This window comes from Bos indicus, chromosome 22 (genome assembly GCF_029378745.1).
Source record: "Bos indicus isolate NIAB-ARS_2022 breed Sahiwal x Tharparkar chromosome 22, NIAB-ARS_B.indTharparkar_mat_pri_1.0, whole genome shotgun sequence".
In the NCBI taxonomy this organism is placed as follows: domain Eukaryota; kingdom Metazoa; phylum Chordata; class Mammalia; order Artiodactyla; family Bovidae; genus Bos; species Bos indicus.
The window spans coordinates 49,755,022-50,297,362 of record NC_091781.1 but is presented as its reverse complement, the minus strand read 5'-3'; the positions used below and the strand labels follow the sequence as shown (position 1 = coordinate 50,297,362).

Sequence of the window (542,341 nt, the reverse complement as noted above, 5' to 3'; positions counted from 1 at the left end):
AAATGCTGTAAACGAAAAGGAGAGACCTCTGCTCCAGCCCAGGGCCCAGCCTGACACAGAGGGGAGCGGAGACACCAATTTCTCAGTTGAGGAAAATCGGGCCCAGCAGGTGCCTAAAGCTGACAGGAATTGACTGGAGATGGGGGACAGGGAGGACACCAGGTCCCTGCAGGTGGTCCTTGGGGGGCTCAAAGCCACCCTTGGAGGAGGGTGGTTGGCCAGTAGCTGGACTGCTGCAGACTGAGCTTTTGGTGATGGACAGAGAGCCCTGCTTCCTCGGAGGGAACCTGGTGAAGCAGGCTCTGCCTAGGGGGTGCAGACAAAAGCAGTTTGACACAGCTATGGGGGGCTGGGAGAGCCTAGGGTCTCTGCCAGATGCTACAGGCAGGGGAAGGCAGTCTCACTCTCTCATTGTTCACCCTGCCAGCCGGGGGCCCTGCTCCCCAACCGTGCTGCCACCCTGACCCCCTTCCCCAGTGCTGCTGACTCGCCCCCGCTGGCACAGCAACACACATGCGGGAGGCACACGTGTGAGCACCAAGCCCCGCACCTCCCGGCAGAAACATGTGCGTCCCCCACCCCCACCGCGCAGCGCTGGGTCCGTACCCTGGACCCCAGGGGAGGCCCCCGAGTTAAGGCTTGGAAGCTGGATCTCGCCTAGGGGGCTGCTGGTCCCCAGGGTCTTGAGCCTCCTCCCCCACCCCGCGGCAGCCCCGCCCAGCCCCCTTCAGGTTGTCGCCCATAAAGAACTCTCGTTGTCATGGAAATTAGTGACTGCTTAGCTGGTGGGGGGGGAGGGTCCGGGGGCAGTTGGGAGGGGCTGGAGGCGGCTCTGGGAGTCCAGAGGGACAGCTGAGCCCTCGCCCCTAACCCCCTGGGGCAGCTCAATGTTGGAAGGTTACTGTTTTCACAATTAGGAGCCCAGCGAGACGAGGGGTGGGATGGGGGACAAGGAGGGGAGATTGGCCTGGACTTGAGTCTCAGAGGCTTCCTTTGGGACCCCCGAGCCGTCTGAGGTGATGGGGAACTTCAGCCCAACCCCGCACGCCCAGCCCTGGATCTGCAGAGCCCGCGTACTCTGCCCGCGCCAGGACCCCAAGCCCTTGCAGCGCCCCCGCGCACTCGGCTACCCAAACCTCGAGCCAGAGACCCAATCCCTTAAGACCTCGCAACGTGCGTTCCGGGGGCCCACCCCCTCCCGGCTCACCCCGCACCTGCAGCGCTGGTCGGTCACAGGGAGGATGCGATCGCGGGTTCAGTGGGGGCGCCGAGGGCTACGGGGGCGGCGGGCAGAATCCGCTCCGGGCAAGCGGGGCAGACACGGCGCCAGCTGCAGCCACTTCGGCTCGCGAACCTCCAGCATCTCCCGCCGCTCGCCGGCACCGGATTCGCACCCCGGGCCGGGGGCGGGCTGGGGGCGGGGCCTCCCTCCGCCGGCTCCGCCCCGACCCTGGAGGAGCCTGAGCCCGGAATCCCACTCGAAGAAGGGCTGATGAGGGGTGGCAGCAGAGACGGTGAGCACTGGCCTGCGCGGCCCGGGCCAGGCTCTCGAAGGTTCCCTTAGGCACTCGGACTGACCGGGCGACAGGGACTGGAGGTACCTTATGATGTTCATTGTAGAGGGTGCGGCAGAGTAGAAGGTGTGAGGAGAAAGCCTGAGTCCTGGAACTGTACAGGAGTGTCTTGGCAGGTAGTGGTCTCTAGGGTACTGGCACTCTTTCCAGCCCCCAAACTGAGTGAAAGTCGCTCAGTCGTGTCCGCCTCTTTGCGACTCCATGGACTATAGAATCCATGGAATTCTCCAGGCCAAAATACTGGCGTGGGTAGCCATTCCCTTCTCCAAGGGATCTTCCCAACTCAAGGATGGAACCCAAGTCTCCTGAATTGCAGGCAGATTACCACCTGAACCCACCAGCTCCCAAAACCTGACCCAAAGAGCAGAACCCACTAAAAAGAACCAACTGGGGAGTCGCTAGGGCAAGCTTCACTATAGACTGGCCTCCTCTAGCTAGTAAACACATGGGGGGGCGGTGCATGCAAGCTAGGGCCCCAGACCTTGGTGCCAGTCTGTCTGCCCACCCTCCCGTCCCCTCCTGCCAAGTCAGAGCCTTTCCCATCTCCAAGTCCCAGCCAGGGTGGATGGCCCAGTCTACCCCCTCCAGTGTGCCTCTGAATTTCTCAAGCTCTGAAAGTTACCTATGATAAGGGTAGATTCTGCATTCTTTCCAGTTTAATCACCCTTGAGCACTTCCTGAGCAGCATCACCCCTGGTGGCCTGGGCTAGGATACGGGGATACAAGAGAACTTACAGCCCCCAGGAGTCCCAGCAGACCTGTCCCCTGACCTGAGAACCTGACCTGACCTGAGAACATGCCCCCTGGTTGAGAACTGCCAGGAGGAGGCTCTGCAGGAAGTCCTTGGCCATTTCTCTGTCCCTTGTCATGGATGCAAGTGGACCAAATGCTTGCCATGCCACCCCCAACCCACGCCCAAGCCTTAAGGCCAGTGTCTGAAGGCCAGACTTAGGCTTGCCTGGAGCTGGGCCCAACCTCAGCCGAACCCTTCTGACCCCATCCTGGGTGGGGTCATCTCCAAACCTTTGGCCATGAGTGAGTCTCTCCTGGATGGTTCCCCGTGGCTGCAGGAGTCCAAGTCAGGAAATTGAAGCTGGGGCTGGGGCTGGAAGTCTAGCCTGGGACATGACTACTTAAGCAGGACCCATCAGTATCTTTCTCCTCAGGGGGTGTTGAGGAGCCTTTCACATCCTTCCTTGGCTTGGTCACAGCCTCTCGGCTCCCTGGGCTCTGGGTGGTCTCAGTTACCACACCGACTCCACCACTGGTGAGGACTCTCCTGGCGAGCTGGGCACAGGCCAGAGCCTGTGTCCTGTCTCTGGGTGCTCATTTCATGTCTGCAGAATGAATGAATGGCCTAGCACTCAGTCCTTCCTACTGTCTGCCCACTGTCATTGAAACAGGAGTTCTCTGAGTTGTATGGTACATCGGATCCATGGCTTGCCAACCCCACACATCACACACATTTTCTGCCTTTCCTGAAGATCATGGTGGAGACGCGGGGCCAAGGAGAAGCTCCAACATGGGGGATTTCGAGGCAGGGGAAGAGGTGGCTTGCTAGAGCCTTGCCTGCTGCTGGCAGTGCTCCACCTCTTCTGGGTCCCGTGCACACTCCATGTGCCTGTGGGTGAGCACGTGGCAGGGTGTATGTGCACACGTGTGATGATGTCTGTGAGTGTGCGCTCTTAGCCAAAGGAGATGGCAACAGCACAGTGTGTGCAGTGGTGCCCAGGGGCACGTGTTTGCATTCTGTGTGCACCCAGGCATGCTTGCGTGCATGTGCACAAGGACACTGTAGCTAGCCAGTCCTGGTCCCCTTCCTGCCTGACACAGGCCTCAGGACTGGGGAGTCCGACTCAGGGTGTGAAAACTGGACTCAGGAAGAGGGCAAACCGTGCCTAGGAGTGGGGTGGGCTGTGATGACCCTATATCATTGGCCATTTGTAGTCTGTCCACATAGGGCCGTCCCTCACTCTCAGGTATGTGCGGAGATAGCCAGATCTCTGTCCTTTGTGGAGAGGGCACCCTAAAGATGAGAACCCAGGGTTGGGACCGGGGTGTGGCTTGTTCCTCAGCACTCAGCCAGAGGGGCACAGGCAGGGCACGGCCTCAATATTTTGGCTTCGGCCACCAGCTGCCCTCCAGACAGGAAGTAGCGACACAGCCGAGTGCCTCCTCTCACCTCTTCCTGGCCATGGAAGACACAGACCTTTGTTCCTAGCCCCACTCTTCAGAGCTAGACAAGTCAGGGGCCATGGATTCTAGCCACCCCCTGACCAATGGGAAGCCCTGTAACACACGGTGGAGTTTGGGACTAAAACAGGGCAGTTGGCGTTGGCAATACCCCATAGCCTCTATTAGGATCTCCTAACGAGATCTGTATCCTATTCACCCTGTGGGCAGGGGTTGGCCCGGGTTGGGAGACAGAGGAGGCAAAGGGACCCCCCAGTTGACAGTTCTGGCTCCCACCAGAGAGGCAGGATAAGGTGGGAGTCTCCATATCCACAGAGGCCACAAAGGAGCCTCACCCTCCAGCTCAGTTTGTATCTCCCATCCAGGACCCAGGACTTATGAGCCCCCTACCCTGGTTCCTGCCCCACGGCATCAAAGGCCAGCACTCCTACTCCTTCATATTCTGACTGGCTGACAGAAGCCCCTGCTTACCTAGCACAGAGCTCCAGCTGTGGTTCGGACTTCAGAGGGAATCTGCACTTTCAGGTCAGCTCCCCCAAGAAGCCCAGATTTTGACACAGACCCTCCCTTGGAGGCAACAAAGCTCCAGGCCTCCCAGCCATCAATGGAACTGTTTGGCTATTGTCGATGTTGCTGACCTCGGCCCCCATGGAGGACCCAACATGAGGGAAGGCAAGCAGTCTTTTCCTCTGGAGCTTGGGGAGGGGGCTCCCCCACCCCTTCGTGACTCACTCCAGGCTGTGTGGGTTATTTCATTATGTTTGAAATTGCCATGGCAACTAGCTGGCAATCAAGGGTAATTGAGCTTGTCACCAGGGCAACAGGGCAAAACCCACAGCAGCCACTCTCTCTGGTTGCCCTTGGGGTGCAGTAAAGGTCAGGCTAGCCCAGGGCCAATGTCAGCCAAAGGGCTCTGGGCCTCCCTGGAAAGGACAGAATTGCCAAGGCCCACGGAATTCCAGTGTGTAGAGGAGGGTGTACCTTGGGAGTGCCAAGGCCCCCATCCCTGACCCCATGCCTGCAACCCCTGCCCTTCTCTCCGCCACCCTGTGCCTAAAATACACCATGGTAGTCAAAGCAAGCAGAAACAGAACTTTTATGTGCTCATAGATGGTACTTGTAAATGGCCCATGGGCCCTCCTCGTCATACTCACGGCGGCTGAACCACAGGCTCTGGAAGGAGTTCCGAGACGCCATGATGGAGCCTCCGAGCCAAGCAGCAACGGCCCGGTGCGGAGAGCCCAGCACGGTGGTACCAGGGCCCAGCTCCTGTCTCAGGCGCTCAGGAAAGCCAGTCAACAGGGTGCTGCCACCGTCCAGCACCACATTAGCCAGCAGCTGCTCCTGCTGCTTGGCCTCCAGCCGGCTGATACTGAGGAGGGCTAGCTGTGGAAGGCCCGGCTGATTGACGCCCAGCAGATTGGGTTGGAAGAGAGCCTCTGGGCAGCAGAAGCGCTCAGAGCCCAGTGTGATGACCTGCTTGTCCGGAAGCACAAAATCCACCTGGGTCTGGGACTGCATGCGGGCTAGCTCAGCCTTCATGTCCATGGCCACGTAACACCAGGTCTCTTTAATCTGGTTGACCAGCTCTGCCTTGAGCGGTGATTGGCCACCCGCCAGCAACAGCTGAGCCAGGTGTTCCGTAAGGTCGCAACCTGCCACGTCCAGCCGGTAGGTGTCAAGGGGGGCCAGATCCCCAGTGACAATGGGAGCCACGTAGGACGTGCCGTGGCCACTGCCCAGCACCAGCCCAGTGGTGCGCCCGTAAGCATAGAGCGCCAGCAGGGCCTGGTGCACTGTCTGCATGGCTGGCACATGGAAACGCTCGAAGAGTATTTCAGCCACCTTTTCTCGGTTGGTGCGCGGGGAGATGGGTGAGTCGGCCACAAGCACAGCCAGCTCCTCGGGCTGCACGCCCAGCCTGCAGTAGAACAGGTGCTGCCATAGCACCTCCAGGGCATCCCAGTCAGAGATCACGCCTCGATTTAGCATTGAATAGGAGGGCTCTTGCTTCTCGGGCACCGTGTACCTGGGCTGGCCCTGGACTGGGTGTTGCAGCAGTTGCACGCGTGAAGGCAGCACGCTGAGGACGTGGTCTTCTCCAGCCAGCCCGCATTTGGTGAAGCCTGTGCCTGTGTCAATCACCACGGCAGCCATGTCCTGGTAGGGGCCCAGCGAGTGGCGGCAGAGCACTGGGGACCGTACAGCCAGAGCATTCATGGTGGGCACCAGCTCATAGCAGGCCCCACGGAGCAGGCTGAGGTGTGCAACCACTGGCGAGTGGGTCATGTCCTCGGTTGTCAGCTTAAATTGGGGACCCTGGAGCTGAGTGTCCACTGTGACCATGGGCAAGACCTTGCAACTGGGGCTGGGTGCGGTGATCGCGATCAGGGAAAGTTGCTTCTCCTGCACCTTGGGGGAGCTGCCATGCTGCCAGGACAAGAGCCGATGTATGCTGGAGCTTTGGGCAGCACTGGCACCAACCTTTTCTCTGTTTACATAGACGCAGGTCTCCTCGGGGGGCATCCGGTGTACCTCCACATGGGTAGGCGGGCCCAGTGGCTCACCTTCTTGGCCCAGGGTGGAAGCCTGACCAGGATCCCTAGTGGTCAGGGCACCCCTTGAGAGAGTGGGCTCACTGGAGATGAGGGGTTCTTGGGAAAAGGGAGGCTGCCTGGAAATAGGGGTTCCAGTGAGAGGAGGTTGAACAGGAAGTGGGGGCTGCTTGGTGGAGGGGGCCTGCTCAGCTAGTGGGGGCTGACCACCAAGGGGGGCCTGCCCAGCACGTTTGACCTGAGGGCTGTCAGGGTGACAGCTCTCTTTCTGATTGTGGCTGCCTATATCCTCCTGGAGTGGGGGTCTGAGCACCTCCTGGTTTTTGGCTGCTGGCACCGGCTCTGTGGTGTGCTCTGAGCTCATCCACTGTTGTTTCTTGGTCTGGTCCAGAGAGGTGTCCTGCATCCCAGGGGCATCCAGCATCCAGATAGTGCGACTCCCTTGGTTTTTTTCAGCATCAGGTTTGGACCAGCCAGGATCATGGGCATGGCTCAGGATCCTCTCTCCAAATTGGAGTGGTGTCCCCAGTAGAACAGGCCCTCCGAGCATCCCCATCCTCATGGGTGTCTCAGCACCAGTGGAGCCTCGTGATTCCAGGTGGACCCTGGCCTCTTTGGGAACCAGGGCCACCTCTCGGTAGCTTCCCGATGAAAGGCTGGAGGGCACGGGGCTGGACACCACGGCCGTGGTGGACCAGAAGCTGGAACGATCGCTGTCAGGGGTGAGGATGGGCATGGGCAGTGGGCGGGTGGGTTGCGTGCTTTCGGAAGCATAGATGGGTGGGTGGGTGGGCATGAGGCCCACCAACACTGCCCGGGAGCCCATGGGATCATGACACAGCAGCCCCATCCTGGTGTTGCCTGTGGCCATGTCAAACACCAGCACACGGTCTTCCACAGCATCCCGTAACTGGCAGGTAGGGGCACTGGAGGCAGGTATCTGCATGGCTTCCCTGGGAGGTACTGGGGCTGGGTTGTGGCCACTTAATTGGCAGGCAGATGGCGGCCTGCTGGAGCAGGGGTTGTTGCAAACATTGAGGGGCTGCTGACTTTGCTGAGTGCTGCGGATCTCCTGGCTGTCCCTCTGGCTCTTGGGGGTTCCTGGAGGCCCTGAGCCTGGTTTGGGGCTGCCTGGCCTAGAGATACCGACCAGGGGCTTCTCCACTTGGTTCTTGGGATGCCTGGGTAACACTGGCCTTTGGGTAACCTCGTGTACCTGGCTCTGGTCCTGGGATTTGTTCAGGGTGGGTGCTGGGGTGGGAGGCTCCTCCTGAGGATGGAAATTCAGTTTGTTCTGGCAGGATGTGACCCCTTTGGAAGAATCCAACTGGACTGGCCACTGGTTGCCATATTTCCCAGGCAAGAGGTCTTGGGACAGGCCCTTGGTGGTGGCTTTGGTATCAGTCAGGTGGTCAGGGTTGCAGGGATAAGATTCTGCTCCTGCCATTGAGATTGGATCCACACCTGGAGTACTGGCCCGGGTTGGAGTTGGCGTTGGAAGAGCCTGAACCGGACCTGGGCCCTTGCCCTGGCTCTGATCATGACCTGGAGCCAGAAAAGGACCTTGGGCTGCAGGTGAGCCATCTTCCCCTAAAGGGATATACGGTAGCCATCGGCTCTTCCTAATGCCCGCTGGGGCAGTCTGCTCCGGGCTGCAGGGGCCTTTGCCCCAGCCTACGAGGACTTTAGCTGGAACCTTGCCCTCCCCCACCACCTGCACCTGAAGCCGGGAACAGTAGAGTCCATGCTGGGCCGTGTCACTGGAGGCATCACCGCGCGTGTACACCGGTAGGGCCGGGGTCCTGGTCTCCATGACGAGATGTGTTTGGGCTCCCACGAAAGAGCCTGGGAATAAGCTAGTGGAGGGGAGTCTCAGGGTGTCCTGGGAGGCCCTCTCATAGCCACATTGGGAGGTAGCCTCCGTAGGCTCCCGGAGGTGCTGATGACAGGGCTCATGGGTGTGGGCCTGGGAGGCTGAGCCATAGGCCCCATCTGAGTTGGCCTCGGTGGACAATGGCACCTCATGCCTCGAGGATGCAGATCCTGAGTTTATCCGTGGTCCCTGGGACCCTCTAACGCCACCCCCCAGCTGCTGGCTGCCAATTGAGGGGTGGCCCTGGGGGCCCGATGGATCAGGGCCCCCCACTTTCTTGGTGACTTCCATAGTCCTGCTCCATGCCCTAGGTGCCCTGCCCCCGCTTCATTGCCGTGGCAACCCCACACATCATAGCACCCCCATGACCTGGGGGAGGGTGAGAGAGTGTGGGAAACCAGGGGCCCCACCCCCCTGAGGAATGGGGGCCTGCCCAGGGAATCTTGGGTAATGGGAAGAGCAAGGGATCCCCGTGAAGTCTGGCAACCCTACCCTGTCCTCCTCTCTGACAGTCAGGTAGTCACTCTGCCCAGGCCAGCCCAAGAGCGAGGGTAGAGCTCCTAGAGGTGAAGGACCGTATAAGACCAAGGGGAAGAAAGTATAGGCAGGGAAGACGCCGAGCGAAGCCCCTGGGTTCCCAGTCTACCTCAGATGCCAGACTTGGCTCTTTTTCCCCATTTCCCACGTGGCAACTTGACGCTTAAACCCTGACCCACGGATGCCGTTCGAAGTGTGTGAGGCCCATGGGGAGAGAGGGGAGGCCAAGCCCCTTCACCACTCAGTCCTGAGAGCCGGAAGTGGGTGAGGGGCCCAGACTCAGGCTCTAACTCCCCTCCCCCATGTTCCCCGGCTCCTGCTCCAGGGACAGACGCTCCTTGGCAGTCTTTCTGCTCCAGATGGTTTTCCTCTGCCTGTGCCTCCCAAAGCCCCCTCCCCAGAGCCACATGTCCTTCAGGCCCAGCCCACTGTCCCACAGAGGTGGGGATGGGGGTGACATGGGTGGGGGTGGGGCCTCTGCTCAGAACCTTCCAGTCACAGTGTTCTAGCTCTTGTCACATTGTGTGAGCCTCACGCTGGCAGAATACTGGGCGTAGGACACTGGACCAACCAAAGAGCAATTATGTAATGGGGCACAACAGGGACACAGAGGTTAGGGGACTGCCCACGCCGAGGGCTCAGGGCTGGTTCCACACTGGGAGTATGGTGGGTGAAGGACTGGGTCCCGGGACCACACACAGTGAGGACATGTGGGACAAAGGACTGGGCTTGGGCAGCACACGCGAAAGGAGGGTATTAGACAGGTGGGCGGTTCCACTCTCCATTTCGTAGATGGCAAACAGAGGGTCCAGGAGGCATGGGACCCTTCTGGCCCACCAGCCCAGGCCCAGTTGAGCCTGGCAGCCATAGAAAACAGGCTCGGTTTGGGGACCGCCCCCATAGCCGAAGCCCTGGGTCTGGAAGTTCTGACTGGGGTGGGGTCAGACCTTCCTCCCACCCCCAGCTATGAGCCCTGGGCCTCTTCCCTCTTGTCCCCCAGGGCTATTTTCTCAGGCCTCAGTCTTTCTACCCAGGAAACAGGTCTGTGGAGAAAGCGGCTATAGTCTTGTCCTCTGAAACGGTGTGTTTTCACCAAAGTTAAAAATAGTGCTTACGGATGGCCATGGGGTGTGAAGCGATGTGACCAGGGACCAAGGCTAGCTTGGTGCTTCATCTGTACCTTCCTGGGCAAAGCCTGACTCAGCCACGGCTCAGGCCCCCAGGGCCCCTCCCCGTTCCCCAGATGCCGCTTTTGATGAAGAAGGGGGACAGAGGTCTCTGGACAGACTATGGTCCAGGAAGGTGGCATGGCCCAAGGCTCTGTGGCCTGTGCATGCGTGCATTCACACACACACACAGGCTTGCTGAACACTATTCACCTCAGTAATCTGTCCCCGAGCATACTGCTTTTTTTTGTTTGTTTAATCTGGTTTTGTTTTTCCCCGTGACAGAGATGCTATTAGCAGCCTGTTGTGCTTGTGGGAGGGCTGGAGCGGGGGGCGGGGAGAGAGGCCCTGAAAATCACTGCCTGGCCATCCCTGAGCCATCCCCCCACCTCCTGGGGAAGTGAGGCATAACCCTTTCTGCCAGGGCTGAGGTCCTCTGCGACAAACTGACCTGAGAAGGGTGTGGCCCACGAAGGAAGGACCAGAGAAGGCAGTCTGGAGCAGAGACAGCTTTTCCCACCTGGGACGCAAACACCCCTGATGGCAAAAGAGAACACCGACTGCTGTGGACTGGGCGCTTCCTCTGCACCTGGCAGTGCTGAGCACCGCAAGCCAGCCTCACAGCAATTCAGTGAGAGCCGGGTGCTGTCATTCTTATTTTACAGACGAGGCAACCAAGGCACAGGGAGGAGAGAGAAACTGCGGAGGTTGCAGCTAGTGAGTTGTAGAGCGGAATCCGAGGCCAGGCCACCAAGCTCGGGACCCACACTTCTGTAACTTCCGGTGCCACCACTGGGTGTCATGCCCAGGGCCAGGCGGGCATGGACTCTGCTGGAAGGGAACCAACATGCCTCCCTTCCGAGCTCTGCAGCCTCAATCCCTCGATACTCAAGCTATATCCCACTTGGCCCTACTGCTTCTCCCGGTAGCTTAGCAGGCGGCTCAGGCCTGGGAGGGGGCATTTTCCTGGCGGGCAGTAAGCCAGTGCCTCCCAGGAACCTGGCGGTGCTGAGTAGGGGCTAGTTACTTACCCTGTGGGACCAGGCTGAGTCTTTTGTACTCACAATTCTTGGCTGATCAAAGCCCACTCGGCTTCATCCAGCTAAGGGGAGGGGCAGTGGGGCAGTCAGAGAAGCTCCCAGGCTGGGCCCCTTCTACCCAGCCCCTCTTGGGGATCAGGCAGGGACATTGCCCCTGTACCCCTCCCCCCAACATGTTTTTAAATAGTCTCTCACCAGGAAGAAGGGCATCCAATTCTATTTCTGATTCTGGAAAGTGAGGAGGGCCAACATGTTGCCATGGCAACCTGGAGAGCCCCTCCCCCCCAGCTGAGCCCATTCCCCAGGCTGAGGGCTGCCTGGGATGAAGGGGCCAAGAAGCAACAGGGAGGAGCTCAGTCTGAGGGGAAGGCCATACCGAGACTCTTCTGTGAGGGCAGGTTTCAGTGCTGCCTCTCTTCACACTTCACCTGACCCGAGGGCTGGCTCGGAGAGTTGGGGGAGCCCCAAACCCTGGGGAGAGGGTCAGACTCCAGGAGATGGGGACAGTCCGCTCACTCTGAGAAACCCTCCTTCCTCACGGATCAGGCTGGAATCCTCCTACCCAGGAGGTTCTGGGGACGGTAGGCAGGAAAGGCCCCGTGAGCAGCCAAGTTCCCCAGACCTGGTTTTTCAACACAGACATGTCTTGGGTTTGGTGGTGTTCCCAGGGGTCAGCTCATCAAGTCCCTGGCCCTGCACTCTTCTAGGTGACCTGCCTTCCCCGCCCTGCACTCTGGGAAGACTCTAGACATCTTAAAAAAAATCTAGGATCAAAAGGAGCCTTAGGGGGACTTTCCTGGTGGTCCAGGGACTAAGACTCTGCACTCCCTGTTGCAAAGGCCCTGAGTTCAATCCCTGGTCAGGGTTCTAGATCCCACATGCTACAATTAAAGAGCCCATGTACCTCAACTAAGACCTGGTGCAGCCAAATAAATAAATAAAATAAAATATGTAAAAAAGAAGTCTTAAGGGGCTCCCAGTGCAGCCAACCACTTGCTAATGGAGTGAAAAGCAATGCAGCAGCTCATCCCTGCCTACTGTCCAGGGGCTCAGACACCAGCCCTGTGTCCCAGAGGCTGCACATGGGTAGCACTTAGATCTGTGGAGGGAGGGCACTCCAGGCAGGAACACAGCCCAGGCAAAGGCAGGCTTCTGAAAAGCCCCCCGAAAGGACCTTGTTATCAACCCTCTCTGGGTGGGTCCTGATGGGAAACCAAAGCCCCCCCAGGAGGAAGGCTGTATCTGCCGCCTCTCAGCTCTATACCCAGCACTCTGCATTTTCCTCTCCTCCCTGTGAACTCTAACTTCCTGCTTCCCTGGAAGTCTCTTCTGGCCCAGGTGCACCCATTCCATGGAGCTGGCACCTTCTCCCTGCCCCATTCCCTGCCTGATCCCAAATAATGGCAGTTATGGTGCAGAAAAGCCCAGCCCTAGAGGAAGCTGTGGTGGGATGAGGGGTGATAATACACCTCACCTGGGATGTGAAAGGCAGAATCCAAGAGTGAGGGAAGACGTGTCTTTTGAGCTCTAAGGCGCAGGAAAATTTAAATAACAGATGTTTAAACAACCTTCCCTGCAAGCCATGGTGCAGTGACCCCTCTGCTGTGATGTGTTACAGCTTAAAAATAGCCCACAATGAACCGCTCTGAGCTCCAATTGACTCAAGCTTACGTAACTCTGCGTGAAAGATGGCCAGCCGCACCAGCCACAAGGGAGGGCAACAGCGCAGCCACCCTGACTGCCGTCCACAGCTGGCTGAGGGGCTGCGCCAGCTCCCCCCACCACTTCCCTGGGAGCAGCCCCCCATCCAGCCAGGAGTCGGGAGGGAGGAGGAGGGAGTCCTTGCTGCCAGAAGCAGGGCCTTAAGACTAGCGAGAAGAGACCTCCCACCACACCTGCGATGGGGACGTGAGGAGGGCTGCCTTCCTGCCTGGTCCCTGTGGAGGGTGGGGGAGACTTTGAGAACAGATGGCTGGGTCAAAGAAAGCAGGGCAGGAGCCCATGGGGGCAGAGGGATGGGGCAGCCCAAAGAATTCCTTTCCCCCTTTGAAGAGGGGGCTCCCCAGCTCGGAGAGACATGTCAGCAGGACCGATGGCTGGCTGAAGCTGTCACTACCGTGTAGCCCAGAGGAACTACAGAGGAGCCTTGGGGGGACTATCCTGGTGGTCCACGGACTAAGACTCCACACTCCCTGATGCAAAGGCCCTGAGTTCGATCCCTGGTCAGGGAATTAGATCCCACATGCTGCAACTAAAGAGCCCCTGTATCAACACTAAGACCTGGTGCAGCCAAATAAATAAATAAAATAAAATATGTAAAAAAGAAAGTCTTAAAGGGTTCCCAGTGCAGACAACCACTTGCTAATGGAGTGAAAAGTAATGCCTGGTTCCCCAGAAGCTCATCCCTGCCTACTGTCCAGGGGCTCAGACACCAGCCCTGTGTCCCAGAGGCTGCACATGGTAGCACTTAGATCTGTGGAGGGAGGGCACTCCAGGCAGGTGCACAGCCCAGACACGTGGGCTGTGTGCCTCTGGGGGCCTCTAAGTCTCCATGGTCCTGGCTGCACTGGAATCGGCGGCGGCGGCGGGGGTGGGGGGGGCGGGGTCGGGGCGGCAGGAGTGGGGGGACTTGTGGCACGAGAAAGGGAGATCTGGCTTCAGAGCTAATTGAATCCTGCGATCTTGGCCACCAGCTGCTTTTGAGTCCCCTGTCTTCCCTGATGCATTCCCAGATCCCAGCTGCCCAGTCTAAGATCACAAGTTTGCGAGTGGCTAAACCAATATGAAGGGGAATGAGAGAGAAGGCAAGGATGCCCCTGGATCTCATGCTCCATCTGCCTCTGCCTGTACAGAGCCCCAGGGATTCAGCAATGTCCCTCCGCTCCCACCATCTGAGCTCAGAATAGCAACCATCACAGGACAGGCCCCACGAGCTCAAGCTCCCACAGAGCAACAATGAGACTGATGAGGGCCAAACCCAAGGACCCTCCCGCCACCTGCACGGCACAGGATGGCTGTCAGGACCATTAATACCTCTGCTTCTCTTCCACGATCCCAGCTCCTGGATGGGTGGAGCTGAAGTTGTGGGCAAATGGGTAGCCACGGAGGGACAGGAGCTGGTGCTAGGTTCTCTTGGCATCTAGGCTCATCGGGCTAAAAACTCTGACTGGAATGAACCCCCAAAAGAATGGAGGGAGAGACTAAGGCTCAGCTGGCCCCCAGTGCCGGATGGGGAATGCTGGGGGTGGTTCAAGTCATCCCACCTCCTCCAGGCTGGAGTAGCTCCACCTTTGAGCTGACTGGACTCTCACACAGACAGAGCAGAAGCTGTGGGTGAAGAGATGCTCGGTTCCTGGGTCTTCACGGAGGAGAGTTCTCCAGCCCAGTGTGGAGTAATAGGTGTTTTTCACCAGGGCCTGGCAGATGCCAGATCAACGCTCAGTTATCGATTCTCAGGGCTGCTTCTCTCCAGGCAGAGGCACTAAGTGTGAAAGATGCATGCTGGGTCTTCCTGAGCCTCAGACCCTCCCAGCAGCACCCACGGACCCCCAACCCCACCCAGCCCTGGAGGAGGGGCAGGTCTCCTACAGCTGCAGGGAGTTAGTTCATGCAGTGGCATCAGAGGTGCACCCAGGGCCTCATGGGCTGCACCAAGGGAATGACCGATGAAGTCATTGTCCCAGAAAGGTCTCAGGGTTTGAAATGGGGTTGTGTCTGGAGCCCTCAGGGGCAACCCCTAGAGAGCCTTTGGATCCCTGTGGAAATTCTCTGAAAGGCTGGGGCTTTGGCATAAGGGGAATCCCAGACCAGACTCCTGGTCCCCCATCAAAGCAGGTCGGTCAACCCCATGTCTGCCCTCCAGGTGCCAGACGACACTGACACCAGTGGGCAATCAGGAGGCTGTGAGTCATCTCCTGCTTCCTCAGCCCCAGCTCCCAGCCTGGCCTCCCTCCAGCCTCTCTTGGCACCTGCCGGCCCCCAGTCCCACTGAGCTGCAATGGAGGGAGATGAGGCAGATGAGCTGACACCCACTCCCCCCAGCTCATGATGGGAAGACTGGACTTCCAAAGCCGTGGGAGAAACCTGCGCTCATCCCATCCAGCCCCAGTTACAGGCCCGGGGCCCACCAGGGCCACCAGCAATTTCCCTCTTGCTCCGGCCCCTACTCAGGCCTCCCCCAAGGGAGAAGCAAAAAACAAACAAATAAATAAGGGAAAGGCAACCCAGGCTTCATGAGCCCTGGAAGCCACTCAAAGCTCCTGTTCTGCTGAGCCCATGGCGGGCAGCTAGGACTAACCCCTCCTTTCTTCCCTGGTGGCCCAGGCAGGAACTGGAAACCCTGAAGCAGTTCCATCTTCAGTCACTCCAGATGAACGTAGGACTATCAAATGGCTCTGAGAACAGAGTTCAGAGCTTGGGGGCTTCAGTGTTAGGGAGAGGCAGTGCAGTTGTGTCAAGCATCTGCTTAAGTGTGTCCCCTCCCTGGAGAATCCTGGCCCTGGAGGCCCTTGGCCCAGAAACAGGCCCGAAGCCCCACATTCTGGCTACATGGGAAACTGACACCCGCTGAGCGTCTTCCGTCTCCCTTCTCTCCTCCATAAGCTTCCCTCCCATCCAGAGAATCCCCTTCCTCTCTGAGTCTCTCTCTTACATATAAATACATATATATTTGGCTGCACCAGGTCTTAGTTGCAACACGTGGACTCTTTAGTTGCAGCATGCAGGATCTTTAGTTGAGACATGCAAACTCTTAGTTGTGGCATGTGGGATCTAATCCCTGACCAGGGATTGAACCTGGGCCCCCTGCATTGGGAGCATGGAGTCTTAGCCACTGAAGCACGGGGGAAGTTCCCTGAGACCCTTTCTTATCCTTTTCTTTTCTGGGCTTATGATAAGACCATGGTCCCTAAGCTGCAGAGACCCAGTGGGGATGGAGCCTCAGTCTAACTTCAGTGAAGCCTCTGAGCCTTGTCCTCACTTCCCACCCAGCTCCAAGCCTGGGGTCACCCTTAGATCCCCAGGATGAGATTAGGGCACAAGGACTACCAGGCGGAGGGATGGAGACAGTCTTTTCCAACTGGTACAGGGACCACAGCTGTGGGAGGGTTCCAGGACCATTCCACTCACTTCTCTCCCAGCCTCAGGGGTGACACAGGCAAGGAGGGAGCCCAGAGGTCCCTGGCAGAGTGTGCAAAGCTACAACCTCCTCCTCTGTGCCTGCACTCTTGGGCATCAGGGGTGAGGTGGTAAATGGGCAGACGGAGCCCATCTCTACCCGTCTGTAGCTTCTAGAGCCCTGATCTTCAGACCCTTGCGCTAGAGCTTGAGTCTCAATTTAAGCTTTACCTACCTGTCCTCAGAGTCCTTCAGGTTCCCATATCTGGGCCTCCTCTGACCTGAGGTGACAGAGTGGGCAATAGATGGGTAGAAAACAGCTAGGCAGCTCCAGTCCCAAGGAGACCCCTACTCTGCTTACCAGGGGGCTCTTGCCCTAAACCCAGGGTTCCATGCATGACAGGCCAGAGACTCAAAGGGGCAGGAGCCTACTTCCCTTAGGGTGAGTCAGGGTCCCCCAGCTGATGAGAGAGAGGCCATGGGAAGCCTGAGCAAGAGAGAGGACCCACCACGGCACAGGTCCGGGGCCCCATCACCCTGGTTGCCCAGGTGTCCACACCAAACAGGGCCCAGTGGCCCCCTCAGCCTTAAGGGCATGGGGGAGCAGCAGTCCAAGGAGGAAGATGCTCTCCTCCGGTGGAGCTGCCCTTCTAGTGGCTATTGTACTGTGGCCTTGACGAGTATAAATAGCCTGAGCCGTCTGCACCTCGAAGCTGGTGCCTTGAAAGTGTGGAGCCGAGGCCTTGCTGCAGGCTCATCTCTCTCAAGGCTGCAAGAGCAATGCTGGCATGACTGGGGGAGAGGGGGACAAGTCTCCATGCCTTAACAGTGGGTGGGGGCGGGCAGTTAGGGGAAAGGTGCAGGCGGAGCAGGGAGCCCTGGAGTGGGGCTAGGGCCTGGGCAATGGGATGGGAGGACTGGGCAACAGCAGAAGGCATCGTGGCTGCTGCATGTCTGGGTTTTCAACCCACCCCTCTTGGGTTCCATCTGAAAGTCCCCAGGGCCCTGTATTCTAGATGTGGGCCTGGCCTGCCCTTCCTGTTCTCTGGAGCCTTCTTGCTGACCCAACCCCCTTCCAGCCTCAGGGCCTTTGCATGGGCTGTTCACTCTGCCAAAACTCTCTTTCCTCAACCATTTCTGGCGCAGTTACCATCTGACAACATCCCAGCAAAAATGTCACCTCCTGGGGTGGCCTCCCTTACCTCCCTCTTCATCTATCTAGGGCTGTCCTCCATTCCCTCAGAGCAGCCTGTCTTTTCCTTTCATAGCATTTACCACAAAGTGTACTTAAATATTCATTTATTCATTTACTGATTTAAGGGCCAGTGGTCACCCCTGAGTCCCCTGTGCCCAGCAGCCAGGCACACAGCAGACACCTCATAAATACTGCATCAAGGATCCCCGCACTGGGTCCTCCTGAGGAGCGAGAGACCAATATGCCTTGCAGTCCTCCTATGCCCCTGAAGGTGAAGGGACCGGGACACGGCAGAGGCCAGCCCAGAGGCAGCTTGGGGTAACTGCCACCGCTATGCAGGTCCAAGCCCCGAGGCCCGCCTGGGGCTGAGGTCACGTGGGTCTCAGTGGCTCTGAGAGGGGCCGGGGCCGCCCTGGGCTCCTGTGCACTGTTGGGGACGGTGACTGTTCCAAGGGCATGATTGCCTTGTCAGGGGCACCAGGGCCCACGTTCACGTAGGCCACGGGCAGCTGCACGTAGTGGTCCCCTCGCAGCGCAGCCACCACGAGTGCCACTTCCCCTGCTAGCTCTCCGAAGGTGGGTCGTGCCATGGGGTCCGCCGCCCAGCAGTGCTGCATCACAGTGTACCTACCGGGGAGAGGAAAACATTAGGGGCACGGTGCACCCCCACCCAGAGCTTCTGGGCTATCCACTTGCGCTTAGCCCCTTGGCAGGCCACAGTGGACGAGAGCGGATGACATGGCTAATGCCTTGCCTCACCCAATTACAGGGAAGCTCTTATTATAACTGCCTGCCTTCCCACCCTGGCAGAGGTCGAATTGCCTCAGGGGTTGAGAGGCTGGACTCCTGTGTCCTGTGACCTGGGCTTTGTGATCTCAACAAGTTTCTTAACCTCTCTGTGCCTCTGGATCCTTCTCTGATCACAGGGCTTTTGGGGTATAAAATGAGAAGACTCCTGTGAAGTTCGGAGCTTAGGGCCCAGCTCACAAGCTATTGCAGTTATCATCACAGGTCTTCTAGGAAGGAAGCCCAGGTCTGAGGAAATGGGGATTCAAAGCACTAAGATTGTGGGGCAACTCATTGGCATCATATGGGCTTTCCTGGTGGCTCAGGTGGTAAAGATTCTGTCTGCAATGTGGGAGACCTGGGTTCGATCCCTGGGTCAGGAAGATACCCTGGAGAAGAAAATGGCCACCTACTTCAGTATTCTTGCATGGAGAATTTTATGGACAGAGGAGCCTGGCAGGCTACAGTCCCCAGGGTTGCAAAGAGTCGGACAAGACTGAGCAACTAGCACTTTCACTTTTCTTTCACTTTCCTTTCACTTTCCTTTCACTTTCTTTGGCACTATGGATCCCAAGCAGTTTCTTTGTGTTTGTCTGATGGGTCCTAACACATGCCCCTTTATCTTGGAAATGTCATCCCTGCCCTAAATGATACTAAAAGTGCCCTACACATGATAATCTCGTATAATTCTGAGAACTCTGAGGGTGGTACTGTGATCACTCTAATTCTGCAGATGAGGAAACTGAAGCCCAGAGACAAGGGACTTCCCTGGTCTAGAGGATCCTGGCATGGCCCCCTTCATTCTCCCTGTGGTTGCTTATGGCTCTTGACTGAGGTGCCCTCTAGGAATTGCCCTAGGTAGAAAAGAAATGCCTCCTCCAGGCTCACACGCCTTCCTCCTGGACAGCTGTAAGCAGTGACTGATGTATGTCTGGTGCAAAGACCCGGGCCCCTGGGTCTCAATTTCAGAAAACTCTGAAGGGCCACCCCAATTCCAGAGATCCCAGGAGATGGACAGCAGCCTCTTTTACATCTGCATCACAGCTCTACTTCTCTGCCTCCCTAGTCCTGCTTCCCTTGCCTCCAACCTAGGAATCGACCACCTGCATATGTGTAAATCTCCATCTCAGAGTCTGTTTCAGGGAGCCTGACCCAGAGGCAGAAATTAATTTCCCTGACTTTGAAGCAGATGCATCAGTGAAATAAATAATGAAAAGCAAAAGCAAGGCAGGCAGGGCTGTGAGGAAGGGTTACTCATACCCTTCTGGAACACAAGCTGAGCGAGACAGGAATCATTAGCCACCTTTACCTGTGACCTGGTTCTTCCCATTCTAACCTCAAAGACCTGAGCATGGCTAAGGCATGCGAGCTGCTCATGAAGCTGAACCACCCGACAGGCACTGATGAAACACAGCTGTCGCCATGCCTCTGGGAACAGGGAATCTGAAACTATATCCAATGAAAAACAATTTCTGATCTGGAGATGTGGAGGGGGCTTAGTGTGGGAGCTAATGGAACCTTTCCTTGAGGTTAAGTAAGTGGAAGCGATGGAAAACAGCCCCCCTTGCTGGGGATTGTGGGGAGAGGAGTGCTGGGAAATGAAATCACTGGCCTCAACCAATGATTAGGAATGCTGTTACCATGGCAACCATGATCTCCTTCTAGCACCAAGCCTTGATGCTGGCGGAACCAGTCCACAGATGAGGAAACTGAGGCCCAGAGAGGGTCCCTTTCTAGGTCAACCTGAGAATGAGTCAAAAAGCCAGGCAAGAACTCTGTCTCCAGCCCCCTCCTCACCTTCTTGTCTCTAGTCCCAGCTCCCTCCCCATCACCATGTCCATATACTCACAGAGAATCTGGGCAATACTCAGGCTGGGGTAGGCGCCGACCCTGGGCCAGGAAGTGAGTAAGATCAAAAGGGTCGATGTGGGGGTATGGAGGGGCACCCCGTGTCAGCAGCTCCCATAACAGCACACCATACGACCACTGTGGGAGGGGACAGGTGAAGGGATTCAACTCTTAGCTCAAATCTGGGGACAGGTGGACCCCTCCAGGTCTGCTCCCTCCTAGAGCCTGCTAGCTGGAAATGAGGGGCTCCACCCCCAAATCGGAATTGTTCTTCTATACCTCACAAGCATCTTCGCTCTGTCCCCCCTCCGAGCCTGCCCAGAGTTGGGGCTTGGCAAGGCCTGGATTGCCTGTGAAGAGCCACCTCTTGCCCTGATACCTGCCCAGAGATGGGCAAATGGTCTATGGGCACCGCCCAACACAGGGTTCCCTGGGTTCATCAACATCCAGAGTTGAATGGGCAAGGCCGAGTGTTGTCTGAGGCTGGGTGGACTCTGGGGCAGGTGGGGCCTCACCACGTCAGACTTGGTGGTGAATCTGTAGGTCTGCAGGCTCTCCAGCGCCATCCACTTGACAGGCAAGCGAGCGTGGCGGTGCTGCTGGACACTGTAGTACTCCTTGTCCAGGACATCACGGGCCAGACCAAAGTCAGCCACCTTGACCGTGAATGACTCATCCAGCCTGGGAGGGGAGGATCACACTCAGGACTGGTCCCCACCAGACCCAAACCCATCTATCTCAGGCCCTCACAGGGTTTCTGAGCTACAGCATCCAACCCAAGCCTGCACTGGGCAGACAGAAAAATGGAGGACCAGAAAGAGAAGGACATGTCCAGGGCTATATAGCAAGAAATGGAGCGTGGGCCTTCCCTGTGGGCGCCTTCAGCTGCACACCCCAGCGCTCCGCCCCCTGGCTTCTCTCTGGCCACTCACATGCAGTTCCGAGCAGCCAGATCCCGGTGCACAAACTTCTGCTCGGCCAGGTACTCCATGCCGTGGGCCACCTGCAGGCCGAAGCTGATGAGGTCCTTTACTGTGGGATTCTGGGGGTGGGTGGGGAGCACAGGTGGGCCAGTAGGTGAGGGCGAGCAGCTCCATGCCCAGCTGCTGCCCAAGCCCCCCCCACCTATGCACCCCCCAGAGCCCAGAGTCAGCTAAGCACCGACTGACCCGCTGGGGTGAGCGGATGAACTGCAGCAGGTCTCCGTGGCGCATGTAGGGCAGCAGCACGCGGGGCAGCCCTTCCGGGGGCAGCACAATGCCAATGAGAGCCAGCACGTTTGGGTGGTGCAGACGGCGCATGAGCAGCCCCTCGCGCAGGAAGGCCTCCACCTCCTGCACCTCTGTGATGCCTGCAGGGAGGCTGGAGTCAGGCCCAGGGCGGGGAACCCCTTGATAAGGGTCAGATGGGGAAACGGAGGAAACAAAAGTCTCCCGCTCAGGGTCACGGAGCTGATGGTAGCACGGCAGGGACAAGGATCCTCCCAGCCTCTGTTCCACTTACGACTCAGCGACTTGATGGCACAGTGGATTCGATTCTGGGCCTCATCTTTGTATTCTCCATGGTAGACAACTCCAAAATGGCCTGATGAGGGAGAGATGGTGAGAGGGGCCCCAGGGCCCAGAGCACACACCACTCCCACCCACCGGCAACCAGACCTCAGAACTCCAACTCGTGATGGCAGAGCCTGCAGCCCTCCCATACCCTCTTAATCTGCACCAGAACCCACTGAAGACAGAGTTCCTATTTCACAGATGAGCAAATGGAGGCTCAGGGTCCTGCCTGATTGTTCCTCAAGCCCATGTCATCTCAGGACTCCATCTCTCCCCTGCTCCACCTGGTCTGGCACTCATACCTTTGCCAATGACTCGGTCAGCGTGGGTGACCACCCTTTCATGGGGAATCAGTACATCCTTGACCTCAGACAGGAGCACAGAGTCCAGGTCCCCAAGCTGGATGGATCCTTTCCGCAGCAATGGGACACGGGACCCATCCCCGCTGTCTGAGGAGGATATTCTGTGGACCTGAGTGGAGGAATCCTGGCCAGTGATAGGAGGGGCTGTGGAGGAAGAGAGGGAATGAGGGGCTGGTGGAGCAGACAGTATGGTCCCATCTTCTAGCACCTCCAGCATCTCACCAAGGCCATTTCTGTAGTCAGAGCCTGAGCGGAGCAGAGGCAGAGGCATGGCTCCAGGGGTCCGGTCCAGGGAGGCCAAGTCTTCCAGGTTCGAAGAAAGAACTGTGGACAAATGCCTGCTAGTAGCCAGCCACTCCAAGGTCCTAGAGGCTGACCCAGACCCAGGAGGTGTGGGCAGACCCCCAAGGCCTGGACAGAGAGGCTATAGGGGCTTGGAGATGTCATAGTTTGGGGGTGAGGGCTGGGTCAGGATGGCAGTGGAGGGCTCACCTAGCTGCTTCCTCCAGCGGTAACTGAAGACCAGTATGGCAGCCAGCACAGCCACAAGCAGGAGCAGAGCCAGGAGGACACCGAGGAGCGTGCTCTGGGGGACCCCTTCCAGACCTGGCCGCACTACCTTGCCCAGGGTGTAGCACCTACCATCCACACAGACCTGGGAAGCATTAGGTGGCAGCTCAGGCCCAGCCTGTAGACGCCCCCGCCCCCGACCCGTGTCTCCTGAGGAGGGCCAACAGAGCTGCCTACCTGCAGTGGAGCACCGTCCTTGCCAAGTTGCAGGGAGGGGGGCAGGGGGCAGACTACCACATCCCCCCGCAGCTCGTGCTGGCAGCTCTTGCCACTCACAGTCACATTCACAGCCACGCAGTCAGCCACAGTGCCCAGCCCGATGTACTGCAGAGACAGTCACGGGGGCTGGCCAGTGCCCCCCACAATGCTCCTTCGGCGAGGCTGCAGCCCTACCCCCTCCACTGTCCTCACCCCTCATCCCCCACACTTACCTCAAACTTAATGGCGTGCTCCTCAGGCTTCAGGGGGGCCAGGTCCTTGCTGGGTGGGTGGGGTGGAGGCAGGAAGCGAAAGCCAGGCAGTGTGTAGCCAGGAGCTCCATCCCCACGGACACTCAGGTTCCCTGTCACCCACCCTCGGCGGCCTCGGACCACATATTCGGGCAGGCGGCACCTGTGTTGCTCCGGGAGCTGCCCCTCACACTGCGGGGCCCAGGTGAGAGCGGTAAACCCCGGTATCCTACCTTCAGCCACCCTGGCCCCCTGAACCCAGCGTGGGCTGGAGCTGGAACTCAGGGGACTGGTGTGGCCTTCCTCCCTCCTGGCAAGTGCCCACTCAGCAACTGCCAGCGCCCGCTCACCCTGTTCTCCACTGCCCTGACCCCATCATGGAATGACAGCGTGAGGTGCCATGCTGAAGTCAGATGCTGGCCGCGGATGGTGACGTGGGAGCCACTGTGGAGGAGAGCGGGGTGGTGGGCCTCGGGGTGCTCTCTGAGGCTGGATCCCTCATCCTTCAGAGACCAGAATGGGCGAGGAGGTGACACTTACGTATAGCCACATTTGGGGCTGATGCCCAGGACGATGGGGTCTTCCCGGTAGTGGAAGTTCCAAGAGCCAGGCACCTCGGCGCCCCCTACCTGCAGGCGAATGGGAACGCTGGCAGTAGCGGCCCCAGGGGGCGTGGTGCATAAAAGCTGCCCCTCGCTGACCCTGCAGAACAGGGGGGATTGGGCTCAGGGGCACCTTCCAAGTGATGGCCAGGCCCAGCTCCTCCAGGGGCCAACAGACCCCTCCCAGTTCCTCTGTCGGTCATCTCCCCGATCTGCCCAAACTCCATGGTCTGTTTGAAGACAGGGTGGTCCCAGTAAGGCCTCCAAGAAGTCAGGGAGGAACAGGGACCCCATAGCGCTGGCTGCAGTCAATGGACACTATAATGGGCTCTCTCACCATCCCCAAACCACCTCGGGGCTGGAGGGAGAAACAGACACTTCTTCCTGGACCGTTCCCTCCACTGAGTGACTGAGCCCTCCTCCCCTACCCTGTCGGGGATCCAAGCCCTACCTGGTGAGGGTTCCCCTATGTGGGACCCTGTTGCCTCCCTTCCCCCTTCCCACTGGCTCTTACTGTTTCAGTGGGCACTCAGTCCCATTGACCAGCACAGTCTGGCTGGTGCCAATAGACAGGCCTCGGCCTTCAAGGGTGAGGCAGGTACCTCCTGCCCGAGGGCCAAAGAAGGGTCGGACTGCTGTCAGCACTGGCTCCTAAGAGGGCATGGAGATGGCTTAGCTTGGAATAGGAGGCCCTCCCCTCCAAACCCTTCCCTGCCCGAACTGCCCACCTGCCCAAGGACACATACGAGGCAAGGTGACCTCACCATGAAAGAGAAGCCTCCTAGCATGGAGGTACCTTCTACCCGGAAGTGCCTGCCCAGTGGCATATTGGTCACAGTGAGGCTGACGTTGGCAGGCCCGGCTACCTGCGTGCTCAAGGGCTCCAGCTCACACTCAAAATCCTCTATGAAGTCCTTCCGGGGCAGTCGGCTGGGACGTCAAGGGAACTCAAGGTCGGCTGGGGCGGTGGGTCACACAGGCCTACTGGCCTGCCCACCACAAATCACAGGTCTCCCCTGAGCTTAAAGATAGCATCTATCTACCCATGCCTCAATCCTGGGTCAACAGGAACTGTCGGTGCAGGGACTAGTTTGGCCATAACTCAACAGACAGATAAGGCACATGCAGGCTCAGAAAGGAATAGAGGTGTCACCCCAGACACAAAACAAGCAGAGCCACCGCAGCTTGCCCCATGCAAGCTGAGGACAGGATCTCACAGCAAAGGGGCTGCTTTGTTTATGCATCAGGGACAGAAACAGCAGGGACCAGGTCGTACCTGAGGTCTGAGTTGCCTTTAGGTAACAGTCGGCAGGGACTTCGACCCACAGTGACCTGATGGGTGCCTTCAGGCACCAGACCAGAAGGGTACAGGTAGAAGTTGGAGCCACATAGGGTCAGCCTTGTGCTGCCCCTTAGGGGTCCACTGCGGGGATAGAACTGAAAGGGGGAGGAGAACATAGCCTGAGTCCCTCTATGGGTCAGGACTCTCAGCCCTGTCTGCTTCCCCCTAAGTTTTCTGCCATACTCCTTGCCTGCCACACACTCCAGTCACCCTAGGTCATGCTTTCGTGCTGGATGTTAAGTTGCTTCGGTCACGTCTGACTCTGTGTGACCCTATGGACTATAGCCTACCAGGCTCTTCTGTACATGGGATTCTCCAGGCAAGAATATTGGAGTGGGTTGCCACGCTCTTCTACAGGGGCTCTTCCCGACCCAGGGACTGAACCCCCATCTCTTGCATTGGCAGGTGGGTTCCTTACCGCTAGCGCCACCTGGGAATCCCTTCACTTTAGGTCAGCAGTCCCCAGCCTTTATGGCACCAGGGACTGGTTTCATGGGAGACAGTTTTTCCATGGACCAGGAAGAGGAGAGATGGTTTCGGGATAATTCAAGCACATTGTATTTATTATGTACTTTGTTTATAATCTAATGCTGCAGCTGATCTAACAGGAGGTACTGATCTGCAGCCCGGAGGTTGGGGACCCCTGCTCTAGGTCACATGCTAGTCCCCACTCAATACTATTCTGTCTCAAAGTCTTTGAATGTGTGTGCCCTCTTTGTAGCTACTTAGGACATACCAGATCTGAGGAAGATCATGGTTAAGACCTGCTGACTCCCACCCCAGGCCCAGCAGGTCCCATCCCTTAACTGTGCCCTGACAGGCAAGCCATACCTCAGTAAGCACTGGTGGGCAGTAGTCCTGTTGCCAGGAGCCAGGACACTCCTTCTGCCGGCCACACATGCCCCCACACCATCCACAGCCCATGAAACGCTGTGCCCGCAGGCAGCGCCCACAGGTGAGGAAGTGGCGGCAGCCAGGGCCCCGAATCGGTACCTGGAAGACCTGGAACAGACAGGTATCTCAGGGGTGGCTGAAGGGGGAGGCTAAGCCCCCTAGAACCCCTGGTTCCACTGTAAATCAGGGTGGTGAGGCCTGTGTGTCAGTGCCTCCCTGGATTCGAGCGGGAGCCTGTGCTCCCAACAGCCCAGCCCCAGGCCCTACCCTGCCCACCTTACCTGGTCCCCAGAGGCAAAAAGCAGGTGGTCCCCAAGGCGTCTGACATCCCGATGCACGGGCTGCCCATTGCTGCCCAGTGAGAAGTTGGACACGTACAGCAAGTAGTTGAGAGACCTGGCCAGCTCCACCTGGGACAGGTTGGCCATGAGCAAAATGGAGACAGGGATCTGGGGATGAGGGGCCGCAGAGACAAAGGACCCACCTGCAGGATGCGCCCATCGGCTGTGCCCATGTGGGCCACTGTGACGTTGTCAAGGCGCGTCACGTACAGTGCCGTGACCTCCACTGGTCCCAACAGCCCGTTGAATAGGTCCACCCGTAAGAGGTTGCCGCTGACGAGCAGAGGGAAGTGGCGGCAGCTGATATTGGGGCTGGAGGCCCCCAGACCAGGCTGGGGAAGGTCAAAGAAGGAGTCAGGGCTCATCTCCATGCGCTGAACCCTTCAGGCCTCTATCAGGGACCACAGTGGCCTAAATTCCCACTCCTCACCTGGCCTGGATGGAGAAGGTCCCAGACCTGCCAGGCACCCCACCTTCCACCATGGGGCTCTCAGATGTAGCCAGGCCAGGGAAGAAGGCCGAGGCCAGAAGGCTGGCTCCCCCGCCCAGAGCCTAGCCCTTCCTTGCCACAGCCATTCTGATAACGTGTTATGGAGCCTTCCAGAGACAACCCCATTCTGTTCTCACTACCACGCTGTGGAGTTGGCTTCTCTCATCACTCCCATTTTACAGATAAGGAAACGGGCTCAGAGAGGTCTGCCCACCTGTCAAAGGCCTTGTCGCCTCCCAGGAGAGGAGCTGGGTTGATAGTCTTGAGTTCCTGACCAGAGTCTTCTCCTGCCCCCTGCTGGTCATGCCCTATATTTCAACAAACCCTGTCACCTCTTTAGGCTTCAATGTCTCCACCTGCTTAAGGAGCTGAACTCTTGAGATTAATTGGGCGGCACCGGCTTGGTAACACGGTCCTTCTCCCTGAGACGCCAAAGATCTTCCAGCACCTCCAGCCGCTACCTGTATCTCCTTCGAGGTACAGGAGAGATAAACCAGGGCCTGAAGGCCTGGGTGCCAGGAGACACTAATTTCTCTCCTGTTTTTAGCAGGAAGGTGTTTGGGGGACACCCAGTGCCCCAGGTCAGAGTTGTAGAAGCTTCTGGGAAACCAGAAGTGAAGGTATGGATGCAAGGGTATTGGAGCTGGATGCAAGGTACAGGCAAGGCTCTGTAGCCCTCGTAGCTTGGGACCGTCCCTTGCCAGCCCTAAGGGTCCTCCTCCTGATAGGAGGCCCCTGTCTGACAATGTGTGCTTAACCCAGTCCTGAGACCTCAGCACTGATTGTAAGTCTTAGAGCAAGACCTCAGCATAGAGCTGGGTCCTGAAACTCCTCACACTGGATCTATAGCATGGGTGGGTGGGGACTAGGAGTCTGTCCTAACTGGAGGTGAGTAAAAGTCCTGATCCTAGCAGGAAGCCAGCCAGGTGTTTTCTGTATGACTCAGGGACAGGTGGGGCTGTGCGCTGGAAAAGAAGCCCTACCCTAGTCAGAGGCCCTACCCTGTCTGTGTGCCCCTGGGCTCCAGGGCCTTAGCTCTGGATTCCTAGGCTTGTCTGGGGGTCCCAGCCTCCTGAAAACACTGAAGTGTCCAATACCCCATAGAGGAGGGTGACTCCACCAGACTCAAATCCCACCTGAACCCATGGAGGGCAGGGACCAGCTCGGAGGCCCTCAGGCTTCGTGAGGGCAGCCACAAGGAACACAGAGCGGCTTTCCTCCTAGAGGCTGTGTCAAACATGGGACAGGCTGGTTCACACACTGCCTGGGGGCCTGGCCAGACTGTGGGCAGGGCTGGAGATTAGCCCTTTTGAGCCTTGTACTGCCAAGTGGGGCCGGGTGTCTTCTGATCTCCTGACCCCTAGCCAAGTCAGAGAGAGGTCCTGATTCCTCACAGAGAAGGAGGGGGGGCAATGAGGGTTCCCTAAGCCCAGACTAGGGATTCCCACCCCTAGGGCCTCTTCAACCCAGATGGAGTCAGCTGAAGGAGGAGGCTGAAGATCTCCCCACCTTCGCTGTGTGTAAACTCTCCTCCTGCCACTGGGGCATCAATCAGAGCAAAAGGAGACAGTGAAGAATGTCACAGCAAGGCCAGAGCCACAGGGCAGATAACGACTCTGAGACCAGTGACTATGGGTTAGTTCCCTGAAAGGCCACTTGTCCAAGGCCATTCCTTCATTCATTCACCCATTTTCCTTGTTTTAATCTCTTATAAGTAGGGTGGGACTGTTTCAGTGGCCTCAAGAAGTCAGTTTTAGGTTTGTCCTCAGGGAAAAAGCATTTTAAGGACCATCCTCTTAGTCTCTGTTCTAGCTCCTTAACACCATGGCTGAAGGGAACCTGAGCAGGGTCTGCCGGGAGGAGCACCTTAGTTCAGCTTAGGCTGGGAGACCTCCTTCCCGGGATGAGAAGGGCCCCAAGTATGGTGAAAGAAAGCCTGGGACTCATGCATGGTGAACCAATCCAGCCAGCCCCTCCTAGGCCTTTACTCATAAGCAGATGTTTATAGTTGCTTGCATAAGACCGGGGTGAGTCTCCTGGAATCCACTAGAGCTAGGCCGCCTTCCCACTATGTCCTGATTCCTCTTCCCATCACCCCACGGAGAGCAATCAGTGATGAGTGGGTCCATAAAGCCTAGGGCAGGCAGGCTGCCTGACAAGCAACCAACTTTCAAGGCCCAGAAGGATCTATGGAACAGGGGTGGAGGGGGGCATTCTCTGACAACTCCTGCCCCACCCTCTTGGGAAAGCAGAGCAAAACAAGCACTCCCACAGGGAAAGCGAAACTGTTGGTAAGTAGATGTGAGTCTGGGTGAATTTGTGAGTATCTGCCTGTGGATTGGGGGTGAGGGGCTACTTTTTGTGTGTGTCCGTAAGTGTATAAACTGGGGGAAGGTAGAAAGGGACAACCACCATTATACCCAGAGTTTGGAAGTATCCCTGGCAGAGAGACAGTTATGATGCAATCCAATTTTCCCATAACCAGGGAAATTACCCAAAAAAGCAAGAGGCCATGGTAAATGAGAGGGTGAAACAGGAAAAGGGTTTAGCAACAGGATCTAGCCTGGCCAGGAGATGAGATTTCAGTATGGGGTTTGACTGACCCCCTAAGAAACTGGGTGGAAGAGAAAGCTTCTCCCCACCTGCCTTCCCCCTCCTAGACCCTCTCAGCCGTGGATGGGAAGTGAACACACACTGCTCACAAGTGAGAGCCGCCTCCTTCTGCTTACCGCATCTGGGCAAAAACTGGGCAACTGGAAGAAGTCCAGCCCTCGCCGGAGGCCAGGGGGGACCGGAGGCTCACAACAGTGCTCTACGCCCTTTTCGATGAGAGTGTCCAGCAGGTGGACGGGGAACGCACAGACCACAGAGTTGGGATCTGCACCTGGGCTGCTGTCTCTGCTAGCCGAGAAAACACCGAAGAGCACTTCCTGCCCCTCAGGGATGCTCAGCTCAGCGGCTAGGTGGCCGCCCACTGGAGCAGCGTGGGCCGCCCGCAGCACCGGGTAGGGTTGCCCGCCCTCATGGGCTGCACGTCGCCGACGTTTAGGGGCGAAATGGCAGTGGAGGACCAGCTCTCGGTAGTCTCCCAGGTCGGTCTCGACAGCGCTGAGCCGTGCCAGGCGCGTGTGCAAGGCGCCAGGAGCAGCTGCCACGTCGGCGGGCTGTACCGTCAGGAAATAGACGAAGGCTCCGGCGTGGAAACTGTACACATATTCGATGCGGTAGGAATCGAGGTGCTGGGGCAGCACCGAGAGCGCTGCGAAGCCTGCTGCAAATCCTGAACCGTCGGCCTTGAGCCGCCGGATGGACACCGAGAGTGGGCTGAAGCTGGCGGCCACCGCCGAGTCCAGTGACGATGCCACGTACAAATAGGATGCCTGGCCCTGCTCAACCACAGTCACGAGGGTGCCCAGAGGGCTGGCTACACAGTCAGGACAGTCCTCTGGCCGATTGTGCTCTGAGAAAAGGCAGACCGGTGGCGCCAGGTGCAGGGCTGTCCCGCCCGGCTCTAGCTCATGCAGGAAGCAGCGGCCACGAAGGCTGGAGCCACAGCTGATCAGTGCGGGAAGCGCGGGTTCCAACACCAGAACCTGCGTATCTGTGTCTCCGGGCGGGCCGTGGGGGCCTGGGCCACAGGCCGCACACGTCTGGCAGCCAGGGGCCCCAGCAGGGCCGGTGGCCAGGCTCTCAACTGGCTGCAGATCAGGTCCAAGCACATGCAGGCGATTGCGTGTGGCCACGAACACCGCACTCCCTTCCCTGCCGCCCTCGTAGGTTGCAACGGCTTGTACCGGACCGCCGGCAGAGAAGCTGGGCACCGAGTACTCCACTGCAAAGTCGCGGGAAGCAGCATACGGGATGCGCGGGCACTGCCAGGACCCGCCAGTCTCGGGCACCGCCGGCAGCGTCGGCAGCAGCAGCAGCAGTAAGAGGAAAGGCTGGAACAGCGGCGGGTGGAGCTCCATCGAGGCCCAGGTAGGGCCCCGTGGAGGTTCCCGCAGACCCGGGCCTGGCTGGGAGCAGACTCGAAGTCTGGGTTGGGACCCGCGTCGAGGGTCGATCCGGGGAGCCCCGGGGCAGCTGACCCCACCAGGACTCCTGAGAGGCCCACCGCCCTCTCCTGCCCTCAGCGTCCGAGCGCCTGGCGCGGGCTGGCACACATAGACAGAGAGGCCGCCTCACCTGTTGCTCTTGTTGCCGCTCCCAGCCGGAGATTAGAGCAAAGTCTGTCGGAGCGACCCCGGCAGGCTGACAGGACCAGGGCGTGGGGGCGGAGCTGTGGGCGGGGCCTGCTGGTTGGCTGGCTGGCCTAGCCCAGCCCCTCTGCTTGCCGACTTTCCCCGCCCTCGGAAGCCTGAGTCCTACACCTACGCTTGGACCCTTTTCTCTCAGTGGCCTGTGGGTGAGTGGGTGTAGGGTGGCCCGAAGAGACGTTTAGTAGATCTGAGCTGTTCTGTCCCGCCCCCTGACGATCGACTGGGCGGAAGTGGGAGGGGTTGCCCCAGTACGTTTGAGGACCATTTGGTATCCTTCTCTCGGCTCCAGGATACAGCAACATCCTCAGACACTCGTTCCTGGTCAGGGCCCAGGGAACCCTCCTTGTGGGGACCAGAAGCCAGGAATGTGTGGAGAACCACAGGGGAGGTGTGAGGAGACCCCAGGAGTGGCACTACCCTCTGTGAAAGTGTTATTCAGTCGTGTCCAACTCTATGACTGTAGCCCACCAGGCTTCTCTGTCTGTGGGATTCTCCAGGCAAGTATACTGGAGTGGGTTGCCATTCCCTTCTGGGACTATCCCTCTGTGGACCTGCTCGGGGCTGACTGCGACAGGATGGCGGTCAGAGGCTACTGCCTTGCATCCAGCCTGCCCAGGGCAGTGGGAGTTATAAGATGGGGCCCACCCTGTTGGCTGGATCTTAGAGTCAGAGGAGAAGCGACTTACATGGAGGCCCAACCCTAGCTCTGCCCTGTCTACCACTGCCTCAGTAGGTGGCAGCTGCAGGGATGGGGTCGACAGAACACAAGTGCTGGCCTTCCTTCCTGGTTCTGCTCCAGCACCTCCCGATATGCGGGAGACATGGGCTTTGGCTTTCAGGGCACCTCTAACCTGTTCTGTTAACCTTGCTGGGCCTCAGGCTTTCAGTCTCCAAAATGAGGTGATTGCCCAGAGTTCTCTCTCCAGGCTGTGATTTTGTGCAGGGTGGGAGTAGGGGAGTCAACCCAGGTCTGCTCTTGCCATCTCTCAGCATCTTCCCTTTGGGAACTACACCCCCCAACACTGGAGTGTCCTGGGGGACATCTTTAGCCTGATAGCCCCCTCAGCCAGGTGTACCTGGGCCCTGGAGAGAGGGAAAGCTTCACAGAGTGACCCTAGGTTGAGTTCTGAGTGACCTGTGAACTGTGAGTCCCAGAGATTTGGAGGGTAAGAAGTGCGGGTGAGGAGAGGAGACAGCCCAACAAGATTCAGCCTGGCCCTACGAGAACCTCCTCCACTCATCTCCAGCCTATACTCCTAGTTCCTCCTTCCAGGAACACCTTTTCCCCTTCCTTCTCTTGCAACGTACGTGGCATCTCCTCCAGGAAGCCTACCTGATCTGGGTGGTGCCAAGTCCATTTTGTGGGTGCCATACTCCCTCTGCTACACCCACCCCAAAACAGTTCACTCTGAATAACTTACACCCCCCTTCACCGATTCCTAATTCGGGACTCCCCTACCCCTCCAGACTGGAGCTCCTGGAGCAACTGGGGGGAGGTGGGGAAGAGCACAGGGTGGCCACACCCAGTGCTGGAAGCATACTGCACCTGAGGCAACATAAAAAGGCACTCCCTTCTCTAACCTGAATTGCCCGGAAATGAATAGACACCTTCAGAAATTATGGCACCATTCCTATATTCCACAGTCAACGTGTCTAAAAGGTAGTCAAGCGAGACAAAACTGAAATAAAACGTTCCCTGCCTGGCACCGAGGCATGGGTTCTTGGGACCTCCATCCTGGCTCAGGATATTGGGAGAGACTTCTAGGAATTGGGAATAAATTTCAAGGGCCTTCCCTGGTCACCTGTTTGGGAGTGGGGAGTGGATGTGCAGGAGTCAAGTTGATTCTCTGCTGCCATCATGCGGCCAAGCTGTTGACTGCCTCCAGGCTGGCATCTCCTCTCAGGTAGCCTAGACTTTGGACAGCAACCCTGGTTTTGGATAGAGTGCCCTTTCCTCCCTCCTCATCTGCTTGGTCTGTGGGAGGGGAGCAGGCAAGCCATGTGGGGGAAGTCAGCTAATGGGGCCTTGCAGTGCTGAGAACAAGTGCTTTTCTCAAGGTGAATTCACAAGGCCCGGCCAAGGTTCAGCTTAAGTACCTACCCCACTGCCCTTGAAAAGAGTGCTAGCCACTTTGCCCTCTTGGCTCTCACTTCCCTATGAATGCTACCACAGAGAACTGGTGCCAGACTCCTTCTCCAACCCAAAGATCATCCTGGTGGTGGCAGGGGGATCTCTCTAACCACAAAATATCCAGATCACTCTGCAGCTTAAAAATTTTCAATGACTCCCCATTGCCTGAATTTTCCCTGGAGTTTGAGAACCCTGGGCCTTAAAGACTCCTCCAGCTTCACTGTAACCCAATGAACCTGTCATACCAGTTTCTTTACCATATCTAATTGTGACTCTCTCTTCCCACCCCCACCCAGAATAGGTGCTGAACTGCAAGAAGCTGGGAGCCCTACAGAGATCAGGGCAGCCAGCAGGGACACTGGGGGGCTGACCACTGACCCAAAAGAACACCAGTAGCTGTCAGAGACAGGTAGCCTGGCATCACCTTGGCCCCAGAGACAGGTTTGGTGCCCTGGCCAAAATTCAGGGAAGTAATAAAAACAGGAAACGGGTAAAAAAGAGATGCAGGGCATGTGCAGTGTGAGTGGCAGCCACTAAGCCTCTGGCTGCTCCATAGGTGCTTCGGGGTCTGGGCAGGTAGCCTGCTGCCTAATCCATTCTAGTATGATCTGGGGTGAGGCCAAGGGGTGGGGCCAAGGGGAAGGGCTATGCTGCCTTTTCCTGGGACAGTAAGTGAATCATTCCAGTGCATCCTTGGCCCATGCCACCCACACAGACACATTCTCTAGCATGGGTTGGTTTTAGTGACAGAGTGTCTTGGTCCGGCACTCAGACTGCATGAGGGTGATTCATTCTATAGTCTGAAGACCATATTCCGTGGACACTATTCTCCCATAAGTATTTCTGAGGTCTTCTGCTTCCTTGGCCAATGAGATGGTTAAGCTATGGCATAACTTGGAGAGCCTCCAGCAGGAAGGTAGAGGCTTTCTGCACTGTGCCTTGGGCTCTGTCCAGAAAAGTTCTCATGGTTGAGTGAATGGGGCTGGGCCTTCACTTCTGAGCCTCCTGGGATGTTCATGGTGACCCATGTAGGCTGGGCCATGCCAGGCATCAGGGTGACTGAAGAGGGCATTGGCTGTTCTTCTTAGGGCAGGATCCACTCCTATCCCAGAGGTCAGCTGGGTCTTCTTTTAGGTTCTCCAGCTTACTCTTGAGGCAATCCTGAGGAATGTGCTGGCTGGAAGTAGGGGAGCTGAGGTGGACAGCCTTCATGAGGGAGCCTAAGCTGGGACGTTTTCCCAGAGGCCTACAGCCGCAGCAAGGCTGGACTCTGACTCTGCCTGTGCTTAACACTAGGTCACCTCACCAAGGGCTCCCAGCCATGCCAGGGCTCAGACCCTCCCCACTTGGCTGTACCTGTCTCACTCAGAGCAGCCCCTGCTGAACAACAGCAGCCCCTTAAGCAGAGCGTCAGCCAGGGCTCCCAGGTGGTTGGGTAGTCTTTGGGGGCACACAACTGGGGATCCCACCAAGGAGTGATAGGGGACACACCAGGGGCTCAGACTGGGGTGGGGGTGGGGCTTCGCAGGGAGTTTGGGGGAAGGCCCTTGGGGTCCCAGAGAACTCTTTACATGTGGCAGGACTCCAGCTGAATGAAAACAGCCCAGCCCAGGGGCAGACTCTGAGCGCATGTGATGCTGTGCAAAGGAGGGGAAAGAGAGGCTCAAATGTGCATGTGCTAAAGCAACTGTATGCCAATAAAATTTAAAAAAAATAATAAAATCAAATAAAATCATAAGAGAATTCTATTTAAAAATGTGCATGTGCCCCTGTACATGGGGAAGCACGGGCAGGGCTTAGGGAGGAGGAGCCAGGGTTTGTATGTGAGTGAGAGAGGCTGAATGAAGGAACCAGTGACAAGGCCCCTCAGTGTCTTCCCCAAAGCACTTTAATGCACACACCACCCCACAGTTGCTGCCTGCTGCAGCAGGGGGAGGGGGAGCAGAGAGGCCAGGGCCACCTGGAGGCTCCCACGGCTTCCACAGCCCGATATGCCTAAGAGGGCTGCGCCCACACACATTCTCATCAGTATGTGAGGGGCGTGAGGATGAAGAGGCGGTCTTCCTCTTTGCGGATCCAGCGCATCAGTTTATGGATGGCACTGACGGCCGACGCCTTGGTCCCCAGTGGGCTGTAGCACATGTAGAGCTCAAAGGCGCCCGTCACCTGGAGGAGGGGGCACAGGGTGGTCATCCAGGTTGTCTAAGGACCTTGCCCAGGACCCCGAGGCAGCCCAGCCCACCGCACGGCCACCTTACCCAGGCCAGGAGGTTCTCGTTGGGGCCGGTGTAGTAGATCGTCTTCAGGGGGCGGGAGGCATTGTGGGCGCGGCTATGCAGGTACTGGTAGAGGCCCAGCAGCCGCTCCTGCTCCTCTTCACTGTCGTAAGGGGCCTCAATCTCAGGGCTGGAGATGGGGGAGTGGGTTCACAAAGGAATGACTCCCACTGGCTTCTCTGGAAATCCAGAAATGCCTATTCCTAGCCAGGGAGACTCCACCATGTGGCCTACCTTCCAGATGCATCCCACCCACCGCCAAGCCACTGTCTCCTCCCTGCTGAAGACTGCCCAGAACAGGGGTGGGCGTGGGGTGGGGTGGGGTAGAGCCCTGGGACTGCAGCCCTCTTCTCCCCTCGCCCCCAAGTTCATGGCAGCTTTGGGGAACCTCCCTCTGGAGAAGCCAATCTGAGTTTAGGTGTCCTAGAGAGAGTGAGGAGAAGGCAATGGCACCCCACTCCAGTACTCTTGCCTGGAAAATCCCATGGACAGAGGAACCTGGTGGGCTGCAGTCCATGGGGTCGCTAGGAGTCAAGACACGACTGAGCGACTTCACTTTCACTTTTCCCTTTCATGCATTGGAGAAGGAAATGGCAACCCACTCCAGTGTTCTTGCGTGGAGAGTCCCAGTGACGGCGGACCCTGGTGGGCTGCCGTCTATGGGGTCGCACAGAGTCGGACATGACTGAAGCGACTTAGCAACTTAGCAGAGAGAGTGATAGGACGGGAGGAGAACTGAGTTGGGAACCCCCCGGACCAAAAAGGGGGTAACAGGAGGATAGAATAGGCCTCATCAGCCCCAGGCTTTCTGTTGGAGGAAGTGGAGGAGTCCTGCCTGCCGGCTGGACCAAATTGACCCCTAAGGCAGAGTAGCTCCAGGGCCAGCAACCCATGAGACCTCGGTGAAAGCTTCCTTCCCTGGGTGAATTGGATATTTCAAGGCCTTTTGGGAAATGAATGAAGTAGAGAGGTCTAGGTTGATGGGGAGTAGGGTGATAGGGGGTGGGGTTCCCTAGGGTCAGAGTCAGACAGACACATTAAGTCGGCTCATTCCCAGAGGGGTGGTCAGCTTCAGGACTGCATCAGGGCTCAGGCCCAACCGGCGCCCCCTCCCCACGCCCCTGTCTCCCTCCAACAGAGTCCCCAAGGCCCACCCTCACCTGGTGAAGAGTCCTGAGCTCTTTGACTTATACAGGAAGTGGCGCAGGTCGGGGACGCCCACCTGGGCAACACTGTAGTAGGGCGTGCGCAGTGCCTCCCGGAGCGCCAGGTGCGCTCCGCGCTTCCGCAGGCGCTCCTGAAAGCGGCGGCGGCAGTCAGAGACGGCAAAGAAGTCCTCGCGGTCGGTGGAGACGAGCAGCAGGCAGAGATCCGTGTCAGGCTCCAGGTAAGAGATGTGTGCGTGGAAGAAGCCGGCTGCGTTGAATTTGGGCAGGCACACTGGCGTCCAGGCCTCGCCCTCGCGGAAGGACGAGGAGGAACTTATGAGGTTGAAGAGCAGGTGCAGGTCGATGGGATGCAGGAATTGGTCCTTGCGGCGCACGAGGGCCACGAGCTGGTTGCGCGCCAACAGGATGGAGAAGACCAGGCTGCGGGCGCGCGCCTGCTGCAGGCTGGCACTCACCACGTCGCGCACCGCCGCCGCCAGGGGCAGGCAGCGCGCCGCCCCCATCAGGAAACTGGGGTCTCGCGCCATGAGCTGCAGTAGGTTGTCCGTGATGCGCTCCGAGCCCGAGAGCAGGCGCCGCAGGTCATAGTTCTGCTTCTGCTGGAAGATGTGGCTCAGCTGCGCGCCCGTAAGCAGGCTTAGGATCTGGTAGTAGATGTAGAGCAACTCCTGAGCCAGTTCCTGCGCCGACTGCCGCGTGCGGGCCACCGCCACCAGCACCAGTGGGCTCCGGCGCACGAACACTACCTTGTAGCCATCTGATGGGGGTGGATGGATGGAGGTGGCATCAGCTTCAGCCCCTCTCCCGGGAAAGCCCTCCCGGATTGGCCTGGCCCAGCACCCTCAGAGCCCCGCTTTCTCGGCTGGAGCCTGTCACTTTCGGGCACGTGTGTGTGTGTGTGTGTGTGTGTGTGTGTGTGTGTGTGTGTGTGTGTGTGTGTGCCCCGCTTTCTCGGCTGGAGCCTGTCACTTTCGGGCACGTGTGTGTGTGTGTGTGTGTGTGTGTGTGTGTGTGTGTGTGCTGAGTCGCTTCAGTCGTGTCCAACTCTTGCGACCCCACGGACTGTAGCCCGCCAGGCTCCTCTGTCCATAGGATTTTTCAGGCAAGAATACTGGAATGGGTTGCCATTTCCTTCTCCAGGGGATCTTCCTGACTCAGGGATCCAACCCAGGTCTCCTGCACTGCAAGCAGATTAGTTACTGACTGAGCTACCAGGGAGTTGACTTCATAGACTGGGACCAGCTAAAACATAGGAAGCACTTCAGGATAGTGTGTTTACATATTCTTGGGACTTCCCTGGTGGTCCAGTGGTTAAGACTCTGCCCTTCCACTGCAGCAGACTTGGGTTCCATTCCTGGTTGGGGAACTAAGATCCCATATGCCCTACAGTGTGCCAAAAAAATACATTATTTTTTAATAAATTAAAACAAAAATAGAAAAAAAAGCATAAAAAATGGAAAGAAATTTTTTTCTTTAAATTAAAAGAAAATCCTCAAATAAACAAACAAAACCCACACACTCTTTGGTTACGTTAAGTGGCAAGAGCTGGGTGGACTCAAGACCTGTGATTTTTTGGTCAGCTCCCCAGGCTTCTTACTCTAAGGGCAAAGTCCATGTGCAAGCCACCTTTGAACCTCACAACAGCTCTATGAGGCAGTCAGTGTTGTTTCCCTGTGTTCCCAGATGAGGACCTGGGGCTCACTGAGGTGGAGGGACTTGGTCACACAGTATATCCCAGCCCTCTAGTCCCTGGGGGTCCAAAACCTGGTGTGAACGAACTGTGTGGCCAGGGAGACCTCTCAGCACCCGCTCCAGGGGGCTCACCTGCATGGATGGAACGGATGGCATTCTTGTCAGCCTCTAGGAAGGACACCAGGGCCACCATGACACCCATGGTGCTGGAAAGTGCCTCCTCGGACCCGTAGCGTGAGTACACAGGCTTCCCCGCCTCGCTCAGCACAAAGACATGCTTCTGGTGCCGTCGCCAGGCCTCAGCAGCCTCTTCCTCATCCCCTTCGCCAGCGCCATCCCTTGGGGGCTCTGTGGCTGGTCGCCTGGCTGCCCCTGGGGACTCTGGCCAGTCCTCAGAGCTTCCTGGAAGCATCTCCTCCTGCAGGTCTCGGGCAACACCTGTCAGCTGAGTGCTCAACTCACTGAAGTCCTGGCTGATCTGACGCATGTCTGTAGCCAGAGGTGGGGGACCCCCAGCACCCTCCTTGGGGCTCTCCCCAGAAGCCGCCCCATCCTCTGATTCAGTCAGGTCCTCGTAGGAACGGGCGTGGACGAACATGGCGCCCTCCTGTCCGGCACCTGGCAGCCAAAAGCACTGGAGCTTAGAGTGGTACCTGCTGGCAGACTGATTCACCAGCACAGCGCCCCATACAGTACTCTAGCTTGACTGCCTGAGGCAGTTGTGATGAGGCAAGCCACTGTTCCCTCCAGCTATAGTCTGCTACAAGTCATGTGACTTACAGCTCATTGGTCTCCTCACACTGGGAATAAGACCCAAACCCCTCCAGGCTGAGGTGGTGGCTGGTTTCTGCCTGTCCCTGTCACTCTCATCTCACAGTCCCTCGCCCTCTTTGAATACCCTCACCTACCTCCGGGCCTTTGCATCTCCTGTTCCCTCTGCCAGGAAGCCTCCCCACCTCTTCCCAGACCAGCTCTCCCGTCACACTTCAGCTCTCAACAAAGATGTTAGTTGTCCCTGTCACCTGACCCCTAGCCCCAAGCACTCTATCATATACCCCCTCCTTGACTTCTCATGGGGCACCTATCAGCTATTGCCCTTCCCCACAACTGCAGTGGAGTTCCCCCTCAAGGGCAGGAACCTGGTTGTTCATCGCTGTGTGCCCAGTACCTCACCTTGTGCATGTAATACCCGCTGTGCTCAATGAATCTCTCTCCTTGGGAGATGCCTCCCCAGGCCCATGCAGGGACCCATAGCTCTGAACCCCCTCCAGTGGAATGCTCTCACTAGCCTGCAGCTCCTCCAAGGCAGAGACCAGGTTGATCTTCCTTTACTGAGGTTTTTTTTTTTTTTGGTACAAAATAGTTTAAGAGTTAAGTTTTGAGTCTCTATTATGAGTTCAGCACTGTACCAGGCATCAGGGTACAACACAGGTACCCACAGCTCTGTGTTCAAAGAGCTCCCGATCTTGTGGATGAGAGAGATGGGCAATACCTACACACACAAATACAACCCTATAAAACTAGCGTTCTATACAGAGTGTGGTCAGGGCAGGCCTCTCTGGTGAGGAGATGACATTTAAGGTGAAAGCTGAGGGAGGGAGAGGGAGCCAGGCAGGGACCTATAGACCCAGGAAAGAGGAGGAAAACCCACATGGGCAGTCAGATAGCACAGGGCGAATGGCACAACATTAAGTGGAGAGGAAGGCCGGAGGCAGACTGAGCCTGGATCCCTCCAGTATCCCCAGCTCATGACAAATAGTCAGTGAGGGAGTGAACACGTGCATGAATGAATAGGAGCAAAAGAGTGGCTGGAAATCGAGACTGCCCAGGAGGCTGCTCTGGCTGTGAGCTGGCTGGGGGTGCCCGAGGACCCTGCCCGTACCTGGCTCCATCCCCTGGGCCAGTCCTGGTGTGGGGCTCTCTGCTCTCTCCACACTCTGCCCATCGGAAGGCGCCAACGTGCCATCGGGGCCTTCGCTGCTTCTCTTCCTCTGCATGTCAGCGGCCATCCCTTGGGCTCTCCTGTGGAGCAAACAAAGGCATCATTGAGGGCAAGGTGCTAGTGGCAGGGCTCACTGGCACAATTAACTGTGCTTAAGTACAGAAAAATACCCCTCACCAGGACCCAAGTAACTCAGACCTCTAGGGAATAGGTTCTGTATTCAGAAGGGCATATTTGCCCTTCGAAAAAAGCATGCGCTTCTTTGGATGATTATGAAAGGAAGAACACATGGTATCTATTCACTGTATAAAACTTGGAAAATAGAAAAAAAAAAAAAAGAAAGAAATGTCACCACTGCCCCACCATTCAGGATCTCTCACTGTTCACATCTTAGTATATTTCTTTCTAGTGTTTTAAAATTTTTTTTAATTTAAAAAAATATGTATTTATTTGTCCACGCCCTGTGGCATGTGAGATCTAGTTCCCTGGCCAGGGATCGAACCCATGCCCCCTGCATTGGAAGCACGGAGTCCTAACCATTGGACAGCTAGGGAATTCCCTCTACTCTTTTTTAAAACAATGTATATAAAATGTTATGTATTTATCTATAAACTGATAATAGCAGCTAACCCCCCTAAATGCCACAGTAGCATGCTAAGGTTATGTAGATTTTTATCCAATTCTATCACTCCCTTCTGAGGAGGCGCTCTTGTCAGGCTAGCTTTACAGGTGAAGGAACTGCAGCTGAGAGAGTATAAGCACCTCCTCACTCAAGGTTGAGACAGGAAAGAAGAGCTGGAGCTGGGAACTGAAACCATTCTATATCCTGATATTTTCCCTTGTACATCCTACCATAAATATTTCTCTATTCAAAACTCGAGTTGACCGATCAGTTCCTTTTGATATTTAAGCGCTAAGAAAGAAGTGAGTCAGAGCAAGCTGGCTTATCTTCAGGCCTGAGCCTTGTTTTTCCACTTGCATTTTGCATCTATTGAATCTGGCACCAGGGCTCCCCTTTCCAGTCAAAACCAACTATGGCCAAGTGGGTTCTCAGTGCCCATTTGATGGACACTGAGGAGAGATGCAGCCTGGTCTCTGCAGGAGACACTGAGGAGAGATGCAGCCTCAGGGTCAGGGGGATGTGGCCGAGAGTGGATGTCAGGGATAACGAAGTTGGGTGGACTGAGGCTCAGCCGCTATGGCCCCAAATGACAGGCTGAAGGGTCTTCATTTGGCAGGCAACATACCATCTACAGGAGACAGGTTCCATCTGAGGCATTGACCCTTTAGGGGAGACAGATTTGTTTGGGCTAGAACGGCAGCAGAGATTAGCCAGGGACTCATGAGGCAGGCACTGCAGGCAGGCCCAGGGCCTGGGTAGGGCTGCTGTCAGTGTGAGCACAGGAGACCCTGCCCCTCCTGGGGCAGAGTCCACAAGAAATAACTGAGGCTTGTCCCTTTACTAGCTCTGTCATCTTGGGTAAATGACCCCACCCTGAGCCTGGCATGAGGCAGGTGCTCAAAAACGTTCATGAAAAGAGTGATTTTAGGGAAGCAGCATCACCATCACTAGCATTGGTGTAGCCCCAGCTTATCTGTATCTCAGACCTCTCTTTCTGACCACCCTCTTGACTAAAAGAACTGATTTTCAAGCTCTTCTTCTTGTCATCTTTGTGGTAAGCCATGGGATCCTTTCTTCAAATTAATCTTTTACAGAAGCTCAATGTGCAGAACAGACGGACAGGGAGGCAGGGGCCAGAGACTGGCCTGATGGCCATTCCCACACTGCTCCTGGAGCACCACGGCCTAAGAGGGGGGACCACTGGCCAACAGCATCACCCCACACAGAGTGTGCTTTGAGTAACCTTGAAAGGAAGTTTATTTGGGAGAACATCTACCTTTGGGGATTTTCTAGGCCCACCCAAGCCTGTCCACCAGGGCACTCAAGAGTGAGGTTCCCAGCGAGGGTCAGAGCCCAGAAGACCAAGGTGTGGGCCACCTTGTTTGACAAAAGGCCAGAGTAATTAAGACACTGCGTGGCCTCAACAGAAACCTGGGGAGGCATCCAGAAAGGTCTCCTTTGAAACTGAGACCAAGAGAAGCAAGCCAAAACAGGCCAAAACAGTCACCGCAACACCACAGAGCCCGGGGCAGTGGATGGGAAGGCAACTAGAGCATGTCCAGGTCTAGAGCAAGAAGACACAGCCAATACCAGGAACCCTGTAGACCATTATTCCACAAGCTAACGTAAAAGTCAAGGTGGGGTCTGCGTTGCTGTGTAAAGAGAATGACTGTAGACAGATGAGTCTGTCCAGATGCAGGCAGAGGGGGAGCCAGGGATTTTGGACCTGGCTCCGTAGATGGAGATCTAGACTGGGATGTGCTTTTTTCTAAGGAGAGGGTCCAGAAGCATTGCTTTAAGTGCACATGCCCCACATTTCTATGTGTACTCACTTGCCCACTCCCCTAGTCGATACCTTCACATCATCTCTCTTCTTAAGCTTCCATCATCTTCTCCCATGCTCACTCTCAGCTCTATCAGTGAGAACCTTCCTTCTAGTTCACTGAGGAAACTGAAGTCACAAAGAGAACTTCCAAGCTGCCCACCACCACCTCACCTTACCTGCCAGACTCTGCCTTCCTTCTTGCTGAAGATGCACTATCCTGGCTCCACTGAGGGCTAACGCCTCCACTCCAGCCCATCTCACCTACCCAAGCATATGGCTTCAGCAGCTGTCGCCTCCCCCTCAGATCATCACTGTTCCCTTCTTCCCTATCCATCACCAATAGACTGTATTTCAATTAAAAAAAAAAAAAAAAAGTTAAATGACCAAAAAAAAAAAAAGGTGGGCAACAGATATAAAGTTATTGATTCTGGACAGAATGTCCAACTTTCATGAAACATATTACTGATGTTCAGGGGGAACCACCTGCAATCAGAATCTAACCAATCTCATCACCTCCACCACTACCACACTGGTCCAGGCCAACATGATCTCTCTGGCAGATGGTTGCCACGGGCTTCTAACTAGTCTCCCCACTTCTGTCCTTGTCCTTGGAGAGTCTGTCCTTCTCACAGCACATAAAGTGATTGGTTTGAAACAGAAGTCAGGCCATGTAATTTCTTTGCCCACAACTCTTTAACAGTCATACCTGACCCAGTGAGAAAGCCAGCTTCTTCACAGTGGTGTACAAGAACCACTGTGCACACGTGCTTCCCCGCACCACCACCCCTAATTACTTCTTCGGCCTCATCTCCTATTCTTGCCCCTACTCGCTCTGCTTCAACCCAGCTTCACTGACTTCATGGCTTTCCTTAAGTATAATGTGGCTTCCCTGGTGGCTCAGCGGTAAAGAATCTGCCTGCCAACGCAGAAGACGCGGGTTCTATCCCTGGGTTGGGAAGATCGCCTGGAGAAGGAAATGGAAACCCACTTTAGTGTTCTTGCCTAGGAAATCCCATGGACAGAGGGGCCTGGTGGGCTATAGTCCATGGGGGTCACAAAGAGTCTGACACAATTTTGTGACTAAACAGCAACAAGTATAGTGTAAACGTAATTCCTGAGTATTCTTTCACTTTAGAACTTCACTCTTGCTGAACTTTCTGCATGGACCATACCACTCTACTTCTCTCCTGCCCCCCCACCTCACTACTTGGGCAAATATCTACATGAGTCACTCTGTCACTTCCTTCAGGTTGATGCTCAAGAGGTACCTTATCAGAGAGGCTTTCAAGAGGTACCTTATCAGAGAGGCTTTCCTGGAATATCCTGGATTCTTATCTCCCTAGCCCTATTTTATTTTTCTACATCGAAGGTCACCCTGTGAGCTGTCGCAAAATGTCAGCTCCGTAGGCAGGAGGATTTTAATTAACACTTGTCAGATAAATAACTTTGGAAGGGAGAAGGTGAAAGTTCCTCAAAAAACACCCAGCTCCCATGTAGCCTGAGGAGACTCCAGCCTGTGGGGAAGACTTGTCCTCAGTGTTTGGGGGAAAAAAACGGCTCTGGAGTCAGAGGGACCGGGATTAACCTGACTTGATTTTATGGCTCAGCTTTCTTACCTATGAAATGAGGATGATGATAGCATTGATTCACTGGGTTGTGTGAGGATTAAATGAGATAAAGTATGTAGCTTGGTTACTCTGAGACAGAGTAGGCATGTACTCACTCAGCTGTCTTTAGTATATCATGATTATGTTTAGTTAACATTCAGACCGTGTGCACCTGCACTTATACACAGGTCCAGTGGTCTCTGGAATATAAATTAGGCCTTAGAGATTGCTCATCCTGAGCCAGGCCTTCAGTGAACAGGCCTGGGAAAATGTGCTTCTGACCTCGTGAAGCTAGGTGGGCTCTGACCTGAAATGACCCATCTGTGATGCTGGGACAAAGAGATGCCTTTGGGCCTAGGGCTGGGAGTTCCTCCAGGCTCCCTGGTTCTCCATCCTGAAGTGGCGGGACAGACCATTGGTTCTCTGCTGCTCCCAGAAATCCCTCCCAAGTTGAACTCCTTTTTGCCACATGCTCCTGCTCTGTAGTCTTGTGCCTCTGACTCAAAGACTCAAACAAGGGCCACAGCACTTATCCAGTGTACTGAGGCCCCACTTCCCACTGACCCCACTAGACTTCAGGTAACTGAGCTGAATACCAGCATAACCGAGTAGTACTCAACATGGTACCTGCATGGAGTGAGGGCAGGGTCAGCTGCTTGGGGCTAGTGTGCACCTCATTCCGAACAGTTCCCCGACCACTTAAGACCATGCAGTACCTCAAGATCTCCAAGGCCAATCTGGGGATCCAGTCAAAAGCCCTGAAGAAACAAACAGTTCCCTGGACACTTAACACGGGAAAAAATTAGGCAGAGAGGGTGAATGGCTCACAGCAAACCCCACCCCAAACCCTATTGGAGCCATAACCTGTGTGGCAGAAGCTCCTGGGTGGCTGAAGCAGTTAAACAAGAGAGGTCTCTTGGAACCGGTCCCAGAGTCTCCCATGGGGCCCCTTCTTTGGCGGTCTCTCCAGAAGCCCCCAGGGCTTGCTATTTTCCCCAGAAGTGCTCTGCTGTGCCTTTGAGCAATGTCACCAAACAAGTTAGCTCAATGAGCCCTTCCGGTATGCCTCCCTCCTCTAGGTGCCTGGTCTGGAGAGTGGGAAGGCCTGGCAAGAACCCCTCCCTATTGGCTCCCTAGCACTCTTGCTCCCTCTTCCTGCTTAGATAGTGCCCTAATCTGCCTTGATGCTTGGGAAGTGGGCGGTCTGGGACAATGGTGCCAGGGTGCTTGGTTGTGTGGCAGACAGGGTCCAGGTCAGGCTCTGCTGTAGCTGCTTCAGGAGGATGTCTACTCCGTGGTGAGAGTATAGCCTGGTACTTGCCACTGGTGGTGACCACTCTCCTCTCTGACAAAGGCTGCTCACCCTCCCGCAGCAAACTCAGTTCAGAAAGGGGTGGCTCACCAGGTACAAGAGGCAGCTTGGTTATCCGAGCCAGGGCACCCTTGAGAGCAAAGTCCCAAGCCGCAAGACACCTTCAGAAGCTGCCTGCTCACCCACCAGTCAACCTCTGCCAATCTTTGAGAGTACTCTGCCCGGCCGAATCTGTGTGCGTTAAGTGTGGGCGGGTACTCTTTGGCCACTGCCCGCTATAGGACTTTGTCCTTCCAGCCAAAGGAAGAGCTCCAGGCCTCGCTTTTGTATTCCCCAGCTGGGAACCAGCTAAGGGACCCTAGAGAGACCCAGTCCTCCTACCGCAAATAGCAACGTAGACGGTAGGGGCCTCGTCTTCAAGCCCCTCCCTCCAAAGATGACAGCTCTCCAGTCTCTCGGCGCCCCCAGGCCACGTGGGTTGGCAGTCGGACTCACCTGTTTCTCGGGGAAGGGGGTAGGGGGAGAACACGGAGATTGCCGGTCACTGCCCTCTGCCGGACCCCCGGGAGGGCACGGGTATCCGGCCCGGCCCAGACTGATGGCTCAGGTTCGCAGGACCACGGCCCCCTGTGGACGCAGACATAGCCACGGCGCAGGCCACCACTCCCTCCCACCGCCCCTTGCCGATTGCCGGTTCAGGAAGACAGCATTCGCCGGCCTCTCGCGGCGGAGGCCCGGCTCCAGTAGCTGGGCCGGGCCCTGCCCGCCCCTGGTGTGCATTATGGGAAATGTAGTCCGCAGTGCACGGCCGCCGCGGGGTGGGGAGGGTCGCGGGTCTGGGCAGAGCCCCGGGCTGGGCTTGACCCAAGCCAGGGGTGCCCGCATCCCGCTCCGCCTTCTGCAGGGTCCCAGCCAAGCTCAGACACCTCCCCAAACCCATAGCCCCGGGTGGACCGCAGGCCCAAACTCTCCAGACCTTCTGCCCTAGCGAACAAGAGGTTTACTTCGAGGAAAAGAGACTTTCTTTCCTCCCTAGCGTAGTTTCCTCCACTAATTGTGGAAGGACAGTGCAAGTTTGGGGGCTGGATAAATGTCATAAGTGAGCCCGGCCACACTGGCTGTAAAGGATGTAGGCACACGGTTTGATGCTAAAAGGACATCTTTTCAATCACATTTTAATATATGAGTCTCTAGAATGGTAGTTCTCAATTCTGCACATAGAATGACCTGGAGAACTTAAAACACACAAATGCCTGGAACTTTTGATTTAATTGGACTGGGATGGACTCACACATCCATATCTTTTTTAAAACTTCCCAGGTGATTTGCCAGGGCAAGGAAACTCTCCTACGAACATTTGTGATTTCCTAGAGACAAAGTGATTTAAAAAACAAACAGGACAACATAAAGTTTTCCCAACAATTTTATTTTTGGAGAGTACTTTAAAGAAATCAAGTTAGGGATTAACAACGATACTGCTCATGTGTCTCTGAAGCAATTAAATTACTTAATAGCCTCATGTTAATTCACCCAACAGTTTAGGGATGAAGGAAAGTCTGAAGTCACTCCTCTGATTATCCCTGTTGCTCCAAGCACCCCAGTGCAATGTCCTGTCTCCATCTCAGTCCTATACCGGAACTGGGGGAGCCCTGCCCCGGGGGCTTTTCTTACAGTCTCAGACAGCTGCCAGTTGGAGCCCATGTCCACAAACTGGACTGTGACTGACACTGAAAAAGCTGTGGCCTTTTATGAGAGATGGCTTTGCTCAGGGCTATTAAACTCATGCACATAGTTTACGGGAAGCTTTCTCCTCCCTTTTAGTTAAGAATATGTGAGAAAATGCCCAATTCCTTAGCTATCCTTGTCTTCACAGGTCATTCAGTAATTTTTCTCTTCATTGGCTCAGGAGGACAGGCTTCCTCCCTTAGAGTAAATATCATTGATACAGTTTTACTCTCACTAGTCCTGCCATATTACAAGAGTATAAGCCAAGAAGATCTCATATTCTCTGATTTGAACAGAAATATGCTGACTACATTCCATTAACCAGAAGCTTCAGCCCATAGAATTGATCCCCAAAGAAGACAAATTTAAAGATTTCTAACATACCCAACCAACCACAACAGTCTCCATGTGACCTCAGGGTTTCTTTGAGTCTCTTGCTTTCAAGCACATCAGCTCTATCAGATAGCACCTCTGTCACTTGGAAGTATTGCATTTCCTTAGCCAAGCAAGTGACCATATATCCCATGAGCTTCTAACTAACGCTTGAGTGTACGTCACTCTATGGACTTGCCTAGCGGTCCAGTGGCTAAGATTCTGTGCTCCCAATGTAGGGGGCCCAGGTTCAATCCCTGGTTAGGGAACTAGATCCCACATGCTGAAACTAAAGATCCTGCATGCTGCAACAAAGATCAAAGATCCATGGGCCGCAACTAAGACCTGGCACAGTCAAATAAAACAAATAAATATTAAAAGCATAATTCTCTTAAAAAAAAAACCCTCTGTTTTAATCTACCTATTGATCTACATTTGAGTATTGGGACAACCCATCCTAAATGTCACTTTTGCTGATAGAATTACAAAGAAATAAATCTAGGTCTTTTGGGATAATAGCACTTGTCAATTCTGTTATGGCTCTGTGGCACTGTATGACATTATTTTAAGCCTTGGCCTTTGCCACAAATACCAAGCTACCCTGCATCTCCAGGTCAGGGGCTCCTCAAAATCTCAGCTTTCTGTTTTGTCTAGGCCCATGATTTGCATCGACCCAGTGTGTCATCTCTACAGCAGCAGTAATGAGGACTAGTTGTAAGTGTTACTCGCTCAGTTATGTCTGACTCTTTGTGACCCTATGGACTGCAGCCCACCAGTCTCCGTTGTCCATGGAATTCACAAGGCAAGAATACTGGAGTGGGTTGCCATTCCTCTCTCCAGGGGATCTTCCAGACCCAGGGATCAAACCTGGCTTTCCCTCATTGCAGGCAGATTCTTAACCATCGGAGCCACCAGGAGGAAGCGCAAAGGTAAAAGACCTCTGTTCTTCCACAGATTTCTTTTTTTTTTCATAACTGGAGTGGCCATTTCAGAACCTGAGGTGCTGTGAAGAAGTTGCAGCTGAAGTGAAAAGGCCCGATTGTATCCAGAAGCTGGGATCTGTTCCAGCCCTGTTGCTGTCTTGCTGGTGTGACTCAGGGCAAATTCTTTAATGACTCTTTCAGCATCTTCAGCAGTTTCCCCCTCCTACAAATATAACATTATATAATATGAAGTATTCTGAACTAATAATAAGAATAGTCAGTCCTTTCCTGGGAATTTCAAAGAGGTTTTCCTTCCTGCCTTTATTTCTTTTGCAGTTCCTGGTAAAGCAACTGCCTTTCCTAATCTGCTGGAAAATTTCATCTGTGGTCCTTGTATCATCTGTATCTTTCCTGGTTCCTGTCTCTCATTTTAACATTTGATCAAGTCTCTACTTTCAGTGCTGAAGAGTCATGGCCCCAAGTGTGATCAAGGCAGCAATGAACCACAGGCAGCAGAGCAGCCTTCCTCTTTGCTGGGCTCATCTGTGTGAGAATTTTAGGGGCTGAAAGTGAGCCAACCCACCTCTGCAACTGGATGTTGTACTCCCCATTCTGGGTGAGGGCGCTGTTCTGGATCAGCTCTTCTAAACAGTTCACACTTTTTGGTCTTAGGTAGTATACCCACTCCAGTACTCTTGCTTGGAAAATCCCACGGACGGAGGAGCCTGAGCCTGTTAGGCTGCAATCCATGGGGTTGCTAAGAGTCGGACACGACTGAGTGACTTCACTTTCACTTTTCACTTTCATGCATTGGAGAAGGAAATGGCAGCCCACTCCAGTGTTCTTGCCTGGAGAATCCCAGGGACGGGGGAGCCTGGTGGGCTGCCATCTATGGGGTCGCACAGAGTCGGACACGACTGAAGTGACTTAGCATAGCATAGCATAGTATAAACAGCCTTACAAGTACTATGGGCCAGTGTAAGTTTAAAAAAAAAAATCCAGATGCTTCCTCTGAAAGCCCTCCATCATCACCCTAAGGAGAAGGGGAAAGTTGTCAACAGCATGAGCCCTGGAGTAGGACTGACTTGAGTTGGAATCCCCCCATCTTCTACTTTCCAGCTGCAGCAAATTAATCTTTCTGGGCTTTGGTTTCCATAATTACAAAAGGGGATATCATGTGGTTACTGTGAAGATTAAATGAGATAATGAAGGGTCAGCACAAGGCCAGGAGCAGAGTTGTGATAAAGGGTTGCAATTATTATTGCCCAAGGAGAGTGGGCATAAGGTAAAAATAATTAGTTCCTTCATATGTTTACCTCTTGGAAGGACAAAGTACTATGTGATAAGGGAGAGATCCACCAATAATGGCCCAGTTTGGGAAGCAAAGTACCCACAGTTCTGTGTAGGTGTTCTTCCTCTTCCCTGAAACCTCTTAGTGCTCCAGTCTAGTCTATAACTCACTCCTTCATTTGCAAAGCCATCTCATCCAGGCCCAAGGCTTTATGTATCAGCACCAGTGATATGTTGATACCTCTCAGATTTGCAGCTCTAACCCTGACCTTTAATTTGAACTCTAGGCAAATGTAGCCAATTGCCAACTCCAAATCTTGTCTACTAGGCATCAAAAACAACCTACCGAAAACTGAGCTCCTCTTCTTCCTGCCAAAATTGCTCTTCCCACATTCTTCCATCTTTCCAGGCAGTCTCCTAGCCAGCTGGCCTGCTTCTGCCCTTTTCACCTTCAGCCTATTCTCCACACAGAAGCCAGAGGGATCCTATTTACCTGGAAATCACGATGTTATTCTGTTTAGAGCCTCCCAACAGCTTTCCATCTCCCTCCTTACAGAAACCAAACTCCTTTGAGCAGAGACTGTGTATCTTGTTTAGTTTGTCACCTCTCTTCCATAGCCACCCCCACTCCCATCGCCACCAGAGCAGCAAAGTTTATCAGCTTTGTTCAAGCTCCTGTAACTCCAGTACTTGATCCAGTGCCTGGCACACAGCAGGTGCTTCATGAAGTTCTTGAATGAATGACTTCCAGACAAGATGCCTGAGAAGTGGAAAAGTAACTTTAAGGACTACTTAACCCAACAATCTCTTTTCTCTACAGATGAGGATTACTTTATTTTAGAATAATTTATAGGCTTTTCTTGCAGCAGACTTCTTTGATTCCATGATGTTGAATTCAGGCTCTATAATCAGGTTACCTTCCCTGAGGGGACACAGTTTGAGGATACTGGGTAGCTGGAATCAGCAAGCATTTCAACAATGTACAATCCACTTGGAAGCTTGGAGCTGGCCATTTGAAGAACATTAGCTGTGAGGAGATTCTGGACGTGAGCTGCACACTGAAAGTTGTGCTGCCCCGTTTTCCACTAGATTGTTGATCTGCAGATACCTTCCTGTTCCTCTGTGACCTCGCATAAGTCACTCTCGGCCAGATTTATGGCTCGTGAGCTAGCAAGGCCTCGTGGAAACTGAGTGGAATTTCCTTTATAGGTAGGGCTACTAAACCTTTAAGACAGATGATACCCACCAGTGTATCTGTGAATAGCACTGAAGATTAAATGAGATAATGAAGGGTCAGCACAAGGCCAGGAGCAGAGTTGTGATGAAGGGTTGCAATTATTACTGCCCAAAGAGAGTGGGCATAAGGCAAAAATAATTAGTTCCTTCATATGTTTACCTCTTTGAAGGACAAAGTACTACTACCCACCAGTGATATTCTTGAGCTGGGAATGGCTAATTTGAAAACTCATCAGAAGGAAAAGAGGACGACCGTGTGATTACTGCTCCTCTATCCTTTGGGAGGGTCGGGAGCCAGGCTCTTATGTGGGCCACAAACTCCTGCCCCGGAAGGCTTAGGTGGAGATTTCCTTCACATTAACGGAGAGTAAGTCCTTTTTAAGCTAGGCAGGCCAGGGTCCAGTCCGCACTCTGGCAGGGAGCAAATCTCGAGAAAGCCAAGCCACCCACAGACTGCACGCTTTGCTCATACTCGGAAGAGCGAAAGAAGACGAGCGGCCGTGGGCTAAGGGCCAAACCACAACCCCCAGCAGGCCCAGCGGACCGGGGCAAGGAAGCGCACCCTCCCATTGGACGTGGGCAATAGCGTGCCCCTCACGCCCCGCCCCCGCAGGCAAGCACACACCCCCGCCCCGCCCCCGGCCCCCGCGCAGGGTACGCCGGGAGTGGAGTCGGCGCGACCCGCAGCTGTGTACTCCATCTCCCGGCGGGCCGAGCGCTAAAGGCGGCGGCACCTTTGTGGAGGCAGCGGCCCGGCGCGGAGGAAGTTCCGGTCTCCGCGGCGCTGGGTCGGTGGCGGCGGCTAAGGATTAGGAGGAGCGGGCCGCGGAGGCCGCGCTGCCTCGGTAAGGGCTTGGGGTGGTAGAGAGGGCGTGCGGGAGCCAGCGGGGAAGGAGCCGGCCTGGCAGGCCGCTCTGGACGTCGCGGGCCCGCGCGGCCTGGAAGCTGCGGCTTCGGTGTCGCGGGGCGGCCGCGGCCTCCCTCAGGAAGAAGAGAGTCAAGTGGCGGTGAGGGAGGCGCCGCCCACGGGAGGAACGCCCCAGAACGGTCGCGGGCCCGGGGCGGGGCCCGGCCTGGCGGTGGAATTACCGGTCCCGTCTCGGGGCGGCCGGGGGTCCGTGGCTGGCGCGTGGTTGCGGTTCGGTGCTCTTGGTCCGAGGGGCTGCAGGCAGGCGACCCTTTCTTCCTCCTTTTTTCCCCCTGCATTTGCAGGAATCTGATCCAGTTGTGAGGCATCGCTCGAAAGGGAGTTTTTCTTGTGCTTAGCACGTAGCTTCGCCCTCAGACCTGGACAGACCGGAGTGGGCTCGGCCGGACAACAGGGCGCGAGAGCGCGGAGTCCAGCGCGCCGGGCTGTAGAACCTGGATCCCGGGGAGTGGTCTGGTGGGTCCTGTGCCAGTTGGGCGAATGTGGGAGGACAGGGTTATTTCCTCGTATTATGCACTCTTTAGATTCCTTTTAGTGGTGTATCAGTAAGTCTGTTTTTCTCTTAACTTTAGAATTGATCTTGTGCTACCAGGCTTAACTCTGGGCGTGCATTTTTTTTTTTTTAAATAAAGGAAAGGGTCTTGTTTTGTAGGGTAAACTGTAAGGGTAATTGTATTTTTTGCACATTCCAGGTATGCTTGTGAACATCAGAGTTGCGGGATCTAGGTGGAGTTTAGTAGACTCTGATGCTCCCGGTCACCCTGGTTCATTTTTCTGAACTCTGGATCCTGCCCTCGGTTTGTTAGCTTTCAACTTCCTGTTGAGTAGTGCCGCCACTGTGAATGGTTTAATAATGTCAACATCAGCAGACTTGTGAGGACTATAGGGAGAGGTTTAAAGAACTGATAAGTGAGGGTAGGACAAGCAGTGTCTAATGGTATGTTACCATTTTAGTGAAACACACAAAAATTGCACCTGAACCTTGCCTGGTTAATTAGTATCTAACCAGGTACCTAGCCCATAGAATAGGCTGTTTAGGATAGGCTGTTTTTGGACATCTGTAGCATTCCTCTTCATTTAATTGTTACCAGAATTGGGTTTACTTTTGTTGCCTTTGGGAGCCTAGTTTTTTGTAGCCTTTCATAGGAGAATTGTCAATGGAGAGGTTACAAAGTGAATGCTCCTGTCTTATTGAAGATACATGGGCAAGGTTATACTCTTCTGCCAGTGTTTAAATACATAAAATAATGTGTTAATAATCTAACTCAAAATTGTAAAAGATTAAAAAACTGTTGGAAAATTCTGAAATTTTTAAAGATCATAAATCATGGAGTCATCTTAGAATAGACTTTCTGCTAGACTTCCACAGTAGTTGTTCATTTCACTCACTTAGGGGGCATTTGTTGGGTACCTTTTATAACCTTCCTATCACACTGTGATAGGAACTGTAGGAGCTCTAGAAATTGATAGGATTTGAACTGTTGACTCCTCCATTAACTGAGCAACATTGGATAAATTACCTAACTTCAGTTTTCTCATGTGTGAAATGAGGTTAAGAAATGCAGCCACTTTGAAGGTTGTTGTGAGGTTTACGTAATCCTTTTAGGATGGTGCCTGGTGTGAGGAAAGTGTTTACTGAGTGTTAGCCGCCACTGTTACTTTAAAAAAAATTTTTGTCACTTCCCTGGCAGTTCAGTGGTTAGGACTCTATGCTTCCAGTGCAGGGGGTGCAGGTTCCATCCCTGGTCTGGGAACTGAGAGTCCACATGCCATGTGGTGCAGCCAAAAAATTAAAAAATGTTTTGTTGAGATAAAATTCACACACCATACATTTCACCCATTTAAGGTGTCTAATTCGATGTTTTTTCATGTATTACAGTACTTTTTTTTTTTTTTTTTACAAAGTTGTGATAAATATATTTTGTTGCATATATTGTAATGAAATTTTCCATTTAAGCCATTTCTGTATGTAAAATTCACATATAATTCAGTGCATGAATTACATTCACAATGTAATGAAACCATCACCACATCTATTTCTAAAACTTTTTCATCACCTTAAACAGAAACTCTAACCATTAAGCAGGTAACTCCCTTACTCCTTCCCTCTAGTTCCTGGTAACCTCTAATCTGTATTCTGTCTCTCTGAATTTGCCTGTTCTGGGTACCCTATGTAAGTGGAATCATACAATAATTATCCTTTCATGTCTGACTTTTTTCAGGTAAAATAATGTTTTTAAGGTTCATTCATGTTGTAGTGTGTATCCAAACTTCATTCCTTTTTTTTGTAATTAAAAAAAATTGAGATGTAATTGACATCTACATTCCCTTTTAAGGCTGAACAATACTCAGTTGCTATGTATAAGCTACATTTTACTTACCTGTTCACTTGCTGGACAGTTGGGTTTCCACCGTTGGCGATTGTAAATAATGCTGCTGTGAACATGGGTATACAAATATCTCTTCATGCCCCTGCTTTCAGTATCTTTGTGTATATGCCCAGAATTGGGTCATAAGATAATTCTGTGTATAGCTTTTTGAGTACCCACCATACTGTATTCCACAGCAGTTGCATCATTTTATGTTCCCACCAGTAATACGCAAGGGGTCCGATTTCTCCACATCCCAACACTTGTTACTTTCTGAGTTTTTTTGTACAGTAACCACCTGAATGGGTGTGAAGTAGTCCCTCCATCTCTTCCTTCTGCCTCCCTTTTTCTTAGCCATTTTGACCATTTTAAAATGTTCATGTCAGTGGTATTAAGTACCTTCACATTGTTGTGCAACCATCATTACCATCCAGCTTCAGAATGTTTTCGTCTTCTCAGACTGAACCTCTGTGCCCATTAAAAAATAGCTTCTCATTCTCCCCACCCCTTCCCCTGGCAACCACCATCCTACTTTCCGTCTCTCTGAATTTGCCTGTCCTAAGAAGCGAAAAGCAAAGGAGAAAAGGAAAGATATAAGCATCTGAACGCAGAGTACCAAAGAATAGCAAGGAGAGATAAGGAAGCCTTCCTCAGCGATCAATGCAAAGAATTAGAGGAAAACAACAGAATGGGAAAGACTAGAAATCTCTTCAAGAAAATCAGAGATACCAAGGGAACATTTCATGCGAAGATGGACTCGATAAAGGACCAGAAATGGTATGGACCTAACAGAAGCAGAAGACATTAAGAAGAGATGGCAAGAATACACAGAAGAACTGTACAAAAAAGATCTTCACGACCCAGATAATCATGATGGTGTGATCACTGACCTAGAGCCAGACATCCTGGAATGTGAAGTCAACTGGGCCTTAGAAAGCATCACTACGAACAAAGCTAGTGGAGGTGATGGAATTCCAGTTGAGCTATTTCAAATCCTGAAAGATGATGCTGTGAAAGTGCTGCACTCAATATGCCAGCAAATTTGGAAAACTCAGCAGTGCCCACAGGACTGGAAAAGGTCAGTTTCATTCCAATCCCAAAGAAAGGCAATGCCAAAGAACGCTCAAACTACCGCACAATTGCACTCATCTCACACGCTAGTAAAGTAATGCTCCAAATTCTCCAAGCCAGGCTTCAGCAGTACGTGAACCGTGACCTTCCAGATGTTCAAGCTGGTTTTAGGAAAGGCAGAGGAACCAGAGATCAAATTGCCAACATCCGGTGGATCATGGAAAAAGCAAGAGAGTTCCAGAAAAACATCTGTTTCTGCTTTATTGACTATGCCAAAGCCTTTTACTGTGTGGATCACAATAAACTGTGGAAAATTCTGAAAGAGATGGGAATACCAGGCCACCTGACCTGCCTCTTGAGAAACCTATATACAGGTCAGGAAGCAACAGCTAGAACTGGACATGGAACAACAGACTGGTTCCAAATAGGAAAAGGCGTACATCAAGGCTGTTTATTGTCACCCTCTTTATTGAACCTATATGCAGAGTACATCATGAGAAACGCTGGGCTGGAAGAAGCACAAGCTGGAATCAAGATTGCCGGGAGAAATATCAATAACCTCAGATATGCAGAAGATACCACTCTTATGGCAGAAAGTGAAGAGGAGCTAAAAAGCCTCTTGATGGAAGTGAAAGTGGAGAGTGAAAAAGTTGGCTTAAAACTCAACATTCAGAAAACTAAGATCATGGCATCTGATCCCATCACTTCATGGGAAATAGATGGGGAAACAGTGGAAACAGTGTCAGACTTTATTTTTTGGGGCTCCAAAATCACTGCAGATGGTGATTGCAGCCAGGAAATTAAAAGACGCTTACTCCTTAGAAGGAAAGTTATGACCAACCTAGATAGCACATTCAAAAGCAGAGACATTACTTTGCCGACAAAGGTCTGTCTAGTCAAGGCTATGGTTTTTCCAGTAGTCATGTATGGATGTGAGAGTTGGACTGTGAAGAAAGCTGAGTGCCGAAGAATCGATGCTTTTGAACTGTGGTGTTGGAGAAGACTGTTGAGAGTCCCTTGGACTGCAAGGAGATCCAACCAGTCCATTCTAAAGGAGATCAGTCCTGGATGTTCTTTGGAAGGAATGATGCTAAAGCTGAAACTCCAATACTTTGGCCACCTCATGCGAAGAGTTGACTCATTGGAAAAGACTCTGATGCTGGGAGAGATTGGGGGCAGGAGGAAAAGGGGACGACAGAGGATGAGATGGCTGGATGGCATCACTGACTCGATGGACATGAGTTTGAGTGAACTTCGGGAGATGGTGATGAACAGGGAGGCTTAGCGTGCTGCGATTCATGGGGTCACGAAGAGTCGGACACGACTGAGCGACTGGACTGAACTGAAGTACCCCATATACATAGAACCATAAATTATACAATATTTGTCCTTTCATGACTGGCTTATTTTACTTAGCAGAATATCTCCAAGGCTCATCCATGTTATATCTATCAGAATTGCATTCCTTTCTGAGACTGAATAGTATTTCATTGTGTGTATATATTACATGGTTTTCTCATCTGTTGATAGGTACTGGGTTGTTTCCACCTTCCACCTTTTAGCTGTTGTAAATAATGCAGCAATGAACATGGAGGGGTGCACATATCTACTTAAGTCTCTGCTCTCATTTCTTTTGGGTTTATACCCAAAAGAATTGGAATTGTTGGATCGTGTGGTAATTCTGTCCTAAATTTTTGAGGAACTGCTGTATGCTTTACACAGTGGCTGCATACACTGTACATGCCTGACAGCAATGCACAGGGTTCACATCTCTTCACATCCTCACTAGCTTCTGTTAGGTTCATTTGGTTTTGTTTTAATAGCCATCTTAATGGGTATAAAGTGGTTATCTTGTAATTTTGATTTACATTTCTCTAATTGTTAATGATGTTGAGAGTCTTTTTATGTGTTTATTGGCCATTTGTGTGTCTTTGAAGAAATGTGTATTCAAGTCCTTTCCTCATTTTTGAATCAGGTTGTCTTTTGTTGAGTTTTAGTTTTCTGTATATTCTGGATATTAATCCCTTATCAGATATGTGGTTTGCAAATATTTTCTCCCATTCATGAGTTGCCTTTTTATTCTCTTAATGGTGTTCTTTGAAACAGACATTTCTAATTTTGATGAATTCCAGTTTGTGTATTTTTTTTGTTGACTCTGCTTTTGATGTCGTATCCAAGGGATCACTGCCAAATCCAATGCCTGAAGCTTCTGGTTTGTTTTCTTCTGAGTTTTAGAGTTTTAAATTTTAGGTTTAGGTCTTTAAACCCAATTTGGGATAGCTTTTGTGTATGGTGGTGGGCAGGGGTCGCGCTTCATTCTTTTGCGTGTGGATTTCCAGTTTCCCTATGAGCAGTTGTTGAAAAGGCTGTCTTTTCTCCTTTGAATGGTCTTGGGACCCTTGTTGAAAATAACTTGACCATGTATGTGGGAGTTTATTTCTGGGATCTCTAGTTCATTGTTCTTTATGTCCTTACACCAATACCACACTGTTTTGATTACTGTAAATTTATAGTAAGTTTGAAATTGGGAAGTGAGTGTCCTCCACTCACTTTATGTTCTTTTTCAAGGCTATTCAGAGACCTATGAAATTTCATATGAATTTTAGGATGGACTTTGAAATCAGATGGTCTTGAGTTTGCTTTTCCTCATATTAGTTATATTGTTTTGGGACAAGCCTCTCAAACTATTTAAGTCTCATTTTCGGAGTCTGTGAAGTGGGGATTATAACAAAATTTACCCCATGGAGGACCTGTGATTATTAAATGAGAGAACCCATGTAAAATGCATAACTGTGGCAGAGTCAGTACTTAACTATTCTTGCCTTTATTACTGTTTCAGAGAATAGAGGTAGACATACTCAGAAAGGTCCTTTCCAGCTTAATGTGACTGTGATTTTAAACACCTGAGCATAGTAGCAGTAATAATAATATTTAGTACATTGTTGCTTTAAAATTTTTCAAAAAAATTTTTGGAGGCATGACTTATATATCATAAAATTCACTGACTGTAGCTGTTCAGTTTGATGCAGTCATCACCATAATTCAGATTTAGAATGTTTCCAACACCTCAAAACATTCCCTAGTTTCTGTTTGTTGTTAATCTCCACTCCCCACTCTAACTGCAAGTCCTGGCATCCACTAATCTGCTTTCTGCCTCTGTAGTTTTATGTTTTTATGTAACTTCATACAATTGGGATATCTGGCTTCTTTTACTTATAATTTTTTTGAGGTTCTTCCATGTTGCATTTCCTTTTAGGAGTATATCACATTTGTTTACCCATCTGCCTGTTGATGGACATTTGGATTCTTTTCAGTGTTTGGCTATTATTCATAATAATAATGTTGCTATCAATATACTTCTTCTTATGCACGATCTCATTTACTCCCTATAGTAATCATATGAAGTAGGTACCACTATTATTCCCGTTGTGTAGGAGGAGAGCATTGAGGCATATAGAATTTAAATATAACTTACCAAAGATACATAGCTGGAATTTTTTCTTCCTTTTTTTCCCCCCTCGACTGTGCTGAGAGGCATGCGGAATCTTAGTTACCTGACCAGGGATTGAAGCTATAGTCTCAGTATTGGAAGCATAGAGTCCTAACCATTGGGCCATCTGGGAATTCCCAAAAGCCGGAGTTTGAATTCAAACCCAGGCAGTCTGACTTTAAAACACATTCACTTAGGCCAGTGGTCTTGAAATTCTCTTGAACCATCTAAAAGGATTAAAAATTTTTCACTCCTAAAATTTTGAAAAAATTGTTCGCCACTTTGTCCATTTATAAGTTGACATCTTAACACTTCTGTCTAGATGGCTGCAAAGGATGTATTTTCTGGCATAATATATTGCATGTGTGCTTTAAATATATAGTTGACAAAATCTTGGAACTGATGATTTTATTTATGGAAAATGTCTGCATTTAAATCTATGGCAAATCAAACCTTAATATCAGTCATTTAGCCAAATGAGTCTGCATCAGTGGGAACATTCTAAGCCCCAATGATTTTTGAAATAAACTCTTAAAATAGTACTAACATTTACTGAGCAATTTATTTATCAGGCACTGCTCTAGTGAATTTGCATTGTCATTTTATCCTGATAACTATGAAGTAGACATTATCTTTATTCCGGATTTGGCATTAAGTTAAATCACTTGCTCAAGGACATACCTTGTGGCCGAGCCATGATTTCCCTTCCAGCAGTCGAGCTGTGAACCCCACCAGCACAGTAGGTCCAGAGACTGCACTCCTGTCCCTTCACCGCCACACTGTGCTATCTTATAAAACTTACTTTGCTATCTTATAAAATTCACTTTTAAACTAGGAACCTGACTGTAATTTGCTGATGTAAGGGGTGAGGATATAAGAATATTTAAAATCTGGAAAATTTCTCTTCATAAGAAAAAGTGGCTCTAATGAAGTGTTTAAATGTCCTAACAGTAGTGAAGTCTAATTTATGCATGAGCTTGAGATCCCTGTAGGATGGCCAAGTGGCCATTTCTGGCAGACATTTGGATTTCATGGGAAAGTCTAAGCTAGTGATGGAGATGTGGAAATTATAATCGTAGAGATGGTAGTGATAGTGATTAAATTGGGAATGGACAAGATTGGCCAGTGTCTTAGCTTGGACTGCTAAAACAAAACACCGTAGATTGTGTGACTTAATAACAACTTTATTTCTCACAGTTCCAGAGACAGGGCAGTTTCAGATTAAGGTGCCAGATAGTTTGGTTCCTGGTGAGATCCTTTTGGTTTGCAGACAGCTGCTTTCTTGCTGTATCCTCACATGGTACAGAGAGAGAGCACTCTCTTTTATTCCTTCTTAGAAGAGCATTAACCCCTTTCCTAAGGGCTCTACCCTCATGACCTAATTACCTCCTAAAGGCCCTATCTTCAGTTACCATCAAGTCAGAGATTAGGACTTAAACATGAATTTTGAAGAGACACACACATTCAGTATAGTCCATAGCACCCAGGGACAGCATCATGAACAGTGCTAGGGAATGTAATAGAGCCTAGTTAGCATATTTGGTGGACATTCATTTATTTAGTCAACTGATGTTTAAAGGTTTTGTATTGGGGGGGGTGTTTTTATATGAGAGAGACTGGAGTATGCTTATGAACAAAAGCAGATAGCATATTATAAAGTAGAGACATTACTTTGCCAACAAAGGTCCGTCTAGTCAAAACTATGGTTTTTCCAGTAGTCATGTATGGATGTGAGAGTTGGACTGTGAAGAAAGCTGAGCGCGGAAGAATTGATGCTTTTGAACTGTGGTGTTGGAGAAGACTCTTGAGAGTCCCTTGGACTGCAAGGAGATCCAACCAGTCCATTCTGAAGGAGATCAGCCCTGGGATTTCTTTGGAAGGAATGATGCTAAAGCTGAAACTCCAGTCCTTTGGCCACTTCATGCGAAGAGTTGACTCATTGGAAAAGACTCCGATGCTGGGAGGGGTTGGGGGCAGGAGGAGAAGGGGACGACAGAGGATGAGATGGCTGGATGGCATCACCGACTCAATGGGCGTGAGTTTGAGTGAACTCCGGGAGTTGGTGATGGACAGGGAGGCCTGGCGTGCTGCGATTCATGGGGTTGCAAAGAGTCGGACACGACTGAGCGACTGAACTGACTGAGAGTGATAATATAGGTCAAAAAAGGAGTTAAGGGACTTTGCTACTGTGTCAGTAGCAGTGGTTTTGAATCTGCCTTGCACTGCCGGGGACGTGGATTCAGTTCCTGGTCAGGGAACTAAGACCCCACATTCCACAGAGCAACTGAGCCTGTGCTGCAACTAAGACCTGATGCAGCCAAATATTCAAAAAAAATAATAGTTAAATGATAGTGATAGAACAAGGTAAGGGTAGAGTCTTCAGACTAGTCTTTAATCTTCGTACACAAAAACATTCCAGGAAGATTGTGGGCTTGTGTATTTTTAAACAAATCAATATGCAGAACTTTGCCTTCAACAAATGCTGTTCTTAAGAATGGATGTTGCTGTTGAATGTAAGAGCTGTAACTCTAAAACTCTTAGAAGAAAACTGAAGGGGAAAGCTTTATATGTTGGATTTGATAATGATCTTTTAAAGGATATGACACCAAGGGCACAGTTAGCAAAAGGAAAAATAGGCAAATTGGACTTCATTAAAATTAAAAACTTCTGTGTTCAAAGAATACTGTCAACAAGGTAAAAGGCAACTCACAAAATGGGAGAAGATACTTGCAAATCACATGCCTGGTAAGGGATTAATAATTAGAATATGTAGAAAACTCCTAAACTCAACAACAGCAATGAATAACCTGTATCAAAAAATAGGCAAAGGACTTGAATAGACATTTCTCCCAAAGAGGATGTAAAATGGCTAATAAGTACGTGAAAAGATGCTCAGCATCATTAATGATAAGGGAAATGCAAATCAAAACCACAGTGAGATACCACTTCACACCCATTAGAATGGCTGTTCAGTTCAGTTCAGTTGAGTCGCGTCCGACTTTTGTGACCCCATGGACTGTAACCCGCCAGGCTCCTCCGTCCATGGGATTCTCCAGGCAAGAATACTGGAGTGGGTTGCCATTTCCTTCTCCAGAATGGCTGTTACTAAAATACAAAAAAACAGAGTAGTAAGTGTTGGTGAGGATGTGGATGAACTGGAACTTGTATCATTCTGCTAGGGTTGCCATAACAAAATACCAGACTAGGTGGCTTAAACAACGGAAAATTATTTTCCTGCTGTTTGGAGACTGACGTCTAAGATCAGGGCATGAGTAGGGTTAGGTTTTGGTGGGGCCTCTCTCCTTGACTTGCAGACGGCCCTCTCCTGGCCATGTCCTCACATTAGCTTTTCCCTGTCCTGTGCATGCATTTTTTGGTGTCTCTTCCACTGACACCAGTCCTGTTGAATTGGGGCCCCACCCTTGTGGCCTCTGTCAACCTTAATTACCTCCTCAAAGGCCACGTCTCCAAATACAGTCACATTGGGAGTTAGGGCTTGAAGCTGTGGGGGGCACAATTCAGTCCATAACAGAACCATTTGCGCACTGTTGGTGGGAAGGTAAAATGATGTAGCTGCTGTGGAAAACAGTATGGTGGTTCCTTGAAAATTAAAACTAGAATTGCCATATGATCCACCAGTTCTACTTGTGAGTGTATATATCTCCAGAAGAACTGATCTCAGATATTTGTATGTGCATGCTTATTGTTAGGAGAAGGCAATGGCACCCCACTCCAGTACTCTTGCCTGGAAAATCCCATGGATGGAGGAGCCTGGTAGGCTGCAGTCCATGGGGTCGCTAAGAGTCAGACACAACTGAGCGACTTCACTTTCACGCATTGGAGGAGGAAATGGCAACCCACTCCAGTGTTCTTGCCTGGAGAATCCCAGGGACGGCGGGGCCTGGTGGGTTGCCGTCTGTGGGGTCGCACAGAGTCGAACACGACTGAAGCGACTTAGCAGCAGCAGCAGCAGCAGCTCATTGTTAACATTATCCAAAAGATGGGAGAGTCCAAATATCAGTGGAAAAGTAGGTAAAATATAATATGTGTACACTGGAATTATTATTCAGCCTTAAAAAGAAATGAAATTCCGATAGATGCTATAATATGTATGAACCTTGAAGACATTATGCCAGGTGAGAAAAGCCAGTCATGAAAGAAGAAATACTGTTTAATTCCACTAGAATTAAGAGGTACTTAGAGTAGTCAAAACTATATAGACAAAGTGGAATGGTGGTTGCCAAGGACTGGGTTAAGAGAGAAGTGGGGAGTTACTGTTTAATGGGTACAGAGTTTTGGTTTTACAAGATGAAAAAAGCTTGGATGGATGGGGATTAAAGTTGCAAAACACCATAAATGTACTTAATCCCTCTTAACTGTAAAATGGTAAACTTAAATGTATTTCACAATTTTAAGAATAATTTTTTTTAAATAGGTTTTTATTGATTCTTCATTTCCACCTCCCCTTAATGGGGGATTCTCTGGTAGCTCAGTTGGTAAAGAATCCACCTGCAATGCAGGAGACCCTGGTTTGATTCCTGGGTTGGGAATATTCCCTGGAGGAGGGAAAGGCTACCCACTCCAATATTCTGGCCTGGAGAATTCCACGGACTATATAGTCCATGGGGTCGAAAAGAGTCAGACACAACTGAGTGACTTTCACTTTGCTTTCTTACTAATGCTTCTCTCATTTTACCAAAAAGTCACCTTTTCATTTGATATCTAAGTGAAATACACTACCCTAGGGAGGATCCCCTTTCGGACACCAAACAGCATTTATGTCATCGCCCAATGAAGAATATTTGGGTTGTTCTCTCTCTTTTTTTTAAAGCTATTGTGAGTAAAGTTGTTGTGAACATTTTTCTACCGGTCTTTTGTTTTCGTGTATCTTAAGCAGATACTTAGAAGTTCAATTGCTGGGTCATAAGTAGTATTTCTCAGACCAGTTTCTAAATTGGTTGTACCATTTTGCCGTCTTTTGAGTAGTGTATGAGTTCTGATTGCTGGAAATCCTTGTATATTTGATTTTGGAAGTCTTTTTAATTTTAGCTGTTCTACTGGGTGTGTATCGGTGGTTTTAATCTGTTTTCTTAATGACTAATAATACAGAGCATTTGTCAGACATGTGTTACAAATATTTACTCCCTGTTCTGTAGTTTACCTATTCATTTTTCAGTGTCTTTTGAAGAACAGATTTTAACTTTTATATTTTCTTTATGGTTAATGCTTTCTGGTTCCTTTATAGAAGTCTTTGCTGATACCATCTCAGTGGTGGTTGTTGTTTTTTTTTTGCTTGGCCATTTGGCTTTTAACATCTTTGTTCCTCAATCAGGGATTGACCTTGGGCTAGCTACCTCAGTGAAAGTGCCAAGTCTTAACCATTGGACTGCCAGGGAATTCCCTATGTTTTCTTTTAGAAGCATTATAGTTTAGCTTCTACATTTATGTAGATCCACTTTCAATTTTAACTTTTGAATGTGGTATGATGGTAGGCAAAGCATGGTTCTGGAGAGGAAGCCTGAAAAACCACTATCACAGTTGAGGAGCAGTCTTTTCAAGGCCCTATAACTGAAACGAATACATTTAATTTTTTTTTTTTTAATGAGAATTTGGAGGGGATAGGGGGCAAGGGTGCTTCCAGTAGCCACTAATTCTAGCTCCAAAAGAGCACATTAAAGTTGCTGCTGTTTAAAAACTCATAGTTGGATCTTAGTTGGGTAGATGCTCCCACCAATTCCTGCCTGTCGTGACCCCTTGATGCTATAGCTGAGTGTCCTGTTTGCCCCAAAGCATTTACTTTGGAAAAATTAGAGTGCTTAAAGCAGAAACAGGCCTGCTGTAGACCACAGCTAAAACTAATGGAATGGGACCCCCAGTTCTGCTTTGTTGGCGTTTGGAACTTAGGTCATGATTTAAGAGGGATGGCCCCAGGTTTTGATATTATGCTGCTAGAGGTCGATTTCTTGGACCTGTGCAGGATGGACTCGAATCAAAGTGTTTGCCAAGAATTTTTTATTGATCATGAATCAAAGGCAGAGGAAGCTCGAAAAGAGTCATCTGACATCATGGTTCTAACCTTAAAGGCTGCTGACCTACAATGGGGAGGCTTTCCCAAACCCACTGGTTGGTTTCCAAGAAACCAGAGTCCTTCTTTATGTTCTGGGGGAGTGTGCTTATAAAGCTGAAAGTTAAAGGAATCCATGAGAAGGGCGTCACTGGATTGTAGTCCATAGCTTAACGTGATGCTTGTTGTCTATCAGAGAATGACCTCTGTTCAACCACTCTTCATGTGGAGTTACTTTTCACTTCAACCGTCAAAACTCTCATTTGCCTATTTACTACCACCACCAAGATCAGAACCTGCAGACAAGGCCTGCTACCTCCACTGCCTAGATCCTACCCCCAGTAGATGCAGCACAGCAATAAGCAGAAGGGGCCCTGTGGTGAGTAAAACTAGGCTGTAAGTCCAGGTGAACTCATGTGTCTTGCCTGAGTATGCTTGTGACATTCTAAATTTTTTCACATATGTATTGCCTTGGAAACGTCTAACTTCTCACAGTATTTTCCCTGCAACTTCTCCCTTATCTGTGAGTCTATAGTCTGCTTTTTTAGTTTTATTAGCAGTACCTGCCACTTTTTCCCCCAGAGTTCTGTTAGGTAAAACAGAGGAAAGTACCTTGCATCAGTCCTTTAGCCTCTCCCCCATACAGGACAGAACATTACTAGAACAGAAGTACATAGTTATTTACAAATCACTTTTCCCTTTGGTTTAGGGGAGGGAGCTGGGAAAGTGGGCTGCCACTGCTTCAAGACAAAAACCACTGCCATGCTGGGGAGAGGGGTGGGTCAGGGATCACCCAAAACTTTCTGATTATTTTGAGGATGACTTTTTCTTCATTGAGCATTCATTTGGTCATCGTAAAGCTTTGACTTTTCTAAATGCTGGACAAAGTTGGTTCAGACTGCTTATTTTTTAATGTTTCTGTGGAGGAAGAAGGCTTTGGAATTTCATAGTGTGCTATTTTTGCTGACGTGGGTTGTGTTTTCACTCTCTCGATAGGGTACTCTGATGCAGAAAAGTTTTCAGTTTTGATCAAGTCTACTTTATCTGTTTTTTCTTTTGTTGTCATGGTAAGAGACCTTTGCCAAATCCAAGGTTATAAAAGTTTGCCTCCTTTTGGGAATTCCCTGGTGGTCCAGTGATCAGGACTTGGCTCTTCACTGCCTGGGCCAGGGTTCAGATGAGGAACTGGTATGCCACAGGCTGTGCCGTGTGACCAAAAAAAAGTTTGCCTCTTTCGGTAGCTGGAGTGCAGGTCTTATGAGGCCTTCTTAGTCATAGGTTACGTGCTCATCTTCAGAGCAATCACTGTGGTAATAGACTACTGATTGGCCAGGCTGAATAGTGTAGGATCAGCCACGTGGACTGAGGGTAGTAAATAAACATGGTAAGGTGCTGTTTCCAAAAAGCATATAGAATGGGTGCTGGAAAATTTAATAAATGTTTTATGAAGCATTCTTAGTACTTTGAGAGATTGATGGTGCCCTTTTAAAAATTTAAAATGTGTTTTTGTTGCTGTAAATTAATATATAAACGTATAAAAGTGACTTCTAAAAATATTCTTGCTGATGTCCCTGGTAAGTCAAACAGGAGGAAATTGGTTTAGTCTTTACTTCATGTACCCACATACTCATTTATTGTGGTTTGTTTTGTACAGGTACTGCTATAACCAGAGTTTGGTAGCAAAAGGATCTACTTATTGGGCCCTCTTGACATAGAAAGAGATGTGGGGGGATTCTCGATCTGCTAACAGAACAGGACCTTTTCGGTAAGTCTTAAAATTTGAATATCGAAATGTCTGTTATAACAGTGTAGATGCTGTATAACATTTATGGCCTACTATAAAGAGGGATATTTTCTTTGTGTAGAAATAGCTTTGATTTTTTTCTCTGATTTTTAAAAATAGAAACTACTTAAATTTTTTCTAGTCATTTCTAGAGTGATCGTCAGAGTGAATACCTAGCATGCCAAGTATTTTGTGTATTAGCATTTTTAAAATATTAACAAAAAATCCCCCAGTTTTAAAAAATATTTTTTATCTTTTTTAGCAAAGTAATACGCAACTAATAAGGAAAGCTAGTAAAAATGTATGTAAGTGTTTATAAATGAATGTGAATGTTTCATTAAGTGCAGTAATTTATGTCTAGAATCCAGAGCTCTGTCTTTCCTATGACACATTGTATTTCAGCCACCAGAAATAGTTGTGAGGAAGAAAAATTATTTACTTAATGCAGTTTCCTAAGCTGCATTACAATTTTAGGGGTTACTGGATACAAAGATAAGTAGAGAATGTGGTACCATTCATAGTTGTAAATGAATTATAGATTTGTAGGGAGAATGAATTACATTCTTTATATACAATAAAATTATATAAAATATTGAATTTATAATTCAATAAAGTGAATTATATAATCGATTTGATAAGTGGAGAAGGTGGTACCATTCATAGTTGTAAATGAATTATATCATAGATTTATAGGGAGTGAATTTTTTATAGCCAGTGTAATAAACACTGATGATGATATTTTAAAAACTTTTGCATTGTGTTTGCAGTTAATGAAATGCTATAGGAATGTGACTTACGGCTGTAGTTTGTGTATGGCAAAGAAATCTTACTTTTAAAGTTATACATTAAAAAATATTTATGCTCCAGGGAATTCCCTGGCAGTCCAATGGTTAGAACTCCATGCTCTCACTGCCAAGGGGCCTGAGTTCAGTCTTTGGTTGGGAAACTAAAATCCCACAAGCCTCTGCAGCATGGCCAAAAAAAAAAATTTATGCTCCAATTGAAACTTTTGTTACAAGTAAGTTTTCTTTTGGACTGGCAGTCTGCAGATCTTCCAGTGCAAATTCAACAGTTATTTTATTATTCTGAAGTTTGGGGTTCCCATGGAAAATTTAGTTAGAAAAGTAAGTTTAAAAGTAAATCCATGTAACACTTAGTAAAGCTAATTTCATGAATAAAGGGATCTTTACTTTCTGCTTAGCAATCTTTAAAGCAGTGGTAGTGATGCTGGTTCAGAGAAGGCAGTGGCAATCCACTCCAGTACTCTTGCCTGGAAAATCCCATGGATGGAGGAGCGTGGTAGGCTGAAGTCCATGGGATTACTAAGAGTCGGACACGACTGAGCGACTTCACTTTCACTTTTCACTTTCATGCATTGGAGGAGGAAATGGCACCCCACTCCAGTGTTCTTGCCTGGAGAATCCCAGGGACGGGGGAGCCTGGTGGGCTGCCGTCTGTGGGGTTGCACAGAGTTGGACACGACTGAAGCGACTTAGCAGCAGCAGTGATGCTGGTTATGTTTTTCCTTTAAAAAAATTAAGGTCTGGATCAATGGTCAACAGGCTGCAGCTTGTTTTTGTTTGACTGGAACATAGCCCTGATCATTCGTTTACAAATTGTTTATAGTTGCTTTCATGTTGCAGGGGCAGAGTTGAATAGTTGTGACAGAAACTGTAAAGCCTAATGTAATTACTGTCTGACTCTTCATGGAAGAAATTTGCAGATCCCTAGTCTAGATTAGTGCGTTTGTACTTTAATGTTTAAAAATCTATTTTTTTACTTATATTTATGGATAATTGTTTTCTGCATAAGGCCTTATGCTCTGTTTACACTGAGCCTTCAGAGCTAAAGAAATAACTTCAGCTCTATTGCATCACTGAAAAATTTTTTTCAGAACATTTTTTTCTTTGAATTTATTATATAAAATTGTATTTCCCCACCTTAATTTTAGTTTAAATATAGTCATTACATGCCATTTTTTAAGGTCTTTGACCAGAGAGAGGCATAGTTTATATAGCATAACTTTTGGGAGGGGACTGATTTGGTGAAAAAAGGTATTTTGCAGGAAAATGATTTTGTATTTATTTTAACAACTTGTCTTAAAAATTTGGTTGAAAATAATTTTCATAGTCACTGCTGTTTCATAACTGGTAGAACTGTTTCTTGAATAGTCTACATAAAATACAGTTCTGAGAACCCTAGTATAGTGATTACTGTAGATGTATTTGATTTCAGTTTTATCTGGTAAGGTAATCCTTAGGGTAATATTCAAAGACAGTGTTGTATGTGTTTTGGTCAGAGAACATGTAGGTTTAGATAGCTCAGCACTCAGCCCATGAATGTCTGCTTAAGCTTAAGTCTTCTACAAGCTAGCTATTGGGATCTGGTGACACTAGAACTAGTGGTAGTGTCTTAATTTTAGCATTAAGTTGTATTATTTATGAAGCACATTTAAACTTGCTTCTCTTATGATGAACCCCATACACATAAATAATGTTAATATTTTTGTGTTAATGAAGCTAATGGAAGTTATGTTCTGAAAATCTATTAAATATGTATCATTCTACTGTTTGGGTTACTATTGTTAAATTTCTGTTACTCCAGGAAAGGGTTTGGCATTGCTCTTGAACTGAGTGACCCAGGAGCAGTTGTCTGTTGAGTCTTTCTATAGCAGTGTAGTCTGAGTTCAGAAGGGTCATGTAATAGAACCTATATTTTCTGAGAGGAGAGAACTGAGTGGAACTTGATCTCTTAATACTTTTGTTTTGCTGCTGAATAGCAGGTAACCACTCAGATCGTTTTATGTTTCCCTTTTTTATGCCCTCCTCTCCCTTTCCAGCTCAAGATCCTAGGTACCTAATTGCCTATTTAAATTCCCTGTCTTTTACCAAAGTCAAAACATATAAAATGGTCTGGTGCTAGGTAGTGTGAAAGATAGGGCCAGTTCTCATTTAGAACTCAGTTCTCTTGAGTTCTGTAAACTGAGAATGTGAATTTAATACTATGTTTTAAAATATATTATATTACCATGAAAAATTAGATGAGGCATTAGAATCTAAAAAATCAGCTTCTTCATTTGGGACCTGGGGATAAAGCATGAAAGCCTAATGCTCTCTCTAGGTCCCTTTCAGCATTAAGCCTCTGGATGCTGTTGCTTGGTTTGGTCAACTTACGCATGCTGTGTGGCATGATTCATGCTGCCTTCTGAGATACCCTTGAGTAGTTAATAATAGGACCCAGGTGAGAACACTTCTAGGTGGAGCCACTGTGGGACTGGGGTTTAGATGCAGCCAGGGGTGATGCTCAGCTGGTGAACACTAGTGTACTCCAACTAGTGGCTTACAGCCAGTGTTTTCTTCATTTTGGGCCTGCATCTGTTCTGATTGGGTGGTGTCCACTCTGTAGCTGTCAATCAGATATTTTGGAATGTTACTCTTGTTTGCACCACCAATGAGAAAGACACATCCTGAAACCTACTGTATAAAATTTACAGCGCATTGATTTTTCTGATGTATAGGAATCATCGTGTTGATCTTGGAATTCTAAGTTCCCTGGCTGTAGGAAATGGAAATTTTTGTAGAGTGTCACCATTGCTAGCTTATCTGGTGTTGCGGATTTTCCCTGTTGCAGGACTGGGTGAAAGCTTTTTCTGCAGCAGTCATGTTGAAAACCTTGTGTTGACTTTCCTCGTGTTCTGAAACGGGAACTTAAAAGTTTACTCCGCCACTTCGTCTTAAAATAGCAAAACATTGCTGTTTTCTGCAGATCTAGGACCTTGTTACAGAACTCTGCCAAAAAAAAAAAAAAATGTTTACAGAAGAATGTGCTGTGATTAGAGAAGAATATGCTGGTGTGTAGATTTCAAACTCTCTGGACAATATGAATAACACTGTCTTTGTTTCTACAGTGGGAGCCAAGAAGAAAGGTTTGCTCCCGGGTGGAACAGGGATTATCCTCCTCCTCCCCTTAAGAGTCATGCTCAAGAGAGACACTCTGGCAACTTTCCTGGCAGAGATTCACTTCCCTTTGATTTCCAGGGGCATTCGGGGCCTCCCTTTGCAAATGTAGAGGAGCATTCTTTCAGCTATGGAGCTAGAGACGGACAGCATGGTGACTATCGAGGAGGGGAGGGCCATGGACATGATTTCAGGGGGGGAGATTTTTCATCTTCTGATTTCCAGAGCAGAGATTCATCACAGTTGGACTTCAGAGGAAGGGACATCCATTCTGGGGACCTTCGGGATAGAGAAGGGCCACCTATGGACTATCGGGGTGGAGACGGTACTTCTTTGGACTACAGAGGCAGGGAGACATCTCACATGAACTACAGAGAGAGGGAGGCTCATACTGGTGACTTTAGAGGTAGGGATGTTCCTCCTCCTGACTTCAGGGGCCGGGGCACTTATGACTTAGATTTTAGAGGGCGGGATGGAGCCCGTGCAGATTTTAGGGGAAGGGATTTATCAGATTTGGATTTCAGGGCCAGAGATCAGTCCCGTTCTGATTTTAGGAATAGAGATGTGTCTGATTTGGACTTCAGGGACAAAGACGGAACCCAGGTGGACTTTAGAGGCCGAGGTTCAGGTACTAGTGATCTAGACTTTAGGGACAGGAATACACCACATGCAGATTTCAGAGGTAGACACCGATCCAGGACTGATCAGGATTTTAGGGGCAGAGAGGGAGGACCTTGTATGGAATTTAAAGATAGGGAGATGCCCTCTGCGGATCCAGATATTTTGGATTACGTTCAGCCCTCCACACAAAACAGAGAACATTCTGGTATGAATGTGAACAAGAGAGAAGAATCTGCACATGACCATACGACGGAAAGACCTGCTTTTGGCATTCAGAAGGGAGAATTTGAGCATTCAGAAACAGGAGAAGGAGAAAAACAAGGTGTAGCCTTTGACCATGCATCTTCACCAGACTTTCAGAACAGCCAAAGTCCTCTTCAAGACCAGGACAAGTCACAGCATTCTGGAGGTGAACAACAGAGCTCAGATGCTGGTATGTTTAAAGAAGAAGGTGGTCTGGACTTTCTTGGCCGTCAGGACACTGATTACAGAAGCATGGAGTACTGTGATGTGGATCACAGACTTCCTGGAAGCCAAATATTTGGCTATGGCCAGAGCAAGTCTTTTCCTGAGGGCAAAACTTCCCAAGATGCCCAACGGGACCTTCAGGTACGTTAATAGAGTGGACTACTGTTTTGTCTTTTAAGATTTTATTTATTTACTTATTTATTGGTTGTGCTGGGTCTTTGTTGCTGTGCGGACTTTTCTCTAATTGAGGAGAGCGGGGGGCTACTCTTTAGTTAGGGCTGCCTGGCTCTAGAGCACAGACTCAGCAGTTGTATGAATGGGCTTAGTTGCTCTGTGGCATGTGGGATCTTCCCAGATCATGGATTGAACCCATATCTCCTGCATTGGCAGGTGGATTCTTTACTACTGAGCCACTAGGGAAGCCCTGGATTGCTTTGTTGAGTTTTGCTTCTTCTTAAGACTTTTCTGAAGGATGAAGTATAGAGTCCATTAGTCCTGGGGCTTACTTTATACAGCCATTAAAAAGCAAGATTTGTAGTCACGAGTGGAGTGTACATCTCTAGAGAAAGGGCCCTCAGTTCAGATCATATTTTTGATGTGTGTCTCCTCATTATCTCGCTTGATGGTACTGTTTTAAATGCCTTGGGATAATTTAGTTTGAAAGTATTTGTCTTTGGGAGTTGGTTCTCTTGTCTCTTACGTAGTCAGGCCTTGTGGCTGTTTGGGGTTCATTTTCTTACTTAAAATCATTTAGAGAATATCTAGGATAAGAGAAAATACTAAGTTAGGAGGAGGCAATGTTAATGTTGCAAATATTGAAGCTAACTTAATTGACTTAAATGTTGATTTTCTGTATGTCTAATATATAATCTAATGTACATATAATCTTAGAATTATGTTTTCAGTTGGACATTGAAAACATTACTTTTAAAAACAGGTGTTACCCATCTCTATTGCAGTTTCTGTTATTTTGGACAGTAATTCTAAGACAAGCTGGTTAGATATTTGGTTAAAAAATGGATTTTGAGATTGTTAGAACTGGATGGCCATATAATTCATTATTCAAGTCAGGACACTTTCAAGAGTAAAAGAGGACACTATTTGTAATTATGCTCGGACAGTAGGTGTGGTCAAGTAGTTGTAGGAGACTTTTTTCCCAAAAGTTAAACCCTTTTTATAACTTGAAATGGAGGAGAATCAGAGCTGAGACTTTTGTACATATGGAAAATGCAGATTTCTCTGATTTTGTACTGTTAAGTTATATCATCGGATGACACCCTTTGATTTTGTTCTGGAGATTGTTTATCGGTAACATCTTTGATAAATGACATCGGGTTTTACTTATGTGCTGTTTTCTCATTCAGGAAAAGAAAATTCTAGTTTTGAAAATCTGGTTGATTTTTTTTTTTTTTCTGTTTGTAAAAGTCCCTTTCAATGTTGTTTCTCTTTGTTTTCTGCTTTACTATTTCAAAATTCCTGCAATGAGCATGGATCTTAGAACACTTACATTGTAATGATTTGAAATAAAATTTGGGGGGAATTCCCTGGTGGTTTAGTGCTTAAGACTCTGCTTTTTCACTGCCAGGGACCGGGTTCAGTCCTTGGTTGGGGAAGTAAGATCCCATTTTTTTTAAAAAATCAAATTTTGGAATTCAGAAAAAGAGACAATTACAACTTTTTATATCTTAATATGATGCAAGTCATTTTGATTTTTTTTATCCTGAGTACCTGTATTTCATGTTGTTTCATTTTGCACATTAACATGTATTTTATTCTGAAATAAGTTTTTTTGCTTTGGATTAAAGGATCAAGATTATAGAACTGGCCCAAGTGAGGAGAAACCAAGCAAGCTTATTCGATTAAATGGGGTGCCTGAAAATGCCACAAAGGAAGAGGTAAGGCTCTTGTTCTTTTTTCTCTTTCCTTTTCCTTTCTTTTTTTTTTTCAGTCAATTAAAAAATTTTAAAGACTTCTTATTTTGAGAAATTGTAGATTCACAGGAAGGTGCAAAGAAATCCTCAGGGAAATCTTGGTTATCATTCACCCAGCCTTCCCCCGCCTATAGAGCAGTAGCTAAACCAGGAATGTAGCTTTAGTGTAATCTATAGAGACCCTGGGATTTCTTTAGAAGGAATGATGCTAAAGCTGAAACTCTAATACTTTGGCCACCTCATGCGAAGAGTTGGCTCCTTGGAAAAGACTCTGATGCTGGGAGGGATTGGGGGCAAGAGGAGAAGGGGACGACAGAGGATGAGATGGCTGGATGGCATCACTGACTCTATGGACATGAGTCTGAGTGAACTCTGGGAGTTGGTGATGGACAGGGAGGCCTGGCGCGCTGCAATTCATGGGGTTGCAAAGAGTCGGACACGACTGAGCGACTGATCTGATCTGATCTGATAGAGATCATTCATATTTCACCAGTTACTAAGTACTCACTGAGGTGAGGTTTGTTTTATATATATATATATATATGACAAGTGATTGCTGTCCTCAGACCTGATAATCATCCTTGAGGGGATAATCCAAGTGGGAGGGAGGAGGGTTGGAGTGCTTACATAAAGATGCTGTTTATAGTAGTAAAAACTGGGAACTTTCTAACTCCTCATTGTTAAAGAACTTGGTAGCTAAATTATGGATGACCTTAAGGAAGAATTTGGTCAGAATATACAATTACTAGAGCAAACAGAACTTTACTCTGTGTTAGGCATTGTATGATACTTAAAAGCATTAGTTCATTTATTTATCACAACATCCTATGAAACAGGTACTCTTTATTCATTCATTCAAAAATGACGCACCTTTGTATGCCAGGCAGTGTTCTAGGTACTGAGTGATACAGTAGTGAACATTATAAAGTCACTGCTTCCATGGATAGTAAAAAGAATAAGCAGGAAAAAAAATTCAAGCAGTGATGAATGCTCTGAAGAAAACTAAAGTAAAGGTTTAGAGCATCACTCGGGTGCAGGCGGTGTTAGATTGGGTAGGTAGGGAAGGCATCACTGAGGAAGTGACATTTGAGCCCAGGCCTGAATGCAAGTAAGAGAACAGTCCATTTGAAAATGGGGAAAAGAGCTGACCAGGCTGAGGGAGTTCAGGGACCATGGCCCTGGATAGGAATGAGCTTATTGCATGATCTTAGGTTTAGAAAATGAGACTCTGGGTGCTGAAAGGTTGCACAGCACATGAGGAGGAGAGACTTGGAATATTGGCAGTCTCATTTCAGAGCTTGAGCTCTTGAGGTTATGCTCCTCTGCCTTTTTTTTGTACTTGAGAATTTTTGAGTAATTACGTTCTACTCATTGAATAGTTTCGGAATGCCTGGAGTGTACTTGGCTTAATTTGTCCTTTGTAAAGTAATCATTGCTTTAAAGTTGGTAGAATAAAAACCACTAGGGGAAATATAATGTTTAGTATTTGATTATGATGTGTGTCATTAGTGTGCATACCATATTCTTACAGATTCTTAACGCCTTTTGGACTCCTGATGGCATGCCTGTGAAGGACTTGCAGTTAAAGGAGTATAACACAGGTGAGTTTCATGACTTGCATGCAGCCTTGGGTTAGGAGAGTCTGTCAGATCTCTGCATCTTGGGTTCCTCAAAATTTTTTATAAGAAACCACAATTAAGATTTCCAGAAGCCTCCTTTTGATGCCTTCAAACAACAGTCAGCTATACCCTTAGCTGTAGTTCTTTGTGGATATTTGTCCACTCATGGGTGATGAGGATGTATGTTCCAGTACTTCTGAGTGCCTATGAGATACAAAGTGAGTGTTGTAGAATTTGTCCCCAAATATATTTTATGCAATTAAATCATTAAACTTGCTGCTGATGTTCTTCATGGTGGTGGAATGTTTCTGTTTGAGCCGGGTAAGATTTTAATTACCTTACTATACGTAAAACTTTACATTTCATTGCTTCAGCATGGAAGTTTCAACTTGCCAGAGAAATTGTACAAGTGAGTAGTTTCTTGAGATTTTAGTCTTTTTCTGAGGACAGAGTCCTGCACCAGCTACTTTGTTGAAATCCATGAATAGATCCAGAAGACCTTTCTTTTTGACCTCTGCTCTACAGATTAGATTTTCAGAATATCCTCCTAGTATCTTAGAGTACCTAATTTGGTCAGTTTCTTCATTATATATTATATATATATATAATATATACTTTATTATATATATATAATATATGTTATATATATATAAGGTATATCTATTATATATACCTTATTATAGAAAAAGTAGTCAAAAGTGAAATGCCAAGCACTCAAGGTATTGGACCAGTATTTTTAGGACTACCCAATAGGAAACAAATAAAGGTAATTTTAAAGTGGTCTATTTTAAATTAAAGAAAGTAGAGCATTAGTCTTTTCACAAGTCTTAGAATCACAAGTCTCAGTAATTCATGTTAAAGAACTCTTCAAGTAAGAGCAAGCCATCTTTTTGAATATGTAGTTTACCTTTAAACAGTTCGCCATGGAATAACATTTTTGCATTAACTAGATTACTTCTTCTGATTGGTTTCACAGAATAAAACTGTCCACAAAAATTTTGGTGCTTGAAATAATCTGGTGTTTGTGTTAAGTACAGAAATTGTTTTCCTGTAATTTGACAGTGAACTCAGGAGCATTATTTCTCAGAAAGCTAATTATTTCTTTGTTTGAAATATGCCAACTCTAAATTTGTGGAAGTATGACTAAGAGTAGGTATGTTCTCAAACACAACTCTTTTTGGGATGAGGGGTATGTGTCTCATAGAGACTTTCCTGATTAACTATTAACTATGGAAATTAAAAATAGAATTTATAGGCTGCAGTTGCTTTTTGACTCACAGGGCAATAACTTCAGCTTTGATCTTATTTCATGAACTGTACTTTCGTTAAATATTGGTGTTTAGGAAAAAGATGTGTTTGGTATTTAAATAATGGCAATTTTAATTCTTCATTTCTTTAGTACTCATTGACTTTCTACATGTATTGTCAGATTTATTAGCAGAGTAAAACCTACATTGATCTGTAGGGTTCACAGAGGAAGTCCTTAAATTTTCTGGCTCTGGCAGCTATTAAAATCATAATTGGCAGACCAGAGACTGATACAAATGTGAAATCATTCAGGACAGTAGTTTAAAAAAAATCAGTTTTCAGGAAATTCTGCCTTTTCTGGCCATTTTAATACATGAAGTGATCAGTTCAGTTCAGTCGCTCAGTTGCGTCCAACTCTTTGTGACCCCATGAATTGCAGCATGCCAGGCCTCTCTGTCCATCACCAGCTCCCAGAGTTCACTCAAACTCATGTCCATCGAGTCGGTGATGACATCCAGCCATCTCATCCTCTATCGTCCCCTTCTCCTCCTGCCCCCAATCCCTCCCAGCATCAGAGTCTTTTCCAACGAGTCAACTTTTCACATGAGGTGGCCAAAGTACTGGAGTTTCAGCTTTAGCATCAGTCCTTCCAAAGAACACCCAAGATTGATCTCCTTTAGAATATATGCATATATGAAAATGTTGAACGTGTTAGTTGCTCAGTCATGTCATTCTGTGGGGTTGACTCTGCGACCCCATAGACTGTAGCCTGCCAGGCTCCTCTGTTCATGGAATTCTCCAGGCAAGAGTACTGGAGTGGGTAGCCATTCCCTTCTCCAGAGGATCTTCCCGACTCAGGGATCAAACACATGTCTCCTGTATTATAGGCGGATTCTTTACCTGGTCTGAACTACCACAGAAGCCATCATATTTGTATAAGTGCATGCATGCACATGTGCGCGTGCACACACACACACACACCATATTTATAGAAGCTCACAAACACACACACACACACACACACGTATATATACTTTTTAAAATGAAAGAACTGAAAGGATTGGATTACCAGTCCCATGTTATCCGTATTGTATCACTGTATGGCAAGTAGAATGAGCTTTTGAAATTATCAGTCATGTTGTGTTATTCCTCTCCCTAAAACCCTTTAACACCTTTCCATCTCAATTGGAAGAAACTCCCAACTTCTTGTTCTGACTTAATACAGTCCTGCATGAGCCTGCCCTTGGCTTTTTGTCTGACCTCATTATATACACTCTTTACCTTTCTTAACCATGCTCTAGCCATCCTGAGCCTTCTCTCATCCTTGACCATATGGACTTATTGCTTTGTAACAGCCTTTGCACTGCTCTTCTCTCTGATTCTCATTTTCTTTGGGGGTTTAGTTCTTGGCTTCAGTTTCAACTCTCAGAGGCCTTGAGTCACCATCCAATCTAAAATCATTCCTCAGTCATTTTATATCGTATTTTTGTCATCGTAGGAGTTATCAGTTAGATATTTTTCTCAGTGGTTTTGTGTGTTTTATTCCTCTCATTGGAGAGTTAGCTTCGTGACAGTAGGAGCCTTGTTTGACTTGTTCCCTCCTGTTTCCCCAGTTCTTGACTCTCTGCCTAGCCCAGATGAGTTCCCAGTATGCATGGAATGAATAATGCGGTGTATATGGAATAATGTATTTGGAGAGCCCCTGTGGTCTCCTTTCAAGTGAGGAGACCCCATGGCACTACAGGTTACTTTAGGTTTTACAGCAGTGCACTCTTCCTGAGTGCTGAAGAACATATCTTGAGACAGTCAGATGTTCTGAGAACTTTAACATTTACCTGTTCAAAAAGTATGTCTGAATTTCGGTAGAAATGGTGTCTTTTATAAACAGCCATCAAGTTTTTATGTTAGGATAACCTGCAAAGACCATGTAGGTTGGATGTTGTTCATAAGAGGGGGGTTGTGGGGTAATGTTCATCCTTGTAGTTGATGTATTAGGGAGCTAGTCTGTAACAGAGAAAAGCTTAATGCCTCTTCACTGACTCGAGTAGTTATCAGCTTAATTTTTGTCTCATTTAGAACTGTGTAAGTACAGGGCCACAACTTTTATCCAAATCTGTGGGGTCAGATGAATTTATGAATTTTTCTGATTATAGAAAGGTAATGTGGTCCAATAGCTTATATGTGAATTATATCCCCCAGTGGAATGTGTATAAGATAAACTATTTCTGTAGAAAATGAATATTCTCACTAAGAAGACTTAAGAAAGACTATAAAGAGACTATAGTATAGGTCAAGATGTATCTCCAAGTGACTTCACAGAAAATTTACTGAAAAACTTGACACTTAGGAGATATTTAGATTTTGGAATTTCAGATAATGGATAATGAACCTATACCTGTTGCATACATTTGAATTTTTCTGTTGCCAAGTGCAGATACAATAGTAGCCCTATTAATTGTAAAATACCTTGACTTATATGATTACATTTCTCGGGAAGTATCAACAATGAAATGTCTTTTGGTGACTGGGCAAACAAACTCTGGTATATACATACTATGGAATACTACTCAGCAGTAAAAATGATGATACTATGCATGCAGGTATTGCATGCACAAAGCAAGATGGGTGGATCTCAGAGACATTGTGTTAAGTGAAACTGGGCTCAAAAGGCTATATACTGCAGTAAAAAAGAAACAAAGTACTGATACATGCTACAACCTGGATGACCCTTGAAAACTTTATGCTCAGTGAAAGAAGTGAGGCGCAAAAGACCACAGTATTGTCTGCTTCCATTCATGTGAAATATCCAGAATAGCCCTATCTATAGAGACAGAAGGTGGATTGGGTAGTTTGGTGGTTGTCAGGGGCTGGAGAAGAGGGAAATGGGGAGTGACTGCTTAATGGATATGGGATTTCCTTTTGGGGGTGATGAAAATGTTCTTCTGGAACTAGATAGTGGTGGTGGTTGCATAACATGGTGAATGTACTTAATGTCACTGAATTGTACACTTTATGTTTTGTGTATTTGATCATAATTTTAAAAAAGACTCCAAAAAAAAAAAAAAAAGACTCCATACTGTATGATCCTATTTATATGACGTTCTAGAAAAGAAAAATGACAAGAATAGAAAATAGTGGTGCCAAGGTATTGGGGGAGGAGTTGACTGTAAGATGGAAGCTTGAGTGAATTGACGGGCATGATGGAACTGTTTTGTATATTGATTGTATTAGTGGTGAATCAGTGTTAAATTCACTGAAGTTGGTACTACTGTGGCTATGGTTATGTAAGAGAACATCCTTATTCAGCTCGGTGAATGCTTGACGGTAATGACTGGTCAGAGAGATCAAATAAAGTGACATCCTCTGAGTGTCAGAGAAATGAAATTAATCAACTTTTCATGAGTATTATAGGAAATGATCAGACAAGAAATAGAGAAAAATGTGTACAAATAGACCTGACTTTTTTGTGTGTTCTCTGGAAGTCTCGTTATACCTCCATTCCAATGCATATTTTTTAAAAAAGAATATTTTCAACCTCTAAAAATGTAGTTGAGTTGTAAGAATTTGTAAATTCCCAGAGAGGAGCTGTTTTCTGTACAGGAGACCTTTGGAGGCCTTTAAGTTTGGAGACCTTGGAGGCCTTGGTTGTTCCAATTTTGGTATGGGAAAAATGTCTCTATTTCTTACTAAGAAAGGGCTGCTGTGCCTTCAGGGAGTTTTAAAATGATCTGGAGTACTTTGTTGTTGTTCAGTCGCTAGGTTGTGTCTGACTCTTTGCCTCCCCATGGACTGCAGCACAGCAGGCTTCCCTGTCTTTCACTACCTCCCAGAGTTTGCTCAATCGAATGTCCGTTGAGTCATTGGTGCCATCCAGCCATCTCATCCTCTGTTGCCCCCTTCTCCTCCTGCCCTCATTTTTTAAAAATTTATTTTAATTGAAGTAATAATGGATTTACAATGTTGTGCCAACCTGCTTTCCAGCAAAGTGACAAATGTGTAAAGTTATATACATAGCCATTCTTTTTTTTTTTTTTTTTTTTTGTGTAATAAAGTTTTATTAAAGTATAAAGGAGATAGAGAAAGCTTCTGACATAGGCATCAGAAGGGGGCAGAAAGAATACCCCCATTCTTTTTTTAATATTCTTTTCCATTATGGTTTATCATATATTGAATATAGTCCCCTGTGCTATTCAGTAGGACCTTTAGGACCTTGTTTAGATAACATTTTAAAAAATGAATGAAATGTACCTGAGTGATGGTGACAGGGTAGGAAAATCATTGCTTAATGAGTGAAGCTTAAGCTTCATTAGGTTTTTCCTGATAACCTTGCAATTGAATTTATGTCACATTATTTCCTGCGATTGCTTTTCTCCAAATCAAAGAAAAAAACATTAGTCCTGTTATCTTTTTTAAAAAAATATAAATTTATTTATTGTAATTGGAGGCTAATTACTTTACAATAGTCTTAATGTTATCTTATCTCACACTTCAAGCTACAAAAATTCCTGGCAGCAATGTGTGAGGTTATGTGTGAATTGGAGGTTAAATAATATTTGTGATGTGTTTCTTCAGCCTGAAAGTGTTAGTTCAGTTTGTGATGTGTTTCTTCAACCTGAAAGTATTAGTGCTAACTCTGGAAGTAATATTCTGAATGAGTAGATCCTCTCAAGAAATTTTTATCAGAAATTCTGACGGACTTGACTTTAATTTCTAAAACTATGCAGTGGTGTTATGTTGAGGGAGTCAAGTTTTCTGTTCCGTTTGTATAAGTACTTCTATATTTGTTAGAAAATTAAAAATTTTCATTTTAGCTTTCAGATCAATATCAAGTCCTAGAACATGCTCACCTGGTTTATCAGACAATAAATATGTTTGACAGTGTACAAGCAAACCTGATGAAAAGCTTTGGTAAACCTTAACTAAGAGTAGTCTCATATTTTGTAACGGGTGCATGGAGGACAAGTGCTGCCAGTAAGTTAGCTGATTACAGTGGTATTTGCAGTTGAACTTGACATAGGGGACAAACCTCATGTGAATTGAGAAATGGAGGTCTTAACGTGTTCTGGAATGATGTCAGCAGAAATCAGTGTATGCCTCTGTGTCATACAGGCAGAGAGATGATGAGAGATTTTATTTCCTCCTCCTATGTGAAAGGCGTTCAGTTGTGTCCGACTCTTTGCGACCCCATGGACTATACAGCCTGTGGAATTCTCCAGGCCAGAATACTGGAGTGGGTAACCTTTCCCTTCTCCAAGAGATCTTCCCAACCTAGAGATCAAACCCACGTCTGCTGCATTGCAGGCAGATTCTTTACCAGCTGATCCACAAGGGAAGCCCAGGAAGACTGGCGTGGGTAGACTATTGCTTCTGCAGCGTATCTTCCTGACCCAGGAATCGAACCAGGGTCTTCTGCATTGCAGGTGGATTCTTTACCAACTGAGCTACCAGGGAAGCCCTAACATCAATCAGTTCTGGCACTAAGTGGATAACTATAACTCAATCCAGTTCCAACACTAACTACCCAGAGTTGACATCAGACTCCAGGTTTAAGGCCTCAGTCCCACAGCTGTGCCTTCAGATACCAATCACAGGTTACCCATACTTCTGTTGGAGGTTCCCATAATCCAACACCCTCTTCAGGTTTGATAATTGACTAGAATGGCTCACAGGACTCAGATTAATAATCAGTTTATTATAAAGGAGCAGGTGAAGAGATAGATAGATACTTTGGTCTGGAAGGGTTCCAAGAGTAAGAGCCTCTGTCCCATGAAGTTGGGGTGTACCACCCTCCTATAATTTAGATACATTCACCAACCTGGAAGCTTTCCAAATCTTATGATTTAGAGGTTTTTAGGCAGTTCCATTATGTAGACATTATTGATTAACTCATTTGCCATTGGTGATTGACCCAATTACCACTCCCTTTTCCATTCCCTGGAAGTTAGGGAATGAGGCTGAAAGTTCCATGCTTCTAATGAAGTCTTGGTTTTCTATTGACCGGTTGCCATCCTGAAGCTATCTAGGAGCCCACCAAGAGTCATCTCATTAAGACAAAAGACTCATCACTCTTACACTCAGGAAATTCCCAGAGTTTTAGGAGCTCTGTGTTAGGAAACTGGAACAAAGACCAGTATCTTTCTATGATACCACAGATGGAAATTCTACAGCTACCTCTGGCTGGTACCTGCTGCCTTTAGTTGGGCATTAGTTCTCTATTATAGGTCAGAGATGACCTAGGCTCGTGTTCTGGTCAGCATAAGTGTCATAGCATGCCAGTTGTCTAATAACTTCTGTAGATAACTAGTTCACTTTGGAATAGGTGAGTGGCTGGGCTAGTGTGATCTGCTGTCATCCTGAACAGCTTCCAGCTAGGAAGACATTATCTTTGTGGAATGTTCCCAGAGCCCCTTGGGACATTGGTGAATTGTCCTTTTTGTACTAGTACCAAGGCAGTGGGGGCCATATTTTTCCTTCCCAGTCAAAATAAAAATACCTTTGTACCTGTGGGAAAATCAGATATGTTTTTAGTATACACTGGATGTCAGTGAGGAAATTCACCCCTTTAAAATTTTAGCAGCAACACAGAGGCAGCTGAAATCAACCCTGAATGTTCATTGGAAGGACTGTTGCTGAAGCGTCAGTATTTTGGCCACCTGATGGGAAGAGCCAACTCATTGGAAAAGACCCTGATGCTGGGAAAGATTGAAGGCAAAAGGAGAAGAGGGTGGCAAGAGGATGGGATGGTTAGGTAATATCACCGACTCAGTGGACATGAATTTGAGCAAACTTTGGGAGATAGTGAAGGACAGGGAAGCCTGACGTGCTGCAGTCCATGGAGTTGCAAAGAGTTGGACACAGCTTAGTGACTGAGCACCAACAGGGACAACTGTCTCATCTTTAGTCCCTAATAGTGAGTAGTGAAAGTTGCTCAGTCGTGCCCTACTGTTTGCGACCCCATGGACTGCCAGGCTCCTCTGTCCATGGAATTCTCCAGGGCAGAATACTGGAGTGGGTAGCTGTTCCTTCCACAGGGCATCTTCCCAACCAGGGATCGAACCCAGGTCTCATGCATTGCAGACGGATTTGTTACTGTCTGAGCCACCAGGGAAGCCCAAGAAAACTGGAGTGGGTAGCTTATCCCTTCTTCAGGGGATCTTCCCAACCCAGGGATTGAACCGGGGTCTCCTGCATTGCAGGCGGATTCTTTACCAGCTGAGCTACCAGGTAAGTCCCTAATAATGCTTTGTAATAGAAGCACAGGAGTACTAACATGCATTATCTCATGCACCCCTGAAACCACCCTAGAAAAGAGTTAACCATCGTTGGTACCTGGCATATGAGATAACCCAGGCCCAGAAAAATGTCTTGCCTGAGAGCGAATGGTGAATTAGCTATAGTTTCCTGCTTATGTACAGAACTGTAGAAATTACTTTCTTGTGTGTGCTTCGGGGATGATACTCATTACAAGTAATGGGGTTGATGAGTGCCATTGCCTGCCAGGTGAAAAGACCCTCCGCACTTAGTCTGGAATCATCTCTGCATGGGCAGTTTGCTTCAGCATTGATGCTGCTTCACTCGGGTGATCCTTTTGCCATTCCTGCCAGGTTAGAGTGTCCTTAGCTTGGAGCGGGGGTAGGTTAGAGTGTCCTAAGCTTGGGGAGGGGGGTGGTGGCAGTGGTAGTGGCATGAGCAGATCTTATTCCTATTCGTGATGGTTACTCTGTAGGTTTGTTTGTTTGTTTTGAAGTGAACAAAATTTGAACTAGATCATTGGCTCTATAAAGAGTAGTTATTGCCAGATAAAAAGAAATTCCTGGGGATCTAACATACAGGGTTGTGACTATAGTTAACTGTACCTTATTGTGTATTTGAATGTTGCTTAAGAGTTGATCTTTTTTTTAATTTATTTATTTTAATTGGAGGCTAATTACTTTACAATATAAGAGTTGATTTTTAAAGTTCCCATTACAAGAAAAAAAAAAATTGTAACTATGTGTGTTGATGAATGTTGACTAAACTTACTGAAATCTTTTTGCAGTATATGCATACATCAGATCATCATGTTGTATCCCAAAAGTAACATAATGTTGTTTGTCAATTATAGTTTAAAAAAAAAAGAATAGATGTTCCCTTTTTTGACTTAGGTAGCATTTTGAGATGATCTATGCTTATCTACTTGTCATAACTCCTCCATTAGACTCAGCTCTCTGAGGGCCAGGGCACGCCCCTCCTTTGTACTCACATAGTATTGTTAATGTCAGTGGAATTGAAGTGAGTTGAATAAAGGTGATAATTTTCTAAGAACTGTCAAGCTGGGCCCGCAGAACCATCATCAGGATGAAGTGACCCTAAGATTGATTTTGGATTTTGAAAACTACTTGAAGATACAAACCAAAAAAAAAAATCTATATATCAAAAATAACCAGTTGGTGTATATGGAAAGCTAGATAAAATACTGAACCATATGCAGTTTTCAAAAATTTAGCAAGTGATCATCAGTGCATATCTCCCTTGTTTTATGTGTTTTATTATAAACCAACACTCCTTATATGCATGGTTGAAGGGGAGAGAATTGAAAGTGCTTTAAGATGTCAAAGTGATGGATTTCATGTGGGCCAGTTTCATTCTTCCCAGATTGTAGTTTGACATATACATTAGATATTTTCCTAATGAAAGCTGCAGGTACATACTCAAATAAATCTGAGATTTTAACGGAGAGCAAAGTACCTGTTGGAAACGTTCATGTAAGCCTTCTCTGTCACATTACTTGCTTTGATGGGAGTTCAGACATCTGGATCAGTTTTGTTTGGCTTAGTAACATCTCTAACCTGATAATATTTTACTTTTCTTCTAAATACCTGTATTCCCAGTAGAGTGGAATTAGGAAAGACAGACCGATAAAACTAAGTCCTCTTCAATTTCTATTAAGATTTTTCATGTTGCTTTTTATATTCATAATGCTTCATTTCCACAGAAAGAATACTCCTTGTTTACAGGGGGAAATCCCTGTGTTTTCTTTTCCTCAAAGATACCAGATAACATTTTAAAAATTTCTTTCCCCCTCTGCCTATGTTCTTTAAAATCTTGATTCTCTTTTACATTTCATAGTTGTTATGTACATTCTGGGCTGCTTCCTTGTCAACCAGTACTCTCCTAATGGGCAATTCAACTGGACTTGTTAATGTTTAGTTGGGTTTTTCTAGATCAGTTTGAATATAGGGCTGCTTATCTCATTTGCATAATTCAAAATCTTGGTGTATAAGTATTAGGAAAGTTGGGCTTGGTTTAGACTAAGAGTTGTCTTGAATGGTCAAGAGCTATGTTTGCTAGCATCACTGAGTCAACTTTTCTAGGGGCAGAGACTAAAGAATTAATTCTGGGTTTGGATATTACTTATCAGGGCTTTGTTTTCTGTATCTCGCTTTCCCCTAAGCACCTGTTAGCTTTTATCACAGATACTTTTTGGGGTAACAGGCAATCACATGGTTAATGAAGATGGAAAGAACTGAAAATTTAATGTTACCTTTATAGATTTCTTTCCTTTGCTTTGTTCTCATCCGTCTCAGCATTGAAAAAAAATCTAAGAAGCATTTACATTTCTATGAGAAATATATACATTTAGGTTAGAAAATGGAGTAAGATATGCTTTTTAATAGTCATCTAAATAAGCCACAAAAACCCACCAGCCCACCAAATTTCTTCCCAGCATGTGACTGAGGAGGAAAAGATGATAGAGACTTTATTACTCTTTCTAAGTCAGAATCTGTCTGTGGGGTTGTTAACACTGAGTTTACCATCTTGATGATTCCAGATGGTTCCTAGCAATTCTGAATGTAAGATTGGTTGGTGGTCTTCAGAACAGTTAGGTCTCCAAGTAGAGCGTCATCTTTGTCTACTAGAACTTTTCTGTGAATTGTAAAATTACATTTGTAAACTAAAGAAAAAAAAAATCCCAATTATCTCAATATAACAATACAACCACTGCAAACATTTTCATGTACAGTTGTGTCACATTACATTATTTTCAAATTTGTGTATATTCACCTGTGCTTGCTCAACCCCTCTCCCTTGCCCCACACGGACCCCATCTTCCCTCTCATGGAGTGAGCATGAGAGGTGGGGGTGTGACCTGGCTGTGGCTTCAAGTGGTCTCTCCAGTTTCCTCTGAGTGTGAGCATTCACTGTTCTGGCTGTGATTCTGTCATTTAAAGTGATATGCTTTTCATACATTATGGCCCTTACACGCAAGCCAACCTCTTCATCTGGTGGCAGCCAAAAGAAAAGTGATCTCTTACTACGCTGGAGGAAAAACTGTCAGTGCTGGACTTAACCTATATTGAGAGATGGTATGTTCTTCACCTTCAGGTGTTCGAGTATATCAGCAGAGCTTGGTTTTCATCTCCTATGCAGACTTTGGTCTCTAACCTCTGAGTTAGATGCAACTTCATTGTATTTAATTCCAGTCCTTTTTTCTGTACACAGTTTATAATATACAATTGGTTTCATTTTTAAAGTTCTTAAAATACTATATTTCAACATACTAGATCAAGTATCTTACATTGTAATTTTTATAATCATCATTCACAACAGGACTTTTGGGTTTTTTGTCTTTTCAAAAGAATTTTGATAGCCATTATATTCAATTCAAGAGAGTGAATGCCTTGTAACTTGCACACTCGGGCCCACTTACAATAATGGTTCTGCCATAGACATTTCAGAATATCTGTTGTGCTCAAATTTTAGTATTTCTTAACCATAGGCATAGTCTTATCTGTGCTCAGACTTGTGGGATCCTTTCTGTAATTGGGCTCCGTAGAGTTTAGAAGTCAGGTTAACTTAATACAGTGCAGTGATTAATAGCACTCGTTTCAGTCTGGACTGCCAGGGTTTGAAACTTTGTATTGCTGCTTACCATTGAGATGATTTTGAGCAAATTACTTATTCTTTCTTTGACTGCTTCCCCTTGATGGGTAAAATGAAGTTAATAATCTTTATGTTATATGATAGTCTTGTGAGGATTAACTATATATGTAAAATGTTTAGAATACAGCTTTGTACCAAGAAGGGCTGAGTGTGTATTACTTGGTATCATCACAGGTTTTGGCAGTTTATGAAAATCCTCTAGTACAACTATGAGTCTTGGACACACAAAGTGACTTGGATCAAGATTGGGTACTTTTAAGTTTTTATTTGTTTATTTTTAAAATTTTAAGTATTAAATATTTTTTCTTCTTTCTCTTTTGACTGTACTACACTGCTTACAGAATCTTGGTTCTCTGACCTGGGATTGAACCCAGATCCTAGCAGTAAGAGTGCTGAATCTTAACCACTGGACTACCAGGAAATTCCCTAAACTAAATTTCTGTTTTTGTCTAACAGCCGAAGTTTCAGGCAGAGGAATTTGAGTGTTGGACTTGTGAATTTAATACTATATGTAAAGTACATTGTCAACATGGAGTATCTCAGGATTGTATAGAGGTGCTATTAGATATCCCTTATGTCTCCTCTAGACTATCTTTTCCTTCCAGTGACATTATTATCAAAGTCTGTCCTTGAGCAAACTGTGAATGTTGTCATGAACTCTTTCTTTTTCTATACACAGATTCTGTGTGCTCCTCTGGGCCACTGTAGTTACTTTTTTAAGAACAGAAAGGAGACTCAGGACTAGACCAATTTGGTGTCCGTTCTCTGTGTTTTTCATTTTCGTAGCTATGAAGAGGGTTTGCTTTCCACACACGTGGATACTCTTTTGATAATGTTCTGTTGAGGTAATCAACACACTTGAGAGAATGCTTGTTCCACGGCTGCCCCTTTCTGATTGTGGACATGCATTTGAATGTTTACAGTAGATAACTTCATGAGAAAACGCACCTTAGTTGCTTCTATTCTGCAGTGTTTCCCAAGAACATTCAGAGCCCTTTATAAAAAGCAGAGTGTTTTATGTGTGAGATGGTCACTGAATTTAAGAAAGTCCACTTGAGAGGAATTACATAACAAAACAATTTCTGCTGTTAGAATAGGATATAGACAAATGCATATACTGTTTCTTTTTAACTTAGTTTCATTTATTCAAATAGTTACTAATCAGAGGAAACTGATTTTGTTGTGGTAAGTTTAAATAGAGATTTTAGGAGTTCTAGTTTGTGTTGGTCAAAGCTGTAAAATACAGGTAGAAAGTCTCTGTCCATGGATGGTGGTGCTGAGATTTCTAGTAGCTTTCTTTTCTTCCTGGTTATTTCCCAAAATGCAAAGCAAGAATCAAATTGCACCATTGTAACATTTTGTAATGAACTTGAAATATTTAACAAACCTAAAGTCACAGCTTTGCTGTCATAATAAAACATTTCAGGCTATTCATTTCTTGTGACAAGGAATCCAACCCATTTCACCAAATTTGGCCTGTTTTTAAGTTCTATTTTCTATTGCCCTAGTTTTATTGGCTTTGTGTGTGTGTGTGTGTGTGTGTGTGGCCTTTATTACCTTGATCCAATGATACCAGTTTCCTATTATTATATATACTTTGTGCTCAGAATTGACCTAGGTTTCACGTGGTTTCTCTTTCCCTGAGTTTTATTTCTCCTCTGAACATATCACGTCTTTTTCTTGCTGTTCCATCTGCACAGTGTCACTCCTAAAGATGAGCTTCTTTATCCTGTGAGGCAGTGGAGGAAGTATGGAAACAATTTGAGGAGCATTGCATTAACAGGCGTATTGTAGTCATATGGTGGCAGTATCAAGGAAATTATAGGATGGGTTAGTATTAGAGTGTATCGATTTGTAAATCCCATGACTTCCTGTTTCATGGGTCATGAGTGTCCACGATGACTGTTTTCAGGAAAAAGGTGAAGAGTCTTGTAGTCTGATGGTATGTTTGATTCTTTAACATGTATTGATTACTAACAACTCCTGTCTCTCCCCAGCCTACCTGAGCTTTGTGCATAAGCACAATTTTGGACCCAGCTGTTTGTACTTATTTATGCTTTTACACCTTCTTCCTTTCATAAAGATTTTAGCTGGTTTATGACTTGAGTTGAAACAAGGAAAAAAAAAAAAAGACGACCTGATATGGTCTGTCCCCTGCCAACCAGAAGCTTCCTGTGGTGTCCAAACAGAATAGTTGCCTCAGTCTGTCAGCACTTCAGTCTTTGAAGGTGGTTTCTGCTTGAAAAGTGGTGACTATTAGCATAGCTTTTGGATAATTGCTTCTCCTTCCTGTTTTGGGATACATTGTTTTTTTTTCCAGATACTTTCCTATTCTTATTGACTTTGTTTTTCCAGAAGACTCAGCCTGTGGTTACAATGTTTCGGGTCCCCCTTTGAACTTTCTGTGGGATTACCCAATTCTGGGATACCCTCACCAGATCATCAGTGCTAAAGAGGGCAGAGGATCTTCTTGGTTAATAGAAAAGGCCATTTTGGAATGACTCTCTAAATCCAGAAACATCCAGACTTTTCCTTCAGTACTTTTTTTCTGTTTGGGGTAGCAGTACTTTTTTCTGCTTGGGAGGGAGGGGCCATTGGGAGGGCTTGTGTTTAAGGGGTTCGGAAACAGGGGATTTAAGTGTGTCTTTTGTGTTTTCAAGGCACTAACACCACTCCCGTCTGTATTTAAATGCTGTCCCCAGGTTACGACTATGGCTATGTCTGCGTGGAGTTTTCACTCTTGGAAGATGCCATCGGATGCATGGAGGCCAACCAGGTTGCTTTATACTTCGGTCAAATGATGCTGAAAGGATATATTTTTCATGAGTTGGGAGGGAGGGCTTCAAATGATCAAACTTTGGAAAGGTACCAGAAATCTATACTTAGAGCATTCCACATTCCAACCAAGAGAAACTTTAAAAGAGGCTGAGGAAGTTTCTCTAGTAAATTTAATGGGCACAGAGTGTATTTTAGAAACGCATTCAGTTGTCATTGGATCATTTTCCAAAGACAGTAGGTGGAAAAAAATGACAGGTCTGGAGTTCTTCCCTTCAGAGTGTGACTGAGCTTGGGATCCAGATGCAAAAAAACGATCCTTGCCTGTCTGTGATCTCAAGGAACTTCCTGGCACAGGAATTTTAGGTCAGTACTTGTACCCAGACCTCGGGTGAAAACTACCAATGGCAAGTCCTGTGGCAGTCAGGTCCTGCCTGCATGTGCTACTTTTGCAAGAGGGCCGCTGGGGAGAAGAGACCGGTTGATTGTAGGGGTCTTCTGCATTCATCATTGTTCTTTACAAATTGGAGTTCCGTACTCGAGTTCCTAGCTGCATTATAGTTTGAGCTGGTGAATTGAAATCTGTACTTACCTTATGTTTGAAACACCTAGATGTATTTAGCTTGCCACATAGGACTATCATCTGGGTCTTTAACTGAACCCTGCTTGATAGTTTTGGGGGGGGAATATGAAATGGGTAGAATTCTTCTTGTCGTCATATTTCCTTGGGAAAGTTGTTTTCATTGTGATGTCTTAGTTCCTCCATCTGTGAAGTGGGAGAAAGAAGCTTAGTGATATAATTTGATTTTTACATACCCACTGCCTGTGCTTAACACTGTGATTGCGATGTACCCAGAATCTTAAAAGAAGGCTCTGCCAGGGCATACTAGTATTGCATGAGAACTCTTCCTCTTTCATAGCCTAATGCCCTCTCATCAGCTTTGTTCCATTCAGCATGGCTCATTACACTTCACTTTTTCCCTTCTTTGACCATATTCTCCCCTTATGTCAATGAGGATGACATAACTAAATCTTTTGGGATCAAGAAGTAATTAGAAGAAACCTGATGTATCTGTTCCTGTTGTTAGTGATGTAAATACTTCTAGATCCTTAGACAATAAGTGGATTAAGGCTGTATCCCCTTGACAGAGTTCTTGTTTGATTTGTTCAGTGTCCATCATTGAGCTAGTCATTTAACAGATGCTAATTATGTGCCAGAAAATGCTACCTGCCAATATTTGGAGAGAAGAATAAAAGTTCTAGTCTGTATACTTACGGTTGATTCCATTCTAACAATCTGTGCTAATTTGAGAACCCATAAGTATTTTGTTTCTATCAGTGAGTAACTTTTAAATCCTTTACCACTGTGCTAAATACTGTGAGTGGTAGAAACAGAACTGGCAAGCCATAGCAGTTGCCATTTCTTTTGTGCCATTCTCCCAACTGTGTGTTTCTCTTAGAGGGGTGTTGCTTTTTATCATAGCTGATTAATCTGAAAAAATAACAATATTGTGTCTTAACTGCCTCTTCCCTCTATCCCTACCCAAAATCCTATCTATCTAAAGTATCCAGCCTCCTAAAGAGTGATGTCATGTAAAACTAGGGTAGGCTTCTTTAAAAATAAGGATTATCCTTATGCTGGATTTCTGTTAGAGCCACATCTGGAAAAATGTTCATTTACATAAGCTGTGTCAAGTGGGTGAGGCCTATAGACATCTCTCCCCCCACCCTTCTTACACATTCTTTGAACACTGTTAGGACTCCTAGATCCTGCATTAATGACCCTTGCCCAGTGAATGGTACACCAGAATAAAACAAGAGCAAGGCCAGAATTTTTTAAATGAAATAGATTGTTTTGATGGGTAGCCATCCTCACGCTTAGGGTACCATACATTACTCTGTGCAGGAGAATAAGTAAGAGATAGGCTCTGTCTTCTAAGAGCTTATAATCTCAGACTAAGAAAGATGACCGAGATTATATAGTATTTATGAATTGCATAGAGGCAATGGCACCCCACTGCAGTACTTTTGCCTGGAGAATCCCATGGACGGAGGAGCCTGGTGGGCTGCAGTTCATAGGGTTGCTAGAGTCGGACACGACTGAGCGACTTCACTTTCACTTTTCACTTTCATGCATTGGAGAAGGAAATGGCAACCCACTCCAGTGTTCTTGCCTGGAGAATCCCAGGGACGGGAAGCCTGGTTGGCTGCTGTCTATGGGGTCACACAGAGTCGGACACGACTGAAGCGACGCAGCAGCAGCAGCAGCAGCAGAGTGTCCTCTCAGACAAACTCCAAATTTCTGCCTGGTAACATTTTCAGTGTTCACTAGAGTTATTTCTTAATAAGACATTGCTATGTTCTTATCCTGTGATTATGGTTTGTGCGTCTGCCCTCTGATGCCTCTCACAACACCTACCGTCTTACTAGGGTTTCTCTTACCTTGGACATGGGGTATCTCTTCATGGCTGCTCCAGCAAAGCACAGCTGCTGCTCCTTACCTTGGACGAGCATCGAAAAAGCAAGAGAGTTCCAGAAAAACATCTATTTCTGCTTTATTCATTATGCCAAAGCCTTTGACTGTGTGGATCACTATAAACTGTGGAAAAATTCTGAAAGAGATGGGAATACTAGACCATCTGACCTGCCTCTTGAGAAACCTACATGCAGGTCAGGAAGCAGCAGTTAAAACTGACCATGGAACAACAGACTGGTTCCAAATAGGAAAAGGAGTACGTCAAGGCTGTATATTGTCACCCTGCTTATTTAACTTATATGCAGAGTACATCATGAGAAACGCTGGGCTGGAAGAAGCACAAGCTGGAATCAAGATTGCCAGGAGAAATATCAATAACCTCAGATACGCCGATGACACCACGCTTATGGCAGAAAGTGAAGAGGAACTCAAAAGCCTCTTGATGAAAGTGAAAGTGGAGAGTGAAAAAGTTGGCTTAAAGCTCAACATTCAGAAAACTAAGATTATGGCATCTGGTCCCATCACTTCATGGGAAATAGATAGGGAAACAGTGGAAACAGTGTCAGACTTTGTTTTTGGGGGCTCCAAAATCACTGCAGATGGTGATTGCAGCCAGGAAATTAAAAGACGCTTACTCCTTAGCAGGAAAGTTATGACCAACCTAGATAACATATTGAAAAGCAGAGATATTACTTTGCCGACAAAGGTCCGTCTAGTCAAGGCTATGGTTTTTCCAGTAGTCATGTATGGATGTAAGAGTTGGACTGTGAAGAAAGCTGAGCACCAAAGAACTGATGCTTTTGAACTGTGGTGTTGGAGAAGACTGTTGAGAGTCCCTTGGACTGCAAGGAGATCAGTCCTGGGTGATCATTGGAAGGAGTGATGTTGAAGCTGAAACTCCAATACTTTGGCCATCTGATGCGAAGAGTTGACTCACTGGAAAAGAGCCTGATGCTGGGAGGGAGTGGGGGCAGGAGGAGAAGGGGACGACAGAGGATGAGATGGCTGGATGGCATCACCGACTCAATGGACATGAGTTTGAGTGAACTCCGGGAGTTGGTGATGGACAAGGAGGCCTGGTGTGCTGTGATTCATGGGGTTGCAAAGAGTCGGACACGACTGAGCGACCGAACTGAAATGAACTGAACTGATGTTCTTATCCAGATGATCCCATTTCCTAGATTTTTATTCTCCCCTAGTCATGGGCAGAGGTCACCCTGCTAATACTGCCATGTAGTAGAGTCTTCTCACTGAACTGCTTAGACTTCATGATACAATCAGTATCTTTTTTTAAATAACCTTTACCACAACTCAGGGCTTCCCTGATAGCTCAGTTGGTAAAGAATCCGCTTGCAATGTGGGAGACCTGGGCTTGATCCCTGGGTTGGGAATATCCCCTGGAGATGGGAAAGGCTACCTACTCCAGTATTCTGGCCTAGAGAATCCCATGGACTGTATAGTCCATGGGGTTGCAAAGAGTCAGACATGACTGAGTGACTTTCATTTTCATTTCACCATGATTCAGATGTGTACAAATCATTTCGATAAGAAAAAGAAGAGTGTAGCTTCTGTGGTCAGATAATGTTACTTCCTAGCTGGGTTGTCTCTGGCAAATTGCTTAATCTCCCTTGGCTTCAGTTCCCTCTGTTACTTGTACCTCAGGGGACTCTGGAGCAGATTCAGTGAAATCTTGAGTTCATGAGTGCCTGCTGTGTAGCAAGTACCTTTCTGGATGCTGGAAACGCTGCAGTAAACAAGACACATGTAACTTCTGTTTTAGTTATAGAAGTCAGAGCATGCACAAGTAGACAAATTTAAAATAATATATGATAGTGCTAAATGCTATAAAGATACTGAAGCAGGGTATTAAGAGAATGCATATGAGGGCAGTTTTAGATGAAGTGGTTAGGGAAACTTGAAGAATAACTTGGCATTTGAGTAGTGACTCTTGGTGAATAATGTATACAGAATACTTAACCATAGTGTCTGGTATCTAGTAAGCATTTGCAACTAGACTGTCGTCTCATCCTCCTCTTCCTCTTCTTCATGTCAAATAATTTCCAACCATATTTTGGGAAAAAAATTTCATATATGGATATTCTTTAAGGTAATAGATGTGGATTAAGCTCCCAGTGACATAGCAGTTCAAAATCTTATGAGAGCCATAAGAATGTGGGGGAAGAAGTCCTTAGGGTTAGGAGGAAGTGTTTGTGAAAGATGTCTATTCATCTCTTCTCCTTCCTTCCAAGTTTTGTTTATAGACCAAATCAGTATGGATTCTGAGTCACTATCTTCAGGGCACCTCTGAGTAGTCTGTATGTGTGTTTCTGAGGAGGTTTCTATGAGATGATTTGGATTGAATTTTTTATAACTCTTTGCTATCTGACTCAGTGTGAAGTGTCTTATTTTTCATAGACTGATACTTACAGGTCTGGGGGAAGGGGATAAAGAAGCCTTCTGCTAGCTTGCTTTCTCAGGTGTTGTTGGGTATGTGTACGTAAAGAGGTTCAGGATGATGACTGAGGCCGCTCCAGCTCTTTCCCAGTGCCTTAATGGAAACGTCAAACTAACAGGATGCTCTGCAGCAATACTGAGCATGGTGGCCAAGGGGACTTATCAGGGCAGCTCTTAGCCAACAGCCATCTGTCTAGAAAATAACTTCCCGCAGAGTTCTGTCAACTCCTACCATCTCTGTGTAGGAGAACTGGAAAGCCAGCAAACACTGAGGAGCAGAGCATTTTATACCATCCCCCCCGGGAAAGGTATTTCTAGCAGTATCATATGCCCTTGGCTTTCTTTATTGTCCAGGTCCCTGGGGATTGAGGGTTACTGTTACCTCCTGTGTGTGCCATTGCACTGGGACCTGGGGAGGTGAGTAAGAAGCGTTGTGGTAGAATATCTGTGTCAGTGGTTGCCCAGTTATACTTGCGCTCTCAAACCGTTGTCATTTGGTCTGCAGCATTTTATTCTCTCAAATTTGCAGGTTGATGTTTGTTGACTATTTCTGTTCAACCAACCAGTCACTAAAATGCCCTTACAGGGCTCTGGGAGAAGTTATTTCTGGAGTTTTTACTCAACTTTCCTAGCATCAGTGGCCTTCTTTAGCCAGAGATGACTTGGCTACATGACAGTATCAGCCTGATTTTATAAAGTGCAAGGAAAAGAATGCTGTTATCATCTAACATGAAAATTCCTTAAGACGCTGGCTTATGCTCATACGTGGGATGAAGGCTGTAGAATACATGAAGTTTTATGAGTGTTTTTTTGTGTCAACAAACTTAAGAGAGTTTGAGCTTTTGTAGATACCAGAATAGCCAGGGTATTTCTGAAGGTATGTGAAGGAAGCCAAATCTTAAGTGGAATCTGTTCCCTGAAATGAGATGAATGGGAAAAGCTTAGTTTTGGGGGATGGGAAGACTGTTCTGAGACCATGATGGAAAAAATGAGCAAAAACCCAGTTTTTTTTAAAATCTTCTTTAGGTTGGTAGCAATATTGTATGAAACATTTTAATACTTAAATTGTGTGCTTTCCAGGTAACAAAAAAATAAGAGTCTTTATAAATTCCTGCAAGGCTGTGATGTTGCCTAAACCCTCATGCTAAAACTATTTCACTGAAAAGAATGTGGCATTCTGGCCAGAACTCAGCTGTATAACTTGTGGCTTGAGTCATGTCATTCTTTTGTAAATTGACAATTATTGCAGATTCTCCCTCTTTGAAGAGTTGGGGTATTCAGGAAAATCAAAAATGATTTTAAGGATTGGTGATCTGATTATGCAGTTTGGTTATCTGTCCAGTAATTTGAGTCTTGGCTGGGCACCAAGCAATATATCGTAGTAGTTAAATACATGGACTCTTCTCCATCTGACCTGCTCAGTGGGTAAATACACGGAGGCAGACTGCTTGGGGTTGTTTCCCAGCTCTTGTCACCTTCTACTGTGTAACTTGGGCAAGTGGCCTAACACAACATCTCTGTGTCTTAGTGTCCTCTCATCCTTCTAGGGATTGAATGAGTTAATGCCTGTAAGGTGGTTAGAACTGAGCCTGGCATGCGTGAACATTGAGTGTTTATTTGTTATTAACACGACAGCTTCTCATCTGACTGGAACAAGAAAGTCCTGAAGTTGCAGCAACTCCAGTCTTGGCTTCATGGCATATATGGTTAAAAAAGGATTTGGGGGCAGTGCCCAGGGGATTGTTTTTACATCAGCAATGCTTCTTATTTAGCCTGTTGACTGGGACTGATTTTCAGCATATTGCTTCCAGGTCTCTCTAAGAGTTTCTACTGCCTCAATGTTCAGATCACCAGTTCTCTCGAGAGAAAGGGCAAGAAACGTACCTTCCGTGGAGCATGAAGTAAAGTTAGACCACAATGGAAATCTAGCCTGTGACTTTAAAACCCTAAACTCTTATAACTAGCCCCTGGCGTTGCCATATCTCAGACTTTCTTCAATTATTGTAAAAGGTGCTCTAAATTGGATTCAATTTAGTGTTCTTGAATTTGAGAAGTAAACACTTATCATTTGGCAGTTTTAAGGGGAATTTCTAATGTATCTCCTATGAGGAAGTTTATAATTATTTTTGTTATACATATTTCATGGTTCATTTCTGTGAATTGAAGTAATTTAGTTCCTGATTTGTTCTAAATTGGAAATGTGCATGTATGTTTTAACCTTGTACTTTGACGTTGTCCTATTTCATTCAGCTTGTAATTTTAGTTGATGTTTGACTTTTTTATAAAAATGAGATTGTGCAAAGTGCTAATTTTGGAACTTGATTGAAGACAGTTACTGAAAAAAAAAAGCAGAATATGTATAATTCTAATTACGTAGTTCAGGGATTGCACAGAGGCACAGACTGTCTGTGGTCTTGGTTACAGCTTTGGTTTATGACTTTGTAAACCTCCAGACAGCATAGTGTTAGGAGCACAGATAGGTTTAAGATTCCAGCTTCATCACTTCCTAGCTGTTTTGTTTTCCTTGTCCATAAAATGGAGGAATAATCACAGTACCTACCTCAGAGCTGTTGTGAGATTTCAACATGTAATGTATGTGAAGCACCTGGTACATATTCAGTAGTACAGAGTGATTCTATAACACTGAACTGTACTTGGTTGCCTGGCTTTCTCTTGGCTGCTAATCCACCTCCTGGGACTCAGAGATGCCTAAAAAGTAGCATTGCTTTGAGTGGCAGCCAGTTCATTGACAGCCAGTTCGTGCGGTGCTGTTGTCCAGTGTCTCTTCCGTGAAACTTGGGTGTCTGGACTGAAAGTAAAAGAAGCTGGGTAGCACCTGTCATGACAGCATCTGAGGGACAAGTGCACAGGCATGTGAGGGCAGAGGACCATGGCCATCCCAGCATCCCACAGTGGAAAGCCTTATTTCTGAATCTAGCAATGCTGGTAGTTTTGCATAGGACTGACTCACTTAGGCTGCAGCTGGCATCAAATGTTTATTAGGTGTCTTCTTCACTCAAGTTGACCTTGGAGGTTATTATGCATCTTTGTGTCTCATTCTCCACAGGGCTAAGGGTTCAGATGTTGTCATTCTACCATCTCGCTCATTTGTATGTGAGCTAGATACATAAATATGTACCTATTTAATATGTATTATATATAATATATACACGTTTCTTGTTAAGAGTATTGATGTGACTTTGGTAGTCATGGATAAACATCCAAGTTAATAATTATCTTTAATCTCATATGGTGACATTAGTGGTGCTAATTTTGTATACTAATTTTATTTTACTAGAATCTATGACCAAATGAAATTTGTATTTTGTCTGTATAAATGCTGTTTCCAAAGGAAAATATAAAGAAGAAAAAGAAGTGTTATCATGGAAAGTAGATAATTGGTTTAGTTCGATCACTCAGTCGTGTCCGAGTCTTTGCAACACCATGAATCATCGCAGCATGCCAGGCCTCCCTGTCCGTCACCAACTCCCGGAGCCTACACAAACTCATGTCCATCGAGTCAGTGATGCCATTCAGCCATCTCATCCTCTGTCGTCCCCTTCTCCTCCTGCCCCCAATCCTTCCCAGCATCAGGGTCTTTTCCAATAAGTCAACTCTTCGCATGAGGTGGCCAAAGTATTGGAGTTTCAGCTTCAGCATCAGTCCTTCCAGTGAACACGCAGGACTGATCTCCTTTAGGATTGACTGGTTGGATCTCCTTGCAGTCCAAGGGACTCTCAACAGTCTTCTCCAACACCACAGTTCAAAAGCATCAGTTCTTCCGCGCTCAGCTTTCTTCACAGTCCAACTCTCACATCCATACATGACTACTGGAAAAACCATAGCCTTGACTAGATGGACCTTTGTTGGCAAAGTGATGTCTCTGCTTTTGAATATGCTGTCTAGGTTGGTCATAACTTTCCTTCCAAGGAGTAAGCGTCTTTTAATTTCGTGGCTGCGATCACCATTTGCAGTGATTTTGGAGCACAGAAAAATAAAGTCTGACACTGTTTCCACTGTTTCCCCATCTATTTGCCATGAAGTGATGGGACCGGATGCCATGATGTTAGTTTTCTGAATGTTGAGGTTTAAGCCAACTTTTTCACTCTTCTCTTTCACTTTCATCAAGAAGCTTTTTAGTTTCTCTTCACTTTCTGCCATAAGGGTTGTGTTGTCTGCATATCTGAGGTTATTGATATTTCTCCTGGCAATCTTGATTCCAGCTTGTGCTTCTTCCAGCCCAGCGTTTCTCATGATGTACTCTGCATATAAGTTAAATAAGCAGGGTGACAATATACAGCCTTGACGTACTCCTTTTCCTATTTGGAACCAGTCTGTTGTTCCATGGCCAGTTTTAACTGTTGCTCTCTGACCTGCATATAGGTTTCTCAAGAGGCAGGTCAGATGGTCTAGTATTCCCATCTCTTTCAGAATTTTCCACAGTTTATAGTGATCCACACAGTCAAAGGCTTTGGCATAGTGATAATTGGTTACCAGGCACTTAAAGAGGGGGAAAGCAAGAGGGAAGAGTGAGTGACTGCTAATGGGTAATGGGGTCTCTTTTTGAGGTGGTAAAAGGGTTCTAGTATTAGATGGTGGTGATGGTTGACCAACCTTGTGAATATACTAAAACTCGTTGAATTGTACAAGGTCCTATGAAAGAGTGAATTTTATGGCGTATGAAGTTTTTAAAAAAGTCTTTAAAATTTGCTTGGAAATTAGTTCAGGCTCCCAGCCCGATAGAAATGAATCCAGGTCTAAAATAAAATACAGATTCACTTACCCACCCCCCCAAAAAAAGTAGTGTGTCAGTTTGTCTGAAAGCTAGAGATTTAAAACTTTGATCTTAAAATGTATGAAGAATTTCTTTGTTAATGGTATCTACATACCATAGAAGAACATTTAAACTTAAAGTCTGAAAGGTGATGGATTCAGTTGGTAACAAGCCACATTTGAAGTGGCTGTTAGGCTTGTGCACAGTAGTTGCTCAATACAGTCAAGTGGGCTTTCTTTTTTAGTATCCACACAGAAATAAAGGGAAAGGGAATTCCTTGGTGGTCCAGTGGTTAGGACTTGGCATTTTTCACTGCCGAGGATGCGAGTTCGTTCCCTGGTCCAGGAACTAAGATCCCGCAAGCCATGTAAAAAAAAAAAAACCCCAAAAGGCCATTTGGAAATTTTTTTTTTAAGGTGATATTCCTTTAACTAGATGCTTTGTAGGTACCAATGTGGATCTTTCTTCGTTTCCTGGAATTGTTAACCAAAGCTCAAAATTGAGGTGTGGGGGTAGAGAAGGCCAAATCACTGGTGAGGCTATGCCCTCCCTGTATATATATATATCTTTCTCAGAGGCTTCCTTTTGGCAATATTGACACTGTGGCTGTCGTCTTTGACCTCTAGTACCAGAGGAATACAGAGGTCCTTTTTTTTCTTTGAAGGAAAAAAATTATTATTTTCGTAATTTAAGTATCATAAAATTCATCCATTTTAAATGTATAATTCAGTAATTTTTAATAAATTTACCAAGTCATGCAACCATAATCATTAAGATTCCTATTCAGGGATACATTTAAATTAGAAATAAAATTATTTCAGACTTAAAGATAAGTTGCAAAAATAATATGAAGAATTCCTGTGTGCTTTGTACCCAGATTCCTCAAATGTTAACATTTTACCAAATTTGAATGCAGAGATTTTTGAATGTTTCCCTGGTGGCTCAGATGGTAAAGAATCCGTCCACAATGCCAGAGACCCAGGTTCAATCCCCTGGGTCGGGAAGATCCCCTGGAGAAGGGCATGGCAACCCACTCCACTGTTCTTAACTGGAGAATTCCATGAACAGAAGAGCCTGGCGGGCTGCAGTCTATAGGGTTGCAAAGAGTCACAACTGAGTGATTTACACTTTTCTCTTGAAGAGGCATCACTGAATTTAACCTCCCTATCACACTCCCTAACTTGGTGGTTGGAGGTACTCTTTGGTTGGAGAGAGTAATATGTAGTTTTGGTGGGTTGAGTGGTTGCTTTGTAAGGTGATAAGGGCTTAAGATATATTGTCTGTGCTTCCAAGAGGGTTCGCTGCTGGGCAGGACTGAGCTTGGGGTTTAGATTTGGAGGATGGGAAATAGGGCCAGATTCAAATCTTGCACTCCTGCACACTGTAAGGTTTTTGAAGGTCTTTAAAAACAATACAAAAAGAACAAATGTTTTCCCCCATGAGAGAGCTGGCATTTTTTTTTTTTTTCCAAACTCCAAGCTTTTTATTTTGTTTTGAGGTGCAGCTGATTAACAATGTTGTGGTAGTTTCAGGTGAACAGCGAAGGGACTCAGCCATACACATACATGTATTCATTCTCCCCCAGACTCCCCTCCCATCCACATTGGCACATAACATTGAACCAAGTTCCATGTGCTATACAGTAGGTCTTTATTGGTTATCCATTTTGAATATAGCAGTATGTACATGACCTTCCCAAACTCCCTAACTATCCCTTCCCTTCTGGGAGCCATAAGCTAATTTTTCTAAGTCTGTGAGTCAGTTTTGTAAGCAAGTTCATTTGTATCATTTCTTTTTAGATTCCACATATAAGGGATATCATATGATACTTTCCTTCTCTAACTTACTTCACTTGGTAGGAGACTCTTGTGGTCCATCCATGTTGCTGCAAATGGCATTATTTCATTCTTTTTAATGGCTGAGAAATATCCCATTACACACACTATTCCAGATGTGTGTATGTACCACATCTTCTTTATTCATTCCTCTGTCAATGGACATGTAGGTTGCTTCTGTGTATTGCCTATTGTAAACAGGGCTATGATGAACATTGGGGTGCATATATCCTTTCAGATTATGTTTTTCTCCAGATATATGCCCAGGAGTAGGATTGCAGGGTTATATGGTAGGAGAGCTGGCATTTGGATGCCTGATACACAAAGAGGGACTGTATGCTAGTTGGCATTAGACCAAAAAGCAGCAATTACTACTCAAATAACCAGAAAGTTGAGAATTCCTTAAACAGATTGTATTTCACTGTCATTTTTCCAGGGAAAATTTAAAATGTGAGTGCTGATTTTCATAGCTCTTGGTTATAGTGTATTAAATATTAGAAGTCTTTGGATCAACTTTTCCCTTGACTGTATTTTGAAAGGTTTCCCGGAGCCTTCTACCTGGAGCCAGCATGTCGAAGTAGTTATAGAGACTCAAAAGATTCATGTACTGTATGTATTTTATTTTAATACCATTTTATTGTAAATGGGACATACCATGCTATGAAAACTGTTGGTCTATCTGGAGTCACATTGGATATATCAGAAGCAACTCATTTTAGCTTTGGTTAGGGTGGCAAATACTGAGCACTTCTATGTGTACGACCCTGGACTAGATGGTATATGCCTTTTAATGAATGAAATGGACATGTCTCCATATAGTCTAGTAGTAGGAGGCTGTTTAAGCATGTTTTATTTTCAAGACTTTTCATTTTGGAATAATCGCAGACTTTAAAGGGGGTACAAAAATAGTAGAAAGAAGACCAATACTCTTCACTCCAACATTTCATAGTGTAGTCATCAAAATCATTGTTAGCATAATGATGCTAAAGCTGAAACTCCAGTACTTTGGCCTCCTCGTGCGAAGAGTTGATTCATTGGAAAAGACTCTGATGCTGGGAGGGATTGGGGCCAGGAGGAGAAGGGATGAGATGGCTGGATGGCATCACTGACTCGATGGACGTGAGTCTGAGTGAACTCCGGGAGTTAGTGATGGACAGGGAGGCCTGGTGTGCTGCAATTCATGGGGTCGCAAAGAGTTGGACACGACTGAGTGACTGAACTGAACTGAATATAACGAACTTTTCAGATCTTGCCAGTCATCCCCTAATGTCATTTTTCTAGCTTAGGATGCAATCCAGGATCACATGTTGTATTGAGTTGTGGTATGTCCTTTTATGGGGCTTCCCTGATGGCTCAGCGGTAAAGAATCCTCCTGCAATGCAGGAGACACAGGAGACATGGGTTCAAACCTTGAGTCAGGAAGATCCCCTGGAGGAGGAATTGGCTACCTACTCCAGTATTCTTGCCTGAAAAATCCCATGGACCAAGGACCCTGGCAGGCTACAGTCTAAAGGGTTGCAAAGACTCCGACACAACTGAGCAACTTCACACGTCTCCTTTTATTCTCTGTGACAGCTCCTTAGTCTTCCTTTGCTCTAATGGCCTTGACACTTCAGAAAAGTACTGGCAGTTATTTTGTAGGACTTTTCTCAGTTTGCATTTGTCTGTTTTCTTGTGATTAAGTTCAGGTTATGCATTTTCAGCAAAAATGCCCCAGGAGTGATGTGTGTCTTTCCCTATATGTCATCAGATAGCACGTGATTTTGTTCTATTACTAGAGATACTAAACAGACCACTTGGCTAAGGTGGTGTTTGTAGCTTTCACCACTGTAAAGTTACTATTTGAGGTATAATTAACTTAGTAATTAATTGTAATTAGTAAGTATTTTGTGAGGATATACTTTGTGAGGAGACTATATAAATATCCTGTTTCTTAGCATGCCTTTTTCACTTAGTTTTAGCATCCATTAATAGTGCATGCATGTAAAGTTGCTACTGTAGATTTTGTCTAAGGGTAATTTTCTGCTTCCATCATTTCTTATACATTTTTTAGAATTCTGCTCTTAAGGATGAACCATTCTATATCCTTTATTTTACTTATTGAACAGAACTAAAAAATATGGTGTATACACATATATGCATTTTTATATCTATCTGTGTATATATTTAAAAAAAAAACAAAAAACATGATTTCATCATGTTATCTTCCCCAATTCCAATCCGGTATTACAGCATTCATTCTAGCTTTACCTCCTGGTGGCTCAGAGGTTAAAGCAATGTGGGAGACCTGGGTTTGATCTCTGGGTCGGGAAGATCCCCTGGAGAAGGAAATGGCAACCCACTCCAGTATTCTTGCCTGGAGAATCCCATGGACAGAGGAGCCTGGCGGGCTACAGTCCATGGGATCACAGAGTCGGACACGACTGAGCGACTTCACTTTCACGTTCACGTTTGCCAAAGTAAAAATCCTGGATCTCATCCACAATATATTGACTTATTTGCTCAGTCCTAGAGTATACATAAATTAGTTTCAGAATTGTTCATTCATACCCCTGTAAAAGTGGAATACCATATTTGAGTAGAGGTTTTTTTTTTTGTCTTTAGCCTGAGAGTATATATCAAAATACTGTTTTCTCAAGTTAGGTTAGTTCTCCACCATATCACCTGCTCTTCTGTGTGGTGGTTATTCATTTCACTGTACAAGAAGTAGAAAACGCAAGTTAAATGAAGAGCATTAACTTCTCCAGTAATCTGGTTTTTTTTTAAAAGATAAATGAGTGGATTTTTCCTTTTGAATAGACTTTGTTTTTAAAGCAGTTTTAGATTCACACAAAAAATTGAGCACCCCACCTCCACCACTTGCACCCACAGCCTTTCTCACCATCCATTGCGGTACATTTACCACAATCACTGATACATCATTATCAACTCAGAGTCCATAGTTTACATGAGGGTTCACTCTTGCTGCTGTACATTTGTGAGTTTGGATCAATTTATAATGACATGTATCACTAATTATAGTATCATGCAGAGTTGTTTCATTGGCTTAAAAACCTGCTGTACTCTACCTGTTCATCCTTTCCTTAATGGTTGCTAGATTACAAATCCCTTTTTTGGTCTCCAAAGTTTTTCCCAGAATGTCATGTTGTTGGGATCATATAGTATTTAACTTTTTGCATATTGGCTTCTTTTACATAGTAATATGGATTGAAGATCCCTCCGTGTCTTTTTGTGGGTTGATAGCTCTTTTTTTTTAAAGCTCTGAATAATACTTTATTGGCTGAATGTACCACAGCTTGTTTATTCATTCACCCATTGAAGGACAACTTAATTGCTTCTAAGTTTTGGCAGTTATGAATAAAGCTGCTATAAAAATACATCCATGTGTAGGTTTTTATATGGCGTAAGTTTTCAACTCATTTGGGTAATACTAAGGAGCATAATTCCTGGATCTCATGGTAAGAGTATTTTTAGTTTTGTAAGAAACTGCCAAACTGTGTTCTACAATGGCTATAGCGTTTTGCATTCCCATTAGCAATGAATGAGAATTCTATCCTCGCCAGCATTTGGTGGCGTCAGTATTCAGGATTTTGACCATTCTAATAGCTATGTGGCTCTTTGTGTGTGTGTGCATGCGCGCGCTCAGTCATGTCCAACTCTTTGCAACACCACAGATTATAGCCCGCCAGGATCCTCTGTCCATGGGATTTTCCAGGAAAGAATACTGGAATGGGTTGCCATTTCCTCTTCCAGGGGATCAAACCTGCATCTCTGGCATCTCCTGCATCGGCAGGCGGCTTCTTTACCACTGAGCCATCTGGAAAGCCCTGGGTAGTGGTAACTCATTTTAATTTGTATTTCTCCAATAACATAGGATGTGAACATCTTTTCATAAGTTTACTTGCCAGCTCTAAGGTTCTCCCCGACCCTCACTCCACCCCTGTTGTTCTTTAGCAAGTAGAGAAGGTTCCCATCTAATTCTGCTGAGAGTTTTTATCATGAATGACTGTTAAATTTTGTAAATGCTTTTTCTGCATCTGTTGATATGACTGTATTTTTTTAAGCCTGTTATGATGGATTATGTTAATTGATTTTTCAGTTGAACCAATCTTGCATTGCATACTTGTTGTAACCAGTTGGTTACAACATATAATTCTTTTGATACATTATTAAATTTTATTTGCTTGTATTTTGTTGACAGTTTTTACTTCTACATTCATGGGTGATACTGGTTCTTTCCATGTAATATCTTTGTCTAGTTTTAATAGTAGGGTGATGTCTGCTGCACAGAAGGCTTCCATGGTGGCTCAGCGGTTAAGAATCTGCCTGCAGTGTAGGAGCTGCAGGAGATGCGGGTTTGATCCCTGGGTTGGGAAGATCCCCTGGAGGAGAGCATGGCAACCTACTTCAGTATTCTTGCCTGGAGAATCCCATGATCAGAGGAGCTTGGCAGGATCAGTCCATAGGACCACAAAGAGTTGGACATGACTGAGGGGACTTAGCACAGCACACTGCTGCATAGAATGAATTAGGAAGTATTTGCTCTATTTCTGTGTTCTGGAAGAGAGTATAGAAAATTAGTATAATTACCTTAGGTGTTTGATAGGCTTCATTAGTGAACTCATCAGGGCCTGGTGCATTCAGTTTGGGAAGATTATTAAAGATTATAATTTCTTCAATAGATATAGGCCTATCCAGATTGTCTTTTTCACCTTGTGTGAGTTTTGGCAAATTGTGTTTTTCTAGGAATTGGTCCTTTTTCATCAAGGTTATCAAATTATGGTCATGGAATTGTTCATAATATTTCTTTGTTATCCTTTTAATGTCCATGAAATCAATACTGATGGCCTCCATTTCATTTTTGATGTTAATAGTTTAGTCTGGTTAGGTATTTTTAGTCTGATTAGGTATTTTTCCATTTTAGTGAGATTTTAAAAATCCCAGGTGTTGGTTTCATTGATATTTCTCTATGAATTTTCTGTTTTTAGTATTGTTGATTTCTGCGCTGATTTTTATTTCCTTGGCTTCATTTGGATTTAACTTGTTCTTTTGATAGTTTTCGAAGGTGGAAGTTGAGATTATTAAGTTATAGATTTTCATTTTTTCCTATTATGTGCATTCAGTGCTATAAGTTTCCTTCTGAGCACTGCTTTCTTTTCTCTGCATCCCACAAATTTCAAAAAGTTATGTTTTCAGCTTCATTTAGTTTCGAATTTAAAAAAGTTCTCTTGAGAGATTTTTCTTCTTTGACCCATTTGTTATTTAGGAATGTGTTATTTAATCTCCAAATATTTGGAGACTTTACAGCTGTCTTTCTGTTATTGATTTCTAGTTTTATTCTGTTGTGATCTTAGAACATACATTGTATGATTTCTGTTTTAAAAGTGTTAAGGTATTTTTTTGTTTTTTTTTTTTGTTGGTTTATTTTTTTTTGTTTTTTTTTTTTGCTCAGAATGCTGTCTATATTAGTGAATAATAGTCTATAATCATTGAATAGATTATTACTGTTATTTTGATGTGTGCCCTTCCGAATTTTCCTGTGCACATGTCGTCTATAACCTTTGTATTTGCAAAGTAGGATTATCTTGTTGTTTAGTTGCTAAGTTGTGACCCCATAGACTGTAGTCTGCCAGGCTCCTCTGTTCATGCAACTTCCCAGGCAAGAATACTGGAGTGGGTTGCCATTCCTTCTGTAGGATAATCTTGAGCACTTGATTTTATAACATTTTCACTTCAAGTATTGTGGACCTCCTTCCTTGCCATTAAATACATTTTTCGCACATCAATTTAATGACTTTATAATGCTCCATAGTATAGGTTACCATGATTTAACTAGTTCTTCATTTGATATTTTGAGATTGCTTCTTTATTTTATTAAGGAATGCTATGATGAATGTTCTTGTGGCTAAATAGTCACACATCCTTAATTACTTCTTTAAGTTAATTCCCCCAAGTAGACTTGCCAGATTAAGAGGTTAGCATATTTTATGACTTAATAAATGTAGTCAAATTGCCACCCAGAAATTTCCCAATTTATTTATTTATTTTTTTTACCAACAGTATTTGAGAGTACCTGTCTTTCCCATGTCCCAGTGGGTGCAAAGTGTTAATAACAAAATATTTGTATTGAGTAGTGGTACATGAATATTTGTTATTGTATTATCTACTTTTCTATGTGTTTGGAATATTTCATAATTTTTTAGATACATTACCAGTGTAGCAAATAAGGGAATGATTTAATTTTGTCTTAGGTTATTAGTGAAATAGAATGTTTTTATATTTGATTACTACTTTTTTCTTTTGTAAATTGTTGGTTCCTGATACATACATAGTTGGGTAGAAGTAGAAAAGCAACAGGACACCTTATTCACCCTGTCTAGTCTTAAGGTGAATAAGGAGAAGAAAATGGCAACCCACTCCAGTATGCTTGCCTGGAAAATCCTATGGACCGAGGGCTTGGTAGGCTATACAGTCCATGGGGTCGCAAAGAGTCAGACATGACTAAGTGACTAACACACAGTCTTAAGGTAGATATATATGGGATATCTATTAGAATTTTTGAAATGCTGAAAACAAGTATACTACCTGAATATGACCTGGTGTTTCCCAAGAATTATCTCTCAGGAAAGAGAATCGCCGCCCCCCCCCCCCTTTTTTTTTAAAGAAAGCAAAGAAATTTAACAGTTTCAGTGATTATTCCAGGATTATAATCTCAAAAATAAAATATCAAATAGCATTTTTATTAAAACAAGTATTCAAATTCATGTACAGGACCAATGAAAGAATTGATTATTGTAGTTTCATTACAAAAAGTACTCCTGGCTTAGGATAAACTTCCCCACAATAACATTATTCACAGATTCAGAATGTGGTATAGCTTCTTAAAATTTGTTTAATTGACATATAGTTGATTTGCAGTGTTGTGTCAGTTTCTGCTGTACAGCAAAGTGATTCTATTATATATACATTTTCATATTATTTGCCATTATGGTGTATTGAATAGAGTTCCCTGTGCTGTTCAGTAGGACCTTGTTGTTTATCCGTTCAATATATAAGAATTTGCATCTGCTAACCTCACACTCTCAGTCCATCCTCCCCCCACTCCTGCAGCCACAAGTCTGCTCTCTGTGTGTGTGAGTCTGTTTTTGTTGCATAGATAAGTTCATTTGTGTTATAAATGAACATTTATGTACAGATTTTTGTGTAAACAAATTTCAGTTCTCTTGGGTATATGTCTAGGAGTGGAAATGCTAGAGCATTTTGTTGTTGTTGTTGTTTTTCAAGAGCTTTCTCCTAATGGATTAGGCTCCATATTGGAGTGGTGTGGTATTGAAAACACAGAATACTCACAGTTTCAATGATCAGGTTTCAGTTCTTAGATACCTTGGGCATTCACACTGCCATTTTGAATTTTCCCTTGGACTGTGGATTGTTTTTTGTGTTTTAAGCACTTGCTGCCTTGGACATGGATCAGCCTTTGTTACTTGGTTTTGAGCATATCCAGAAATTGCAGTTGAGCAGTCAGGTTTCTTCTTTTCATTCCTTACAGGTTCTCCTGCTCAGAGTCAACTTTTTTTTTTTCTTTAATAATTCCTGAGGTATCTTAGTTTAAAGATATAGAGTAAAGGTGTTTTTCTTTCTTCTTCTTTAACTTGATTCTTGTGCACTGTGAATCCAGAGCAATGCATGAATTCACTATGAACTGGAAGACAGCTCATAGAAACATTTGAGCTTATTCCTATCATATTTCTAAGCTTAGCTGGACCTCTTTAAGGTCAGAGAACATGAGTCTGGGTGCCTTGCCTAGGAAAGTGCCTCTTGTGTCTCTTGAGTACTTGGTATGAATGGGACTCTGTTGTCAGGCATGTGCTTAGGTAATTTCAAGATAGTACTGAGCCTCAAAATCAAGATTGTTGGGAGAAATATCAGTAACCTCAGATTTGCAGATGATACCACGCTTATGGCAGAAAACAAAGAGGAACTAAAGAGCCTCTTCATGAAGGTGAGAGAGGAGAGTGAAAAAGCTGGCTTAAAACCCAGCATTCAAAAAACTAAGATTGTGGCATCCAGTCCCATCACTTTGTGGCAAATAAATGGGGAAACAATGGAAACAGTGACAGACTTTATTTTCTTGGGCTCCAAAATCACTGCAGAGGGTGACTGCAGCCATGAAATTAAAAGACACTTGCTCCTTGGACGAAAAGCCATGATCAACCTAGACAGCATATTAAAAAGCAGAGACATGACTTTGCCAACAAAGGTCCGTCTAGTCAAAGCTTTGGTTTTTCCAATATATGGATGTGAGAGTTGGACCATAAAGAAGGCTGAGCACTGAAAAATTGATGCTTTTGAACTGTGTTGGAGAAGACTCTTGAAAGTCCCTTGGACTGCAAGGAGATCACACCAGTCAATCCTAAAGGAAATCAGTCCTGAATGTTCATTGGAAGGACTGATGCTGAAGCTGAAGCTCCAGTACTTTGGCTACCTCATGCAAAGAACTGACTCATTGGAAAAGACCCTGATGCTGGGAAAGATTGAAGGCAGGAGGAGAAGGGGACGACAGAGGATGAGATGATTGGATGACATCACCGACTTGATGGACATGAATTTGAGCAGGCTCCGGAAGTTGGTGACGGGCAGGGAAGCCTGGTGTGCTGCAGTCCATGGGGTCACAGTTGGACACAACTTAATGACTGAACTGAACTGGCAGCGTATAATGTGCTAAATATTTGTTTCTGTATGGTAATGCACACTGAAAGTGGGGTTTCTGACTGTTCCTTCTTCATAAGCCTTTAGTGATCTTTCTGCACAGTTAGAGGGCTCTTATCCTTCCAACTTGAGTAGCCTCTTGACCTGCCAGATTCTGGTACTTCTGTTAGGTTTCTACCCTATTATGTTTGGTAGCAGACAGTAATATAGTATTGTTGTTCTAATAGAGGTCACCACATCTTGTTTGTCGTACTCCAGGAAATAGTGAAAGGAAGAGCTTGGAAAGTGCAAAGTAGGTTGTCAAGGGCCTTACATTTAGTCTTTAAAAACACAAGGGAACCACAGGAATGACACTATAGGGAAACTCTTGTAATAGAATATAGACTTGACTAGAGGGGAGAAACTGCAGAGTAAAAAGTCTGTTAGAATCTGAAGCAGAAATTGAGATGTGAGGAGATGATGGCTTCCACTAGGGGGTGGGAGCAGGTATGTAATGAAAATGTCAGGCTTGAAAGAAGACTCTTTAAGGTTTGGTAACACTGGATATTGGACAGAGGGACAAGAGAGAGCAGATTTAGAGGCCTCTCAGAGGTTAGAAGAACAGTAATACCTTGAACAGAAAGTAAACATCTGTAAAAGGAAGGCATTGGGAAGGGAGAGGTGCAGATGCTTGTTGAGTGTGAAGTTGACAGCAGGATCTCTAGGTTACTGATGGAGATTCAGTACTGGTGCCTGGCAGAATATAAACATGTGGTTTTTTTCATTGTTAGTTTTTATATCTTTTGTTCCACTATTTAACTAGTTTTCACCTTTTTTTAAAGTCTTAGTCTTTGGGGCAGAATAATACCTCCCTCTGCCTATCACCAATAATCTCCAAAAGCATCTAGATAAGTTAGGATTAGATTTGGTGAGTGACAAAACTCACCAAAAAACTCGCTCACAAAACTAGAATTAACTATGGCTTAAATTGAGATGATTTATTTCTCTTTAACATAAACGAAATCTAAGCCATCCAGGTGTTCTTAGGGTGGTATGATCGTCAAGGATTCGGGCTCTTTTCATCGTGTAACCCTATCATCCTCAATGTGTGGCTGCGACCTGATTGTCCAAGGTGGCACCTTGGATGTTGGCCATCACTTTGACTTGCCGACCAGTGGTAAAGACGAAAGGATGAAAATGGACATTCCTTTAAGAATGAATGCTTCCTGAACTCTGCGAGTACTATTTCTGCTTATGTCCAGTTTATTCGAATTTAGTTACAGCTTTACTTAACTGCAGGGAGGTTGAGAAAATTCTTATTCCAGGCAGCCGTGTACCCAGTTAAAAATCAAGGATTTGCTTCCAAGAAAAAAGGAAGCAAATAGTCATTGGGAGACTACTCTGATTCTAGTAATTTTCCAGGCTAAGAACCAGATTCCAAATTCTTTTAGGTCATGTATGAAACCTATTTTTTCAAAGTTTATCCTAATAATTAAAAAATTATGGATAATAAAATACTACTAATAAAATAATTATCACAATAATAAAATTATCCTAATAAAAATATTAAACAATAATAAAATGTATAAATAAAATATTAAAATGTACACTTCTGTTTTTGTATTTTTTAAAATGTCACATAGACTGAGGACTAGTAGCTAAATAGACACTGTGGAATAGACAGTGCTGATATTAGTGTCTAAATAGTAGCTAAATAGACACTAAATACTAGCTAAATAGACACTAAATAGACACATAGTAGCTAAATAGACACTGTGGCATAGACTGTTGATATTAGTGTCTAATATTTGAATTCAGAAGCTAGAGAAGTTAGAGGATGATAAAGACCATATTTTAACTAGGCAGCTTTGGGTATAGCCTTTCTGTATGACTTGTTCTATGACTTATTGTTTGTAAACTGTACGATTTATAGAGGGCAGAAATAGAATGCTCCTTCCCTGAAGGCAATAGCATTTCTGCCAGGCTCCTGTTATCTATATCTATCTATATATAGATACATATGCCTTGATCCTACTTATTGCTGGCTCTCTCACGTAAGTGTGGTTTATCAATTTCTCCTCTATGGGTAACATCCAGCTTTGTCCATTGTATGTGCTGCTCACAGTGCATTTTATATGTGGTGAACTGTGTCACACAGTTGACCTCTTAGCATAAACTTTCTTACTCCATTTGTCTCTCTTCACTTCTGGCAATAATAAAAAACACTTTCCAGTGTGTGTTTCTTCTGATAAGAATTTCAGGTCAAGATATATGCTCCTTATTTGTTTAAAACGATACTTGTTTGTTGTTCTCATGTTTTGAAAAATTATCATAAAAAAAATCTTTATGAGAGCATTGCTAGATTTTGTTCACTACTGAACCCCCCATATTTCATCTGCTGTGAGGAAATAGCTGCTCTTGAATAATGAAAATATAGCCTGTTCTGGCTACAGATTCTGGGGGATGAGGAGGCAGTAGGATTCTGGGGGATGAGGAGGCAGTAGGGAAAAGGTTAAAGGCATTTTTAATCTGTAAAACCCTAGAACTCTTCCCACAAGAAGAAATAATCTCAGTATACTGAACTGCAATATTTTGGAGAGGAGCCAGCTGTGTTGTAATGTTGACTACCTTCCTAAACTTCAAACTGGTGTGCACTGCCTTTTGACAGGACAAAACACAAAGTCGGAACTATCCTAAAAAATCTAGACATGCCTGCTCTTCTGTGTGCTGGAAACTTCAGGATGCTTCCTGACACTGCTCAAACCTCTCCCCTATTTAATATGTTTTTCCCCCAGTTTTTCTTAAAAAGAAATTTTTATTTATATGATCACTTATCTTGGTTATTCTGGTGATCGTCCAACAAATAAAAGGGATGCCTTTTAATATACTAGATGGTGTATCCTTCAGATCAGATCAGATCAGTCTCTCAGTCATGTCTGACTCTTTGCGACCCCGTGAATCGTAGCACGCCAGGCCTCCCTGTCCATCACCAACTCCCAGAATTCACTGAGACTCACGTCCGTCAATGAGTCAACTCTTTGCATGAGGTGGCCAAAGTACTGGAGTTTCAGCTTTAGCATCATTCCTTCCAAAGAAATCATAGGGCTGATCTCCTTCAGAATGGACTGGTTGGATCTTCTTGCGTCCAAGGGACTCCAAAGAGTCTTCTCCAACACCACAGTTCAAAAGCATCAATTCTTCGGCGCTCAGCCTTCTTCATAGTCCGACTCTCACATCCATACATGACCACAGAAAAAACCATAGCCTTGACTAGACAAATCTTTGTTGGCAGAGTAATGTCTCTGCTTTTGAATATGCTATCTAGGTTGGTCATAACTTTCCTTCCAAGGAGTAAGCGTCTTTTAATTTCATGGCTGCAGTCACCATCTGTAGTGATTTTGGAGCCCCCAAAAATAAAGTCTGACAGTGTTTCCACTGTTTCCCCATCTATTTCCCATGAAGTGATGGGACCGGATGCCATGATCTTCGTTTTCTGAATGTTGAGCTTTAAGCCAACTTTTTCACTCTCCACTTTCACTTCCATCAAGAGGCTTTTTAGTTCTTCACTTTCTCCCATAAGGGTAGTGTCATCTGCATATCTGAGGTTATTGATATTTCTCCCAGCAATCTTGATTCCAGGTTGTGTTTCTTCCAGCCCAGCGTTTCTCTTGATGTACTCTGCATATAAGTTAAATAAGCAGGGTGACAATATACAGCCTTGATGTACTCCTTTTCCTATTTGGAACCAGTCTGTTGTTCCATGTCCAGTTCTAACTGTTGCTTCCTGACCTGCATACAGGTTTCTCAAGAGGCAGGTCAGGTGGTCTGATATTCCCATCTCTTTCAGAATTTTCCACAGTTTATTGTGATCCACACAGTCAAAGGCTTTGGCATAGTCAATAAAGCAAAAATAGATGCTTTTCTGGAACTCTCTTGCTTTTTCCATGATCCACCGAATGTTGGCAGTTTGATCTCTGGTTCCTCTGCCTTTTCTAAAACCAGCTTGAACATCAGGAAGTTCACGGTTCACATATTGCTGAAGCCTGGCTTGGAGAATTTGGAGCATTACTTTACTAGCGTGTGAGATGAGTGCAATGGTGCGGTAGTTTGAGCATTCTTTGGCATTGCCTTTCTTTGGGATTGGAATGAAAACGGACCTTTTCCAGTCCTGTGGGCACTGCTGAGTTTTCCAAATTTGCTGGCATATTGAGTGCAGCACTTTCACAGCATCATCTTTCAGGATTTGAAATAGCTCAACTGGAATTCCATCACCTCCACTAGCTTTGTTCGTAGTGATGCTTTCTAAGGCCCAGTTGACTTCACATTCCAGGATATCTGGCTCTAGATCAGTGATCACACCATCATGATTATCTGGGTCATGAAGATCTTTTTTGTACAGTTCTTCTGTGTATTCTTGCCATCTCTTCTTAATGTCTTCTGCTTCTGTTAGGTCCATACCATTTCTGTCCTTTATCGAGCCCATCTTTGCATGCAAATGTTCCTTTGGTATCTCTGATTTTCTTGAAGAGATCCCTAGTCTTTCCCATTCTGTTGTTTTCCTCTATTTCTTTGCATTGATCGCTGAAGAAGGCTTTCTTATCTCTCCTTGCTATTCTTTGGAACTCTGCATTCAGATGTTTATATCTTTCCTTTTCACAGCTATTTGTAAGGCCTCCCCAGACAGCCATTTTGCTTTTTTGCTTTTCTTTTCCATGGGGATGGTCTTGATCCCTGTCTCCTGTACAGTGTCACGAACCTCATTCCATAGTTCATCAGGCACTCTATCTATCAGATCTAGGCCCTTAAATCTATTTCTAAGGTATATCCTTAGGTCTTGAGAATATTTCAAGCCATCTAAAGGTTAAGTGTGTGTTAGATTTCTAAAGCATACAGGTTTGAGCAGGAGGGTTTCTTGATGGCCAGAGGCTGTTCCTTTGTAGCACTTGATAGTACCTCTAGCTGGGATAGTGTTAGAGACTTCCTGGCTTTGTCTCCTCCCAGGATCCTGGATTTCTGCCCCGTGCAGAGATCATTCATTCCCTTATCCTCTAGACGTATCTGCTGCGGTAGCAGCCATGATATTACAGCTCAGCAGATGTTGCTTCCTCAGTATGGACCAATTTAACATGGGCACATCTTCCATGTGAAAAGCCATCCCTTATTATTAGGGGCTGAAGTTTGATAATTGTGTGTTATTTGTGTGTGAGAAGGAATAGATCTAAAAGAGTGAAGGATCCTGTCCCAGTGAACCTTCTCTGACTTGAAGCTTGCATTGTTGGTCTTGTTGCTTCTGTCATTGTGGCACTGGGTCTGTGGCTTATTGACTAAGAAATAAAGAATGGTGGGTGGTTGCTTCCCTGCAGTTGAACAGTGTTCAGAAATCTGGCAGGTTTGTATTTTATTCATCTTTTCAAGATCCTGTTTCTGCAGAAAGTATGTCAATTGGGTTCTCTGAAATGTCTGAGCCCAGGACATTGAAGCCAGAGAGGCTAATAGAGACTGCTTTTGAGAGAGCTAAGGTTCTTTGGGTGGGAGGTAGGAGATAAAGAGCCAGGAGAAATAATCTCTTTTCATTGGTGAGGCCGGAAGAATAGCTGCTGCTGATTCTTTGGGGGACGCCTGGGGAACATTGTACGGCTTTTGTGGTGGGCTCAGCTGTGTGGCCTGTGCGGTGTCTTAGGGCTTTTATCTATTCTCTTGGCTGTTCCTGCTACCTCCAGTTGTCAGCTCTGAAAGAAAAAGAAATGAGAGAAATGGTTTGAATATTATTCAGCAAACAAAATAAGCTTGATGTTTTCCAGTGATTTTAGAAACTTCCTTTTTCTTCCCCTACAGTGACTCTGTTTAGAGACCTAGACAACGAAGCTTGAGTATGTGTCGAATTTAAGGTCCTCTTTTCCCAGAAGAAAAGAGCCAGGGGAACTAGAACAGTAGTTATCTCGGAATATGAAAGAATAAAATGGAGGTTAAGGAAGCCTGAATTCTGAAAGGAATTCTGAGCATCAGTAAGCTATGTTCGAACCTGATATCCTCTTCCACAAAGATCTAAGTCATGTCTTTATTTGGAAATTAATAATTGATTAACCAGGGAAATCTTAACTGAGGTCTTTATAAATATTGGCTGAAATGTTGTTGTAAACCATGCAAAATTATAACAAACTGAAAGTTTCAAAAATGATTTGCATCTTAGTGGTTCGTAGTTGTTGATTATTCTCAGTACTGTTAGCTGGAGCTTGTAAATCGTTTCTTTGTGGTGAAGGAATTTGCTGAGTGCCCCATCTGCCTGGCAGTAACAAGCCTCATCTTCTAACAAGGAAAGAAAAGACTTTGGCTGTTTTGATCATTTAATTTATTTGATTTTTCATTTATTTGTTTGTTTATACTTTGCCTCTTTGTTTTTGCCTCAGATGACTTAGAATGGGAGAGTCTCATATATTCCCTGGTAGACGAGTTGATTTCTTCCTAAGTCTTCCTGGAGCCAAGTATGACATCATCTCCAAAACTGCAGATCACTGATTTTCTTTGACAATGACAGAGGCATTCTCTGGAGGAACTGGGATCTCACTTTAAAATCCACAGAAGAATGTCAGGGAGTGGTGGTGGAGTGGGCGGTTTATATTCACAGCACCAAATGCCTGTGCTGGGACCTGTGTTGTGTTCCTGGAGCAGAGTTCATCTTGAGACCTTACTTCCACTGAGGCTGAGCCTGGTCGAAGGGCTCAGTGAAATACAGTCCAGCCATATGGCTTCAGAGAACACAAATAAGGTTTTAGTTTTAGCGTGATACAAATTGTTTCCTTTTAGGAAATGACAGATAAATTAGTCAGGTAGTAAAATAGTGTTATTAAGGAGCATTTTAGAAAACGTTTGTTGTGCTTTTGTCTGGACAAGAAAAGGTATCAAGATAAGTCGCTGCTCAGAGGGCACTGTCTCCTTGCTCCTCAGTCTTATTTAGACCCTCAAGTTCGATTCTGTTTCTAGCAGAGTTCTCTTCAGGACCTCACCTCGTGCTCGCTCAGAGGGCAAGTCGGCTCCTGTCAGGTGAAAGGCCATTCTAAGCAGAAGGTACCCGGGAGTCAGTGGACCAAGCTAAGGTTGTCACAAAGCATTCTGTGTAGTTTCATCAGGATTCTTGGCTTCTCCTTCCTTCCTGTCCTTTCCTCTTTCTGCCTCGTTTTGGTTTTGGCCTTTGAGAATACTTAGTTTTACGAGATGTTTGAGCTGTTACATATCCTTGTACCGGAAAGAATGAGTCTAGGTGGTTTGCAAAAGATTTCTACAAAAAGCTTCTCTTTTATGCTGGGGGGAATGACATATGAGCAGCCCTCCACATGCACAGGTCTGCATCCGTAGACAGAGGGCCAGCTCTACTACACCATTTGTGCCAGGCTGCAGCATCCTTGGATTGTAGTATCTGTGGGGTTCCAGAACCAGTCTCCGATGGTTATCAAGAGATGACTGTACATCTGTGTTAAGCCTGTTATTTTGTTCCTCCTGATTTATTATTTCTGCAGATCCATTTGATTGTTGTTATTGAAATTCTTTGTAGAGTACCAGTTAGCAGCCATCTTTGTCTTAGACACAGCGCCTAAAGTAATCATAGGTGCTTTAAGCACAATAAGAATACCTTGAGCAGGCCAGTTTGGAGGACCGGCAACACTATCAGGATGTTTGTGACAGTTTCTCTAAAAATTCCTGGGTTGCCATTGCCTGTGAATTTCTTTAGACGCTAGCTTATGCACTTTTTCATTAGAAGCCACCTCGGTGGTGTGGCAAGTGTTAAGAGTTAGCTGACAGTCTGGAAGTTTAAAAACAAAGAAAAACAAGATGGTGAAAAGAAAACCTGCTGTTTGGTCCCATGTATATTGCTAACTAGCTCTATAATTCTGAATAGGCTGCTCTGTATCTCAGTCATACTTTCCCATGTGGAAATAGATTTTATATATCCCCTATTTGCAAGGATCGATCAAGATGACATTTGTGAAGAATGCCTTTGTAAACTATAATTGCTTTGTGAATAAAGATTACTATCTCTGATAGTACCAGTTTTCAACCCCCAGTAACCTGATTCTCCCATCCTGTGCTTGGAAGAAGCACAAACCTACAAAGAGGGCTTGCTGATTTTTCAGTGTAAGTTGTATTCACAAGGCTCACATACTTTCCCCCTGCCTTTGATCCTGCCTGTCTCTCTCCGTTCTTGAATGGGATGACTTGTTATGTCACACAGCAGCCGTATTCTCAGTACAAAGTAGAACTGTGACTGCGCTTGGGGGAGATCTTCAACAAAGACGCAGAGCTGCTGCCAGAAATGTTCTTTCATTTCCATTTTCTCCTATACCTCCTAGTACCTTAAGAATCCTTGGGTTTGGTTATAAATCAGCTAAAACTTAAGGTAGAGTCTCAATTCTCCGACCTAGGTTCTTTTCACAGGTCACAAAATGGAGTTATCAAGTTTGCAAAAGCAGCAGATGAAAAGGGAAATGGAAATGTGCATGTTGAATTTAGCAGCCCTCAGGCACAGATTATGGTACTCTCCAGTGTCCCTGAGCTGGAGAGCAAGGACTCGGTTTGCTGTTCAAAAGTTTGATTGTCTCTCAATCCTTGCAGCTTCACATTAAGATATACTTAGGAATGCATCTGTGTGATTTTGTCAAGTGAGGGCTTTCAGCTTAGGAGAATTCAAGCAGGTTTTAATCTAATTTAAGCCTAATCTCCAATGACTGAGAAAGGGCATGGGTATCTTTGGTTTTACTTTCAAATATATGGTGGTACATCTTTAGGAGCCAGATGTGGTTAATCAGACTTGCAGTCTTCATGGGGTTGCTTCAGGAGCCTTAATAAACAACCCACTAATTCAAATGATAAATAAAATTTCTAGTGTGTGAATGAAGATGGTAGGTATTAGACAATGAAATGTGGACAACCAAACAATGATGAAATCATCCTACCCAGCTCCCCACAGGTTGTTTCCCTAGGAGACACTGGCAGATCTTGACTATGAAACCTGAAGAAAAGACTTGACAGGCATGGGGGGAGTACAGCATATGTCACGCCTGTGTTTGGTATATCTGAGCAGCTGATGTATGATAGCAACTGGGGAATCACATCATAAGTCAACCATTCGAGTTAGTTCTGTGTCTGTTTATTTTTACTCAAACAGTTGGCTGTTTTTCAACAGTGATGGCTTTCACAACCATTTTGTATTCCTTAGCAGTGGTCTCTGGTAGCCTTATATCCAGCCATGTGCAGGTGGAAAAGAAAGGGCCATCTTAGTTGTAGATAGAGGACCCTGAGAAATAAGAGATGGTGCATGGGGAATTCCCTGGTGGTCCAGTGGTTAGAACTCTGTGCTTCCATTCCAGTGGGCACAGGTTTAATCCCTGGCTGGGGAACTAGGATCCTATAAGCTCTGCAGTGCAGGAAAAAAAAAAAAAATTATACATGGCCTTTTTAACATGAGTTGAAGATGATCTCCAATTGATACTCTGTGAGTACTCTTAGCAGGGGAAGTTCCCTACCCTTGGCAGAAAGTCCTCAGAGGCTCCTGGAACATCCATCCGTATTTGTTATCTGAGAAGTAGAATGTGCTCCTTGCCTTAGGAATTCCTGAATCTACTGATGCCTCCAAGTGGTGAAATCAGAGTTTGCAACTGACTGTGATTCACAGTAGTGCCTTGTTCTGATGGCACTGTTCACTGTTCAAATAGCATCCCACATATTTTATGGACGGGTATACAGATGTGCACTATGACAGCAGAATCTTCCTCCAGAGCTACTGTGTGCTGAGCACTCCAGTCTTCCAGGCATAGTTGGATGCATTCAAGTCTTTTTTTTTTTCATTCTATAAATGCTTATAAAGTTCCTTTTCTGTACTAAGCAGTGGGCTGACTACTGATAACAAAAGACCATCAAGATTTAGCCTGGTTGATCAGATATGGTCCAGCAATTGAAAACTAACACTAAAGGCTGTCATAAAAATATAGGTTCTGACAGGCAGTGACCCTGCCCTTATGAAAGCTTAAGTCTTTTCAATAGATTGAAATGGGGTATGAAATATTAACCCCTGACAAGCAAGTGAGAAATACACTTATTAAGCCTAACTATATCCCATGCTAAGCACTTGCAGTGAATTAATCCATCTTCATAACCACCTTATAAGGTATACATACTGTTAGTCCTACTTTACAAATAGAGGAAACTGAAGCTCAGAGAAGTTAAGGACCTTGCTGAAGGTCATGGAGTGGAGGCAGGATACAAATTTAGGGAACTTGACTGAGAGTCCATACTCTTAAATGACTTAAATGACATACTGCCTCTGGATGGAAGGATACCATCTTGACCAACCTCCCATATGATAGGGCTTGGCAGAGTGATAATCCCCTGACCCTCCCTGTCTGCACAGCTGTCTCTCTTTCCTATATTGGCTCCTTGGGCAGCTTACCTAACCCTCAGAGTGAGCAGGAGTTGCCAAATGTAGCCTATAGCCACTTACCTACAGCCCTAGAAGTTAATCTGACTCTGCCTTTGACGAGCTAGGTAACCTTGCCTCTCTGAGCATGTTTCCTCACCTGTGAAGTGGAGAGAATGATCATGGGATCATTTAGGGGTTAAAGAAGATAACAACACACTTAATCTTTGGCTCTTAGTAAGCACTTCAAGTTGGTTAGCAAATTTTTGTTATCATCATCCTCTGGTCTTAAGAGCAAACCACAAAACAGTTTCTCAGAGACCAGGTTCTAAGACCTAGGTAGGCGGGCAGGTTTTTTTTTTTTTTTTTGGTTTTGACAAGACAATAATTTTATTCTGTGTATTTCTCTTGACTCTTTTGGTGTGAAAAGCAGAGAGGTAAAGCATTATTTGACAGATGTATGGATTCAAGCAAGAAACTGAGGTCCAATTGCAAAGAAATGCCTTGTATAACTCAGAGCCCTGTCTGAGGAGACACAGAGGACCCTAGAGGGCGGAGAATGAACACAGCGCAGGGGCTAGTTCCAGAGTCGCATCCTCGGTTAGTTCACTTGCAAGTGTGGGTGAGGGTCCTTTGTCATTAGGCAGAGATTTTTTTCCCCCTCTGCTCTAACACCTATCTGCTGTCTAGTGTTTATTATTAAACAAAATTTATTTCCTTTTTCTTGGTGTGAAAGAATTCGTGTCTTGTCCAAAATGCAGAGGCAAAGGAGCTCTGTAACTGCAGGCTTGTTGAACCCCTTTTCCCTACCTGTTCCTGTGCCAGACTTTCCCAAAGTGTTCACTTGCCAGCAGTTGCTCTCACTTCTCACGGCCAGCTCACTCCGAAGGCTCCAAGCCCAGTGACGCTGCCGCCGCCGCCACCACCACCACCACCAGCAGCCACTCAGTTTCCTGCTCTAAGGATGTGACCTGCCGTGAAGCTTTCACAGTCCTCTTTCCTTCCTGTCTTCAGTGTTGTATCTCTTTCTTTTGGTGCTTTTGCCACGCAGCAGTATTGCCAAAAAAAAAAAGTTTTCAGGCACCAAAGTGAAGAGCCCTTACTACCTTACCACAGGGATTTGAGTTAGCTATGGCAAAGAAGGAAATTGAGAGGGCTCCTGTGCCTCTGTGCTGAGAAGGAAGGAGTTTGCTTCTTGATAGTGTGTTAGCTCCCTAGCCAGGTGGGGGACTTGCTGGGATTATATGACCTCTGGAGGATAGACCGGGCCTAACCTGCCCAAAGACAGCGCCCCCCACCCACAGGAGCCAAGGCTGAAGACCGATCTCACCTTCTCCCACTCCCTTTCCCTAAGCTTAAGCTTGCTCTGCCAGCAGACACTGCCCCAAGACTGTGGCTTATAACAGCCATTTCCTTTTGTCCATGAATAAGCTCACTTTTTGTAAAATGTTTCAGCTTGGGGGACTGGAAAGGCTCTCTTGTGCCTTCCTGTCTCTTCATTTCTCCAAGGGTTAATGTTGATGGCTCTGTCTTTGTCTTCACAGGGAACTCTAATGATCCATGACAAAGAGGTCACGCTCGAGTATGTACCAAGCCTGGATTTTTGGTACTGCAAATGGGTGAGTGCCCAGAATTCCTCTCTTTAGAAGTAAGGATCCAGCGTCATAGTTCCTCCATGTTTCCAGGAATGCTGCCTGGTGTATTATACATTGCCAAGGGCAAAAAGTTCTTTCTTGGTTCACTTCAAATGAACTTGAGGTCAGGGCAAAGTCATCCCAGCTACTGCCTGTGGCCATAGAGGATTCAAGGCCTGTAATGGAGACCTTTTCCCAGGGACATATGCCATGTTTTTGTTGATTTTGAACTGAAGGAAACACAGTCCCTTGATTTAAAGCCTACCCCCAGTTTCCTTTCCTGGGAGTGGTTAAAGAGGATTTACTAATATTTCGAAAACTCTATATATAGAGGCTGGATCTGTGAGAGGTATACATTTTTTTTGGATATTCAGGGGTTTCCAAGGATATAGAACTTCAGGTAACATAGTATTTGCCCTCTGTTTAACTTCATATTCTTCTTGAATGGTATATTTAAAGATTTTAGGCTATACTCTTTTTAGATGTCCAGTTTGATTGCAAATGAGTGTGAACATACATTTTATCATTTTTCATCACGCTATTAGTTTCAAAAGTAAGTTTGAAAAGTCTATACAGTTTCTGAACCAAGGTTCACTAAAAGTATTGTACAACTTGATAAAATTAAGTAATGGCTTTAGCTTGACGTTTTGAAATACAATTTGAATAGATACAGTTGTCATTAACCAAAGCATTCATAGTTCATGGATATCCACCACAAGCTGTCAATTTAGAAAGACATTTAATTATTTTTTAAATGGTGATGAACTAAACATAACATTAGTTTCCTGTTTTAACCATTTTAAAGCATGTAATTCAGTAGCCTTCAGTACTTTCACAGTGAAGTGCAATCACCAACACTAACTCGAGAACTTTTTCTTCACCCTGAAGGAAACCCCGTATGTATTAAACAGTCATTCCCCATTCCCCTTTCATTGAGTTTCTGGAAACCACTATTCTGTTTGTATCTTTGTGAGTGTGCCTGTTCTGAACATTTCACGTAAGTAGAACCATGTAGTATGTGACTTTTGTCTGCCTTCTTTCACATACCATGTTTTCAGGGTTCATCTATGTTAGAGTGTGTATCAGTATTTCATTTATTTTTATGGCTGAATAATAAATGGATATGCCACGTTTTGTTTATTCATCAGGCAATGGACACGTTAGCATTGTTTCCATTTCTTGGCTATTGACAATAAGAATACCATGAATATTCAGGTACAAGTTTTTGTTTGAAAACCTGTTTTCAGTTCTTTTGGTTTTATGCCCAAGAGTAGAATTGTTGGGTCATATAGTACTTTCATGTTTTAACTCTTTCAGGAGCTACTAAACTTTTTCCCACAGAAAGCAACTGCACAGTTTACATTCGCATCAACAGTGTCCTAAGGGTTCCAGTTTTTCCACATCCTTGCCAACATTTGTTATTTTCTTGCCCCCCAAAGCCCGCCACCCCCGCTTTTTTTTTGGTAGTAGCCGTCAAACTATTTAACAACCACTAGTGGATGTGATCCATACAGTCAAAGGCTTTGGCATAGTCAATAAAGCAGAAATAGATGCTTTTCTGGAACTCTCTTGCTTTTTCCATGATCTACCAGATGTTGGCAATTTGATCTCTGGTTCCTCTGCCTTTCCTAAAACCAGCTTGAACATCTGGAAGTTCACGGTTCACGTATTGCTGAAGCCTGGCTTGGAGAATTTTGAGCGTTACTTTACTAGCATGTGAGATGAGTGCAATTGTGCGGTAGTTTGAGCATTCTTTGGCATTGCTTTTCTTTGGGATTGGAATGAAAACGGACCTTTTCCAGTCCTGTGGGCACTGCTGAGTTTTCCAAATTTGCTGGCATATTGAGTGCAGCACTTTCACAGCATCATCTTTCAGGATTTGAAATAGCTCAACTGGAATTCCATCACCTCCACTAGCTTTGTTCGTAGTGATGCTTTCTAAGGCCCACTTGACTTCACATTCCAGGATGTCTGGCTCTAGGTCAGTGATCACACCATCGTGATTATCTGGGTCATGAAGATCTTTTTTGTACAGTTCTTCTGTGTATTCTTGCCATCTCTTCTTAATGTCTTCTGCTTCTGTTAGGTCCATACCATTTCTGTCTTTTATCGAGCCCATCTTTGCATGAAATATTCCCTTGGTATTTCTAATTTTCTTGAAGAGATCTTCCTCTATTTCTTTGCATTGATCGCTGAAGAAGGCTTTCTTATCTCTCCTTGCTATTCTTTGGAACTCTGCATTCAGATGCTTATATCTTTCCTTTTCTCCTTCGCTTTTCGCTTCTCTTCTTTTCACAGCTATTTGTAAGGCCTCCTCAGACAGCCATTTTGCTTTTTTGCATTTCTTTTCTATGGGGATGGTCTTGAACCCTGTCTCCTGTACAATGTCACGAACCTCCGTCCATAGTTCATCAGGCTAGTTCAGACTAGATCTGTCAGATCTAGTCCCTTAAATCTATTTCTCACTTCCACTGTATATTCATAAGGGATTTTATTTAGGTCATACCTGAATGGTCTAGTGCTCTTGATGAAAGTGAAAGAGGAGAGTGAAAAAGTTGGCTTAAAGCTCAACATTCAGAAAACGAAGATCATGGCATCTGGTCCCCTCACTTCATGGCAAATAGATGGGGAAACAGTGGAAACAGTGTCAGACTTTATTTTTGGGGGCTCCAAAATCACTGTAGATGGTGATTGCAGCCATGAAATTAAAAGACGCTTACTCCTTGGAAGGAAAGTTATGACCAACCTAGATAGCATATTCAAAAGCAGAGACATTACTTTGCCAACAAAGGTCTGTCTAGTCAAGGCTATGGTTTTTCCAGTGATCATGTATGGATGTGAGAGTTGGACTGTGAAGAAAGCTGAGCGCCCAAGAATTGATGCTTTTGAACTGTCGTGTTGGAGAATACTCTTGAGAGTCCCTTGGACTGCAAGGAGATCCAACCAGTCCATCCTAAAGGAGATCAGTCCTGGGTGTTCATTGCAAGGACTGATGCTGAAACTGAAACTCCAATACTTTGGCCACCTGATGCAAAGAGTTGACTCATTGGAAAAGATTCTGATGCTGGGAGGGATTGGGGGCAGGAGGAGAAGGGGATGATAGAGGATGAGATGGCTGGATGGCATCACCGACTTGATGGACATGAGTTTGGGTGAACTCCGGGAGTTGGTGATGGACAGGGAGGCCTGGCATGCTATAATGCATGGGGTCGCAAAGAGTCGGACACGACTGAGCGACTGAACTGAACAGAGTGGGTGTGAAATAGTACTTCATCTTCATGATTGTGATGCTGATCTGCAGTTCCCTAATGATTAGTGATGTTGAGCATCTTTTCTTGTGTTTGTTGCCACTTGTGTATCTTTTTTGGAAAAATGCGTATTCAGGTCTTCTGCTCATTTTTAAGTAGGTTGTTTGTCTTTAAGTTGTAAGAGTTCTTCTTGGCAATTCCCTGGTGGTCCAGTGGTTAGGACTCAGCACTTTCACTGTGGTGACCCAAATTCAGCCCCTGGTCAGGGAACTTATGAGCCATAAACTGTGCAGTGTGGGCCCTGCCCCCGCCAAAAAAAGGTTGTAAGAATCCTTTATATATTCTGGATGTTAATCCTTTATCAGATATGGTGGTTTAGGTCACTGAGTTGTGCCTGACTCTTGTGACCCCATTGACTATAGCCCACCAGGCTCCTCTGTCCTTGGGATTCTCCAGGCAAGAATACTGGAGTGGGTTGCCATTTCCTTCTCCAGGGGATCTTCCCCACCCAGGAATCGAACCCGGGTCAGATAGGGGATTTGCAAATATTTTCTACCATTCTTTGTGTTGTTACTGTGTGTTACTTTCTTGATAGTATCCTTTGATATACAGAGTTTTAATTTTGATAAAATCCATTTCATCTATTTTTTTTTCTTCTGTTGCTTGCCCTTTGGTATCATGAAAGTATTGCTTAAAGCCAGGGTCTTGAAGATGTATCCTTAGGTTTTCTTCTAAGAATTTGATAGTTTTGGCTTTTAAATATATTTGGACCTTTGATCTATTTTGAGTTAATTTTTGTTCAGGATATGAGGTAAGGGTCCATCTTCTTTGGAATATGGATATTCGGTTTTCCGTGAACCATTTATTGAATTAACTATTATTTCCCCATTGAATAGTTCTGGTGCTCTTGTTGGAAATAATTTGCCCATAGATGTCTAGATTTAGTTATATAGACTCTCAGTTTTATTCTGTTGTCTGTCCTCATGCCAGTACCACTTGTTTTGATTATTGCGGCTCTGTAGTAAATTTTGGCAGTTGCAAAGTGTGAGTCCTTCAGTTTTGTTCTTTTTCATTGTCTTGGCTCAGTGTCTCTTTACACTTTCCTATAAATTTGAAGATCATCTTTTCCATTTCTGCAAAAAAGGCCATTAGAATTTTGAGAATATTTTGCGTTTATGTAGTGATTGTCTCTACATCTTGGAATTATGAGTGATTTTCCCCCATCTCTTTCCACTATTAGCTATAATGCACATGTATTGTTTATTTTATAATCAGAGCTGGAGGGAGCTAGCATTAAATTAAAGAGAAATTTTAGAACTCTGTTTTCTGTTAACCAGCAAAAAAAAAATATGTTGGTATCTGATGTCAGAATTATACAACTGTTACCAAGGATGTTGCTTGAAAGAGCAGAATGGCTTGGTTAGATTGTTCCCTAAAATATCAGGCCACTCCTTTAGCTATTTCAGGGGTATTTTGTAATTTCTGTGATTCTCTGGAAGGGTTGAACTGCCAGTCCTGCATATGGGATCTTTGGCCTGATGTGAAATGCACTGACTTCTAAAAAAAAATTCATAGCAGTAGTAGTCATAATAGCCAAGAAGTGGAAACAGCCTTAATGCCCATCAGCTGACAAATGGATAAACTAAATGTAGTATAACCATACAATGGAATACTATTTGGCAATTAAAAGGAATGAAGTACTGATCAGTGCTGTAGCATGAATGAACTTAAAAATACTATGCCAGACACAAAAGATCAATTCTGTGGGGCTGAAGGTAAGAATGGAAGATGACTGCACTAGGTTTTTCTTTGGGGGATGAAGAAAATGTTCTGAAGTTAAATTTTGGTGATGATCTTACTATAGATGTACTAGAAATCCTTGAATTGAACACTTAAAACTGATCAATTTTATGGTGTCTTAACTATAGCTACCTAGGTTAGGATCATAACTCCCCCACTTAAAGCTCTGCTGTGCAGTCTTCCCATGGTATCTATAGGGGGTAGATTCCCCTATATTTTGGTATCAAAATCCACAGATGCTCGAGTCCCTTTTATAAAATGATTTTGTATTTGCATATAACCTAGGCACATTCCCTCATATACTTGAAATCATCTCTAGGTTACGTATAGTAGATAATTCAGTGTAAATGCTCTGTAACACTTTTAACGTCCTCAGAACAGCTAGCAGAGGTGCTACCTATGGATCTTCCTCTTCCTTCCATGCCCTTTTTAAAATCAATGTTTGAGAAAGGAATTGATCACTGAATTCTTCTCAGTTCCAGCCAAGCCTGAATCGGGCCATCATAACCAGTTCAGGATCAGATTTTTGGGTGCAGGCTGAGTAGTCACAGCTTTAGGACAGAATCTCCTATAAACCACTTAATAGTCCAGTTTCCTTAGTTAAGTTTACTTCCGGGAGAAATCTTCGTCCAGAGCAAAGGCATTTGGGCTGCTCAAAGATCCAGCTAGATACTCTGTTAGAGGCAGCTCTCAGATAACAGCTCACCGGATTCTGTGCCAGCTCTGATGAGTAGAGGATATCAGAATGGTTAGGTTTTACAGGAATCTGGGATATGGCTTATTTCTTTCATTTTTGGCAGTTGTCACTGTGTTAGATATATATATAAGGTTAAAATATATATATATATATTTTTTTGGTCAAATTGAATTATTTACTTTCCCCATGCAGTGTAAAGCCAGCACTGGTGGACACCGATCTTCATGTTCATTCTGCAAGTGCCCAAGGGAAGGTGAGTGGTGATAGAGGCGAAGGTGGTAGTTATTATTTTGTACACTGAACATGACAAATTTCCTGCTTTCCTTGGCTTTAAAGACTGATCATCCCTAAATACAAGTTCATCTGTAAAACTCTTAAAAGTGCAATGTGATAACTAACTTTGTGTGACCTGTTAGTAAATAGTTTTGGGTCTCAGAGTTCTGCCAAGGGCAGGAGATGGATTATGGGCTACTTAGCTTGGGCAGCTGACCAGAGGTCAGCAGTGTTGTTACTTAGACTATTGTTATAGTTTAAGGATACTAGGTTGAGGAAGAGTCTACATGGCATTCATCCATGTGACCCCTCCACTCCCACTTCTTTGAAGTTATTGGGGACAATTTGCTATGGTTACTGCTTTCTCACTTACATTATAAACATTTGAGGATCGTAACACAAACACATCCTTAAAGTAACAGTAAAAGTATAAACAAGACAAAATCAGGATTGAGGGTATGTGTTATTTTTATAGTGATAAACCTACCAGCTTCTCAGTGACTTGATTTTAAAGTTAATTTCTCCTGAGAACCTCTAGGTAAACAGCCTTAAGAGTCTGTCAAAGGCATCTATACAGTAGTCCTATAACGATGACTGTTATGTGCCTCTTTCTGATATTATCCTGTAAGGAAAGCTAGTACCTGACAGTAAAATACAGTTCAGTGCTGGGATCCTGGTAGTCTTCTAAAAGATCTGTTTGTTCCAAGGTTAGACTTTAGTGTGCCTCCAAGGAATTTTTTAGCTCGCTTTTGACCTGTAGTGGAGATTCTGCTCTCAAGTGAGGGCTATGAAGCAGGTGTTCTGAAAATCTTTGCGGGGAGGCTGTATATGCTCTAGAGACCAAACCGGCACATGGGAAGGTGAGTAAATAACTTTCCCATAGACAGTTGGGAAATTTTTAGCTTGCTGTATCACTCCAGTTATGCAAAATTGTGTTTTCCCTCCAGAAAGTCATTTTTTCAGTCTGTTCTAACAAATGAATAAATGGGTTATAGAAACCCTTGAGCACCATACCACTAAGATGGTTGAAACAGCTTTAAGCTAGAAACGTACATGGCAGGCATTCACTAGTCGCCTGTCACCACTGTTAAGTAATCTCTACACTGCTCCCACAGAATGTCTCTTTGAGCCACATGACTTCCCTTAAGAATGAATTAACTGTTTAAAAAAAAAATGCCCCCAATTAACTGGATACATTATCCTGATATAGAAAGAGATTGGAAATGAATCATTTATATTTTGAAGGACATTTACCTGTTATAGTTATTGGCATGTAAATGAGCCTTGTACAGGTAGGTCTCTTCTTTCTTTTGCAGGAGACTAGGGTATCTAGTCTTACAGAATTTGAGCAGCTATTTTAGTACCATAACACTGGAAAAAGAAAGACTCCTAGGCATAACACATTTGACGTAAATGTTTCTAGCAAACTCCTAGAAAGACCATATGTTTAATAATTTTGTCCTCAAATCTGTTCTTATCAGTGGTTATAATAGTAAAGTCCAGGGTCTCATGAAAGATGTAAATGTTGGGGAAGTGATAAAAAACTCACTCATAAGATTAAATTTTTTTAATACTTAGTTTCTTCTGTAAACTGTCTATTTACTGTCTTGTTAGCCTTTCTGCTTAAAGTTTGTCAGAGGACTTTTTGGTAGGTTTGTTTTTTTCTTTTTACTTTTAAAAATATTCCAGGGAATTCTCTGGTGGACCAGTGGCTAAGACTCGGCACTTTTACTGTCATGGTCCAGGTTCAGTCCCTGGGTAGGGAACTAAGATCCTGCAAGCCATACAGCTTGCAGGATATAAGCCAGTTCCCTGGCAGTATAGTGGTTAAGACTCTGAGCTTCCACTGCCAGGGGCACAGGTTCAATCCCTGGTCAGGGAAATAAGATCCCACATGTTGCTCACTGTGGCCAAAAAAAAAACAAAAATAAAAACATTCTAGTGTTAGTATTTGTTGGCAAGTAAGGAGGAACCATAAGAGTATTGTTTGGGGGATTAAAACCTGTTGGAGATTCTCTTTCTGTTTCTGTTCATCTAATGACAGAAGCCAAGCAAGAATTAGTAACCTACCCTCAGCCTCAGAAAACATCCATACCAGCACTATCAGAAAAACAAGCCAGCCAACCCTCAAGGTCAGCTGATAAGGAATCTGAACCCAAGAAGAGGGAAGAAGGACAAGAACCACGCTTGGGACATCAAAAGAGAGAATCAGAAAGGTATCTGCCTCCTCGAAGGGAAGGGCTCACCTTCCGAAGAGACCGAGAGAAGGAACCATGGTCTGGGGAGACACGCCAGGATGGGGAAAGCAAAAGTAAGTGGTTTGTCAGGACATACACCAGTCTGTGACCACCATGCTTGGGGCATAGATGACCTATACTGTGACTTCCTACACCCTAGTAAAACAGCTCAACCTGATTATAGACGCTATTGTTTTTTGCAGGCCTCGCTGACAAAATCTATATCCTCCAACTAGCAAGTTGCTATTCAAATGCAGCAAGGCATAACTTTAGATTTCTAAGTATTGTGAAGAAAAGTGTGAAGTATTTGACAAGCATTCTGTTATAGAATCACCCTTGGTAAAGCAGGGTAACATCTGCAGTATAAAAAAAAAAATACACTCTGAAGACTTCAAAATTGTAAACCTTTCTCTCTTTCCTTTCTCCTCTCCCATTTGTGCTTGGTTTGTTCAGCAATCATGCTAAAACGCATCTATCGTTCCACTCCACCTGAGGTGATAGTGGAAGTGCTGGAGCCCTATGTCCGCCTTACTACTGCCAACATCCGTATCATCAAGAACAGAACAGGGCACATGGGCCACACCTATGGCTTTATTGACCTGGACTCCCACGCAGTGAGTTGCAGTTGTCCATCACCCCCATCCCCCAGGCCCCTCACCCTACCCTTTCACCCCAGGATGGCCTAGGAACAACTGACTATGGAAACCTCAAGAAGGTTTGAAGGACTTGATCCTTAAAATTGTCATGTGCCACTTAGTACCATAACCCCTATTATTGTTTCCTTTGGCTCATTCAGGTGAAGTGACTGCCCTAGAAAGTTGGAACTTTCCAGGTCCATTTCTTGTCTGGTGGCATTTCAGTTTCCAGTTAAAATAAAGTGACAACTTAGTCACTTGGAAAATCTGAGTACTGAACCTTTTCAAGATTTTGTTGAATTTTCTAATTTCTTAAATCATTTTGACCAATCACAGTTTTATGTTTGATGGTAACAGAACATTTGCCCTTTTTCCTCAAAGTGTTGCTTTAATAGATTCTTGTGCCTTGAATTTCTAGTTGTGGGGTCCTCTTCCATGTAAGTAATGTGAGGGTAGCAATGAAAATTATGTTTTGCACTCAAAAATCACAAGAGACTTCGTAAACTGGATCTGATGCAGTGACAGTTGCAGACTAAAAGAAGAGGATTTGAACTTTTGAAATTGATACTAAGAACTGATGGCTACACTGACCATTATTCTGATCAACGCTTCATTAAGGGTTGCTTATTTTTGCCAGTGTGCTCTTAGTATTATAATTATGACCAGAACATAATGTTTAATAAAGTTGTTTTGTTTTGTTTTGTTTTGTTTTGAGAAGGAAAATCCATGTTCAGTTTTCTTTCATAGGACATGTCCTTTTCTCTCTTTGGGTTCAGATGAGTCTTTGTTTCCCCAGGAAGCTCTTCGAGTAGTGAAGATCTTGCAGAACCTTGATCCACCATTTAGCATTGCTGGGAAAATGGTAGCTGTAAACCTGGCCACTGGAAAACGAAGGTAAAGCAGAGGGATGGGACTCCTTTGTGTTACCCCACTCAGATGTTTGGGAGGCAGCTCTTACCTCTGACTGGAGATACAGATGGTAAAGCATGCTTTCCCAGTGTGAGTTGCTTCAGATTCACATGTATATTTTATTTTTCTATAGCTTGCCTTGTTCTTTCTCTAGATTTTTTTTTTTTTTCTTTTTAAATAGTAGTACTGAGTACTTATTTTTTTCCCCTTGGGCCCCAGGTGATGGTACAGCCTTGGATGTGCAAAAAAAATTGCAATATATCCTTGCTCCCTGGAATCCTAAGAAAATGCTGTCTTGACTTTGTTCATACCCCCAGAGTGCTGGGAAATCTTATTCTTCTTTACTCCTTCATTCATCTTGACCCAGAAGTGGTAACTGGAAAGTGGCAGCATCAGAGAGGCAGGCTTACAGGGAGGGGGCAGCTCTGTTCTGGTACCCTCAACTCAATTGCTGTTTTCCTCCAGCAGATAGTTATTCAGGAGTCCCACTGCTTCTCCCTTCAGGAGTCTCTGCATCACCAGACCTGCTGCTATCTGGGTTGATTCCTTTCCGTGCCACGGGGGGAATAGAGTTTCTCAGCAGATCTGTTAGGGTTGGGCGCCCCTCAAGTGGCTTTCGGTAGCAGGCTCAAGGCATGTTGTGTTGTTTGTTGCAGAAATGATTCTGGGGACCATTCTGACCACATGCACTACTATCAGGTAGGCTTCAGCAGTTGGGGAGTGCTTTGTTAAGATTCTCAAGTGACTGAAAAAGTGATCTTCACTTCTCTCTAATGGGTGATTGTTAAGGTAAATGGCTATCCGAAGTTCCATAATTTTCACTTGTTTTTCTGTGATAGGGTAAAAAATATTTCCGAGATAGGCGGGGAGGTGGCAGAAATTCAGACTGGTCTTCCGATGTAAATCGACAAGGACAACAGTGTGAGTAACCTTTGTCTTATCTCTGTTGTTCTTTCTGGTTTGATTGCCCATTAATTGAAATCTTGATGATCACAAAGTTGGAAAGAGACAAGGGGTGCTCACTCAGAGAGCTCCATCTACAGGCTTTGGGTTGGCCAGCCTCCTTTTAGATTTCTTGACGAGTCCCCAGCAAGGGCTTCTTTGGACAGGGGCTAACACTGGCTCTGCTTTTATTCCCTCTAGCTTCATCTGACTGCTACATATATGATTCTGCTACTGGCTACTATTATGATCCCTTGGCAGGAACTTATTATGACCCCAATACACAGGTGAGTTTGGGGCTTTGTTATTTTGTAAATCATTCTTTTATATTTATTTATTTGTTTAAAGATTTATTTATTTATTTTTGGATGTGCTGGGTCCTCATTGCTGCCTGGGCTTTTCTCTAGTTGTGGTGAATGGGGACTACACTTCGTTGCAGCGAGTGGGCTTCTCATTGCAGTGGCTTCTCTTGTTGCCAAGCACAGGCTCTAGGCATGGGGCTTCAGCAGTCGCAGCTCACAGGCTGTAGATCATGGGCTTAGTAGTTGTGGCGCATGAATTTAGTTGCTCCACAGCATGTGGGATCTTCCAAAGCCAAGAATTGAACCTTTGTCCCCTGCATTGGCAGGCAGATTCTTAACTACTGGACCATAAGGGAAGTCCTTATTTTGGTGTGTATATTTTGTTTTTTTGAAATGTCCAGGTTTTATATTGAGTTATAATTATGTAGGTGGATTTTAAAGATGGTAATCTTCATGTTAACTGTTGTGTATATAGAAAAATCAAAAAAAATAAAAAGAAAAAAGAAAAATCAATGCCTTGTGACAGTACAGGTGAGAACAGTGCTGCTCTTGGGAAAAATGGACAGTGAATGGTCTGGCTACGTCTTGACCCCTGGAGTGGGTTTTTAGGTTGTTTGATATGTTCTCCTCTTAGGCAAGAGGGAAAAAGCTGTTTCTTTCCCTCAGAAGAGAACTGTGCTCCTTAGACCTGGGATTTCTGGGAAAGTGAAATGTTCTATAGACTTAACTGTTTTGCAGCAAGAAGTCTATGTACCCCAGGATCCTGGGTCCCCTGAGGAAGAAGATATCAAGGAGAAGAAACCCAGCAGTCAAGGAAAGTCAAGTAGCAAAAAGGAAACGTCTAAAAGAGACAGCAAGGAGAAAAAAGACCGAGGAGTCACGAGGGTAAGAGGAGTTGTGAATCCTGCTTCCTTTTCGCCACAGTACACACTGCTGCTAAGTTGCTTCAGTCGTGTCCGACTCTGTGCAACCCCATAGACGGCAGCCCACCAGGCTCCGCCATCCCTGGGATTCTCCAGGCAAAAACACTGGAGTGGGTTGCCATTTCCTTCTCCAATGCGTGAAAGTGAAGTCGCTCAGTCGTGCCCGACTCCCAGCGACCCTATGGACTGCAGCCCACCAGGCTCCTCTGCCCATGAGATTTTCCAGGCAAGAGTACTGGAGTGGGTTGCCATTGCCTTCTCCACAGTACACACTAACTGTTGTACTCCACAGTACTCCACTAGTGTGTACTCCACAGTACACACTATACGTTATCTCCTTCAGCCTTTACTACAATTCTATCTTGAAAAATATATACAGTACACACTAAATGTATATATTTTTCAAGATAGAATTGTAGTAAAGGCTGAAGGAGATAATGTATATAAATGCACCATCTGGTACCTGACATAGAGTAATCACTCAATATATACTAAATGGGATGTGTTTAAACCTTTTTTTATTTTGGAATCACTATAGTAATATCACAGATATTTTACAAATTAAGAGGTTTGGAAAATCAGACTCATTTCAACAGGTGAACTCTAAACCCAGCTTTTATGGGTATCATATAAAAAAATTACCTGGGATTTTGATCAGTTTCAGGAAAATGCCAGTGAGGGGACAGCTCCCGCAGAAGATGTGTTTAAGAAGCCTCTGCCTCCCACTGTGAAGAAGGAAGAGAGTCCTCCACCAGTAAGGCTAAGCTGATGTGCTGGGCTAGGGCTGGGGCTGATTGCGAATGGGAAAGAAAGTTCAAAGGTTGATGACTCACTTCGGTATTGGTCCTGTAGTTCTCTGTGTCTCACAGACAAGGACTCCTCTTGAGTGTAAACATGAGGTACATTTTCCTGTCTGTTAGTAGGAGTGTTCCTTGAGACTCAGAGGCTGTTATCTGTCCTTTTTCTCTCTAACTTGTGCTGTTCCTACCAGACCAGAGAATGCCAGTCATTTTTAAGTTAGAATCTTGATTTTGTTAATTCTTCTCTTCTAAATGACCAAGGAAACATGTTTTCCTGGCCCTAATGTTTATTTTTTGATGCTTGTTTAATGTTTGATGCTGCATGAAAACATCTTAAATGTCAGGTGCATGCATATGTCATTTTTATTGTTTGCCTGCCAGAGTGAACAAAGCTAACACTGGTACCCATTTTTTAGATGCCTTAAAAGTAATAGTCTTAAGGTAATCAAAAGTTATTTTGATGCTAGGCCAATGATCATGTGTCATTATTTAACATTTTCTATAAACTCATGATAAATACTTTTTGCTGCTCTACACTGTTGATTCAGTTCACTGTAGTATCTGTCCTAACCGTGCCTTTGTCTTTACCTTATTCAGGAGCTGGATCTATTTACCTGGGTGTTTATCCTTTAGTTAGTTTTAGTCCATCTCCTAAATCTCTCTTGCTATAGGGGTTTCTGTGGCCTGGATGAAAGTTGTCTTTTCTCCATGGGTTACAATGACTCTGCCTCTTTAGAAGTAACTTGTAACTTTTAAACTCTTTCTTTGAGGGCTATGTGAGTTTCCATTTCTCTTCCTTCTCATCACTCTTCTGTTGCTAGTGTCACTTCTAAGGGAACCTTTCTGGCTTATGTCAGTGGACAAGGAGGAAAATCAAGCTCAAGCCATGTTGCTTCCATCTGGAAGATGAACAGTGTGGTCAGTGGGCCTGTTTTGAACCCAGTTCATTATCCAAACCAAAAGAGAAGAAATGAGATGCCCATAGCAGAATATCTAGAAAACAGGCCCCAAATACAGGTTGCTGCTACTGCTAAGTCACTTCAGTCGTGTCCGACTCTGTGCGACCCCATAGACGGCAGCCCACCAGGCTCCCTTGTCCCTAGGATTCTCCAGGCAAAAACACTGGAGTGGGTTGCCATTTCCTTCTCCAATGCATGAAAGTGAAAAGTGAAAGTGAAGTCGCTCAGTCATGTCAGACTCTTAGCAACCCCATGGACTGCAGCCTACGAGGCTCCTCCGTCCATGGGGTTTTCCAGGCAAGAGTACTGGAGTGGGGTGCCATTGCCTTCTCCAAAATACAGGTTGAGGTTGTGTTAATCCCTGGCCTTCTCCTTCCAGCCTAAGGTGGTAAACCCTCTGATTGGCCTCCTGGGTGAATATGGAGGAGACAGTGACTATGAGGAGGAAGAGGAGGAGGAGCAGACCCCTCCTCCACAGCCCCGCACAGCACAGCCCCCACAGCGGGAGGAGCTGACCAAGAAGGAGAACGAAGAAGACAAACTCACTGACTGGAATAAACTGGCTTGCCTGCTCTGCAGAAGGCAGTTTCCCAATAAAGAAGTTTTAATCAAACACCAGCAGCTTTCAGATCTGCACAAGGTATTAGGGACTGGGCCCTGGCCTTCTGAACTTTGACTGTCATCGTTGAGCATTACAGTAAATAAAGAAGCTTATACTGTCCTTCTCACCCTGTCTCTTCCCCAGCTCCTCTAATTAAATCAGTCTAATTCAAAAATGAGTTGTTTTTCCACGTTTTTGCTCATGAGTCGCACTGCATTAAGATTGTGCCCAGCTTCAGAAAACTTCAGTGTATAGACACAAGGCAAGCAATATGTCTGGGGTTGAGGCACCAAGAATGGAGGCTGTGCTGAAGTCAGGAGGAGCAGGGGTCATGGAAAAGGACACTCACTTGCTGGGTTTCTCATCTTAGCTCTACTATTACCCTCACAGTTGGTCTTCAGATAAGGCCCTTTACTTCTCTGATACTTGGTGGCTTTACCTGGTTCCATCTAGCTCTGACAGGGTGCAGTTTTCTCGAAAGGTGAGTCACATTCTGCCATATCTTCATGTAGACACCTTAAGTTCTTTATATATTCCAGAGGGCATTGTGTAGTGAAGCCACACGTGAGGAATATGGGACTCTCAGAGCAATCTGTTGTTTTGTGTCCTTGGAGTTCCTTTGCATGTCTCTCTCTGGGTGTGGAAGGAGTGACTAGAGTCAGGATGGCTGGTGATGGTGGCGGTAGGCAGAGCGTGTGGGTATTTGGTTTTCGTCAGTGGTGTCTTCAGAGTCCCCTCTCCCATATTTACCTTGGATAAAGAGATAGAAACCAGGTGTGTGTCTTCTACATTTCAGGGAGAAGTAGGATAAAATTCTGCCTTGTGCCACAACATGGAACTAATCTGTGTGTCAGAACATGGGTTCCCATTGGTGAAGTTAACGCAAGATTTAGGGGTGGCTGATTCTGTAGTACAGTGATCACTTAGGAGAGTTGGCCAGTGAAAGAAGCCACAGTCCTAACAAAGCTATCAGAAAAGGCCTAGACTCATTGCTCGGACCACTCTTTTTATAGACCTACACTCAAAGAACTCCTTCTCTTCTCAGCAAAACCTGGAAATCCACCGGAAGATAAAACAGTCTGAGCAGGAGTTAGCCTATCTGGAGAGGAGAGAACGGGAGGTAAGATTTGGTGGCATGTTAGTCCCTTGACCCCAGCTCTTTTAGTTTTCTGATGTAACATATGCAGGCTGTGCTGAAGATAAAGAATGAAGAAGCCCCAAAAGATGGTGTGTACATTTCTCAAAACTCATCAAACTACATTAAAGTGGTTGCATTTTTTAATTTATAAATTGTACTTTAATAAAATTGGTTCCTTCAAAAGTAATGTTAGGGTCTCTGGGTAGGTCAAATAACACTCCTCTTTCTTGCCTAGCTTTTAAAATCAAAGAAAAAATGTTGGCTCGGGCTGCTGAAATAGCATCTTTTACGGTTAAAAGCCAAGTTGGAGGAAGTACCTTAGTCTGAGAGCTGACTTGCTATTTAGACCACACAATTAGGCGGATTCACTTAGGCAGCTACAGGCTTTACCGGCCTATGACGAGGCTTATGTGATTGTTAGGAATCCATCTGTGGAGGCTATCTTTTCCTCAGAAGAGGGGAAGATAACCTGTTCTTCCCAAATTTACCAGTTAAGAGAAGCCACTACTTTCTCACGAATGTTTAAAGTGAGAGATTCCAGGAGTTACCAGTTGAATTCCCTTCTCGTTATAGGAAATACCCAGAATAAAGTGAAACTTTCCCATTCCCCCATCCCCTCGTATGGAAATCTCAGATCTGTTCTCCTTACCAACAGGGAAGGTTTAAAGAAAGAGGAAATGATCGCAGGGAAAAGCTCCAGTCTTTGGATTCTCCAGAAAGGAAACGCATTAAATACTCCAGGGAAACTGACAGGTAAATTAGAAACTCTTCGCTCAGCCTACACCTTTCTCCGACTTGCTGCCTTTTTCTGATCTCAGAGAGTGAGGTTATTGGGAGCAGGTTCTGTCTGAACTCTTTGAGCATGAGGTTCACCCCAGCCTTTTGACCACCTGTCTTAACACAGGCAGTATATATGTTTGCGTGAAAGAATCATTGGCTGCTTAGCTGCTCAAAACCAGGGCTGGAGTGGCTGTGGTTGGGAACCCTTTCTCTTCTCATCAGTAATGCTGTATCTCTTTATTAACCTGATTAGAATGTCACACTCTTGGACTTTTTCTCCAGGGAACCTTCATTCTCATGTGTATGTGTGTTAGTCGCTCAGTCATGTCTGACTCTTTGCAACCCCATGGACTGTAGCCGGCCAGGTTCCTCTGTCTATGGAATTATCCGGACAAGAATACTGGAATGGGTTGCCACATAAGTGTTGAATAAGTGGTTGGTTGGTGATATATAATCTGTAGCTTCCTGTGCTTGTTTATGGTCACAGAGCTCCCAAGTTTTGAGTCCAGAGTTATAAAATTTTCTGATAGCCCACTGTGTACAGATACTGCACCAAGTGCAAGGAATATTCAGGGGTAAAGATAAATATTATTTTTGGCTGTCTGAACACAGACTAAGGAAGGCTTCGGTAATATTTTGTCTCGTAGGGCAGACACAGAAATCCGGTGAGGAAGAGGAGGGCATTTTAGTTGCAGGGAACTGCATGTTTCATGGATGAAAAAGAGAGAGAGGTTGTGATGCATTTGAGAAGTTGTACATAGCCTGATGGGCTGGATACTGGGAAAATGTGGTTGAGTGACAAGGAGATGAGGCTGGCTCAGTCCCATTCATGAAGTTCATGCTCTTTGAACACCTTACTAAGATTTTGTCTTAGGGCAATAGGAGGTTATGAAACGATTTTAAGTAAGGTGTTGATCTAGTAAAATTTGGGCAAGTCTCTTCATTGGTAAATGAAAGAACTAGTAGCCAGGACAGAATGTGCCTCTGGGGGAAATGTCATGATTTAGCATGATGTTCATGGCTGTTGATAGTCTGGCTCAAGCAGGCTTTGGTCAGCTCCTCCCGCTTCTCTTGTGGACAAGCTGCGTTCTTTCACTTCTCTGTGCTTGTGTCTCCTTTCCTCCCATGCTTTTTCTAGCTCACAAGCTCATCATTCATTGAGAACCAGTTCAGGTATACCCTTTTGTTAGAATTCCTCATTTGTGATGATACCCCTTCAGGTTTGTGATTTTTTATTTCCATAATAGATATGTACTGCTGCCACATCCGTGGCTGAGTGGCTTTTCAATGTGCTATAAGCATCTGTTGACATATTATCCTTCTCACATCCTTCCCCATGAACAGGGTCAGGTCTTAGTCTCTGTATCCCCAGGACAAAGCTGGTTTCGTAGAGAGCAGGCACTGAAAGATACTGTTTAATACTCTTTTTTTTTTTTTTAACTGTTTAATAATCTTAAGAGGAGGCATGTCTGAATCAAGAGGACAGAGGTTTTTATTGGGCTCATAAGCATATCACTGGTGTCTTAGTATATATGCTTCTTTTGCAGCGATCGTAAGCCTGTTGGTAAAGAAGGCATCAACAGTAGCAGCACAGGAGGCTATGTCCAACAGGCCACTGGCTGGAGGAAGGGGGCAGGCCTCGGATATGGCCATCCAGGATTGGGTTCGGCGGAGGAGGTGAAATGGTTTCCATCTTGTTAGGGGTGTCATGAACCTGGCGTATACTTAGCTTCCTCTCATTCTGTGGCCCACAGCTATGTCCCAGCCTATTAGATGGGCTTTCTCAAAGAACTTGAGAGCTGAGAAGCCTCTCAGTCTTTATTCCTAGGTTATAGCTAGGCATGCTAGGCTCTTTGCAGTTTGATTGGCAATGGGAAGCAGAGAGAAAAGTTGGAATGGGGCTCATTTTACTGTTACAAAGAGTAAGACATGGGGCAGCGTGGGAATCAGGCCGTTTTGAGAGTGAAGAATAATTTGGTGAAAAGAACCAGGGAACCAGCAATAAAAGGTATAAAGGCATCTCAGAGAGGAATTGTCATCAGAGGTTTTTGATGGCTAAAATTTGAGGAGCATGATGTTAGTCCTGGTTCTCATGAAGGGCCTCACCCCTCATGTTTCAGGAAAAGAAGATAGAAAAGGTGATACAAAGGAACAGTGCCCATTTTGTGTTGTCTTAGTCCCCATCTGAAAATGCCAAGTATAAGAGGTTGGCTTCTCATATTTCTGGTGTTGAATCCTGAAGTCATGGTGTCACCATCCTTCTTATTCATCTTGAGTGTTTATTAATTAAGCATTCTGTAAAAATTCTCCTGTATCTTCTTCTCCTTACTAGTCCAGAAATGTTAAAACCAGCTCTGAAGCTAATTAATTTACAGAGCCCACTTCAATGTTTGTCTTTGTTCTACAGACTGAAAGTCGGATGAGGGGTCCCAATGTGGGAGCTCCAGGAAGAACCAGCAAGAGACAGTCCAATGAGACTTACCGAGATGCTGTGCGAAGAGTCATGTTTGCTCGGTATAAAGAACTCGATTAAAGAGTGGAGACAAGTCCTGTAGGACACAGCCTCCTTCTTATTTTGTTTGTCCGTCTCTCTTTTTGTTTTGTTACTGTTCTTGCTGCTAGAACTTTTTTAAATAAACTTTTTTTCAATGTGATTTTTTTTGTGTGTGGGGGGGGGTGGTTAAATTTTTCTCCCAGAGATGGGTGGGGGTTGGGGCTAATGGTAGGAGGGGGAGAATCCCTTGATGTGGGCCCATTTGAGGTGATGCTGAAATGGCAGCATGGGCTTTAGTGAGCCCTGGAACACTGCCTACTGTCAGTGTGAGAGGACTGGTTGCAGGGACCTTTGAACACTGGCTTGTATGAATACTGTCAGATCTAATCTAATTAGTGAAAACAGCATCTCATTATGGTAACTGCTAAGGCTGAACCTATTTCTATATGTGGGTTTATTACTCATTAGACCTTTAGAAGTGCTCTTCTGACTTTGTTGGTGGTCGGGGGAGGCAGTGTTGTGACACCTCTTTTTCTGAGTGTCTGCTGGGTGTTCAGTGCTTCACACATTGTGATCACCACAGCAAGCTGGCATAATAGGAATTATTATGCCAACATAATAGGAATTATGCCACTTCTCTGCAGCCACTGCCCCAGCTTCTCCTTCCCTCCATGGCTAGGATTCTCCAAAGAAGTGTCTGCCCTCTTTCAAATCTTTCTTTATTGCCCACCATATCACTCATACCATTTCACAGAATTTGCTTCCAAAGGAAAGGGTTTTTTAAAAAATTCTTTGTAGTTAAAAGGACTACTATATCTTGCAAACCTATTAAAACTTAAAAATAATTTCTCAAGGGAGCATAGGGTACTAAGAATTGTACTTTTCAGGTATCTCAGGGGAAGAATGTTTCTTAGGAAGAGAATTGCATGTTTGAAGGAACATCTTGATTGTATATGGTAGGGGTTTGTAAACTCTGTAAAGAGCCAGAGAGTCAGTATTTTAGTCTTTATATTATAAGTCATAGGATTTCTGTTGCACCTAACTCAGCTCTACTATAGTAAGAAAGCAGCCACAGGCAATACATATACAAGTGATTTTGGCTGTGGTCCAATAAAACTTTATTTACAAAAACAGGTCACAAGCCAGAATTGGCCCAGGGCTTGTGGTTTTTGCCAATCTTTGGTCAAATGACAGTCTCCATGCCTAAGGGAGGACCAAGGAGGGTTCTATAAAAACAAAAAACTGAGTAGGGGTATTGGCATTTTTGGACAGGATGAGCAGTGAGGGGTGGGAGAGGTGAGATGGAGGAATATACCAAGGAATAAACATTTCTAGCAACAGTAAATGTGAATTTAAATAGTTTGCTGTGCTGTGTCCAAGAATAACCCCTCTTAATCTTTTGACCCCTTCGAAAAGGAAGACAAACAGGAGTACATTGGCTTCAGGATCAAGAGCCTTGATCAAAAGTCTTCTGGGCCTTGCTACCACTAGGGCAGTATTTTAGAAGAAGGGCCATTTGAATCTTTCAGCCCTAGACAGATGTACTCCAAGAGCCCTTCTGGTCTAACTGATAGTCACAAGTGCATCTGTGGTATATCTCATTACTCTCTGCCCAACCTTCGTTGAGTAGGTCAAAACACTTTTTTGGAAGCCGGTCCAAGCTTTTCCTGAACTAGTGACTAAGTTTTCCTTTTAACTTGGTGTCATCCTGTTGGATGCTATATATAGATACATAAATACATATGAAAATGTAGAAAAATCTATGTGTGTGGGCAGTACTATGGTCTGAATGCTTGTGTTCCCCACCACCACCACTATCACCTAAACAGCAAAGGTGATAGTATTGCTAGGTGGCAAGTAATAATGTCATGAGGGTGGAGGTATCAGCTGTCGTAATGGGATTAGTGCTCTTATAAAAGAAATTCCACAGAAGTCACCATGTGAAGATACAAGAATTTTTCAGCCTGGAAGAGGGCTCTCACCCAAACATGCTGGAACCTTGATCCTGGACTTCCCAGCCTCCACAACTGTAAGAAAAAATTTTCTGTTGTTTACAACTTAACCATTCTGCAGCATTTTGTTATAGCAGCTGGAGCAAAAGGTAGATAATAGATAGGGAAGCAGGTAGGGAGGTAGATAGATAGATAGGAAGATAGAGCCAGGAGAAGAGAGAAGTTATCCATTCTGAAATCCAGTGATTTCTACCTTTCCATCTATTCTCATGGGGTGTTTGGGGGTTTTTTCTTCTTTTAAATATGGAACGCTTCACAGATTTGTGTGTCATCCTTGCACAAGGGCCATGCTAATCTTCTTTATCATCCCAATTTTAGTATATGTGCTGCCAAACTGAGGCATCTTTTTAATTATCCAAAGAGTTCCCAGTGTCAGTCACTTAATGTCCTTGAAGGATAAGCCTTAGTTAAAACATGTTTTTCTGGGAAAAAGATTTCCTGGTGTATCTGAAGCTTCTGGTTTGAAATCTCTCTTGCCATCCTTCTACTTATTCTTGAAAGATTTCTTCTTACCCCAAAAGAGAAGAGTATAAGTTTGGTTTTCCATAATTAATACCTTCCTCTGCATTGTTATGGTCTAGTTTTTCAATCTGTATATGTGACCTTAAAAATCAGTTCCCTTAAACTGTATCTATAAAGAATGCCAGTGGGCAAGTTATGTCAATTGGATACAAAGGTATACCACCATTTGACTGATGAGTCAGGATCCAAATATCTCTCGAATTGCTGAAGCCTCTCTGCTGCTTCTGCTGCAAATGTTGCACTTTTAATTTTGGTAGTGGATTCATTTGTTCACTCAACGAGTATTTATTAGTGGTATACAATGTGCCTGGCAGCAGCAGAGGCACTGGGGGATATAGTAGTGAACTAAACAGAGAAAAGTCCCCGCCCTTCTGGAGTTTACATTCTAGTGGATGAAGGCATGGACTCAAACCAAATTTACTAATTCAAATCCCAGTTCCACCACTATAGTGTGGAACCCATAGTGTGACCTTTTAGTGTGACCTACTGTTTCTAAAACAAGGACAGTGATAATGGTTTTGACTAGGAGAACAGCATTTGGGGCAGCTGTTTAAATAGAGTCAACAGAATTTGCTGCCAGATTGAGTGCAAGGAAAAAAAAGTCATGGATGGCTCCCAGGCTGTGTTAATTTTGAGATGTCTTCCCAGTGGCTCAGCGGTAAAGAATCCACCTGCAATGCAGGAGACACAGGTAGGCATGGGTTCGATCCCTGGGTCAGGAAGATCCCCTGGAAGAAGAGATGGCAACCCACTCCAGTATTGTCTGGAAAATCCCATGGACAGAGGAGCCTAGCAGGCTACAGTTCTTGGGGTTGCAAAGAGTCACACATGACTGAACACAGCATACACATTAGACAGCCAATTAGTAACTATTAAATTGTTGTTCAATTGCTCAGTTGTCTGGACTGCAGCATGCCAGGCCTCCCGGGCCTTCACTATGTCCCCGAGTTTGCTCAAAAGTCGTGTCTATTGAATCGATGGTGCCGTTCAACTGTTCTATTAACACTGGAAAGTAACTTTCCCGTGTCCTTGCCTTAGACTAAAGATTATCAATAAGATAATATTCTGAAGACTGCCTTCAAGAATCCTCTTAATTACCACAAACGTCGATTTTTCTTACTTGCAAAATGGGTTTAATAGTCATCCCAAAGAGGTTATGAAGATGGAAATAGATATTTGTGAAGCATGCAGCCCAGTAATAAAATCTAGCATTCAATAATGCAAAAGGTGATCAACCTACGTTCCTTCTCCTAAAGTAAGATTAAATGTGATGGTTTACATCGCGTCAGTGAAAACAAACTGTACTAAGGCCCATGTAGCAAAGGCAAATAATTACTATGCTTAATAAAGATAAGAGGTCTAATCCGGATCTGGAAAAGGCATACAAGGCCGAGATTTTGAAGAAAGGGAAATACGTAGGAAATTGACACAGGCTGTAGTTAAGTGACATGCTGCCCTAGCGACCACAGTTCCCAGCAGCCCTCGCGCAGCCAGACACCTTCGCGGATTGGCCGCCTCTTTAGGAAACGTGTAGTGGGGGAAGGGGATAGGCGCGAAGTACTGTGGGTAGGAGACGGCCGTCGGCGGAGGCGCCATTTTGTGAAGCGGCCGTACCCTGTTGGAATTCCTTGGCATAAACTGCTACTGCTGCTACTTCCGTCCTTCTTGGGGGTAAGTGCGGTGGCCGCCCATAATGACTGGCGGTTCTTTCTGCTGTGGCAGGCCCTATAGAGCCTCCCTGTCAGCCGCAAGCTGCGGCCGTTCAGCCCCAGCGGGATCTCGAAGGGCTACCCGAGGCATTGGAGGGCCGCGCCCCTCTTCGCCACCAGCGCTGTCAGCTTTCAGAGAGCGTTCTCCCGGCCAGCCCGAGGCCCTCTTCTCTTGGAGCTGTGAGTGTGCCCCGCCCGGGACGTGTTTCCAACTCCCAGGCCAAGTTGAGCAAGGAGTCGTCGTCTGTCCCTCAGATACTTCTTAGGGGCCCCCTGACAGTCTCTAGCCGCCATAGCTCCGCAGGTTCGCCGGAATCAACTCTCTCCGAAAAGCTGTTCGGTGAAGGGTGATCTGGGGCTGGGAACCTCTTAGGGGTCGGGAGGTGCAAGTGCAAACAGGAAAAGAAAGCTGGACGCCTGAGTCGGTCGTGCAGTCCGTGGCGCCGCCATCTCACCCGCGACTCCCCACGGAGGTGGGTCTGGGCAGTGCCCAGGCGTTGAGGGGCTGCAGCAGGGATTCTGCCCAGGCCCTTGTTCCTCCCTGATGGTTCTGTTCCCTGTATTAATTCCCATGTTCGTTAAGCGCCTGCCTAGAACAGGCGCCAGGGACGGCTGTAACTGGTTTCTCAGACCTCGCAAGCATCGAAGGTCTTCTAGCTGTGTGATGTTTTACCACCGTCAGTGCGCAGCGGGGCCAGGTTGGCTGCCTCAGGGACCTGTGGTGATTATTGTTACCTGGGAATTAAGTCGTACGGATGTTTACTCTTGTTTGATATAGCTTTGGATCTGCCGTTGCGTTTTAAACGGACTCGATTTTCAGTTAGCCCAGCATCGGCTTTCTGAAAGGTTTTAAATTTTTCATGAGTAATTTTTGAATTTTGTTTAGCTCCTTGTATTAATAAAGACACTTTGGTTAATGTTTTAAGGCTCAACTACCCCAATTGGAGTTGCTTTGATTCAGAACACAGGGAGCTGATTGCAGCTGTGCCCTTTTTGCTTTGTAATCCTACAGTGGGAGCAGGGAAGGCATCTTCTGCTTGCATCCTTTTATGGGTTTGTGTTTGAATATGGAATCTAATATTTTTAACTCTGCTCGCCTTCCTGCTATGCTCATTGTTAATAAAACCATCGTTTGATTTTAATGTTGACAGTTGGCCCCCACCCCTCAACCTTAGATCATCACTGTTAATGGTTTGAAGAAATTCCAGTCTCAGTGGTGTCCCAGCTATGAAACAGTTGACTTAGGTGATCTCCCAGATTTGCAGCAACGGATCTCTCTTGTCTCCTAGAAAAAAGCAAATTTGAACCTTTTGGAGCAGTGTCCTAGATCTTCAGTAGAACAATGGGTTCAGACAAACGGTAAGTTATTACTGTAAATGCCTTTGATCTCAACATTTTAATGGCGACTGAGCTATTTGTTGAAAATTGTTTACCATACTAATATTTGAGTCTGTGTTTTGTGTCATGCATTCTGTGAGCACTTTCATGATACTTGCTTGCATAAGCACATGGTTTAATGAGATAATAAAAATACCGTGTGAACTGTCCTGTGGTAAAAGAAGTTGAGGGGGCTGTTAGAACACTTAGGAACCTGTGTTTTCTTGGAAATAGCCAGGAAAGCTTCCTGGAGAAAGTATTCTCTTAAGGTGAAGCCTGAAGGGTAAGAAAGAATTAAGCAAAGAAGGCTTGGTGGAGTAGGAGATCATGAAGGTTCCTGGTGTGGATAACAGCCTCTGGCAGAAAGTAGGAAATTGTCCTGTCGCTTTGCACAGTACCTGGCTGTAGAAAGCAGTCAGTGAAGGCCAGTTCTCATTATTGTCTCCTCCATGACAAGATGATCCAGATTATAGAGCTGAGAAGCTTTGGACCATGGGTTACATTAAAAAAGAAGAAAGAAAAACTGCTGAAGAATTAACAGAATTAAGATGAGAGCATTTGGCTCCTGTGTCATCTGTGGAGTCTCCCACTCAAACCATTTGATTTAAACACACAACTTCTGCTTATTGAGCCAGCTTCCTTCTTAATATTGAATCCAGTCCCAGTGATAGATCAAACTGATGGCCCACTGGGACTCAGGAAATGTTCATGTTACATGATGTCATTGTTTGGTTTCAAATAAACATTTACCGTTTTAGGGTCTCTCATTCACATACTTTACATTGTGAAATTGCCCTGGACTATTTGTTATCATTCACTTCTTTTTATTAAATTTGTATACTCTAAATGATGCCCTATAGCCCTTCCCTTTATTTTGTCCTTACACAGAGTTTTATGAATCTGGTAAACAATTTATCAAAGAACTGTTTGTAAAGAGACACAGATATATAGAACAGTCCTTTGGACTCTGTGGGAGAAGGTGAGGGTGGGATGATTTGAGAGAATAGGATTGAAATATGTATATTATCATACGTGAAACAGAGCGCCAGTCCAGGTTCGATGCATGAGACAGGGTGCTCAGGGCTGGTGCACTGGGATGACCCTGAGGGATGGAATGGGGAGTGAGGTGGGAAGGGGGTTCAGGATGGGGAACACATGTACACCCATGGCTGATTCATGTCAATGTATGGCAAAAACCACTACAATATTGTAAAGTAATTACCCTCCAATTAAATAAATTAATTTTTTAAAAAAGAACTGTTTGTGGTCCAGTGGGTTTAAGCCTTTTGTTATTAGATTTTCCTGTAAAGCCCAGTGCTGCCCAGTAATCAAAAATAAATCAGATGTTATAGGAAATAATGTTCTCTGATGATGCTACTTATTATAACAATTAAACTTGGTTAACTGCCTAACAGGGAAAAAAAGAAAAACTAACTCATCCAGTTCAGTGGTCCATTGCTCAGTAGTGAGAATACCCTTCAGAGTGGATGAGTCAGGATATGTTTTCTTTTGAAACTGAATGAAATGAGAATACATTTGACCCTTAAACAGCACAGATTTGAATTGTGCAGGTCCACTTACAGGCAGATTTTCTTCAATAAATATGGTACTACATGATCCGTGGTTGGTTGAATCTGTAGATGCAGAATTGGGTATACCAGAGGGCTTACTGTGCAACTTGAGCATCCATGGATTTTGGTATCTGCAGCGGGTCCTGGAAACAGTCCCTGGCAGGAACAACTGTAATTGCATTCTTCCTATTTAAATTGATCAGTAAGATCTGAAATCAGGGATGAAAGGAGTGATACGTAGATCACAGGCTTGGGGAAATGCAGGATAAACATGGACAGACAACCTGTCTCAATTGTAATTGTCTCAATTGTAAGTTGTTATTTGGTGATAAATTTTAAGGGATCCATTGAACTATTTGGATACCTTATAAACCAAAATCTGGATTGAAATTTTTTTCAACCATGTTTTCTAAAGGGACAGAATGTGATTTACTTAAGAATAAAGGAAAATTTTCTTCCCTGGCAGAGTGAGTAGAACGGAGCGCAGTGGAAGATATGGTTCCATCATAGACAGGGATGACCGTGATGAGCGTGAATCCAGAAGCAGGCGGAGGGACTCAGATTACAAAAGATCTAGTGATGATCGGAGGGGTGATAGATATGACGACTACCGAGACTATGACAGTCCAGAGGTGAGTGACCAGCAACTGTTTATGGAGTTGTTAGAATTATGAAATAAGTATACCAAGTGTGAGAATCTCTCAGGAGGAGTGTTCTATTCAAACACTTCAGTATTCTGAAATCTGTTTAGTCAGCTATAACTCTCAAAGACAGACGGAGACTTATAGTCAGAATTCTTGGCCAGGGTTTACATAGGGCTCACCAGGCACTTTTTTGAGCACATGACTTAGATGAACTCATTCAAATCTCACTACAACCATATAATGTAGTTACTGTACCCATTTTAAAGATGAGGCAATTGGGGCATAATTATATACCATCCCTTGGCCTCAGATAGTTTCTGAAAGTTGTAGTTTAATATTGTAGCATAGCTTTTTTTCACATTTCTTTTCATATGCATCAACTTTGTTGAGAAGTAATATTGTGCTACCCATATAATTTGGCACTTTTTTTTTCTTTTTTTGTTCATATAATCATCTTTCTTTAACAAGTAATACTGTTTGTGTGTTGATATACTGTTCGGTGAGTTGTTAAACATTCTTCCTGAAATTAAATGATTGTTGCCAGGTTTGGGGGTTTTTGTTTTTTGCTATTTTAGACGACACTATGGTGAACATCATCATGGAGTTCTTGTATTATCTGTTCCTTAAGATGAATTATTAGGAGTGGATGGAGTGGATCAAAGGGTATAAAAAGCACAGTGTGATTTGAATTACAATTTTGTTCACTGTAAATCAGAGAGAACGTGAAAGAAGGAACAGTGACCGATCGGAAGATGGCTACCATTCTGATGGTGACTATGGTGAACATGACTATAGGCACGACATCAGTGACGAGAGGGAGAGCAAGACCATCATGCTTCGTGGCCTTCCCATCACCATCACGGAGAGCGATGTAAGGGGGACCAACTGTCTAATGAGCCGTCAGTAGGCCCAACAGACTCTGAGCTTCTACCATTATTTTCTTGTGTTCTTTTTAGCTCAAGCTAATATCTAGTGAAGTACCTTTCTATAAGTAGGGTGAAGTTCTCTCAACTTAGCTCATAGATAATCTTTGTATTTAGACTTTGAAGCTCAATATACAGCTTTCAGAACTATAGGGGACAGTTTTTATTCTTTCAATAATAGCTCCTAGAAGGTATTTAGTACATTTTTGTTGAATTGGTCACTTATTCACTGAGATTATATCCATAAGAACATTTTAATGATTCAGCATCCTTTGATTTGATGGACATTGTATTATCCATTTGAAACCTCTGGAAAGCCTTTTGACAAGCCTGGCTTCCCCCTTCTCAGACTGGTCAACTGTGGCTTTGGTGTACTAGGCACTGCCTGGTTTCCAGTGGTGTCTCTGGTCTTCACCCATTGCTTCCAGCCCCATCCACCACTTGGCTTCTGCTGCAGGCAACTTTGTACGTGTCCATTGTTCTACCAATATGCCCCCATGCCCCCCCCTTTTTTTTGCCGTGCTGTGTGGGCATTTGGGATCTTAGTTCCCCAACCACTGATGGAACCTGTGCCCCCTGGGTTGGAAGCACAGAGTCTTAACCTGTCTAGTTGTGGACGTGGGCTTAGCTGCTTTGCAGCATATGGGATGTTAGTTCCCAGACCAGGGATCGAACCCTGAATTGGAAGGTGGATTATTAACCACTGGACCACCGGGTACGTCCCCAGGCAGAATTTCTTATGTGTATCCCCAACCCTTGAACTCAGGAGGCTGCCCAGCCAATGTCTGTAAAATGAATGTGATGTTTTGAAATATATTTTATAAACCATATAAATGCACAGCATTATGGCAGTATCTGTTGTCTTAGGGTATTCAAGGTAATAGTCTGACTATGAATTTTAGAGCTGTATTGAGTTCACACAGCCTAAGTGACAAAATGTGAAATGGGATGTTTGAGTTAATAGTGGGTATTTATTTGTGTTCCAAAACACACTTGCTCCACTGTGTACTGTTACACCATAGAATCATGGATCCTGCCTCATAAACGCTTAAGGATGATAGCTAAAGTCAACAGATAATGAAGGCAATGCAGAATAGAAAGGGATAAGTGTCGGAAGAGGTCTTGTTGAAAGTAGTTCTGTGGAGTAGTAACTCGAGGCTTCTTTAAGGGAGCTGTGTTACTGGTGGAGGGTAAGGAAGAGCTCCAGGGAGCTATTAGTTGAGCTCATTCTTGAAAGATAGAAAATGTTTTGACCTGGTTGAGAACAGAGGATAAGATGTGTACTGGCCCTAACTAGCTTGATTTGACTGAAATCAAAGACGTTTGGCAGGAGAAAATCATATTTGGGGGCCACTGCTGGAATCTTTACAAGCCCAGCTAAGTATTAAAAAAAGCTGCTGAAGTTTTTGCCTGGTAACAAAAGCTGTGCAGGTTTGAATGGTAGAGTCAGGGAGTGGTAGGGGCTAGAAGGAAGGCAGAGCTGAGCTCAGGTAGCAGTAGCCATGGGCTTGTAGAGTAGGGGATAGAAGAAATCCTGCAGGAGTCAGTTGAGGAAACTTTACTTGTTGATCATGTTGTTCCCTTGAGTCGGTTAAGCCTGTGGCCCTTGAAGCCTGCAGAAGTGGGTGGCAATGGGGAGAGCAATGCCCTAGCTGGCCCTGGGGGACCTACCTTCTGGTAATGAAACAAGATTGTAATTCTTGCTTATTTCAGGCTTCTCAGGGAGCTAGAAGTGCTTACCATAAGAAGGCAGGTTTTTCCAAGTAGACTTTCTGAGATTCCCCAGATTTGTGCAATATTTGTGAGAAATTTGCATATTGGGCTCTTTGGTGGTGGTTTAGTTGCTAAGCTGTGTCTGACTCTTATGATCCCGTGGACTGTAGCCTGCCAGGCTCCTCTGTCCATGGGATTCTCCAGGCGAGAATACTGGAGTGGGTTGCCATTTCCTTCTCCAAAGGATCTTCCCGACCCAGGAATCAAACCTGGGTCTCCTGCATTGCAGGCAGATTCTTTACCAACTGAGCTATGAGAGAAGCCTCCTCATATTGAGATCTTTAAAAGCATTTAAAAATTATAGTGTTCTCTTGAATGAACTTCAGTTTGTCACTTTCATCATTATTTGTCCTTTGTAATCCCCTCACTGACATGTGAACTCCTAGAGTAACTATGTTTAGTTAATTTTGTTACTATGTGTGTTACTGTATCAGTATATTCATCCAGTTTGTATTTAGTTACTCTGGTAGCTAAGTTATCGGTAACTATGTTACCAAGCATGAACTTGAGTCAGGTGATTGGGTCTGGCTTGATGTAACACTTCTACATACTCTCTATTTGTGGTAGTCTCCAAAGCCACTAGGAGTATTGACTCATGCTCTTAGGGGAAATACAAACTTAGATTGCTGTAAGCCTCTGGTCACAACATTTTCATTAACAGATCAATATATAGCCTTATTTCGTGTATATTTCTGTTTAAAGGTGCCTTATTTAACATATACTTTGATTCATTAGCACTGAACTCACAGCCAACAGCACTGTAACTCATGTCTGAAGGAAGCTTTTCTAACATATCTTCTCTGTGAAGCACATCACAGCCTGCCCTCTTGCATTAGGAACACTAGACAGCACTTCAGCACTGCACCTGGAGAGCCATTTTAAACCGTGAAATCGCCACCAAAAAGTACAAAAATGTGAAATACCTGCCACTAAATAGACTAGGAGAAGGACGTCTGTTTACAATATGAAAGCTGATACAAAGCATAGCATAACCTCTGCCAGGAACATGTGCATCAGGCAACTCAAATTTTTTACTACTCCGCACGTGTTTGCAAATGACCTTGAAAGTGCAAGTAGTATTCATTTGGAGTATAATGAATTTTAATTAGTAGGCAAATCTACCCCAAATACTGAGGACTGATTTTATATAATCCTGCAACCTTTACACGTAATAATGAAATGGGGAAGCCACTAAGAGTCTCTCACAAATTTGTCCCTGGTGTTTTTCCTGAGAGTGTTGCTGCCTGGTATGATTGCTGGAGAGATTGATGTCTTTTTTAATGTATTTTGCCTTTTGCAGTGAAGGTTTGATTTGAAATTGGTAATAAGCTTAGCAGCCAGAAGTCTTTCTTCAGGCCCAATTCATGTTCACTTTGATTCACTAGGAGCCTAAGAATATTAAAAGTTTTTTTTTTTTATGTAAATATAAGGAAACTGTTTCTTTAAGACATTGTGCAAAAAACATCTTAAGGGAGTTCCTTGTTTTGGGGCTATTGATTTCTTAGTCTCCTTCAGAGACTCTACTTCAGAGTATGATGACATATTATCTGCCTCTTTTAAATCTTTTTCTTTTCTCTCTGGTCCTTTAGAACAAAGGACAAGATTAGCCTGAGGGGGTGGGTGGAGGCTTGAGGGTCAGCACACCACGAGCAAGGCTGTGTCTCACAACATAAAGTAGCTGTACTTGAGGAAATCCCCCATCAGCAGGTAAAGAAGGCTTTCAGAGCTGTTATAGTGCATCAGTTTCTATGAGAAGCCTCCCTTCTTTTATTCTATTTTTAGACTAATTGCATTTTGATGATAGAAGTATAAAAGCTTGGCCAATTAAGCTTAAGTAATATAAGCTTAAGTTGATGTAATCCCTAGTCTTTGAACGCTCTAGTGTGGAATGGTTTGTGGCTAAAGCTTTAACAGTAAATGTGTAAAACCCTGTGCAGATTCGAGAAATGATGGAATCCTTTGAAGGCCCTCAGCCTGCGGACGTGAGGCTGATGAAAAGGAAAACAGGTGAGAGCTTGCTTAGTTCCTGCTGTTCTGGTTCTCTTCCCCATTCCCACCTCAGTCCCTAAAGAACATCCTGATATTCCCCAGTCTTCAAGCACATGAATTCAGAATGAAAGGTTTGCCATGGCTAAGGAATGTGACTCTTTGAAAACGATGTTAGACAGCACCTGAGGACCTTTTTAAAAACTTTGTTTTTAGGGGCTTTTTTTTCCCTTCGGTAAGTAGTGATGTATAAACTCCTTGTTTGTTTGTAATCGGTTGCATGGTTTTTAAGCGTGGAATCAAATCGAATGGCATTTAGTTCAGGCGGCTTGGTTCCTTGCCATGGCAAAGTATCAAGAAGATCCCCAAGTCAAGTCACATTTGTAAAGCTGCTTCCCAATTGGCTTTGTCACGCAGTGTTGAAGCAGTGGGAGAGAGATTCACCTGTTATAAAGGAACTGACTAACACGAGTATCCCGTCTATATCTGAATGCTGTCTCTAGGTGTAAGCCGTGGTTTCGCCTTCGTGGAGTTTTATCACTTGCAAGATGCTACCAGCTGGATGGAAGCCAATCAGGTTGCTTCACTCACCAAGTCTAGATATTCATGAAAATGGAACAAGTCTGTACAATTAAAAAAAAAAAGGTTGAAGGAGTGGTTTGTTCCAAAGGAGTGACTTTTAAAAAAAAGGCTTTGTATATATTAAAATTGATGTTACTGGAATAAATACAGTACCACACATTACACTGCAGAATTTGCTCTGCCTTTAAACATGGCTACCTGACATGGCTTTGTTAACCACTGAATGTTTGTCTGGTAGTTATCAGAACATCTTGAATATTCCCCCTTTCCTCCCCTGATTATATTCTTGTTTATTTTGTCCTTTGAGAGTCATCTTAGATTATCCAACTCTCAATTTGACAATGAAGAGAATATAATTGAAGTCTTCTGTAGGAATTTTGTAAGTAATTATTTCAACTTGGAGACCTCAAGCCTCCTAGAGGCATAACTGCTCATATGGGTCTTCAAGAACTATTTAAGGATCTAATAGAATTTATGAACAGTAAGTCTGATGAGATTAGCCTAAGAGCTGGTGTCCTGCTGCTGTCTAATCTAGTTAGAGTGGCATTAACATCCTAATCTCCCTGAGAATGCCTCTTACAGTCTGTTCAAAGCAAATCTTTGATGATTTCTTTGATGTGGCATTAACTGAATCGTTCTACAGTTCATCAAGATAATGTTCAGTGCTTGGCACATAAATAACATTTTTTGCCACAACTCCAAAGCACAGTATTGAATGCCTTAACCAAGTGCATTCTGGGAAGTTTGCTTAACTCATAATGTTGCTTCTCTGTAGCATTTTATGATTTGTTACTCATAAATAAGAGTTATATTCTTTGGACACTTAATATCATTAATAATGAGACTCACTAATGAGGATATCATCTTGATTGACTTGTTAGATTTTTAAGCCTCTCACATCCTTAACCCAGAGGTGACAACCTGATCTTATAATGGTAGATCTTAATTGATTTCGTACCATGGACACCATCCTAGTAAAATTCAGGACATACACAAGCTTCGTGTGAACCTGCTTTCTTTACACGACAGCATCTTTTTAAAGCCTCTTATTAATATAATGGATGTATCAGAATGACTTGGGAGTTTAAAACTCCTGGGAAATTAAAACCTGAAAGACACTTAAAAGCGGCACAATTTTAATGTATACAAAGCTGTGTTAATATGTACTATTTCATTACAGTTCAAATTCACTCCAGAAATGAAAGGCCAGTAGGATTAGGGACTCAGTGATAGTTTGGAGTCTCCCCAAACCAGCACATCCCTCCTAGTGGGATGATCTGTTGACTTATTTCCCAGCTTCTCTATTTTTGCTTCTATACAACACAGTGAGTGGATGACCTTCAGCTCTTTCCCTCTTGGCCAGACATGCAGTCTTGCCTTTAGATATTGCAGAGACAACATTCACAGCATGTCTTAACTCTTCCAGGATTTGCAAGAACCAAATTACTCAACAGTATGTATGTTTGGAGGGGTTAGACTCCTTTAAAAAGTTTGGATATCTAACCTCCTACTTAAATCCCTTCTGACGGTGTCAGAACACCCCGCTCCCTTTCCCTCCCCCCAGAAAAAAAACAGAAAAGGTGTTCCTGTTAAAATGAAGGCTCTTTGGGGGCAGATGCTGGGTGTGCTCTTGGTAAACTGTTTCAGCTCGGAATTTTCACCTTTGAAAATAAAATCCCTTGTAGTCACACAGTTGACTAGAAGGATGAGGTGGCATATGAACACTTACACACTTTTCCTAACCCCCTGAAGAAACTTCATTGGCCTCCTGGTTACTCATCTTGAAGAGAGTACCATCTTATTTCAGTGAAAAACACATCTGTCACTCAGGACATCACGTGGTTGCACTTGGCAGGAAGAAACCTCATTTAGCTGTTTTTAGAATCGATGGCATTCAGACTAGTGTCTCCTGAGAAAATTGTCACCAGCTTCCCTTTAAAAATGGGTTTCCCTCTCATTGTCCCCAAAGGACACATCCTGAAGCAGGAATTTGGGTGAAGGGGAAATGTAAAGGCTTTCACTTTGCATAAGGATGTGGGACTGGGGGAACAGTGAAGCGAAGCCCAAGGACACCATGCTAAGGGCTAAAGTAGGAGACAACCTCAGAACTGGGAGAGTTGTGTCTTCTGCTCTTTGAACTAGATTGTCAACTCTCAGGCAGCCTGTCAATGCTGAATGTTAGGACTTCTGTCTCTGCTGGAGACACGGCCTGGTGCATGTCAGCGTTTATAGCGTGTGTCAGCTTTCTCAGCACTCCCTGACTCCGTTTACCTTTACTCCGCATCCCATTCTCTTACTGCCTATCTGAAGGATTGGATGGGCAGAGTATAGGTGGCGGTGGTTGGTCCTCCCCGTATGTTGTCCATTTAATTCCAGAGCACTGATTTTTCCGAAGTGTGCTCTGCCCTGGGAAAATGGACACATGTTCCTCACAATGGGAATAACTAATTACTTCTTTTTTTTTTACAGAAAAAGTTGGTGATTCAAGGAAAGCATATTGCAATGCATTATAGCAATCCCAGACCTAAGTTTGAAGATTGGCTTTGTAACAAGGTAAGCATGTGTTCTTTCCAGACAAACCAAACTCTTGGGGTTTTTTGTTTTCTATTTGTTTGACTATCCAAACAAGAAAATGAGTAAAATATATGATTACCAGCTTTTATCAGGAGGTGATTTTCATACTTTGTGACTTTCTTGGGTCCTCCTGAGTAGGTATTAGAGGACAGACTCCCTCAAACATGAGAGATTTTAAGAACCAGATTTTAAGCCCAGTGTTTCAATTAAGATTTTAAGTTTGTTTTACTTTATGGTTTCTTAATTCTAGCGCTCTCATCTTTTGGCAATCTCTTTGTTAACAAAACCCTTTGTGGCCCTGCTCGAGTTATATAAGGGAGTTATATAAGATCTGTTATGAGTGAGGAACGATATCCATGGGCAGAACCCTAAGGGGGCAAGTGTCAACAAAGTCACAAAGTAGGTGTTGCTGTTGGCATTTTGAGAGTATTTGGTGTCACATGTCCAGCAGGGCTCTAGACAGAATTCCATTCGCATCGTATCTGTGTATATAGAGTGGTCTATATAGTGCTTTTCTGACGTAAGGGAGAACTTTGCCAGTGGCTTGCTGCAGGGTTTTGGGGTGAACTGAAACTTCTCCGCAACTTGAGAAAAATGGAAATCTACTTCAAAATACATCAGAATGTATTTTTCTGGGGGTCATTCACATAGCGAAATTTTTAGGTTAATGCTCCTTGTCTTCAATGCATAGGATCACCTTCTGCTTTTATTGCTCCTCACTGGGACTTGCCTGTGACCCTCTTGCTCTAATCCACATTGTTACTAGTAAACCTGGCCTACCATGAGATAGAATTACAGATAAAACTTTTTTTTTTCCAGTGCTGCCTTAACAATTTCAGGAAAAGACTAAAATGCTTCCGATGTGGAGCAGACAAGTTTGGTAAGCCCAGATTTGGCTGTTGGGGAATATGTATTGAAACTTGACTAATTGGATTATCTGTGAACCTAAGGAAAAGTACAGACTGTGGGGTGTTTAAGCAATAACGTGTATATTTTCCTTAAATCTTCTACCTTAGGTTATGTAGTTATTTTCTTTAAACCTCCTTCCTTAGATTTAGTAGATCCTGGTGTTGAGTGCAAGAATACAAAGAGTTCTTTTATTTTTCAAAATTAAGTCAGCTTTCCTGCTTTGCTTTCTGTATCTGCTTTTTTTTTTTTACTACAGAGATGAAGTCCTCTGAAGTCCTCCAGTGGCCTGGTTTTTGCATTCCACATTTAAAATTCATGTCAAAATTAATGAGGTTTTACTGTAGCCACAAATGGTTAAAAAAGAAAAAATAACAGCTCCGTTTACTTAAAACTTTGGTATTTGAATGTATTTCTTATGTTGATTTGTTGTTTGTCTTCAATTACTGATTCTTCCTCTTTTCTTTCCTTTCTTGTAGACTCTGAACAGGAAGTGCCCCCTGGAACCACAGAATCAGTTCAGTCTGTTGATTACTATTGTGATAGTAAGTGCAAATGTAATCTTTCGGCCGTTAAGTTGGAAACTGATCTCCGTTGGATGTTTTTTGTTCTCCTGCTCTTTTTTAATGAGCAGTCAGTGGCTTCAGATTGTCTCATTAAAGACTGATTTTTGGATTTCTTTTCAGTGTCAAAGTGAAAGATAAATGCAGTTGACCCTTAAACAACAATGGGTTTGAACCATGTGCATCTATGCTGATTTTCTTTCTTTTTTTAATGAATGCTACAATACTACCCTGGGCTTCCCTGGTGGCTCAGACAGTAAAGAATCCACCTGCAGTGTGGGAGTCCTGGGTTCAGTCCTTGGGTTGGGAAGATCCCCTGGAGGAGGGCATGGCAACCGACTCCAGTATTCTTGCCTGGAAAATCCCCATGGACTGAGGAGCCTGGTGGGCTACAGTCCATGGGGTTGCAGAGAGTTAGATACTACTGAAGCAACTAAGCACACACAGTACTACACTGTTTACTGGCTGAATCTGGGGATGTGGAACTACCAGTACAGAGGGCTGGCTGTAAAGTTATACACAGATGTTCTATTGCATGGTGGGAGTGGGGTCAGCACCCCCTCATCCCCCTGCATTCAAGGGTCAAATATACTGGAAACCTCCCAAAATGGGTTTGTTTGTACTTGAAACTGCTTTGAAAGGCACTGGTGGTAGAAATGCATGTCTCTGTCATTTGTCTCGTTCACCTGCAGCAATCATACTTCGAAACATAGCTCCACACACTGTGGTGGATTCCATCATGACAGCACTGTCTCCCTATGCGTCCTTAGCTGTCAATAACATTCGCCTCATAAAAGACAAACAGACCCAGCAGAACAGAGGCTTTGCATTTGTGCAGCTGTCTTCTGCAATGGTGAGATGTTCCTTGAATCTTTCCTTTTAAAAGAAACTGAGATAAGACGCAAATGTGGTTCATCCAGTTGTGATACTACGTCTAATGTTCTTGGAGCCCAAAGTTCAAGACTTAAGTAATGACAGTTATTGCAGTGCTAAATTATAGGCTGATGGCTTTAGTAAGTGGTAAAAATACCATTGGTATACCTGTAGATAACTAGCTGAACTGAAGTCTGAGCCACAGTTTAGTCTTTTTTCATGCTTTTAGATTGACCTAGCACTGGCTCCTTTAATAATACTAGATACCTTGAGAGAGGGCTTTTTTTAATTTCTCATGATTTCATATCCACAGACAATAATGAATTGCTTTTTTTTTTTTTTAATTTCTTTGACTAGGATAGATGGTAGAGATTTTCAGTTACATGACAAAGATGACAAAATTGTTTTTCTTCACATTCTCCTGCAGGATGCTTCTCAGCTGCTACAGATACTACAGAGTCTCCATCCTCCTTTGAAAATTGATGGCAAAACCATTGGGGTTGATTTTGCAAAAAGTGCCAGAAAGTGAGTGGCTTCATTGCCCTTACTTCAAACCGCTGCATCTGCATGCTTGTTCGAGAATGAGCTGCTAACTGCACTCGAAGCCCATGTTCTTGTACTGAGATGGAATCTTCCTGATGGGCTGAGAAGGATGCACTTGTCTTCATAGCACTTATTCCCTCCTGTCCTCAATAACCAGTTGCCAGAAGGCTTGAGAGCAGGACAAGACAGACTTGGTAGATGGGTTGAGAATATATGCTATGCAGACTGCTTCAGAATGGTGCAGACCCATCTGGAAATAATTCTTTCCTTCCACAACAGCATGCTAATACAGCTTCATGTATATAGAGCTTCATTCTAGTGATGTAAATTTCCCATTTCTAGTATCATTGCTCATCAAGTAGACACCTTCTTAAATAGAAAAGTACAAAAGAAAGCAGCTATACTGCAGGGACACATGCCCACTTAGGGCTTTGCCCGTGGAAACCCTTCCTCACTCTGAAATGTGGTGTTGCTGGCATTGCAGACCTTCCAGTAAAGTCTGGAGTGAATTACTGTTTTCTGGGTAGTGTGGGATTAAGTGATGGGAAGCATACTGATATAAAATCACATGGTTGGATTTTTGTGGTTTCAGAGACTTGGTCCTACCAGATGGTAACAGGGTCAGCGCCTTCTCCGTGGCTAGTACAGCCATTGCTGCTGCTCAGTGGTCATCCACCCAGGTAAAGGGAAGGATCTTTTTGCTCCAAGTAGTGTGGTGGTGGTGGTGGTGCCCAGATTCACAGAAGTCAGCTCTGTGATTGTGCTTGCCTTAGAAGCTCTCCAAGGACATTTGAAGACCTCAGTGTCTGCTAAGTTTGTCTGTGTTTCCTCTTCTTTTGACATTGTAGTCTCAGAGTGGCGAAGGAGGCAGTGTGGACTACAGTTACCTGCAGCCAGGCCAAGATGGCTATGCCCAGTATGCTCAGGTGGGTAGACTGGACCATTATCTGACTTCTGGTCTCCAGAGTGTGTCCAAGAATGGCAGCTTTAATGGTGGACTCTTCTTCAGTACTCACAGGATTACCAACAGTTTTATCAGCAACAAGCTGGAGGGTTAGAATCCGATGCATCATCTGCATCAGGTAATAGATTTCATATTTGTTTTATCTCCTGTTTAAGCAAATACAGTTGAGGACATACAGCTAGATGTTCTCATTAGATTCAAATAAATCTAGGAGAGCCATTTCCCTGTAAGATGAGGGATTGGGCACATTCAGGGTTGTCACCATGTACCTAAGCTTCTGGGGGGATATCGGCAGTGCTTGTGCAATGGGCTTCCCTGGTGGCTCAGATGGTAAGAAGCCACCTGCAATGCAGAAGACATAGGTTTGATCCCTGCGTCAGGAAGATTCCCTGGAGAAAGGAATGGCTTCTCAACTCCAGCATTCTTGCCTGGAGAATTCCACGGACAGAGGAGCCTGGTGGTCTCGAGTCCATGGGGTCACAAAATTCGGACAGGACTGAGTGATTAACACTTGTGGATATCAGGAGCTGATACGAAGCTCTTAGAGACTATGCCATAATGAGCATTCATTCTTGAGTTGAATTCAGTATTTTCCCTCTCTGTGCTGTTTGGAATTGTGGGTGCCCATGTAAGTTCAGGTGAGCAGTCTCTTGTCCAGACATCAATCAGAAGGGTCACTCTTAAAAGCTATTGCTCTGGTTTTTATTCCAGTATTACAAAGTTGTGGCAGTTAAATCTATTTTCAACCCCAGAGCAGATGTGGAAACCTTCTTCTTAGCCATCATACAGAATGTCTGACTTTGTGTATCACATTCTAGTAGGATTATAAAAGTGAGAATATCATAGGTTAAAGAGTACTTACTGGGATTTAGGTGGTTAAGAACTGACATATACAAAGACAGATTCTAGATTGGGCATTCCAGGTAAGGATGTTTGGTTTAGAGTTCAGTGCCTTGGCTGTTGTAACTCCGGTGTTTATCATCAGGCACAGCGGTGACCACCACCTCAGCGGCTGTCGTATCCCAGAGTCCCCAGCTGTATAATCAGACCTCCAACCCACCCAGCTCTCCGGTAATCCTGTCATCTTAGATATAGAACTGGTGATTGTTGGGGAAACTGTTGCTATACAAATACTACCTTTTCTCACTGTGTGAGCCAGGATTGACTGATACACACATTCCAACCTTACTTCTTTCTGTCTAATCGTATTATGTACTGAAGTAATTTTGTGTCTGTATTTTAAGTGCAAGATTCCACACAGGGTCTGTTTATACTATGCATGCTTCGACTTGACCTTTAGGAAGACAGTTGTCAGCATGTGTTTTGCTCAAGGATTGCCCTAGACCATTGCTACAGTGGGTCTGTCAGGGGGCCCTTCCTGCTGGATGATTGCAGTGATTTAGTTCTCTTGAGAGGCTTTACAGTTGAAACTATATTGAAGCTGCTGTTCTTTCCAGACTGAGGAAGCACAGCCTAGCACTAGCACAAGTACACAGGCCCCAGCCGCTTCCCCTACTGGTGTAGTTCCTGGTACCAAATATGGTAAGCCAAACCTCATGGGGCTGTTGACAGTTGGAAGGTCCTAGTTGTTGATTTTGTTTAATAAGCGCTCCTCTCCCTTTGTGGGTGTCAGCGGGACACGTGGGGATGTGAGAGAAGACGACCTGCTGCATCTCAGTGGCTTAGAATTGGAAGTAAAGCCAGTCTCTTCCCTGGAATGACTGTGTGCTGGGTTTTGTTTTTGCAGCAGTGCCTGACACATCCACATATCAGTATGATGAATCTTCAGGATATTACTATGATCCAACAACAGGGCTGTACTATGACCCCAACTCACAGGTAATTTAAGGGGTAAAACAGACGTTTTGAGGTGTAATGTACTTACTGAAAAATTCATGAAACTGACACATGCAGTTCTTGCAGTTCTTTGAATGTTTGTTTACATATATATACATTGGTTCATTTACCAGCACCACAATAAGAGCAAGAACATTCCTAGCACACTAAACATTCTCTGGTGCCTCTTGTTGGTCAGTCCCACCTCCCCTGCCCCAAGCACTGTTCTTTCTCCTATTACCATGGATTATTTTGTCACGTTAAAGTTTTCAGGTGACTGTTAATTTTCATGTAGACACCTATATACAAATTTTAAATTGTGATTTTTTTTAACTGAGGGAAAATTCACATTTCAGCCATTTAGAGTGTTCAGTTCAATAGTTTTTTTAGTGTAGTCACAGTGTTGGACACCCATCATCTAATGTTGATGAACGTTTTCATCAACCTGAAAAAAAACCCCTATACCCTACATATTAAGCAGTTACTTCCTAATTCCTTCCCACCCCAGCAACCACTGCTTTCTGTCTCTCTAGGTTTGCCTGTTCTAGACATTTTGTATAAATGGAATCAAATAATATGTGACTTTTTGTGTACAGCTCTTTTTTTACTTAGTATTTTTGAGAGTAGAAATCAGCAGATCTGTGGAGTGATATTTTATTTTTGGCAGTGTATAGAACTTTTTAAAGAGGAGAGGCAACATTAACACTCCATAAATAAGCAACTGTTTATGACCAGAAGCTGTGTGTATATATAGAATAGTAAAAATAAGTGCTTTTAACAGGAATTTGGCATTGAAAGCTTGTGGTTTCTGAGAGTCAGGTGTGACGCTATGTGGGACCTGCCAAGCAGGCTGGGGCCTGTACATGTTGCTTCCACTGCTCTTCTTGTGGAGTCTGGCCATTTCCCAGGCCGTTCTTGGTGGCCATAAAAGTTGGGGCTCCTGTGTCTGACGTGCACTGCCTCCCCTGGAAAAGATACAAAAGGCAGTCTCTCCTGAGCCCCTGTTGAGCAGGTAGAGTAAGCGATTGGACAATAGAGAAGAGGAGAGGTAGCTGCCACCCATTCTCTTTTGTGGTTCTCCCCACACACTTCATATCAGGTTCCTTCACCTGTCACCTCCTTCCAGGTTCCCGAGCTGGTGTTTTACAACCCTGTTTGGTTGCCTGGGCGTCCAAACAGAACAGGCAGGGTTCTGTATGGTTGAACCTAGCAATGAGATGTTAACTTATTGTCATGGAGGACGTGTGAGAAAAAGCTCCTCCTGAACCACTTGCTCTGGCCACCTGGTTTGTGTAAATGGTCTTATCTGTGGAAAGGAGTCAGGCTTATTGCTCTTTGGGTACCCTCCAGGCCCAGGTATTAATTAATGGGACCTCGAGACTCTCAAAACCACATTCTACTCACCCAAGAAGTTTCACACCTCTTGGCCAGCTGGTTCACCATCCTCACCTACACCAAGGTGGATTGCACCTCCTCTCTGCCCAGGAAATATTACTGGTCTGCAGCATGCTTTATGTTTTTATGTTTAATTTTTTTGACAAAATAATGGAGATGTAAAAAGTAAAAATACTCCTTTAGGTTGGTTAGTGGTTTGACCCAGGAGAAAGTCTACATTAATTGTGTTTTTTATTCTAGTATTACTACAATTCCTTAACGCAGCAGTACCTATACTGGGATGGAGAGAAGGAGACTTACATGCTGGCTGCGGAGTCTAACTCCCACCAGCAGACAGGCCTACCTCCTGCAAAAGAAGGAAAGGAAAAGAAGGAGAAACCCAAGAGCAAAACAGCCCAGCAAGTAAGATCATGACCCAACCAGCAGACCCATTTTTATCTGTTTTTTGTTTGTTTGTTTGTTTGTTTTTAAATCAAGTGGTGGGGTGGAGCTGTGGCATTTAGCTTTATTTGGATTCTTAAAGACTGGGTCATACATCTTACTTACATTAAGCTCATAGTCTAGTTAGTCGCTCAGTCATGTCCAACTCCTTTGCAACCACATGGACCACAGCCTGCTAGGCTTCTCTGTGGAATTCTCTAGGCAAGAATACTGGAGTGGGTAGTCATTCCCTTCTCCAGGGGATCTTCCCCACCCAGGGATCAAACCAGGGTCTCCTGCATTGCAGGCAGATTTCTTTACCATCTGAGCCACCAGGGAAGCCCTAAGTTCCTAGAGCATTGTGCAGTTTTTTAGTGTTATTCTTTGTTATCTGTCAGTTGCCTGAAAGACTCACAGACTTTGGAACAATATTCATTAATGACTTTGGTAATATGCAGTATCTCAAAAAAGATAAGGGCAAAAGGGGTTTTGTTACAGTTTGTTACAATAATGGCTTGTTCTCTTGGCATAGGAGACTGTTTGCTAAGTTCCTCTACCTAAATCTCTGTCATTGTTGTTTGACTGTAGATCGCCAAAGACATGGAACGCTGGGCTAAGAGTTTAAACAAGCAGAAAGAAAATTTTAAAAACAGCTTTCAACCTGTTAATTCTTTGAGGGAAGAAGAAAGGAGAGAATCTGCTGCCGCAGATGCCGGTTTTGCTCTCTTTGAGAAGAAGGTAACAGTAACAAGGATGGCCTTACTTCATAAGGGCAGCTTCGGTAAAACTTGAGGCTTATGACTTGTTCTGTGTTTCCCAGGGAGCCTTAGCAGAAAGGCAACAGCTCATCCCCGAATTGGTGCGAAATGGAGATGAGGACAACCCCCTCAAAGTAAGGAAGTACCAGCTTTAAACCAGTGTTTGAAGGCTGTGTCTGTGCTTTGTGTCTCACTTTGATCTGCATCTTGGCTACTGTGAAAGTGTTAGTCACTCAGTCGTGTCCAACTATTTGCAACCCCATGGTCTGTCCGTGGAATTCTCCAGGCAAGAATACTGGAGTAAGTTGCCAGTCCCTTGTCCAGGGGACCTTCCTGACCCAGGGATCAAACCTGGGTCTCCTGCATTGCAGGCAGATGCTTTACCATCTGAGCTAAGCATCTGGCTAATCTCATTCCTGCTTAAAACGGATGTGTCCCTGTCAGTGGGTATTTGAAGCAGCTTATGCACACAGAATCTATGTTCAGGGCTTTGTTTTCTCTGTGTGAGAGCAAGTGAGATGGAACAGAGAATAAAGCCCAGATTCCTGAGCTCAGTTGAGTTTTATTACATTTGTAAATAGTGAGTTTTAACAGTCTGGAAAGAGAAAATCAAGACCAAAAAAACGTGTTTTACTTGGTAGATACTTACCTGAGTGGGTCATTACTCTGATCTGTTGTATTTGAAGTTTTCAGACATGGTCAGTAGTTTGAGAAAAGTCATCCAGGAAGTCTTCTTGGTTCCCAAGAGGGTTGGTGGTGGGAGGCTGTCGGGCCCAGCACTGGAAGACCTAGCTGCTCTGCTCACTTATGTGTGACGTATGGATAATGGGCATTCTCTCACAGCTTGGATTAGGCGTTACTTTAGCCATTGCTGTTTCTCTGTTGCACATTTCCAATGACCCACCTTCCTCTTGTTTCTAGAGGGGTCTGGTTGCTGCTTACAGTGGTGACAGTGACAACGAAGAGGAGCTGGTAGAGAGACTTGAGAGTGAAGAAGAAAAGCTGGCCGACTGGAAAAAGATGGCCTGCCTGCTCTGCCGGCGCCAGTTCCCAAACAAAGACGCCCTGGTCAGGCACCAGCAACTCTCAGACCTCCACAAGGTGGCCATGCTTCTCTGAGCTGATCTGAGGCAGGGAGGGGAGGCAACGAGACGCTATGGGTGCCCTGATGGTAGTGAAGGTTCAGTAAATACCTGCGTTAAGTGATTGCCTCTTACAAGGCAGCTCCTCAGTATAGTCTGTTCCAGATTGTGAGTAGAAAGGAGCGTGGCAGCTCCAGGTACACCCAGTTCTGGCTTTCCTGTTGTAATGAATTGGACTTTGACTTGGATGGAGCACAATAGATACTAATAATGTTTTGACATCTCAAATTAGGAAGATACGAATTACTGTGTTTGTTAAATCTCTGATACAGCAAAACATGGACATCTACCGACGATCCAGACTGAGCGAGCAGGAGCTGGAAGCCTTGGAGCTGAGAGAGAGAGAGGTGAATGGGGGTCAAGGTGCTGCTCGCGTGTCTTGGGGTAACTGCCCTTGCCTTTTACTCGTAGCACTTGTTCCAGGTCCCAGGGACAGGGTAGGGTATGTCACATATCTGTCACCTGGCCGTCATGGCTCGTGTAGACTGGACCCAAGCTGTGTGCACTGGGAGCCCTACAGTATCCTTTCATGAGGGTGCTTGAGACCACTCACAAGCCCTGGGTGCCAGAGACCCACTGGTGAAGTACACTGGGTTGTAGTAAGGACAGAGTGAGCTTGTTTGGCCTGACCAGGGAAGCCTTTGTGGACAGTGAGGGGAGCTCAGACGAGACCTAGGGAACAGCAGGACAGAATGATTGCAGGTGACCTGGAAGGAAGCAGTGGGGCCCCTAATGAGCAGTCACTTGGTGGTTGATGAAGCAGGTTGAGATCCAGCCACCCAGTTTAAGTACAAAGGGAGGCCTATGGCTTAGAGATGAACCTCTGAGCAAGTGACTTGAAGTTGCTCACCCCAAGATAGTTCTGAGGTATCTATAGCTAAAGCTTTTTACCTTCCTGTTTTTTCCCACTCTTTAATGGTGCCAGCTCCCCAGGGACTGTAGAGCAGGTCTCAGGAAGCCACCTCTTGGCTCTGTCTTCCTGGAGATGGGCCTGTCCAAATGCTGAGGAAGAACAGCAGCCCTGCCCTCCTCTCCCTCGAGGACCTCGGCAGGCTGTGCCCACACCCAGCAATGCCCACACCCAGCAGGCTGGTTGAAGAGCTTGACAAGAGGTGACTCGTTAAATAAAACTGGTTGTTAGAAATGTAGTTTTGCCCCAGGTTCCACACACACATCATCTCTACAAACCTGCCATTTGGGATATGACGAAGTGCAGCCAGGGAAACAGGGCATGTGGTATTTGCAGGCACTCTAAAAGGCCAAGCGCCAGATGAAGGAAGCACCTGAGGTGACAGTCTGAAGTGTGGGTGCTTGAGACTGCGACAGATTGATTGAATATCTCTAACCGGGCTGTTCTCCCACGTAGATGAAATACCGGGATCGCGCTGCAGAAAGACGGGAGAAATATGGCATCCCAGAGCCTCCAGAACCCAAGCGCAAGAAGCAGTTTGATGCTGGCACCGTGTATGTGTTGTGCACATTTTCCGCTTTCTGAGCCGGGGCTCTGGCTGTTTTGAGTAACTGTGTGTTTGCCACTGGCAGGAATTACGAGCAGCCCACCAAAGATGGCATTGACCACAGTAACATTGGCAACAAGATGCTGCAGGCCATGGGTTGGCGGGAAGGCTCAGGTTTGGGGAGAAAGTGTCAAGGCATCACAGCCCCCATTGAGGTAAGCAGTGGGATTGGGCTTCAGCGGCCTGCAGGCTTGTCCCAGAGATGGAATGAGGTTGAAGCACTCGGAGGGCCTGGGCCCCAGTGGGAGTTGTATTCCCTGCAGCCATCCCATATTGCACCCTCTTTTTAAGATGTCAGTTGGGAGGAACAGGTGTGGCACCCAGCTGGATTTTTCTGGTTTTTGGGTCTCTTTGGGTAAAGCCTACCTTCTCCTAAGAAGCTGTGTCTTTCTACATCCTTCGATATAAACAAACCTTAACGCTGACTCAGTAGCTTAGATCGGATTTTCAGAAAGGTACTGTGCTTTCATTTCTAAGTGACTTTTGCTTATGTATAAAACAAATTACCCTTTAGTAGGACTTTGATCCATGATAAGAAATGCTTTATTCAGTCAGAGCTCAGGACCAGAGGCCCTCGACCACTGGCCTTCTAGACAAGAGGACTGCCAGTGGTTGCTCTCTCCCTGACCTGGCAGCATAGCCTAGAACAAACACTTGCTGTTGATCTGTGCAGGCGAGTTCTGCTGACTTTGAGCTGTCCTGCCATGATCTGTACCTAAAATTACCAGACCTTCACTGGGCTTTGGTGTAAGGCTTTGGGGCCCTTTAGTAGGCACGGTGCTTGCTGAACAGGCATAGAATTGGGGGAGGGTGTGTTTCTGTCTGCCTTTCTCCCTCACCCATTTGATCCCCTCAGTCCTTCCAGGTCTCCAAAGTAGAAATCCCTGTCTTCATTTAAAATTTCTGTCTCCTGAGGGGTGGTCCAGCTCAGAAGGGAGTGGGCTAGACGTGGGGGAGAGGGAGCAGTCCACACCCTACCTGCCAGCTGCTGACTGCAGTTTCATTACCCACCAGGCTCAAGTCCGGCTAAAAGGAGCTGGCCTAGGCGCCAAAGGCAGCGCATACGGACTGTCTGGTGCAGATTCCTACAAAGATGCTGTCCGGAAGGCCATGTTTGCCCGATTCACTGAGATGGAGTGAGACACGGGGATGAGAGAGATGACGAAGAGCTCCAAAGAGCACAAGGAACGCTCCATCTCCTGAATTCACTCTGACCACCTTTCTCTTTAAGGGCATGCCCTGTGCTGTTAATGGTTTTTAGGGTGAACCAGTTCATTCTGCAAGGTTCTCCCACTTGAGTTCCCCTTGTATGGGTTATCTGGTGAATGGCTTGCCTTCCTGCCAGAGGGCCTGTGAGCTGACCAAGGGGACAGTGCGTCTTTTATACTTCGTGTACATATTGTAATGTAGTGTGTGTTTTACATGTGTAGCCTATGTTGTGGTCCATCAGCCCCTTGCATTCCTAGGGGGTGTTGAGATGCTCTAGGGTGGTATGTGACACCAAAGCCGCCTCGTCATTTGTTGTGCTGTCTTTTCTCGGCAAAAGCCTTATGTATATTTGTATATTACACATTTGTACAGAATTTTGGAAGATTTTCAGTCTAGTTGCCAAATCTGGCTCCTTTACAAAAGAAATACTTTGAAAAATGAGTGTGTGTGTCTCTTTATTCTTGGGTAGCCAGGTAAGCAGAGCATGTTGGAGCCAGTCAAGCCTGGTGATAAAATAAGTACGTGAAAATTCTTCGTGAAAATTCCATCATAACTGAGTCAGCCTTTTCCACTTCATTCTACTCCCTTTGGGCCTAAGTGAGTGTGAGCACTTGTGCATCTTCACTTTTTACAGACTGTAAGTCCAGACATGGGGGCAGGCATGTTACTGCTCTGTGAGGAACAACCTCCCTGCTTTTGGCCATAATACAGGAGCCCTCTGCTGAGGTGGAGGAGCTGAGAGGCCCTTTCTCTCCTGAAGCACTCCAGTTCTCCAAATCATCTTAGCTGCCTGGGAGGTGGTCAGGGACATTGCAAGGTTTTCCATTCTCAAGGTGTCGTCCCATCCCTGTCATCATTTTGGCCAGCAAGATCATGCTTGAGAAGGGCAGGAAGTGTGCCTGAGTCTGAGGCTGTTCCCAAGACCAGCTGCAATGGGGTTACCCATGCTGCCCATCTGGCTGAACTGAGTGATTGGGCTTCATTTTTGGAATTTAGTCAGGGAGGGGGAAACTTGTTAAAGCTCGAACTCCATGGCTTTTGTGAATGGTCATACTTTTCTGTTTTCAGGCAGGCCTGGCCTATATAAAATCAGGATAAAGGGTTGCACAGGAGGAGCTTTAAGGGCAGGGGCCCTCATCCCAGTTTCCTTGGGGATACCTTGGAGAAGTTGAGCCTAGCTTTGCTAGGGAGATGTGGAGGCAAATCGGAAAGCTCAAGCTTGGGCTTTTGTGGGCTAGGGCTTGGGAACCTCACAGATGAGGGCCCAACTGACATCCCCATCTAGGGTCAGCTAGGGGCCAGGGCGGGGAGACCAGCCCCACCTCCAGAACCCTTGCAGAAGCTGGTGCTTTTAGCATCAGAGCAGCAGTCACAAGCAGCTTAATTAGACACCTTGGACAGCTTTTGCAGGTGAGGACACCCATCAGGAGATCTGGGAAGCAGGGCACCAAAGGCCGAGCCCGTGCAAGCTGCTCCCCTGGGGAAGCCACAGCCGAGCACCAGCAGGAGTGCCAGGCCTTCGTCAGCTCTCTTGAGCCTCAAACTGTGCCCACATCAGGAAGGGCGCTTGATCCCAACCTACTTGGTCCTCTCAGCTGTTTAAGACTCTCATGAAGACAGCTCTTGACCACTGCATCTGCTGTCTCCACTGCCATGGGTTTTCCTATAAACATGAATTTAGCATCCATCCTCTCATCAGCCCCTCAGAGAAGCTGGCACCCCGCTTTCCCACTTTCAGTCTGTTCCACAGCTATACCTGTCACCAGCATAGCAGGTGACTGCTGCCCTCATCCTGTATCGGAACCCATGGTGCAGTTTCTTCCAGTTTGATAGGCTGTATGCTTGCTTGGATCTCATGTAAAACCGTATTTGGGAGATCCTGCTAGTGATAAGTGACTCACCCCCTGAGAACCTGAGGCTTAAGCCCAAGGACCCAGGCATTCCCCACTGCCCGTCATGGGCTGCTCCAACCCCAAGCCCAGGAATGAGTGTGCCAGGTCCTGCCCTGCCCTACCCTGCCCACAGGGTTGCTGTTCCTCCCAGCCATGGCTGATGGTGGTGCTATGAGAGCAGTGCAAAGTTCTCAATCAGTAAAACCCAAATTCTGAATTTGGAAGGGTCTCCTCTGACCTAGAGGGATCCTCCAGGGTTCCCGAGTCCAGCCCGCCCTTTGCTGGGACAGCTGCTACACTGTGCAGGGCTTTGAGAGCCGTCCAGGAGCAGCTGTCATGGCCATGCATCAAAAGAGTTTCAAAGCCCAGATGAGCAGCCAGGCCTGAGCTAAGCTCCCCAGGCATGCACAGTCTGCTGGAGGTCTCAAGTGCGCCTGGAGTCCAGCCATTGGCCACCCTGATTGCCAAAGGATGAAGCCCTCAGGGACAGGTGGGGATGGAGGGGGGTGCAAAAATTGCCCTGGAGACTGGACCCTGGAGAAGGGCTGTGCTGCTGGTGGCCACCAGGTGGCAGCACCCCACCATTTATGGGTTGGCCCATTAGGTGCTCTTGGTGGAGTAGGTCTCATGAAGTCTTGGGGTGCTGGGCTGCTTGCAGGTCTCTCAGATTCAAGGAGACCTGGCTAGAACTCGGCCTCGAAGATCTGTGTAGAGTAGAAAAGGCAACAACTTTGGGGACCTGCAGCTTCTTGACAGGTCCCTTACCCCCACAGATCACCTCGGGCTAGAGAAGGAAATTGTCGCCCAGTTGTGGGGCAAAGGGTCAGGCTGGCCCTGTGCACAATAAGTGCTTCAACCTCTTAGCAATTCTTCTCAACCCAGGTAAATAATTTCTATGGTCGATAAAATGCATTTCTGCCTCTCACACTCCCTTTACCCATCTGCATGATTACTGACCCAGAAATACTCCCTTGGCAGGCTAGAGGAAGTTAGGGTTGAACTTGCCCAGGGCTCTCAGGTGGAGGCAAGGGACGTCCACATGCCCTCACCCAGCCTCCCAAATGGTAGGAGGCCTGGGAAGCTTTCCAGCAGGAGGCACAGCCAGGGGCAGCGCCCTCACAGCATCTGATTAGTCTCTGAACCACTTTTAGTCCCTGAACCATTTTCATCCCATTTAAAGAGGAAACAGGCTCAAAGCAGAGAAGTTGCTGGAAGTTATTATCAGGCTGGCAAGTGCTGAGCCTAGATTCTGACCTAGGTACCCCTGCCCAACTAATATCTGGGCCAGCTGAAGGGACTCAGTAGAAATGGGTCCTTAGCTGCAAGCGCAGAGTCAGTCTGTAGTTGGGACAGGATGACATGCTCCAGCTGATGTGTTGGGCCTGGGGGATGCCCCCCTCAATGCCCTAGAGAGAGAAGACAGACAGGGAGAGGCAGGAAAAAAAGACAACTGCAGACAAAGCAAGGCCTAGAGGATGCTGGGAAAAGGAGCAGGGAAAGGTCTGCAGTGGCTGCAAGGGGCGGGAGGAGGCTGCCCGGCAAGATAACAAGGAATGGGGTTGGCCAGGTCTGGGGGAGTTGCTTCCGCTCCACCCCCTGGCCGCCAAGGAGATAAGACAGCCAAGTAGCAGTGGGTGAATTCTGAGCGATGAGGGGGGAGGTAAGGGGCAGCAGGCTGTGGAAAGAGGAGGGGCCAGTGGTCTGGCCAGGACCCCTGCCAGCTTTCCTGCCAGAGTGAGCAGCGCCCTTCATCCTCCCAGAGCCTGGCCCACCCAGGCCTGGCTCCGGCTCAAGGCAGGCACCAGCACCCTGAGTCCAGCTGTTGGACAGGAGCTATTTGAGAATGATTCATGGATGCAATTAAGTGTCCCCACACTATCCCCTTGCTCAGGCGGGACTAGGGGGAAGGGGGTTAGAAGGCGATGTGGATATGGGAACCCTGGCCTGCTATACTAGGGTGAGGTAAAGCGCAGCAGAGTGCCCCAGGTCATCCACTGTAGATCTCCAGCCTGGAGCAAGGGAGACTGGGCCCAAATACGTGTTTGTGGGGGGAGGGGAGGAGGAGCGCTTCTCCTTTCTCCCCAAATCCTAGCCTGGCTTTAAGGGTGGTCCTCTGCATGCACAAGCATGCAAGTGTACACATGCACACACACGCACAGGTTTGGACAGTCATCCTGCGGCAGCAGGCATGGTTCTCCAGCACGCTCCTGTTTTGGGGTAGCACACGAAGATACTAAACTCTACCCCACCCCAGGCCTTGCCCATGCCTAAGGCATGCAAGCTCACACACACCTCTTCCCAACCACCTGTACATGGGCAGGCCAGGTCCAGTCATGAGTTCTAACCCCCGCACATGCTTACAGTCTGCTCTGGCCCAAGGGGGCAGCAATCAGGCTTGCGCTACCCTTAAAGGAAGGAAACTTGGTCTGACAATCTGTTGGGAGCTGGGAGAGAAGTGGGAGGTCCCTATCTGCCATATGCGGGAAGGGCTCGGACTGGCAAAACAGAGGCACACTGTGCGCGTGCACATGTTCGGCGCACACGCACGGCAAGCCGGACGCACGCACGCACCGCTCTCGCGCAGTCTTTCAGGCGTCCCCTTCTGGGGTAGGTGGATCTTGGGGTTTCCTCTCGAAACAGGCTTCTGAGCTTAATGAATCCAGAGTCCTGGGTCTACCCAAGGGTTGAAATGCAGAGCTGCAGCGGGAGAGGAGGCTGTGGAAGGGGACACGGTGCTCCTGAAATACTGGCTCAAAGCTCAAAACCTTCCTGTTAGCCACAGCCGCGCTTAGCGGGGAGAGGGCAGACGGAGCCGCCTTCTCAGACAGACTGCGGACTGAGGCTGAGAAATGGGCTGCCGGCAAACCCTGGTTGATACGGTTCATCTACAGCTCTTGGAAGCACAGGGCTCCTATCCCTGCCCTTGGCCATCTCCGCGGGTTGGTGTCCTATCCCACCCAATACTGGGTTCTTCAGTCCCCGCAGACACAGACATGGAGACCCTGGGCTAGTAGTGCTCAGAATCAGCTGGGCTCTGCCTCCTTTCTCAGACTGGGATCTCCTAGGACTGGATGGCTTCTCCTCTAGGAGTGCGCACCCCGGCACTGGCTTGGCTGGGCCTCTCCTCTAAGTCTAGGAGCCCCAGCCTGAGCCCCGCAGGCTGTACCAGACTCAGATACACACGTGAGCAGCAACCACACACCGCTGTCCTCCCCTCTCACAGATTTTTCTGGTTCTTATTAATGTAAATGAAATCTGCTCAGCGTCCTTAATGGAAAGCGTTCCTGGAATTTGTGCACACGTGGTGGGGGGGAGGCTGTGGGGGAGGCGGCACCCTGAGATTAACCCTTGTGTAGCCAGATAGAGATTCATGACTGTATAGTGACCCCCCCGGGCCTCAGGCTGGGGTGGGGCTTGGCGGAACCAGGACACTCAACCCTTTCCAGAACTGTGTGCCTGCACCATCAAAAGTGGCAGAGCACCATACATGCTCTACCTTCTGCCCCGAGACCAGAAGTTCCGGTCCAAAAGTTTCTCAGAGTCTGAGAAAGGTGGCCTTGACAGGAAATGGGGAGCCCTAGAAAGTCCTTGATCAGGGAGGGGCCCAGCCAAAGACTGGAGGGGGAGGGGGTGAGGAGGGGTGGCAGCTGCCAGCCGGGCTGCCCTTCCTGTGTTCCCCTGGCTCTGTCCTGAGTTGGGAGGGAGGATCCAGGCAACAGACCCTGTCTCTTTGAACCTCCCCACCCAGCCAGGAGAAGACCCTGCCTCTGTGGTGCTCCACTCCCCCCCCATCCTTCTTCCACCCACCTTAGTTCTGTGATAGGACAATTATCTTCATAATTTGGGGGTGGGGGGCAAAGAGGGAAGCTGGAGATCCCAGGGTAGGCACCTAGAGAGGATCAACTGTAGGGGTAGGAGGGCAGCAAAGCCCTGGCCTGGAGCCCACAGCGAGCCCCGCCTGGCTCCCTCCCCAAAAATCTGGATACTTGTTCTGGCATAGTCCTCAGCCCGCCGCTGGGCCCCAGTAGAGCCGTGTTTTACTGCCTTTCGTGGCCCGGACAGGGATGTCTGCTTCATTGGCGGGGGTAGAGGAAGAGTCTAAGATTTCAATTTCTCCCAGGTGTGGCTCAGTCTGGAGGATGCCTTGGGGAGGCTGACTGAGGGGCCAGCACCTGGGGGGGAGGGCAGCGCAGAGAGTGGGAGGGGCTCTGGAACGGGAGAAGGCCACAGAGGGGGTCTTGGAGAGGGAAAGGGGGCTCTGGAGGGTGGGTTGGAGGGGCAGGGGACTCGGGGAGGGGGTTGACGGGAAAGGGGTCTCCTCTAGGAGTGGGACTGGCTTCAGTGGGGGACAATAGACTGACAGTCTTCCCTCCCACCCACACCTGTCAGGCAGGCTGGGGGAGGGGGACTGACCCACTTAGCTGTCTCCCCTCCCAGGCTTCCCACTAATGAGCGCTCTGGGCTTTGGGAGGCAGCCTTCCCCCCCAGGGCTGTGCCTGAGGCTGTCCCTTCCCCCCAGTCTCTCATTATCTACTGGGGGTGCTCACTGGCTCAGGCTGCCCCCCTTATCTGCAGCTGTGCCTGCCTGTGGCAGTAAGGAGGTGGCTGTGGGCCCCAAAATGTACCCTCTCTGCCCCATCTCCCCTACTCCCCCAGGGCTGGGGAGACAAAGGCTCCCGCTCCCTGCTGTGCAGCTCAGCGCTGAGCAAAGGGCTTTGATTCCACCTGTGGGCCCCACCAGCATGCCAATGAGGGAGGCAGGGGGCCTCTGTGGCTCACGGGAGAGCTGGAATTGAGGCGCTGGCAGGACCCCTGGGATGGGGAGTCTGCTCTGCTCATCGGAGGGGTTTCTAGCAGCTGTGGTCAGGAGTCCTGCTTGGTGGGGAAAGCAGGCCCATGATGGGTGATGGTGCGAGGGGGCTCCTGAATGTGTGGAGAGCACAGCTCTGGAGGGTGGAGAATATGGAGTACCATTCAGGGTGGGGGCATATCTGGGGGCCTGATGTGTGTGGGGAGTGCTTCTCTCAATGATATTCTGTCTGTCAGAGGACAGTCCAGGGAGGAGGCTGCCATGTCTCTGGTACCCTTGGCTTCTTTTGAATCCTCCTCCCCCACATTCCTGGGGTGCATGGGGAGGTCTGGTTGCTGGAGCATACCTAAGTACCCCCAGGCTCTCTCTGACTCTGTCCCGCTGTCCATCTGTCCACCCCCCTCCCCGAGGATCCCAAGGCCCAGGTGGCACTCTCCTCTCGCAGCACCCTCATTAGGAAAGGGCTTTGAGATCGTTCTAAAGCATCTGCCCCCACCCCCACACCCCCAGCTCAGAGTCAGCTGCAGGCTCTAGCCCCTAGAGCCTGATAAATATTTATGACAAGATAAGTAGGATCTGTCAGGTCCTAGCCCAAACCTTTGTCCTGGGAGCTAGAGGGAGAGACAGGGTCAAAACCTCAGGACTTGAGTGTCTGGGGGCCAAGCTAGGTCTCTGGTTCTGGGTGGGGACAGGCCTCTTGGGCTCCATACACTAATGAGGTGGCAGGTGCCCCTGAAGCCCTGGGTGCCTAAGGGAGCTTCCTCCAAGGTGCCACGCTGGCCAAGGTCATTCTCCCCAACCCTGGCAGGTCTTGTATGGGGATGGGAGAAGGATAAACGCCGGTACTTGGGTCCCATTTACTTCCTGCAGCAGCATGGATATCTGCTATAGCCAGGGTGGGGTTAAAGCCATACTTAGGGGCAGTTCTGAGCTCAGTAATTCAAAGAAGCCCTGAAATTGAAGAGGGAATGAATGAGTGCCATTAATGGCTAAGTCCAATGAGACTCTGGGCATTCCTGGCTAAAGAGATGGGGCCCAGGTGATCCAAGGGGTCACCATGGATTCCAGACCTGGCTACAGGGTGTAAACCCAGCAAGGCAGCCAAGCTGGGCTCCTGGCTGGTGATGAGGGGGTGGGGGCCGCCTCAGGAAGCCTGGGGAAGGAGCCCCTACCCTACCACCTGCATTCTATGGCTCCTGCCTAGTGGGGCCCCAGATCTTCTTCCTGGGAGCAGGGTGCCCTGCTGAGTTCTCTGAGACAAAAGCCAGAAACCCAGATGAACCAGCAGGGACTGGCCTTTCGCATGTGACTCCAGGGCATCAAATACTGGCCTGGGGCCACAGGGACTGCACCAGAATTGGGGACCAGGAGGGGGATGGAGACTGAAGCAGGCTGGGGCCCGCCAGTCTCGGGGAAGCTGGAGGGTCCCTGCTCTGAAGAGAAGATGGCCACCTTGAGAAAAATGTGTGGTGGCAAGAGGTCCCAGTGTCCCCACCGGCCAGCTCCATTGCCCCTGTAGTTTCCATGTGTGTGCCCAATGTAAGTGAGAGGTGCAGCCTGAGTGCACCCCAGCTGCCGCCCCTCTCATGGCTCAGGGTATGCACCCTCTCCCCACCAGTCATGACTCCTGCTGTAGTGGTTTGAGCCGCTTTCTCAGTCAGTTCAGTTCAGTCGCTCAGTCGTGTCCGACTCTTTGCAACCCCATGAATCGCAGCACGCCAGGCCTCCCTGTCAACACCAATTCCCGGAGTTCACCCAGACTCACGTCCATCGAGTCAGTGATGCCATCCAGCCATCTCATCCTCTGTCGTCCCCTTCTCCTCCTGCCTTCAATCCTTCCCAGCATCAGGGTCTTTTCCAATGAGTCAACTCTTTGTATGAGGTGGCCAAAGTATTGGAATTTCGGCTTCAGCATCAGTCCTTCCAATGAACACCCAGGACTGACCTCCTTTAGGATGGACTGGTTGGATCTCCTTGCAGTCCAAGGGACTCTCAAGAGTCTTCTCCCACACCACAGTTCAAAAGCATCGATTCTTCGGCGCTCAGCTTTCTTCACAGTCCAACTCTCACATCCATACATGACCACTGGGAAAACCATAGCCTAGACTAGACAGACCTTTGTTGGCAAAGTAATGTCTCTGCTTTTGAATATGCTATCTAGGTTGGTCATAACTTTCCTTCCAAGGAGTAAGCGTCTTTTAATTTCCTGGCTGCAATCACCATCTGCAATGATTTTGGAGCCCAAAAAAATAAAGTCTGACACTGTTTCCACTGTTTCCCCATCTATTTGCCATGAAGTGATGGGACCGGATGCCATGATCTTAGTTTTCTGAATATTGAGCTTTAAGCCAACTTTTTCACTCTCTTCTTTCACTTTCATCAAGAGGCTTTTTAGTTTCTCTTCACTTTCTGCCATAAGGGTGGTGTCATCTGCATATCTGAGGTTATTGATATTTCTCCCGGCAATCTTGATTCCAGCTTGTGCTTCTTCCAGCCCAGCGTTTCTCATGATGTACTCTGCATATAAGTTAAATAAGCAGGGTGACAATATACAGCCTTGACGTACTCCTTTTCCTATTTGGAACCAGTCTGTTGTTGCATGTCCAGTTCTAACTGTTGCTTCCTGACCTACATATAGGTTTCTCAAGACTAAATGGTAATCTCCCCATCTGACCCCAGCCAGGCACTTCCTACCCGCAGTCTGACTGAGCAGGGCGGATATGGGCTGCTAAGGGCTCCTGAAACCTTCTGGAGGGTTTTGTGTTTAACATCCGGTGTCCAGACCTCAGAATTCCTTAACCTGGGCCAACTGGGCTGGTGGGAAGGCAGGACCCTGGGCTGGATCTCCCCTCTGAGGGCTGGGTGGAGCAGCTTCAGCAGAGGTAGGACCCTTCTGGGTTCAGCTTTCCCACCTGTGAGATGGGCAGTTGTGCTGGGGGAGTGAGGAAAGGAATGCCTCTCTTTCACCCAGAAGTACCCAGACTCCTGGAAGACCAGGCCAAGGCAGCAGTGAGGAAGGGCAGGAGTCATCACAGTGCCTTGGGTTCTGGCTTCTCCAGAGTCAGGAGGCATCTCTTACCTGCCTGAGAGGTGCTTTTCCCCTAGACGGATTCACTCTTCTTTCCACCCACCCCTGGTAGTCGCCTGGGGCTACACAGCCTCATTGATGCTCCAGTGTTTCCTCAGAACTCTTGTGCCATGCTTTTGGCAGAAGGGAATTCTGGAAGTGGGTCTGGAAATCCAGAGTGTGACAAGCCTGCTTGAGGCTGAGACTGGGAGGGTAGACACCCCCACCTTCTTTGCTGACTGTCCTGCACACACAGACACACACACAGAGCCAGGTCTCCAAGGCCACAGGCAGCTCATATAATCTCTGAACTTGGCTACACTAATGCATTAATGGAAAAGCCTGAGACTCCGGGAGCCAAGATGCTCCCAGGTGTGTCTAACAAGCATCTTCTGGCGTCACTGGGAACCCCAGAGACCAACTCTGATGGTAGGATGTCAGGCCATAGGGCCAATGAACCTGAATGTCCAGTCTCTTGCGTGGAGCCTGTAGTGTGACAGTCATTTGGGACCCAGTGGCTGCACAGGTCAGTCCTGAGCCCACACCAAGACCTATCAAATGGGACTTGTGCTTCTGGTTGCCAGGCTGTCCTGGGGTTCCTGAGAGTGTCCTCAGAGGAGACTTTCTGTCCCTCCCTGAACCCTGACACTAACGCAAGTTTCTGTTGATAGGTCTGGAGTCCTGGAGGCTGGAGGCTCTTGGAGGAAAGGACTGTCGCCTTGAGAAACCAACCTCCAGGTAAGTGTTGTCATCTTCCAGGTGTATGTAGCAGCCCTCCAGGTATGTTCATCTGTCCTCAGGGTATGTTACATAATTGTCCTCCAGACCTCATGGAACTAATTCTTGGCCATACACTTTTCTTTCTTGGGGACCAGTGACTGACAGTAACCCCCAGACTTCCTCTCCTTAACGGGCCAACTTGGATGGTCTCTAAGTCCAGGTTGTGCCCAATTAAGAGCTCAGTTAAGCAGGCTCAGAATCCCAGTCGGGTCTCCTACGGGTCAGAGATATTTGAGAAGGGAGTGGGTTGTAGAGGTTAGGGGATTATTCCTGGCGGTATTTTCTCCTCTGATCCCACTACCAGGAGAAGCACCCAGCCTGGCCTCCTGGAAGTGTGGGGGTAGGTGATCCCAGGCTGTATAGCAACCCCCCACCCCAACACAAAAAGTGCTCCTGCCTAGGCTCAGCCTCCTCCACCCACCCCCTCCGGCCACCTCCCAAATCCCCAATCCCAGCAGCAAACCTCGGTGTTTGCCTGTTGCCATGGCAATGGGATGCACCTTTCTGTTACCATGGCAACAAGCCAGGGGTTTTTAAAATTCAGTTGAGGTAATTTCCACCCCTCAATCCTCATCCTCAGACACCTCATTCTTCTCTTTTCTTTTCTGAATCTTAGAAGGGAGGGGCTAGAAGACCAGAGGGGCCGGTGGGAAGACTTGGGCCCCATCCATCCCCGACTCCTTCATGCACCCTAGACCCCAGAGAAGAGGGCAGCCTCTTCCCCGTTCCCTGTCCAGATCCAGGTCCACAGGGGAAAGGTGATGGCTTTGCATGGCTGGGCAGGCAGAGGCCAGCACACTTGGGAGGCCTGGTTGAGAGTACAGCCTGTGTGGCTTTGCAGGAGCAGAGAGAGTCAGTAGGGACCCTCCCAGACCTCCCCTCCATGTCTCCAGGGCTCATGTGAGGATATCAAGGCACTGGACACAGACCCCAGGACAGTAGGGCACAGATGTTGTTTATACTGTGTCCTGGTATTAAGGAGCTTAGCTTAGGGAACCCTGTGCTGGCTGGATTTGGGCAGAGGGCATCTGAGAAGGATCGAGGGAGAGGGATGCAGACACTGTCCAGTCCCTGCCCTTCCGCTCCCACTAGTGTCCTCTCTGCTCAGGACCCCACTTCATTAGTCTGGTCATTGTAAATTCTTGAGGCCCAGCATCCCCTCCTCGCCCCACCTGCCTCCTGACTGGGAGAAGAGGAGCCAACCATCCAGGACAGACAGGTGGTTGCCCCTCTGAGCAGAGTAGCCTGGGTCTAGAGAATGATGGGGCCCCAAGCCCCATGCAGTACCCCATCATGCCTCATGTTCATGTAATTCCTTTACACTTTGACTTGTCTCTATAGCAGATCCATACCCCACAGGTGATGCCTCCCCCAGAGAAAAGCTTTCAAGGCAGAAGATGGGGAGAGTCCTGCAACAAGGCCGCCCTCCCCGCCTCCCCTGTGCTCTCCCTATGGCTGTGCTCCCACCCCATCAGTCATTTGGGTAGAGGGGCCCTCCTTCCCCAGGATGGATGTGGAGTGCCAAAGCCAAGCACTGCAGGGCCAGCAGATGGGGGCCAAGGCCAAAGAGAAGTCACTTCCATCTTACCTCTTCCTTGAGCCCAAGAGTTGAGACTATATAGTAACAGCCCTTCAGAGGTCATAGATGGGCAGGCCAACCTTGGGGAGGCCACAGAGAACCCCAGGAACAAGATAGAGTGGTGTTATGGCCAGCCCATCACCACCTGCCCACTTTTCTGTCAGTCCCTATCCTTCCCAGGCACCCAGATCAGGGAAGCCCCAGGCTAGGCTGGGGAGGAGAGAACCCCAGCCCAAGCCCTAGGTGAGAATGAGAATGTCCCAGGTGGAGCATCTCCTCTCTACAGCCTGTGACCCCTCACCCCTAAGGTTATGACACCCAGACAGGGCCAGACCCCTCTCTCCCCCAGCCATCTGTGGCTCCTAGGCTTCTGAAGAGCTTCCTGGTATCAGGGAACTGATACTGAACCACACTACACTTCTACCAAGGCCTCCACACTTGAGAGCCTGCAGCTAAAGTACTAAGGAGCAGGGCTGCCTGAGATTTCTCTTGTGAGCAGCAGGCGTCTGGCAAGCCTCACTCAGTGCAAACTGGGGGCTTGGCATCAGCTAGAGGACTGTTCAGACCCTCCAAGAAAGTCTGCTGGCCCTGGCAGGCTGGTGCAGCACTGGAGCCCCCATCTTGACTCAGAGGAGGAGTGTGGGTGAGAGGGGGACCAGCAGGGCAAGATGGGTGTCAGTGGCATGGGAATAGAAACCACCCCACCCAGGATACCTGATGGCCTAGTTTCTAGGCACCATCTCTAGGGTCAGAGGCAGCGCCCTGTCCCCCATATCCTGTGTACTCACATCAGGCAGGAACCAGGCCTCTCGCTCCAGAGATCGTATGCCTGGACCAGCGTGATGCCTGAACATCAAAAGGCCCCAAATTGCCCTGCCTCAGTGGAAAGGGGTCCCTGGGGCTTTAGAACCAGGAATCTGGGCCTAGAAGCCTGACTCCCCAGGGGGTATTTGAAAGAGAAGCTGAGGAAATGCCAGCAACTATTTATAGCCTGTGGGATATACCAGCCCCATCTTCGTTTCCTGCCAGCCACCTGCAAGCTGTCGGGGTGAGCATCCCTGCTCTAGAGCAGGAGACCCCAAAGGTTCAGAGACAGCAGACCTGTCTGAAATTCCACAGCTCACCATCTGCACAGCCTTGGGAGCTGGGAGCAGGGCCAGTGCTAACCCAGGGTACAGTGTTGTAGGGGAAGGGTACTGGGATGGGGACATTTACTCAGAAGGCCAGGGCAGGGCTTTCAGCCCAGGCCAGGCTTGGCAGGCCTGGTCAACAGGAAAGGGTAGTTGAATAGGCCTTCTGGTAGGGGAGTGGAGTTCAGTTCCCTTTGCATGGAGCTAAGGCTGTCTGAGTATAGGGGTATAGGGGTGGTTGCTAAGGGGTGATTGCTGAGGATATGAATTGTCCTGTCAGCTGTTTAGGCGATCCAGCCATGGGGGCAGGGAGCAGGTCAGAGCTGGCAGTGTGAGGGGCACCGAGTGTCATTGAGGCAGGTCCCTACTGCTGGCTGAGCAGGCTAGAGATTAGAAGCTGAGAAGCCCTCCCAACCCACCCACCTGATGACAGTGCTTTCCACGGAGCCCCTACAGGAGGCACCCCTGAGCCCCAACCTCATAGCCCTCCTGGTCTCCTAATGCTCTGACAGCCCATTCACCTCGGGCTTCTCTGGGTTTCTTTGGGGACCCAGGGTCGTGGCACCTATTTCCTCAGTCCCAGGCCTGTCTTCCAGGAAGATTCCAAGCTCTGAACAGGCAGAAACCATACCTGCCTAATGTCTATACCCCACCCTACCACCACCACATTGGGGCCCATAAAAGAGAGGGGCCCACCACGGGGCTGGTCTGTGTGTGAGGCAATTGAATGAGTTTGCCTTAAAGCGTTGGAAATGCAGCTGTACCTTGTAGCTAACTGGTTGAGCTGTTACCCAGGGCTCCCAGGACCTGGGGACCAAGTGTGACTGAGATGGATGTGGTCTCCATCCTCCCAGAGCTCACAGTCCTGCGGGCAGGGGGGACAGTGCTGACCCCCCAGAGTGGCTGGACCTGTGATGAGGGACACAGGAGACTGGGGATCCCCAGGAGGTGGGACTAGGCCATCTTCTTTGAGGAGAGGTCCCCGGGCTGCTGAGCTGGCCAGGTCCCGTGGTCCTGAAACTGCAGCCCTGACTGGGAGGGGAGGCATGTCAGGACCTAGGAATAACCCCCTCAGAGCTGGAGCGGTCTTGATTGGCTTTCCCTGAGACAGGTCTCTGGGGAGGTTGCTGGGGGACTGCAAGGGGCACCTCTTGTTCACAACAACGGATAGCCTGGGGACACGAAGTCAGCCTCAGGCAGTGGCAGGGCCTCGGGTCACTGGCTCTCACTGACCTGAAGGACAGGCCAATTCAGATCTCCCAGGAAACTGGCTCCACGCATCTGACCGGAGACAGAGAACCCAACCAGGAAGTGACCAGGGACGTTCTGGCCAGGAACACTGGGGAGCAGACTGTGGGGTTACTTATACCTTCAGCCTTATTTGGTTCTTTCCCAGCAGGCACTCCCTTCCCAGAGACTGGTTTGTCTTTCCCAGGGCCTGCCAGGGTGACCCCCCACCCCGATGCACTAGCCAGGCAGACACCTGCCCCACCTCCCAGGGACATGGGGTCAGTTGCCCCACATCTGGACAGGTGAAGCCCATTTTTCACCAGCCGCCAGACTGGAGCCAGGAGCCAGAGTCCTTCCTAGGAAACCATCTGCCCAGCTCAGGTTGCCTGAAATGGGCACCAGCATCTGAATAAACAGCCCTGAGTAGGGCAGGGCTAGAGGTGGTGGTGGTGGGGAGGCAGGGCCCCCAGCCCCACCCTGGAGCTCACGAGAGTCCTGCAGCTGCCTTTGTCCCATCAGTCCTGCTTGATGACCACATGGACCTCCCACCCCTCAGCCCCATGGCTAACTGCTGCCTGCCCACGATCAGCCGGGCTGAAGCCCTCCCAGGCCCTCCTCAGACAACCTGTCTTCTCTTCCTGGCACATGAATGGCCTCTGCTGCGCTCCAGGAAGACCCTGCCCGTGGCCATCCTTTGCCCACCACTACACCAGTCAAGCTGGGCTGTCCTTCTTAGTGTCCACCACTGCCCCAGTGCCAAGCACAGGCTGGCACACAGTGGGTGCTCAGTAAACATTGCTGCCCATGGTCATGACTGTGGGATGGGTGGTCCCAGGAATAATGCCTGAGCCAGCTTAGACCAGCAGTTCTTCCTGCTCCTCCAGCCCGCATGGCCCGATCCAGCTCTGAAGGCCTGACCCAGACTCAGAGCTGGACTGGGCCCCTAGTGGGAGCTGCCCATGGGAGGCCCACCCGTAGTCCAACTGTCCCTGCTCCTGCCTACCTGGGGAAAGAGGGGACCGGCATGGCCCCTCCCACAAGCCCCATCTACAGGCTGTGGGGCTGCTGGGGACACAGTATCTGGATGCTCCTGCCTGGCACCCCTCACAAGGCTTCAGCCCCCACTTCGCCTGCTGCCTAGGACTGGGGGTAGGGGGCATATGGACCTTCTAGCATCTTTCCTGGGAAGGTCTGTCAGTGCTCTCTGTCTCCAGATGGGAGACTTCCAGATAGTGCAGGGCCAGGGGCTCTGGGGTCCTGGGTGCCTGTAGGACTGCACACCGGGCTCCCCAGGGACCTGAGGGCACACAGGGGTCCCTAACCGACCTGCCTATCCTTGCTATGAGATCTTGGGCCGGGGGTGGAGGGTGGGGGGTGTGTGTGGGGGGAGATGTGCCAGCCCCTCCTTCTGGGTACTTCAAAAAGCAGTGCGTGCATCCCCCAAGGTTCATTTTCCATTTCCTGTAGGTCGGATCTCAACCTGACAGGCATCCCCTCTCACCTCCCACTCACCATTCCTCCCGCCCCCTCCCCCTGCCCCCTTCTCTATTACCCACCCCTTCCCCTACCTAATGGGAACGCACCCCCACCCCCACAGAGTGGCTTCCTCTCTCTGCGGCGTCTGGTTCCCACTGCAGCCAGAAGAAGAGGCCAGCACCCTGACCCCCTGCCTTCCTGCAGTCCCTGTCGTCTCCCCTCTGCCCTTCAGGCAGCCCCCATCCCGTCCTGAAAGAGCCCCCCCAACTTTGGGATCCCCCTCCCCAACCTAGGGCCCCCACCCCCAGCAAACTTGGCTCCTTTCAGCTCCCCTCCCTCTCGGGCAGAGGCAGGGCGTTCAAGTCCATTTAATCTTGGCAGAATGCAATTTCCTGCTTCAGGGAGCTGCCGGGTTTAGGAGGCTTAATGAGGGGGGAGGGGGGAGACAGGGAAGAAGAGAAGCTGAGCGGGGCTGGGAGATGGAGACTGAGTCACTGAGAGGGGTGGTCCAAGAAGCTCAGGGATGTGCCTGTGTCTTGGGGTTGCCTGGGGGTGTCTTTGGGGGATCACACAAGGGTCAGCTCTTCAGTTTCAGGTCTGGGGCTCCTTCGCACACCTCCCCACTCCAGCTATGCGGGGTGGAAATGGGAGAAGGGGAGGGGCCTCAAAGTGGCCCACAGAGTGAGTGTGTGTGTGTGAGTCATGACTCTGCTTGGCTGAATGGTGCGGGGTGCAAGTCCCAGTGTGCAGATGGGGGAGGGGGTCCTGGGGAAGGTGTGCAGCTGGCAGGTCTCAGACCCCCAGGTGGGGAAGTGGGCAGCCGGGCTGGAATTTCAGCCCCAAATGGGATGTTTATCTGGATACTGCCACCTAGGAGGCAGAGAAGATAAGGGACAAAGGGGCCTCTGAGCTGCCGGCAGCCCCACAGCTGGTGGGGGCAGGGCAGCCAAAAGCCTGGCCTGCCACCCAGCACCCCAGGCAACCCCTGGGGAGACTGAGGCTGGGTGTCTTTCTGTGGTCCCTGCCCTGCAGCCCCACCTGGGCCTCTCTCCCCACCCCTCCCCATCCCTCCTTGCCCTGGTTCAGGCATTTACTTTCTCAAGAAGTCCTTGGAGGAGCCACGACCCATCAGAGTCCCCAGGCAGGGCTGGCAGAGTGGTGGTCAGGCAGGGGCGCCCACAAGATGCAGGCCGGGGGAGGGTGGCAGGTATTTTCAGGGAAAAGCAGACAGCCTGGAGCCCTCCAGGAGCAGTGCCCTGGATAGGGAGGTTCTGCTAAGCTTGCGGCCCCGGTGAGGGGAGAGAGCAAGGAGGATAGAGAGGCTCTGAGAGCTCTGGAAGCCAGTCTGAGCCCACTCTCTGCTAGGAATTCTCATTTATGGGGGCCTGGGAGGAAGGCCGATGAACACCACAGAGCCGCTTGTGTGAGGCACTCTTCCTCTGGGCTGCAGTCTCACCGCGTGTGAAGAAACGTAAGTGGGGCGAGGTTTCTGAGGAGTAGCCCAGACCTCCTTGGAAACAGGTGGGTCCTGCCCAAGCCCAGGGGTCATCTTGGGGTGTCCTTGAATGGCAGCCAGGTGTGTAGAAGATACAATAGAGACCCACCTGTGACCTTTGCCCTCCCACACGTCTCCAAGCCTCCCAGCTGCCCATGAGTAATGAAAACAGCATCTTCTCCAGAGAAGGCAGCCTGTCTCTCCAGCAAAGCTAACACAAATCTACCAATAGACTATGCTCAGGGGCAGAAAGGCCTGCAGGCTGGAGGTCAACAGGAGCCCCCCACCCCAGCTCCTTGTGAAGGGCTGACCTGGTTCCCTGCACCTCTGCTTCCCCTCTGACTAGCTCACCAGCTGTCTGGGCTGCCTGGTGTCCTGTCACTGGGCCTCTTCCTCTGATTGACAGCTCCCCAGGGATTGTTCCCGGTCCACATCTGCCCTTACTCTGCCTCTGCTGAGCTCAGCGAGGGCCTTCCTGGCTCTTGCAAGGGTCAAAATGAAGCTCCTCTGCCACTTCTCCTATCCCCTGCGCCAACACGCATCTCTAGTAGACTCCGACACTGATTCTGCTCGAGACAGCCCGGTGATCTGGCCTCCAGGACACCTTGACAGGTCATGCCTCCAGCCTCTTGCCCAAGTTGTTCCTTCATCCTTCAAGCTGGGAGATCTCTGGTTCTTTAAGGCCCAGTGACACTGTCACTTCCTCTGTGTGGCCATTCCTGAGTCACTCTCTCAGCCCTCCGCGTATACACACCCGCTTGGATATCCCCTGGCCAAGCTCCAAGCTGATCTGGGGCCTCGTCACCTTGCTGACCCCGAGAGCTCCTGAGTCATAGAGGTTTGCAGAAACTGTGGGCTGGACATTGCAGTCAGGGCCAGAGTGGGGCTGGCCTAGAGGGAAGCAGGTGTGTGACCTGGGAGTCCCTCCTGTGCTATCACCGCATTCCCTTGACAGCCGGCATGCAGGCCTCTACCTGGGAGGACGGTGTGTTTGCCTTTGCTGGTAGAGGCTCCAGTGGGGCAATCCTGTGTGCCGCCCTGTAGGTCCTGGCTGTCTGAGGAGCTGAGGCAGTGGCTGGATATGGAGTCCCTTCTGCTGGCTGAAAAGGGTCCCCACTCTCTCCTGGGGCTCCAGCCCATGGCAGAGGAGTTCAGGTAAGCCCTCATGCCCCTGGGTCTCTCTGGCATCCACTGGAGAGAAGCAGTGAGTCATAGCAAAGGTGACATAGGCAGAGAATGCCCTACATACCAGATGCTGCTCCCAGCAACCCGCTCGTAGTGGCTCCTTTCATCCTCCCAGCACCCTGAGATGAGAGACTAGCTCTCATTTTCCAGATGAGGAAACTGGTCTCCAGAGAATAAGCAAAAGAATGTACGTGGGCCACGGGTGGGTAAGACCCTCAGGCAGCTAGGCTTGGAGTCAGAGGGTCCTTGATGGGGTCCCAAGGAGACCTTCCCACACTTGCGTGCACTCGTACTGCAGCCCCAGCCTTGCTGGCCCTGATGGTTGGGTAGGCAGAGTGAGGCCCGGTGAGATCAAAGAGCTCAGTGTCCCTGGCTGCGCCTGCCCGTGTTCCCACGTCCACGGGAGCCCCGGTGGCTGCTCGGAGAGCAAGACCAGAGCTGCACAGCCTCTGCCACCACCCAGGCTGCACACCAGTCTCCACACTTCTGTGAGACTCGTGTTTCTCATTTCCTATTTTGAGACCCATCTCCCAGCCCTCAGGGGGCCTCTCCAAGGTGTAGGGTCCAGGGCAGGCCTGGGCCCTGCAGGAACTTGATCCTCCAAACTCTGTGCCTTTAGGGTCTCCTGAGGTGGCCCCTTTTTCTCAACCCCAAGCCTATAACCCTAGCCTACCACTCCTTGGGGACAATTTTGTTGCTCAGTAGGTAAAGATTCTGCTTGCAATGCAGGAGATCCAGGTTCAATCCCTGGGTCGGGAAGATCTCCTGGAATAGGAAATGACAACCCACTCCAGTATTCTTGCCTGGAAAATCCCATGGACAGAGGAGCCTGGCAGGCTATAGTTCATGGGGTCGCAAGAGTAGTTTAGTGACTAAACTACCACCACCACTCCTTGGGGACAATTTTGTTAAAACTTCAGCCCACACTCGGGTGGAGAATCAGCATGGGAAGCTGGGATTTGGGAGCTTACTTACCCAATGGGCAGGGGCTCAGTGGCAGTCTGACCCACTTTTTGGCTGTGCTGGGTCTTCGTTGCTGCATGGGCTTTTCTCTAGTTGTGGCAAGCTGGGGCTACTCTAGTTGCCATGTGTGGACTTCTCATTACGGTGGCTTCTCTTGTTACAGAGCACAGTTTCAGTCATCACGGCTCACAGGCTTAGCTGCTCCTTGGCATGTGAGATCTTCCAGGATCAGGAATCGAACTTGAGTCTCCTGCATTGGCGGGCAGATTCTTATCCACTGTACCACCAGGGAAGCCCAGTCTGACCCATTTTGTCCATCCTCCCAGAACTGCACCCTCAGCTCAGAGGAGACTCCACCAGACCGTCTGAAGTTCGTGGTCCAGAGTGAGTATGAGATGTGTGGAGACATTAGCCTCCATGGCCTGGCAGTTGGTTAGTCATTCAGTTGTGTCCGACTCTTTGTGACCCCATGGACTGGAGACCGCCAGGCTCCTCTGTCCGTGGGATTCTCCAGGCAAGAATACTGGAGTGGATGGCCATTCCCTTCTCCAGGGAATCTTCCCAACCCAGGGACTGAACCTCTGTCTCCTGCATTGTAGACAGATTCTGTACTGTCTGAGCCACCAGGGAAGCCCAAATATAATGTAAGTGCTATGTGAATAGTTGAAGATGAGTGGAAAATTCAAGTTTTGGTTTTTGGAATTTCATGGAATTTGAGGCAGGACACTCGTGATACCTGCAGAATGCATATGTGACATTTGACCAAGACACAAGGTAGAGAGGTTGTCTTCTAAGAATTCAGGGGACAGCGACTAGCTGGGCAGTTGGGGGGCCTTTTTGGGGAGACAGTATTTGAATCTGGGAACTACAGATCAGCCCTACCCACGTGGCTGGCTCTGCCTGCAGAATGTGTGCTGGAATTTCTTCCTTGTTCCAGCCACCCAGCTCTCTGCGTGCCTCCTCTCCCGCAGGCAGGGGCTGGGTGCACAGAGAGGAGTGGGGAGAAGGCTGCCTTATGGTTGGGGGAGCGGAAGGGCTGCAATGAGGAATGGGGCGAAGAGAAGTCGGGGCAGCTTGGGCTCAAGGACAGGAATTGTGGGTACTTCAAGAGAGGACAAGGGGTCGGGCAAGCTGGGGGCCCCAGTTTTCCCCCAGGGACTGTGAGGAGACCAGCAACTGGGAAGGGGAAAGGGAGGGCAGCGACTTCCTTTTGAGGAGGAAATGCTCCTCTGTGCTCCTGACCAGCATCCTGGGGAATCAGGACCTGACCAGGACTGCTGCCTGAAGAGTACAGCTTGGGCCCAGAGACCCTTCCCTGTGAGCTGAGTGGGTGTGACTGATGTAGATGCAGCACACAGTAGGTGTTCAGACAGGCTGTGGACACCTGAATGCATCGCTCTAAGTGGCAGGAATAGTCCGGAGGTGCGGGAGGCAGGCCGGCCAGAGGGTGGAGTGTGGATTTCTGATCTCTCCCTAGGCAGGCCCTGCCCCTTCCCTCCCTCCAAATCCCCCTCCCACCTTATCCCTCCATCTAGGTTGGTCCCTGCTCCTTCCGCGGCAAACATGAGCTTTGCTGAAACTTGTCCTCGGATTAAAGCTTAAACCACTGTCTCAGGGGAGCGGGGCAGGGAGCCCGGCCAGCCAGGCCACATGTGGAGGTGTATAAGGCTAGGAAGGAAGCTACTTTCCCCATTCCAAAAGTCTGGGTCAGATCTCATACACAAAAGGGAAAAGTGAGGGGACCCTGGCTGAGCTGAGCATCCCCAGCAGCTCTCCTAGTGATCTACCCAGGTGCCTGTCCTCTCGCTTGATGCTCACCACTCCCTTTCTGGCCCCCAGAAGCCAGAGGAATCCTGTAAAATCTTAAATCAGACTCTACTGCCCTCATTACCCTCAGGCCAGTCCTAGTCATTCCTCAATCAGAGGCTACACCCCAACATTCAAGGGGACCCTAGTTTGGAATCCCCAGACAAGGTTGCCCAGGCTCCTGCTCCTCAAGGACTCGGTATTCCTTTCTGTGAAATGGGTGCACAGTGATGTTCTGACCAATGTAAGCCAGAGGCCCTCATCCTTTCTAAGACTCCACAGATAGCACAAGTGGAGCCCCTGATTCCTGGATGCAGGTTCAGAGGCCAGGTAAGGCCAAGGGGTCCACTCCACCCAGTTATGTTCGGAAATTAAACCCTCACAGGGCAGGATGGCACCCTGTCCCAGGGCAGGGGGCGTAGGCTTGGCTTCACTGCCCTGCCAACCACACGCGGAGCAGGGAGGTTCATCATTCTGGATGGAGTGCTTAGCAGGCACTAGGTTGGCCAGGGCAGTCCCAGCTCCCCACTGCCTGGCATCCGCCCTGCTACCTGACACTCCTCTAAGGCAAGAGGCCATGAGCTGTAATGGGGAGATTCTCTGCATGGAGCCTTCCTCCTTGGCCAGTCCCAATGCTGCTGTGCCCCAGATGCCTTACAGCCTAGAATAGGCGATGGCACTGGCCAAGATCCTCCATTTCCTGGCTCCTGAGGGATGGAGACCCAGATGGGATACTCTGGCCTTAGATCTCTGGTCTGAGGCTAAGGACAGTGGCCTCGTATTGAATCCAGGCTAAGGGAGGAGGACCAGGATGGCAGGGTGCCCAGGGTCTGCCCACCAGCCCCTCCCACTTCGGGGGGTTGCCTTATCTGGGCCCCATTTCCCTGCTGGCAACGAGGGACCAGGGGAGGCCATGCCGCGGCTGTCACGGAAGGGACATTCCCCAGTCATTTGGAACTAAGTAAGTCCAGATCTCGGCTTGCAGGCCTGGCTGCAGGACCCTCCCTGGGCCCCCCTCCCCCAGGACTGTGGCCACACAGACACAGGGAAGGGGGTGTGTGCCGCAGATGTGGGCCTGGGAGGCAGCCAGAAACCCACAGGATCAGAGCCCAGCGGACTTCGCTTGGTTGGGGGCCTGCCCTGGTCTCCCCTAGCTCTGAGACACACCTCTGCCTGAAGGACTATGCCTGCCCCTGGCCGGGGGAGGTGGGGGGGCACTCACAACTAGATTTTCCCTGTCTTTAAAGCCAAGGCAAAGTTGACCTTGAGTCTCTGGGGCCGTAGCTGGAGACATTCTCTCCTCAGGCTCTCTCTTCCGTGGAGGAAGAAGCAGCACATGGGCATCCATCCCTGCCCTGTCCACAGCTCCAGGGAGTGGGAGCAGAGGCCCAAAGATCAGGGTAGGAAGCAGCACCCAGCCCCTGGCCAGAGTGCAGAGGGGCCCTGGGCAGAGCCCTTCTCTCATTCCGTGAGGATGCTATATCCCAGTCTGTGTTCTGGGTGCTGGGGAAAAAGCAAATAGAACAGTTCCTGCCCTCTTGATGCTGATAGTCTACCAGGGGTAGAGAAATGGACAATAAACAATAAGCAAAAAAAAAAAAGAAGCAAAGGAGGAGAAAAAGAGAGGAAGGGAAGGCAAAGTCAAGCGCATTGGGGTGGTGGTGACAGATACTACTTGTGACAGGGACTATCTGAACAAAAATCTGAAGGAGGTAAGGGGCTGGCAGGGGGATGCCTGCAGGAAGATCATTCAGGTTAAGTCAGTTCAGTCGCTTAGTCGTGTCCAACTCTTTGCAACCCCATGAATCGCAGCACACTAGTCTTCCCCCGTCCATCACCAACTCCCGGAGTTTACTCAAACTCATGTCCATCGCATCGGTGATGCCATCCAACCATCTCATCTTCTGTCATCCCCTTCTCCTCTCGTCTTCAATCTCCCAGCATCAGGGTCTTTTCCATTAAGTCAGTTTTTTGCATCAGGTGGACAAAGTATTGGAGTTTCAGCTTCAGCATCTGTCCTTCCAGTGAATATTCAGGACTGATTTCCTTTAGGATGGACTGGTTGGATCACCTTGCAGTCCAAGGGACTCTCAAGAGTCTTCTTCAACACCACAGTTCAAGAGCATCTATTCTTCAGCACTCAGCTTTCTTTATAGTCCAACTCTCATATCCATACATGACTACTGGAAAAGCCATAGCTCTGACTAGACGGACCTTTGTTGGTTAAGGGAACAGTCATTGAAGTGTGCCTGGTGTGAGAGGAAGAGAGAGAGGAGGCTGTAGCCAAGAGCAGGAGGACGTGAGTCAGATGAGGAGGGGGGCTGGGGAGACAGCCACTGCAAGGACTTGGCTTTGACTCTCAAGGAAGTAGGAGCCATTGAGAACTTTGGTCAAAAGAGAGACAGGCCCTGACTTCCATTTTAACAGGGCTTCTCCGAATCCTGGCTGGTTAGCAGGAGGCAAGAGCAGAAGCAGGGAGCCCAGAAAGCAGGCTCCTGTCCCTGTCAGGCGAGAAACGAGATTGGCCGCGGAGGTGGTGGCTGCAGAGGCGATGACTGCGGAGCTGGCGGCCAGGGAGAAGGTAGGAAGTGGTCACCTGACATTTTGTATATTTTAAAGGTGAAGTTGAAAGGTCTAGATGGAGATGTGAGAGTCCAGGCTGATTCGAAGACTTTTTGGCCTGAGCAGCTGGGAGGATAGGACTGTCTCAACTGAGCTGAGCAAAACCAAGGAGTGGCTCCAGATACAAGGTCTTTTGAGCCACACTCCGCAGCCCCCACCTCTACCCAGTGGTGGGGGCTGCCCAACCATAAATGATCCTGGGCCCAGCCACCCAGAAAAAAGGCCTGCACCATGGGGGCAGGGGAAATGCAGAATTTCCATGTCAGTTCTTAGTAAAGATTCTTTTCTGGAGCAGATAAGGATTGAGCTCTAGGCCCAAGACCTGGGCTCCCCAGCAAGGGCTGGGCAGGCCCGAGTGGGTAAGGGATGGCTGTCTGGCCTCTATCTAAACAGGATATGCTCAGGCTGGCTGATGGTCATGGGTCACTTGGCAGCCAGTCAAGCTTAGGCTCACCCGACCCCCACCTCCCTCAATATACAAACACACACACACAGAGTAATACAAACATGGGATGAGATGAGTATGGGCAACTCAGATCCCATGACTCCCTCTTTTGTTCACTCTGAATGCACACGAGAAGCAGCGGCTGATGAGTCTGTGTGGGGCCCAGCCAGAACACAGAGAGACCTGGGTGTCTCGGTCTCTGGATGGACTTGCAGGACCCCTAGGGTCTAAAAAACCTTCTGACCCAAACATTAGGACTGGCTTCCTGGGAGGTCGTGTCTTCCCAGAGGCCTACAGGATCTAGGAGGAAATAGGAAAGGCTTCCAGCACAGGGGATCAGCATGTGCGAAGACCCAGAGATGAGAGCGAGGGCAGAACTCTTCAAAGAGGCCTGGGAGGCCTGCAGGGCTCCAGAATGGAAGGGGAGGATGAAGCTGCCTCAAGAAGGGAGCCTGGCCCCTTGTGCAGAAAGGGACAGTGTGTGGAGGGTGATGGAGGTGGCCACAGGCTCTGGGCTAGAGGAAACACAGGGCTTACACTGGTACTGAAGAGCATTCCTAGCAGAGGGGACAACAGCAGAAAAGGCCTAGAGGCAGCTTTGGGGAGCAGCCAGGGAGGTGGGTCGTTCCAGCTTTTGATCGGCTCGGAGCCAGCCCCTGGGGCAGGCTGGGCAGAAGGCTGAGCCAGGCGTGGGTGACTCCTCACCGCCCGCCCCCTTCCCGGTGCAGCAAGCACGGCCTTGCACCCCCTCCTGGGGGCCCCCTTTCCATCACTCCCCCTCTCTGGGATCCAGTTCCGGGCGGGTGGGGGCTGGGCCAGAAAGCAGGCAGCGCCTGGGGCAGAGGAGATGAGAAAACCAGAAAGTGGGGAAACCTGAGCCAGCAACGCTAGGGCTGGGCGGGCCAAGGCTTGCTCAGCCGGCTAGGCCCGGGAAACAGGTTCCCCGGAGACACAGGCAGAGGAGAGAGTGATGGTTTAGTGGGCCACCTTCGTGGAGGGGGCACGGCCGGTCCCTGAGGCCCAGGCCTGCCTTGTCCAGCCTTCCAGATGCAGAGACCAAGAGGGCAAGTTTTCTCAAGTTTACCCACAGTGGAGGCCAGATAGAGGCAAATAGTGTAGACAGAGGTTAGACAGGCAGCAGGAGGCCTAGGGCTGCACTTCAGCCCCCAACAGCACAGCCTGGAAGAGCAAGAAGGAAACTAAACAGGCATGAGCACTGCCAGAAACAAAGTCTGGGCCAGGCTGAAGGCTGGGGGTGTCTGGGGGAGACCTTCAAAGCTCTCCTGCCTGTTACCAGCACTATCCCCATGGGTGGCGACTGGGATAAAGGGGGCCAATTCTTTCTCATTTGTAGCCCTCACTATCAGGCTCTGTGAGACCTCAGGAGCTCTGGGAAGCTGAGCCCAAGGCTGAACAGCCAGGATGTCACCCCAAGGGCCTGTCCTCATGTAGGAAGGGAGAGGGCACTGCTCCAGGATGGGAACCCCAGAGAATCGGTCAAGGTGGGGAACCAGACCTGGCTTAACCATCTCTGAACTTCCTACCACCTTGCATGTCCAGAGCGGCACTAGTATGGGCCATAGGGACTGGGCATGCCTGGGGTCTGGGTGTCCACAGAGGAAGGAGGGACAGAGCCCAGGCAAGGGTCAGCCTGACCTGGCCTCTGTTCAGGTGGCCCCACGGGGCATCCTGGGTGGCTCTCAGGTAGAGCTGGCACAGCTGAGTAGCACTGAGACAGAAAGACAGAAGGACTCAGGGTGGCTGTGAGAGTGTCGGGTTGGGGCAGCCAGTCCAGAGGAGCTGGGTAGCAGGCAGGGAGTTGGCTCCTGGCCTCTTGGCTCATGTTCCCTCTTGGATCTGGTGTTACAGGGATTTGCCCTCTTATTCATTCAATAAAGATTTATTGAACTCTCTAAGTGCCACGTATGGCTCTAGCACTCATTGCCAGCCCCCGCAGCACTGGTCTGCAGGCCCTTGGCTCCATGTGGGCCCCGTGGCCTGGCCCTTTCCTCCTGGAGCCTTCCTGTAGCTCCGGAAAATGCTGCTTTTCTCACACCACAGCTGGTGGTTACAGGCCTCACTCCGCTTCTCCCAGTCTCCTCTTCCTCAGCTGTACAATGGGGCAGCAGGACTTGCTTCTCAGTGGGATTGTGAATGGCATGCAGGGCTTCCTGGTCGGGCATCAGGCTGGTTTCAAGGAGTCCCCTGAAATTGGAGATAAAATCACCGTAGGCTACAATGTTCCTCCCAATAATACATATTATATATATAATAACATATATAGTGATACAAAGTGCTCATCCCAGCATGATACACAACAGGGCAAGGGTGCAGTATAGATTCACTGCTGCAACTATAATTGTTTTGATTTCTATTATTCAACCTTCTCACAGTGATTACAAGAGAACTGGCATCATTCCACTATGTGTAGCCAAGCCTAGCTCCAACTCTTTTCTCTTCTGCTGTCCCCTTCCTCCGACACCACTGCCACCAAAGGCCTCCGTGTGCTGAGAGGCCTGTGTGTGTGTCTGAGAGGTGTTCCATGGATAAATCAGCTGAGTCTCTTTCCTTCCCAACCCAGCACCCTGGAGTCGTTTTTGCCAAGTCCCCACAGGTCTGCTTTAATGACCAGGATGATGATCATGCTGGTAGTGGTGACAGAGGTGGCCAGGGAGCTCCGGGGTGGTGGTGGAAGTGATGGCTTTGGAAACCCTCAGCAATGATGGTGGCATAGGCTGCACTGGTAATGGTGGTGCAGTGGCAGTGACCTCAAGGGTGACCCTCATACAGAGAAGGGGGAAATGAGGAGGAATGATTGACACGGTGTTTTTAAATGAGGCATGACGGTGAGAGATGCACAGGCGCTGTCACTCCAGCCACTGTATCTGCAGGCTGGTGTTTGCTCACATCCAGTGGCCAGCCTCCGCTTGGAGCATGCGAACCAGCAGTCCAAGTGTAAGTCTGAGTCAGGAGACCCTCAGCAGGATCCCTAACATACCTAACAACCTACATTTGCAGTCAACCAGCCAATAGGTCAGAGTGAGAGATGTCTTGAGTGGGGGGTTAGCCAGGAAGAGAAAGGAGAGGAGGAAGAGAGAAAGGCGAAGAGAGTGAGGAGGAAGCAGACAAGGAAAAATAGGGGGAGAGGAAGGAGGGGAAAACGGCTTCCCTGGTGGCTCAGATGGTGAAGAATCTATCTGCCTGCAATGCGGGTAGACCTGGGTTCTATCCCTGGGTCAAGAAGATCCCCTGGAGAAGGGAAAGGCAACCTACTCCAGTATTCTTGCCTGGACAATCTCATGGACAGAGGAACCTGGCGGGCTATGGGCTACAGTCCACGGGGTCACAAAGAGTGGGACAGGACTAAACACACACAAGGAGCGGGGAAAGGAGGGGAAAAGAAAGAATAGAAAAGAGAGGAGAAAGGGGAGGGAATAGGAGAAGAAGGACAAGGGAGAGGACAAAGAGGCCCATGCCCATTGGGACCTTGGCAAAGTGCATGGGGCAGGGCTGAGTCTGTGGTCCTGGCTGGTGAGGCCATGGCCTTGGCCATCGCGTTAGGTTGGGTGGAAGGTCCCTTCCTGGCATCAAGGTGGGCCCAAAGCTCAGTTGCAGAGCCCTAAAGTCTGCAGCCCTCAGGAATCCACTTGAAAGCAAATGTCGCTTTCAGGAACCCCTAGCTGGCTTCTCTGGGATGTGGAAATATAAGGGGTGGGTCCGTGGAGCTACTGGCTTGAAATAGGGCTGGCTGCTGGGGAGATCACAGGGAGCCCTAGAGCTGTTGGATGGAGCTGTAGGGCTGACCTGGCCTGGGCTGGAGGCGGAGGACAGGTCCTGCAGTGTCAGCCGTCCCAGGGGCTGCACTGCCACCTGCTGAGCGGCCCGGGCAGTCCTGGGTCCTAAGCTGCGGGGCTCACGCGAGGCCAGGCGTGGCGGGCAGCGAGTGGGAAGGACGGACACGGCAGGGGGTGCGCAGGTGAGCGCAGCCTCTTGCTCTCTGGCGCGCCTGCCCTTCCCGCCAGGGAGTTGAGTGCCCGGGTAAACACCAGGAGCGGTGTGCGCGGTGTATCCACGGAGAGACAAAGCCGGGGCGGGGCGGGGGCGCCGCCCGCGAAGCCAGGGCGGGGGCGCGGGGTGCAGGTTAGCCTTACCGGGCGCGGGCTGCCCCACCGCCTGGGATCACCGAGCCCACCCTGCGGACAGGTGGAGCGGGGGCGGGACGGCGGCCGGGCGGGTCCCGCCCTGGGGGTGGGGCCGGGCGGGGCGGGCGGGGCGGGGCCGCACTATGCAAATGTCGCCCACGGGCGGCCAATTGCCGGCGCTCCCCGCTCGGCTCCGAGCGCCCCGTCCCGCCGGCGGCCGCGAGACCAGAGAGAGCGAGCCAGCGAGCGAACGGCCGCGGCCCGGTGAGCCCCGGGCGCAACCCAGCGCGGCCGCCCGGCCCCACTCCAGAGACCAGGCGAGCACAGTGCCTGTGGGCCAAACCGAGCGCAGCGCCCCGAAGCCGAGCGCGCGCTGTCGCCCGCGCCCCGCGCCGGGGAATGCGCCCTCGGCGCGCCGGCCAGGGGGCGCCCGCAGCCCACCCGGGGGGAGGCGGCCCCGAGCGCCCCTGAGCCTTCCCATGGCCCGGGATGGGGTCCGGGGCCTCGACTGCTGACGCGCCCAAAGCCAGCAGACCCCGTTAAGCCGGGGCCGCGGCGCCGACCCCGGATCAGGCACAGCAGCGAGAGGGCGCGGGCAGGGCCATGGCCCCGGGGGGCCGCTAGCGCGGACCGGCCCAACCGGGAGCCGCTCTGCTGCCGCCGCCGCCGCCACTCGGGAGCCCAGGCCCCGCCGCCGTGGAAGAGGTGAGTGCGGCGGGAACCGGGAGGGAGCGGGCAGGCGGCCGGGCCACCCCGCGATCCCTTTGGGACCCGCGGCACTGCAACTCTGCGGAAGTGTCAGGGGCGCGGGGCTCGGAGAGGCAGGGCTCTTCCCGCGGACGCGAGGACGACAGGACTAGAGTGGGCGCTGTACCTGTCAGGGCTGCCGGGACCCTCAACATCGAAGCGACGTGGAGATGTGTGAAGGATGTGGCCTGCGGGGTCACCAGTGTGCAAAGCAACTTTTTCTCCGAGAGGTTCTGGGTGGGGGGGTGCTCCCATACGCCTCCTTGTTGCTGTAGCTGGAGACCTGATGCCCCTTCCCCTGGCTGAGCTCTCCCACTAATGCCTCAGGCAGCTCTCTTCCCTAGTAGGTACCCCTGCCCTGTCTCAGTGTCGGAATCTGGGGATCGTCTGCTGGAAGGGAAGCGCTACCCTGGCAGCCCCCTCGTGGAGGGTCTCCAAGATCAGCCGGGGCAGGACAGCCAGCCCCAAGGCTTTTCTCCCAGCCCTGTGCCAGCCCCCCGACCCCTAGCTGCTAGTCCGTGTCTGCCTTCCAGCAGGGCATTTTGCTTGGATTAGGGGCCCTGCTGTATGTGGGTAGTAAGTGAGCTGGGAGAGCCTGCAGTCAAGCCCCCCCTCCACCCCAATCTGGTCAGGCTGGGGCCCAAGTGGTGGAGTGGGCAGGGGACAGTAGGAGCTTGGTGGACTTGCCTAGAGCAGGTGGGACCAGAGAGTGTCAAGGTGGCCCAGGAGGGCTCGGCTGGAGCTAGGGCTGCAGGCCTGCCTGGATAAATAACTTCTGATTCTTGAGATAACTGTGTTATGAACACCAGCCCATGAACACCCGGGGGAGGTGGGGTGTGAACCTAAAGCGCTAATGTGTCAGCTCTGGAGATTGGGGGTTCTTGTCCTCATCAGTTCATCCAGACTGTCTCCCAGAAGCCCCTGTTCTAATTGCAGAGACAGAGAAACTGCACCCAGAGGTTGGTAGGTTCATGCCAGTCCCGGGGGTTGAATGGAGATGGAGCCTTTTCCCAGGCTGCACAGGGAGTGTGCCCGGACCCTTGGGGTAAGGTGTCCTGGAGAGTGAGGACACTGGGCATGCTTCCCCCTGCTGCTGCCCCTCAGTTCTGAAGGAGCCAGGCCCGGAAGTGCGGGGGTTGGGGAGAGGAGGGAACCTAGCCTCAGCCCCCTGCTGCTCTAGGCACACCTTGAGGGGGAAGATGGAGCCAAGCCCAGGTGACCTTGACTGGGAAACTCTGACCATGAAAGAGGGGTTTTCAACACCAGCTGTGCTGGGGTGTCTCTGGTTCCTGGTCCATAGGGTGTTGGGGGAGGGGGAAGCCAAGGAGTCGGAAAGAAGCTCTGGCCTGCTGGAGGGGGTGTCGGAGGAGCTAGATGAGGGGTAGGGTGCTGTTAATAATTTTTCCATCATGTCCCCCCCCGCAGCATTTCCATCCAGTTCTCAGCTCGCAGGAGCCAACCTTCCTTCCCTGAAGCAGGCTCTCCACCCCCCTACCCGCGCCCCCCACCCCTCCAATCCCAAGAAGTCTGGATCAGGCTGGACAATGTGACCTCCCAGCCCCCTGCCCCGCCCCCAGGTGCCTCCGGACCCCCTCGTCTGGCCGCCCCTCCCTGCGCCCCTTGCCAGCCCCAGCTCCTCGGTTCTTTGTTCCAGCGTCTCTCCTCCGTCCCTCCCTCTCTCCTCCCTTTCTCCTCCTCCCTCCCGCCTGCCTCCCTCCCTTGCTCCCTCCCGCCAGCCTTCTTTCCTTCCTTCTCTGCTCTCCTCCTGGTGGGCTCCCAGGTGGCGGCGGCTGTTCCTTCTCTGTCCACCCATCTGGGCTGGACCCGACTGCTCCAGGGGCTGCTCTGGGACTGGGGCTGAGTGGAATGCATCCAGGGGCTGGCAGGGGAGAAGCAACTGTGGAAATGCCTGCCCCATCCCTATCTCTGTCCTCCTCCTCCTTCCTTCTCCTCCTCTCCTCCATCCCCCAAGCTGCCAAAGAGGGGGGCCTAGACTTGAGCCTGAGGCCCCAACAGATTTGAACATCCCCGGTTCACCCCTTTAAAAGGCCAAAGCATTGTGGGAGGTCCCTGTAGGGGCCCAGTGGAGCAGAGCCCTCCAGGTTCCTGGACTCCGTGGGGGGACTCCAACACTGTCCTTGGTGACCCTGACCTTGTCACCATGAAAATGGATGTAGGAGAAATGAGGTCACAGGGAGGAGGGGAGGCGAGTCACCCCAGCCCCCTGATACCTCGGATCAAAGCTCTCCAAGGGACTCAGCCTGCATCTAGCCCTCCCCGAGAGAGAGCTAGAGCAGCGTCTCCCCACTTCCTGAGCCCCACCCCACTAGCAGGTCGAGTTCTTGAACAAACATATATATATATATGTATATATATGCTTGTAAGGACTAGTGCAGGCATGCAAGCTTGGATGTGTGTATCCACAGCTGTTAGAGGGGCCTCCCAGGTGCACCCGAGGGTGCCAGTAACTGCACAGCCCTTTCTCCCACCCCCCCACCCCCCGCAATCAGGGCCTGTTCTTCAGTCAGCTCCAGCTTTGTGCCCCAGCGGACAGGGGGCACGGCTGGTTCTGATTCTCCCCTCCCTCAGCTAGCCTCCCTAGCACCTGTAATGGGAGGTTTTGATGGAACCTGAGAGGTACTGCAGGCACCCCGGAGGGGGTGTGTCCACAGAGAGCACCACATGGGGAATGGGCAGGCCACTTGAAGCTGCACTTCCTGTCCGAGGAATCACCAGTGGTTTGCTTGGCAGGAGAGGCAAGGGCTCAGGGGAGGTGGGTCCCGGGAGGACATCAGGGTCTGTCGAGTGGGACTGGACAGTCCTGATGTGGAGCCTTGCCTCAGTGGATGCCAGCCAGGGCAGGGGATTAACAGATCACAATACCCCTCACCCTCCCCTCCCCACCCCAGAGTCCTAGAAATGGGCCTAGGGTCCCTGTCTCCCATGGGAGAAGGAAGTAGACCTGGCAGTTCTGGGGGGTGGGGCTCACATTGTCATTGTTGCCCCCACCCACAGTGCATCTGGGTGGGGGGGTGTTGGGAAGTTGGCGCTGATTTTCGCCGGGAGGGAGCAATATGTTCTGACAACTGGTGCTGGGCTGCGTTTACCCAACAGCCAGCCTGCCTGGGGAGACAATATTTGAAAAACATTGTGTGGAAACTTGGGCCTGCTGGAGGTTTGTATCAGAGCTCTGCCGGGGACACTGAGGCTGGCTCAGACCCTGCCCCTGGCCTGCTGGCCACCCTAGCTCCCCTTCTTTGGTCTCTGTAGGCAGAGCTGGAAGTTTCGTGGGCAGGAAGTCCTTCTGTATGTCTGACCTGGATCCCTCCTGCTGTGATTTCAATAGAAGTAGACCCTGCTGTTCTTTGCCTTTCCTGTTCTGGCTGCTGTCTCTCTCTCTAGGCCATCTATGTGTTTCTCACTTATCCTCCGCTCTCTCCTGCTCCCAACTCAAATCATCAGGCTCAGGTTTCCCTTTACTGAGAGGAGAGATTTGGCTGGAGCCTGCAGGACTGGACCCATCTCTTCCCCCATTCCCTGAAGTGGGAGAGGAAGGAACAGCCCATTTGGTTGGGGGGTGGATGCATGGAAACTGGAGAAGGATGTAAGATCACCTCCTTGAGCTGAGTCCTGTGAACGGAAGTCTGGGAGCTGTGGTTCGGGAAGGGTTTGGAAAGGTCCGCTGGCCCCTGTTAGCCCTGTTGACCCTAGGCTGCACCCGGTTGCTTGGTCTTCAGACCCATTGTTAGGGACAGGAAAGTATATGAGATTTTCACATTATGGTATTCATGGCCCCAGGCTGAGGGTGTGAGCACAGAGGTACCTATCACCGTAGTTGTTCAGGTAGGGAAACTGAGGTCCCTTTGACAGAATTACACAAGAAAATGTTGGTCGGACAGGATACCTTGCTCTGCCTCACATATTTCAATCTTGTTCCTCCTCGCAGGTGTATAGACAGCTGCCTGACTCCTGGGCCCTAGGCCCCTTCCACAATGCCTGTCGCTGGTCTCCTCCTCTGGGCTTCCCTGCTCACTGGGGCCTGGCCAGCCGCCCCCAGCCAGGACTACCTCCCAGCCATGCCCCGGATCCGGCTCTCATATAAAGGTAAGAGGCTTCCTTGCAGTTCCCTGGCATCCCCCTGTCCAGAGCATGTTGTCCTGTTGCAAAGGAGAGAGAGGGAGAGGTCAAAGCAAGAAAGAACAAATTGTACAGCCACATGGGTCACACGGGGTGGTTTGTAGGGGTTGGGGGAGGTGGTGACTTGCTGGGAAAAGCTAGAGACTGGACTACTTAGACATTTAGAGAAGGGTCCTGAGTCTGGGCTGCTTCTAGAGCCAGAATGTATGGTCTCTGGGCTCAAGTCTGCAGGGTGTCTGTCCATGCGATGACTGGGGGAGACAGAGGTGTCACATCTTTCAGACTTGTGCTTGCAGAAGCCCTTCCCTGCCACTGGTCCTGCCCTGCCTGATCGATCAGACAGTCGGACAGACATTGAGGCCTCCAAAAGCTAGAGGAACAGGACCTGCTCCTCTGGGGTGTGATGTGCTTGAGTAACCATCCTAGGGGTCTCTAGGTGGGAGGGGCTTCTAGGAATTGGGGAGGGGGCTCTTGTGCTGTGACTGGAGGAGTCTAGGGCCCCTGGTGAGTTCAGGGGGAACATGTGCTGTTATGACAGGCCCGAGATCCCCAGTGAGCACTTTGCCTGAAATCACCGGAAGATTTTTGGGCTTCCCTGGTTGGTTCAGCCATAAAGAATCCACCTGCAATGCAGGAACCGCAGGAGATGTGAGTTTGATCCCTGGGTTGGGAAGATCCCCTGGAGGAGGGCATGGCAACCCACTCCAGTATTCTTGTCTGGAGAATCCCATGGACCAAGGAGCATGGCGGGCTACAGTCCATAGGGTCTCAAAGAGTTGGACACGACTGAAGCAACTTAGCACGCACACACAGTGGAGGCTTTTAATGATGAGTTGGGGTGTGCAGAGTGAGACACTGGTCCAGCTCCATCGCCTTTACAGCTAACCAGCTAGGCCGGTGAATACACGTGGCCCACATCCTCAGACATACCAGTGGCTCGCTCACTAGCCACTAACTCAAAGACGTGATCTAAAGAGTCTGCCCTTGGCCTGAGAAAAGACATAGCGACTGTGCCTGGGGGACCCGGGGTCACTGCTGAGTTTTTAGCCTTGGCCCTCCTCTGACCAGAGTGACTTTATTCAGCTGCCTGTCCTGGGGGGGCCAACTCAGCCCTGGCTGACTAGATTTCCAGATATACTTGCTAGGGTGAGTGGCTGGGCCAGCCTTTCCTTCCTCAGGCTTGATGAGGCCCAGCCCCTCCTCACCATGTTCCCATGTCCCCTAGAAGAACCCCTCTCTTGGCCCCCATATCATTCCTGCAACTTGATGGGGGGAGTGGGGAGTGAATTTCTGAGAGTGTGCCTAGGGAGGGAGGAGTCGTACGCAGGGCCCGAGAAATGGGCAAAAGAGTCGATCGTTCTGGGTCGTAAAAAACAACCCCTCTCCTAGGCCTGGGAAGGTGAGATATTCATTCCACTGATACTGCTACCATTCCCTGGTGGAAGTTCTCAGAGCATATTAATAAATATTGAAGGGGTCCCATCCTCCTCTTATTCCCTTCCCAACCCAGGGTGCTGGCAGGGAGAATAGAGCACCCCCCTACCCCCACCCAACAGGAGCTGGGAGGATGACTTGGTTTCCAGACCTTTGGAATCCTGGAGCCCAGACATCCACTCTGGGTATTTGTCATCATCTCGGAGACCTATGAGAGGAAGTAAAGGAACGAGACAGAGGGAGGGTCTCTGGACGCTCCTTTTAAACCTTCTTGGACCTGCAGGGGCAAAGGGACAAAAGATTTTGTTCCTGTTTTCCAGAGAGAGAAACTGAGGCTCAGATGAGGGCAGGGCCAAGGTCAGGCAGGAGGCAGAGGCAAGGCCAGAAATAGAACCCTGGTGTCCTGGTCTTGCCGACGCCTGACGCTCACATCGGTCAGGTCGATTCCCTCTCAATTAGCTCTGAAGCCGACACCCGCACTGACTAAAAGCCCAGCTCGCTGGCAGCCAGCCTGTGGCGCTGACTTGTGGAGCCTGGGGCGGGGCTGGAGGCTGCCTGGGGCCACCCCATCCCTGGGCCTCTGTGCCTTTGCACACGCAGGTTTCTCTGTCCTGAATGACCTTTCCGTCTCCCACGTGATCTCCTGTCCTACTTTTATGCGTGGATGCCACTTAGTTTAGTAGATACTTGAGTCCCTGCCATGCGCCAGGCCCTGTGCTGAGTACTTGGGACTGTGCAGTGAACAGGGTGGGGCGCTCCCAGACAAAGTGGCTTAAAAGGCAGTGGACACCCAGTTGGCCCATGCCTCCTGGGAGCCCAGCACTTACTGTGCACCAGGCCCCAGGCACCCTTCTCCCCTGTCATGTTGGATGGTCTCAGCCAGGACATACCTATGGCGCGGCCCTCAGTGGTGGGTAGGCCCTCAGTGAGCATTTGTGGAGTAAGAATGGAGACTGACAACTACGGAACCTGGGGGTCCTGGCCTGGCTGTGTCTAAGGGTGGGGGGACAGCCTCCTGCTGCATATACCCAAGGGGCGCAGAGAGGGCTGCTGTTAGGAGCCCTGATGGTCACGGCGGCTCCGTGCCTCAGCTTCTCCATCTGTGGATAGGTGAAAGCAGCTGGCCTACCAGGCCTCGGGAATTTGGCCTAGGCACATCCCCTCCCCTCCTTGGGCAGTTGGGAGATGCTAGTTCCAGCCCAATCAGCCCAGACCCTCTAATAAGCCAGAGGTGCTGCTGGTGTGAGGGGGGCCACGCTGCCCAGGACAGATAAAGGAACAAAGGCAGGAACTGGGCCAGGCTTGGGCTTGCTGCCTGCCCATCAGCCTGGGCACCCCAGCCAGGCCAAAAGCCTGGAGAGGGTGTAAGAAGGGGCCCAGTTGAAGCAGGAGGACTCCAATGGCCCATCTCCTGTCCTGTCCCACCAGAAGCACAGCCAGGGTCATGCAGAAATGAGGGTCAAGTGGGGAAGGCTTTCCGGAGCAGGAGAGGCATTCTTTGAGTGCTCATGGATGCTTAGAACTAGTGACCTGGCCAGCAGGACCTTCTTTCTTCCATCCATCCTTGCCTGGGCCTGGAGTCCTCTTAACCCCAGAGTCACTGGCCAAGTCTGGCAGGAAAAAATACCCTCCTTCCCCCACCCTGAGATTGTCCAAGCCCTGAGGTATCACCTCCCACTGCAGAGGGAGGTGTGAAGGTCCTGCCAGCTCCTTTGTTCAGCCTAGGGAATGTTTACTTTTTCCCAGGAAGCCACCCCCACAAGACACAGCTCCTGCCTGGGCTGGCTTTGGCCAGGACTTGAGGTCAAGAGGTGTTTAGAGAGGGAAAGGGGTCTTGTGATGACCTGAGGTGGCCAGGCTACTGAGAAACTGAGGCAGGAGTCGGGAGATGGAGTGGAAGGTCACCTTGCCAGGGGAGGTCAGGAAAGATGAAAATAATAGAAATAACAGTAGGTACCCGTGATGATAACCAAGTGGTAGTCCCACCAAGACCTGGGGAGGAGGGCTGCCTGGGTTTCCTGTGAGGAATCAGACCCAGAGGCTTTCCCCGGTCACTCAGGAGCCAGACTCAGATGGAACGTGGCTCCGCCTGATGCCCGAGCCTGTCCCAAGACTGAGGCTGGAGGGCAGGCTGGGGAGGCAGGCCCAGCCATCTCCCACGAGCTCAGGCTAAGCCTCGAGGACCCTGCAGTGCCGCCCGTAGCCTGTCCAGGCTTACTTCCCAAGGAAAGCACTGGGTTCGCACTGGGCAGGCTTCTTGTGCTCTTTCCCACTGGAGAAACAGCATCTGGGTTTGCTCCTTTCCTATGAATCCAGCTGTCCGCCACCCCAGCCCCTCCACTGATCAGAGTCCCCTGGGAAGCTGTCTCCCTTCAGAGAAGGAAAAACAGAGTCCAGGAGAGGAAAGAGCTCTGACATCCAGAGCAGCCCTGGGGTTCAGCCTTCTCAGACTGGGCGTATCTGGCTTGCCTGGTGGGAAGGACATTCTGTAGGTGGCAGGTGAACAGGTGGGTGCTGGTCACCACCCCCAGCCCACATCAGCCCAGCCTCTGAGTCTTTGGGGTAAATGGCCCAGAACAGGGCCACCACTTACATCATTTGTGTGTGGCTGAACGAGAGTCACCAGGCCTCCTTATTAGGAAATGAGGAGATTGGAGGTTAGGAAGGGTCACAGTCCGTTTACTTCACCCAAGGGAGAGTGAGTATGGGGTGAATACGGACTGAAGTGGAAGTGTCTCTAGCAAGCCTCATCTTAGCTGCCCTGACTGAGCAGGGGTGGGGGCAGGCCTGGGGAGCTTAAGGACCCTCCCTTGCCCCATAGGGGCTCCCTGGCCAGCCAAGCAGGCTTAGAGCTTGAGATTGAAAGGGAAGGGTGAGAAGGAGCTTGGAGGCCAGGGGTGGCACCAGAAAGCTGGGTAGATGGCTTTGACAATTACAGTGAAACTTGGCGATCACAAATTGGGGAGGGCTAAGTATTCCAGGATGAGCCAGACAAGGGAGGAAGGAAGACCCAAAGCACGAACTTGAGCCCAGATCCCTGCATCTGGGACCTCAGTTTTCCTGGAAATGGGAGCTACCCCCTCTCCTGAGATGGACCTTCAAAGTGGCCACTTGGGGAGTTGGGAGGTCCTGGGGGGCTGGTTGGCTGCCCCTCAGCTGGCCATGGATCTCCGTCAGAGAGAGCGGGGCAGGTCCTTGTGCTTGCTGAGAACCTGCCCGAGGCCCCGCCGGGGTCAGCCAGGCCAGGGCCGAGGGCCTCAGCTGTGGTCCTTCCAGGTCCCGCCAAGCTTCAGATGGGACCGCCGCTGGCTGGGCCTCCGCAGCACAGGCCTTGTCTCTGGGTGCCTGGCACGACGCCTGCCCCTCCCTCCCTGGCTCCAGCTTCTCTTGGCACGGAGTGAGGAGCTGGTGCATGCTCAAGGAGTAAATCATGTTCCTTGGCAGCCCCCGCTGCTTCGTAATCGTAAAGAATTTAAAGAGAAACCACCAAGATAAAAATCTCATCCTGGCTCATAAAGGCATCTTTTACCCTGTGGCTTGGGAGGCAGCGGCCTCAGAGTGGGCTCCTGGCTGTCTGCTGTGTATGCGCACCTCCAACCCCGTGACCCCTCCAGAGGTGGTGGGGGATCCAGAGGGATGTCTCCAAAGCTGCGGGTCTCCCTGACAACTGGGAGACCTCCATCTCCTCCCCCAGGTCAGGCAGAGCAGGGCACTTACATTTGGTAGAATGCAGAGGTGATGCTGTGCTGGTTGAGAGGGCTGGCCTGGAAGGCAGACAGACCCCTTCCTACCTTCTCAGCTGTGTGATCTCAGACGGGTAGCCTAAGCTTTCCCACCCCTGGTTTCTCCATGTAAGGTGAGGATGGCAGTGGTCCCGTGGAAGCAGCATCCAGAAGTCTCAAACTGCCCAGCTTGCATCCTGGCCGTGGGTAGACCTTACATAGTGAAGTCCCTCTGTGTCCTGTTGCCTCATCTGTAAAATGGGGATAAAAAATGATGCTGACCTCATTGTGTTTTGAGTATTAACTTTGTGTACACCGTTGTGGCTCTGGTGAAAGGAAGTCTCAGAAACTAGGAGCTACTCTGAGGTTAGCAGACGGGTGAGGGCTAGTCCTGGGGATGCCCAAGGAGTCTGCACCGCCTCACCTCTCCCTGTAGATTTCTACCCTGTGGTGAAGCAGACGGTGTCTGGAAAAGGCTGCAAAAGATGCCCTGAGCCCTGTGGGTGGAGTGGGGTCAGGAGGAGGAGGACTTCTGCCGTGAGCATCTGGACAGGCATTTTGGAGGAAGCTGTATCTCCACCCGGGGAAGGGAGATTTCTGGAAGAACAGAAGCAGAGGCGGTGTGTGTGGTGCAGCACTTGGGGAAAGGGCAAGATGCTGGATAGGGCTTGCTCTCGGTGGTAGGATATAAAGTTTGTGTTTTCTCCTTTTTGGGTTTGGTTTTTAAGCTCTTTCTTTCATGGCAGAGGTACCACATACATACTTGGGGAAAGACAGTGCATTTGGGGAGGGGATGCCCTGGGGGGGTCTCTCCAGAGACGGGTGCCACAGTCTGGTTTGTGCCCATGATCATGGTGCCCATGATCAGCTGCAGTGACCTCCCCATCCCCACCCCCAATCTGAGCACTGTTCTGGCTCCTACAGCTTGTGCTCGGGGTGACCAGACTTGGACTGCTCACTTGGGCATCTATACAACTGGGCCGAGAGTGTGTGTGCTTGGCCTGACCTGGCGCTGTCCTGGGAATCTGAGCCCCGCCTCAAGAGAGCCCTTGGAGCTTTGGAGAAGCAGAGAAGATTCCTGCTGCATTTTTCTTAGAAATAGCAAGAGGGCCTTTGCCAGAGGCCTGGATGCCAGAAGGCTCCGATCTGAATCCAAAGCCCAGCTCACGTGGGTGCCTGAGCTTGGCAGGCCTGCAGGCCCCCGCCCCCCCAGCTTGCCGAGCAGCCCCAGGGAGAGGGTGGAGGCCTCCTGGGCTCCAGACCCTGATCACTGATCCTGACCCAGCAAAGAATGGGGTCTGGGCGGTGGCTGCTGGCCTAGGTTCCAGGAGGCCGGCCGGTGGCCGCGGGAGGCCCAGCTAGGCTGACTTGTGCTGTTCCTACTGGGACTGCCGGCAAGTATTGCCCATCTGCTGCATCTCTGCAGGGCAGGGACAGTCCCAAAGTAACAGCCCCTCCAGGGACCAGGAGGCCTTTGGGGCAAAAGGCCTTGGCTCCACTCCCCTCCCCCCAGTCTTCCTTCCTTCCTGCCCCCTGGTCCCCTCTTGCCTCCATCTCCTCCGTCACCACCATGAACCCTGCTTGGCTTCCTACCCGGACATGCTCTTTCCTCTCAGGTCTCTGCACCCGGCCAAGAACCTTGTTTCTTCCCATTTAGGGCTCCATGCTGATGCCCTCATTTCCTTCCAGGAGCAGAGTCCACCGTGTGGACCTGCTGGTCAGCCCGCGTGGGTGGCTCCTGTCAGTCTTACACTATAACTGCAGAGCAGCTGCTAGAATGCGGGGGCCTCATGGGCTCCTGCGGCATCCGGGATAGAATGGGTGGCACTCCGGGCTCCTCTACCCAAGGCTGCCCATGCTGTCATTTTGCTCAGCACTCTCCAAGTCCCAGCACCAGGCCTGTGTAGAGTACTCGCTGCCTTTCTGGACTGGTGACCAGCTGAGTCCTGCTGGACTCCTGACACAGCCCCACCATATGCCCCAGGGCTGACCCTGAGCACACAGCTGCCTGTGTGATTATGCCTCAGTTTCCCCACCTGAATACTGGGGAGGGAGCTAAGACGGTCTGGGATACCCTGGGAACCTCTGGGTGGGTGAATGGGCCTGCAGGGACGGACTCCAGGAGTCTGAAGAGGGTAGAGATGGGGGCGGGGCCCAGGGCAGGGGGAGGGTCCTGACACCCACCAGCCTGTTGGTCCTATCCTGGCCTGTCCGTCTGGTTGATTTATCAGAGTAAATGAGCCATGGAGAGTTTGTTGTCTTTTGCAGTCACAGAGGGGAGGAGGAGGTGGAGTAAGGAGTGAGGGGCTTCCGGGCCAGGTCTGGAATGTGGGAGGAGGGGTGGGCCCCCAGGCCTGCGGAACTGGAGGCTCTGATCCACTCTCCCCACCTGAGAAAGGGATGGGTAACACCCTCCCCTCAGGACCCGCCCCTCTTCCCACTCACTTCCCACTTCTTGGGGGCACATTCCAGTGTGAGCTGCTTGCCTGGCTCAGGCCCTCTCCTCCCACCCCAGGCTTGGGGGCTACCCTGCTCCTTCAAGCCTGCCTCCTTGACCACACTGTGTCTTTTCCAGGCTGGGCTAGAGCTCTGAACTTTGCCTGGCCCACAGATTGCCAAAGGTGTCCTCCTAGGCACACCATTCGGGTCCAGGTAGGATGTCCTGGCCGCTGGAGCCACCAGCCCAGACCTAGAACAATCAGGCATCATGTGGGCCTGGGGCTGGGCAGGGTTCAATGGAGGCACCTGGATGGAGGGCCCCCTACCAGCTAGGACACAATGATTGAAAGTCATTGGACATCCTTCTTGGGGAGAGGTGTAGGGCCAACCTCTGCTCTCCTCCTGTGTGTGCCAGAGGGTGACCTTGCTGCCGCTTCCCACCTGCTGGTTTTTCCTGGGTCGGGATGAGCTGTGCCCCCAGCCTGTCTTCTCCTGGGCGGGGCAGGTGGGCGCTGGGGCGGAACGGGCGTGGGAACAGCATGCCTGGGCCTGCCGGGCCCCAGCCTCCAGCCCTTTGCCCCTAAAATGGGAGGGGAGCCCGCAGCAGAGTTTAGCCCAGCTGGGCTGCTCCAGCTTGGTGTTTACTGAACAGCTGCAGTGTTTACAGTAGCTCTTGAGAAGGGGCCCCTTGTTCCAGAGGATTTCCTATCCTGAGGGTCCCATCAAGGTCTGATCTTACCACCTCCCCATATCCCTGGGATAGGCATGTCAGGGAGCCAGAGACTACAACCATCTCCACCCTCTCGGCCACTGTCTTGGTGCCTGTCCCTCCGCTGTCCACTCTGGCCTTGGGTCCCTCTCCCCTGGAGAAGCTGACATTCCCAGGAAGTGGCAGCTCTAAGTGGTAAAATACGGTAACAGGGTCCCCAGTTCAGACTTTTAAATTAAATTCAATCAGAGCTGTTATTGAATATAAACACGCGGAGTCATTTACATGTTAATTATGTTGAATGGACTACGAGGCCATAATTAGTTGCTAATTGGGTGAGAGCTGCTGTAATTGGTTTTGCTGGCACCGACCTGGCTCACCTGCCTAGGGGGAAGAGGGGCGAGTATGGATGGCTCCTAGGGAGGCCTGTGGGTCTCCGCTCTGGACAGCCTGATGCAGAGATGGGACTGGAGAGGGAAGAGTTTGATGGGCTTGGGGCCAGAGGAACCTAGAGTCTGCCCCCCATCCCAGGAAGCAGACAGATTAAGCCCTAGGCAAACCCCTAGGTCTGGCTTCTAGGGGTTCCCATCTAGAACATCCCGAGGGGTGGCGGAGGGAAGGGACTGGGGGAATCAGCCCCTGAATCAAAGGTGATGGCCTCCCCTGCTCAGCCCCATGTGGGACCTGGACCTGAATAAATGGTACGTGCCTAGGAGAGGATTAGCACAAGGCACATGTCACCCCGGTGTATCCCTGCAGATGCCGGGACCCTGGCACTGAGGTGTGTGGGAGGTGGGGTGCTGAGCAGGGAGAAAGATGCCTGCAAAGGCTTTAGGGCTGCCCTGCCCCCTGCTCAGCCTGGCTGGAGCTCCGGGGTTGCAAGGCTGCGGCCAGGGGCTGAGGCCTTCCGGCTGGCCGCTCATTAAAAGAGGATTAGGCTGAGAGCCAGGGGGCCAGCCCAGCCCCTAGGCCTTCCTCTGGGGCCCCTCACAGCTTGGGGGAGTGATGAAGGGGCTGGGGGCCACCCCTGCCCAGCGCCCACGAGGGTGTCCAGGAGGGACCCTTCCCCTTCTGCTCCTGCCCCCATCTCCTTTTCCATCTTGGTTTCCCTCCTCAGAAGGACTGGAGGATAGAGACCTAACAGAGACCCTGGCACACCCCTGCCCCTCACCCTCTGCCTCATTTCTCTTCATCTTAGGAATTAGGGCTGCCCCAGCCCACATGAAGTCAGAGGTCAGGGCTGGGCTGCCAGGACCTGTCCATCAGCTCGCAGTACCCATGCACAGCCCCGGAGGTGACACTGTCAGTCAAGGCCTGCTGCTTTGTAGGGCTGTAACCAAGGGGGCGGGGTACCCATCTCTGCTCCAAGACCCCCCTCTTGCAGCAGCCCCTGCCTCACTGGCGACAGACCTGGTGTCCTAGAGACGGGCAGCAGGGGTCGGGGGCCGCCCACTCGGGGTCTGCGGGTGAGGGCTGCAGACACGCCCCCTCAGCACTATCCTCGCCCACCTCCTCCTTTCAAGTGAGGCATCAAGTGCTTCCCAGAGAGGAGGAAACAGAGACCCCCCAGGATTAGGCTCCTCTATGCTGAGAAAGTTCCTGCCCATGGACCTTTGCCAGGCCGTTCTGGGCCAGGACCCCAAGTGTCTAATGGCCATGGGAGACTGTCAAGGCTGGGAACGGCTGCGGAAATGAGGTGGCCGATGCCAGAAAAGGCTCTTCCTTCCCGATGACGGGAAAAGCCTTCCCGGATGTTACCCCACCCAGCCTGTGCCCAGCCTGCAAGAGGGCCTGGGGGTGGGGAGCTCGTCCCTGGAGCATCACCCAGGCACACCACCCTCTCTCCCCAAAATGAGAGCTCATCCAGACTTGAATCCCTGGCACCCGCAGAGCCTTGGATTGGGCTGGTTGTGCCCTGGCCCCTCCGTCTGTATTTTCCTGGGGTTGCGGCAGGGGGGTGACACTCCTGCTATCAGAGCTGGGCCTGGAACAAGTGGAGCAGAGGTGGGGACTGGCCTGAGGACGTGAGCAGCCTGGGTCCATGTCAGCTCCTCCTCGCACACCCATGCCTGCTTAGGCCCCCAAGTGCCCTGGGCCCAAGTCCCTGCCCCTCACTGGAGCTGGCAGCCCTAGGCTGTAGGCCTGCTGACGCTGCAGGTGTCAGAGCAGGATGCCCAGGACTACTCAGCCACCACCTGCCTTCAGCCGCACTTCTTGGAGGAGTGAAGACCCCCTGTTCTTTCACCCTGTGGCAGAGGGGAGGTGGGGACAGGATACTAGTTTCAGTCCTTGCCTGGTGACCTAAGGTGAGCACCACTCTCCCCTGGGCCTCAGTCTTCCTGTCTGGAGCTGGGGCTGCAGGGCTGTCACAGGGACCCTTGTTGTAATTCTTTACTACAATCTGGTTTGCAGGAAATGAGCACTCAGTGACCCCAACTGGGCTCCTGAAGCCCATGCCAGGAGCCCATGGCAGGGCCAAAGATTCCTGACCCCTGTCCCACCCCTTCCCTACTCTATACAGCCTTATGGGGGTTCCCCACACCTGCCTGTTTCCACAGTGACCAAAACATCACATCCTGTGACAACAGAGCCATTGACGCCATATCCCGTGGCCACTGGGAGGGGTCCCGAGGGTCCTGAGTCATGTGCCCTGTAAGTGGAGGACGAGTCACCTTCCGGCCCTGGCCCTCCTGGCAGGCAGTCCCCACCACCACCACCAGGATGGGCTCTGCCAGAGCTGCCCCCTCCTTCGGTCCAAAAGGCCATGGACCTGGGCGGGAATCCTGCGCTCTGCGCACTCCGATGTGTCACTTTCCTGCTCTGCCTGTCATCTGTAAACTGGATGCTGTGAGCACAGGGCTTTGCTCATGATAGACACGGGATGACTAAGACAAGGGATGATTCCCTCCATTCCCATCTCTACCCACAGGGTGGGGACCCGGAGGGAGTGAGGGAGGGTCAGGTCACCGAGCCTCCTGCTCCTCCTGTAGGTCTGTTTCCTCACTGCTGAATGGCCCTCTCCTCTGTCCTCGCAGCACTTTGAACTTGAGAGGGGGATTTGGAAAACTTGAGGGGTCCTGGCACTGTAGAGTGGGAGGGCTCAGATTATAGGGGCCCATGGGGCTGGGCAGGGATGTAGGGATTATAGCCGGTTGTATCCCTGGGGCTAGATATTTGAAATTCCCCCCAACCCTAGATCTCTGTGTCTGAAGGTGCCCACTTGAGCCTCGCCTCCCTTCCCTCTGTTGCCCCCCAAATGCCCCCTAGCCCAGCAGGACGGGTAAGGGCACTGTCAAGGCCATGCCCCCAGCCAGGGTATAAATAACCCCTGGCGGGCTGTCCCAGCCTGGGGGGGCTCCGCTGGCAGCCCCACTTCCTCTCTGGCCACTTCCTGGCCCTGGGGGTGAGGGAGTGTTTACTTTCCTGTTGTCACGATGGCTGGGTGGCCAGGCGGGGGACTCCGAGTGGCCCAACAACAGGTGCAGGACAGGTGCCCAGGCTGCCCTGCCCAGGACTTCAGAGGCACCGCCAACGAGGCCGAAGCCAGGCAGGGATCGGCCCTTTGATCCCTTGGCGTCCCTGCGTCCCAGCGGTGGGCCAAGGTCATCACCTGTATTCTTTTGTTGCCATAGTCAGGGCTGGGCAGGGCACGGCCTCGGACGTGGCCTCCGGGTCTGCTGTGGGAGTCCCCTGGCTCCTGGCCCGCCTCACACGCCCATCTCAGCACATCCTGAAGCTCCCATTCAGAGCTGCTCTCAGGCTCAGCCTCTCCAGCCCCCTTCCCAGCTCTCCAGAGCACAGCGGGGGGTCAGGGTCAGCCAGGCCAGTCAGAGACAACTGCCCCTAGTAGAAGGCAGCCTGGGCTAATGGGAGAGAGCCCCCTGCTGGTTCCACCTTGAGGAGGACCTCAGATCCCAGCTGTTCCCCCTCTCCAGGTCTCTCCCTCGAGTGCCCCACCTGTGAAATGGGTCACCAGCTGTGGGGCAGGGAGATTGCACATGTTTGATCTCCCTTGGGTGCCTCATGTGGCGTAGGACCGATATGTACAGGTGTGTATACCTGGGCTGGGTGCATACATGCATACTGTTGGTTCTGTGTGCCGCCAGCTCAAGTCTCCTGTGCTGGTGAATATCCATCACCCTGGTTACAATCAACTCCTCTCTGGTGGAGCTGAAAATAGCTGGGGGTGGGTGGAGGAGGGGCCTGCCACAGGGACCCCTCGGAACTCCCTCTCCCAGAGGAGGAAGGTTCCCAAGTTTCCTGGAATCCTCTGTCATTGGCGTGTCACTAGCTAAGTTCCCTCCTGTCTTTCATCCTCAGAAAGGACGGCTTTCCCCCAGCAGCCTGTGGGTCAGTGGGCCACATGGAAGGGAAACTGATGAGTCAGATGGACACTGCTCCCAGCCCCTGGGGGTGCTGTAGCTCTAGAGGGCAGGCCTCTTTCCTGGGAAGGACTTCCTGGCTAGTTCCAGGAAGTGGCCTGAGGGTTCCACCATCAGCAACCCCATGGGGTCTGGGGGAAGCCCAAGATATCTTGGGCAGTTTGCTTCCAGCAAGGCTTTCCGGTGTCCTGGCTAACCTGCTTCTGACACGGTGGGGACCTTGTGTGTGCCCGCTTTGCCCCCTGCCTTGTTGGCAGCTGGGGTGAGGACTGGGTGCCCCGGCTCTGTGCCAGCGTCTTCGGGCTTCCCTTGATGCACCTGCCCCCACCCCCACCCCCCTGCTCATTAACCCTTTTAGGCCCCTGTGGGAAGCTGGCCCCACCCTGAGCGTGGGAGCATTAACCCCCACCTGAGCAGAGTCTTTGATGCCATCACGCACCCTGGCCTGCGCCCACTGTGCTTTCATTGGGACCTGGAGACTGGCTGGGCTGCTGATGAATCAGGGCCCCAGCTTTGGGTGTGGCCCCTTCCCTGGCTTGCCCACCCGTCGTCCCATTTTCTCCTCCGAGAATGTCAGGAACTCAAGAGGTTACCAAGAAGGCTCTGCAGGGGAAGCAGAGGGCTAAGAGGACTGTGGGGCGGGGTTACTGCCTCTGTCGAGGGGATGCTGGCTGGCCTCCAGGTGCCCACTGCTGCCCTACCCTCCGCCCACAGAGCTTAAGGCCACAGGCACCGCCCACTTCTTCAACTTCCTTCTCAACACAAGCGACTACCGAATCCTGTTCAAGGACGAGGACCACGACCGCATGTATGTGGGCAGCAAGGACTACGTGCTGTCCCTGGACCTGCATGACATCAACCGCGAGCCCCTCATTGTAAGGGCCAGGCCAGATGTGGGGCGGGGGATGCTGGGGGACGTGAGCCCCAGGGTGCGGGGCCCCTGCCGGCAGGCCCTCTGATCCCCCTCTCTGGCAGATCCACTGGGCAGCCACCCCACAGCGCATTGAAGAGTGCGTGCTCTCAGGCAAGGATGGCAACGTGAGTGCAGTGGGGTCCACGGGTAGGCTGGGGTGGGGAGGGCAGGGGGCACGGGGACCCCAGGAAGGCATGGGGCCTGGCAGGCATCTGGGGCATCTCCTTGGCTTTCCCTCCGGCCCCAGGGTGAGTGCGGGAACTTCGTCAGGCTCATCCAGCCCTGGAACCGAACACACCTGTACGTGTGTGGCACCGGAGCCTACAACCCCGTGTGCGCCTATGTAAACCGTGGCCGCCGCGCGGAGGTAAGCCCCGCCCCGCCCCGGCCCGATGCCGCCCCCACTAGGAGCTGCCTTCCAGGGTTCTGACGGGAGCACGGGCCTGAGCCCCAGCCCTGCCACCTCCTGGCCCTGTGGCCGTGGGTGAGTGACTTCTTCCACCTCTCAGAGCCTCCGTTTCCGCACCTGAAAACGGGACTTATAGCTGCCTTTCTCACAGGTCGGTGTGAGGAGGCGGCAGTGAGCTGATGCTCTCAGAGCACTTAGCACTGTACCTGGCGTGTAGTAAGCACTCACTCCATACCCGGCAGCAGTTCTCTTGGCTTTGCCTGTGGACGGTGCCCCCTGCAGCCAACCCAGAGGGCCTGGCGGGGGCCTCAGCATTAGGAGGCTGGATGCCTGGGTCAGCTTCTGCCGCACGGCCTGGGGGAGAGCTGCCCCTTCCTCAGCTCTGCCCGCCCACCTGCCCGCTTCTACCCCACTCCATTTCCATGTGGGCATGCGTGTGAGCTGGTGTGACCTTGTAGAGTGTGTGTGAGAGCGACTGGACTGAAGGGGCATGGGTGTGTGCAGGCGTGCCCCAGCTGTGTGGACATGTCCTCACGGCGATGAGCCATGTGTGAGCTCAGGGGGCCCAGGTGCGCCTGTGTGTGTCCCTGGCATGTGTGGTGTGAGAGGCTGGCAGCCCAAGCCCGCTCCCCCAGCCCCTGCCACCCCTGGCTCTAACCCATGTTCCTCGTCTTCTCAGGCCACTCCCTGGACCCAGATGCAGGTGGTCAGAGGCCGAGGCAGCAGAGCCACCGATGGCGCCCTCTACCCGACGCCCACAGCCCCACGCCAGGTGGGCCTCATCCCTCCAGGCCCTTGCCAGCCAGTACTGCCTCAGCACCGAACTCACCCCGGGCCTGACCTTCCAGCCAGGAACCCGCACCCCAGGCCAGCCTCCCCAGGGTTTTCTGTCTACCTGTGTGCCCCCTCCCACCCCTTTCCCTGCAGTGCCCTCAGGCTCTGAAGGCATTCCCAGTTGGACTCGTGTCAGCCTCAGTGTGACGAGAAATCATGAAGTCACCAGTTGGGGAAAACAGGAGCCCTGGGGACAGCCATCCCTCCACCCTCAGAACACGTGTGTAGACATGTGTGAGCACATACCAACATACGCGTGGGCACGCGTAGGGCACTCTCCAGCCCACACCTTACTCAGCACCCAGTGCGGGAATATGGCGCGTATGTTCAGCCTGACGTAGCTCTCAGGGGTTCGTGCCCCAGGCCTCCCTGGTCGTGCATTAATGCAGGTGTCCTGCATACCCCCATGTCCGGGGTGGAAGGGGCAGAACTGTGTTTCTACTAGGCTTGACCTGGGACAAGGCTGGGCTGGGGGGCACTGGAGGGAGGGGGCACTGGGGGCCGGGGCTGGGGGGGGCCGGGGCTGGGCAGGGGCGGGCAGGGGGGCAGAGGCTGCCGGTGAGTGACAGAGCAAGTGGTCACTTGAGCTGGTGTGTCTGTGGCAGGGAGTGCTGAAAGGTGGGACCGCTCAGACTGTGTGTGTGCGCTCCCAGGGTGTGAACAATGGGTTCCGTGTGTTGGCTGTGGCGCGTGCCGAGCTTTGTGTGCAGCCCCGTGTGTGTGCAGAGTGGAACTGGAAGCAGGCCTGTGTGCACCTTCCCATCACCATCCCTGCCCCCTGCTGCGCCTTCTTCCTGCCTCTTGCCTGTCTCTTCTCCCTCCCTTAACCTCGTGAGCTTGTCCTGGTCCCAGTGCCTCTACCAGCCTGCCTCCTAGCATCTGCAGGGATGGGCTGGGAGGTCTGGGGGGCTTTGTGAATTCCACGTGGTCCAGGCTAGACCCCTCAACTCCCAGCTCCCCACAGAGATGTGTGGGGCTGGGGGCTCTGCTGAGGGGCAGGGAAAAGGCCCTGCTCTATTAGTTTGTCCCAAGGACCACAGGTAGGGCGCAAAACCCAGCAGCACAATAACCTCAGAGCCCTCGGGCCTGGCAGGACCTGACGGCAAAGGGCAGGACCCCAGGCCCTTGGCCAGTCCCCCTGCCCTGGTCAGGTCGGCAGCCCTTCTGTGGCCTGAGACTGGCAGCCACAGCTCAGAGAGGTGTGCCTCTGTGGCCCACTGGGGGGCCCTGGGCAGAGTCTTCCTGAACCAGTTGGCATGGAGGGGCTGAAGCCCCCATAAGCCCACCTCATGCCCCTCTCATGGTCCTCAAACCAGAGTCCTCTGAGACCTGTGATGTCCAGGTCTTATCTGAGACCTGGACCAGGAAGCAACTTCTTGGGAACCCACAGCATGGCCGTGCCCTGGGACACCTGGCCAGATGGAGTTAAAACCCAGTGAGATCTGGGAAGGGAAGCAGGGTGGCTTCAGGGTTCCCCTGGGGGCTCACTGTCACCCTGGGAGCCTGGTGGACCTCACCTTCCCTGGCTGTGGGACAGCCTGGACGACGCTGCGCCCCTCTCTGCCCTGCAGGATTACGTCTTCTACCTGGAGCCTGAGAAGCTCGAGTCAGGGAAGGGCAAGTGTCCCTACGACCCCAAGCTGGACACAGCCTCAGCCCTCATCAGTGAGTGCCCTCACCCCACCCCAGTTCTGTGGCCAAAAGGTGTGACCTCTGCCTCTGGAGCAGGGAGCATGGCTCCAGCACTTATCCCAGGGAAGAGACTGTGAGATTGCCATGTCTGAAACCCGTCCCCCGCAGTGTGGCCTCTCTTGGAAAGGGGAAGGGTACAGACCAGACCCCAGTAGCTGAGGGGCAGAGACGAGGTGGCATGAGTCTCCATCCAGCCCCTTGGATGGGGGGTGGGGTGGGGATAGGCTCAGGGGGCCAGATTCTACCCTGAAATCCACATTGGGGTCCATGTGAAGATCAGAGCCCTCCAGACTGCAGCCTCCCTGGGAAAAGACAAGTGGGGTCTGCACTGAGGCCTGTATGAGGGCTGGTCCCAGAGTGTGCCTTAGATTGTCTGGGAGACCAGGAGAGGCCCACAAGGCAGCACCAATGGAGGGTGTTGGCCCAGAGACTGACTGGGAGAGTTGGTTTCTGGTCTGGCCAGGTGTCTGGGGGAGTTGGGAGAAGGTTCTCTGAGAAGGAGTCCTGCCTGGGGCCTCAGGAGCAGCTGCAGGCCCCTACCCCCAGGTCGGGCAAGCCCCATGCTGACCCAGGTCCCTGCACTCAGCCTGTTTTCCGGCTGCCCAGCAAGTCTGCCTCTCAGCAGCTGCTGGGCAGTGTGCCACCTCCAAGCCTGGGAAAGGCAGTGGGTGGGCTTTATCTTCCCCCATCTTGGGAAGAAGGTCTCCTAGCTGGATGGCAGGATCCAGACCAGGGAGTCCGATGGGGGAAGACCAGACCTGCTGGGAGGACCTTAGAGGAGCACCCTTGGAATGGTGTGCTGGAGCCAGCGCACTTCAGATTTTCTGTTAAATGTTCAGGTATTTTGTGGGCCAGCTATTAAACACAGATATTATTAAAAAGTCAATTATATAAGCTTACAGTTAAATTACTGTAAAGACAAAGTTTGTAAAGATACTCCAAACTCATTACTTCCTAATTATTTTACTACGTTTTATTATTATCTATACTCTTGAGATTATTTACATCTTCTGTGAATATCCGTGAGAAATACTATCCACTGGTTTGAGCAGCTCTTCCCCACTCTGCTCGGTGATTCAGGGTAATGGCTTGAAATCAGCCATAGTGGGAGCATTTACACCATAGATATTGGCTCTGGCTGCTTATCAGAGTCAACTGCGACCAATCCCAGTCTTCCGAGAACCAGTCGTCAAAACAGTCCCCAGCGCCCCACTGGTGGTACAACTGCCTGGGAGAACCTGAGCGGGGGAGATGGGCCCCTGCCCCGGAGGTCACCTGAGCTGTGCACTGTCCCCCTGACTCACTGGCCCACCTGCAGATGAGGAGCTCTATGCAGGCGTGTACATCGACTTCATGGGCACGGACGCAGCCATCTTCCGCACCCTTGGCAAGCAGACGGCCATGCGCACGGATCAGTACAACTCTCGGTGGCTCAATGGTGAGAACAGCCTGCAACAGCTCTAGCGGGCAGCATGTCTGGGGTGCTGCACGGAGACCCTAAGGCAACACTCATGGAAAATCTGGGGGCCCTTGACTGGCTAGGGCAAGGGTGGTTTCTTATCCCGGGTTAAGGGAAGAGTTGGGGGTGTTCCTGCACCTGACCTGGGCAAGAAACCTTGTCTGAGGAGGGCCCTGCCTGCTGACTCCTGCCCGCCCGCAGACCCTTCTTTCATCCACGCCGAGCTCATCCCTGACAGTGCCGAGCGCAACGATGACAAGCTCTACTTCTTCTTCCGTGAGCGGTCCATAGAGGCGCCGCAGAGCCCTGCCGTGTACGCCCGCATTGGGCGGATCTGCCTGGTACGAAGCCCCTTTGCTGCCCCCTGCCCAGGCCCAGTCCTGGCTCTTGTCAGCCGGGCTTTGGCGGGGTCTTGGGGGTGAGCGAGCTGATCTGACTCAGCTCCTGCCCACCCCCACCAGAATGATGACGGCGGCCACTGCTGCCTGGTCAACAAGTGGAGCACATTCCTGAAGGCAAGGCTGGTCTGCTCTGTGCCAGGCGAGGATGGCATCGAGACCCACTTCGACGAGCTCCGTGAGCACCTGGGCGGGGCCAGTGGCCACTGCAGGGGAGGGCGGCCAGATGGGTAGTCAGGAAAGCTTGGTGTGCCCCCTCCCTGGAGTGGGCAGGGCTCTGGGGCTCCTGGCCAGGGTACACTCCCAGCCCCCTCTCTTTCTATCCCCAGAGGATGTGTTTGTCCAGCAGACCCAGGATGTGAGGAACCCAGTCATCTACGCTGTCTTCACCTCCTCGGGGTGAGGCTAAGGCCAGGGCCAGCAGTAGCAGCGGGTGGCAGTTTGAGGGGCTATGACTTGTGGAGGACCCCATCCTGGTGGGGAGCTGTGGGCGAAAGCAGGCTGGGGAGGGGCCCTGGGCCAAGGGTCTGCCCCACCCACAGCAGCAGCCTGCCCTGCCCGCAGCTCTGTGTTCCGAGGCTCTGCCGTGTGTGTCTACTCCATGGCTGACATCCGCATGGTCTTCAATGGGCCCTTTGCCCACAAGGAGGGCCCCAACTACCAGTGGATGCCCTTCTCAGGAAAGATGCCCTACCCACGGCCCGGCACGGTGAGGACCACGCTCAGCCTGCCTTTCCCCTTCCTCTCTTTCTACGAGACCTCTGCTGGGTCAGGCCCTTTGCAGACGTGGGCCCCACCATTGTGACACTCATAGCCAAGTGGCGGGCGGGGGGAAGGGTGGACCACACACACGTATAAACTCCCTATTCACCCGCTATAAAGTTGAAGTTAAAAAGAAAACTCCACCGTTTACAAACAGTGTCAGGCTGTGAAAGAAGCCAGCTAGGATCCTGAAACAGAGACGGTGGCTGGGTGTGGCAGGGTGCACCCTCTGGGGGCAGGGGCAGGGGTTGTTGGGGAGCTAAAAATTGTGGGGGAAGTCTTCAAGACAGGCTGGAGGTGGGGGGGTGGGCAGGAGCCCCTGCAGGGAGGCGACCCACCGGATCTTGGTGTGATGGGGCCACTGCAGGAGTGGAAGCAGGAACACATCATGATCCGATCACATGGCTAGGCTGGGGCAGGAGCTCCCGCTGAGCAGGGGGTGGAGTCGGGGGCAGGGGTCTGGAAGAGCAGTCTGAGGAAGCAGACAAGTGGGTGGGGATGAGGACCTGGAAAGGCCATGGTCAGCTCTGCCAGATGGCTGCCACAAGGTCATGGCACGTGAGCTGGGGAGATGGCCATGGGACCTGGCCAGGTGAGACCTTGGGACCTCAGCTGGAGCAGGACCTGCAGAGACGTTGGGTGGAGGGCAGAAGCCCAGATGGGGGGCGGCTCTGAGAAGCGGAGCAGGGGAAGACAGCAGGTAGGCACAGACAGGGGAGACCTCTTCTGGAGCGAATGGGCCCGGCAGGCCCTGGGCGGGCTGGGCCTGACGCTCATCACCTGCCTGCAGTGCCCTGGCGGAACCTTCACGCCGTCCATGAAGTCCACCAAAGACTACCCTGATGAAGTCATCAACTTCATGCGCAGCCACCCGCTCATGTACCAGGCCATCTACCCTCTGCAGCGGCGGCCCCTGGTGGTCCGCACAGGCGCGCCCTACCGTCTCACCACTGTGGCCGTGGACCAGGTGGACGCAGCCGACGGGCGCTATGAGGTGCTTTTCCTGGGCACAGGTACCCACTGCTGCTCCCAGCCCCTCCCACGCTGGGCCCGCTGGGTGGAGGGTGCTGACCCACAGGGCTGGGCCCTGACCTCCTAGGGGGTTGCTACAAGGTTGTCCCTGTCACCCCTGCCACCTCCTTCATCCTATGGAGCCCTCTATTACCAGGATAACTGAGAATGGGGGTGGGGAAACCCCATTCCCATCCTCATCCCTGGTGGCCGGGAGAATGGGGACCCAGGGTGCCTGGGGACCCATGTTTGGGCAGGAAGAGGGAAGACAGAGGCAGGCACTTCCAGGACACCCGGGTCCAAGCACACACATGCTCTCGTGTGCACATGCAGACCACATTCACCGCTGTCCCAGTAGTTGTCAACCCAGGGGAACGCATCCTGCATCCTGTTCTCAGCTTCCCAAACGAGGGTCTGGGGGCAGAGGGGCAGACTCTAGCTGTGGCACCCTCCTTATGCAGGGCCAGCCCCCTTAGACCTCTTCCCCTCATCTGGGGGCTGCTCTTCCACCTTGGCATAGAGCACGCCCACTCCACTGCCCCTGGGGGGTCTGGGCCCTGGTGGGGGAAGGGGCTGAGGCTGGTGCCCCTTTCCCAGCACCCTCAGCCCCGCTGAGGCCCTGCCCGGCCCGTTCCAGACCGCGGGACAGTGCAGAAGGTCATCGTGCTGCCTAAGGACGACCAGGAGATGGAGGAGCTCATGCTAGAGGAGGTCGAGGTCTTCAAGGTGGGTGTGACACCACCCGGGCCTGTCCCACTCACCACAGCTGCCCTCGGTGCCACCTCCTAACCTCAGACCTCCAGGTCAGGACAGGAAGGGGGGTCCCTAGGGTTGCACGCTAACGCCTGTTTTCTTCTAGGACCCAGCACCTGTTAAGACCATGACCATCTCTTCCAAGAGGGTGAGTTTAGGCCAGGTGGGCTGGGAGTGGGCATGGAGCCCACCTCCCCTTGGGGTCAAGCCCGTGGTAAAGAGAGATGGGGGATATTGAGGCACCGAACAGGAAGGGGAGGAGCCCAGCTCAGCTGGCTCCTAAGGAAAGCTGGCTGCCAAGAGGGAACTGACAAGCCCCTACCCCTGCCCACAGCAACAACTGTACGTGGCCTCAGCCGTGGGCGTCACACAGCTGAGCCTGCACCGCTGTCAGGCATATGGGGCCGCCTGTGCCGACTGCTGCCTCGCCCGGGACCCCTACTGCGCCTGGGATGGCCAAGCCTGTTCCCGCTACACAGCGTCCTCTAAGAGGTGCAGACCCTGAGACCTTGGGAATTCTGACTAAAAGGCTCTGTCCTGGGGGTCTAGAGATGGATGTGATATATCCCTGGGGGGTCTCTGTGGGTGAGGCATTCTAGTAGCCTGGAGTTTTGGGGTTCTAGAGACCTGGTGGTGGGGAGTCGGGGGGACAAGCTTTCTTGAGAATACTTCTTTAGGAGTTGTCTTCATCCAGGCGGAGCCGCCGGCAGGATGTCCGGCACGGGAACCCCATCCGGCAGTGCCGTGGGTTCAATTCCAACGGTGAGTGTGCTGTGTCTCATTACCACCACGCGGCCGCAGAGCCGGTCACGGGGCCCGCACTGCACAGACCCTCCCATGGTCCGTGGAGGTGAGGGGTTTTGGAGAAGGGATGTCCCTGGCCACCCCCTCCAGGAGTGGATGCCTGAGGGCACAGCCCTGCCTGTGTGTGTGTGGGGGTGTGTGTGGCTGTGTGTGCCCCCCGCCAGCCCACGGTCTGCCCAGAGGCGGTGCTGCTCTCACGTGGCACCCTCTTGCTCTGCAGCCAATAAGAACGCCGTGGAGTCTGTGCAGTACGGTGTGGCAGGGAGCACAGCCTTCCTTGAGTGCCAGCCCCGCTCGCCCCAGGCTACCGTGAAGTGGCTGTTCCAGCGAGATCCCAGTGACCGGCGCCGCGAGGTGACTTCCTGTGCCCCATGGTCCTTGCCGTGGATGGGGCATCCCTCATACAGTAGAAATTCCACGTGGGTGAAGCGTGGTATAGGAACCAAGAGTGGGGCAGCCCTCATTCTAAGAAAGTCCTTCCAAGCACCCTTCCCTGTGTGGAAATCATTTGGGTGAATCCAGTTATATGGAAACTCTGTGGGGTTTCCATAGTACATGGAAACTATTTGTAGGCATGCCTTTTCATGTGAGAGTTCCATATGTGTACTTGATTGGCGGTGTACCTCACTGTATGGAACTGTCACGTGGATGAGTTCCAGCATCTGGAAATTCTATCGGGTAGCCCTCGTATTATGGAAATAGCTTCTAGGCAGTCCCTTCTTAAACAAATTCTAGGAGGGTGCCCCAACATCCGTTTATTCTCATTAAATAGAAATTGTATGTATGCTCCAGAATTCCCTCATTGTACAGACTCCCTTTATGGTCATTCCTCCGGAAATGGCAGTGTCATATGCCATTCAGATGTCATATGAACACTTCCTGTGGGTTTTTCTTGCTCCATGGAAATTCCAGATGGGTGTCCCTCCATGGGGTGGCCACAAAGGTGGTCTGATCTGGTGGGGACAGCAGGGTGGTCCTGCAGTCCCTGAGTTCCACCCCCTGCCCCTGCAGGTCCACGCGGACGACCGCTTCCTGCGCACTGAACAGGGCTTGCTGCTCCGCGCCCTGCAGTCTGGTGATAGCGGCCTCTACTCCTGTACAGCCACCGAGAACAACTTCAAGCACATCATCACACGGGTGCAGCTGCATGTCCTGGGCCAGGAAGACATCCGTACGGCCCTCTTCCCACCGCCAGCTGCAAGCATTCCACCGCCAGCTGCGAGCATTCCACCGCCCCCGGGCACCGGCCCCCCAAAGCCCCGTTACCAAGAGCTGGCCCAGCTGCTGGCCCAGCCAGAAGTGGGCCTCATCCACCAGTACTGCCAGGGCTACTGGCGCCACGTGCCCCCCAGTCCCAGGGAGGCCCCAGGGGCACCCAGGCCTCCTAAACCCCAGGACCAGAAAAAACCCCGGAACCGCCGCCACCACCCACCGGACACATGAGGCCTGCTGTCTGAGCCCTGCAATGGGCCAGCCTCTAGCCCTTGTTCCTTTTAATATAAAAGATATATATATATATATATAAAATATCTATATTCTATATACACCCTGCCCCTGCAAAGACAGTATTTATTGGTGGGTTGTAAATAACCTGCCTCAACGGCAGCATCGTCCAGAACTTAGACCCAAGCTGGTCAGAGACAGCAGAAAACGGAGCCCACCTAACCAGGCGCAGCCAGTTGGCCGGGTCAGGCCAGGACCACAGTCCCCAGGCTCACCTGGGGGTCTACCTGCTCGACAGCCACCGGCGGGATCGACAGGACACGGGGAGCGAGCAGGCTCTACCTGGATAGAGCACGGACTGTACACACACCTTTGCCAGTGTGTTCCATCAGCCTGTGCTGCTGGCATGCACGTGGAGGCGAGGACTGCTTTGGAGACTGGGGGTGGGGGGCGGGGGCTCAGATGCACTCCGAGAAGGGAAGAAGGGGGTGGCACAGGATGCCAGCGCCTGCCTGGGAGAGGGGCACTCAGTCAAGGCCAGCCCTTTCCTGGGTATTTATTCTCTATTTATTGGGGATAGAAGAAGAGGAGCCCTGCCTGGGTGGGGCAGCCCCTCCGGCCCCTCCTTCCCACCCTGCCTGGCCTCTCTACCTCCTCTTCGCTTTTTCTGTGCCACTGTGACTCGGGGGCTGGGAGAACAGCAGAGGGGCCAGGCTCAGGTAGCACTGAGGGGAGAAAGGGCCATGGCAGAGGCCTGGGGCCTGCAGGGGCTCCCCAGGGCTCCCTTCTGCCCACCACTTCAGATGATGGGTGTAAATAGCTCTGGGGGGCAGTTGGGTAGTGGGGTGGGAGCTCCTGGCAGCCTTCTGCTGCCCGGCTGCACCTGCCCTTGGGTTCCATCTTGCTAATAAACACTGGCTCTGGGACTGGACTTTGGTGTTCTCCTTGGCGCAGGAGGGAGGGTGGGAGTTCAGCCCACACCCAGATTCTGTCCTCCACTAATGTAGCTTGACCACCGGTTCCCCCACGGTCTCCTTTGGAAGTTCAGCTTTCAGTCATTCATTCAGCCGTTTGATCGTTTGCTCACACTGCTTTCTCACCTGGCTTTGTGTTTTGCCAGGAACTCAGGACTCAGAATTGGCAAGACAGAGCCACAGCCTTCACAGCACAGCTGCCCCTGGCCCGAGAATCAACAAAATTCCCATTCTTCCTGTCTCCTTCCAGCCAGCTCTTAGCAGAGGGCCCAGCACAAGCAAATGTCCAGAGGCAGGGAAGACCAGGATAAGTGGGGATCTGCTGGAGAGGAGGAAGTGGGGCTGGGGGCCCTGGGCCAAAGTTAATGAGTCAAGCCTTGATGCGCATGCATGTTCAGTCATGTCCGACTCTCTTTGCGACCCTATGGGCTATAGCCCGCCAGGCTCCTCTGTCTATGGGATTTTTCAGGCAAGAATACTGGAGTGGGTTGCCATTTCCTTCTCCAGGGGATCTTCCTGAGCCAGGGATTGAACCCGTATCTCCTGCATTGGCAAATGGATTCTTTACCACTGAGCCACCTGGGAAGCCAGTAGCTAGGGAGGCTCAGGGATCCAGCAGGGCTCAGGGCCATACCTGGCAGGCAAGGGGAGCTGGGGGGGACAAGGAGGCAGTGGAATAGTCCCACTTTAAGCAAAGCCAATATGTAGAAAGCAGGTTTTTGTTGGTTTCACACACCTGGGCCCCTGTACCACCCCAACCCCCTGGGCAGTGTACAGGCTGCAGAGACTCCCAGGGCCCACTTGCAGCATGGTGGTGGGGTAGAAGACAAATGGAACCTAAAAGTCGAAGGTGGCGCAGATAATCTATTGCTCCTGAATGGATCTCCCCTCACCCAGCAGGGCAGATGTTGAAGCCACCAGCTCCCAGCTCCCAGAACCAGTGTCTACTTCCTACATGTTTAGGGTCAGTGTGTGTTGTGTGTGTGTGTGAATTTTTTAATTCAAGTATAGTTGATTTATAATGTGTTAATTTCTGCTGAACAGCAAAGTGCTTCAGTTATACATATATTTATACATTCTTTTAAAATATTCTTTGCTGTTATGGTTTATCAAAAAGTATTGAGTTTAGTTCCCCGTGGTATACAGTAGGACCTTACTGTTTATGCATCCTATATGTAATAGTTTGCATCTGCTAATCCCAAACTGCCACTCCATCCCCCCCCCACACCACTCCCCTTAGCAACCACAGTCTGTTCTCTGTCTGTGAGTCTGTTTCTGTTTTGTAAAAGTTCACTTGCGTCATATTTTAGATTCCACATATAAGTGGTGTCATACGGTATTTGCCTTTCTCTTTCTGACTTGCTTCATTTCGTGTTATAAGCTCTAGTCCCATCTGTGCTGCTGCAAATGGCATGATTTCATTTATTTTGGTGGCTGAGTAGTATTCCAGTGTGTTTTTGTGCCACGTCTTCTGTATCCGTTCATCCGTTGATGGATGTCTAGGTTGCGTCTTGGCCATTGTGAACAGTGCTGCTATGAATATATGGGTGCATGTATCTTTTTCAATTACAGTTTTCTACAGATGTATGCCTGGGAGTGGGATTGCTGGATCATATGGCAACTCTGTTTTTAGTTTTTTGAGGAACCTCCATACTGTTCTCCCTAGTGGCTCTACCAACTTGCCTGCCCCCCAACAGTGTAGGAGGGTTACCTTTTCTTCACACTCTGTCCAGCATTCATTATTTGTAGACTTCTTAATGATGGCCATTCTGACGAGTGTGAAGTGGTACCTCATTGTAGTTTTAATTCGCATTCCTGTAGTAATTAACAATGTTGAGCATTATTTTATATGTATGTCAGCCATCTGTATGTCTTCTTTGGAGAAATGTCTAGTTCTTCTGCCCATGTTTTGATTGGATTATTTGTTTTTTTGTTGTTGAGTTGCATCAGCTTTTTGCATATTTTGGAAATTAAGACCTTGTCAGTCATCATTTGCAAATATTTTCTCCCATTCCTTAGGTTGTCTTTTCATTTTGTTTATGGTTTCCTTTGAGGTGCAAAAGCTTTTAAGTTTGATTAGGTCCCATTTGTTCATTTTTGCTTTTATTTCTATTGCCTTGGGAGACTGACCTGAGAAAATACTGGTACGATTTATGTCAGACTGTTTTGCATACGTTCCCTTCTAGGTGTTTGATGATGTCCTGTCTTACATTTAAGTGTTTAAGCGACTTTGAGTTTATTTTTGTGTGTGGTGTGAGAGTGTTCTAACTTCATTGATTTACATGTGCCTGTTCAGCTTGCCCAACACTAGGGACAGTCTCAATGCCCAGAATATGGGGCCCTGGCAGCCTTGCGTCTGCAAGAGTTGAGTGCTAAGGCAGCAAGTTTTCTGGGGAGTCCAGCCAGGAGGGGGCTGAGAGCCCAGGATCTGAGTCTTCTCATGGGAGGTGGCAAAACTCCAGAGGCTGCAACTCAACACTACATGCTCAGCTGAACCACTTCCACTTAGGAGCACACCCTGTCCCATCTGAACCCCACACAGACATCTAACCCCTAAGCTGAGGCAGGCATGCCCTGGAGATATCCCTGACAGGTCCCAGAGCACCCACAAGGGACAGAAGAGGAGTGGGGCTCATCCGCTCCTCCCCTGGGAATGCCAGACCTGCTCTGGGACTCTGTTCCCATCTGATAACAGGCCTGCAAGATATTCCCTGGAAGAGCCTGGCCACCTCTGCAGGTCACACTGCTGACCTCAAGTTTATGGGTACACGCATGTGCAAGTGTGCACACATACAGGCAGACACGTGCATAAATGTACGTGCACACAGGCAAATCCACACACATGCATTTCACCTGTGCATGCATTATACATTCACACACATGCAACATTAACCCACATAAGCACAGCAAAGTGCACATATAAACATACACATGAGAAGTGCACAAAAGCATCCATGCACACACACGTGGTACACAAACAAGCAAGCATAGACATACACTGGCACTCACGAAAGCACAGGCACATGTTTACATGCAAGTATACACAGACAAACGTATGTCATTGTCTTGCTTGATACCAGTACAGGATACATGCACACCCACCCAAGTCTGTTGGAATCATGGAGGCAGGTAGAGGCCTCACCCAGGTTGGATCCAGCCCTTGGTACAGGGCAAATGCAATGTCCACCTTTCCTTCTTGACTCCCTATTAAGCATGGAACCCTGGCCTAGAGTCACCGGCCCTTCTCAACCACCTCCTGCCATGTGATCCTCTGAGCCTCCACTTCCTCATCTGTGCAGTGATGTGGTGCATCCGCCAGGCTGGTGTGAGCTCAGCAAGGAGCAGTGCTGAGCCCAGTACTAGACAGTGGGCAGGTGCTCCTTGCAGGCTTATCCTTCTCCTCCCTGCTCCCAGGCCCTCCCCTCATTACCCCCACCCCCAGAACTGAGGCCCTCTCTTCCCCTTTTTGAGCCTGAACCCCCCAGAACTTGTACCCCTGCTTTAGAGCAGGAGCTGGACTAGGACTCCAGGGTCTCTCCCAGAGGGTTTGGGGAGCGGCAAAGAGTGGGGTGCAGAGTCAGCAGGTGAGGGATTGGGGCCATGCCAGCCTGATTAGGAGGGCTGGGGGCTGAGCTGGATTCACCTGTCCTTGTCTCTGATTGGCTCTTAGATACCAACAACCCCCAAATCCTACTAAGTAGCCCCACCAGGCCCTGCCCAGATCTGTAGACAGCCATTGGATTCCCAGTTCTGGGGTCAGAAGGGTGTCCAGGGAGGCCAGAGGCTAGCCTGAGCCTGGCTCTGGGGAACCCCTCCATCCGGAAGAACCAACTCACGGCCCTCCTCCTTCACCTCCTGCCAGGACCATGGGGGCTGGGGCCAGCGCTGAGGAGAAGCACTCAAGGGAGCTGGAAAAGAAGCTGAAAGAAGATGCTGAGAAAGATGCTCGAACCGTGAAACTGCTGCTTCTGGGTAAGGGGGTGGGCTGAGGAGGGGCCACGTCTGCCAGTCAGAGGCCTGGGGGCAGGCAGGTGGCCCTTCTGTGAAGCAGGTGTGATTTGGGAAACAGAATGAGCCTACAGCCTAGCAACAGAGTGGAGCCCAGGCCAAGCAAGACCAGGCCTGATGGGTGACACTTTTGGCTCCCTAAGGCTAGGTATCCCGCAGAAACCCTCTCTGGAGGGCTCAAACCTCAGGCAACCTCCCCTCCCAAGATGTGTGTGCCAATCACACTTTTTTTAGAGACGTGTTCAAGGCCCACATTTGCCCTGGCTATGTTCCCTCAAACCCCAGCCTTTAGCTTGATGGGCCTGCTGAGGAGGGCTCAGAAACCAGGGGCCTCGGGAGCACCACAACAAGGCTGCTCCCTTGGGAAGGAGGTCACAGTCCTCCTGAGAGTAGGTAGCTTCCAGGACCTCCCAGGTCCACACACAGTGGCCCTCAGTTTCCAGAGCTTTATTGCTGGCAGACCTGCAGGACAGGTGAAAGATGTAGAGAGCTACTAAGGCCCAGTGGAGAATAGAGAAAGCCATGTCCTTGGTCCCATGGGTAGTGAGGGGAGCTAGAACTGATCTAGTACTTCCTCCTGCCGCCACCACCGAGGGAAGGAACTGCTTTGAGAAGGCACCTCAGGCTTCTCCCAGGCTGTCCAGGGTTCAGACAGACAGGTGAATGTGTGTAGAGAGACCAAACCAGAGTACCCCAGGGAAGACAGGCTAAGCCAAAATCCCATTAGCTGTGCCCGACACCCACACGAGAGCAGGCTCAAAAGGACTGTCAGCTCTGTCTTCTCCCCCAGCAAAACGTGCTAATTCCCTCTGAGCCTCTTGGGGACACTCCCTTCCATCCCAGGTGGAAAAGCAGGGGTTGACCTGGCTCAAATAATCCCATGCATGTAGTACCAGAATCGTCCACAAGGTGGAGCTCAAGGTTTCTTTATTTTTGGCCTCCGAAAAATAAGACAGCCTACAAGGTGTTGGAGGCTCCAGGACAGAGTTGAGGTTGTCCATTCGCCTCATCAGCCCGCTTTGGTCACTCCTGACATTTAGGTTTTGCTGCCGGGGTATTAGGACCTTATTTGGGGAGTGTGGTAGGGAAACAGGTGGGATAGAGGGGACAGTGCGGTCTGCGCATCTCTGAGGCAGGGTTTCCATTCCAATCCAGGTGCCGGTGAATCCGGGAAGAGTACCATTGTCAAGCAGATGAAGTGAGTGCCCCTACCCTATCGGAGGCCCTGGGGGTGGGTGGTGCCCCTGCCCTACCTGAGGCCCTGGGGTTGGGCGCGCCCTGGAGGTCTGATCCCTGACCCGCCCAAGAGGTGCTGACCCGGCTCCCGTGGCTGTAGGATTATCCACCAGGACGGGTACTCACTGGAAGAGTGTCTTGAGTTCATTGCCATCATCTATGGCAACACGCTACAGTCCATCCTGGCCATTGTGCGCGCCATGACCACACTCAACATCCAGTACGGAGACTCTGCGCGCCAGGTGTGTCAAGAGACTAGCTGAACAGGGCCTCTGGGGATTCGAGGCTGAGCCCCAGCCCCTGGTTACCACCAACCACTCCCCTGCCCTCAGGACGACGCCCGAAAGCTGATGCACATGGCAGACACCATCGAGGAGGGCACGATGCCCAAGGAGATGTCAGACATCATCCAGCGGCTGTGGAAGGACTCCGGTATCCAGGCCTGTTTCGACCGAGCCTCAGAGTACCAGCTCAACGACTCTGCTGGCTAGTGAGAGCACAGGCCAGGCACAGGGGTGGGGGGCAGGCGGGGCCCTGGCACACCCCTCCACCCAACCCTACCCACATCCCATATCTCCCACAGCTATCTCTCAGACCTGGAGCGCCTGGTAACCCCGGGCTACGTGCCCACTGAACAGGATGTGCTGCGCTCCCGTGTCAAGACCACGGGTATCATTGAGACGCAGTTCTCCTTCAAGGACCTCAACTTTCGGTAGGACACTGAGCCCTGACTCCTGCTCTGGAGTGGGGAGGCCTTCCCCCAAGTTCACTGCCCGAGGCCTGTTGGTCGCAGAGGTCCCAGCCCTTCTAGAGACCTGCCACTTCTCCAACACCCCACCAGCAGAGAAGTCTGGCCCCTCCGGATGCCAGGCCCATCTGGGTGCTTCCCAGCCAGCATTAGGAAGCCAGGGGATGCCTGTGGGCGTCTCCGGCAGACTTGATACACAGGTTTCCGGTCCTCATGGCCCCGCAGGATGTTCGATGTGGGCGGGCAGCGCTCAGAGCGCAAGAAGTGGATCCACTGCTTCGAGGGGGTGACCTGCATCATCTTCATCGCGGCGCTGAGCGCCTACGACATGGTGCTGGTGGAAGACGACGAAGTGGTGAGTGTCCAGCCGGGCCTGAGCGATTGAGCGGGGAGGAGGAGAGGAGAAAGAGGAGACGGCGCTGTGGGCGGGCGCGGGGAGCATCTGAGAGAGGATGTTTGTCCCAGAGCCCTCTGAAGGAGGAGACGAGGCAGCCTCCTCATCAGGAAATGAAGGGAGGGTGGGCGAGTGGCAGGAGAAGGAGGAGACAGTCTTGGAGCTGTCTGAGTGGGGGCCCGGAGCCCAGAGAGCAGGCTGGGGTCGGCCAGTCAGTCGCAGCCAGGTGGAGGGGGGTGGCGACCCCTGTCCCCCGGTGCCCGACAGCCTCTGTCCTCCTCAGAACCGCATGCACGAGAGCCTGCACCTGTTCAACAGTATCTGCAACCACCGCTACTTCGCCACCACGTCCATCGTGCTCTTTCTCAACAAGAAGGACGTCTTCTCGGAGAAGATCAAAAAGGCGCACCTTAGCATCTGCTTTCCGGACTACAACGGTGAGACCCTTGGCCTGCCACCGGGCGGCGCTCCAAAGCCACTCTCTAGGCCTGAGCTCCTCCTGCCGCCGCGGGGAGGCTTCGTAGCAGGGACTGAGAGCCCCCCACCCCTCCCCTGCCAGGGCCCAACACGTATGAGGACGCCGGCAATTACATCAAGGTGCAATTCCTTGAACTCAACATGCGACGCGACGTGAAGGAGATCTATTCCCACATGACATGCGCCACCGACACGCAGAACGTCAAGTTTGTCTTCGACGCTGTCACCGACATCATCATCAAGGAGAACCTCAAAGACTGCGGGCTCTTCTGAGGTGGCTCCCCTGCGGGCCGGGATGCTCCTCTGTCTTGCCTCTTGATCTCAGTACCCCCCGGGGGGGTCCCATCCCCAGCTCCCTATCCCATCTGCAGGCCCCTCCCCAGCTTTCCGGATCCACTCCACTGCCTGGCGTCTGGTCGCCGGACTTTCTGACCCTTCCGCTTCCGGGTCCCACTCTAGCTCCTCAGGCTCCACCCCTACGGCCATAGGCCCCGCCCCCGGCTCACAAGCCCCACCCACTAGCTCTCTTTTGACTCCGCCCCAGTCACTCAGCTAGGGCACTGCTTCCACGCCCATCTCCATATGACTCCATGTTACGGATGCTGACTCTGTTCCTTCTTCTCTTCACAGGTGCCTGAGCTCATGCGTCCCTGAGACCCTGCAGCCCTTGACACCTTGTAGCCCCAATGTGCATGACCCTATCAGTCCCCCAGGACTCCTGGGCTCCAGCCTGTGGCCCCACCAGCCACACACTCAAAGCCCTAAACCCTGCTAGCCTTGAGGCCCTATAACCCTCCCTCGTGGCTCCCAGGATTCCCAGGTCTCCGAGAGTCCAATGCCCCCAGCCACCCCAGCACTGCCCTTCACGGCCTGGCTGCACTGGCCTCCCAGACCTACCACAGCCAGCCCCAGCTAGAAGCAAGCAGGACTTGGGGCAGCTACAGCTCACGGTGACTCAGCAATACCTCTACTGACCAATCTCCTGCCTCTCTTCTGCCCCAGGAGGCCCATTACTCACCTGGTGAGTCTGGGTTCAGCAAACAGCCCTCCCTCCCAGAGCTTTATGAAGGGCAGGGGGCAGGCATGGAGCCCTTCTCTGAGCAAGCCTTCTGCTTACCATCAGCCCATTCTAGCCTTACCACCTCCATGTGACAGGGTCTGATGCCCATCTGCCCAGTGGCCAGTGACTGCCCTGCCCAGCAGATTCAGGAGTCCAAAGTTCAAGCCAGCTCTGGCCTGTGCAGCTTGTATGGAGACGACTTAGTGAGTCAGGGCAAGCCTGGGGGCTCCTGGTAGCAGGAAGAGACTCAAGCTGGAAACTTCCCGTACCCTAACCCCTCCCCCCAGAGGCTCTGCCCACGCCGTCCTTGGACACCAGAGTCATGTCCTACTCCCCTCCAGCCCGCGGCACTCTAGATCAGCCACTCTGTTGAGGGAGGGTACTGTTGACACCAGTTGTGGCCAATGGTCACACTGTCCTGAGGGGTGGCTGGGAGCAGAGTCCGGGTCCCATCGATCAGCCCCAGGCAGAGGATGTGAGACCGGAAGGAAGCCCAGATTGTGCCCAGAGTGGTCTGCCTCAGGTAGGGTCAAAAGCAAATCCATGTGACCCCCTTGTCCCTGCCAGCAGCTTTTCTCACCCTCCCATCAGGGCCCTGGTAGGAAAAAAAAAAGTCATGCCTGAACCATCAGGGACAAAAGCCCATGTCCCCTTACCTCTGCTCCCCACTCCCCATCAAGTACCTAGTCCTTGCTGACGCCCATGGGCTGTAGCCCGTGCTGTAGTCAAGGGCAAGGAACATCCGTCTAACAAGTCCAGGGCATAATCTGCACTCCCTTCAGCTAGATACACAAACTTAGCAATAAACCTTTGCGTCAGGCCCTGGTTGTCCTTTCTTGGGGGGAAGGGGAGAGTTAATGATCATGAATCATGCGCATTTATTCAATGCCCAGTGCTGGACTGGACGTGAGTAGGGAGATGGTTCTTTCCAGAAAGAAGCGGCTGACCTGGCGTGGCAGGGGGCACTCTTGGGGGCGTGGGATCAATTTGGGTGTCCTGAGAGGGATTGAGGGGGTAAAGGGGCCATGGGAAATGTTCACAAGGACAATCTTGGATCAAGAAGGGGTTGTGAGGTGGAAGCTCATTCTGGCATGGACAGTAGGGTGTAAATGGCCCAGGAATGTGGGCTTTTGGGTCACAGGAGTTGCGTGGAGCAGGAGCAGGGAAGGAAAGGGAAGATGGGAGAAGCAGCAGCAGGAAGGCTGGACGGGTGCCACCCACCAGCCCAAGGGCCTGTGCTTCCTCCAGAAGATGATGGGTCCAGGAAGCCCTTGAAGCTAGGATATAATCACAGGGCTGAGATTAGGGTGACGCAAATGAGGCACTCACCTCAGATGTAAAGCTTAAGGTGGTGCCAAAAAAACTCAGTAATCAAGATAAATACTAATGCAGTACTTTCAAAAATCAAAATTACCTGCAAAAATCCATAATGAACAGAATATCAAAATTTTTTATCAAGACAAGATCCAAGAGAGCCTGGCGGAACCATATTAGACCCCAAAGCAAAAGGAAAAATGTCCACTCCTATCATATATGTTTTCATGTAGTTTTAAAGGTTAATTTTTTTTTTTACGGAACGTTAAAGTAGTTGAAGAAACATCAAATAAGTCGAAAGTAGGCATATTAAAATTCACAGCGTTACTTTAAGCTTGTGCACGCGTGCTAAGTTGCTTCAGTCGTGTCTGACTCTTTACGACTCTATGGGCTGTAACCCACCAGGCTCCTCTGTCCATGGGATTCTCCCGGCAAGAATGCTGGAGTGGGTTGCCATGTCCTCCTCCAGGGGATCTTCCCGACCCAGAGATCGAACCCGCGTCTCTTATGTCGCAATCCAGGGATTGAACCTGCATCTATGTCTCCTACATTGGCAGGTGGGTTCTTTACCACTAGCACCACCTGGGAAGTCCTATTTTAAGCTTAAGTGTTTTATTTATACCTAAAACAGTATTTACAGTGTTATATAGAGGAGACCCGGGTTCGATCCCTGGGTTGCTATGATCCCCTGGAGAAGCACCTGGCAACCCACCAGTATTCTTGCTTGCAGAATCGCATGGACAGAGAAGCCTAGCGGGCTACAGTCCATGGGATTGCAAAGAGTTGGACACGACTGAGCAACTATCACTTTCACATTCTTGGCTTTAATGGGAGTAAAATCATCAATACTATTTTCCAAATCTGTTTCTGGAAAAAATAATCATAAAAATTTTCATAAAAGCATGTGTATAGGGACACACATTTTTCCTGGAGGCTAGGCATGGGGGGATGAGAGGAGTGGGGCTGGGAGGCTCCATGAGGAAGAGATTTATGTCATTACTCCATAGGACCAACATCTTCAAGGAGTGGGACTCAGTGACAAGGGTCTGAATTTGTACAGTGATCAAGTGCATGTGATGCCCCCACTAAGCTGAGGCTGCAAAGGAGTGTTGAGAGGACTGAGTTTTCTGGACCTGTGGCCACTTGAGGGAGAGATCCAGGAGTCAGACAGATCCTTGGGACTGGGCAGAAGGCAGCATGCGGGCAGCGTCCTCAGTGTCCAGGTGGAAGCGGCACAGTGAGCCTGCGTGGGGCTAGAAGGGGAGAGTGAGTGTGCGCAGGCCTGAGCGTGGGGTGGAGGTGCGGGGACACCGGATAAGTTAGGGAGACCAGGACACGTGTGGGCAGCCATTCTGGTGCTGCTCAGAGGCCTGAGGGGGAGGATGGGGCTCGGGCCAGTGTTTCAGGATCCCACTGGGTGGTTTGGGGCCTGGCTGAGCTGGGCTGCTCATCCCTGCTAAGGACTCTCTGCCCAAACAATTTACTGGAGTGAGGTGAGGCAGGGGAGGGTGATGGCGGGATTTCATGGGGAGGGGCAAGGCGGAAGACAGAAAGCTTTGAAAGGCTGGAGGAGGCAGGCTTGAGACAGAGGAAGCTGTCCGGAGAGCTGGGCTCATGGGGAAGTCTGCCTAGCCACCTTGTCTCAGAAGAAAGGTGATGAGCTACCCAGGCTTCCTTGGCAAGAGACAGAGAAGAGGCCAATACCATGGAAATGCTGGACCCCACACTCCAGGTTCTGACCCTAGGGGCTGGGATTCTGAGCTGATATTCTTGGATCCCACAGACTGGCGACTCTGCCTGGCCTCCAGCTGCCCTGTTCATGGCCATCAAGTGGAGGGAGAGGGGCAAGTCTCCCGGACGGAAGCCTCCTCAGCCCCACTTACCACACCAGTGTAAATTATACCCTAGCGAGCAGGATCAATGGATGCCCAGTGCCTGATTCACAGTCCAGGGCAGAGGATCAGAGAGCTGGTCCAGAGTCAACATGTGGCCCCACCCTCGTCTTATAGGCAAGGGGCGTTTATTATGGGCACCTCCAGCCACCACCATCCCTGCTGACCTCAACGCCAAGGTGCCCCTGGGGGCCTTCACGACCTTCGACTCTGACTCTGGCGGGGCGAACCTGGCCCAGCCATGGAACAGAGATTAAACAGGCCTGGTGAACGGTTAATGCTGCTGACGTCAGGGCCTGGTCGGGTGGCCACTGGGGGCTTGGGCCCTCCCCACAGGCATGGGGGGCGCACGTGATCTGGGCTCATTAAGCCGCTTCAGTGGCCAAAGAAGCTGGGGGCCAGGTCTCGGGGGAGAGAGGGGGGCCCTCCAGGGCTGTGGGGACAGGCTCTAGCCAGAAGGTCACGAGCTCTGTGGATGAAGGCCAGGGGAGAACCAGACAGGAGGGTTTGCCTATGGGTCCGCTCTAGACTTCTACAGCCCTAACCCCCTGCTTGGGACCAAAGGGGAGCCTCCCAGACACCAAGCTGGGCAGAGTGTTGTCAGGAGCTGTAAGTGTGGGTCCTCAACCCTGGGATGTGGAGGTGAAAACCACCCTCTCCTCTAAGGCCTTGAAAGCCCCCAACGTGACTCCAGGCCAAGGGTCTCGCCCTGGCCACAGCCCTCCGCCTATCAGTGCTAATCTCATACTCATTCACAGTTCCCTGTGGCTAAGCTGTTCCTTCTGTCCACCGTGCCCTCTCTTCCCCACACTGGCAGGTGTCTTTCTTCCCCTTGGCAGAGCCAAGCCCACAGATTGCTTCTCCATCAGGCTTTTCCTGATCTGCATGCTCTAACCTGGCAGGAGCTTTCCTGCCTCAAGGACCCACACAGAGTGCTTGGAGACACTGGGGCTGCAGCTGTGTGGCGGGGTGGCAAGAGCTGCTGCAGTCGGTGTAGGAAGAAGGAGCTGGGTCTTTCTGGGGGCTCAGAGGTGATCCTTCATTTGGCTACTGAGGGACAAGCGAGAGTTTGCCAAGGATGTGGGACAGGATGGCGAACCAGGACTGCAGAGGTACAGGGAAGTGAAGGCTGGCATGTTCTTGGAACAGCAGGAAAGAGCTTGCCCAGCTGGGCAGTGGGGGAAGTGAAGAGGCCAGCTGGGAAGAGGAGCAGATCGGGAGGGTGTCAGGGAGGCTGTCTGGGTGTGAGGCAGGTGCCTGCAGTGTGTTGGAGGAATCAGTGGATACAGATGCTAGGCTCTGAAGAGGACTGGGTTGAAGATGAAGATGGAGCCTCATGGTAAAAGAGTCTTGGGATGCTGTGTAGCCAACATGCCATGGGACGTGCTGGCAAGCTGAGAGGAGGCTGCCTAGCTGGAGGCTGAGAACACATGACTAAAGAGGGAAGAGCAGAGCAAAGGGCTGCCAGGACCCTGGAAGAAGGGTCTGAGTGATCCTGGGACCCTACGTTCTGCCTCATGTATCTGGCAGTTTCTTGGGGCTGTGTGTCAGTTTCTGGAGATGGGGGCTCGGAGGTAGGAGGCTGGGCCACAGGTTGACGTAAAGCTCCCCCCCCATCTTCCACTCCAGGTGGCTGCCCCCAGCACTGCAGCTGCGTGAACGGACATTCCCTCCAGCCTCTGGGAGAAGGTGCCTGGTACCTCTCGGAGCCCCATGAAGACTGCCAGCTGTCCGGACACCTCAAGCTGGGCTGGGATATTCGGCAGGTGGCAGGAAAGGCCTCTGAGCTGTGTTTGCCCTGGCTGGGGCCCAGGCCTAGCATCAACAAACAGGCAGCTCCTCCCCCAGCCGGGCCACAACTGGCCTGGCCCAGGGACCCCACACCATGCTGCCCTGGGGCCTCTCACAGCAGCCCAGCCCAGCTGGCCCCTGCTCCCTCCAGACTGGATTGAGGACCCCAACACCCACATGCCGGTGACCTTGAAGCCAGACCTGGCTCCTCAGGAACTGCCAATAGGAGCACCCAGTCCTTGGCAGATGGCTTCTGTGAGCACCCAGGATGTGTGGAGGTTGGGGGGGTGGGGCAGAACTGAGACCCTGGTCAGCACCTCTCCTATTTGACTCTGTCCCACGGGCAGCCCTAAAGCCCCTCAGAGGGTGAGTTTTAGGGTCTCTCAGGACCAAAGTAAGCTGTGATCTGGGGATTACATCAGCCCCAGATTAAGAGGGACAGCCAGTCCCTTCCTGTTTTGCAGCCCTCAGCAGGGAGGCAGTTTAGATGGTTTGAGGTTTTCAAGGATTGCCACCATCCCAATGCCTTTCTCTTTATTCCACCCAGCCCCCTGGCCTTCCCAGCCAAAGCTGAGTCCTCTGTCCTTGATTCACAGCTTCCTTCAGGCCAGGGGAATAGACAGCTATTTTCTTGTGACACAGAGGGAAACTGAGGTACGCTAGGGCTTGGCTGTGGTGGTGCTGTGAGTCAGTTGGAAGAGAATCCTGGAGTCCTGACTCCCAACCCAGGGCAGGGAAGAGGTGAGGCCTGTCTTCTGAGGGCATTCTCCCCAATACCAGGGAGGGGGACGGACTTGACACAGAGACATCCAGCTTGGCTAGGAACAGCAGAGGCCATGGATTAATCGGATCAGAGCCAGTGGCTGAGAAGCGAGAGACAGCTGTTCGGTGAACAGTACCCCCTCCAGCTCACTCCCCAGGTTAGGGCCTTCCCCAGTTTACTGCTGGTTACGCCTGGGGTGGGGGGGCGTGAGCCTTAACACCCACCATGCACCTCTGAGCACTAAGGCTTTGGCTAAGAAGCAGGCAAGGATGCGATTAGGAGCCCTCAGCCAGGAACACCAGGACCACCCTGAAACCCTTTCCGCCAAGGCACCAAGTCCCAGACCACAGTTCCCATGGGCAGACACAGCTGTCTCCTACTCTTCAGAAATAAGGAAGTGGGTGGGGGCATGGCCAGGGAGACACAGGCAAGGATCAACAGGAGCCAAGCCTGGTTCCACCCCCGTCCTCACTCTACCCTCAGTCTCTTTCGCTTATCTGCAGTGAGGACAGAACTGATGCAGAGTCCCTGTCCTCACCCTATCCCGCCTCTGCTTGAGAAGGGTGAGGCCGGCAGAAAAGACATCTTTTGCCTAAGTGATGTCTGAAAGTCCCCCATTCAAAGCACCTTTCGCTGAGGTTAAGCATGGCTCTGTTGCCATTACTCTTGGCTGAAAAGCCCCTTCTGGCTCAAGGGAAGTGAGGGCAGAGCACTTCAGGGGTTAAGGGGGCACTCGGAGACCTTAGAGAGAATCTGTCCTGGACGAAAGCATTCTCCCAACAAGACTCCCCTGAGCCCCTTCCGGAGCAGCTGCTGTCCTACCTAAGGGCTTCCCCTTTGCTCCAGGCCTGCCGAGGGCCCCCGCCTCTCTCCCGACCGGCCCCTCCTCCCGCGGGCCGCCCAGGATTGGAGGGCCGGGGGCGGGCCGGGGGCGGGGCTGGGCGCCCTTCATCCCGCGCCGCCGAGCTCCGCCGTGGGCAGAGCGGACAGCACCGACTCGAGCGGAGCACCGCGCGTCCCCTCCCGCGAGGCCAGGTACCGCTGGGGGCGCCGACCCCCTCCTAGGGGCACCGGGCGGGCGGAACCCTACTGTCCACTTTCGCGTCCGGATCTGGACTCCGGGCAGGTCCCCTCACCCGCCCTGGCTCCGGGCAGGCGCCCCAGCCTCCGGGAAACCAAAGCCCGGAGAGCTGCAGGCTCTGGGGACCCGCCAGCTCCCATCTTGAGCTGGTGTCCCGCGAGGAGCACCTCGTCGTCCCAGGGCCTCTCGCAGGGCCGGCGGGGTCGGCGGTACCCTGAGCCAGGGTCACGGGACGCCTTGTCAGGGGCTGGGGTGGCGCGCCGTGGGCTTGCTGAGGCACGGCCCACGGGGACGGGCTCGAGAGGGTCCCAGAGGGGGGCCTAAGAGGGCCCGGGAGCAGGCCCTGGAGCGCTGCCCCGTCGGGCGCCCTGACAAGCAAATCGGCCTGGCTGGCAAGGCGGGCGTCAGGGTATATTTATCCTGCTGCCTTAGGCAGGGGCTTGAGGGCAGATCCGGCCAGGCTTCCTGAGGGGCTACGGGACACACGTTGGTCCCAGAGCCCATGCCATTTGCAGCCACGCCAGCGGGCACGGCGGGCACTGGGCGAGTGTGGCTCCCCGGACTGAAGGCGGGGCTTGGTCTGCGCTCCTCCCCGCCACGCGCACTGGGACCGAGGTGTGAGAGCTGGCAGCGGCGCAGGGGCGGAGGGGAAGGACTGGGACTAGGTTCGCAGGAGCCCGCCCTAGCCCAACTGGCCCCTTCGATTGGCCACAGCAAGTGCGTGCGTTTGTTTACACCCGGTGGAGAGTCCAGGGGAGGGGCTTATGGGAAGTCACCCTCTCCACCCGCCTCCCCACCCCCACCACAGTCACCTGAGCCTTGAGTCCAGGTATATGCTCCGGGACAGGTCTGAGGGGGACTACGTGAAAGCTCTTCGCACCGTGGGGGACACCTCGACCCAGGCCCATCCTTCCTTCAGCCTGCCAGTCCTGTCCTTCCTTCCACGACTGCCTTGGGCCTCTGGCTGGCCCTGAAAGAAGCCCTTCGTCTTTAATGCACAGTCTGGCATGGGGGCTCACTTCCTTCTGGAAGGGAAGCAAATCCCTCAGAGGTTCTCAGTCTGGAGCATAGAAAGCTGGTGGGATCCAAAGACAGGTCCACTTTGAGAAGGGGAGGCTCTGCACAATCATGGAAGGCTTCCTGTAGGAAGAGCCAAAGGTGGGGAAAATCAGGGGTAGATGAGGCCAGACCTGGCACATCTCCAAGAGGCCTGGAATACTTGTAATCAGGAAGGAGAATCTCTGGCTCCTTGAGGTTGAGCTGTATGTCTCGGAACTTTATTCTGCCTGGGCTCATAGAGCCCTATCCTCACTGGCTTTTCAATCCACCTTTGGTTCAGTACTGGTTCTGTGGGACCATGTCACAAACACCCCCCATGAGGCTCCAAGTGGCAAGATCTTGAGAGCTGGTTGCTCCTGTCCCAGTGCAGGCTCCCTAGCAAGTAGCCTTGGTGGTTGTTGTTTAGTTGCTAAGTCATGTCTGACTCTTTTGCAACCCCATGGACTATAGCCTGCTTGGCTCCTCCGTCCATGGGATTTCCCAGGCAAGAATACTGGAGTGGGTTGCCATACCCTTCTCCAGGGGATCTTCCTGACCCTGGGATTGAACCCGCATCTCCTGTGTTGACAGGCAGATTCTTTACCACTGAGCCACCAGGGAAACCCAAGTAGCCTTGGAGCCCTGGAGAGATGGAGAAATTGAAGTGCAATAGGACAGACCAGGTGGTTTATAGTGCTTGGGTTGGGGCAGGGAAAGTTTTTTGAGCTGAACTGAGCGCACCCTGAAAGTCTGGGCTGGGTAGGGGGCAGGCACTCAGTTTGAGGCGGGAACCGTTTTAGGGGAATGGTTGGCTGCAAGAAATGTACAGTTGTGGCATCTGTGCACACAGAAAGCTGGGGTGGGTTTGCAGCCTGTACCCTACTAGGTGAGGGGCGCTGCAGGGGGATGTTCTCAGGCAGACATGGCTGGGGAACCAGATGCCACCTGGAGCAGGTGAGATGGCCTGGAGGCTTGCCAAAGACTTTGAACCCATTTCATTCATTTCATATTTACTGAGTGCCTACTGTGTGCCCCCTGCACACTGTCAGGTGGGTGGAGGGCTGGACTTTGACTCTGGATAAGAAGACTGATGCAGGGTGGGGGCTCTTTAGAGGACCAGGCAGGGTTACTGGGGGCCAAAGGGAAGGACCAGCTGCAGGGCAGGAGGGGCTTTCCGGCCTGTGGCCTGGGGTGGCTTGGATTTGAATTTCCGCTCTGCGGGCCACGTCCTGTACACAGCCTCTCAGCCGGCACGTCTACACACGTGCGTGGCTGCTGAGGATGGGGTCATTCCAACTGACGGTTCTCTCTTGTAGCTTTCCTATTGTGCGGGTACACAAGCCGTGGGTGCTGGACTTGGGGGCTCTGAGTTTTCTAGCTCGTCCTGGCCTGTGGCCCCATCCTCTGAATGTCTCCACCTGGCTAATGAGGGCATAACCTGCCCTCATAAGAATCCAGAGATGCTGTGGCGTCCCACTGGACCTGCTGCCCCTCATCTGGGCCTCTGGCACCACCCACTTCTTGCTCCTTCTGGGGCACTCTGTCTGGTAATTCCGGCTCTCTGTCTGTTTCTACATCTAGCTATCTCTAACTGATTGGCCACCTCTGTCAATCCGTCTCTCACTTGTCTGGTTGTCTGTCTTCCTGTCTGAATGCCTACACATCTGTCTCTCTGTGTATTTTTTTCTTTTTGTATCCCTCTGTGTGTATGTATGTGTGTGTGTTAGTCGCTCAGTCATGTCTGACTCTTTTGTGACCCCATGGACAGTAGCCCACCAGGCTCTTCGGTCTATGGAATTCTCCAGGTAAGAATACTGGGTGGGTAGCCATTCCCTTCTCCAGGGCATCTTTCTGACCCGGGAGTCGAACTCAGGTCTCCTGCATTGCAGGCAGATTCTCTGCCGTCTGAGCCACCAGGGACGCCCTTGTGTCCCTCTGGGTCCATCTGTGTTTCTTATCTCCCCCGCCTCTGTCTGTCTCTTGGTCTGGATCTGTTTGCATGAGCACAGATATCATGTGTGCGTGTGTTTTCTCCCTCTCTCTTCCCTTCCTCCAACTCTCTCTGCTTCTTCCTGACATTGGATGGTGCCTCTCCTCCAGGCTGATCTTGTCTTGTCTTTTGCCGCCCACCCCTCCCCATCAGGGTCTCCAATGAGTCCTGAGCTGCCCCAGGCCCCGGCTCCAGCTTTCTTTGGGGCCAGAAATCCGGCTGTCCAAATATTTGGCCGCCTCCAGGGGATTCCGGGTCAGCAGGGAGGAGGATGGGCTGGCTGGCTCGGGGTCTCCCCTGCCTCTGGGGGGGCCGCAGGCACGTGATGTCCTGTCCTTTGCTTCAGCTGAGCCTCGGGCTGCACGTCCTTCTCAGCAGGCTGGCAGTGGGGGGGAGGGGGCTGCTGCTGGCCCTGGCTGAGTCTTGAGCCAAGAGATTCTGACCACAGCTTCCACTGGGTTGGGGGGCAACCTGAGCAAGGAGGGTTCAGGGTTAGGCAAGAGGGGAGGCCTAGGTGACTGGGGATAGGCCCAAGGGTAAGCATCTGTTAAGTGTTTAGAAAGTGTACCCTGTCACAGGGAAGTCCACCTTCCGGCCCCAGCGGGGGCCCTCAGATCCTCCTAGGTGGTTCCGGATACCCAGACACGGAAGCACGGGGCCAAGGAGCTAGCGGGTGAGGGTTGGTGTGGCCAGCACATGGCTGTTCTGCACCACTTGCCTTCCCCTGGATGCGGCCCCTCCTGTCTGCCACCCCCCAGTTCCAGCCGGGGGTTAGCCACACATTGGTCACTTACTCAGTGTTGTTGACAGTGAGGGAGTAGTAGATGGACGACTGGATCCGCTGAGGTCAAAACCTGGAGTTGTGCGTCTTGAGGAGGGGCAAAGTACTTTTTTTTTTTTTTAAGCATCCTCTCCTGTTCTAAACATCCTCCCACATGGCCTGTCCCTAGACCCCTGACCTCAGCAGTCGGCTTCGCACCAATCGCCATGGCTGTGCCTTGAGAGCGTACAGTCCACACGTGTCCAGCAAACCCAATTTCTCTGTTGACTAATGTCTGGTCTGAGGAGGTTGTTTTCCTTCTGAAGCCTGGAGAAGCAGGTGGACACTAGGCTGGGAGGGGCATCTCTGAGCCAATGAGGGAAGTTGTAAGGACCCATGAGCTAGAACTGGGGGCAGCCGTCACCCCTGAGCCCCCAGGGATGAGCACAGTGGAGCCTTAAGCCAGGCCCACTGCCTCTGCCCTGAGATCTGAGCTGAGGTGGGGGCTGTCCAGGCTCAAGGAACCGGGGGGCCATGGCAGCCAGCCCCGTGGGTTCAGTGCCTCCACCAGCGTGTGCAGCCACAGGACTGAGGGAAGAAGGACAGTGTGGATTCTCCCTGTAGCTGAGCTGCAGACCCACTTGTGTCCCTGCGCATGGGGGAGGAAAACCGGGCTCAGAGCCCTGGTGACTCCCAGGACCTGGATGAGGGCAGAGAGACATGCTTCCCATAGCGGCTGACGCAAGCAGTGGCCCCACGGTGGCCTGGATTCCTGGATCTTGAAATCTTTAATTAGCCAAACTCAACGCCTGCCGAGGAGGTGTGCCTGACGAATTCTCACCCTGTGATGTCTGCGTGGGCGGACGTTACCTGCTGTGCGATCCCCTTGGCTTCTGGCCCCTGGCTCCCCCCTCCACCTCAGCCCTTATCTCCCAACAGAGCAAACAGGCCCCAGGGCAGTGGCCTGTACCATCGATTTACTGCTTGAACTCATGCTACACCCATGACGGCTGCTGTTCTGATGATCTGCTCAAGGCTGCCGTGGTCTCCCCACCCAAGAGCCTGACCCCTCTCTGGGGGCCTGTGGTCTGCTCTAGGGGCAAAGTCCTCTGGGAGGCGCCTCACTCTGTCCCCACTTTTGGTCAAGCCTCACAGAACCCCCGGAGGGCAGGAGGACACTGAGGTCCCGAGTGAGGAATAGTTTGTCCATGATCCTACCGTGAGGCAGGGCCAGGTCAGGCCGCAGACCCAGAGTGTCCGCCCTGAGCTTTCCCTGCAGTGGCTCAGAATCTCCTGGCTGCTTTCCTCAGGCAGGGCTAACTCCTGAGTCTACCCAGATGTCTGAAGCAAAGAGGCCTGGGGACGTGGCAGGCCTGAGAGATGGGAACAGTCAAAAATGGGCTGCCAGCCTCAGGGAATGGTTCAGGGTCCACATGTCAGGCCAGTGCTATCTCTACCCTGCCTCCACCTCCAGCCCTTAGTCCTGCCTTAACTGAAATCCAGCCTCCTTGACCTCAACTTCAAGGCCCTGTCAGGCTTGTCTATGGCCACAGAACCTTCATACTATGCTCACAGCCTGCCTCGAGGCCTTTGCCCATCCGTGCTGTGCACGTTGCTTGAGCTGCTCTTTCCTGTTTCCACACCTTGAGGGCTCTTGCTGGAATTTCAGAACTGGCTCCCTCACCTCTTCCTCCAGGAAGCCTTCCTTGATGCCTCTCTCTCTCTCCTTTTTTGAATCCCAGCACTATGTGGCTCCGTTACAGCAGGAGCCATCGGGTAGGGGATGGGGGGTGGGGAGTTTGTCCCTTCCAGACTGGAAGCCAATTGAGGAAGGGTATTCTGTGTCCTCTCTGGGATCTCAGGCCAGCCTGTGACCTCAGGTCCTGCCGAGGGGTTGGGGAACCTGAATCGAGGGCCTCGGGCACCTTGGCCATGACCGTGCCAGGCGCTATGGTCTCCCTGGAGGCAGTGCTTGGCTGCTAGGGAAGAATATTAAGGCAGAGAAGAGTGTTTTGTCCAATCTGCTGACTCAGCACACCCTGAGGGCCTGTCCCAGCCTGCCCAAGGCAGGAGGCCCGGCAAGGGTAACCCCAGCTGAGAGCCGGGGGGCACTCTGGAGTGACTCTGGAGATCAGGTGTGGGTGTCCTTGGAGGGGTGCTCTCAGTGAGGCTCAGGGCAGGGGCATGAAGAGGACAGGCCGACCTGGGGGACTCTGGTCCAGGGGAAGAGGGCATGAGAAGAGATCTCAAATTGTCATGGTCCTATGTGGACAGGCTGGAGGAGAGAAAGATACAGCTGCCAGCATCAGAGGAAGGAGAGCCAGGGTAAGTGGTCCAAGGGTGCCAGGTATGGGGTCTTCAGGACTGAGGTACCTAGGATGGGAACTCTGCTTTGGGGCTGCATGGGCAGTCACAAAGAGGTCCTTTGGGCAACTCCATGTGGTTGCTGCCCCCAGGACACCAGGGCCTGTGGCCTGAGGCTTGAGTCCTGAGCTTAGCCTCCCCTCCCCACCCCAGCCCTGAATGCTGAGTCTGAGACCCCTGGTACTCTAGCTTTAAGAACGCACTTGACACCGTCAGGATCTGGGGGATTTGGAGCGGGATGCCGGGTTCCCAGGCAGAGGGACTAGTCAAGACTAGGCTCTGGCTGACCTGCCTGGCAGTGCTGCAGCCTCCCTGGTCTCTGCCCTGGCCTTCTGTCTGGCCTTCAGGATGTCCTTAGAGATGCTTGGGGGCACTATGCCCAGGTACCTTCTAGACATGGGGTAGGTGGCTCCCAGCCCCAGTGATGGGAGAGGAGCCAGTGAGTTGTCTGGGCAACGGGCAGAGTTGGGCAGGGGGAGGAGGGGATCCCTTTGAGGTCCAGCAGAGCACAGGGAAGAGAAGACTGATCCAGTGGTCCAGGCCCATCTACAGCTGGCCAAGGCCCTGAGTTCCTGACCTGGGGCTCCAGGAGGTGGGGAGTCTGCTCAAAGGGTGGGCACCTGAGGGTGGGGGCTTCCCCAGCAGGGGAGGAGAGGCTTGAAAGAACATGGCCCTGAGGCCAGGGCTGTGTGGAGGGTGAGGTCTGTGTGGCCCAGAAAACTGGGCTCTGGGGGCTCCCATTTCCTGGAAGGCCACGAGGGCACTTTGCAGCTGAGCGGGCAGGGCCCAGGTGTCCAGCCACCCAGCACCGCCTCAGGCCTCCTGACTCCGGGGGGGTAGTCTCTGCGCCTGCCGTTCCCAGCGCCAGCTCTCAGCCCACAGAGGACCTTTTGTTCTGGCTGCCAGCAAAGCCCGCCGGGCGGCTGGGAACAGAGCCCACAGCCCTCGCCCTGTCCCGAGGCCTCCAGCCGTCGGGCAGTGCCATTCTAGGTTGGCTAGGAGGCCCCTGGCACATAGGGCACAGGAAACCGTCTCCGGGTATTAGTGTCATGGCGGGGGAGTCAGTCCAGGGCCCACCCCTAGAGAGGGGCCTGGAGGCCTGGGACTCAGCACCCTCGGGCTGTGGCAAGTCAGGTCCTGCAGCTGACCCTTACTTCACAGATGGTGAAAGCAAGACCCCCAAAAGACGTGCCTGGGCCGCTACGTCTATGCGGCAGTGGGGGGAGGGTGAAGTGCTGGGTACTGGCTGAGGTGTCCCCTCAGGGTGGCCTGGAGGGCTCAGGGGTGCGAGCTCTGCCCCGCAATGGCAGCTTCCAGGGACACAGCAGGCAGACGCGAGCGAGTCTGTCCTCTGTGAACTGGGAGGTGTGCTAGAGAGCAGCCTTCCCGTGGGAGTCTGGGCCGCGAGCCCAAGGAGCGGGGATAACCAGGACTCTCTGCTGTGTAGACGTCCGACAGCGTCAGCGTGCGGGCTGGTGTTCCTGTGGCGGTGGTCCCAGAGCCATGGAGGCACCTCTGCAGACGGAGATGGTGGAGTTGGTGCCCAATGGCAAGCACTTGGAGGGTCTCCTCCCAGTCGCCACCCCCACAGCTGGCAGCCAGAGGTGAGCGCCGGACCCCATCGTGGCACATGGCAGGGCAGGGTTGGTGGGGTGCGGGCAAGAGTCTAGAGCTGAGCTGCGTGCCCTGACCTGTGCCTGCAGGGTCGAGGGGCCTGGACGGAGCTGTGTTGAGGGCGAAGGCTTCCTACCAAAAAGCCCCAGCAAGGAGCCACACTTCACCGACGTGAGCAGGGGTTGCAGTTAGGGGCTCAGGGGCATGGGAGCAGTGATGAGGTGCGCCGGGAGGCCGAGGGACAGTGAGGGAGGGAACGTTGGCTTGCCCTCTGCACCTCACTGACTCACCCCACCCTCCCGTCTCACTCTGGCGCCTGCAGTTCGAGGGGAAGACGTCATTCGGGATGTCTGTGTTCAACCTCAGCAACGCCATCATGGGCAGCGGCATCCTGGGGCTCGCCTATGCCATGGCCAACACGGGCATCATCCTTTTCCTGTGAGTGTCCTCAGCAAACCTTCTAAAGACAGGAGCCCCAAACAGGCCACCAACCCTGACCTCCCAGGACCTGTCAGTTTCCTATCCCAAGACCCAGGCTGCAGTGGGTGGGCACTTATACTCACCCCAAACCATAGCTGGAAAAAAAAAAAACAGCCCCGGCCAGACAAATATACCTCATTTCCTAGTAAACCTGCTGAGATCATGACACGGGGCCAGCCAAACAGGCCTGAGTCTGTCCTACCACATTTAACACGTGATGGATGAATCCAGTGGCCAGGCCATATGTGGGTACACGTGTCCTTACCTGGGAGTTCTGCCCTGCAGCCTAAATGGAAAATATGTTTGTTCCGAGATATCAGTGAGAGGTGGTGCTCAGAGGGTCTCTTTTGAGTCCTGACCACCCTGGGTCAACCTGGGTGGTGTTCGCCACCCCTGGGGACTGTCAAGTTTGCATCCACATATGTTGGGGGTCCAGACACCTGGGTTGCGGACCCCGAACATTCAGCCCCTCCCCAGAGCTCATCATCCCCTGCTTGCCAGGGGAGCCCTAGTAGTCTCTTTTTATCCACCTTCCCCAGGTTCCTGTTGACAGCCGTCGCCTTGCTGTCCAGCTACTCCATTCATCTGCTACTCAAGTCCTCAGGGATCGTGGGTGAGCCCCAAATTTGCCTGTAGCAGGGAGGAGTGGGCTGGGGAGAGCTCTTCTGACTGTCCTGGTTCCCTGCCCCCACAGGCATCCGTGCCTATGAGCAGCTGGGCTACCGCGCCTTTGGGACCCCAGGAAAGCTGGCGGCTGCCCTGGCCATCACACTGCAGAACATCGGAGGTGAAGCTGATGGATGGGGCGACAGTGGGCAGTGCGCAGGCTGAAAGCTAGCAGATTTGGCTGACCTGCCCTTCTCCCCACAGCCATGTCCAGCTACCTGTACATCATCAAGTCCGAGCTGCCCCTTGTCATACAGACCTTCCTGCACCTGGAGGATTGGACCTCGTGAGCCCCAGGGTGGGGCGGGGCTGGGTGAGGGTGGGAGGCTCTGGGCTACCCCTCCTTGCCCACCACCACTAGCAGAGCTCAGGCTGGACTAGTGGGAGAGACAAGCCAGGGTGGAGTGGGGGACAGAGAGCTGCTAGAAAAGCTAACATTCACCTCGGGGAACCTTCCCAGGAGAGCCATGTGGGGCTGGGAGGTGGGGTGAGGCTGAGCAAGCTGGCCCCGCCTAGCCCTGGACCCAGCCATGAGCACGGAGGACCTGAGAACCTCGGGCTTAGCTCTAAGCTCCTGCTATTCCTGACCATGGCTTGGCTGTTAGCTTCCCCCCACCTCGCCCCAACCAAGAAATTAAGCCCACAGTGTCCCAGTTGCCTATCATCAGTTTAGCCAGTACTGATGGCATAGCCATGTTTTGTGGGTAAGAACAGAGAAGAAAGCCAGGCCCTGCCCTTGGAAACACAGCCCCAGCAGGCAGAGGGGCCGTGTGGCTGTGAGCGGCTCCAGGTGGAAACAAACAGCCAGGATTCGGTGCCCAGGCCCTGGGGGCCTCTCCTGCGGAGTTGGCCTTTGGACTTGCCCTGGAAGGAGGGTCTCTTTCCTCATCCCTATGCCCACTGTCTATTGAGGGTGTGGGCCAGATGACGTAGGATGAAGGTCCTGGTCCTGGGGCCACCACAAGGAGCTCAGGTGGTTGGCAAGTCCCTGAGACCCCCATGGAAAATGCCTCACCACCTCCCCAGACCCAGGTTTTTTTATCCCACCCACTTAGGGCTACTTCCTGGGCAGGCTGGACCCAGATCTGTGCGCCCTGGGAAAAACAGCCACAGTGACTGTAATCGTGATGGTTACCAAGCGGGAGCTGCGTGTGCTAGTCCTCACCCTGCCCCGGAGAATGCTGGGAGTGGGCCCATTTTGCAGATGGGGAAAGGGAGACTCGGAGGTGGGGGACGAGTCTTCTTCAGAGGTCGCTGCGTGGTGTCACTCAGTGGTGACCCCGACTGAGGGCGAGGCGGCCACGCCACTGTAACCTCGGCTCCCCACTTCCGCCCCTGCAGGGACTGGTACACGAATGGGAACTACCTGGTGATCCTGGTCTCCATCGTTGTCATTCTTCCCCTAGCCCTGATGCGGCAACTCGGTGAGTGTGGCAGCGCCAGGGCCTGGGGCCTGGGGCAGGCATGGGAGGGCCCCTCCGACTCACATGCCCACTCCCCCACCTCACAGGCTACCTGGGCTACTCCAGCGGCTTCTCCCTCAGCTGCATGATGTTCTTCCTAATTGCAGTGAGTCACCCTCCACCCGGGGAGGGGGCAGGTCTTTCTGGGCAGCCTGGGTCAGAAGGACAGCTCCACGCATCCTGATCTGCACGTGGCTTCACAGTGACTTCCCAGGACCCCTGCCTGGCCCTGATGCCCTCTTCCTCTCCCTGCGCCCTCTCCACCACCCACCTAGGTCATCTACAAAAAGTTCCACGTGCCCTGCCCGCTGTCCCCCAATGCGACCAACGTGACAAGCAACATCAGCCTCGTGGAGATCGACAAAGACGAGGCAGGGCTGCAGGCCAAGACGGAGGCCGGGGCCTTCTGCACCCCAAGTTACTTCACGCTAAACACTCAGGTTGCAGCAGGCCAGGGGAGGGGCAGCAGGCCTGGGAAGAGTGTGGGACTGGTGAGGGGGTGGCCTGTCCTGACACAGAATCTGTGTTTCTTCAGACGGCATACACCATCCCCATCATGGCTTTTGCCTTTGTCTGCCACCCTGAGGTGCTGCCCATCTACACGGAGCTCAAGGAGTAGGTATCCATGTATGGGAGATGGGGAGGTGCTTCTTCTTCCTGGAGTGAACGGAGGTGGTCCTAAGCGGGGAGGAATGTCAGGAGCCAAGTTATTTTATCCAAAAGGTCTCTGTGGCTGCCAGAGGGGTGACCGGGGGCGAGAAGGAGGCTCCCTGAGCTAACAGATGGTGAGGGTGTGTTGCCAGAGAGAGCCCCCAGGACACCCGGGGGTTTCCCAGTATTGCCCAGCTCGGCACCAGTCCCCTCCCCTGCTGCCCCGTAGCCCCTCCAAGAGGAAGATGCAGCGGATCTCCAACCTCTCCATCGCCGTCATGTATGTCATGTACTTCCTGGCTGCCCTCTTCGGCTACCTCACCTTCTACGGTATGGCTGGACCGTGGGGGGCAGAGGCAGAGGCCAGGCTGGGGGGCAAGGGGCTGGCCAGCGGCCACAGCACCCTGCGTACTATAGGCGCTCATTAGGTCTGTGATGCCTGTCTGTGCCCTGCGGCTGTGGAGGTGAGTCGGTTGCCACTCCCCACAGTGTCAGGGTCAACCCAGGCTCAGAGCCCAGCCCCCTCCCTGGACCTCCTGCTGACCACCCTCCCTGCCTGCCACAGACGGGGTAGAGTCGGAGCTGCTGCACACCTACAGCAAGGTGGACCCGTTTGACGTGCTGATCCTGTGCGTGCGCGTGGCTGTGCTGACGGCAGTCACACTCACAGTGCCCATCGTTCTGTTCCCGGTGAGCCAATGTGCACGTGGCCAGGCCCACGGCGGGGTGGCGGGGGTGGACCGAGGCGGTTGACAGATTGATGACTCTCCCCGCCCCGCTTCCCAGGTACGCCGCGCCCTCCAGCAGATTCTGTTTCCCAACCGAGAGTTCAGCTGGCTGCGGCACGTGCTCATTGCCGTTGTCCTGCTCACGTGTATCAACCTGCTGGTCATCTTTGCCCCCAACATCCTGGGCATCTTCGGGGTCATTGGTAAGAGGTCTGGCCCTCCTGTGAATGGAGGCAGGGTGCTGCCCCAGGCAACTTCCTCTCTGCAAACCCTGGCAGATTCCTGAGCTCATCATACCCTACATTTAAGAGATGGCTGCCTGCCATGTGCACAGACAGCTTGGCCTCCCATCTGAGATTTGTTCTTCAGGGTCTCTTAATCCATTTTGAGGGCTCAGCACCACCGGGTCAGTTACCCTTGCTGGTGGTGTTGGGGGATGGGGTGGAGCTCAGGGGTCAAGGGGCCTCCACAAAGGATCTCATCAGGCCTTTTCCCCACCCCACATATAAGGAAGTGTACAGTGATTAAGGGAGAGCCATATAGCTATTAAGCGGAGAGCCTTGATTCAGCCCCAGGATAATGGAACTATAGATTTGGGCTTCTGTCCAGCTGTCCCAGTTGGAGCTCTGAGTGGGAAGATCAAACAATTCTGACATCTTTGGGGTGACTCAACTCAGGAGTCTGACTCTTCAACTCTGCAAGGGCCAACACACTGACCTGGGGACTGAGTAGCATTTATATCATAGACAAGACTCTTGGTTCTATATGTCTGAAATCTGGCTCAAAATGAATTAAGCATAAAGTAATGCATGGGCTCAGCTGATTGAAATGCCTTCAGGAATAGCTGTATCCAGCAGCCCAATATCCTCAAAGCTTTGTCTCTATCTCTTGGCTTGTCTTTTTGCTATCTTTCACTGACAGAGTCTTCAGATACCAAAAGCCCTAGCCTTCTATCCTGGTGGATGGAGAAAAAGGGGAGGGGCTGACGGACTTTCCAGAATCAGGCAGAGTTCTCAAGTGGAGTTTCAAGTTGAGACTCCCTCATCAAGGAATGTTTGATCTCATTAAAGTGTCCCACCCTGAACTTTAGTCAGTAGGTGGAAGTGAACCAACAGTCGTGATCTTCGGTCGCTCAGTCGTGTCCGACTCTTTGTGAACCCATGGACTGCAGCACGCCAGGCTTCCCTGTCCTTCACTGTCTCCCAGAGTTTGCTCAAGGTTGTGTCCACTGAGTCAGTGATGCCATCCAACTATCTCATCCTCTGTGAGCAGCCAACAGTGGCCATGTCTTTGCAGGTGCCACGTCTGCCCCGTGCCTCATCTTCATCTTCCCAGCTATTTTCTACTTTCGCATCATACCCACTGAGAAGGAACCTGCAAGGTCTACCCCCAAAATCCTGGTGCGAAGGGCCTGGAGGTTGGTGGGCTGGTGTGAGGCTGAGGGGGTCTGCCCTGACCTCAGGCCTGACCCTGACTTCTGACCCCACAGGCCCTTTGTTTTGCTGCACTTGGCATCTTGCTGATGACCATGAGCCTGAGCTTCATCATCATGGACTGGGTCTCGGGCACCAGTCGGCACGGAGGGAGCCACTAGGATGACCCCCGCATCTCCTCTGTCTCCTCGTCCTCCTGCCCAGACTCCTCAGTCCCTGCTCCCACCTAGTGGCCAGTCGGCAGGGGGGAGGACAAAGGCGTGCTGGGCACTGGCATCTGGCCCTGCCCAGTTTGTTAGCGCCAGGACCAAGGCCCTCGGGCCACTACCCCACTGAGCTCCTGGGCTGCCGGGGCTTCCTGAGCTGGGAGCAGGGTGGGGCTGGACCCCTGCTCCCTTCCTGTTGCCTCAGATCCCACCCAAGCCCCTTATCCTTTTTGCACAGGTGCATAGACTGAGGCCCAGCGGCTGCCCCCTCAGGTCCCACAGCCTGTAGAGGGCGCGCAGAGCTGAATCAGCCTGCAGTCACCCCCCACCTTGCTGCCGGGCCATGGTCTGCACCCTGGGGCCTCATCTCCCTCAGCCCACTTGCCTTTCCTCCTTCTGTCCCTGAGGCCCCTTTCAGGCACTGGGGCTCAGGCCCTTGGATAATCTAGTTCTCTTTGCCCGTCCCCCCCCTCCAGGAGCAGACAGCCCCCTGGCCCCTGCAACCCCCAGGCTGGCCTCACCCTATCCCTGAGGCCAGAACTTGGTTTTCAATTGAGGTGGGCGTGGGCACCCCCAAGGGACCTCTTCTCTGGCCCTTTGCCAGTCCTGGGGAGGCTGGGACTCCCCCCCACCCCAACCCCAGGCCACAGTTCACATTCCACTGCTGGGAGAAGAAAGAGGCTGGGGCCCAGAGTGTCTCTGCCCCTGGGAGCCAAAGACCCTAGGGGCCAGTCTGGGGCAGGGGTGGAGAAGCTGGCAGCCCCCTTTTATAAATATTATACATAAGACCAGCTGTGCTTTATATTCTTGATCTCCAGGGTGCCTGGGTTCCTGGAAGGTGGGTGGGAGCTGGGACACGGATGCTGATGGAAGGCCACCCTGCCTGTTTCCCTGGGATGAGTGTGGGACAGGGTGAGTCCCCTACCCCACCCCGTCCCCTGCCTCCCAAACCAAGCAGCAGCATGCTGAGACCCAGTGCTGGGCCTGGGCCAGGCTTAGCACAGACCTGCTTTCTCACGCGGTGAGGTGGGGAGGAATTAATGAGGCCCCAGGAAATGGGACAGAGAGAGGCCTCCGGAAGGAGGCAACGTGAGGTGCATCCTCAGCAGCTTCAGGGAGGGTCTGAGCTGGGGGCAGCTGAGCCCTGCAGAAGCCCCGCAGAAGGGCCCCCTACCCTCCCTGGCTGCCATGTCAACCCTCTGTCAATGGCTTGCGTCTGGGGACAAAAGTCCTGGGATCCTGGGCCCTGTCTGGATCTTTTATTACTAGTAAAACCTGCTGCGAATAAAGGTGGGTTAGCAAGTGCCTGTATGTGGGGCCTGAATTCTGAGAGGGGGAGTCCAAGGCAGGGCAAGAGTTCCAGGGATGCAGTGGCCCCGGGTGCCCCAGCCCGGAACAGGGGGCCGGCTGGGAAGCTGCCTGTTGCCTGAATCAGCTGGGACCCAGCAGGATGGAGCTGCCCAGGCCTTGGCATCAAACCCTCATTAGGAAAGACCCCGTACCCGGCTAGGCGGCTGGGGAAAGGGGCAGCAGGAAAAATCCAGTTTGAACTGGCAAGGCAGCTGCCAGGCTGAGAAACCCCTGAAGAAAGAACTTCCTCAAGTCGGTAGCTGCTAGGCCCATGGCAGTGCCAGCTGATCAGAGGGGGGCTTCCTGAGTCTGGTTCTCATCAGTCCCGGGCACCTGACTCCAGCCTGGGGACTCACCCAGGAGCTCCGTGGCCCCAGGAAAAAACTGGACACTGGCCTAGAGGTGGCTGCAGCCCAGAGTGCCCCCGGTGAGCAGGGCTACCCTCTGCATGGGAATGTCTGGCTTCTTCCTCATCTGCTGGGGCCATGGCCCTGCCCGAGACCCTGGGCTCCTGGGGAGTAGGAGGCAATAAAGGCCAGGGTCCATCCTGCTGACAGACCCTGGGAGTCTTGTCTCATACTGCTTCCATCCAAAGAAGGTTGCAGGCCAGAGCAGCCACAGGACCGCCTGGAATCCCTTAAGAACCCCAGGTCTGGCTCCAGGCCTCTCAGATCAGTAGCTCCACCCAGCCCTCCCACCCACCACCCTTACACACCCACCCACATATACACATATGGGGTGGACCAAGGACTCTGGCCCATTGGAGGCCATCTCTGCCTGCCCAGCAAGGTCTCCTCCAGACTGATGGGTGGGCAGTGGCTCCAGGGGGAAGGGGGCAGGCACTATGGCTACTACACTATGTCCAAAAGTCGGGTGCCCACAAGATGGATTGCAAATGAGGACCTCTTTAGCCCTGGCTGTCAAGTTCTAAGCCGTTCAGCCTCTGTGAGGATGGGTCTGCTGGCCCTTGGCCATCACTAAGCACTTTTGTGTGTTTGGAAGAATTTCTCAGGACATTTGTCTTCTTTCTTGCTTTTCAGAATTGCTCTGAAAAAAAATTGTTTTTAATCTGAAATGTTAACAAATTAGCAGGAATTCCCTGGCGGCCCAGTGGTTAGGACGCCATGCTCTCACTGCTGAGGACCCGGGTTCAATTCGTGGTCCTTGGTCGGGGAACTAAGATTCCACAAGCCATGAAGCATGGCCAAAAAAAAATTAGAGCAGCACAAAGGTCGTCTATATTTCTTTCCACCGCTTTCTTTATGACTGCTTGCAGCAGGAAAACAAGATGATATAGACCAGGAAAAAGGGCCAAAGCATGGGCCTTGGTCTCCCTGACCAGCAGCTGCCTCTGCCTGCACCCTTCTTGCTTGTGTGCACATGCACAGATGCACCTAACAACTGAAAAAGAATCCACTGTTCATTCATTCGACAAGTATTTGTTAAGATTCCCTATGTGCCAGGCACTCTTCCAGCACCTGTACATACAGCAATGAACAAAGTGAAGACCCCTGCCTTTCTTGAACTTATATTCTAGGTGGGGGATTAGATTCAGACCAGAAACATGAAACATAATCAGTTAAGTTATATCATTTGTAAAAAGATTATCAGTAGTACAGGGAGTAAAGATGGCGTGGTAAGGGCAATGAAGAACAAGGGTTGGGGAACTTCCCTGGCAGTCCAGTGGTTAAGATTCCACACTCCCAATGCAGGGGACACAGGTTCAATCCCTGGTTGGGGAACTAAGATCATGAATATTATGCAGTGCGGCCAAAAAAAAAAGGTTAGGAGACGGATCAGGTGGGCCTCACTGAGAAAGGCACCTTTGATCAGAGATTGGAGAGGGAGGAAGCCATGCAGATGTCTGCAGGGAACATTCCAGCTAGGAGGATCAGCCGGTGCAAAGCCCTGAGGCAGAATGTGCCTGGCATGGGAGAGGGGCAGCCAGGAAGCCATGGAGACTAACGCTGAGTGAGGTTAAGGGGAGCAGAAGAGACAGTGGTGGCTACGGAGGGGATGTTGTGGGACCTTGTCAGCCACCTTCGGATTTTTCTCTAGAAAAGGTGAAAACCGAGGCCAGGTCCTGAACAGAGGAGGGGGCAGGATCTGACTCAGTAGCAGCTCTAAGTTTTAAATGGATTATTCTGGCTGCTGCATTGAGACTAGACTCTGGGGTGAGGGCAGGGAACCAGAAGGGTGACAGTGACAAGGGCTGTTACAGATGTTCCAGACATGCATGTCAGGTGTCTCAGCCCAGGTAGGGGCACAGTTAGGGTGAGAAGCTGGGCATGTCCTGAAGGTAGAGATGGCAGGGTTCCCTGATGGCTTGGGTACGTGTGTATGAGGGGAAGGGCAGAGACAAGTCCAGGGCGACTCCAAGCTTCTACTGTATGTGCTGAGGGAGGCTAGAAGAACGGGAGTCTTGGGAGGGAGATCAGTTTTGCCCATGAAAAGTTTAAAACACTGACTGGACATCAAAGTGGAAATGCCATTTTTATGCTAAGGTGTGTGACTCAGGTTCAGTAGAGTGACCTGTACTGGAGCCTTGGCTCTGGGAGGCAAAGAGAGTGGATTGGTGCTTGAAGCCAGGGTTCTAGATATGATGGGGACAGTTTGGGTTTGGAAGGAGGAGGGGAGCGGTAGGGACTGAGCCCTGGAACATTTCTCTGTCGGGAGGTAGGAGAGATGAGGTGAAACTGCAAAGAAGCTGGTGGGAGCAGCCAGGAGATGGGAGGAAACCCAGGAGAGTGCAGGTTCCAGAGAGACAGGCAAGCATCAGCTGCTGGTGGAGGTGAGGATGGAGCACAGACCAGTGGGTCCAGCAACATGCAGGTTACTAAGGACCTTGACCAGGGATTTTTTTGTGGAGGGAAAGGCAAGCCTTTCTGGAAAGCGTAGAGGAAGGAGAGGTAGGACCTAGAAATAACAACCGTAGACAATTTGTGTGAACTTAGAGGAGCAGGGCTGACAGAGACGTTTAAGGAAGACTGGGAAGAAGCAGCAGTTATTGAGAGTATGAGATAGGAAGAAGCTGGCAGGGTGGTGGGTTGGAGGCAACGGAAGGACTTCTGGGCCAGAGCCCTGGAAAACAGCACATGGAGATCGGACAGTGGCATCAGGGGGCATGCAGCGTGGCCAAGCCAAGCACTGCTAACAAGGAGCATCCTGGGTCCAAGATGAAGCCAGGGACCTCGAGGAACAAATACATGTGCTTAGTTGCTCAATTGTGTCTGATTTTTGCGACCACCAGGCTCTTGTAGCCCACCAGGCTTCTCTGTCTATGGAATTTTCCAGGCAAGAATACTGAAGCAGGTTTGCCAGTTCCTACTCCAAGGGATCCTACTCCCGACCTGTGTATGAAACCCGTGTCTCTTGCATCTCCTGCATTGGCAGGTGGATTCTTCACCACTGGGCCACCTGGGAAGCCCCCACAAGGAGCATATGGAGGGACCCAGAAGACTCACTCAGGTCTCAGCCTTGACTTCCTTTAAAGTCATCCAGCAACCGACTAACTTTCAAACATCGTTGCTGCTGCTCAGTCGCATCTGACTCTTTGCGACCCCATGGACTGCAGCCCGCCAGGCTCCCCTGTCCATGGGATTCTCCAGGCAAGAATACTGGAGCGGGTTGCCTTTTTTTTTTTTTTAATCGTGGAACAGTAATAATAGACTGCATGCTACTTATAAAGAAAACGTAGCCCTGGGAAATATCGGAAAGAACAAACGGCTTTCAAAACCATACTAGGCTGCAAACCTACCCTGCCACCCGCAGCCGGACCTGGGACTGGATTAAGTTTAACCCCCAACATCCATCGACTCCCAACCCAGCATGTCCATACAAGGCGGCCTCTGCTGCCCCCTGGCGGTCAACGGCCAGAGTCTGGGCTGTGCGGTGACTCAGCCCATACATTACAGAATCTTGTGGTGGGGACGCTCAGCTGCAGCTGTTCAGGGAGCCCTGAGGTTCCAAGGCTGTCCAAGAAAAAATCCTGGCTGGCGCATGGGAAGGACGCAAGCAAGAAGGCTTCGGGCCGGCCAAGAGAGGGGTGGGGGCTTCATTCATTCAACACTGGGCATCTTGGGCAAGGAGTAGCTGCCACTCTCACGCTTGGCCAGGTCCTTAGGGAACCAGGCCTTGGTCCCTTTCCCCATGAGTTGCCTGACCTTGGAGGGGTTCCTGGCGCAGAGGAAGGGGCTGGAGTCCCAGACTCACCCTTAACCGTGTGTTCTGAGAGCCCCACCAAGCATCACCCAGTTCGTCTCCTTATCCTGTCCACATCTCTCCTGGGGTCAAGCTCATCAAGGCACCCGGAGCCCCCAAATCGCACCCGCACGCGGCCCCCGGCTTAGTTTACGGTATTGGCACTGAGTCACCCCAGCCGCGGGAAGCAGGGACATGCCCACCAGGATAATCAACCAAAATCAGTTTCTAATCTTTGCTCTGAACTTGGGAAATGGAGGTTAGAGAGCGTTCTAGAACGCAGGGGATGAAGAAGGCGGAACCAGAAGAAGCAAGGCACACGTGTCGTGCCACATTCTGTGGCTGGGCAGCTAAGGCTGGGGGCAGGCGGGGAGGGCTGGGGTCAGAGCTAGGTGAGGGCCTAGCGGCTCCACGTACGGCTCTGAGCAAGACGCCGAATGGCTGCTGCCCTATGGAGGGAGAGCCTTGCTGGCCACCGAGTGGGCAGATATCGACAGAGGCAGAGGTTCAGGGCTGGAGGCAGAACGAAACTGGAAGGCAGAACTGATGCTGGCGCGGGCGGCAGTCAGAAGACTAGAAGACCGCTCTAGGCCAGCCTCGTCTCCCGCGTTGCGCTAGAGACCCGCTAGAGGGCGCCGCTGTCCCGCGAAGCCGTGCTTGGTCTCTGGCGCCGCCCAAACCCCGCACTCCAGCCTCGAGAAGCCCCGGAAGGGGCGGGGCGGGGCGCTCCGGGGCCACTTCCGGCTTCAGCTCGCACCGGAGGCGTGGAAGTGGGGGCGGAGGGTGGGAGATGGGGTGCGCAGGGACTCAGAGGGGTTTGGGTTCCGAAACTTGGGGAACGTTGTCAATAAGAGGGAGAGGGAAGTGTGCGAGGAAGCCTTGGTGGGCCGAGGGCAGGCAGTGTTGCGGGGTCGGGGTGGGGAACAGCGTCAGGAGGCCAAAGCCGAGGGACGGCTCTGATCTGCAAGGCTGCACCCTTGGTAGCTCTTGGCCCCCACCTAAGCCTCCAGCCTTTTCCCTTGTGAAATACAATCCTGGAGCTCCTGGGAGGCTTGGCGCTGCCCAAGACCTGAGAGCAGGGCAAGGAAGGCTTTCCAGCAGTGGAGTAGAAAGGTGCTCAGAGCTGGGGAAGCAGCTAGAGGCGGCTGGGGAACACTTTCAGCAGATTTTCTTTAAATGTTGGAGCAATGTCCGTTTGGAGAAGAGGCCAAGCCTGTGGAGAGGACTAAAAGGGGACTAGTCAGCCCAAACCTGCTGGAGGAAACTAGCTCAGCCCAGTTATATGTGCCCTGGCCACCCCACCCCCCGCCCCACGTCCACAGCTACCCTCTCCTAGAGGATGTGGAACAACCCTGTCTCCATAGGTTTCACTCCATCACCCTCATCTCCTGCACCACATGGTGGCCACCCCATGCCTTCTTTCCTACATTCTCTCTTGTCCACAGCAGCCAGAAAGAACTTCATTTTTAAAAATAATTTTATTTGTTTTTGTCTGTGCTGGGTCTTCGTAGCTGCATGGGCTTCCTGTAGTTGCATTTTGCCAGCTTCTCAATAAGGTGGCTTCTCTTGTTGCAGAGCACAGGCTCAGTAGTCATGGCTCATGGGCTTAGTTGTCTCGCGGTATGTGGGATCTTCCTGGACCGAGGATCAAACCTGTATCCCCTGCACTGGCAGGCAGATTCTTTACCACTGAGCCACCAGAGAAGTTCCCCACGGGGAGCTTTAAAATAGCAGATCATGTCACCCATTCCGAAAAATCCTCCAATTGTTTTTGGGTTTTGTTTGTTTGTTTGTGTTTTAGGCTTGCACTGCTCGTGGGATCTTAGTTCCCTGACCAGGAATTGAACCTGGGCCCCAGCAGTGAAAGTACTACGTCCTAACCACTGGACAACCAGGGAATTCCCTAAAAACCTCCAATTGTTTTCATCACATTTGGAATGAAATTTGAACGTCTTCCTGCCCTGTGGCTCTGATAACCTGACCTGTCCTTACTCTCTGCTGGCACTAGCCCACAGCTGGGCCTGTGTTGGCCCAGAGCATCTCAGAAGTTTTTCTCCAACAGCCTGTAGCTATCCTCAACCAGGCTCGTTCCTCTAACTTTGTCTAGTTGGCTTCAGGGCAGCATTTGCTCCCTGCAGTTCTGCAGAGCAATGTCCCAGGCTCTCAGGGCCCAGTGACCAGCATCTCTCCCAGAACAGGTCCTGTTCCTCTTCCCCCTCTACTGCTGGTCCATCTACAAGAAGCTCCTGAGCCTTGGTGGCTCGGCCTTGGAGGCACCTCACAGGCTGCTTGCCGTTGCATCACCTTCATTAGGGCTGTTTTTGATCCTTCATTAAATTAAATTCCAGGAAGCAGTGCTAATGAAGGCCCTAACGAGTCGCGGGAGAAGCTTCTAGCCCCAGCCTTTGGATAGCACTGACAGGGAAGGCAAGGCAACAAGGTGAGCAGAGGAGTGGCTCCTGGGGATAAGGCTGATTAACATTTCCCAGGCCCTCTTAAGGATCCTGGGTTTCTCAGGGGAGGTGACCTTTAGAGGCTGCGTAGGTGGCAGACACGGGCAAGTTGGACAAGAGCTCTTCAAGGATATGGAGGGGGTCTCAACTCAGTCCTGGACCCAGAGCCTTGAGGGCTCCCTGGATCCCCTGGACAGTTCTCCCCGAGTCATATCAGCAGCATCCTGTGAATGCCAAGATAAGTCAGATTTTCAGGGCCAGACATGAGTCACTGGCTTGGAGATGCTGGGATCTGCTGCAGGTTCACATACAGTCCTGCCTCAGCATCTCTTAGGCACTTGGGAACTCCCTGCTTGCACTTCACCTCACTGATGCCTCGTGGCTGCCCTCTCTCACACTACAGACCCTCTTGCTCTGGCCAGGCTGGCCTTTCGGTTCCAGGAACACCCAGGCCCTTCCCGCCCTGCCCCAATGTCTTTGCTGTCGCTCCTGCCTGTCTATCACCCTCTTTTTTAGCTTGTCACATGCTTGGTCCCTTCTCATCATTCAGAGTTCCCCTCCTTGGGAACAAATCACTGTTCCTCATACATACACTTCCCAGTGGCTCTCGTGTCCCCTGCTGAGTTCCTCTGAAACCCTGGAGTTCATTTCTCTGTTGACATGTTTGGTGTGTGCTCCTAAAGGGCAGACTTCCAGCTGCCTCCTTCACCATTAGGTTCTTAGCACATAGTCGTTGAATGAATGACTCCTCCTCTGAGAGCCTCCTGCCCCTGGATCAGGTGGAATCCCCTAGCCTATCAAGCAACTTTTTGGCATGGAGTGCTGGGGGCCTGAGTTCTCCAGGCACCAAAGCCAGTTGAAGGAGGGGGACCCTGGACCCCAAGGCCTACCAGGCTTGGGATTGTTTCTCTGGGGGGAGGGAAGAGAAGCCTGGGAATGGAGGTTTGGAAGAAAGGGGCAGAGAGGACGAGGTGGCTGACTCCAAGCTCAGAAGTGCTCCTGGGCTCAGAAGCAGGAAAGAGGAAGTGCTGGGGGTGTACCAGGAGGTGGAGCCTGGCCAAGGGCTGCAGGGAGGGAACCAGCCCGGGCCACTGAGATCTACAGGCAGAAGTCAAGTCAAACCAGCCCAGGCCACTGAGATCTACAGGCAGAAGTCGCTGAGACTCTGTATCTGTAAAGCTGCGATTTAATGGTACAGAGTCTTGCTGGCGACTCCCTGCCATCTGTGAGCCATGGAGGTGGGGTGGCCAGAATCCTGAACTCGGCATCCCTATGGGGTTCTGCCTGTTCCTGGACTCTGGGCTGGAGGCAGACACGCCTACCACGAAACTGCCTTTGGGGAAGTACTGGCAGCTTCCCCTTCCTGGGGCCCGTGGGCTGGTGTGTCACAGCCCACTAAGGGGGTCTCCATTCCTCACCCTGTTCAGCCTGGTACATGACAGGAACTCAGGACAGAAGAGCTGCTCTGTGGCCTGTGGTGAGCCCCAAGGCTGTCCTAGCTCTCCAAGGGAGCCAGTAGCTGGCCCTTCATTCCAGCTGGGGCGCTATCCTCATCTCTGCTGAATGTCATTTCACTGACCCTTACAGTCTAGTTCAGGGGGTGCTGGAGCAACGTGCAGTGCAGAGAGACAAGTTCTGGCTCCTCTGGTGCCCAGGAGGCCCCAGCTGGGCAACCATCCTCTGCCCCCAGAACAGTGTCTCATGAAAGGATAAAAGAACTGGGTTCCCAAGTGTGAAGGAAGCAGCATGCCTGTATGGCCCTCACTGGATGACCATGGATGGGTCCCGACCGCTTCTGGGTCTCAGTGACCTCAGCTGCAAAGCCAGATGTTTCTCTAGCTCTGACCCTCGATTTTCTCCCTACCTCTTTCTGAACCCCCCCTTCCCAGTCCCTGTTTCCTCTTCCTTCAGTGATCTCCCTCTAACACTGCCCACACCACCTCCACCAAGAAAGCTTCCCAACCTTCCTAGGTACCTTGAATTTCTCCCCTCTCTCCACAAACAGCTATGGCATATTTTTTTTATAGCAAGAGCAGGATTAATTGTTAACACTTCTCCCTGCTCCAGGGTGGGGGAACCCCTGGAAAGGGTGAATTAAAGTTTATGTGATTCATTCATTTTATTTAACAAAGATTTACCTACCAGCCCCAAGGATTAAGCTGTAAGGGGTCTGGAATCAGAGATCTGAATGGGGGGAGAGACTCACCACCAGGCATGGTAGGATCTGTGGGGGAGGGGAAGCCCCAGGACAATAGGAGTCAGAGATGCCCAGTTTACAGCCAGGGAATGAAAGATAGGGAGGAGGGAAATGGAGGAAGGGATAAAGGAGGACATGCAAGAGGGTGTGGAGAGCAAGGCAAGTCAGATGGCTGGAGTGCTAGGGTGTCACAGGTGGAGGGAGATGATGTGGGCCTTGGTGGTAGACAGCCCCTACAGGGCCTGGCAGAAATTACTATTATAGCAAGTCACCCATACTGAGGGCGTTCCATGTACCATGCACATTCTGAACATTTCCCTACATTTCCTCCCTTAGCCCTGATCTCTGCCAGTACAATGGGTAGCTATGACTGTTAGGTCCATTTTACTGATAAAAAGACTTGAGACCCAAGGAGTTTCTGGTACTTGTCCAGAGTCATACGCCGCCAGCCAGTTTGCAGACTGCTGCTCGGAGGGTCCTTGCTGTCAGCCACCACTGTTGGGCTTCTGCCCCTGCATGGTCCAAAGCAATGTGCATGGGGTTTATCCTCAGGGTACTGGGGAGCCACAGAAGGTTTGTGTGCAAGACGGTGATGTGGCTTCTTTGAGCAGGATTCCCTTGACTGCCATGTGGAGGAAACTGGAGAGCCAGGGAGAAAGCTGGAGGCCTAGAATAAAGGACAATGGGGCCATATTTGAGTGGGAGTTAAGGAGGAAAGGAAGGGAAGAAACTGACAGGATGTAGGGATGCAGAGGAAGGATCATGGCTCTGGCTGGTCACAAGGCCACAAGGTGGAAAGCCCAGGAATAGGGATTATTGGGGGTACTCGAAATGACTGGGCTTCAGAGCAGTGGTGAACATGGGGCTGGTGATTCAGGGAGACGCTGGGCTGGAGATGGTGCTGTGGGGTTCTGAGCCCCAGGAGTGGTATGTGACAGGAGGAGCAAAGGGAGGCTTCTTTCCAGTAGCCCTGGGACCCTCATGGAGACGGGGAGGGAGCAGCCAGGAGCACTGGATGCAGGGGTCGCTGGACTCTAGGAAGAGCACTTGAAAGGAGGGACTAACTGGTACAAATACCACAGGAACTGGCTTGGGGCGAGGGGGCCATGCCTCCCAGTGGCCCTGTCCTGCCTGGCCTCCATTGATTGGGGTCTGTGTCTGCCCACCTCTGGTGAGCCTGGCCTCCCAGGGGCTGACAGGTTCTCCTGTTGCCTGGCAACTGCAAGAGCTGTTGGCTGTTGCTAGGAGCAGGCTGGGGAGGCCGGAGGAGGGAGGATCAGCTCTCGAGTGAGGGGCGGGGCTGTTGGGGGAAGAGGCCTGCCTTGGAGCTGGGTTTGTAGCCTTTGTGGACAGGCTGTGTTCTCGACTGTGTGTACCCATGTTTACAATGTGTTCTGTGGATTTGAAGCATTTTGGAGGTTGAGCCTATGTATGGATGTATAGAGCGTATCTCAGAACGTCTGTGTCCCTGGGTGGGTATTGTGTGTTTTCAACAGGTTTGCTGCATGCTTGTAGCAGGGCCTGCCTGAGCTTTGATTCCAGGCAGGAGAGAGTCCTGGGGGAACCATTTGAGGATTTACAGGCCAATGCTTCCTCAACAGGAGAGCCATTCAAATAGGGACACACACACATTCCAGGGAGAACGGACAGCTTGAGAACTGGTAGCGGAAACAAGATGTGTGTCAAGGTGGTAAGGAGGGAGTCTGTGCTAAACAGGGGACTGCGGGTGGCCAAGCATTGCTGGCCAGCTCACTTCCTGGCTTCGTGGACTTTCCTTGTCTTTGGACTGGGCCCTCCCCAGCTCCAGACACACAGGACACCTTCCTGGGTAACCCTTGGCAGACTTTTTAACGGTCCAGTAGAGGTCAGGGCTGTGGGCTTCTTATGGAGAAGAGAGTCAGAAAGACTGAAATGTCCCGCTAGAAATGCTGCTGCCTGCCCCTCCTCCCCCAACACCTTTGTCCAGCCATGGGGTTGCAGCCACTGTCCAGTGATGACAGGCCATAAGATCATGGCCACTTATGTTTCCAGAAGTCTGGTGGCACCTTTTTCTCTTTCTCTTCCTTGTTCATGGTTGCTGGGTCCCAGGTTGGAGCCCAGAATGGCTCCCTGATGAATGGCTCCCTCCTAGAAGATCAGAGAAAGATAACTCTTGGATGGTTAGAGAAGTTACCCCCAACTGAGGGAGACAGCCTGGGCAAAGGCATTGAGGTGGCAATAGAATTTTTTCTTTTTTAACTTCAAAAGACAGAGGGGGGTCAAAACCGCTTTAAGACGAAGAAAGCAGTCCGGAGAGCCTCCGGGATTCTGTGGATCCCGAGACAAGTTTATTGGGTTCATTAACTTTAAGACACGCCTTCTCTGCTCCGCTCGCCCAACTCAGAGGACTGGTTCCTGCTCGGCCCCTGAGGTGCACCGGATCCCGGTCCTCAGGCTACGAGATCTGCCCGCCCCCGCCGTCGAGCAACGGGGCTCCAGGCGCTCCGCACCCAATCGGAGCCCGGGCCCGCCTGCAGCCCGCCCTCCGCCCAGTCCTTCTGGGCTAGGCTCAACCCCTGCAGCTCTCCCTCGGCGTGGCTCCGCCTCCAGCCCGGGCCGAGCTTGGGCTGAGCCTAACTTCGCCGTCGTTCCGCCCTCAAGCCAATCAGCGGCCCCAGATCTCCTATGGCCCCGCCTCCGGCCCTGCCCCGGCCCAGTCCCAGGCTTGACTCGCTCCGGCCCCGCCCCCGGCCCGCCCTGCCGTCGGTGCGCGGCGGCCTGGAAGGCACCGCCCGCAGACGCTCGGAACTGCCGACTCGGGAGCTACCCGTTGAGGGCCGGCGGCGTGAGCGGAGTGGGGTCGGGCGGGGCCGAGCCGGGCCGGGGCCTTGTGGGGGCCGGGCAGCGGCCGGGCCGGCGGACGGCGGGATGGGCTGCACCGTGAGCGCCGAGGACAAGGCGGCGGCCGAGCGCTCCAAGATGATCGACAAAAACCTGCGGGAAGACGGCGAGAAGGCGGCGCGGGAGGTGAAGTTGCTGCTCTTGGGTGAGGCCGCGCCCTGCGCTGGGACCCCTCGATTCCCCGCCCAAATCCCCAGCTTTGACCTGTGGACTAGGGCTTCGAACACCCAGACTCAGCCTGGATCCCCACACCTGGACTTGAACCCCCTAGACCCGCCCGGCAAGGACATAACAACAAAAAAAAATGGATCAAAACTCTGGGTTGGCCGAGACTTCTGATCCGTAGCCCATAGGTCCCATCTTCAACTCATCCCAGAGCCCAAACCCCCAAGTACAGCCACCAGGGCCCCAACACCCGCTGCCCAGAACTCTGCTTGACCACCCACTCTTACTGTCCAACCTGACAGACCCTTAGAGCCCCCTGCCTGTCTTTCCATACTTCCCTAGACTTTACCCAACCCCCTACCATCCCACTCGGCCCCCACCTTCAGGCACCACCTGTTCCCTCACTTCTCCCCTTATTCCTATTGGGCCTGAGTATCTCCAGGGCCCCTCCCAGGCCCCCACTCCCTCCCTCCTTCCCATTCTGTGCCCCATCGCTACTCTGGACCCTGTATCCTCCACCTGTGCACCTTGATCCCAAGGGACTTCTCAGGTGGATTTTTGGTTTGCACCTCTGAAGTGGAATGACTGCTTAGGAGATCACCTTCCAGTCAGAGCCCCCAAACCCTTAGAGACCCCTGCTCCTGGCATCTGGCCCACCAGCTCCCTCTTTGCATGCATCTCTCAAACCCTCTGCTCCCCTGCTCTTAATTTCTCTCCCACACTAGCCTTCTCCAGATTTCCCCACCCGCCTCCTGCACCAGGTGGGCTGGACTGAAAGGACTGGCTCCAGACCCCCTAAGGGCTCCACTGGTCATGTTGGGGGAGGGGACCAGGCCTCAAGCTGCCCGGGGAGTTCTGCTGGCTATCCTTTTCCCAGTTTCTAAGCCCTGTCTGGGCCAGTGAGGCGGGGATCTGGGGTTAGGAGGGAGTGTGGAGGAGTTTGGGTTGCGTCGGCTCCAAGGCCAGGAAAGATGGTGGCTGCTTGGGGGGTGGGGGGAAGTGGAAGTGGTGAGACAGCCGACATATTGCTGCCCCCGGCGGGCGGGCGGGCCAAGGAGAGCCGCTGACGGGTGCAGGGCTTCCCGCACCCTTTCTGGGCCCAAAGGCCTAGGATGTGGCTTCTGAGAGTGGGTGGGCCTATCGGACCTTGAGGCCCTGCAAGGGGGGAGTGGTGGACCAGCTGGTTGAGTAGTGGGGGGCCTGCTAGGGGGTGGGCATCTGAGGTGGACTTGTGCAGAGGCTGGGGGCCTGGTAGTTGCCCCAGTCCAGCCTCTCTTTGGGAGCAGGTGTGGTGCGCCCAGTGGCAGCCTGATTGGGGGTGGGGTGGAGTTCAAACCTAGTAGGGAAGGAGGCCTTCGCGGCAGTGTTGGGGGCTGGACTATGGATGTGGGGGGTGTGGCCCCTCAGCCCCAGAGCTGCTCTGGGGTCCCCAGGCTGCGAAAAGTGGGGCTTTTCATGCTGAGCGTGTGGCCGAGGGGACAGCGTGTCTTCCATCCTCGGCCCATCTGTTGACTGTCCCTGGGGGCCTGGCCTCAGGGGCACAGCCCCGGAGGTTTCAAAATGGCATCCGCTGCCGCTGCGGGGAGGAAGAGAAGGGGCGGGAAGGGGCGGCGGCCCAGCCTCCTGGGCTGTTTTGCGTTGGGCGCTTGCCTCTTCCTGTCTCTGCTGCGAGTGCGGCAGCGGCAGCGAGTGGGTGTCGACGCGGCGGAATGCCCATCGATGCTGCCCGCTGGGCCTGGGAAGGGTGCTTCGGGTACTGCTGCCTCCCAGTGCCCAGCCAGGGGGTCACTAGCCAGCCCCTTCCCAGGCCAATCACAGTTACGATGGTGCCCGAAGAGATGTGGGGCTGGGGCACACAGGGCCCCTGGCCTGGTTCTCTGTGCTGACTCCATCCCACCAGTCTTGGAGCCCGGCTCAGGTTTTGGGTCTGGCGACCCCTCTCATACTAAGCTGGCAGCAACCAGGGGTACAGGTTACCCTAGAAATGCTCGAAACTTTGTAGGATGGGGAGTCCGTCTCAGCATCCTGTCCTTCTGGCCTTTGCTTCCACTGTAAAATGGGCTTCCTGAGTTTGGGCCAGAGGAGTGCCATGCCCAGGATGGGGAGTCGGGGCTAAGACCCTGCAGAGGACGCACTCACTGTAAGGGGCTGGGAGACCAAACTTTGCCTGAAATTGAGGACTCTGTCCGGACTGCCTGGAGAAGGGTCCCGGCTGGCTGTCCTTTGCCTGTCCAGTTACAGGGAAGGTGATGGGAGCCCAGCTGAGGCAGCTTCAGAGAGCTGGGCGCCTGTCCCACGTAGCGGAAAGACTCTGTCCAGGCAACGGGACTCGGGCTGGGCAGTTGCCAGCCTTCCCTCCCAGCCCAACCACGCCTGCTGCCCCACCCGCATACTGGCTCCTTCCCGTCCTGGGGAGCTCTGCCAGCCGGCGGGCATAGTCACTGTCCATCGCCGGGGCAAAGGCAGATGTGGTACACAGCGGGGAGAGGGTGTTCCCTGGCAGCTGGGTTGGGGGAGCAGGGCTGCTGATACCGGCTCTACTTCAGAGATACCCCCACCCCCACCCAGTTCAGCTTGATTGACCAGCTATCCCCTGGTAGAATCTGGGGCCTCGGCGTGGGCACTTTGGGTAAAGTAAGCCAGAGTGTGTGTTTAGGGGTGACTCTGATTTGTTTGAGCTTTTGTGGGCAGTCTACAGAGAAAGGAGAGATGGCTCCAGGAAGGCTTCATGGTATAAATACAGCAGTTTCCTCTTGCCCCTGGGACTTGGCATCTGTTCCCTTCACTTGATGTACTTTCCCCCCATTTCACTCCTACTTGATTGTTCTTCAAGACTCTGCCCAGGGATCACCTCCCAGGATCCTTCCTGACCCCCTTCTTGAAGGCTGGTAAAGCACCTCCTCTAACCCCCCACCCCCATGCCACCCCATTAGAGCGTGGTATTTGTCTGTGTCCAACTGCCCTCCCCCACGACTGGAGCAGGACTGTGTCCTGTTCATTTGTGAGCCTTCTATGCCAAGCATGGAGCCTGGGAACTATTGTCTGTTTGTTGAATGAAAGAAGCGCTACTGGTGTGAACTTGATCTTGGACATGGGTAGATGGAGGAGTAAGATAGCGATCAGTGAGCCATTGCCTGCCATATCATGGGCAGGTGGCAAGGACTATGTAAGGCCAATGACCAGGACTCAAGGGGAGACTGAGGGAAAAACTCTTCAGGCTGTTTCCTTATGGTCTCATCACGCTCTGCTGGCACCTCAGTGCATGCTCAGTCACTCAGTCGTGTCCAACTCTTTGCAGGTCCATGGGCTGCGGGCCACCAGTTGCCTCTGTCCATGGAATTCTCTAAGCAAGAATACCATTTCCTTCTGCAGGGGATCTTCCCCACCCAAGGATCCAACTCAGGTCTCTGGCATCCGAGGCAGATCCTTTGCCAGATCCTTTGCCGACTGAGCCAGGCTGCAGAGACAGTCCTTGTCCACTCCTTGCAGATCACATAGTAGGGACTCTATAGCTGTTCATGTGGGAAAACCGGCTTTGCATTCTTCGTTTTAGCTCAGGCTGTTTGGAGACTGTTGCAGGCCTGCTCTCTCTGCTGCTGCAGTAGAGCCTGTCTAGCTCTTAGGGCTGGAGCTGCCCCACAGCCATGGGGCTCAGACCAGAACAGTACTGTGGGGAGTTCTTGGCCTGGCCAGTGCGGAAACTGGACATTGAGGGGCTCAGTGAGATTTATCAAATGAAAGGAAGGGAGTTTTGTGACGTTAGTCCTTTCTGTCTCTCACAAGGGGCCTGGCACACTGTAGGTGCCTATTAAGTGTGTGTGGAAAGAATGAAACTATTTGCACACATCCCTGAACAGGGATATGTAATTCTTAAGCTGTTGCCTGGGGCTTGGTGTAGCAGGAGTTAGTGGGAAGGGCTAGCCTGGGATCCTGGCTGGCTGGATAATGGGTAGAGTCTAGTGATGCGGGTGAATTTTGGGGGTGGGAGGAGTAGTCCTTCCTGGGAAGGGGTCCTCTGAGTTGGCTTAAAAATTAGCAGTATTTGCCAGGGCCAGGCACTGGGGGCAGAGGGACCAACTCAGCAAGGGTTCTGAAGTAGGAAGGCCTGGCCTGGAGGGGAGGAGGGCTCACTCTCCTGAGGGGATCACACAAACCTAGGTTCAGATCCCTGCTCCACCTAGTGCACCGGCTGAGACCCCAGCTACAGGTGAAATCCTGGTAGATGCTCTGCTCTCCATCCACAATCTGGGATGGGGTGCCTGCCTGCAGCCATACGTGTTGTGGGGATGGTACACCAAGACCTGTGGGTGTGAGAACAGGAGAGGGACCACCCCCCCTGCTGACTCCTGCAGAGCTGAGAGTTTGATGGGGAGGAATCTCCCCAGCTCGGAGCCTGCCTAGCCTTAGTATGGAGGCCCTGGGAACCCTGACCCTCGCCCTTGGGCCGCTGCTCTCACCAAGTGAGAGGTTGAGACTTGTAGATATTTGGTGGCATCTGGAGTGACCCACTGCCCTGGGGACCTTGCGCCCAATCTCCGGGGGCTGAGCTACCTTCCCGGGGGGGCTTAGGGTTGGGGGTGTGGCAGGGCCCTGGGGTACCAAGTGGGCTGGTGCCCAGGCCGGCCTCCAGCTTCCCTGTTCGCCCCACCACCTTCTATCCCTGCTATCCCGCCATCCGGCTGGAGCTCATTAGCACTTGAATGGGGGGCGGGGCAGCTGGAGCCTGTGAGTCTCTTCTTCCCACCCCTCCCCCAGGCGAGGCCAGGCTTTGTCTTCGGGAGTCAGTAGCTTCACTGCTGGGGTTCCCAAGCTAGGGAGTGAGTAGGGAGTCTAAACCGTTTCTGAGTCCCCCTCTGCCTTCCCAGTCCCCCTGGGCTCAGCCCCTGCCTGTGACCCCAGTGTTGGTGCAGCCAAGGAAAGCAGTTGTCCCTCTAGGATAGAAGTGAAGCTGGGTCCTTCAGGGGCTACCCCTGAGCTGGGAGACTACGTGAATCGGGGCAGTTTTGCAAAGGAAGTGACCCTGGAGCTCAGCTGAAGACATCCCAGGAGGGGTGGGGGTTGGAGCACCCCAAGACAGAGAGCAGAGCAGGTGGTGGGGACAGAGGGAATGCCTGCCCCTGTGGCTGGAGGTGGAAGTGAGGCCAGCTGGGGAGCTCAGGCTTCCATGCCAGTCCCTGAGGCAGCGTTGAGCCACCCACTGTGCTTGAGTTGGAGCCTGTGCTGCCAGATGGGGACTGGCACAGTCAAGGGCCTCTTTGGGTTGGCCCTGGGCTGGCCTGAGCTGCAGGGTCATTGGCTAGCATCATAGATATCCTAAGCCTGCTAACAGCAACCCAGCAAGTGACCGCAGGTAGTGCTGGGGGTGGGACCTGATGGGATCCCAGAGAGGTCCCCAGGCTCCAGCAGTGCAGGGCTGGCACTTGCAGCAGCTTGGACCACAGGCGGGGGCACACAGGTCCTGTACACCCTGTCCTTGATCTCCGTCCCTGGCTGTCTCTCTGTCTCCATCTCTAAAAGCCACCCATTCTGTAGGCAGGAACAGGATGGAGGAAGCTTTGTCCACTTAAGCTCTTAGCATCTGAGGGACCAAGGACTTGGCCTCCCACATTCCCAGCAGAGGATGAGACAGTCCAGCCCAGAGCCTGAGTGCTGTCTCCAAGGCAGGACCCAGGCCAGCTTCTAATCTCATCTTCCCACTATCTCGGGGGCAGGAATCCTAACCTAAAAGGTCAATGAGGAAAGGGGTTAACGGGTTCTGGCAGGCCACCACTGATGTGCCCTGCCTCAGAAGGCCCTGGGAGGGCAAAGGACTAGGCCCCTCTGATGATGGCCCTAGTACCTGATACTCTCAGACAGCTTCTCCGTCAGCCACAGGTGCAGGGTGGGGCTCCTCTGCCCAGCCCCACCCAGCCTCTCTCCCCTGAGCTCTTGATCTTACTAAACCCCAAACACTCCACCCTCACCCTTAGGCTGCACCTTGGGGCTCTGATCATCTTGGTGGCTGGGGGAATAGTCTCCCTGGAATAGCAGCCACATGTTCTCTAACCTGGGCTGGCCCTTCAGTGTTGGCCTCCTGCATACACTTCCAAGGCTTGGCAGTAAATGCCAGGCCCGTTTGCGCCAAAGCCTAAAGGTGGGATATACAAGGTTTGTGCTGAGAAGGGTGTCCTTGTGGCTCAGAGAATCCTGGGGTGCCAAGGCTGCTACAGCCTCAGAGTCTCCGGTTTGGTGGAGGCAGGGGCAGTGAGGGGGGCGTGTATTGATGGCAGCAGGTACCGTGTCCCAGGGTTGGAGGAGGGGTGGTGAAGTCTGCACGGCAGGGCTGGGCCACTCGGGGAAGTGGTGTCCACACCAGAGGAAAAGGAGGAAGAAGCTGGAGGAGGAGGAGCCCAAAAGAGGAAGAGGCCAGAGAGCCGCTCACACTGTGCACTGGGGTGGGGAGTGTGAGGCAGGTCAATGCGGGGGGCTTTAGAAGTTGAGCCCCACCTGTGCGGGGCCCCCGTGGGCTGCCCCTACTGGTAGTCCCCGGGTTGGAGTCAATCCAGACAGTTCTGTCCCTTGTCCTGCCCCAGTGGCCACTGGGCCCAGGATCTCAGAGTAGGTGGCGCCTCTGAGAAGGATTCCAGGCCCCTCCTTTGACCACAGGAAGTGGTGGCTGGGAGAGGGACGCCGGCGGGGTGGGGTGGGGGGGCAGCAGGAAAGCAGAGGGCTGCTCCCATGTTCCCAAGCAGCCATTGCCCTCCAAAGCCGGAAGGCCGGCTGCAGGCCCAGATGAATGCCCGGAAATGGAGCAGGAGCCCTGGGATTAGCTCACTCTGGGTTTCCCCTGCCTGGAGGTAGACAGAAAGGCCCTTGATCCAGCCTAAGGATTTCCCCCACGCCACTACCCACTGGGCCTGGGTAGTGGGTGCCTTCACTGGGCCTCAGTTTCCCCTCTGGTGATAATAGTAGCTGCCTTGGATTGAGCTGTGACCATTGCATAGGGCCGGTCTCTTCGTGTTTAACCCTGTGGAGCTGGGACTGACATACCCATTTCACTGATGCAGAAACTGAGGGTCAGGAACATCATGTGACTTACCCAGTAAGTGGAGACACCAAAGGACAACCCAGGTGGTGACTCTGAGCACCTGTCCCCAACTGTTGTCACCCCACAGGAGTCTGTGCCCAGTTGGCAAGCATTGCTCAGTCAGGGTGACAGGCAGATGCTTTGGGTGTACTCATGTCCTGCATATGCCTGAGGGCCTCGATTCTTCTTTTAGGGGACTCTAAGGGGACCATCTATTCTAGAGAGTGGGACCCAAGACTGTGCGTGAATCTTTTTCCTGCTTAAAGCCAGAAGTCTGCTGTGTGGCCATGGGGTGACCTCGTCCTAATAGAGGTGCCCCCATTTTTGCTTCCCACTTCCCCTCCTAGCCTGTGTCCCCTCATAGGAACACTCAGGCATCTTAGTGTTTTGCTTTTCCCCTAACATGTTTGTGCCTCCCACAACCCCTTGGCTTAAGAGGACTAAGTCCCAGCCTGAGGCAGCTTGGAGGCTGTCAGGGTGCGGTGTGGGGGGCCCTGAGCCTGGTCTGGAGACTGGGGCTTGTCCAGATGAGGAGAAGGGAAGAGTGGTCCTGCTGAGGGTCCCCACTAAGAGCAAAGGCTGCGGTGGGCTCCTGTATGGCGACTCCCTGGCCACAGCATGGGGGGACCACAGCTGGTCCTCATCCTTCTGGGCCTCCGAAATCCAAAGTTCAGTTGTCTTGCCCTTCCCCGTGGAGTTCCCAGGGTTCTGCTCTGGCTTGTCAGGCCAGGCCCTAGGGAACTGCGGAGTCTAAAGGACCTAGGAGAGAGCAAGAACAGAAGCGGCAGAAGCATCAAGGCCAAACACAAAGCTGAACCAACGTGGTACCCTCATGGCCAGTCCAGACTCTAGGTCCCAGAGTTTCCTTGCCCCCACCTTCCTCACTGTGTGACCTGAGGCTGGCCGCCCCTCTCTGTGCCCAGTGCTGGGGCCCGTGACGTCACGCTTCTCAAGCCTGGATCGTGGCTTGTGGGCACACAGACAAACTGCCCACTTGGGCTGGACTGTGGGTGGAGTTTGGGGTGGGTGTGAAGACCCAAAGGAGGCTGTTCAAGGCGGGCGTTGCGCCTGGCACACTCCGTTGAGGAGTACATTTCGCAGATGGGGACATGAGGCCCAGACATGGACATCTCACCCTGGGTCTACCACAGTGATTCAGACTCTTTGAAAAGAGCAAGGCGATTTCCTCCAGTGAAGAAGCATCAGGAAGAGGGCTGTGCCAAATGGCCTGGCTCCGTGTACCACCTGGGCCCCGTCTAGCAGTGCCTGGCAGTGGAGGGTGAGACCCGGATGCAGCCTCAGTGGCCAATGAGGAGCAGGTCTCAGGGCCTCCTCTCCTCCAACGTGGCCTTCCTTACCCAGTGCCTCAGTTTCCCTTTCTACGGTGGGCAGGACCCCACTGCAGGAGACACAGCCCTGCCCTGGAAATCCCTCTCCGTGCCTGGGAGAATCCGAGGCCTCTTTCCTTTGCACTGAAGAGCAAAGACTTGGCCAGGCCCTGGTCCTTAGTGCTGCCCTGATGGGCGTCAGGAAGCTGCTGGAGGCTTCCCAAGCGGCAGAGACTGGAGGGAGGGAGGTTCCGGCTTTGCTGGGGCACCTGGAGGAAGGCGAGGTCACACATGTGGGTGGGGGTGTCACACGGGGTCCGTCCAAGACCCTCCCCCCACCCCCATGCCAGCCCCCTGCAGAGCCTCCTTGGAGGGAGTGAAGCTCAGCACCTGGAGGAAGGAAGAGACGCCAGGGGCGGGGCTTGGAGGGCCTTTGTCTGGCGGGGCCCTCCGCCGTCCCCATTGTTCCCTTGTGTGCCGAGTCTCTGCTGGCCGAGGGCTTCCCAGGCTCGGGAGGGGGCCGTGGGTGAGGCACCTCCCCCAGCTGCCCCTCGCTGCCGCCGCCGCTTTCCAGAAACAAACGCTCCTCTGCGCCACCCAACCCCCACCTCCTCCACTGGGTCCCTGGCCGCCGGGCTCCCCCTGGTGGTGGCCGGCCGGGGACCCTAAGGCTGCAGGGGCGGAGCGGGGAGGGGCGGGGCGGCAGCAGGGGGTGCCCAGAAACGGCGGGCTGGGCTGGAGTGTGGAGACGTGGCACCTTCCTGAGATGACAGTGGGAGGTGGTGCCAGGGCCGCCTTTGGGGTGGGCTTCCCAGGGTGCATCCCAACCTTCCCCCAGCGGCCCACCAGGGTAGGCCAGTGATGGAGGCGGGGAGCTGTGTTGAGAGGGCCGCAGTGGGGGGCGGGCCCCGGCTGTGGGTTTGAGCTGGGCTGCTCCCCACGTCTACCCTGTGGTCCGAGCCACGGCTGCTTCTGAGAATCTCTGCCTTCAGGCCTGCCACGTCAGCTGGCAGCTTTCCCCGGCCCCACATGTTCCTGGGGAGCCCACCAGCTCGAGAGCGTCCGCAGGGAGACCTGCTCCCCAGCCTTCAGGATGCAGAGAGCGCCAGGGAGCGGTGTCTGCAGTGAGACGTGCTGGGCGGGAAGGAGTACCCTGCCCGGGTAGGAGTGCCAGGTTGTGTGGAGGGGAAGTGACGAACTGAGAGCAGAAAGCCAGCAAAGGAGTGCGTGGCTCTGTCTCCAGTCCCAGGTTACACAAGACCCAGCAGGGAACCACCACCACTGCTGAGTCAGCCTCTCAAACCCATGGTCACTGCCCTGGGCTGTGCTTTTGTTTGAAAGCATCAGAAACGCCTTCAAAATGAGATGGCCGAGGCAGGCTCCTCTGCAGCCTGTGGTTGCAGTGACCTATGCAGCGTGGTCACTGTGGGTTGCAGGAAATGAGAGGTTTGGGGAACTCTGCCCTCTTCTGAAGGGTAAAAGAAAACAGCCATAATAACTTTGATCTCAACACTCGCCGTGTGCCGGGCACTCACCCGTCTCCTAGGATGAGATAATGGTGGTATCCTGTTGCACAGATGAGGTGCCAGAGCCAGGGCAGGATCAGGCAGCCGTTTTTGGAGATCTCGGGGAGGATCGAGGTGGGCCCCAGGGCTGTGGTAGGTCTGGACCTCCCTCTGGGAGAGGAGCTGAAAACGTGACATGGGCTGGCTGGCCTCTCAAGGCTTTGCGGCTCCTGCAGAAGGGAAAGTGGGGCCAGAGAGGAGAGAGGCAAGTCAGGGCCTCCTAGCGGGACAAAGCCACGTCTGGGAGGTAGAGGCTTCAACATAGACTACAACAGAAACTCAATGCAGCGGTTTGGGATCAGCATCATGCCGTTGGACTGGGGGCCCTGTCTTGCCCCCAGAGGCCCTGCTGGCCTCCTCGTTCAGGCAGGTGGAGCTGTTCTTCCCCTCCCCACCCCGCGGCCCCCGTCTATTCCCTCCTCCGTTGGGGCCCAGGGCTCCCAGAGTGGAAGCAGATGTTCCAGTGCAGAGCAGCCGCTGTCGCCCTGCACATCTCGGCAATTACCGCCTGCCCGCTGGGGGCCCCACAGCTGCGCCCCGGGGCAAGGGCTGCAGAGGCTTCTTCCTTGGTGGTGGGAAGAGGTATGGCCCAGTGGAAACACTGAGGGCACTGCAGGGATCCTCTGTAGGTCCCTCTGGTCCCACTCAGCTGGAGAAAGGAGTGCCTGGTGGGCCCGCCGTGGGTACGAGACTCCTGCTGCCTTCTTCTGGCTGAATCCCCCACCCTCAACCCCAGCACCTCTGCAGCAATCCGGATAGAGCTAGTGATGCCCCCTTCTCTGAAGGCAAGGTGCAGGGCTGGATGGGCAGAACTGGGTGCCTGGGATCAGCAAGGTACAAGCAAACTCTGGGACAAGTGCCAGCCTATCTAATAGGGAAGCGTCATCAGGCACCAATGGAAACGGAACTCCTAGGACACCTCGCTTGTGGGCTGCCTGAGAACCAGGGTGTCCAACTGGGTAGAGCCCATGGCTCCACCCAACTCTGCCCCCAACCCCCATGATCCACTGTAGCTCCTCCTGGGCCACGCCTGTGATTCTGTCCTGGTGTTCTCCCCTGCTCTCTGCTTGGCTGCCAGCACCACATCCTTGTCCTGCCACTTAACTCCTTCCCTCTGAGTCACAGCTGTGAGAAAGACAAAGGGACTGCTCTGAGTCCAAGGATGGGGGCTCTGTGACTTTGTCCAGCTGTCCCTTGCTGGGGGCAAAGAATATGTCCTATTCTTCGAAGGGAGAAGAAGCGAGACTGAAGCTCAAGGGGGACAGGGAAAGGGCACTCAAGGTCTGCCCGGTCTCCTGCTGCTAGGAAAATCAGATGCAAAGCAAGTTTGTGCTGGCGTCCTTATCTCTGGGCAGGGTCACGGAGTGGTCCACGCCTTTTACCAAGAAAGTAATCACAGGACTAGACAAGGAGACTGATGCCTCAGGTGCACAGTGGTCCCCAAATCACCCCCACCTGAGGTCCCCTGTGCCCCGGAGGGCTGCCCACTCTGAGTCTCGGATCACCTGAGGACAGCGTGATCAATGTGACCCATCACTTCGTGCCCTTGGCCTCCGCTCCTACACTGGGCCCCCAGTCCTGGCTGGGACTCCAGGCTCCTGGGTCCTTGCCCCAGGCTGTCCACCCTCCCTCCTGCTCTCTGAGAGCAAGTAACTAGTTGGGAAGGACAACCAGGTGTCACCTGGCTGTCATTCGTGGTCACCCAGTCCAGCGCTGTCCCCCCTGCCCCGTGGATGTTCTGGGCCTTGGGGGAAGAGCCTCCGTGATTCGGCATTACCACTGGGCCTTCCCAGGGCCTCTCCCCTTGGGCCCACTCCACAGGTGGGGAGTGTCAAGTGAGGGGTCCTGTCCTGGCTGCTCACTGCCAGCCCTATGGAGAGGAATGCTGCCCCTGACCACAGCCCATGCCCAGGGGAAATACACTAGGCCTGGGGCCTCCATTGTCCAGGGGTCGGACCAGTAGAGGGGCTCACACCCCAGCCTGCCCAGAGCCTGCCTATTTGTGCTGCTCCCCCCGCAGCGCTCCCCGATCCTGGGAAGCAGGCCTGGGACTGTCAGAGAAGCCCAGTGATTCCGGGCGGCATTTGTGAAGCCTCCTCACGGAGGCTCCTGGCTTGTGGCCGCAAGCCACACCTCAGTTTCTCTTGGTCAGTGTGGATCTGGGGTGGGAGGTAGGATGGATGCAGGTGGGCAAAGACCCGGAGTTGGCAAGCAGGGTCTAATGCTGCTTGGAGGGCAGTGTGGAGACTCAGACCTGAAGCTCCCTGGGCACATGGGACAGTGCTGGGAGGCAAGGTGGGCCACGTGCAGAGGGGCTGTAACCATGACAGCGGTGTCTCTCAGTTTCCCCCCCACCACCACCTTTTTTTAAAAAAATGTTTCGGCCATGTCCCACAGCATATGGAACCTTAGTTCCCCGACCAGGGCTCAAACCCATGCCCCCTGCATTGGAAGCGTGGAGTTTTAAACCACTGGACCGCCAGGGAAATCCTTCAGTTTCCTCATTTGTGAGGTGGAGATGAGGGTAAAGCTGACTTACGCCCGGGGCTTGCTGTGAGACCACCTAGCGAACGGGATAGTCTTAGAATAGCGATTGACATGTAGGGGGCACGATTCACCGCTGTGCTGAGATCATCATGGCTGACATTCATGCTGCTCATGGCAGTTTGTGTGTTAGCCCCTTCATCCTCTGAGTTTCTTAACCATCCCTGAGGGATATACAGGGGCCGAGAGTTCCCCCACAGACCCCACCACCCACCCTGCTGAGCTGGTCAGAGGGACAGACCCACCACAGTGATCAGGAGGGTTGGGACATGTGTAGCTGGGACACTGGGCAGGTATGCCCGGCAGAGAGAACTCCCTGGGCAAAGAACTAGAGTTGGCAAGAGGTAGTGCCTGACAGTGCTGGGGCAGAGCAGAGGGTGCAGTCTGGGCAAAGGCTGGGAGAAAGCTGGGCCCAGCTGAGGTGTGCTCGGCAAAAGGGAAGCAGTAAGGCCCTGTTCGCACCCCTAGCCAGGAGAGAAGTGGCCTTCCTGGTCTCACACTTCCCTGCACACACTCCCTGGGGAATGCAGGTTTCTGGGCTGCACCCCTTGAGATCTGGCTTTGTGTCTGGGATGGAGCCCGGGAAGCTGTTTGTTTAAAAAAAACAAACCCAAGACATTGTCCTGCAAGATCTGAGCCACATTTTGAGTAGGGCTGGGCAGGTCAGGCCTCATCATCCTACATACCTCTTTGCTCTTCTGAATCCTGGCTACATGGTCTTGGGCCAAGACTTTTCTGAGCCTCAGTGTCCGCATCTGTAAAATGGGAGAAATAGTACCTGTTTTGTGGGGCTGCTCTGACAGTCACCAGAGAGAGTGGCAGCAAATTCCTCAGCACTGGTCGAAGAAAAGTACAGGATAGGGCTTTGCCAGGCTGGAAAAGAAGCATCATGAGTCAGTACATGTGTGTATGTGACACTGCCTGTCCCCCAGGTCCTGGTGTCTTACCTGCTTAGAATAGACCTCGGCCCAGCAAGCAGGGTGCTGGGCCTTGGCTGGAAGGCAGGGGTATGATGCCATGCCCGGATCCAGGCCCCATGGCAGCTGCGGCTCACAGTGTAGGGAGGAGAGTAAGCAGGGCTCCTCTGCCAGCTATGACCCAGTGCCACGTTGGGGAGCACTAGCCGCGGAGTGGCAAGTCTGCGTGTGCGAGAACGACAGGGTGACTGCTGAGCCTCAGGTCTCCAGCCAAAGCCCCTGGACTCAGCCAGGGCAGTGGGGAGCCATGTTGAGCAACAGACCTTGTGGGAAGCCAGGGCCTGCAGTGGGTCCCCCATGGGACTAGGCTGCCTTCACCCCCATGGCCCTGCCAGCTGCACCCCTGGTAGCTCTGCTGCCCGCCAGGCCTGACTGCTTCCGTCTGCAACTGATGGAAAGGATGGGTCCTGCCTCCCTGGCCACATGGCCAGGCCACTAGTTGCTGGCCTGTGTCCCCCCTGGGCCTGTTCCCTGACCCACTGTGCCCTTTGTTCCAGGTGCTGGGGAGTCAGGGAAGAGCACCATTGTCAAGCAGATGAAGTAAGTGCTGTGTGCGGGGAGACGGCCGGCAAACCTTGGTTTCCCCTCTTCTTCCTCCGTGTCTGTACTGCCCCCAGGGATGGGCCCAGCACTTTGCTAGAGGCCACGTTCATCCTCTGCTCCCCAGTGGTTCAGAGGCAGTCTCCTCCTGTCTGAAGTAGCTACTGCAGGCCCCCGTAGCTCCAGACGCCCATATGGGGGTCCCTGTGCCCCATACACCCTAACCCCGGCCCCCTGGCTGCCAGGATCATCCACGAGGATGGCTACTCGGAGGAGGAGTGCCGACAGTACCGGGCGGTCGTCTACAGCAACACCATCCAGTCCATCATGGCCATTGTCAAAGCCATGGGCAATCTGCAGATTGACTTTGCCGACCCCTCCCGCGCGGTATGTGGACTCCCCAACCCCTGCCTGCCTCCCATAACACTTCAGGGCAAGCCTTGTGCCGGGGGAGCTGAGAACACCCCAGTCTGGGCCCCATTCCGAAGGCCTCCTCCCTGCCTCTGACCGGTGGGGTGGCCGTGTGCTCCTGCAACGCGCTGACCGCTCACCCCTGTGCCCAGGACGACGCCAGGCAGCTGTTTGCACTGTCGTGCACGGCTGAGGAGCAGGGCGTGCTGCCTGAGGATCTGTCCGGCGTCATCCGGAGACTCTGGGCTGACCACGGGGTGCAGGCCTGCTTTGGCCGCTCGCGGGAGTACCAGCTCAACGACTCTGCTGCCTAGTGAGTACTCACTCCACGGGGCCGGGCTGGCGGTGGAGTAGGGGGAGACCTGGACTACAGCCTGAGCCAGAGGGCCTGAGCACCCTCAGAAAGATAGGACGAGTCTCTGCGCTGTCAGCCAGGGTCTTGGTGGTTTGGGGTTTGGCCTGGAAGAAGGATGTGGGGGGACATCCACGGGCTCTGGATGGGCCCCCAGATAGGCTGCGGGCCCTGTACTCTCACCTCCCGCCTCCTACTTCTGCCTAAGCCAGTCCCTCTGTCTGAGCAGCTTTCCCATTCTCACTGCACTTCCCATCCTGAGCCCACCCAGAGAGGGGCTGTTGGACCTCCCCAAAGCTGGGTGGGAGGCCGGTCTTGCCTGGCCATGATTTCTGAGCCTTGCCCTAGTCACGTGGACAGCCTCCCACCCTCCCTGCAGTGGCCTGAATGCCCTTGTGAGAGCACGCCCCCCATAGGAGCTGCAGAGTCACATCCACACATGGTGGGGTGGAGGGGCTGGAGGGGTTTACTCCCAGAAGTCAAAAGCTCTCAGTGCCAGCAGAGCTTTGGGGTCTTGCCTGCAGGGACGGATGGCTCCTATCAACCCCTGTCGTCTCAGGGCGTGCGATACTCAAGGAGGACCTGGTTATGACCACCCTCCGGCCCCTTCCCACTCTTGTATCATCCGTGTCCTTCATTCCCCAGACATTAAGCACCCACTGCGTGCCCAGCGCTGTTCTGGGTGTGGGGATTCAGCGGTAAACGTGGGCCCTGCCCTCCCAGGCAGGTTTATGCTACAATGAAATCACCCAGGGGTGGGGAGCAGATTGGAACACTCCAGGGTCCAGGGGTCCTCCAGCCCCTCCTCGCAGCAATCCTACAAGGCTGCCGTGGGGCACTGGGTCCATGGGGTGAGCCCCCTGGTAGCAGACAAGGGAAGAACTGGTGTGGAATTCACCATGAGGCTGGAGGCTCTCCGTAGGGCGCGGGGTAGAGTTTGCAGGTCACAGCACATGCGTCACAGTTCCCCATAGCCCTTCCTGTTTTTCTTTTCGGTCTCTGCGTCTCTGAAGTCATTTCCCTCTGGCCTAGCTGCCGGTGGGGGAGCCAAGAGCTGGCCCCAGCAGCCCTGTCCCAAGAGCAAGACATCGGTCCTGGGCAGTGACTGGGAGGCCTGGACCCGAACCCTGAGGGCACAGCAAGGATATTGAGGCAGGCAGCTGAGCTAGTCTCAGGGCTAGGCCAGGGCGGCATTAATACTAATTAAGAGAGCTGGTAGTGGGGAGCCCCTGGGACCCCTGCCAAGCAAGTGGTTATGCCCTTCCCCTGAGGAGCCCAAATTTTACTGGGCGCTGGGCAGAGAGCCCACTGGGCCTGGCAGGCCTCAACCTGTCCAGCCCCGCGTCAGGGGACATGCCAGGCTGCTCTGCGGCAGGTGCCGTAATTGTGCCGATTAGCATCCTGCCTCCCTCACCAAAGGACTAATTTGCCCCCTCCCACCACCCTCTCCTGCAACTCCACCACCCTGGATCCTGTGTGGGGCAGGCCTGCCTGCAACCTGGGTGCTAGGGCTTGGCTGGCTGGCCTCAGAGTTGCCCCTCGGCTGAGTGGTGAATGCAGTGTAGGCAAGGGTTAAGAGTCAGGGACCTGTGTAAAATAGAAAGCCAATGGGAATTTGCTGTAAGACCCCAGGAAACTCAAACCTGGGGGCTCGGTAACAACCTAGAGGGGTGGGATGGGGAGGGAGGTGGGAGGGATGTTAAGTGGGAGGGGACACGGGTAAACCTATGGCTGATTCATGTTGATGTTTGGTAGAAACCAACATGATACTATAAAGCTGCTGCTGCTGCTGCTGCTAAGTCGCTTCAGTCGTGTCCGACTCTGTGCGACCCCATAGACGGCAGCCCACCAGGCTCCCCCGTCCCTGGGATTTTCCAGGCAAGAGTACTGGAGTTGGGTGCTATTGCCTTCTCCGTACTATAAAGCTATTATCCTTCAGTTAAAAATAAATAAAGAAGAGTCAGAAGCTATGCCTGAGAAATAAAGGGACGGAAGGGCAAGGAGCCAGTTGGCCTCCACTGACGCCCCCCCGCCCCCATACCCCTTTGCAGCTACCTGAACGACCTGGAGCGCATCGCCCAGAGCGACTACATCCCTACGCAGCAGGATGTGCTGCGGACTCGAGTGAAGACCACGGGCATCGTGGAGACACACTTCACCTTCAAAGATCTACACTTCAAGTGAGCAGGCTTGTGGGCTAGGGAACAGGGTCAGGAGCAGCCAGCCTTGGGGGTGACGGGGAGAGATCCTCACATCGGGGTCTGCTGAGGGCTGTGCTGGGAAAGAGGGTTCATCTGGGATCCCCCAGCCCCACACTGAGTTCCTTAAGGCTGTGTGGTGGCCAGCAGCTCACAGCCTCTGCTGACCCTACCCCATGTGGCAGCCACCTGCCCTGCTGACGAGCCTCAGTCACTCTGCGGGGCCAGAACCAGGGCGAAAGTGGGCCAGTGTGGGTGATACCATGGAGCCAGCTGCCTTACCCTGAGCAGGCCTCTGTCCTCAGTCGGTCAATCTGTGAAATGGGGCAGGGAGCTTCTCCCAGAACTCCCTTTTCTGGAGCTAAGGCGCTGTGTCCGCAGGATGTTTGACGTGGGCGGTCAGCGGTCTGAGCGAAAGAAGTGGATCCACTGTTTTGAGGGCGTCACAGCCATCATCTTCTGTGTAGCTTTGAGCGCCTATGACCTGGTGCTAGCCGAGGACGAGGAGATGGTGAGAGGCCCAGAGACCACGGGGAAGGGAGGGCAGGGGTGAGGGGTCGGGGTGGCTGGTGCTGAAAGCGCTGTCCTGCCCCCAGAACCGCATGCACGAGAGCATGAAGCTGTTTGACAGTATCTGCAACAACAAGTGGTTCACGGACACGTCCATCATCCTCTTCCTCAACAAGAAGGACCTGTTCGAGGAGAAGATCATACACAGCCCCCTGACCATCTGCTTCCCTGAGTACACAGGTGTGGGGTCTGGGCCTCTGGGGAGGAGCTGGTGGTGACCAGGTGGCCCACGGGCGCCCCCCACTGGACAGGAGGGTAAACTGTGGGACACTCACACACAGCTGGTGCTTCACAGGCTTACACACTTGTGTCTGTACACCCCAGGGCCCTTTTTAACACACTCGGGCATGTACCCCATACATGTCACTGGGCGGCGTCCCTCACACAATCAGGTGCCCCTCTTTGCACACTCATGTGCCTGTGCACTCTCACCGTTGTCACACATCCAGGCTTATTGGTTCAGACGCACAGAACCCTCTCTGGACTTGTGGGGTGGGCCCGCCTGCCGCACACGTAGCAGGAGTCCTCACCATTTTGCCTACCCCGCCAGGGGCCAACAAGTACGACGAGGCAGCCAGCTACATCCAGAGCAAGTTCGAGGACCTGAACAAGCGCAAGGACACCAAGGAGATCTACACGCACTTCACGTGCGCCACCGACACCAAGAACGTGCAGTTCGTGTTCGACGCCGTCACCGACGTCATCATCAAGAACAACCTGAAGGACTGCGGCCTCTTCTGAGGGCGGCGGGGCCTGGCAGGATGGTGAGCCGGGGGGCGGCCGGGAGGGCCAGGGAGGGCCGCTGAGCCCGGCCAGGGGCCAGGGAGGGCCAGGGCGGCCAGCCGGGGGTGGCGAGCTCGGACCCCGGGAGAGACCAGGGCGCGGGGCATGGGGGGCGCAGGGGGCACTGAGGACGGGGCACAGGGAGGCCCGGCGGTCCAGACAGTAGAAGCACCGGGCTGTGTCCTGGGACAGAACTGGAGGGCTGTCCCCATTTTCCTTGGCGAAAACTCACGTTCCCACCCACAAGGCCACCGGCCTGGCCTGAAGGATCGAGATGACAGAAGGGGCCCAGCCGCCCTCCACTCAGCACGACCAGCTCCGTGCTCACCCCTGCCATCTTTCCCTCGGACCCAGCTGAGGGTCCGGGGCTGAGGCTGGCCTCACCAGCCAGCCCTGGGAGCAGTGGGTGGGGAGGGCTCTCCTAGAGCTCCAGTCTCCCCTCCCATTCATTCTTGAACAGGGGTTACAGTGTGTGTGTAACCCAGCAACACACACCGGCCACCATGTCCCTGGTAACAAGTGGGTGGGGAAACTGGAGAAGGGTCATCATCTAGGGAGGCGGGCAGAGAGACCCACACTGGCTACTTCCCTCCCGACCCACGCCCTGACTGTCCCCCACCTCCAGGGCCACCGCCGACTCTGCTACCCCAGCCCCTGAGGAAGATGGGGGCAAGAGGACCACGCTCCCCGCCTGTCCCCTGGCCGCTTTTCCCCTTCTCTCCTCTGTTCTTGGCTCCCCGCAGTCCCACCCTCAGCTCCAGAGACTTGGGGGAGGGGCTGCCACAGGCCTCCTGTTTGAAGCCTGCCCTTGCCCCAGGTGCAGGGAGTGCCCATAGCCCCTCCTGGCCTCCATTCTGGTTTTAACCGTTGTCTTGTTCTATGATGGGGGAGGGGAGCCCATGCTGAGTCTCCCACGGCCTGTGTTTGGAGGGGCACCCACTTCTCCAGCCTGGGACCCCTGGCTTCGCCCAACACCAGCCCCTGACCCAACCAATGTTTACAGGGAGCCTCCTGCCCACCCCCACAACCTGCCCCACCCCCTCCCGCCCCAAGCCACTTGGAGGCCCCAAAGGAAAAAGCACAAGAAGCGTGAGACGCCACCATTCCTGAAGACCACAGTCCACTTGCTCATTCTCGTAGCTTTTTTTTTTATTAAAAAAAAAAAAGAAAGTCAAAGGGGGAAAAAAAAAAAAAGAGAAAACTGCAAACCTAGGAAACTTTTTAGAAAAAACTATTTAAAACTGTCAGATCCTGACCAGCACCCACCCAACCCCTTTCCGGTGATTCCGTGCCTTGAGTGTGTCTACGTGTTTACACCCATCCCTCTGCTGGTTGCCCCCTGTGCGGGTGGCAGCCTGACCCTGCCCTCCACAGAATTGGGTTCCAAGGGCTGTTCCAGACAACTGCCAACATCACTGAGGGCCCCACCCCAGTGGCCCTGGGCCCTGGCTCCATTAACCTAAATGTAGCTCCTTAGCGCTAACCTAGGAACCGCCGCTGCCTGCTGAGGGGCCACGCCCCTCATGCCCTCGCCCCAGGCCCGGGTCCTTCAGCGTTGAACACTTCCTTGCTTTTTTCACATGTTTTATGGAATTGTTCACCTGGTTTGAAATAATAAAACGTAGAAAGAAAAAAAAAAAAAGATTCCAAGACCGTCTTGGCATTCTTCTCTCCTGCCGCAGAGACCCAGGCTTAGATGTGCTAAGGTGATGGTGGTCTGGCCCTGGGTCCTCACTGGTGGCAAGGCCCTGGGTACTCAACTCATACTGAGGCCCAGTACCCATCGCTTCAGTTTTCCCACTTGGACTAGTCATCTTAACGTGTTGGGGCCTCTAGGTCTCCCCCTTGACCCCTAGCGCCTCTGCAGTCGTGGGTCTGGAGCAGCCTTCTGGAACAGTGGGGCCGATTTCTTAAGGAGCTCATCTCCTAAGGGGTTCTTCCACACTGGGAGCAGCAGGAGTGTCCAGTGAGTCTCAGAGGCTTTCATGAAGCTATGGGAAGTGCCCGTGCGTTGCTGGAGGAGGGAGCGGCAGATCACGGTGACTGTGACCCACAGTGGCTGTGGGTGAGCCCCGAGAGCCAGGCAGGGTCCCTGGACTTTTTCCTCCCTGGACCACCGCGGAGCCGGGAGACTGCTGAGTCCGTGGGTCGATGAAAGGCCCCCCTCTGCCGGGCGGGGCTCGTAGACGAGCTCTTCCACCTTCGGCCGCCAGAGGGCGCGGCAGTCCGTGCTTGGCCCCGCCGGGCTGGTCACGGAGGCTGACGTCATCGGGTCCTGCGGAGGCCGCGGGCCACAAAGGCAGCTTTGTAGGGTGGCGGCGGGACAAAGCGGCCCGGGCCGGGGTCGGCGCCTCCGAGGCGGGGAGGGCGGGGCGGGTGGGAGGATAGGGCCGGGGACCTGGGACCCCGCCTCCGCACACCTGCCAGTCCCCTCTCGGCCTCCGGGCCCCCGAGTCCTGGCCCCTGAGTCCTGGCAGGCGATGAGAGGCTGTGGCCGCCCCCCTCGGAAGGAGTTCAGCGGCACCCCCCAACCCCTCCCCGGTCCCTCGGGCCTTTCCTGCTACCCCTGTCTCTGAGGGCTAGGGAGCACCAACTGACTAGAACAGAATCCCACGCCCAAGCCTGGATCCCTTGCCTTCAGCAGTCAGCCCTGGACCTCGCTGAATCCCAGATGAGCGGGTGGGGTGCAGTGCGAGTTCCGATGCCCTGATATCCGCCCAGCAGGAAACAGGAGCCAGAGATAGTTCCTTCCTTCCATCCTGAGGGGGAACCCTGCACAGAGGAACCATTCAGGAGCTGGCATTGTCTGCCTGAAGAACCCAATGTCTCCCTCCCTGAGTGGGCCATGCAGGATTCTAGCCAGGATCCCCTTGTACCCGGCTTGGCAGTGGGTCTGGGTGGGGTCCTGGCAAGCAGTGCTTCCCTGGGTGCAGGCAGCTAGGCCCCCACCTGCCCTTGGTCCTCCTACCCCTGCTCAGATTTTGAGAGCATAAGGCTCCATTGTCCCAGCACTGCCGGGGGCAGCCTCTCAATTCATCCTTGTCTTTAGTGGTTGGGAAATTCCCAGCCATGGGGGGCGGTAGGCAGGGGATGATACATCCCAGGTGTCCTATACCCCAACAGGAGGGACTCCATAAAGTTGACTCCGAGGGATTCCCCCCATTACCCAGAGCGGTCCGGGGCTGGACCCCAACCACGCTGCATCCCTGGGCAAGGAGAACCAGAGATTCAGTGCTCCTTGGCAGTGTGTCTTCGGGAGTTCTCCCAGCCTTAGAAAGCCCATCTTCCTGGCCCCACCCATAGGCAGCTACATCTATGAGGCTCAGGACCTTTAGACAGGCAGAGGACCCAGGCTCCTGCTCCCAGACCAAGCCATGGATCCCAGTATGAGGCAGACTGTCTCTAGTCAGTGGGGACCGCCACAAAGCTCATCCACCACCCAGAGGGCCTGTCCCATTCCACATAGTTGCTCAGACTACTGATGTGGTAGCAGACTATTTTTAACCCGTTTTTTGGTGGGGTGGGTGGGGAAACAGCTGGGAAGAGAGAGACAAGCTCTGAGAGTCAGAGAGGTCTAAAGGATGTAGGGAGACCCTGTGGGAGAAGCCAGTCCAGGCCTGCAGTCACTTCCCAACTCCCCTGGGCTGGAGCCCTCACCCCCATCAGGTGGGTGGAGGCCCAGATGCCAGGAGCAGAAAGGGGAGGAGGCCCCATTAGAACTGGAGCCTCTGAGGCTGCAGGAGCTTCCAAGACCTAAAATAACCCCTTGGCTGTGTTCAGGGAAGCCCCATAGCTGCTCCTGATTTCCTCCAGAAAATCCTACTCCCCTCAGAATCATCCCCCCCACTCCCCACCCCAGAGTGCCAAGCCAGCTATTAAGGCTGGAGAATACAAGTCCTGACTCCAGCTCCCTGGCCTGTGGCATGGCCAGCCAGACCCTGGTTGCCCTGGGGTGTCAGGGACAGGATGGCAACTTCTCTTGGCTGACTTTTGGGTCCTGGCCCACTCCCATACAACTGACCTCAATCCTTGGGTCTGTTGCCCTAAAAGAGATCCCAGGGGACCTCATCCTTGCCGTGGGGCTGTGCATTCCCCCAACCCCCCTTGAACACGGAGAGGGGAAGCCAGGTCCCAACACGCCTCCAAAGTGAAAAAGTGAAAGTCGCTCAGTCGTGTCTCTGTGACCCCATGGACGATACAGTCCATGGAACTCTCCAGGCCAGAATATTGGAGTAGGTAGCTGTTCCCTTCTCCAGGGGATCTTCTCAACCCAGGGATCGAATCCAGGTCTCCTGCATTGCAGGCGGATTCTTTACCAGCTGAGCCACAAGGGAAGCCTGCACGCCCCCAAGGAGAGCCTCAAGTCAGCTGAGGTCTGTGTGCAGCAGTGTGACAGCAAGTATGTCCCTGGCTGCCAGCCAGTCAGCGCCTCCATTAACCACACAGCGATGGGCACTAGTGTTCAGGGGGTCAGAGGTCAAGGCTATGGATCTCTTTCTTTTCTCCCCTTTGATTCCCCCCCTTGCAGGAGACGCAGCCTCACAGGTGATCTTATTTAAGAGAAAAATCAGTTGTACATTCCTCGGTATTTATCCTGTTTTCTGACCTCATTGTGGGTGGAGGGAGTCAAGGCCTGAGTGGCTGATGCCTGAAGGGACCTGAAATCTCTCTTCTCCATCAACCCCCCATCCTCACTCAGGCTCAGCAGGCCCAGGAAGGTGGCAGGGCTTCCTGCAGGCACTTCTTCTATCTCTTGCTTCCCTGTGCCTGGTGGCTCCCCAAGTGATAGTGGCAGCTGGGGATCCTAAAGCTCTGCAGAGTGGCCTGGACCTGGTGTTACAAGCATCCGGGGCTTCACGGGGAAAGGTGGGTAGTGGGTAATGAGGAAAAGTCCAGCAGGTGGCAAAGGGGAGGGCAGAGGGCACAGCCTAAGCTAAGTCCTGGCAAAGAAGCAGCTGTCACCTCCCAGAAATGGGGTAGCTGAAGTTCTGGCAGGGTTAGCCAGGGCTGAGCCAGGGAGGGGTGTGTGAATCCCTGGTTAAGAGCCTGGGATGTCCCCAAGCTGGAGGAGCTAGGGAAGTAGGGTAACTGCAGAGAGGAGGCACTGGAAGGAGATCTGGCAGAAAGACCATGGGGACCACCCCCAGGTGAAGGGGTCAGGCTTCAAGCTGCAGGGGAAGGAGGTGGGGCCTTGTTCTGTCTTAAAGGAGACAGAGGCCTCTCTGACTTGGGGCTCTCTGGAGGGCGGAGCGAGTGGGCTTCTCGGCACTGCTGGGAGTGGGTTGGAGACTCCTGGAGGAAGACTAAGGAATCCTAGGCAGCTGGGGAGGGTCAGAGTGCTGTCCTGGGGGCTGGGGGTGTGGGTAAGGGAAGAAAGGGGACAGAAAGAGACAGGAGAGGAGTCAAGCCAGAGAGAGGGCCCGGTGAAGCTGGGCTGGAAGAGGCAGTGGTGAGTCTCCCTCGAGGCCCACGGGCTTACATGCCACAGGATGCCCAGCGCTGAGATGGCAGCCAGAGTGTGCACCTGTGTACCCTACCGAGTGCCAGACCTGCCTGGCCCACCCTTTAATACCGCGGGACAAGCGTGGAGAGGGGACTGAAAGGTTCAATCTCCCCCTAGGAACACACAGCTGGTGAGCAGCAGAATCAGAATTCAACCCAGTCACCTCCCCAGCTACTATAGGGGTGGATTCCTGGGACAGGCTCCAGTCCACCCTCCTGGAACAGCCTGAGCCCCCATCTGGTGCTCCCTGGAGGCCTCTCCCACCCCACGCCCCCTGCCCTGCCCAGCTCCCAAGCCAAGGGAGGGAAGGTAGCATTTATGTTAATGTATGTTAATGAGGACTGGGTGCCACCGGAGTCAACCCTGCCGCATTCCTGGCACCTCCTCCCGCGGATTATGGAGGAGGAGGAGAGAGAGGGAGGCCCCACCCCCAAGGCCCCTCATCTCTCTCCCCACCCGCTCTCCCCCCTGCTGGGCAACGAAGAAAACAGAAGTGAGTGAGGAGCTGTGATGTGGCTGGTGGGGGGGGGGGCTCCCCCGTCCCGGAGGGGCTGACCTCAGCCAGGGAGGAATGTGCAGGAGGCGGAGGGCAGGGGCGGAGCGGATGGGGGTAGGGCCCCAGCCAGAGGCCCAGGCTTCCCAGTGGCCCCTCCCTCAACCCCTCCACCTCAGCTCTGACATGGCCCTCAGAAGGCAAGGAGGGGAGGAGCTCATCTTCCCGAAAAGGTGGGCCAACGGGTTCCTCTGGGAGCTTGGACACCAGGTTGGGGGTGGGTGAGGGCAATGCCAGACAGACCTTCCCGGGAGATCCCCTGGTGTGGCTAGCAGAGTGTCAGGAAGTCAGGCCTCAGTTGGGCTCTCCAGGGCCCGATTTCCACCGCTTATCCCCCCTTGCCTAAAGTCCTCCTCCGGGTAGCACGTCCTAGTCCCCACGTGGCCGGAAGAGGGAAAGGTTGAGCCAGCGGTTGGAGCCACCAGCCCTGATGGCTAAAGCAGGTGTGAGTGCGGAGCCAAGGCTCAACCCAGCCCAGGCTGGGCACCGAGAGGGTTGGCTGCAGTCTTCCATAAATGGATGTCCCACCCCAGCCCAGTCACACCACCACCGAGTCCAGGCAGGGTGCAAGGGGCACGCCCAGCTGAGAGTGAGGACTGTGGAGGCAGGTGCTGGCATTTGGCACGACAATCCAGTTATTTCCAGAAGGAAAAACCAAGGCCCTAGCAGGCTATACTGCTGACAGGCAGCACCAGGCACCCACGCTGCCTCCCCTGGTTGGTTCAGCTCTGTTGAGATCCAGGCCCAGGCTGCGTGAATCCAGAATCCTTGGGGACTTCCAGAGCCCAGTGTGACCCACTAACCCTAGAGAGCTGGCTCCATGAAGTCCCTCCCCAGGGTCTGCATACTCTGGGACCCAGGACTGAGAAGCAGAAAAGAGATCTTGTGGGGATGGGGACAACCTGAGCTCTCACCCCTGGGGATCTCCCTGCTCCGGGGACATCTGGAAGCTGGAAGGCAATGCCAAGGACTCACGTGGACCAGGGGACAGCCTGGTCCTTTTTGCTGGGGGTTGAGTCCCAGGATGTTGGAAAGATGGTGCAGGGGGTGGGGTGGGGGGATCCTGGTCTTATTAGCCAGTATGGACACTGGGTTATTGGGGGAGGGGCATGAAATAGAGCCTGGGACCCTGGGCCTGAAGAACTAAACGCAATGGGGTCAGGTAGGGGGCACCGTGGGGTTGGGTGGGGCCCTCAAAGGCACTTGCTGATCTTGGCTGCTTGGGTGGAAAATTGTAAACAGCCAAAGAATTTTGTTTGCTTGCATGGGGCCAGAGGAGGCTGCCCAGACCCAAAGCAAAAGAGCCTGGGAGGAGGGAGAGAGGCCATGTGCTGAAAGTCCTGGGGCTCAGGCAGGGCTGTGTCCCCCCACTCCCCCTCCTGAAGGCCCCTGGTCGTCCCACGGATGCCCACCCTTCACTGCCAACCAGCCAGCGAGACCAGGCCAGAGACACCAGGCCTGAGGCTCAGCTAAGAGAGGCAGGTCCCTCCCCTGCCCGTGGCTGGGCACAGACACCTCCACTCTAGGAACTTGCAGGAGATGCACCAGAAAGCCATGGCCTCCCTTGAAGACCCCTGGGGAGCTGCCAGTCAGCCTTGGGGAAAATGTAAGAGAATGCATTTTGAGGGAACTGAGGGGTGGAAGACGCCCACCCTCAAGCCCTGGCATGTTTACCCAGGTGGACCTGAGGACCCCCTTGGCCATGGTTGACATTCAGCTCCTCCAAGGAAGTACGCCTGGCAGTATCAACAGGGTGTGTCCCCCAGAGTCACCTTTAGGCCAAGGCCAGACCCTTAACAGTTGAGGTGTTTAGAAGCTCTGTCCTATCCTTGAAGCCCCCTGGGGTATCTCACTCTGGTGAGGCAGACCTTGCCTGCCACCTACACCCTTGGAAGAAAGACAGTCCATGGACATGACATAGAATGCCCCTCACCTTCCAACACAGACATGCGACCACTGGTCAGGACCGGTCTCTGACCAGTGCCAAAGTCAGACTGGTCTCCTGCTGTTGGCCTGCCCCTCCAGCCCTCTTCTCCCACCCAACACTGGCCGTCATCAGAGCTGCTGCCAGCCAGGTGGCAGAAGTACTAAGTCACCCAAGCCCTGTGGAAGGATGGGGGCTGGGTCTTCGGGGTCCATCAGATCTCCCGACTTGAGGACCCCTTTCCTAACCAGCCCTTCTCAGCAGACTCCTGAGGACCCAGGTGGCAGCTGAGCCTCCTCATTCCCCGCCAGCTCCCAGGCTGCGGAGGGACAGACAGGTGAAAGAACCGAGTCCCTGGGTGTGCCCTGTCTGCCCGTTCCCTCTGCGGTTCCCTCTGCCCTTCCCTCTGCTGGCTGCACAGTTCTGCCCGGGGCTACGAGGTCTCTATTGCTTCTTCCTCATTTGCCCTGACGGCATGCCCACCTTCCAGGACCTCTGTATGGGGCATCCTCTAGCTGTGAAGCCCCACAGGGGAGGGGTCGGCCCTGCCCGCCCCTCCCTCGTGCCCGCTACACTCTGGCCAGGCCACCAACTCCAGCCGGTCCCGGCTGCCTGCCCAGTCACCCGACCCGCCCCATAAACTTGACGGCGGGGCGGGCGCAGCTGGCTTGGTGGGGGCGGGGGCTGCTCCTTAAAGGAGCCGTCAGAGGGTGCCCGGGGCCCCTTGGCTTCTCCGACCTTCTCCAGGGTGAGAAGAGGCAGCAGGGTGAGGAGCCGCCGCTGCCGGAGCTCTTGGTGGAGTGTCGGGAGGCAGCCTGGCGTCCTGAGATGCCGCAGACCTCCTGGGCCTAGAAGAGGCAGTGGCAAGTGTCAGTGGAAGGAAGGAGGGAGGTGGGAGTCCTGGGGTGGGAGGGGTCTGGAAGCGGTGGCGGAGCTAGGGGGGGTGGTTTGGGGAGTGCGGTTTGGAACAAACGTGCTCCAGCAGCTGCGCCCCTCGCTTGATCGTGCCCCAGGACCTTGCCCCGTGCCAGGGCTACTGTGCCCGGCACCTGCCCAGCCAGCTTCTGGGAAGGAGGATGGGCACTGCAGCTAGAGCCTGGCCCCATGTGAGGGGTTCAGGGAAGAAGGACCCTGGCTCACAGAAGTGGTGGGGCTCAAAGATGGAGAAACCCTTGAAGGCAAAGATGGGATGGAGAGGCTGAGGGAGACGCCAGAGGCTGGAGAGGGAAGGACAGCTCCCCCGAGCTGGGGGGTGAGAGGCTGCCCCAGGCCCTTGGCTCTCCCCACTTGATTCCTCTTGGGTCTGAAGTCTGAGATCACAGCATTTCTGGGTGTGATCGGCCCCTCCCGCCCTCTGGGGTGGGGAGAGAGAGGTCCAGCACAAAGCTGGGGCTGCCGGGTCCAAGTGAGTGCAGCTCCTGAATCAGGAACTGAGGCGTCTGCCCTGCCTGGCCAGGCCTGGGTCTCCCAGCTAGCTTCTCCCTCTGAGAAGTGGGCTTCCGGGGTGTCTCAGAGTTGAAGCGATGATGGATGCTGCAGTTATATTTGCTCACCTGCATGTCCAGAGAGATGCGTACACTTGCGCACACATCCATACACACACGTGCGACACACATACATGCTTTCAAGGTGCACACCCCTGATATGTACATCCTGCATACACACACGTACACCCCGATATGTACATCCTGCGTACACATACGTACAATGCCATGTGTGTGCACGCACATGCATATCACACCTATGTGTACAATACAGCACATATGCCAGGTGGTCTCACATAGGTATCCACAGATATGCATGCAGACACACAACACACAGACGCCCAATACAGCTGTACAAAGGGCCCACAGAAGCACGTTCATGCTCACAGGCACCCACACCATCAGCTCCGGCTCCAAAGGTGCCTCTGTCTCTCTGAGGACCCGTGGGTGCACAGCCTCCTCCAGAGGCATGACCCCCTCTTGTTACACTCATACCCATGACCAGCTCGTTTTGCTCGTTGCACTTGGCACCTCTATAGGGACTGCAAGCAACCCGAATCCTCGTTGGTCCTCTGCCTCCTCCTGCAGGGAGGACCTTGCCTGTGTGCCCCAATGCCCCTAGCCCCAGTCCCTGGCTGGCATGAAGTAGGCGCACTGACTCGGTGAATTAATGCCTGTGGGTGTGTATGCAGGAGGGCGGGTTCCTGGCGAGGGTGACGTGGTGGGGCGGGCGCCTGCCAGTGTGGGGTTGACCCCGAGGGTGTGCCCAGCGTGGGTGTGTCTGTGATTGTGGCCAGACAGGGCACCCTGCGAGGGAGAGGAGGGCTCGGAAGTGGAATGCGACCCCCCAGCCTCTTTCCCTAGGGGCTGTAATCTGATCCCTGGGGACTCCCCCCCACCCCAGCCTCCCGCCCTCGCCCCTTGCTGCAACTCCTTCTCCTCCAGATCCCGGGGCAGAGTCCAGGGAGGCTCAAGGCTCCTCCACACGCGCCCGCTGAACCCTGAGCTCCCTGAGCCGCGGGGATGGGGCGGGCCGAGGCTGCCGCCATGATCCCGGGCCTGGCCCTGCTCTGGGCGGCAGGGCTGGGGGGTGCTGCCCCCAGCACCCCACGCCTCCGCCTCTCCTTCCAAGGTAGGTGCACCTGGCTGGGAGGCCCCAGCTCAGGGTGGGCAAGGAGAGGGGCCCAGGGTGGGTAGGGGGCACTGTGTTTGCTGTTACCTTTGTGTGTGCGCCACCCAGCTCCGGACTGGGGGGCACGCTCAGGCCATCTCCAGTTAACCCTCTCCTGGCTTCCGTCCCCAAGCTCTCTGCCCACATTCTCCTCATGCTTTCCCAGGAAGACCCCTTCTGTCCCCATGGCAACAGATCCTGCCTCTGCTCCATCCCCTGCTCCCAGGAAGGTTGAGGTGGGTGGGGGGGAGCATCAGAGCCACCTTCCCACACCCCCTCTCCACAGGGTGGTGACTAGGCTGCGACATCATACTGAACCCTGGCTGGTGGCAGAGAACCCTCAGCCTGATTTTGGGGTCGGGGTCCTGGCTGTCCCAGTATGCAGCCGTATCCCAGAACCCTTGCCTCCCTGTGCACCCGCCTGGAGACACTGCTTGTCTGAGCACGCCCTGGAAGCTCCACCTGCTTCCCCCATGGGGGTGGGGGGGGTGCTGCACTGCCCACTCTGGCAGCTTGGCCGGCACCTGGGTGGGCCTGTCCTCCCGAGTTGTAAACTCACACGCATGTAAATCCACCTGTGTGTGGGCCAGGTCACAAGTACAACCTTGGCCTGGAGGAAGCTTCTAGCATGACTGGCGAATCCTCAGTGTCCCCATCCCACAGAGCTCCAGGCCCGGCACGGTCTCCGGACCTTCAGGCTGGAGAGGACCTGCTGCTATGAAGCGCTGCTGCTCGATGAGGAACGTGGGCGCCTGTTTGTGGGCGCCGAGAACCACGTGGCCTCCCTCAGCCTGGACAACATTAGCAAGAGGGCCAAGAAGGTGCCAGAAACCCCACCACCACCCAGCCTCAGCACCAGCCCCCCAGGAAAGAGCCCCGGGGAGGTTGGGTCCCCTGAGTGGACACCCTCAGCTTAGAGACCGGGCCCTGTGTTCGCCCTTCCCCACCCTCCCCATAGCTGGCCTGGCCGGCCCGTGTGGAATGGCGAGAGGAGTGCAACTGGGCCGGGAAGGACATTGGCGTGAGTGTTGGCTGCCCGGGTGGGAGTGGGGCGGGTCAGCCCCTCACTCTAGCGATGGGCAGTGCTGAAACAGAGGGCCGCCTGTTCTGGCTGGGATTGGGGGCAAGAGGGTCGAGGTGGCTGAAGTCCGGAGGTAGTGAGTCAGGGTGGGGGGCTCATGTGATTCTTCTTGGGGGCCTCTGAGTCACGGGAGACAATGCAGGCCTCTGCTTCTCCATGAACCCATTCTGGGGAGAGGTGGGAGGGCCGGGCTTGTCACCAAGGGCACCCGGGTCCGTGTCGCCCACGTTAGTACTTGCCTGGGCTGATGCACCGAAGAAGAAGGGGTGGGGGCACCGCTGGCGAGCGGGGACCCCTTCAGGCCACCTCCCTGAGGGAGGCCTCCTTGTTCCTGACCCTGCCTGCCTGCGTGCTAGACTGAGTGCATGAACTTCGTGAAGTTGCTCCATGCCTACAACCATACCCACTTGCTGGCCTGTGGCACAGGGGCCTTCCACCCAATCTGTGCGTTTGTGGAGGTGGGCCAGCGGCTGGAGGTAAGGCTGGAGCTGGTCAGGGAGGGAGGTAGGGAGAGTAAGGAAGGAGGAAGGGCCTGTACTAGTAACTCCCTGCTGCCTCTCAGGAGCCCATGCTCCGGCTGGACCCTCGAAGGCTGGAGGATGGCAAGGGCAAGAGTCCTTATGACCCCAGGCATCGGGCTGCCTCCGTGCTGGTGGGTGAGTCCAAAGGCTGGGACCCCAGGAGAGCTCCTGGAACCTGCACCACCCCCCCAGAGACTCTAGCATCTTGTAAAGTCCCAAGACCCTCCCTAGAGTCCCAGGGATTCCCCATAGCCTCACTGATTCCCCAAGAGCCCCCAGAGGTCCCCCAACCTGCCATAGGAACCTTTGGCTTTGCTCAGCAGCCTTGCCGTATCTACAGGGGAAGAACTGTACTCGGGGGTAGCTGCGGACCTCATGGGCCGGGACTTCACCATCTTCCGCAGCCTGGGCCAGCGTCCAAGTCTCCGGACAGAGCCGCACGACTCCCGCTGGCTCAACGGTGAAAGGCTGGGGGTGGGGACTGTTGGGAGGGAGCTCTCATCTCCAACAGAGCAGGTGCTGAGTAAGGCACCTGCTTTCCAGATGCCTATCCTGGGTCAAGCCCTGCACTGGGCACTGGGTCAGAGGGCGAGACCAGATAGGTGTGACCCAGGCCCTCTTTGAGTTCAGACCTCAGAACGAATGCACGATAAGCTCAGTTCCAATGGCCAGGAGATACAGTGAGAGAACAGAGAAGGGGAGAGGAGACGAGGTGGGAGTGGTGGTGGTGGGAGTGGGAGGGTTGGGGACAGGAAGCCACTCTGCCGAAAAGAGGAATGAGCTAATTCCCAGAACACAGCAGGATTTCGGGAAGAGCATTCCAGGCAGAGGGAATGATGAGTGCAAAGGCCCCGGGGACAGGAACAAGCCAAGGAACAGACTCATGAAGGGAGCAATGATAAGGGGCCTGCCCTATGAGGAAAGGGTAGGGCTAGAGTACCTTATTCTGAGTGAGGGGACCCAGCGGAGTATTTGAAGCAGGAGTCAGGGCATCTACTTCCCTCTACAGAGGAAGATTCATAAGTGAAGGCAAAACCCAGATACCCAGGATCGCTCCTTTCTTGGTGCACTGGCATGGAGAACTGCCAGGGGAGGGGTGAGAGGCCCGCCACTGGCCAAGGTCACCTGCCTGTGAGCCCAGGTAGCCACGGTCTCTGCTGCCCTCTCGTGGCTGCTTCTTGACTCACAGGCCCTCATCTTGATCCTGTCCTGGGGAGCCCGTCGAACTTGCTTCTGGAGGTGGGGTGGTCAGCGGCTGCCTTGAGGACTTATGCTGGCTTAAAGAGAAGGGGAGGCAGAGCCAGGCAGGACCTCAGTGACCCCTCGCCTCCTGCTGTGGCCAGAGCCCAAGTTTATCAAGGTCTTTTGGATCCCGGAGAGTGAGAACCCAGATGATGACAAGATCTACTTCTTCTTCCGTGAGTCGGCGGTGGAGGCCACGCCGGCACTGGGACGCCTGTCTGTGTCCCGCGTTGGCCAGATCTGCAGGGTGAGGCCTTCCTGGGCCACATTCAGAGGTTCTGCCACCGCCCCTTTGCCTGTCAGGGCCTCACCCTCATCCCCTCCTACTGGCCCCTGCAGAACGACGTGGGTGGCCAGCGCAGCCTGGTCAACAAGTGGACAACGTTCCTGAAGGCGCGGCTGGTGTGCTCGGTGCCCGGTGCCGAGGGCGATACGAACTTTGACCAGCTCCGTAAGCGGCAGGAGTGGAGGGTGGGGTGTGGGCAGTGAACACAGGGGCACAGATCCTGGAGCCTGGCTCTGCACCCTCCCCCAACGTGGTCCCTTCCCTACAGAGGACGTGTTCCTGTTGTCCTCGAGAGATCGCTGGACCCCACTGCTCTATGCTGTCTTCTCCACATCCAGGTGAGGTGTGGGAGGCAGTGGGCAGGGTGGCCCAGGCTCCACTGGAGCCCTTCGCTCCACTGACATCTTCACCTGCAGCAGCATCTTCCAGGGTTCTGCCGTGTGCGTGTACAGCATGAATGATGTACGCCGGGCCTTCCTGGGACCCTTTGCACACAAGGAGGGGCCCATGCACCAGTGGGTGTCCTACCAGGGACGTGTCCCCTACCCCCGACCTGGCATGGTGCGTAGCCCAGGGACTGCCTCCACAACCCAGTTAAACCTGCAGGGTGGAGGACTTGGCCTGGGGTCTTCTTGGTGAATGTGATTTCTTCCTTTTTTTGGTTTTTTAATGGTTGGGAAAACATCCTCTTCATCAGACAGGGTTCCTCAGGGGAAGGTCATAATTCCCCCTCAGATTGCCAGGGCAGGGCTCTGTCCAATATCCGCCCCCTCATACACACTCCAAGTTCTGGGTGGTCTCCTGTGGAGGGCTGCCCACCCGGCCTTCTTATCCACTTCCTTGTCATGCCTCCTCCCCACCTCCCAGTGCCCCAGCAAGACTTTTGGCACCTTCAGTTCCACCAAGGACTTTCCTGATGATGTCATCCAGTTTGCCCGGAACCACCCCCTCATGTACAATTCGGTCCTGCCCATCGGTGGGCGCCCTCTCTTCCAACAAGTGGGCGCCGGGTACACCTTCACCCAGATCACTGCAGACCGTGTCGCAGCTGCTGATGGATACTACGATGTCCTCTTCATTGGCACAGGTCAGGGTCCTGCCATGACCACCCACAAAACCCAGCGCAGGCTCTTTGGCCTATTAGTGGAATTTCCCTGTGTTCAGACCCATTTCCATATGTTTCCTGGGGCTGTGTCCCCCATCTCCTTCTGGATGATGCTCTGATTGCTCCAACCCACATTCTTCACCTCTCCAGCCGTGCTGCGGGTAGAGGCATCAGAAGCAAGGAGACCCCTGGCCCTAGCTGTCAGAGGGCACAAGGAGTCACCCCCTCTTCTCATCCCTACAGATGCAGGCACAGTGCTGAAGGTGATCTCCGTCCCCAAGGGCGGCTGGCCAAATGCTGAGGGGCTGCTCCTGGAGGAATTACACATGTTTGAGGTGAGGCCTAGCCCCCACTGCCTGGGGGACCCCCAACCCATGGAGCCATGATCCCAGAGCCCCTCCTCCTTCTCAGGACTCAGCTGCTGTCACCAGCATGCAAATCTCCTCTAAGAGGGTAAGTGACCAGAGTGCTTGGGGGTGGAATGGACCCAAAGTGTTCCCAGGTGCCCCCACTCCCATTCTTTTGGTGATGATAAGCCCCAATTTCCATTTCAAGGACAGGCTCTGTGACTTGAGACCCCAGTGTTCCCTTTTGTCAAATGGGGGGAAGGGATCCCTGACCTATGGGAGTTTGGCACTGGGCCTCCCTCAGTCAGCCTGGAGCCTTATTCCCCTAGCACCAACTGTACGTAGCCTCTCGCAGCGGGGTGGCCCAGATCCCGTTGCACCGCTGCGCTGCCCACGGCCGTGCCTGTGCCGAATGCTGCCTGGCACGTGACCCCTACTGTGCCTGGGATGGGGCCAAGTGCACTCGCTTCCAGCCCAGTGCCAAGAGGTGAGCAGGGTCAAGGACGTGCTGCCTGGAGGGAGTCTTTATCCATCCCTGGCTAAAAGACGCACTCACGGAGGCTCTAATGTCCCCGATCCCCAGGCGGTTCCGACGGCAGGACGTAAGGAACGGCGACCCCAGCACACTGTGTTCCGGGGGTGAGTGTCTCAGCTGCTCTCATCCCTCAGCGCTTAAAGACTGCCCCACCCTGTCCTGCTTTGCCTGAATCTGACATTCCCTTTGCCCCCAGACTCATCCCACCCTGTGCTGCTGGAGCAGAAGGTGCTGGGTGTGGAGGGAGGTAGCGCCTTCCTGGAGTGTGAGGCCCGCTCGCTGCAGGCGCACGTGGAGTGGACCTTCCAGCGCGCGGGGGAGTCGGCCTACACTCAGGTGAGCCTCCCCCACCCCCTCCCCAAACAGGCACTGTTCCAACCCTAACGTCCAGAAAGTGATTAATGAGGCCCTTGGCCCGCTCCGCACGTCTACATGCGATCCAGCCCCGCCCAGTGAGTCTCAGCCCAATCAGACCCCTAACGCCCAATTGGGGCCCGCACTCGGCATCCAGGTGAGGCCCCATTCCTCTAACTAGGCGCCTGACATCCCCGCCCCATCGGAGAGAAGCCCCGCCCTTGCCCCGCCCACTGAACTCTCCGACCCGCCCTCACTTGCAGATAAGCCCCGCCCCCGCCCGTTCCTTAAAATCCTCGCCTCCCGCTGATCCATCAGCAGGTGCCTGCGGAAGAGCGAGCTGAGCGCACGAGGAGGGGATTGCTGCTGCGCGGGCTGCGGCGTGGGGACTCCGGCTTGTACCTGTGTGCAGCGGTGGAGCAGGGCTTTTCGCAGCCACTGCGTCGCCTAGCGCTGCACGTGCTGAGTGCAGCACAGGCTGAAAGACTGGCCCGGACCGAGGATACTGCGCCAGTCGCCCCGCCGGGCCCCAAGCTCTGGTACCGGGACTTTCTGCAGCTGGTGGAGCCCGGCGGTGGTGGTGCGAACTCCCTGCGAATGTGTCGCCCTCAGCCCGCGCCGCGCCCACAGGTCCCTGAGTCACGGAGAAAGGGCCGCAACCGGAGGACACACGCCCCAGAGCTGCGGGCTGAGCGGGGCCCACGCAGCGCAGCGGACTGGTGACTTGGCCGTCCCCATGCTGGGAACTGGGGAGGAGGCTGCAGGAGGGAGAAGGGGCACACAGACCCTGGGAGACGGCTAGGGGCCCGGCGTTTCCTGGTGGAGGGAAGACACCGACTGACAGGCCCTGGCCAAGGGGCAGCCATGCTGGCTTATTTATTAACAAGAGGATAACCCTTGAATGTAACCCCGATAGGGGCGGCCTAGGCTGGGCACAGGGTCCGGCTGGTCGGGAGGAGGCAGAGAAGCAGGGTTTCCCGGGTACTTGGGTGGGAGTGGTGCCCGGAATGCCCACCCTGGGGGAAGGACCACCTCTTTGGGCAATGAGCAGAAAGCTGTGAACAGGCTGGGTGGGTGGGGTGGGGCAGGCCGACTGTACTAATGCAATAAACACATTTTCAGTCAAAGCTGGAATGGCCCCAGCAGACAATTGCTGGTCTTAGTGTTGCCGACCCAGGTTCTTGGACTCTTTAATCAATAGAAGTTGATAAGAGGCCAGATGAGAAATTCAGGCAAAGGCTTCGTTGGGCTCATGCTGCAGAACAAGGGAGTGAAAATAAGCCACAGGTGCCCAACAAGCAACAGCTGCTCTCGCTTGCTTGCGGTTGTGGGGGTGGGGGAGGAGGGCAGGAGGGGTGAGCTGGTTCCTTAAATGGGGTGAGGTAGGGTCAGATCCATGGTTCAGGCAGTAGGAGTGGTTTAGGCGGTCAGCCCACCCCCTTGTGGTGGTGTGGCAGTTGGTTTTTTGGTCTTTTGTTTTGGGGGGGGGGTCTTTTTGTATCTTGTTTATAATTTGCCCCAACCGCAGGTGTGTATAGTTGCTTTTAGTTGCTTACAGCAGGGTTCCCCAACCTCCAGGTCTAGGACTAACACTGATCTGTGGCCTGTTAGGAACTGGACTGCACAGCAGGAAGTGAGCGGAGGGCAAGCCAGTGAGCAAAGCTGCTTCTTCTGTGTCTTGCCATTGGTTGCATTACCAGCTGAAACCACCCCCATCCCTCCCATCTGGTCCCTGGAAAAATCTGTCTTCCAATCCCTGTTGCCCAAATGGTCAGGGGACTGCTGCCTTATAATCTCTTTGTAGTCCCTTGCTCCAGGAGATGTTTGTCCAAGTGAAGTACTGCAGCAAAGGGTCCCATGTCCCAGCCTGTCTGATTCCCCTCTAGGGAGTTCTACACCCCTTATTCTTAAGGATTAAGGGGTTGAAGGTTTCTTCTGAAACCGCAGATCCTAGCCTACCCTAAAAGTGTAGAAGTCCCTTGCTGACTGCTTTCGGGGACCTCGGTTCCCCTCAGCTGGAATCGGTTGAAGTCCTTGAGCCATCATGAGCCTTACTTGAAAACTGTTGGGACCTAGAAAACACAAACTTAACCAAAGGGTTAAACAGACAAGGGCCAAAAGGGAGAACAGTAAAAAGCCCCTAGAGCAGGGGTCACCAACCTCCAGGATCTAATGCCTTGACATGAGATGGAGCTGATGTAATAACAGAAAAAAGTTCACAATACATGCAATGTGTTTGAGTCGACCTGAAACCACTCCCCTACCCCGTGCCCATGGAAAAATTATCTTCCAGGAAGCCGGTGCCTGGTGCCAGAAAGGTTGGGGACTGCTTCACTTAAGGGTCTAGAAACCAGGATAAGGTTTGAGAGGGCTTCCCTAACTGCTGACCAGGCAGCGAAGGCAACAGCGCCCCTGCCAAAATTGTGAAGCCATTGCTGCTTGGGTGTCTTATTTCTTTAACTTTTCTCTTTGCTGTTGCATTGATTTAGGTGCAGCAGGAAGTGTTAGTTACCCCACAAATTGTGCCTTGTTCTGTCAGGTAATCAAGAACTAGATGGTTATCAAGAGGTAAATACATTAACTCAAGTAACAAGAGAGGACTTAAGTCCCGTTAAAGCTTGCTCTTGTCAGTTTTATCACAGAATTAAGCTGTCTGGTGGGATTTCTCAGTGTGGCTTCTTGATAGGGAAAGCTACCCCATGGAGCTGCCAGTCCTGTGGCCAGCCCTAGGAAGTGAACATTATTATTTATTTAGGTATTCAGTGGCAGACACTTGGGATCTTTGATTTTCCTTGCAACGTGTGTGATCTTGTTCCTGACTAGGGATGGAACCTGGACCTCTGGCATTGGGAGTGCAAAATCTTAGCCCACTGGACCACCAGGGAAGTCCCTGAAGTGGACATTGTTAATGCAGTTACAGGCCATAGCTTGGACTTTCCTTGTGGCTCAGCCATAAAGAAAACTGCCATACAGGAGACATCGGTTCAATCCCTGGGTCAGAAAGATCCCGTGGGGAAGGAAATGGTGACCCTCTCTAGTATCCTTGCCTAGAAAATCCCATGGACAGAGGAGCCTGGTGGGCTACAGTCCATGGGGTTGCCAAAGAGTGGGACACCACTTAGCCACTAAACAACAAAATAAAGCCTTGTGAATATCAAGTACCCAGAAGCACCAATTTTCAATTTGTTGTTATAAGAAATGACCACAAGGTGGCAGCATTTCTCCCTGCCTGACTCGATTCCTTGGGCAACCAGAGCCTTAGGGGAAGTCCCATTCCTGGGTTGTGACTTAGAGTGGGATGTGCCAGAAACAACAGCCAAGGGCTTGTGTCTTCTTATTTCTTCCACCTTACCCTTCACCACCCCAGACAAATCCAAACCCCTGCAAACCTGCTACAGTGAGGGTGCTGAGGGTACTCTTGGTAGGGTGAGTCTAAGGCAGAAGGTTGGAGATGGAAACACCCCCACTAGGAGACCTGAAAACCGGGTGAATTTACAAAGCTCTTCCATCCATCCCTGGGACTTTCCTGGCAGTTCAGTGGTTAAGATCCACACTTCCAGGGCAAGGGGCCCGAGTTCCATCTGTGGTTGGAGAACTGAGATATTGCGTTCCATGTGGTGTGGCCAAGAAAATTGTTAAAAATAACTAAAAATGTCAAAAAAAAAAAATCTTCTAGCTCACAGAATCCACCATCCTTTGGGTACGCTAGGTTTGCCTTAGCTATAGGAGGGTCTGACTGGATCTGGAGACTGTGATCTTAGGGGAGCAGGCACTACAGGGCCAAGGGAGGTTCTCTGATGACACAGCCTCCCTAGCCCCCTTAGCTTTACCACCCTCTGGCCATGAGACCAAGCCTGCTCAGGCTCCAGGGCTGTGACACAGGCCAAGGTGCCAGAAGCCTGAAAAAAAATACAATAGGGATTTATTTTCTTTTTGTTAGACTTGTATTTTGGCATATACTTGATTGATCACGTAGCTTTGGTCAAGGCGTCCAGCGACATGATTCAGTTATACATACACTGGTATCCTTTGTGTGTGCGCTCAGCTGTGTCTGACTCTGTGACCCCGTGGGCTGTAGCCCACCACGCTCCTCTGTCCATGGAATTTTCCAGGCAAGAATACTGGAGTGGCTTGCCATTTCCTCCTCCAGGGGGAATCCCAACCAAGGGATAGAACCCAGGTCCCTTGTGTCTCCTCCATTGGTAGGCGGATTCTTTAACACTAGTGCCGCCTGGGAAGCCCTGTATCTAGTCTTCATTGGATTCTTTTCCCATGTAAGTTCTGACAGAGTTGTTCTCATTACCTACTTTCTGTACGTATGTATGTGTTAAACACAACCTCCGCATTTCTCCCTCCACCCTGCACAGCTTCCCCCTTTGTAACCCAGTTCCTTTTCAAAGTCTGTGAGTCTGTTTTGTCAGTTCATGATGATCAGTTTTAAAATTCCACCTGTAAGAAAAGTCACACAATATTTGTCTTTCGTGATCATCTCCTGGTCCATCTATGTTGTTCCAAATGGCAGTATTTCATTCTATACCTGTGGCTGAATATATATGTGTGTGTGTGTACGGCGTCGATATTAAGCTTTAACCTGTCAGTGGACAATTTGCTGATTCTGAGTCTAGGCTACTGTAAATAGTGCTTCAGTGAACACTGGGGTGCATGGTGTCTTTTTGAATTATGGTTTTTGCGTAACGTTGGCCCAGGCGTGGGAATGTCAGATCCTGGGCTTAGCGCTCTCAACAGTTTTTTTCAGGCATTCGGAGACTGTCGTTCAGTGGCTGTTGCCAAGGTACATCCCACTCACAGTGTAGGGAGGTTCCCTTTCCTCCAGGCTCCCTCCCATATTTATTGTTTGTTGACTTTCGATGATCGCTGTTCTCACTGGTGGGATTTGATTGCTTGTCGTTTTGATTGGCTTTCCTGTAACTGGGATACTGACCATCCTGTCCTGTGGTGGTTTGGTTTTGTTTTTTCTCCTTAAAGGTTGTAAGGAAAATGTAGCTGGTGCAGTTGGGCTCTTGAAAGCCACTTGTGTTTGGATTTGGTTTCTGCATTTTATTTCTGCAGTACCCGCCCAGGACATTCCCTGAGGGCAGCTGTCATCAAGCGCTCCCAAAACCTTGCAAATTGGAGGTGCCAGTGAGCACCGCTTGTCACACTGTAGTAAACAGAAATGTCACTTTTTCACGCCCACCTCTGGTTCCTTGGGCAACCAGAGCCTTAGGAAAAGTTGGCTTCCCGGGCTGTGAATTTGAGTGTAATGTGGCTGAGCAAACACCCGAGGGTTTGTATCTAATTATTTCTCCCCCTAAAGCTCCCCCTACTCTTTGCCTCCAGAATAATCTCAACCTGGGACACAGCACCCTGCTGAGGTGCCTAGGAGGCTGCACCTTCAGGAAGGAGGCTTGAGCTGGGGATCCTAGCACCAGGAGCCATGGAGGAGGTGGGGTGACTTTACCAAGGTCCTCAAGGCCAGAGGGTCGGGCCACCATCCTTTGGGTGCACTAAGGTTGGTTTAGCTGCAGGAGAGCCAACCTGGACTGGGGGACCCTGGTCCCAGCCACTACAGGTTTAAGAGAGGGCTCAATTAAGGGTGCCCTCCCTGGCTGTCTTGAACCCACCAGCCATTGACGAAGTCTGCTCAGGCCCCAGGGATGTGACTAAACAGCCCAAATCATGGAGGCTGCAAGGAAGAAACTAGACATCGCTCTTCTTTATTTTCATTTCATACAGATGATATGCTGGAGTGTTGTCGATGTGCAACGTTCTGTGTTGTCAGGGTGCAGCCACCTGATTCATTTACTACATATATGTACAGAATATCTATTCTGTTGGGGGTTCTTTTGCCATAGAAGTTACTGCAGAAGGACGGGCAGAGTTCCCTGTGCTGAATATCTAGCTTGTGGATTATCTATTAGCGATACATATTTCTCTGTATTTGTTAATTGACCTGCTAATTCATCCCAGGCCCTTCACCTGTGTGTGTGTGTGTAACCCTATATTTGTGTTTGAATTCTGAGAGTGTCCTTTTGTTTTGTAAATTAGTTTCTTTGTATATCTTTATACATTTTGCCTAAGAAGACATCATATGCGATTGTCTCCTGTCACTTAGTGTACGATCCTCCAAGGTACCTCCATGTGGCATAACTTCATTTGGCTTTTCATGGCTGAGTAATAGTCCATTGCATACATTTACCACATCTTTTTTAATCTTTAACCTCGTGGTGGATATTTTGCTGGTTCTGTCTTTGCTATAGGAAGCAGTGCTGCAGTGAACTGCTGGGGTACATGTATCTTTTTGAATTACGGTTTCTCTGGGTAGAAGCTCAGGGGTGGAAATATCAGATCCTAGGCTTAGCTCTCTTGACAGTTTTTTTGAGGCGTTCGGAGACTGTCATTTGGAGTGGCTGTTGCCAAGGTACATTCCCACCTTCCTCCGTGTAGGGGGATTCCCTTTCCTCCAGGCACAGTCCCACATTTATGGTTTATAGACTTGTGAGGATGGCCATTCTGACTGGTGGGATTTGATGTCTCCTTGTTTTGATTGGCATTCCTATAATTAAGGATGCCGAGCATCTTGTCCTGTGGTTGTTGGGGTTTTTTTTCCCCCCTTCAAGGCTGTAAGGAGAACTGACCTGTGGCAACTGACTTCTTGAAAGTTGGTTGTGTGTGGAATTTGTTTCTGCAATACCTGCCCAGAACATTGCCTGAGGGCAGCTGTCATTAGCAGCCACCCAGGCCTTGTAAAGGAAAGTTATGACCAACCTAGATAGCATATTCAAAAGCAGAGACATTACTTTGCCAACAAAGGTCCGTCTAGTCAAGGCTATGGTTTTTCCAGTGGTCATGTATGGATGTGAGAGTTGGACTGTGAAGAAAGCTGAGTGCCGAAGAATTGATGCTTTTGAACTGTGGTGCTGGAGAAGACTCTTGAGAGTCCCTTGGACTGCAAGGAGATCCAACCAGTCCATCCTAAAGGACATCAGTCCTGGGTGTTCATTGGAAGGACTGATGTTGAAGCTGAAACTCCAATACTTTGGCCACCTCATGTAAAGAGTTGACTCACTGGAAAAGACCCTGATGCTGGGAGGGATTGGGGGCAGGAGGAAAAGGGGACGACAGAGGATGAGATGGCTGGATGGCATCACTGACTCGATGGACATGAGTTTGAGTGAACTCTGGGAGTTGGTGATGGACCGGGAGGCCTGGCGTGCTGTAACTCATGGGGTCGCAAAGAGTCGGACACGACTGAGCAACTGAACTGAACTGAGGCCTTGTGAATTTGAGGCTCCAGGAAGCAGTAGTGATCCAGTTGTAGTTACAGGAAACGTCCACGAGACGGCAGCACTTTCTCATGCCCACCTGTGTTTCCTCAGGCAACCAGCCTTAGGGAAAGTTGGCTTGCTGGGCTGTGAATTGGAGTGGAATGTGCCTGAGCAAACACCCAAGGGTTTGTGTCTCACTACTTCTTTCCCCTAAAGCCTCACACCCCCTCCCCTCCAGACCAATCCCAACCGGGACCACAGCTCCACGTTGAAGGAGGCTTGAGCGGGGAACCCCAGCACCAGGAGACGCGGAGATGAGGTTACTTTACCAGGGTCCTGAAGGCCACAGGGACCAGCCACCGTTGTCTGGGTACACTGGGGACTCTGGTTAGGGCTAGAGCAAACCAGACACTCTAGGTCTAAGAGGGGTCTCAACTAAGAGCACCCTACTTAGCTGTCTTGACCCCAGCACAGTCCAACCAAGGAATTCAAGCCTGCTCAGGCTCCAGGGACGTGATAGCAGCCTGAGACAGGGAGGTGAGAGGGGAGAAACTAGGCATTGCTTTTCTTTTCTTTCTTTTCATTTCATGCCGATGGTATGTTGGAGTATAGTAGATTTGTAATGTACTTGTTTCAGGGTACAGCTGCCTGATTCAGCTATGACATTGTAAGCACAGCATATCTATTCATTATAGGCTTCTTCTGAAATAGCTGTTATTGCAGAAGGTTGAGCAAAGTTCCATGTGCTGAACAACAGGTCTTTGTGGAGTATCTATTGGAGATTCAGATTTATGTGTATAGGGAAGGAAGGAAGGAGGAAGATAATCTCATGAATTATCCATTACAGATATGGATTTCTGTGTGTATATATATATTACTCCTGATCTCCTAATTTGTCACTGGCCCTTCACTTTTTCCCTTTGGAACACTTTGCGTATGAATCCTCAGAGTCTTTCTTTGTGTTGAAAATTAGTTCCTTTGTAGCTCTCTTTAAATTTTGCCTAAAAGGGACATCATATGCTGTTTTATTCCTCTGAGTGACTTCTCTTGGTCTATAAACATTCACGGTCCATCACTGAGGCTCCAGGGCGTCACTTCAGGGCTGGTTGTTGTGACTGAGTCATAGTCCGTTGTATAAATGTGCCACACCTTTAAGCTCTAGTGCCTCCCAGGACATTTTACTGGCTCTGGGTCTATGTTATTACAGGTAGTGTGTTCTGAACCTTGGGGTATATGTATGCTTCTGAATGATGGTTTTCCTGGGATGTAGACCCGGGGGTGGGGCATGTCAGATCCTAAGCTTAGCCTCTCTTGAAGGTTTTTCTTTCTGGCAGTGAAGGCTGTCCTCCACAGTGGCTGTGGACAGTGGACCTTCAAACCGGCAGCATCGAGGGCTCCCTTTCTCCAGGTTCTCTCCTGCATTCATTGTTTGTAGATGTGTGAGGATGGCCATTCCTGACTAGTAAGGTTAGACTTCTCCAGGGAGCTTTCATTAGCAATGCTACTGCGATTAGGGGCACTGAGCTGCTGCTTCTGTGGTGGTAGATTGTGGTTTTTTGTCTTCCCTCCTTAAAATCTTTGAGGGAAAAACACATGTAATTGGCTTCCTTAAAGTCAATTGTTTTTGGAATGTATTTTGGCAATAACTGCTCCAGGACATTTACTAAGGGAAGCTGTCATTAAAAGCCCTCCTAGCCTTGTGAATTAGAGGTGCCAGTAAGGAGCAGTCGTCAAACATTGTAGTTTAGGCAATGTCCACAGGTCAGTAGCATTATCTCATACCCACCTTAGGCAACCAGTCGTTGCTATTCAGTCTCCCAGTCGTTTTGGACACTTCACAACTCCATGGACTGCGGCACGCCAGGCTTCCCTGTCCTTCACCATCTCCTGGAGCTTGCTCAAACTCATGTCCATCGAGTCGGTGGTGCCATCCAACCATCTCGACCTCTGTGGTCCCTTTCTCCCCCTGCCTTCTATCTTTCCCAGCATCAGGGTCTTTTCCAATGAGTTGGCTCTTCGCATCAGGTGGCCAAAGTATTGGAGCTTCAGTATCTGTCCTTCCAATGAATATTCAGGGTTGATTTCCTTTGGGATTGATTGGTTTGATCTCCTTGCAGTCCAAGGGACTCTCAAGAGTCTTCTCCAACACCACAGTTCAAAAGCATCAGTTCTTTGGTGCTCAGCCTTCTTTATGGTCCAACTCTCACATCCATATATGAATACTGGAAAAACCATAGCTTTTCTATACAGAACTTTGTTGGCAAAATTATGTCTCTTCTTTTTAACACAATGGCAAGATTTGTCATAGTTTTTCTTCCAAGGATCAAGCATGTTTTAATTTCATGGCTGAAGTTACCGTCCGCAGTGATTTTGGTTCAGGAAAATAAACTCTCTTACTGTTTCCATTGTTTTCCCATGTATTTGCCATGAAGTGATGGAACCGGATGCCGTGATCTTCGTTTTTTGAATGTTGAGTTTTAAGCCAGTTTTTCACTCTCCTTTCACCTTCATCCAGAGGCTCTTTAGTTCCTCTTCACTTTCTGCCATAAGGATGGTATCATCTGCATATCTGAGGTTATTGATATTTCTTTCTGGAATCTTGATTCCAGCGTGTGGTTCTTCCAGCCCAGCGTTTCTCATGATGTACTCTGCATATAAGTTAAATAAGCAGGGTGACAATATACAGCCTTGACATAGTCCTTTCCCAATTAGGAACCAGTCTGTTGTTCCATGTCCAGTTCTAACTGTTACCTCTTGACCTGCATTACAGGCTTCCCAGGAGGCAGGTAAAGTGGTCTGGTATTCCCCTCTCTTTAAGAATTTCCCACAGTTTGTTGTGATTCACACAAAGGGTTTAGCATAGTCAGTGAAGCAGAAGTAGATGTTTTTCTGGAATTCTCTTGCTTTTTCTATCATCCAAAGGATGTTGGCAATTTGATCTCTGGTTCCTCTCCTTTCCTAAATCCGGCTTATACACCTGGAAGTTCTCGGTTTACATACGGTTGAAGCCTGGCTTGGAGGATTTTGAGCATGATCTTGTGAGCAAGTGAAATGAGTGCAGTTGTGCAGCAGTTTGAACATTCTTTGGCCATTGCCCTTCTTTCGGATTGGAATGAATAGGGAAAGTCGGCTTGCTGGGCTGTGAATAAGAGAATCGTGCCTGAGTACACACTGAAGGGCACTATCTCACTACTTCTTTCCCTAAATTCACACACGCACACGTCTGAAGCAATCCAACAGGGGCTGCAGTACCCTGCTGAAGGTGCTTAGAAGTTCACATTCCGGAGGGAGGTTTGAGCAGGAAAACGCAGCACCAGAAGAAACGGAGGCTGGCTGACTATTTGGCCCAAGACACCCAAGGCCATGGATGCCTTGATGGCCCTCAGGGCTCTGGTCCCAGGCAGAGCAGAGTAGAGGTTTCAGACAGAGCTCAGGACAGGGCACCCTACCTGGCTGAGTCGACCTTACCCCAGGGAAGACATGGGTCCAGTGTCTGATCAGGCTGCAGGGATGCGATCTGGCTCCAAGCTCAGAGGCTTTGAGGGGAAAGAGTGCTCGTTGCTCTTTCTCCCTTTCTGGAATGACACGCCAGGAGTCTCTTGGAGGATAGTCCTTTGGCAAGCTGTGTTGTCGTCAGTGTTCAGCCAACTGTTTCAGGGATCAGGCATATGTGGAGTGTATCTATTCTCTCTTGACTGCCACTCCCATAGAGCTTATTGCAGAAGATCGAGGAATGTGGTCCCCATCAGGTCCCTGTGGTTTTTCTGTCTCAGATACAGTTTTCTTCCTATGAAAAAGGAAGGAAGGCACACATCCTTGTGGATTATCTTACAGATATTACCGATTTCTTTACATAGGGCAGAGGTCCAGGATTCTGTGTATGTGTGGATGAGGCGGGAAGGAGATAATCCTGGTGGATTATTTTTACAGACACAGATTTCTGTGTGTCTCTGAGGCCCGACCTCCTGATGAATTCGTCCCAGCACTTCAGTTTTTGTTCTTTTTTTTTTTAAGCCTTTGTGGGTGTTTCAATTTGAAGAGTCTCTCTTTGGGTTGTAGATTTCTTCCTTTGAATCTTTCTTCCTTTTCTTTAGAGGGGATATCCTATGCTATTGTCTCCTCCTGTCTGGCAAGCTTCCCCTGGCCTGTGATCCATCCAGGTCCATCGCTGTAGCTCACAGCAGCATCATGTCATAATTCCCATGGTGGGCTTTTATGGCTGCATAATAGTCCATCGTATGCATGTACCTCAACCGGTTAAAACTTTAATCGATCACTGAAGATTTTGGTTGCTCTGTGTCTTGGCTTACGTAGGTCCTCTTGCAGTGATCCATGGGGTCCCTGTACCTTTTGGAACAATGCTTTTGTCCGCATATATGCCCAGATGTGACAATGTCAGATCTCAGGCCTAGCCTTTCATACTGATTTCGTCTGGCATTTGGTGCCTGTCCATGACACTGGTTCTTGCCAGTATACATTGTTGCAAATTGTACTGGGAGATTTCCAGTTCCACCGGGGTATTTTCCCCACTGATGGCCTGCAGCTGTATGAGGATGGCCATTCTGAGTGCCGGGGTTTGCATTCTCGTCACCGTTTTGATTGGGATGCCTGCCATAGTTAGGGATGCTGAGCGTTCTCTCTTAGGGTGCAGATTTGTGGATATTTTTCTTTTGTCTCCTCAAAGGTTGTGAGGCTAAGTGACCTGTTCTAATTGGCCTCTTGAAAGTCCCTTGTGTTGGGAACTTGTCCCTTCAAAACCTGGCCCAGGACATTTCGTGAGGCCAGCTGTGTCTAAGAGGCCCCTGGTCTTGTGAATTCGAGGGGCAAGTAAGGAGTGGTGGTCACGTTGTAGTTACAGGAAGTGTCCACAAGATGGCAGCACTTTCTCATGCCCACCTGTGGCTCCTCTGGCAAAACAGAGACTCAGGGCAAGTCGCTTGAAGGGTTGTCTCACTGCTGCTGCTGCTGCTAAGTCACTTCAGTCGTGTCCGACTCTGTGTGACCCCATAGACGGCAGCCCACCAGGCTCCCCCGTCGCTGGGATTCTCCAGGCAAGAACACTGGAGTGGGTTGCCATTTCCTTCTCCAATGCGTGAAAGTGAAAAGTGAAAGTGAAGTCGCTCAGTTGTATCTGACTCTTAGCGACCCCATGGACTGCAGCCCACCAGGTTCCTCCATCCATGGGAGTTTACAGGCAAGAGTACTGGAGCGGGGTGCCATTGCCTTCTCCGTGTCTCACTGCTACTTTCCCCTAAAGCCTCACAGCCCCTCCCTTCTGGACCAGTGCATAGCAAAGCCGCAGAACCTTTCTGAAGATGCTTCCCTGATAACTCAGCTGGTAAAGAATCTGCCTGCAACGCAGGAGACATGGGTTCGATCCCTGGGGTGGGAAGATCCCGTGGAGAAGGGCAAGGCTACCCACTCCAGTATTCTTGGGCTTCCCTCGTGGCTCAGCTGGTAAAGAATCCGCGTGCAATGCGGAAGACCTGGGTTTGATCCCTGAGTTGGGAAGATCCCCTGCAGAAGGGCAAGGCTACCCACTCCAGTATTCTGGCGTGGAGAATTCCATGGACTGTATAGTCCATGGGGTCACAAGGAGTCAGACACGACTGAGCGGCTTTCACGTTCACTTAGAAGCCCAGGAAGGAGGTTTGTGGCGGGAACCCCAGCACCAGGAGTGGAGGCTGGGTGACTATTCTGCTGATGGAACCCAGAGACCCTGGATGCCTTGGTCTTCCTCGGGACTGTAGTCCCAGGCAGAGACAAGCAGAGAGGTTTCCGATGGGGCTCAGGACAGGGTACCCTACCTGGCTGTGTCGACCTTACTCCAGGGAAGACATGGGTCCAGTGTCTGATCAGGCTGCAGGGATGCGATCTGGCTCCAAGCTCAGAGGATTTGAGGGGAAAGAGTGCTCGTTGCTCTTTCTCCCTTTCTGGAATGTCCCACTAGGAGTCTCTTGGAGGATAGTCCTTTAGCAAGCTGTGTTGTCGTCAGTGTTCAGCCGACTGTTTCTTCATATGTGAACAAGGAAGGAAGAAGGAAATTCTTTGTATCATTCATTACAGATAGATTTTTCTGTGTATAGGGTTTAGGCCCAGAGTTCTATGTGTGGTTGGAGGCAGCATGGAGATAATCCTGTGGATTATGTTTTACAGACACACATTTCTGTGTCTCGTTTTGGCCAAACCTCCTGTGGAATTCCTCCTCAGTGCTTTTTCTTCTGTTGGAACCCTTTTTGTGTCTTTCCATTCTAAGCATCTCTTATGGATTGTAAATGTCTTCCTTTGCGAATTTTTTCCTTTGCTTTAGAAGGGACAGCCTGCGCTGTTGTCTCCCTCTGTCTGGCTTGCTTCCCCCCATTTATTATCTGGTCAGGTCCATCCTGTGGCTACCAGTGACATCGTCTCATAATCTTAGTGGTGGTGTTTTTGGCTGAGAAATAGTCTATCACATACACGTCCCTCATCTTGTCCTCCCCGGGGATGGTGTGGTGGTCCTTGTGAGCTGGCCCTTTAAATGGGGCGAACATGGGGTCCGCTCCGTGCTCTAGGTGGTTCTGGTCTGCCCACACTCTTGTGGTGTGTATGGTGATCACGAGTGGCGCCCTGCTTTTTCTCGCACACCTCAGATATGACAGTTGGGTTTTTGGTCTTTTTGTATCTTTTGTATCTCATTCACAGTTTTCCTCAAGTGAGCATGCCTGCACTTATTTTTAGTCCTTTATTGTTTCTTTGGATTCTGTTGCTTTAGGAGAGGTTTGTTCTCACTTGTTCTTGCCCTGTGGCCTTGGACCACTTCCTAGAAGTGTCAACATCTGTTTCTTTTAAGGAGACTGTGGTGAGGATTAAAGGTGGGTCCACGTGACCGAGTGGACTCTGTAGGGCCTGAGCAGATATTGACACGCATGGTACTTTTGGCCTTTGAACAGCCCCAGTTTGAACTGTATGGAAACCATTTAGGTGTGGGTTTTATTTCCCAATAAACAGTATGATAGGATCCCCAGTTTGTGGAATCTGCAGATTCAGACCATGGACCCAGGTGTGGGGGGTGGGTGGACTGTAAACTTATACTTGGATTTTCCAGTGCACAGCCTCGGAGTCCGTACCTCCAGTCATTCAGGTGTCAGCTATATATTTCAGAATGATAACAATTCCTGGGCTAAATGCTATGGAAAAAATAAAATTGGGAAAATGTGGAAAAATACGTGAGCAGAAGGTCTCATTGAGGGGGATGATACTCGAGTTACATGAGAAGGAGCCAGTCAATGAGGACATCTAAGGAAGAGCACTCCAAGTGGGGAACAGCCCGTGCCAAGGTCCTGACGTGGAAACGAGCTCCAGTTTGAGGAGTATCAAGGAGGCCAGTGTGACAGAGTGGAGTGATGGGAGTTGGGATGCTTAGAAAGTAGAGCCTACTGCCTGGCTTTGTCTCACTTGGGAAAGAGGGCACAGGGTCCACAAGGAGGGTTGCGAGCTGGAGCACTCGCTCTCCTTAAGGGCCAGAGGGGATGGGCGCCCTCTCATGGCCTTGTGTGATCTGAATGCCCTTGTGGAGAGAGGAAGATCAAAACTTTGCATTGGGCTGAGTGCTTCGGACATGGTATTTTCCACTCTTGTGTGCACTGTGCCAGGTGGAAACCATCATTACTCCTGTTTCAGATGAGAAAACAGGTCTGAAAGGGGGCACTCCTATACCCAAAGCTGTAAACTTAGTACCTGTAAATGAAGTAATGACCTTCGACCGACCAGCAGGGGTACCTGTGTATATTTGGGGAGTGTCTCTGTCCTCAGGGCACTGGGCTCCAGTAGTCCATCAGCCCTGTGATGCCAGCAGATCACCCAGCGGTGGGTGCTTGTCCCACATCTGCCAGGAGAGGAGGTCTTCAGAGGCGGATGGTGGAGATGTGGAGGGACATCGCTGGAGGTGAGGCTGAGGAGGTCTGTCTGGACGGACACCAGGGCCCTGCAGATGTGAATGGCAGGGCTCCCAGGGCCATGCCCCACTGGAGGTGTGCTCTGGCCTGGGCTCCATCACCAGGTAGACAGTCTAGCCTGGCCATGTAGGTCACTCTGCTCCTTCCCAAGGCTGGGAGATGCCCCCTCTAAATATAGCCCCATGTGCTGAGCTCACGTCTATTTTCAGCTGAGGTTGGGAGGTGGCCAGGCCTTTGCCGGGCTCTCAGCAGAGCCACCGCTGCCTCTATCCGGTCCTGGCACTGGGCACCCTCATCGGCCCCCCACCTGCCATGTCAGAGGAGACCCAGGAAGGTAGGAGATGATCGCTGGGCGGGGAGCGGGTGAGGCCCCAGTACTGTGACCCTGTGGACTGTGGAGAAACCTGGCTCCAGGCCCACTGACCTCACTTCCTTGACGCGTCATCAGGCCCTGTGTCCCCTACACGTGGAGGAAGGGCCTCCCCTGCCGGGAACGTCTCCTCACCTCATACCTGTCCCCCCTGTGAAGGACAGCGGGAGGAATTAGGGGCAGCTCCCCAGCTGGGGCAGGGTCACCTCTAGGCCCAAGTGGGTGTGGGTGGGCAGGCTGGTCAGGGAAGGTCTGCCTTCAGGGAAGACATAGGATCGGGCGCGGCGGTGGTCTTGGGAAGCATTTGGGCACATGACCCAGGGACTGGGAGTGATGGCTTCTGGCCTCCATGTGGGCCTGTGTGGCCCCAACTGGCTAAAGGTTGGGGTCCCTTGGCCTGGCCAGACTGACTTCTAGTTATAGACTTTGGTGGCCAGTCTCCTAATTGCCCTACTTCAGGCAGGAGGTACGGAGGCTCAGAGTGGGATCATAGGGACTCAGGCAGCTTCCCATACGATGCTGGCCAGCACGTGGACCAGCTGGTCAAGTCCCCCCGCCCCACCCACAGCTTCAGCATTTTACACTGAATGGGAGGGGCCTGGCCCTGGGTGTGGGACTGTGCGCTTCTAAGCATGACATTTACTGTGTGTTTTTCGTGGTCACAATCTATCTAAGTTCATCGTTTAGTGTGGAAAAAGCACAGCCAAGTGCACAGAAGGCATTTAATATGACCCCAACGCACCACCATCCAGGCAGCGTCAGTTTTTGTTCTACATATTTTGAGCATGTCAAAGGCCAGTTTGAAGCAGATGTGAAAGTCGAGGTAGTATTCTAAAAGTCAGAGACCCAGAGAGTCCCATCACCCCTGGCTCTATCTGGAGGTGTTCTCCCAATGCCCCCAGATTTGTTATCTAGCTTCCAGCCAGGCTTCTAGAGGCTTTTTATATTTATTTATTTTTGGCTGACTTCTCTAGTCGCGGTGAGCCGGGGCTACTCTTTAGCGCGCAGGCTTCTCACTGCAGCAACTTCCCTTGTGGAGGAGCACAGGCTCTGGGCGCTCGGGCTTCAGTACTTGCAGGACGTGGGCTCGGTGGTTGTGGCTCACAGGTTTAGTTGCCCTGCAGCACGTGAAATCTTCCAGGACCAGGGATTGAACCCGTGTGTCCTGCCCTGGCAGGTGGACTCTTATCCACTGCGCCACCAGGGAAGTCCTGGAGATCTCAGGGGGCCAAAATTTAAAGAGGATGAGGGGGGAAGAACCACCATCTCCTAACTTAGCAAATATGTATGTGAACACTTACATATATAAAATTTTTTTTTTCAGTGGAGATGCCTAATGGTGGCGATGTCATACTCTTTTAGGGGCTCTGGATAACTATCCCTGGGGACAACCTGATGATAGCTAATTCTATTTCTGGGAATCCATCCTTAGTAACTACAGGGAAATTGGGGGGAAACCTTTGTAGGCATCCTTTTCTAGGAGTTATTGAATTCAGGCAACCTGGAAGGGGAGACCTCACAGGCAAGGGCAGCAGTCGGATAACAAAGACAGTCTCCTTGTGATAGTGAGAAGAGAGTCCCCAGAAGTTAGCAGCATCGGGCTGAACATGTTAGAGGAGGTAGAGCAGAGGCCACGAGGGAAGGGCACCACCCTGGCTGCTTCTGTTGGGGGCAGGAACAAGGTGCCAGGTACAGGGTGTGTGGGGAAGGCTGACAGCAGAGGCCGCAGCAGTGAGTGTCATGGGCCGTGGCTTTATTCCTCCAGGCTCTGCAATGAGCAGGCAGAGGAATGCCTCGGGAGGAAACAAAGCTAAGTCAACTGCTAAGCCAACTGCACTTCCTGCTCCTGTGGGTGAAACAGGCCCACGTGGTTCTCGGGTCATCTTGGCTGCAAATCACAGGTCGTTCTTGAGTTGGTTTTAGGCGCTTAGGAGTGCGAAGGCCCCTTCTACCCCTGCTGCACCCGGACGCCCTCTGGGAGGGGCGGGGGGGCCTGACCCGCTGGCTCAACCAGCCCCACGCTGCCCCCGCAGACACCGCGGCACTGACGAGGAGCCGGGCGCCGCTGGCTCCCAGCCACGGGCAGGAGGTGCGCCTGCACCGGGTGGAGTCCATCAGCGACCTACACAACGGCGGTGAGAGGGGGGCGGTACCGCTGGTCTGGGTGCAGGGAGCGGGTAGGAACGCAGGCGCCCCTGCCTGCCCTCCTGATGCCCCGTTTGCCCTGCAGGTCCGCTGTGCCCCTACCTGGCCGAGGAGGGGCAGCCGTGGGGTGAACTGCTGGGCGTCCTACCGCCCGCACTGTGCGCCCAGACCGGCTGCGGCCCGGTACACAGCCGCGGGGCCTTCCTGCTGCTGCTCGCGCTGCTGGTGCTCATCTGCCTGGCACTGGCCGTGCTGGCCGTCTACCTGAGTGGTAGGGAGGGCGCCGGGAGCCAGCGGGAGTGGGGAGACCAAGGCAGTGCGGGGCTGGGAGGGCAGGGTATTGCCAGGGGTGGCGTGAGGTCTGATAATCTGATCCCCCACCGCAGTGCTGCAAAGCGAATCCCTCCGCGTGCTGGCGCACACTCTGCGAACCCAGGAGGAGGTGCTGCTCAAACTCCGGCTCGCCAGCCTCAGCCAGCTGCGGAGGCTCAACTCCAGCGAGGCCCAAGCGCCCAGCTGAGATGCCGCTCGGACCCGGGGCCTGGGGGTATGTGCCGGGGAATAAAGTGGCCGTTGGCAGCTTTCTCCTCTCCAACTGCTGCTCCTTACGATTTCCTGGCTGCGGTTTTGGCATGAGACCTGATCTGACCCCACAGCTGCCTGCCTCTCTCGCCTTCTTGGGTCAGGCCAGGCCTTCTGGGGTTGAGGCTCCGCCTGGTGTGGCCTAAGGTCAGAGGAAGCCACACCAGCCTCCTGCCTCCTCTTGGGGCCTGGGAGCACCCACTGGCCTCCTCCAGATGGTGGGTCCAGAAGCCTAAAAAGAGCCAGTCACCCAAACTCTGCCAGGCCTCCCAATGCGGGGTCCAGTCTCCGCTCGCAAAAGGCAGGCTGGGCTCCGAGAAGTGGGGAGGAGGGCCATGGCAGTGAAACTTTTGGAGGGCACAGGCAAGCAGATGGAGACGGGGAGGCCCAGCGGTGCCCAAACCTGGGTGGGAGGGAGGGCAGAAGAAACAGCCAGGGCCACGGAAGGCTGCGCGTTCTGTTTAATTATCTCTTATCATCTTTAAAAACCAGCACAAAACCCACTCCAGGTAGCATCACCTCCCCACTGTGGTGCAGTGGCGTTTGTCCAGGCACCCCCCCCCCCCCCCCCCCACAGGAAGTGACTCATTCCAGGGGCACAAGGCCTGAGGAAGGCGCGGCCTTCGGCCTGCCCCGTGGCCCTGGGACGGGGAAGAGGCTGCGTGCGGGGGCGGGGTCCCAAGTGACCTCCAGCCAGCCCAGCCCCGTATCTCTCTTTGGTTTTGTCATTAAAAAAATAAAAGCGACAAGTCCTGGCAGGGACCAGGTGTTGTACGGTCTTCTGTTAAAAATAAACAGGCGAAGACGCGGACAGCCTGCTCACAGGACGTCGGCCCGCTTGTCCCGTACGCGGCTGCGCGCCTTGGTCCTGGCTCTGAAGGCCGCCGCGTTGTACAGGTGCTGGGGGGGGCGGAAAGTGAGGGCTGCGTGAGCGGGGCAGGCAGCGGTCCGGCCCCTCCTCCAGCCCCCGCGAGCTCGCCAGGCCAAAGCAGTGGAGGGGGAGAGAAAGGGGGCGAACCTTCTCGAAACGGGAGATCTTGCAGGCCTTCAGGGCGGCGGCATCCAGCACCAGCACCGGACCCAGGCCGAAGATGTCCCGGAGCAGCTCGTTGTTCTGGGGGCCGAGAAAGCCGTGAGCTCGGGTCCGCGTGGCACCACCCCAAGGGTGCCCTCTCCCCGTCTGCCCGCCCACCTGAAGGTGGTGGTGCATCCCAGAACCCAGCGCATCCTTGAAGGCGGCGTAGACCCGGCGCCGAGCCCAGCTGTCCACATAGAGCACCTCGAGGCCGAAGCGGATGGTCTCCTCCTCACACTCGCCGCCCTGCAGGTGAGAGGGGCCAGGACTGGGCTCGGCGGCTGTGCCCGGGGGTCGAGGGGTAGGGTGGGGGGCTGCACCCGCGCGGGGCCGTGCCCCTCTGCGCACGCACCTCAACGAAGTGCAGCACCGCCCGGAAGGTGGAGCGCTGGCGCCGGCGGTCGGCCTTGGCCCGGTACTTGTTGCTGTCGGTGGCCAGAGTGCGCAGCTCGCTGCAGAGGGCCTCCGTGTCCTCGTAAACAAAGTCCTCCTGCAGCGGAGCCGGGGAAGACACGGGGGCCGGGCCTGAGCGCCACTGGCTATGAGCCCGGTGGGGTCGCCCCAACCTTGCCTTTCCCCGAGGGAGCCGTGTTCTCCTCTGTCTGACCCCCGATCCCTCTTCCTTGGCCCCTGCCTGTGCCAGACACCCCGGCCAGGGGGCCCCTCAGAGCACCTGGCATCTTAATGTGGGGGCCGCGTCCCCTCTGAGGTGACCTCAGGCTGCCTTGCTCTCTGGGGCGGCCCCTGCACCCCGCCCCAGAGGGGCAGGAGGCGTCAGCAGGCACCCTCCCAAGCACGCCCCTGGCGCTCACACCTCAAGGTCCCGGGCGAGCTCAAAGAGCAAGGCGATGGTCTCGCCGGCAGCCATCCGCAGGTTCACACTCTCACTGGACAAGAGCTGGGGCAGCCGGGGCAGCTGCCTGGGGAAGGGGCAGGCTGAGCCATGTGTGTGGGTCAGGGGGCCTCTTCACCCTGGCCCTCCTGCCCCCGGGGCGGGGACGCAGCGCCCCTACCTGTCCAGGATGGGGCCGATGTGCGTGCTGGGGCAGATGGTGAGGAGCAGCGCCCAAGCCTGCAGGGCAGCGCAGAGAAGGCCCTGCAGGCTGGTGGGGACCACGGGACTGGAGCCCCGCCCGCTGCAGGACCGGCTGAAAACACCTTCCAAGCAGGTGAGGCAGGAGACCAGGTCCTGGTGGGTGGAGGCGCACAAGGAGGCAGGGGAGGGTCTCAGGAGCAGAGCCAGGGCCTGGGGGGCTCTCCCGCCGGGGTCTCTAGGTCACTCACCTCGATGTCCGCGGCAGCCACGTAGCAGCCCAAGCCGAGAGCAGATGCGCACTGCTGGGAGGAGGGTAAAGCCTGGTCATGGTCAGAGGCAGGCCCGGGCTCCCCGCCACGGCCAAGGCTCACCCTCAGAGTAGGAGGGGGAGCCTGGAGGCAGTGGGGGATGAGGTGAAGGAGGGGTGGCCCGGGCTGAGGACACTCACGTGCAGCCGGGCAGCAAGGCTGGCCGTGCTGTCGCTGAGCACAGAGACGAGCAGCGGCTGCAGGCTGTGGAAGAACTCCTCACCCTTGGGGCCGGGGCCCAGCTGCACGCACAGCAGGCCCAGCACGGCCGCGGCCAGGGCCTGCTCCTCGCCCTTGCCTGCGGGAAGGCCTACGGTCAGTCCAGGCAGTGAGGGCCATCACCCAGCCGGTTCAGGGCCGCCCCCTGCACCCTGGGGCCCAACCTTTCTTGAGGCACTTTTCCAAGGCGTCGGCCAGGGTGAGGCGGCGCTCCAGCAAGAAGTCGGGGAGCAGACGGGCTGCGAGGGCCAGGCGCAGGCTCTCGAGAGCACCCTGCCGGGTCTTGGCACTGGGGGACGGAGAAGGGGTTTTGTGGGCCAGCCCACCCTGGCACCTGGCGTGGGCTGAGCAGGGGCGCGGGCTGGGGCTGGCTGGAGGTCGGGGTACCTCTTGTCTGTGAGGCAGTCCACATACTCCTTCACCTTCTCCTCAAGGTCCTCCTGCTGACCCTGCTCTTCCACGGCATCCCCCCCTGCAAGGCCAGCTCGTCATGCCCCTTCCGGCCCTACCCCCGGCACCCCGTGGGGTCCCCGCTGCACCCCATCCTCTCTCACCCAGGCCCTCCTCGGCGGCAGCGCTCAGCTGGCTGGCACACTCGCTGGTGGTACTGTGGGCCTCACTGGCTGCCTCGTCCTCACTGGAGCCTGAGTCAGCCTGGGTACTGCTCCGGGCACCTGGGGAGGGCGGGACAGGGGTGCTCGGTCTGCCCTGGTGGAGGCGTGATGGCGGGGGTTACTTCGCCAGCCTCACGACCCCGCAGGACAGGATGCTGCCCTCCTCAAGGCTGGCTGATACCTGAGACCCCGAGCCAGGAAGGCTGCCTGTGGTGGGCAGGCTCCAGGCCCCACTTTGGACAACCTGGCAGGCTTGGTGGGCAGGGCCTCCTGAGGCTTGAGTGTGCTTTTAGGAGGAGACATGAGCTGGGCCAAGGCAGAAGGGGCTGCCCAGACCCCACCTTGGCCTGGAGGGGCACATCCAGGCAGATTCTGGGGTAGCTGGATCACCGGCCCAGATGATGCCCCAAAAGGCCAGGGCCTTAGATTACAGAGTCTCACAGACCCAAGATCCACACCCCTGGTGCACAGCTTAACAGGGGTAACCAGGTCAGGGGCCTTAGTCTTCAAAGCCTCACTTTCTCCGTCCACGAAAGAGGTGAAAGGCACCTATCTGGGGCCAGCAATTCAGACAGTAAGTACACCGTTGACTCGTTTCGGCTCACCCACCAGCACTGGGGGCCGAGATCCAGCTCCTAGTGGGTGTGGCTAAGTGCCCCAGGCCTCAAGCACATGCTCTCCTGAGCTCCCCTGGGCCACACCAGGCCTTTGGCCCAGAGTGGATGGACACACAGGCTCCTCTGGACCCTGGGATGTACAGAGTGCCAAGTGGCCCCTGGTTTCTGGAGCCCTTGAAAAAGGGGAACAGAGGGTGTGCGGGTCAGCAGCAGAGCTGGACACCCATGTGTAAGGGCAACAGCTGCAGCCAGAGACCCAGACAGATGCTGGTCACCAGGCCGACCCTCCGTGGTTTGGGGGGGTGTGTGGCGGAAGGTGGAGCTGCAGAGGTCAGATGAGGACGCGGTGGGGTGGAGACAGACTGTCTTCAGGCATCCTCAGAGGAGGCTGCGCCCGCAGAGAGGGGAGGTTCGCACGGCTGTTGAGCGGTGCATCTGGGACGAATCAGGAGGTTAGGACTGACATCTGTGCGTGCCAAGTTGCTTTAGGCGCGTCTGACTCTTGTGACCCCGTGAACTGTAGCTCACAGGCTCCTCTGTCCATGGGATTCTCCAGGCAAGAATACTGGAGTGGGTTGCCATGCCCCTCTCGAGGGGATCTTCCCGATCCAGGGATCAAACCCCTGTCTCTCATATCTCCTACACTGGCAGATGGTTCTTTACCACTAGCGCCACCTGCCCATAAAACTGACATATACACAGTAGTGTGAGGAACATAATCAGCAAGGCCTAATGTAGAGCACAGGGACTCCTCCTCAGCACTGGGTCAGTCTGTATGTGTGTCAGAACCGATCGATGTATGTATGTATAATTAAGTCGTGTTGCTGCACACCTAAAAAACCATCACAATAAATCAAATACACACCAAAATAAAGTAAAAATTCAGCCAAAATGGAAGGAAAGAGAGAAGGGGCAGCGGGGAGGGGAGGGGAGAGGGAACGGAGGAAGAAAGGGAAGAAGGAAGAAAAAGGTGCGTGGGGACCAGCCACCCGGAGCAGCTTCCTCGCCCAGACAGCCCTGCCTCCGGGCCGAGACTCCTGTGCGCCTGGAGCGTGGGGCAGTCTCCCTGCTAACCCCCCTCTCTCTCATCACTCTGTCGTTCTCTCTCCCTCCTCCTTTCTCTCCTCTCTCTCATTCCCTCTCTTCCTTCGCCTCTTTCTTTGACCCTTTCTCTTCTCTATCTTCCTTTCTCTTTCTGTTTTCCCGCTCTCTCGTTCTCCCTTTCTTGATTCCTTCCCTTCACCCTCCTCTGATTCCCTTTTTCTCTTCCTTCCTGTTGCCGTCTTCCCTGTCTTCTCCCTCTCTTCCTTCCCCTCTCTTTTCTGTCCCTTCTTTCTCTCTTGCTTTCCTTCTGTTTCTTTCCCTCAGATTCCCTCCCTTCTCTTTCCCTCTACCCTTTCTGTCTGTCCTTAACTCACTTCCTTCATCTGTCTCTAATTCTTTATTTCCTTCTCTACATCTCTTCCTCCCTCCCTCCCCCTCCCGCTTCTGTGTCTTCCTCTCCCCTTCCTCCCCTTTCTCCGTCTTTCCTCCTCTCTTCCTTCCTCTTCCTCCTCTTCTCCCTCCCTCCCCGTCCTCCGATTCTCTTTCTTTCCCTCTTTCTCTAATGCTTTTTGTTTCCTTCTGTTTCTTTCTTTCCTGCTCCTCCTTCCTTCCTCTCTCCTTCCCTCTCTGCCTTTCCATTGTCCTTCGTCTCTTTCTCTCCCTTTTCTCTCTTTCCCTTGCTTCCTCCCGTTCTTTTTGTCTTCCTTCCCCTTTCTTTCTTCCCTTCTCTCTCCTTTTCTCCCCCTTTCACTGTGCTTTGCTTTGTTCCTTTCTCTTTCTTTCCCACTATCTCTTCCTCTTTCCCTCTTCCTTCCTTCTCTTTACTCTTGTCTTTCTCTACTTCTATTTCCCCCCGTCCTTCCTGTCTTTCTGTTTTGATCTTTCACTTTCTGTACTCTATATATCTCTCTCATTCTCCCTTCCTTGACGCCTTCCTTCCTCTCATCTTTCTCTCTCTCCCCTCTTTTTGTTCTTTCTCTTTATCATTCTCTCTCCGTCCCTTCTCTCTCTCCATTTCTTCATCACTCTGGCTCTTTCCCTCCTCTTCTCTCTACCATCTTTTTCTTTCCTCCTTCCTTCTCTACTTCTCTGTTCCCTGCTTTCTTCCCCTTACTTTGATTTCTTTCCCTTTACCGTCTGTCTCTGTTTTTCTCTCTGTACGTAACTCTTTCACTTTATCGTTTTCTATTTCCTTCTCTCTGTCTTTTCTCCTTCCCTCCCTTTCTTGATTCCTTCTTCTCTTTCCCTTTCCCGTCTCTGATTCTGTCCCTTCCTTCCTCTCTTGCCTCCTCTCTCTCACCCGCGTCTCTTTCCCTATTTATCTCCCCTCCTCTCACTTGACTCCTTCCTTCCTTGATTTCATCATTCCTCTCTGTCCCTTCCTCTTTCTCCTTTTGTTCCTCTTCCTGCCTTCCTTCCTCTTTCTCTAATGCTTTTTCCTTCCATTTCTTTCTTCCTGCTCTCTCTTCCCTTCCCTCGTCTCTCCTTCCACCTTTCTATCATCCTTTGTCTCTCTTTCACTCCTTTTTTTCTATCTTCTCTCTCCCTTCCCCTCTTTCTCTCTCTACCCCCCACCTTGGTTCCTCTCTTTTTGTCTCTATCTTCCTTCCCCTATTTCTTTCCTTCTCTCTCCCTTCCTTTTCTTCCCTTCGTTCCTCTCTCTTTTGCTCTTTTCTCCTTCCTCCATCTCTCTGTCTCTAGCTTCCTTTCTCCCTCTCACTCTTTCTTCTTCCTCTACCTTCCTTCCTTGATTCCTTCCTGTTTCTATCTTTCTTCCTTTCTCTCTCTTTCTGTCCTCTCTCCGCCCCCTCTTGCTTTTTGCTTTCCTTGCTTCCTTCCCGCCTTCCTTTGACCCTCTCTATTTTCTGTCTCTCCCTTCCTCTCCTCTCTCCCTGTCTGTCACTGTTTCTTCCTTTGTCTCTCTCTCTCTCGCTCCCTTTGTTTCTTCGTCTCTCCCCCTTCCTTCCCTTGATTCTCTTTTCTCTAATTCTCTCTGCCTTGCTCTTTCCTTCCTCTCCTGTCTCACTCTCTAACTCCTTTCTCTCTCTCTTTCCTCCTCCTCAGCCCTTCTCTCCCTCTTTCAATTTCAGTCTTTATCTTTCTTCCTCTCTACCTTCCTCCCTCTTTCTGTTTGTCTCTTCCTCCCTTCCTTTCTCTCCATCGGCTTCTGTCTCCTTGTTTCTGTTTCCTTCCTCATTCTCTCCCTCCCTCTTTCTCCCTTGATTCCTCCCTTTCAGTCCCTGTGTGTGGGTCTCTCCTTACTCTTCCTGACCTCCTTTCTCACTCTCTCGTCTCTCTTCCTTCATTCCTTTTCTCTTTCTCTCTGCCTTCCATTGTTCCTCTTCCTTCCCTCACTCTCTCCATGACTCTATTTCTCTTTCCTCCTCCGTTCTTCTCTCCTTTTCGCTCTTTAGCTCTTTCTCTTTCTTCCTTTCTCTGATTTTCTTCTGCTTTCTCTCACTTTTCATTTCTCTTGCTTCTGTTAATGCTTTCTCTCTACTCTTTCTCTTGTTCTCATTCCTTCTCTCCTCTCCCTTCCTTTCTGTGTCTCTTCCTCTCTATCTTACTCTCTTTCTGTCCTCTGTCTCTTAATTTCTTCCTCCCTCTTCTGCTGATTCATTCTTCCTTCCTCTCTTTCAATCTTTCTCTAGTTCTCTTTCCCTCACTCTATCCTCTTCTCTTTCACTACCATTTCCTTCCTGTTTCCCTCTTTCATTCTCCCTTCTCCCCATCTCTCGATTCTCTGTCACTCTCTTCTCCTTTGTTGATTCCCACCCTTCTTTCTCTAACTCGCGTTGTTTGTCTCTCTCTAGTTTGCTTCCTGTCTCTCTTCCTGACTCTTTCTCCTTCCTTCCTACTGTCTCTCTCCCTGCCTTTCTCACTTTCGCTCTCCCCACTCCTTTCTCGCTACCTTTCTTTTTCTTTCGTTTCTTTCCCTTTACCCTCTTTCTCTTTCCCTAACTTTTTCTCCCCTCCTCCCTCTCCTGTCTCACCTCCTCTTTCTTCCTTTCTTGATTCCTTCCTTCCTTTGATTTCATCCTCCTCTCTTCCTTCCTTCCTCTCTCACTCTTTCTCTGGTGCCTTTTCTTTCCTTCCATTTCTCTTTCCTGTTCTTTTTCTCCCTCCCTCTCTCTTCCTTTTCTTCCCCCTCTATTTCTCTTCCACTCTTTCTTTCCCACTATTCCTTCCTCTCTCTCCTCCTTCCTATTCTCACTTTCTCTCTGTATCTCTTTCTCTAACTTCCTTTCTCTATCTTCCTGCGTTCCCTGATTCCTTCCTTCCTCTGTCTCTTTTGCTTTCTTTTTCTCTCACCCTTTCTTTCTGCTCTTCTCTCTTGCTGTCTTCCTTCTTCTCCCTCCCTCCTTCCCCTGTATTTCTTTCATTCTTCCTTTCTACCTTTCTTTGATCCTCTCTCTCTCATTCCTAGGAGTTTTCTGCCTCTTACTACCTTCCTTCCTTCTTCCTCTTTCTTCTTGTCTCATTCTGTCCTTCCTTCCTCTCCACTCTCTCTCTCGCTTCCTTCCTGATTCTTTCTCTTTTTGTTTCACTGTTTCCCTCTCTCTCTTTTCTTCAATTTCCCCCTCTGTCTCTTCCATGCTTTCTACCCTTTCTCTCCTTTTCTTCCTCACTCCCCATCTTTCTTCCTTCTATCCTTCTGACTCTCCTCCCCTCTTTTTCTTCCTGATTCCTTCCTTCTGTCATTTCTCTTTATTGATCTCTTTTCCTTCCTCTCTTTCCTTCTCTCGCGCGCTCTCCCTTTGGTCCTCTTTCTCTTTCCTTTCTGTTTTCCTTTCTTTCCATGTATTTCTCTTTGTTTCTCTTTCTCTTCTCTCTACCCTTCTTTCTCTTTCTCTCTTCCTCTTGCTGTCTCAATCCCTTTTTACTTCCTTCCTCCCGCTCTTTCTCTTTTTTTGTTCTCTTGCCTCCTTCCTTCATCTTCTCTCTTACTTGTCTCTCCTACCTCATTCATTCTCTCTCCCTTCCTTTGCTCCTCTCTATTACTCTATTCCTGATTCTTTTTCCTCCTTTCTCTCTCTCCTTTACCCTTTAGCTCTTTCTCTAATTTCCCTCCTTCCTCTGATTTTATGCCCTTCCTTCCCCCTTTCTCTCTCTCTTTCCCTTCCTTCCTGGCTGTGGGTCTTTTGCTCTGTCTCTCTCATCCTTCCCCTCTCTTGTTCCATTTCTCTGTCTCGTCCTCCCTTCCTCTCCATCTCTTTAGCCTCTCTCTCCTCTTTCTCTTTAACTCTAGTTCCCTCTGTCTCTCTCTTCCATCTCTTTCCCTCGCTCTCCCTTCCTTTCTCTCCTTCTCGCTCCCTCTCAACATTTACGATCCTCTTTCGCTCTCCTCTGTTGATTTCTACCCTTCTTTCTAACTCCCTTTCTGTCTCTAGCTTGCTTCCTTCCTCTCTCACACTCTCACTCCCTCATCTCCAGTTCTCTTCTCTCTCACCTTTTCATTCTTCACCTCTGCTCTCTCTCCCTTCCTTCGTTTCTTCCTTCCTCTCTGTCTCCGTGTCTCTCTTCCTACTTATCTTTCTTTCTCCCTTGATTCCTTCCTTCTTTCAGTCTTTCTCTCTCTCTCTCCCTTACTTTCCTTCTCTTAAGTCTTTCACGCTCTTGTTTTCCCTCTGTGTCCTTCCCTGTCTTCCTTCCTCATCTCGCTTACTTTTTCTATCCTTTTTTCCTTCCTCTCACTCTGTCTTTCCATTACTCTATTTCTCTTTCCTCCTTTCCTCTTCATTAACTCTTTCTCTTTTTTTCCCACCTTCCTTCCCTTCTTCCCTTCCTTTCTGTTTCCCTCTTTCTCTAACTTCCTTTCTTCTGATTTTCTTTCACTCTTTCCTTCTCTCTCCCTCCCTTTCTTTGATTCCTCTCATTCTTTCTACCCTTCCTCCATTCCTCTCCATTCCTTTTGCTTTAACTCTTTCTCTCTCCCTTTCTCAGTTCTCTCTCTCCCTTCCTTCCCCCCTTTCTCTCTCTCCTGCCTTCCTTTTTGTCTCTCCATTTCGCTCTTCCTCTATGGTCCTTCCTTCCTTCCTCTTCTTTCACTTTCTTCCCTCATCTCTTTCTCTCATTATATTTTCCTTCCTTCCCCTCTCTCTCCTTCTGATTTCTACCTTCTTTCTTTGTCTCTAACTCCTTTTCTCTCTCTAGCTTGCTTCCTTTCCTCCTTTCTTATGCTGTCATTCCCTCGTTTCCCCTTTTCTCTTCCCCTCTCCTTTTCTCTTTCCTCCCTTTTTCTCCTCTGATTCTTTATTCCTTTTTCTTCCTTCCTCTCTCTCTTCTGTATCTTCCTTGATTCCTCTGTTTCTATTTCCCTTCCTGCAGTCCTTCCTTCTTGATTCCCTCCTTCCTTCCTCTAGTCTGTCTCTCTGTCTCACTTTCTCCTTCTGTATCTTCCTTTCTCCACCTCTCTATTGTTCTTCCGTCCTCTCTTCTCCCTTTCCTTTTCTCTCTCCAGTATTCTCTTTCTCTACCTTTCTTGCTTCCTCTCTTTCTTGTTCCCCCTTCCTGATGGCTTCCTCTCACGATGTCTCTCTTGCCACTCCTTTCTTCCTCTCTCATCCTTTCGCTGTCTCTGTTCTCCTAGTTTCTTCCTCTCTCTCTCGTCTATTTCTTGCTTTCTAGGCTTGAACCCTCTAAATTCTCACCTTGTCGGCAGGTCTCCTAGTTGTGAGGTGGTTATCTTCAGACTACTTCCTTAGAGTGGACTCCGACCACTACACAGCACCTCAAGCGCCCTGTAATAACCTACCTGAGTTAAGGATCTGAAAAAGAATCCTTACAGGAATCTGTTCAGCAGAATCAAGTGGCTACAGAGCTCAAACACAACACTGTATCTCACACACAGTGCAATAAAGCTTGAAAATGAAAGGACAGAGTGCTCATTCTGTTCTCCTCAGGCCTTTGCAACCCGGGCTGGTGTCACATCCTTGGAGCCTGAGGCTTCATCCCAAGGCTGCACTGGGGTGGGGCTGAAGGAGCTGAACAGGATGGGAGACGGGAAGACCCCACTTGAGTGTAGCGCCTGGCCCCGGCTGGCTGGGGCCACAACTTCGGGATGCAGGCTAGCCCTTGACCAGCTAAGGCAATCTTAGTGCCTCCAAAGGATGCTGCAGCCGCTGGGCAGGGAGGGCTGTGAAAAGTTTCTGGGTACCACAGCTCCTGTTGCTCGGGATCCCAATTCAAGGCTGCTTCCTTTGAGTCACCCCACCTCCAAACCACAGCATCCTTAGCACAGCACAGCACTTTTGCAGAACCTGGGGTTTGTCTGTCAGGTAGAAGCAGACAGCAGGAGCCTGAAGGGCAAGAGGGAAGCGGTGATGAGTCACAGACTCTTGGCTGTTTCTTTGGGCACTTCCCACTCAAACTGACAACCCAGGAAAACAGCTTTCTCTAAGAGCCATGAAGGTTGGGCTTGGCTGGTTTAACAGACTTGGGCAGGAGACGGTGCTACCTGCCTTGTGGCCACTTCTGGTAACAGGAACTTTAAAACCAGCACTTCAGAGCAGTTAAATCAATTGCCAGAGCTACATTTTACACTTTTTTTTTTTTAAACAAAAATCAACTGAAAAGATGCTCAGCATCTCTAATGATTAATAAATGCAAATTAAAGTGACAACGAAGTAACCCATCACACAAGTCATCAAAAAGTCACTACACAAAAAAACGCTAGAGAAGACACACAGAGAACCCTACAGCACTACTGGTTCAAATATAAACTGGAAATAGCCACTCTGTAGGAAAACTATAAAGGTTCTTTAAAAACCAATAAGCAATGCTACCACAAGCTCTGGGAATCCCAGTCCTGGGCCTACCCAGAGAACACCATCCTTGAAAAGACACGTGAAACCCAACCATCCTTGTGCCATAACCCAAAACAGAAGACCAACCAAAACCATGGAAATGTCAGACCACAGATAAAAGGAAATAAAGGCTGCAACAACCACTCCATGGACTGGTGCTCAGCCAGTAAACAGAATGAAATCATGCCATCTCTGGGCACTTGGACCCAGCAAGACATGATTACACCTAATAGACAAAGTCAAAGAAAAACATTGCTTATAACGCTTAGAAGTGCTATCTAAACACTGATACAACTGAGGTACTAAAAAGTTAAACAGATGAGATACTAAAAAGGAACCTAGATTTACCAAAGGTAAAAGTTAGAGAGGGGAATAGGACGTTGAGATTGTGGTTTTCTGTCAAATACACACCCCATACATATAAATATATATATATATATATATATATATATATATATTTAACAAGCAAGGACAAAGGAGACAGCACAGGCACTCAACACTCTGTGATAATCCACATGGGTAAAGCACCTGAGAAAGAACAGGTAAGTGTATCTGTAACTGAATCAGGTTGCTGCAGAAATAAAAAAGAACACTGTATATCACCTATAATGCAATACAATATGGAGATGATATTAAAAAAAAAATAGAGTGGGGCCTACCTATTCTATTGCACGAGGCCAGTGTCACCTGGGCAGGGTCAGAATAGTGAAGCCTGAACTGGCATGGGTCCCAGGGTGGCCTGGGGTGAATCTGAGAGAGCTAAGGGTTTGTGCCTCCAAATAAGTGCCACCTTGCACCTGTACTTCCTGCTACCCTCTACCTGGGACCACAACCTGATTATGCAAGCTGACCCTCTAAGAGATAAGGCTAGCCTAGTACACCTGAAGCGATGCTGGAGCTACTGGGTAGTAAGAGCTCTCAAAAGTCTCGGTCTCCACTGCTCCTGGTCCTGGGGAACCCACTTAGCGCAGGCTTCCTTTTGGTTGCCCCACCTAAAACCACAGAACTCTCAATAAACCTCATGAAGGGCTTGAAATTTGTCTCCAGGGTGGGAGGAGAGGGAGGACCCTGAACGGCAAGAAGGAAGAGGTATTGAATCACAAGCTAATGGCTATTTCTCTTGGCAAGTTCCATTCTAAGGGACCACCCAGGAAACAGCTTTCGCTCATAAAGGATCAGATTGCCCGAAACCCAGGGGAGAGGAAGGGGAAGGGCTGCCACCTTGTGGCCACGACTAGTAACAGCATCTTTCAAAAGGAGTTTCAGGGCACTTAGGTTTGTAGAGCTGTGAATAGCACCTGCCCTCAAGCAATATCCTCTGGTAGGTCAAGAAAATCGCCTTGAAAACTGGGCTCACTCTCAGGAGACCACCTGCAAGAGCTAAATTTTACTACATTCTTTCTTTACACACACACCAAAGTCTAATGGTCAGGTGTTCAGCATCTTCAGTGATTAGAAAAATGCAAATCTAAATGACAAATCGGTAAACCCTAACACCAGTTATCAAAAGGGCTACACACAAAAAATTTGAGAGAGGCTGGGCACAAAAGGGAACACTACTACACGGTTAGTGCAAATATAAACTGACCACGGCCACTCTGGAGAACACTACGGAAGTCCTTTCCACAATGAAACAGCGCTACCACGAGCTCTGGAGCTCGCACTCCGGGGAGTATACTTGGAGAAAACCATCCTTTGAAAAGACACTTGCATTCAAATGGTATTTGCTCCAATATCCAAAACAGCACAGCCATTGAAACCACCGGGAAGTACATTCATTAATTAGCGAAAGAAAAAGACATGCACCAAACATACCATGAACGAGGAGTCAGCAGGAAAACAGGATGAAGCCATCATTTGTGGCTGAGACCCATCAGGAGAGGACTGCGCCCAGTACTCCAAGTCAGACAGGGAAAAACACGTACCATTCATATCACAAACGGGGACAGAACACTGAACACCCCAACTAGTGTACTAACAATACAGAAGGGAGACCAAAAAAGGAACTTAATTTACTAAAGGGACTAGATGGGGAGTGGAGGAAAAAAATGGGGATGGTGGGATTGACAGGAAAGCACAAATCAACAGTGTGTGTATATGTGTGTGTGTATACATATACACACAAAAAAAACAAAATCACCAAGGATGTATGAAATCCCACAAGAGACTCTGCTCACCACACTGTAATATCCTCTGTGGTAAACGAGCGGAGAAAATATAGGTACAATTATACATTTAACTAAATCAGGTTGATGTAGAACAGCAGAAGAACACTGTGGATCAACTATATTACAATACAAAATGGAAATTACAGAAAACAAATCTGGACTGCCTACTCTGTTCCAGGAGGTCCGGGCCACTTGCGCTGATGTCACACCCACGAGGCCTGAACAGGCCTCGGTCCCAAGCTGGCCTGGGTAAACCTGAGAGAGCGCAAGAGCCTGTGCAGGCAAACGAGCCCCCCTAACACCTGTACTTCCGACGGCCCTGTGGATGGGACCACAGCCTTGTAAGGCGGGCTGGCCCTCTATCAGCTAAGGCTAGCCTGGTGCACCGGAAGGATGCTGCAGTCACTAAATAGTAAGACCTTTGAGAAGTCTCCTGGTGTCCATAGCTCCTGCTCCTGGGGAACCACTTAAACACTGATTCCTTTGGGTCGCCCCACCTCCAAACAACAGCACCCTCAGCTCAACACTACTGCACGGCTTGAGATGTGTCTCCCGGTAGGGATGGGGAGAGCAGAGCCTGAAAGGCAACAGGGAAGAGGGAATGAATCACAAACCGTCGGGCACCTTCCACTCAAATGGGACCACCCAGGAAAACGGCTTTCTCTAACGTGATGAAAGCTCAGTTCAGTTCAGTCACTCAGTCCAACTGAGCGAAACTCAGAGAAAAACACGTATCATTGATATCCCTTAGAGGTGGAATTGAAACACTGACACAACAGAACTAGTGTACTAATGATACAGAAGGAGGACTAAAAAAATTCTTAAATTTACCATAGGAACAATTGGGGTGGGGAGAAGAATAAATGAGAATGCTGGGAGTGACAGAAAATGACAAGTCAATACATCAGTTCAGCTCAGTCGCTCAGTTCAGTGTCTGACTCTTTGAGACTCCATGGACTGCAGCACACCAGGCCTCCCTGTCCATCACCAACTCCCAGAGCTTACTCAAACTCATGTCGATTGAGATGGTGATGCCATCTCATTTTCCGTCGTTCCCTTCTCCTCCCTTCTTCAATCTTTCCCAACATCAGGGTCTTTTCCAATGAGTCAGTTCTTTGCATCAGGTGGCCAAAGTATTGCAGTTTCAGCTTGAACAGCCGTCTAGTACATCAAGGCTGTATATCGTCACCCTGCTTATTTAACTTCTATGCAGAGTACATCATGAGAAACGCTGGGCCGGAAGAAGCACAAGCTGGAATCAAGACTGCCAGGAGAAATATCAGTAACCTCAGATATGCACATGACACCACCCTTATGGCAGAAAGTGAAGAGGAACTAAAAAGCCTCTTGATGAAAGTGAAAGAAGAGAGTGAAAAAGTTGGCTTAAAGCGCAACATTCAGAAAACTAAGATCATGGCATCTGATCGCATCACTTCATGGCAAATAGATGGGGAGACAGTGGAGACAGTGGCAGACTTACTGTATAGCACAGAGAACTATGCTCAGTGTTATGTGCCAGCCTGGATGCGAGGGGATCTGGGGGAGAATGGATACATTTATGCCTGAGTCCCTTCACTGTTCACCTGAAACTACCACAACCTTGTTAATTGGCTATAAGCGAAAGCGAAAGTCCAAGTCGCTCAGTTGTGTCCAACTCTTTGCGACTCCATGGCCTACACAGTCCATGAAATTCTCTAGGCCAGATTACTGGAGTGTAGCCTATCCCTTCTCCAGCGGATCTTCCTGACCTAGGAATCGAACTGAGGTATCCTGCATTGCAGGCGGATTCTTTACCAGCTGAGCTACCAGGGAAGCCCCATTAATTGGCTATTTCCCAATACAAAATTTTTTTGGTATTTTTTTTTAACAAATTTTTTAATTAAAAAAAAAAAAAGAAAACCACATGAAAACTTGCTGAGCTCCACTATTTGAGATATGCAAAAGGACCACGATGTATCACCTCCCACCAGGGAATGTGGCCATCCTCCAAAAGCCTCCAAACAGTAAACATTGAACACGGCATGAAAATAAGAGAACTGCCTGCACCGTCAGGAGGAGCATAGCCAACATGGAGAGCAGCAGGAAAATTCCTGAAAATACAACAAAACAGACCAACCACAGAATTCCAACATGCCCCTCCCAGGCGTTCCTCTGTCCTCAGAAATCATAATTCCTAAACACACATGCACCACAACATTCATTACCACTCTATTTGCAGCAGCAAGAACACAGAAGCCTGCTCACCATCCATCAACAGGTGAATGAAGAAATAAACATGGTGTCCACACAGACAATGCAACAGTCCTCGGGCGTAAAAAAGAATGAAATAATGCCACTGACAACAACACAGCTGGAGGTAGAGGTGATCATACCAACGAGTGTAGTGGAGACAAGGAACAAAAACGTCTTACGATATCTCCTATAGGCGGACACTAAAAAATGGACACAAATGAACTAATTTAAAAACAGAGCAACAGACTCAAGGACTTGGCAAACAAATACACGTTTACCAAAAGAATCAGGTGGGGTAGGGGAGAGGAATTTGGAGGTTAAGATAAACATAAACACAAAACATATACCCAAAATGTCATCAACAGTGCCTTACTGTGGAGCCCAGGAACTCCTACGGGAAAACAATCCAAGAAAGAACAGGTATACGTGTATGTAGAACTGAATCACAGTATACCTGAGACCGCACACCGAAAAACAAACACAGCTTAGGTGCTGTCCACCTAAAACAAGCACGTCGTTGCAAATCAACTGTACTCCAACATAAAATAAAACCCCAATTAAAAAAAGAAACAGAAATGCCTACTATATTCCCTTCAGACCAGGGGGGCCTAGGCTGGTGTTAACTCCCTGGGCGCCAGAGCAGTCCTGGGGCTGAGGGAGCCAGGGAGCACGTGCCTGCACAGGAACCCCCCTTGGATTTGCGGTGTCTGATCCCCTCTGAATGGGATCACGCTGTCCACATCCAGGGGGGCCCTCCAGCAGCAAAACCCAAAGTAGGCAACCGAAGGGTGGGGCACCCTCTGGACTGCAAGAGCTATGAACAGTCACCGTGTGTGCAGGTCTCCTGGTGGTGGGGTGCCCACCTCCAGCCTACTTCCTTCGAGTTGACCCTGTCCTCTATGACCGCACCCTGGGCGCTGCCGTGTTACAAGAGTTGGTTATTTGTCTGGGGGTGTGAAGGCTAAGGGGGAACAAGAAAGGAGCCACAAGCCCTTGGTTGTTTGATCTGGCACATTCCACTCTCAGTTATAAGCCAAGAACAGGACTCTTTGCTAAGGCTCTGGCGGCCAGAAAACCCAGTGTTGGGCACAAAAAAATCTTTCCGCCTTGTGGCCATTTCTCAGAACTACAGCTTTAAAACCCTTGCTTCTGGACACTAGGGGCTTACCTGATAGCTCAGTTGGTAAAGAATCCGCCTGCAATGCAGGAGACCTCGGTTTGATTCCTGCGTCAGGAAGATCCACTGGAGAAGGGATAGGCTACCCACTCCAGTATTCTTGGGCTTCCCTGATGGCTCAACTGGTAAAGAATCTGCCCACAATGTCGGAGACCTGGGTTCACTCCCTGGATTGGGAAGATCCCCTGGAAAAGGGAAATACTGGAGAATACTGTAGGCTACGCACTCCAGTATTCTGGCCTGGAGAATTCCATGGACTATATAGTCCATGGGGTCGCAAAGAGTCGGACACGACTGAGTGCCTTTCACTGTCTGACACTTAATAATCACAAGGGCTGGGGCACTGTAAGTGGCACTTGCCCATAAGAAATATCCCTGTGGAGGTAATCAGAAAAGAATTCAGAGGGGTGGACTTTCATGAAGTCAATTTCAAGACGAATATTTCACTCTCACTGTTAAAAAAAAAAAAAAAGCACGTGAAAACTTGCTCAGCATAGCTTATTAGTAGAGAAATGCAAACCAAAAGGACCACAAGGTAAACCTCCCACCAGGCAGAATGGCCATCCTCCAGAAGTCTACGAACAGTAAGTACTGTGTAGAGAAAGGGGAACCCTCCTACACTGTTGGGGGGAGTGCACAGGGGCACAGCCAATTGGGAAAAGAGGTGGGAAATTCCTGAAAAAATGAAAAATACACCGACCGTAGGATTTGGAAATGCTTTTCCCAGCGGATATCCTCAGAAAACCATAATTCCTGAACATATATGCACCCCAACATTCACTGCGGCACTATTTACAACAGCCAGGACACAGAAGTCTCCAAAATGTCTCTTGATAGATGAATAAAGAAGATATGGTACATATATACAACGGTATATCAGGCAAAAAAATAAGAATGAAATAATGCAGTTTTCAGCAACAAGGACCTAGAGATGATTACAGCAATTCAAGAAAATCAGTAGAGATCCAAAAACATCCTATGATATTGCTTATATGCGGAATCTAAAAATGGATACAAATGAACTAATTTACAAGACAGAAACAGTCCCACAGACTTAGAAAAGAAATTTATGGGAAATTCCCCTACAGTATAGGGTCAGGACTCAGGTTTCACTGCCAAGGTCTTAGATTGGATCCCTGGTCATGGAACTGAGATGCCAGAACCTGCAGGCCATAGTCAAAAAAAAAAAAAAAAAAAATATATATATAAAAGAAAAGAAATTTATGATTACTAAAGGGAGGGATGGGAGGAAAGGATAAATTTGCAGGTTGGGATGAACACATATACACCAATATATGTAAAACAGATTATCAACAAGGACGTGATGGACAGCACAGGTAACTCTAGTCAACAGTCTTTCAAAACCTATATGGGAAAAAACTCAAATAAGAATATATATATTCAGTGGATCACTGAAAAAAATCAACAAGGAATTGAAAAACATACCTAGAGAGAAATGCTTTTGAACTGTGGTCTTGGAGAAGACTCTTGAGAGTCCCTTGGACTGTAAGATCAAACCAGTCCATCCTAAAGGAAATCAGTCCTGAATATTCACTGGAAGGACTGATGCTGAAGCTGAAGCTCCAATACTTTGGCTACCTGATGCAAAGAACCTACTCATTTGAAAAGAACCTACTCATTTGAAAAGACCCTGATGCTGGGAAAGACTGAAGGCAGGAGGAGAGGGGGACGACAGAGGATGAGATGGTTGGATGACATCACTGACTCAATGGACATGAGTTTGAGCAAGCTCCAGGAGATGGTGAAGGACAGGGAGGCCTGGCGTGCTGCAGTCCATGGGGTAGAAGAGAGATGGACGCAACTGAACTGAACTAAGAGAGTAATGGCAAAGAAAACACCAGATCCAAGACCTATGGGATGCCACAAAAGCAGTTCCAAAAGGCAAATTTACAGGGATGCAATGTTACCTCAGGAAACAAGACAAAATATCAAAGAAGCAAGGTAACCTTATACCTAAAGCAACCAGAGAAGAAAGACAAAATCCAAAGTTAGTAAAAGAAATTATAAACATAAGAGAACAGGAATGAATGAAATAGAGACAAAGAAAATCATAAAAAAGATCAATGAAAGTAAAAGCTTGTTCTTTGAAAAGATACACAATATTGATAAACCTTTAGCCGGACTCATCAAGAAAAAAAAAGAGAGTGGGCTCAAATCAATAAAATTAGTGGGCTTCCCTGGTGGCTCAGTGGTAAAGAATCCACCTGCCAATGCAGGAGACACAGGTTCGATCCCTGCTCCGGAAAGATCCCACGTGTGGTGGAGCAACTGAGTCCGTGTGCCACAAGTACTGAGTCTGTGCTCTAGAGCAGGCGACCTCCAGCTACTGAGCTCTCGCACCACAGATACTGAAGCCAGCACGCCCTAGAGCCAGTGCTCAGCAACGAGAGAAGCCACTGCAGTGAGAAGCCTGTGCACTGCAGACCGAGACAAGCCCATGCAGCACAGCCAATAAATAAATAACAATAAAAAATTAAATCAGAGATGAAAAAGAAGTTAGAATGGACACCACAGAGATATCAATACAAAGGGTCGTAAGAGACTACTACAAACAACTTTATGCCAATAAAATGGACAACCTAAAAGAAACAGACAAATTCTGGGCGTTCCCTGGCGGTCTAGTGGCTACGACTCCGCGCTTCCACTGCCAGGGGCCCAAGTTCAATCCCTGGTCAGGGAATTAAGATCCTGCAAGTCACAGGGTGCAACCCTAAATAAACAAACACTTTAAAAAGTTTTAATTTAAAAAGAGAAATGTACAAAGTCTTAGAAATGTATACCTCTCAAGACTGAACCAGGAAGAAACAGAAATATGAACAGACCAATCACAAGTAATGAAAGTGACACTGAGATGAGAAAACTTCCAACAGACAAAAGTGCAGGACCAGGCGGCTCCACAGGTGACTTTTACCAGACATGTAGAGAAGAGTTAACACCCGTATTTCTGAAAATATCCCCCCAGATTCCAGATGAAGGAACACTCCTGAACTCATTCTACAAGGCCACCATCACCCTAATACCAAAACAGACACATACAAATACAGGTCAATACCACTGATGAACACAGATGCAAAAATCCTCAACAAAATACTAGCAGACTGAAACCAACAATACATTAAAAGGCTCATGCACCAGGATCAAGTGGGATTTATCCTAGGGATGCAAAGATTCTTCAATATATTCAAATCAATCAGTGTGATACACCACATTAACAAACTGAAGAATAAAAACCATATAATCATCTCAACTGATGAAGGAAAAGCTTTTGACAAAATTCAATTTCCATTTATGATAAAAACTCTCCAGAAAGTGGGCACAGAGGGACCTTACTTCAACATAATAAAGGCCATACATGACAAACCCATAGCTAGCATCATTCTCAATGGTGAAAAGCTGAAAACATTTCCTCTAAGATTAGAAAGAAGGATGTTTACTCTTGCCACTTTTATTCAACATAGTTTTCAAAGTCCTAATATGACAGTCAGAGAAAAGAAAGAAAGAAAAGGAATCCAAATTGGAAAGGAAGAAAAGCTGTCACTGTCGGCAGATGACTTGATACCGTACACAGAACATCCTAAAGATGCAATCGGAAAACTACTAGAGCTCACCAATGAACGTGGCAAATTTGCGGGATGCAAAATTAATATAGAAATCACTTGAATTCCTATACACTAACAACAAGAAATCAGAAGAGTAATCAAGGAAAACAGGGAACTTCCCTGCCTTCAGTGGCTAGGACTCCACACTCCCAATGCAGGGGGCCTGGGTTCAATCCCTGTTCAGGGAACTAGATTCCACATGCTGCAATGAAAAGATTCTGCTTGCCACAACAGAGATCGAAGATCTCACGTGCCAAAACTAAGACCTGGTGCAGCCAAATAGATATTTTTTAAAAGAAAGAAATCAAGGAAATAATCCCCTTTTACCATCACATCAAAAAGAGTAAAACACCTAGGAATAAGCCTACCTAAGGAGATAAAAAATTATACTCTGAAAATACTGATGAAAGAATTGTGGATGACACAAACAGATGGAAAGATACACCGTGCTCTTGGACTGGAAGCATCAGTATCGTCAAAACATGACTCCACTACCCAATGCAGTCTACGGATTCAGTGCAATCCCTATCAAATTACCAATGGCATTTCTTACAAAACTAGAACCACCACCGCAATAAATGTTTAGATTTGTACAGATACACAGAAGACCTCAAATAGCCAAGCAATCCTGAGAAGAAAAACAGCTGGAAGAATCAGGCACCCTGCCTTCAGACTAAACTACACAGCTATAGGAATCAAAACAGCAGGGTACTGGCACAAAACCAGAAATACAGATCAGTGGACCCAGAAATAAACCCATGCGCCTACGGTCGAGTAATCTATGACAAAGGAAGCAAGAATATACAATGGAGAAAAGGCAGTCTCTTCAGTAAGTGGTGTGCTGGGAAAAGTGGACAGTTACAGTGTAGAAGAATGAAATGAGAACATCCTCTAACACCATAGAGGCTTCTCTGGTGGCTCAGCTGGTAAAGAATCTGCCTGCAATGCAGGAGACCTGGGTTTGATCCCTGGGTTGGGAAGATCCCTTGGAGAAGGGAATGGTTACCCACTCCAGTATTCTGGCCTGGAGAACTCCACGGACTGTATATCCATGGGGTCGCAGAGTCGGACATGACTTTCACTCACTAACACCATACACAAAAATAAACTCAAAATGGATTAAAGACCTAAATTTAAGGCCAGACTCTATAAAACTCCTAGAGGAAAACAGAGGGCAAACACTCCTTAACGTAAATCACAGCAGTGTCTTTTTTGATCCACCTCCTAGAATAATGAAAATTTTAAAAATTAAGAAATGAGACCTAAATAAACTTCAAGCCTTCTGCACAGCAAAGGAAACCATAAACAAAACAAGAAGACAACCCACAGAATAGGAGGAAATATTTGCAAACAAAGTGACCGAGAAGGGATTAATCTCCACAATATACAAACACCTCATACAGTTTTATGTTAAAAAAAAAAAATCAGAATATCTAAATAGACATTTCTCTAAAGAAGACATACTAATGACTAAAAAGCACACGAAAAGATGCTCAACATCACTAATTTTTAGACAAATGTAAATGACAACTACAACAATGTACCACCTCACACCAGTCAGAAGGCCCATCATGAAAAAGTCTACAGACAGAGACTCCCTTGGTGGCCAAGCAGTTAGGACTCTGCACTTCCAATGAAGGGAATGTGAATTCAATCCCTGATCGGGGAACTAGATCCCAAAAATGCCACAGCTAAGAGTTTGCATGCTGCAACTAAAGATTCCAGGTGTCGCAACTAAGACCAGGCAGAGCCAGATAAATAAATAAAAAGTATATGAATATGACTCCCTCCCTCCTCCAGGCACAGGCCCTTCAGGCTATGCATCTCATAGCCCAGTCCACCCCAGACATCAGCACAGGATTCGAAACGCAACTCCCAGTCCTCAGACCCCTAGAAGTGACTTGCTCCAGCTGGTTTATTCAGTTTTCAATCATAGGAATATAAACTGAGAGACAAAAGGCACCCAAAAAAATATACAAAAGACCCAAATGCTGGCAGTGGCTCTGTCCATTGAAAAACCACTGAAGGCGAGGCTGGCTTTTCCAGGTCAAACTGGCCGTGGTAAACCGTAAGGCTCATGGGCACCCAGACAAAACCAGTGTACCCTAGGGGGACAAAGGGGACACTGCAGGAAAGAAGGTGCTCGATCCACTTTGAGAACAATCAGAGCTTTGCAGAGGGAAAGCCCCAGATGCCAGATGGGACAGAGACCCATAAGCTTTTGATGGTTTTATAATCAAAAGACTGAGGGAGCCCAATACCAAAAGTGGCTATAGATAGAGATACCACCTACATAATAGTGGTGAGCCTCAAGCTTCAGGTGGTCATTGATGTGGTGAGCCACTTGATAAAATCTCTCATAAGCACCAGGGCAACCCTCTCAGTCTTAACCTAGACTGAAAGCCTTAACAATCATAAGAAATATGTAGTGGGAGTGTCAGTAGACACGGGTACACTTTCCTGCAACCCCTTTTGTGCAACATCAGTGGCCAGTCATTTCTACATTCCCTTGTTTGTGCCTGATTGTCCTCTCCCTTTAATAGATGGGACTTATTAACTAAATTAGGGGCCACTCTGTCACCCTGCTTATTTAACTTATATGCAGAGTACATCATGAGAAACGCTGGGCCGGAAGAAGCACAAGCTGGAATCAAGATTGCCGGGAGAAATATCAATAACCTCAGATATGCACATGACACCACCCTTATGGCAGAAAGTGAAGAGGAACTCAAAAGCCTCTTGATGAAAGTGAAAGAGGAGAGTGAAAAAGTTGGCTAAAAGCTCAACATTCAGAAAACTAAGATCATGGCATCTGGTCCCATCACTTCATGGGAAATAGATGGGGGAACAGTGGAAACAGTGTCAGACTTTATTTTTCTGGGCTCCAAAATCACTGCAGATGGTGACTGCAGCCATGAAATTAAAAGACACTTACTCCTTGGAAGGAAAATTATGACCAACCTAGATAGCATATTCAAAAGCAGAGACATTACTTTGCCAACAAAGGTCTGTCTAGTCAAGGCTATGGTTTTTCCAGTGGTCATGTATGGATGTGAGAGTTGGACTGTGAAGAAAGCTGAGCGCTGAAGAATTGATGCTTTTGAACTGTGGTGTTGGAGAAGACCCTTGAGGGTCCCTTGTACTGCAAGGAGATCCAACCAGTCCATTCTAAAGGAGATCAGTTCTGGGTATTCTTTGGAAGGAACGATGGTAAAGCTGAAACTCCAGTACTTTGGCCACCTCATGCGAAGAGTTGACTCATTGGAAAAGACTCTGATGCTGGGAGGGATAGGGGGCAGGAGGAGAAGGGGACGACAGAGGATGAGATGGCTGGATGGCATCACCGACTCGATGGACATAAGTCTGAGTAAACTCCGGGAGTTGGTGATGGACAGGGAGGCCTGGTGTGCTGCGATTCATGGGGTCGCAAAGAGTTGGACACAGCTGAGGGACTGAAGTGAACTGAACTGTTTCTTGAAGGACAAGGAAGCCACCCTTATAACTAAATGATGTGAACAAAAAACTTGTTTAAAATAACAAGACTAAATCTATAATTAAAAGACTCTGAAGTATAAAACCTGAACTATAAAATAGTAAGGTTCTGGGCCTAGCCAAAAGCAAACAAGTGAGGCTTCAAGTAACCGTCTCTAGATATGGAAACTGTTTGGAAAATATTGTTTGGGTCTCCAAAACTGTGGCTGCAATCTCTTTTAATAACTCTTTTAATGTCAATTGCTTTAATTATTTTCATTTGTATCTTCTATAAACTCATTCTCTGATGTTTAACACCCACAAGGGCTAAGAGAATAGTACTCAGTCAGTAAAGAGTCTGCCTGCAATGCGGGAGACTCTGGTTCAATCACTGGCTCGGGAAGATCCCCGGGAGTAGGAAATGGCAACCCGCTCCAGTATTTTGGAGAATTCCATGGACAGAGGAGCCTGGTGGGCTACAGTCCATGGGTTCACAAGTCGGAAATGACTGAGTGACTAACACACACACAACCAGAGTCAGCATTACAGTTCTCCCAAAAGTGAAGGAAGACTCAGTCAGGGCTTACACTTTTTCCCCAGGGAGGCCTACATCCTATCTCAGCAGAAAGCAGTTAATGATAAGTTTGTTGGCCCTTAACCCCCTTTAAGCATAAAGGATAAATACCTGGAGGCAGGGAATGATAGGGGCAGAGCCAACAAAGGTCCGTCTAGTCAAGGCGATGGTTTTTCCAGTGGTCATGTATGGATGTGAGAGTTGGACTGTGAAGAAAGCTGAGCACCGAAGAATTGATGCTTTTGAACTGTGGTGCTGGAGAAGACTCTTGAGAGTCCCTTGGACTGCAAGGAGATCCAACCAATTCATTCTAAAGGAGATCAGTCCTGGGTGTTCTTTGGAAGGAATGATGCTAAAGCTGAAACTCCAATACTTTGGCCACCTCCTGTAAAGAGCTGACTCACTGGAAAAGACCCTGATGCTGGGAGGGATTGGGGGCAGGAGGAGAAGGGGACAACAGAGGATGAGATGGCTGGATTGCATCACCAACTCAATGGACATGCGTTTGGGTGAACTCCGGGAGTTGGTGATGGACAGGGAGGCCTGGCGTGCTGCAATTCATAGGGTTGCAAAGAGTTGGACACGACTAAGCCACTGAACTGAACTGAAAAAGACAAAGTAGGTGATTAAACACTTAATCCCACTAAGGGAGCGTAAGAAAAAACTACGGGAGACTGCTTTAAGTTAATCATCATTCAAGAAGTCACCTTTAAAAAAAAGAAAAAGAGCAGGTTTGCTTAATCATAAAATCATGAAACAGAAGCAGGAGGCATGCCCCCACACAACCATTGGTTTAATGGTAGAAGGAGACCTACATCCAGCCCAGTGATTCCTAGGACATGCTCCCCTGAGTGCACTAAAAGAAACAATTTAAGGAAAGAGAGACATTATGCTAAAACCTGAAATGACTTATCATATTTCAGTATATGGTTACTGCCTTTTTGCTCATTCCCATTGTGCCAACTCCAGTACTTTGGCCACCTCATGCGAAGAGTTGACTCATTGGAAAAGACTCTGATGCTGGGAGGGATTGGGGGCAGGAGGAAAGGGGGACGACAGGATGAGATGGCTGGATGGCATCACCGGCTCGATGGACTTGAGTTTGAGTGAACGATGGGAGTTGGTGATGGACAGGGAGGCCTGGCGTGCTGCAACTCATGGGGTAGCAAAGAGTCGGACACGACTGAACTGAACTGAACTGACTGCACCATGACAGTCCTGATTTGACCTTGTAGGAGCAAGAAAACTCCCCTACCCCATGTGCAGAAGAAACTGATGATGGAAGCGTGACATCTCAAGAATGAGGAAGAAGGTAGTCTTCTTGCTGTCCCCACTCTTCCTTTGATTATAAAACTATACCCACCAAGTTCTTGGGGCAGCACCTTCTCACCCACCCACTTGAAGGCCTCTCAAGGGCGCTTTTCTAAAAAGTCACTTTTTATTTATCACTTTCACTTCTTGCTGAATTCTCTGTGCTCTGAGACATAAAGAACCAGAGCTCCTCAGAGCCTTACCCCCGCCTCCGCACCCACCCCCACCCCCGCGACCCGCTCTTCTGCGGTTTCATCACTAGACTGGCTTTATAGCTCCCAGGCAAGTGAATCCAAGTGTGGTTCGGTAACACCCTCACCCAAGCCCCATTAAAATGGTGGCCAGGTGTCAGCCATGCCTAAAAGGCACCCCATCTCTGCTGGGTAAACATAAACTTGTTTACTGTACCAGGACATATGCCGCACCTCCTGGTCGACCTGATAAGCGACTCTCAGGACTGCCTCGGGCCCCAGGGCGCTCATCTGCCTTCTAGAGCCGGGCAGTCAAGGCCTCAAATTTTGCAGTTTCCCCATCACCCTATCTCTCAGTACTCCAGGATAAGCCAGGTCTCCCACCAATTTCCTAGTCCAGTTCGGCAAAGGATCAGGGTTTGGAGAGCGGACGGGCTTCCAGCTCCGTCTGGCCAGTTTGTCCATATCACAGCGCACAGCTTGGGTAGAGAGGCAATGAGAAACCAACCAAGGCCGGCAGGTGCGGACCAGGTGCGAGCCGGAGCGAGGGGGCACGCAGGCAGCACGCTCAAGTTAGGCGCACACGTGGCCGCTGACTTCTGGGGCACGTGCCCGTCACGGGGGGAGTTTGCAGGTGGCGGCACCAGACTGGGCAAGGCATGATCTGTACCCGAGAACTCTAAGGGTCACTGACGGGAACCCACTCAGGACCCTAGTTTGACGTTCCTCAGTTTCCCCGTGCCCCGCCACCCACCCCACCCCAACTTACCTCCTCCGCGGCGCTGGCCGCCTCTGCGGGGCGCGCTGCCTTTTCGGGCGCGGGGCATGCCGCAAATCGGGCACGACAGGGCGGGGGGTCAGGGACCCGGCGGCGGGGGGTTCCAGGCCAGCGAGTCGCCGGCCGGTGCGCTGAGTTGAGACCTAGGCAGACGACGGGAGCCACACGCTGCGCGCGCCACCATCTTCGCGAGGCGCCCCGCCCTGCCAGATGGGTCGAAGCGCCCCGCCCCGCTAAATGGGTGGCTGGGAAGGCGAGTCCCTAGCCACTCGGCTCAGACCGCATCCATGCGGCCGAACCTTCTATTCCCAAGGTGCTGCGTGCGCAGATTACCGGCGCCAGGCTGGGCGCAGAGCACCTCGGGAATTGTAGTCTACTCCTGGGGAGCCCATAAGCCCACGACGCTCTAGCTGAACTATGCACCCACAATGCCCTGCGCCCTTCCCCCAGCACGTGTAGTCATTAACTCTGAAGCTGCCCGCACTGTGCTGTCCACCACGCAGGACCCGCATGTCTGCATTTTGCAGCAGGACGCTCACCACGGGAAGGGTGGTGGGTTTGGAAGAACTCGGGACCAGCCAAACCTCAGGCAGTGGGAGAAAAAGTAACTTTATGATTAAAGCAGAGTAGAGGGAACAGCTTAGCACTTAGCAGATGTTAGCCAGAATCTCCTTGGGGGCCGCCTCCCCCATCCCTGGACGGGTCTCCTGTGACCTCTGCGCAGACTCAGTGAGGTGTAGAACAGAGCCCTGGGCTGGCAACCTTAACCTTTTGGCATACTGACTTTTCCTGAGGCTGCTTTCATGTCAGGAGGATCAGGTGATCTCAGAGGGCCTCTGGTTTTAAAATGGTGTGTTTCTTCTGGCCTCTTTCACTCCCCAGGGGTGCTATGGGAAGTGGGGTATGTGCATGGGAGAAGTGACAATAAGCTACATATAACAAGAGGGGGACAGAGTCCTCCCTTCAGGACTGGAAAAATGGCAGCAGGAACAAGACGGTCAGGGGCAGGTGACTCCTGGCTTTATGGTGCTTCTTCAGGCCTAAGCTCAGGCCTGGGCTCCTGGCAGGTAGGGCCAGCCCAGCCGTGGTAACAACGGCAGCTGAAGGACTCCCAAGCTCCAGGGCTGCCATCTGGCTGCAGATGCAGAAAGACTTCTAGTTGTCCTGGGTTTTGCCAAGCACAACGGCCATGGCCATGGCACCGCTGGTGACTGCAGGCCACGGCTGCCCTGGTCACGTTGATCACATAGGGACCCAGGGTGCCCAGTAGGTAGTCATGGAGATGCCAGCACTCCTCCTGAGGACAAGGGAGGGACGTATCAATGCTCCTGTCCCATGGCCCTGCCATGGTCTTTCCCTGTCTCTGGGACCCCAGCATGGGCTGTGTGGCAGGCTGGAGGTGGGGCAATGATCACCTCAGAACTGGAGAAGCTCAGGTCCCCCCAGAGCACCACGCCGGCTGCCCCCAGTGCCGCACTCACACCAATGGTCTGCACAAGTTCATCCTGGGGGCAGAGAGCTGCTAAGCCAGGGCAGGAGTGCCCAGCTCCTTTATGGCCCTACCTCTGCCCTGGCTTAGCAGCTCTCTGCCCCCACTCCAGTGTTCTTGCCTGGAGAATCCCAGGGACTGGGGAGCTTGGTGGGCTGCCGTCTCTGGGGTCGCACAGAGTCGGACACAACTGAAGCGACTTAGCAGCAGCAGCTACCTTCAAGAACTTTCATGGCTCACTGCCATGATCTGATTCCACCTCTAGAGGAGGGCCCCTTGGCCCTGAGCCTCTTTGAGGGGCTTCTCAGCCCCTCCACTCAGAGAATGTCATGCCTCCCCATCAGACCTGTAGATTTCAGTTTCACTCACCAGGGACAGGAACCTCCCAGAGCTCCGGTGTGTGAGGCGGGCATAGGCCAGGACAGGCAGGGGATGTGGGTGCCCAGCAATGGCCACACGGAAGGCCTCCTCCAGGCGGTATCGGACAAATGCCTGGTGGTGAGCAGGTGGTAGCCTGGGTGGGAGGTATATGCTGGGGAAGAGGGCGCTGGAGGCGGCCCAGAGCCAATGCAGTTGGGTGTTGCGGGCCACGGCAGCAGCATGGCAGTGGCCCGTGTAATTGGAAGCCGTACCACGCCAGCCATTGCCACAGGCTGGGAAGCGATAGAAGCCCCAGAGCCCCTGGGGCTGCAGTGCCCGGCCGAGCCACAACGTGTCCTCCATCAGTGCACGGGCTGCCTGTTCGAAGCCAACACGGGCCTTGTGGAGCTGCTCCTGGGGATCCAGGTTGGGGAATACCCATTGTGCCCAAGCCCAGGAGGCAGCCCGATAGACTTGGCGGCGGCCCCAGTTCCCAGCCCAGAGTGGACACCACTCCTCCCAGTCCAGGACTGCCAGGCCAGCGAAGCCCGGCCACAGGCTGTGGCGGATCTGATGGGCAGCCCGTGCCAGGTGGCAGCCCAGAGGCACAGCCTGTGGGATGCCCCCATTGTGAACTGTGCCCCTTGGCCCAAGGTAGGGGTAGAAGCCGAGCCGGTTCTTGTAGAAGATGGTGACATTCTGGCCGTGGAAATGCTGGCCACGGTTGGCTGAGATGCCCAGGGCCTCGAGTGGCAGGGGCACGCCAAAGCGGTTCTTACAGCGTGCTGAAGGGACGTTCCACAGCACCGAGAAGGGGCGTGCAGGGGCCTGCAGCAAGGATCGGCCACACCCCAAGCACAGGGCCACCCCTAGCACCAGGGCCAGGCCTAGCTGCATGGTCATGCCCCAGGGATGGAAACCTGCAGGAGAGAAGGGGTGTGAGCTTAAGAGTCCATGGCCATGGCCACGCCTTCCCCACAGCAGACCAAGCTGGGAAGACTCCTCTAGCTCCTCCTCACAAGGAAGGGGGGTAAGGAAAGCAAGGTTCCTAAGGGGTCTCGTAGACCTCTCAGAGCAACCCCAGCCCAAGCTGGCCTGGGCATCTCCCTTCCCGTGTTGTCCATCTCTACCATGGCACTGCTGTGCCCTCTGACACCTCTCCCACCCTCAGCTCTCACAAGTCCCCTTTTTCCCTCTGCCCATTTTGTTTCCTGCCCCAAGAACACTCAACTTCCACTCTGCCTGACTTAATTTCTACTTAGCACTCAGGTCTCTGCTATGACATCATCTTCTGGCGCAAGTGCAGTGAGGACATTTGAGCTCCCACTGTCCCAGCAGAGGCCCTGTCACTCTACGCCTGCCCTATCCCTTGAGTTGACACCCTATCTGTCTAGTTCCTCCCTGCCTGTGTCCAGTCCAGGGTCTGTCACACAGCAGGTGCTTAGCGAACAGTGATGAGTGAAGGTGGAAAGAAACACCTTGACGCCTGAGGCAGGCAGAGTGAGAGAAGCAAGGGCTTGCCCTCCATCCATGGCCCTGAGGCCAAGGTGCACTAGGGGGCTCCTGCAGGGATAGGGGACCTAAGAAATGACTGGGAGGTGAGGGTGGGGGTCAACAAATACACTGTCACAGACACACCCAACAAGCCTTTATTCAGCCACACAGAGCTCTGAGCCACAGCCATGGTGCCATCTCCACTGGCACTCAGGAAACATGCCTCAGGAAGCTGCCCTCAGGGGCTAGAAGCTGAGGGATGGCCAGTGGGCTGAAGCTGCTACTGTTGTGGGCAGTCAACTGACCCAGAAAGACAGCATCTTGCCCTGGGAATAGCCTCAGATGTCTTTCTCCATCCAGAATATGGGGCGTCCTCTCAGGTCTTGGTATTGTGTCTCCAGGAGGCTTTGTGGAGGGGGCCCTGCTGGAGGTGGGGGTAAGGTGGTCAGGGGTTCAGGCAGGGGAGGGGGTGGCAGCGATGATGACCCCTTGGGGACTTTTGGGGCAGCTTGGGCAGTCAGGCTAGGGGTGACCTTGCAGGGTGACCGGGGAAAGGGGGCCCTGGGGAAGGCATTGAGCAGGGTGGCAGGCAGTCGCCGGCTGGTGAAGACCAGGCCCTGCACTGGCTCACCCAGCTGGTAGCCCAGATGGGCATAAAAGTGCAGCTGGTCATGGGTGGTGAGGTGTAGCCGGCGGAAGCCCCGGGCCCGAGCAAAGGCTTCGAGGCCCTCCATGAGACGGCGGCCAAAACCACGGCCCCTCAGTGCCCGGGCCACCACCACGGTCTCCACTAGAAGGCTCTGGGGCCGGTCCAGCACCCGGGACAGGCGGGCATGGCCCACTACAATGGGGGCTGCCTCTGGCATGGGTCGGGGGCTTAGCAGCATCAAGCAGAGAGGGAAGGCGTCTGAGGACTGGCCCAAGGAGTGGAGGCGGGAGGCGCGGCTGCGGGGCCACTGCTCGTTGATGAGGTCGGCACAGGCATCCAGGAGTTCGGGTCGGCAGTGCACAGGCTCCAAGGTCAGCTCAACCAGGTTGGGGACTGGGGTCTCCTCTGGCTGGCGTGCATGATCCAGGGTCAGCTGAGCTGAACCAGAACTGAGGGTCATCTCTGGATGGCATGTGGAAACCAGGGTCAGCTCAGCTAGCCTGGGGCTCAGGGTCAGCTCTGGCTGGTGTGTAGGATCCAGGGTCGGCTTGGCCAGGCTGGATCTCAGGGTCACCTCTGGCTGGCACGCAGGATCCAGAGTCAATTGGGCTGGATTGGTACTCAGGATCGGCCCCACCTGGTGCACAGTGTCTAGGCTATGGATCAGCGTGCCTCGGCCAGGGCTCAGAGTCAGTTCTTGCCTACATGTAGGATCCAGGCCCAGCTGAGTCAGGAGCCAGGGTCATCTCCTGGGGTACAGATGGCTCAGGGCCAGGCAGGGGATTAAGGCCACAGTCTCCAGGCTGTGGGATCTCCTCAGACCACAACATTGCTGCTCCTGTGGATAACAGCCATGCTGGGTTGTGCCAGAAGGGAGGATGGGGTTGGGGCAGGAGTGCCTGACAGAGTGCTAGGGAGGGCCATGCATCCTGGATCTCATCTGATGGCCCAGGTGACCTGGAGGATCCCATCCCTTATACTTGGAAGTGCTGATTCAGATGGAGCGCACAGGGGATGGGTCCAGGGTGCTCTGCCTTATACTGGATGGAGGCTGAGGGCTAAAGGCTAGGGCTGGGCCCAAGAACTCAAGAGGCCTGGCCCCAGCCTGCTCCGGCTACCACTCTGTCCTCCCCAGGACAGTAGATCCAGCCCTACACCATTGCAGCTGGCTAGCCATCAGACAGAACATGCAAACTAGATGCCACAACCCCCTGCTTTAACCTCAGGTTACCGTTGGAGAAAACACAGCTACCCCAGGAATTCCCCTCTCCCTACTCCCTACTCTAAGTCCTAGACTTTTTGAACATCTGGGCCATGCTGGCCACTTAGATCCTGGGTTGCCATTCACCCACCCATCAGGCTCAAATTTCCCCTCCCTGGACTGCTTTCCCTGCCTAGGGGACAGAGTCCATGGCTCCCTCCCCAAAACGGCCCAGCTTGGTACACTTTGATTGCATATGGACCCAACTGCCCCTCCGAAGTGGCCTGGCTCATACAGCAACGTGGCTCCTGCAAGCCTGGTTCCCCACAGGTCTGTTTCGTAGCCACTCTAGATAAGAACCACAGCTTCCTTCCTACACCCACAGGGATGTCTAACGGCTAGCAGATTGGGGGCTCAGACCTCCTGCCCCCAAACTCCATTGCTTGCCCATCCCACCTCAGGTTCTGCTGGCAGGAGGGTCTATGCTGGGGGATTTCTAGCGACAGGTGGCCTCTGGGCCCCATCTTTCTACTCACCTGCTTCAGAGGGGATGCGCTGGCTCCCTCCCCATCCCCACCTCCCCAGGAAGACCTTGTGAGCTTGAGGCCAATTTCACACTGGTCAGTTAACAGGCAGCCCCCTTCCCTCACACCCCTTCCGTCACATTCAGAGGGCTATAAGCCTCTCACCTGCATCAGCCACCTCCGCCAGCAGCTGCACCCCTGGACCTGGAGGGAGGAAGCCCCAGGATCCGCCCCCTGGGCCTGGAACCCCAGACTTCCCCCACAGACTTAACCCCTTGTATGCCGACCCCACCCACTATGGGGCGGGGCTCCCGGGTCCACCGACAGAGGCGGCAGTCTCTCTTGCCTCGATTTCCCTCTTCCTCCCAGTGGGTGACAAACCGTGGAGTCTGGGGGTGGGGGTTTCGGAACCTAGACTCTGGGCAGGTGTGGCTCGGCATGCTTTGGGAGGGAACGACAGACGCAAGAAGGGCGTGCGGGGCGGCTAGTCAACTTGAGAACTGTCCGCGCGGAGCGGACGGGGAGAGCGGGGGGACAGTGAAGACGAACGCCGCGCAGGGAACGGGGTAGTACTGACATGTTGTTGCCGGGCTCCGGGATGCTCCGCGTCCTCGCTTCTCCTGGATCGGTATCTCGTTGTCTCTGGCTCGGACCGCTCCGGCTCTCGGCGCTCACCCCCTAGCGGTAGGGCGGACGAACTGCAGCTCTCCCGGGCCGCGGCACACAGCCTAGTCCTTGGTCTTCCCGGCGGCCAGGCCCCGCCCCGGCCGCCATGTACCTCCGCCTAGGCCCCGCCCCTGGCCCGGCGGGTCGTAACACCGACCAGACGCAGACTGGGTCTTTACCCGGCCTCTAGCTCTGTTCCTCCCACCCTAGTTTATCCTGGCCTGGCTCCCAGTGAGCCTGACTCCATCTCGGGTTGGCTGGGCTTCCGTCCTCGCCCCGCCCCAGCCTGATAGGTCTCGCCCAAAGTTTAGTTTTGTCTGGGCTCACGCTATCCCTCCTGCACGGCGTGGAAAACAATCAAGTGGCGCTTCTACTTCAAATTTGGGCCCCACACTGGGAAGCAGCCGCCCTCGGACACACATCAGATCTGAGTGAGAGAAAAGAACTTTTCCTGTACCCTCTGGATACCAGCGCCTAGACGTTTTAGGCCCTCAACAAACAGCTTTTGAAGTTAGAATCCTCTGAATGGATTCAGAGTGCAGTGCAGAGCTGGTTACCATCGACTTAGCAGTAGGAGACAAAAGGTTGTACCTCTCTGGCCAGGCAGCCCGGGCTTGAATCTCAGCTGCTCTGTTTTCTGGCTGTGCAACCTTGGGGAAAGTGCTTACCCTCCCTGGGTGTGCCTCAGTTTCAATTAAGTTAGCCTACTTAAAATGCTTAGCACAGGACTTGGAAAGAGTAGATGCCCAGTGAATGTCAGTTTATTTATTTGTTATTTGTTTAACCGCACCGCTTAGCATGCGTGATCTTAGTCTCCGCCCGTGCCCCCTGCAGTGGAAGCTCCGTGTCTTAACCACTGGATGGCCAGGGAAGTCCCGAATGTCAGTGCTTGTGACTGCTTCTGTTTGAAGACTGACTCAGTGTCTCCAGAGGAAGTATTTTTGACTCTGTCGGCAGGATGCCTGACATGACTCCTGTGACTGGATGCCTAACCATGACTCCTGTGACTGCCTGGACTTGGGAAAGCCCTAGCCAGGCCCAGATTGCATCAGGTACTCAGTGTGTGCCCATGCCAATCAGCATATGCCCCACTGCTCACACCGTGTCCTTATGCAGCTATCTTGGTCTGTAAGCAGGTGTGCACACTGGTGTATGCTCATGACACTGGCTGAGTGGACTTCTGACTGTAACCATGACTCCTGTGACTGCCTGGACTTGGGAAAGCCCTACCTAGCCAGGCCCAGCTTGCATCAGGTACTCAGTGCGTGCCCATGCCAATCACCACATGCCCCACTGCTCACACCGTGTCCCCCTCCACCCACGGTAGCAGCGACATTCGAACTCCACTGCCATCCGCAACCGATCCTCGAGCGAGAGGGCACCTTGTAGGGTCAGGGGCCCACCACCAGGTGTAGGCTTGATGGAAAAACTGGTGGAGTTGAGGATGAGGCGGGCCTTGGGGTAACTGGGGCGCCGGGCACAACGGCCATGGCCGGAGCATAGGACCTGACTGCACAGACGAGCCCCGCTGGTCACATTCAGGATGGAGGGTCCCAGCGTCGTGTCCACATACTCCTTGATGGCCTGGCATGATTCCTAGGTGGGGAGGGGCGCATCAGGGACACCGTGGCCATGCATGGGTCCGCCTAGGACACTGAAGCACTCGCCTCCTGGCCAGCCAAGGCTGCAGGAGTAAAAGGTGGGCTGGGGTCTCCCCTGGCAGCCTGGCAGCCCCACCCCCACCCCCACCCTCACCCCCATCCTGGACCTGAGCTCACCTTGGTGCTTGTGTTCACCCAGCTCACCCAGAGCACCACTCCCGCTGCACCCTGGGCTGCACTCTCCCCCAGGCTGTGTTCCAGCTCCTCCTGAGAAAAGGACAGAATAGCTCCGAGGGGGCCTCCCTGGCTTCCCACAGCAGGCTGCTGTATCACTACTGGATGGGACAAATAATTCATAACCCCCAGCGGGGGCTGCTCTAGCCTTGGTGGCCAGAGGCAAGCCTGGCCTCCCTCTAGCTTGTGAGTGCCATGCAGGCAGGGACAATTTCTTTCTGAAGAACGTTGAATTGTCTGTGCCTAGCACAGAACTTGGCACACAGGAGGTGCTCAAAGAATGTGAAAGGGAATGGATGAAGGTGCCCCGAGGCTAAAGTGCCCCAGGGCTGTGTGGCCTCAGGTGCTGGACTAAGGCCTGGCAAGGTAGGTCCTGGGTGGGTGGGGTCACAGGAGACTCACCGCGGGCAGAAAGTGGTTAGTCATGTCGTAGAAGAGCTGCATGTAGGGCAGCACCGGCAGCTTGGGGTCCCCCGCACCCGCTGCCACACGGAATGCCTCAGCCACACGGTGCTGCACGAACATCTGTGTCTTCTTCGTGCCCTCCAGTGCTGCAGGCAGGTAGATGCTGGGGTAGAGGGCACGGCTCTGGCCCCACAGCCACCCGAGCTGGTCATTCTGGGCACAGATGTTTAGTGGACACTGGCCTGTATAGTTGGGACTTTTAAAGTCATAGTTGTAGCACTCAGGGAAATTATAGAAGCCCCAGAGGCCCTGAGGGCGCAGTGCTTGTCCCAGCTTGAGGGTGCCTGCCATCCACTCCTCTGCAGCCCCCTCGAACTGGTCCTGAGCTGCGGCCTCCACCCGAGGAGCTAGCCAGTCTGGGTGCTGCTTCTGTACCAATGCCCGTGAGCGCTGCCGGTAAATGTCCTTGGTGTCCCAGTTGAAGGCCCAGCGCGGGCGCCATGCCTCCCAGTCAATGACTGCCAGCCCTGAGAAGCGAGGCTCAGGCATGGCAGCCAGGATGTCCTGGAATGTGCGGGCCAGGTGGGCATTCAGGCTGGCATTCTGGGGCAGGCCACCAAACACAGGCTCCCCAGCAGATGTATAGTAAGGGTAGGTACCCAGCTGGGAGCTGTAGAAAATGGTCATGTTAGGGCCGCGGAAGGTCTGCCCCGGGTTGGTCACCACATCAAAGATACTGATGTCTACGTCCACGCCGTGTTTCTTCATACACCACTCGGTGTTGGCATTCCAGATGGTAGTGAAGGGCTGGTTGGGGACCACAGGGTCCCGGGAGCCTTGGGTCATGCTGAGCAAGTTCAGGAACAGGGTGCAGACAGGAAGCAAGTGGGCTGCCATAGCCCAGGGCAGGTGTAGGGAAACCTGGCCAGGGAAGGCAAAGCAGAGAGCAGGCCTTGAACTCTCTGATCCCTGAGGGCAGGCAGGACAAGTCCCTTATTAATCCACTTCTGCTCTGGCTTCAGGTAAGTATGGACCTGCAGGGCTCAGGGTGGTCAGAGGGCAAAGGAGAGGCATTGAGGGGAACAGAGCCACTAGAGGGCGCACTCGACTTGCCTCTTGGGCCGGCCTCGGTCCCCCTTACAGGTCTTGTATTGGCTTAAGCTCGCCCACCCCCACTTCCCCAGGGGTCATAGAAGCCATGACATCTGTCCTGAGAAGCCTGGCTGAGAGCCAGGCCCTCAGCCCCAAGGCTGGCCGACGGATGGAGGCAGGGGCTTCCCTGTCTCTTCCGCCAGGAATCCTGGCCAGCCATTGGAGAAGGGGACGCTCAGTGCCGCAGGAAAGGTCAACCCAGCCCTTCTGTACACCCTCGTCTGCCCACTTGTCCCTGCTGACCTCAAGGCTGAAAGGCCTCATTCTCCAAACTTCCTGACCCCAGGGCGAGGGCCTGTGCAGGCATCAGCAAGATTCTGTTCCTTAAGTCTGGCACCAGGCGCACCAACACTCTTGGAGGAAGAAAACTGCTGCTGGAAACGCTGAGCTTTTGTAGGGGGTCACTCCACCCAGTTTGGGGGCGGGCTGAGGGGCGGGCCCCGGGTGAGAGGGCTGGGCCAGACAGCTGAGCCACCCCTGCACGCCTAGCAAAAAAAAAAGAAAAAAAAAAAGCCCTGGGTAGGAGGTGGGACTGGGCCGGAAGTGGCCCCTCCCACTCTGTCAGCACTGGGGCTGGGCTTTGTGTGGCAGGACTGGGGTGGGTTTATTCGGGATGGGGTGCAAGCGGAGGCGGTGCGTGGGGTCTGTCTCGGTGGCAGAACCCACTGGGCAGGCTCGTCTGTAATACTGGAGTCTGGGTGCTTTCCCCACAGAGTTGAATTATGACATCTGTGGGCACTAGGCACTTTCACTTTTGTTGACGCCTTTCTTAAAAAAAAAAACATTTTAAGGGAATTCCCTGGTGGTCCAGTGGCTAAGACTCTGCCCTTCCAATGCAGGGGCAGGGGTTCAGATTAGGGAACTAAGCTCTCACAACCTTGTAGTAAAAAACAACTAAATTGGTATAAGGACAGTATAATCTAGACGGAATTCATTATATTAATGTATTTTTTCTTCTGATTACAATTCAAACATTTTTTGTGGGCCTGTATACATATTGTGGCCCTGTGCCTGCTGTGCCTAGTGGGTAAGTCGCCCCTGCTTTAGGGTCCTGTGTCTGAAGTCAGGGCTGCGCCGTCACCCTTAGTGTGCGTGCTGGCTCAGCGACTGTGCCTTGATGAGGCTCCAGTTAGTGACCATCTGGGCCTCTCCACAAACTCCAGGAGAGTGGGCATGTGCAAGTGTGGGACCCGGTGCCCAGGACCTGGTGTGTTTGAGACCCTGTTGTCTCATGACCACGCGACCCCATGCCTCTGTGGCCACGCGGAGGAGCACGAGGGTATCAGTGATGACACACTTGTTCTTTCCTTTGTGATTTCCCTTGTCTGCTGATTCAGATGCTAGTAACTGAGACCTTCGAGGTGCTCAGGCCCAGGCTTGCCTGCCCGACTTGGGTGAAGGAAGCATCACATCCCTGGTCCAGGGGAACGCGCTGCCTGGGTCTACAGCCCAGTCTGAACTTGAGCTTATGGCCCCCCAGCACAGTGGTTACTGCAACAGGGACACAGTTGGCTGCCGTCTGGACTGGTCCTCTAGGCTGGCTAGGATGAAGCGGGCAGGGCTGAAGGGGAGGAGGGCCCCAGTGTTGGGGGCTGTGAGCACACCAGCCAGACCCAAGCATGGGATCTAACGACGACGGTGGTAGCTGGGGACTGTTCAGAATGTAGGGTCCCTGAGGGATAAGCATTAGTATGAGAGAGCTTGGCACAACTCCCAAGGGCTGAGGGCACAGGAGACCATCAAGGTAGCCCCTGACCCCCTCTCCCCAAAGCTCCACCCTACCTCCTGAAACTGAGGTAACTCCTATATTACCCCCAGAAACCTGTGGCTGCAATCGGCACAATCCAGCCCACCAGCATTCTCTGGATTTGGGGGGATGGCTTCCCCAAGCTCTAACCACACCCTCCTCTTGCCTGCATGCTTCTCTGTGGAACATTCTCCACTATCCAGTGTCTGACTTGGTCTTAGCATCCACTGTGCATCTCCCTTTACACCATCATACCCCTGAATATATAGGCTTCCCCGGGGGCTCAGTGGTAAAGAATCAACGCAGTAGACAGGTTGGAAAGATCCCCTGGAGAAGTAAACGGCAACCCACTCCCATATTCTTGCCTGGGAAATCCTATGGACAGAGGGGCCTGGCAGGCTACAGTCCATGGCGTCACAAAAGGGCTGGATACAGCTCCGTGACCAAACAACTACCCCTGAGGATGGCTGTCTTTGTTGGTGTGGTTCCGGGGTGCACCTCGCCCAGCCCTGGCACGCGTGTGGCTCAGCGCCTTCACTGAACAGGTGGCAGTCACCGCCCTCAGACAAAATCAGGCCTGCTGCCACTCTAGAGCAGCCTGTGGCAGACCCCCAGACACACCCCCGCCTCTAATCCTGCAGCCCCCTTTGTGCTCTGTCTTCCTCCAGACTGCCCGTGCTTCGTTCCCAGCATCACTGTCCCACCTCATTCAAAACTCAGTGTAGAAAGCCCTTCCTCGAGGCTGCTTCCTGAGTCCCAGTGGTGGTGTCAAGACTTCCTGAGCAGGGGTGCCCTCCTCACCTCGTGGCAGTTTTCTGAGTCTGTCTCCCCAGAGTCGGTGTCAGCTGAGGGCAGGGGCTCAGTCCTCACTGATATGGATGGGAGGAATCCAGGTGTGGGTCCAGGGCTGGAGGGAGGGGCAGCGCCCCACCCAGGGTAACTCACAACAGAAGCAGAGGAAGTGAAGCAGGTCTGACTGCTCCAGCCGCTCCTTCTCTCCCCTGGGACAGCTGGGGAAAAGCTATGCTCTCTCATGGCCAGGCCAGAGCTGCCTATTGAGGATAGCCCCCCACTCACCCCATCATACATCTTTGCAGTGGAACAGGGAGTGGGCCTCATGATTCAGATCCCAGTGCCCTGTTGGCCTTCCCCTGACCGTACCCGGTGGAGGACTCTGACCCAGATGGGGAGAGGTGCGTGTGGCTGAAGTCCACTGCCCTTGAGAACAGGGAGTGGAGGAGACGCCCTTGCCTTTGAGAATAGCAGGGAGGAGCGATCTGGCTACCTGCCCGGCCAGGGAAGATCAAACATCCATTTCCCACTTTCTCCCTGGGTGGGCGAGGCGAGGAGACTGGCACCAGCCCAGCTGGGGATACGGCACCATTTAGGAGCAGCACAAGGGCCCTGCCCACAGAAGGCTGGACCCAGTCGCTTTCCAGTCAATGTGGAGAACGTCAGGTCCTTGCTATTGGGGTAGAAAGGGACTCCCTCCGCTCCCAGTGGCCAGTGCCCTGGCAGGACAGCTAGAGCAGGCAGCTCGGGCCTGCAGATCCCAGTGAACGTGTGTTATAGATGAGAAGTCCCCAGCAGAGAGTCTCACAGAGACACTTCTGAGCTCAAACCTTATTTGGAAGAGCCTGAAAGCACTCTCACATGCCCTGGCCCAGGCACGGACAGTCCAAGCAAAGAAGCAGTTGTTTTATATTTAATTTACAAAAGAGACCCCAAAATAATAATAATAAACTATCCAGGGGCAGGGGAGTAGGGTCAGGTCCTCCCCGGCCCAGCTGTGCCCCTCTTCCTCTCTGGCAGGGAGAGACGGGGCCTTCCAGGGGACTGCCCCTCCCCCTTAGAACAGGGGGTGGGAGCTGGTAAGGACATCCTACCGGGCATCCCAGAGGGCTCTGCCCCTCCAGACTCTGGTTTGTCCACCCCTTGCAGGCTCCTACATGCCTGACAGACCCCTTGTGGCAGAGGCCAGCTGGCCTGGCAGCTGGGTGAGAGACCCTTACAAAGTCTAGGTGAAGGCCAGGACTGCCACTGCCAGCAGGCCAGTGAGGTGGGACCCAGCCCAGGCCCCACTGGCACCCCCAGCTGCCCGCCTGCGGTCCCACTGGCATTGCTCACCGCCCCAGCCTAAGTAGCACTGGCAGCGAAAGTGCATCTGTAGGTGGTTGCGGTCGGCCCAACTGAGTTCCCCCTCTGGTCGCAGCCGCGGCTCATCAGGTGCGTGGCTAGGCACTAGACGGAAGCTGCTGGCACTGAGGTGCAGGAAGGTGTGAGCGTTGGGGTCCCGGCGCACACAGCGCCCATGGCCATGGCACTGGGCCCAGCTGCAGTACTGGGCAGCCCAGGACACATTGACGACATAGGGTACCAATGACCGAGTCAGATAATCCTTGAGGCGTCGGCAGGTCTCCTGGGGGTAGAGGACAGGGAGGAGGGTCAGCTGCCTTAGCCCATGTGGAAACTCAGTCCACACTGTGTGACTGCACCTTCTTTTAACAGCGCGTGTATGCATGAATGCACGCACATACACGCGCGCACGTACGCCTGAGCCCTCACTGTTCCCATTCCTTCTAAGAAGAGGGTGGGGGCAGGGACTGGAACCCAGCAGGGCAGGTGGGGCAGGGTGGAACTCAACAGCTGGTCAAGACAACAACTCCCTCTTCCTGGGTGAAGGGCAGGGGTGGGGGTGGGGGTAGATCCTGTCTTCACTGTTGGGACACGGGCTGCCTTGGGAAGCAGAGGAGGGGAGCACTTTGAGGTTTGCAGCCAAAGTGCAAACACTCTGCCTCTCCCTGCAGACTCAGCTCTGGTTGGCTGGGTGGGTCTTACTTACGTTGCTGGTGGTAAACCCTGCGTCACCCCAGAGGATGACGCCAGCTGCACCCAGGGCAGCACTCTCACCAATGGTGGAGATGAGATCCATCTGTAGGGGAAGTGGATGAGACCACAGGGTGAGAAGGACAGGTCGGGGGGGCAGGCCCTAGCCTCTACCAATTTGCTGACCCCCGACTGCATCCCAGCCCTCCCCTTCTCATCCCCAGGCAGCAGCTGTTGCGCTTTCTCCTTAAATGTTTAAGCCATTTCCACCCCCTTCTTTGGCCTCCGATTCTCAAGCCAAGGGCCCACTTGAGCCTGGCATGTATCTATCAGTTGTGTCCAACTCTTTGCAACCCCATGGACTGTAGCCCACCAGGCTCCTCTGTCCATGGGATTTCCCAGGCCAGAATACTGGAGTGGGTTTCCATTTCCTTCTCCAGGGGATCTTCCTGACCCAGGGATCGAACCCAGATCTCCTGCCTCGCAGGTGGATTTTTTACCATCTGAGCCACCAGGAAAGCCCTACATCTGTCAGGATGGACTACGAAGTCAGAATGCTAGGCCTGAATGCCTCCTCTGCCTGGATTTCCTGGGAAGTTCTGGCCACACTTCTCAGCATCTCTGGACCTCAATTTTCTTATCCACAAATGGAGATAACAATGTCACCCTCTCATAAGGTTACAGAGAGAATGAGGTGAGGGGATGTAGAGTAGTCAGTAAACTTGAGGGCAGGAGGCCCCCTGGTAACCCAAACCTGCGGTGCTTTCCCAAGGAAGAATACAGGGCCCTGGGAGGCACATACCTCGCTAAGCCCTGTGAGTCCACGGCTATAGGTGGGCCTCGTGAAGACGTAGACGGGGAGTGCATGGTTGGCATGGTGGACGTCAGCCACGCGAAGAGCCTCCTGGACACGAAAGCTGACAAAGTTGCGGCCGTGAGTGGAGGAAGCCAGTGTCTCTTCCAAGTAGACAGAGGGGAAGAGGGCCGTGCTCTCGGCCCAGAGCCAGGCCAGCTGGTCATTTCGGGAGACCTCAACATCAGGGCAGCGGCCTGTATAGGTCTCCCAGTTCTGCACATAATCATGGTTGTAACAGTCAGGGAAGAGGTAGAAGCCCCATAGGTGCCGAGGCCGAAACGCCTTGACAAATCGCAATGTCTCCAGCATGAACTGCCGTGCAGCGAACTCAAACTCATACTGCGCCTCCTTGGCTACGCGCTCTGGTGGCCAATCAGGGTGGCGAATGGCCACCAAATGGCGTGATAATCGGCGGTACACATCCTTGTCCTGCCAGTTGCGCACCCACACTGGCCGCCAGTCCTCCCAGTCGATGACTGCCAGCCCTGCAGGCTCCTGTGTACGAATGTAGTGTTCCACGTGTCCCTTCAGCATCTCCAGGTGTACCCAGAGGCTGCCATTCTGTGGCACACCACCATGTACTGACCTCCCCACCGAATTGAAGTGTGGATACATGCCCAGCCGGTCACGGTAGAAGATGGTGATGTTCTGATTTACAAAACCCTCGTTAGGTGAAGCCTGAACATCAAAGGCCTTCATGTCCTTTGGGTCCAATGGCATCTTGTGGCGCGGGCCACAGTCCTGTGTGGGCACATCCCATGCGACCACAAAGGGCCGGCCCGTGAAGATGGGTGGTGCTGTGGGCTTCAGCTCCGTGGCCCATGCCACCACCAACACCAGGGCCAGTGTGACGGCGGGGCCCAGGCCTGTCCACATGCTGGGGGCTGCAGGAAGTCAGTGTCACCTGCCAGGCACCAGCTCAGGAACTGGTAAAAAGGTGGGAGACAGCAAGTAAGTCTAGAGGATCCTGGAGGTCATCCATCCCAAACCCATCCACGCTCCCAAAGCCCATGCTGCATTAGGCCACCGTGCCCAGGACTGTTCAGACTCTGTTATTAGCTATAACAGATCTGAAAGACCATAGGCCACTGAAGGACAGGCAACACATCCCCGTAGCTCACTGCCAGGAGCACTGGGCTCCTTCCTGGACAAGTAGCCTATGGCTAGGCAGGCACTGCTGTTAGGTCTGTGACCCCTTTGAAACTGGACAAATTGAGCTATGGACTCACTGCCGAAAGGCTCACCCATGACTGAGTATCACCCAGGACAAAGTTTCTGAGAGCCCCAAACCGAGGCCCACTCTACCCCGTGAAGAACTTTTGATCCTGAGAAATCACAGCATTTGGGTGAGGCAAGGCACAGCTCTTGGAGTAGCTAGGAAGCTGTAACTCAGCCCCGAGTTGGTATCTTTTTTAGCACCCGCCCAACAGAAAAGTGAGGCTAACAGACTTTATCTCAGCGCAGACACTCTCCCCCAGCTTGGTGGAGGCCCCGCGGGGACAAAGGGGTGGTGGATCTCCCACGGTGGCGCCAGCAGACCGGCCTTTCCCTCTACAGCTACCAGGAATGCGCGTGCCCGCGAGCCAGGCGGCCGGGGGTAAAAGCCCACTCCACCTGGCCTTTGTCCGGAACCCCGCCCCCGCCCCGCACGTGGGGGCTGAACCCTGCCGGCAAGGGGGGCGGTCTGGGCCGCCTCCCCGTGGGGTTCAGAACAGAGCCCGCGGAGACAGCAGCTCGGCTCGCACTGCCCTCCCTCACCTCGCGCAGGGCGCCGCCGGGACCTGCGCCATGGCCACCTCCATCTCCGTCCCAGCCCGGCCCGCAGCCCTCCACGGTTCGGCCCCGGCTCAGCACCTCTACTGGCTCCGCCCCCCCACCCCAGCCCGCCGGCTCTTTAAGAATCCAGCGCGGAGGCGGGCCCTGCTCAGGATTTGCGACGGGGGAGGGAAGGTGTGCCTGACTTTCGAGCCGCCAATACCGCGCTTTGGGCTCCGAGGACCCCAGATCCTCTTCCGAGGAATGTAGCCGTAAGTCTGGGACTCTGAGGTGCCTCCAAATGGGGCTTTCTTCTGGAGTCTCAGCCACGAGCGCCAAGTCAGCCTAAAGTTCACCCCCGCAACCTGCGACCAGTGGTACACTCCTCCCTGCTCCGCTACGCGGCCAGCCGCTTAAAGGGACAGCGTAAAGGACGAGGGTCGGGAAGGGAATGAAGGTAGTGTGACGTTCCCTCATTCGTCCGTAAGGAGGTGCTGTGGGACCTTGAGGCCTTGGCTGGGGGCAATAGAGAATCTGGCTCTGCACCTCTGAGTGTAATCTCCAGTCCTGGGGCCCCCTTTGTATGGAAAGGGGGACGGTGACCCGCAGCCTGTCTGCGATCTCCCGGGACAGTACTGCCCCGCCCCCCCTACGGTTCAGGGCTCCCCTCCCCCGACCCCGGTGGGAAGGGAATCCCCGCCCCTTGCCCGTCTGGGGCTGGGGGGCCTAGCACCCGCGTCTTAGCCCATCCAGGGCTGGATGGAAGCAGTGGTTGTCCTGGTAACACAAGCTGTGAGTCGCAGTTAGGCCTGCCTGGCTGGGAGCCTATAAGCCCAGCGAGCCCTGAGGGTAGGGCGTCCCCCTGCTCCTGACTTGCAACTGGGACGGCCAGTCCTTGGGCTCCTATCCCCTCTGTCCAGCCTCTGGGGGCCCTGTGGGAACCCCAAGTCGTCCTTTCAACTCTGAGAAGGCTGCCACCCTTACAGAAGTTCCTGGCCGGACAGCAGAGAAAACCGGCTCAGCCAGAAGGGTTCCCCTGGGCCTCCGCTGGGTATCCCGTCTTTTCGCCCTGCACGCCCCTCCCTCTGGGGAGCAGGCTTGGAGCTGCAGTGGAAGCGAGAATTCCTTGCCTCTTCCTAAATCCGCTTCCCCGGGGTCCTCAGCTCCCCAAAGGGCCCGGGTCTACTTGGCCAGCCCATTCCCTGCGCACGCGCCTGGGAGGAGAGAGAGGGAGAGCCATGTACCAGAGTGCAGACCAGTCGTCTGCCCTGGGCTCACCTGTGTGGGAGTCCGTCGGCCCAGTAGGTCGGCGGCCTCCCTCCTTCCCGGGGTAAGTCTCTAGCCAAGCTATTCGCGCCAGCTCCTGCCCTTTGGGCAGCCCGCCGGCGACTTGATAAACCCCATCCCTCCCACCGGCTCCCGCCTCCCACCCCAGCCCTTTATCCTCACTTCCTCCTGCCCCTCAGAGAGGAAAGGGCCAGGAACAGGCGCGGGGGAAGGGACCGCCTTGACCCTGTTTCCCTCCGGTATGTCCTGCTGGCTGGTTGCCTGCCCTGCCCCTCCTCCCCTGAGTAGGCCCTGGCCCAGCAAACTGCACCAGGTGACAGGAAGGCTGGAGGACCCAGCCAAGGTGCCAGCCTCCCCCATGCTGACAGCTTCCCAAACCTGCCCCTGAGGCTGAGGCCCATCCTCAAATCCAGCAGCTTATGAGTGGAGCGGCCCTGGTGGTGGTGCTTTGGGAAGTCAAACTACTTGGGGGATGTTTGGCAGATGGTTCCCTAAAGCAGGTGGTGAAGAGAACCAGCCCTGGGGTGGGGGATGTTGGGGGAACTTACAGGAGCTGAGTCATTTTTTTTCCACTGAGAGCGGAAGCATCTCATGTGTGAGAGTGGACAAAGTGTGACAGAGTGTTGATATGGGTGATGTGGGGGGGACAGGCCCTGGGAGGCTTCTGTACGGTGCTCTTCTGTCAGAGGACATTCCTGGTTGGTTCTAAGATGTTGCCGAGTACAGGGCTCCTTACAAAACTGGTGAGGGGAGGGGTGTATTTCTGTGGGAGAGAGTGTCCATAATGTGGCTGGCTCCAGGGAGGGCTGCAGCAGGGTTCCAGCAGACTCCTCCAGAGGTGCAGACAACTCTGCACACCCTCAAATCACCCTGGGCTACTCCCCCTGGACCTACCATCCCACCCCTTTGATGCCTAGGGCCTCTCCCCTAATAGAAAGCTGTGTAAGCCTGGTGGAGTGGGGGAGGTGGGCACATATCCTACAGTCTACCCCTGATGACTATGCTGGCTCTGTAAGGGACACAGGCCTTAGAAGCTCTAAGGGCAGGGGCCCCTGGGGAAACAAAGGCCAGACCACTGTTCCAGGGCAGGGACATTTCCTCAGGCAGCCAGCAGGAAGGAAGTGCACACAGCCCAGTGGGAGGGAGTGGGGAAGCACTGCCATGACCCCCATTGTTTCCCGCTTCAGAGTCAGCTAGGGCAGGCCCAGCACAGGGAGTTCCCCACACTGGGACAGTGATGACGGGATGCCATCCGGCACAGCAGAACCCTGGCCCTGGGGCAGTCAGTAGGAGGGGCAGTGAAGGGTGATAGGGCCTTGTGCCTGGCATCTTACTGCGCAAATGGGAAGAAACCCAGAGACGAACTTCAAGTCCAGACTGCAGAGGGTGATCCTGCTCCAGACTTGGACCAGTTTAAACCTCCAAAAGACAGGTAGGTCAACCTCTCAGACCCAGCAGCCTGCGTCCCTGAACTCTCTTTTCCCTTACAGGGAGTTGGGCTGATGGCCAAGGCTAGGCCTGGCAGAGAACTGGCCTCACAGCCCGACCTGAGAAGTGCAGGCCAAATGTTCGCGGGGGCAGGCGGCAGGTGAGAAGGCAAGAGCAGAAAGGATGAGAGGAAGTACTGGGTGAATTGAGTTTAACCTGCTGGAACAGAAGCCCCAAGTCTACACTCCTGGTAGTGCCCACCAGGAGAGGCAAGTGGATTTGGGCTGCAGTTTTGGAGGAGGTCAAGGGCAGTGGCACCCACCTGGCTGCTGTCCACCTAAGGCTGGGCCCTCGAAGGTCTATGGGGCTTAGGCTGTGACCTCATGTAGGTTCAGCTGCCTCAGCTGGGAACAGAACAACTGTTCCAGACCTATCTGAGGTCACACTGTCATCTCAGGTCAGGCAGGTGGGGCCAATCCCTACTGAAGTATCCCAGGGCCTTCCAATTCCAGGGTCTCCACTTACTGAACCTAATACAGGAGTGGCTCTCCATCCTGAGTGGGTCTGTAGTGAGGTGTGTGTGAATACACTGCCACCTGCTGGTTGTAGCTGGGATGGCCGCACTCTGGACCTTGCCAAACATTGGTGCGACCTGAGTCCTGGACCCAGGTCTACCTTCTATGCCCATGTGGTAGTCCAGACACTGGGTGTCACAGCCTCAGAGGATGTCAGTCTTGTATGCAGGGTCTACAAATAATTTTATTGAACAAATAACACAACAGCCTTCCTAGATTGAGGACTACCCTCCCCAAGCCATTTCTCACACGCTTAAAGCACAGAGTTTGCACAGTAAGGAATTAAAAAAAAAATCATTTCTATGTAGAAATCAGACTCTGCCCCAATAACATCATGGACTAGACTATTTACAAGCTTTCACATTTTAAGTATTCCTATTATGGTTGTTTTCTTTCTGCCCCTATCCAGGGGCTCCAGTACTTTTCTCTTGACTGATACTGAAGGGAGGGGTATACTGTAGGGAAAAGGGGTGGTGGGCTCCTCAGAGCTACTGGCACCAGCCCTAGGGTGCTGTGCCTTACCACAGGGTGGTGGATGTGTAAGGGCAAGGGGGATTAGATACAGTAAGTGGGATGGGGCACAGGCATCCAGAGCCCTTCCTGATCCCCATCCCACACCCTCTCAACTTGGGGTGGGGGGGAGGGGGAGAAACAACTAGTTGCAGTGGGGAGGGATCGGGCCAGCCCTGGGTAGAGGGAGAAACCTCCCACACCAGTCCCTACTCCTATTAACAGCCAGCAAAGTGTCCATCCATCTGGGGCTGGGAACAAACAGGCAGGTAGGCAGGAAAAATCAGGCTTGTTCTGCCCCCAGCCTCTGTCCAACACAGGAGGAATCGAGGTAGCAAACGGCTGAAATGCTCCAACGAGAGGGTAAAGGAAGTGAGGGAAAGGAAGTTCCCACTTTTGTAGAGCTCCCATTGCCCTGGGGCTGGAAAAAGGCAGACCTTGCTTTTAAAGTGCTGTAGCCTCTAGCAGGGCTGGGCCCTAGGCAAGCTTGGAAGAATGCAGGCCAGGCAAGGGCACAGGAACCAGGCATTCCTGACCAGCATGTGCCCTGCCATGCTCCTTGTAGGGATTGCTGGGAAAGGTGGACTGGTAACTCCGCCATCAGCCCTCACCAGCTTCCAGCCATCTCTGGTCCACATACAAACCAACACCCAACCAGCACTGTAGGACTGCCCTGCTCACAGCTGAAGGTTCCAGGCCAGTGGAGTTTATTCACGGTTGTGGCCCCAGCCTAGGTTCCTCAATGGAAGCCACACCTTGAGCCTGGGGGTGTCTCGCTGGGGCAGGGGGTGTTTACGCCTGCCACCCCCCAGGCTCACACCTCATAGAGGATCACGGGGAAATCCACGTGGATGCGGGGGGGATCCAACTTCACGGTGCCCTGCCATGGAAACAGAGGCTAGTGAGGGCCGGCTCAGGGCCCCTACTCCAGGAAGCCTTCCTGTTCCTCCCAGTGCCTCCCCCCAGAGCCCCCACCACGACAGCAGACTCCATCTGGGTCTGCCTCCACACATTCAACACAGGCTCTGTGACCACGGCCCAGCCCCTCACCTGAGGAATCAGGTTCTTATGCACCCGCCTCAGCTTGGCCCGCTTCTGCCCGTTCTTGGTGACGATTGTCTCCTCATAGAATTCGTGAGCCAGATCCCCATCCTCGTCATAGAACATGGAGCTGTGCAGAGCGAGAGGGGAACAGGCTGGGCTGGAGCCCCACGCTAGTCATGGCAAATGCCATAGACCACAGGGAAGTATGCCCTCCCCCCAGTGGGGAAGAACAACCTTGGTGGGAGAAAGGGAGGTTAATATGTTTGGAGAATCTTTTGCTTAGAATCTGGGGTCCACTAGAAAGTGGGGAGTAGGATGGTGGCCAGTGCTACTCTGTCAGACCCTAAGAAGAGAGGCCATACCAAAACGTCACTGGTTTGTTCAGCAAGAGTAGCCATTCGATCAGGTCCTTGCCTTCACCCAGGACTTCTAGAGTGAGAAGGATGGTGGCCTGGGCATGATGGTCTCATTCCAGAAGACACTGCTGGCCCAAGGCCAAAGCCTGAGATAGCAGATGCCCGAGCTAGGAGGGAGCCTGAAGGAAAAAAGGCTGAATCCTCCCCGGTCCAGGTGGCTGATGCAACCAGACTGCCATTGTTGGGGTCCCCCTAGATTCCAGCAACACCTGAGCAGCAGTCCTCAGGGCCCATCAGATCCAGGCCCATCTAGTGCTCCTATCTGGGCCCCTTGTGGGAGGGGAGAGGTCAGTGCCCCCAGATCTGGGAAAACATACCTGGGGTGAGGGTCTTTTTCCCCAGGTCCCAGCCTCAACGCTAGGGCCCAGTCCTACTCTCCCAGCCACTACCCAGAGAGGTCCAACCCTACCACAGACAAAACAGAGGGTCATTCTCTTCTAGGGAGAACTGGGGGTGAGTGAGAATAGGAGCCTTCGGCTAGCAGGCTGGGATGGAAGGGATGAAAGGAAGAGGTTCTGGAGTCTCAGGGAGACCCTCTCTTAGCTTTATCGTACGGAGGACCTGCCCAGGGACAAGCCTCAGGCCCACTCTTCTCCTAGGGAGACCTTCAGAGCAGCCAGGCCACGAGGAACCGCCTGTTCGGCTTTCCCCACCCTTTGTTCCTATGGGGACCTGAAATATGGGAGTCGTCCTGACTCGGGTGTAGGGGGTACAGCAGCGGGAGCGCCCCATGTCGCGAGACGCCCAGCCGCCCGTCTGTCCTCCCGGGGGCGGAACCCCGCGCCCTTACCCGCGGCGCGTGAATACGAAGGGGGGCACGACTCGGCCTCGCGGTCGCACCAAAGCTTGCTCAGCGACCGCCGCCTCTGGGCCGCCGCCCCCCGCCGCCGAGGTGAAGGGCCACAGGCCCCGAGCTTTGGAGCCGCTGGCGCCCATGTCAGGGCCGCCGGCGCATGGCGGGCCCGGCAGTAACTTCGCTCTTACAAGGCCGTCGGCGCCACCATACCCTGCCTGGGCCTTGGCTCGCAGATGCCGCCGCAGCCGCTGCCGCCGCCTTCCGCAGGCTCCGCTGTCTCCACGGAAACCTCACTTCCGCTTCCGAATGCGCCGCATGCTGCCCCCTCTGATTGGCTGCTTCTCTCGTCGGTCCGCGGGGCGGGACCAACAGCCGCCCTCAAATGCTAGGTACCCCAGCATGCACCGCAAGACGTCAGCTCCCAGCAGGCCACGCTCTCTCCAGCTCGGGCAGCTCCCACCAGGGAAAGCGGTGGCTGTGTCCTCCTCCTTATTTCTTTAGCTTGTATGGCGGCTCTTATGTCCCCAACCCCTAGAGGTCAGGCTCAGTGGACCTGCCCAATCACCGGGTACCTCCCCCAAACCAGCACTTTAGGGCCTGACTCCAGGCCAGACTGGTCAGTGCCCATCTGGCTTCTATCCCCATACCTTTTTTGCCATCCCCAATTGTGGCATGTGGAGGAGAAACTCAACCTAAATAAAATTAAGGAATTAGCCTATGGTTGTATATCTACATTCAGGGCCAAAGAACTTCAAATTCAGTGTACTTTCCAAACCCACCAGAAGCCTTGCTTTATGAAGGTTTGTGGATATTAACATCTGTACCTTTGGTACCATGACCAGTGTCTGGTCCACAATAGAATCTCAATATTTGGTGAAGTGCCTTCCACAGCATGGAGTGTGTGGTTTCTCTAAGCTCTGGCAGTTGATGTTCTTACCCCCACTACAACCTTAGCCACAGGGTTTGAGTGATGACTGAGTACATATCCATATACCACATCCTTCACAGATTTGTCCCATAGTTACTGTGAGCCTGTCCATCAATCTTGGCAGCCACTGGCTTGTGGGGCAATTACAGATGAGGGCCCATAATAAAGAATCCAAAAGCAGAATTCTTAAATCTTTATTTAGCCATTTCTCTCAGACCCCAGGCCCTGATGACTATCACCCCCACCCCTTTCCCCACAGGAGGCATTCAGCTGAGGCCACAAAATAGTACATACATTCGCACACATCATCAAAAATACCCAAGGGAAGGACCCTGGCTTTGACTGGCAAACAAGGCACAGACACCTGGGCCAGTGCCCACGTTCAGAGAGCCTGGCCCAGGGACATCCTCCTTGGAGGAGGCAGAGGCACTATTGCTGCACCCTTAGCCAGCACTCCCTGACCTGAAGGTGTGTGAGGAGTCAGAGGGTGCTGGAGAGGGAACCCTAGACTCTTCCTTGATGCCTGTCTTATCTTGAACACCCACCCTTGGTTCTGATAGGGCTATCCTGAGACACCCCCCTCCCCCATCCAAGACCCAAATCACACAACCGTTCTGCATAGACAAGGGCCCTCATCCCTGCAAACGACCCTATTCTGTTTGTAGGGTCTCCCAAGATTCTCATATCTGAGACACAAATTTAAAGAGACTTGTGTCTCCTCTACCCATGCTGCAAGCCTGGAGCAGCTTCTCAGGGCAACCCTGGCCCACCATGACCCAGTACGTGGCAGAAGGGTGAAGAGCCATGCTCTGCTCCACCCACTGGTGGACACAGGGGGCCAGCTCCTTCGCTGTTCTCTGGGCTCGTTCCCCCAGCAAGAGAGGGCCTCCATGCACACTCATTCCTCAGGCCACAGGGGCCTTTGCACACTCACACGGCACGCCCTTGGCGCTGCCTACTCTCCTCCTTCCACCCCAGGGTACAAGAGGTCACCCCAGGGGGCAGGCGTGCAGGGCTTCCTGGATCTTCTGGCGACAATAGGAGTACTTCTGCAGGATCTGGCGGAGGTGTTCCTCTTCCTCCCGCTGCAGGATGCGCAGAAAGTTGTGTAGCTCAGGCATGCTGAAAGCGTCCCACTGGAGGGGGAGAAGGGAGACACAAGCTACAGCAGGCACTACCAAGCTGGCAGGCTCTCCCAAAAAAAGATGACTTTATCACGATCATGCAGCTAGGATGGTGCTTTCCAGTGTCAGGTTCTTGCCTGAGTGGTCTGTGTTAAGATTCCCAAAAACAATACATAGAGAAGATGGGTCCCACAAAGTAGGGCAGTGATCTTGCAGACAGGCAACCAAACCAATGTTCCTTAGCTACCTGTGGACAGGTCATGCCTCCTTTCTCTGAGTTTAATCTCACTCTGCAGAGGCACTACCTTGGAGCTGGAGAGCTTCCCGGTAAAAAGTTCTAGTGCCTAAAGACGGGCACCTCCGTGTTGTCCTGTGCCTATCTGTGTGGCTCTGACCTGGCCTGAGATCACCACGCCATCAGATGGACTCCTGCATCTCCTGAGGACTTCCCACGACAGGGAAGAGCAGTGCGTCAAGATAGTTCTTCCTGGTTTCCTGAGACGAGCCCTAGACCTTGGCATGAATATCCTGGAAACCTCCACTTTAGCTGCAAGGCTCACACACTTCTGCAGAGGCTTTGCAGGGCTTGTCTGCAGCCCTGTTGCTCCTTCAAGTCTTACGGTAGCTGCAACCCTCCGGTCCCACCCAGTCACACCCAAGAAACTAAGGAGAGCTGTTACTCACATTCACCTCCCCAGAGTCATTCTCCTTCAGCACAAAGCTTAGGGCCTTCTCACTGGGCCCTGCAAGGAGCCGGAGGCGTAGGGGCTGCTCATCATCGGACAGCTTCCGGAGGTACACTGTGGGCCAAGCAGAGGGAAGGGAGGGTTTAACTAGAGCCAGGCACAGCCCCCTCAGCTCCTGCATGCACAGGCACATGTATATATACCCTCACACATGGTGGGATGGGGTGGGAAGCCCACCTTGGCCATGGCGCTCAGCCCGCTCAAAGAGTGCAAACTTGCGAGGGTCATCCACCACCAGGAATTTACGCAACAGGGCCTCGATGACCTCACGTGCCCGCGTGCGTGACAACACATGCAGGTGCTTGACAGCATCCTTGGGCAGGTAGAAGGAGGTGCGGCGTTTCACAGCTGTGCCCCGCCCTGGGCCTCGCCGGGCATCCTGCAGGGAGGGTGGCTTCTTGCTGGAGGGAACTGAGACAGGGCGCACCAGCTTCAGTTGAACCTTGATGAAGCCTGTGTAGGAGCCATCCTTGTTCTAAAGAGGAAAAACCAAACTGTGATTAGGTGCCAGGTGAGATGCAACAGGACTGGACCCTACCAGTCCACTTAGGGCTAGGGTGGGTGTGAATAAATCACTGCTCAGGCCTTCCCAAGAATACCTCAACTCTGACCTTCTGGGCATCAGGCATGTGGCTGGGTTCCTATCTCCAGAACAGGCTGTCAACTCACCAGGCTCATGAACAAGTTGCTGTTGATCTGGCCATTGTACTCCTTGATCTTCTGCTCGATCTCAGCTTGAGAAAGGTCAGGTGTCTCCCACTCCACGGGCTCGTCCTGAAAGATGGGCAGGCATGGAGAGAGGGCCCTCACAGAACCCATTCCTCTGCAATGCATGTCAAAGGCAAGAAGATAAACTCCGGGTGGACCACTCTGTAAAATGGCCTGTGGGCAGCCTTTGGAAACTGACGGACACAGTTCATGGCCTGATGAGAGGAAACCATCACAGCTCCTGGTTCTGCATTCTATGGACACAGCCAAGGCAGAATCATTTGGCTTCTCTGCTGCTGGCCTGGAGCCTCCTCAGCCCTGGGGAAGGTTCTAAGGACACCTTGAAATCAAGGCCAGGATAAGATCAGGGACTCTGAGAAGGAACATCTTGATCTCAGCACCCTAGTTGGGTGGGGTCAAGGTGTATCCTGGAGAAGGCAGTTCACTTTGCCTCTTGGCCTTGACCATGACTCACCGCAGGGGGAGAGGTATAGGGATTGGTGCACACCAGGAGACCAGCCACCAGGAGGCAGGAGGAGAGGGGCAACTGCTACAACCTTAACACTTCTTGGTGGGGGACTTGGGCCAGGCCTACATGTCTCAGACACAGTGAGAAAACCACTATGACATGTCATTTGATCTTGACCCAAGTTGCACAAAAGGCAGCCTCAGGCCAGGCTCCAATCTGCCAGAGGTGGACATGGGCAGCCTTCTAGTAGAGCCTGTCACACAAGTGCCAAACAGGGAAGCTTATGCACCTCCTCCCTGCTGTCTAGAAGGTTTAGCCCAAAGATTTTAGCTCCGCCACTCAGCCCTTCCCCTTGCTCCTCCAGGGACTGGATTCTTGTCAGAAGGGTGGTGTATGGGCCAGGGCTTCAGCCAAACTCCCTTGTCTCATTGCATCAGCCTTACTTCCTGTTGACGTCAGACAGGCCCTAGTAGGAATGGGAGTGTCACAGACTCAGCTGAGATCATCACTGACCAATGCACTGTCCCAGAGAAGTTCCCATCAGAAGGTCTTCTGCAGAATAACCTTAATCTTGTGCTCAGCTTTGAGCCCAGGACAGCCAGACTTCTTCCTGGCTACTGCTTTGGAGCCCCCTAAGCTTAAACCATCTGATGGCTCAGATGGTAAAGAACCTGCCTGCAATGCAAAGAGACCTGGGTTCGATCCCTGGGTGGGGAAGATCCTCTGGAGAAGGAAATGGCTACCCACTCCAGCATTCTTGCCTCGGAAATCCCATGGACAGAGGAGCCTGGAAGGCTACAGCCTAAGGGGTTGCAGAGATTTGGACAGGACTGAGTGACTAACACTTTCACTTTCAAGTTTACACCATCTCATGCGAACAATAGGAAGGACAGATGAGGGGGTAGGGTAGAGTTCACAGCCTTTTAGCAATATGCTCTTCACCTAGTACCTGCAGCTGTTCAGCTGTCAGCAAGCTGTTGACACTGAGGACTGAGGCTCTGGAGAAGCCTATTTGCTTCCCCAAGCTTCCAAAAGTCTCGTAGATAGAAAAGAGCATTGAGAAATGAAAAACTTGAGCAGAAACCTTGTTGTAGACAGCTGGAAATCTTGTAGGACTGGTAAGAACAAATGGTCTGGATCCTGGAAAATGAGGGATGTGGGGGGATAAAATGATGGCCAGAGGGGCTGGGAATAAAGGATGGAGTGTTTGTTCCATCCAAGGAGAGGATTTTGGACAAGGCATGCCCCAGGAGAAAAGACTGTCAGGATGGAAGAGGTGCTAGGGGCAGGAGGAAAGCTGAGCAGAATCCAGTGCCAGGGCAAGAAGGAAGAGAATTCTGTTTACAGAACAGGGTGATCAAAGGGATGCTACTCACTTATTCCCCTTCCTTATGATGGCTCTGAGCTCTAGCCTGGGTCCTCCCTCTTCCCTTCCTGGGTTGTCCAAGAGCTCCAAACTGGGATGCAGTGACCTCAGTTCCAGCCCCTTCCCAGTTCCCTCCAGGTGAACCTCCCTCAAGGACTTGGGACTGGAGGTACTGCACTGTCCTGCCAGGATTCTAGAGGAGAAAGTTTCATTTTCCATTTTCTAAAACTGACTGCTGGAGGAGAATTCCACAAGTTGTCCCAGAGGGACATACAACAGGACCTTGGAATTTCCCTTCTGCTGCACTCTAGCCACTCACCCTCTACTCTGCCACTGTCCAGAGTGACTGATGGTTTTTTTTTTTTCTTAACTTATTTTTAACTGAAGGATAATTGCTTTATAATATCATGTTGGTTTTTGCCATACATCAACATGAGTCAGCCATAGGTATACATATCTTACATACAAGATATGTATGTATCTTGGGACTCCACAGCCTGCTTTTCAACTGGTTAGTGTTTTGTGGTTTTTCTCACCTTTCCATGATGGAAAGTGGCTCAGGCCTGAGTGACACAGGGACAGTCCCAGGGATCCACCCTCAAACCTTGCACCCAGACTCTGGACTGAGCTTTCAAGGTATAGAATTTTCATCTAAATAATCACTCATAATCACCCATAACTCCTTTCTCTTGGCTCATGTAAGGAATTCTGCCCCATTGCTGCCAGGTACACTGAACTTCACTTCATGGTCCCCATCTCTCTTTCCTGCTCTGCCGAGGTGTACCAGCTCTGAGCCTGGAGGTCACACTCATGGTACACAGCACAGAGGTCTCTGATAATGGGGACATCTGGGAGGCTCTCAGAGGCACAGCTGCTCCAGTACCACACTTTATAGTCCTAGATTAGTAACCCCTATCTCTTGATTCCGCTCAGGGCATTTTACAATCTAGCCTTTCCCACCTTTCCTGGGTGAAGTGTTCCTGAATGCTGACAGTCCAAAACAAGGCTTCCTTTCCGGCTATTCCCAGATCCCCTGGTCTGCTCTGATTTTTCTATATATGCTGCCCAAGCGAGTACTCCTGGTCCACTGAAGAGGAGGGTAGACTGAGAATCTTCCACATTCCAGCAGCTGGTGACAGGCCGGGACCGGCAAGAGGTGGGAATCAAGCTAGCTCCATCCAGGAGTGGAAATGGAGGGGCCTGGACCTTCCTTTGCTTCTCTCCGACCTTCCTTTGCCTCTCTCCTAAACACACTTCTCAATTCCCGGCGAGGACTCCTCCCCCTCCACTTCCTCCAGGTCCCCCAGAGAAGGGGTGGGAGCGCCCACACGCGGAAATCGAGGTGGTAATCTAGACTGCACAGTCAGCCTTAGTAAGGGGTAGATAATGCCTGCCGCTGGTCTACCCCAAGCCACTCAGCTGTTTCCCCTGGTTCAACCGGTCTGTGACAGAAACAGCAAGGGCTCGGCACCCAGTACCGATGTGCTGAAAGCCAGATACACGGTTCCGAGGGCTGGCCCCGGTCCGGTTCGAGATCCACGCTGACAGGAGAGCGGAGCGGCCCACAAACTCTCGAGACTGCAACGTACCGTGGAGGGGCGGGATCCCAGCGATCGCCCCCGCCCGCCTCCCTCAACCCCCAGTCCCCACCTGGTCCCGACGCGGCCTGCGCGCCAGCGAGGTACGCGCAGTGAAGTACTGCTCGAGCTCTGAGTCCGAGTCCTCCTGGCTGCAGTAGCCACTGCTTGTCGTGCTGTTCCAAGTCATCTCGAAGGAAGGCGTTCCCGCGTCCGCCTCACCCATCGCCACGCCCGCCAGTCCGCCAGCTCCGGTGCACCGGTAGACTCCCACCACCGCCCCAAGCGCGTGTACGCGTGCGCACCCGTATATGAGTGTGCGTGCGCCGGAACCAGTGTCCGCGCCGCAACCGTTAACACTGAAACGTAGACAGCCAGGATCTAGCTGTCATCTCATTGGAGGAGGGATGTCGAAGGGCGGGGTCACACACGCCTCGCCTCCAAGAATGATCTCAGCCCTCAGTTCAGCGCCGTCTCGCAGGCCCCGCCTCCCAAGGGACACTATGGAGCTTGTGCGCATGTGCACCAGCGTGGCCTCGAGGCCGGATGCAGCTGCGGGAAGGTGCGGAAGTTGTACTTGCGCGTAGTCTGGGCGGCTCCGGGCGGTTAGGGCCGAGTCAGCACCCCCCCGGCACCCCGTGGAGCCCGCGCGCAAAATTAGCCACTCTCTGCCACCGGGAAGTCGGCTATCAAAACGTTTATTGCGCGTAGCGCCGGGCGGCCCTAGGGGACGCCTGCAATGTGGCCCGCTCGTCCACGCATCCCTGCCTTGCCCGTGAGCTCCCCAGTCCCGCGCTCACCACATTCGTGTCCCGCTCCAGCGCCGGTTCCCAGCCCAGGTCCCGGGGCCCGCAGCAGTCTAGGGAGACGAGCGCGCGGCAGCGGTAGTGGCAGGTGAACTTGCAATCTGCAGAGAGGCCTGGCCGTAAGGTGGACGAACCCCAGCACCAGCTCGGAGGAGCGTCCCAGGGACAGAAGCGAAGCCCCGGGATGAAGGCCGTTGCTCGTCGTGTTCTCCATGATTGGCCTTATCTCAGTTCCCGTTAACACCCACTAGCACTCAGATTTTAGAGTCTCCCCCCGTCCCCCCCGCCCCCAGCGCCTGGAAACTGGCAGGGAAAACTTCATGCTGTTAGGGATCCGGGCCTGCTCAACAGTTGGATTTCTAGCGCCTAGGGCAGAACTTCCCCTTCCTCATTATCAGCGTCCCTCCCTCCTCCCATTTACTGGAGGGGGAAACAAACTTTTAACTCAGTGCCGCTTCGTGTCCTTTTTCTCTATTCCCCTTACACTCAAAACTTACCAACACTGGTCTCTTAATTCCTCGCCTTCATCCTCTACCCATTCCAGTCAGTCTTGTTCCCCTCCCTCCAGGAAACTCAGAGACCGCACCGCGGAATGCGGTGGTCCCTTCACCTCTTCAGCATCCTCCGATGCTTGCTTTCCGGATTCCCCGGGGGGCCCTCACTACCGCGGTTTTCCTCCCACCTCACTGTAGCCCTTGCTCAGGGGGCTTCACTTCTGTTTCAGCTTCCAGATCTAATGGTGGGGTGTCCGAGGCCCAGTCCTGATCGCTTTTCTTCTCTGTGTACACTGACCTACCTTACATCCAAGGCTTCCATCTGACCTCCTTGAGATCAAATTCTGTGTGTCAGTATCTTCATTTGGCTGTCCAATAAACATTTCAAGCAGACATGGCCAACATTTAACTCACTTTCCTACTCCTTTTAATTCTTCACTTCTCCTCACCCCTGCCCTTGCCAGAGTTCCTCAACTCAGCAAAAAACAAAAACCAAACCAAACCACCCCAACTCATCCTTGATTCCTCTCTTGTTTCTGCCTCTGACACACACCCAAATTGTCCTGTTTTTCATTCCCATGGCCACTCCATTTCTCCTTGGGAACACTGCTATCTCCCAGTCCTTGTCATGCTTTGTATGCTGCCACAAGTCCCATACTCATCCTAGCTGAATACAGATAAACTCCTGTACTAGATAAGAGAGTCTCCATCACACACAGGCTTGGGACATCTTCCCTAAGTTCCTAAATGGGCCAGAGCAGTGATTCTCAACCCAGGCTACACATTAGAACGACCTGTTTTTAAAAATCGCTGGTACACTCCCAGTGACCTGACTGATTCAACAGATCTGCAGTAAGATCCAAGGGTAGGGGTTTGGAGGGCAATAAAAGCATCCCAAGTGTTTCTAGATGGTGTATGGCCAGTCAGACAGCAACCTCAGCTTGCTGGTGATTTCTGGGAGGGCAGAAGCACCAACTGGTGTGTGGTTGTGTTTCATGTTTTAGCAGCTGGTTGACTGAACCTGCAATAGGTATTTGCTAAAGGCAGACTCAAAACTCCTGCCTGCAGCCCTGTGCCCAAGTTTCTGACTATTTCCAGGCCTTCTCCCATAGGTGGGTAAGTTCCCTTCACCACAGGCATTCTCCTGGGGGACTTGGCAAGTGAATCTTTCCAAAGGGGCAAGTGTAAGAATGTGAGTCCAGAGAATGACATGCACAAGCCTTTCTCAAGAAGGGCCAAGGCAGTGGTTAAACTTGAAAGTAGCACCTTATTTACAGACAAGCGCGTTTGCCTAACTGTCTCAGAAGCAGGTGGAGCTTGGCAAGGTTATAAACTATCAGCCCGCACTCTCTTGTGCTATGGGGCAAAGGTAACGGACCTGGTCCGTGGGGACCGTCCCCCCGACCCCCTCCATCGCAACTTGGCCCTCAGCGACGGGGCTGTCCCTTGGCTGCCCGTTTCGCTCCCGCCAGTTCTTGGGTCCGCTACTCACGCGCGCACTGCAGACCCTTGCGCACGACGCCCCAGATGAAGTCGCCACACAGGTCACACCACGTGTGCGTAGCGGGCCCCGCGGGCTGGAAGCGGTGGCCCCGGCCCGGGACCTGCTGCCTTGCGGCGTTGCGCGCTGTGCCCGGCGCGATGCGCAATGCATTGGCACGCTCGAGCCGGGTGCGCCCCGGGGCGGCGCACCGTTCGGGTGCCAGTTCCCGCAGTTCAATGAGCTCAGGCTCAGCGGACATGGCCCGGTCGGGCCGGGTCTCCGGCCGGTTCTGGGCGCTAGCGAGCGCGGGGCGGGCGGGTCCGCGGGGCGGGCCCCGATTCGGCGCCGCCTCCAGGATTCAGGCAGAGCCGCGGGAGAGCAGAGGACAGCGGCGCAATGGAAACCTGGGCGCCCGCGCTGTGTCGGCCCGCAGGCGGAGTGGGACGGCGGGTGCGGCTGGGGACTGCTCTCTCAGAGTCCCCGCCCTCCGTTTCCTATCCTCCCTTCATCCAGCGAGCCACTCCCCTCCTCTTAACAACCACGACGACCTCAAGGGGCCACGCGGAAACAGGCGTGTTTGTGGAAGCTAGCTTTACTTTACAGTACTAGAGGAAGAGGGTCCCCACATCCGGCCCTTGTCCCCCCCCCCGCCCCCGCCCCTCCCACCCAGGCCTCCTGCCCCAGCCTGGGGAGGCTGCACCCCAAGCCTTCCCGCCTGATAGAGCAGGAAGTGGGGAACGCTTAGCTTGGGGGGAGATGGGTCAACAGCTCTTCCCGCCTACTATCCTCACCACCTGGGAGGCTGGGGCACTTGCAGAGGCCAGATTGAGATCCAGAGGTTTTGGGGGGACACTCGAGTGGGTTGTAGGCATGGGTGGTTGGCCCTCAGCAGCTGCAGCCTTCACTTGGCTCTGTCCCCCTGGACTGCCAGGACACAAGCCTTTCCATGCTTCTCCCAGTGCTTGACTTGGCACTCCCTGCAGGCAAATGGGCCGGTGAAGATGCAGTGCTCTAAGGGGTATGGAGTGGAACTTAGGGGTCCAAGGTCCTGGGATGCCCTTACCTGCAGCAATACCACTCATTCTGGCACCGGGAGCAACGCTTGGAGGCCTCTGCACTGCAGTAGGCACAGCGGGGCCGCTCTGGAGCCACTGCCTCGAGCACATCCAGTCTGTAGGTCTCAGCCCACCTGGAAAATGGGTCCAGAAGGACTTGCTGGACCTGTGGGTGGGGGGACAGGAGCAACCCCACCCACATCCACGCTGCTACCTCCCTTATCCCTCTTCTGCTGGCTTAGGAGGCCTCACCTTCGTGCCTGCAGCCTCAGGTCCTGCTCCGAGGGGCTGAATACATGCCGCAGCTGATGCTTGGCGATAGCCTGCCACTTGCCTTTGTTCTCTCGCTCTAGCCGCTCCCAGATTTCTGGGATCTGGGGAAGAGAAGCAGAGAGTGGCAGGGAGGAGGAGCTGGTCAAGTGAGCAGTGGTCCTGACCAACTAACTTCCAAGAGCCTACCTGTTCCAACACCAGGTCCTTCTTAGGGGGCTGGGCTTCAGTCAGGGCCAGGTGAGCGAGGAAACCCTGCAGGTCTGCCAGGTTGGGCAGCTGGTCGAGCAGTGTGTCTGTGAGGAAGGCCCGAAGCTGCAAGGGTGTCCAGGGGAGGCCAGTGTGAGGCGGTGCTGACCAGAGGGTTGGGGAACAGGGAGGGCCTGGGCTGGGCTGGACTGGGCTGAGGGTGCCAGTGGGACCCAGGTCCCACTAGTTGCTGTTATCACCTGAGGCCCAAGGTGTGGAGAGAGGGCTGCGGCTGAGGTAGGCGGGCAAAAATAAACATCAAGGGTGACCCACAGCAGGGCAGGGGCTGTGGACACTCATGTAGGAGTTTCCTACCTTGAGTAGCTGTCCTTTGGCAAAGCTTGTGAGGCAGTAGCGGGCCCGGGCCTCAGGGCTTAACAGCAGGTTGTATAGGGCGATCCACACCTGCCCATCCAACTTGCTCAGTTTTTGCTGCTCTGAGGGGGTCACTGTCTGCCAACGGCCGCTCTCAAATTGCTGCAGCTTGCCTGGAAAGAGGAACCAACATACGGGGTGAAGGCATTGCGTGTGCTTTGAATGATCCAGCTGCGTGGGCCATAGCACACACCCACGCTGGGGTGGGGCTCACTTCAGAGCAGCGTGACTCCTCAATAGTGGACACACAGGCCTTGCCTGCAACAGAGTCCAGGTCTAGGCCCACTGTGGGGGAAACATCCTGGTATTTTCTTTGGGCAAGGGGGCAAAGTTTATCTGGCTGCAAGTGGCCCACCCCATCAATCCTGGAAGATGTCCTGGAAGCAGTGAACTGGGGCTTAGGCGGGTGGAGGAGGACCTTACCTCCTTCCCGTCGGCTCCAGGGACTGTGCTCCAGTAATTCCACCAGGAGACAGGGCAGGTTGTGGGTGCTGAGCATGCGGCTCAAGGTGCTCAGGGAAAGGCTAGGATGGGGATGGGGAGGTGAGTGGAGGTGACAGGCCCAGGCTCCCAGCCCTCCACTGCAGGCCCCAGGCCTGACTGGGTTGCCCACCTGTCCACACAGTCTGTGATGTAGCGAAGCACTGAGAGGGCCTTCAGCGCAATCTCAAATTCCATCAGCTCTGCCTGCTTCTGCAGCTCCTGGGGTGGGGGGTAGGGTGGGGCACATGGTGTTCAAGCTAGGGGGGACTGGGGTCTAGCCCTTGCCAGCCCCAGGGCACCTCAGCCCACCTGCATGGGGCTGCTGTACTGGGACTCCTCCTCAGGAGGGGCACCACGGCCACTCTGGGCCACCAGGAGAGTCAGTTTGCGGTGGCAGTAGTCCACCAGGTCCAAGACAGTGTCCTCCGCTGACTCGCACACCTCCTGAAGGGCAGGGAGGGGGAAACGTCCTGGCTCTGATGCTCTGGCCACACAGACACAACCCCCCTCGCCGCCAGACTCTCGCCGAGGGCAGTAGCCAATGGGCAAGGTGGCTGCCTCACCTTGTGGAAGAACACTGTCTCCAGGAGGTTGATGATGGAGGCCTCGTGGTGTAACTGTCACATAAAGAGGATAGGGCCCAGAGCTGCTGAGAGCGGGATACGGGCTACCAGCCACCCTCTCTAGTCCAGGGCTGTCTGAAGGGGCGGGCAGGGCTATGCACCGACGGCCCAGCTCACCACCATGTAGATGGGAAACGTGTTCTGGGGCTTGAAGTCCTCCAGCTTGCACAGCACAGGGAACACCTTCTGCTTCCACATCTCCACTGCAATCAGCTCTTCCACCAGCGTCGGGATCTTTGAGGGGGAGGGCAGAGGACAAGGGGTGAGATGGGCCTGTCTTGGCCTGCCAACAGGTCAGCCCAGTTCAGCCCTCCTCAAATTCCCGTGGACCCCTAGGCTCTCCTATGCCCCATGAATTCCTTCTCAAACCTCTCTCCTGCACCTTGAACCTTCATTCCCAGCTGCCTCCAACACCTCTGGGAGGGTCTCCATCCCCCAGGCTTCATATGGATTGGTCCTTGCCTTGTCCCCAGGCTGCCATGCTCCCCCTCTGCAGTTGAGCCCTTGCCCCATATCCCCCATCCAAGTGCACCCTCAGGCCAGCCTTCTGCTCATGCCTCCTGCTCATGCCTTCTCTTGTCCTTGTTCTCTCATCTTCAGAGGCTTTTGTGTGCCTTGGCCTCACTCTTTTCTGAGGTCCTTCTATAGTGCCCTATTCCTACCCCACCCCACCAGTAGGGGGCTCCACTTTTTCCTTGCAGAGGAACCCTTTTGTCAGTGATGATTCAGGTCATCTACTGGTGCCACCTCCTGGCTCACATTCCAGTCAAGCCAACTCCTGGTTTCTAACTCCCTCTCTCTCTCTCCTGTTGGGGAGGTTGTCCCCTTCTATGCCAAAGTTCTGCCCCACTTCACTGGGGGCCCCTCTCTAGCCTGACAGGCTATTCAGGAATGCCTTTAGAACTTGGGCCCTCACCCTACAGCCTAGGCTGTTCTAGGATCCAGGACTATCTCCCTAATCAGCTTGCACCCTGCTCCCCACCAGGCATGCCAGGGTCCTACACACTCTTCTTTCTCCTTTGGGGAGGGCCGAGGTGCCCATCAGAGGGAAGTGTAGGCACCCAGTTTCTGAGAGGGTAGATGGGTGGTGGGGTGTGGGGTGGTAAAAAGGCAGGAACCCTGCCTGTGACTCCAGCGTACCTTCCCATGGGTGACCAGCAGCTCCTGGATGGGCTCTCCCTGGCTGGCCGTGGCATCGAGGATGGCCTGCATGTTCAGTTTCTCCAGGTTCTCATGCTGCTGGTTCCACCTGCCCCGGGTTGTGTGTGCATGTGGGTGCACATATGTGCAGTAGGATTGGGGGTCAGGGCTGGGTGCTATTGAAGCCTAACCCTATTCTGAGGGGTCCAAGGTGGCTCAGGACCATATAACCCTATCTCAGAGAGGTTTACCTCCCCAACTTAAGGGCCCCTCCACGCTGGGCAAACCGTCTCCTCAGAGGACTCTGGCCCACACTCCCCCAACTCAAGGACTCTGACCCCATGACGCCGCCTGACCCTGTATTCAGCGGCCTCACCCTCTGGAGCCCATATCGCGCAGCTGGAAGCTGCGCAGTCCCCGTACTAGCACATCAGCCTCGCCCGGCAGCAGCAGCTCCAGGTCGCCCATGTCTCCGCAACGGACCGAGAGCGTGAAGGTGGGGTCTGGCTCTCCACGGGCAGCAGCTGGCTCTGGGGTGGCGATGCCGACACGCTCGGGGACCACGGTCTCCCGCGGGGCCGAAGTCTGGGACCCTACAGTTGCGGAGCTGTTGCTGCGCGTGAGTCCTCGCCACCATGGAAACGGTAAGCTCGGCGCCTGCGCAGTGCTACCTGGGCCCCGCCCCTGCTGGGTCCTCACCCGCCAGCGTCTTGCTTGCCAGTCAGGCTGCGGGCAGCAACTCTTTTTGGACTCCTAGAGCTTTCTCCCTCACAAACGGCTGCAGCTCGAGGGTTCCAGACTCCTGCAGCTTAGGCTCCCTCCTCAGATGGATGTCAAGTCGGCCCGCCCCCCACCAGCTCTTCCAGTAGCGACTCTCTTTCCGCCCACATTTGATGCTCCTCTCTCTGGCCTCCTTGCTCCAGCATTTCTGGCGTCCAGCTCCACCTCGTTGGCTCTATCCCCAAAATACTGCGCAGGGCTCACAACTTCTCTCCTTCCTAGTCCGGGCTGCCATCACCTCTCATGTTACTGTTACTGGTGGAAATGGTTCCACCCTTGACCTTCCTGAGCTTTCCTCTGCCTTATAGCATATGGGATCTTATTTCCTGGACCAGGGATCGAACCCCAGCCCTTGGCAGTTTAAGAGCTTGAAATCCTAAACACTGGACCTCCAGGGAATTCCCACCAGGAGTCTTTTAAAGGTGTATATGAGGGACTTCGATAGTTCAGTGATTAAGACTCCACGATTCCAATGCAAGGAGTGTGGATTTGATAACTGGTTGGGGAATTAAGATCCCACATGCAGCGTGGCTAGAAAAAAAAAAAATTGTACATGAGACATTCCTTCCTCACTTGACAGTGGATCTGGCTGCCTCTGGCCCTCAAAACATTGAATACTATGGTAGCTCAGATGGTAAGGAATCTGCCTGAAGTGCAGGAGACCCAGGTTCAATCCTTGGGTCAGAAAGATCCCCTGGAGAAGAAAATGGCTCCAGTATTCTTGCCTGGAGAATTCCCCCAACAGAGCAGCCTGGTGGGCTACATGCATGGGGTCACGAAAGAGTCGGACACCACTGAGTGACAAATAGACGTCAGAGAGATTTTGGATGTCCAAAGCAGCTTATCCATAGCTCTGCAGAGATCAGGCTTTTGCCTCCTGTCCTACCTCCCGACTTTGTTTCTTGCCCCGCTCCCCCTTGCCCTCTATGTTCCAGTCCCATGGGCTTCCCTTGGCTTCCTCACATATCCCAAAGCAGATTTGGATTCAGGGCTTTTGCACCTGTTACCTCTGCCTGGTGTATTCTTCCTTCTTCAGGGTTTGGTTTACACTAGTTCAGCTAGGCCTTCCTTGCCCACCTAATACAGAGCAGTCTCAGCTCCTATCCCAATTCACTTTTCATCTCAGCTTTCTGATTGTTTCTTTCTGGCTGATTATTTCAGTTTATAATTAGTGGGCACTTTTACATGCCCATTGTCGGTTCTGCCCACCAGATGGCGCTCCAGGATGCCAGGACTAGGGGTATTTCATTCACTACTCCTCTCTGGTGGCTGGCTCAGAGGTAGTCTTCAATAAACGTAGGTTGAAACGGATGACTTTATTTACAGAAATGAGGGTCAACCTTAGGACAGTATGGACTAGTTTTCTGGTCTAGTCCTCATGCATCAGGCAGGGCTTAGCAGAAGAGAGTAGCCATAGCTGCGTGCCTTGTCCAACCGCCACCAGCCTCACTTCCAGCAGATGATGATGTTGGGGTCGTTTTCCAGCCGTTCATCCAGCTCTTGGTAGCTCATGCCTGTATGGTGTGGTGGAGGTGAGGTCAGGAGCCTTGAGGGGGTTGGCCACGCTGCCCTGACCCCACCTCAGCGGTCCTGCCTGCTTCTACCTGTCTTGCAACAGATCTCATCGTAGCTGTGGCAGCCTGTGTATAGCCTGGCAGGGTGGCTCCGCTCATCCCGAGACACCCGCACAGGATACTTCTGTAGTCGCCGGATGAGGTTCTTCATAAGCCCAAACTGGATCAGCTTCCTGGGATGAGTGTCAAGGAAGAAAGAGGTGATGCTCTGGGCGAGGCTTCCTTCTAGCCAGGCCAGTCTCCCCTCCGGTTTTGTTTCCATGACCAGACTGGTCTCCAAAACCCACCACCTCCAGGAAGCCTTCCTGGATTAGCAGTGCCATGTGATTCTGCTCACTAGGTGTCTCCTGCTTTCTCTCTGACCCAGAGTTCCAGAGAGACACAGAGAATGTACCTCCCCTCAGGCAAACCTCTCATGCTTCAAGGGGCCCCCCTCTGACCGTTCATCAACATGCTGCAGCTGTTGGGGGTGGCGGCCAATGAGATCTCTCACAGTAGTTCCAGGGCTCAGGCTGCAGTACAACTGGAATACATCCCGGAGACTGGCCCTCTTGTGCCCTGCAGGCATCAAGGGTCAGCTCTCCAGGTGGCCCTGCCCTCCCGGAGATGGCCTCCCCCAGAGCCTGACAATACCTTCCTTGGTCACATAGGATAGACACGCCTCCTGCAGGGACTTGTCGTCCACCAGGTCCTGGACTTTAGGTGTCGGGCAGTACACATTGGAGTACTGGAGGGTAGTAGGCGGCACAGGGGCTTGAGTAAGGGGCTTGGAAGTCTGACACAGCCCCAGTTGGGCCCAGTCACATGATCCAGTCTCCACTTATTCAGACCCCAGACTCACCTACCTGGAGGATGGACACCAGTGTCACAACGCCATAGTACCTGGGGGAAACAGTAGTGCTCAGCTTCTGAGGGCCATGCCTTCCCAGCGCCTACACTCAGGGTCCCTGGGCTCCTCCTGACAGGTAAACCTGTCCCGGGTGTCACTGTTCCCCACTCACAGCAGGTTCTGGATGGCAATGCGCACCAAGTTGAGCTCCACGTCTGCCTCGGCTGAGATCTTCTGGACGTGGCGGAAACCGTCAATGTAGGGCAGGATCTGGGCAGGGAAGAACAGGTTCAGTAGAAGTGGGATGAGGCCAGGGCTGAGGCCAGCCACAGGTCATGATGGCCGGGGTGGTGAGCACACCTGCTGTGTGGTGAGGTCCCACTGTGAGTTGAAGAAATCCTCCTTGTCTTTGGTAAAGACAGGCACATCATACTCCTGGGCCACAGGGGGGTCAGGCCTCTGCTCAATCACCTTCAAGTGGATGGTGTTGGATTCATCTGCAGGGGATCCCACCCATATCCTCAGTGCCAACTCTTCCAAGAGGCCCTCAATTACCAGGCAGTCCTCCCAGCCACCCTTGAGGCAGACAGGTGGCTCCGGGTAGGATCAATCTCCTCCTTTTATGGAACAAGAGACTGAGGTCCATTCAGGGGAAGAAACATGTTCAGGGAGCAGAGCCAGAGAACTCTACTGGCCTCCCCCTCCCCAACCCCATCATCCACTGGACCCTGGACATCGTCAGCCAAGCTCATGGCTATTTCCTAGCCGCCAATTTGTCTTGTCCTTGACTGGGCCCACCTTCCTCTACCACTTTCCCATCCCTCCTCAACCCCTCTGCTGTCCTTGTAGAGGCCAGGCCATACCGATGGGCAGAGTGCACCGGCCTGAGGCATTTAACTCCTCCAGCAGGATGGTCATGATGGGCACCAACTTCTGCTTGCTCTCCTCCGTGGACACGAAGCTGCTCTCTAGCTGGATGGGGCATGGACAGCATGGTTGGCACACCCCAGGACCCTTGGCTGGCACCCTCCCTCACAGGTTCCCAGGTCTGGAGGGCTTTGGAGACATGCGAACACCTTCCCTAATTCTGCCTGCCCATCCATGCAAGCCCATTGTGTGCAGACCTCCAGTGTGGTCAGGTAGCCAGCCAGCTTTTTGACAATGGGCTCAAGGGCACAGGTCTTGGCTTGGGCGTCACACACAAAGCCTAAGTTGAACAGCAGGGCATTGCGGCTATACTTCTTGTGCTCGATGCACACGGGGCAGCCTATCAGTTTCTTCTCCATGGCTGTGCTGGACGAGGGGAACAGGTAGGAACAAAATCAATCTCCTCCTGTCCCCAGGTCTGTCCACGCCTCCTTGGGAGCCCTGCCCACTCCCCAGCTAGGGGCTCACACAGTGATGAGCTTGTTCTGCAGCTCTGGCTTGGTGATGATGTACACCTGGACGGTGTCAAACAGCTCCCGGGAGATGAAGTCCTCAGGGACCTGTGGAAGGGAGTGACAAGAAACCCCTTAGAGGACCTAGTACAGAGACTAGGCAGAGTACACAGGGTGACCTTCAAGACCTAAGCTCTCTTCTCCAGGGTTTCTCCTCTCTCCCATCCACCCAGGCCTACTCCAACTTTGTTTCCACACACACATTATGTTTTCACCTACCTCCTGGCTTCTGCATATGCTGTTCCCTCCACCTGGCACACTCCTCCCACACCTAAATTTCTATGCATGCAGGGACACTAGTGGATCACCACTCACACCTCTCATAGGACCTGGCACCTCCCTTGGGCCCACACAGCCCCATTTTCCACAATCACTGCCTATGTGATGTTTGTTTGCTTTGCCACACCGGGAGCTCGGGACTGGGTTTGAATATACTTGTGGTTCACGATTCCCCGCGAACGAGGGAGCGGCGTGCCTGCGTGCAACACGGGGCACGGGGTTCCATCGCTTCCAGTCAACTGACTGAACTCCCCGGAGCGTCCCTCTATCCCCCATTGTCCCGCGAGCCCGGATAGCACCTGATAGGTGATCTTGGGTCCCAGCGTAGGGTGAAACTCGCTGAAGAATATGCATTCGATGCGGCAGCTGCTGCCCATGGCGCTAGTGGGGCCGGGGTCTGTAGCTGGGGCCTCTATTCCTGGGAGCACCTGTCAGAAACAGAGCAGAGGCTTGGGCCGCCAGGTCAGACACGCCTGCGCGCTGGTAACACCCGCGAAGCCATCTGCTCAACAGCGCCTGCGCAGCGCAACTCAGCCGTGTGGCTGCGGAGAACAGTCCAGGAAGTCCCGGGTGGGTAGGCGTCGCACCCGGAAGTTAGGCGGCGGAGCGGCAGGGCGCGCGGCTAGCGCCCGAAGAATCCCACTTGTTCGGGACCGAACCACCTCCTCGGGTCGGCGCTGCGGGTGAGGCAGGCGAATCCCTGGCGTGTAGAAGCAGTAAGCCAGCTGCACGTGGGAAGGGTGTGCGCAAAGAGATTGAGGCTGTAATTTCGACGCAACCGGGAACTACAGTTCCCGTAGTGCTTCACGCCCCTCCAGCAGGCGCTCCCGTCCTGCGACGGCGTGATGCACTCTGGGATTTGTAGTCTATTACACGGCCTTGCGTAACTTACCTGGAAGGTGGACCAGTGATCTGTGCCAATTCAGATGCGGATACAGGCTGACAGGCCACCAGCCCGCGACTATTTCTGGGCCCTGCCTTAATGCTGTCCCTTCCTACCTTAACTCTTTGGAAGAGAGTGGCATTCCTGCTCCGCCACCCTTGCTCCAGTTAGAAGAGTGGACAGCAAGCACCAGAGGCCCTTGCTCACTCTGCTATGCTTTCAGACTATAGCCGGCCTGATTGATCATGGCCCTTTCTGTGGAGACCGAGTCACACATATACCGAGCTCTGCGCACTGTCTCCGGGGCTGCTGCCCACCTTGTGGCCCTGGGCTTCACCATCTTTGTGGCTGTACTTGCCAGGCCTGGCTCCAGTAAGTACAATGCATAGCTACTGACTTTTGGGAACTGTCACTTTTCCTGGGGAGCAGGGGCAATAGGAAGCTTTGGGTCTGACTCTTGGGAAAGGCCTGGCTGGCTCAGGGACATGCCGTGCTGGAGGGATAAACAGGGTGGAGTAGATGAGAGAGAGGGCTCTGCCAGCTTGGCCAGGCCCCACAGAGTACCTGGCTTCTCTTGTCTGGGTGCTGCACTTGGCTGTCTCTTGCAAAGTACAGGGGGAAAGGAGGGCTGAAAGAAGTGTTGAAGGGTGGCCTCTGATCCAGGGAGGATCCAGGAAGAGAGAATAGATATGGGGTCAGCTTGTTGTGGTAAGAGAGAGCTTGCATTTTGGCAGCACCTCCTTGGGTGATGGGCTGCTCATTTTCCTCAGTTTGTGGGGATTGGTGTGGCTGGGTTCTTCTTGCTTGAGCCTCATGAGGCTTCCTCTTCTCATTCCAGGTCTCTTCTCCTGGCACCCTGTGCTTATGTCTTTGGCTGTAAGTAGTGAACCTGGCCAGCTCTTAGGGGTGGGAGGAAGTACAGCTCTGGGGGTGGTCTTCAGTTTAGTCACTCAGTCGTGTCTGACTCTTTGCGACCCCATGAATTGCAGCACACCAGGCCTCCCTGTCCATCACCAACTCCCGGAGTTCACCCAAACTCATGTGCATCGAGTTGGTGATACCATCCAGCCATCTCATCCTCTGTTGTCCCCTTCTCCTCCTGCCCCCAATCCCTCCCAGCATCAGTTTTTTCCAATGAGTCAACTCTTTGCATGAGGTGGCCACAAGTACTGGAGTTTCAGCTTTAGCATCAATCCTTCCAATGAACACCCCAGACTGTGGTGGCCTCTAAATGTAAATGGACACTTAATATCTATTTGGAGGGGTGGGATGTGGGGTTGGAGGAACTGTAGGCTCCAACTCCTGCCACAGTTTATATCTGAGACTTGAACTAGGGTAATCAAGATGCAGGGCAAATGGGTTTGTCTAAGTACAAAATGATGCTTTAGCCACCTCCAGGCCAGAAGGTTAATATGCATTTGGGTGTACCTGTGCCTCCTGTCACCTTAATTTACAGTGGTGCGCCTAATATTCCCTGAAACAGGGCACCCATGTGGACAACTCTTGCCAAGAAATTGTATCCAGGCCTGTCAGGGAAACAAAGCTTGTGAATCATTTATAACTGCCCCATCTCAAAGCTTGTTTCCTGGGTAACACAGCAGAGATGACATTTCAGAGTAGTACCCAGGAAGAAGTGTGGAGAGGTACCTCTTGTGGTTACTCAGAACACATGTTCTGTCCCAGATAGTTTTCCACTCTTGCCCCAGCAAATACTCTAGTCAGTGGGGAAGAGAATAAAGGGCACTCTGCCCACACTAGTGGGCAGCTTAGGTTGTATCTAAAACTCTGCCCTTCTGCTTGGCAGCACTCCCATTTAGTGTCCTATCTTTGTCTTCACAGTTCTCTTTCCTGATGACCGAGGCATTGCTGGTGTTCTCTCCTGAGAGTTCGTTGCTGCGCTCCCTTTCACGGAAGGGCCGAGCGCGTTGCCACTGGGTTCTGCAGCTGCTGGCCTTGCTGTGTGCATTGCTGGGCCTGGGCCTTGTCATCCTCCACAAGGAACAGCTTGGCAAAGCCCACCTGGCCACTTGGCATGGGCGGGCAGGGCTGCTAGCTGTGCTGTGGGCAGGGCTGCAGTGCTCGGGTGGGGTGGGCCTGCTCTACCCCAAATTGCTGCCTCGATGGCCCCTGGCCAAGCTTAAGCTCTACCACGCCACTTCGGGGTTGGTGGGCTACCTTCTGGGGGGTGCCAGCCTCTTGTTGGGCATGTGCTCACTCTGGTTCACTGCCACAGTCACCGGTGGGGTCTGGTACCTGGCTGTGCTTTGCCCTGTCATTACCAGCTTGGTCATTATGAACCAGGTGAGCAACGCCTACCTGTACCGCAAGAGGATCCAGCCGTGAACTCTTCCCAGCCTTGGGAAAGCCTGGATTTGCCCCTCAGTGTGGAAGCCACGTTTGAGGCCTCCTGGACTCCCTCAGCTCGCTCATGGGATGCCTCAGGCCCTGGGGCAGCCAGAGTCCTGTGTGTGACACTGTTACTTGCTCCTCATGCTGCGGTGCCTCCCCTTTCCTTCCTTCTCTACCGTCCCAGAGGAGTTTATGGATCATGTGCCTGGATGAAGTTGGGGTTGCAAGACTATCCCCCACCCCCAGAAACTCAGCTTTTGCTGGTATGTCCAGAAATTACAGAAGAGAAGAAAGTACAATAAAGTGGAAAAAAAAGACTGAAGGGACTTCCCCGATGGTCCAGTCATTAAGACTCTGAGCTTCCAATGCAGGGGGTGCAGATTTGATCCCTGGTGGGGGAACTAAGCATATGCCACGAGGTGCAGTCAAAAAGAAAAAAAAAAAAAGACTGAAAAGACTGGATGGGAGGAATAGCCCAGAGCTGGGGATAGTTCTTGCTAATACCATCAGCAGGAACAAATGGGCAGCTGGGCAAGATGGGGACCTGTCCGTGGCTGCTCACAGAGGGGCTGAAGCTCTCCTGTGACATCAGCCCCTGGGATCTGGCTGCTGAGTGCCCTACGCCCCCTGGGGCCCTAGCAGGTCCTAGGGCTGTAGCTGCAGCTGTGATTGGTGGGGCTGTGTCCTTTCAGTTTCCCCAGGTGCCCACTGTGTTGGGAGTTTCGACTGTGATGGTCCAATCTGGGCAGTGACAGGATGGGAGCTGGGGATGGGCTGCCTCCACAGGTGCCAAACACCGAGCACTCTTGTCTTCAAAGTGAACCATGGGTAAGAACAACTCCTTATGATGAGAGGCCCTTAGTTATCAGATCTTCAGGCAGGGCCTCCCTGACCAGGTAGTGCAGGGAGAGACAATAAGTAAGGGTCTGAGGTGACAGCTCTGGGAAGGCTGCTTGAGTGGACATGTGGTGGTGAGGCAGGGGAGAGTGTGACAGGGGGTGGGGAGAAATGAGGGCAATGGGGTTTTTATCCAGCGGGAATAGCCTTCATGACCGAGCCCTGGAACCTGAGGTCCCTGTCTAATCCGCAGCTGAGCATGGCGAGGGGGCTGCACAAGGTGGTCTAACGGAGCTCAGGAGCCATACCTCAAAGAACTGCTTTATTGATACTGCGAGGCAGGGCTTGGCTGCCCACTCAAGTGGTCCTGTAGAAAATACCTGGGAGCTGTGGCTGCTCTGGGCTGGAAGCAGCCATGGCCACAGCAGGGGGAATCAGAAATCTTGACATGAGCGCAGTCTTTCTGGGGGCAGGCAGGGATGTGCAGCAGCCCTGCGCTGGCTCCTGCACTGGCTGGACCCCCAGAATGTTTTTGGCAAATCCTTGCCTTGGCTCAGGGCTCTCAGCAACCAGTGTCAGGTGTGAGGGTTGGCCCAGGAGCCATGCACCAGTGTCCGTGCAGCCGCTTGCCTGAGGCTGCCTGCTGAGGTGCAGTCTTACCTCAGATGGCCTGGGCTGGCTATGCTTCAGAGGTCCCATGCCTGGCAGAGTGGTTGTCTGGAGCTGGAACCAGGTAGCAAGAGTCCTGGGTAGTGTTGGCGAGAAAGAGCAGAAGGCTGTGGCAACCCGCAGCAGGCCTTCTTCCCTCTCCTCAGAGCAGTCAGTGCCCTGGAGTAGCTGAGAGGGTGTCAAAGGGGGCTTGGGAGAGGACGTGCTACACTCAAGGTGGTTTAGAGTTACAGCGTCGGGGGAGCTGCCTCAAAGGTGATCAAGCTGGATTCTGGGACAGCCCCCTTCCCTGGGAGTGTGGGGGCCTTGTCTGACGGCATGGGGCTATCCACCTTGGCCCCAGCCTCCTCTTCATCGTCGTCCATGCTGGGCCAGACAGATTGGTCCTCCACTCGCTTCAACCGCTCGTTGAGGGCCTTCAGAGCCAGTTGCCTGGGGCCGGGGAAAGATGACAGGTCACTATGGGTCTGAACGTGGCTCATGCCCTGTATTCTTTCCCTCAGGAAACTGACTTGCCTTACTGCTCACATGCCTCTCAAAATCCTATGTGTTCTCCTTCCCCATTGTGGGGCCCAGGGCTCCCCAGGGATCCGATTAAGGCTGTCTCTGCCATCCGAATAAGGACCCCAAAGGCTGTAGAGCACTCCCTCCATAGTTCGGACACCTCCTGGCTGAGAATGCTGGGTGCCCACCGGGCTGCCCCCAGGCATGGTTCTGAGGATGGTGCCTAAGGCTAGACAGAACTGCGACCCAGGGCAGATGGTAGAAGGGCAAGTCCCTGGACGCATGAATTTCTGCTGGGCACCAGCATCACATTGAAGGTATAACTTCTCCCCATCTCCTTGTCAGGAGTGTTGTGAACCCCCTGGCAAGGGTTTGTGGGGAGGTTTGGAACTTAAGCCCTTGCTTTGGCTGTCAGCCTGGGAAAGCAGGGCCAACTTGGGTTAGCTCACCCCTCCTAACTGACTCTTAGCATTGGCCTTCCCAGAAGAACCCCCAACACTACCAAGACCTGGGTTAGAGCAGGAACACATAGTTTCCTAGCGGGACGAGAGGAAGAAAAAACAGCCCATGTGGGTAGGGCACAGGCCAGGCCTGTTTCCACTGGGCAGACCCCTGGAGACCCCACCTTCAAGGGAAGTGGGGAAGTTCGCTAGAAGAAGGTATATACGAGGACCTGGGACCCTGCCCACCAGGAGGTAGGCTGCTCATGCTGCCAGCTAATATTCCTCATAGTGGTCACTGTGGACCCCTGATGCTTCCAACTCTGCCACCAGCATGGGAGACCTATATAGCCTTCCATGTTCCAGAAGAAAACCAAAATCTCCACCATGCCAGGGGACATGACAGGAGGAGCAACAAGAAGACAGGCATACAAAGCCCCAGCATACTTCCACCCTGTCCTTCAGCCTGGCATCATGGCAAGTTGGCACAGACAGGACAGTCCTTCCCTCTGCTACCCAAGCTCCCATTCTGGACACTGCCTTCCCAATTCTGTTGAAAACCTGCCGAGGTAGAGAGGTAGTGGCATGCCCATCACTCTGTCACAAGGGTCAAAGATGGGAAACCCTGCCTCCCACTATTACTGCCTCTTTGGGGCAGGGAGTGTGGCATGCAGCAAGAGATCAAACTGCTTGGTAGAGTGACCCCTATCCCCAAGCAAGGTAACAGCCACAAGGCTATGCCAGGAACCCCCTTCCTGACACCACTACCCCAACATGCCTCCAACTGTCCAGTTTCTTGGGGCTGTGAAGGTTTTTCGAATGTCCAGCCAACCCTAACAATCCAAGATTTCTCACTAGAGGAGGGACCATCACTGTGGCCTGGGATCACCTGAACATCTCTAAGGACAGTTCAGTTTCCACTAGGCCCGGCCCTTCTGGCTGCATCTCCTCCACCAGTAAAGATTAATAAAGAACTCGGTCTCTAGGATTGGTTAGCCACGGAGACACAAAGTAAGGCCCACAGTCAAGCTCTGTGGCACGCCACGTGCACTAACACGTAGCACCTTGGACCACAGTACTCTGGCTTCTCTAGTTGGAAACTCCTTCAGGAGAGGCGTGTGTCCCTCACGCCAAAGCCCCAGTGGAGAGGAGGCACCGGAACAAGTCCAACTGAATTTGTAAAGTTGCCTGCTAAGAACTCATCTCATGGGTGCATAAAAGCAGAAGCCTTTGACAAATGCACAAAATTGGAACAGAACCTGCTCTAGATTTCACAATTCAAGTAATTGCATAAAAAAAACAAAAACCACTCAACAATAGTGTTGGAAACAGAGCTGTGACCACTCTGGTGAGTCCATAGACCTGGGAGAGAGAGAAAGAGATGGATTAAAAAAAGATCTGTCTTGCCCTGGCCAAGGTGCATTAAGTGAGTAATTCAGCTGAGACTCCTGATGGTGCAGATGGCTTGGTTTACAGATAATGAAAAGGCTGTCTCCATTCCCTGGTGTGGTCAGCAGGCTCCCTTGGTGGGTCACGTGGCTGTCCCATGGGTTTGGTGACACATGCCTGCCAGAGTCGGTGTATGTGGGCCAGTGGTCGTCTAAGTCGTTATACCCCAGGCTTCCCTGTTAATAAATAAGCTGCAGAGAAGCACGGCATCTGAATTTAAGGCCCAGGAAGAGGGTGGAGTCCAGCACTTGGAAACTGGGGTGGCCCCAACCACCTCATAAGGATCCCAGGTCTCCTTCCCTGTCCATCTCTCACAGGGGAAAAAGGACCAGCGGGTTGCTTCTGGCTCCCATGGGACCAGTGTCTAGCATGCCAAGATTCTGAGACGAGGCCAGGGTTATGTGTACCTGGCTCTCCACTAGCCCTCACACAGTTCAAAAGGAAGCAAGGCGTTTCTTGAAACTTAAGCACCCTGGGTGAGAAAGACAACTTTTACTCCCTAATTTTGGAAAGCACTGTATGTAGCCCAGATACCGAAGTGTTGAGATCAAGGCCACAAACTGGATTTTCTCTGAGTCTGCCCCCAACATCTTACTGTAAACCTACATACAGCTGCCAGCCTACATACAGCAAGCAAGCACCTCAAAAGATGGAATGTGACCTGATCTGTAAGATTCTCCTAGCTCAACAAGGTTTTGGAAGATTCCACAGTACCTTCTCCGCTCTGCGTCCTGAGGGTCTGTGCCTGGGAGGCTGATGGTAATGGAGGATGGGGCGCCCACGTCATAGCGCTTCACTGTCTTCTGGCATATCTTTACTTTCACCAGGAGGCCATGCACCAGGTTTGCCAGCAGGCCCACCACAGGCTGCAGGATCTCGGGGAAGAAGGTGGCGAAAGCAAAGTGGTCGGCCATGTCCCCTCGGCCTCGGCTATGGCGCTGGTAGAAACGAAGATACACCCAACTGGAGATCAGCCCAAAGCCATAGGAGGCCAGTGCCGGGCTCTGGAGCAGTGTGGCCAGCCGCAGCAGCAGCAGCAGCCCCAACAGCAGCATGGGCACCACACTGACACGCACCTGGGGCACTCGCAGGACCACACAGTCCCCCATGGTTTGCTTGAGTGCCACCAGGACACCACCTAGGAAGCCGAGGGCGCCGTGGATGCGGACAGTGAAAAGGTAGACCAAGTTGAAGGAAGCCATGTAGGTGAGGAGGTAGGCAAAGGCCCCCAGCAGCCCCACAGACACGTTCACCACTGAGAAGAAGATGAGCAGCTCCAAGGCCCCCCAGAGGGGCTCCAGCAAACGTCCAGCTACCACTACCGTGGCCAGGCTGATGGCCACATCCCACACATGCTGTTCCATCAACCCATGGGTAGCCAGGGTCCAGATCCAGAAGTTGGGCGGAAAGAGGTAGCCTGGGGTGACCGCCAGGCAGCCCGTGTCCACGGCGAAGGACAGCAGATACAGAAATAGTACCGCCGCGCACAGAGCCTTCACCACCACGCTGGCGCTGGACAGAATGGCCCCCAAGTGTTGGCGGGCGCCCGGTAGGGCGCGCTGCATCTTCCTGGCGGGCGTTGGCCTGAAGGAAGGGTTTAGTGGGCTAGGGGCCTCCCCGGGGCCTCTTCCCAGTCCGGCCCCGACGGGAGGCCCGGGCCCGACCTAGTCACTGGCCTATGGCCCCGGTGAAGGCTTCTACTTCCAGTCGGGTCGACTCCGGTCCCAAAGGGCAGAGCCGGGCCTGGTCGGTCGCGGGGCCGGGACCTAGGCCCCTCGACGGGGATCTGAGGAAAGGCCCTGAGCAGCTTAGACACCACCGCCTGCCCGCCCGCCCTGTGTGGCCACAGCGCCGACCGGGCTGGCGGTGATCTCAGGGCTCGATCTCCTCCATCCACTCTGGGGCCTCTTACGGTCCGCGCGGCACGGAGACTAGTTCTGGGCCGAAGTCAAGTCTGGTCAGCTCCGCCTCGGCCTCGGTCTCGGTTTCGACAGTACCTCCTCCCTTCTCAGGCGCCGACAAACAGGGCGCTGCGCCTGCGCGCCCCGGGCGGCGGCAGGAAGCCCTCTGAGCGTCGGCCTTGCGGCTCCGCGGCATGCTGGGACATGAAGTCCTCGGCCACACTGGGACCTGCGGAGATCTGGGCTCTGGGTAGAACTAGTCCCAGGAGGCTGTGCGCCGGGAGAGGTGGGTGTGCTTGGGAGTTGTAGTGCTCAGGACCGTTTCCGCCGGTTCTCCAGACGTGGGGGGAGGGCGAACGACCTCTGGAGAGCGGCGAGAACCGGCGGCTGCACAGCTGCACGCCACGCACTTTCTGAATTTCCCGGGAGGCGTGGCTCCATGTCTGCCGGTACATCTGAGTGGGTGTGTCCTTGTAGGCAGGTGTGCGAGTAAGAATGTTCGGTGGTCCAGCGGTCGCGAACTCCTGGAACTTCCATGATCTGGTGTATGCCTGAGCCAGGTTGGAATTCTTGCTGTGTCATTTGACGGATGTGTGGCATTGGCCAAATTCCCGAACTTTATTGAAACTCAGTTTCATGGACCGTTGAATGGAGATGATGACGGGAACTACCGTGAGGATCCAAGGGGACTGGGGTGTAAAATGCAGTCCACCCTGGGTGCTCAGCGAGTGTGTTGCCCAGGCTGCCCTTGTGTGCAAGTGAGGTGGAGCCCATACTTGAACTCCGGTCTCCAGCCCCAAAAGGGGTGAGGCCAGACCTATCTCAAAGACTCTTCCTCACCCAGTCAATGGATGATCCTGATGGAGAGGTCTCTCCACACAAACTTGGGTCAGACTGGCCTTGGACCTCCACCTCACTGCAGTGGTGGCTTCAAGCAGCCACCTGAAGCCACCTGTGCAAAACTGAATTTTATAAATGTGCATATAATTAAAATAATTATGTAACAAAGTACATTTTTAAAGTGCAGAATCCCTTCTTTTCTGCCAGCAGTACAATTGCTGACGCGTGCATAGCCTTCCAAATCACAGGTGTTGCTATGCCTTAACTTTGGGGTCTGGGTTCCCACTGGATGCCACGCCGGGGTAGGATTGCCAGATTTAGCAAATCAAAATACAGACCAATGAGATTTGAATTTCAGATAAACAATTTTTTTTTCAGGATTCGTGTGACTCCAATTTTTGTAGTTATGTCCCATGCAATGTTGGGAACATACTAAAAAATACTAGTTGATTATCTGAAATCCCAGTCAGATTGGATATTCTGTATTTTACATGGCAGATCTAACTCAGGACCTCTGGGGCTGTTGCAGAGCGTGGGAGCGGTCTCAGGGACTGCTAGTCTTTGCTATGTGGCCAACCATTGTGGAGGGTGAGGAAAGGTGTCTTCACTAACGCCTCAAATGCCCCCTTTCATTTATTTAGCATCTGAGGTTCCTCAGCCACAGTCCACCTCATCTCAGAAACCTTTGGTGGTTTCTTGAATCTGGGAGAAAGGATTTCTCCTGTCTCAATTTGCTCACCAGAAGTATGGAAATAAACTGGTATCTAACTCTTAAGGTTGTGGTGAGGACTCAGCTGGGTGAGTGTAGAGTATGGAATGTGTACAGTAAATGTCAGTGGGAAATCTCTGCACTGGTGGTTGTCTTTCCCCTTGAACACAAAGGTCACACAATAGGGTTCACTATTAAGAGTTAGGATTAAAATGGACAAGGGTGTAGGGCTTGCCAGAGGGAGGCCTGAGAGGATTTGGTGAAAAGGATTCAGAGTTGTGTTCCAGTGTGAGCAGCAGTGGCCAGAGAGGCCCAGGCCTCCCCTGGGCTGGGAAGGAGCCGCCATAATGCTTGCAGGGGGCGGGCAGAACTTGGCCTCCTCCAGACAGCAATAGTGGCCCTCCAGCACCAGTTCATGAACTTGGACCGGGTATTCACTCTTCATTCCACGTGGAGGACCTCCTCACTAGGCCCTGGTCTGATCCCATTGGCCAGAAGCTTGCATCTCATCTCCATCTTCTTTCTTCCATGGTCTTGGCCTTGAGCCTCTGGGAAACTTTTAAGACAGTTTTTCCTGAAGGCTTTTGAGATGATTATAGAAGACAAAGGATGTCAAGGATCTGGCACTTAGGAGACCTGGGAAGCATCATGCCTTCCACCCACCAGAGACCTGGATTGGTATGGCTTCGCTCCCAACTGAGTGGTAAGTGGTCAGGGCCACCTATCTTCAAGCCACCCAATCCTCACTCCAGGCAGACACAGTGTATGGGAACCATTTGAAGTGAAAATATGAACATTATTTAATAACTGATCTTCTGTAATAAACCATTTGAAAATATTTTACAAGGAATCACACACACAGTATTTTACAAAGTTTCTTGACTTTTTTGTCGCTGTTGTTTTTCCAACTTGTCTGTACAAAATAGAACAACCAAAAAAAAGGGCAGATAAAAGGAAATGGCCCCCCAGTCCCCCACAGATCCCCCGAGCCCGAGGTGAGGGGACAGCCAGGTCAGGTGGGTGATGAGAAGGATCAGACCCAGCTGGGGGTTGGACAACTACCTGATGGGGATTGTTTTGTCTGCTTTTCTGTTTTTTAAACTTAAAATATATATTAATTTTTCTGTATATGTTTGATTCTTTTTTATTTTTATATTCTCCATTGAGCACCTGACTACACTACAGTTACACACACGCCCCCACAAGACATGGCTGGCGTCTAGGCTGGGTGTACAGCATGGGTGCCCACCCTGGCACCAGCAGCAGGCATGGACCATACATACACACACACTGAGAAAGCGACAAGCAACGTGACATTAATTAACGGAGCCATTAATTAATGCATCACCCTCCCCCCTCCTCCCAGTCCATCTGAGCCCCATGGCCACATCCCCCTGCCTTCAGTACCCCAATAGTCCCCAGGCTGGGATGCCTTTGGGGGAAATGACCAGAATGAACGGTGTGAAGAGATGTTCTCAGGCCCAGCCTGTGTGTGCACAGAGTGTGTATATGTGTGTGCATATGTGCAAGTGTGTGTTCAGGGAGGAGCAGTTTGGCCAGGGAGTGTGTGTGTGTGAGAGGGAAAGAGATAGGCCTGAGTGTGTAAGGGCCAGATTGGGGGTGGGATGATCCAGCTAGGAGTGATCAAGTCACCGCCGCTAAGGCAAAGGGCGATGTCTGGTGACAGTTCCTCTGCTGAGGGGTGCAGGCAGTGGCATGTGGTCCCCCTGGGGGCCTGACACTAGTGAGAAATGGTTATAATGAGCACCTGGCAGGGTCACGGGCATTTAGGGGACACTGGCGGCAAAGTTGGGACAGAGGGATCTTCCCCCTTTGCCACAGCATTTGGCACTGTTTGACATTCAGCTTTAGAGACAGAGGACCAGCTGGGTTACAGGTTAGATTAGAGGCTGACGGCGAGCAGATGGAGCCTGCATGTGCCGACCCTCCCACCAACCCCTCACCCTGTGTAAGGCTTTGTGAGCCCCTACCCTCACCCCACTCCATGGTGTGTGTGTCTGTGTTTGTGTGTGTGTCCTCCTGGGTATGTCTAACGTGAGTCCAGTTTCTGCCCTCAGGGCTCCAGTTGTGTATGGGGTTGTGTCTTAGCCAGTGTCACTGTCACTGTCCTGCTACCTGCAGGGCTTGGGGAGGGATGGCTGTAGGCCTGAGAGAGGCAGGAGTTCACTGGGGGCTCTCCTGCCAGGACTTAAGCTGGGATGCACAGGCCTCAAACTGCCCATCACCATTTCCTCTATTATTCCCCGGGAATCCAGATTTAGTCCTGGGTGGGGCAGAAGGGCCAGGTTAGAGGAGTCCAGGTGGGGCAAGGCCTAGGTCTCCCACACAAAGGGAGCCTCAGGGCAGGGCGGGCAGTGGAGGCCTGGTTTGGCACCAGTACTGTGGCCTCCCTGGCCCAGCCCTCAGGAGTTGGTGAGTCCAGTGGGAATGAGAGGTCTGGGGACACTTTGACAGTTCAGCAGCGAGACATGGCTTGGGGGCCAGAGACCTGCAGCGTCCTCCTTCGGCTCCCCCCACCCCCACCCCAAGGCGCAGATTCTGGGGGCCAGGAGCGCTCAGTTCCTTCATTGAGGAAGGGGGCAAGGCTCTAAGGCGGGGAGTGGAGGGCAGGGGAGCAGGGAACGGCGGGGAGGCCTGCTGCGGGGAGGGACACTCAGAGTCGGCGAGAGGGGTGGGCATGGACTTGAGGCTGTGGCCGGGGAGGCAGGCCCAGGAGGAGCAGCAGCTGGAGGGACACCAGGACGCCCAACGACGGGGGGAAGGAGGCTCCGCGGCCACAGTCTGAGGTATCTTCCTGTTGGGAAAAGACAGGGAGCAGCCGGTCGGCCCGGGCGGGGATGGGCAGGGGGCGTGGCAGGGCCGCACTAGCCCTGGGGAGAGCGGGAGCTGCGGGTCAAAGCTGCCCTCCCCCGCTCCTTACCGTGGCGTTGTAGTCGAAACAGATGTGTGGGCCTCTCCGGTATCGCGGTCTCTGCACCAGTTCACACTGCTCCGGGCCGTCCGCTGGGCATGGGTGGGGAGTCAAGGAGGCGGCGGCACGGAGGGGGCGCGCGGGGGTGGAAGGGGGCGGGCGGCGGGGGGCGGCGCGGGCAGGATACAGTGTGTCTCTTTCTGCAGTAGCCGGCCGGCTTCACACTGGCTGCACAGCGGCTTCTCGGCCACCACGAAGAGAAGGTTGGTGTTGATCAGTCTCTGCGCGTGGAAGAGCCTGGAGGCAGCACAGAAGGGCGGGGGCACTGAGGTTCGCCCCGCCCCCTTCGCCCCTTCCCGCCCCTTTGGCCACGCCTCGCGCGCACCTGGAGCAGTTTCCGCAGTCGATGATGGCGTTGTAGGAGGCGTTCACCGAGCCGAAGTAGTACTGGGTCTGTTTCATGACGCAACTGCTCTCGCGCACCTCGGGGTTCCCCTCGGCCTCCGCGGGGTCTGCGAGAGCCCAGAGCGCCTCAGCCCCACCCCTACACCCAGAGCCTGGCTCCCCCATAAGCCCTGCCCTCCCTTTGGAGTTGGGTTCAGGTTGGGGAAGGGCTTTGAGGAGGGGCCTCTAAAGCCCAACCTACCTGCCTGGAACCAGCTGTGGTAGATGAGACCATAGAGAAGTTGCTGGAACAAAGACCTGCAGGGCATGGGTCACCGAGTGGGAGTGGTCAGCAGAGGCCTTACCCTGCCCCGTTTCTCTCCAGCCTTCCTGGCCAGGGAGCACCCTCCCTCTCCCAATTATCCCAGGAACTCACCAGGCTGCAGCAGACGTCCACCAGGCTAGGTTAAGGAAATCTGCAATGGTGGGCTGCAGTGGGGAAGAGTGGTGTGGGCTCCCACTGCTGACCAGGAACCCAGGTCACCCCCAGCTTGCTCATTAGAGGTGGGGGGATCCTCTGTGGGCAGGTATCCCAGTCCCCCCATCTCCAGGTCAGGCATTGCTGAGGCTCACCACAAAGATGCCCCGGGGTGCAGCACCCAGGTTGCCCGGGGGTAAGGGGGCACAGGCCGCCTGATAGTCGTAGGACTCCTTGCGGGTGTAGAAGGAGTTATTGTAGAGTGCCAGCATCAGGTTGGCATCCACTTCACTGAAAAACCTGCCCACCTGGGGATGCCGGGAAGGAGTGGGAGTCACAGGCCTGGCAGTGCCATACCCCCAGAAGTCCCAAACCCATACCTTCTCCTTCCACCCTCTTCCTGACCCTCACCTGGTCCCACTGATGGTTCTGGTTTGACAGCACCAGGAATCCCCCATCATCAATGAGGACACAGAGCAGGTCCTGAGAGGTGGGGAAGGGGGAGGAAGGTAGGGAGGGGCTCTGGCCCAGCCCTTCCTCCCCAGACCCTGGTAGTGCAGTGGTTCAGTGGAGGGGGCACCATTCCCCCCAGTTCTGGCAAAGCTGTGAAGTCAGGGTGGGATGTTGAGACCCATTGGCTAAGGGATGGGCTAGGAGTTGCAGTTGGGACTAAGGTGTCTAGGAGTGGGGTAAGCAAGAGTTCAGGGCACACGCACCTCATTGTTAACCTCGCAGTCCATCTCACAGTGGCTGTTGGGGCCACACTGCTGGGCAGAGAGCAAGGACCGTAAGTGCCCACCAGTTTTTCCCCTCCCATCACCCTTTACATGTCAGGGTCCCTTGCCTCCCCATAGGCACCAGAGCCACTCTGAGTGGGAGGACTGGGAGGGGTTCCTGGGGACTCCAGAATGGGTACTTCTGGTCTTACTGCCCTCATCCTTGAGCAAATACCTTCTGAGGCTGGTCCTGGTGGGTACGGTTGCTGGCTAGCACCTTGAACTTCTCAGCCCAGGCCTCTAGGTCCAGCTTAACGCCTACCACTATGGGGGAGAGCAAGGGGGCCATCAATGCCCACCTGCCTGGGCAGCACACTGCCCAGTGTCTTTCCCCACCTTTACCCTGGGTATTCACCTGCTGGCCTCAGCGTACGTCCACCCAGGCTGAGCTCCACAGCTGTGCTGACAAGGATGCCCACCGTGTCATTCTCCAGCTCCAGAGGCCTTAACAGGGCTGGGGGTGGGTGGGGTGGGGTGGTCAGGAGTAGGGGCTGGCAGCCACGCTGACCACTCTGTGCTGGGCTCTGTGAGCCTAGGAGCCCGAGCTGGAGATGATCTCAGCCTAAGCACCCAGCACCCAGCAGAGTGTTTGGCACAGCCTGTGCTGTGCTGTGCTTAGTCGCTCAGTCATGTCCAACTCTTTTCGACCCCATGGACTGCAGCCTGCCAGGCTCCTCTGTCCATGGGGATTCTCTGAGAATACTGGAGTGGGTAGCCATGCCCTCCTCCAGGTTGGCACAACCTAGCCTTCCCTTTTTACCTGCCCCAGCCTCAGCTTCCCGCCTGCTGCCGTGCACCTGGACAGCACCTGGACAGGATGGACACTCACCATCCTGCTGGGGGGGCTTGAAGACATAGCCGTGGTTGTCCAGGCTGCGGCGGTAGAAGCTGGCGTTGAAGGGCTCGGGGTTCTCTGTCCAGTCTTCAGCTGCCCTGGTCACACAAGACAGGCAGAGGTTGGTGGAAGCGGGGAGACTCGTGAAGGCAGTGGTCTCAGCAGAGGCAAGGAGCCAGAGAGGCAGGGTCCCAGGCAGGGGCAGGATGTCAGGTAGCGGGGCGGGTCACTTACTTGTTGGGGAACACTCGAGTGATGCCACCGTCGGTGGTGGCAAACACGGCCAGAAGGCTGTACCTGGGGGCAGCAGGGAGTTGAGGTCACAGCCCTGCCTTCTGCAGGGCAGGGCTCCTGGGCCCATCCCAGCCTCCTGCCCCCACAGGCTGGGTGGTGCCTACGTGTTGAGATCCTGGTCCCGCCACACGCGCTCCACCAGCTGCTGTGTGATGCCTGTGTCCAGGATCAGGTTGTGCAGGAGGAAGTTGTTGCCTGGAACAGGAGGGTTGGGTGGAGGAAGTATCTTTTTTTTTTTTTTTTTTAATTGAAGGGTAATTGCTGTACAGAATTTTGTTGTTTTCTGCCAAATATCAACATGAATCAGCCAATAGGGAGGGAGTATTTTCTTGTGGATCCCTGCCCACTCTCCCCGCTACCCCCAAAGCTCCAAGCTTTCCCAGGACCTGCCCTCGGCTTGGGTCTGCGTGTTTCCACACCTGCCCAGTGTCTGGGTTCCTCTGGGCTGCCCCTTTTTGCTGCCTGGGTGCTGCCCAGACCCAGCCGCCCCACCAGGCACTCACACTGTTTGGAGTCTGGAGTCACTTTCTCCATGAGCTCAATGAAGTTTTTCAGGAACTCGGTGTTGTTGTCTGAGGCATTCAGGTCCTTGCAATACTCTCTGGGGGTGGGGAGGGGCAAGAAGAGTGGGCTTTGGGGAGCTGTAGAGGGCAACAGGGTTGAGGCCTCCCAATAGGCCTGCCTGGCCCTTTGCCGAGAAGCCCAGGCCTTTGGGAGGGGCATGTGTATTCTCACAGGCTGCAGCAACTATATATGCCTGGTAGATTACCAGGTCTGAATGGGGAGGAGATGACCCTCTTGGGTGGAAGAAGAAGAGAATGAGGGTCTGCACCCTGTACCCAAGCAGGTTCTCCTTTCTGGCATGGCCCTGCGGAGGCTCCCCCATCTCCTGTGTAGCTGGAGCCACACGGAACACCTGGGAGGCCCCAGGAAATGCCCATGATGACCACAGTGGCGGAATTCCAGCAACGGCTTAGTCAGTCTAAGACTTCGTCCTGCTGCTTCTTTGGCTCTGTACCTTTGGGCAACTTGCTCAGGCTCCCCGAGCCTTAGTTTGTTTTCATAGTACTACAGAGGGGTTCAGGAAATTGGCGGGAACACATGGGTCCTTAGATTGGCTATTCCCTCTGCCCAGACTGCTCTTCCCCTAGAGGTGGACAGGCCAAACGTCTCACTTTCTCAAGGCCCTACTGGGTTCAGACTCTGGGTCCAAAGAACATGGGGGTTGTGGGGAGTGGGGAGATCTGCTTGGGGTTCTGCTCCCCAGGAAGTCTCGGCGAGCAGTCCTTCTACCCTGGTAGATGGAGCTATCATTCCTAGTTCCTCATCCACACCCCTGCCACCAGGAACCTCCCTTCTGGCCTGCATGGCAGCAACTTTGTGGGAGCTTTTTTTTTTGGCTCTGCTGGGTCTTTGTCGCTGTGTGGGCATTTATCAAGTTGCGGTGCATGGGCTTCTCATTGCAGTGGTTTTTCTTGTTGCAGAGCAAGGGCTCTAGGGCACGTGAGCTCAGGAGTTGGGGCTCCCGGGCTCTAGAGCACAGGCCCAGTAGCTGTGGTGCACGGGCTTAGTTGCTCCGTGGCATGTGAAATCCTCCGGGACCAGGGATAGAACCCGTGTCTCTTGCACTGGCAGGCAGATTCTTAACCACTGGACCACCAGGGAAGTCCTGTGGGAATTGTTAAAATGTTCTGCTTCCTGAGGCTGTGCAAGGGCACACAGCTTTGTGACAGCACCTGGGGCTGGGTCCCAGTCCACACCTACTTCCAGGGCCTTTGTGCAGCACACAGCCTGCACTTATGTGTGTGGAGGACACACCTGATACACTCAGAGTGACACCCACACAGCTGTGCTTGGGATACAAGTCACCTGCAATCCCCGCTCCCACCGCCAGTATACATGTACACTCACCCAGCATATATTTATTGAGCTCTCCTGTGCCAAAGATACAGAGAGGACAAAAACAAACATGGTGCCTGCCCTCAGAGCTCCCTCGGGGTCCTGTGGGCCACACACAGGCCTTTGCACATTCCCACTGTCACCAGTGCACACAGCCACCCCGCATTTACACTCGGACTCTTACAAATGTACACAAGGACTCACGAATACAAACACACATCTACAGAGTCACAGCGAACTTGGTGGGTGCATGCACACACGTGCACACACATGGAGATTAGGAGTGTCCAGAGCCCCCGTGTGGTGCCCGGGAGTGCCCATGGGTCTCTGTCAGTTGCACCCACCTGCCCTCATGCAAAGCCCAGGCCCCAGGGGAGGGCTTCACCACCCGGGGGCCCAGTGGCCTGCTCAGACGTGGGCCAACAGGCAGAGGGTGTGCACACGAGGGTGCAGGCCAGGGATGGTTCCAGGTCCAGGCCTGTGCTGGGCCCTGATCCTTTACTTGCCAGAGCAGCTCTTCACAGCCCTGTCCCCTCTGCCCTGTCCCTCCCCGCTGGTCCTCAGTGAGCCACCACACCTAGACGGGATGCTGTCAACAGGGGCTCTGGCTGGCTCGGTCCCCACACCCACACAAACACTGACTGACACAGACGAGGACGGGTGCGGGGTGGGATTGTGGGGGAGGGCACCACAAACCAGAGCAGCAGCTGCCCGGTGAGGGGCGTGCTGCGGACAGCCGGCTCAGGGCGGAAAGGGCTCTTTCCTGGTGGCCTGCGGGGGGGCAGGGAAGGTCAGCGGAGAGTCCAGAGCCCTCCCGCCCGAGGCCTGCTGGGAGCCAAAGCTGTGGGCAGCTGGCCAGTGCTGCCTGGTGCGGCGACATGGCCCGGATATGCACACGGCCGCACATACGGGGCTATGCGTGGCGGGGGGACACTGCACAGGACACAGACACACACAGCTCCAGGCAGCAGTGCAGGAGGCGGGGCCAGGGAGGTCGGGTTGGGAGGGTGGGGACACCTCAGCAAGGCCACACGCAAGCTACCTGGGAGCAATGAAAACATGTCCTTCAGACTCAAAGCTGCTGGGGAGCAGGAACTCAAAATCTGCAACAGAAACGGGGGGTTATCCGGCGGGGGCTGGGGAGGTGGGAGGCCAGGGGTTCAGAGCTGACGGGGCTGGAGGGAGAGGGAAGAGGGCGGCTGGAGGGAGGGAGACACCAGCAAAGAGGAAACCCGCCACTTCCATGTTCAAGTTCGAGCCAGAGAGAAGGGGCAGGCGGGGAGGGGTGGAGGGCCTGTGGAGACTACAGCATCGCAGGAGGAGGGCAGTTATAGCCAATATGTTGCCCAGGCCTGGTCCTCTGTCGGCAGTGAGTCCCTTGGCGTGGCTGTATATGCTTCCATACAGCTGTATAGCACATATACACGGACACACACACACACATATATATACACACACTGCTATATATATGCATGGTCTGGGGGAGGCGCCAGTCTCACTCTGATCACATCCATAATGGAAAAAAACCGCATGCTGAGCTTCCTTTGCCTCCAAAGAGACTTTGAGGAAGGGGAATTGGCTTTTGGCTGCGGATTTTTCTCTCTCTTTGCTGTAGCTGTTTGCATTTTGGTAGGTCTCGCTTTTGTTCTGTGTCAGGCATCAACATGGCCAAACTGAGGGGGTCTCTCACGGGCACAGACAGTCCAACCAGAGACGGTGTGGGCAGCTGGCGGTGAGCTGCAGTGCATTGTGGGGGGTCCAGCGGTCTTCCCTGGGTTAGGAGGTTGGGTGAAGGGAGATCCTGGAATGTTCCCATATTGTGGGAGGACGTCTGCGAGCTGGGAGGGCACAGAAGTGCTTCTTGAACCTGAACACCTGCCTTCTTGGGCTGGGGGCCTGAGCGCAGGTGGGGAAGAAGGGCTGGGTCTGGTCTTTCCTTCTGAGGACTTGTCTGGGCTCAGTGCAGCAAGGGAGGAACTGGGGGCTCCAGAGAACGCATGGGATGCTGTTGAGGGACCCATCCATTGGGCCTCCATGTGTATGAGAGTGAGCATTTACGTATGAGCGTGTATGTACATGTGAGAGCAGGTATGTATGTGTGTTTGCATGAGTGTGTAAGCACATGTATACGTGTACAAGGGTCCCTGTGTGGGTCTGTGAGTGAATCTGGGGATGTGGCTACTAGGGCTCCTCTGGGGTTTCTCCCTACCCAGCGGGACTGGCCACCTCGCTGGTCCGTGTCTGGGAGGTAGCCCTCTGCTCTGACACGCTGGGCAATGCACCTCCACATCCTTTCATCCAGATTCTGATCTCTCCATTACCCCAGGGCTTTACTGTTGTAGAAGCAGGGTCCTCCCTGATCCAGAATACTCCCACAAGGCACTGCAAGATTCTGGACTTGGGGTGTCTTAAGGCGCTGGGCAGTCACTGGTTGGACTGTTGCTTTCTGATAGGACTGTGAGGCAGGGTTTGGACACAAGCCGACAGGGAGGGGTAGGGGTGGGGAGAGGAGGAGGAGGAGAAAGAAAAAGAGGTGCGGGAGTAGGAAGGGAGACTATGCTATGGTTGTCATTGTTATCAGGGCCCTGCATTGCTGGGGTCCCTGGCAAGGGTGTGGGAGGGCAGAAAAGACAACTCAAGCGAGTGGGAGCAGGGCACGTCCTCCACCTCCACCCAGACCAGTGGGGGCAGCGGGATCCCCTTTGCTGGACTAGGCTGGACAGGGCCATGAGGGCTTCTTGGGGAGGCCCTACTTCCCCTTGGGGGCTGGGGACAGGACATCTCCCCATGGCTCTCCATGCCCCATGCCTAGGTGTGAGGGCCTGTCCATGCACCAGAGGCAGAGACCCTTGTGTGCTGACCTCTCTCAGTACTCTTGTTCTTTGCTGGGGCCTGTGAATTCTCTGCCTACCTTTTCCCTGAACTCCCTGGCTTAAGTACCTCTGAATGCCAGAAGCTTTTTCTTCACCCCCAACCTGATTCCCTCTAAGCTCCTCTGCTGGCCCTTGGGGGTCCCTTCTGTTCCCAGCCAGACTTGGGACACCAACTCAGCCTGTATTTCCCAGGGGAACACCTTCCCCATACCTGACCTCTCTCACCAGGAGCAGCCAACACCCCAGGGCAGGGCTGGACCATAGGCCTCAACAAAGTCACCAGGCACAGGGGCTTCAGCACCTCGGCCAGCGCCCTGTCTGCCTTTGTCTCCTGGTGGCCTGGCTGTTGCCCAAGCCTGAGCCTCTGCCCCAGGGTCAGGGTGTGGGGCTTCCGAAGCCTTTTGTCTCCCCCTGGGAGGGCTTCTGGAGACAAACTGGAGAGGTCAGAGGAGAAAGTCTCTCCCTGAGGAAGTCTCACATAAGCCCCCTGAGGACTGATCTACCTCCTACATCTCAGGCCCCCTGCCCTGCTGGGTGGGAGGTGGCAGACAGGCATGTAGCCCTCTCCCCACTGTTGAGTTGTCTTGGAGGGACAGACAAAATGGAGGAGGGGAGCAGAGGCCTGCCCAGAGGGAACCAGGAAGATAAAGATAGGGTCTGAGCTCTTAGAACACGCTGGAGACCACCCTGCAGGCAGGGCCCAGGGGAAAGGGCTGCTGGCTCTAACAGAGGTTTAGGGATCAAAGGAAAGGCAAGAACTAGAGGAGCCCAGGGGATGCTGGCAGGGAGCCCTGGAGAGCAGGGGTTTGGCTGGTCCTGGGCAGGGAGGGGGGCAAGCAGGACCGTGAGGACAGGGGGTGGGGTGGGGAGAGGAGGGTGCACTGGTTCTGAATATACTTGCCCTTCAGTTTGCTGATTGGCACTGGGACAGTCCACCAAGAGAGAAAGCGAGGAAAACAAAAACAACACAAACACAAAAACAAACGAAAAGGGGGAGGGGAAGGGGAGGGGCACAAACAATATTTTATTCAATGGCTGTTTGAATGAAAATATTGTGTCTCATCATCATACCGAAAGGAAACTTCTTGCAAAAAAACGACATGAGAGAGAAAGAGAGAGCGAGAAAACTCAAAGGAGATGAGCCCCAGTTGGCCAGGCAGGTGCGGGGTAGGGGGGCGGGGGGCTCCCGGTGGGGCCGGAGCCCCAGCCTCCCTCCCAGTGACCTCGGGCGGTGGGCAGGCGGGGCCACAGGCTCCCGGAGGCCTCTGGGGGAGGCCCAGGGTGAGCAGGACATGCAGGGATGAGCCACAGGCAGAGGAGCTGGGAAGAAGGAACGGTGCACGAGGCGGGGTGGGCGGGGGGCAGAGGCCGGGAGGAAGGAGGGAGGAAGGAGCAAAGGAGGGGAAGGGGGAGGAGAGCATGGGAGAGGCTGAACGGGGGAGTGGGGGGGGAGGGAATGTGTGGGACCGAAATGGAGGGACTGAGCAGAGGGAGGGAGAGAGAGAAGGTGTGGGTTCAGGGAGGGGAATGGAGGAACGGGAGGAGAGAGGGAGAGGCAAAGGTGGAGTGGAAGGGAGGCGGGAAGGCAATGCAGGAAGAAGGTGGGAGAGGAGGTGAGAGGAAGATAAGGGAGGACGAGTTGGGGGGCAGAGTGGGGGGAGACCCAGGGGGTGGTACCACTGGGGGAGAGAGCTGCACGGGGGAGCTGGGGCGAGAGAGATGAGAGGAGGGTGTGTCTTCCAAGAACTCAGCCCCCAGGGGCGTGTGGGGGGAGGCAGGCTCAGGAGGGAAGACACGGAGGAGGAGAAGGCAAAAACAAAAACCTCAACGGAAACCATGAGAGAATGGTCTGGAACCAAATCTGAGAAAAGGCGAGCATGCAGAGTTCCACAGACTTTCCGATGGCCGGTGCCCCCAACCTGCGGGCACCTGGTGGGGGGGGGCGTGGGCAGAGTGGGCAGGAGGGGCCACCTGGCCACAAGCGGCTGGCTGTGCTGCCTGGGGCCGGCCAGGGTGCAGGGGCAGAGGCGAGGGTGCAGGGCGCAGGCAGGGGCCGGGCCACTTACACTTGACCTGTAGGATCTGGTCGCTGAGGTTGGCTTGGAGGTAGAAGGTGCTGTAGGGTGGAAGCACGAGCCCGAGGCTGGGGAGGGGAGGTGGGGAGCAGAGGTCACAGCTGGGAAGGGGAGGCCACACTGCAAGCACCCTCCTCCCCGCGGCCTTGGAGACCACCAGGTACGCCTCTCCCTGGTTTGCTGTGCCACATTCATGGTCTAGGGGCCTGGACCCGCCAAGTCCCAGACTCTCCTGGAGGCCTCCGAACTCCCAGTCCCAAGGCAAGTTTCCCCATCCTGTCCCTCACCCCAGTAGCCTCCCCCGATCACATCACCTGGCCAGCTAGCCTCCCCCATCTGGCCAGCAGCACACTCACAAGGGGCAGAACACGGTCAGTGAGCTAGGTTGTGGGGGTGGGGGTGCTGCCACCCCCATGAGAGCGGGGTCCAGAGTCCCCAGAGATGAGGGCTGGCACTGACACAGTGAGGGCAGTCGTGGGCTGGCACTGTAGTGTGAAGGAGGGGACCATGAGGCACACGGAATATAGCCAGCGGGTACTGACTGGGCCTGACCCTCCGGGGGAGCGCCTCCGGGGCTGTGATGGCCGCAGAGGGATAACATCCTGATTCAGACATCCAGGGATACAATCAAAGCCGGGAGGGAGGGGTGTAGAGTGCAGTGGGGTAGCCGGGAGATGTCAGATGCTCTGACCTTTCTCTGCCCTGCGCTCCCAGGAGACACTGCTGGTTCATGAAGGGCCAGCCAGAGACCCTTGGGGACTGAGCACCCAGAGGGTGAGAAGTGAGCGGTCTTGGCTGCTGAAAGCCTCGGTAGGATTGGGGAGAATGGGCACATGGGTAAGGGAGGGAGGAGCACCAGGGCTCAGGCTCTGGGGCTCTGGGGGTGGGAAGGGAGCCCCAGCAGGGCTCAGGCTCTGGGGCCCCCGGCCCCTCCCTGCCTGCCCAGCCGGCCGGCTCACCTGTAGTTGGTACTCCTTATGGGCACCCAGGTGTAGTTCCGCGTCACCTCGTCTATGTACCTCTGGGAGAAAATGCTGGGTCAGGTACTTGGGGCAGCAGGCAGGGGTGAAGTGGGGGGGTTTGAGGGTGTGACACCCCCACCCGACCTGCTGTCCCCCTTCCGCCACCTTCTCACCTCGTCCAAGGACTTGACCAGGGTTCTGATCTGTTTGTGGCCCTTGTTGCCATCGATCATGCTCCTGCGGATCTGGAAGGGCATGAGACGTGAAGGGCGGAGCCCCGACCCTTCCCTGCTCCGGGTGCCCCTCCTTCCCTGCCCATCCCTCCTTTCCTTCTTCTCCTTACCTCCTCCTTGTTCTCATCCTCCAGCTCTGCATCCAGGAAGTCCAGGGTCACAGGCTCCCGGAAGTTGGTGGTCTAGGGGAGGCCGGGTAGGAAGTCAGGAGTCCCGCTCTCACAGGGTTCACCCCCCCTACCCCACCCTGCAGGCCACCCTACCTGGCTCACCTGGGGCTTGAGGTTCGGGTGAAGCAATACGTAGCCATTCAGGTCAATGGCAAATATGTAGCCGTTGGCTCCAAGCTGGGGGTGTAGATAGGGAGCTTAGGGCCTGGAGGGCTGGGTAGGGGTTTCCCGGTCTCCAGGCTCTTCCTCATCCTGCCTTCCATGCTGCTGGGGGGTTGCCATCTGCCTGCCTTGGCCAGGGCCCCCACATGCCATGCAGCCCCAAGCCTACCTGTTAAGCCAAGCCCAGCAGGCTGGTGCCCCTCATGCAGCAGCCCTTGCCCACGCTGGCCAGCTCTGTGGGACCTGAATGCGATCTGGCCTGCTCAGCTCCTCCCCCTGGCTCTCATGATCAGTGGGTCCTCTCTACCACCACTGGCCCCACAATGCACTCCCTTGTACTGACCTCCCCTCCCCTCCCCAGTGAAGTCTCTTCCTGTTCCCCATCTTGGTAGAACACAGGGGGACAAGTGTACCTTTGGACTACCTGAGGCGGCCCTTCCAGGTGGAAGGGAAAGAAAAGCAGGGCTCTAGACCCGCCCCTTACCTCTCTGAGGCAGTTTTCTCACTGCACATGGAGGCCAGCGACCCGGGGCCTTCACGGGGCTCACCTCTCAGCATGCTGACATGCATCTCCCAACCCTTTCACAACCAAATCCCAAACTCCCTTTGCCATAGGCCCTGGGCCAGCCACCATGATCTAGCCCCTTCCCTGGCTGTGATTCTGTTTTTCACCTTCAAGCCTTTGTCCAGAGAGTTTCCTCTGCCTCCAAGGCTTGCCTTCCCCTCCTTTCTATCTGGGACACTCCTGCCTAGGTGACAGACCAGGGGTTGGCAAACTAGGGCCCAGGGACCACATCTGGCCCGCTGTCTGTTACTGTAGTGCTGTGAGCCAAGAATGGTTTTTACATTTTTAAATGACTGAAAACCAGGAATTTGTATTTCATGACATGTAAAAATGATCTGAAATTCAAATTCCAGTATCCACAAACAAAACTATATTGGAACATAGCCATACCCATTTATTTATGTTTTGTCTCTGGTTGTTTTCTCAATACAGCAGCAGAATTGAGTATGAGTATTTAGGTTGGCAGAGCCTAAAATACTCACAGTCTGGCCCTTCACAGAAAGTTTGCCCATTCCAGCTCCAGGCCCAAGGTCGTCTCCTCTGGAAGCCTTCCCTGACTGCCTGAACTCAGAGGACCCCACAGAGCTGTGGGATCCTGATCGGCCGCTGCTGAGCCTGGCTTACGTCCACAAGAGAGGGAGAGCAGGGAGATGGAGAGGGGAACTACACTCACTGTGTAGTTGGGAGTCAGCCTCTTGATGTCATTCAGAGCCACATCGATGCCCATCACGCCCAGGATCAGCTGGTTCTGGAAGCAGAGGCAGGGGTCTGCAGTGGGCTCAATTCCACGGGAGGGGGTCACCTTGCCCAACTGCCCACACCCATGACCTCAAGCTGCTCTCACAAGTGGCCACCCTGGTCTGGTCTGCAGCTTCCTGTCCTTCCTCCATCCCAGACCTGCTATGGGCCTGCCCAACCCTCCCCAGGCCTCACCTTCTTTTCCCCAGGGCCGTCTTGTGTCAGGTTGAAAACAGGGAGGGTCCCTGTCACCACCATCCCCAGCCCCTGAAAGGAGAGGAAGAGTATGGGTCAGACTCCTGTGGGCAGCCATGCCCCCACCCTGAGTGTTCAGAGCAGGGGGCGCTGCAAGGACAGGCCACCTCTTTCTCATTTGTTTGGTTTACCACCATTGGGGGCCCTCACAGGACTTGACCCTGTGGCACATCCCCTGACCCGTCCATGCCCTGAGGCCTTACCAGTGCATCCTCGTACACATTAGTCCATTGCACCTGCTTGGCCTCCTTGCCCGCCAGCACCATGGGCCTGCCCAATACGTCAAGATATTCCTGGGGAGGGAGCGGGGCAGGGGTGGGGTCATGAGTCTGCCCCTCCCACTGAATCTTCCCGGTTCTGTCTCCCCATGTGTCAATCAGCCACCAGGGGGCGCTCACATCACACAGCAGCCCGTCTTTGCAACGTCCCAGCCAAGCAAAGAAAAGGGGCTGCGAGGAGGGCTGGCCCACCCCAGTCTTACCTGCGTGTTGATGCGGATGGCACCAATGGAAGGGATCTCAAAATAGTAACCTGCGAGGGCAGGGGAGACAGAGGTGGGCCTGGGTGGTGGTGTGTCTGCAGCCCTGACTTGTCTCTCGGGTTCCCTTTTTTTGGTGTCATTTCCCCTGAACTCACGTCCCTTTAGTGCCCCCCTGCCATTACCCTGTGACAACATGGAAGGGGCTGTGAGAGTGGGGGTGTAAGGAAGCAAAACTGGGATGAAAGCAGGAGCCTGAGGCCTGAAGGCCCTCATTCTAGGATGGCGGTGACATTCAGGTCCACCAGTGGGTGAGGCCCAGTTGTGTGGAGAGATGGACTGATCAGCAAACAGACCCCGGAGCAGACAAGCGGGGGACACGTGGACAATGGACAGTCAGATGGGCAGAAAGAAGCTGAGTCAGACGGACAAGGTAGCCACACAGACAGACAGACAGTCATACATATGGAAAGACAAGCAGTGGATGAACAAGGAGGGGGAAAGCTGAACATACGGAAGGACAGGTGGACAACCAGCCCAATGGATGGCAGGACACGGCAGGCAGGGCCTGCGGCAGGGACGCCGGGTGAGTACCTTTGTTGGTGCAGGCCATCCACTGCAGCGGTGTGACGTCGTAGTTGTGCTGCCCCACGGAGAAAGTGAACACGCGCACCTGTTTGGGGCTTGAGGTTACTGCCGTGGCCACCAGTGGACAGCCCCTCCCTTGGACCGGGCCAGGTCAGGGCAGCTCCCGCCTGGGCTGAGCCTCACCGTCCGGTTGGGCCAGTTGTACTTCTCAAAGACGTCCTGCACGCGGTCCTCGCCGCCATCCGTGAACATCATGATCATCTTGTTGCAGTTGGCACGAGTGATGTTGGGCTGGGCAGGAGGAGATGTGGGGATGGTCAGCTCTGGGCCCCTCCCCAGTCCCGGGTGGGGGTCTCTTTCCCCAGGGTAGGCCTGCCCTCTGCACCTCCCCTGCCCACAGCAGACGGTGCTGTCTGCCCGACCTGCCTTTTGGATGCTAACGAGGCCATCTGTCTTGATTTTCCTGGTGTCACCAAGCTCAGGCCTCTGCCTATCCCTGGCCACCCGCTCGCCCACCCAGGGGGCTCACGTTCTGCAGCTGGTCGAAGGCGTACTCAAAGCCGGCCTTGTACCCCGTGGTGCCCTTGGCCACCATGCCCTGCACAGCTTCCTTGAACACCTTCTTGTTACGCACGTTGGCCTGCACCAGGTGTGTGAAGCATGACACAGGCTGTGCCTTTTCGTTGAACTGCAGGGACCGAGACAGTAGTGAGTGGCCTCAGGCTGGCCCAGGGAAGGAAGAGGTTGCATGGGCTGGGAGGGAGTGACCTATTCCTGGCCCCTGGCACTCACCGAGGCCACGTTGACATAGTCGTCGTCGGAGAGCGTGTCGAGCATCTCACAGACTGACGTCTTCATCAGCTTCAGGGTTAAGCCACTCACACTGCCACTCCTGGGTGGGGGGGTGGTCATGGAGGCGCCTGGTAGTACTCCCCCAAGATGTTCCCCAGCAGCAGATTCCAGTCCCCAGCCCTGCCCCCACCCCACTGGCCAGCGCCGCTCACTCACACATCCACGATGATGACCATGTCCTTGGGCGATGAGGCCCCCTGGATATACCTGCCCAGGAGAAGCCTCAGTTAGGGCCAGCCTTACTGGGACCTTGCGAGGGGGCGGTTCTTCCTTCCTTCACCCCCATACTGATTCAATGTTTCTATGGTGCGTCCATGGCCTGGGCTGGACAGGGTTCTCGGCTCTAAGGATACCACATTTAATGAAACAGTCCTTGCCCATGGCATGAGTGACCTGACCCCCAACACATGAACAACCCCAAGGAGAGGTGAGCACGTGATCCAGAGAGTGGACAGGAGGCATGTTCCGTGGCCTCAGTGGCTTGTCATTTCCGCTGGCCCTGGTTGAGGCACCGAGGGCAGAGAGTCATAGCTGCGAAGGGGGTTGAACAAGTGGCAGGGGACGAGGCCATGAAGTATGGCAGGAGAGGCAGGGAGCAGGTAAGGGTGTCTAGGGCTCCGATGGAGTACAGCAGAGGCTGGCCAACCCTGCAGAGGACACACCCCCCTTGGGAACCCCCACGGGCCCAATCCCTCAGTCCCGAGAGGGTGGAGAGCAGGGCAGTGGATGAGGGCAGAGGCAGCTGGGAGGCCTGCCTGGGTGATGGGATCCATTTTCCAGTGGCAACGATGTGTGAAATGAAAATTGGATAGAGCTGGCTGCGCCCTGCTCGGAGGCCTGGGTACTGGGAGGGAGGGGAGCGGGAAGGCGAGCTGAGGGGGGTGTCCCTGCCCAACCCCTCCCTGCTCGCTCACCAGGGTCTCCTTCGGACATCGTACAGGTCGATTTTCTTGGGGGCTCGCCACGGCGTAGCTGCGGGAGGAAAGGAGATGACTGGGGGGTGCCGGCAGGGAAGTGCCTGGCCCTGGTAGCAGGCCTTGCAGCAGTGGGCCAGGCCACCCTGCAATGGACAAGGTGACCATCCCCTCCCTCGCACCCAGGATGAGGGGCCAGGGAGGTGGAGGGGCGTGGGGTGCTGAGTGGACTGGGGAGATGGGCTGGTGCCCACCTGGATAGTAGCGAGTGACTCCCGTGGCGCTGCCAAAGACCTGCCACAGGAGCGTGGGGTCCTGCCTGCGGTTCTCCATGAACACATTCTCCAGGGCCTCTGTCCAGTTGAGCTCATTGAGGATGACGGTGGCTGAGGGGGAAGCAGGGGGCTGGGGTGGGAAGTGCTTCGGCGGTTCTCCTGCTGAACCTCCTGACGACACCCACTCACGTGCCTCCCACTCAGAAAGTGCTCTGCCTCCTCGGGTCTCCCTCACTTCCCAGGGCTCAGCCAGGGCCGCACCAGCTCCTCCACGAAGATATCCTGGTCCTCATCCCCTCTGAAGAAACAGCTCAGTCTGCCCTCAGCCAGGGCCCCAGATGACCAGGCAGGGCACCTGGGGCCTGTGGCCCCTGCAGAGGGGCCACCCAGGTGGCAGGGAGCTCTGAGCCCGAACGCCTGTCCAGCCTGCTGCAGGGAGCTTGCCGCTGGCCCCTTGGGAGCTCACCCACTCAGCATGTACTCCGGGCTGCAGCCACAAGAAAGCAATTAAGGGCCCGATGATGGGGCTGGAATTATTCAGCTATTAAGGTACCTGATAAGCTGGAAGCCACTCAGCTCCATGATTAATCAACTAGAGCCAGGAGCAGGCAGGGGTGGGGGCAGGGGCTCTTGGCAGGGCAGCGGATGTGCCATGATCCTTCTCCAACACTGGCACGTGAGCTTACACACACACACACACACACAGCCTGCACTTGCACACTGCATGCAGTATACACCAGGCATACCTACATCTCACCTCTGTGTTTCCAGCGACATGTGTCACCTCCTCACCCCTACACCTACCTGGCCAGCAGCCTGACTGTGGCCATGGGCACAGGGGCACACGTGCTCATACCTGCGTACCAGTCTGCCCCTACAGGAAGACACCCATGAGTCCTGCTTTCACCTCCCCCAACAAGTTACCCCACCCTCCGTCTCCTCCAGCCGCTGTAGCTGCGCATGTGACTGGTGTGTGGGGGTGGCCAGACCCTCCCCCCATGCGCACTCACAGAGTAAGGCTTCTCTCAGACGGACGGACTCCATCCTGTAGATCCCTCAACCTAGGCAGAGACTCAGGATGGCTTACAGTTGAGGCCCCACTGCCCCTCAACTCAGGACAGCCCTAAATCTGCCCAGTGTAGGTGTGTAGCCCATGTCCTCACATGTGCATTGTACCTCACCCTGCATGTGGGACACTCAGGAAAAACAGCAGGTCTGCTACTGTCAGGTCTCTGTCCCCCAACAGCTCCCCCAGGGGCTATTTCTTCCTCTAACTTCTCCCACCTCCTTTCTCCCCCGGTGGAGCCCTGATACCATCCCCTCTCGCTGAAGATGCATGCCCCAGACAAGAACCAGAGAATGCCTTCCAAAGGCTCTGCTCTTCTCTCAAGGGGCTTCCCCGGTGGCTCAGCGGTAAAGAATCAGCCTGTAATGCAGAAGCCGCAGGAGACAGAGGTTCGATCCCTGGGTCAGGAAGATCCCCTGGAGGAGGGCATGGCAACACACTCCAGTATTCTTGCCTGGAGAATCCCATGGGCAGAGGAGCCTGGCGGGCTAAAGTCCATAGGGTGGCAAAGCGACTTAGCATGCATGCTTCTCTCAAGAAACACTTAGAAGAGATGAAGAGCTGTGATTTACATTTTGTTTGATCTTAAGTTTTTGGCCATGCTGCATGGCATGTGGGACCTTAGTTCCCCAACTGGGAATGGACTGCGTGCCTCCTGCAGTGGAATCATGGAGCCCTAAGCACTGGACTGCCAGGGAATTCCCAAAACTGGGATTTAAAGATACAAATGCAGACTTCTCTGGTTGTCCAGGGTTTAACACTTCTGAGTTCCCACTGCAGGGGGCACAGGTTTGATCCTTGGTCAGGGTACTAAGATCTCTGCATGCCACATGGACCAAAAAAAAAAAAAAAAAAAGCAAATGCTCCAGGGTCAGCCCACAGCCTAGGTTGGTGTTTAGTCGCTGAGTCATGTCTGACTCTTTGCAACCCCACGGACTGCAGAACACCAGAGTTCCCTGTCCTTCACCGTCTCCTGGAACTTGCTCATACTCATGTCCATTGAGTCAATGATGCCATCCAACCATCTTCTGTTGCCCCCTTCTCTTCCTGCCTGCAATCTTTCCCAGCATTGAGGTCTTTTCCAGTGAGTCGGCTCTTCCCATCAGGTGGCCAAAGTATTGGAGGTTCAGTTTCAGCACCAGTCTTTCCAATGAATATTCAGGGTTGATCTCCTTTAGCAACGATGGGTTTGATCTCCCTGCTGTCCAAGCAACTCTCAAGAATCTTCTCCAGCACCACAGTTCCATAGATTGAAAGCCTCAATTCTTCAGTGCTCAGCCTTCTTTATGGTCCACCTCTCACAGCCTAGGGGGCGCCAGCATATTTCAGGGCATTCTTCCCTCTGCTCTCCAGTCTGTGGAGCCGCTGCTGTCTGTCTGCTGTCTGTCCCCTTCAGCGCTCTCTCCCTTCTCTCCGGCCCTGCAGCTTCTCTTAACTGACCGTAATGTGAAAACAAAACACATTTCTAGCATTGGTTGTGCCTATTGAACAGTATGTTATGGTTTCGTTCCTAATTTAGAAACTTAGTGAGTTGTACAATTTCTATTTTTCTCTCTAAGGAAAAAATGAAGTCAGACTCTCCAATGTTTCACACTGTACTGTCTGCCCTGCGAGAGTCTGCCTGGCAGGTCCCACCCATCACTGGATCTCAGTTTCCCCCATCTGCACAATGAGAGGCTTAGGGCAGACAGATCACCCTGGGAGCCCCGCTAGCTGCTGGCAGAGGGGTCTCCCTTACTCAGGTCAAGGACCAAGAGGGGGCCTGGCTGGCCTGTCCCATGTATCCATGACCACCTGCCTGCTCACGCATTCACCGTGAGACACACTCGTGCACACACTACAATCAGCCCTCCACCTGGAAAAGGCGTGCTCCTCAGCCCTGTACATACACACCCACACTCACGTGCCCACACTCTTAGATCACACTGAGCTGGGAAACGGGGACCATGCCCCCTCAGGCAGGCGATTACAGATTTAATTAAAAGTGACACAGTAAATAAAAAACATATAAAATGTAATTTGTGTGGGTAGCGAGGGGTGACTGGGGAGGGCGGTGTGGCTCCTGTTTTAATTAGCGTGCCTGCCTGCGATAGTGCCCCTTGACTGGCTCATGCAGGTGGCCTGTGGGCGGCCCTTGGGTGGGGGGACACCCACCGCCACTCCTGCCTGAGGCTGCCCAGATGGCCTGGCTGGCCCTAAAGGTGGACGGGGCCTCCTTGAGAACGCTGAAGGATTCCCAGGGTTTCTGAAGGTCACTCGGGCCCTCTGAATTCTGAGGCTACCCTTTGGGTGCCCCCAGGATTATGTCAGGATCAAGAGACCCCAGAGCCTTCAATCCTGCAGCCAGAGCTCCCCAGTCAGTGTTCGACTCTTGGCTTCTTCTCCCTGCACCTCCCATGTTCTTCAGCAAGGTCATCCTCATGTCTGACTGGAACCCTTTTCGCTGTAGTGAACTGGTCTCCACATTATGCCAAGATACACTGTCCCTGGAGCTGGGAATCTCAGCCCCTGACCTCTATCTCCACCCCGCCCCGCCCCACCCACCAAAGAGGATGAGGGAGGTGTTACAGGGTCCATGTCTGTGAAGGAGAAGTTGCTCCCTGTTCTCCCAACCCCTGTGTCCATCTGCTGCGGTAGCTCCTCAACCCTTCCTGCCTGGGGCCAGGGAATGGGTGAGGGCCGGGGGAGGAGCTCCTCTGGAGACAGTGGGGACTTGGCCCAGCATGTGGGGGAAATAGTTATGTGCATGCATTGTGTGGGCACGTGGGTATAGGCAGGAGACCACGCATGCACAAGGGGAAGAGGCCCAGCGTTGCATACCCTGCTGAGAGGCAGTGTGAGGCTGTGCCTGAGAGTGGCCTGGTGCCTGTGTGTGGGCGGCTCTGAGAGGTGAGCACGTGTGACCTTGGGTGCAGGGGGCTGAAGGTGGATGGCACTGACTTAGTACCCGGGACCTGGCAGTGCCCGGGCAGTGGGTCATGCCCCCCACGATGGGTGGGGAGGGCTGCTCCCGATCACGCTGCGCACTCACAGCCTTTGTAGATGTCCGTGGGGATCTGCACGGCTGTGTATGAATAGTTGACCTTGTTCTTGAAGTTTGAGTCCTCAACGAAGTCCAGCCGGAGGGTGCTGGCCTTGGACCCCCTTTCCACATCCTCACTCTCAGGGTCGTCCTGCAGAGAGGACCCCCCCCACCCGGACAACCATGGTAGTGTCAGGGCTGGGAAATGGTGGAGTGGGGTTGGACAGAACTGCAGACAGAGGGGCCAGAATCTGGCAGGTGGGGCATCTTGGAATCAGAGACTACTGCACTCAGAGACAAAGAGAGATGGAGAGACACCCGGACAGTGGGACATGGGGTATAGATCCCTTGCCCGGAAGGCCTGTGACTCCCACCTGCCCCACACATCCCACCCCACCATCGCCGCATTTGCTAAATCTGAATTCCAAAACCAAAAGCAAACCAAGCGCTTCCCCTCATCTCTGAACATCAATGATCTGCAAGCACTTCCCCTCATCCTTGAAAACCAATGATCAGCAAAGGAGGCAAATCTTGGAGGCAGAGAGGGAAAGTGGGCTACAGACACCCCCACCCCCGGCTTCCAAGGACTTGCTCTGTGTAATCACGGAGGCGGCCTCAGGACCCCCTCCCAGGAGCTTTGAGAGTTCACCCTGCAACTTGGCCCCACCCATCCCCTGCCTGAAATTCCTTTGGCACCAGGGAGAGGGCCCTAGCTCCACCTGCGGGGGAGGGGGCAGCACCCCCTGCGGGGTGGCTCCAGGGGCTGAGCTAGAGTTGGGGGAGTCCTGGGGAGAGAGCTGGGCTCAGGCAGGGGTAGCATGGAGGCCCTGTAACCTCCAGAAGGAGGGGTGTGCAGGCGCCTGCTAGCAGCAGGACTAGCAAGGCCCCCGTTGACTTTCTAAAATGAGCTGCCGCCGTCTGACAGGTGCCAATTACGGCATCTCTCTGCCGGGCAGGCTGGGCATGCGCCGTGTGCCCCCGCCCACCACAGGCTGGTGGGAGTGGGTCTGTGACTACAGTGTTGATGCTGCAGCCGAGGGGGAGGGCGGTGGTGGGCAGGCATGGGTGCAGGTGTGCAAGGGGGAAGGGAAGATGGAAGTAGAGAGTGAAGGGGAAGACGGGGAAAGCCAGATGGGGAGGCAAGGGGAGATGAGTGAGACCCAGGCAAGGTGCGGGGCAGAGCTGGGGAGCTCTGTGACCTGGAGAGAGGGAGCGCAAGCAGCTGAATCAGACACAGGTTCCCGCACTGCCCCTCAGCAACCCCCCAACCCCACGCCGCCCGTGACCACCCCCAGCACCAAGCTGAGCTCGCTTGGTCTCCTGGGTGGATCTCACGTGATGGCCAACCCCACCGCTTGTTCGCTTGCTCGCTGGGTCCTGGGCACGCCCCTCATGTTCCCCACCTGGCCAGCTGTGCCCTCCCCACCCGGGGAGGGCTGTGGGTCCACCCTCAGGTCTGGGGAATGAATTACTGCCTGGATGCAGGCTGGCTGGAAGGGCCTCCTGCACAAACACCCTTTTCATCTCTTCAAGAGTGGATTCTATATGGCAAAACCCAAGCCATCTGCTGTCTTCCCATTGCCCCTTACCCAGGGTGCCACCCCGCTGCCCACCGCAGCACACCCTAGGGGAGACCCTCAGAAGCCGGGGCAGAGGCAACTGCTGAGCATGGAGGCCAGAGCCGGGGAGCTGAGGCGTGAGCAACTCACATTCTGCTGGGAGGAGGGGGAGCGCGGGAGAAAAAAGCCCCTGAAATGTCAGCGGCAGATGAAGGGCGCTGGAAAATTTAATCTCCCAACTTTCCCAACTAATGTGACATTTGGATTCTGTTCTGATAAGCTATCAGCTGGCGAACTTTTTCCTTCCTTCTTTCCCCCCTACCCCCACCTTCTGGCTGGTAATTTAAAAGTAAATGGTCTAGAAAGATCTCTAACTGTACCTCTGGCAAAGATTAAAAAAACAAAACAACAAAACAGGCAGGAGAGTTGGGGAATGTGTGCGTGCTGATATTTATACCGGGGCTGGGAGGGCTGGGATTTTTCCCTAACTGACCCTGGCCCAGTCCCGCCCTGGGGTGAATCCCCGTCCCGGGGAAATCCCTAGTCTCCTCTCCCCCCAGATGTCCAAGGGGCTGGGGGCAGGGGGTCAGCGATACAGAGGTAGGGGTTGGGGGCTGCAGGGAACAGGGAATCCAGGGAGGAGGTCGGGCACCAGAGGCCCAGGAGCCGCTCAGTGCTGCCCCCACGCCCAGGGGCTTTTGTATGGTGGGCAACCGCAGTCTCCTGGTTTATATTTAATGCACTGATTGCTAAAATTACAGCCCGCTGCTGAGGGGGGTAAGGAATTAGATTCAGGGTCTAATTAAAGGTTTGTTCTTCATTTGAATTTCAGATTCCAGCTATAATTTTAGCAACTTCTCTGGGAGCCACGGAGGCTCAGCCAAGGGGAAGCACACCTGCTCTAGCCCACCCACCCTGCCTTCTCGGGCCCCCTGCCCGCCTGCCCTCCTGAAGGCTCAGCGAGGTTGGCCTGGCATCCACAGACCCTCTGCAGGAATCCCTTCCTGCCTCCCCACCCCTTGGTGCTATCAGATACATCCTGGGGGCTCCCAGGCACCCCCCGGGGCTGACAGGCCCGGAGTGGGAGTCTAGACGTGGGGTCTCCTGCACCAGCCAGCACAGGTGACCCCAGAGACCGAGTTGTGACACTTTCGATTACAGAGGAGATAGTGGGGTTCAACTGCTTTTGCCTCAAGGCAGGCAGATGAATTTGGGCCTAGACAGGTTCACCAAACAGTCTGTTCCATGTGCCTGCACCCTCAGACACTCTGGTCTCCTCTGTAGGCCCCCTCACACCTCAAATGGTCACACATCTTTCATGTGAGTCCTCTGGTGACAGGGACCTCTCTCTGTTGCAGGGTTGCCCAAGCAGATGTGAACAGTCAGGGAGGTGGAGGTGGAAGAGCCATGGAGCTCCAGGCTCTCTGGCCAGTCCCAGGGCCACCACTTTAGAGGTGGTGACCCCCGAGGAGCCAGAGCCCTCTCCTTCATCTGAAGAACAGGCTGCAGACTGCCTCGAAGGTGGGGTGGGGTGGGGTGAGATGACTTAGCCCAGGGCCAGCACTGATGGTCGGGCCTGGCTGTGTGGTGGTCCGCACACTGAAGCCACGGTCCCCTCACCACAGCCACGGTCCCCTCACCACAGCAAAGGGACCTACACTGACCTGAAACACATCAGCACCCCGGCCCTGCCTGCCGCACCTCCAGGAAGCCCTCCCCACCTGCTCCCTCTCTCCCCTGTTCTCCCAGCACGCAGCAGCCCTCTGCCCTCCCGACGAGGCACCTGATCTGACTGAGGGGAGAAGGTCCGTGGGCCTCACCATCCTGCCCAGGGACGGGCTGGGCCCTCCCCACACTGTGCAGTGAAGCTGTGCCCCTTGGTGCTGCAGAGACACAGCCTGGAGGGGTCAGGATCTCTAGGGAGTGGTGGGAGGTGTAGGGTGGGGGGCTGTGGGACCACAGCCCTGCAAGGCCACACTCAGAATGCTGAGTCCTAACACTCTTCTTCCAGCCCAGGCTACAGGTCTCAGAGGAGGGGGGCGTGGCTCTGGAAGCTCCCTACCTCCCCTCAGCAAGGGTGGGGGCACTCACCAGCTCAGCATCAGCTTTGGCGTCATAGTACACAATGTCTTCCTCCTGGTGGGAGAGAGAGGCCTCAACAGTCATGGTCTCCTGAGATGCAGCCAGGATCCCCCGCTCTGAGGCCTGGCTGGAATGGCCCCCTTAGATCCCTCGGGGGTGGGGCAGACACCACCCTCTCTTCCATCCAGAGCTGCCATCCAGGGAGGGCTGAATGAGTCAGGCTGTGGAGGCCTGACCCCCACCCCAGCCAGACCATCCTCAGGGGCCCTCACAGGCACCAGGAGGATGTGGTACCACGGGGTTGGGGTGGGATCCCCCAGGGCTCCCTGAGTCCAGGACCAGGGTCTCTGCCTTGCAGCCCTGCCCGGAGGTAGGCTGACAGCCAGCCTGTCCGCGGAGACTCTGGCTGAGGCAGTAACCAAGGGGGAAGTGGGGAAGACGGAAAAATAGAGCGAGACTGGGACAGAGTGAAATAATGACTCGACACCGCATCTTCCAATTTCTTCTATTAAAAAGCCTGCTCATTACGGGCATGTACTTATTAATTATCTGTGATTTGTTGTGAAATGCAAGGGGGTTTACACAACAGGAGCAGGAGAAAACAAAGCCCGGCCCCCGTGCCTGCCTCCCGGCCTTGCCTGCCTTTGCTAGCGCCGCCCGTCCTGGCCTGGCCCTCCTGCCCGCTGCCGGGGTTCTCGGCCATCTGCACGTCATAATCACCGGCCACCCCGGGGACCCGTAACACAAACGGGCTAATTTCATGTTTAATGATCTTTAATCAGAACTGAGCACAGCTGACAGAGGCCGCCAGAAGGTGAATCTGGTGCCATCAGGTGCCACCGCTCAGGATGGGCCGCCCCACCCCTGCCTCGATGGCCCTAGGGCACGGCTCGAGCTAGGGCCACGGTCTGAGCCGCCCTCCCCTGGCGTTCCTCGGCAGGAACCTGCAGTATGGCCCTAGTGGGCCCTTGCTTGCCAGGGAGCCTGTTTCTTTGTGGTCTGCAAGTGGGAATGATGACCAAGTCTGCTCCCAAAGGTCTGGCTGTAAAACACCGAGCCAGCGCTTACTCCATAATGGGCTACCCCTTGCCCCGGCCTGGCTGGGTCCCATGTGCTGCGTGACATCAGGCTATGCTATTCTCTCTCTGGGCTCAGGTTCTTCGGGCTTCAGGGAGGAGCTTAGCCTTGGTGACTGTCCAGGTGCTGGGTGTGAGGCTTGAGATGGTTGGTACCCAGGCTTGTATGAGTTGTTTCCTATCAGAGGTCTGGGGGTGCCGGGCACTGGCTGGACCTATGGGCATAGTGTGAACATTCTGGAACATAGACTACACACCTGGCACCGCCCTTGGGTAAGACCACAACCTCCTGATGACTGAAAGACTGAAGTTTCAGTCCTGTGAGGCATCTGCTGTGTCTATCAGGGCCTCACACACACTGCAATATAGGATTCTCCCAACAGCCCCATGACTCCATTACACAGAAGAGGACACTAAGTCAGGGAGGGAAAAGGAGTCGCACCCTGGCTCCATCCTGCCTTCTCAACTCATCTCCAACCCCTCCCGCACCTGCCCACCCACCAGTCCAGGGAGACTGGAGCTCAGGTAGGCCCAGGGTAGGGGCAAGGGCTGGGGCCCAGGCTCCAGGGTGCTCGGCCTTTCCCTGGGCCCGGCTCTGACCGAAGCGCATAATGAAAGCTGACATTACATCAAACACAATAAGGAGTTTCGGTTGATGAAGATCATTCCTGAACACACAAACCCATTAAACCGAGGGGAAAAATATCAATTCAACACACTCGCTGGCGAAAAGAAAATGTGATTTGTTATCTAAAAGGGGGTTATAAACAGGGCTCGGATGCTCTTTCCCTCCGTAATGAAAACAGGCAGGCACAGTGGGAGGACTGCAGATTAGAACATGTGGCTTCGCTCACCAACTTTTTAGGCAAACCTTCTGCAAGGACAGGAAAGGGCATGGGTGGGGGTTGGTGGCTCTAGGCCTCCAGAGTGACCCTTGCAGGGACCCTCCTCTGGGATCCCCTCACAGGCCGGGCCTGGGTCCTGCCTGACCTGGGACAGTCCCTGGGATTCTGGCGTTCACTTGGGCCATCCCTGCAACTGCTCCAATGGCTCCCTTTGTCTCTCTGTCTGGTCTCAGTGCAGGATGAGATGCTGGTGGCATCAGTGACACGGGGGGAATGTGTCACACAGAAGGATTCTAGCCCCCCTCCAGACTGCCTGTGAGGCTCAGGAATCTGTATGCAGTGTTTGTCCCTCTGGAGAAGGAAATGGAAACCCATTCCAGTATTCCTACCTGGAGAATTCCACGGACAAAGAGGAGCCCGGCAGACTACAGTCCATGGGGTCTCAAAGAGTCAGACACAACTGAGTGACTAATACAACACTTTGTCCCCCAGGGGCTTGGATACACGTTGGCAGGACTCCTCCCTACCTCTCCCACCTTGAGAGGGCCAGCCCATGCCCCTTCCTTGGTAGAGAGTGGCATTAGCTTTGGACGGTGGCAGGCAAGGTCACATGTGTGAAAATACATTGTAAACCCAGCGGCGGTCACTATGTCTGATGTGATGTGGAAGTGGGGATGTGGCGGGACAGGGTCATTAGGGTCGGTGGGAGGGTCCCTGGAAAGCCTCTGTGTCTGCTTAGGCTTGCAGGTGCCCCCGCCTCTGATACACAACAAGGAGGTGGTACCACCTGGTGACTACATGCAGGGGCCCTGGCAAAGGGTCCTGGCCTCCTGGCCGGGCCCGGACATGTGAGCTCTGGGATCCTGAACAGTGAGTGGGGACTGAGGCTGAAGCCTTACAAGTCTCTGTGGCCCCATGAGGACTCCTTGGGGTCACCTCCATCTCACTGATAAGGCAAGGGTGCCTGTTAAACCCTTCAGCCTCCATGAGGCTCCACCTTGGTTTTCCACTTGTAAAGTAAGAATGATGATGCTAAGAGGACAGGGAGCGAGGCCTCTCCAGAGGTTTGGGCCAACTCGACCCATGAGTGGGCTCCCTTGTGCTGACAACTCCACAGCCCCAGGAAGGGCCTGAATATGGAAGAAACCCCCTGGCTGGGGTGAGACATGTGTCCTTAATGTCCAGGGTTGACACCTCTGACAGTCCCTCCATTACTGGCTATTTTAGGGGCCATTCTGCTCAAACCAGGCAGAGAGTGGGGGATCACCCCTCTGAATTCACACACATCTCCCCGCAGGTGGATTTCTGTGCATACACAACACGTGAGAGGCGGGGTTGGGGGCCCACACAGCTCTTGTACACACACAACACACACGCTCTCCAAGAGAGAGCATGAGGGATGCTGGCCGGCGGGCAGAGGGCGAGGAAGTGAGGGTGGGGTGTGCACGGGGAATAGCAGTTGACACCTACGTTTGGCGCCGTGGAAGGCGGCTGCCGTGGCTGGGTCGGACCCGACTGCCGCTTGCTCGCCCGGCTCCCACGCAGGACCCAGGCCAGCTCCCCGGCTGCACCAGTGAGGACGCTTGGCCTTCCTGCCCTGGCTCACGGCCAGCTCAGCTCAGCCAAGTGGACTGTTTTCCGAGAGAGCCGTCTGTCGCCGGCTTGGCAGAGAGGCAGGCAGCAGGCCCAATGGCTGGGGCAGACCTCAGGCCGGGGAGCCACCTGTCCTGTCCAGCCGGCTCCTTGGCCTGGCCCAGCCTTCACAGCCTTCCCTTCGAGTACCCAGGCAGTGCCGCCTCTCCCATCAGATTCTCCAGAGAAGGGCTGCATCTCTCCCATCAGACTCCCCAGGGCAGGACCGCTTCCCCCATCACACTTCCAAGGGGAGGGATTTGTCTCCTGCAGGCCTTGGGGCTGGCACTGAGGCCCTGGGACCATGGCCTCTCCTGCCCCCACTGACCCATGCCCTGGCCCAGCTCCTCCCTGGTGACCGTTTAGATGGAGGATAACGCTGGCACAGTGAGGCCCTGGCACCAGGCACGGTGTCCGCCAGGCGGGCCATCTCCATCTACCCTAAGTGTTATGTGCACCAAAGCACCTGCTGCCTGTCTGCAGGGGCCGTGGGAGGGGCCGCCTGCTAACAAGGGCCCCGGTGTCCAAGGCTGCGGCCAGGGCTGTGGCTACAGGTTCTCTATCCCTGCTGCGGCCAGGAGTGTGGGGTCATGACCTGAGACCAGGGAGAGGAACACGGGGGGCACTTCCCTTCCAGATGTTCTCTTGTCCCAGCTTTGACTTTGCAGACTGCAGGATCCTGCAAGTCCGTGGGCTGGTGTCAATGGTGTGAGTGTGTGTGTGCCTGCGTGCGAGTGGGAGGGGGTACACCACTGTCTGTTTCTCAGAGGTCTGCACGCAGACTTGCTGGGTGCTATTGACACAGGCAGGGCCACAGCCTACTGACCATGCAGTGGAGTCCAGTGTGGCTCCACAGGTCAAGGGTTTCCTCTGTGCCCAGAACTGCCGAGTGCCATCCTACCCCACTCAGAGGTAAGAAGCCCGAGGCTCTGGTCACTCTGTCCACAGGGCACCTGGTTGGACATAGGGACAGGTGATGGGCAGCACTGAATCAGGCTCAGTTGCCTCTGGCCAACAGGAGCCGTGAGCAGGGCAGACAGATGAGCCCACGGGGCCACTGGCCTGGGGGAGCTGCACTGGGAGCCATCTGTGATGGGGGCACCAAAGGCGGTTGCTGTGGGCAGTGGGGGCTAACCCTAGAGCTGTGGCCAGAAAGATGAGCTCTGGAGAGTTAACTGGAGTGGGAGGTGCCACCCTTCTGAAGGAGGTAAGGACCTTCCTGGGAGGAGGCCTGGCTCGTGTAAAGGGCCCGAGTTTGTCACCGGGGCCATGGCACAGGCTGTGAGCACTCCTGAGTGCTGGGGAGGAATATGGGTCCTTCCTTAGCTGTCACCTCCTGAAGGTTTTGGGAAGGGCACAGTTTCAAGGGTGGGTGGTGTGCCTACAAGGGACAAAAATCCATCCTTTAAGCAGTCTCAAGTTCCCACGTCCCCATGGCATGGACAGTTCCCACCCTGGCAGTTCTGCCTGGCAGCCCAGGCAGGGCTGGCTAGCCTAGTGGCTAATGGGCCCAGCATTAGGGCTGATGCCTTTCTGCCTGGAAGCTGGGCAGCTTGCTGCTTCTGGGGAGGAGAATGGCCCTGACGGTGCAGCTGGAAAGGAGGCGGCACCTACAGCACCACCCTCCCCTGCCTGTGGGACACACAGGGAGACTGATGGCCTGGTGGGGGTGAGCGACAAACATCAGGCAAACAAGGCTGGGCCCAACTGGCCCTGTGGTCACACCCCTAGCTGGGGGCATCTCAGGTCAGGACAGGGACCAGCAGAGCCCTCTTCCACCTCAGGACAGGAACACCCAGAGCCCATGGGCCGGGATGGGCAGAGGTGCACCCACACCATCACCAACTTGCACCTCATGACCTGACATGTGGACCCTTTCACACATCACACCTGGGCTGACAGCCCCTAGTTCTAGCCGGGCCTTTGTCAAGTGGGGAAACTAAAGCTCAGAGAAGGGCGAGCTCTTGCTGGGTAACTGTGCCCAGTGTGCGGGAAATGGGTCCTCAAAAGCACCTGTCTCAGAACCTGGACACCCCTGAGACCTGGGCTCTGCTTCCCAGTAGGCCCCTGGGGTGCCCTCTTTGGCCTGGGATAAGCTGTTCCTGTCTTGGATTGACTGAAAATGAGGAGTCAGGGGTCAGAGGTCCACTAAGATGACCCTTGAGTTTTCTGCAGAGTCAGGAAGAGAAGACGGGTTTGGGGCTGAGGCAGCCCTCTCCTCTTCTGGTTCTGGGCCTGGACTAGGAGGGAGAGAAAGCCAGGCTGAGGGCTTCCAGTCCCTGATTCCCCAATTCCTTCACCCTGCTCTGTGCCTGCTCTTCAAGCCTGTCCTGGGCCGGGAGGGGAGGGAGTAGATACGTCATAAACAAAGGAGTGGACAGAGCAGGAGCCAAGGGTTCTGGAGGCCCAGCAGGTGGAGGGGCTGATGTGCTGGTAGCCAGAACAGCCTCACTGGGAAGACACAAGACAAGCTGGGCTTCCGGGAGGAACGGAGTGGGTAGAGAGATCAGGAACGGGGCTGGAGTTAGGTGTTGGGTGTAGCTGGAGCACAGGAGGAGGGAAGAGAGGAGGCAGGTTGATGAGAGAGGCAGGGACAGCCAGATCCTGGGGCTTTGGGTGCAGGCTCAGGCTGGGCCTTGTTGGGAGTCGCCAGGGTGCTGTTATTTGCAGGTGGGGGCAGGTACAAGTGCCCAGGGAGTGCAAAGTGACTGCTGTTGTATGTATTTCTGATTAAGAGGCTAAGGAGGCATGGTGGCCCAGGGTTGGGTTTGTAGTGCTGGAATGGGAAGCAAGGAAAAGGCCAGCCCCCAGCTCCCAGGGAGGGAGGAGGGGTCTAGAAAATCACTAGTTGATTTACGTGTTCACTATAGACAATCATCTGTTAGTTACCTCCAACCCCATGTGAGCTCCTTGAGGGTAGCACCCAGTATCCACCAGGGAGCAAAGGAGGAGTGCTATGGTGGGGGTTCAGGGTGACCTGGGGGATGGGGACTGGGAGAAGGAACCGGTTTACAGGGTCTACATCACAGACATGAGCCCCCCTGGCATCTGACAGGCTGGCTGTGACTCTGCCTCCAACAGGTAACCTCAGGTAGGTCAGCCACTCTGCGCCTCAGGGTCCTCGTCAGTGAAGCAGGAATAACAGTCCCTCCCACCTCCTAGAGGCACCGGGCTCAGAGCTGGAGTGAGTCAGGGCCTCTCCCACCCCCTATCGGCCCCTGGGTTCCAGGGGCCAGCTCTCAGTGCCTCTCCCTGCATTGAGCACAGAGACCACTGGGAAGCGTGGCCACAGTCCCGAGTGGCTGTGGAGGACACAGCGAGCCCTGCCAACTTCTCTGGTCCCCAGAAGCTCGGTCAGCCTTGGCATGGGGGGTTTTCCTGAATCTGGGAGGAACCCTGAAGGGGAGGAACCCTCCCCTTCCCCACATTCCGGACACTCTGTCCTCAAGCAGAGTCCTGCTCCCAGCATCTCCTGCCTCCACTTACTCTGGGCTCTGCTGGTGAAAGGAGAGGATTTCCTGGCTATGACAGCCTGGTCCCCGATCCCAGCCTGGGGGCCTTCTGGAAGGGAAGTCTGGGAAGGGGATAGGGTCCTTCTCCCTCAGCAGCTCTCCCACGACAGTGTATTCGTGAACCTCAAATGCTTGCTGAATGCTGGGCAAGGGTTCCTGGCTCCACACCATGGACCCCTTGGTGCCCCGCCAGTGGGTGAGTGCAGCCTCCCCTCCCTCTTCCCCTGCACTCACATCCACCCTTGCTGGGGGTGGACAGGTCCCAGGGCCTGCGGAGACCACTGCAGTTCTTACCTTGATGTTGTCCTGCCAGCGGTGAGCTTTCTGGAAGGTCTCTGCAGCATCAGCCAATCTCTGAGGGACAGAGCACAGGACGGTCAGAGACTGAGGGAGGTCTGTTTCCAGCCTAGAGGCTTCTCCGTCCCCAGCAGTCCCTGGGGCCAGGGTGGCTCAGGGGTTCCCTGGACATCCTGCCAGACCCCTCAGGGATTCCTTAGCACCACACATTCTCCAGCTTGCCTTGTGGGCCCTTCCCCCACCCACAGGAAAGGTGAAGCCTGTACAGAGTGACCCGAGTGGCATCTCCACGGGACTCCCCGGACTTCAGCTCAGTCACATTTCCAGCCCACAGGATGGCAGGGGGATCCCCAAGATGATTGAGGACCTAGGCCCTGCAGCCAAACTCACTGACACTCTCGACTCGCTACAAACCAGCATCACCCCAGCGCCAAGAGGAAGGCCCTCCCAGTCCAGGATGAAACGCCACGAGAGACAGAGTGCCTTGCTGATGCACCTTTGCTCCTGGTTGCTCGGGACCCAGTAGGAGGTGCCCACGGCCCACCCCTGCCCACCTAGACCCACCACCATTGTCCTTGTCCTGGCTTCCCAAGCCCCCTCCCAGCAGCGATCTCCAAGCCTTCTGTCCACACAAGCCTGGCGCATCATTCAGCGCTGATTGCTGTGGCCTCCTCTACTGAGGCCCCTGTGCCTCTGAGCACAGCTGTCTGTGTATCCTGCACTTTGCTACCCAGTACGCCTGGCGCCAGACAGTGCTGATGTGCAGAGACATGGCAGAGCCAGCCCTGCCTTCCACAGTCCAGAAGGGGAAACAGACACATCACCAGGCAGAACAAAGAGGGCAGGAGTAGCTGAGGTGCTTCGGGGAAGCTCAGAGCTGTGGGAACTTAGGACATCAGGGAGGGCTTCCTGGAGGAGGCACAGAAACCCTTTGGCTACCCTCTGGGCCTGAATCCTCACTGCCCAGAGATTCTTATTTTGTGGATTCCGTGGATCCTGCCCCTTTACGAAGTCCTGATGCTGGGAAAGATTGAAGGCAGGAGGAGAAGGGGACAACAGAGGACGAGATGGTTGGATGGCATCACCAACTCAAAGGACATGAGTTTGAGTAAACTCCAGGAGTTGGTGATGGACAGGAAGGCTTGGCGTGCTGCAGTCCATGGGGTCACAAAGAGTCGGACATGACTGAGCGACTGAACTGAGGCTTCTGAGGACAGAACTGAGCCTGGCCCTTTAGGGCCTCCCACGGAACTGAGTGAAGTTTTATTAATGGTAATGATGACTCACCCTGAACTGGTCACCTGCTGCATCCAGGCTTGACCACCACCACCCCCAAGCCAGCAACACATCAGGTGTACCTGTCACCATCCACAGCATGCTTGATGTGTCCCCGGTTGAGGACGCCCAGGCACAGAGATGGTGAGCAGTCTGCCTGAGGTCACGGAGCGACCCTGGGTTGGGCTGGGCCTTCACCGTTGAGTTTGCCTTGTGCAGCCCATGACCAAGGTCCGAGGGCACGCTCTACAGGGTCCACCACGCCCGGGGAGGAACAGAGCGGCTCATGGTTGGGGAGAGGCTCTGATCCCCAGTGTCCTCTCCACTTGACCCCATGAGTGATGCAGTAGGGTCCTGCCCCCTGGCCCCTTGGTATTCAAGACAAACACTCCCATCCCTTAGTCCAGGCCTGATGGCTTGTGGGCCCCAGAGGGGAGATTCTAAAATAAAGCCTGGCAGCTGCACACCAGGGGAAATGAAAGACCAGCTTTTCCTCCCCTCCAGCGTGGTGGAGCCTGGTGGGATCCTTACAGAGCTGCAGCCTCCACCCTCTGGGCAGGATGTCACCTCTGGCTGTTAGAAAGGCTGCCCAAAGCTATCCCCTGCTCCCACTGGGCCTGACTCTCCCTCCTCCTCTGGCCAAGAGCACTGAATACTGGGAAGGCTGTGAGGCTGGGGGACATGGGGCAGGGTGGGAAGTCCCTTTCAGAGTCAAACGTCTTCAGTTCACATCGCAACAGCCTCCTGCCACCCCACCTGTCTTTTTTGTAGCTTCTGTCCTCTGCCCACCTGTTACTGCCATACTTGCTTGGCTGGGCCCCACCCCACCTTAATCCAGGTTCAGGAACCATAGGCCTCTCTTCTCCCAGATGGCTCCTGGATCCTGCCTCCAGTCCTGGCCCCTTCTGAATGCCTAGGTACCTTTCTGGGGGTAATCCTCAGGCCCACTGGAGCATATAACACCCCTTCTTGGAATGAGCCCAACCTCCTTGTGACTATTACCCCCTACATCTCACTCTTAATGCAACTCTTGGGACTTCCTTGGTGGTCCAGTGGTTTAAGAATCCAACTTCAAAGCAGGGGACGTGGGTTTGATCCCTGGTCAGGAAATTAAGATCACACATATTGCGAGGGAACTAAGCCCGTGTGCCGTAACAAAGACCAAGCACGGCCATAAAAAAAAAAAAAAAAAAGTTTAACTGTTACTCTAACCACCTTACTGATCATCCCCAGCCCAGACTCTTGTGTCCTCTCTTGCCCTTCACTATCTTTCTCCACATGACACCTGGAGCTTTTGAAATGTGGGTCTGGGGGTGCATCACAGTCCTGCTTCTCCACAAACCCTTAAACCTTTGGCAGTTACCCGTGGCTCTGCACAGAAAAGGCAAAGCTTTTTTGAGACCCCAGGAGCTCCCCTGCACTCAGCCTCTGCTCCTCCCTTTCCATTTGGGGGCATCCTCTCAGCCTAAACCACAAGCACCCCCACCCAACGCCAAGGCCCTGATAGTCCCTGATTCACAGCTGGCAGCGCCCTTCCACAGAGGACATACTGTGTGACACACGGGGTTAACAACATTGTCACTCCTGTTAACTGAGCACTGACCCTGCATACCTGCCACCGGGCCTGGATGGGAGTGTCTGAGCCCCAGGAGCATTCCCTGGGGCCACACCTCAAGGGGCGAGCCTTGGGCAGTCACTGCACACCCTCTTTCCTTGCCTGGTGACCTACCACTTTCCCAGGGACGCCAGACCCTTCTCAGAATGGGCCTGGAGCCATTGCCATTTCATGGAGGATGAGACTAGAACACACGTGGGAACAACCAGATCAGGGCCCTTCCCACGGAAAAGCCACAAGGTTGATGGGGTTGCAAAGACCAAAGTGACACTAGTTGAAATCTCCAAACTGGGCCAAGCCCTTGAGGAACTTTTTCTTTGGCCCCTACTGCCCCCGCTGGGTGGAGGATGCCTGCTCCTTCACCCGCTGAGGGCTTAGGTCTGACCCTGGGAGTCATGGGCCTCAGGAATATGGGGACCGATGGCCCCTCGGGCTCTCTGGGCTAGCAGCCAGGGTGAGGGAGACTGGCGGGGGGAGCCCCAGCCCCCAGCCTCCTTGAACTTATGGAATCCCATGGGCTCAAAGGCCCAGGTCAGCCCGCTGACTCGTGAATAACGGAGTTGCAATAGCCACAGTGAAAGGATTACTTTTAATCCTCAGTAACGATCAAGCCATTATTATTTTTTCAGTGTTACAGATCAATCAGTCCATCCCCAGGCACTAGACGTGCGGAAACTGCTAAATACACTGGCCTGGTGGTGCGGGAGGAAGGGCTGAGGCAGTTGGATGGCGGTGGACGGGGCAGGCTGTGGAGGCTCGGGGTCCCTTGTGTCTCAGGGTGAGAGGGGAGAGGACAGGAGTTCGCACAAGGGGCCCCGGGATGGGACCCTGGAGCCTTGGGTTCAAATCCTGACTTCTTCCCCCAGCCCTCAATTTCCTGCCTATACGTTAGAGGTAGTAACCTTACCCACTAGAGGGCAGCTAGGTTCTTGGCAGCTCCCTTGCCCCAACCCCTGGAAGCTGCCCATAATGCCAAGTATGCTGGTGTCTCCCTCGCTGGCTCTAAGCATGTGCTCCCTCGCCACCTCCGGGCCTCCCTGTTATCCCCTCTTTCTGTTTGGGATGTGCGCCACACCACCTTAGTCAGACTTATCGGACTGTCACCTCCTCACCTCTTTTGCAAGCCTCCTTTCGCCCTTGGCCAGTCCACGGGCTCCCCTCCCCTCTGCTGGGCACCCGTCTCCAGAGAGCCCACAGCACTCAGGCTTGCTCAGGACTTGCCGGGAGACAGCTCACAGCTCTGTCTTCACCTTGCCCTGAGGTTCATCCTCCTTGCACTTCCCTCCCACCTTCCCCTGGTCCCCCTGATGGCCTGGGGGAGGCAGGATGGGGAAGGACACTGAGGTCCAGAAGTAAAGGAGAATCTACAGAGACTCCCGGCAGGGCACGGGCAGCGGTGGAACACCGTTCTGTCTGTCTCAGGGCTCCTGCCTGTCCGGGGGAGATGTGCTCCATTCCCACCCCTGACCCTGAATGCCTGCTCCCTGGGACTGGCTCCCTGCTTGGGTTCTGGGCTCTGCTCTCAGAGCAACCTGCGGTGTCTGGTGCTTCCGGTACCAGGCCCCTGCACCTCCTGCTCCTTCCTCTGCACTCCCGCCCAGATTCCTCCAGCCTGTTTCCTTTCCTCACATTTGAGGCATCAGCTCAGACTCCATTCTCCTCCTAACCACTCCCTGATCCCTGCCAAGCTGCCATCTCTCCCCATCACGGAACTCAGAAAACCCTCTGCTCTTCCTCTTGAGCTCTGAGCTTGGTGGTGGCTATATCTGACAGCTGGCAAGTTCACAGAAGCCTGACCCCTAGCATGTAGTAGGTACACAATGAGCGCTGAAAGTGTTAGTCACTCAGTTGTGTCCAATTCTTTGTGACCCCATGCACTGTAGTCTGCCAGGCTCCTCTGTCCATGGAATTCTCCAGGCAAGAACACTGGAGTGGGTTGCAAAGGAGGTACACAATGACCATCTGATAAATCAAAGTAGGAATGTCTGTGGACCTGGGTGAAGGCTGGAGTTTGGACTTGCCCGGTCAGCTATGTGACCCTAGGCATGTGGTTTAACCTCTCTGAGACTCTTCTTCATCACATCCCGGAGGGTGAGGGCCGCCTGTGAGGATGACGCTGCTATGAAGTTGCTTATGGTGGCTTGCCTGGCCTGCGATGTCTCCATCGTGGCCAGGGCACTGGAGGGAACCGTGGTAGGACTGCTGAGCAGGGCTGTTCACGGCCAAGTCAATCACGGTAACAGCGGGCATTTCAGAGGCAATTATCAGAGGGTTTCACTTAACAATCAATTTCCTTCAGCTCCGGAAACTGTTCTTACAGGAAAAGGCAAGAAAGAGGAGAACTGAGCTGTGGACAAAGCTCCCCTAGGGGAGCAGCCCCCTGCACAGACACCTTTGAATTTCACTAAGTTCAAAGTCTCTCAATTGCTGTGGAGCTGAGACAGACTGTGACCTGAGATAAGGGACCTGGGGGCCACAGCGGGTGCTCCTCAGAGGCCAACATCTGGAGGGTAAGATTCCACTGTGTACTGGGAGGGGTGGGGCTTGGGCCTGGCGGGGGGTGGGGTTGGAGCCCTCAGGCTGCTCCATCCTTTTTGAGGTCCCGCTCCCTCCCCCCAGGTTGGGGACCCCACTTCTTCTTGGCCTCCTTCCCACTCCTCTCACCTGGAAAACCCGTCCCCCAGCCCTACCCTGTCCCGTGCTGGCCTAGCCTGAAAGGGTCTGGGGAGCAACTGCCCACCAAGCAGGATTTGTTTTGTGCAGCCCAGAGGGACAGACTGTAGGAGTTTTTTGGTCTTAATTAGTTACAGCTACTCTCTCTTCCAAGACGATATGAGAGGCTTAGGATAAAAGGTTCTGAACCTGTGGGGCACAGGATATTTAGAGTTGTGCCAATGGGGGCTGAGCCTGGCAGAAGCTGTGATGGGGGCTCTGAGGTGGAGGTCAGGGGCAGCCAGCTCAGAGTAAAGTCCCAGCACCAAGTAGGTGCCCTGAGAACACCACCAGAGCGGGGCAAAGAAGGTGATGATGACAGACAGACACAGACACTGTCCCTGGAGCTACGCTGGACTGATGGCACAGTTCATCCAACAACAGGTGTACCCCTTCCTCACCCTCCCCAGCCCACCCCTGGAAGACACCTGAAGGTGGATTCTTTTGTTCCCTCTTCTGCAAGGGGATTGAGCATGAGTTGCCACTGCCCCGGGCCCCTGGTGAAGAAGTGGTGGAGGGGGCATCAGTAATTCTGATGTAGGTGTGATGTTCAGTGTAGGACGCTGAACCTCCCAGGGAAGGATCAGGTCTGGCCAGGTGGGGCCTGGCTGGTTGGCCACAGGTCTCTGGACCTGTTTCCCAGAGCGGTTCCTTGGCCCTGTCCCCCGGAGAGGGTATCAGTAACTGGACTCTCAGATGCGGCTCCGAGCCCACCCCACTCCAACGCTGGTGTCACAGGGTAAGTACCAGGGTACCCTGAAGCCCCTGCCCAGCACAGGACTGCTGCTCCTGCCACCCTGCTTCCCTCCCCACCTGCAGGCCCCATATTAGCTCTGTATTGTGTACTGATAGATACTAAATACAGATTTCCAATTTCCAGAGCTGTTATGGTCTAATGAGTAAATAATATACATATGTAAAACTGTCTAAAAACATATCTGCATAATTAAAATATCTGCATAATAATGAAGCAAGATACAGCTTAGCAAGAAGGGCGCTGGAGCCCCAGGGCTGACAATAGGGGAAGATGCATAGGTGATTGAGAAATCCTGGTGCTGTGGGTCCCTTCTTCCTGCCACCTCAGCCTAAGTGGGTGTCTGCCTGTTTGTCCACCACCTTTTTTAAGCAGGTACATCCACAGACAGTCAGGGGCCAGGAGAATCCTTACTTGGCCCTGTTCTCACACAACTTGTGGCCTGGGGAAGGTGCATGTGTGGGCGGACAGTGCCTGTGACGTGAGTGGTGGGTGTCCCGACGACTATGACTGCTCAGAGCTTTATGGGCACGACCTCACTCACCACGACCTCTTGTCCTGATGCCCATTTTCCTGGATTCTTAGGGGGTAAAGAGAAGTGCACCAGTGTGCACAGAGCAGGCTGACAGGACCCCCGACTTAAACATGGCAGGTAGGGGTGGCTTTGCCTTCCCATCCAATGGCACCTTCTGGGCAGCATGGCACTCATCCCTGCCCTCCTGCCCTCTCCACGGCCCCTTCTTCCAACCTTTCCTGAATCCATCCACTCCAGGCACATCTGGCACCTGTCTCACGATACATCTGACCCATACTTTCTTTATTAACCATGCTTTCAGCTTAAATATGAAACAATAGGATTTCCTTGGTGATGGAGTGGTTAAGAATCCGCCTGCCAATGTATGAGACACGGGTTCGATCCCTGGTCCAGGAAGATTTTCCACATGCCGTGGAGCAACTAAGCCTGTGTGCCACAACTACTGAAGTCCAAATGCCCTGCGGTCTGTGCCCACAACAAGAGAAGCCATGCCAGTGAGAAGCCCACACGCCACAGTGAAGGGCTGCCCCCACTCACTGCAGCTAGAGAAAAGTCCTCGCACAACGACGACGACCCAGCGCAACCAAAAATAAATAAATAAGATGAAACCACCACTGGAACAGATGAAACACAAACACCCCAAACCCAGGCCAAAAATCCAGCAACTAAAACTGCAGGGAAAACAACAAACACTCCGAGCTGCAAAGGGCACCTGGCGGAGGGGGAGCTGCCACGTGACGCCCACACTGTTGTTGGCAGCGACAGGCTCCCTGACCTTTTCCCTTACCAGCCACACGAATTCTCCATGAGTTGATAAAAAAAAGTAGTAAAATGGAATTTCTTTTTTTTTTAAAAGGTCAGAATACATGTAATAGGGAAAAGCTCATTCGAGCCGTGGTTCCCCTCTGGAAGGGGCACTCGTCTCTCCAGCCCCAGGACTGCACTTGTGCACTCCCGGTGGGCACCTCAGTCTTGGTTATCGAAGCCTGTGCCCCCTCGGTCCCCACCCACAAGGTGCAGCCTGTATTTCAATTTTCCAGGAAAAATATGAAGAAGGGAGGGGTGGCTTCCGATGAAGACAGAGATGAGGCTGGGGAGCCTGGTGTCCAGAGGCTTGAATTTCAGACCAGACAGGATAATTCTGAGCCCTCAAGGATGGTTGCTAGCTTACATTTTGACATTTAAAAAACCCACTCTGTCCTATTACTGGTATGAACCCCAAAATGGACTTTTTTAATTAAAAAATTTTGTTTTAATTTTAAAAATAAAATAAATTTTTAAAAAATGTATTTTATTTTTTTAGGCTGTGCCCTATGGCATGTGAGATCTTAATTTCCCGACCAGGGGTCGAACCCGTTGCCCCTGCTTTTGGGAGCACGTAGTCTTAACCAATGGACCGCCAGGGAAATCCCCAAAGTGGACATTTTCACATCAGGAATAGAAAAGCCATAGACTCCAAGATGCTTGTTCCTGGAAAGGAAAGGAGGTGAAGTGGCACTCGGGTGATGACAGAAATTCCACTGGCTTCAATGCTTTAGCTTTCAATGAGGAACAATGGTCAATACGAAAATGTGTGAACAGGACACAGGGCAAGGAAAGGGAGCTCTGGGGGCTGGCGGAACATTCGCAGGGACCAGGATGAATCTACAGAGCAGTTGTCAGGAACCACAGATGAAATGGGAGATTTCAGCTCTGGTATCAGGCTGCTTTGGGAGGGGATGCGAGTGGCCCTACGTGGCCTCATGTAAAGGCAGCAGGGCAGGCCCGGCTCTTGGGGCCCTGTCCTGCCGGGTCCCTGCTGCTGGCTCCTGGGTCCCCCACTGGGCACCTTTGAGAGATTCCCTGGTGAGATTTAAGCCAGTAAGTCCAATATACTGCACCAGGTCCATTTTTGGGCTGTGGCCCTGGAGCCCTGCCATATGGAGGCACCTTGGTGGTGAGGAGCCTGAGCCGAGGGCTGGGCCAGGTGGACTCCGAGGCTGCTTAGATTCCTTCCAAGGCACTGCCCTGCTCAGCACAGTCCCTCAGGGGGCTCATGTGGGTCGGAACCCGCCAACCTAGCTGGCATGTCCTTAGCTGCCAGCATGAAACCTGCCCGTCTCCACTGTGAACCAGCCCCTGGGGAGCCAGGTGGAATTTCTCATAAATTTGCCAGCTTTGTCAGCCTTCCTCCCTCTGAAAGAAGACCTGGTGTAATTTACTAAAGTTTCTTTCATCCTTTTAAAAAAACACATCACATCTCATGAAGGTTATCAGGCCCAGGGCAGGAGGAAGAGACGAGCAGGACCACACGCCATTTGTCTAAGTTTCCCCCATCAGGTCATGTACTACAGACACACACGTGTGGGCATGGGTGTGTGTGTCCCTGTGTGGGACAATGCCCTGGCCTCTCAGGAGGCCCGAGCTCCTAGGGCTTGGTGACTGACCCAGCATGTACTTTGAGAAGCACGGAACTTTTCTCTCTGGACCTCAGTTTCTCAGGGCCATAAAAGGGACCAGAAGCCCACCCGGCCCTCCCAGGGTAGAGGAGGTGCGAACAAGGCATGGACAGAAGGCAGGATGTGGACTCACCCTGGAAATTAGGGACACAGTCCCAGGTAGTGGGTTGCCTCTTCCCTCAGCTTCACCCCAGGACCTTCTGACTGCTCCTCTCAACCTCGTTTCTCTCCTGGGCCTTCTGACCTTGACTTGACCTCTTCCCCTCCGAAGTTCATTTCGACAGACTGTCGGTCTCCTCGGCACCACCTTTGTCCACTGTCCCCCAGCACCTTAGCCTTCAGTTCAGCCCTGCCCCAGGAAGGGACCAAGGGCCCATTTCCGGGTCCTACTCAACCCACCCAGGCTGGGATGTCACTTCCCTACGGTCACCCCTTAGAAGTTGCTCCCCTCCAAAGCCCCCTATACGGTGACCTCTTTCTCCTCCCCAGAACACTGCCCTCCCCTGCTCCATCCCAATGTCAGATTCCCACCCAAGCTGCTTGGCATAAGCTCATCTGCCTTGGGCCCTCATACCTTCAGGCTCCTGTGCCCCCAGTCAATGCTTCCTGGATGCCCCGACCATGCCCCCCCTTTCCTGTGGCATCCTTTACAGGGTTCTGTGTGGCCTGGCTCTGTCAAACTTGTTACTCCTACCATGCTGACCCTGAACTCTGCCCTCCTGCCATGCTTAGGTTCCCTACACTTGTTTGTGCTGTGCCCTGAACTTGGACGGCCCTCCATGCCCCCTCTGCATCTGTTAGGAGTCAGTGCCCATCTACCTCTTCCTGGAAGCCCGGTCTCCTGCCGGGCTTGGGTTTCCAGAATCCCCTGTGGTGTCTCCATCACTGTTGTGTCTGGCTCCCTCCAAGACGTGGTCTCTTGAGGGCAGGGAATTGATTCTTGGATTGCGGTGGCCCCAGAGCTGGGCACAGGCTTCTGCCATGGCCAGTGGAGTGGGGTCGGGGGGAGTGGATCAGAAGATGCCCTTAGGGACCTGCTGTCTTGGAGGTCCTGGGTTTCCCTGGGATGGAGGTGGCAGAGACCAGGTCAGAAGCAGCACTGACAGACCCCAGGGGTACCAGGTGGTGTGGAAGTAAAGGTAAGCACGGGGGAGGCCGAGTCTAAGTATGAGCCTCACTGGGGCACCCACGTAGAGGGGCCAAGGGGTTGCCTTGGGTGTCTGAAATGGTCTCCGGGACCCTGACCTCCCTCTGGACTTCATAAAAATGGCATCCATTAATCCCACTCCGCTGCTGTCAAGTCAGTGATGAGATGGTTTCAAAGCAAAAGCCATGGGGGCCCTGCTGGAGTGAGAGGCTGGGGGAGGTGGACATGGGCCGCTGGGGAGTTCGGCACCCCCTGCTCGCCCCCACCCCAGATGAGTACATTTTCCTGACATGCTCCAACACCCTCCCCCAGGAAGCCTTCTCAGATGCCTCTATGCCCCACCACAGGAGGGTGGTGGCTCCAGAGAGAAGGCATTGCTGTGACCTTTCCTCTTCCCTGTCAACAAAAGTTTATTAAGCATCTTCTGTGTGCCTGGACTGTGTGGGAATGAGTAGGTCCGTGAGCAGTATAGACACAGCCCTGCTCACATGTGGTGAGCCAGCAGTAGGGCCTTCCTATATTCCCACTGCAACTGTCTCACTGTCCTGAGCAGAGCTTGAGAGCCCTTTGCAGGAAGAGCTGCCTGGGGTAGCAACTCTGCTGGCAGAATTTCGGGGTGCTAGGAGGCCTCCTGCTATAAAATGTATTTCCACTTGAAAGTTGAGCCTGAGCGCCCCCCACCAATTAGAACAGCAGAGCTGGAGCCCCTGCCTGTGAGGACGGCAGAGCCCAAGCCCTCGCCCAGCCACTATGCTCCCTTTCCTTGATGTTATTTTTACACTTTTTCCTAAAACACAGCCTAAGCAGGCCCTTCTCGACTCTATTAACATTAGGAATCTAATCAGTAATCAGGCAGCTCATAATTTTCTGATTAGCTCTGATTAGGCCTAACCTCAGGGGGGAGAGGCAGTGGGACGGTGAGGAGGGAGGCAGGGCCAGAGGGGCATGGGATGTGCCTGAGGGGGTGCTGGCGAGGCTGGAGGTGGGGGTCAGAAGGAAAGAGCCCCTGGTTCCACTGTGGTCTGTCCTGGGGGAGGGCATGCGGTGATGTCTTGAGTTGCACTGAGTCAGAGAGGTTGCAGGGCTCAGAGAGCAAGGGTGGCAGGGAAGGGGCCCCTGGCTCACCTTGCAGCGAGGACCCAGGGCAGTTGGGCCAGGACTTTCAGCACCTTGGACAGAGTAGGAGGGATGGGCAGGCGGCCTGTAGGACTGGGTTTGAGCATCCACTTGGGTCCTTGCCATGCTTAGGCCCCCCTGGGTCCCACTCTAGGAATTATCCCAGGCACAGTCCTTAAGTGACAGTAATAGTGACAAGGATGGGTCCTCTCAGAGGGCTGCAACACATGACCTTGACGTGGAGAACTGTGGCTAAGGACACCGTAGACAGGGCTGGGCTTGATGATCATTACTTTCAGTGTAGAGACACTGAGGCTGGGGCCCCTACTGCACAGTGGGGGAATCACTGCCTGGAGGGACTGACCAGGCAATGGTGCCAGTTAGGGGCAGAGCCTGGACTTGCACTGAGGCCTTCCTTTTGATTGAGGCCTGTTTGTCCTCTTGGACATGCCCAGATGGAACCATGGTGCTGGCCAAATCAGACCCATGGTCATCCCTGGCTGACCATGAAGTCCCCTCACACACTAGACTTTCCCACAGGTCCAGATTTCTCGGCATCACACCCTGGAGCTCTGGTCAGGTCAGGGTCAGAGTGTCCTTGCCCTGTCCCTTGTCCGGATCACAGGTCACCACCCCTTGTTGAATGCAGCCATCCAGGTGACCTCTGATGAAGTGCACGAGCCTGTTGGCGGAGACGTGTACAGCTAATGCCATGCAAATTGGCACAGAGGCAATCAGTCTGACTCTAAAAGCTGCCCTACCGGCCGCAGGCTGGCTCATTGTCTTTTCTGTCAATTTGCATCTCATTACCCAGAAGGCTATGCTCATTGGAGGTTAAGAGAAAAAGAGAATCAAGCAAGCCCCACTGAGTCCTGCTGCCAGCTTGGGCATGGCCCACATGTGGGCATGGCCCACATGTGGGCAGGGCTGCCTGGTGGACTCTGTCATGAGGGACACTCCGGAGGAAGCCTTGCTAGCCCCACAATCCCATTGCCGCCACCACCATCACCTCTGCCACCACCAGAGGGCTTCTCTCATCACTATCAGCGCCATTACCTCCATCATCACCACTGATCCCTACTTAACCACCATCAACATTCCCATGACTCCTGGCCAACATTCCCCATCTCCACTGCCAACACTGTTCCATCACCACCACCACTATGAGCCCATCACTACTGCCAGCATCGTCCTTACCACCCCGGCACCATTCCCACCGTCATCGCCAGTTATTCCCATCGCCATCAGTCACCCCCAGTGGTCACCCCCATCACCAGGAGCTACACCACTGCTACCTTCATTCCCATCGTCACAGCCACCAACACCGCTACGGTCACTACTACCATCATCAGTGTACCGTCAACTCCACCATCAACATCACCCCCACCGCCTTCACTGTGGCCATCGCTCCACCGCCTGCATCTCACGTCTCCTTGGGATCACCACCTGCATCCCTGCCCTCACCACCACCTGGCCCATCCCCTCTGCATCCCTGAGGAGGTCTCATGAATGCACAGGGACTACTCTTTACCTTTCTCTGCCATCACCCTCCAGCATCAATGGAAGACTAAGGAACCTGTAAACAAGTGATTCAGTGGTCAGACATCATAAATCAACCAACCAAATCTGTCCTGGCCACTGGTGCTTGTAACTGGGTGTCTCAGGAAGGAAGCCCTCATGGCCAGGGGCTGGGGTGGGTAAAGCCCCTGGGAGGGTGAGGCTGACTTTACTCCCCTGATCAGAGACCACAGTGCCCCATGGCGGGCAGAGCCAGGGGCATCATGTCTGCCGTGGGGGACTGATGCTTGTCCCTCACTGAACCTTAGTTGTTGTCGTTCAGTTGCTCAGTTGTGTCCGATTCTTTGCAGACCTCACGGACTGCAGCACATCAGGCCTCTCTCACTATCTCCCAGAGTTTGTCCAAGTTCATGTCCACTGTCACTTAATCTATTCAACCTTAGTTACTTTGACTCTAAAATGAAGCTCTGAATAGTCCTGACCTCACAAGGCCATGGGAGGATGAAGGCAGACAATAAGACAACGTTGAGGATCTAGGACCCGCTCAAAAGGTCACATAAAACCTATGGGAGGGGCTTCCTTAGTGACCCAGGGGTTAAGACTCTGTGCTCCCAACGCAGGGGGCACGGGTTCGATCTCTGGTTGGGGAACTAAGATCTCACCTGCCGCACGGCACAGCCAAAACAAAAACCTGAGGGAGGGTAGTGTGGTTAGACCAAACTGGGAGGGCTTCCTGGAAGATGCAAGAGCAGGCCAAATATGAAGGAAAGAGAGAAAGGAGGGGGATTCCAAACAGGAGCCTCAGCCTCACACAGTCCTGGGGAGAGGAGGGGCCAGGACGGCTGATGCAGGTGGTTGCTCCTCCCAAGCCTCCTTCTGTCCTAGGGTGTTTGTGGTCTCAGTGTGGCCGAATCTCTTCCACAGGACATTGTGATTCACACCTTGCTTCACACATATGCTCCCTTTAAGCCCCATGAAGCCCAGTCATCATTCCCATTCCACTGACAAGGACACCAAAGCTGAGAGATGAAGCTGAACCAAGAGAAAGCAGGGGTTCCCCAGCAGAGGTCACCCGGAAGGCTGGGAAGGGGAGCCGTGTCTTTCTTTCCACTGGGGTCACCATTCTGCTGGATGTGGATGCTTGAGACTCCAGTCCAACACTGCCCACCAGCTCTGGTGGGCAGCAGCACAGGCCCCACCTGGAACATGAGGCAGGGCACTGGTTGGCCCGGGGGTGATGCTGGGGGCCTGGGCAGAGGCGACAGGCGGACAAAAGCGTGGAGGCGGAGGGGGGGGTGGGCGCAGCCTGGCTGCCAGGTGGAGACGTCCAGGGTAAAAGCTGCTCTGAATACAGGCTGCATCCCGCTGCTCCAATCAGCCTCGACACTTGGTTATTACGAGGAGTAAAGGCGGCCGGAGGGACAGCTGGAGCCTTGGCGACAACATTTAAGGCGTTTGTCAGAACCATGGGACACGGGCTGCCAGGCGCTAATGGGTTCTGCTTGCTGCTGCCAAGTGAGAGGAGGGCGGGCAGGCGGAGGCGGCCTTGCTCCTGCCCGGGCCCCGTGCCTACCCCACACTGCGCGGCTGCTCCACGACAGGTAGGGCCCACCTGGGCCTTACAGATGCCTAGCAACGGCCATAGAGCCATGGCACCAGCTGGGGAGGGTGGGACGGCAGCCAGGCAGCACGTGCCGGCCTATTTGGGGCATCTCTCCCCACCTCCTCTCTCTCCAGTTCAGGCTGCAGCCCCTCTCCTCTGGGACAAGGGTCAGGGGGTCTGTTCTCTATCATGCCACCTCCCAGGACAGGAACCCCTGAATCTCAGTTGCCTAAGGCCACCTCGGCCACTGATCTCCTCTGGCCTTCAGGCTGGTCTTTGTGCGGGTGAGATCCCTCTAGTGATGGACCCACAGTGGACTCAGATCTATCCTAACTGGGTGAAATCATCTCTCCCGGCCTCAGTTTTCCTCCCTGTGAAATGGGAAAATGGCACCATCCATCGCCACTGCATCAGTGAGAAAACAGGTGAACGCTGAGGTGCTGACCACATGCAGCCTGGAGGCACTTGCGCTTATCAGGAAGGGCCAGCCATGGTGGCTCAGTGGTAAAGAACCCATCTATCAATGCAGGAGATGCGGGTTCGATCTCTAGGTCGGGAAGATCCCCTGGAGAAGGAAATGGCAACACATTTCAGTATTCTTGCCTAGGAAATCTCATGGACAGAGAAGCCTGGTGGGCTACAGTCTGTGGGGTCACAAAGAGTCAGACACAACTTAGCGACTAAACAACATCACAACAGTGAGAGAGTCAGATGTCCCTGGGAGTGAGGACGTGTTGACCTGGGGCTGCTGAAGAAGGAAGTAGCTCCTGGAGCGGGGCCACAGCAAACTACAGGAAAGGGTCAGGACTTTTCCAGGGAGGAGAAGCCTCGGCCGTGTGGTCAGGTGGGGCTTTGAGTGTTCCTGAAATATTTAGGGTTGTCAGGGAATTCCTGCACCTGGAAGTGCACTTGGACCTGTTGTCACAGCCACTGAGCACTCACCGCACTGTTCATGAATCTCTAGAGCAGCCCCTACAAAGCTGGTCCCATTCCAAACCCATTTTCCAGATGAGGAAACTGAGACTCAAGGCAGGGGGTTACTCAGTTTGCACTCACAGCTCTTTGAGGGCAGGATGGGGGGTGTCCTTGGGACTGCGTAACTAAACCTCCCTCCCCCACTCATCAATTCACTCATGAAACATCCTGAGCCCCCTCTGAGACCCTGAAGACCCTCTGAGGAGGAAAGGAGCCTTTGGATTGCTGTGGATCAGACAGAATGGGACAAGGGAACACTTTGGGGCTGGGTGAGAGATTTCGGGGGCAGGAGGAGGCTTGGGTGGGCCTGAGCTCATCTTCAGCTTCACTGCATGACCTTGCACTCATTACCCTGGGTGGCTGCAGAGTTCCTGCCCTTTTCCCAGGGCCCAGGCTGAGGCCAGAGAAGATAGGAGGTGTATGTGGAGAAGGTGGGGGTTGCACGTTCTCAAGGTCACTTGGTGACCTTGGGCCCCCAGGAGCCCTCTTCCACTTGTGGTCAGCCTCCAGCACTGCTGCCAAGCACAGCCTGTGACCCTCACAGCATTAGGGCGGGGGTGCTGCTGTGGGTTTGTGTTCATCAGTGTTAAGCTTAGTGATCCTTTGCAGACAGCTGTGCTGGGGTCACACAGAGTCGGACACGACTGAAGTGACTTAGCAGCAGCAGCAGCAGCAGCAGTGCTAGGCTGTGCCTAGATCTGAGGCTGTTGCCTGAATTAAGGGCATGGAAGGGCAGGGCCCAGAGGAGCAGACTCTGAGTCCTGGGCTGGTTGGACCAGCCCCAGGGCCACCCTTCCACGCCTGTCAGGGCAGACCCTCCATGAGCAATCTTCAGCCCACTTCACAGGTGGCAACATCAAAGCTCAGCAAGAGGTGGGACCCCTGCCCCGTCCCCACCACTAGCGTGGGAGTGAGAAATGAGGCTAAGTGTAGAACTTGCTCACCATTCTTGTGTCTGTTTCCTTTCTCTAAATCCAGAGCCAGGCACTCTGTGGGGCAGGGAGGGTCTTTGTGCCCTAGGGCCAGCCCAGCCTCAGCCCACCAAGGTATTGAAGGCCTCCATCCGATTCCCAGCCCCCTGCTCTGCATGGCCCAGGCCTGCTGACCCATCCTCGGGGTCAGGTCCTGGTCATAGGGACCTTCCCTCCCCAGTATTCTGAAGCCTGATATCATTCCCCTATCCCCCAAAGCCTCCTAGTGCTCTCCCACAGGAAAGCAGGGGCAATGGGACTCCTGTGACTGGGGACTCTTGGGCCTCCAGGGAGGAAGGTGCCCGAGGGATCTTCTGCTTTAGTAGCCGGTGGGAGAGGAGACCTCTTCCGCTGGACTTTGTGGTCAACAGTTTTGCAGTCCTGGGGGTGGAGGACTTGGAATTGAAGGAGTATGTGTGTGCATCTGCACTTGAACATGTATACAGGTATACCCACATGAGAGGATGTGAATACAAGTGCAAACATTAAGAAGCCCCATGTATGTGAATACATACGTACAAGGGCATGGGAACTCCTGTGTATATGTGTGCATGCGTGTAAACATGCATTCAGACCCATGTGCACACGGTAGGTGGTCCTCACCTTCGTGTCAGGAATTCATCTCCTAAGGCTCAGGTGGGCGGGGCAGCTTCCTGCTGTGGCTGGGCACACGGAAGCTTCTGGACCCCTAGACCCTGATGCCTGCTGTGTGCACCTGGCCACACGGGCCCTCTGGCTGCCACCTGCCTCATTCATGCCTAGTGATCCACTTCTCCCGTGTGCCCTCAATTTGTCCCCCGGTTTACCTTCTTCCCATCTCTCACCCCACTGCGATCACTTTGTTTTGTGTTATCTTATACAAACTAAAACCACAGTATGGAGTAAGTGAACAGGAGATGCCCAGGGCCCCTCCTCCTCCTTTCAACAAACATGTTCAGGGCCTGTGCCAGAGACACAGGCCAAATGAGGCTCTCTGCCTTGTTCTCACAGCACTCACAGTGGAGGGAGGGGCTTCCCCTTGTCTCCATGCTCACCCTGCCCCCCCAGCCCATACTCATGGTACAACCAACACCAGGCTAGACACATGACCAGAGCAAGGAAATCGTGTGCCCCAGTCCCAAACCAATGGCCCCACTGGGTGCCTTCATAACTACAGTTATCACTTATGGGGGCCCAGAGTCCACATGTGACCCACACAGCCATGAGGGGTGAGGCTGCTGCTACCGGTCTATTTTCTAGAAGAAGGAGGCACAGGTCAAGGGGGTTGAGTACTCCACAGCCACAGAATGTGCAGGAGGTAGAGCAGGACACACCCCTACGTCTATCAGACACACTGTAGCCTGCATTGGCCACACCTGTGGGACTGGTGATCCTAGCACTGTCAGCAGCTCTCGCCTGCAGTCCCTGGCAAGGACCAGATGGGATCTGAGGCTTTGGGAGGAGGGACATGCTCTGGACTCCAGCCCAAGTGTATGCTCCCAGACTCTGCTCCTAGTAAAGGTGGGAGAAGCTGAGAGACATGTCGTGAAAGTCTCCCCCAAACACCAACTCATGGGAAGCAAGACTTGGCTTCTGTGGGGAGTTGATTTAAATGTCTCATCTCTATTGGTTAGAACACAAAGCACTGGCTCCCCCTTGTTCCTTTGGCTACCAGGAGGCTCACAGTCAAACTGGAGGAGGCTCAACTAGACCAAGCAGCTGGTCCTGGGGTTGCTTATCTTGGCTCTTTTGTCTCATTCTTATTATACATATTCTATGTTTTTAAAACCTTGTGCTTTTTATTTTTCAAAAAGATTTACTTTTTGATTGAGGTGGGTCTTTGTTGCTGCACGTGGGCTTTCTCTAGCTGTGGCGAGTGGGGGCTACTCGGCATCGTGGTACTCAGGCTTCTCATGGCGGTGGCTTCTCTCGTTGTGGAGCACCGGCTCTAGGCACTCCGTAGTTGTGGCACACGGCTCAGTTGCTCCATGGCATGTGGGATCTTCCTGGAGTGGGGATTGAACCCGTGTCCCCTGCATTGGCAGGTGGATTCTTTACCACTCGACTACCAGGGAAGCCCCAACTTTGTGCTTTTGAAAAATATACTTAATTCATTTGGCTGCACCAGATCTTCAGTAGCGGCGTGTGTGATTTTTTAGTTGTGGCATATGACCCCTTAGTTGTGGGAAAAACCCTGTGCTTTTGTGGAGAGCTACTCAATATTTTGTCAAAAAGCAGATTAAACTGTGCTCCCCACCCCACTCACTCTCTCCTCTTCTAAGAAGCAGCTAAACCCATGGGAGGGAAGACTGCTCTGAGAGTCAGGGGGCCTCCGTGCTCTGTGGGGTGTCACACACTCCCCAGCCTCAGCCTCACTGTTCCCCCTTCCTGGACCCCTGTCTTTGCTCCTCCACCTCCCCGTCCCACGAGCCAAGGAGAGTAAGTGGTTCTGGGAGGCTAGATCTCCTGAGGATGGGCGGCAGGGCCCTGCGCCGAGCCAATGGGCTGGTCGGCATCTGGCTGGCAGGCACAGCCGTCTCCCTGGAAAACAAGATGCTTCTTATTGAGATAACGAATTGCTCCATTTAGATCCAAATTAACCTCCCCCAATTACCCCATTTTCTACCACATTTCACCAGACTGAAATCCCCCTCTGTCTGCAGACTGCGCCCCGTCCCTCCTCTCTCCCAAAGCCATGCCCCCACCACATTCAACAGCTCCAGAAGGGTTGGCAGTGGCGTGGTCCTTCCATGGCCCCATTTTCCTTTTCTTCCTTTCTTTTTGGGGGGGTGAGAGGAACGGGAAGTTTGATGCAGCTGCCACTCTGAGGAGTGGGAATTTTTATTTTATTTTTTTTAGCTCATTCTTTGAAATAAGGATGCAATATGGGATCAATTTTTGATGACAGTGAAGTAAAAGGGGAAAATAGTAGCAATTTTCTCTTCTGAACATGCCCTATTTAATGGAAGGATGTCACAGTGGAGTTTTATCCAGAGGAGTGAGAGGGCCTGGTTCCCAGGGACACACGGTCAATCAGAGATGCATGGCAGGATCTCAGTCTGGGGGTGGCTGGGCACCCCACCCCATCCCCCATGAGGATGGCTGCCAGGGTCCAGGACTTAAGACGGAGAGAGACTGAGGCCACAGGGCTCCCTGTCATCTTCTGGGGCCCAGCTGCACTGACTGTCTCCCCTGACCCAGCATCAAGGTGGACCCTCCCTGCCTTGTACTCTGCTGGGCTCAGCCTGCATCACAGTTCTAGAGCTGGGACCAACCCCCCACCCCCCCCACCCCCCACCCCCACCCCCCCCCCCCCACCCCCACCGGGATCCAGTGTTAATTAGGGTTATAAAAGCCTGCCCAGCTGCCACTTCTACCTTTGTGTTGAACCTAGGGAGCTGAGCTTCGGTGAGCCTGGAACTGGGGGAGAGGGTGGAGAATGAGTGTGGAGGCAGATGGGGGAAGGGGATGAGACACTCAAGGATGGGAAGACTCAAGTGCCAGGTCCTGAGCTGCCAGGAATGGGGGCGTCCAAGGCACCTGGGGCTCTTGTCTTGGGGCTCAGGAAGTGGCAAGGAAAGGTGCAGAGGTGGAGGGCTTTCTCAGTGCGGGTGTTTCTCAAGGGAGACTGCAGGAGGAACTGTCTCCTCCGGCATCAGACATGAACTGGAGTCAGACACAGGCTGTGCAGAATGGGGAGCCTTCAGACCCAGTCCAGTAGAAATCTGCAGTCCCTTGCTGGGTATCAGGGACCTGGCCCTGCTCTGGCCAGCCTCAGCCCACCCTTCCTGAGGTCCAGTCCCCTCTGGCCATCTGTCTTTCCAGGCCTTCCTCACCTTGCTGTGCACAGACAGGGACAGGAATGAATTGGAGCCGTACCTTGAAGGCCTGAGCAGCTCAACCACAGACATCTCATTCACAGACACACGAAGTCACGCCAGGCAGCTCGTGACCCACGAGCACAGCACACAGTCATGCCAAACCACACAGAACCCACGACTATGAAGATAAGCGGCCACATGCCTGCACAAGCTGGCCCCTGCCCAGATGCAGTCCTTATAATCAACAACTTTGACTTTACACAGTGAGCAGAGCACTGGCCTCTCCAGAGCCTATTTCCGTCCACCACTCATAACGCACTACATACAAGCAACACACAGCCCCCAGTGCAATCTTACAGACTCTTCATTGTGAAGCCAAAAGGGTGCTGGCAAGAACAAACCTTTTTGCCTCCTCTAGGTACCCTGTGAAGCAGAAACCAAGGGGCAGGGCAGCTCCTGCCTAGAAATGCCTACAGATCCCAGGAGGGGAGTGGGGAGATGGTGGGCTGGGCGTGGCATCCCAGTGCCCGCCTGTTGACAGATGCCACCTAAAGCCACACCCGCCACCTCCCTTTCCTCCTCGACTATGGCCGGGCCTCCGAAATAATTAGCAATTCTGCTCAACAAAACGCTAGCCCGATGGGATAATAAACTCCAACATCTGTCAGAAGAGCGAGCTCCTATGGAATTGCCAAGAGAAACATTTTTCTCCTCATTCAATTCACATTTAAATCGAAAACAACCCCTCCAAGTCTGTGCCAGGCCGGCGGCACGGGGCTCTGGGAGCCCACAAGCTGTTCCTGGGCCTGCAAAGAGGCTTGGAAGAGTGGCGATCACTCACTCAAATTAACAAATCATTTTATTTAGAAATGAGAATTTATAAGTGATGGATGGCTTGAGAGCTCTGGTGGTGGGAGGAAGCCAGCCATCAGCCCGGCTTCTGTGCTGGGGGAGGGGGTGGTGGTGGGCAGCCATATGTGATCCCTCCCCGCCATGCCCCAGGCAGAAGGGCCCCCGGAGAGCTTCTGTCATGGGAGTCAGACCTCTCCATCTCCACAACCCCCCAGTGTGGCAGGCAAGCCAGGAATTATGCTGCTGTTCTGTGGTGAGAAATTGAGGCTCAGTGAAATGCCCAAGGTCCCCAGCTGCTCCTGCCAGCCTGAGAAGGGCATAGACCCTACTCTGAGGGCACTTATTCCAAAGCAGCCTCCTGGACCTGCAATTCCACCTCTGGGCTGCAGGAGGTGCTGCAGAGACAGCACTGAGTCCTGTGTGAGTTCTGGCTATAGACAATCTTGAAGAAAATCTCTTAGTCGTGTCCCACTCTTTGCGACCTCATAGACTGTAATCTATCAGGCTACTCTGACCATGGCATTTTCCAGGCAAGAATGCTGGAGTGGGTTGCCATTTCCTGCTCCAGGGGATCTTCCTGACCCAGGGATCGAACCCAGGTCTCCTGCATTGCAGGCAGACGGTTTACCATCTGAGCCACCAGGGAAGCCCATCTTGGCTTTATCCACTACAACTACATTCCTGTGTTTTTAAATTAATATTTACTTATTTACTTCCCTGCATCAGGTCTTATTTGCAGTGCATAGGATTTCTGATGTGGTGCATGGGCTCTGGCTTCTCTCGGCACTTGGACATCTCTCTAGCTGTGGCATTCAGTTTATCTGCCCCATGACAGCTTAGTTGCCCCGTGACATGTGGGATCCCAGTTCCCTGACTAGGGATTGAACCTGCTTCCCCTGCATTGGAAGGTGGATTCTCAACCACTGGACCACCAGGGAAGTCCCTACAACTACATTCTTGAAAAGAAGCCATGGAGACTTGAGTTCTGGGCCTACCATGAAGGATACACATGTGGACTGCCAAGGGCCTTCCCAGCTATGAGGGCCTCTGAGGACCGGATACCAAGTACTGATGAATAGGGGAAAAAAGGCTGACAAATGAGCCTCAGTTCTGGCCAGACCCCTCCCTGGGGACCCCAGAATGCCCATATGTCCTCGAACTTCCTCCTTCAGTGCCTGTGTATCCCCATCAGTGCCTGCGTGCCCTCGTCAAGGACTTCGCCGCTCTGTCTATAATTTCCCAGCAGACTGTTCTTTCTCAGAGGCAGGGACAATGCTGTTTTTTTCCATCCAGCGGCCCTAGTGCCCAGCTCTTGGTAACTGTTTGGTGAATAAACAAAAGAATGAATGAATGTCTAGCTGCACAGCCACTCAAGAGGCATGAGACAGGAGCTCAATAATACCCGGTTATCATGACACTCTCTCACCTCCACACTTTTACACACGACACTCCTTCTGCACGGAAGGCCGTTCTCCTCCTCCTCTGCCTGGACAACTGTTTCCTGCCTCTTAATGCCCAGCTCAGTTGCACCCTGTGCTGGGCCTCTTTCTGCTTAGCCTCTAATAGCTCTGGTTACTGAGGTGCCAGGCTGGTTTACAAGGCTGGCCATCCTGGGCTGTGTTCTCTTGAGGTCACAGTGGGGTCTGATTCCTCCTGCGTCCAACCCTTGGGCCAGAGCTGGGTCTGTAGGGGCTGAGGGCACAGTTTATTTCTGAGAGTTTTTCAGCTTAAGCAGCTTATCAGGAGCTGCTGAAACAAACCCAGAAATGCCCCTGGTGGGTAGAGGGGAGTGTGGAGAGGTGAGAAGACAGGAGGCAGAGCCAGAGGGACAGACAGGAGAGGAGCGAATTCCAGGAAGGCAGGATGCGGAGGGGACAGAGTGCTGGGGCTGACACTAGAGGCTGGGCTGAGATCCTTACTCCTCCTGTAGGCAGGCCACCTCTTTGCAGGAGGCCCAGGGAATGGTTCCTCCTCCCTAAGCTGTTATGACCGTGAGCTCAGGGGCTCCACCGTGGGGAGACCTGCCGTGGAACATGCCTGCTGATTTGAGCCTCAGGGAGTCCCTTCCGAGGGAGAGCCGGCAAGGATGGGGGCGCCCTGTGAACCCCAACCCTCTGTCCTGGACTCCTCAGGCACTGCAGGAAGTGTGGGGAGACACTTCACAAGCCACAGGGCCACGTCAGACTGAGATAGGATCTTGGGAGACCTGGGTCGTAGCTAGAGCTTGTGAGTCTAGGGCAAGTTCCTCTTGCCTTCTGTGCCTTAATTTCCCCAAATGAAATATTCAACCTAGTCTGCCTGCCTGTAGAGGCAGTGGTGTGGGGACTAGAGAGAGGGAGACAGCTGTGACGAGGCTGGGCACCAGGAGTCACCAGGGCTTTCCAAGCAGGAACGCGTGTGTGTGTTTGTGTCTCCCTGGGACACACAGATCGATATCACACATGGGCAAACATGGGCTGAGATGCACACTTGTACACGTATTACACGTCTATTAGCAGGCACTCATGTGAGGGCCTAGGCCTTGACTATGCGCCTGTGGCTGTAGACTGGGAGACAGGACACAAGCACATGGCTTTATACACACACACACATTTGCTGGTGCCTGAAGCACACCCACAAGAGTGCCTCCAGTGAGATGGGCCATGCTGATGCAGGAGACATCTCGAGATGGTAGAGCTCTCCCCTCCCTTCCTACCCCAGCTCACCACTCTTCCAGCACACACCACACGTCTCTCACACCCCCATGCATGTGGGCTCTGCTCTGGAGAGCCCTGCCCTCCTCAGCCATACACACGGGCATGCATATCCATCCAGTGCCACCCCTGATGCACACAGGGGGCATGTTCCAGCCAGAGACAACCCTCACTGGGCAGACACACATTCCACTTGTCTTCTAGGAGGGTCCCCCTATCACTGCTATGAACTCTGAAGGGCACTTGGGAGTTCTATTTTGCTGATGCTAGGGTGCCCTGGGGCTGGGCAACCCAGGAAGGTTCAGCGCCACCTGCTTGGCCCACCCTGCTCATCTCACCACCTGTACAGAGGCCTGGCTAGGCACGGGCAGGTGTCGGCAGAGTTCCTGCCATTCAGGCTCCTGGCAGGGGAAGAGGAGACTCAAACTGATCCTCAGGAAGCTGTGTCCCAGGCTGGGAGACGAGGCTCTCCCCACTGAGCCAGGACGCAGGGCTGGCTCCTTCTTCTCACCACTTTCACCCTTACTCATGCTCAGATCTGCACTGTGGGTGGCGGTGGCAGTGCCCCTGGCCTCCCTGCTGTGACTGTCCTCTGACACCCCGTTACACAGCCTCATATTACTCGTCTACCCTCTGCCTTCCATCTGGACCAGAAGGTCCCCAAGGGCAGGACTGGGTTTGCTCTGTCACGTCAAGTTCCCAGCAACCAGCTCAGGGCCTGGCACACAGGTATGTACTCGGGGAATGAAAGCGTGGGCGGCACCTGACAGGTCAGGTTCAGCTGAGATGGGCTGTGAGGGGAGAAAAAGGCCTCCATCCCAGAAGGTAGCAACTGAATGAGTCCTGTGGAGATGCGAAGGTAGGAGGAGATGGCAGTGCTGTCTTGAGTCCCTTGGCCCCTGGGGGCTGGAAGAGGGTCTCTGGAGGTGGGAGAGGTACAACCTGCAAAGGCAGCATCTCATGATGCATCATGGTGGGGGGTGTGCCCAGAGGAAGCTGTGAGTTTGTGGGAGGTTTCCTGGGCTGGGCCCAGAAGCCCTAAGGTGTGAAGGCCCTCACCTGCAAATGAGTGGGGAGCTGACAGGGATGTGTGGAGGTGGGGACTCGTGTCTGCTGGACAAGGGAGGACTTACAGACAAGGAAGCCTAAAAGGTGGAGCCAAGGAAAGGGTTTAGCAAGAGAGATCACGGTCAGATCTTGCAGGATCCGATCAGGTTGGATCCTTGCAGATCTTGCAAAAAGAACTTGCAGACATTTAGAGGGCTCCAGCTCTCAAATGGGCAGCAGAGGACAGGGTGGCATCTCCTTCCAGACTCAGGGACAGGTTAATGGGCCACTGCCTGGGGCACAGGGACAGGCCAGCCTGTCTCCAGCCCCATAATTAAAAAGGTGTTCTGGTTCCCTGACGTCAAGGATCTGTGTCCCAGCATCCCTCGGCCACAATCTTGTGAGCCAGGACTTGATCTTGTGCCTCTGAACTGAACTTGGAATTTGACCTGTGAAGCACGTGTGACCCAGCAGGTGACCCTGAGGCCACGACACAGCCCAGGACTGCATCTTGCCTGATGAGTAAACCTGTAGGACACATCCCCAAGCTGTGACCCATGGAGCTCATAGCACACTCACAGGAGAACATGGCGCCTTAGATGCGGTGCATATGGGTGCGTGCTGCTGTGGTCTTGAGTGATTCTGTGGGACGTGGTGGGAGTGCATGCAGGGAGCTGGTGCCCTTCCCCAAATCTGGCTGTGACACCCAGAGTTGGCGTCCTCAGAAATGCCTCCCTCGGCAGAGCTGGGGAGCCAGGGATGGTGACCCAGGGCAGGGGGCAGCCAGTGCCTCCTCTGGGCCAGGACTTGGTTCCCCTGGTTTCGCCATGGAGACCCAGGAAGGCTTGACCTCCACTCCCTGCCCGCCACCCCCTTCCCCCTATCTCTCCTCCTAAGAGGAAAATCACAGGGAACCAAATCTTGGGGGGAGAAAGCACAATGTTTTTAATTAAAAGTTTAAGAGAATTTACATCCCGAGGGAGTGGAAGCAAGAGAAGGCGGGGAGACAGTGGGGGGGCGGGCATGAGGGAAAGTAGGCCATGCCAGCCGAGGGCTCCAAGCCCCATCCTTCCAGCCGCCCGGGGTCCTCACTGCAGCAGGTTCTGAGCCACTGAGAGCTTTCTGCGCTGATGAGGGCTCAGAAGCTGCGGGTTTTCCATCCGGGAATGGGTCAGGGGAGGTGGGGGCAGGGGAATCAACAGAGACGGCTCCCTCTGCTTAACCCCACCTCCAGGGCCCCCTGGCCAGAGCCATCCTGCTGGGTCAGGGATGAGGCCTGGGCCACGTGTGGTCCATCGGGGGTCTCTACACGTGTCCTGGGCACAGTCCACTGTTCGAACAGCCCCCATCTCACAGCTAGACCCGACACTGGCTGGGGTGGGTGAGTGCTAGTGTGGGGGGGTTTGGGGTAAGCTACCCTCTGTGAGACCGTGTCCACTGGGGCTCAGGAGGCAGATAGGTAATAATGAAAGATCACTGGGGCTCTTAGGAACCAAGTGTTTATTGCACACCTGGGGCTCAGTCCAGCCACACATGGCCACCTGTGCCGAGCAGAGGCCACCTGGCATCCTGCCTCATCCCTGCCTGCCATTCCACGTGCCCACATCGGAGCTCATTAGTCTGAGCCCGCCTTGGGCCTGAGTTGTCCCCAGGTATGACCAGGAGCGCACAGGTGCCCCCCGAGGCAGGGCTCAGTCAGGCCTGAACCATCCCTTCCTCCTGACCCAGAAAGGACACTGACACTCAGGCTCTGCCCACTGACCTCCCGCTGTTCACCAGGCCCTGGGTTTGGGATGTGCATTGGGGAGGCCCTGTGCAGGTACCGGTGCACGTGGCGGGCCCTGTGTGCAGAGGGCAGGGCCAGAGCTGACCTGTGAGGTGGCCCCAGGCCTAGAAATCTTCCCTTGCCGTGTCCACTCCTACCCATTCCTGGGAGAAGGAAAAGGCGAGGGGAAAGTATGACAGATGAAATATTTTGCAAAATGAGCTAATTACATGGCAGTCACCCAGGGAGATGAGATTAGCAGAAGAATATTTGATAAAAGGAGGCCTAGGTATGCAGACGGGTGGTGGGGAAAGGTCCGTGTCACATCACTGGGAGATTGTGAAGTGCACGTACATGTGCGTGCATGTACACACACACACACACACACATGCCCACACTCACATGTGTTCCTCCACCACCACTCCCTCCCCAACAAGCTTGTGTCTTTGGGTGGGGGCTTTTGCTTGTGGTGGGGGTCCTGCATGTGAACATTCGAGACTCAGAGGGTCTCAGCCGTGCTCCCCTACCCCAAGCTGATCTGCAGCCACAATGGACTCTGTGTGACCCTCCCTCCCCACCCCCAGGGCCCCTGCATGCTGTTCCCTTTCTCAATGCTTTTCCCCGCCCTCTGACAGGCAGATTCCTCCATCCTTCCAGCCTCAGCCTCAGTGCTACGTCTCCACACTTCAAGGTAACTGGAGTGCTTTTCCACACGCTCCCAAAGTGAGGTCAAGTGATGGGGATCTTTGCTGTGGACCAAGCCCCCTCCGTGTAACAGCGATAACTCCATGGCACACGCATGTCTATGAACTGATCAAGTCTCACCTTGGATGACCCTCTCGGCAATCCCGCCGGATGGACTCTTACCACCCATTTTACAGATAAGGAAACTGAGACTCTGAGATGGGAAATCACCAGCAAAGCCCATACAGCTGATGCAGCAGTGCTGTACCTGAGATCTCACTTGGCCCTTCTGCTTCCTGACCCAGATGCCTGCCTGGTCCATGCCTCGGAGGCCTCGGTCTCCTGGGTGAGTCACCCTCGGAGATTCATTTCCGGAAAACCTACTGATGAAGTGGGTGGGGGTCTCATTCATAAGTAAATAGGGTTTAAAGATTCAGCTCTGCCACGTGGCCCAAGGATGAGGCCCCCAAGTGCTGGAACAGCCTTGGTTAAAGGGCGGGGAACCTGAGGCTCAGGGCAATTGCTCCCCGTCTCTGGACCTCTGTTCCCCTGTCTGTCTGTGACAGGCACCCCTCAGTACAAGCCACCAGCCAGAGGCTGCCCACCTCTGCCCTCCCCAGTACTGTGGCTCCCCCACCTTCCCACACCTGCATGGCTCACACGTGCATGTCAGCTGGCCTGGCTCAGGCCCCCTCGAGTCCTCTCCTGGAGTTCTGATCTCTTGCCTGGACTCCGTCTCACTGCCTGTCCATCCATCTGTCCATCTGCTGGACTGTTCAGGCCCCCTCTCCTCTGATGTCTCTGGATCTGATGACTGGGAACCCAGGGAGGAGAGGGCTGGCACCAGGGCCCGGGAGGTCAAAGGCCTTCTGCATAGAGGGTGGATAAGCCCCAAATCTAGCCTTCAAAGGCTTGGAGGCTGACTCTACCAGGGAGTCCTCCTGAGTCATACCAAGGTGACACTGTGCCTGACCTGAGTCCAGTTTCCTCCCTAGGGCTGTCTTTGCTGCTTTCAGCCACTTGCCCAGCCCAGGTTGGGCAGTCCTGTGGGTGAACGGGTGAGGCACGGGAGCTGCCCCACTGGCCTATCCGCCCCAACTGCCCAGGAAGGGGCTGGGCCCCGGGGACCTGGGCAGCTGGTGGATGGGGCCTCGTACCCTGGGCTATCTTGATAACTAGGCTCCAGCTGGTGTTGACACAGCAAACATGCTATGACTCCCATTCGCCGAGGCACAGAGTGGGCAAACACCGGAAGGCTGGAACAAAGGGCCTGGCAACCGTGACCAGCCTCTCAAATAAGGGCCCCAAGGCCTGTGCCAGGAGGCAGGAAGCATCGAGCAGCCTGAACAGTGTGGCCCACGGAGGTGGGAGCTGGGGACGGGCTTTGGATGAGGTAGGAGAGGGGGTAGAGCTGGCATGAGGTCCTACAGCCTCGTGTTGGCCTGCCAGCGGGGCGGGGCGGGGCTGAAGGAGCGCAGGTCAGTCTTGTCCACTGGGGTCCATCCCACCTCACATCGGCATGGTGCCCATGCTCAGCTGATGTCACCACGGCCTGGGCATAAGCTCTGATGACAGATCTGTGAGGCTGCACTTGAGGTTCTACTGGACAGGTAAGAAAACTGAGGCTCAGAGAGTATGAGCGTTACCAAGGGCTTGGTGCCGCTCGAGGGGAGTGTGCGGGCTGCACATGGTGCAGGGTGAGGCCCTTAATTCTTGGCCACCTCTTGCTCACCTGTATCATGTGCCACGTTCCACCTTCCTAATGGGGACTCTTGGTCAGAGGTTCTTTTGGGGTAGTGTAAGGTCAGGACGACCCAGCTTGTGGTCACTGGGTGAGGGCGCAGCTAGACTCCAAGGAACAGCACCCACACGGGGCACAGCCCATTCCCACCTTCCAGTGCCTCCATGCACGTGCTCTGCGGAGCCAGCCAGAGGTGAAGCCCTCCGCCTCCACGCATGGGCAGATGTCCAAACATGCCACGCACACACTCTTTCTACCTCTGGCCTTTGTACTCTGCTGTGCCCTCTGCCTTGGATCCTCTTCCTTCCTCTCCTCTGCCTTGCTGAGACTCCAGTAATACTCCTCTTTTCTGCCATCCCAATTCCTCTAGACCTGGTCAATATCCACGGGCTCACCACCCTGGATCCACATTTCGTGGCATGGGTCACACCCCTGTCACCTTGAGCAGACAGTATGCCTCAAAGGAGGTGCCCTGCAGGTGTACCTGTGGCTGGTAACCTAGGCTGGCATGTGGACACAGGAGGTGCTCAGCACTCAGTAAACAGAGGCTGAAGGAAGCAAAAGACACGGAAGACCAGATATTCCATGACACACTGAGGCAGGGCCAGCCTCATAGGCTCCTGCCCAGGGTCACTATGGCGCTTGGTCCAGCCTTCAGGTGTGAGCTTGGAGAAGACAGCTGAGGGATCCATGAGGGACCTGAGGCCCTTCTCAGCACCCCAGAGCCCCCCATGCCCTCCCCACCCGCACTCCCACAATTCACTCTTTTTCAGACACCCACTGCTACAGACACTGCTCGCTGGGTATTCTGAGCCACAGAAAAGGGGCTGAGAGAGGTGACTGGCTGCTCTGAGGACTGCTGATGGTTTCAAAAGGGCTGTGTTTACAGATATGCAGCGACCGCCCCAGGCGGTGGGCCCTTCAGCCTGCCTCTGTCACCTCCCCATCCTCTCTGCCCTCCAGTGGAAATAGTTATGCACAGGCTGCACCTTCCTGGCTCCCTTCCCAGCCCACAACCCTTGTCTCAGCAGATTCAGTCTGAGTCACTTCACTGCTAGGCTAGGGCTTGTGCCTTCCTTCTTCCTTTTCTCCACCTTTGGAAAACCCCAGGCACTGCCGCTCTGCCAACCTTCCAAGGCTCAGCTCAAACACCACCTCCTCCCGGCTGTCTTCTTAGACTTGCCCTCTCATGTCAGCCGATCTGCACACCTCGTAGCTTGTTTTCTGTCCCCTCGAAGTCTGTCATCCTGGAGGGCCACTAGCCCGCCCTGCCTTAGACGCACACCACCTCCCCCAGCCCTTGTACACGGGGATTTCAGAACAAAGGGCCAGACACTATTAAAACTCAATTAAATTTCTCACTTCTCTGATCCTGAATTAGACTGGCTCGTCCCTGTGGCACCTGCAGGCCCTTTTACTCTGCTTCCTAGCATCTGTGCCCCCTCCCCCTTGCCACTAAGGACACCTGGGGAGGTGGGCAGAGTGGGAGAGGCTCCTCCCACAGTGCTGGCCTCTGGGGAACGAGTCCAGCAAATCAATCATCCTTGGTCCCAGGGTTCATTTTCTTCATTTGGCCAATGGCCCACCTCCCTACCCCATGCCCTAGAATCCCCCTCCTGTGGTGGGCAGGGGGCAGGGGTGTTAAAAAGGGAACACAGGGCAGTGAGTCCCAGCCTGCATGTGCATCCAGCTGCCCTGACCACCTGTTCTCCAGGGTCCCCAGTAGAGCTCCTGCCCTTGCTTGTGCTTTGCCCTCTGTCTGGCAGACCCTCACCATTTCCCTTCCCAACCCTGGGCTTCTTCCTCTCTGCCCTAGTCAGCACGGCTCTGCTTCTCCATCCTTGGGAGCTCCAGAGGGGTAGGCACATTGGGTCAGGAGCCAGTGGAGCAGGGGGAACCATGACCCTGTCTCAGCCAGGCAGTAGTTGGGTTGGCATCACCTCTGAGCCTCTGTTTCCTCATCTGTAAAATGGGAATTCTGTCCCACCGAGAGCAGAGAGAGGCACCACACCCAGGGTCAGGCTGGGGGCAGTGGAGAAGGTTTGCTGAATGACAGAGAGAGCAAGTGAACGACAGGGAGACTGAATGCTGCCCCCAGGGGATGCACCTGGCCTCATGAGCAGGGCCACCGGGTAGGAGAGGCTCAGACACCCCGTTCTGGGGTGAGACCTGGGCCTGGGGTGCCTCAGTCATGCATCCCACAGGAGGTGGGCGCTGCTGGTCGGGGAACGCAACATGCCTGACGTGCAGCAACAGTGAGCCTTTCCCTTCAGTCATGGGAGAGAACACGGCAGGGAAGCAGCAGGTGAGAGGGTGTAAGACCCTCAAGGACATTGCACCTCTGGCCCCCAGACCCTTCCTTCGGCCAGTGGATATGAGGAGTGACCACAGCTCTTCTGACCCCTCCTGAGGCCCCTGGACTTTGCAGGAGGAGCAGGGAAAGGAGCCTGCACCATAGGGGTAATCCCAGGGACCAGGGAAGTCCAGCCCGAAACCCACAGCTCAGCCCTTCCGGACCCCCGGAAGGAGGTCAGGCAGGCGGGCGAGGAGGAGGGAATGACAGGATTTCCCCGAGGATCCTTGGCCATTCCCTAGCCACACCCCTCCCTCGCTGTCTCCCTGTCTGTTCCCAGGGAGGCCAGCTCCCTGTCCCGCTAGCTCAGCCTGGGCGCCTTCAAAAGGTCTGTGCGTTTTCAGCCACCCAGCAGGGATGCGGGCGGGCGCAGGCTCCCATACGTGCATCCACCAGCCTAGGAGAAGCCTCTTTGCCCAGGGCTCACGCTGGGGCCCAGGACCCTAGGGTGCATAGCAAGTGGATGTCGGTTCTTCATCCCTTCCGCATCCAGGTGGCCCACCTCCTCCAAAGTGCTCCTTCTGACCCCCACTCCTGAGTGGTCACTCTTACGCAGAGGTGTCCCAGGGTTCCCACAAAGGGGCACCTGGTGGATGCCCATTCACTAACTCAACACTCCCCCATCCCCAGGGGCCCCAGCTGGCTCCCCTGGGTGGCAGTGGCACCTTGCCAGGAAGCCGCGGCGCTGTTTGGGTGAGGGGAGAATAATCAGCCCTAAACGCGGCAATCAGGGAGAAAAGGCTGCTTGGGCCCTCGGTGGCCACATGTGCGCCTAATTGGCTCCACGTGTCCGCGGCTCCTTTTAAGAGCAGGAAAAGTGGAAGGGTCAAGATCTCTTAATGGTCATAATGGAAGGGAGGCAGAAGCCTCCGCCAGCCCCACATAAACACCTTTTAATTGCCCAGAGAAGGGTGGGCGGAGGCAGCTGCTGCTGCAGAATTCCCTGCCTGTGTGTCCACCGTTTGTGTGCCTTTCCGAGCTTCCCTGGTCTGGAGTCAGACCCCAGAGGGTGACCTCCAGCCAGGACCCGGAGCTGCAGCCCTAGCCTCTGTTCTGCAAATACTCACGAGGCTCCGACTCTGGACCAGGCCTTGGCAGCAGGTGGTACCCCGGCCCTGTCTTCCCAGGACCCCTCTGCTTGTCCAACCTCCATCCATGAATGTATCTGTGGACCCAGCTTTGATCTGGCCTTCAGCTGCCTCCAAGGGTGAACATTCCCCCCACAATTCATGACGCCTCCTCCAGGCTGCCCCAAGCTCACTCTTTCCCCTTTGAACTGCAGGGATCATGCTCCTGTTTGGGCTGCTCCATTCTGTCTGCATCTCTTTGAGGTCCCCAATGTCACCCTGCTTCTGAGGTTTCTATAATGACTGCAGCTCTCTGTTTCATCAGACCAGTGGTTTTCAACCAAACGGGACTTTGCCCCCAGAGGATATCTGGCAACACTTGGGGACATTTCTGGTTCTTGTAACTGGGGGAGTGATGTACACTGGCCTCTGGCCGGCAGAGGGTCAGGACGCTGCTTAACCACCTGCAATGCACAAGACAGCCCCCACAGCAAAGAATCATCCTGCTCAAAATGTCCACAGCACCAACACCAAGAAACCCTTATGAGGTGAAGTCTGAGAAAGGAAGCGGCAAGTCAGGGGGAGCTAGGCGGAACGCTGTCCCTCCTGACTATGGCAGGTGGTCTGCCCCACAGCCCCTGGCCCCTTGGCTCCCTCCCTGGCTCATTCCTCCTGCTCCTCTGAACACTCAGCCCAGAGCGCAGTTCCTGAACAGACCCAGCCACTGCCAACAATGCATCAGTTTAATTGGGTTAAGTGGCCATTAGCGGCAAAAGCAGGGCGGCTCTGTGCAGAAGGGTTTTTAATTTTACTTTTTAAATGATGCTCGCTCCCCAGAGAGGCCACTGATGGTGGGAATGCTGCCCACTGGAACCCCTAGGACCAGAGCCACCAATGTGCCTCCCCACTGCCCCATCCCTCTAGGCATCACAGGGTTGGGCTAGCGGGGCTGCTCAGTGTCTTGTCTCCACTGACCAAGGAAGATGCAGCAGGGCAAAGCCTGGTCCAAGGTCATTAGGTCATCCCAGAGCAAGTCCCTGCCAGAGGGGACCCACCTGCTCCTCCCTTGGCCCTGTCCCCTTGCGGATAGCAAGCACCTGCCCACTAGTGGCAGCACAGAGGAGGGCAGTTTCTGGGGTTTGGAGCCCGAGTACCCGCATCTATAGTCTAGTTTTGCTCTGAGATTTGGGGCCTGTGGTGTAACCTCTCTGGGGCTGCTTCCTCAAATGTAAAATGGGGATGTATGTATGTATGTATGTATGGAAAGTCTCTCAGTTGTGTCTGACTCTTTGTAACCCCATGGACGGTAGCCCGCCAGGCTCCTCTGTCTGTGGAATTCTCCAGGCAAGAATACTGGAGTAAGTTGCCATTTCCTTCTCCAGAAGATCTTCCCACCTAGGGATCAAACCCTGGTCTCCTGCATTGCAGGCAGACTGTCTACAGTCTAAGCCACCAGGGAAGCCCAAAACAGGGATAGGAGGGGGGTAACTCTGGGTTGCAGGGAGGATCTGCAGACATCTGAAGTGTTTCAGCTTCTCTTAGGCTGCGTACTTGGTAGACACTCAAAAAGAGGCCAGTGATTGTGGAGAGAAATTATTTCTGCCTTTTTAGGGGAAATGTCCTGAACTCTGATTCAACACTGAATCATCTGTGGACCACTGAGAAATACTGAAGCCCAGCCTCATCCCTACATAATCTACTATATACGGTCTAGGGTGGGGCCTAGGCATCACGATTTAAAAGCCCTACAGGTGACTCCAATGTGACCATGGTGTTAAAAACGCTGCATGAAGGCAAAGATGCAAAGGCATAGGCTCTAGAAGGGTCTGGGTCCCCAGGACAATGAGAAGGAGCTGAGGGGGAGCATGAGGAACACAGGAGCGGGGTGGGGGGGATGGGGGTGGGGGGGAGGGCAGAGCTCAAGGGCCAAAGTCTCCAGGTCCTGGATCTCGGCCAGGAATTCACTGCCTCCAGCTTATTTGAGGTTGGAGGTGTAAAGGTGTCCCTGAGATCAGGCTTCTAGCTGCCACACTGATGTCCCTTAACAACCTGCTCTGGCATGGCTGCTCTGGCTCTGGGCTTCCGTTCTCTAGGAACCACGCTCACTGAGCCACACTGCCCTTGGCCTTGTCCCTGAGAGCAGCCTGGGATGCCCCACAGTGGGGTCATGTCTCACGTCCCATTGCCTCTCCCCTGAGCCCCACAGCAGGGGTGCCCAGGATGGTGCTGAAGGTGACACGACCTTCAGAGACACTGTTTTCACTGTGGCCTTTATAAATGATGACTCCTGGAGCTGTGAAACCAGAAGTACTGGGCAGGGATGGTCTCATGTCCCCATTTTCCAGAGGGATAAACTAAGGCCTGGGACAGGATGAGACTGAGAGCTCCAAGAGGACAGGAACGGGGCCTGTCCTTCCTCGCTGCACTCCCAGCACTGGCCTGGCGCACAGTAGGCCTTTAGTGAGTGCTGAAGAATGGATGGAGGAAGGAATACAACCAAGAGATGACCTTTCTGAGGAAGGGGCTGAGAGAGGCTCCATCTGGGAGGACAAGACAGTCCTGACTTGGGTCCAGCTCTGCCTCCAATGTGCGATAAGAACTGAGGCACCACCCTACCCTTCCTGGAACTCAAGACCCAAACAAAGCAGGCTCTGTCTCAGAGGACCCATCCTCCAGGATAGCAGATGTCCCTAGAAGGTCCCCTCCATGTCTCCTAAGCTGAGGCCCTAGCAGGTGTCCTGGGCTTCAGGAGGCTGCTTGCCTGGCATTGCGAAATCCCTGACTTGGCCTGCTCTGCCTGATTCTTGGCTGGGAAAACCACTCTGTGCAGCTTGGAGAAACTTGTTACAAACAACTGACTGTCCCTGATTAGATGAGACAATGAACTTCCGTCCTGCGTTGCTCGGTCCCCTCCTTTCGAGCCCCACATTAAAACTGCAGACCAGGGCAAGCGGATTTAAGTTGGATTCTTGGATGGGGTCCAGAGCGAGGACAATGGAGTGTGGAGAGGTCCAGACCCCCAACATCCCTCTCTCCACATGCACTCAGGCTGCAAACACATGTGGGAAAGGAGAAAGGAGCCAGAGCTCGATTAAAAGCAAAATGAACAACAATGAAGAGCAAAGCTCATCTTGAACAACCAGGACCAAGGCAGGTCAAGGACAGTCCTCTCCTTGCCCCGGAGATATGGACAGGAGAGTCTTCTGGATCTGTAGTTGGGGGTATTACAGTAGGAGGGGTTCATTGGCCGGGAGAGTGCTGGGCTCCGTGCACACCTCTGGACTAACATGGGCAGTCAGGGGCCTGGCTTAGGGTCAGAGAGACCTGGGTTCAAATCCTGGCTCGGCCATATCCTGGCCTAACGCATGGCATGTCCGAGTCTCAGTGTCCCTTTCCCTCAGGGGCTGCTGTGAGATGACATGACAGACTCAGAGCATGGTGAGCACCTGATCAGTGAGTGCCTCTTCCTGTCATTCCTCCCTGGAGAGCCAGCGTGCACCGGGCCATGGGCACCTGGGCTGGACTCGGTGGGAAGGAGGCAGACTTCCATACTGTCTCTGGGGCAGAGTCCGGCATGTGGGGCATAGGAGAGGCTGGGGATCAAGAGCCCAGGCTTTGGGCTCCCCCACCCCCGAGCTATGAAGGCTGCCTGTTTCTCCAGGAGTGGGGATAGGAGCTGGGGGAGTGACTCCAACCCTGGGATGCTCAGAGGGGCTGGGCAGGGGCTGGGCAGGGCTGGGCCCTGGGCTCCCTGTGTGGAGGGCAGGTGGGGCATATGTTACCACCGCTCAGCAACCCCTGCCAAGGTAACTGGTCCTAAAACCAGGGTGGGAAGCAGGTGTAAAGGGGGATGCTTTCCAAAACTGTCAGATGGTTTCAAGCAAGTTCAGGGCTTGTGGCCTGTGCTCTGTACACTGGGCAGCTGGGGAGGGGGCAGGCTGAAAAGCAAGGGAAGTGGAGGGCAAACAGGGGATCTGGAATGAAGTGGGGAGAGGACAAAGAGAGAATGAGAGAAAGGAGGGCAGAGTGTTCAGTTCTAGGCACAAGGCACAGAGGTGGGCCATGGTGCGCTGGCTGCATGAGGCAGGCAGATGGTTCCTACAACCAGGGGACACTGTCGCACCTCATAGGGGCTTGGCTCTGCCTCCTCCCCATGACAGTCCACTTCCTCAACTGTCTCCCTGCCTGTGACTAGGAGAACCCCAAGGTCAGACTGGGCCCAGCTCTGGGGCCTCTGGGTCCACACTGGGTGGGATGCCCTCAGGGTTCCCCCACTCTGGTCCTGGATGCCGGCCTTTCCCTAGTTCATGATCCCAAGTCACCTGGCACAGGCAGGGGATGCCAGGGGCACAGGAGGGCCCAGCTCCTGCAGAAGGGGTTCCTAGTCCCCTCCCAGGGTCTGGATGTGGTGGGGGTTTGGCTGCTCTGATGTGACCCTGCTGGGACCCTTGCTTGTGTGGTCTTGCTCATTAAAAAAAGACAGCTTTACTGAGATACTATAAAATTCACTCACATCAAATATACAATTCAGTGTTGGCTTGTTTTAGCCTTTCAGAGTTGTGCACTCATCACCACATTCTAATTTTAGAATATTTTCAGCATCCCCAAAAAGAAACCTTGTGCCCATTAGCAGACACTCCCTGTCCCCTCCCTTCCAGCCCTAGGCAACTGCTAATGTAGTTTCCATTTCTATGCTTTTGCTTACTGTGGACATCTCACAGATATGGGATCACACAATAGGTGTTCCTTATGACGAGCTTCTTTCCCTCAATGTAATGTTTTCATATTCATCCACGTCGTCCATCCACATGTGTACCAGTATTTCATTCCTTTCTACTGGACATCTCTGTGACACAGGCAGGGGCAGCAGCAGTTTGTGCCTCTGATCTGGGGGCAGCCTGGACCCCCTCCCTTCTTTCCTGCACAACCCACCCAGGGCACTCTGCAGCTCCAGGAGCCCTTTCCCACCTGCTCTCCCAGGGGTGGGTCTGCTGGCTTTGTAGACCTGGTCAGGGGGACCAGCAGGTCCTGTCACCTCGCAGGACCATGGTGTCTTGGAGCTGGCAGGCACAAGCTCTCAGCAGAGATGGGAACACTGAGGCTCAGAGGTAGGTGGAGAAGTTGTGGGCAGAATAGGAGCGCCAGCCTCCAAAATCACACGGCCGTGGCCTTCTTTGTAAGGTGTTCAGGGCCCTCCACACTCCTCCTGCCTCAGAGTCTGCAGCTACCTTCCCAGCCAATAGGTCGCTATCCTGGCCAGGGAGGATTCCCAGGTGGCTCAGTGGTAAAGAATCCACCTGCCAATGCCAGAGACACAGGTTTGATCCCTGGGTTGGGAAGATCCACTGGAGAAGGGAATGGCAACCCACTCCAGTATTCTTGCCTGGAGAATCCCCTGGACAGAGAAAGCCTGGCAGGCTACAATCCATGGGGTGGCAAACAGTCAGACACGACCAAGCACGCCCGCTTGCACACACACATCCTGGCCAAGTGCTCACCCTTGGCACACTCATAAGCAGAGTGGAGGAACAGGAAGACCCCAGGCCCAGCAGAGGCAGGACCGGGGCTGCCACTGTACCCATGCAGGGCCCCCGAGGCCCCGGGCCAGGGGCCTACTCCACAGGAAAACATCCTGCTCCTGCCAGCAGCTGCCCACAGTCCACGTGGCATAGCCTGCCAGCGACGGCCTGGCCTGGCTTCAGAGGGCCAGGAGGGCTGTGTGTTCACGGCAGGTCGGGACGGTGCCCTCATGGTGCAGGCCACTCTGCTCTTCCCTCCACCCACACGACCACACCTACCTTCAGGGCCTGCACCTTCCTGTCCAGCAGGCTCTCAATGTCCCCCGCCACCTTCTCCACCAGCTTCTGAGGCTCATTCTCCTGCACCTCAAACAGATTCCTGTTGTCCTTGTAGATCTGGAAGGAAGCAAAAGCCTGGGGTGAGGCCAGGGTGATCTCCCACTCCTCAGACATGGCGTCCATATGCCCTCGCTGCACAGTTCCCCACTGAACGGTCCTCACCTCTACCCTGACCCCAGCTTTGGCCATTGAGAGAGAACAGGGAGGTCTGGGGGTCCCGCTCAAGCTCCGATAGACTTGGAAGAAGTTCAAGGCCATGGCTCCACTTGCGCTGCTTGTGTGAGTCTGGTGGGATGAGGTTGTCACTGCCTTCTCTGGGACTCAGGGTTCCCCATCCAGGGGCCACAAGCAGCACCTCCCTGACTGGCTCAGGCTTGCTAATAATAGCGGGGGGCAGGGTGCTGTGGGGAGATGGAGCCAATAGGCACACACTGTACCCCACATACCGACACGAAGGTGCTCTCACACCCATAAACCCACACATGCATCACACACATAGAACCACCTCTCCACACAGGCTCAGGCATCCATACCCCACTTTCGCTGGCACTTCCCCAAAGCGTTTGCAGAAACCATTGTGGGAGCTCAGTGTGCCCCAAGGGGCTCCTCTGTCATTCTGGGCAAAGAATATGGGGACAGGGACCAGGGAAGAAAAGGCATACAGGGGGAATGAATCTGCTTCCCCTCTTCCTTGGTGGGGCTTGGCCTGTGTGCACACGCATGTGAGGGTGTAAATCTGAGAGTCAGCATCTGCATGTGTGAATGGGTGCTATGGCTCAACACACACCCATCTGTGTGTACGAGCCTGAGTGTTGGGATGGGGTGGGGTTAGGGCGGCTAGATGAAGCCTGGGGGCTGTATGTGAACTGTGGAAGCAGGTTTCCGTGGGCATCTTTGTTCACGACAGGGGTCTTAGGTGTGTGCATGTGTGTGTGTGTGTATATGTGTGTGTGGTTGTGCACTGCACACCCCTACATGTGCCTCTGAGCCTGAATGAGCCCCCATATCCATCCAGGTGACCCCAGGAAATCTGTGCCGCAAGCTGGCTCCTTCAGCACAAGGTCACGGGCTGGTCGCCACAACAGAACCGCAGCCACCAGACTTTTGCCATCGGGCTGTGCAGAAGTGGAGGGATGTGGAGAGACACAGAGAGGAGGCGATGAGGAGGCGATAAGGAGGTGGGAGAGGCCGCTGATGAGAGACAGACAGGCGGGGGAGATAAGGTCGGGAGAGTGACAGGCAGAGTAGGCAGATAAAGGCCTCTGGCATGTGACAAGGGGAGGAGGTGGGGGACCCGGTGCCTTCAGAGCCCCGGCCCCGCTGCCCAGTGGGCCCCTGGCAGTCCAAGGGTTAAAGCAGCGCTCAAAGCTGGCTCAGGCAGTCTCCTCCTCCCACCACCCCCATCCCTCCCGGCTTCTCTTTTCTTTTTGTCCTTCTCTTAGAACAAAATAATTTGTGGTGAAGTCGCTCCTTCCCACAGAGCCGTGGCGATTATAGGGAGAGTCACAGGCCTGGCTGCATGGTCAGGCAGGAGGGAGGCCCCCAGTGGGCGCCGGGCAGGTTGTTTACGGGGCTCCCCAGGGCCTGCCTCAGGCCAGAAGCCCCAGATGGAAGACAGTGGTGGAGGCAGAGGCCAAGCAGGGGTCAGAGCCTGGGGGCATCACTGAGAAATGCAGGGAGGCTGGAGCCCAGGGCCCACTGCGGGAGAAACTGAGGCTCAGAAATAGGAGAGGACAGGTCAAGGCCACACGACTGTGAGGGGACAAGCCAGTCACCCGTCCTCCCTGACGTCTTCCCAGGTTTCAGGACATGAAAAATACACACCCTTTCTCAATTCTAGACCACTGCCCCCAAGTGTGTTGAGGCCTCACTCAGCCACACTGGCTGAAACTCCTGCTGAGTGCAACCCAGCAGGCTGGCGTCAGCAGGGGGCGCAGCCGTCTGGCTTCTCAGGGCAGGGTATGAAGTTCCCATATCTGACTCCCTGGTCAAGGTCATTCCCCGGCACCCCAGCAGTCAGGGCTGTCCATGGTGGCGGGAGCCCTGGTATTGGAGGGTGGACCTTGCAGCCTCCTGACAGCTCTCCTCTGGGAAGCCGGGGGTCCCTCCCCTCTGGGTCTAGGATGCCCCTGGGCAACCTGGCATGGTGCTGAACCAGGGCTCAGGGGCTGCAGAGAGCGTGGGTTTCCAAGTGGCAGAGTCACACCCAAAGACCGTGACAGCAGGTGCAAGGGCTCGGAAGCAGGGACCCTGTTAAGAAATAGCCCATCTCAGTGTCCGATCTGTTAAATGAGAGAATGGCAGTCCTCCCCTCACATGCTGACCAAGGACCAAAAGACTCATGCCACGAAGAGCCTATATTAATTTTCGTAGTATTACTGCTATTGTTTAGGATCACCAGAATTCTGCAGATGGAATCATAGTCCCATCCCTGCCCCTACTGTCCTGGCTACGTCTGAATACTTAGGATCCAAAGCCTTCGGCTCCCACTGCTGGGCAGGCAGCATTGGTCTCCCCAGGTCTGCCCACCTCCCATCCCACCCTCCCTCCCAGGCCTCCTCGGACAGCACCCCTTCCGTCAGTCAGCCTGTCTTTGTCTCCATCTTGGCCTCAGCCACGGTGGTGATAACAGGGGAGCCTTGGACAGTATACAGCCATGGCCACCTCCCTTCCATTGCTCCCCAGGCACTGGGTCTGTGTACAAAGGAACCACCAGCCAATGCATGTGCCAAATTCCATGTTCAGGAGAAAAGCTCCAGGGCAAGCATGACCCAGGTCTGACTCCTTCACCTCCTCCTGCAGGTGTGCCAGCCTTTGGAGTCTGGGGCCACACCTGCCATGCTTTCTTCTTGGGTCTACTCAAAGATCCACCATGACATCCTCTTCTCCCCCTGTTTTTTTCGGCTGTACCATGCAGCATGCAGGATCTTAGTTCCCTGACCAGGGATGGAACCTGTGCCTCCTGCAGTGGAAGCGCGGTGTCTTAACAACCACTGGACCGCCAGGGAAGTTCCCAGCATGATACCCTTCTGCTGGGTGCTGGTGCCAGAATTCGAGGCCGCTCCAGCTCACTGAATTGGCAGGTGCACTCAGGCCTCTGGGTCCCTGCTGCCACACCTCTGCTCACACTGTGTCTACCTCCCCTGCCTGCCTACCTACATCCTCCCTAGAGTGAGGTAGGGCAATGGGCAAGAAGGAGTTTCTGGGGAGATGAAGGCACAATTCCAGAACTGCAGGGACTGGCTGAGTTGAGCTCTAGCCAAGCCTGTCCCCCAATCCCAAATAAGCCTCTGAGAGGCAAGAGCCCTCCATCCTCCCATCCCAGGTGCCTCACCCCTCTCAACGTCCCCCTGGACCTGCTCCAGCTGTCCCCGTCCCCTGGGGTGGGGCCCTGAGCTGAACCCTGTGTCCCAGAGATCCAAGACACAGCCCAGCAGATGGTCCCACCCCAGGGGAGAGGTCATCCCCTGACTGATGCGGCCCAGGGAGTGCTTTCCACCTGCAGGCCCTGCAGGAAGTCCGGGAGGGCCCAGGGCAGCTCCAGAGCACCAGCCTGGCTCCCTTCAACCCCAGGCGCTAGCCCTGGTCCCTGGAGCCAACTCGGAAGCAAGAGAAAGAGCAGGGCGCACCGGGCGCAGGGCCTCAACAACCACAGCAGGACTGTGTGCCCGCTGGTGTCCTTGGCCCAGAGAGCTAATTGGAAAAACCCAACAACTCCCACAGCAGTGCCGCATGGCCCCCAGCTCAGCACAGGCAGCCGGACCAAGGAGAAAGAGACGGGGGCCAACAGGTCTACAGGCGGTGACAGCTCCACGCCGGCTGTGACAGAGGAGGCAGAGACAGGGGCTTCATCCCCCCGAGGGGATGGTGAACGGCAGTGGGACAGGGCAGCAGACTAGGGTACAGGCTGGCTGGGGCCAGGGGCACATGCTGGGGAGAGCAGGAGACACAGCCACAGAGGTGCTGAGTGACAATTCAGGAGGCGGTTTGCAGCCCCTCGTTCGCAGCAGTTCCCGGCTCCTCCACCCTGTACCACCACCCATGGCCAGTGCTCATCTTCCACCCCTTGAGGGCACCCCTTACCAATGACCAAGCCCTGTCCTTCCATGTCTCTCATCTCCCTCCCACCCACTTCCCTCAGCACCCCCACCCATGCCCCCCAGTGTTGGCCGCAACCCCAACCCTCTCTCAGCTTTAGTTAATTCTTTTGTGAAGCAGCATGTCTGGCCAGCTTGCCTTCTGGCCTTGGGAATTCCAGGGCCTGTGGGGGCCAAGGCCCTTTCAGGGGCCCCAGGGACTCTGCCTAGCCTCCTGCTCTCAGAGGTGTCCACACACAAGGGGGAGATGGGCCTGGAGGACACTTGGAGGAACAGTGACCTTGGGCAGGAAGCGTGGATGCTTGCAGGAGCAGATGGAGCCAGCCTTATCCTCCCAGCTCCAAACAGTCCTGCCTGGGAGTGGAATAAGTGCTGAGGCCCCTAAACACGGGGCAGCCACACAGGAGACAAAAGGCCAGGACCACTGACCTGGACAACCCCCCATCAGACTGTTGAGGCATTTAGACAAGTCCCAGTCAGCAGCAGTGGGGCCTGGACCCAAGCCAGCACCCAACCTGCCCAGGGAGAGGTGGAGAGTGGGAGAGACGGATACAAAAAGGAGGGCAAAGAGTGCAAGGGAGAGGATGGGAAAGGAAGGAAGAGGGGCTGCGGAGGCTGCAGAAACAGCCCTGTTTGCCGTGTGTTGACTCTGGCCACCCAAAGGCTGGCTGCTTCACACACTTGGCCTCCCTGATATACAAGCCCTGAGGAGGGACCATTCTGATGATGCCAGCTTAGCAGGCAGGGCACTGAGGGCCACACAGGACAGGTCACACAGCTGCTCAGCTAAGAACGGCCACTCTTATCCAGAGTGCTTGCTTTAGGTCACGCTCTCTGCAGTTCTGTTCCCTGCACTGACCCCCAAACTTCAAAATGAGGCACAGGGGATCAGCTGGGAATCTGGGCGGCCTAAAAGGGGCCTGGGGGACTCAGAGTGGCACTGGAAGCCCGAGGCCCATGGAAGGCAGGAGGGCCATTCTGCAGGGGAGGAGGGTGGATGACCAGCAGAACCAACCTGCTCGGCTAACCAACCACCCAGCCTTGGGAGTTAAAACAGGCACGCATGTGAGGCTCTTCTCTGCAGCGAAGGTGAACGGGCCCTAATCTCTGGAAAATTAAATCAGAAAGAAAATGGAACGAGAAAGATTTGATGCAGGCTGGGCCCTGCTGCTGCCTGACTCCTCAAAGGCTCAGGCTCAGCTGGGGGTTCAGCTGGGTGCTCCAGCGTCCTGCCCCACTTCCCTTGCCCAGGGCGCTGAGCAGGGTACAGGCAGGTGGCGGGGAGCTGAACCCCAGGATATGACCTTCCTGGGGGATGTGCTATTCTCCAGCCCCACCTTTAGCCACGTCTCAGTGTCTGGTCCCTAGTACTGAAAGGAGCGGCTGGGGGGAGTTTTAACTGTCCAGCTCTCGGGTTAACAGTTTCCTAGAGATGGTGGGACGGCCTTCTTATACCGGACTATACGTGGACAAGCAGTGGGAAGGCCACAGGATCTGGGATTGGAGACAAGGGCCAGCTGCTGGAAGGGGTACACTTGTTTAAGGGATCAGGGGAGCCTTAGGTGGGAGGATAGAGGGCTTTTGGTGGCCCAGAGATCCCGAGCTGGGCCCAGAGGGAGGTGGGGGGATGGAGGGACTGGCAGTGACCAGCTCAGGGGCCCCAGTCAGTCAGGGCAATGCTGGCCCCTGCCCTCAACCCCACCAGGCTGCTACTGCACCTGTCTCCTCCCTTTACAGAGAAATTGAGGGTATTGACATAGCTGCTAATAATCACCCTTGAAGACCATAGGGTGGAGGGAACAGCCAGCCACCTGGGCACCCTCTCACTGAGGGCAGATCCTGGACAGGCTGTACAATCGGGACGTTTCCCACGTCCAACCACCCGCAAGCCCCACAGCCCTGTTCCTCTGGGGCTGCCCACACCAGGTGCATGAGAAGCCTGACCCAGCTGCTCCGGGGACATACCAGGCCCTGGACTGTGTGTGTGGCGGACAGCGAGCTCCCTGCGGCAGGGGTTGTGGCCCCCCTCTGGCCTTTCTGGAGTGGGGTTTACAGTAAGGCAAGGGCAAGGGGCCCTGGAGCCTCAGAGCACACAGTCGGTGCACTGGTGGCGGGTTATGGGCCACTCGGCTGCATGCTTCATCAGCTGCTGACAATCACCAGCTGCCACATGAGGGTCCCATGTGGTCCTGCCACGCTGCCACCATCCTGCGGTGGGTTGGCTCCACAGTTAGTCAGCTGTATGTGGTGTCATGTCATGTCACACATAGTTTGTATATTGTGAGGCTGGTTGTCACATCAGTAATAGCTAACCTTCCATACAGGGACTTCCTGGAATGAACCCTCTGCTTAGAGAGGTTTGCAGATGCCTGCCTGGGCTGCTGCAATGGGCCCTGCATGGGCTACAATGGAGGACATAAAGGCAGAATGGGAATGGGGAGTAGGGCTCGAGACCTGGCTTCCTGGAGCAGATGACAACGTGGCCCTGTTGGGTTGGTGGCCCATCAGTGGCCCACCCCACCCCATATCCTTACATCCCTACTGGGCACTCATGTTCATGCCACAGGCTCTTTTTGGGGTCTCTGGAGCCTGGGGCAGCAGAGATGGGCCAGACCTTGTCCCTGTCCCCCTGGGACTCAGCACTGGAGAGGACAGATGTCCATTTGGGCTGCTAACGGCAGAGGGGTGGTGGTGGGGGAGGTGTGTAGGAGACATCTGTGAGAGAGGCTGGTCTGCCGGGGTAGGGTGGGCGACGGGAGTGTGTGAAGGAAAAGACTTAGATGGCTTGTCAGAGGAGAGGCCATTTGAGCGGAGCCTGAAGGGCTGGGCAGGAGTCCTCCAGACACGGGGGTGACTGGGGGTCAGGGACTGCAGGAGTAAAAGCAGGTGTTCTCAGGCTGGGAGCAGGGAATGGACTGCTCAGTGTCAGGAGCACAGAGGTGTGCAGGGAAGCTGGGGGGACGTGCTGATGGGAAGGGTCCTAGCTTCCCAGGTGGTGGGGGATGGAGTTGGGGGATCCTCAGGGAAGGAGGGGGTGTGGCCCAGATTCCAAGGTGAGAAGGCCCTGGTGGCTTCATGGCCCCTTGGCCCCCGAGAGGAAGCTGCCAGGAGCTCTCAGAAGCAGATTCCCTTCGAAAAACTCACAGGGGCCTAAAGCCCCCCGCCACCACCCCCAGCAACGCCTCCCTGTTTTTAAAGTTAAAGTTTAGTTGACTGTCATCCATTACCGCAATTAGTACATTATGTCTAATTATGCAATTAGTGTAAAAAGTGCACTTGCTGCTGAGAATGGGAAATTACGCTGCCTCGTTACGCTGTAAAATCCATGTCATAAAAAGGCTCAATCTCTTGTTTTTCAAAAGACACAAAACCCAACACAAAACAATAAACCAAATCCTCCCAGTTGAGCTAGGGCCAGGGTATGCCAATCTCTCTGCACTTATCCCCCTGCAGACTCCCACCTCTGCAAGGCACTGTCCCACCCTGGCCCCGGGGCAAGGCAATGACCCGCCACCAGGGAGTGCTGACGAGCAGCCCACTCCTAGCTGTGGCCAGTGTTTGCTGCTCTGAAACAGATGTGAATTTCTAAGCTGATTTTAAAAACCATGGCAATCCTGATTCTCCACCTGTTATTCCAGATCCAACTTTGAACCTGCCCTAGCATTAAGGCTTGTATATCTTAGGTGAGAGTATCCTGCAGGGGTATGGTTTCTAACCAGCTCCAAGAGAGAGAGGCAAGGTTCCTGAAGGCAGCACTCTGAGGTTCCTAATGGTGCCTGTGGGGAAAGAGGCATATTGCAGCTCAGGGGAAACTGGGGGAACTTTCTCACACTCAAACCCTAATAGCTTTGTCTGGATAGACAGTGAGCTCCCCATCACAGGAAGTATGCAAGCCCCATCTGTCAGAGATGCTTAGAAGGGGTTCACCTCACACAGTAGCTGGGCTCTAGGCTGCCATAGATAGCAGCATCCCCATGGCTGTGTGTCTACATGAAGCTGGCCGTCTGTGACTCTATCTTCCCCAGGTTCTGGCTCTCTCGGTGGTCAAGGGGATATCTGGGGACAGGTGTGGGAGGAGAGAGGAATCCGACAGGGTGTCTCCCTTCCACAGGGGTGACAGTGCCAGATGGCCAAGTCCATGGGAGCTGGGGAGGGGGCACACACCTGTGTCACTTCAAAAGCAAATGCTTCACGGTCAGGTCTCCATGACCCACTACCCAGCTCCAAAGTCAGAAGTTACAGCTCTAGCGTGGCCCACTTAGTGCCTGCCTAAGAAGCTCCCTCTCTGAGCCCCTTCCTTCAAGTTCCCACCACTCCTTGCGTGCCAGGTGCTTGACCCAGGCCTGGTGCTGGGGTGGTGCAGGGTCTCGAAGACTCCTTCCCAGACAGAAATCTGCCCTGGCCTCAGGGGTAAGATGCATGCACCTCCTGCAGCTGCTGCTGCCAAGCTCGGACGAGGGGTTCACAGAGCAGAGAACCTGAGATGCGGAGCCCCCAACACCCTAGGGCCCATGGGGCACTAGGAGCCCTGCAACGACCCCCACCTGCAATGTGTACACCGACAGCTCTGGGCGCATTGACGGGTCAGTGCCGTGCACACCCCGATGGAAGCACTTTCTGAGAAGGCGGCTGGATTTGGGGGAGGGACGGCACCTGGACCCTACTAGAGGGATACTTGTTGCCTATACTCAAGGTGTGAGGTCCCTGGACAGTTCCAGCCTTCCAGCCTTTGTCTACTCGGGTGATCTTGGAGAGCAGGGGAACCATGTCATGGCCTGGCCAGGTGGGCACCTGCCATGGAGGCCTCTGGCCTCTTGATTTGGTCCAGGATAGCATCAGGATGCAGAAGGGGTGGTGTGTGTGTGACCCTGGGCTGAATCAAACTACAGGCAAGATCTGGGGGCCCCTGCGCACTCCCCTTCCCTGAGCTGGGAGCCGCCGGCTGTCGAGGCAGCTGGGAGGGAAGCTGTGCCCAGCACGCCAGCTGGCACGGGGGGAGTGCGAGTAAACACACCCGCACTTTCCCAACTCGCAGAAGTCGCCGGGTGGCGGCCGGCTGGTGTGGGCGCCCATGTTTACAGGGAAACAGATTGTTTGTGCCTGCGTCTGGGCCCCCTCACCGCCCACCCTGGCTCAGTTCCCTCCCGCTGCTCTCCACCCCGGGGCCCCGCCTTCCCTCCTCCAGGACTCCTCAGCCTCTCAACGAAGGAAGACAAGGACAGCGATGATAGGCACCCGCCCATCCCCGTGTGGTCAGACAGGGCTCAGCGCATAACCCACTGAGTCACAACAATTCTGAAAGGCAGGCACAGCCACTGGCCCCACTTTACAGCTAAGGAAGTGAGGCTCTGGTAGGTGCAGAAGCCGGCTGAGATCGTAGTTATGAATGGAGGAGCCCGTGATACTGGGCATCTTAGACCTCAGTCATCAGTTTTAGGCTCCAGGGTCCCTCCATCCTGCCACCCCCGAGACAAGCCCAGTCCACCCTTTACCTGGGTCAGCACCTTGAGCAACCCTGGCCCAGCGTGGACATGGACATGGACACGGACCCCGCCCTCACCTTGAACATGGACCCTGCCCTCTTCTCGACACCACGGCCCCAGGACAGAGACCAGGGCCTGGCACTGGCCTGCCGTCAGGCCTCTTCAACCCCTTCACCTCCGAGTCTCTGTCTTTGGCTCCATACAGCCTAGTGTCTCCACTCTCAGGAGTGAGAGAACTGGCGGGGTGGGGTGGCAGTCTGGGAGCCAGGGTGGGCAGAGACTCCAGCGGACACTTGGTTGGCCAGGGAGGACTCTGACTCAAATTTCACAGAGCCAAGTGTTAGCAGGATCTCATCTAAGAGGGCTGTCCCTCAGTCTAGAGTTGGTGGAAATTTACCCCCATAAATGCCCTCATGAAATAGATTTGAGGCTGGGCCTGAGGCACAGTTCGAAGGCCAGGGAGCAAAGGATAAAGTCGGCTTCCTCTGCCCGAATCACCTCCATTCCAGTCCTCCCAACACTGATAGCCCAGGGTGGGCCACCCTCTTCAGGGGCTGGAGAAGGGTGCTCAGGGACTCCAGAGGGGCCAGAAACCCACCTTTCCCCAAGAGTCTCCAGGCAGGTTTCCTGGGTGGGAGGGCTCATCAGATTTTTCTTCATCCATCCCCCCTCCCCTCCCCCAGCTGTGACAAGGGCCCCAGGAGGAAACCAAAGTGCCAAGAGGGTCAGAATCTGTCCAAAGGAGACCTTCCCACTCCCGAGTCCCCTGCACTCACAGCCGAGAATTGGCTACATAACTGCAGGTCTGAGTTCCCGCCCTGCTCTTTACCAGCCGCGTGGCTTGGCATGAGCCTTCACCCTCAGCCGGGCTTTCTGGGGCATTCCTCAAAGATGAAAGGTCAAACGCAATGTGCCGCTGGCTTCTCAAGGGGCCTCCTTCCAGGGCCGCTCCCGAGGCTGCCCCACACTGTCCTGCAAGGCCTGACTTTCCAGGTCTCACAGGCTGGAAATCTGCCCTTTGCTGCTAAGACTTGCTGCTGAAGACATCGTCCAGTAATGACAGCACCAATTACAACTCGAGGCCCTAGGGCTGGCTGCTCTTGTGAAAACACTGGATCTTGGCACGTCAGGCACGCAGGATGGAGGCAGAGATGGAGGTAAGTCTGGGAGTGGCTGCGGCCTCCCATGGTGTTAGGGGCCCCTTTTGGGGGCAAGGTCATCCTAGGGCCCTGCCCCACACCCAGGCGCTCACTGTAGTTCCAGGTACGTGTGTCTAACCCACATACCAGCTCACACACCACATCTACACCCAGGGCCCGGAAAGTCACTTGCAGATCCTGCCCATGATTCACACTGAGGCTTCCAGAAAAGATACCACAGTTTGGACAGATCTGTCCACTGTCCCTGGATACCCTGGAAGGAGGCTCCATGAGAAGTCAGCAGCCCCAGGCCTGGATGAGGCTCTGTGGGTTTCTATCCACATCTCAAAAGGGGGTCTGCAGCCATCTGAAATGTTTTCAGCAGTGAAACTTTTCTGGCCCCAGATGGTTGGGGCTACTTGAAGGTTATCTCCCTAAATCTTCCTGCTGGACATGACACTGGAGAGGCCCCTAACAACACAGAGGGCTCAGGGGCTTACTGGGGGCAAGGGTGTGTGGCCTGCCAGACAGTGGCCTGTGGATCAGCCCCGGGAGGGCTGAGCCCCCTCCTCTGGTCCCAGTGCCCGAGTGTCAGGTGCTGACAGGCAGTGGGGACCTGAATCTCACTGGTGGTGAGTGTGCAAGCGCATGTGGGAGGGAGCACGCCCACGCCTAGGCTATCTCGTTCACGTCCTGTCGGCCTCTTCCAGCCCCATCTTAGTCCTTCTCCTAGTTTTTCTTTTTCTCTTATTTTCAATTTATAGGCTCTTCTTGAATTTTATGTATCCTTGTAAGAACCCTTAAATCTCCTGGAGAATAAGTTGGCGGCATAAATAAATAAACAAACAGGACGGAGACACTGAGGCCCTGCACATGCTGAAGATACACTGGGGACAGGTATGCATCAGGGGCGTGCAGGCACCAAGGACACGCACACGCTGGGGACACATGCCCAGAGGGAACCCGTTCTCTCGGGTCATTAACGGGCTCTCCTGAGCCCTCATAGGAGGGCTTGAAACACCCAGGGTGGTGACCACACAGGGTTTCCTAGAGCTGGGGGGCCGGTGGTCTCCATATATCCACTGTCAACTGGGGCTCCTGGGTGGGCCCTGGCCCCTCTCTGTGCCTCAGTGTCCCCTCACCTACTGTGGGGAAAGAGTGACAATCCTTGGCACCCCCCTCAGCTCCAGGTTCTTTCTCCATTAATGCAAGAACCTCAGTGGCCACTGGGGTCAACATTTATCTTCACCGTGACTGTGCTCAATGTTTGCCTTGCAAATGAACTGTGCAAACAGGACCCACTGCTCAGCCACGAACAACACTGCGAGGGTCCCTGGTCTGAACAGTCATGAACTTCAAAGTGAGTGAGCTGTGCTCAGGGGAGGCAGACACTGTGCCTGGGCTCCCCCTCCAGGTGGGCCACCTCCTTACTGCCCAGCAGACACAGAGATCCCCCTCAGCGATGATGCCAGGCTGCAGCAGACAGCTCCGGGGCACACATTCCCTCCTGCACACACGGGGAGCAACCATGGTTCGAATCAGCAGACGAGGCAGTCCTTCCTGCCCACCCCCACCCACAGACAAGAGGATGCAGGAACGCCACGAAAACAGTTGATCTCCTTACTGATAGTGGGTGAGAAAAAATTATCTCTCCCTAAACACTAAAAATAAAACCCCATCTCCTAAAAGCAGGGCCCCTCTCAGCTCATGGCTTAGAGAGGCTTTGTCACTAAGTCCAAACGTAGATTTGCTGGAGAAGCCGAGAGCACTAAACCCTAGCCTGCCTCACCCAGGGGCTCAGCCTTGGGGTAAATTGGGGCCCCCCACCCCAACCACTGCAGTACAAGGCGGAGCAGTGAGCCCAGATGACGCTGTCCAAGGTAGGCAGGAAGAGGGCAGCAGGAACCAGGTCCATATGCTGCTCGTGCCCAGCTAATGGGCTAACAAATGAGCAGGTCTCGCCTCTAAAAGGTGATGAATGAGCAGTTGCCCAGGAGAGTGGAGGGATGGGCCCCCTCCCCACAGCTCTGCTCAGGCTCCGCCCTGACTTGGCACCTATGGAGTGCCCAGCCCAGCCCCGAGACTCCCCAGGGGTGGGGTGGGTGGGGGCTGGGGGTGACTATGGGTATGAGCAGGGGGAGGCCAAAAAGGGAATAAAAGGGCAGCCCCAGCCTTGGAGGACATCCCCAAACAAACTCAGACAGGGAGCCTGAAGTCTCCAACTGCCTGGGCTGCCTGCCATCATACTGTCTGGAGGGTGCCACTGAGGAGGGAGGTTGACTGACTCTTCCTTGAGACTCACCCCCACTGCACACACACACTGGGCTGGGGGACATGGGAGCCTGTGCCCTAAGGACTGAACTCTGGGGAGAGACCTGAGGCTGGGTGCTGGGGGGCCATCCACGGGCTGGGGTGCTGCTTCTCCCATATAACTATAGGACTGTAGCCGCCTAAGCTCACAAGGAGGAGACCTGTAGGCAGAAGTGGGGAACTGAGTCAAGGAGGGATCTAGGGCTCTGACTCAAAGCAAAGGTCGGCCTCCAGTGAGCGAGTGAGCCCCCATCACAGAGGGGATCAGCCAAAACTGGCCCCTAGGCCCCAGCCAGTCCTCTTTGGTGAAGTAGTGAACCAAATGGTCTTAAGTTTGACCTGAAAGCCCGTTATCCTCAGTTTGTCTCCCAATCATTATGCAGTCCCCCTCCTCCAGGTACTCAGGACATTTCAAGGGGGCAGGGTTTCTGCCTAGTGACAGAGGACTGGCCCGGCTCCCACTGAGAGCTGTCTGGCCAGGTGAGGCAGCCAGGTCCTTTGTGGGCTCCCTGTCCAAACAGCCCCCAGCCCCCGGCTTGTACTGCCACCCCTACCCTCCCCAGCCCACCCCCACCCGTGTAAACAGAACCTGCCCGCTTTCTCCCAGGGGCTGCTAATTCCTCGCCAGAACTGCTCGGACGTGAAATTGGAGTGAGACAATGTGTGTTTAAGGAAATGAATCTCGCATCTTAAGAGGCTCGGGGAGCCTGCCCTGCACCCCCCATCACCCCGCCCACCCACCCCAAGCCTGGGAAGGAGCGCTTGGCATCAGGGAAGGAAAAGGCGGAGGTGACATTCAGTGCCAAATTAGCAGCCGCCACAGCCAAATATTGTACTTGCCTCCAATCTTCTTTTATTTTTCAAGAGAAAAGCCTTTTACAAAGTGAAAGAGGCTGTTGGAACACTAAGGCTGATGATCGTTTTAAAAGGCATGCCTGCCACGCGCATGCCCATCTCGGAACGTTCCCTTCCTCTCTGCGTGCCGTCTCCTCCTTGCCCACAGCCACAACCCCAAGGTGCCCGCCCCCACAGTCAGGCCCCACCACGCCAGCCACACAGAGGACATCATGGGTGCTCTTGGCTAAAGTGACCCAGAGTCTCAGACCCTGGGCCAGTCTTGGACACGGGACCTGCCTGTGAACCATCTTATAATCTGCATGGCACCCTTGCAAGTGAGGGGTCATCTGTGGCGAGCCCAGAGCCACCTGGCCTACAGAGGCCTCAACAGAAGTGCCCAGCTCCTGGCCTCTTCAAGGGCTCCTGATGGCCCTTAGTGCCCCCGCTGTGAACAGTCATGCTGCCTGCGCCAGCTCCTATCACCTTTTATCCCGCTCCACTAGAGGCCTGATAGGCCCCACTCTTTGGTCACTTTGTTGAACAAATAATAACAGTCATCCTGGAGTCCAGCCCCCGGAATCCAGTCTGCCTCCATGTGCCACTAATTTACTGACTCACTGAATAGGTTGACCTGCCCCTCCAGAGGAAACACTATTTTTATCCCTGAGCCCCTGACCAAAGTTCTGGGTTGATCTCACTGATCACCAGGAGTCAGTCAAACTGATTTTGATCAACAGGGAAGACTTAGCCCACGTTTCCCATTTATTCAAACCTGGACTTCTCCAGGCCGCAGTTTGCTTATCTAAGGAGAGGATGGGGAGGAGCCTGGTGGTTCCAGGGATTGGAGACCCCTGAGCCCTAAGCCCCAACCTGGATGGTGACTGGTCCTGACCCACATGTGTGCAGCCATGGCACCCTCACCGATCTGAGCCACCCTCTGACCCCACCCCTGAAGTCCCAGGAGGTGGGGGCCTGGCAGTGCCCCATTTATAGGAGAGGTGCAGGGTTCAGACAGCTCTGGGGACTTGTTCATGGCCTCCACTGGTATCAGGACAACCAGGACCAGGATCCGAGGTGGGAAGCACCAAAACGTGGATGCTGTGGTGTCTGCCCAGACTCCTGCATCAGGATGAAGCCAAGATGCTGGCTGCTGATGGGTCTCAGCTAAGTCCCTGCCTTAGCAGAGGGAGCCGCCTCACCCACGCTTCGCTGGACATGCAGGTTGAGTGGAGGAACACAAGGTCTACCACAATGAGGGATGACTCTCAGGAGTGAGGCCAGTTCCAGTGCCCTCAGTGGAACTGGCTGGGGCTTCTGTTAGGCCTTCATCCCAGTCAAACTTCTGCTGCCCCATCCTGCCTCCTTTGCCCCGACGAGGGTGGTCCCTGAGAGTACTCCCCCAGTCAACACCTGCACACAAACCCCCAGCTCAGAGTTTGCTTCCAGGGACTCAACCCTGCCACAGCTCATGTTGGGAGGGGTCCCAGGGAGCCAATTCTGAAACAGTTGTCCTGCTGAAGTGAGGGCTGCAACGCAGTGGTCGATGGAGCGCTGACAACCCTGGCGTGTGATAAAGGTGCGAATGATCGAACGTCCACCCACTGTGAACCAAAATGGGAATATCTGTGGATGGGTGCAATGTTTCAGGTCTCGAGAATTTCAGGGAAATGTAATCATAAGGACTATGGAATGGGATGGCCGTTGCTGAGGGCTATCAATGCTTTGGAAAGAGACAATGAAAGGCTGAATGTGATTAATCATGGTTTTAAGGTGAAGTGTGAAAGTCAGAAGCCCCCTTGGCAGGATATAAAAAGACTCATCTCTTGCAGCCAGAGGCAGAAAAAGCTGAGGGTCAGGCACAGGACTTAATTAGAAGAGTGACAAAGATCCAGAGGGAGTTACAGTCTCAACTGCAGCAAGGTGTCTACCCAAGGTCAAGACCCTGACTGGGAAGGAACGGATCCCTGCGTTGTGAGGTGAGGGCTTCTGGGTCACTGCCCTTGAGAACCCTGAAACCCACCCTGAACTCTCTGAGCCTACAGAAGTGGCTGCTCCTCCTTATTAAAGGCTAGGGCTCCCCTCTTGCTTAAAAATGATGAAGAGGCCTCCATGTTCGAAAGCAACAGACTCCCCTCCTTCTCACTCACCAGACAAAAAACAAGGCTTGAGTCATAATGAGAAACCCACAACTCCAGGAAGTGCTGGGCCTGCTAAGAGAGAAAAAGGGACTAGGTCCTGAAGGTACTATCGCATCTAGCCAGCAGGAGGCTTGGATCCTGAGGTTGCTGGATCAAAGGCAGTAGAAAAGGTTAGATTATGGGCGAGGTTATTGATATGAACGGGCTTCCCAGGTGGCTCAGTGGTAAAGACTCTGCCTGCCAGGGCAGGAGACGCAGGAGACACGGGTTCAATCCCTGGGTCAGAGAAGCCTAGTGGGCCTTTATGTCCACGGGGTCACAAAAGAGTCAGACACGACTGAGAAACTGAGCACCATCCACCACCATCGATGTGAGAGCACTTTCTAATGATACAGCATCTAACACCCCAGTGAGGACCCCAGGGGATGGTGGAAGTCTGAAAAAAGCAATGGCCCACACTAAGAGAAGTTGAAATGCCAAAACTCCCAGAGCAAAGTTGAGAAAAGGATCAAAGGCTTAGACAAGTGGACATACCAGAGGAGTTCTACTGCAAAAGGCCAGAAAGCCCGACACAACCATGTTCCACGTGTGGGCCCAAAGGACACCATTTACCAAAGCGAAGAGGACTGTGTTGGTAAGAAGGGCACAAGCATCAGAGAGAAATTTAGTAGGGGCTGTCATCTGCTCTCAGGGCCAGCCTCGGAATCCAGCTCCATCTCACGCACCAGGTGACACGGAAGGATCTCAGCTCTGAGTGAGGCTGAGAGTTCAAAGGGACGCTGCAACAGGTTCAAGCTGAGGTGAAAGTGGCCCCGCAGCTCGGGCCACATGACGCAGCCGGCCCGATGGAACTAGAGGTATCTGTTCTGGGGAATGACGCTGTGTGACCTTTACAGCAGTTTCTAATAGAATCACACAAGAGTCCGAGGGTCTAACAGAAAACTACACACTGTTCAGAAAGCATCTCCTGGATTGTCACTGGACCCTGGCAGAGACCACACAATGCACATGATTAAATGACCAGGCATATTAAATGATCTGGCTTCTGTCACATCCATGAAGTCATGAGGTCTTGTGAGCCCAAGAGTAATCCATTTTAAGAAAGGAGGGGGTGCGCATCCTTGATCAAGTATGAGCTGGTCAGAGGGCACAAGCAAGCCACAAGAACTCTTTTGTGACCCCATGGCTGGTAGCCCACTAGGCTCCTCTGTCCATGGAATTTTCCAGGCAAGAATACTAGAGTGGGTTGCCATGTCCTCCTCTGGAGGATCTTCCCGACCCAGGGATTGAGCCCACGTCTCCTGCATCTCCTGCATTGGCAGGCGGATTCTTTACCACTGAGCCACCTGGGAAGCCTGCTCATATCAATAACCTCACCCATATCCAACCTTCTCTTCTACTGCCCTTGATCCAGCAACCTCAGGACACAGTCCTCCATTCATTCACTACTGCTGCATGAATGCTCCTCTCTCAATTAAGACTGCATGGAGTGCGTGCAGGGAGGAGTCCCTCATGACCAGCTGATAGAAGAGGGAAAAGATTGAGCTCAGTCTCAGACAGGTCAGCGGAGTATGTTGATGTGAGCTGAAAGCAGACACAGCTACATTATACCCGACTCAGGATGGCCCTGAAAGATAGTGTTAAGCAGAAAGCCTTCCAAAAAGCAAAGCTCTGGGCAGCACACCTGATCATCCACTTTGTATGGAAAGGGAAGGGGCCTGAGGTAAGAATATATAAACAGTCTCATGGGAAGTGACAAATGGCTTGGTTGGTTGTCAGGATGAATGAAGTCTGGAATACCAGGGACATATAACCCTGGTACAGGCATGGGGATGGACCCATGGGCATGAGCACAAATATGAAGATCTCTGTACATTAATGCTTATCAGCACCACCAGGAAAGAGACACCAAATAACCAGATAAAATGACCTCATGAATTTCCATCAGTCAGCCTCTGTTGTCAGTCACTCCAGGGCTGGTACAAGGAGTGTATGAAGACAGTAGCTATGAAGGGACTATGCAAGGGCCCAAGGCCAATGTTGATCTAGCTACTGCTGCTGCTGAATACCCAAACTTCCAGGAACAGAGTCCAATCCTGAGACCCGAATATGGCACTACTTCTCAAGAAAATCAACCAACTATGTGGCAAGTTGATTACACCAGACCTCTTCAGCCTCAGAAGGGGCAGTGAGTCATTCTCACTGATATGATAACAGCTGGTCAGTTTTTCTTTCCTACATGAAGGGTGTTGACTATCCATGAGCTTATCGAATGTTTGATCTGCTGACATGGGATCCCATGGGTTCCTTTCTCCAGGGGATCCACTTTACAGCAAAAGAGGTGCTTCAGTGGGCATGTGAGCATGGGATGCGCTGATCCAATCATTTACCTCACCATTCTGAAGCCACCAGTCTCACAGTGTTGGAATGAATGACTTTCCCCTAGTTACAGCCTTACTGAGATATAATTCACATCACACATGGTTAGTATACTTTTTTTAAAGTATACAACTAAATGGTTATCTATTCACACAGTTGTGTAACCATCAATACTCTAACTTCGTAACATTTTCATAACCCCTTGGGATCCCATGGGTTCCTTTCTCCAGGGGATCCACTTTACAGCAAAAGAGGTGCTTCAGTGGGCATGTGAGCATGGGATGTGCTGATCCGATCATTTACCTCACCATTCTGAAGCCACCAGTCTCACAGTGTTGGAATGCATGACTTTCCCCTAGTTACAGCCTTACTGAGATATAATTCACATCACACACGGTTAGTATACTTTTTTAAGTATACAACTAAATGGTTATCTATTCACACAGTTGTATAACCATCAATACTCTAACTTTGTAACATTTTCATAACCCCTAAAGAAACCCTGTACCTCATTCCTGCCTCCCTCAAGCCCATGGCAATCACTACTTTGTTCCTAGTTTTTGTCTGTTCTGGACATTCCATATACACTGAATCATTTAAGATGTGCCCTTCAGTTCCTGGCTTCTTTCACTTAGTATAATGTTCTCAAGGTTCATCCATATGGTAGCATGTATCAGAAAGTGACTACTTTTTACTGCTGGATAATGATCCACCATATGGATATACCGATTTTGTTCATTTCTTCATCAGTTGATAGAGGTTTGAGTTGTTTCCATTTTTTAAATATATTACAAATAATGTTGCTATGAAGGTTTGTGTATGTTTCTACGTGGAATGGTCTTCTGAAGACCAGCAAAGCCACCACGTTGGAGATGGTATCCAGCCAGAATGGGGAGCTATCCTTGAGGACACGGTACGTACTGTAAATCTAACTGCTGAGTCCGTAATAGTCAAGAATACACAGTCCAGGCAAAAGTAGGAGAGGCATGGTTTCACTCCCCATCACTACTCTCCTACTTGGGGGAATTCTGACTTCTGATCCCCTCAATTTTTGGCTCTGTCAATCTATAAGTCCTGGTTCCCAGAGAGGGAATGGTTTCACGGGGGACACGGAGTCCCACTGGGCCTTAGTTTTCAGCGACTGGCCTGTCAGTTTAGGCTCCTCGGGCCAAGAGAGCAGCTGTCATGGAAAAATGATTCTCATCATCAGGAGATGCTCAGGCAGGGAAAAATATGTTGGACACCCAGGCGACCCACTGGGACCCCTCTGTCTAGCTTCTCTTTTCTTTTAATCTATTTTTTGGCTGTGCCACACGGCATGTGGGATCCTAGTTCCCCAACCAGGGGTCGAATTCTTGCCCCCTAAAGTAGAAGCACAGAGTCTTAACCACTAGACCACCAGGAGTTCCTCCCCTGTTTAGTTTTGATGAAGGATGAACAAGGGCATAAGCCATGGCATGAGAAGGGTGTGGTGGGCAGGGGCTCAAGACCCACCAGGGATAAGGGTCTGGGTCAGGGTGAAGGGAACCTAGGGAGGTGGTGGCAGATGGAGAGGATGCGTGCCAATCGTGGCCTTTGTATTGGAGGTCACAGCTCATCCCACTACTCTTCCTCTTTCAAGTTTCCCAGGAAAAGGGAACAATCACAATTCTAGAGCTAGTGAGCTCCCACAGAGACAAAATTTACTATATGAAGCCAGGGGTCCAGGTGACTCAAGAGGTGGGCTGTTGTGGGTACTCCTTCAGGATCAGTGCTCATTCTCCAGATGCTGAGTTGATTGGGAACTGTCCCCTAACTACAGGGAGACACCTCATGCATGGTCATGTCCCTTCTCGAGCAGCACCCTGCATGCAGTGACCAGGGAGTGCAGGGCACAAAAGCCAGGACCCCTGGCCTCAATCTAGGACCTCTCTAAGCAGCCACCCCAGACCAGGAGCTCTCCATGGTGCTGGCTGAGACCCCATTCAACTGCATTGTGGTCAGCTTCTCTCCCTGCCCAGGCTTGCTCCACACATCCCCTTACAAGTACGGTTTCTCAGAGCAGCCCCTCCCCTTAAAATAAACCTTCTGTGTACAGATCCTAGCATCTCAGACCCTGTTTCCCGCTAACACGACCTCAGACAGGCTGTCTGTCCCCACCAGTGCCAAACCCTGGGCTAGCCAGGCTCAAGAAAGCCTTGTGATGGTGGCTGTGGGACCTCCAGTCCCCCACCCCCACCCCACCAACTGAGGCCTGCCTTTACATCACCCAACCGTAGCATTCAGGTACCACCCCCCTCAGGGAGGTACAATTTAAAGGTAAAGAAACCAAAACTCTAGAGGGGAACTAGCTAATCCAAGGACCTAGACATGGAAAGGGAATGATCAAAGTTTGAACCTCTATCTATCTGAATCTCTCTGACCACCATCCTCATGACTTCTGTATTTTCTGCCAGAGTGAGAGGGCAGCAAACAAGCTCTGGGACACAGCTCGCCTTCACCTGGGAAGGTGGAAACAGACTTCATGGAGGAGGTCTTGAGGGGTTTGGGAGGAGGGTGTGCAAGGAAAGGCTTTGCAGGAAGAGAGAACAGTGAGGGCAAAGGCTGGGAGGCAGGCCTAATGGGGGTTAAAGAATCCCGGTTTGGGGGAAGGGTGATATGATCTGTGTGAAGGTCGTGGTGGACACAGACCAGGCTCAGGTCCTGCATCTGTTCTGCCCTGCCCCCGCCTTGCTGTGTCCCATCTCCCCCTCTCCCACCCCATCCCCCAGGTTCCGGTGCCTGCTCTGAATGGCCAATGAGGCCATCTGATTGGCTCATCAAGGGCAAATAATAGCTTCTGCTGAATTCAGCTGCAGCCAATCAGAGGCAATCAAGCACACAAGAGGCCTGATGGGCCACATGAGCAGGCGCCCCCACAGGCACCAGAGCTGGCCCTCAGTCAGGTCCGGAAGCTCCCATCTAGTGTGGGAGCCCTGGCGGTGGGGGGTCAGAGAACCAGGAGGCCTCAGTAAGAGAAAGGGAAGGGACCCGGCTGGGCTCCACTGCATTTACTTGGCACCTGCTGTGTACCCAGAGCTCTGGAGAAGCTGAGCACTGGTGGGGAAACCCAGGCAGGGACACAGTCACCCCAGCACATACTCTACAGAGCATCAGCACACAGGCCCAGGGTGGGGGACTTCTCCCCTAGGAGAAGCTTTTCTGAACCCCACAACAGCCTCCCAGCATTTGTCCCTCAGCTGTCCCCCCCACTCCCCACTCCGCCTCCACCCTCCCAGGCGTCTCTGTGCCGAATTCCTGCCTTTTCCCCTGAGGAGAGTAGAGCCTCCAATCAGACCCTGGGAAAGCAATTTTTCAATCTCCAACTGCAAACACTAATACCGCCGAAGCTAATTTTACAGATTTCCACTCTGAGGCCTCGTCTTTGTCCCAGAATCCCTCAGCCTGAGAGATTAGTAGTTTAGAGACTGGAAAAAATAAGGTATTTTAAAATTCAGCATAAAACTTTCTTAGACTCAGTGAGCTAAAACAGAAATAAAAAAAATTTTTTTTGATTGGAAAAGAGCCTGTTAGTGAGGGAGGAGCCGGGTCCGGTCACTGTTCCACCAGGGAAGGTGTTTGAAGGGAGGACGCTCTTCCAGTGCCCAGATGCCTCCAGTCCTTGCAACAGGCTCAAACCTGCAGCCTAAGGACGGGCAGAGAAAAGGTAAGAGTCAGGCCCCCTTCCGGCATGCTGGGAACCCATGGTCCCTCTTTCTCAAGCCTCTGGGATGTGCACACCCCATGAAGCCAGCCATGATTTCTCTGACCCTAATCTAGAAGCCTGCAGAGCTGCAGCCCTTTGGATAGAACAGGCCACAGGCACGCTTGCTCACTTTGCCAGTGAGGCTGATTCCATTCCAAAGGTGACTCTCCCTGGGCTCAGTTTTCCCATCGAACCAAATGACCAAAGTCTCTGGCCACGTGGCCCACCTGGCACCATGCAGCCCAGCCCTGCACCCTCTGTGCACCGGCACACCCCAGATCACACCAGCTCGGACCCTTGCCCTGGTACAGGCAGGCGTGGGGCGCATTCAGTAGAGCTCATTCCATGAGCACCTCTCCACGGCATCTCTCACAGATGAACAGCGTAATCACTCCGGCTCTCCGGGGGCCACAAGCTCAGAAACATCCTAATGAAAAATAAATGTATTTACAGGGAGATGTCAAAGCTGCCAGGACGAGTCAAAGTAATATGCCTGCGACCAGCACGCGGACTTTTATTTCCTCCCCCTCCACGCTCCAGAGCTGCTCCTGCGGCGTGGAGAGATAAATATTTTAAATAGCGACACTTTGGCGATGCACGGTTATGCAAGACAAGGAATAATTAGAAAATAAATTACTTTTTTTAAACACAGCGTTACAAACATCGGGCGCATCAGATTACTGCTCTCCGTAGTCTGGGGCTGTGCAGCTCCGGAGGCCAGCACGGCAAGAACCTCGGGGAGCAACGGCGACCCAGTCTGTCCCCAGAGCCCCCAGACAGTGACGGCCCCTCCTGCCTGCTTGGGGAGGCTCCCAGAATGGAGCTGAAGACCACACTTGGCAGCTTCCAGAAAATCTCGGCGATGGAAAGGCTTCCTCCGGCGTCTCACCAGAAGTGGCGCAGACTAAAAATAGTTTAATCTCCTTGAAAGCAAAAGGAGCAATCAGCAAAACAGACACTCGGGCCTGCATGCCCCCCCCCACCGCCAACCACCGCCGATCCTCACCACACTCTGCCCCCATCCATCCATGCCTGTCCCCAGTGCCAAGCATCATCAACTTATGACTGACCCTGAGGCAGCCTCCCACGACCCTGCCCAGGATGCGGTCTCACCCATCACCCAGGTAAACTCATGTCTACAGCCCCAACCGAGTTACATACATGGTACGTGTCCTTTAAACCTCATGATGCCACAAGGAGAAAGGAAGACAAGGAATGTTTTACGGATGAGGAAACTGAGGCATAGTCACTTGGAATCATTTGCCCAAGGTTAGAAATGATGGAGAAGGATTGGACTGGGCTGTACGCTGAAGGAGAGGGATCAGCCTCTGCAGAAAGGAGGCTGGGTGGCTTTTAATTAGCACCTAACCTGAGTCTCTGTGGTTGGCTCCCAAGAAACAAAAGCTGCCCAGGGCAAGAAGGGGCAAAACTGGTAGGGTGGGGCTTGGGAGAGGCTCACACGTTCAGGGGAGGGGACCAGCTCCTGGCGAGGCTGAAGGAGTCTGTCACACAGATGTGTCCCGCCCACTGCAGACAGAAGGACATTGTGATGTCACCCTTCTCACCCACTGGCCTGGGATGGGGTGAATACTTGTGTTCTGGCCTCAGCGCTGCCACCACCCTGCTGTGTGTCTAAGGGCCTGTCCCTGCCCTCTCTGGGCCTCTATTTCGCCCAGCGGTTGGCCAAGATGACCTGAGGGACCGAGGACTTGTCAGGAAGCCTGCTGCGCTCATGGGCTTGCCCCCAGTACTCTGCCCCTCCTTACTCAGTCCTCTCTGTCCACAAGCTGTGCCCACCTGCCCTAAACCAGAAACATGGACAGTGTCCTGGTTTTATATGAGAATGCTAAAAAACAGGCAGGGGAAGTCACATGCCCAAGGCCACCCTACAGAGGTCAGAGGAGACACGGCCAAGACCAGGACTCAGTCTCTGATCCACTCCTGTGCCCTTCACCACACACTTCTGGGCCTCCCTGAGAATGTTGCTGTCTCGGAGTTCTGAGTGCCTCCTGTGCCCTTCCCCCATCCTTCACAAAAGGAAGCCGGGACATCAAACAATAAATTGGGCTCTGGCAGGTGGTCCAGCTCACCCAATCTCCTAAAATGTCATCCAGGAATATGGAACTGAGGCCTCCTTTCGTGCTAAATATCTTCCCTGGTAACCAGCAGCTGCCTGAAAGAAATTACTCTATAACCTTGTTCTGAGTTTTTCAAAAATAGCCTGTGCGCCCACTGCTACAAGGCATGGCACTGCCCAGCCTATCCTGGCTCCCAGTCCGTCCCTTGGCCCCTAGTACTCTGGTCCAGTCTTGCTTCTGCTTCCTCCTTTGTCCCCAGTCTCTTCCCTCGCCTCCAGTCCCAGTCCAGCCTTTCGCCCCAGCAGCCCCATGCCCCCATGCTGCTGCCTCAATATACAAGGGGCTTGGTTCTGTCCCCTGCAGCTACTTCACATCCTCTGTTATCTCACTGTGACCCTGAAGGCAGAGACAACGTCCCCTCTTTTACAGGAGAGGAAACTGAGCCCCAGGTCCCCTGATTTGTGAGGGGTTTCTTTTGGTGTGATTGCTCCCAAACCCTGCCAGAAACCCATTCCCCCAGCCTCAGGAGCAGGAGCTCAATTTTAATGGGTTGAAGTGAAGACTGAGGAAGATGCCCCAGGCAGAAGGAATAATTAGGGCAAGAGCAGACCCTGGGGAGGATTAGAGCCCTGGGGCTAAGCGGAAGAGAGGACCCTGACTCACTCACAACAGGCTGTGTGTTTAGGAGCTGCCCCAAAGGGATGTGCCCTCAGCCATCAGCCAGATTCAGGGGCCTACTCTGTCCTGGTTATGGGAGACCCAGGTAACCCCACTTGCTGGTACCTACCACTTGGGTAACCCCATCTGAAGAAAAAGAAGGTATTACGTGGCAGGGAGCCACCCAGGGAATAGCCAGCATGCTGTCAACCAAGTCAGAACTTTATCAGCAAAGCTCTTCCCCACTGCTGACTGTGGAAGCCTGGCCAGCTAGGATGTCCTACTGCACAGATAGGGAAACTGAGGCTCAGTATGAGGGGCATGGGATCACAGAGAGAGAACAAAGCTGCTCAAGTTCCTTACGAGGCTGGTTGACCCCCCTGCCTCTCTAAGCCCCCTCCTCTGTTTCCGGCAGCTCCCTGCAGCTAGCCTCAAGCCAAGCCTTGGGTTGACACCCTCCCAGGCACAGGGCAGCAGTTCTCAAATTGTGTTCTCAGGAGCCCTAGGCAGTAGGCAGGGGGCCCCTGGGCTTGTGTGGAGGATCACGGGTCACGAGAGGGAGGTCAGGAGGCTGGACCTGCTTGCTGCCTCCCTCAGCCAGAGAATCTCCTGTTCATGTATTCACTGGCTGGGGACCTACATGGATTTCCGTGAACAAAGAGGAAGGGCTCAGTTGCTACAAGAGAGTGAAAGCAGTGATGCCTGGTGGATTAAATTTTCATTCTTTCTCAAGACTCCCTGAAACCACAGTAAAGGGCTATTGAAAATAGTGAAAAACCCACGGGTCATAGAATATGTGGAGGAAGCACCAGGGACATTTTGGAAGCTAGAAGCAGATGGACTGTGGGTGACTGGCTCAACAGGCTGTGGAGGGCTCACCTCTGCTGGCAGTGGGTTAAATGATGGGGAACTCCAAAGACTAAAACCCCAGATGAGCAACTGGAAGAAGCTTTGCTGGGGAATCTGCAGCCCAGGAGGGCAATAGGACCAGCGTGCCCACCAGGAACCCCAAGGACCTCTGGCCATACCCAGAGTCCCACCCCTACACTCAGTGCCCTGCACTTCGATGGCGTTTCCACTTAAGGCCAGAGGGTTGTTAATTCCTCTCCTCGGCTCCTGTCACGTTATCTTCTCTGTCTCCTTAAATATGAGCAGACCGTTTGGAAACCCAAACACTGAGGGGCAGGGGTGGGGAGACAGGCACATAGAAATCAGAGGCCAAAACAAACAAAAACCTGAAGGAACCTGGGCTACATGGAAAGATGGAAGTTTAAAAAAAGATGCTATAAATTGTGTATACAAGGGTTGAATAAACATATTGTAGATGATGAGAGCTGGATTTCTCACTGTTAGAGAGGCAGTCACCAGAAAGGAATGGAGGGAGACTTCAGTGAATCCTGTTGTACTGGACTGGAGTAGAGGCTTCAGTGTAGACTCACTGTTGTGAATCTTTATAAAGATAGACAGATAAAGACATAAAATTACAGATATGTGTGTACACATGGACTATACATATTTTTTTTTACTTCTTGTGAGACAGCCTAGCAACAGTGACATCCCCCTAGCAATGAGCATGCTCAGCACCCCAATCTTGATTTCTAAATACCACTCGCTAATAAATGGAACCAGAACTCCTTGGAGAAGTGGCTGATTCCAGGGAAAATATAAGATGAGCTGAAGATCTTGTGGTAACAAAAAAGAAAGGAAGTAGTCAAAAAAGGACACCAGCATGTCAAAGGGCTCAGGAGCCAACCTAGAAGAGCTCCCAAAGCCAAAGCTAGAATAATCTGGGCAAGAAAATTATGATAATACTGAATAACCACACACAGAATAAGCATTCATGAGTTCATACTGACATAAGTAAATAATTGATAAATAAACAGGGGAGAAGGGACAGTTCTTCCTTACAGAAGAATTCCAATTAATAAATATAGAAGGAAATAAAAATGAGAGAAATAGAAAAATACCTCAGTAATAACTGCTGCAGGCAAGATCTACAGATGGATGTTAAAATTAATGGGCAAAGGTTTGAGAGAAATGGGATATTTGCATAGTCTCAAAGTATCCTCCAAGAAATGTATTAATTATTAATACAAAGGGGGAAAAGGGCAACTTCACAGTAGAGGAACCAAGAAGATACCAGCTTAACTAAATGATCAAAGGTAACATCACCCATAATAAGATACATTGGCATCAGGTTCTCCCTGATATGCTGCGCTGAGAAAGACACATCCCTTTCTATGGTGTTTTTCCTAAAAATGCATAACCTCAGTCTAATCACAGGAAAACGTTAGACAAACACAAACTGAGGGACTTTAAACCAAATAACCGAACAGGAGTTTTTTAAAAAAGTATCAGGGTCATGGAAGACAAAGAAAGACATAGAAACCGTCACAGATTGGAGGAGACTAAGGATACACGACAACTAAAGGCAAGGCAAGATTCTGGATTGGATCCTGAGAAAGAAAAAGGACCTTGGTGCAAAAACTGGTGAAATCCAAATACAGTTTTCATGCTGGTTAGTGTTCATGTACCGGTGTCAATTTCTTCCTTGCTATTTGTACTATGGTTATGCAAGATGATAACATTAAAGGGGAGTAGGTGAAGGGTTAGGGAATTTCTGTACTATTTTGGCAACCTCTCTGTAAATCTAAAATTATTTCAAAATAGAAAGTTTTTTTAAAACTATCATCTTCAGAGAGCTGACAGGATCAATGGCATCAGTGAAACAAGAGCAAGATGTTATTTTTTAAAAGAACCAAAAAAAGAGATCTAAGAATTTAAAATACGCTAACAAAGTGTAAAACATTACAGAAAGGTTGGAAGACAGAATTGAGAAATCTCCTGATAAAAAGACACACAGATGGAAAATTGGAAAGAAAACAGAAAAAAAAAAAAAGAAAGGACCTGAGTTAAAGGTTTTAGAAAGATAAGAGATAAAAGGGAAGGGAGGAAATAGTCAAAGAAATCATTCTGAAAACTTCCCAGGACTGAAGGACACAAGAATCTAGTTTGAAAATGTCCACTGAGTGGTGAGGAATGATAATAAAGCTCGCCAAGGTATATCAGGGTGGAATTTCTGAACACGAGGCATGGGGAGAAAGAATCCACCTGCCCAGTTCGATTTGATTCCTGGGTTGGGAAGATCCCTTGGAGAAGGGATAGGCTACCCACTCCAGTATTCATGGGCTTCCTGGAGGCTCAATGGTAAAGAATCTGCCTGCAATGTGGGAGACCTGGGTTCAATCCCTGGGTTTGGAAGATCCCCTGGAGGAGGGCATGGCAACCAACTCCAGTATTCTTGCCTGGAGAATCCCCATGGGCAGAGGGGAATGGTGGGCTACAGTCCATGGGGTCACAAAGAGTCAGACACAATTAAGCGATTAAGCACGTACACCGAGATAAAAAAGAGGTCACGTACAGAGGACTGGGGATACGAGCGACTCTGGACCTTTGCACAGCAACTCAGGAAGCTGGAAGGAATGAAGCGCTGCCTTGGCAATTCTGAGGCAAACTGCTTCCACCTTGAACTTCCACACCCACCTAAAACCTCTGCCAGATGTGGGGGAGAGGGCAGGCTTTCTGAGACATGAAAGCCCCCCAAATCTGGCTCCCATACACCTTTGCACAGGATGCCAACTGAAAATGTTCTCTAACTCACCAAGGGAGAAAACCAGAAGCCAAGGAAGAGGAGTGTACAGCATGCAGAAGAGAGGGACTCCAACTCAGAAGAGAGGTGAGGGAAATCCCAACCAAGACTTCCCTGGGCAGTGACCCAGAGCCCAGATATGTGTGCATGCATGAGAAGAGGTCAGATAGAAGGGCCAGGGAGCTTGGGGCACAATTAGTAAAGGTTCACAGGAAACCAAGCAAACACCGGACAGTTGTTACCTGCAGGGAAAAGAAGGTAAAACTTGTGCCCCAAAATGTGCACTATGAGCTGCACAGTTCTGAATGGCATTTGCCCCGTTAAGATAATACCACCACTGAGCCCTGACCTGCTGTATCACCATACAACACTGGGGGGAAGGTGGGAGTCAGACAAGAGATAGCGCTGTCATCGGGCGGATGCTGTGCTTGCGCTCTACTCCCCAGTGGATGTCCACGGGCAACACCTAAAACAGGACAGCCATGAAGGAGCAACAGAAGCATGCCAGTTAGAGATACAGAGCTCTGAGATTAGAAAGCGACAGCCTCTAGGGAGCTGGCCGTGGAGAGGAGGGGTCTGCTGTGCTCCTAACACAACCCGCCTGGGAAAACCATGACTTTACACCACGTGTGAGTGTGACACTGATTTTAAAACCCTAACTTTAAAAATCCATCTAGAAATTTAAGAAAAAAAAAAATAAGAAAGGAAGAAAAGAGATACTGTTGTTGTTTAGTCGCTAAGTCGTACCTGACTCCTTTGCAACCCCATGGACTGCAGCCCGTCAGGCTCCTCTGTCCATGGGATTTCTCAGGCAACAATACTGGAGTGGGTTGCCGTTTCCTTCTCCAGGGGATCTTCCTGATCCAGGGATTGAACCCGTGTCTCCTGAATTGCAGGCAGAGTCTTTACCCCTGAGCCACCTGGGAGGCCCAAGAAAAGTGATGGGGAGGGGAAGAGTGATGGGAGGGAGGGAGAGAGGAGAGAGAGTAATGGAGGTGAGGAGTCAGGGACAGGGGACTAACTGCTTTGACCCCAGCCTCTGGTCTGCAGAAAGGGACCCCCCAAAAGGCAGCAGCTGTTATCACCTCTTACTCTTACCAAAAATTAAGGCAGTTCAGTGTTTCACTTCCCTGTAATACACAGACCAAGGTTCTTAGACCAAAACACCAATTTGGCATGGCTGATCTCTCACTCCCACTCCTACATTTCCCCAAAGTTGGAGGCATTCAGAAAGCAAGTTGAAGGCCAGCAGCCCACAGGGGTCTAGGGAGCAAGCCAGTCATCCTGGGGACAGTAGGGGACAGTGCCGGGTGAGGAGGAAGAAGCTCCGAGTCTTCCACGATGTCTGTGAGGCCACAGAAACACTCACACCCATTGCACAGGCCTCTGCTGAAGCCTGTGCCAGGGCCAGGCGGCCCATCTCACCCACAGCCACAGGCAGCCATGCCTGGGGAGGGGTGGGAAGAGCAGGGACTGCACGGGCAATGGGCCAAGTGGGCTACAGTGTCTTTGCCAATCTCACACCCTCCCTGGAATCTCAAATATTCTGGAAACGCACACATCTGTGAGTCCTTCCAGTGGCTCCCTTGCACTGGACCCTCAGTCCCCGGGACAGGGAAGACAAGTGTGAGGTGTGCACCCACCAGCCTCACGCAAATACAAGCTCGGCAGAGAGTCTGGCTCAGTCTGCAAGAAGCTCAGAGTGCTCGGCTCTCTGGGTGGGCTAGGACACCCAGCAGATCTTATGTTTCAAAAGGCAAGGTGGAAAGCTAGGCGAGGCCCTGGGAGAGCCCCCTCCATCACTGAGGCCTTGCCCAGGCCCCAGAACCCTCATGCCCCTACACACTTCACTAAGATCTCAGACACCTGGGACCCAAGAACTTGCTGGTGCCCCAGTGTGTGGTGCTGCTCCAAAACTCGCCCTTCTATATCCTGAGTTCACTGGGTGCTCACTGCAGAAGGAGCCCCAGGGTCTCCAGGAGGCAAAGGGGTGGGTCACTCTGCCCCACAGATGGACATGACCTCTCTAGCTCCACCAAGGGTTTCTAAGGAGGCTCTGTGCATCTAAGGATACGCTGCTGCTGAAACTCGTGCAGGTGGGAGAAGCAGGCCTCCCTGGCTCCTCCCTGGGAGCCGGTCTGAGGAGGGAGGCTAGGGCCCAATCTGATGGCCCTGTCCAATGAGGAAGCCCACCCAGATTATCTGCTGTGGGTTCAGCCACCGCCCTCAGCAAGCTATGGAGAGGGAGACAGTGCCAGCCCTAGGGGGCTGAGTCTGATCTAGGAGGCTGCCAGACCCTCCCTGACTCGGAGCAGTGAGTGTTCAGGGCCAGTCTCCTGCCTTCCCCCACGAGGCTCCAGACCTCCGTTCCCCCTGAGCAGCTCCTCCACCACTTAGCAACGGAGACAATTTACATAATGCATCGAGTGTGCGAGCAATAATGGCTGGGGAAGCAGGGTGCCCGTTAGTGGCTCCTTGGGAGGGAAAATACCTGCTCCCACACCACCACTTCCTCCCTCATGGAACAGGGCCCTGAGGCTGTGGGAAGCAGGTGCCTCTAAGTGCTTGGCCAATGCCAAGAGGGGCCCAGAAGGGCCATGCCAGTCCTGGAAACGGAGCAACCTCGGGACAGAGATGCACGAGGGAGGAAATTTCCAAAGCACCTGAGTTTTGAACATAAATCCACCCAGCCGTGCTCCCCGAGCCTGCACCCCTGCTGGGCCCGGGCCTTGCATCCGGAGCCTTCCTGGAGGAGGAGGGGGCACTCCGGCAGGCAGCAGGCGGTAAGCTCTAGCCGGGAGGCTGGGGAGCCAGGCTGCAGCTGCCGGGGAGGTGGTCACGTTCAAACACAAAGGCAGCGATGGAAGGGGGAGACTACATAAAAATTACTGGCATGGTAATTGCTTTTTATATAAATGTTCTTTTAAAAAGTTTTCCCCAGTGTGAAAGTCCCTTTTTAAAAAAGAATAAATTTGCGGCACACCGATTTATTCCGTGCCTGTAGCTGGAGCATAATGAAGGCTCCTCTGTCAATACCTGATCAGGAGGCAAGTGGCTGCCGCTTGACCTGGCTTCCGGGGCTCCTGCACGACAAGGCAAGCGGTAGGCCCCCAGGGTCTTCGAGGGGCCGCAGGAGCAGGTGGCAGGCCTGCCAGTTGGACAGTCAGCATCAAGCGAGACTCTGGGCCTCAGGGCCAAACCCAACGAACGACAGTGGCACCCCAGGAGCTGTGCTCAAATGGGAGATTCAAATGGAGGCAGCTATAATTCTGATGGGGAGCACGTTGGGGAGCACGGGCTCTCCCTTTCTAGGGAAAGGAGAGGGGAGGGGCTCAGCAGGCTTGGGGCTGGAGAGATGGGGCCCCTGGGTCTGCCTGCAGGGCCGGTGGAGGAAGCCGCCTGGTGACAAGGCACCCGGGGGCGGAAAGTGGGAGTGGCCTGTTCTGAGCAGTGGGAAGCTCCCCGTGGACTCCAGCTCAGCTCTAAGCCCACAGGCACCAGTGCTCTCCCCGCTACCCTGGGGCAGGGAGCGCATCAGCAGATCCCAGCCCTGAGCTGGAAGGGCTGCTCCCCCATCACCAGGAGGCCCAGGCCCTTGAAACGAGGCTCCTGCCCAGTGCCCCTGACCAGCCGTAGCTCTCATCCATGGGGCATGCACACAGCTGTGCTCTCCACAGGGGTCGCTTGGTCCAGTAGCCCAGAGCACCGACACACAGGGGCGGGAGGACACACATCCCCAAGTGACTGGCATCTTGCCTCCCCGCAGGGCTGCTGCTAAGAACAGTGTCAGGCAGAGTGACTTGGGAGGGGATGTGCACGGTACGTGGGGACATGGCATGTATGTGTGTGTGTGTATGTGTGTGAGACTGTGAGCTCCTCACCCACAGCTGAGATTTCTCGGCTTCACTAATTAATCGGTTAAGTAGTTCTCGCCTGCTCGGGTGACATAGAGCTTGCGGCACCTGCCTCCTCGCAGTCCCACCCTGGCCTGTAAATGTTCCTGTTCACATCTGCTCACAGAGCACACAGAACTGTGCACTCAACACATACACACGCGTGTACACGCCTGCCGGTCACACATCCCACCCAGGACACACGCATGTGGGATCACATATTCTCACACACACACACACAGGAACGTGTGTGCCCGGTCCCGCCCCCATATGCAGGCGCGGCCACTCCCTTCCACAGACACAGACACTCCCCTGCTCCTGTTCCCGCTGGAGCGCCCGCGCACACACAGGTTCACGTGCTCTCGTTTACATGCGCACAGACATTCCCACATGCATCATCACACTCCTCTCGTCTCTCCTCCCACGGTGATCAGCCACATCCCACCTCACCAAGTCTCTGCAGGTCAGAGATTGTCTCCCAGTGAGTCATGGGATCAATAATCAATCTCCAGGGGCGAGTTGCCTTCTAGGTCTGTTGCTTTGTGTTCAGGTGGCATCTTGGGAGGCCCGGGCAGGAGCCTGCCCTACTGGGCATGGTCTCCATGCCCCATGTGATGAGAAGACTGGACTGGGTCCAGGAGAGATCCCTGGCAGCCTCCACTCCTGTATACACCCAAAGGATGCAAGAGCAGACAGAAGATGGGAGCAGCACTGATCTAGAGGGCTTCCTTGGGGAGGGGGCTGTGGGCTGGGTTTAAAACTGGGGAGAGGCCTGGAGGGAAGAGGGGTGAGTGGGGAGAGCCGCAAGTGCAGGAGGAGGAGGAAGCTGAGAAGGCCAAAGGGGGCAGTGAGGTCACATGGATGCCTGGAGGCCTGAAGGCTCCCTGCTCCTCCTGCCAGGACTTCCAGTCACTCTAGGAAGAGCCCAGCTGCCCTGATTCCAGCCTGAGGTCCAGGGTGCCAGCATACTGTGCAGCCAGCTGTTCTCTGGGGCCCTTCTCCACAGCCCCCACACCCTCCATCCCCTCACAAAGAGCCATCAGTGACCCTCTAAGTGACAGGACCAAGCTTGGCAGACCCCAGCAAGTCTAGCTCACTCAGGGCGTCTGACACTGACGTTTACGTCTCTGATGCCCTGGGCCATGGTTCCCCTAGGTGGGCTGGATGGTCCCCAGGGTCCTGTGGGACAGATCAGAGCCCCGACCTCTCCCTCTGTGGTCCTCAGATGCCTGCCCCGTTGCTAACCACACTGAAGAGTTCCCAGCTGAGTGCTACTCCAGGAGGATCACATACATGCATGTGTGTACATGGCAGGCATGTGTACATACATGCACCCCATGTGTGTACACCACTGCTCCTCCACCCAGACTGCACATCCTCTCAAGCAGGGGCCCAGCCCCCAACTTCACATCCTGAGGCTAGAGGGAGAAAGCCCTAGGGTCAGTCACTTGGTTCCCTGATTCATGAGAACCCACAGATGGACAAGGAGGGAGCCTGACGAGTCTGCCCAGGATCCGGATCCCCCTCTGTCTTCACTGCCCCACCACAGCCAAGGAGCCAGCTGGATTCCAGGGCTGAGAGAGAGGTCTAGGAAAGATGGGGAGTTTGGGGCTCGGCAATATTCTCCAGACACCAGATCTCTGCTCACAAGGAGAGGGGAGCCATGCTCAGAAAAGGTGGAGGGAGGCCAGGCTGAGCCTCCGTCTCCTGCCTGGTCGTGGTAAACGCTGCTCATGTTGCCCCTGGGGCCGGCTGTGGTTTGTCAGAACCAATTACTTCTCTGCCTCTGCCAAATGCTTGGGGCTCCATGAATCTCAGGCGAGTGTCCTCGTGGCTGCCACCGATCCAGGGATGGATGGGGGTGGAGGACAGGGGCGGGGATGCAGATCGGGTCAGCCATCCCCAGGGGCCCAGCATGGAAACCCATTCAGTCCTCTACTCCACCCCCCATCTCCCATCCAGATGAGCCCCCAGCTCTGAACATGCAGCCCTGTCACTCTCCAGAGATGGATGCAGAGACCAAGAGAGAAGTGAACAGGCTCTGGCCTCTTCAGTAATCTGCAAGCACTTAGTCCCCATCAGAGCTGACCCCCAAATGTTCTGGTACTAGGCCAGCCCCCCTGGGGACCCCAGAAGAGAGGCAAGGTGTTTATCAGAACTCTTGCCACGGTGGGGTTGGGATTTGCCCATGCCACATGGCTTGTGGGATCCTAGCTCCCCAATCAGGGACTGAACCCAGGCCCCCATCACTGAAAAGTGCTGAGTGCTAACCACTTGATTGCCAGGGAATGCTTTAAACAGCCCAGATTCCCAGGATGGAAGAATTGAAGGGCATCTACTTGAGGGAATGGACTCAGATCCAAAGCCACAGGTTCTCAGCTTCTCTAGAATGTGGCGCTGTCCATCTGGTGAGCTTCTGACCATGCCTCTGAGATCGTCTCTTTCTTAAACCAAGGAACCTCAGGCCAAGAGCTGCCACCCTCAAGAACCCAGAGCTTGGTGGCTTCCTACCACCCTGACTCTAAGGCCAGTCCAGCCCCATGCCCTTCTCTGAGCCCACAGGGCCTGGGAGGACAAGCTGGCACCTGGGTGACTGATCTGAGAAGCAGACTCACGGGCCTCTTCTGGGTGAAAGGGCCCTTCCCTTCACTTCACCAGTTTCCTCCCCGGGTGCCTCTGCAGCTGCCCCCTTCCCTGGCCCACTGGCCCTGTTTCTCCAATCTCTGGTGGCCTTTGTGCCTCTCCCAGCAAGAGCCCTCAAAGATGTCATGGTCAGAAGGTGCTACAGACTGATGTGTCCCCTCCCCCAATTCCTATGTTGAGACTTAATCCCCACTGTGACAGTAGTTAGAGGTGGGCCTTTTGGGAAGTGGTTAGGTCATAAGGGTGGAGCCCTAGTGGACGGGATTAGTGCCCTTATAAAGGAAACCCCAGAGAGGTCCTTTGCGCCTTCCACCATGTGAGGACATAGAGAGAAGACAACTATCAATGAACCAGGAAGTGGGCTCTCACCAGCACCAAATCTGTGGATATCTGGATCTTGAACTGCCCAGCTTCTGGTAACATGAGAAATTTCTGTTGTTGATAAGTCATCAAGTTTACAGTATTCTGTTATAGCTGCCCGAACAGGACTAAGAAGGCGGGGAAGAGGAAACCAATTTCCAAATTCCTGGGTTTCAACAAGCAGAGGTGACAGCTTGCGTATCTGAACTTTCTAAAACCATAACTAAGTCCTGAAGGGCAGGCAATTGATACTGGAGAGGGCACAGAGACACCCCCACATTTGCAGGGCTCTGTCTGCAGCCTTCCCTTGCCCCTGCTCCCTTGCTGCTGCTGCTGCCACCAAGTCGCTTCAGTCGTGTCTGACTCTGTGCAACCCCATAGACGGCAGCCCACCAGGCTCCCCCGTCCCTGGGATTCTCCAGGCAAGAACACTGGAGTGGGTTGCCATTTCCTTCTCCAATGCATGAAAGTGAAAAGTGAAAGTGAAGTCGCTCAGTCGTGTCCGACTCCTAGCGACCCCATGGACTGCAGCCTACCAGGCCCCTCCGTCCATGGGATTTTCCAGGCAAGAGTACTGGAGTGGGGTGCCATTGCCTTCTCCCTTGAGATCCTCACATCTCCCTTGAGGACAGGGGTGCTTGGACCCCCCTTTCACAGATGGAGGAAACAAGGCTCAGGAAAAGATGCACCAGGTCCCACAGTACGAGGACGCCCAGCCCTGTCACTCCTCCCCACTTCACTCTTTCTTCCATTGCCCACCATTCCGTGTTGCCCACCCAAGGCACAGGCTCCAGGTTCAAATTTCTGTTCTGCCACTTACAAGCTGTAGTACCTCAGAAAACATGGCTCGGGTTTCCCTGGTGGCTCCATGGTAAAGAATCCGCACATCAATGCCAGAGACACAAGTTCGATCCCTGATCTGAGAAGATCCCACATGCCATGGAGCAACTAAGCGCATGTGCCACAACTACTGAGCCTGTGCTCTAGAGCCTGGGAGCCCCAACTACTGAAGCCCTTACACCCTAACATCTGTGCTCTACAAAAGAAGACACCGCAATGAGAAGCCCATGCCCTAGAGAGCAACCCCCCCTCACTGCAACTAGAGAAAAGCCTACGCAGCAATGAATACCCAGCACAGCCAAAAATAAACAAACAAACAAACAAAAGCAGAAGATGACACAGCTCTTCTCTCCTGCCCTGAACTGTTCTCTATCCTCTGGGAGCTGACCTCGGATGTGGCCCCACAGTGACCTCTTGGCACAAAGTGGAAGCCGGTGGCCCCTTCTCCGGTGGCGTATATCACTAGGCATGGGTCTGCCTATTCTACCCAGAGACCCTGCTCCCACAGACCTGTCCCCTCCATACCCACAACCTCCACTGGAACCTGGGCAGCAGCTCCTTGCTGAGACTCTCCTAGGACCCTGAAGCCTCCGAGCAGGACTCCCTGCCTGCCGTGCAGGACTCCAGGAGCAAGGAGTTCTGAATTGATCAGAGATGTGAGCACCCACGCACGCCCCTCGGGGACCTTCCTATCAATGTATCCTCCACCTGCTCTGAGAGATTCTTCCAGCCTAACACCCTCACACTCCATGGAGGAGGAGGAGGGCCTGGGAAGGGCAGAAGGGCTGAGAAAGACACAGGTCCTGGCCCAGTTTAGCAGCCCCAGAGGTGCCATCGGCGTGGTGGTGGCTCCAGGCAGCCGGTGCTCGTGGAAGGCACGGCCAACATGAACCAGTGCCCCTGGGTAGGGCGTCCTGGGATGGTCCTCCCCCAACACTGACCTCCCCCGTGCCCCCTCTCCAGTGGGGGTGCGTACAGAAGGGGTGCAGGAGATACAAGCTAGTCAGCTGACTGTCAGGCAGGAACTCCTGCCACAGATGAATTGGCTTTTGAAAAGCTTCTCAAAAATGGAATTTTCTCCTTCAGGCAACCACAGAGTATGTGGGGACGGGGCGAGCAGGAGAGCAACCACCACCCCCTCCCACCCTGTATCTCCCCACACAGTGCTCAGGAGGGAGCATCCCCAGACCACAGAGTGGGGAGACGGTGCCAGAAGAGGCCAACTTCAGGGCAGGACCTGGGAAGGAAAAGAGGTGGGGAGCAGGCTGGGCTAGGGGGATCAAGAGGGGATCCAGGAAGGGCTTCGGCCAGGCTCCCCCGGATCTGCCTCCATAGATGGAGGCTCCAGTGGCAGCCTCACCGTGTCTCAGACGCCCTCCCAGGAGCCCCCAACCCCCCCTCAGCCCCATGCATCCCCGCTGGGTGCCGAGCAAGAGGACCATATGGAGGGAATAATAAGACAATTAACTTTCCATTAAAGAATAATATATGTGGGTTTTTAGAGAGGCAAGCGGCAGCAATCCCTACCCAGCGGCATATTTCACATGCGTGCCCCCCACCATCCCCACCCTTGCGCACCCCACGTCCGGATCATCTGCACCATGAGACGAGAGGGCGCCGCTGGGCCTCAGTGGGAGGTGGCTGGAGCAGGGGTGGGGGGCCGTAAGGGGAGAAGCAACCGCAGAGACCCTGGATGGTGGTTCTGTGGCTTCCTGTAACCTTGGGGAGGGGGTGTCATGGGACTGGGTGGGGCTCCCTCAGCGCCGCTCTCCTAACCAAGCATGTGACCTGGCATGCTGTGCATGTCCTGCGTGAGTACGGGTCCACCTGGCCAAGCGAGGTCTGCCTTTTGAGGCCAGCTGAACCACAGTGCTTTGAAGGACTAAGGGGAGGTCTGGGGGTCACAACCACTGATGCTTCCCTTTTCTGGCCCTCCCAGGGCTGCTTCTGTCCTCTGGCACCTTCCTCCACCCCAACTTCCTGCATCCTCGTCTGCTGCGACCCCTCCAGGGTTCTGAGCCCCTCTGGCACTCCTGGACACGGCTGGTCCCACCTGAGGTAGCCAGAGAGGACCTCTTACCCCAAATGGGGCCCAAACACAGCCCTGGCCAGCACCCCCTGAGCCAGCGTGTGAGGGTTCCTGTGTTTCGGGAATTGGTGGTACTGGGTGGGGGTGGGGGTGAGGGTGGAAGAACAAGGAGAAGCTTTGAAGGGCACCTGCAGAGGGCCCTGTTCCTGCCTCCCTGAGCCCCTCAGAAAAGGGGTCCTCGGTGTGGCCAGACTTCGGTCCTTGCCTTGAGCCAGCTCCAGATGTGGCACTCTGCAAATATTAATTACACATTCCCAGGGAGCACTGAGCAGACACAGTGCGGGGATGGCCAGGGGCAGACAAGATGGGCTGGGACTACAACGCTGTCACTGGCTCAGAAATCCCATTTCTGGCTACCCGTAGGAGTGAGGACACATGAAGAGTGTTTGTCTGGTCCATCACGACTGTCCAGAGAAGCCCAGCTGTGGGGAAGGGAGCTGGAGACTTGGGTCAGTGATCTCTGAGTCCTGGGGTCTCGCTGTCTGTGGACACAGCTATAGGACAGGGCCCGCACCAGCCTGCACCTCTGCCTCCATACTCCTCACTACCACCCCCACCATCCAGGGCTAGCAAGTCAGGGCTCCAGGGCAGGACTGGGGGGTACAGACAGTCAGCCACACCTTGGTTTCCCTGCAAGTGACTAGCAGCATACAGTTGGGCTAAGGCCATCATGGGGGCTGAAGCAGAGAGGGGCGTGAGCAGGGCTGAAAGCCATTTCTGCCCTAATGGGACCCGTGTGGGGGTTGACAGGACTGAGAAAGGCTCCCATAGGTCCAGACTTGGCCTATGGTCCCCAGACATGGCAATCCCAGGTCTCTGCTGCCATACCAGCTCCAGCCAGACAGCCTTTCCTCACCCCGACACCCACCCCAGACAGAGCATCTTCTCACTGCCTTCTGCAGAGACCCTCCATGCAGATGTCTTACCCGAGTCAGGAATCCATCCCAGGGTGGGTGCACCCGATGAACCACTGGTTCTTCCCCACGTCTGACTACAGTCTGTCCTGCTTTGCTTTCCCCCCAGAGTTGTTCCCTTTCTACCCTGGACATTCAGGCAGAGGGGGATGGGTCCCTGGCTGTACCCATCAGATTGACCTGGGCTTCAAAATGGGGAGACAGACCATCTCCATGTGGTCCGCTATGCACCCCCAGGCACCTGATGAATTATTCATCCTGATCAGCCTCATTATGAAAATGAGCTCAGAGCCCCAGCATATGTGCTTTCTGCTATCCCTCCCCCAACAGGATGACAATATAGTGCTGATAGGGGAGAGTAGAGAAGGAGCTCAGGAGACTGCACTCAGCCTCTAGCGGCCCTGGAGGGGGCGGACTGCAGTAGTATCCACACTTCCGTGGCCTGTTCACAGAAGGTGTAAGCCAGGGCTGGGAGGTGGGGCTGGGTTTTCCCAGTGGGGCATGGCTCAGGAGCCCCAGGCTACAGTGGGAGCTCCTACAATGCGCTGGCCCTCAGGCTCAGTAAGGTGAAGAAATGGGAGAGGGTCTTTGCAGACACCCACCACATTCCACCAAGCTTTGCCATGGTGTCCAACCTATAAATGGGCCACAGTCTGTACCCAGCCACGCCCTTGTGGGGTTGTTCTTAGGTGAGGAGGAGGAAAGTGCCAAGACAAGGCTCCTAAATGCCACTGTCTGCAGTTTCTAGACACTTGCAGCTGCCAGCTCTGTGGCACCCAGCTCCTGGGGGTGGGGCTGCCTCCAGGACTGGGGCTGGTGGAGAGGGCAGCCAAGTTGGAGAAGAAAGTCAAGGATCACCCCAATGGCAAGGTGTTTGGGGGTGGCTCAGGGAGGCAGGGAGCGGGGTGGCCTCAATGGGGATGGAAGCCATAGGCTTGGCAGAGGTGGCACCAGGGCCCACAGAGCATCATGGCTGGGTCAGGGCTTCAGTGCGAGCATCCTCCCGACCCTCTGAGCCAGGCATGGACCGGGCACACGGGCCCTCTTGTGTCCACTTGAAGGAGAGCCGTGGTGGCTTAGTCAGGGCTGTGGGTGGGTTGTGGGGGTGGTGGTGGTGGGGACTGGTTGGCTCCTCCAGCTTTCATAGGGCTGTCTTTTTCTTCTAGAACTCTTCACCTGCTCCCCTACTGCCCACCTCACAAGAGTGTCCTGTGCCAAGAAGGAGCCCCAGAGCTGTCAGCAGGAAATAAGAGGCTGAGGAAGCAGGTGAGAGAAGACTGGAGCAGGACAGAGAGCCACTGGAGAGCTGGCAGGCGCCGACAGGCAGAGGCTTGCCAGAAGGAGCCTGGAACACCAGGTCAGCACTTCTCTGCTTGGCCACAGCCTCACCGAGCCTGGCCCAGCTCCCTTCTTTCCTGGCTCACCCTGCCCACCCCAAAAAGGGAGCCCTAGCTAGAGAGGAAGCAGCACCCTGGAACAAGGGTCAGGAGCCTGGCATTTGAGCCCCAATTCTGCCATACCCCACTGTGTGACCCCGAGGAAGGTGGGGGTGGGGGAAGATGTGCTCACTGTTGAGTGTGTGGAATCATTCGACTCCTGGCAGAAAGGAAGGGGGAACAACACATCCTGGGAATGACAATGATCCGTGAGGAATATTCAAATCTGGTTTCTAGAAAAGGAGCGTATCTGTGTCAGCCTGTCCACTCCCATTCTCACCACCTCATTCCAGCGAGACCTCCCAGCCACAACATGGACCAAGAATGAGGATCAGAGCCGGTCTAGGACCTGCCCAGGAGCAGACAGTGGGTTCGCTGAGCAGGACTCCATCTCTGGTCCGCACCATCCAGGAAGCTCAATGGTTCAGATGTCTCCAGCCTGAAACATGTACACTATTTCCCCAACAGCAAACTTTTATGGTCTGAGCTGCCCGTGACTATAAAATAAACAATATCCTTGGCTGAGGATTGAAAGCAAGATTTCTTGGCTGGAAGCGCATGGTTCACTCCTTATGTGGGGTACATCTTATGTTCTGATACGAAGCTTGGGAAGGCACACGACATACATTCCAGGGAACTCTCGTGTCTTCATTAACCTAAACAGCTGCACGTGGCAGTGCCCACTGAGAACCAAGTAAGCGCTGGGTGCTATTCCTGAGCAGAAATTGACTTCTGTTCCAGAACAGCTTTTCCTACCGTGCCTTCTCTGGAAAGCTCTGCCGGCCCCCAAGCATGGCTGAGTCACTGAGAGTTCACAGGAAAAGAGAAGGACAGGGGTTACAGCAATTCCAGCCCAGCCACCAGGGAAGGGGGTGCTCAAGAGAGGCTGGACCACCAGGGCTTGGGGGAAGGACACTTGGCAAGCTCATGGCTTAGGTCTCCAGACTCAGACTCCCCCTCCCAACTACGTTACCACCTAGACAGCCATCCCTGATCAGCCCCATCCTATGCCAGAGGTCCCACATCTGCAGCCGACATCAACACACCCATGTCCACTCCCACTTCCTGGGTACCGGCTACAAGCTGAGCACGGTGCAAGAGACAACACCCCTCAGACGCTCCCTCTGCTAACCTGGGCCTGATCGAGAGGGACACAGGAACACAATGGAGTATCTCATCACTGAGCCCAGGGCCTGGACCCTTGGCTGAATCCCCCAGTGATAATTCCACTTAATCTGCTGTTCCTAAGCCAACCATTGGCAGGAGATACCCATTAATCTCCTGTTCAGTTCTGGTCACACTTCCTGGCCCAGGCAGCCAGCAAAGAACTCCTCAAGTCCAGCACATAGCTGGGAGCCCCACCCCGACCACTTCAAGAGCTCAGGTCTTTGAGACTCTGCATTTCCACATAAAGAGCGACAGCTCTGGAGCCCGTGGCCTGACAGCAACACATTTTGCAGCCTTCTGGGGGTGACGGATGGCCTGCTCTTCACATCACTATTTCAAACATTAACATAATCTCCCAGGATGAATGTGGTTGCTCGCGCCTAATCAATCACCCGCCCGCCCCTTGATCCCTCATCTCACCAAGCGCGCTTGCCACTCACCTCCTGCTGCATGCAGCGCCCTGAGCGGGCAGCACCACTCTCCGGGGCGGTTCGGCCTGGCCTCCCCACACGTTGCAAGGACAGTGCCTCTGGCTTCCGTGCACAACTACGTTCCACTGGAGCCGCCAGGGCCTGGACTCCCACCCCATATGCGCCCTCAAACACAGACCTCCTCTCCTGAAAAGCCCGACACCTCCCCATCAGAGCTGACCAGGTACCACTGCAACACGGTGACCTGGGGAAGAGCAGATCAAGACCCGAAGGCGTCCATGTTTCTGTTTCCCCACCTGCCCCGAGAGGTCCCACATGTCCCATCACAGCGGGTCCTCAGCTGCGCCACGCCTTCCTCACTCCTTATTTCTGAAGCCCTTCCCCCATTCACAGCTGGAAGAGGGTCCCTAAAGGGAGAGCCAGTGGCACCGGGCTTACCTCGCGGAGCTGCTGAACGCCCCCAAAGATTCGCATCACACCATCAATCTCCTGCTCCAGGCGCCGGGCCCAGTGCTGCATCCTGTGTGCAGAGAGGAGAGAAGTGTCAGGAGGACCCGCCTGCAGCTCGAGCAGCCCCGCCCCGGCCACCTGGAGGTGACCCACAGCAGCCGCCCCTTCAGAACCCGGTTTTCACTAGAGAAGAAACAGGCTGGGAATGACTCTCTTTCCCTTTGAAGTCTGGACCTGGTGGCCCAGGCTCTCCTCACATACTGTCGGATGGCCAGGGAGGGGAGCAGATTAGAGTTTAAATGCAACTCAGGGAGTCCAGTGGCTCTGAGAAGCCTGCAGCGAGACTTTTTCACTGTGAAGAGGCAGCCCTTGATGCTGCTGCTCTGAACCTGGGGACTCAGGACACCAGGGAGGAGGGGACGTGGGTGAGCCTGATGTCTGCTGCATCTCAGAGCCTCCTGCCCCCAAGGCTGGGTGGCACTGGGGCAAGGGGAGGGCAGGTGAGTGAGAGTTGCTGCGTAACTTGGGGCAGCTCCCTGCCCCTCGGGGCCTCCTCTAAACAGTGGACGTGGATGACTTCCTCGCCCTTCCAGCAAACTAGTAAACAGAGGTTCATCGCTGGATGCCCCGCATGAACCATCCACCCGCAAGTCCAGTTCAGACCAGCCCGTCCCTTTCTGGGTACCTGGAGAGCCCCACGAGCCCTCCACCTGAGCCGCCAGCCTGAGCAGGTCTCCTTTGCACTGGTGCCACCCGAGGTTGTTTTAATCCACCTGGGTCTCACTGTCTTCCTCCAGGATAATTTGGGGCCACCTTGTAGGGTATGAGAAGCACACACGAGAACTGGAGAGTCAAGGGTACTGCATGGGAATCTATGAGAGGACAGGATGGATAGGCAGTCACAAGACCCCATGTTCTCAGCCCACACTTATGAACTGGGATGGTAACTGGGGGAAGAGCTGGCCTGGAGGCTAACCTGTAACCCCGCTTCACGCAGTGCCAGATCAGGTGAGCAAAATCACACCAGCCCTGGCCAAGGGCTGCTGGCCGGAAAGACAGTTTTCATATGGTCGAAAGCGTTTTCTGCCGTGATCAAGGTCTCCACCCTAATGCATCTGAAAGGCACCTCAACTTCCTGTCCCCACCAGACACAGAACACGGCCTTTCCAGGGAGGGCTCATAGGAGAATTCTCACAAAGACTGAAATATGCCCATGGGTTAAGCACATCCCAGGAGGCCAGGTAAGGGTGGGGGAAAAGCCAGTCCCCCACCTCTGCAGGGGTACCCCAGGAGCCATGTGATCCAGGAGATTGAGCCTGGCCCCAATCCTGCCCTGGTCCTGTAGCCTCCCCTACCTCTGCCAGTGCTGCTCGGGGCCAGGGCTCTTACAGCTCTCTGGGTCAGAGGAGCTTGACTCTCTACTCCAGCCCCCTGCCCCACATCCCTGTGGCTGGGGGCTGGGCCCTTGCCATTGTGTGTGCCCGGGTCGGTTGGCATGGGAACTCAGATCAGGAGGCGGGCGGATCACTAATTGCAATTTGCCAAGCTGAATGTCAGGACTGTGATGGAAAAAAAAAAAAAAAAAATCAACATCAAAAGAAAGAGGTATTAGCTTTAGCTTGTTGCTGGTTTAAGCCACAGCCTGATGCCCACCTCTGCGCCCCACTGCAGGGAAAAAGTGAACACTGAGCGCTGGGGGAGGCCAGGCTGCAGGCCCGGCTACGAAGGGTGATCAGGTCTTAACCACCAGCTGGGGGAGGGCAAAGCGAGCAGAGAATGGACAGCCTGCCTGGCCTCTGGCTCCTGTCCACCAGACACTGATGGCTTGGCCCTGGCTGAGGATGGACAGTGTGGCAGGTGGCTGTTTTATGCTCCTGAGACAGAGCCCGGGGTGGGGGGCTGGCTAATGTCGAGATGGGCTGCCGCACAGTCCTGTGTCCAGCTAGGCAGGTGGCACATGAATGGCTGAGGTCAAGGAACTGATCTCCAAGGGAACTGTTAGCTCTGCCCTGGGCCTGACCCTGACCTCAGCCACTCCCTGGTCTAGGGGACAGAATGCCGATCACCATATTCCTGAGACAGGTACAAGGGCTCCCGTGATGTACAAGGTGTGGGGCCAGCATGTCAATTTTCACAGAGAAGCAAATCCCCACTTACCATCCCACTTTACAGATAAGTAAACTGAGGCTCAGAGGCTTTAAAAGTGACCAACCCAAGGTCATCCACCCAGGAAGTGGTGAACTTGACCCAGGGGTGTGCTGGAGTTAGCAACAGCCGATAGTATGCAACTCCTCCCAACTCTGCATTCAGCGTCCTCACCTCGGGAGCTTGAAATCGTCGTAGTGGAAATTCTCATAGCCCAGAAATCTGCAAATGCTGCCAATCTCAGTTTTTTTTCCCCCAGAGAGTGAACTGTCAACATTTACCAACACAGCACTGATATGACCCCAGGCTGTTGACTCTTTTCTAGTGTATCTATAGGTCTTTGGTGCTAGAATTTCACAGGTAAGTAAAGAAAAATTAGTTGAAAGAGCAGACATGGATGCCGAGTTTTTATTTTGCTCAGACAACACATTGCTATTGTTACCATTATTATAATCACCATCATTTCATCAAAAAAGGCTACTGCAACACAAAAAAAATGTTTAAAGAACTAAATCTCAGAATAAAGTCCAATTCTTCCCAAGACACATCCATATCCACATCCACTCTCCCTCTCCCCGCCCCGCCCAACACACGTCTTCCCACCCTCCACCACCCCCCACCCCCAGCTGAGCAGCTCTAGACCCTGCTAGGGGCCCACAGGGACGGGCCTACCCACACCACATCAGAACACGCACACCCTCCTGGGGTCTAGGGCTGGCTCTAGCCCTTGGTTTGGCACAGTGGGTCTGCTGGGTAGACCCCAGCTGCACTGCCCATCATCACGATACCATGGAAATCAAGATATTCTGATTTGTTACCTAAACCAAACCCAACTAGGAAGGCAACACATGTCCAAGAGTTTAAAAGAAAGTGACAGATCATTGATTTCATCATCACAGAGATGTGATTTGGGGGCTCCAGGGTTTGGCTGGTGCCCCAGTGCTGGCTCCAAGGGTAACACATGGGACCAAGGAGGCCAGGAGTCAACCATGTACCTGCAGTGTTCCTGCCCAGAGGCCAGAGAAATCACCCTGGCCAGCCCAGTCACACTCCAGCAGAAGGGCATGGGGACTTTGGAAGGATGGGGGAGACATTAGGACCCACGGCTCCACTGGGTCAAAGGCAAACTGACCAAATCCTGCCTGGGGTCCCAACAATCTGGACCCAAGTGCCCGGATATGCCACCGCCTCCCGGGCCAGACAGTGTGGCCCATGGGTCACCCTCCCAACACGACAGATCCACCTGCTGGCTCCTCATATCCCTGTGATTTTCCATGCTCTTCACTGAGATGACACTGCTCATTGCCAAGTGTCTCCAAGTGCCAAATTAGCACAACAGTGAGGAGAGAGAGCATCTGGGAGGAGGCACGTGCAGCCAGGGACTGCAGCCGGCAGGATGCCTGGGGTGGGTACGAGAGGCTGGGGACAGCCTCACACCACTGTGTCCCCCGATGTGCCCGAACCTAGTGGGGTAGAGGCACTGAGCCCCCATTTCACAAACAAGAAAACTGAGGCCCCTGGCAAGGAGCTATCTTCTACAGAGAGAAGCCAGGCCCACCCGTCCTCCTGGGTCCATCAGCTCTATGACCCCACCTGCCCAAGGACTGTGTAGCCTCTGGGAGGCCTCAGGGAGAGGCTACCTCTGCAAGCTGTCTGTGTGAATGTGGAAAGTTCTTGCCCCTGGGAACCTCAGCTTTCTGATCTGTAAACAGGGACAGTAATGATTAGCTGAATAACTTTCAGGGCCAAATCCACAGGGCAACTTTGATGAGCAGTATTATTATTTGGCAGTCCCCTGGGGGCTAGAAGCTTATCAAATTCAGACTCCCTCTCCCCCACCCAGTGTTTAGGAAATCTTCCCTGCTTGCCTGCTTGTGGGGAAGGGGCATGGAGGTAGGGTGCTAGAAATACGGTTTCCCTAATAGCTCCTGCAATCCCCTGCTCCCCAGACTAAGAGAGGCAGGGAGCAGGCACAGGGCCAAGATGTGTGTGTCCGAGGGCTAGAGGGCTGAGGGCAAGCCCAGCAGGAAGAAGACAACATTAGGTGCTGTGGTGCTCTCTGGGTCTCAGTCTCCAAGGCATGTTTCAGAACCAAGAGGAGTACGTGAGGCAAGAGGAGGTGTCATCATCAAGCAGGGGAGCAAAATCATCCATGTGTGGGGTGAGGAACGGAGGCTGAGGGCCCCTTTAGCAGACAGAACCATCGAGACCCCAGCTAGAAGGCTGGGGAGGCCCAGGTCAAACTACAGAGCACCTGGGGTGAGGGCGTATAGCCCTGAGGCTGGCTGCACAGGCTTGTCCAGAGGGAGAAGAGGGAGGGGAGTGGAGGGGAGGGGTGGGGGCGGGAGGGGAGGGACGGGAGGAGGAAGAGGAGAAGGAGTGAAGAGGGAAGAGGGGAAGAGCCTGCGTGCAGATGCAGCAGCACAGTTTAAACTGTTGCCAGTTGTTAATTTTATACGTGAAGTTGTTGATCAGAATGTGATTTAATTGTACAGTATAATCCAGGCTTTTGGAATAAATTATGCAGAAAACTCATCTATAATTAAACAAATCAAAAAACCAGAGACAGGTGACACTGCAGGTTCACCCTCAGAGGGCACTGCTAGGTGTGGGCGGCTGGACCCTGCAGAGGGACTAGAGGGAAGGGGGAGGGCTCCGTTCAAGAGCAGACAGGGGAAGGCCTGGGAGAGGCTAAGGCCCACCAGGGCTGAGGGTTTCCGGGCCCCCAACTACCTCTGCAGGCCTTTTCACCACTCCCAAGGAGGCATTTTTTGCCACCAAAGTGCCTCCACCAGGCAGGCTGCCTGGATAAACCCCATCCACTGGGGGCCTAAGAGCAGTCTACAGCCTTCCCTGCTCAGCTCAAGCAGGGCAGTCATCGTGGAGCAGGAGATGCTGAGGGTAGAAGAACAGGTGAGGCTGGAGGAGTGGAGGGCAGGGCTGGGCTCAGGCAGTGAGGAGTGTGGGGGAGGCCACTTGCTGTCGAGGGTACGTGAACCAAATTTGGCCGTGGTGGGGGCCCACAGGTCTCCTGCTTCTCTCGTGACAGACTGGCCAATTATTCTCTTAGTTCTGGGGGAGGCGATGATTTAAATTAAAGTGCTATTTAATTATTCTATTTCAGCTGGCCTGCCACCTCCCACCTTGGTGCCTTCGCAGTGTTCTGAAGGGGAAAGAAAACGTAGGGCAGGAGCTGGGTGGTGGTCTGGGAGAGACAGAGGGAGAGATGGGAGGGATAGAGACATGAAAAGAGCCCAGAAGACCTGGTCCAGAGGGCCTGGGTATCATGTTTACCCTGTCGCAGGGGAAGATGACTTGTAAGGAGGCAAGGAGGCCATTCCCCATTCCAGCCACGAAAGGCCACCCCGAGCTCAGAGAGCAGTAGTGGCCCCTGCTGAAAGAGGGCTTGGGATGTGGCCAGCCCCTCCGCTAGGCCACAGCCCTGCTGCCAACAGCAGGAAGCTCCAGAGTGCACCCCAGACTGTGGCACCTCCAGAGCCACTTCCCCCAAGGAGTCCTCCCTGACCACTCAGTGGATATCCCTCTCTACCTAGACTGAGTGCCCAGATTCAGCCCTGGCTCTTCCATGACCTTGGACCAGATATGCCCTCTTAGGCCTCAGTTTTCCCATCTGGAAAATGGAGATAAAGCTCACCACTTGTCCACCTCCCAGGACCCAAAACAAGCAGGAGGGGACTGGTGCCCCACGGAAGGGATGCTAACCATGATGACTGCCCCAACACACATGTGCACAGACTCATCTGGGCAGCAGGGCTGTCCTCCCCTCAGTCCAGTCCCCCTCCTCAGACCCGCTCTCATAAAGTGTGGGATGGCTGTGTCTCCTCCTTGGACTGGGCTTCTGGGTGGGCCACAGCCCCCTCCTGCACTACCTAAGAGACCTCGTCTGACACAGGGGAGACTCCCAGGAAAAGGCAGGGCCTCTACGATCAGAGCGTCCTTGCTTATCCGCTCAGGAGAGAAGACTCTTGGGCCTCAACATCTTTTGGGGCTCAAAGCCCAGAGTAGGGCCCCTGATCTTGATTGGATCACAGCCTCCGAAAAACAAAGAGCAAGTGTAGCCAAGGTCATTCACTCTCAAGAGGCCAAGTGGTCAAATCACTCCAAGCCATTGAGGCCAGAGTGCTTGGAGGTGTGTAGACCAGTCAGCGCCGGCCTGGCACTGCACCAACCATGGTGGGGTGGGGCTGCAATGGAGCCTGGGGAGATGGAAGCATGCCGGTTCAGCCAAGTCACATGGAATAAGGCTCCCTGGTTAGCCATCCACCTCTTCACAAGCAGGTAAGCTGAGATGCAGACTCAAAGGGACAGGCTCATCTTCAACAGATTTGATTCAGCTTAAAGGACTCCTAAGAAAAAAAACCCTGGAGGCTCAGATAGTAAAGCGTCTGCCTATAATGCGGAAGACCCAGGTTCAATCCCTGGGTCGGGAAGATCCCCTAGAGAAGGAAATGGCAACCCACTCCAGTACTCTTGCCTGGAAAATCCCATGGACAGAGAAGCGTGGTAGGCTACAGTCTATGGGGTCGCAAAGAGTTGGACATGACTGAGCGACTTCACTTTAAGGGACTCCTAAGTGTGAGTAACATGGGGCCCCAGGAGCACTGTCTCCACCCCCACCTACCCATCCCATGCACACAGAGAGGAAGGCAGCAGCCCACTTATCACAAGGGATCGTCAGAGATTCCCTGGTGCCGGGGAGGGGCTGGTGCTGCTGAAGCTCAAATTAGTCCAAATCCATCGGTCTCGACTATGTGTGTCTTGGGACCCTGCCCAAATACTGCTCCTTAATGAGGTTATTAATTACGGGCTGTCCCTTCCCTTTCTTCATCGGGGAGAAAGCCTTCCTTCCAGTCGGCTCTTGGCTGGGAGGCTGCAAGCCTGTGCCTCCCCACTTAGACTACCGGTGAACAGTCGTTCACTTTAATTAGGGCGTCAGGTCCAGCCCAGTATTTACTCCTAATAGCCTGATGGGGGGAGGGGAGAAGGCCTGGAAGCAGGGAGCCGCAATCACCCAGGGCTGGCAGAGCCGGGCAGTCCACTTGGCTCAGAGAGGGATGGACAGTGTTCCAGGCTCACACAGTAAGAGGCCACAGCATTCTGCCTCACTCCCCGCCATCAGGGCCGGACTGAGGACCCACAGGGGCTCCTGCAGCCAGGGAGGACCTCGAGGAGTGGGACAAGCCAGCAACAGACAGGCTGAGAAGGAGGTTTCCCAGGGGAGATTAGGAAGCCAGCATGGAAGGCCCACCTGAGCCTGACTTGTCTCTCTCTGATGTGGTTAGTTGTGTGACCTTGGCGACATCCTTTCCCTTGTCTGGGCCTCAGTTAACTCATCTAGAAAGTGAACTGGAGCAACACAGTATTATGTCAATACTGTCACACCCAGAACCGCAGGGCTCCTGAGCAGCCCTTCAGCGGGGCCCTCCTCTCCAGGCCTGGCCTGGGGCAGTGGGAGCAGTCCCTGCAGAACTAGGAGAGGGCCTAGTGGAGGCACTAGAGAGCCAGGGAGACGAAGAAGGTGCACAGAAGGAAGCGGGCCATTGGTCTGCAGGACTGCGGATGACTGAGGCCCAGACCCAGGCTGTGGACTCGGCCAGGGCAGGCAGTGGCTCCCAGGCTGAATCTCCTTCGGCCCCTGCCGTGTGCCAGGTCCCGTTCTGTGGTCCACACCCGGCTCTGTGGTTTGGACTCTCCAGGTCTCAGTTTCCCTCTCTGCCCCAGGAGGGATGGCCTGGGGTCTCCAGAGGCCACTCGGGGGTTTGTTTCCAAGGGGTTGAGTGAGGCCTCATGCCCGGCTCATCGGGCCTGAATTACCTTCACAGCAGTTAGATCATCATCCCTGGTCCTCAGAGGGGAAAACTGAGGTACAGAGCAACTGCATGAGGCGCCCAAGGCCACACGGCTGATGAGCACACAGTTCTGCCCAGCTGCAGCATGGCCGGTCCACCTGGATGCCTAATGGGCCTCTCAAACTGAATGGGTCCAAAACCCAGGCCCTTCCCCTCCCTCTGAACCCTCTTCTCCCTCTCTCCACACCTCCGGATGTCAGCTCTTTAGTTCAGGCCAGAAGCCTCAGGGTGACCTGGAACCTGCTTTCTCTCATGCCCATATCCCATCTCAGCAAGTGCCGTGGGCTCCACCTTCACAACCCGCCCACCACCCTCCACCTCCCCAACCCCCCGCCTGCCTGGGCCATGGTCATCTCTTTCCAGGACAAGTGATGGAATCACCAGTTCACTGGTCTTCAGCCTCTGCCCTTTGGAACCCCCGCTTCCCGCCGCGCCGCCCCCTAAGGCTGTTCACCTCCACACTCAGCCAGAGTGTCCTGCTGGAACAGTGCGCCTCCTCAGTCAACACCCAAAGCCCATCCAGGGGCCGAACTCACAATGGCCTCTCTGACCTCACTTCTCAGGCCACACTGGCCTCCTCACTGTGGCTTGAATACACTCTTGTAGTCCCTGCCCAGCCTTTGCACACGCTATTCCCTTGGCCTGGATCAGCCTCTTCTCAGAAGTCCTCAAGGCTCCCCTCTCGCCTCGTTCGGGGAAGTCCACTGTGCCCCCTCCTCCCATTTTAAGTGGTACCCTCCCAGCAGCCACCGATCTCCGTGCCCTCCAGGGGTTATTGTTTTAGCTAAAATTCCCTCAGACCTCCTCTTCTTTACTGCCCCCACTGCGCTGGGCTGGGAGCCCTGAGGGAGGAGGCCCCAGGTCTCCAGCCTGGAGGAACAGGCCCTTGGCCGAGCAAGCGCACCTCCCCAGCCGGCTCCAAGCCCCACACCGTCCTGCCCAGCCCGCACACGATGGCCACAGGAGCGGGCAGGTGGGGTGCGCAGTGCAGCCCTGCAGGAGGGCTAGAAGCGCAGCGGCTGCCCCAGGGACAGCCCAGGAGGCCCTCCCTTTCCCCAGCTCCTCTCCGTATGAATTATTAAAGCTCATTTATGATGGGCCTGCCCAGGCCTGTGGCTTCTGTGCATAATTCATGGCTCTCCCAGAAAGGCTGGGTGCTGGCGCAGCCACTTCTTCCAGGAAGCAAGCAACGTGCGGGCAGATCTGGGGCTGTCCTCACTCATCCCTGTCACCATGTCCGGATCTCGGGCAGCCCAGGACCTCGGCCCTCCACCCACTCTCCTCCACCTGGGATTCTGGCTCCCAGGGCTGAAGTCCACAAATTTTGTGCAGACTCACCCATCCCCGTCTCTGTGCCTCGGTTTCCATCTGTGGGCTGAAGGAGTCGCTGGTTTTCAAACCGCAGGGACTGCAGTTATCACCCGCCTCCACTCCCCTGGGGAGGCCCATGGGCTCCCAAGGTACCAACACTTGGGGTCACTGTCTGTGAATTTCCCAGCAATCTAGAGCTGGGATGTAGCACTGAACAACGGGAGCTCACAAACTAGCTAAGGGCACTCTAGACCAAAACAGAAAGTCCAGGCCAGGGATGTGGGGTATGGACAGTCACTTGGCCCAGGATCCACCGTCTGCTCCTCAGGCCTGGAGCCACCTGCCCCACTCACTGACACGGATCGTGGGCATTTGGGGGTCTGCAGCGCCTCCTTCTCTCCCCAGCATGTTCCCCCAGGTAGTCGGGTACAAGACAAAAGAGACCAGACCCATTTAACAACCTAGCAAACTGAGGTTCAGTGAGGCTGGCTCTTGGAGCCAGGGCTGGTATACTGACACCGCCAGGTGCAGTGATGGAAGAGCCGCACCCAAGCTTGTTCTCGTGAGGTGGCCAGCAGTGTTGAGGTGCCTGTGGTGGTCACCAGGAGAGTAGGGGGGAACCTGGGAGCTCCAGATGCCTGCTCCTGCCCCACGCCAGTAGCCGAAGCCTGATTGGAGGTGCAAGAGAGGCTCTGTCCACGTGTCATCAACCACTCCAGTTGGATTCTGTGATTCACACATCCCATCTCCCCTCACGTACCTCCTCCCCACCCTCCAGCATGAGTCAAATCCTCTCTGAGCCACAAATAGCCGTCTTCCATTTATGTCCTGGCTATGGCCTCCTGCCTCGAGGAGGACAGAAACCCCTCTCACAGTCTTCTATTCCTTCTCAGGGAAGAAATCCCACGCCCCACCCCATGGAAGCTGGCAAGGCCCCATAGGACACACAGGTGCAAAAGAGAGGTGGAGCCAAGACCAGAAAAGAACTTAACCCATCACGGCCAGCGTTGTTGTCTGGTTTTGTACCTCCTCTACCTGGCCAAGTCACCTCTGGTGGGAAGTCTTCCTGGATTTCTCTCCACCCTGCTCTCAAACCCATAGTCCTTACTCCACTTTACTGACCCTTGCCTTAGGTAGGGGCTGCAGTCTGGTTCCCCTCACCAAGCTCCCTGAAGAACTTCGCTTGCAGGACAGCAAAGAAGAGTCTTCTGGAAATGCTTGGGGATACATTTCCCTGAACATCCTCCCATCACCAGATTGGTGCCCCCCCGCCCCCCCCCCCATCCACCTCTCTCTACAGTGGGGGAGAGGCTGGAAGGGAGGGCAAGAAAAAGGCTTCCCACTTCAGTAGGCAGAGCACTGAGGAAAGGAACTGATGATGCAAAGCACCTGTTGTGTGCCGGGGCTCCTGTGTGAGCTCACTGAAGTCTCACAGCACCCCTGGCTAGGTGCGAACTGGTTCAAGCCCGCTTCATGGACAACGACCAAGGCCACACAGCTAGTCTGTGCTCAACCAGAATTTGAACCCTGCAAAGAGTGGCTCCAGAGCTCACGCTCTGTTCCTAGGTGATCCAGCTTTCTTAATCCCAAAGTGGGCTTCAACGGCCAAGATTTAGGAAATAGGGTGCCGCTAAGGGCCACTCCTCTTTTATGACCTTTTCCACCATAGAGAAGGGGTCCATTCCAAATCAGGGCCCTCACTGCCTCCCCAGGCAAGCCAAAGCTGGGCAATCAGAGAGTCCTTCCTTTTACCCCAACAAAGCCACCCTGCTGCAGGAATGATGTCTCAGCAGCGCACAGCCCTAGCTCCCTCCAATCCCTCCCATGACAGGGGAGATGCCCACTTCCTTTGCGATCTGCCCCTCCCTAGTGAGCTCCGGGCTCCTCAGTGCAAGCCAAGCTGCCTGTAAATCAAATGCAAGTGCTCGTTTGCCTTTTCTCTCCACACTCCACAGTGAATCCGTAAGCAATGTAAATTCCCTCTGCGAGACACAGCGAGTAGGGGCCTTGTGGTGCCACCCCAGCGGCCCCACCTCCTCCTGAGAAGTCCCAGGATGGTGGCCGCCCCAAAAGGAGCCACTGCCTGGTGAGTCTGTGTTGTCCTCAGAGCTGGCTTGACGAGTAGCAGGTGGTCCAACTCAGCAGGGCTTATCACAGACAAAATACTCTGGAGATGTTTCCAACCTTCTACAAATCCCTACTAGCTCCCTCACTCCCCATTTATTCATTCATTCATTCATGTATACAGTTACTAAGCCAAGCTCCAGGCTGGACACGGGGAAGGGACACAGTAGTGAGCAGGGCAGATGCAGGCTGGAACTTGGAATTCAACGAGAGAAGGCATCTGATCTGATCCAGACTCAGTACATGGAGGGAGGAGGAGTCCGGTGGGGGTGTGGACTGCACAGCAAGGGGTCTGACCCACCTAGGGCTCTGGCAGGTAAAGGCTGCGTTGCAGGGCAGCAGGGCAGTTCAGACAGAGGGTGCAGCACATGCTCAGAGGGTGAGCTCGGCATGGGATGATGCCCTATGAACACCACAGACCGACCACGGGCACCGAGCAGGCTGCTCGGACACTGATGCCTGCAGCACTCTGTCCTCAAGGACATGGTGAGCGAAGGATGGAGAGCTCTCGACAGTGGGGAGAGGAGCACAGTCAACGGATGGGAAACTAAGGGTTCAAAGAGCAGGGCTCTCCGCGTGGTCCTCGGCACCCAGCCTGGGAGGCTCAGCTCCTCCAGGCCCTCTCCAGAGGCACACATGCATATCCAGCTTTGACACCTCTCCATCTGGACCCCTAGTCCGCATCTCAAACTCAGCGTGTCCAATACCTGCTGGTCCCCTGGACTGACTTTTCCCAGGCCTCCTCCAGCTTACCTGGTGAAAACCGTCCTTCCAGCTGCTCAAGCCAATTGCCTGACATCTCCTGACACCCCTGTCCTTTCTCATACCCGGACCATCGGTATGTCTCACAACCACCACAGCCACCACCCTGGTGCTCCTCTGTTCACATCTCTCCCGGGGCGCCCAGTTCAAAGTCATGCTAATTTAATGGCCCAGCCTGTCCAGGTCCCTGTTGCCCTCTGACCTCCCCACCTCCCATCCTCCTCCTGCTCAACTACATCCCACCTCAGGGCCTTTGCACTGGCCATTCCTCTGCTTAGAACACTCTCCTCCTAGATACTCATGTGGCTCCCACTCTCCCATCCTTCCAGGTTTTCCTCATGTTTCAGTGAGGCCCACTCTGACCTGCCCCCTCTAGTTAATCCCTCTCCCAATTCATCCTGTCCCTTCTCCATGGTGTCTGTCACCTCCCAACACAGCATGTCCTCTGTCTACATCATCTCCCCAGACTGCTGTCTGCCTGTCCTCGTCAGTGCCTGGTGCACGGCAGATGCTCACGAGCGTGGAGAGAATGAATGAACGGCAGGTTATGGCGAGTGTCCGTGGAGGGAACAAATGTGCCCGCAGCGGGGGAGGCACCGTCTGGAAGAAGATGAACCGAGGAGGAGTCTCAGGTAGGACCAAACCCATAGGCTGTCCAACAGCCGTGTGGCCCCCTTGCACTGACTTGCGGTCACCTCTGCCCTGGCATTTGACCTGCTCTATGCTTACAATCATGGCTTCCCAGGTGGCTCAGTGGTAAAGAATCTGCCTGCCAATGCAGGAAGACCCGGGGTCAATCCCTGGTCAGGAAGATCCCCTGGATAAGGAAATGGCAACCTGTTCCAGTATTCTTGCCTGGGAAATCCCATGGACAGAGGAGCCTGGAGGGCTACAGCCCATGGGGTTGCACAGAGTCAGACACAACTGAGTGACTGAGTATGCATGCACGCGTGCTCACAATCATAAAATATAGAAAACAGGATCCCATTTTAGAGATTAGAAAACTGAGGAACGAAATGACTCACAGTCACATATGCGGCTCTCTTTATAGCCCCAGCTCCTGCCCTCCTCGACCCCCATCCCCTGGACCATGCTTTCCTGCAAGCAGCAGGCAGATAGTACAGTGAGGCCAACAAAGCCCACGGCTCCAGGTCCCTCTAGACGGCTCCGTGATGTCCCCACCCTTCTACGTTTTAGAGTAATGGCCTCCTGCATACGCCAGCAGTCTGGAAATCACCTGTGAAATATATTTCCCCCAGCGCTGGCTCGGAAACCATGTAAATCACTCGGCTTAATGGCCTCTGGGATTGTTCCCCGCCACCCCTCCCCAGCCACTCTGTGCCAGGGAATGTGGGGCCGCGGGGCACGAGGCAGGCAGAGCCCCGGTCATGGGCTCCTACAAGGCAGCACGCAGGGGTGCAGCAGCCTCAGGGAGCTCAGCAGCACGAGACGGATGGGGCCTGCCTGGAGCTTGCAGAACTGAGGCTGGATCCACATGGCCAAGCCTCTCCCCCATCCCTTGTCCTTGTTCCCCATCAGTGCTTGCTCTCAGAGAAAGATGGGTCCTGGTACTCTCCCTGGGGCCCCCAGAGCCCTGACTTGGGGTGGGGCGGGGGCACCCAAGGCCTCAGGAATGGCTGGGGACCCTGAGAGGACCTGTCAGACCTCCACCCCACCTCCCCCAGCCCGCCAGGGCCTGCGTCTCATCACCCCTCAGATGCTGCCTCGTGCACCACTCATGTGCGGTTATCGTTTTCCTGGCCTCACTTCCATTTCTTCCTCCCTGACGATCTCTCCCATGGACTGTGCGCAGACAGCTCAGGTTTGGGGAGGGGACTTAGGTGGGGCTGGGTCATCAGGAGGCAGGTCCTGAGACATGGGAGGGCCATGGAGCGGTCAGCAGTGCAGATGAGGCCCGAGAAAGTGTCAACACAGAGGGGCAGTCAGGAAGGGACAGGGCAGCCAGCTGAGGCAGCCGGGTGATCGCCCTGAAATCCCCCTGAAATGTGTGGCCGGAGGCTGCACGCTCTGGCCACTGGCCACATGTACAGAGACACCTGTGAACAGCTGGCTCCACGGGTACCAGGGCCAGGAGACTCCCCAGGACCAGTGCACCGGCCCCTACCCCCTTCCTCTGGAAGCCTCAGTTCTCCTTGCGGGCAGAGCAGGGCAGGGGGAGGGCTCCTGTGTTTACGTTCCTATTCTCTATGGCCATAGCTTTCTACCTTGGCTCATCTGGGGCAGTTCCGGAAAAATGCTGATGCCCAGGCCCTATCCCACCCAATTAAATAACACAGCCCATGGAGTCCTGGACCTCGCCTGCATCTCTCTCCCCCAGGAGGCAGTCCCCAAGCTGGGGCATCCGTTGTAAGAGAGCCCTTGCATGAGGTGGCCTCTGTCCTGTCACAACAAACCCAGGGCCACATGGGAGCCTGTCCTAGAACCTGTAAAAGCTGGTCCAGCTTAAAGAGACATAAGCAGCTTGACCTGTAGACACACCTGTGCTGACTCTCAGTTCAGCGAATATTTTGTGAGCACTTGATGTGTGCTAGCCTGAAGCTCTGGCCGACGACAGGTGGTCGTGACCCCCGCCCCCTCCAGGCATACAGCCTGGAAGGGGAAGCAGCAGGTCTATTGCAGGAAAAGAATAGGGGAGACTTCAGGGGCACCTAGGAAGCCCCTGAGCTGCCCAGGGAAGTCAGAGGAGGCTTCATGAAATAGCGACTGCCAGTCAAGTACTAGGAGACAGGCAGAGGCTGGCCAGACCACAGGTGGCGTCCTGCTTAGGGCTGGCAGGGCCCTGTGCAGCCCACCCAACCTCTCTCAGGCTTACTTCATGTTCAGTTCACAAGAAGTGCTTGTTAAACCTCTATGGAAGGAGATGGCTGCTGCCCTCGTGCTGTGCATCCTGAGGGCAGAGATCCCCCCCGGGCCTGTCACTACGCTGATCAGAAGCAGCCCCCTCGGCCATGGTCTTCCTAGCACCAGCTTAAAGGACAGGACAGAGGTGGGAGCTCTGCAGATGGGGTGGCAGGAGAGCGCCATCATCAGCTGCAGAAGAATGCATCACTCTAGAGGGTCCTGGGAATGCTGAAGACACTGAGGCTGGGAGGAGGAGGGTAAGCTCCCACAGTAAGCCGGAGAGGGCTAGGGTGGAGTAGGGAGAAACTGAGACAAGAAGGGCAGAGGGATGGGAGTGATGGAAGAGTGCAGGAGTGTGGGGTACCCTGAGGGTCCTGTGTTGGGGGCTCTCTGGAGGAGGCAGGCTGTAGAAGGACTGTGTGCAGCAGTGGCTAAGTGCCCAGACCCAAGTGCTGAGGTGTGAATCCTGCCTTCACCACTCACCATCTGTGTGATTTCAGTATCACTTGGCCTTGTTGAACCTCAATTTTTCTTGTCTGTGAAATGGGACTAAAAATGGATTGATTTCATTTGTTAGCATATGTGGAATACAGCACCTGGGGCTCAGATCACAGTGATTGATGATGTGGTTAAAATTACTTCCTTTACAAATGTTTCCTCAAACGTGAACACTCTCCCTTCCTCTCCCTTCCTTCTTCCTCTTGTCAGTCTTCTTGTCTGACCCTGAAACAGATCCTGCTTCCCCATGTTCTATCACTAACCCTCTTCTCGCTAACAAAACCCAAGTCTGCAAGAATCTCTGCCGCCTCCAGCCCCAAGGTGACCCCATCCTTAACTCAAGGGTAAATCCTGATTAGCTTGAGCCAATCACAATGTACCTTCCTGATTGTCAGTGATTGGTTTAGAGTGTACATGTGACCCAGTGCTAGCCAATGAGATGTGAGGGGAATTTGGCTAGGGGCTTCTGGTTTAGGTTTCCCAGCCTTCTTTTAAGAGGAACTCAGAGGAAACATCTCCTGTTTTACTCCTAATGTCTGGGACATGTGATGCCTGGAGCTGTGGCAGCCATCTTATTGCCATGAGGGAAGTTAGTCAAGGACAGACAGCCACACCAAAGTAAGACCAGCCAGGCAGAGTGCAGGTGAAGCCTTGGTCCTTGATGACAACCTATCCGTACCCACCTCTGGGTTCCCTGTCAGAGAGTCTAACCATGATGAAAAAAATTAATATGCTAGGATTGCCAAGGTGTGTACAGAAGCAGCCTCTTTTCCTAGCAGCCATTCCTTGGACTCAGCTTTTGAAGTGTTAGTAGTTAGCTCAATGCCTACTCCTGGAAGGCCCCTACAAAGTGAGCACAGAGCTGGGAGTCGGGGGAGGCACAGGGTTGGAGGAAAGGCCCACAGGAGTAGGCAGCAATGATCTGGAAGGCTTCTTGGCTCAATACTCAGGCTGAGCAGGCCAGTCTAAAATAGGGACACAGCCAGGAGGCAGAGAGGCCAGAGTTCCTACTAGGACTTGCAAGTGGCTTGGCCTGGCTGGAGTCTAGTCAAAGAGCTAGTAGCCAGAGACCAGAGCCAGCCCAGGAAGGCCCCCAAATGCTAGGTGAGAAGCGGAGCTCTGCCCACAGCAGGTTTCTGGAGTTCAAGGTCATAGCTAACCCTCAGTGAAAGACACTAGAGCATGCCTGGCAGGTCCAGGAAAGGAAGGGAAGACGCCTGAGTTCTCACCATGCCCACCCCAGCCTCTGCTCACAGGGAGAAAGGAGAAATGCCCATCTGGGAGAGCCCCCTGCATGGAGGCCTGTTCTGCCAGCTCACTTCTCTTTTCCAATAAGTGAAGTTGGGGGCAGGGCTGAGGTGGGTTGTTTTGTTGTTTGTTTGTTGGAACCAGTGGCAGCACCAGGCCTGACCTTTAAGGCTTCAAATATAGCATTTCAGGCGATGCAGGAGGGAGGAGAACATGCACTGAGCGGGGAAGTTACCAAGGCTAAAATGCCACATCAGCCACGTCAGGCTGGAAACCTGCAGCAGGGTCAGGGGTCTCTACCCATCTCAGAACACCCCAGCCCATTCATGCCCACCTGGCAACAAGGTGTCCTTCCCAAGGGTCCCCTGAAAGCCTCGCTGACTCTAAGATGGCACAAGGGTACCAACAACGTCTGCCCCAGAGAAACACCAGGAACTGGGGTCCCACACCACAGGCACCTTGCTCCGTGGGGTTTGCCAAGGGAGGCCTCAAATCGCTCCCATGTCATGTCAAGGATGTTTTTATTTAAGAGAATCATTTGTATATCTTGGTGCAAGGATGGCTGAATGGGTGGCACCCTTTGGGCAGCCTGCACTGAGCCCCACATGGGAGCCTGGGCCCTGCCCACAGACTGTGTGTAGCCAGAGGAAATGTGGGGCCTGAAGGCTCCTTCTGGTACTCAGATGTCAATTTCTCTCTCTGTACAATGGAGGCATCTAGGTTACCAGGGGATTCTGTGGCTGGGATATTCCTTCCCAAATCAGGGACTCAGGCAAGGCCCATCATCTGCCCAAAGAGACTGTCGTGCCAGGCTCCCTACCCTCACAGCCCCTGTAGGCGCCCCAGACCTCTGCAGAAGCCTCCCAAGATACCTAGGCTGCTGGGGCGTCCAAGCACTGACAATATACAGGCTTTGAGAATGCCAGGAAAGCAAAACTTGCAGTTCTCTTAGACATCACAACCCATCAGCTCAGGGCCCACATATCCCAAAGGCCAGCACCCAGCACAAGACACCCAGACTGCCTTGCTTACGAAGACCCAGTAGGCAAAAATTCATCCTTGAAAAGAAGAGCTTTGCTGGAGGCATCCCAAATAGAGGAACATGCGGGCATCATCAAGTCGAAGCTTTTATACCCGAATCATGCCTGCAGCTGACTGTACAAATGTCTTGCTAAGAGCGAGAACCCCAAACCCACAGCAGATGCTTCACGGGAGGCCAGTCTCCCTCCCTTCAGCGTGCAAGTGAGCAGCACCCACTCCTAGAGAAAAACACGCCAGGCCAAGGTCACACAGCAAGGGTTTCCACTCTGCCTGAGCTACGACCTCCACTCGCTCCCCACACCCCCATCCAGATTCCACCTGGGAAAGGCTGTTAGCAAAGATGCTGCGCTTCACAAAGGACTCACCAAGCTTCTCAGAGTCCCAAGTCCTGTGGTGCATCTAAATAACCATTCGATTTGCAAAAATTTGAATTACAAGGATGCAGCTTCTGTGTGTTGCCTTTGCAGACTGTCAGCGAGCCAGTTGGTAGATGATCAAACTTCCCAGCTCAGCCTTAACTCAGGCTGTTCTTGACATAAAAGTTTGCACAACACTGGTCCTGACAACCGGGCTGCTTTATTTCCCGCTGCCAGCATTTGCCCAGTGGAGTCCTGGCATTAACCTCAAAGGCGGGTGCAGAAGGTGGGCATTGGGAGCGCATTCTGGGTGCAGAGATAAACCATACATATGTGCACACTTCCCTATGCACACTCACACAGAAGCACACACCCATATTCACATTCACAGGCACACACTAACACCTGTGTGCACACATGCGCGTGCATGTACACACAACCTGCACATATGCATGAAGCACACACACGGGCACACATTCACATGCACCCACACAAGCACACCTTCATATACAAATGGACACTCTCACAAGTGTGCACACACGTGAATATATCCAACAAATGTGCACAAACACACATAAAAGCACAAATATATAGATACTTCCATACATAAGCTCACATGTGCACACAGGCCACAGCCGTGCACACAGGCCACGGCCAAGCACAGGAGAAAGGACCCAGAAACCACAATGGAGTCTCAGAGCCTGGCTGGGTGGTAGGCGCCATGGGCAATGGGACAGGTGCCTAGCACTTGGAGTACGGGCCCAGCTGGACTGAGAACGCTCAGAGATCCAGTAAGAATCCCCTGCCTTTGTCATTCATCCTTCATGACCTTTCACAGCCCAACCCAATGAGGCAGCACAATCAAGGGAACCTTATTTTACAGACAAGGCCCAAGACCCAGAGAAGGTGAGGAAGCTCGCAAGGTTACAGCTGGTGAGAGGCGTGGCAGAACTTCTGTATGTGTCTAGAGGGGGCTCATTCAGGAAGATTCGTCCAGCAGGGAAGGAAGGCACCCAGGCAGGAACAAGGTGCCCAGGGTCTAAGGGGAGCAGGAAAGAGAGACAGAGGGGGTGACTTCTCCTCCTTCTTACCCACCTCTTTCTCCTTTGTTTAATGAGTCACTTCCAAGGTAGGGAGAGATGGTTAATAATCAGCGGCAAAGACTTCCGGGACCCCTCCCTCTCAGCTAAACAATTAGGCTGATCACAGCTCAAAATGGGTCAGTCTGAGAAGCCGCTTCCAGACACCCAAGGTGTGACCAGAGGCCAGTATGAGAGGCGCGGGCTCCTCACACTGGGGAAGTGGGACTCAGGCTGGGGTCAGGCCTCCCACCATAGCTGGAGCAGAGTGTGCAGAGGAGCAGGAAGATTCTGGACCTGTCTTCTTAAGGCACTGCCAGTGTCAGACTCAGAAGAGCCATAGAAAAGAGGAAACTGAGGCCCAGGGGGGTGGATGAGGCTGTCCAAGGTCACCACAATGCAAGCTGCCAACTGAGAGAATCGGGTTGGGACTGCCTTTGACAGAGGCCCCCAGGACCAGGCCAACACAAGGTTGGGGATCCTTAGGTTCCCCGTGTTGAAGATTTCCCTCCACGTAACCCCAGGTACACAGGCTTTCCTGCTCTGTAAGGCCAGATCCTTCATAGGCTCAGTCATCGGCACCAGCAGTGGCCAGGGGCCCAGCAGGCTGGACTAGCCCCAGGAAGAGGGGGCCCAGGTGAGGAGGGAGGGGAAGTAGGTGATCCTTAAGCAGGACCTAGGCCAGAGACACTAAACCAACTGCTTGAGTCCCACAGTGGCCAGTGGTCGTGCAGGGCTTGGCTGAGCGCTGTCCCAGGTCCTGCTTGTGGACCTAAATGACAGCATCCTTGAGTCCCTTGTAAGCCCCCCAGGGGCAGCTCGATCCACATGGCCACCTGCACCACCAACTCCTCCCCTTAGCCACAGGCAGCTCGGGAGGCTCTTCGGGTTACACAGGACAAGAGAGGGAGGGAAAGGAAAAAAACTAAAAACCACACATACACCTCCCTCTGGGAATACGAATATTGATTCTGTAGCTTCTTGTTTAGACAGTAGGCACCAGGAAAAAAAAAAAACCAACCTGACACGAAGAGAGGCTCCCCCATTGGTTGAAGAGATGCAGCCAGCAGTGGGAAGGCCCCCCACCCTCATCTTTAGAGCACCCCAGGCCCTGGTGCCCCTCCCCAGACCTAAGGCCCTGAGCCCTCACTTAAGGACAGAGGTCACCTGTTCCCAAGGCAGATCTTGAATCTGGAAGCCCATGAGGATGGAACTGGGTAGGGTGGGTGGGTGCTGGAAGGGGAAGGAGAAAGAGACCACTCCCAACCCACAGACAGCAGCACCCTCCAAGGGAGGGAGCACGCCACATGCCTGCCTGCTTTGACTCCCAAACCTCCAGCTGCCCCTTGAACAGTTTCTTAGCAGATAGAACCCTGGCTCCCCAGCCCCCTAGGCCTCACATGTTCACACAGCATGAAAATGCAAGCATCTATTAAGGTCCAAGACCTCGGAAGTCCCCTCAGGCTTGAAAAAACTGCCGTGGCCCTAGAGCATCCAGCCTCAGGTTTCCATGAACAATCCCCATCCCGTTCACCCCTGACCTTTCCCTCTGGAACTATACTGGAATCTGGAGAGGGAGATGGCATCTCAGAGTCTTGAGATGAAGTCCCTCTTGCCTATCCCTCCATGACAGGCATGCCTGGCACGTGACTCAAAGCCCCGAAAAAGGAAAATCCTGCACTGGGAAGGGGGAGGGGGGCGCTCCACGATCCCCTGTGTACAAGTGGGAGGGGGTGGAGGTAGGCACAGGGGCCTTGAGCACTGGGCTGGCAGGGCCCTGGAAGGCCCCCTCAGGGTTGCCTGAGACCCAGAAGAGAACCGAGGGACAGAGCAGGAGAGGTTACCGCTGGGAGCCGAGGTGTGTTTCATGTGTCTTAGGCCTCTTCATTTTCTCCCAAATACCCAAGTTTTGCATCTCCATCCCAACTTCCTGGGCCCACTGCCCAGGTGTGCCCAGCCTCCTGGCAGGGCACCAAAACATCTGAAAGATTAGTCCTCTCCCTGCCCTGGTCCTTATGGGGCTTTGGGCAGGTTCTTCCATCTTTCTGAGTCTCAGTCTCCCCATCTGCAGGATGGGCATGACCATGGGGTCTGAGGTCAAGGACGTAATGTGAATAAGGGGCTTGGCCCAAGCTCAGTGAGGGGAGACCACCAGTGGCCTGGTGACATTCCACCTTTAGTCAAGGTGGGCTTCAGGGAATGAGGGAGGCAGCCCAGTGCTCTTCCTCACAGAGATGATATCTCTGGTAGGTGGCTACAGCCTGAGCTAGTGGCACAACCCAGAGACCTCCGGAGAGTGTGGGTGTAAGACCCTGGAGGAAGCATCTAAACCCCTGAGAAAAGCAGCAGTGATGAGGGGACAGCATAACAAAGCAGAAAGACAGGGAGGTGCTTAGCCCATGGGAACAATGTGGAAAGATTGGTGGGTGGGGGCCCAGCATGCTGTAGCATCAGGGGTAGATGTTAATGTTATCAACAGCTGCCAGGACTCCCACCTGTGCCAGAACACTTTCTGCCGCCAGAGGTGATACCCTCTCCCATTAATTCTCACCATTAGCCTCTTAAGCAGATTCTCTATTATCTTATTTGGGGAAACAGAGGCAAGGTCACCCCAATGGAGAAGGTCAGATCTGGGGACCAAAGCTTGAGCCTTCGGGACCCACACCTGACACCCACCATGTCCCCAAACTGCCTCCTCCCGAGAGCTGGCTGACCCCTGCACACTGCGGGGGGTTGGGGGGGGGGGCGCGGAGAGGGTGGCACCAAGGGCTCACTCCACTTGTGAGTCAGTCTCTCCTTGGAGCCTCCAGTGTGCCGGAGACTCGGGAGGGAGATTCACCCGCACACTAGGAGGGGGCTTGTCTTCAAACAGGCTACTCCCGCCTCAGGGCTCAGCCTGGCAGAGTTGACCCAATAAAGGTGACTCCTGGGGGTGGACCACAGCCAAGGGTCCCTCCACCCCAAATCGAGAGCGCTAGGCGAGATGAGAGCCAGTGGGAGTGGCAGTAGATCGCGAAGCCTCGCCCCCTCCTGCTTCCTGCAAAAGCCGTTGGCAGGTTGTTGGGGAAACGGGGGACCCAGATGTGTGCTGTTGCCTCCCTCTAACAGGGGGAGCCACAGGGAGGTGAAGACGTGGGCTCGGAGGCCCAGACAGACACACGTCACCCACCATTAACCGTAGCTAGACTGACGCATGCCCCATTGTGGGCACTCGGGTAAAGGAACATGTACCCAGCTGTCATTAATCTGCTGGGGGGCCCAGACCCCTCGGGATCCCCTAGAGGAAGGGAGGTGCAGGCCAGCACCATCACTGGGGAGGAGTGGGACTAAGAGGATGCAGCCAGTGGCTCAGCCCGGACCTCATGGAACAGGATACAGAGAAACCCAGGAGTGCCGGAGAACAGGGGACCGCAGTCCAACAGAGATGACAAAGGAGGTGGGCAGGGCAGGGTGGCCACAGAGAGATCAGAGGGATGGGCAAGGAAGTGGAGGGAGGGGTGGGAGACGAGATGAGAGACCAATGGAGGGGGCAGGGGAGGGGGAAGGAGACTGACAGAACTGGGAAAGGAAAAGACACCGGAGAGGCCAAGCCGTGAGGGCCGCCCCCAGCCAGCAGCAAACAGGGAACAGGAGGAAGCAGGTGAAACGGGCAACGTGTGCTCCGACTCCATGTGCCCCACCTCAGCCCAGACACACGAGGGCACGTATACACACACATGTACTTGAGCACACGTGGCCTTGGCCTTGTTTGAAAACCAGATCCAGGTCCAGGGGAGGTGAGAGGGCACCTCCCCCGCAAATCAAAGCCATGTTCTCCATCCAGCAGTAACTCCTCTGCCCTCCTCCATCCAGCAGCAGCCGGGGTCTGCTTTGCCGGGTGGGCAGAGACCCATGTTGCCAAAGCGACTACAGACCCAAACCCACGTTTGCTTAAAACCCAGCAGCTTGCAAAGCTGGGCCCTGTCACGCTGCCAGACACTAATGAGGAAATGACTTTCGCGTCAAGGGCCCTCTCCACTGAGGGGCTGTCACCCTAGGGCCGTGAGGCTGAGGGTCCCACTGCCCGCCACAGAAAGCCACCTGCACCTGTATGGAAGTCGCATCCTAGCCGGGCCACGCTAACCGGGGAGAGTTCACACAGGCCACCGGCCGGAGCAGCCCCAGGGCAGCAGCCTCAGCCTTTCCTGTCAGTTCAGCAAAAGTCCCAACTCCAACTAAGCCCGGTCATGCAGGGGGCTGGGGGAGGGACCCTCACTCAACTCCCTCCCCTTCCTCCCTCCAAGGATCAGTGGGCGTCGACATCTGTGGGACCAGGGCAGCTGAAGGGCGCTGGCTGTCACTGCCAGCGCCGCGTGTCGTCGCACCATTAGTCCCCTCCCCCTGGACCCTCAGAGCCGCACAGCCCCCAGCCCACTCCACTCTCATTCTCTAGTTACGGTTTGCAAGACATGTCCCAAACCCTCAAATCAGCTCCAACTAGATCGACAGGAAACAAGCATCCAGCTGGAAACGTGCCGCTGTCATCACACCCGCCTCCCCATCTTCTGACTGGGGACAGAGGGACAGGTGTCCGCTCCGGTCAGGGTCTCACAGGTGTAAAACGCAGGCCCAGCAGCCATCTGACCCACTGCAGGTCACAAGGAGAGGCAGCAAGGTGGGAAGAGGTGAAAAGAGACATCTACTTAAACCTTCACTCAAAGAGCTACATATCAGCCCAGGGGGGAAAAACAGTTGTGTCTTGGTTTTGAGGGGAAGAAAGAACAGCAACAAAAAAATAATGCTTTTGTTCTTTTTAAACATTGGGGCTGAAGTTCATTTTCATCACAGCAAATGAAAGACAATAACGCACCCACAAACCCTGAACTTCCATATGATTCTCTTCTACCTGCGCACACCCCACATACACACACGAAAAATCCAGACGGCTGACAGAGGACACGTCCGTGCGGCACCTGTAATTTGCCTACTGATCACCCGCCTGAGCACAGCCAGGCTGTGCAAAGAGAGAAATGACAAGACAGAGAGAGACTCGGGCAAAGCCTTTCCTGAGTTTTGCTTTTCTTCATCTGGGAGAGCCTACAAGCCAGAGTACGCAATACCGGGGGCCCCTACCCTTGGGCAGAACTGGTCTAATGACGCAGAGCCAGTCTTGCCCTTTCCCCGAGGCCAGACCCTGCCCTCGCACCCCCTGGCCACTAAGCAGCCTGGTTACTCATTTCCCCAAATCCCAGTGTGGCCAACTGGGTGCAGGAGTCCAGGGACAGGTGGTTCCTCGGACCCAGAGACACGTAACAGACAGCAAGGTGGTCACCGTACCCCTAAGCCACAAGGGTGTTTAGGCACCGACATACGGCTGGACCACGGTGCCCACAGACAGCTGCTCTCCTAAAGGCCACACGCACTGAATATCCATTCCCAACCCCAGACACATCTGGCCAAGCTGGCCCAGAGGAGGATGCCCGAGTTGCCAGGCTCTCAGGAAGGGAGAGAAGGCTCAGGACCACGGAGGACCAGCGGAAGCTGGCAGGGCCACGAGCTGCTATTACCTTGTTGGCAGCAGCAGCAGGGGCAGGCCGGGGGGGCCTCCCTGTCATTCACCCTCTGCCTCCACTCTGGCACCTTCACCTCCAGGGGACCTTTCCCCTAGGTGTAGTGGGGGGCGGGCGGGCAGAAGGGACACTGACCCCCTGAGGTGCTCGCATTCTCTGCATCCAGCCCTGCTTCTCAAAGGAAAAAGGCCAGCGAAGACAGGTGTGGAGGGATCCCCCACCTTTGGATCTAAAGCGCCAGCTTCCTATCGGAGAGGAAGCCTGAGCCAGACGCGGGGCTGCGACTCCGTCGGGCAGGGGGTCTCTGGCCGCTCCTTCACGCAACCCCAGATCTCCCCTGTCACCCCGACAGCTCCAAGGCAATCAGCTGGCAAGCTCGGACCCCCCACCCCCATCCCACGAGATCTCCCTCTGCGCGGTTTGGGGGATGGGAGGGAGAAGGGGCACCGCTGGGAAGTTTCGCGACGCAGCCAGAAGCTCCGGGACCCCGGCTGCCCGCCCTCTGGGCTTAGGGTCGCTGCCCCCGGGCGCAGCGGGCGGCAGGACCCGGCGCCCCCGCCCCGGAGTGGGACGCGGGCCGGGGACTGGGGGTGGGTGCGAAGTGGGGATCCGGGCTCGGCCGGGGTCCCGCGGCGGGCCGAGGCCACTTACGTGTGCTGCTGAGGAAAGCTGTAGGCTGAGGCGCCGGGGGCGGCGAGCAACGGGAGCAGCAGCAGCGGCGGCAGGAGCAGCGCCAGCGGGCGCGGGGGACCCGCCGCCGGGCGCCGGGCGCCGGGGCCGAGCCGGGAGCCGCGGCTGGGCCATCGGAGCGCAGTCCGCGCCGGGTCGGGCCGAGAGGCGCCGCAGGTCCGAGCCGGCACCGCCATGTTTCCATTCAAGATGCGGCGCCGCTGGGAGGGGGGGCGGCGGCGGGTTGGGTGTGTGTGGGGGGGTGACGGGCGGCGGGCTGCAATCGCCTCTCCTCGTCCTCCGCCTTCTTCGCGCCGGCCCTCCAGGGCTGCCCGAGCCGCAGCACCTCTGCGGGATGCGCGCTGCGATCTCTCCGCCGCGCCGGCTCCAAGCGCTCTGAGTGCCGGGTCCGGGACCGGCGCTCAAATAGCGGCCGCCGCCAACCTGCCGGCGCCGCCCTCCCCCGTCCCCGGCCGGCCCGCCCCCGCGCGCCCCCGCCGCGGCCACGCGCCCGCCGGTGCCCGCGCGCCCCTCGTCCCCGCGCCGCCCTGAGCCGGCCCTGCTGGCCCGCGGGGCCGAGCCGAGCCCGGGCGCGCGCGTCCCGCGCCCCAGCCGCGGTCCGAGTTCCCGATGTGCGCCCTGCCGCACGCCTCAGATTGCGATGCTCCTCGCCGCCGCACTCGTGGGAAGAGTCCCCTGCAGGCGCGTGTGTGACCCTTCTGGGGGCTCGACCTTCAACAGGCTTAAGGCCTGGAGTCACAGGTTTAATGGTGGAATGGCAGGCTTCAGCAGAGACCGCTGTAGAAGGCAGAGGAGCTGAACTCACACGGCCAGGGGCTCCAACTACCTTCAAGAGTCCCCTTGGCGGGGATTGGGTGCCGAGGTCCTGAGAGAAAGAAAAAATCCTGAATGGAAACCAGGTCCTGTTATGTGGGGCTGGGAATGGCAAGATACAGCCCTATGCAGCCGTTCATTTCACTTCCCTGGGCTAAATGGGCACTGTGAGCAGGACAGCCCCAAGTCCCAGCCCCCAAGGCTTACACAGCCTCTATTTAAACTTCTCCAGTGCCAGTAAGCTCACCCCTGCACAGTCCAATCACTTCTGTCCTGGAGGCTCCTGGCTCTTCCCTGCTGCTGGGAGAAGGCTGGGCTGGTGTCAGTCCTGACTCTGCAGCTTGCCAGCCTCTCAGAGCCTCAGTCTCTTCCCTTCTGAAGGCTTGTGTGAGTGCCCAACCCCACCTCCAGGATGAAGTGAGAGTGGGAATGAGTTACTTGGTAAACTGAAACACTCGTGATTGGGAGAGAGCATCCCTGAGATTCCTCTGAAGTTGCCCTGGGACCCTGCTCTGCCCTTGGCACAGACAGACAGGATGAAAGAATGCTCCCTGCCAGCCGGGAACAGAGCAAGACCCCCTAAGCAGTAACTGC

The 542,341-nt window shown here is 53.0% G+C and overlaps 23 protein-coding genes, 1 long non-coding RNA gene and 2 other non-coding genes across 71 annotated transcripts; 9 read left to right on the top strand and 17 right to left on the bottom strand.

Moving 5' to 3' along the window:
- Positions 1-4,854: 4,854 nt before the first annotated feature.
- On the bottom strand, positions 4,855-9,193 carry LOC109575880 (uncharacterized). The gene has a single exon (XM_019984126.2). The coding sequence runs from the start codon at positions 8,484-8,486 to the stop codon at positions 4,872-4,874; it is 3,615 nt and encodes a 1,204-aa protein (XP_019839685.2). The 5' UTR covers positions 8,487-9,193; the 3' UTR covers positions 4,855-4,871.
- Positions 9,194-17,335: 8,142 nt separating this feature from the next.
- MST1R (macrophage stimulating 1 receptor) lies at positions 17,336-31,057 on the bottom strand. Its single transcript, XM_019985105.2, has 20 exons — positions 29,215-31,057; positions 26,139-26,327; positions 25,936-26,064; positions 25,592-25,762; positions 24,695-24,855; positions 24,183-24,348; positions 23,933-24,069; positions 23,357-23,518; positions 23,167-23,260; positions 22,799-23,008; positions 22,545-22,691; positions 22,290-22,452; positions 22,020-22,121; positions 21,738-21,941; positions 21,386-21,466; positions 21,052-21,233; positions 20,815-20,924; positions 20,398-20,563; positions 19,884-20,020; positions 17,336-17,875 (listed from the first exon to the last, which is right to left on the bottom strand). Exons 1-20 carry the CDS (start codon positions 30,451-30,453, stop codon positions 17,620-17,622), a joined length of 4,206 nt encoding a protein of 1,401 aa, XP_019840664.2. The 5' UTR covers positions 30,454-31,057; the 3' UTR covers positions 17,336-17,619.
- Positions 31,058-34,741: 3,684 nt separating this feature from the next.
- Positions 34,742-46,084, bottom strand: MON1A (MON1 homolog A, secretory trafficking associated). Of its 2 annotated transcripts, none has more exons than XM_019984971.2 (6): positions 45,816-46,084; positions 39,895-40,034; positions 38,145-38,630; positions 36,312-37,077; positions 35,134-35,281; positions 34,742-35,041 (listed from the first exon to the last, which is right to left on the bottom strand). In XM_019984971.2, exons 2-6 carry the CDS (start codon positions 40,019-40,021, stop codon positions 34,901-34,903), a joined length of 1,668 nt encoding a protein of 555 aa, XP_019840530.2. In that variant the 5' UTR covers positions 40,022-40,034; positions 45,816-46,084; the 3' UTR covers positions 34,742-34,900. The 2 variants fall into 2 exon arrangements, with proteins under 2 accessions (XP_019840530.2, XP_070632790.1); XM_070776689.1 differs by lacking the exon at positions 45,816-46,084 and adding an exon at positions 44,636-44,780.
- A 44-nt stretch (positions 46,085-46,128) lies between these two features.
- Positions 46,129-51,711, bottom strand: LOC139178633 (uncharacterized). The gene is made up of 3 exons (XR_011563042.1): positions 51,601-51,711; positions 49,977-50,123; positions 46,129-48,563 (listed from the first exon to the last, which is right to left on the bottom strand). It is a non-coding gene; the product is annotated as an uncharacterized lncRNA (long non-coding RNA).
- Positions 51,576-141,279, top strand: RBM6 (RNA binding motif protein 6). 5 transcript variants are annotated; one of them, XM_070776685.1, is made up of 22 exons: positions 51,592-51,711; positions 52,079-52,250; positions 66,443-66,553; positions 70,479-71,757; positions 73,422-73,511; positions 75,079-75,148; positions 90,040-90,113; positions 122,292-122,366; positions 128,319-128,379; positions 130,444-130,710; positions 131,090-131,250; positions 132,068-132,165; positions 132,837-132,879; positions 133,020-133,101; positions 133,324-133,409; positions 134,163-134,309; positions 135,006-135,101; positions 136,486-136,746; positions 137,753-137,827; positions 138,501-138,598; positions 140,173-140,302; positions 141,033-141,279. In XM_070776685.1, the coding sequence occupies exons 3-22, from the start codon at positions 66,510-66,512 to the stop codon at positions 141,156-141,158; spliced, it is 3,363 nt and encodes a 1,120-aa protein (XP_070632786.1). In that variant the 5' UTR covers positions 51,592-51,711; positions 52,079-52,250; positions 66,443-66,509; the 3' UTR covers positions 141,159-141,279. The 5 variants fall into 5 exon arrangements, with proteins under 5 accessions (XP_019840187.1, XP_070632786.1, XP_070632787.1 ...); XM_019984628.2 differs by lacking the exon at positions 52,079-52,250 and having other exon boundaries at positions 51,576-51,711; XM_070776686.1 differs by lacking the exons at positions 51,592-51,711; positions 52,079-52,250 and having other exon boundaries at positions 70,202-71,757.
- Positions 141,280-143,368: 2,089 nt separating this feature from the next.
- Positions 143,369-143,474, bottom strand: LOC139178743 (U6 spliceosomal RNA). Its single transcript, XR_011563236.1, has one exon. It is a non-coding gene; the product is annotated as a U6 spliceosomal RNA (small nuclear RNA).
- Positions 143,475-145,188: 1,714 nt separating this feature from the next.
- Positions 145,189-169,359, top strand: RBM5 (RNA binding motif protein 5). The gene is made up of 25 exons (XM_019984493.2): positions 145,189-145,324; positions 146,652-146,721; positions 148,777-148,942; positions 149,670-149,825; positions 153,588-153,657; positions 154,140-154,213; positions 156,688-156,771; positions 157,612-157,672; positions 158,178-158,243; positions 158,954-159,114; positions 159,562-159,659; positions 160,270-160,357; positions 160,526-160,603; positions 160,687-160,759; positions 161,627-161,712; positions 162,099-162,183; positions 162,389-162,480; positions 164,113-164,274; positions 164,881-165,030; positions 165,113-165,184; positions 165,972-166,151; positions 166,465-166,539; positions 167,559-167,656; positions 167,735-167,864; positions 168,724-169,359. The coding sequence occupies exons 2-25, from the start codon at positions 146,705-146,707 to the stop codon at positions 168,847-168,849; spliced, it is 2,448 nt and encodes an 815-aa protein (XP_019840052.1). The 5' UTR covers positions 145,189-145,324; positions 146,652-146,704; the 3' UTR covers positions 168,850-169,359.
- An 18,049-nt stretch (positions 169,360-187,408) lies between these two features.
- On the top strand, positions 187,409-226,519 carry SEMA3F (semaphorin 3F). Of its 4 annotated transcripts, XM_070776683.1 has the most exons (21): positions 187,409-187,532; positions 188,689-188,909; positions 192,759-192,912; positions 202,234-202,391; positions 215,825-215,985; positions 216,086-216,148; positions 216,271-216,390; positions 217,112-217,204; positions 218,838-218,931; positions 220,277-220,396; positions 220,619-220,758; positions 220,879-220,993; positions 221,145-221,214; positions 221,380-221,524; positions 222,368-222,590; positions 223,226-223,314; positions 223,448-223,489; positions 223,676-223,833; positions 224,036-224,103; positions 224,366-224,499; positions 225,157-226,519. In XM_070776683.1, exons 4-21 carry the CDS (start codon positions 202,280-202,282, stop codon positions 225,586-225,588), a joined length of 2,379 nt encoding a protein of 792 aa, XP_070632784.1. In that variant the 5' UTR covers positions 187,409-187,532; positions 188,689-188,909; positions 192,759-192,912; positions 202,234-202,279; the 3' UTR covers positions 225,589-226,519. The 4 variants fall into 4 exon arrangements, with proteins under 4 accessions (XP_070632784.1, XP_070632785.1, XP_019840420.2 ...); XM_070776684.1 differs by lacking the exon at positions 192,759-192,912; XM_019984861.2 differs by lacking the exons at positions 187,409-187,532; positions 188,689-188,909; positions 192,759-192,912 and adding an exon at positions 197,739-198,245.
- Positions 226,520-226,649: 130 nt separating this feature from the next.
- GNAT1 (G protein subunit alpha transducin 1) lies at positions 226,650-235,305 on the top strand. 2 transcript variants are annotated; one of them, XM_019984865.2, is made up of 10 exons: positions 226,650-227,526; positions 230,425-230,534; positions 231,726-231,768; positions 231,907-232,048; positions 232,139-232,296; positions 232,390-232,518; positions 232,780-232,909; positions 233,232-233,385; positions 233,508-233,699; positions 234,056-235,305. In XM_019984865.2, the coding sequence occupies exons 1-9, from the start codon at positions 227,468-227,470 to the stop codon at positions 233,696-233,698; spliced, it is 1,116 nt and encodes a 371-aa protein (XP_019840424.1). In that variant the 5' UTR covers positions 226,650-227,467; the 3' UTR covers position 233,699; positions 234,056-235,305. The 2 variants fall into 2 exon arrangements, 1 of the variants encoding a protein (XP_019840424.1); XR_011563041.1 differs by having other exon boundaries at positions 233,232-233,699.
- A 5,857-nt stretch (positions 235,306-241,162) lies between these two features.
- Positions 241,163-256,024, top strand: SLC38A3 (solute carrier family 38 member 3). Of its 2 annotated transcripts, XM_019985018.2 has the most exons (16): positions 241,163-241,280; positions 248,926-249,082; positions 249,182-249,263; positions 249,415-249,530; positions 250,112-250,185; positions 250,267-250,359; positions 250,443-250,524; positions 251,580-251,662; positions 251,749-251,807; positions 251,977-252,141; positions 252,237-252,316; positions 252,582-252,682; positions 252,918-253,042; positions 253,139-253,283; positions 254,377-254,480; positions 254,570-256,024. In XM_019985018.2, exons 2-16 carry the CDS (start codon positions 248,982-248,984, stop codon positions 254,672-254,674), a joined length of 1,515 nt encoding a protein of 504 aa, XP_019840577.2. In that variant the 5' UTR covers positions 241,163-241,280; positions 248,926-248,981; the 3' UTR covers positions 254,675-256,024. The 2 variants fall into 2 exon arrangements, with proteins under 2 accessions (XP_019840577.2, XP_019840578.2); XM_019985019.2 differs by lacking the exons at positions 241,163-241,280; positions 254,377-254,480; positions 254,570-256,024 and adding an exon at positions 254,002-254,194.
- A 6,071-nt stretch (positions 256,025-262,095) lies between these two features.
- TRNAE-UUC (transfer RNA glutamic acid (anticodon UUC)) lies at positions 262,096-262,167 on the bottom strand. Its single transcript has one exon. It is a non-coding gene; the product is annotated as a tRNA-Glu (tRNA).
- Positions 262,168-267,737: 5,570 nt separating this feature from the next.
- Positions 267,738-287,499, top strand: GNAI2 (G protein subunit alpha i2). The gene is made up of 9 exons (XM_019984816.2): positions 267,738-267,944; positions 281,942-281,984; positions 282,230-282,371; positions 282,548-282,708; positions 284,799-284,927; positions 285,327-285,456; positions 285,542-285,695; positions 286,066-286,279; positions 286,924-287,499. The coding sequence occupies exons 1-8, from the start codon at positions 267,827-267,829 to the stop codon at positions 286,254-286,256; spliced, it is 1,068 nt and encodes a 355-aa protein (XP_019840375.1). The 5' UTR covers positions 267,738-267,826; the 3' UTR covers positions 286,257-286,279; positions 286,924-287,499.
- Positions 287,500-292,420: 4,921 nt separating this feature from the next.
- On the top strand, positions 292,421-303,495 carry SEMA3B (semaphorin 3B). Of its 10 annotated transcripts, none has more exons than XM_070776662.1 (20): positions 292,421-292,527; positions 294,530-295,147; positions 296,351-296,424; positions 296,708-296,894; positions 297,597-297,754; positions 297,892-297,954; positions 298,371-298,490; positions 298,577-298,670; positions 298,876-298,995; positions 299,879-300,024; positions 300,117-300,228; positions 300,332-300,401; positions 300,480-300,624; positions 300,931-301,150; positions 301,412-301,503; positions 301,580-301,621; positions 301,845-302,002; positions 302,099-302,154; positions 302,247-302,386; positions 302,723-303,495. In XM_070776662.1, the coding sequence occupies exons 4-20, from the start codon at positions 296,786-296,788 to the stop codon at positions 303,125-303,127; spliced, it is 2,250 nt and encodes a 749-aa protein (XP_070632763.1). In that variant the 5' UTR covers positions 292,421-292,527; positions 294,530-295,147; positions 296,351-296,424; positions 296,708-296,785; the 3' UTR covers positions 303,128-303,495. The 10 variants fall into 10 exon arrangements, with proteins under 10 accessions (XP_070632763.1, XP_070632762.1, XP_019840443.2 ...); XM_070776661.1 differs by having other exon boundaries at positions 296,351-296,442; XM_070776667.1 differs by adding an exon at positions 297,100-297,169 and having other exon boundaries at positions 292,423-292,527; positions 296,351-296,894; positions 302,723-303,494.
- Positions 303,496-309,508: 6,013 nt separating this feature from the next.
- On the top strand, positions 309,509-321,271 carry LSMEM2 (leucine rich single-pass membrane protein 2). Its single transcript, XM_019984408.2, has 4 exons — positions 309,509-317,940; positions 320,010-320,111; positions 320,207-320,392; positions 320,508-321,271. Exons 1-4 carry the CDS (start codon positions 317,919-317,921, stop codon positions 320,639-320,641), a joined length of 444 nt encoding a protein of 147 aa, XP_019839967.1. The 5' UTR covers positions 309,509-317,918; the 3' UTR covers positions 320,642-321,271.
- On the bottom strand, positions 321,147-348,396 carry IFRD2 (interferon related developmental regulator 2). 6 transcript variants are annotated; one of them, XM_070776672.1, is made up of 12 exons: positions 347,936-348,293; positions 323,896-324,015; positions 323,729-323,813; positions 323,506-323,630; positions 323,263-323,420; positions 323,063-323,116; positions 322,792-322,967; positions 322,593-322,698; positions 322,131-322,268; positions 321,896-322,024; positions 321,722-321,817; positions 321,147-321,603 (listed from the first exon to the last, which is right to left on the bottom strand). In XM_070776672.1, the coding sequence occupies exons 1-12, from the start codon at positions 347,991-347,993 to the stop codon at positions 321,523-321,525; spliced, it is 1,326 nt and encodes a 441-aa protein (XP_070632773.1). In that variant the 5' UTR covers positions 347,994-348,293; the 3' UTR covers positions 321,147-321,522. The 6 variants fall into 6 exon arrangements, with proteins under 6 accessions (XP_070632773.1, XP_019839961.2, XP_070632776.1 ...); XM_019984402.2 differs by having other exon boundaries at positions 323,063-323,113; positions 347,936-348,280; XM_070776675.1 differs by having other exon boundaries at positions 322,593-322,714; positions 347,936-347,956.
- Positions 348,397-348,534: 138 nt separating this feature from the next.
- Positions 348,535-354,360, bottom strand: HYAL3 (hyaluronidase 3). 3 transcript variants are annotated; one of them, XM_019984406.2, is made up of 4 exons: positions 354,239-354,360; positions 349,803-350,713; positions 349,360-349,449; positions 348,535-349,241 (listed from the first exon to the last, which is right to left on the bottom strand). In XM_019984406.2, the coding sequence occupies exons 2-4, from the start codon at positions 350,694-350,696 to the stop codon at positions 348,966-348,968; spliced, it is 1,260 nt and encodes a 419-aa protein (XP_019839965.2). In that variant the 5' UTR covers positions 350,697-350,713; positions 354,239-354,360; the 3' UTR covers positions 348,535-348,965. The 3 variants fall into 3 exon arrangements, with proteins under 3 accessions (XP_019839965.2, XP_070632778.1, XP_070632779.1); XM_070776677.1 differs by having other exon boundaries at positions 353,827-354,239; XM_070776678.1 differs by lacking the exon at positions 349,360-349,449 and having other exon boundaries at positions 353,827-354,239.
- Positions 351,425-355,521, bottom strand: NAA80 (N-alpha-acetyltransferase 80, NatH catalytic subunit). The gene is made up of 3 exons (XM_019984409.2): positions 355,513-355,521; positions 354,239-354,445; positions 351,425-352,573 (listed from the first exon to the last, which is right to left on the bottom strand). The coding sequence occupies exons 1-3, from the start codon at positions 355,519-355,521 to the stop codon at positions 351,626-351,628; spliced, it is 1,164 nt and encodes a 387-aa protein (XP_019839968.2). The 3' UTR covers positions 351,425-351,625.
- HYAL1 (hyaluronidase 1) lies at positions 351,425-361,015 on the bottom strand. 3 transcript variants are annotated; one of them, XM_019984399.2, is made up of 5 exons: positions 357,963-361,015; positions 356,565-357,488; positions 356,106-356,195; positions 354,239-355,923; positions 351,425-351,708 (listed from the first exon to the last, which is right to left on the bottom strand). In XM_019984399.2, exons 1-4 carry the CDS (start codon positions 357,981-357,983, stop codon positions 355,606-355,608), a joined length of 1,353 nt encoding a protein of 450 aa, XP_019839958.2. In that variant the 5' UTR covers positions 357,984-361,015; the 3' UTR covers positions 351,425-351,708; positions 354,239-355,605. The 3 variants fall into 3 exon arrangements, with proteins under 3 accessions (XP_019839958.2, XP_070632771.1, XP_019839959.2); XM_019984400.2 differs by lacking the exon at positions 351,425-351,708 and having other exon boundaries at positions 355,782-356,011; XM_070776670.1 differs by lacking the exons at positions 351,425-351,708; positions 356,106-356,195 and having other exon boundaries at positions 355,071-355,923.
- Positions 361,016-361,155: 140 nt separating this feature from the next.
- Positions 361,156-369,864, bottom strand: HYAL2 (hyaluronidase 2). Of its 3 annotated transcripts, none has more exons than XM_070776669.1 (4): positions 369,754-369,864; positions 363,095-364,074; positions 362,309-362,398; positions 361,156-361,885 (listed from the first exon to the last, which is right to left on the bottom strand). In XM_070776669.1, the coding sequence occupies exons 2-4, from the start codon at positions 364,022-364,024 to the stop codon at positions 361,484-361,486; spliced, it is 1,422 nt and encodes a 473-aa protein (XP_070632770.1). In that variant the 5' UTR covers positions 364,025-364,074; positions 369,754-369,864; the 3' UTR covers positions 361,156-361,483. The 3 variants fall into 3 exon arrangements, with proteins under 3 accessions (XP_070632770.1, XP_019839957.1, XP_019839956.1); XM_019984398.2 differs by lacking the exon at positions 369,754-369,864 and adding an exon at positions 366,182-366,304; XM_019984397.2 differs by lacking the exon at positions 369,754-369,864 and adding an exon at positions 364,907-365,032.
- On the bottom strand, positions 368,353-371,258 carry TUSC2 (tumor suppressor 2, mitochondrial calcium regulator). The gene is made up of 3 exons (XM_019984396.2): positions 370,954-371,258; positions 369,754-369,874; positions 368,353-369,583 (listed from the first exon to the last, which is right to left on the bottom strand). Exons 1-3 carry the CDS (start codon positions 371,097-371,099, stop codon positions 369,518-369,520), a joined length of 333 nt encoding a protein of 110 aa, XP_019839955.1. The 5' UTR covers positions 371,100-371,258; the 3' UTR covers positions 368,353-369,517.
- Positions 371,259-372,065: 807 nt separating this feature from the next.
- On the bottom strand, positions 372,066-381,110 carry RASSF1 (Ras association domain family member 1). 3 transcript variants are annotated; one of them, XM_019984868.2, is made up of 6 exons: positions 380,670-381,110; positions 378,678-378,784; positions 374,427-374,531; positions 373,935-374,232; positions 373,696-373,811; positions 372,066-373,023 (listed from the first exon to the last, which is right to left on the bottom strand). In XM_019984868.2, exons 1-6 carry the CDS (start codon positions 380,917-380,919, stop codon positions 372,877-372,879), a joined length of 1,023 nt encoding a protein of 340 aa, XP_019840427.2. In that variant the 5' UTR covers positions 380,920-381,110; the 3' UTR covers positions 372,066-372,876. The 3 variants fall into 3 exon arrangements, with proteins under 3 accessions (XP_019840427.2, XP_070632783.1, XP_070632782.1); XM_070776682.1 differs by lacking the exon at positions 380,670-381,110 and adding an exon at positions 379,480-380,614; XM_070776681.1 differs by lacking the exons at positions 378,678-378,784; positions 380,670-381,110 and adding an exon at positions 377,951-378,334.
- A 200-nt stretch (positions 381,111-381,310) lies between these two features.
- Positions 381,311-385,499, bottom strand: ZMYND10 (zinc finger MYND-type containing 10). Of its 2 annotated transcripts, XM_019985146.2 has the most exons (12): positions 385,232-385,499; positions 384,856-384,964; positions 383,833-383,949; positions 383,656-383,709; positions 383,402-383,536; positions 383,223-383,311; positions 383,033-383,133; positions 382,550-382,722; positions 382,175-382,300; positions 381,968-382,089; positions 381,724-381,849; positions 381,311-381,637 (listed from the first exon to the last, which is right to left on the bottom strand). In XM_019985146.2, exons 1-12 carry the CDS (start codon positions 385,321-385,323, stop codon positions 381,562-381,564), a joined length of 1,320 nt encoding a protein of 439 aa, XP_019840705.2. In that variant the 5' UTR covers positions 385,324-385,499; the 3' UTR covers positions 381,311-381,561. The 2 variants fall into 2 exon arrangements, with proteins under 2 accessions (XP_019840705.2, XP_070632777.1); XM_070776676.1 differs by lacking the exon at positions 384,856-384,964 and having other exon boundaries at positions 385,232-385,498.
- Positions 385,500-386,932: 1,433 nt separating this feature from the next.
- Positions 386,933-390,279, bottom strand: NPRL2 (NPR2 like, GATOR1 complex subunit). Its single transcript, XM_019984939.2, has 11 exons — positions 390,056-390,279; positions 389,434-389,525; positions 389,163-389,331; positions 388,902-389,010; positions 388,399-388,535; positions 388,211-388,308; positions 388,055-388,091; positions 387,843-387,936; positions 387,650-387,767; positions 387,240-387,382; positions 386,933-387,149 (listed from the first exon to the last, which is right to left on the bottom strand). The coding sequence occupies exons 1-11, from the start codon at positions 390,131-390,133 to the stop codon at positions 387,082-387,084; spliced, it is 1,143 nt and encodes a 380-aa protein (XP_019840498.1). The 5' UTR covers positions 390,134-390,279; the 3' UTR covers positions 386,933-387,081.
- A 17-nt stretch (positions 390,280-390,296) lies between these two features.
- On the top strand, positions 390,297-393,310 carry CYB561D2 (cytochrome b561 family member D2). 2 transcript variants are annotated; one of them, XM_019984940.2, is made up of 4 exons: positions 390,297-390,439; positions 390,863-391,011; positions 391,478-391,515; positions 392,479-393,310. In XM_019984940.2, the coding sequence occupies exons 2-4, from the start codon at positions 390,885-390,887 to the stop codon at positions 392,980-392,982; spliced, it is 669 nt and encodes a 222-aa protein (XP_019840499.1). In that variant the 5' UTR covers positions 390,297-390,439; positions 390,863-390,884; the 3' UTR covers positions 392,983-393,310. The 2 variants fall into 2 exon arrangements, with proteins under 2 accessions (XP_019840499.1, XP_019840500.1); XM_019984941.2 differs by having other exon boundaries at positions 390,342-390,472.
- Positions 393,311-394,130: 820 nt separating this feature from the next.
- Positions 394,131-398,935, bottom strand: TMEM115 (transmembrane protein 115). Of its 2 annotated transcripts, none has more exons than XM_019984911.2 (2): positions 397,602-398,930; positions 394,131-394,926 (listed from the first exon to the last, which is right to left on the bottom strand). In XM_019984911.2, exons 1-2 carry the CDS (start codon positions 398,450-398,452, stop codon positions 394,722-394,724), a joined length of 1,056 nt encoding a protein of 351 aa, XP_019840470.1. In that variant the 5' UTR covers positions 398,453-398,930; the 3' UTR covers positions 394,131-394,721. The 2 variants fall into 2 exon arrangements, with proteins under 2 accessions (XP_019840470.1, XP_070632780.1); XM_070776679.1 differs by lacking the exon at positions 394,131-394,926 and adding an exon at positions 396,690-396,800 and having other exon boundaries at positions 397,602-398,935.
- Positions 398,936-401,112: 2,177 nt separating this feature from the next.
- Positions 401,113-541,372, bottom strand: CACNA2D2 (calcium voltage-gated channel auxiliary subunit alpha2delta 2). Of its 11 annotated transcripts, none has more exons than XM_070776650.1 (39): positions 540,896-541,372; positions 515,388-515,469; positions 472,626-472,742; positions 434,164-434,223; positions 426,814-426,858; positions 423,173-423,314; positions 419,055-419,186; positions 418,801-418,858; positions 418,043-418,093; positions 417,827-417,926; positions 417,564-417,722; positions 417,218-417,325; positions 417,041-417,119; positions 416,450-416,499; positions 416,172-416,261; positions 415,909-415,980; positions 415,649-415,723; positions 414,342-414,425; positions 414,189-414,260; positions 414,019-414,090; positions 413,843-413,904; positions 412,875-412,951; positions 411,710-411,730; positions 408,978-409,038; positions 406,540-406,637; positions 406,141-406,231; positions 405,977-406,039; positions 405,737-405,840; positions 405,263-405,361; positions 405,083-405,171; positions 404,848-404,898; positions 404,543-404,614; positions 404,287-404,439; positions 404,090-404,142; positions 403,916-403,971; positions 403,655-403,781; positions 403,458-403,566; positions 403,279-403,368; positions 401,113-403,152 (listed from the first exon to the last, which is right to left on the bottom strand). In XM_070776650.1, exons 1-39 carry the CDS (start codon positions 541,108-541,110, stop codon positions 403,012-403,014), a joined length of 3,480 nt encoding a protein of 1,159 aa, XP_070632751.1. In that variant the 5' UTR covers positions 541,111-541,372; the 3' UTR covers positions 401,113-403,011. The 11 variants fall into 11 exon arrangements, with proteins under 11 accessions (XP_070632751.1, XP_070632752.1, XP_070632754.1 ...); XM_070776651.1 differs by having other exon boundaries at positions 404,848-404,895; XM_070776653.1 differs by having other exon boundaries at positions 414,351-414,425.
- Between the last annotated feature and the right edge of the window lie 969 nt (positions 541,373-542,341).

Coding starts and splice junctions, on each gene's coding strand:
- LOC109575880 (XM_019984126.2), bottom strand. CDS start 8,486: ATGGAAGTCACCAAGAAAGTGGGGGGCCCTGATCCATCGGGCCCCCAG.
- MST1R (XM_019985105.2), bottom strand. CDS start 30,453: ATGGAGCTCCACCCGCCGCTGTTCCAGCCTTTCCTCTTACTGCTGCTG. Junction 23,519..23,932: donor ACTGAGTGCCCACTGAAACA/GTAAGAGCCAGT, acceptor CCTGTTCTGCAG/GGTCAGCGAGGGGCAGCTTT. Junction 21,467..21,737: donor TGACCGAGTCATTGGCAAAG/GTATGAGTGCCA, acceptor CTCCCTCATCAG/GCCATTTTGGAGTTGTCTAC.
- MON1A (XM_019984971.2), bottom strand. CDS start 40,021: ATGGCCGCTGACATGCAGAGGAAGAGAAGCAGCGAAGGCCCCGATGGC. Junction 37,078..38,144: donor CATCCGTTCCATCCATGCAG/GTGAGCCCCCTG, acceptor CACCCCCATCAG/ATGGCTACAAGGTAGTGTTC. Junction 35,282..36,311: donor AGCTCAGGACTCTTCACCAG/GTGAGGGTGGGC, acceptor CCCCATCTCCAG/CCCTGAGATTGAGGCCCCTT.
- RBM6 (XM_019984628.2), top strand. CDS start 66,510: ATGTGGGGGGATTCTCGATCTGCTAACAGAACAGGACCTTTTCG. Junction 66,554..70,478: donor AACAGAACAGGACCTTTTCG/GTAAGTCTTAAA, acceptor TTGTTTCTACAG/TGGGAGCCAAGAAGAAAGGT. Junction 137,828..138,500: donor TGGAGAGGAGAGAACGGGAG/GTAAGATTTGGT, acceptor CCTTACCAACAG/GGAAGGTTTAAAGAAAGAGG.
- RBM5 (XM_019984493.2), top strand. Junction 157,673..158,177: donor ATGTGGAGCAGACAAGTTTG/GTAAGCCCAGAT, acceptor CCTTTCTTGTAG/ACTCTGAACAGGAAGTGCCC. Junction 160,604..160,686: donor GCTATGCCCAGTATGCTCAG/GTGGGTAGACTG, acceptor ACTCTTCTTCAG/TACTCACAGGATTACCAACA.
- SEMA3F (XM_070776684.1), top strand. CDS start 202,280: ATGCCTGTCGCTGGTCTCCTCCTCTGGGCTTCCCTGCTCACTGGGGCC. Junction 215,986..216,085: donor TCAACCGCGAGCCCCTCATT/GTAAGGGCCAGG, acceptor CCTCTCTGGCAG/ATCCACTGGGCAGCCACCCC. Junction 216,391..217,111: donor ACCGTGGCCGCCGCGCGGAG/GTAAGCCCCGCC, acceptor TCGTCTTCTCAG/GCCACTCCCTGGACCCAGAT.
- GNAT1 (XM_019984865.2), top strand. CDS start 227,468: ATGTTGAAGCCACCAGCTCCCAGCTCCCAGAACCAGTGTCTACTTCCT. Junction 230,535..231,725: donor CGTGAAACTGCTGCTTCTGG/GTAAGGGGGTGG, acceptor ATTCCAATCCAG/GTGCCGGTGAATCCGGGAAG. Junction 233,386..233,507: donor CTGCTTTCCGGACTACAACG/GTGAGACCCTTG, acceptor CTCCCCTGCCAG/GGCCCAACACGTATGAGGAC.
- SLC38A3 (XM_019985018.2), top strand. CDS start 248,982: ATGGAGGCACCTCTGCAGACGGAGATGGTGGAGTTGGTGCCCAATGGC. Junction 252,142..252,236: donor ACTTCACGCTAAACACTCAG/GTTGCAGCAGGC, acceptor GTGTTTCTTCAG/ACGGCATACACCATCCCCAT. Junction 253,284..254,376: donor GGGCATCTTCGGGGTCATTG/GTAAGAGGTCTG, acceptor ATGTCTTTGCAG/GTGCCACGTCTGCCCCGTGC.
- GNAI2 (XM_019984816.2), top strand. CDS start 267,827: ATGGGCTGCACCGTGAGCGCCGAGGACAAGGCGGCGGCCGAGCGCTCC. Junction 267,945..281,941: donor GGTGAAGTTGCTGCTCTTGG/GTGAGGCCGCGC, acceptor CCTTTGTTCCAG/GTGCTGGGGAGTCAGGGAAG. Junction 285,457..285,541: donor TAGCCGAGGACGAGGAGATG/GTGAGAGGCCCA, acceptor TCCTGCCCCCAG/AACCGCATGCACGAGAGCAT.
- SEMA3B (XM_019984884.2), top strand. CDS start 296,786: ATGGGGCGGGCCGAGGCTGCCGCCATGATCCCGGGCCTGGCCCTGCTC. Junction 296,895..297,596: donor CCTCCGCCTCTCCTTCCAAG/GTAGGTGCACCT, acceptor CCCATCCCACAG/AGCTCCAGGCCCGGCACGGT. Junction 301,622..301,844: donor TGCAAATCTCCTCTAAGAGG/GTAAGTGACCAG, acceptor TTATTCCCCTAG/CACCAACTGTACGTAGCCTC.
- LSMEM2 (XM_019984408.2), top strand. CDS start 317,919: ATGTCAGAGGAGACCCAGGAAG. Junction 320,112..320,206: donor CAGCGACCTACACAACGGCG/GTGAGAGGGGGG, acceptor TTTGCCCTGCAG/GTCCGCTGTGCCCCTACCTG. Junction 320,393..320,507: donor GCTGGCCGTCTACCTGAGTG/GTAGGGAGGGCG, acceptor CCCCCACCGCAG/TGCTGCAAAGCGAATCCCTC.
- IFRD2 (XM_070776672.1), bottom strand. CDS start 347,993: ATGCCCCGCGCCCGAAAAGGCAGCGCGCCCCGCAGAGGCGGCCAGCGC. Junction 324,016..347,935: donor CGGCCAGCGCCGCGGAGGAG/GTAAGTTGGGGT, acceptor CGCCCTCCCCAG/GTGCCCGGAGCAGTACCCAG. Junction 321,818..321,895: donor GGATGCACCACCACCTTCAG/GTGGGCGGGCAG, acceptor CTCGGCCCCCAG/AACAACGAGCTGCTCCGGGA.
- HYAL3 (XM_019984406.2), bottom strand. CDS start 350,696: ATGACCATGCAGCTAGGCCTGGCCCTGGTGCTAGGGGTGGCCCTGTGC. Junction 349,450..349,802: donor CTGGGAGGTTCCTGTCCCTG/GTGAGTGAAACT, acceptor CTCTGCCCCCAG/GATGAACTTGTGCAGACCAT. Junction 349,242..349,359: donor TGAGCTTCTCCAGTTCTGAG/GTGATCATTGCC, acceptor CCTTGTCCTCAG/GAGGAGTGCTGGCATCTCCA.
- NAA80 (XM_019984409.2), bottom strand. Junction 352,574..354,238: donor CCGGAGCCCGGCAACAACAT/GTCAGTACTACC, acceptor ACTGTGCACCAG/GTGGGGCCGATCCTGAGTAC.
- HYAL1 (XM_019984399.2), bottom strand. CDS start 357,983: ATGAGGCCTTTCAGCCTTGAG. Junction 357,489..357,962: donor TGAGGCCTTTCAGCCTTGAG/GTCAGCAGGGAC, acceptor TTCCCTGGCCAG/GTTTCCCTACACCTGCCCTG. Junction 356,196..356,564: donor CTAACCACTTTCTGCCCGCG/GTGAGTCTCCTG, acceptor TCCTTTTCTCAG/GAGGAGCTGGAACACAGCCT.
- HYAL2 (XM_070776669.1), bottom strand. CDS start 364,024: ATGTGGACAGGCCTGGGCCCCGCCGTCACACTGGCCCTGGTGTTGGTG. Junction 362,399..363,094: donor GACTCACAGGGCTTAGCGAG/GTATGTGCCTCC, acceptor CTTCCCCTACAG/ATGGATCTCATCTCCACCAT. Junction 361,886..362,308: donor CAGGGTTTACCACCAGCAAC/GTAAGTAAGACC, acceptor CTCTACCCCCAG/GAGACCTGCCGACGCCTCAA.
- TUSC2 (XM_019984396.2), bottom strand. CDS start 371,099: ATGGGCGCCAGCGGCTCCAAAGCTCGGGGCCTGTGGCCCTTCACCTCG. Junction 369,875..370,953: donor TTCGTATTCACGCGCCGCGG/GTAAGGGCGCGG, acceptor CGCTCTGCACAG/CTCCATGTTCTATGACGAGG. Junction 369,584..369,753: donor ATAAGAACCTGATTCCTCAG/GTGAGGGGCTGG, acceptor TTTCCATGGCAG/GGCACCGTGAAGTTGGATCC.
- RASSF1 (XM_019984868.2), bottom strand. CDS start 380,919: ATGTCCGCTGAGCCTGAGCTCATTGAACTGCGGGAACTGGCACCCGAA. Junction 378,785..380,669: donor CAAGGGTCTGCAGTGCGCGC/GTGAGTAGCGGA, acceptor GCCTCTCTGCAG/ATTGCAAGTTCACCTGCCAC. Junction 374,532..378,677: donor TGGAGCGGGACACGAATGTG/GTGAGCGCGGGA, acceptor CCCATCTTTCAG/GACGAGCCCGTGGAGTGGGA.
- ZMYND10 (XM_019985146.2), bottom strand. CDS start 385,323: ATGGGCGACCTGGAGCTGCTGCTGCCGGGCGAGGCTGATGTGCTAGTA. Junction 383,312..383,401: donor AGTACAGCAGCCCCATGCAG/GTGGGCTGAGGT, acceptor CCCCCACCCCAG/GAGCTGCAGAAGCAGGCAGA. Junction 382,090..382,174: donor AGGACCTGGTGTTGGAACAG/GTAGGCTCTTGG, acceptor TCTCTTCCCCAG/ATCCCAGAAATCTGGGAGCG.
- NPRL2 (XM_019984939.2), bottom strand. CDS start 390,133: ATGGGCAGCAGCTGCCGCATCGAATGCATATTCTTCAGCGAGTTTCAC. Junction 389,526..390,055: donor GACCCAAGATCACCTATCAG/GTGCTATCCGGG, acceptor TCCCTTCCACAG/GTCCCTGAGGACTTCATCTC. Junction 388,309..388,398: donor GGGACCTCACCACACAGCAG/GTGTGCTCACCA, acceptor TTCCCTGCCCAG/ATCCTGCCCTACATTGACGG.
- CYB561D2 (XM_019984940.2), top strand. CDS start 390,885: ATGGCCCTTTCTGTGGAGACCGAGTCACACATATACCGAGCTCTGCGC. Junction 391,012..391,477: donor ACTTGCCAGGCCTGGCTCCA/GTAAGTACAATG, acceptor TTCTCATTCCAG/GTCTCTTCTCCTGGCACCCT. Junction 391,516..392,478: donor CTGTGCTTATGTCTTTGGCT/GTAAGTAGTGAA, acceptor TTGTCTTCACAG/TTCTCTTTCCTGATGACCGA.
- TMEM115 (XM_019984911.2), bottom strand. CDS start 398,452: ATGCAGCGCGCCCTACCGGGCGCCCGCCAACACTTGGGGGCCATTCTG. Junction 394,927..397,601: donor CAGGACGCAGAGCGGAGAAG/GTACTGTGGAAT, acceptor CCCCGGCCCCAG/GCAACTGGCTCTGAAGGCCC.
- CACNA2D2 (XM_070776650.1), bottom strand. CDS start 541,110: ATGGCGGTGCCGGCTCGGACCTGCGGCGCCTCTCGGCCCGACCCGGCG. Junction 472,743..515,387: donor GCGTTCAGCAGCTCCGCGAG/GTAAGCCCGGTG, acceptor GCTTCCTTCCAG/ATCTACAAGGACAACAGGAA. Junction 417,120..417,217: donor ACAACTGGCCCAACCGGACG/GTGAGGCTCAGC, acceptor AGCCCCAAACAG/GTGCGCGTGTTCACTTTCTC.